Source organism: Leucoraja erinacea, chromosome 7 (assembly GCF_028641065.1).
Source record: "Leucoraja erinacea ecotype New England chromosome 7, Leri_hhj_1, whole genome shotgun sequence".
In the NCBI taxonomy this organism is placed as follows: Eukaryota; Metazoa; Chordata; class Chondrichthyes; order Rajiformes; family Rajidae; genus Leucoraja; species Leucoraja erinaceus.
Genome location: NC_073383.1, coordinates 12,510,647 through 13,087,362, shown reverse-complemented (window position 1 = coordinate 13,087,362; position 576,716 = coordinate 12,510,647).

The following is a 576,716-nucleotide window of genomic DNA, read 5'->3' as shown; positions in this document are numbered from 1 at the left end:
GTTCATTGTCACATGTACTGAGGTACAGTGAAAAACGTTTGTTGCGTGCCATCCAGTCAGTGGAAAGATAATGCATGAATACAATCGAGCCAGTTACAATGTACAGATACATCAAGTCAAGTCAAGTTTATTCGTCACATACACATATGAGATGTGCAGTGAAATGAAAAGTGGTAATGCTCGCGGACTTTGTGCAAAAAGACAAACAAACAATCAAACAAACTACAAACAGAATGGACCAGAATCATATATTCTTTTACATATTAAATATTGTGGGCACACATGATAAAGGGAATAACATTTAATGCAAGGTAAGGCCAGTAAAGTCCGATCAAAGATAGTCTGAGGGTCACCAATAAGGTAGATAGTAATTCAGGACTGCTCTCTAGTTGTGGTAGGATGATTCAGTTGCCTGATAACCGCTGGGAAGAATCTGTCGCTGAACCTGGAGGTGTGCGTTTTCACACTTCTATAGGTTTTGCCTGATGGGAGAGGGGAGAAGAGGGAGTGACCGGGGTGCGACTCGTCCTTGATTATGCCGCTGGCCTTGCAGAGGCAGTGTGAGGTATAAATGGAGTCAATGGAAGGGAGGTTGGTTTGTGTGAAGGCCTGGGCTGCGCCACAATTTGCTGCAAATCTTGCGGTCTCGGATGGAGCTGATCCCAAACCAAGCTGTGATCCATCCTGATACAATGCATTCTATGGCGCATCTGTAGAGGTTGGTGAGAGTTGTAGTGGACATGCCGAACCTCCTAAGCCTTTTCAGTTGTTGGTCCATAGTCTCATAGGATTTGGCATCTTAAATGCATTTAATGTGACGAGAAAGTGGTTGGTGCATCTACGGAAGCCTTGGGTTGTACAGTTCTATCACTTGCTTGGGAATGAGTTATATGGAGATGGCCATGAACTATTCCAATGTTATCTCTGTGTCTACTGACCAGCAGTTCAGTGGGCATGATAAGGTTGTTCTAAAAGGGCCAAGTTAGATTGAGTTTCAACAGCATCATTGTTTATCTGGAAGGATAACACATCCACACCATTGTCTGCTGGATTTTTCAAGCCTGTAAATTGAATATCAGCATACGCAGCTGATGATAGTCATTTGGCAGCCTGCTCAATACTACGTCGCACTTACTTTGCCACTTACTTATAGCTGACAATCAGTGACCTTCCTTTTTGTGTTTATTGCAATTTCACCACCCGTGATTTCAGAACATTGAGTTATTGAATAGCATGAAGGAACAAAAGCCTCTGAGCATTGGAAATGAACATGCTACACACAAGGATGGGGGTGGTGGGGGGGGGGGGGGGGGGGGGGCTGATATCAGCATAGGTCGTGGCTCTCAGAGGCAAGCAGCTCTAGGCAGGAATTGATGATGAGAAATGGGGGCCACGGTAAAGTGGCTGTTGAAAGATTTTTTGTTTAAAGTTAAATGGATACTGCTGATAAAGTGAAAAACTCTCAATACTGTGGGCACCACTGCACACCACTGCCATACCACTGTCTTGTTTCCCCTCAACGTTCTCTTCCGAGACCCATCGCCTCCTCTTCAAGCATTGCTGTTGCTGCTGCTGCTGCTGCATGCCGAGACCATCCTGCCATCTAGACTTTGCATACTGAATGGTGGCAGTCACATGAAGCATATCTGCAGCTCACCGATGGCTTGTTTAATGGTGCGTCGTGGTGCCACATCATTCATGACACTGCTCCTGTGCCTCACGCCTTGGAACAGTGAGAAGCATCATCGACTGTACTTTAAATGGGCCTTGAGTAGCCCGCAGGGAATATTTTGGGAGGAAGGGGATTCACAGAATGAAAGCATCATTCATCACGCTGGAAACATTGCCCTCACCTGGATTATGATTGTTGTGACTGTGCAGTGATGGAGTGAGTTTAGTTTAGAGATACAGCATGGAAACCAGCCCTTTGGCTCACCGAGTCCACCCGACCAGCGATCACATGTATACTAGTTCTATCTTACACGTTAGGGATAATTTACAGAAGTCAATTAACCTACAAACCTGCACGTGTTTGGAATGTGGGAGGAAACTGGAACACCCGGAAAAACCCACGGTGTCACCGGGAGAATTTATATGCTCTATAAGGCGCTGGTCAAACCGCATTTGGAGCATTGTGAGTAATTTGGGTCCCCATATCTGAGGAAGGATTTGCTGGCGTTGGAGGGGGTCTGGAGGAGGTTTACAAGAATGATCCCAGGAATGAGTGGGTTAACATACGATGAGCATTTGATAGCGCTGGGCTTTTACTCGCTGGAGTTTAGGAGGGGGGACCTCATTTAAACTTACCGAACAGTGAAAGGCTTGGATAGACTGGATGTGGAGAGGATGTGCCCACTAGTGGCAGAGTCGTGTATCAGAGATCATAGATGCAACATAAAAGGATGTTCTTTTATGAAGGAGATGAGGAGGAAATTATTTTGTCAGATGATGGTGAATCTGTGGAATTCTTTGCCACAGAAGGCTGTGGAGGCCAATGGATATTTTTAAGGCCGAGATGGATAGATGTTTGATTAGTATGGGTGTCAGGGGTTACAGGGACGGCAAGAGCCTGGTTTTGCTGGGCCAACTTAAAAAGCCAAAGAAAGAGAGAATAGTAAGTAAGTACATTGTATTTATATAGCACGTTTAAATCAACTCACGTTGAAACCAAAGTGATTTACATAAAATAAATAATTAAGTTTCTGTACATCCGTAGAAAGCCAGTCAGATGTTTTCAGGCCCTCTTGCCGGGAAGATGGCACTCCGGCGTCGGGTGAACACTCCGCAGCAGCTTGGAAATGTCTGGAGCGGCAGCTTCCTCCCCGGAGACCGCGGCACCCGAAGTCCTCAGGCCGCGCTGGCTGCAGCTCCGACTCCGGCGATCTCGGATCCCAGGCTCAGCGATGTTTTAAATCCAGCGCCGCCCGTGGCTGGACGCTCCGCGGCCACAGCTCCTCGGATGTTGGAGTCGGCGGTCACAGCACTCCGGAGCTTACCGCACTGCGACCCGGTAAGGCATCGCCCGCTCCATGATGGTGTTCCAGCGCTGTGCCGCCACCGAAGCTGTAGTCCCGGCCGATCCCGACAGGAAACGCCGCTCCAGTCCGATGGTAGGCTGCGAGGAAGGGGCGATGAAGCCGCCCGGAGGGAAGCCGCCTCTCCGACCAGGTAGGGACCAGGAAATAAAGTTTCCCCCTTCCCCTCTCCATAGGATGGGAAAATTAAGCAACAGGCAACTAGAAGCACAAGTTCACCCTTACAGCCATAAAGCGGTGATCCAGGATAAGCTTCATAGCAGCCTAATCTTCTGGACACATCTGACTGATCCACATTTTCATTTCACTGTGCAAACACCACCATTAACCCAAGCAACACTACTTCCCCCCTATGTCCCCCTGGCCAATTCTCGCCTCACAGATATTGTAGAGTCACAGAGCTGTGCAGTGGGGAAATGGGCCCTTCAGCTCAACTTGGCCAAGCTGACCATGTTGACTAATTCAGCTTGTTCCACTTGTCTGCGACTGGCCCACATCTGCCCAAACCTTTCCCATCCATGTAGTTATCTAAGTGTCTTTTAAATGTTGTAATTATTCCTCTCAATTACAGTCTACTTCCTCTGAGATCTTGTTCCATCTATGCACCGTCCACTGTGTGAAAATATTGCCTCTTACAACCCTTTTAATTGTTTCCCCCCCCCCCCCCCCCCCCCCCCCCCCCCCACCCCTCACCTTAAAGCTACATCCTCTTGTTTTAGACTTCATTGGGGCAAAGACTGGCTATTCGTCTTATCTACTCTCGTGATTTTATAAATCTCTATAAGGTCACCATTCTTCCTTCTTTCCTGATGGGAAAGAAAGACCTAGCTTGTCCAGCTTCTCATTGTAACTCAAACCCTCCAGATTTGGTAATATCCTTGTAAATCTTTCCTGCAACCTTTTCCCAGTTTAATGACATCCTTCCTATAACAGGGCAACCAGAAGAGGATACAATACTCCAAATCTGGCCTTACCAACATCCTGCACAACTGTAAAATGATGCCCCCAACCTCTGAATAGAAGATAGACACAAAAAGCTGGAGTAACTCAGTGGGTCAGGCAGAAAAGGAATAGGTGACATTTCGGGTCAAGAGCCATGTGAAGATGCTGCCTGACCTGCTGTTACTCCAGCTTTTTGTGTCTCTCTTCGGTTTAAACCAGCATCTGCAGTTCCTTCTTACACATCCTGTACTCAATATCTGACCGATGAAGGCAAGTGTGCCAAATCTGCTATTTCAACCCTCGGAATTCTTCCCAACCTTGTCTGTAACTTAAAACTCATTCGTTTTTTTCTTTCTTTACCATTTCTGACGAAGGGCATTTATCATGAGACATTAACTCTGTAGATTGGTTTATGCATGACAACCAATCATAATAGGTTAGCATCACTAACCCCACCTTACTGTACCATTTATATTAACACCCACTTCCTACACTGCTCAGTTCTGGAAGCAGTCAGGAAGCTCTAACAACTAACAATCTACTGTACTGCTATAGTTTTCATATCGATTAAAGATGATCTTGGATTAAATGTCGTGTGAATCTCGTGTTTACAAACTCTATTTTAGTTTTGTTTAGAGATACAGCGCGGAAACAGGCCCCTCAGCTCACCGGGTCCGCACTGCCCAGCGATCCCCTCACATTAACACTACCCTACACCCACAAGGGACATTTTTACATTTACCAAGCCAATTAACCTACAAACCTGTACGTCTTTGGAATGTGGGAGGAACCCGAAGATCTCGGAGAAAACCCATGCAGGTCATGAGGAGAACGAACAAACTCCGTACAGACAGCACCCATAGCCGGGATCGAACCCGGGTCTCCGGCGCTGCATTTGCTGTAAGGCAGCATCTCTACCGCTGCACCACCGCGTCTGCCCTCGTTCTGTAAACGCTGCCTGAACGGCTGAATGTTTTCAGCATTTACTGTTGTCATTGTCACACTCGCACCACCTGCAGTTTTACTGATTGTCACTTAATGTTGCCCTGAGTGATGGAAAAACATATGTTAATCGGCAACCTGCATCTCCTGAGGATATTGTCAACAGGCAGGCAAAGTGTTGGAGAACAGTTAGCAGATTGCAGCCAGCTACCCAGTGGACTCCCAAAGCCTTCAACTTTCAAGCCATACCATCTGAGTTTCAGCGCATAACATTGATCATCAATACATTTGCATTTCAGTTTTATTTTGTATAACATAAAACTTAGTGAATTCAAACTGTCTCGTCCATACTGGGGTTTATGATCCACATGCCTTCTATTCTTCTCTACCTAATCCAATAATATTTTCTGTTTTAAATTAAAAAAAAAAAGAAAATGCTGGAAACACTCCTGGTCAGACAGCATTTATGGAAAAAGAAGGAATTAGCATAGAATAATACTGATCGTCATTTCAGCCCACAGTGCCCGTGCCAAACTTTATGCCAAGTTAAACTAATCTTTACCTGCATGTGATCCATATCCACCCATTCCCTGCATAACCATGTGTCTATCTAAACAGCACACATATCTTTCATTCATTTGTTCTACATCTCTCTACATCACTGTCTATGTCTCTTGTTTCCCTTTCCCCTGACTCTCTTTTCTCCAGAGATGCTGCCTGTCCCGTTGAGTTACTCAAACTTTTTGTGTCTGTCTTCAGTTTAAACCAGCATCTGCAGTTCCTTCCTACACTCTTGAATGTCACGATCATTTCTGCCTCCATCACTACACCTGGCAGTGTGTGCAAGGCACTACCACTCACTGTAAAACAAACTTGCCCCGCACATCTCCTTTCAACTTGCCGCTCTTACCTTAAAGTTGTGCCCTTCAGCGCTTGGCATTTTCTCCCTGGGAAGAAATTTCAGACGGTCCACCCTATCTAAGCCTCACTCTTTCAACTTAAAGTCTTTCATTGGATCTGGGGAAAAAACCTACAGGGAGAGAAAGATAATGAAAGTTTCAAGATGTTGACCTTCCGACAGCACAAGGCAGAAAACAAGTATACTTCCAGTTGGAGAGAAGATGGAGCATCTGTGATGTGAAGGGCACTAGCAGAAACTGTTCTGCAAATGGTGTCCAGCTGACTGAAGATGGTTAAAGGTTGTAAACCGTAGCTGGTTGATGAGAAGAAGATGTGAGAAGAAGGAGATGAATTTGGACAGAAGACAGAATAAAAACAAAACCACATGTTGAACTGTTATGTTGTCAAGCTGGAAAGGGTACAGAGAAGATTTACGAGGATGTTGCCATGATGAGAGTTTCTGAGCTATAGGGTGAGGTTGAGTAGGCTGGGACTATACTCTGGAGAGCAGGAGTATGAAGGGTGATCTTATAGAGGTGTATAAAATCATGAGAGGAATAGATCGGGTGGATGCCCAGAGTGGGGGAATCGAGGACCATAGGATGAAGATGAAGGGGAAAAGGTTTAATAGGAATCTGAGGAGTAACATTTTCACACAAAGGGTGGTGGGTTTATGGAACAAGCTGCCAGAGGAGGTAGTTGAGGCTGGGATTATCCCAACATTTAAGAAGCAGTTAAACAGGTACACGGATAGGACAGATTGGACCAAATGCAGGTAGGTGGGATTAGTGTAGCTGGGATATGTTGGCCGGTGTGGGCAAGTTGGGCTGAAGGGCCTGTTTCCACACTGTATCACTCTATGACTGTGTAGAATACTGTGCAAATGATTGATGGATACAGGGTATTCACTCTCGTTACGTGACATTGTTATTGGTTTTATTTTCTTGGAAATGTATTCAAATCATTAGCAATATCATGAAGAAAAGCATTAGTGTGTTTCCTCACAGAGATTGCATTTTCATTGGACTCTTTTATTCAGTTTAGTGTAGAGATACAACATGAAAACAGTGTGGGAAGTTACATCGAAGATAGACACAAAATGCTGGAGCAACTCAGCGGGACAGGCACCATCTCAGGAGAGAAGGAATGGGTGATGTTTCGGGTCAAGGCTTCTTCAGACTGAGAGTCAGTGGAGAGGGAGACTAGAGATATGGAAGGGTAAGGAGTGAAAATGACAGATCGGCAGTTCGGCCCACCGAGTCCATGCTGATCATTCTTACTTTCTTAAGTACACCATGTGTGCTGATCACATAATGTATCTGTCTGTCAGTGTGTATTAATAAACAATGAATTCTGGAGGAACATTTAACGCAGCAACTGGCAAGTCTTATATGCCCCTTGCTGTTTCCACTGGCTTGGCCACAAGTACAGCATGTACAACAAACAAACAAAGGACATTTATTATCACATACACCAAATGGTGTAGTGAAATTTGACTTGCCAATGCAGCATACAAATAAAGATATGACACAACATTAAAGAATTTAACAATCAGCATAAAAACATCCCCCCGCTATGGTTCCCACTGTGGGGGAAGGCAGCAAAGTCCAGTCCCAACCCCTGTTCACCCATAGTCGGGCCTATTGTGGCCTCCGCAGCCAGTCCGATGTTTTCAGGCCCTCTTGTCGGAAAGCTGGAACTCTGGCATCGGGTGAACACTCCTCAGCAGCCTGGAAATGTCTGGAGCGGCCGCTTCTTCCCGAAGTCCTCAGGCCGCGCTGGCTGGAGCTCCGACTCTGGCGATCTCGAATCCCAGGCTCCGCGGTGTTTTAAATCCAGCGGCGCCCGCCCGTGGCTGGACGCCCACAGCCACAGCTCCTCGGATGTTGGAGTCGGCGGCCACAGCACACCGGAGCCCACCACACGGCGACCCGGTAAGGCATCGCCAGCTCCGTGATGGCGTCCCTGCGCTGTGCCGTCACCGAAGCTGCAGTCCCGGCCGGTCCCGTCAGGAAAGGCCGCTGCAGTCCGATAGTAGGCCGCGAGGAGGGGGGCGAAGAAGCAGCTCGGAGGAAAGCTGCCTCTCCGACCAGGTAGGGACCAGGAAATAAAGTTTCCCCCTCCCTCCACCCACCACATAAAAGACTAAAAAACCTCCAAAACAAACACTTTAACACTAAAAATGTTTTAAAATGGTGAAAAGACTAACAGCTGCTGGCAGGGCAGCCATACTTGACGGCGCCCCCTATGGATGTAGCTACTGCATGTACCCCTCTCCCCTCCCCTGCATGTCTCCCACTCCCCTGACTCTCAGTCTGAAGAAGGGTCTCGACCCAAAACGTGACCCATTCCTTCTCTCCAAAGATGCTCCCTGTCCCGCTGAGTTACACCTGCATTTTGTGTCCATCTTCGGTGTAAACCAGCATCTGCAGCTCCTTCCTACACCTGTAGGTACAGCAATTTAAGTTCTAGGAATTCATTGTTGATCTAGCTTGAGGGCATCCATGAGTTTTGGGTTCAATACTTCACTGCCATTTGCAAATGTAATAACTTAAAAAAAAATGCTTTACCTCCAAAATGGAATGTTTTCCACAGAAGGCCAGAACAATGTTATTTCATTTTGTGGTGTCTGTTTCTGTTTCCAGGTTCACAAGTTATAGATGTAGAATTCGTCCCATCGAGTCTACTCTGCCATTCAATCATGGCTGATCTCTGCCTCCTAATCCCATTTTCCTGCCTTCTCCCCATAACCTTTGACATCCATTCTAATCAAGAATTTGTCCATCTCTGTTGGTGTGGAAAGTGTTAAATCTCGGAGCTTGGAAACTGTACAGTCCATTTTACCTGGGTTAGGTTCCTCAAGCAATGGCCACTGAGTGAAATTGTGCACACTTTATCTTGGCACCGCTGATGTTTTCCTCTCTATGCCAAGTAACTTGACAAGTCACGCACTGCATGTTTTCCTCTTAACAATATAAAATGGACCTTTTGAATGCAACCTCCAGCCTTTCAACAGTAACAAAATAAACGTGGACATGTTCTGCTGAGTTTGCCAATGATCTGTCCATTACTGATCTCTATTCTGCCATCAATAACTTGTATCATCATTAACCTACCTCAGGTTTCAATGCCCAGGGTATTTGAGACCTCATTAGTGGTTGTTGCAACACTGATTGCTGTACAGTGTTAAATGCTGCAGTTTCTGTCTAAGTGATTATCCTACAACTCACAGTGTTTGTAGCATGCAACTTGAGGATGCAGATGATGAAGAAGGGTCTCGACCTGAAACGTCACCCATTCCTTCCCTCCAGTGATGCCGTCTGTCCCGCCGAGTTACTCCAGCTTTTTTATCTGAGGCAGATGATTACGTGGGTGTAGCGGACCACATTGGTTACTTGGACGCCTCCTTCCCTGAGTTTTTTCTACCCTCCACAGCAGCCCTTCCTGCAGTTGTTCTGTAGTTGCTAAGGCAAAAGGTTCCACTCTTCCAAACATGGCGCGGACAGAGAGTTTTTCATGCAGTTCCTTTTGGGGATTTCATACTTCACATTTTAGTGCACGATTCTGTCCCGTCACTACAATATTATTTATGTATTTCATGGCCATTTTCATGATTCTTTTTACTGGGACTTAAATAGATATTCATGTCATGCAGCAAAACATATTTGGTGCACCAGAAAAGGGTGAAATCCAATTGCCAATTCTTATTGGATTTTGAATTGATAATTGATAATTTTTAGATGTTTAGATTCTGGAATTATGATCTTTACTCCTTTCTCCCATTGTATTTGCATCCGTTTAATAGCCAGTGTGTAGGAAGGAGCTGCAGATGCTGGTTTAAACCGAAGATAGACTCAAAAAGCTGGAGTAACTCAGCGGGACAGGCAGCATCTCTGGAGAGAAGGAATGGGTGACGTTTCGGGTTGAGACCCTTCTTCAGACAGCCAGCAGAGTTATACTTCCAGGCTTCTGTGAATTTCAAGCTGATTTTCTTTCATAATCAGTTCTCTGAAATGAGCTTCTGTTCTTGCGTGGAAACCTAATGCTGCAATGCCTTTGAAGCTGCATCAGTAAGGTTAATGCAAAAATGATGAGAATAACTTAATTGCCTGGAATCGGCGAAACCAGCAGTGAGAAACATAAATAAGCTGAACTGCTGTGCGCCTTGATTTTGCAGTGGTGATTTCACGTCAGGGGGCTTTGAAAAGTTAATTCAAAAACATCATTGTGATTATAGTGGAGGAACGAAGGTGAAGGTGGCCAATGCCTACAATACACTCAAAGTACCAGAGCCAAGTCACAATTGAACAATAGGTTATTTAACAAGAAGAGAGACACAAAATGCTGGAGTAACTCAGCGGGACAGGCAGCTTCTCTGGAGAGAAGGAATTGGTGACGTTCTTTAGACTGGTTCTTTAGACTGGTTAGAGATAAGGGAAACAATAGATATAGACGATGATGTAGAGACATAAAGAACAATGGATGAAAGATATGCAAAAAAATAGCGATAATAAAGGAAACAGGCCATTGCTGGCTGTTTGTTGGGTGAAAACGAGAAGCTGGTGCGACTTGGGTGGGTGAGAGATGGAGAGAGAGGGAATGCTGGGGTTACTTGGAGTGAGAGAAATCAATATTCACACCACTGGGCTGTTATCTGCCCAAGCGATTGTGTTAGGAGCTGTTAAAAAAAGTCTCAGCTTGTAAGAACGGAATTAAGTTTAGTTTTCATTTGACTGATGGGTTTGTGCTGAAATAATATAAACATATAAATCACTATGCATAAGAGACACAAAGAAACACATATGCATAAGGTAACCTCTAGACCCACATGACATGCCTCATTTGTGATTGTACTAATGCATGACAAACAAGGTTAATAAATTTTAAAACCAGTCAGGGTAAAATGGGGATAGCGATCGTTGGTGAAGTGGATTTTTGTCACTTAGTTTTAGGATTTAAGCAAATCCCTAGCACCGGGATATTACTCATATACGGTCCATTGAACAGCATGATACTTCACTTCGGGTAAGAGGTTTAGAGGATCCAAGAAGGTTTTTGTCCACCCAGTGTGTGGTGAATACCTGGACTGCACTAGGATGACACGGTGGTGCAGCGGTAGAGTTGCTGCCTTACAGACCTTTCAGTGCCGGAGACCCGGGTTCAAACTAAACTAAGCTAAACTAAACTAAACTAATCTAAACTAAACCTGAAAGAGTAGTGGAAAGCGAATATTGCTGGCAGCATTTAATAAATGTCTAGACAAGGCACTTGAATCATTAAGACAGAGAGGGAAAATACTCAGCAGGGCAGGCAACGTATGTGGGGAGGGAGAAACCATGTTAATCTTACGGGCCTGAGAATTTTCAATACTACACTGATTTAGTATCAACAAGCTCATCAGGTAGGCTGGCTCTGTCCTGGGGGCAGAGTTGTATTCATGGAAGGTGGGCTTGGAGGGAAGGATGCTCCATAAACTGCGGAGCATCCTGGATAATACAGCTCAACCCCTCCATGAAATGTTGGTCAATTTGAGTAGTTCCTTCAGCAACAGACTGGTTCTACCAAGATGGAGGACAGAACGCCACAGGAGATCCTTCTTCCCTGTGGCTATCAAATTTTACAACTGCTCCCCCTACTGTTGTGGGGTAGACTGAGAGTGACTTCCCGCACCACCGCCCCTCCCCAATCTTTGCACATCCCCCAAGCCTTTCCACTCGTCACTTTAATTTCATGTTTTATGTATTTTTTGTTTTTTTATTACTGTTGGCAGATCAATTCCCTCCTAGGATAAATAAAGTTCTATTGTATCGTATCATATAATTTAAACAGAAACGTAGAAAATATGCCCTACTCCCAAGGTTCTGACATCCTCAATAGACAATAGGTGCAGGAGAGACCATTTGGCCCTTCGAGTCAGCACCGCCATTCAATATGATCACGGCTGATCATCCAAAATCAGTACCCCGTTCCTGCTTTCTCCCCATATCCCTTGATTTCATTAGCCCTAAGAGCTATATCTAACTAGCTCTTGAAAACGTCCAGTGAACTGGCCTCCACTGCCTTCTGTGGCAGAGAATTCCACAGATTTACAACTCTCTGGGTGAAAATGTTTTTCCGCATCTCAGTCCTAAATGGCGTACCCCTTATTCTCAAACTGTGACCCCTGGCTCTGGACTCCCCCAACATGATTTTTTTCTGCATCTAGCCTGTCCAATCCCTTAAGAATTTTAAATGTTTCGATAAAATCCCCTCTCATCCTTTTAAATTCCAGTGAATACAAGCCCAGTCGATCCAGTCTTTCATCATATGTCAGTCCTGCCATTTAGATGCTGCCTTTGCCATGCCGTCTCAATGGCTGCTACGACCATGGTCACATTCATTCAGCCTATGCAATCTAGGCAATTAATGTGTGGAGGGGCAGGACCGAGGCACAGAGGTAGGATAATTATCTGCTGGATACAACGTCTCAGCAAGCTGTTCTGTGCAAAATGGCCATCTTATTAAGGAGTGGGTACACAAAAAAGCTGGAGAAACTCAGCGGGTGCAGCAGCATCTAATGAGCGAAGGAAATAGGCAACGTTTCGGGCCGAAACCCTTCTTCAGACCCTTATTATGGAGTGTGTTGACTGCAGCATAAGCTACTTTGAGCACACTTTCCTGGGATATCTGTGTGAGAATGAAATGATAAGGCCCAAGATGCATCATTACTGCGAGACAGATTGTCGGCCAATTCTGGGTCAGTTATTCAATCAGAAAATGCTTTCTTTGCTTTTCCATGCATTATTTTACATTACTTTTTGTTTTCATAAGGATGCTGATATGCTTTCAGGAAAGGTTATTTTAATAAAATGTGCATTTCACTTAATTAAAATTTTTACAGTGGTAATCCATTTACAGAGTCGGCTTCTCAAATTAGCCTGCTTTCACAGAGATACTGTATTAAGTTAGTTGGCTTAGGGCTCATTAACCTAACTTTCAATTGTCTCACAGAAAAATGGGATCCAGCTCCTCTAATGAAAATAATTTTCGGCTAGCTTTATCATCTGTGTTATGAGCAATCCTTGTTCCTCTAAGGGGGGTCTTGGGGAATATTTGACTGCAAAATGGTGCTGCATTACTTGTGTGAGAGGATGATGAATTGTCCCAGATTGCCAGGGTCCCCTCGGATCATCATTCATCATTTAATGCACGATGATGATGAGATCATCATGGTGTCACAACTTCTCCTTCACTTTAGTCTGCCTCGTGCTTGTCTCACTGCAGTTGCCCGCACACGGCCAGTGTAATCAACTGCTTCATCTTTTAATGTCCTTCTTCAATATCCGCTACTGCTCCCCACCCACGTGTGCACTCGGATCATCTAGGGCCCCCTGTCAACTCATTTACTCCAAGTATCCGATGTAAAAATAACAAATGCAGTCTGTGAATCTTTTCTACACTGCGTCACGCTAAGAATAGAATCTATTTTTTCATATGTTTACACTAAGTAAAAAAGAAAAACACAAAACGCATGGTGGTGGTGGGCGTCACAGTGGTGCAGATTCGATCCCGACTACGGGGACTGCCTATACCTTTGTACGTTCTCCCCGTGACTGCATGGGTTTTCTCCGAGATCTTCGGCTTCCTCCCACACTCCAAATACGTACAGGAATGTAGGTGAATTGACTTGGTTTAAACGTAAACAAATTGTCCCTAGTGTGTGTAGGATAGTGTTAATGTGCAGGGAGCATTGGTCGGTGTGGACTCGGTGGGATGAAGGGCCTGTTTCCACGCTGTATCTCTAAAATAAACTAATCTAAACAAGTTGGAGTAACTCAACGGATTGTTGGATGTGCTCAGATTAAGTGAGAGTGGGAGATCAAGTCCAGTAAATAGAGTAAAGAATGTGATACCTGGCTCATCAAACCGGTGCAGTGTACTAAAACTACAAAAGCCTTCAGATGTGTAACACTGATGGTGAAAATATAGCAACAATATCATTTGAAAATAGGGTGTTTATGAGGTACATGGAAACAAGGCAAGTACCATTATCAAGAGCATGATAGCTAATGTCGTCAACAGTACCGCCAAGTGGCTCTCACCGACAAATACCACACAAGGTGAAGAAGTATTCAGTAAGTTTAATTTATTTTAGTTTAGTTTTGTTTATTGTCACATGTACCGAGGTACAGTGAAAAGCTTTTTGTTGCGTGCTAACCAGCCAGCGGAAAGACAATACATGATTGCAATCGAGCCATTCACCGTGTACAGAAACATGATAAGGGAATAATGTTTATTGCAAGTTAAAGCCAGTAAAGTCTGATCATAGATAGCTCGAGAGTTCCCGATGAGGCCGATAGTCGTTCAGGACTGCTCTCTGCTAGCGGTAGGATGGTTCAGTTGCATGATAACTGGAGGGATAAATAAGCCATGATGGAATGGCAGTAGACTTGATGGGCCAAATGGCCTAATTCTACTCCCAAACCCGTGGACTCTGACATGAAGATGACCAAGAACCGTAGGCCCATGTGTAAACCACCACTTGTTGATTCGCCTTCAAAGTCTCGCCCTTTCCTGATTTGGAAATACATCGCCAGTTGATGTGTTTAGACCATGGAACTTCTCTCATGAAAACACCGCAGGATTACCTTCATCGCCAAGGTGGCTCAGCGGTAGAGTTGCTGCCATACAGTGCCAGGAATATGCGTTCGATCCTGGTCACGGGTGCTGTCTATATGGAGTTTGTATGTTCTTCCTGTGACCTGCGTAGGTTTTCTCCAAGTGCTCCGGTTTCCTCCCACACTCCAAAGAGGTACAGGTTTGTAGATTAATTGGCTTTGGTAAGCTTGGAATTGTACCTCGTGTGTGTAGGATCGTGTTAGCGTGCGGGGATCGCTGGTTGCCATGGACTTGGTGTGCTGAAGGGCCTGTGTCCTCGCTGGATCTCTAAAACTAAAGAAGGAATATGGCTGTTCAAGAAGGTATCTTCTCCAGATAATTATAAATTGGCAATTGGCACTGCCAGTGTCATCTGCATCCTAACAACTGAATGTAAACAAATTCTATTGGATTGGATTCAATTTATTGTCATTATCTCATAAGAGACAACAAAATGGATTTTCCTTACAGTCAAGTAACATTAACATAAATAATAAATAAAACATTAAAAAAAGCACAAATGCAGAAGTCCACGACACAACATAACCCCACAGTGGCACCAAAGTTGAGGAAGGTGAGATACGTCTGCAACTTCATTACTTAAATTCATCAATGTCCTTGAACTGCTCATGTCTTTAAGTTAATTTCCAAGATTTCACATCCAAGACACACATGGTAATATCTTGCTTGTTGTGAGAGACCTGTTATCAATCTATCATTATTTGTCTGCACATTTTAAGTTTCATTCCATCTTATGGGAATCAGAGTGTGTGTTCACAGGTTTTATGCACAGGAGCCTAAAGTAGCAGAAGAACTGGTTGCAGACTGTGTCTCTTGCAACCTCTGTCACCAAGAGAACAGAATAGGCATAGAATCATAGTGATACGGTGTGGAAACAGGCCCTTCGGCCCAACTTGTCCACACCGGCCAGCATTTCCCAGCTACACTACCCCCACCTGCCCGCGTTTGACCCCTTTCCCTCCAAACATGTCCTATCCATGCACCTGTCTAACTGTTTCTTAAAAATTGGGATAGTCCCTACTTCAACTACCTCCTCTGGCAGCTTGTTCCATACACCCACCACCCTTTGTGTGAAAAATTTACCCTTTTAAATCTTTTCCCCTTCACCTTAAAAATTAGAAATTGGAGGTAACGTAGTACCTGCAGGTTCTACACAGCATCTGCACTTACACCCTTCACAGCCTATTACATCCTGCATTAGGCACAATAAACCATTGAGCTGACAGCATGGATTAATTCTTCTCCGTAGCCTGCCTCTTCAGCTTCCAGAATAATTTAAAGGAAGATGACAATTACTGTTCTTGTCCCAGGCAAGAGGCATCAGAGCACACACACCTGACCAAGAGGCATCAGACCAATAGGCGACGTTTCAGGTCAATACCCTTCTTCAGACTGGGTCCTTTCCAGACATGACCTACTGTATTCCTTTTCTCCAGTGATGCTGTCTGACCCGCTGAGTTACTCCAGCTTTTTGTGTCTATCTATGGAAATAATGGTGTCAGGGGGCCCTATGCAGCTGAGAGTTGCGGATTATATTGATCAATTTTTTGATTAGTTATACTATTAAGCTAATAAATCTCTGGACTTGGATTCCCCATATCCTGCTTCTATTATATAGATATTTTCAGAGCATCAAGTAGGTTATTGGAGGAAGAATGTACTCTATGCAGCTGTGTTACCAGCATGGATGCTTCGGAATGCCCTCAGGAACATTTATGATTCTCAAGAACCAGAATACAGCTGGCAAATATCACAATGTCAGAGTTATACAGCTTTACTAAGTAGTACCACTAGGCCTGTGTTCTGCTCTCAGGCTGTACACAGTTCCAACCCAGCCAATGAATGATAGGAATGAATTCAGATAAAGCTTGTATCTCTGGGATAACTGTAATTATATATGGTATTTCAATCACTCCCTTAGATATCTCAGTGCAGGACAAACAAGGAAGGCAAGGAGCAGTTCGCAACAACATGGCAGATTCAATCTGCAGCAAGCAAGCTATTATTAATTTTTAACGATATTATTTATTGAAAGGTTATGGACTTCACGGGCATTTAAGTGCCCACAGATAGACACAAAATGCTGGAGTAACTCAGTGGGACAGGCAGCATCTCTGGAGAGAAGGAATAGGTGATGTTTTGGGTCAAGACCATCCCTAATTGCCTTTTTGAAGGTATTGTTGAGCTGCCTTATTGAATTGCTACATTCCTTGATGTGTTGGTAGATCTACAATACTCTTAGAGGGAAGGTTCTTGGAATGGTGAAGGATAGATGCTATATTCCCAAGTCATTGTTGTATGTGGCTTGGGGGGGGGGGGGGGGGGTAACTTTCATGTGATAGCTTGCCCATGCATTTGCTACATTGTTATTCTAGCTGGGAGAGATCGTGGATTTTGAAGATGCTGTCTAAGTGAGTTGCTGCAGTGTCTCCTGTAAGCAGTACAAACTATTTTAAAGATATTTTTAAGGCAGAGATAGATAGATTCTTGATTTGATTCGTACGGGTGTCAGGGGTTATGGGGATAATTCAGGCGAATGCGGTTGAGAGGGAGTGATAGATCAGCCATGATTGGAAGGCAGAGTAGGCTTGATGGGCCGAATGGCCTAATTCTACTCCTATCTATGAACTTATGAACAAACTGCGCTGCTGTGTGTGGGTGGCGGAGTGAGAGAATGGCTTTATGTGGCTATTGTGTCCTGTCTGAAGCTTCTTGCTTCAATAAGGGAACAATTGAACCAAAACTGCACTTACCAGAAACTGCTTTATTCCCAATTGTATCTGGAATCACAAACTTAGGGAGAAGTCAGGACCGGGACTTCTGTGTCATATGTCATACTGTGACTCCAGGAAAATAGTCCAGTGGCAGGAAATACAAAGGAAACAGCGTGAGTTTTGATTGCATTCATGGTAATTTTCATACAATGTGTGGATAGCGGCCCTGAAAATCTGTGGTGTGTGGTGTACCAGCAGGCCCTGATGTCCAACCACTACCCACATTTATAAATCATCTTTAATAACCAGGGTCTAGTCTATGAAGTAACTTTGAAGGTACAATTATGGAAAACACATCAGGCAGGTAAAGCACAGCAAGATCCAACGTGTCTATGACACAATCATATCCAGGTCATCAGTTTTAAAGGATTCTTATTTATTATAGTGAGTTTCCCAGGTTTGTGGAGCTATACACTAAGAACAAAGAATTGTGGACGCAGCCCAGACCATCGCACAAACCAACCTCCCTCCGTTGACTTCATTTACACCTCATGCTGCCTTGGCAAGGCCAGCAGCATAATCGAGGATGGCCATTCCCTCTTCCCCCCTCTCCCATCAGACGAAAGGTACAGAAGTGTGAAAACGTACACCACCAGATTCAGGGACAGTTTCATCCCAGTTGTTATCAGGCAATTGAATCATCTTACCACAACTAGAGAGCAGTCCAGAACTATTATCCACCTCATTGGTGACCCTCGGATTATCCTTGATCGGACTTTACTGGCTTTACCTTGCACTGATCATTATTCCCTCATCATGAATCTATACATTGTAAATGGCTTGATTGTAATCATTTGTTGATTTTCTGGTGACTAAAGCTTTTTGCTGTACCTCAGTACACATGACAACAAACTAAACTGAACTGAAATGACTTGGTGAAAAGAGTTCAAGTTCAAGTTCAAGTGAGTTTATTGTCATGTGTCCCTGATAGGACAATGAAATTCTTGCTTTGCTTCAGCACACAGAACACAGTAGGCAATTACTACAAAACAGATCAGTGTGTCCATATACCATAATATAAATATATACACACATGAATAAATAAACTGATAAAGTGCAAATAACAGATAATGGGTTATTCATAATCAGAGTTTTGTCCGAGCCGGGTTTAATAGCCTAATGGCTGTGGGGAAGTAGCTACTCCTGAACCTGGTTGTTGCAGTCTTCAGGCCAAGCGAGGCAATAAGCAAAGATGCTTGCGTATTCAGGCCTCAAGCATCAATCACTTACAGGATCAAACTGGCCCTTAAAAATTAAAATTTCCTTAGCCTTTCTAAATGCCTGCGTTTATTTTTCCCATTTTGGCTCAGGGGAGAATCAAGCTGTACATAACTTTCGCTGCAGTTCATTAGTATGTAAGATGTGGCAATCTAAACTGACCTTCTGCCAGTCTAATCCACCAGCTTCACTTCAGTGAGAAGCTTTTGAACATGGTGATATTAATAAATATATGAAGTGTATTAAAGGTCTCTCTTTGTACCAGAAGAAATCAATTAAAAAAATAGAGGTACCAATAATTTTAGATCTGATTAATATGCGCTACATGGTGCTGTTTTGTTAATTGAGTCATTTTTGATTTTATCCAGAGCATGAAGAGAATTATGTTTTTCATCTGGTATTTCAGCACCTCTTGCCACTTAGTCATGTTTCTGGATGACTACCAGATTTAAAAGTGCCTTTGAAAGGCAGACAGACAATCATCGAGAAAATTGCCTTATTTTTTTATTCTCAAAGTGCACAGTGGAATCATATATTTATGGTTAAATATGAGACATTTGATAAATGTTTATGGGCTTGTAATAATTTATTCCTCCTTGTAATAAAGGGTGTTTTATTCCTTGTCTGATTTAGAATGACCGGAGAATTGCCGAATTGTGTGACATCCAAAAAACATAATTGAAAACTGGAAGTGCCTCAGTGCTGAGGACTCAGTTACACAAGAGCCACCTGAGAATACTCGGCATTCCCAATCATAAGTTGCTTCTTGTAAAATGGCACAAAATTATTTTACTTTGGGGAGATATGTGGCATTTCGGATGCGCGGCATATCGACCATGTTACATCTGTAATGCTGCGTTGCCTGAGCTGGTGGAATTTTTTCCAGTTAATCAAATTCTGCTACATCATAACACAGCATGACCCTGATTTGACCTACAGCCTTTTTTATAACCAGCCTTATATTAATTAAAAACAAACTCAGCTGAAGCACCGACCTGTGTCATGTCCAACGTGACACCAAATTATACAATTCCTTTACACTCGGACAAATTCATTATTCAATTTGATCTGTGTCACCAGATGGGAAACTTGATCATATCATGTATTTTTATGGAATAATGGCTAACACTTTAATTGTTGCTTGGTATTTTAATATATTGTGGAATAGCCAATTAAAATAAGTGGAAAGGACAAGAGTTGAAAGCTCAGTGGTCCAATGCCTTGCTTTTAACCCCTTAAGTACTGCAACATCAGCCTGTCCAGCTGAAAGCTGTGATCAGCCAACTGGTGACTGAATGCTGAAATAGTGTTGGTGGTTTAAGATGATTTCCACTTGGATTAATCCTATGGTATGAATTTTTCTCAGATGAAGTTGAAAGATGTGTCTAGTTAGAGCCTGAATAAAATGTTCCATGTTTTTTTCTTTATAATCTCATTAAATCGCAATAGCGACATTTGTCCAATTAAATTAGGCCACGAAGCCTGTGGAACTTGACAAAATATCGATATGAATCACCGCTGAGTTTTTGTTTGATGTTTTCATTGTTCTGTTGTATGAATGATTCAAACCAGAGCAGGCTTTTAACTTACTGAGTTTCTGTGACTAATAAAATCATTCACTATCTGGACAGTGCAGTTACCAGTGAAAGCTGGCATTAATATTATGTCTAGACATCAGCAAAGTAAAATCTGCTCCTTTCTACACTTGTGTGTAGATATGAGATGGCATGCCTATTTACAGTACGTAAAACAAAACACTGCTTTGAAAATCATGAATATGAATAGAAGTTTACCATCTTTTAGCAGCTGAGAGCTGAAAGGCTTGTTCACAGCACAACTACTTCATAGAGGGGCAGAAATAGATGCAGTACTGAGTGAGGAGCAGCATAGAGACCAAGTATAATGTAAGGCACTGCATATGCCTTACACTGCATATTCAACATAGAAACATAGAAACATAGAAAATAGGTGCAGGAGTAGGTCATTCGGCCCTTCGAGCCTGCACCGCCATTCAATATGATCATGGCAGATCATCCAACTCAGTATCCTGTACCTGCTTTCTCTCCATACCCCCTGATCCCTTTAGCCACAAGGGCCGCATCTAACTCCCTCTTAAATATAGCCAATTAACTGGCCTCAACTGCATACTGTGGCGGAGAATTCCAGAGATTCACCACTCTCTGTGTAAAAAATGTTTTTCTCATCTCAGTCCTAAAAAATTTCCCCTTTAGCCTTGAACTGTGACCCCTTGTTCTGGACTTCCCCAACATCGGGAACAATCTTCCTGCATCTAGCCTGTCCAACCCCTTAAGAATTTTGTACGTTTCTATAAGATCCCCCCTCAATCTTCTAAATTCTAGCGAGTGCAAGCCGATAAAGCTTGATAAAGAGCAAAAAAATGCGTTAAACTGTAAAAGAAAGTAGCAAACAATTTTTGATTAATTTGTTGAGAATAGCAGATTCATAATCTTATTTAATAATTGCTCTCATCTGAACTTCCTTTGGAATGCAGATCCTGAGGCGGTTGAAGACCTCTTCTTAATGAAGGGTCTTGACCTGAAACGTCTCTTATTCCTTTTCTCCGTAGATGCTGCCTGACCCGCTGAGTTACTCCAGCATTGTGTGTCTATCTTCGGTGTAAACCAGCATCTGCAGTTCCTTCTTCCCCAGCTCTTTCTAATTATTATCTTGAAAGAGATAAATAAACAGTTGGTGCCACAGTTGGTGGCAGACGGATGCAAAATTGGTTCTAGTTGCCCAGGCAGAAGCTGCTGCTAGTTTCCTCCAGGAGATACAGTGAACTTTATTCAGGTCTAATGCTGAAGCATGGATCCAGGTTTTGCCTTTGTTCACACTGTGTTCACAGCTTTTGTGTAAACCCAACGGCATCAAACATTGCTCTGCACTTTGAGTTGAACGACATCCCTTGTAATGAAATTTAGAGCAAACTGAAATCTAATGCGGTTTATTCTATTCATTAGTCCCCATTAAAAACAGGGATCTTTAGTTTAGTTGATTAGTTTGGAGATACAGCGTGGAAACAGGCCCTTTGGCCACCGTGTCCATGCTGACCAGCAATCCCCGCACATTACCACTATCCTACACACACCAGGGACAATTTACGATAATACCAAGTCAATTAACTTACAAACCTGTACGTCTTTGGAGTGTGGGAGGAAACCGAAGGTCTTTGAGAAAACCCACGCGGTCACGGGGGGAGGGGATAATGTTCAAACTCCGTACCGACAGCACCCGGTTCTCAGGCACTGCAAGACCTGGCCTGTAGACCTCAAGTTCATAGGTTTGCTGTCCTTGGATAGACGGTGCTGTTGCTTTCTTCATAGTGCCAGGCACAGACTTCCAGCGGGAGGCCAGCTCGGAGCTTCCCCTGCCGTTGGCCAGCACGCTGACAGATTTGACGGTACCTAATGAGGCCCTGCCTTATGGCCCACACACTATCAAATCCACTCCTCGAGAAGCAAAATCTGCAGCGGCTGGAAATCTGAAATAAAAACAGAACAATTTGAAAATACTTTCAATACTTGAAAATTCAAGCAGCATCTGTGAAGGGAAAAACATGTCAAGTTGATTGCAAACAAATGTCTTTAACATCTATACACCAGAGTGCTATTATGAAATGTTACTAAAAATGAATATTGATCATGTAAAATTAAAACAAAATCATGGGTACTCACAAACAATTAACAATTAATTTAATGTTCTACTGATCATCTCGCAGTCATTTCTTTTGATTGATTTTAATGGGCTACTGTACTTATGCTGCGTTAGCCTGAGGCAAATTCAGCAGACAGATTTCTCTCAGCTTGAGAGTGGTGCTAATGTGCTCAGTTAGCTTCATGGGACTCAGTTACTCTGGTACATGGCAGCTGGCAGTACTAGCAGCATGATGCCAGGCTTAAGGACTTCTGCAAAGAAATGGGTGGCGCACTGCAGAGTGGAGCAGCTAGTATAGCCATTGTCTCAGTGAAGATAGACACAAAATGCTGGAGGAACTCAGCGGGACAGGCAGCATCTCTGTAGAGAAGGAATGGGTGACGTTTTGGGTGGAGACCCTTCTTCAGACTGATGTCATTCAGACATTGTCTCAGTGACCCAAGTTCAGTCCTGCCCTTGGCTACTGTCTGTGTGGAGTTTGCATGTTCACCCGTTAACTGTGTGGGTCTCCTGTGAGTGCTCAGGTTTTCTCTCACATCACAAAGATGAGTAGGCCGATGGGTTCGTTGATCACTGCAAATTTCCTCTGGTGTGTAGGCGAATGACGGGATCTGGGGGAGCATGTACAATGTAAGGAAGATTTAAAAATGGGATTCTTGTAGCATTAGTGTAAATGGGAGTTTGATGGTTAACGAGGTTAAATGGGGGGGTTTCAACTATTTCAGAAACGGAAAAATAAAGAAGAATATCGAAGAGCCAAGACTAGTAATAGTCTTAATACGGTGGACTAACAACAACTGTAAGTCTTTTTGCTTCTCCAAATTGTTTGCCTGCCTGCCTGCCCTGAGTCATATCGATTCTTCTGCCTAGACTTGGTGGGCTGAAATGCCTGTTTCCATGCTATACATTTCTCTTACTGTATAACTGCAAATGTAAATTTGTCCAATGGAAGTACAGGTGCTTGGGGTGAGGGTTTTCCCAGTTACTTACACATTAAGTTGCAGGCCAATGCCTGGATGCCTAAATCATGAAGTGGTTTGAGAGGCTAGTTATGGAATGCATTACATCCAGACTACCAAGCAGACTTGACCCACTGCAGTTCATCTACCACCACAACAGGTCCATGTCTATGCCATCTCCCTGGCCTAACACTTATCCCTGGAACACCTGGATAAGAAACACCTACATTAGATTTCTATTCACAGACTACAGCTCTGCATTTAACACCATTATCCCATCCATCCCATCACCAAACTTTGGAACTTGGAGTCAGCACTCATCTCTGCAACTGGATCCTCGACTTCCTGATCAACAGATCCCAATCAGTGAGGATAGGGGACAAATCACCCTCTACGATAATCCTCAACACTGTTGCTCCACAAAGATGTGTTCCCTGTACCCTTTGCTAATCGCTATACACCCACTGCTGTGCAGCCATGTACAAATCTAATTTAACGTATAAATTTGCGGACGACACCACTGATGTAGGCTGGATATCAAATAACGACGAGATGGAGTACAAGAAGGAGATTGAGAACCTTGTGTCCTGGTGTCAAGGCAACAACCTTTCACTCGATGTCAGCAAGACAAAGGAGATCGTGATCGACTTCAGGAAGTGAAGCGGCACATATACGGTATGCACTGATGGTGCCGAAGTAGAGATGGTTGAAAGCTTTAAGTTCCTCGGAGTAAATATCATCAGCAAATTGGGCTGCACCACCCGTATCAATGCAATGGTCAAAAAAATACGTCGCGTCTCTGCTCTCATAGAAGGCTTATAATGTTCCAACAACTCTCACCAACTTCTACAGATGCACCGTTGAAAGTATTTTATCGGGAAGCATCGCAGCATGGGTTGGGAACTGCTCCATCCACGAAATTGCAGAGAATTGTGGATGCAGCCCAGGCCATCACAAGAAACCAACCTCCCTTCCAATTACTCCATTTACCTTTTATGCAGCCTTGGCAAGGCCTACAGCATAATCAAGGATGAGACTCACCCCGGTCACTCCCTCTTCTCCCCTCTCCCATCAGGCAAGAGGTATAGAAGTATGAAAACGCACACCTCCAGATTCAGGGATAATTTCCTCCCAGCTGTTGTCAGGCAACTGAACGATCCGATAAGCAACTATAGAGCAGTCCTGAGCTACTATCCACCTCATTGAAGACCCTTGGACTATCTTTAATCAGACTTTACTGGACATTATCTTGCACTCAACGTAACTCACTATATCATGTATCTGTACACTGTGGATGGCTTAATTGTAATTGTGTATAGTCTTTCTGCTGACTGGTTAGCACGCAACAAAACCTTTTCACTGTACCTTGGTACACGTGACAATAAACTAAACTAAGCTAAACTAAACTAAACTAAACTAAATTAAATGAGGACAGGCAAGAAATTAGACCTTTGCCGTCCAAGTCTGTTTGAGGCCACAGTTAGATGCTCGACCCGATTTTTCTTTTAAAATTCCTCTCAGTTTAGTTTTCAAAATACTTAAACCTATTCTATGGCCTCTCTTGTTGCAGAATTTATAATTTTGCATATTTCTGTGGTATATATTGGTAACTTGGATATTTGGCTCACTAGACTGTTGTAGTATATTTGGTTCCATATTTAGTATTCCAGAAAAGCCATTTATGAATATAAATGGTTCATCAGACATGAATTTCTAAGCTAGGCACATTCACAAATTATTGTAGTAACACATTAAAATATTACTTTCAATAATTGCACATATAGTGTTCAGGAAATCACGTTCTGGTTTAATCCACATTTAATTAACAGACAAATTAATAGACAAAAAGAAATTCCCTCCATCTTAATGTAACATGACCTAGCTTTTGATCCCATTTAAGGTCAAGGTATCATTTACGAGGTTTCATTACCATCATTATGTAATCAGATAATCAATTCAGGCTCTTTTCCTTGTACTAAATATCTTCAATTTTAATTTCCAAAATTAAATTGAAGTATATATAACTTCACGCAGAGCAGAAGCCGCAGGATTTAAATCCAATGATTTTAGATGTGTTTTTTTATGTAGTAATTTTCTTGCTGGAAATGAACTTGTTCACCTTCGTACAACCCTACCAATTTACTGCCGAAACCAGATGAAGATATATTGGTTAACATATCTCCTTTGCACCCTGAGTGTAAAACGTTCCAGTTTTATCGCACTTCAGATACAACGGCAAGATATTACTAAGGACTCATGTTTAAGAAAGAACTGCAGATACTGGAAAAATTGAAGGTAGACAAAAAAAGCAGGAGAAACTCAGCGGGTGAGGCAACATCTATGGAGCGAAGGAATAGGTAACGTTTCGGGTCGAGGCCCTTCTTTAGGCTGATGTGGTGGGGGGGGAGGGGGGCGGGAAGAAGAAAGGAAGAGGCGGAGACAGTAGGCTATGGGAGAGCTGGGAAGGGGAGGGGAAGGAGGGAGAAAGCAAGTATTACCTGAAATTGGAAAAGTCAATGTTCATACCGCTGGGGTTTAAACTACCCAAGCGAAATATGAGGTGCTGCTCCTCTATTTTGCAATGGGACTCACTCTGGCCATGGAGGAGGCCCAGGACAGAAAGGTCGTATTCGGAATGGGAGGGGGAGTTGAAGTGCTGAGCCACAGGGAGATCAGGTTTGTTAATGCGGACTGTCCGGAGGTGGTGGACGAAGCGATCGCCAAGCCTGCACTTGGTTTCACCGATGTAGACCAGTTGGTACCTCACTGATGTAGAGCAGTTGACACCCTCACCGATGTAGAGCAGTTGTATTTCATAGAAACATAGAAAATAGGTGCAGGAATAGGCCATTCGGCTCTTCGAACCTGCACGGCCATTCAATATGATCATGGCTGATCATCCAACTCCGTATCCAGTACCTGCCTTCTCGCCATACACCCTGATCCCTTTAGCCACAAGGGCCACATCTAACTCCCTCTTAAATATAGCCAATGAACTGGCCTCAACTATCCAAGGTGGGACTAGTGAAGCTGGTGTGGGCAAGTTGGGCCCAAGTACCATGAATAAGACCATGACTATGACTTTAATGGTTATGTGGAAAATCAGGACCAACTGATGAAGAAAATCCCTTGACCCCAAAGGATATTATGGTTCTGAAGATGAGTATACAATTTAGAAGCAGGAGCGACCACAGTCCCTCAACCTGGTTCTGTGATTTAATAAGATTGAAATTGATTTAATTGTAACCTAAATCCTGCATTCCTATCTCCCCATTTGTTATCTCTGTGCTTATCACAAATCAATAATGCATTCATCATTTTTGACAGATCCCAGGTTTGGCATTCACATGTGTACGTGGATGTGAAACAGAAGACTGCATCAGGGTCAGGCTAGAAGTAACTGTCTGACACAGGGCAGGCAGGCAATAACTTTGGAGAAGAAAAAATCCCACATTAAGATTTACAGTTATTGTGAGCCTTAGCTCTTACACATTCTTCTGCTACTGAAGTAGTTGAGACACCCATTTAACCCTCAATCTGCTGCCACTTTTGAATCAAACTTCTTTTGCGAATGCACAGTTCAATTTTTTTTGTATACCAACAGTCTCTGCTTAGTAATATCTATGTTTAACACCTATTTTTAGAACAGAGTGATAACCTGATAAGTTTTACAAAAATTACAGTAAGATGAATATATTATGAATATATATTAATACAATATATATTAATGATCTGGATGAGGGAATTGAATGCAACATATCCAAGTTTGCGGATGACACAAAGCTGGGGGGCAGTGTTAGCTGTGAGAGGGGTGCAAGGAGGCTGCAAGGTGACTTGGATAGGTTTGCAAGTCTGGTGTTTGGTCATTGCAATGAATACAGCCGATTTTTGATAGGCAAAAGATATTTTACACACAAAGGGTGGTGGGTGTATGGAACAAGCTGCCAGAGGAGGTAGTTGAGGCTGGGATTATCCCAACGTTTAAGAAATCGTTAGACAGGTACATGGGTAGGACAGGTTTGGAGGTACTGTATATGGACCAACCACAATCAATCAATCAATCAATCAATTAATCAATCAATCAATCAATCAACCTTTATTGTCATCTTGCAAAGCAACAATTGTACAGTGCAAAATGAGAAGACGTTTCCCAGTATAAAACTTAAACATTTCACACATAATAACAGCAAAAACAATCGAGTCCCTGATGAAACAGTATAAATAGTTAAAAGTTAAAAGCAGGTGGGACTAGTGTAGCTGGGGCATGTTGGCCAGAGTGGGCATATTGGGACGAAGGGCCTGTTTCCACACTGTTTCTCTCTATAAAGATGCATAGCATTGCTTGACACCACCTGTGGCATAGCGTGCATTAATCCCGCATTGCAGTCATGAAGCCGTATTCCAATATTCTACAATTCATTCTGTTTACTGCTTCTATTTCATCACTGCACCGTCCTTTTTTAAAATCTGTGCATACAGAATTCTGGCATTCTGCTCTATTCATCCTTAATATCTTGATGGCTGGGCACTTTAATATAAAAATATGAAAAATACTTCATTAAAAATTATCCGATAGCAGTAGAAAAAGGATTAATTTCTGTGCTCTTGTTAAAAGCAGAAAAATGGCATAAAACAGAGACCATTAGAGTCAGTTCTCCACATCCAAGCCATAGACCAGAGGGTCCACAACACACTATAAAATTTCCATCATTTAATTTTCTCCAGAGTAAAAAGTGCTTTCAAGAGAAATTAATTTGATACTAATTATTCCCTAAAGACAAACAACGTTTAAAACTTTAATGTAAGTGGAAGTTGCATAATTTTGTTTGACTGTAACAGCTCAACATTTTTTTGAACATTTATATTAACGCGACTGAATTGAATGGTAATGTACCAGTAGACAAAGGGCCATCATTTTCAGAATAAAAGCGTCAATTACTTGGCAGGGTCAGTTAGCTCGAAGAAAATTGAGAGAAACTACCCGAACAAAACTCGATCTCTGGTCTCTCTAATGAGGAACAATCCAGGGCTCTGAAAACATATGCTAATGACAGCGCTGTACACAATGGCTAAGGGGAAATGAGTCAATGCAATGAATGAAGTGAGTTATTTTTATAAACATTTGCAAAATATAATTTGGGGTGTCAGCAATATAATACTCTCCAGAGTCCAGTGTTCTTCATTGAATGGTATTGATGCAGAAATTGCCTACATTTCTAAACAAATGCTTTATCATTAAGATGAGTGTCAGGTGATTGTTCCATGTCTGGTCCGGAATTGTACCAGCCATGATCACATTGAATGGCGGTGCTGGCTCGAAGGGCCGAATGGCCTACTCCTGTACTATTGTCTATTGTACCTGTTTTGCAGCTGTTGGAGTACCTTCTTCACAAAAGATTCACACACACACACACACAGACAGAAAGAAAAAACATTTGCTCATCAATGAAATCAACCTATTCCAGGCAGCAGATGAGCCATTTCTCAAAGTTGTAACAAGATATTAATATTCTAAAGCATTGCTGTGATATCTTGGACAATTAGCACTTGAGAACAATTACCTGCCATAACAAGGCATGTGCAAAGATCGATTCAGAATATGCAACCATTGTTTTAATGGGTTAAATCATCGTCAAGCTGCATGAAGGTAGTGCAGGGAGAGTTTCTACAGAAGTATTTTAAAAGATATCCTAATTGATCGCATCATGGCCTGGTACCCCAGTTCCAATTCGAATAGTGAAAGACTTGGGTGGAGTGGATGTGGAGAGGATGTTTCCACTAGAGGGAGAGTCTAGAGTCAAGAGTGTTTTATTGTTGAATGTCCTAGATAGAACAATGACATTCTTACTTGCAACACCACAACAGAATATGTAAACTTAGTACACTGTAAGCATTATAATAAATGAGAAAAAAAGTTCAGTGTGTGTATATATACATACTCACATATATACAGATCATATACATATATATGTATTACTAAAAGTTTGATCTTGACCACTTCCTGTTGCTCTGTATATTGATTTTAGAAAAAACGCCACTTACGGCTGTGAATTTTGGCCATCTTAATCAGAGTCATCAGGTGCAGAGGATTCTTCCCATCAATGACAAATAAAAATGTTATTAGTGTTTAAAAAATGTTGAGAATCTCTTGCCTGTCAATCACCCCATGAAGGCCACGCCTCTTCCTGTAGGAGGGGGGAGGGATTCAAAAACCCGGATGTGTGGGTGTGGCTCAGATCGGGGAGGGAGAGGTCATGACTGTCTGAGCTGTGAATCAACTGAACACACTGAATGTCTACTGAACTGTGAGTGTGGTGTTTACGTGGTCTTTTCTGGTGTTCTGTGGTTTTATGGTGGTTTCACCCTGCTTGAAATGGTATGAAACTGCATTTGAATTTGGTGGCCATGCACCCTGCTTGAAATGGTATGAAACTGCACTTGAATTGGTGGCCTTGTACCCTGCTTGAAGTGGATGAAACTGCTTTGCACCCTGCTTGAAGTGGTAGGAAACAGCACTTGAGTTTGGTGGCCCTGAACCTTGCTTGAAGTGGTAGGAAACTGCACTTGAATTAGGTGCCTTGCACCCTGCTTGAAGTGGTATGAAATTGCTCTTGAATTTGGTGGCCTTACACCCTGCTTGAAGTGGGATGAAACTGCACTTGAATCTGGTGGCCTTGCACCCTGCTTGAAGTGGTAGGAAACTGCACTTGAAATCGGTGGCCTTGCACCCTGCTTCAAGTGGCATGAAACTGCACTTGAATTTGGTGGCCTTGCACCCTGCTTGAAGTGGTAAGAAACTGCACTTGAATTTGGTGGCCTTGCAGCCTGCTTGAAATGGTGGGAAACTGCATTTGAATTTGGTGGCCTTGCAGCCTGCTTGAAATGGAATTTCAAGGAATTGCCGTGAGTCAACTGCCATCGCACCAGCCGTGAGTGAGCTGCCTGCACAGCAGCCTTGAGTGACTGAGCTGCCACCCCAAGAATCTATTTGGTCCACAATGTGCATACTGACCCTCTGGAAATGAGTCCCTTTAGCCCACAACACCCATACTAGTGCTTCAGAACACCCCCCCCCCCCATTGGCTATCAATATTGGAATTGGTGGAGAGGTGGAATATTGCGTTGGGGGACCAGCCCTCCCTTGTGAACATGGGACCCACTTACTCTAGTTAATAACTATGTTTTCCACCGATAAATTGTTTTTTGCATTCTTTTTCTTTTCACATAGCATTCATGTGGAATTTATGTATAAATTAGAATTTATGTTTATGTGTATTGTGTGGGTCAAAGCTATGTAATGCATGCTGGGAAGAAAAACGGGTACCAGAAGATTGGAGGAAAGGTGTGATAGTGAAATTGCCAAAGAAAGGAAACCTTAGTGACTGTGAAAACTGGAGAGGGATCACGTTGCTCTCAGTCCCAGGAAAAGTGCTTTGTTCTGTACTGCTACATCGTCTTAGAACAGTTCTGGATATGAAACTCCGTGATGAACAAGCAGGATTCCGCATGGGAAGATCCTGTAGCGAACAAATCTTTGTGTTACGAAATGTGGTGGAACAATGCCTGGAATTTCGGAAAACAACACTAATAATCTTTGTTGATTTCAAAAAGGCATTAGACAGTGAACAGAGAGACACCCTGTGCAAATTCTTAAAGTATATGGCATCCCAGAGGCTTTCAACACCATCTTCTAGAACCTTTACGAGGGATCCAGTTGCTGCATCAAAGTTTATTCAGGAAACATAGAATTCTTTGACATTGTCAAAGGGGTAAGACAAGGTTGCCTTCTATCCCCCTTACTGTTTATTGTCACGATCGACTATGTCATGCGGAAGACTGCGAACTAACCTGACTTTGGAATACCGTGGAGAACAGGAAGGCGCCTCACAGACCTAGATTTTGCCGATGACATTGCACTAGTAGCAGAGTCGAGACACACCCTTCAAGAGATGACAACTGCTCTGGAGGAGAATGCATCAAAGGTTGGATTAAAGATCAGCTGCCAGAAGACTAAGACCATGCAGACTGGAGACCAGCAGCCAATAGACGAACTGATAATCAATGAGGAACCAGTGGAAAACGCCACACGATTTACCTTCCTTGGCAGCATGTTCACAGCAGATGGAGATGTAAAGGTCGACATCAACTCCCAAATTGGTAAAGCCGCATCAATCTTCAGACAAATGCAGCCAATATGGTCTAGTGGCGGGATATCCAGGATGCTAAAAGTCAAGCTCTTCCAGTCCGTAGTCCTCCCTACAGCCCTCTATGCCAGTGACACATGGAAAATCAATGTGAAGATGAAAAATAAATTGGATGCATTCCAACAACGCTGCTTGAGGAAGATCCTGAGGACTAGCTACAGACCACATCACAAACGAGGAGATCTACCGGGAAACTGCAACAAAGCCTCTTAGTCAGGACATAGAGGGACGCAGGATGAAATTTGCAGGACATGTACTCAGAATGTCACCAGAACATGCGCCTAAGATAGCAATGACATGGCAACCTGACAGAAGGAAGAAAAGAGGCCGACCAAAACTCACATGGAGGCGAACATTCCAGAAGGATTTGGAAGCCTGGGTCGCTAACCTATCGAGGGTGGAAGACATCACACATGATCGAACAGAATGGCAATGCACTCATCAGTGTGGGAGAAACTCAGTCTAAGTAAGTCAGGGTCTCCGTGCGGTGTTGCTGCTGCAAGTAAGATTATCATTGCACCTCTCCGCACTTGTATTTTGAATTTTGTTGCTATCCTCATTAAAAATCATGAGGCTTCCAGGTTTTTTATCATCTGCAAATTTGGAAATTATGCCTTGTACAATCAAGCCCAACCCATTTATATTATACAGGCAGCATCTTTGGATAGAAGGAATGGGTGACGTTTCAAGTCAAAACCCTTCTTCAGACATCTATACAGTTCCTTCCCTTCTCTTCTGGAAAACAATCTCTGGAAGAAGAGACATGGAAACTCAGGAAGCTGCGGCTATTGACTAATTGACTAGAGAATTGCTGTGGGCTTAGTCACAAAAAGCTGGAGTAACTCAGCGGAACAGGCAGCATCTCTGGAGAGAAGGACTGGGTGATGTTTTGGGTCTGGACCCTTCTTCAGTATTTGATGATGATTAGCATATGAAAGCAATTACCTGCTATAACAAGGCATGTGTCAAGATCAATTGAGAAGATTCACCCAATGTTTTAATGGTTTAAATCCAAGCTGTTTATTATGGTGTTTACAGAGTACTCTGTTTCCATATCCAATTAGCTGCTGAAACGATTAATTCCATTGGTCTGCACCAGGGCTTATGACAATAAACCACTCCTAACTCTTGACTCTTTACTCTCCTGACCCATGGCCTGGTACGGCAATTCCAGCGCCAGGGGGTGTAATAGATTGCAGAGAGTGGTGGACTCAGCTCAGTCCATCATGGACAAAGTTCCCCCCACCATTGAAGGTATCTACACAAGGCTCTGCCTCAAGCAATGAGTATCTAGTGTCAAGGAGCCCCACCAACGAGGGCTAGTTTAAGGAGGGAAGCTCCCAGCGGTGGTTGAGGACAGGCCGCAGATTGAGGAGTGTCTTGTCGGTCGATGAGGCACTACTGAGATCAAAGAGGGACCCAGCGTGGGGGGGAGGGGGGGGGGGGGGGGGGGGGGAAACATAGGCTGACCTGACAAGGGAGGGGGGGAGGGCGGGTGAATGGGGGGGAGGGTATCCAAGAGCAAAGGAGTCCATTGGGGACTAAATGGATTACTTTGTAACTGTCGACGCCTTATATGTGGTGACTCTTTGCATACTTGAGTGTGCAAAACAAAAAATCTCACGTCACATGTGATAATAAAATATAATTTAGATTTACTAGAATGTTGCCTGGGTTTCAGCAACTAAGTTACAGAGAAAGGTTGAACAAGTTAGGGCTTTATTCTTTGGAGCGCAGAAGGTTAAGGGGGGACTTGATAGAGGTTTTTAAAATGATGAGAGGGATAGACAGAGTTGACGTGGAAAAGCTTTTCCCACTGAGAGTAGGGAAGATTCAAACAAAGGGGCATGACATGAGAATTAAGGGACTGAAGTTTAGGGGTAACATGAGGGGGAACTTCTTTACTCAGAGAGTGGTAGCTGTGTGGAATGAGCTTCCAGTGAAGGTGGTGGAGGCAGGTTCGTTTTTATCATTTAAAAATAAATTGGATAGTTATATGGATGGGAAGGGAATGGAGGGTTATGGTCTGAGCGCAGGTATATGGGACTAGGGGAGATTATGTGTTCGGCACGGACTAGAAGGGTCGAGATGGCCTGTTTCCGTGCTGTAATTGTTATATGGTTATATGGTTATATGGTTATAATTTGTTCATTCATGCCCACTTCTCACTTCTGCCTTCAGCACAAGGTACAGAAGCTTGAAATTCCATCCCACACTACCGCATTCAGGAACAGCTTCGTTCCTACTCTGCTACTTTCCTCCTCAAGCTTGGTGCAGTTCTTGAACCAACCTGCGCGAACCTAATGATAACACAATCCACTGTCACAGACCTCCAACTAGAACAACACCCTGTCACCACCACACTGTCTCCTATAGGTAAACCAGGTCAATGCAAACTACCAAATCACTGTGGACTCCATGCATCTTAATCTATCACAAAGGACTTTGCCAAATGCCTTACAAAAATCCATGCAGACAACACCCACTACCCTTTCCCTACCAATTACCTTTACATCCCCTCAAAAAACTCAATACGATACGATACGATAGAACTTTATTTATCACAGGAGGGAAATTGATCTGCCAACAGTCATAAAACTCAAAATACATGACGTTCTGTGCTGCATCTTGGTGGATCCAGTCTATAGCTGAAGGTACTCCTCAGTGTGTCATGGAGGGGGTGAGTGGTATTGTCCAGGATGCTCTGCAGTTTGGGGAGCATCCTCCCCTTCAAGACCACCTCCCATGAATCTATCTCCGCCCCCTGGATGGAGCCAGCCTTCCTGATAAGTTTGTTAATCATATTGGCGGCCACAGCCTGTGCTCTGCACCCTGCTGCCCCAACAGCTGTGAAGAACATGGCACTGGCTACCAATCAGGATAGTAAATGATGCCACACTCTTCCAAATGTGAGTAAATCCTACCTTGAAGAATCCTCTCCATGCTATGACAGTGGGTCAATGTATTTTATTTTTAAATCTTAAGGAAAGATAAAATGTAAAAACTTTGGATTATTTTTATTTACAACTTTTGAAACATGCTCAGAGCCTAAATTTTGATGTGGACGTTTTTGTACAGATAGTTGACGGAGTAAGTCATAAATGTTTTACAAGCCAGCAGAATCCAATGTTGGCACACAGGGAGTGAAATTATTTTTGTTTTTCTTCAAGTTCCTCTAGACATGTACATCGTTTGCATGTATTTTGCTGAGGGCTAGAATTATGTTTCCCATGGTTATGGAATGCATTTACTGTAATTTTATTTTTTAATTATTCATTTAGATGCATTTTATTTTTATTTTCAGTCGCCTGAAGGTGATCATGAAGGTGAGGAGGTCTGATAAACAAGCTGATATACAAAGAGGATATATTGGATGTACTCACCACATTGGGACGTGTATGTGAAGAGAGAAACAGACTTATTTTTGGGTCAATTACTTTCCATCATATTTATAAAAGTTGGAGGCATGTAAGTTTTAAGATACAGTTGAAGGGAGAGGGCCACGATGGTTGGGGAAATTGAGGTGAACCACATTATCATGGAATCAAAAGTCTCTTTGGGAAGTTAATGTTGGAGAGGGAATGAGGAGGTATTAGGCTGAAAGTGCCAGAATTGACGGAATAAAATCTATTGAAAGTGCTAGCGAATTAGTTGGAAGGATAATACAAGGAGAACTTGTTCTGGCATGTAGAGGAAAGGATGAGAACGAAAGTGAGGGGAATGGACAGACACATTCAAGAGCCCTGCTATGGTCAGTGGAAAATCGGCGATGCATTGGAAACATTGGTCTTTCCAGTGGCAAATGGGATGGAGGAACATAGTAGAATGCAAGTGTTGTCAAAGTAGCACCAAGGAAGCCAATGGGGCTTGTGTTGGCTTTGATCACAGGTCTGTGTCCAGGAATGGACGGAGGGAAGTCAATAGACAATAGACAGTAAGTGCAGGAGAAGGCCATTCGGCCCTTCACTACCATTCAATGTGATCATGGCTGATCATCCCCAATCAGTATCCCGTTCCTGCCTTCTCCCCATATCTCCCTGAATCTGCTATTTTTAAGAGCCCTATCTAGCTCTCTCTTGAAAGCATCCAGAGAACCTGCTGCCACCTCCCTCTGAGGCAGAAAATTCCACAGACTCACCACTCTCTTGTGAGAAAAAGTGTTTCCTCATCTCCGTTCTAAATGGCTTCCTCCTTATTCTTAAACTGTGGCTTCAATGAATGGAATAGTGCAAAATATATTTTTGAGTTCCTGCTAACACCAGAATGTGATGTTTGGATGGACACTTGTTTTTCATTTTACTTCAATACTTTAGAATGTTGGTCTATTTTTTAGAAGTTTATTCTTAGGGTCTGAGTGTTGTTCAAAAGCTTTGCAAGAGTTGCCCTTCTATCGCTGCCTTGCTGGCCTTTTTTGAACTTCTGACCCAGTAACAGTGAAGGACGAGTGAACCAGGCTAGTGTCTTGCAGGACAACCTCTAGGTGATGGAATTCGCTACACTTGCTGCCTCTACTCTTCTTAGTCGAACGGTCTGTTGATTACCATACAGAAACCTGCGGTATACGATCACCATTTGGGTCATTGTCCCCGATCTAAACTGATAGCTTGCTCGACTGGGATCAGAAGCTCATCTATACAAAGAATTATAGGTCGAAGCTCTCGTGACAGAATTATGTTACATGAAACACATTGACACATCTCTGAACAATGTTACCTGATCACCCTATTATAAATCTCATAAAAGAGATTTGTGGAGTCTAAAACTATATTTTATTATCTTTGGTTTTTGGTGTGGCCTTCAAGGAATTAATAGTTTTTCTCTGTGGAGCAATCATTTTTACTATGTTATTTAGTGCATCATATTTACTACTGAATTCTGAGACAGAGTTAATGTTCCTCCAGGGGAATTATGTGATAATTTCTAGAATAATTACTAGCCTGTGTTGCTAAGATACACTCGCTTTTTCTTGCTTCATTACCCCTAACTGTGGTGCAACCTTCTACATTCTAATAAGCTACCAGCATATTTATTGTTCAAATGCAATGGATAAATAATCATCATGAATAAATATGCAACATATTTTGTCTACTGTTGAATAAGTAGAGACTGTGCCTCAAGCACTGTTAATTGAGTTAGACCATATATCTTCTCTCAAAAATGCACAATAAAGTGAAAGATACATGGTCGATGGTAAAGGTGTCATATTTACGGTTGTGAGAGCCTGTGGAGAATTATTGGGTGTAAGAATGAAAATGTGTGGAAGAACAGATGAAAGATAAGCATAAAAACAACTGTACATACCATGATATCCAGGCCTTTTTCAAGTCACCTGCTTTGTCAAAGACTCCAGCAAATCCATTTAATTCCAGCCAGGTTTTGTGTGTCCTCTCAATCTACAAACCTCCCATCAAACATCTTGCCAGAGACCTTTATGGGAGAACATTTCAGCAGCTCAGACGCCCAGTAATCCACAAAGCGTCCAGTCACCTCCACATTCTAGCCCTCGTACATCTACCTCTTGACTTGAATAGAAGAGACCCCTAATCTTAAATGACATACCATCAGATTCAAGAATAGCCTCTTCCCCACTGTTAAGAATAAGGGGTAAGCCATTTAGAATGGAGATGAGGAAAAACTTTTTCACACAGAGAGTTGTGAATCTGTGGAATTCTCTGCCTCTGAAGGCAGTGGAGGTCAATTCTCTGGATGTTTTCAAGAGAGACTTGGATAGAGCTCTTAAAGAAAGCGTAGTCAAGGGATATGCGGAGAAGGCAGGAACAGGGTACTGATTGTGGATGATCCGAATGGCACCTATTGTCTACTGTCTATTATCAGATTTTTAAGTGGACCTCCCATATTTGAAAAATGGATTTCCAATCTTCCAATCTAACTCGTTATAGCCCATTTATTTTTTTTTATCAACACTTTTTCTCATCATAACACTTTATTCTGCATGCTGTTATTTTCTATTGTCCTCTACCTGATATACTCATATGGTATGATTTGGCTGGAGAACACTTAAAACAAAGTGTTTCACTCATTTAGTTCAACAAAGAAACTGACAAGTTACTAAAGAACCTTGTTAAACATGACAATAATAAACTAATATCAATACCAAATTTGAAGATGATCCATTTTTAGTTCAATATTCTACTTTGGTACTCAGAGCCCACTTTATTTACCATCCTCTTTATTTTTCTTAATTTATTTACGATGATATATTCTCCAAAGCATCTTTTCCTTAAGACCAAAGTTTCAGACCGCAGAACTCCAATTTACCAAACTGACATTCAACTCTTCTGAAGCATCAATGATATTTTTGCATCCATTTTTTGCAAAAATTTATTTTGTCCATTTTGTAAAAGGGCCACATTATTTCAAGGTTAACTGTAACAGAAGGACAATGAACCTTAAGATCAAACTAGCAATAGGCTAAAGTTAATGTTTGGGAGTACTTTACTGAAAGTGCGATTACGTATATAATTGGATTGGAGAGAGTGCTGAGAAAATTCCGAAGGATATAGTAACATAGAAACATAGAAATTACGTGCAGGAGTAGGCCATTCGGGCCTTCGAGCCTGCACCGCCATTCAATATGATCATGGCTGATCATCCAACTCAGTATCCCGTACCTGCCTTCTCTCCATACCCTCTGATCCCCTTAGCCACAAGGGCCACATCTAACTCCCTCTTAAATATAGCCAATGAACTGGCCTCGACTACCCTCTGTGGCAGAGAGTTCCAGAGATTCACCTCTGAAGAAAAAAGTTCTTCTCATACTCTGGCTCAGAGGACATTACCTATGAGGAGAGTATGACAATGTTGGGTGTGTTTTCCTTGGAGTGAGGGAGACTGAGGTGTGACCTGACAGAGCTACAGTATATAATGTTCAATTCAGTTTAGCTTATTGTCACGTGTACCAAGGTACAGTGGAAAGCTTTTAAAACAAAGAGAAATAGCAGAGCTATTCTGAAGCAGAGCAGGTCTGAAGAAACGTCATCTATTCTTTCCAGCCAGAGATGCTGCTTGTCCTGCTGAGCTGCTACAGTATTTTGTGACAATCTTTGAAATAGCAGGGCATTAAAGATTTCTGCTTAAAGAAATATAGTCAGGTCTGTGCAATCCATTGGTGCCTGTTCTGTTGCACCTGGAGTTGACCAAAGGATCCTGATCTTGAATACCATCGCTATCAGCACCCATTGCTATCTGAGTATGTACTTGGAGAGCACTTTGATTTCCCCGAAATACTAAATCTTGCTCATCATTCAGTCTTCTTCACCAAGGTTTCAACGGGACTGACATATGATGAAAGAATGGATCAACTGGGCTTGTATTCACTGGAATTTAGAAGGATGTGAGGGGATCTTATAGAAACATATAAACTTTTTAAGGTTTAAGAAGGAACTGCAGATGCTGGATAATCGAAGGTAGACAAAAATGCTGGAGAAACTCAGTGGTTGACAAAATGTTTAAGAAGGAACTGCAGATACAGCAACGTTTTGGGTCGAAACCCTTCTTCAGTCTGAAGAAGGGTTTTGACTCGAAACATTGCCTATTTCCTTCGCTCCATAGATGCTGCCTCAACCACTGAGTTTCTCCAGCATTTTTGTCTACCTCAAATTCTTAAGGGGGATTGGACAGGCTAGATGCAGGAAAAATGATCCCCATGTTGGGGGAGTCCAGAACCAGGGGTCACAGTTTAAGAATAAGGGGTAGGCCATTTCGGACTGAGATGAGGAAAAGCTTTTTCACCAAGAGAGTTGTGAATCTGTGGAATTATCTGCCACAGAACGTAGTGGAGGCCGACTTAGAGAAGAGTGGGAACGGGAATTAATGATAAAAATTACAAAGGTTAAATGGGAAAAATACCTGATATATATTCACAAATGTTCAATTAATGTAAGACATAATCTAATTCAATTTAAAATTGTACATAGATTATATTATTCAAAAACAAGATTGAACAAATTTTATCCAAATATATCTGCCACTTGTGATAAATGTCTAGCCCAAAAGGCAACTATAACACACTCCTTAGTTTCCTGCATAAAACTTTATAGATTTTGGAATGATATTTTTGAAATACTTACAAAATTATTCAAGACAAGAATTAGAAATGACTGGTGTAATGGAAGATGGGAATAAATTGAACACATCTCAAAATCTATTCCTTAACTATGGTTTAATAATAGCAAAAAAATTAATACTTAAATTTTGGAAGGGTACATCAATTTGCAAGTATGTTGGACACCGCTCATCTTGAGGAAATGCGATTCCTCCTAATGGATAAATCAGACCAATTCATAACGAGTTGTCTCCATTCGTCGTGTTTTTGGAATTATCTGCAACACAATTGTAAAAAAATAACTGTTTCAGGACTGGACGAGGTTGGTCCGACTATCAATAAGGATCTCCTTTTCATGAGATTTACTCGTTTTCTTTCTTCACACACTATATATTTCACATCCTTCTATCCTTAGAACTCTTTTTCGCTCTTTTTTCAATGGAAGTTGTACATAAAATGTATTATGAAAATATATATTAGGCATTTTGGTGCCATATGACTGTGCTTACTTCTAGGAGAGTTGTGATGTGGAATTATCTGCCACAGAAAGTGGAGGCAGGATGTTTTCACGAGAGAGTTAGATATAGCTCTTAGGGCTAATGGAATCAAGGGATATGGGGAGAAAGCAGGAACGGGGTACTGATTCTGGATGATCAGACATGATCATATTGAATGGCGATGCTGGCTCAAAGAGCCGAATGGCCTACTCCTGTACAAATGTTCTATATTTCTATGTTTTAATGCAGTTTCTGAAATCTTTGGGGTCATCTTTTCACACATTGCATCAGTTTTTGTTACTGTTCTGCATTTCTATAGGTGTACAGTGGAGAGCATATTGACTGGTTGCATCACGGCCTGGTTCAGCAACACGAGCGCGCAGGAACAAAGAAGACAGCAAAAAGTGCACAGCCCATCCCATCATGGGTACTGACACCACCAATGAAGGGATCTACAGGAGTCGCTGCCTCAAAAAGGCAGTCAGCACAGTCAGAGAACCCACACCATCAAAGCCACGCTCTTATTTCACTCCTACCATTGGGAAGAAGGTATAGGAGCCTGAAAACGGTGATATCCAGGTTCAGGAGCAGCGTCTTCCCCACAGGCTGTCAAATACTACAACCTCCAAATAAGCTCAGAATGGTCACGGTGGCACAACGGTAGGATTGCTGCCATAAAGCGAATGCAGCGCTGGAGACTCGGGTTGGATCCCGACTACGTTCTCCCCGTGACCCGCGTGGGTTTTCTCCGAGATCTTCAGTTTCCTCCCACACTCCCAAGACGTATAGGTTTGTAGGTAAATTGGCTTGGTAAATGTAAAAATTGTTCCTAGTGTGTGTAGGATAGTGTTAGTGTGTGGGGATCGCTGGTGGGCGTGGACCCGGTGGGCCAAAGGACCTGTATCTCAAAACTAAACGAAACTACAAAACTACATAAACTGCATATAACATTTTCTATTGTTAATTACGGTGTGTACAGAGTACTATGTGCCCCCGGTGGGTGCCCGAGTTGATGACACGGCATTTAGAGAACAAGGATTGACCCGGCATGTGGAGGAGGGGAGGTGCCGAGAGAATAAAGAGGGACATGGCGTGGCGGGGTGGAGGTGCCGAGAACAAAGAGGGAATGCTGGGATTACATTGAATACTTTGTAACTTTATCACCACCCTATACGTGACGACTCTTTGCATACTTTATGTATGGTGTGCAAAACAAAGAATATCACTGTGACATGTCACATTGCATAACAAAGTATCATTCATTCATTCATTCATTCATTCATTCATTCATTCATGCATTCATTCATTCATCATGCATTCATTCATTCATCATTCATTCATTCATCATGCATTCATTCATTCATTCATTCAATCATTCATTCATACATCCATTCATTCATTCATATCTGTTGTGCTGCTGCAAGTAAGAATCTGGACATATGACAATAAAACGCTCTTGGCTCTTGAGATTCACTTTTAGTGCAATGGCCAGTGGTTGCTATGGACATAACACACCTCCCTTTGAAGAACTTCAACGTTGTAAGCAACGCAGGGGAACTTGCACGGTGCTAATTAATATTAACCACATGCTGATGTGTTGCAAGTGGACACATCATCTGTAGTTCACTGTCGGATGTAGGCTGACTATATAATGAGAAGCAACACAAATTTACCATGCTGTTTGCATTTTAATTAACAGGTAATGGATTTAACATGCATTACCATCTTTGCACATATTGTTTCCTAAAACATGTTCACACAATTATATTATTTCTTCTTCTAATACATTGATCTAATATGCAAATTGGACAGCACTGTGAGATGATCTTATAGAGGTGTATATATTTATCTCTCTATAGGTGAGTATCTGACTCAATTACCTCTTCTGTCAGCTCATTCCATATTTCCACCACCCTCTATGTAAAAGGTTGCCCCTCAGATTCCTATTGAATCTTTCCCCTCTCTCCTTAAATCTATGATCATGGAGGGAATAGACAGAGTCTTTTACGCAGAGTAGAGGGATCAAGAACCAGAGGTCATAGGTTTAAGGCGAGAGAAGAAAGATTGAATAGGAACCTGAGGGGCAACTTTTACATACAGAGGGTGAAGGGTATATGGAACAAGCTGCCTGAGGTGATGGTTGAGGCAGGTGCTATAAGACCATTTAAAAGACATTTGGACAGGTACAAGGATAGGAAAGGTTTGGAGGGATATTGGCCAAAGATGAGCAGGTGGGGCTAGTGTAGATAGGGCAGCATGGGTGTCAGAGGTAAGTTGGGCCGAAGGGCCTGTTTCCATGCTGTATGACAATGACTCTATGACACTGTTGCAGAGCTAGTGGAGGTGCTAATACACAGTGATGTGGATTCAATCCTGACCTCTGGTGCTATCATTGTGGAGTTAGCACATTCCTCTCGTGACCATATGGGTTTCCTCCAGTATTCTCCCATATTCTAAGAGCTATTTGGCAGCAAGTGATAGAATCTAGGGAAAATTAATGGAAATGTGGAGGGAATAAAATAGGATTAATATAAGGTCATAAGGTCATGTGATAGGAGCAAAATTAGACCATTCGGCCCATCAAGTTTATTCCGTCATTCAATCATGGCTGATCAATTTCGCCCTCCTAACCACATTTCTCCTGCCTTTCTCCTGCCTTCTCTTCATAACCCCTGACACCCGTACTAATTAAGAATTTACCTTGCTCTGCCTTAAAAATATCCATTGACTTCACAGCCTTCTGTGGCAAAGAATTCCACAGATTCACCACCCTCTGACTAAAGAAAGTCCCTCTCATCTCCTTCCTAAAGAAACGTCCTTTAATTCTGAGGCTATGACCTCTAGTCCTAGACTCTCCCCCTAGTGGAAACATCCTCTCCACTCTATCTAAGCCTTTCGCTATTATAAATATTTCACTAATGTAAATGTGTGTTTGATGATGGTTACGGACTTGGTGCGCTGAAGGATTCCTGGTTTCATGGCTTTAAGATATGGTGCAATTATCTACTTTTTGTAGTTTTATCTACAAAACTACTGTTATGACATCGAGCGTCACCAGGTGTAAACCAAAGCTTTGCTTTCATGAAATTATATGTAAAGGAAGAAACAAATCAATTTAATTTCTATATTGGATTTTATAGTTTTCTTACTTAAACATTTTTCTATATTATTGATTTTTTTAAACAGCTCTCTGGTAGGAATATGAATAATTTGAATATAATAAATTTCATGAAGAGATGTGATAAATATGGCTTCAGGTGTTATTTCCATTAGTATTGTTGAATTGCTATTTACAGTAACACAGCAAACATACTAAAAGTAACCATTGTTTAGAGAGTGATTATGCTTAAATGACAATGGAAACAAGATAATGTCAGGCAAATTCCTGGTCCTAAAGGCAAATTTTGCAGGATATTTGTAAAAGTGTTTTATTGCAGTCATAACCTACCCACAATTGAACAAATGTAAACATTGCCACTTTCATTTCACTGCACATCTCGTATGTGTACGTGACGAATAAACTTGACTTGACTTGACTTGAAAACATGCACTGTTATGACCAGCATGCAATTATTTTGCAGAATTAACCTCTTCACTGAAAGCTAAAGTGCATTTGATGAAAGCAAAACATTCCAAATTACATCATTCCCACTCTCATTTCAATTATCTCTAGTGTGTAGGATAGTACTAGCGTATTGGGGATCGCTGGTCAGCGTGGACTCGGTGGGCCAAAGGGCCTGTTTCCACACTATCACTAAACTAAAAACTTAGTGAAACCGTCCAAAATAATTCCTCAAATTCCCCAATTTCAAAGATGAGTAATTTCTCGAATGACTCCTTGTGCTAAATTTTCTGCAGCAATTAAGCAGTATCATGGTGAGAAATAGACATAAAATGCTGGAGTAACTCAGCAGGTCAGACAGCATCTCTGGAGAAAAGGAATAGGTAACGTTTTGGGTCGGAACCATCTTCAGGCTGTCTGAAGAAGGGTCTCGACCCAGAATGTCCCCGATTACTTCTCTCCAGAGATTCTGCCTGACACGTTGAGTAACTCCAGCATTTTGGCTTTATCTCCGATTTAAACCAGCAGTTCCTTACTATCCATTTTGTGGTGAGAAATGTCAGATTTCCTCGAGGTGCAGGAGACTAGTACTCTACTGATGTATGTAGTATATGCAAGATTAGTTGTGAACAGTATTTATTATTTTATGGCAGTTACCCTTGGAAAGATTATGCATTGTGACCAACTTCATTTTTGTTGAAATTGGAAATGTCATGAAATTCCCTTGCAATGGGAACAGACCCTTTGATGCACCAAGTCTGCATTCACCATAAAACATCCTTTTACACTTATCCCACTTTGTTTTAGGTCTTCATGTCTGTGTATGGACCTCATTAGAGAACCCAATGCTCGAGTACTTTAGATTCAGATTCAGATTCAGATTCAACTTTAATTGTCATTGTCAGTGTACAGTACAGAGACAACGAAATGCAGTTAGCATCTCCCTGGAAGGGCGACATAGAATATGATTTCAATAAATAAATCTATTTACATGCATACAGTCATAGTGTTTTTCCTGTGGGGAGGAGTGTCGACAGTCGCAGGGAAGAAGCTGTTCCTGGACCTGCTGGACCGGCAACGGAGAGACCTGTAGCGCCTCCCGGATGGTAGGAGGGTAAACAGTCTATTGTTGGGGTGAGAGCAGTCCTTGGCGATGCTGAGCGCCCTTCGCAGACAACGCTTGCTTTGGACAGACTCAATGGAGGGGAGCGAGGAACCGGTGATGCGTTGGGCAATTTTCACCACCCTCTGCAGTGCTTTCCGGTCGGAGGCAGAACAGTTGCCATACCATACTGTGATGCAGTTGGTAAGGATGCTCTCGATGGTGCAGCGGTAGAAGTTCACCAGAATCTGGGGAGACAGATGGACCTTCTTCAGTCTCCTCAGGAAGAAGAGACGCTGGTGAGCCTTCTTGACCAGAGTTGAGGTATTGTGGGTCCAAGAGAGGACATCGGAGATGTTGACCCCCAGGAACCTGAAGCTAGAAACACGTTCCACCTCCGTTCCGTTAATGTGGATGGGGGTGTGCGTGCCGCCCCTAGACTTCCTGAAGTCTACAATGAGTTCCTTGGTCTTCTTGGAGTTAAGGGCCAGGTGGCCAGATTTCGTTGTCTCCAATGCATTTCGTTGTCTCAATGCATTTCGTTGTCTCTGTACTGTACACTGACAATGACAATTAAAATTGAATCTGAATCTGAATCTGAATCTGAGGTTGTTATCAACGCACCATGCTGCTAGGAGCTGGACCTCCTCCCTATAGGCCGACTCATCGTTGTTGCTGATGAGGCCAATCACCGTTGTATCATCTGCATACTTGATGATGGTGTTAGTACCATGTACAGGTGTGCAGTCATAGGTGAAGAGGAAGTAGAGGAGGGGGCTCAACACACAGCCCTGTGGAACGCCGGTGTTCAGGGTGAGGGTTGAAGAGGTGTGCTTGTCTAACCTAACAGACTGGGGTCTGTTGGTTAGAAAGTCCAGTATGCAGTTGCAGAGGGAGGGGTCGATGCCCAGGTTACCGAGTTTGGTGATCGGTTTAGAAGGTATAATGGTGCTGAATGCTGAGCTGTAATTGATGAACAGCATTCTTACGTAAGTGTTCAAGAAGGAACTGCAGATGCTGGAAGATCGAAGGTACACAAAAATGCTGGGGAAACTCAGCGGGTGCAGCAGCATCTATGGAGCGAAGGAAATGGGTGACGTTTCGGGCCAAAACCCTTCTTCAGACTGCTGCACCCGCTGAGTTTCTCCAACATTTTTGTGTACCTTCTTATGTAAGTGTCTCTGTTGTCGAGGTGGGAGAGGGCGGAGTGAAGTGCCGTTGAGATGGCATCCTCCGTACTCCTGTTCTTGCGGTAGGCAAACTGATAGGGATCCAGTGTGGGGGGTAGGCAGCCTTTGAGGTGTGCCAGGATCAGCCTCTCGAAGCACTTGGTGATGATGGGGATAAGTGCAACTGGGCGGAAGTCGTTGAGGCTTGCCGCAGTGGAGTGTTTTGGCACTGGCACGATGGAGGTGGCTTTAAGGCACGTGGGCACAACTGCTTGGGCAAGTGACAGGTTGAAGATGTCAGTCCAGACGTCTGTCAGCTGCGCAGCACAGGCCCTGAGCACGCGCCCGGGGATGCCGTCAGGGCCAGCAGCCTTACGTGCATTAGTCCTACTCAGTGCCACGTACACGTCGTAGGGGGTGAGTGTGAGGGGTTGGTGATCAGCAGGTAGCACAGCCTTGATGGCTGTCTCTAGATTGTCCCTGTCGAAGCGGCCATAGAAGTGGTTAAGCTCCTCAAGGAAGGAGGCGTCGCTGGATGTGGGGGTGATGTTGGAGGGTCTGTAGTCCGTGATGGCCTGGATGCCTTGCCACATGCGTCGGGGGTCGGAGTTGTTGTTGAAGTGCTCCTCAATCCTGAGCTTATGGCAGTGCTTGGCCTTCCTGATGCCCCTCTTCAGGTTAGCCCTGGATGAACTGTAGGCTCGAGCATCGCCTGACCTGAAAGCGGTGTCCCGTGCTTTCAGCAGTAGCCTGACCTCGCTGTTCATCCATGGCTTCTGATTCGGGAATATGGTCACCTGTTTGAGGGAGGTGACACTATTGATGGTGGAGTTTATAAAGTCCAGAACAGAGGATGTGTAGGAATCAATGTCTGTGTGGGAGTCAAGGGTGGCCTAGGCTGCAAACGCCTTCCAGTCAGTGTTTCCAAAACACTGCTGAAGTATGGAGTCCGCCTCCTCTGACCAGACTTTAACTGTTCTCACAGTGGGTTTAACCCGTCTGATGAGTGGGGAGTACTTAGGGAGCAGGAACAATGAGAGGTGATCAGACTGGCCTAGGTGGGGGAGGGGGGACGGCTTTGTAAGCTTCAGCCATGTTGGTGTAGACTTTGTCCAGTGTCTTGTCTACTCTAGTGGCGAAGGAGACATGTTGGTGGAATTTGGGGAGTACAGTCTTCAGGTTGGAGTGATTGAAGTCACCCGCAACAATGAAGGCTGCCTCGGGGTTGTGAGTCTGTTGTTTGCTAAGGCAGTATGCAGCTCCTTCATTGCAAGCTTGGCATTAGCATCAGGAGGAATATAGGCTGCAGTCACAACAGTGGAGGTAAACTCTCTGGGTAGATAGAACGGTCTGCATCTAACCAAGAGGAACTCTAGGTTAGCTGAGCAGTGACTCTCGATGATGGTGGAGTCCGTGCACCATGCTTTATTTACATAAATGCACAGACCCCCACCTCTGGTCTGTTGTTCTGTCCGCTTGGAGTAAATGACGCCCCATTAGCTGGATGGCGCTATCAGGAACGTCGGTGTTGAGCCAAGTTTCAGTGAAGATCTTTGATCCAGTTGTGGGAGGTGATCCTTAGCCGGAGTTCGTCCATTTTGTTTGAGAGTGAGCGCACGTTGGCAAGGAAAAGGCTAGGAATTGCTAGCCTGTGTGGGACTAGATCTAACCTGGCCTTTAACCCACCTCTGCGTCCCCGGCGGTGCTTTCGTACGCGTCGCCGTCTGTCGGTGATTCCGGTCGGCCGAGCTGGCTTGGTGCGCGCTGGTGTTCTGCCGCTCCGCGGCTCCGTTGGCGTTCTGCCACCCTGCGGCTCCGTTGGCATTCTCCAGCCCCGCGGCTCCGCTGGCATTCTCCAGCCCCGCGGCTCCGCTGGCGGTCTCCAGCCCCGTGGCTCCGCTGGCATTCTCCAGCCCCGTGGCTCCGCTGGCATTCTCCAGCCCCCGCGGCTCCGCTGGCGGTCTCCAGCCCCGTGGCTCCGCTGGCTTTCTCCAGCCCCGCGGCTCCGCTGGCGGTCTCCCAGCCCCGTGGCTCCGCTGGCGTTCTGCCGCCCCGTGGCTCCGCTGGCGTTCTGCAGCCCCGCGGCTCCGCTGCCGTTCTCCAGTCCCGCGGCTCCGCTGGCGGTCTCCAGCCCCGCGGCTCCGGTGGAGTTCTGCCGCCCCGCGGCTCAGGTGCTCTGCTGCTCTGCCTAGCTCAGGAGCGAGATGGAGATCGCCCAGAAAGTTTATGATATTTAATAGTAAGATTAAATGAGAACTTACCAGTTTGAAGTTTGATCATTATTTTATGAGGAGTAACGTTGAGGGATTATGTGAAGTGCCCGCCAGCACGCATGCGTGCCAATCTTCAAAGCAGCGGTGTGAAATCACAGACAACAGTTATTGAACTAAACATAGTAAGATAAGAGAAACTAGAATACCAGTTGACCTTTATGATAGATGGTGGGCATGGAGAGCACGTAATCCCTCAGCGTTACTCCTCATAAAATAAAGATCAAACTTCAAACTGGTAAGTTCTCGTTTAATCTTACTATTTTACATCTGATTCACGTGAGTGACTACGTGAAGATTTTAAAGCTCTGTGATTTCATGCCGTGGAAACGAGTCCAGGCGTCATACACTGCATCAGTAGGCCAATGATGAGTGAACATTAATAATGCATTCAGACATGACATAGATATAGACATGTTGATGCTATTAATGAACAATAGTGGCAATAGTAACCTCCCTCAACCGGCAGGAAGTATGAAACACCTAACATAGAGTTGGTAAATACCCCCGATCTGGCAATGGGTTTATTCTGAATATTTGGACAGATCATTAGTTTGACCTTCCTGCAGCCGCTAGGATGTGGTCCATAACCCTGCTGCTGAGGTATAGCGGTCCTGGTGGAGTGAGACTCAAAATGTCAATGTTCACTCCTGTGTAAGCCAGACCCATTTAACCCCCTGGAGAAGGTCTGTAGTGATACCTTCTAACAGGGTTTTATGTAACTAACAATATTGCAAGTCAGAGTCTATAAGGCTGTTGGGGACCTTGACATACTGGTGTAGATGCATGATCACACACAACCCAAGGTCCATGGGATATGCAACATCTAGTTTGGTCTTATGTCCCTGTCTACTCTGCTTGACTAATCATAAACAAAACATGTTATTATAGCCCGCAGATATGATCATCCTATCCAGTGTAGCAATGACTGGACCCGTAGTGCTGTACTCAATGCTATGGCATAACCACTAGTAAATGAGTTTGACCAAGGACAGGGATGTTGCTGGAGCCCATCGGCGAAGTGACATAGCACAATGTTAACAACCCATATCTCTGCGTCCCTAGGCCTGGGAGGTTTTAAGTTGACGATACCCTTCATAATCTAGATGTTATAGAAGTTATATAGAAGATATAGAAGAAACAAGTTACTTCTTACTTTTACCAATATGTTTAAAACATTATTTTTATGTGATCAGACATCAAGGCACACAAACAAGTTGCTTCTTATTTATTATTTTGCTTTAGCTGAGAACACCATGGTAGGCTTAGAGATTAAAGTTAAAGGGCAAGGACAGTGAGAGATTTAAGTTACAGAAGCATGCATGCCTAGTAGCCAAAGATAAGACTGAAATTGTAATAAAATGCTGTCTGAATTTATGAATCAGAGAACAATTGGAGAGGACCAGGCCTTGGTGCCTCTGAATGTTCCAAGCCAAATTTGTTTGCAAATAAAAAGGCTTTTCATCTTCTTGAAGAATTCTCCGTGTCTGTGTCATCTTATCCAAACTTTGAGTCTTCAAATCATGACAAAATTGGCGCTGCGAGCAGGGTCGGTAAGAGATCATTAATTAAAAGACAAGCAGTCCAGGGCCTTCCCAGCCCCCTATGTGGCTATTAAGGACAACAGGACAAAGGTGGCCACCCAAGAATCTGACACTAAATTGTTCTAAAAAAGAGGTCCAGAGGGTTGTCCGAGAAGGCCGCGCTGTGTGTGGTGAGTAATAATAGTTGTGATAAGAAAGTAATGTGATAGTATTAAGAGTTTATTAAGACCTCGTGGAAACCGACCTGAGAGGTCAGGGGTTTGCATGGGCGAGGCAGGTATTAAGACCTCGTGGGTATCACCCTGAGAGGTCAGGGGTTTGCACGGACGAGGCAAGTATTTTGTGGATACCGCCCTGAGAGGTCAGGGGTTTGCACGGGCAAAATACGAATTTAAGGTAAGTGCATAACAGAAAGTGTACACAGTGATGAAATATTGTAGAATGTAGAAAGTAGAATAGCAATAAGAATAGTGTAAGGTTACCTTATTCAATACGAATATATTAAGGTAATATGGTGGCTTGAAGGACGGAGGAAGTGTAAGGACTGTGTTTCTTAACTGTTTGTGAAGATAAGCTTGTTGCATTTTTTCTGATGCTTGTTCTTTTGACATTTTTTCTGCTGCGAGATCAAAGACAAAATGTGTTCCTTTGTCTGAAATTGATGGGAGTGGTGTGTGGTCAGATGTTGAGTGACTAAGATTTTGATTGGTTGTGATCTTAGTAGGGTGTAGTTAGAATTTGAGTGACGGTAAGCCTGACTAATCACGATCTGAATCAATGTCCAATCACAGCACTCAGGAAATGACTGATAGGGGATTTGACCATCCTACTTTAATTTAAAAGGGAGATAAGAATTATACAGATGTTAATTTTGAAGTTTTAATACGTGTAGAAAATTGCATAATTTATTTGAAGTAAGAATGGAACAAATGTGATTTGTGTGTAAAAACAGGTTTGAATGAATGAGGAAGTTCATATATGTGATAATTCTTTTGTTTATTGTAGACCACATTGTAAGGCGTAGGTGTATGTTCCTTTAATAAGTTGTAAACAATGGGGGAAGGTTACGAACAGCTGTAAGATAACGATTAACTCTTTGTATCCTCGTAACTTAAAAACGGAAAGGAAAGGAATTAGATACACTTAGATAAATTAGAAAGAAAGGAGAGAGAGGCAGTTAGGAGATAACAGAAGTAGGAAATGACGGGTAATAAAGCAGGAGGAGTCAGTGGAAGATTAAAAAAAAAATAAAGGTGAATGAATTTGCAAGGAGGCTAGAATATTTGAGAAGCAAGAAATTAAGTTTAGAATAAGAAAGAAGGCATACCAGAAAGGATTAAAGTGGGAAGCAGGGGGATAAATTGATGAGGCTGCTTTAAAAAGTAAAGTGCAGGCCAGACACAGATTATCCCTTGGGGCACCCATAAACTGAGAGGGCTAAAACATACCTCACCTTATATCCCTGATGGGGCAGGAAATGGATTAGGGCTTTGGAGGAGGAGAACGTGGGATGATTATTGGCTATGGGAGATTTGAAAACACTGTTGGTGAAAGTGATAGGAACCACTAAACTGACAGAACTACTGAAAATGGCTGGTAGATACATGCTGTGAACAATGTAATAAACAATGGCATGATGTTTGACACAGTCAGGCAGAGGGTATGGCAGGCCCTCAGACAATGTTACCCACTTAAGGTGAACCCCAAGGAATAAAGGGGAGATCCACTAGGAGAGGCAAATGATCCAGCAGCCTATCTGGAAAACCAGCTGAAAAAGTGGAGAGTTGAAAATGAACCAGAAATAGAAGGCAACCAGTCAATGAACACTATATTCTGAACCACTGTGGTGGATGTCATTCCTCCTAAAGTCAATCCTAGATTGGAGGAGATGGAGGGATTGTCATTTATTTCCCATCCCCGATTCAGCGATCAGTTGTTCTCTGCGGTCGAGAAATATCGCAAAGATAGGAAAAATACTTGCAAACCAGCAGGAAGAGGTGCAGAGAAAAATGATGTAAATGTAACTTGAAGAGCTTAAAAAGAAAGAGCGTGAAAAAAGAAAGACAATGTTGTCAATAACAATGGACCTGGTTTAAAGACTGAAATAAGTGATGCACTGACACACAGTAAGTGCTATGACAGAACCAAGCAGGGGCCAGAGAATTACATGCCAATAATAAATGTCTTTGGGGGAGCGTTTCCTCAAAATGCCCTATCAGGAGTGAAATAAATCTGGATATAAGCCCAGACAGGACTGGGGTCCCCAAGGGAGTGAGGGATCTAAAGGAGGAGGTCAAGAAAGGCTAGGATGAGGTAGGGTTTTAAATACTAGCCCCATGTTTTAAGCAGATGGTAAAGGCAGAGTTGGAAGGTGTACCCTTAGAAAGTATTTGATACAGTATGTGGATGATTTGTTGGTTTGTTCCACAGGTGAGAAGCAATGTGAGAGAGAGAGACATTATAAGGCTAAAAACCTCAGAAAGTAGGACAGAGGATGATGACCTTGGGAAAGGCAGGATATAGTTCAGACTAGATTGGAAAATATGTTGAAATTGTGACGTGATTAAGAAAGATAATGAAGGAAGAAGGACAAACAAGCCTAAAGAATGTTTTACAGTTAGAGCTTTTGAATGATGGAGACAAAAATGTTTTGTTTGTGAATGTTTATTGTTAAAGGGATCATAATAGCAAGTATGTAGGGTTTGAAATGGTGTATAAGGATGAATTAGAGTTTAAGGTAATTAAATTGGAAGCCTGTAATCTTGCTTAGCTCAGTTGGCAGAAATTAAGGCCTTAAGAGCAGCATGTGACATGAGGGAAAGTGAGAAAGATGAAGTTTATACCGACTAAGCATATGTTCATGGGGTCTGTCACATGTTTGGAGCAGTAGGGAAATAGAAAGGCTTTGAGAAAAGCAACGGAGACCACATGAAAAGTTAGCAGTAAAGTTAGACCTGATAAGAGCAGAATTGAAGTCAGGGGCACTAGCTGTCATTAAATGCCAAGCACATAAGAAGGGAAATTAAAGTGCAGATGAAGCAGCCAGAACAGCATCTGGAGGATGAAAAAAGCAGTCTAAGTTTGAATTGGTGATGATAAGCTGTTATGATACGTCTAGGGTAAGTTGAGAAACTTGATTTAGGAAGGAAATAGTTTCGGGCCGAAACCCTTCTTCAGACGAATGTAGCGTAGTTTTAAGAGGGAACTGATGAGATTGAAGGTACACAGAAAACTGAAGAGGGTTTCGGTAATTAAGAGGTTTGGTAGACTACAGAAATCAGCTTTGACAACGGATTGTTTTCATTCAGGGAGTAGTCAAGTTGGCGATACAGGCCCTTAGAGTAAAACACAGATTTGGGTGTGTAACACCTGCAGTCACAGGCATGGTGGAAAGAATAAATGGAACATTGAAGGTTAATATAAATAATATTTGTGTAATTGCAAAGTTGAATTGGATCAATGCCCTGCCATTGGCACTGAAGAGATGTTGCATGCAAACTAACCGAATAACCCACATAACACCACATGAGATGTTTACTGGCCGACCTATGCAGGTGGCACAATGGAGAGGTCCCTACAAGGGACCGAGTTTGGAACAATTAGAGGTGGAATTTAAGTATATGCAACAGTTAATTGTGATATACAAGTCTATTTATGCACAGGCAAAGTAAAAGCTGTTGGAGGTGGACCAGGAAGAAGGACCCTTTAAACCTGGAGACAAGGTGTATGTATGAGCTTTCCGAACCACCCACTGATGTTCAGGTAGAAGGTTGATCTACCTGGTACCATTTCAATCCTTACATGAGGGCTGTCCCGCAGGTACGAATAGAACAGGAGGAACAGGAGGACAAAGAAGTGAGAAAAGAGCAGATTCTAACAAGAACATTGTTTGACATCAGTGGTGGGCAAATTAATGGAAAGGATACTTAAAGATAATATATATATATAAGAATCTGGCTAAATAGGGTCGGATTAGGAAGAATTAGCATGGATTTGTGACTAGAAGGTCATGTTTGACTAATCTTGAATTTCTTTGAAGAGGTTATTAGGGAAATTGATGAGGGTAAAGTGGTGGATGTTGTCTAGATGGACTTCAGTAAGGCCTTTGACAAGGTTCCACACGTAAGGTTGGTTAAGAAGGTTCAATAAGGAAGTAAGGTTGGTTAAGAAGGTACAGTAAGGAGTAGCAAGATGGATTAAACAGTGGCTGAATGGGAGATGTCAGAGAGTAATGGTGGATGGTTGTTTGTCAGGTTGGACGTCAGTGACTAGTGGGGTGCCACAGGGATCTGTGTTGGGTCCACTGTTGTTTGTCATGTACATCAATAATCGGGATGATGGTGTGGTAAATTGGATTAATAAGTATGTAGATGATACTAAGATAGGTGGTGTTGTGAATAATTGAAGTAGATTTTCAAAGTCTACAGAGAGATTTAGGTCATTTGGAAGAGTGGGCTGAAAGATGGCAGATGGGTTTAATGTTGATAAGTGTGAGGTGCTACATCTTGGAAGGACAAATCAAAATTGGACGTACATGGTAAATGGTTGTGAATTGAGGAATGAAGTTGATCAGAGGGATCTAGGAATAACTGTGCATAGTTCCCTGAAGGTGGAATCTCATGTAGATAGGGTGGTAAAGAAAGCTTTTGGTGTGTTGGCCTTTATAAATCAGAGCATTGTGTATTGTTGGGATGTAATGTCAAAATTGTACAAGGCATTGGTGAGGCCAAATCTGGAGTATGGTGTACAATTTTGGTAGGCAAATTATAGGAAAGATGTCAACAAAATAGAGAGAGTACAGAGGAGGTTAACTAGAATGTTGCCTGGGTTTCAGCAACTAAGATACAGAGAAAGGTTGAACAAGTTAGGTCTTTATTCTTTGGAGCGTAGAAGGTTAAGGGGGGACTTGATAGAGGTCTTTAAAATGATGAGAGGGGTAGATGGAGTTGACGTAGATAAGGTTTTTTTCCGTTGAGAGTAGGGAAGATTTAAACAAGAGGACATGACTTGAGAATTAAGGGACAGAAGTTTAGGGGTAACATGAGGGGGAACTTCTTTACTCAGAGAGTGGCAGCTGTGTGGAATGAGCTTCCAGTGGAAGTTGTGGAGGTTAGATTTTATAATTTAAAAATAAATTGGATAGGTATATGGACGGGAAAGGAATGGAGGGTTATGGTCTGAGTGTAGGTAGATGGGACTAGGTGAGAGTAAGTGTTCGGCAAGGACTAGAAGGGCCGAGGTGGCCTGTTTCATTGCTGTCATTGTTATACGGTTAAGATAATGTGAGTTTTTTTGAGATATTAGTGACTATGAGATTGGTGTAAATAAGGTGAGAATAAAGGGTGTATGTGTCTTGTTTTAAAAAAATATATTTTTATTAGAGTGAGAATATATCGTATGTGCCCTTTTTTTTTTTTTTCTAGCTGTCTCCTCCCACCCTCCTATCCGCCCGCCCCCTTCCTTCCTATTAGAAGGGTAAACACCTATTTCCTTCGCTATAGATGTACAGTAAATACCTTCGATTTTCACGTCTGCATTCCTGCTTGAAAACTATATATCTTAATACATTTGTTGTACCACTTCATTTTTTGAGCTTTAAGAAAGATAGAAATAAAGGAAAGTGAAAAAGAGTCGTGAAGGTGCAGGAAAGTGTTGGGAAAAGAAAGCCCCTTAGAAAAGAAGTTAGAGAAGGAAGTAAAGAAAGGAAATAGACCCTAGAAAAGAAAGAAAAAACAAAAAGAGAAACAATCGCTCTAACACAAAACTCCGCAAAAAGGGATATACCAACCGTATTTTTTTACCCCCCCCTTTGCCAGATCCTGGCACCATTTATTTTTAAAATTACTATTGCACCTTATGCTTGTAGTAGTTCCATAAATGCAGACCACGTCTGTATGTGTCTTGTTTGGGGAACAATACTTCACCTTCATACGAATTAATACTAGCCCGGAGGGGTCTTTCACGAAAGCCATGGATAAGCAAAAAACCTAAGGAGTGAGGTTAAAAGAAACTTAGAGTTAAGACATCAATTGTGTGGATGGCTGGAGAGGATGGTGGGGGGGTTTGGGGAGAATGGCTGATTAAAATTGGTCTGACCATTGGGGTCGTACTACTTGCAGTGGCAATAATGTTATGCTGTATTTTCCCCTGTATTAAGTCCCTCCTGGTGAAAGATACTGTGAAACAACTGCCAATGATAAAGGGTGCAGACAAATCCGGCCCTAAAGGAAAGTGGACCTCGGTGATAGACTACTCGTACGATGTACGATGAAGAAGAACTGTTAGGAAAATGTTAAATGTAGCCTGTAAGGGGAGCTGGATCTTTTTTCCTGCCTCACGTAATGGGGGTGGGTTTTTGGCCCAGTTTCTCAAGGAGCCAGAGAAAGAACACTACACAGCATTACGTAAAATTAATTAAACAAGCCTGCATTTTAGGGCTATATTTCGTTCAGGCTTCGGTCTGAATGACAATAAAGGCTATCTATCTATCTATCTATCTATCTATCTATCTATCTATCTATCTATCTATCTATCTATCTATCTAATCTATCTAATTTGACATGGGGGATGTGTGTGTAGTTTTCTTTGTCTTTTGAAACTTTTTAGTCTCAGAGAAGGAAGTTATATAGAAGTTATATAGAAGTTATATAGAAGAAACAAGTTACTTCTTACTTTTACCAATATGTTTAAAACATTATTTTTTATGTGATCAGACATCAAGGCACACAAACAAGTTGCTTCTTATTTATTATTTTGCTTTAGCTGAGAACACCACAGTAGGCTTAGAGATTAAAGTTAAAGGGCAAGGACAGTGAGAGATTTAAGTTGCAGAAGCATGCATGCCTAGTAGCCAAAGATAAGACTGAAACTGTCATAAAATGCTGTCTGAATTTATGATTCAGAGAACAATTGGTGAGAACCAGGCCGTGGTGCCTCTGAATGTTTCAAGCCAAATTTGTTTGCAAATAAAAAGGCTTTTCGTCTTCTTGAAGAATTCTCCGTGTCTGTGTCATCTTATCCAAACTTTGAGCTTTCAAACCACGACAATGTCAGAGGGTGAGACCCGACAGAGTGGTTTCTGTTCCCCGCAGCCAAATGATGAGGAGGTACTTCAGGCACAGTAAATGGAACTTTAACTTAATGCTATAAAGTCCCATAAAACTGAATTTCAAGGCGTCAGTCATCCGTGCCGAGTTAAATGTAAATAAGCTTAAACAATACCTCCCATCTCTTATGAGGAATGCTGCTATTTGGTGCTATCCCTGCAATCTGCAGTGAGCACTCCAAGGCTTTTGGTTTAACAACCCGAGCCGCAGGAAATGTCTCTCAGTCTGTAAGTCAATTAATTGATTATCTCATGCAGAGGATGGTTTCAACATCACAACTGAACCAGCATCTTTTTGTGTCCAGAAATAACCATGTAAGGTTTTATGATCATTCCCCACATCAGCTGGAACCATGGGTATATAAACCAGGCAGGCACTACGAAAATGCCGGAAGTGGGAATCTTGCTGATTTTTGCAAGACCCATCTGATGAGGCCAAATGGAGGAAGACATAAAAGAACATTTCTCCCTAGTGCACCAATCACCACTGATATGCCTCGTATTTTTTGCAACTGGTGATTGAGCCTGGATGCAAAACATCTCGATCATTACTAATCCATCGAGCCACAATGTCATTAAATACTTTGTGATCGCACATCCATTCTGTGTTGTCATTGATTTTGCATGATAATACACTAGTGCTAAATGCGGTTAGGTAAAACTATTACCGGATACTTTGATTTGATTGTACCTTTGTGATTAACATATACCACCACCAAAGTGTATCACCTTGGACTTGTGCATGCAGATTATGCATATTCACACACCCTTTAATGCCCAGAATGCACCTGGTGTCCATTGGCAGTTGATACCATAACTGAATAATTGATAACTCGTGCTAATCCCATCTGCCTCCGTAACTAGAGATGGTATTAGTAATTTTCCATCTTTGAGTAATAGCATCAGTTTGGAATTGACTGAAGATTTACGGATGAAAGGTTTCGTGGAGCAACGCTGAATACTGTTCGTCCACCATTGTGACTTTGATAGTTTCAGCTGGGAATAGCAGAGGTCTAATCTTTTGTCTCAGAGCGGAATCCCAGACAAATGAATGGATTAATTGTATCCCAATAATCAATAGTTTCAGTTGGTATCAACTTAATTTAAATTTAGCTGGATGAATGAGAAACCCAATTTCTCAAATACAGCTATGTGGCTGATAAGGCTAATTTAGCAAAATACAGTATGTTCAATATCATCCAGATTGGCCATGTCACTTATTTGTTAGCTCTGTGCAGTCGAAGCACTGATTGTAGTGATTTGGTAAATAATCTGGGAACTGAAGTTAGCCCATTTTGCCACACTTCTGAGCGTATCATTGCCTCATCCAGCAAAATTTCAAATATCTCCGAAGCCTGTGAGCGGAAATGATCACATGGAAGTTATTCAGAAATGTCTATAGTGCACATGTGGGTTGAGGCTGTTGACAATGAACAGTCCACATTTCCCATAATTGCGAGGCTGCCTTGAAAGGCAACCCCAACCATTCCTGCTGTGCAGTATAAACTAATCTCATATTTATCCCAAACCAGTATAAATATTCAAACCAGTGTAAGTATTACCGACTTGTATCCGTGACAGGAGGCATCATTGTTGTGGTTCCATACCTTCAACCTTAAAAATAAATTGGATAGGCATATGGATGAGAAGGGAATGGAGGGTTATGGTATGAGTGCAGGCAGGTGGGACTAAGGGAAAAAAGTTGTTCGGCATGGACTTGTAGGGCCAAGGTGGCCTGTTTCTGTGCTGTAATTGTTATATGGTTATTATATGGTTATATTGTTATTCAGGCATTGTTACAGTGTACACTAGGGAAGCACTCCAAGCAAGAAGTTGAAAATACTCCACCGAATCAAAACTTTGCACAACACAGTTCCATGTGGATTTTACATTTTCAAAATAATGTTTCAGTAACCTACTTTTCTGTGTAGCATTTGACCGTTGCTTATCTCTGCAGAGTTGCCTCTATCTGCCTGACGGCTGAGAATTGTCAACATTTGTTTAACAGCCATTTTCCACATTCTTTCTGTAAATGGGTGCTATAAATTATGGCCATGTCTTTCTGCTGTGACTCCTCTTATCTTATGATCATTCCCTCTGCACTCAACTTGCTTTACAAAGCCCATATGTTTATCTTTGCATCAGATAGCTATGCCGTGCAATCTTAACACTTCAGTAACCTGCCTCTTCCAATGTGACCTTTAAGCTAACTTTTTGAAGCAGGCATCATTTCCCATGATTTAGTTTAGTTTAGAGCTACAGCACAGAAACAGGCCCTTCGGCCCACCAAGTCTGCGCCAACCAGCAATCCCTGCACATTAACAATATCCTACACACACTAGGGACAATTTTACACTTACACCAAGCCAATTTACCTTCATACCTGTACCTCTTTGGAGTGTTGGAGGAAACCGAAGATCTCAGAGAAAACCCACACAGGTCACGGGGAGAACGCACAAACTCCGTACGGACAGGACCCGTAGTCGGGATCGAACCCGGGTCTCCGGTGCTGCAAGCGGTGTAAGGCAGCAACTCTACCGCTGTTCCACCGTGCCGCTATAATCTAGTTGTCATTTGTACAGCAATTAGGTTGACCATATTACAAACTTGCCCTGTGTTCTTATAATATCCATGCATTCCTTTTACAAAAGTAATTAAATGACATAATTTTTGAAGCTGGCATAATTTCCCGACTATGTTCTCCCCGTGACCTGCGTGGGTTTTCTCCGAGATCTTCAGTTTCCTCCCACACTCCAAAGACGTACAGGTTTGTAGGTCAATTGGCTTGGTAAATGTAAAAATTGATACTAGTTTGTGTAGGATAGTGTTAGTGTGTGGGGATCACTGGTGGGCGTGGACCCGGTGGGCCAAAGGACCTGTATCTCAAAACTAAACAAAACTACATAAACTGCATATAACATTTTCTATTGTTAATTACGGTGTGTACAGAGTAATAATAATAATAACGATATGAGTTCCATGTGCCCTCGGTGGGTGCCAGAGATCAGTCGATGACGCGCCATTTAGAGAACATAGATGGACCCGGCATGAGGAGGGGGGGACGTGCCGAGAGAATAAAGAGGGAATGCTGGGATTACATTGAATACTTTGTAACTTTATCACCACCCTATACATGACGACTCTTTGCATACTTTATGTATGGCGTGCAAAACAAAGAATATCACTGTGACATGTCACATTGCATAACAAAGTATCATCATTCATTCATTCAATCATTCATACATTCATTCATTCATTCAATCAATCATTCATTCATCCATTCATTCATTCACTCATACTATCATTCATGCATTCATTCATTCATTCATTCATTCATTCAATCATGCATTCATCCATTCATTCATTCATTCATTCATTCATTCAATCATTCAATCATACATGCATTCATTCATTCATTCGTTCATATCTGTTGTGCTGCTGCAAGTAAGAATTTCATGATTCCATTTCTGGACATATGACAATACAACGCTCTTGGCTCTTGAAATTTACTTTTAGTGCAACGGCCAGTGGTTGCTATGGACATAACACACCTCCCTTTGAAGAACTTCAATGTTGTAAGCAATGCAGGGGAACTTGCATGGTGCTAATTAATATTAACCACATGCTGATGTGTTGCAAGTGGACACATCATCTGTAGTTCATTGTTGGATGTAGGCTGACTATATAATGAGAAGCAACACAAATTTGCCATGCTGTTTGCATATTAATTAACAGGTAATGGGATTTAACATGCATTACCATCTTTGCACATATTGTTTTCTAAAACATGTTCACACAATTATATTATTTTTTCTTCGAATACATCAATCTAATATGTAAATTTCACAGCACTGTGAGATGATCTTATAGAGGTGTATATATTTATCTCTCTATAGGTGAGTATCTGACTCAATTACCTCTTCTGTCAGCTCATTCCATATTTCCACCACCCTCTATGCAAAACGTTGCCCCTCAGATTCCTATTGAATCTTTCCCCTCTCTCCTTAAATCTATGATCATGGGGGAATAGATAGAGTCTTTTACGCAGAGTAGAGGGATCAAGAACCAGAGGTCATAGGCTTAAGGTGAGAGAAGAAAGATTGAATAGGAACCTGAGGGGCAACTTTTACATACAGAAGGTGAAGGGTATATGGAACAAGCTGCCTGAGGTGATGGTTGAGGCAGGTGCTATAAGACCATTTAAAAGACATTCGGACAGGTACAAGGATAGGAGACGTTTGGAGGGATATTGGCCAAAGATGAGCAGGTGGGACTAGTGTAGATAGGGCAGCATGGGTGTCAGAGATAAGTTGGGCCGAAGGGCCTGTTTCCATGCTGTATGACTATGACTCTATGACACTGTTGCAGAGCTAGTGGAGGTGCTAATACACAGTGATGTGGATTCAATCCTGACCTCTGGTGCTATCATTGTGGAGTTAGCACATTCCTCTCGTGACCATATGGGTTTCCTCCAGTTTTCTCCCATATTCAAAGAGCAATTTGGTAGCAAGTGATAGAATCTAGGGAAAATTAATGGAAATCTGGAGGGAATAAAATAGGATTAATATGTCATAAGGACATGTGATAGGAGCAAAATTAGACCATTCGGCCCATCAAGTTTACTCCTCCAGTCAATCATGGCTGATCTATCTCGCCCTCCTAACTGCATTTCTCCTGCCTTTCCCCTGCCTTCTCTTCATAACCCCTGACACCCGTGCTAATTAAGAATTTACCTTGCTCTGCCTTAAAAATATCCATTGACTTCACAGCCTTCTGTTGCAAAGAATTCCACAGATTTACCACCCTCTGACTAAAGAAAGTCCCTCTCATCTCCTTCCTAAAGAAACGTCCTTTAATTCTGAGGCTATGATCTCTAGTCCTAGACTCTCCCACTAGTGGAAACATCCTCCCCACATCCACCCTATCTAAGCCTTTCACTATTATAAATGTTTCACTAATGTAAATGTGTGTTTGATGATGGTTACGGACTTGGTGGCTGGATTCCTGGTTCCATGGCTTTAAGATATGGTGCAATTATCTACTTTTTGTAGTTTTATCTACAAAACTACTGTTTTGACATCGAGCCTTGCCAGGTGTAAACCAAAGCTTTGCTTTCATGAAATTATATGTAAAGGAAGAAACAAATCAATTTAATTTCAATATTTGATTTTATAGTTTTCTTACTTAAACATTTTTCTATAATATTGATTTTTTTAAACAGCTCTCTGGTAGGAATATGAATAATTTGAATATAATAAATTTCATGAAGAGATGTGATAAATATGGCTTCAGGTGTTATTTCCATTAGTATTGGTGAATTGCTATTTACAGTAAGACAGCAAACATACTAAAAGTAACCATTGTTTAGAGAGTGATTATGCTTAAATGACAATTGAAACAAGATAATGTCAGGCAAATTCCTGGTCCTAAAGGCAAATTTTGCAGGATATTTGTAAAAGTGTTTTATTGCAGTCATAACCTACCCACAATTGAACAAATGTAAACTTTGAAAACATGCACTGTTATGACTAGCATACAATTATTTTACTTCGGAGTCACGGGAGTGATTACGTGATAAGAAGGGCCGTCCGTCATTACGTCTGAATGCAATGGGCACGACGGACTGGCAGAGGCACTGCGTCCTCCCAGCCATCGGCGGGCGACGGTCTTGTTCCGGACATTACCTCCGGCAGCAGCCGGCAGGAGAAGACTAGGTGCAGGAGGAGGAGCTCCGTGGTGGTCCAGTGAGTGTAATTGGCAAATAGTAGCTGCATTTCCAGCAGTATGTCGCGGGCCTTTGCATTAGCAGAATTTACAGTGAGCAAAGGAACGAACACTCAGATTCCATGCAGGCCAAATTGGCAAAACTATGGATTGCCAGCAGAGGCCATTGTTGAATAACTATGGTGGATAACGAACGTGAGACAGCTCAAGGGAAATTTTGCTCGAAAGCCATCGGTGGTTCTTCAGACCAATGCAAGCGGCTAAGGATGGGGAGCCACAAACACAGTCGAGAGGAGGGGCAGATGGAATGAGCAGGAGTCTGTAATTCTCCAACACATGGAATCAATTACCTGGAATTGTTGGACGCACAATATGGACTCAAGGTTTTCTGTAGCAACATGCTTGTTCTGTAGCAACCAGTGCTTGTTCAAATTTAGATTGATAACACCACAGCGGTGGCATATATCAATCACAAGGGTGGTGTAAAATCTGAATCTTGCGACAGATTGTCGAACCTCATTTGCCACTGGTGTATCGAGAGGAATATTTGGGTTATAGCGGTCTATCTACGAGGTAAATATAACATTGTGGCAGATGCTGGATCACAAATGTTTAATAACAACACAGAATGGATGTTGAATCGGGCAGTATTTAACGAAATAACTACACGATTTGGCATACCATTTGATCTAGACTAAACCATCAGTTACCCAGATATGTGTCCTGCGAGTTGGATCCAGGAGCAAAGGCAGTGGATGCTTTCTCCTTCAATTGGGGAGGAATGTTTATGTATACTTTCCGCCAATTTGTCTCACAAACCGATGCTTGACCAAAATCAAGCAACACTAAGCCACAGGCATATTGGTAGTGCCAGATTGGCCTACTCAAGCCTGGTTCCCCAAAAAAATTGGGAATTATAGTCCAGCCAGTTATGGCTGTACCGAAGAGCAGGGACCTCCTAGTGAACCCAGTTACAGGGAGCAATCATCCACTACATGGACATGAACGTATTAACTTCTTGGTTTGCAGGTTCTGAGGAGGCCATTTCAAGGCATAGGACTGTCCGAACAAATACAACACAGTTCGGATAACGGATGTCTTGGAGTTCCTATCAACTCTGTACTATAACTATAAACAAAGTTATAGTGCAATCTATAGTGCCAGAGGCGCACTCTCCTCCTATCTGATGCTGGAAGCAGGGCACGGGTCGATAGGAATGCACCCCTTTACAACAAAATTCATGAAGGGAATTTACAATTTAATACCTCCAAGGCCAAGGTACACGGACACATGGGATGTGAGCGTGGTACTAACCCTACTTTGACAGTGGGGACCGCCTATAACTAACCCTGAAGGTGGTATGCTGACAAAGAGTCCAGACACTGCAAAAGCTACGGTTGGACTACATGACCACCAATATGAACAACATAACATTCGTAATCAGGAACCTGATAAAACAGAGCAGGCCAGGAATGCCAGGGATGAAGATCCAGTTCTTGGCATATCCAGAGGACCAACGGTTGTGTGTGTGGTAACATACTAACACCACTATCTGAGAGTTACGGAGATTTTCAGAGGCTCAGAACAATCGGTCCTCATCAACCATAAAAAACCACACCAGAAGGTGTCAACTCAAACCATCTCCAGATGATCAAAGGAGGTAATGGCGGTAGCAGGAGTGAACATTGATATCGTTAAATCTCACTCCACCAGGGCTGCATCTACGTCGGCAGCAAGTGCTATGGACGTGCCCCTTGATGACATCCTAGTGGCTGCAGGATGGACGAATGAAATAATGGTCCACTGGTTTTATAACAAACCCATAACCGGACTGGGGGTGTTTGCACGTACCATTTTAAGTTCTGTCCCCTAGTTTCCCCCCAAGGTTGGAAGGGGTAACTATTTTTTTTTAACTTTTCTTTCATTTAAAGCATCAGTGCCTTTACTTAACTACGTAATGTCTGAATGCTTTAATGATTACACTCATCCATGGTCAATCCATTCAGTGTGTGACGCCTGGAATCGTAACCGGCGTAAAATCACAGAGCTTTGAAATCTTCACGTAGTCACTCACGTGACCCCGAAGTAAAATAGTAAGATTAAACGAGAACTTACCAGTTTGAAGTTTGATCTTGATTTTATGAGGAGTTACGATGAGTGATTACGTGCCCACCGCTCCCACCCTCATACTATCAAGGTCACATGGAAGTTCTAGTTTCTTCACAATCTTACTATTCTCAGGTCTTCGTTTTATCTGTGATTTAACACCGCTGCTTTGAAGATTGGCGGATGGCCCTTCTTCTCACGTAATCGCTCATCGTAACTCCTCATAAAATCAAGATCAAACTTCAAACTGGTAAGTTCTCGTTTAATCTTGCTATTTTGCAGAATTAACCTCTTCACTGAAAGCTAAAGTGCATTTGACGAAAGCAAAACATTCCAAATTACATCATTCCCATTCTCATTTCATGATGTTAATTTTCTACAAGGTCGCCTGTATCATTACTGCACTAGAACCGTATGCAAGCAGAATATTTCAGAAAGTGTTTTCCCATATTCCAGAGAAAAATTATTATTATGGAAATGCTTGTAGGATGCGTATTTTTCAACAGGCTCTGATATTGGTTAAACTAAAGTTTGTGAAAGAGAGAAACTAAAAGACATAGCACTCATATTAATAGTCTAATTCTAAAGTTAAAATAATTATTACATAATCATAATTTTTCAACATATTATGCAACTTTTAAGCTTTTACCTTAGACATTTTTGTCAATTGCCAACATAATTTTATTTGTGGTCATATTAATCCCCATTTAGTGTTGTATCGCAAAATGTCTACAGTAGCAACATCAGATGATCATACCATGATCAAGGTTGGAAATGGACAAATTATTCGACACAGGACAGCACAGTGGTGCAGCGCCAGAGACCCGGGTTCGACCCTGCCTACGCGTGCTGTCTGTACAGAGTTTGAACGTTCTCCTTGAGATCACGTGGGTTTTCTCTGGGTGCTCTGGGTTCTTCCCACACTCCAAAGACGTACAGGTTTGTAGGTTAATTGGTATATGTGTAAATTGTCTCTAGTGTGTAGGATAGTGCTAGCGTATTGGGGGTCGCTGGTCAGCGTGGACTCGGTGGGACAAAGGGCCTGTTTCAACGCTGTATCTCTAAACTAAACTAAACTTATTGCAACCATCCAAAACAATTCCTCAAATTCCCCAATTTCAAAGATGAGTAATTTCTCGAATGACTCTTTGCGCTAAGTTTTTTGCAGCAATTAAGCAGTATTGTGGTGAGAAATAGACACAAAATGCTGGAGTAACTCAGCAGGTCAGACAGCATCTCATTCTCAGGAATAGATAACATTTTGGGTCGGAACCATCTTCATACTGGTGAAGGGTCTCGACCCAGAACGTCACCTATTCCTTCTCTCCAGAGAAGCTGAGTTACTCCAGCATTTTGTCTTTATCTCCAGTTTAAACCAGCATCTGCAGTTCCTTACTATCCATTTTGTGGTGAGAAATGTCCAATTTCCTCGAGGTGCAGGAGACTAGTACTCTACTGATGTATGTAGTATATGCAACCTTAGTTGTGAACAGTATTTATTATTTTATGGCAGTTACCCTTGAAAGGATTATGCATTGTGATCAACTAAATTATTGTTGAAATTGGAAATGTCGTGAAATTTCCTTGCAATGGAAACAGACCCTTTGATGCACCAAGTCTGCATTAACCATAAAACATCCTTTTACACTTATCCCACTTTGTTTTTGGTCTTCATGTCTGTGTATGGACCTCATTAGAGAACCCAATGCTCGAGTACTTTATGATATTTAATAAGCCATGTGTAATTGCAAAAATTGCATTGTTCCTATAAACTCTTCAGGAAGCAAATCTCAACTAATTGGGTTATGGGGATATGCATCACACACCTCAGATTACGAATGGAACATCGTGCCATTGGAAGCAGGTAGGTGGACATCTTTGGGAAGCATTCTGATGACCACAGAGCATGTCCAGAAGCCTTGGGTATGCACATCATAAATCGATCTGTTTATTCAGGCATTGCTACAGTGTACACTAGGGAAGCACTCCAAGTTGAAAATACTCCACCAAATCAAAACTTTGCACAACACGGTTCCAAGAGGATTTTACAATTTCACAATAATGTTTCAGTAACCTACTTTTCTGTGTAGCATTTGACCGTTGCTTATCTCTGCAGAGTTGCCTCTATCTGCCTGACGGCTGAGAAATGTCTTCATTTGTTTAACAGCCATTCTCCACATTCTTTCTGTAAATGGGTGCTATAAATTATGGTCATGTCTTTCTGCTGTGACTCCTCTTATCGTATGATCATTCTCTCGGCACTCAACTTGCTTTACAAAACCCGTATGTTTATCTTTGCATCAGATAGCTATGCCGTGCAATCTTAACACTTCAGTAACCTGCCTCTTCCAATGTGACCTTTAAGCTAACTTTTTGAAGCTGGCATAATTTCCCATAATTTATTTTAGTTTAGAGCAAGAGCACGGAAACAGGCCCTTCGGCCCACCGAGTCCGCACCAACCAGCGATCCCCGCACATTAACAATATCCTACACACACTAGGGCCAATTTTACACTTACACCAAGCCAATTTACCTTCATACCTGTACCTCTTTGGAGTGTTGGAGGAAACCGAAGATCTCAGAGAAAACCCATGCAGGTCACGGGGAGAACGCGCAAACTCCGTACAGACAGCACCCGTAGTCGGGATCGAACCCGGGTCTCCGGTGCTGCAAGCGCTGTAAGGCAGCAACTCTACCACTGCGCCACCATGCCGCTATAATCTAGTTGTCATTGGCAGGTGGGACTAGTGTGGTTGGGAAATCTTGGTTGTTATATGCAAGTTGGCCTGATTATCGGCTGTGATTATGACTATGAAAAAGTAATTCAGTTAGATTTACCTTTTTTTCTTTTCCAGCTATACTTCTCCTCTTCAGATTAACCATGGTACAGGATCAGTAAACGATGGATCCTGAGCTGGCTTCTTGTCTTTCTGGTGAAGGTACTTTCATAGTGTTATTGGTTGAAAAGTTCTGGATTTAGACTTCCCTTCATTGTGACTTTAATTTCTGAGTGAGGATATGTTGATTTGGACGTGAATGTGCAAGTGGTGATGTATCCACGTCCTTGTCTCTCTTGAAGGTGAAGACCACGGTTTCGAGAGGCCTCCAGAATAATTCTTGTCACCAGATTGCCAGTTAATAGCTACAGTAATAAAATAAATCTCTTAACTGTGCCCAAAAGAATACAGTCGATCCCCAACTTACGTAAGAGTTACGTCCCGCGGAGCCTTGCGTAAGTCAGATGTTACGTAAATTGGAAATGGAAGTGCTAATGCACAAGCTATTTGATGCAGACCATGTGGGAGCTCCATTGTGGAGACCATGTGGGAGCTCCGTTGTGGAGACCATGTGGGAGCTCCGTTGTGGAGACCATGTGGGAGCTCCGTTGTGGAGACAATGTGGGAGCTCCGTTGTGGAGACCATGTGGGAGCATTCATGAGAACAGCTGACTCTCTTGTGGTAATGGCCACATGTGCAGCAGCGCCTTGCAACCAACATTACGAAGAAGCGCAACTCAGAAATAAAGCAGAATAAAGCTTCTGTAAGTGTGAATTTACGTAAGTTACCTATTATATATGTCGCGGAGTGCCAAATGACAGTTTTTATTTAAACTAGAATAAGTTGAAAAAAAATAATTGTATCCATAAGTGTTTGTTGATTTTCACAAAATATCTGACGATGACTCACATCCTGGTGTTGCACATTAACTGTATAATTATGACTGAATGCCCTTTGACGCATTTGACACCATTTTTAACCAGAACAAATCTGGATTGAAATGTAAGCCATTCCAGAAAAAAGTCATTGTATGTTTGTCCGTGAAGTTTATCGTATCAGACCATAGTGGGAAACGTGCAACTAAAATCTCACGGATACTTAAATAAACTCAAGAATTAAATGTTGTAGTTTTTAGAATTTAATATTCATAGCTAGGGCTAATCGGTAATTGATCTAATCCTAACTTTGATGAGAGCAAATTCTGTTGGGAATCAATGTTTAACAATCCTGCCACACAACCAGACATAGATAAAGTTGAAGAATGCTGTTAAATGGACTGAAACAAATAGAATGTTTAATACAAAGAGAACATGAAGGAACACCATTGGCAATATTTCTATTACATATTAAAGAAGCATAAAAAAATAGATTGTTCTTGGAATAATTCCCCCAAAACAAATTTGTTGCAATGAATGTTAAACAGCTATAATCAAGATTCCTTCCCAGAGGTTTATTTAAATCTAAAATAATGACGCATTTTGGGTCGCAATTGGAATTTCATTCCATTAATGAAGCACACAGACCAATAGTTATGTTATGATGATCCCTGAGTAAGAAAATAATAATGTTAGAAGCTGAGCTTTGAGCACTTTTTAAATGAAAATTTCCTGAAGGAGATGGACTTTTCAAGGTTTTTGGATGTTGCAATGATGACCTTGATGATAAAGAGGAAAATGGTTGTTACATATCTGTGTGGTCATTTAACTCCCCTCTATTTCCACCCCTCTTTAGACAGTTTTTCTACTATATTCCAGTGGGGCAATTTTAAGCACTATGTGTAAAGGAGCTACTGTAAATCTTCTGAAAATAGACATCAGGATTGTAATGCATGATTAACGAATGCTAGTTGGTTGCAAAATAGGAGCATTTTAAATCTGTGCTCTCTGGTTTACACTTCATGTATAAGATTGCAGATTGCTTAAGATTAGCCACTGAAGTGGAAGTGCATTTTGGATGGAAGAAACATAGAAACATAGAAACGTAGAAATTAGGTGCAGGAGTAGGCCATTTGGCCCTTTGAGCCTGCACCGCCATTCAATATGATCATGGCTGATCATCCAACTCAGTATCCCGTACCTGCCTTCTCTCCATACCCTCTGATCCCCTTAGCCACAAGGGCCACATCTAACTCCCTCTTAAATATAGCCAATGAACTGGCCTCGACTACCCTCTGCGGCAGAGAGTTCCAGAGACTCACCACTCTCTGTGTGAAAAAAGTTCTTCTCATCTCGGTTTTAAAGCATTTCCCCCTTATCCTTAAGCTGTGACCCCTTGTCCTGGACTTCCCCAACATCGGGAGCAATCTTCCTGCATCATCTGCAGCCTGTCCAACCCCTTAAGAATTTTGTAAGTTTCTATAAGATCCCCTCTCAATCTCCTAAATTCTAGAGAGTATAAACCAAGTCTATCCAGTCTTTCTTCATAAGACAGTCCTGACATCCCAGGAATCAGTCTGGTGAACCGTCTCTGCACTCCCTCTATGGCAATAATTTCCTTCCTCAGATTTGGAGACCAAAACTGTATGCAATATTCCAGGTGTGGTCTCACCAAGACCCTGTACAACTGCAATAGAACCTCCCTGCTCCTATACTCAAATCCTTTTGCTATGAAAGCTAACATACCATTCGCTTTCTTCACTGCCTGCTGCACCTGCATGCCTACTTTCAATGACTGGTGTACCATGATACCCAGGTCTCGCTGCATCTCCTCTTTTCCTAGTCGGCCACCATTTAGATAATAGTTTGCTTTCCCGTTTTTTTTTGCCACCAAAAATGGATAACCTCACATTTATCCACATTATACTGCATCTGCCAAACATTTGCCCACTCACCCAGCCTATCCAAGTCACCTTGCAGTCTCCTAGCATCCTCCTCACAGCTAAAAACACTGCCCCCCAGCTTAGTGTCATCCGCAAACTTGGATAGATATTGCCTTCAATTCCGTCATCCAGATCATTAATATATATTGTAAATAGCTGGGGTCCCAGCACTGAGCCTTGCGGTACCCCACTAGTCACTGCCTGCCATTGTGAAAAGGACCCGTTTACTCCTACTCTTTGCTTCCTGTCTGCCAGCCAGTTCTCTATCCACATCAATACTGAACCCCCAATGCCATGTGCTTTAAGTTTGTATACTAAACTCTTATGTGGGACCTTGTCAAAAGCCTTCTGGAAGTCCAGATACACCACATCCACTGGTTCTCCCCTATCCACGCTACTAGTTACATCCTCGAAAAATTCTATAAGATTCGTCAGACATGATTTACCTTTCGTAAATCCATGCTGACTTTGTCCAATGATTTCACCACTTTCCAAATGTGCTGCTATCCCATCTTTAATAACTGACTCTAGTAGTTTCCCTACTACCGATGTTAGACTAACTGGTCAGTTATATTCAGCTGCAGGTAGTGAGCGCTGTGAAGAGCAGTCCAGTATATTCACTGCAACTGGACAAGTCAACAGATGTTGCCTCATGTTCCCAACTGCTAGTCTACATTCGTTACCTCGATGGAGAAGCCATGAAGGAGGAGTACCTGTTCTTGGAGTCATTGGCCACTACTACTCGGGGAGAAGATGTTCAGAATGCAGGAAGCCTTCCTCATCAAACATGAGCTTGGCTGGGAACGACTTGTCAGGGTGTGTACAGATGGGGCACCTTTCATGGTCGGATGCAGATCCAGCTTCAAAGCCTTCATGAAAGATGTCACTCCCCATGTCACCCACTGCATGATACATCGCCATGCTTTAGCGATGAAGTCTCTCCCTCCTGGTCTTCGAGAAGTGCTTTCAGATGTGGTGGAGATTGTGAATCACATCCGAGGGAGCGCAACAAACTCAAGAATCTTCAAAGCGATGTGTGAAGAAATGGGCGCCGATTTCCCTGTTCTGATATTCCACACAGAGAGGGTGTACCGAGAAGGAGAATCAGCTTCATGAAACGATACAGGATGAACTGTTCGTGAAGAAGGTTCCATACTTGGCTGATTTCTTCGCCGAGGTGAATTCCTTGAACCTGTCACTTCAAGGAAACCTCCCAATGCTACACACGGCTCATGACAAAGTGGCAGCATTCAGGAGAAAGATTCACCTTTACCAGAGAAGAGTCCAGGACGGTGACACAACTATCTTCCCTGAGATGACTCTCCTGGATGCTACGCCAGATGCTGATTGTCACTTCCACGAGGAGATCTCAACCCACCCTCTAGCAATTAGTGAAGCCATCGAACGTTACTTCCCCGGACTGGACAATCGCTCTCGTGATGAATGGATCGTCCAACTCTTTTCCGTTGAAGACGGTGCCATCAGCGATATTGACGTGGCTGCGAAGGTTGAATTTTACCGAATTCATGAAGATGCGCAGCTCAAGAGTGACTTCATGGAACAAGAGCTCGCCACGTTTTGGCTGAAAGTGAAGGACTGTCCTGTTCTTTCAACGAGGGCCCTGACCCTATTGGACCAGTCCCTCTCAACCTATTGCTGTGAGGCCGGATTCTCAACCATGGTAACTGAAAACGAAGGCACGCAATAGGCTTGTGATCGATGCTGACATGAGGATGAGCATTCGTCCTCGTTTTGATCGCCTGATGGCTGTGAAGCAATTTCAGCCATCCCATTGACTGAGTATTGGCAGACATGTTTTAATAAATCGGGCTGTTTTTTTTCCAATTTTTGTTTTGGGGGTCACGGTACTGACCAACAATTACTGATGGGGGCGTGGGGCCAAAAAAGGTAAGAACCACTGCTGTAGAAGGACTTTGACAGATTGAGAGAGTGGGCAAAGAAGTGGCAGATGGAATACAGCAAAGCAAAGTGTAGAGTCATGCTTTTTGGTCATGGGAATAAAGTTGTAGACTGTTTTTTAAATGGGGAGAGACTTCACAAATTGGAGGTGCAAAGCAACTTGGAAGTGCTGGTACAGGATTCCCAAAAAGTTAATTTTCAAGTCGAATCAGTAGCAAGGAAAGCAAATGCAATGTTAACGTTTATTTCAAGAACACTAGAATATAAGAACAGGAATGTGCTGCTGAGGCTTCATAAGGCGCTGGTTAGACCACATTTGACGTATTGTGAACAGTTTTGAGCCCCATATGTGAGGAAGGAAGTGGGGAAAGTCCAGAGGAGATTTACAAGAATAATCCTAGGATCCTGGGTTATGTTGAGTATTTGACAGTACGCTTGGCCTGCACTCGCTGGGATAAGGAGGGACTTCATTGAAACTTACCAAATAGTGAAAGACTTGGATAGAGTGGATGTGGAGAAGATATTTCCACTCGTGGGAGAGTCTAGGACCAGAGGCCATAGCCTCAGAATAAAAGGACGTACCTTTATGAAGGAGATGAGGAGGATTTTCTTAAGCAGAGGGTGGTGAATCTGTGGAATTAATTGCAAGGGAGGCCAATAAGGCAGAGATAGATAGATTCTTGATTAGTGCGGGTGTCAAGTGGTTATGGGGAGATGGCAGGAGAATGGGATTGAGAGGAGAAGATAGATCACCCATGATTGAATGGCAGAGTAGGCTTGATGGGCCGAATGGCTAATTCTGCTCTGATAACTTATGAACGTGAACATACGATGAAAGTCCGTGAACTTAGATCTCAAGATGGTATCCCTTTTAAACACTCTTCAAACTCGATATTAGGCACACCAGTAGGTAAAAGTAAAGCAAAGTTCGTATATAATCAAAATAATCTTATTAATTATTTGCAAGAAAAAAATTGCAAAATTGGATTGCTGATCCCCATTTAAGGTTGGTGATTTTACATTAAAACCTAGCAAACTATAGTTTGAGCAATAGTTCCATTATTTGTCAATAATATAGTATGGAATGTAATAGGAAATGAAGACTGTACAGTTCCCTCCATAATGGTATGGACAAAAACCCATCATTCATTTATTTGCCTCTGTACTCCACAATGTGAGATTTGTAATAGAAAAAAATCACATGTGGTTAAAGTGCACATTGTCAGATTTCATTAAAATATATTTTTATACATTTTGGTTTCATCATGTAGAATTTACAGCTGAGTTTATACATAGTGCCCCCCCCCCCCCCCCCCCCCCCCCCCATTTCAGGGCAACATAATGTTTGGGACACATGGCTTCACAGGCGTTTGTAATTGTTCAGGTGTGTTTCATTGCCTTCTTAATGCAGGTATAAGAGAGCTCTCAGCACCTAGTCTTTCCTCCAGTCTTTCTATCACCTTTGGAAACTTTTATTGCTGTTTATTAACATGAGGCAAACTTGTGCCAATGTAAGTCAAATAAGCCATTATGAGACTGAGAAACAAGAATAAAACTGTCAGAGACATCAGCCAAACCATAGGCTTACCAAAAGAGAGCACTGGTGAGCTTACTAATCGCAAAGGGACTGGCAGGCCAAGGAAGACCTCCACAGCTGATGACAGCTGATGACAGAAGAATTCTCTGTATAATAAAGAAAAAAACCTAAATACCTGACCTAAAAGACGGATCAGAAACACACTTCAGGAGTCAGGTGTGAATTTGTCAATGACCACTGTCAGCAGAAGACTTCATGAACATAAATACAGAGGCTATATTGCAAGATGCAAACCGCTGGTTAGCCACAAAAATAGGATGGCTGGGTTACGGTTTGCCAAGAAGTACATAAAAGAGCAAACACAGTTCTGGAAAAAGGTCTTGTGGACAGATGAGACAAAGATTAACATATCAGTGTGATGGCACGGTGGTGGGGGTGTTATAATAATAATAATAAATTTTATTTATGGGCGCCTTTCAAGAGTCTCAAGGACACCTTACAAAAATTTAGCAGGTAGAGGAAAAACACATAAGGGGAATGAAATAAATAGTAGAGACATGACTAGTACACAAAGTAAATACAGAATTCAATACAAAACACAGTATGAGGCAATTAATGCACAGATGAAAAGGGATGGCACGTGGGGCTAAGGATGGGCATAGGTGAAGAGATGGGTCTTGAGGCGGGACTGGAAGATGGTGAGGGACACGGAATTGCGGATCAGTTGGGGGAGGGAGTTCCAGAGCCTGGGAGCTGCCCTGGAGAAGGCTCTGTCCCCAAAACTGCGGAGGTTGGACTTGTGGATGGAGAGGAGACCAGCTGATGTGGATCTGAGGGACCGTGAGGGTTGGTAGGGGGAGAGGAGGTCAGTGAGATATGGGGGGGCCAGATGGTGGAGGGCTTTGTAGGTGAGGATCAGGATTTTGTAGGTGATCCGGTGGGAGATGGGAAGCCAGTGAAGTTGTTTGAGGACTGGAGTGATGTGATGCCAGGATTTGGTATGGGTGATGAGTCGGGCGGCTGCATTCTGGACCAGTTGGAGTCGGTTGATGTAGGTGGAGCTGATGCCAAGGAGAAGTGAGTTGCAATAGTCCAGTCGGGAGGAGATGAAGGCATGGATGAGTCTTTCAGCAGCGGGCGGTGTGAGAGAGGGTCTGAGTTTGGCGATATTGCGGAGATGAAAGAAGGAGGTTTTAATGACATGGCGGATGTGAGGCTCAAGGGAGAGGGTGGAATCAAAGATCATGCCAAGGTTGCGGGCCTGGGGAGATGGGGATTATGGGGTTATGGGGTTATGGCCTGGGCATATATGGCTTCTGAAGGTACTGGCTCACTTATCTTCATTGATGATTCAACTGCTGATGGTAGTAGCATAATGAATTCTGAAGTGTATAGACACATCCTATCTGCTCAAGTTCAAACAAATACCTCAAAACTCAATGGCTGGCGGTTCATTCTACAGCAAGACCATGATCCCAAACATACTGCTAAAGCAACAAAGGAGTTTTTCAAAGCTAAAAAATGGTGAATTCTTGAGTGGCCAAGTCAATCACCCGATCTGAATCCAATTGAGCATGACCTTTATATGCTGAAGAGAAAACTGAAGGGGACTAGCCCCCAAAACAAGCATAAGCTAAAGATGGCTGCAATGCAGGCCTGGCAGAGCATCACCAGAGAAGACACTCAGCAACTGGTGATGTCCATGAATCGCAGACTTCAAGCAGTCATTGCATACAAACGATATGCAACAAAATACTCAGCATGACTACTTTCATTTACATGACCTGGCTGTGTTCCAAACATTATGGTGCCCTGAAATGGGGGGATTGTACACACACACTGCTGTAATTTCTACATGGAGAAACCAAAATGTATAAAAATGGCCTTTAATAAAATCTGACAATGTGCATTTTAACTGCATGTGATTTTTTTTCTATTACAAATCTCAAATTGTGGAGGACTGAGGCATATAAATAGATGATGGGTCTTTGTCCCAAACGTTATGCAGGGCACTGTAAGTGAAGAGCTTTTGCAAGGTGACATTGTCCTCCTGAACAAAAATTGTTTACAGGGGGCTTAGTCATAGTCATTTAAAGGCACAACAGGCAGATAATTAAGGAGAAACCACTTGCAGTGTCACATTCTACAAATGATGGCAAAAGGTTCAGGGAGCAAGAGTGGAGGATTGTATTTTATATAGTGGGTTATTATGATCTAGAACACACTGCACATACAAATAATTATTTTCTGATTTTTGAAACTGAATTGGGTAAGGACTGAAGAGAATATTTTACAGGGAAAGGGAACGGGACAGCCTGAGTGTTCTATTTGCGATGTTTCATTCCTTCCAGATGACATTCCCTTTCACTTTTTGAAACATTGAGATGTCTCACACACTGCCGCGATTTCACTGGATGTTTGAGTCTTTGATGAAAGCACGTAAGGATAGAGCCTGCATTTAGAAGGTGAACTGACAAGCCTGAAATGATGAAAGTCAAATCATTCTAACAGAGACCCTCCCAAAACTCTGACAAAAATAAATTGTGGCTGACCTGTGGACAGGGCAAAGAAGATTGCAAAAAAAAGAATACTGATTCTGACTGGTTTGGAGCCTGTTGTTGTCTTTCCTTTGCTGTCAGCTGTCATTGCCTGGTGAAGACTAGAGAGTGAGTAAAGGGCCTGTCCCACTTGCGCGACCTTGGCTTGCAAATTATGCGACCTCGTGGTCGCTTGAGGCGTACGGGCACTGTATGGCCGCGCGGGGCCGGTCCCACTTAGAAGCGTGGAGTTGTGCAGGGCTGGTCCCGACATCGCGCGGGGTTCCGGAATTCTGGCAGTGGCCGAAATCTTCCCGTGCCAATGGCCTGTCGGCACGCAGACGCATTGCGGTCGTATGCAGCATCTTGACGTAGTACGCAGCATCTTGACGCCGTACGCAGCATCTTGACGGTGTACGCCTAGCGCGTGGCATTGCGCAATGACGTCACCGCCCGGCGTGGCGTTGCGTGATGATGTCACCATGTGACGCCCAAATTCAGTCGGACCGCCTCCTGCCCAGCTGATTGGTCAGCATGACGCAAATGACGTCATGCGCGAACTTAATGCGAACTTAGCACGTACTTAGCGCGAACTTCGCGTGAACTCCGCTTCCGTTTGGTCGCGCCAAACACACACAATCGCATGCAAGTGGGACAGGCCCTTAAGGTGACACTCAGCACTGATGGCCCAGAGAGGTGGGAGCTTTGTTCTGCTCTGTATCTCTCTCACCTGAGCTGGTAGAGACATCACCCCATCACAGATCAATCTAACTCTGGGAACATGTCCCATCAACCTGCCAACCATCCTTCATGAGAGATAAAGGATAACTTTTTGAATGTTCTGTAGTAACTTCAACTCACCTGCCATTATTTCCCATATCTGATGGGTGCTGATCTCACACCAGATATCTCCAGTGCTCTGATCCCTCTGTGTTCACCCCTCATGTTTCTACCACCATCACCACTTTCTTTCTCCCTCCTCTCTCTATCTTCAGCTGTATGAATATTGATATCTCTATCGTCAAGTAACCCTTGCATCCCCTCTCTCTAGATCCCTCCCCCGCCTAAGTCGATGATCACAGTGAATGGCGGTGCTGGCTCGAAGGGCCAAATGGCCTACTCCTGCACCTATTGTCTATTGTATCAGCTTCAAGGTCATCTTGTTGAGCCTCATTGTCTGTACTCGTTCTCACCTATGCAACAGCTCAAATTGGCCTGTTTCCTTTATCATTGTTACTTTTTTGTATATCTTTCATTCTTTTGTTCTATATCTCTCTACATCATCGTCTATATCTATCCTTCTCTCCATGTCTATCTGTCTCTATCTCTATCTCTCTCTCACACACACACAAACACACACTTTCTCTCTCTCTCTCTCTATCCCCTTTTCTTTCTCTTTGCCTTTCTTTTCTTCTTTCCTTTCCGGACCAGGTTTCAGTATGTCAGCAAGTAAGAAAGAAAGTCAATGTGCGAAGGAATGATTCGGATAGTGCTTGACATTTCTAGCCCAGTCTCTCATAATTGCAGTGGCAGCCTAATATTGGACTCGAGAATTCCTGCACAATCACATTTAAAGTAGAGACTTAATTCAGCTTCTATTCAATACAATTTGGTTCACTTTGAATGTAAGTTAGCAGTCTATTTGAAAACATTCTCTAGCATTTATGTGGACTGGGTAATAGGATTTGCACATGAGCCAAAGTGTTTCTGCTCTGTATGAGCAGCCAAAGCAAACATCATTCCTTTATTTGGGCAAACCAAAGGGCAGGGTGGCAAGATCAGTGTTTAAAAACAATGTTTTTGTTTTGTTTCTTTTCGTTATTTTTCCGGATATATGTAATTTCAATGAATTAACATTACACTGATATTTTAAATGACTCTAACAAAATTAATGCCGTTTATTCTTTAACATTAAATGTCATCTGTGTTTAAATGTCTCTGGTTCTGATTTTTAACAACCATGCAACATGTTAACATGCAAAGGCTAACTGTGCAGTGCTGCGTAGGAGTTTCTGGATGCGATTTCCGTGGCCTAAAGGGTTAAACTGCTCACGGGACAGCCATAGAACTGAAGCATTGAGCTTGATACCAGCCTTGTGGCCACCAAAGCTGGCACAGTATTGAAGATGCTTGGTAGTTCAAAGCAAGCGCAATCCATATCAATGTTCCTCTCATATTGTATTCTCATCCTTCGACCCAATCTAGTGAATTTGCATGGCACTAACATAAGGCAAATACATTAAAAAAAAAACCCTTGGTTTAAAATTCACATTGTTGGTTTTGACCAAGTACAATTTCGTCAAGACTTGTACAATGAAACTTGTGGCCAAAAAGATCGGTGTACCATTTTCCTTCAGCAATTGTTTTTTGAAACCCCGTGGTGATGTTTTGGGTTACGAGAAATAACACATCCAGATAGTTCTGTACGTAACTGCATATTCCACACCGATTCCGCGCCGATCATTGATCTCCGCACACTAACTCTATCCAACACACACTGGTGACAATTTAAATTTATACCAAGCCAATAAACCTAGACACCTGCACATCTTTGGAGTATGGGAGGAAACCGGAGATCTCGGAGAAAACCCACGCGGTCACGGGGAGAACGAACAAACTCTGTACAGACAACACCGTAGTCAGGATCGAACTCAGGTCCCTGGCGCTGTAGGGCAGCAACTCTACCGCTGCGCCACCATGCCGCTCTATTCTAGGGTGATATTATATTTTTCTATTCTAACTTCCAGATTTAACAGCCTCCCACATTTTTCTACATTTGTCACTCGTTTACTTCATCCACCATCCCACAACCAAGGTACAGCATCTTATTAACATCTAGTATGTAGACTGATTCCAGATTCTCAAAATTACACTGTAATTCCCATTTAGCTCCAGAAGCTTTTATTCCTTTTCAATTATGTTTAGGATGACCTTCAATCGTAGGCTCAATATGTTCTTAAATCTTTCCCAATTTTGTTCAGTAAATCTCTTGCCTATTATTGTGTTCCAATTAACCTTTTTAAAAATCATTTTGTCTGTCCTCCAACATTTTAAAGGTCGGTATTTTTCCTGCCTCGGTCCCATTTGCATTCACTCATGAAATTCCAGTTCTAATGAGATTGTGAGCAAAAAGGTAAATGCCTGGAGGAACTCAGTGGGTTAAAGCAGCATCTGTGGATGGAAATAGACCGATACTTTTGGGTCCCGGCCCGAAATATCATGACCATTTCCCTACACAAATACCACCTGACCTGTTGAGTTTGGTCTGAAGAAGGGTCTCGACCTGAAATATCACCCATTCCTTCTATCCAGAGATGCTGCCTGTCCCGTTGATTTACTCCAGTATTCTGTGTCCATCTTCGGGTGTAAACTAGCATCTGCAGTTCCTTCCCACACAAGTTTGTTTCCTGCTCAAGATTCCAATATCTGCGGTATATTGTGTCTCAAATGAGCTTATACCCAGTTGTATCAAGATACACCTTTAAACTCTGCTTACATCTCTATGCCAAAACAATAAAATCTTCAGAATGGGGCGTGCAATAAACTAAGAAAGAATGTTAGCATCATTTCTGAATCTGTTTCTCCAGCCAATATATGGATAATCAAATTCTCTTTTGTCATCATACCTAGTACATTCTAATTACCCCCAACCATTCATCAGCAGGTTTGTGGCAGCCATCAATAATTACTTTCCATTTGAAATCCTCTTCATCTCCACAGCCATGGACCATAAATTGTTCCTATCACTTTATTTTCATCACTGATATTAATAAATGAAATTCACTACCTTACCTGTGATGCCACATTTGCGCTCTATTGTAGTTGTCTCTTCCACAGTATTTACACCCTTGTATGTTAACATTTCAATTTTGGTCACAATTACTTTTATATATACAATACAATACAATACGTTTTTATTTGTCACATTGCACATAAAGTGCAAGTGAAATGAATTTGCCAGCAGTGGTACAATGATAAAGAACGCACACAAAAACATACAAAAAATTTAACACAAACATCCACCACAGCATTCATCACTGTGGTGGAAGGCACAAAGATTGTGATATATATCCTTCATTGCATTAGCTTCCCATACGGCTAGAGTAATAAGATTATTCCAAATTACAAAACAAGCACACTTCGAATTTGGGGATAAGCCACATAAACTACTTGCGAGGCAACTGAAGCAACGAGAAAAGGAAAAAACTATTACTAAAATTAAATCGGATAAGGGTGAGTTTCTAACATTGCCTAAGGATATTAATAAGAGGTTTGCCCAATTTTATCATAATTTATATACATCTAAAATAAATACAGATGTAAGTAAAATTACAAATTTTTTAGATAATTGCAAGCTCCCAAAATTGGATAGTTTAGAACAAGAGCAATTAGGAGCACGGATTACTAGTGAAGAAATAAAACAAATAATAAACTCACTGAAAAATGAGAAGACCCCAGGACCAGACGGTTTTAGTAATGAATTTTATAAAAGATTTCAAGAGTCAATTGTACCAAGATTATTCAATTTATACATGCAGGCTTATACTGAAAATAAACTACCAGAAACCCTAGCAGAAGCAACAATAACGCTTATATCAAAAAAAGATAAAGATTTAGATGAACCGGGTTCTTATAGAGCTATTTCACTTCTAAATACGGATCAGAAAATTTTAGCTAAGATTCTAGCTAGAAGGCTAAATAATTATATTAACAATTTAATAAATACGGATCAAACGGGATTTATACCCAAAAGACAATCATTTAATAATTTGAGAAGGCTTTTCAATATAATGAACTCTCATAATGAGGACAATGAAAATATTTCAGTTGGCACGCTGGATGCAGAGAAGGCATTTGATCAAGTAGAATGGCAGTATTTATACAAGGTACTCCAAAAATTTAATACGGGAGAGAATTTTATTAGATGGGTTAAACTACTTTACGATAGACCTACGGCAAGAATATTAACTAACAATATGCTATCTCCAAAATTTTACTTATCAAGGGGTAATAGGCAAGGGTGTGCCTTATCACCATTGCTATTTGCCCTTATGATAGAACCGCTGGCCGAAAGGATTAGAAATCACCCGAATATTCACGGATATAACACTAAGGACTCAAAGAATAAAATTTCATTATATGCTGATGATATCCTTTTATATATTACTAATACACAAACGAGTATACCCACCTTATTAACACTAATTGAGGAATTCGGCTCTTTTTCAGGATATAGAATAAATTGGAATAAAAGCGAAATTATGTCTTTAAAACCACAGGATTCGAGACACTTACTAAAATTCCCCTTCAAAATTGCAACAGAAAAATTCAAGTATCTGGGTATTCAAATTACGAGAAGACACAAAACATTATTTAGTGCCAATTTTATACCACTATTAAATAAACTGAATGATACGATTACATTTTGGAAAACGCTTCCGCTCTCATTGATAGGTAGAATTAACGCTATAAAAATGACTTTCTTACCACAATTAATATATTTGTTTCAAGCGATCCCAATATATATTCCAAAATATTTTTTCAAAAAACTAGATTCCACTATCACTAATTTTATATGGGACTACAGAACACATAGAATTCAACGAAAGCATTTGTGCAAATCTAAAGAAGTTGGGGGTTTATCATTACCTACCTTTATGTATTACTACTGGGCAGTGCATATTAAGAACATAATGTACTGGCTGGATAGTTCCACTCAGCAGTTGGAGTGGATAAGAATGGAGAAAGAGGAGTGCTATCCGCACGATATAGGAACGGTCCTGCTCTCACCGATAAAATTGAATAGTATAATATATAAGAAGAACCCAATTATTCACAATATAATAAGAACAATAACACACAAAAAATTTAACACAAACATCCACCACAGCATTCATCACTGTGGTGGAAGGCACAAAGATTGTGATATATATCCTTCATTGCATTAGCTTCCCATTCTGCAAATTTGGTCGGTTGAGAATGTTTTATCCTTGCTTATCAATCCCCCAATTTTAGAAATTAGGGTGAAGGATTTATAAAGAACATAATCTTTATAGAATTAGAATTCTTAAAAAAAAAATCTTATTAACATTCAGCATGAAGACTGATTCCAGATTCTCAAAAATACACTTTAATTCCCATTTAGCTCCAGAAGGTTTTATTCCTTTTCAAATATGTTTAGGTTTGATCAGGATGACCTTCAATTGTAGGCTCAATATCTCCTGGATTCTAAGACTCAGGCTGAAAGTTAGGAAGCCTTGTTACTACCGCAAACAAATGGTTTAAGCAGAATGTTCATTTGTAGAACATAGAACTGTACAGCCCAAGAACAGGAGCTTCAGCCAGCAATGTACATTATGCCAAGATGATCCATGATCCTTCCATTCCCCACATATACACAAACCTATCTAAAAGCCTCTTAAGCACCACTATCATACCCCCCTCTACCTCCACCCCTGGTAACACATTCTAGGCACACATCACCATCTGATTAAAACAGACATACCCCGTACATCTTGTTTAAACTTTGCTCCTTTCACATTATAGTTGCGTCTCTAGTATTTGACATTTCCACCCTGGGAAAATGTTTCTGACTGTTTATCCAATCTATGCATCTCACAATTTTATGTACTTCTCTTAAATCTCCCCTCAGCCTTCAATATGGCAGAGAGAACCATTCAAGTTTGTCTAATGTCTCCCTATAGCTAATACCCTCTACTCCAGTCAGCGTTCTGCATCACAGTGAGATAAGATTTGTTTGTATCCAGATTATTTGTTTTCTAAATTAAACAGATTTTTTTGCTCTCCAATTTTGTTCAGGAAAACACAGCCAAGGAATTCAGAGCTTTACATTTTGATTATTCTTGGAATGTTGGTGGTTTTACACTGCTAATGTTAAGTGGATTTAATAAGATATGATTAGATGTTTTGTTCTACCCTCCTCCTCAAATTAATCATCCCGTAAATCCTGTGATATCCATCTATGTGATTATTAACTAGCTCTTCAAATTCATGCTCCAAATCCTAAAACATAGCAAACTTTGTTTGCTGTAATAAATTACCTTTATTTCCAAAAACAAAACACATTAAGTACCATTAGTTACAAAGACATTTAACATACTGTCCCTTCTAGCAAATAATTTTCAGGGGTTTAGTATTCGAGGAGATTGATGTTCCAATGAGGCCATATGTTCCTCCACTTGAATTTGGCTACATTAAAACAATCTTGCTCTGACAATAGAATAGATAATAAAACACGTTTCCATATTTAGTATGGCTCTGAGTATTCTGAAACCTGTTCGAGAAAATTGGAAAGAAAGAAAGCTTATTTAAAAATTCTGTTTATTTGATCCATATTGCAGCCTGACATCCTCAGGACATCTCATGCATTTCACAGCAGATGGATGCCAAGAAGATCATCTCCGGTAAGTAGTGCTAAACGTGCTGCACAACAGAGTCAGCACATTGTGTTCTGCTTTCATAATCATTCCACTCCTTTCACATGGAATGCATTTTGAATGCAGATGACAAAGTACTTGCATTCCTAATAACCGCATTCAGCAATATTAACCGAAAACACATTTCCTTAGAGGGATGTCCTTGAACCACTGTTTGATTGAGTGGGGGAGTATTTTCAGCAGGAACCCATAAATATGAAGGTAGATGAATATTCATGGTAAAAACAAAAAGACACAAAGTACTGGAATAACTCAACGGATCAGGCAGCATCTCTGGAGAACATGGATACGTGATGGTTCTGAACCCTCCTTCAGACTAATAGTTAATCTGTTTTTGATGACATTGTTCAGGATATCAGCAGAGTTCTTTTAAAAAGTAAGACCATAATATTCTAACAAGGGCCTTGATTTAACTGCTTAAGTGAAAGGCTGATTTTCTAACAGCCCATATATAAGGAAGGATGTGCTGACATTGGAGATGGTCCAGAGGAGATTTACGAGAATGATCCCATGAATGATTGGATTAACATATGATGATTGTGCCTGTCCTCGCTGAGTTTAGTATGATGGGGGGGGGGGGGCTCATTGAAACTTAACGAATTGTAATAAACTTACCGAAACTCTGTAGAGCTTCTTCCCAACCTCTAGGCAGTGTACCCCAACATCATCATGTTCCACACACATGCACATTATTACAATGCTGGCTAGACGATGGGACAATGTGGAAATCTAGAAGGAAACCTGCTCCATTGCGAAGCTGGCCCAGGTTCGGTCTGCTACATAGTTGTGATGGGAGTATTTTGGGAGAATGCTTGGGGCTGGTGGCCGGTGTCCTGTCCATTTGTGAAAGTGAGGAAGAAAATTGCTCAAAGTCATCCTGCAACTCAATGGTTCAAAGGTTCAATGGTTCTTTTATTATCACGTGTGCCAATGTGTAGTGAAAATCTTTTTTTGCATACAGACCAGTAAGATTGTTGACATACATACATACAATCTCCGAATAAGTACAGGATGCATTGAAACAGACCACTGAGTACATTTGCAAGAGTCGCCAGGTTTTTGTGCCAGTCTATCTATGCCTCTCATAATTTCTGCTCATTACTCCTTCTTCTGGTCTCACAATATCATATCTGAAGTACTTTTTAGTTTTCCCTTTGGCCAGATTGCGAGAGGAACCACTTTGAATGCATTGTTGGATTGTGTTTTCAAAGGATTTAAAGTCTGAAGAAGGGTCTGGACCCAAAACGTCACCAATTCCTTCTCTCCACCTGTCCCGCTGAGTTACTCCAGCATTTTGTGTCTATCTTCAGTTTAAACCAGCATCTGCAGTTCCTTCCTACACATCTGAAACCAGGAGGCTGGCTGTCCAGAGATTGACCCTACTAAAGCTGGAATTGGCCAGATTTCTTCAGCATTTTAGGAGTGGCTTCTCTCTGCTTCTGAACAGTAATACCAACAAACATCCCTCTCTATGAGCTGAGATTAACTGATTGAATCATAAAACTAAACGGAACAGAAAATGCCCTTTGCCTTAGGTTGTCCATGACAACTCACCCACACTGGCCAACAATGTCCCAGCTACACTAGTCCCACCTGCCATATCCCTCCAAACCTGTCCTATCCATGTACCTGTCAAACTGTTTCTTAAACAATGGGATAGTCCCAGCCTCAACTACCTCCTCTGGCAGTTTGTTCCATACACCCACCACCCACTGTGTGAAAAAGTTACTCCTCGGATTCCTATTAAATCTTTTCCCCTTTACCTTAAACCTATGTCCTCTGGTCCCCGATTCCCCTACTCTGGGTAAAAGATTCTGTGCATCTACCTGACCTATTCCTCTCATGATTGTGTGCACCTTTATAACATTTCCCCTCATCCTCCTATGCTCCATGGAATAGCGACCCAGCCTAGACCTATCCCTATAACTCACACCCTCTAGTCCTGGCAACATCCTCGTAAATCTTTTCTGAACCCTTTGAAGCTTGACAATATCTTTCCTATAACATGGTACCCAGAACTGAACACAATATTCTAAATGCGGTCTCACCAACGTCTTATACAATTGCAACATGATCTCCCAACTTCTATACTCAATACTCTGACTGATGAAGGCCAAAGTGCCAAAAGCCTTTTTGACCACCTTATCTACCTTCAAGGAACCATGCACCTGTACTCTTAGATCCCTATGCTCTACAGCACTGCGCAGAGGTCTACCATTGACTGTGTAGGTCCTTGCCTTGTTCGACATCCCAAAATGCAACACCTCACACTTCTCTGTATTAAATTCCATCAACCATTCCTCCGCCCACCTGACCAATCGATCCAGATCCTGCTGCAATTGTTCACAACCATATTCACTATCTGCAAAACCACTAACTTTTGTATCATCAGCAAACTTGCTAATCTTGCCCTATATGTTCTCATCAAAAAAATCAATCAGGTTTGTGTGACATGACCTTCCACGTACAAAAGCAAGCTGACTGTCCCTAATCAGCACTTGCCCATCCAAATGCCTGTATATCCTATCCCTCAGAATACTCTCCAGTAACTTACCAACTACAGATGTTAAGCATACTGACCTATAGTTCCCAGCATTTTCCCTGCAACCCTTCTGGAAAAGAGGTACAACATTTGCCACCCTCCAGTCCTCTGGCATCTCTCCTGTATTTAAGGATGACTCATAAGTTTCAACCAGGGCTCCCGCAATTTCCTCTCTAGTTTCCCGCAATGCCCTGGGATATATCTGATTAGGCGCTGGCTCATATCCTTCCAAACCTTTACTGTCCATGTATCTGTCCAAATGTCATAGCTGTACCCACCTCTACCACTTTCATATATGCAGCATATTTGGGTGCCTTTTAAATCTTTCTCACTTCATCTTTAACCTACGTCCTTCAATTTTTAGACTCTGCTACCTTATATTAAAGAAATGTGACTATTCACCTTATCTATGTCCCTTGTGATTTGATGAGGTTTCTATAAGGTCACCCCTTGGTCTCATACACTCCAGGGAAAAAGTCCTACCCTATCCATCCTCTGCTCATAAGTTACAAGAACATTTCAGTCACCTTTGGCTGGTGTGTGAATTTAATATATTTGTGGTCATTTACATTAGGATTTATTGGTTGAAGCAGAAATATTATTGGATGTCTAATTTATTTTCATTTTTAAATAAGCTGGCAAAGGTGCTGATAGTGGCTGTGATGTAGGAACAGGTCATGCGTTACACTACAACCTCCAAATAAGCCCTGAACTACATCGAATACACAAGCCCTCAAGAGCAACAGATGATGGGGTCACCTCCAATTGCAGGTTACCCCTCAAGTTGCACACTAACCCGACTTGGAAATATTTCACTGCCCTTTTATCGCCATTTGGTCTAAATCTTGGAACTTCTGAGCTAACAGCACAGTGGGAATATCTTCAGCAGAAGAATTACAGTAGTTCAAGGTGGTGGATCACCAGCACCTTCCCACAGGCAAAGGAAAGAATCATAAATGCTGCATCTGACCAAAAATGAGCATCAATTTAAAAAACAGGGTTGCTCTCAATGCACAGTGTAATAGTATATCTGTGAGTGAAGGAAGGAACTGCAGACGCTGGTATAAACAGAAGATACACACAAAAAGCTGGAGCAACTCAGCGGGTCAGGCAGCATCTCCGGAGAAAAGGAATAAGTGACATTTTGGGTCAAGAGCCTTCTTCCTAAGTGGAAACGTTGGGATGATTGATGTCACGCTGGCTCGAGGGGTCATGCCGAAGAAGGGTCCTGACCCAACACCTATACCTTTTCTCCGGAGATGCTATCTGACCGGTTGAGTTACTCCAGCTTTAGGAGTATATCTGTGAGCTCTACTCTGCATCTAAAATTCTGTTCCATTGACAGAACAGTCGAAGTGGAGCATTTTGTGGAGCTGCTAATGTATTGTTTTACTGCAAGTTATCATAGCCTTTGTGCCCCAAAGGCCTTATAGTAAACATGTCCTCGTACCTTGTACCTTCCGAAGAGTCCACCAGGGACAATACTGGAAGTTGGACAATTTTATACTGGACATTTAAAAAAAAAAATTACATTTATCAAGCCAATTAACCTACAAACCTGTACGTCTTTGGAATATGGGAGGAAACGCAAATCGGTGATCTCGGAGAAAGCCCACGCAGTTTACGGAGAGAACGTGCAAACTCCGTACAGACAACCCCCGTAGTCGGAATCGAACCCGGGTCTCCGATGTTGCATTTTGCTGTAGAGTAGCAACTCTACTGCTGCGCCACTGTTGCAGTGGAGTTGCTGTAAGGCAGGAATTCTACCACTGTGCCATCCTTTAAATTAACATTCAAAATTTGGCATACATTGAATGTTAACTGGAAGCTAATGGGTGAGGATGTTAAAGGCACAGCAAAACATCATGTGTTTGTACAGGAGCAACAGATTCTGAAAATGCATGATATCAAGAACTGAATACTACACTTCTCCTCCAGTTTAGTAATTGGAAGGTTGGCAGTGCCCAACTCCGATCAGCATGATTACCCATGGGGGGGCAATAGAGACAAAATAAACTCAGTTAATCTGTTGTTTAAAGGCATGAAAGTGTCTCTCTGTCACTGAAGGAAAGACAAGCAGCTGTTATTTCAGCGAGCCATGCCAACTGAATCCCACAGCACAATTATCAGGTACATTCAAGGCAAATGGCACTTTAAAAAAGTTTCGAGGAGGTTTGCCAGGGAGTTGGACAAAAATCGTTAAGGGCTTGAAAGGAAAGGAAGCATTACAGTCCGTACTCCATGGAAAAAAAATTCTAAGAGTGCACAATGGAAATTAGAAAATTATTAGCATTTGAGTAATATTACAAAAGAATAACAGTGACACACACTTTCACTAAAAATGCGAAGGAATGCGTTTTCCGAACACTTAAATCATGATTATAAATGGACCTGAGTACAAAGAACATTTTCTACTATGCAAGAGTAAATCCACCAATGTACTTTTCTAAGAACTTGACAAGCCCTCTTCCTGATGCTTATGAATGGGATTGAAATTCAATTAAATCTTTAGATATCCAAATACAAAGGAAAACTGAAAATTTGACATTCATACTATTGGGATTGATTTTTGGAATTATGGAGTATAATTCGGGCAAAAGGGCAGTCCTCAGATTAAAGCTAAATCAGAAACAAATTGCAGACATTGGAAATGTGAAAAAAAGACAGTAAAAGTTGGAACTAGCAGTCAGGACACAATGTGAGAAGAGAAACAGAGTTGATGCTTCAGGACTGACAAAAGGTCTTTGACCTGAAATGTTGCTTCTCGTCCCACAGATATGGCCTGACCTGCTGAGTATTTCCAGCGTTTTCTGCTTTCATGTTAGCTTCTTGATTGTTTGTCATTTATTGACCCACTCTCCCCAGAAACTCAAGACACACCTAACGTTCTAATTTACACCCATTTCCAGACATTACATTCAAAGATGGATATAAGTTGCCCATCCATCCCTTTCTGCGAAGGGATGTAGATTGGTTAAATGAATGGGCAAAGATCTAGTAAATGGAGCTTCCTGTGGGAAAATGTGGAATTGTCTATTTTGACAGGAAAAACAAAACAAAACTATATTGAACATTTCCTTCTTCTTCTTCTTATTGCGTATGGCGTGCACAGCCTAAAGTTGTAAGACAACTTGTTCTGATCTTCTGTTTGTACACGCCAGGTTGATTGCATTCGTCGAAACAGGGTGGACCACATGAAGGTTGCAATCTCCCACGCATATTGAACATAAAACAGTAGAACACAGGAAAAGGCCCTTTGGTCCACAATGTCTGTGTCGAACATGATGCCAAACTAAACTGATCTCAGTCACAATCTCTCTGAGTGGAGGAATAGGGTCAAAGGATTAGGTGGACTATTCCTACTCCTAATCTATCTGCCCTGTGGTGTTGGGGGTATTGCCGGGTTTGGCAGTGACCACACAGACAGTCGCAGTAGGGTGAACTCATGTGATATATTTTATTTACAGTGGTAAGAAAATCCAAGACCATATGGGGGCGCTGTCCCTCACCATCAGGCCGCATGTGCGGTGGTGCTGGCCATCTCGTGGTTGTACCAGCAGCTTAGCTCTGGTCATCGAAGGAGGAGGCGTGGTGATCTTAGGCTTCCCCCTGCAGTTAACTCTTGCCTTGAGAGGGGGCGTTGGCAATCTCAGGTTTATCCTGGGAGGTCAGCTTTGGGCATGAAGGGGATGCACTGGTGGCGTCTGGACTATCTTGGCAGCTCAATCTTTGCCTCTGGGTGTGGGCGCAGTCCCTCTATGTCCGTGGAGAGGAAGAGGCATTGGCACATCGGGTTTGCCCCACCCACTTAGTCTTCGCCTCCACAGAGGCTCTGACGGTCCAGGGCATCTTGCCAGCAGCTGAGTCTTGACCATGCGATGGTGCTGGTGGTCTTGGATTTGGCCCAGTGCCTCAGTCTTCCACAAACCCGTGACAGAGGATCGCAGCTAACAGGGAGGCACCCCACTCTCACCCGTCTTCTCCTTCTCCTCCAACTCCTTCTCCCTTCTCCCTCCTTTTTTCCGCAAGGGAAACGGACCCTTCGGCCCAACCTGCCCTTGCCGAACAAGGTTCTTTCCTTGAGCTACGTACTTCTATTTGTCTGCATTTGGCCCACATCTCTCTAAACCATCCTATGCATATATCTGCCCCAATGTATTTTCATGGGCCTGACTGCATTATGGCTGCTCCTTACATTGGAAATAATCATGTTGAGTGTTTATAATCGAAGCATACAAATATGTTATGATCGCTACAGGCTTATGATCAGAGCGGTGCAGTCCACCTCTCGTGGGATGGAATCATTGCAAATGAGCATGGGAGGGGAGAGTGGAGGAGGTGATAATTTCACCTTTGAGGATGGTAGAGACTGAGATATTGCTGCCTGATTTGGAAGTAGTGGTAGAAACCTCTATCACAATTAAACTGCACTTGGATGAACACTTGAAGCAAGAATACAGGTTTTTACTGTGAAATGGGATTAGACTGCATTGCTCTTTTTGACAGGCATAGATGAATGAATGAATAATGAATGAATGAATAAAAAATAGAAGTTTTATTAGCCAAGTATGTATGCATACAAAGAATTTGCCTTGGTGCTTTGCTCTCCAGGATAAAAACGCGATTATACAGTAGACAATTAAAAATAAAACATTATAATTTAAACGTGAAAATAAAGTACCAGAGTGAAAAGAGGCTACAGACTACAATGCAATGCAATCCCTTGGTGTAAATTTTCTGTGAGTCTTCATTGAAAACAATGGAGATGCATGGATAAGAATCTGGCAAAAGGACTTTATCCCAAGAGTGGTAGTTAATAGATGTTGTTTGGGCTGCCTTTTCTTTAGCATTACAATTCTCCTCTATTCCTCGATGTGCTTCTGCATGATGAAAGTCGATAAGGTGTTGGGGGACACGAGTTCAGATGACTTCATGGGGAGAACTATTGAAATCTCTCTGAACCTGGGTGAATCAACATCTCAGTGAACCTGAGTGAATCAAAACGTTGTCACGAATAAAAGCAGAAATGTTCAGCAGGTCAGGAAGACTTTCATGCAGAGAGAAGCGGAATTAATAAACTGAATCGCCTTGGACCTGGGCCATCGAGAGGTCACACTGCCCCGTCCATCCACATTTATTTTTCCAGATGACAAAAGCTGGATATGAGAGGTCTGACCACAAGCAATAGCCATCCCATACGGTGGAGGGGACTCTGAGCAGCGACAGAGCCTCAGGTGGTATATCCTGAAGTTCCATCCTAAAACAGTCTGATATCTTTTGATAAACATAAAAAGCTGGAGTAACTCAGCGGGACAGGCAGCATCTCTAGAAAGAAGGAACAGGTGATGTTTCGGGTCCCTTCTTCAGTCCCAAAACATCACCCATCCCTTCTCTCCAGAGATGCTGCCTGTCCCGCTGAGTTACTCCAGCTTTTTGTGTCTATCATCAGTTTAAACCAGCATCTGCAGTTCCTTCTTACACACTGATCGCCTTTGAGGATCCCAACCCAAAACATCACCTATCCTTCATCCCCAGAGATACTGCCTGACCCGCTGAATGACTCCAACGCTTTGTGCCCACCTTTGGTATAAACCCAACATCTGCAGTTCTTTGTTTCTGCATTCTAGCATTTGATGGCTTAGTGGAGGGCAACAGACTTAGTGTTGATTTTAAGTGGATCTTACAATTGGAAACAGTTAATTGTCAGATGTGAAAAATATATATCTTCTAGATGCGCTGGGACGCATCCTCAGTGATTTGACCTGGGGTCATCGGGTGTTTCGGGTCTCACAACATCAGACACCCTCGCCCAGGCTCTGACTTGCATCCCAGCAGCAACCGCCCACGGATCAGCTATCTTAATAACTACTCTGCAGGGGTTGGGAGACTCTAGTGCGTGGAGGGACTGGGCTCTGTGGGGTGAGTCCTGGCCGGGGTCCTCCAGGTTCAAGGCCTGTGGGCTGCACCTCTTTCTCCTTCTCCGAGCAATTAATTCTCGCCTGATGGATTTTTAGGCCATGGTGGTTCATTAGGCCTCTCCGTAGCTTTATTGGGTGACTTTCTCATGAAAGACACAGACTGGGGTGCTAAACCCAGCCCAGCCCAGGTGCTGTCTTTCCATGCTGGCAACTGTCTCTCCAGTAGTCACCAATGTACAATTATATAAGAGAAAAATGAAATTCTCGCTCTCTGCACATTGACACACCTGTAACACAACAATACACAGGTAAATATTTCACATCTACACCACTGCAGTATTTTACATTTGCACGAATTTAGCCCCATTCCTAGCAAGCAGTAAAGGGTACCATTAGCCTCTGCTTAACACTGAAAAGAAAGAACTTGTATGTAATCTCATTGTCCATGGCCTTACAGACCCCCAAATCTCTTTATGGCCAATGCAGTGGCTTTGAAGTGTAGTCATTTTGGAGATCAAAGTAGCCACTGTCTGCATAGGACTTTTTCACAACCAGCAATGAAATACCGAGCAGATCACCTGTCCTTGCCAAAGTTGGTTGATGATTGATATTAGTCCGGAGATCGACAATAGCTCATCCTAACTCCAGGGCAAGAATTGATACCCACAGAGTTATAGCCAAATAAAAATAGTATTCTCCTGTCGGAGCTATGTAATAAAATTGTATGGTGCCGTTACAAAGTACATGTTAAAAAAATAATGATGACAGACTTAAATCCTTGGCCATCCATTAGTCAATACAACGCTGTTAAAATCCATTGTGTGCATGAGTGGTCTCATTTATTGTTTTTCACAGCTGGACTGCATTAGATTACCTTGAAGTTTGGAAAGAAGAAACAAGACGTGAACACACATGGAACACTGTGTTAGTGGGAGGCTGAGACAAAAAGGGACTAATTAAGTGGGAAACTGCCTGGTAAGGCCCAGGTTAAAATTCTGTTGGATAATTATGAGATTTCTTTTGTCAGAATGTCAAAACAGACCCAGCTGGGAGTCAGAAACACAGATAAAGTGTTTCAAAGTGCTAGTCCTAACAAGCAGTAAATAATCCCGGAATCTGACCTTCCTGACAACAAATGTAGCTGCACCTGGTTGATTGCTAAATAGACAAGATACTGAAATTCACCACTCTAACAAAAATGTATTATCAATGGGAATCATCCTAATTATGTGAAGACACCAGCTATAGACTAATTCCCCATGACACCATTTCATAAGGTAAGCTCATAATGACTGAAATTTTGTAAATGAACAGCACAGGTAAGATTATTAATTAGGCAAATAATACTTTCAAAATTTAAGTGGCCGCTAAGCTAAATACAATGAAGCAGTGACTCTGGCAAAAAGCCTGGCTCCAGTGTTCATACAGCCACTTAATGATGCCTGCATTCAGGCTGGTATTTTGTGTAGTCTGTTGCCAGGTTGTGTTGAGTCTAATCAAAACCTTGGCACTAAAGGATTACGGTGCTTGTTTATATATTCTGAGCTTCATAAGTCTTGCAAATTTTCGTACTGAAACTGGAAACCTGTGAAAGAAATAATAGTCAAATGTAGGCAAGCATTTGCAACCTTGAGGTAGTCTGATGGCATTGTGTTGTGTGGGACTTAATTAACTACAAGCATTTCAAGGTTCATTTTCACATGAAGAAGTGTTAGAACTCTAAAGTAACCCACTAACTGCTGGTGCTTGATCCAGGGGTGGAGCACTAAGATTAAAATGTATTTATTAATGTTTCTATTTACAAGCTGGATTGTTGGAGGCTCTGTCTGTGGTTTAATTTTGTTTTTTTAGGGATGCAGCGCGGAAACAGGCCTTTCGACCCACCAACAATTCGTGCCGACCAGCAATTCCCGCACACATTAGGGACAATTTAAATTTTTTACCAAAGCCAATTAACCTACAAACTTTGGAATGTGGGAGAAATCTGGAGCACCCGGAGAAAACCCACGCAGGTCACAGGGAGAAAGTACAAATTCTGTATGGACTGCACCACAAGCCAGGATTGAACCTGTGTCTCTGGCGCTGTAAGACAGCAACTCTACCACTGTGCCACCGTACCGCCTGCGATGTGCATGCTCCTTCTTGAAGGTCAGGTGCAGGTTACAATCTAGACCACACCAAGGGGCAACAAAATTAGTACCAAGGTATCAATCAGCAGTTTAAGTCCAACAAGCAAATTAAGTTGTAGAGTAAATTTAATGCAATCGCTAGAAAAAAACATAGTGACAAAGTGGAGTGATAGGTTGACATGGAGACACAGAGTCCTACGGGCAAAAAACAGTCATTCAGTCCACCATCTCCACACCAATATCTATCCATGCTAATCCAATTTACCAGCATTTATTCCATAGACTTTTGGCATTTCCATAGAGTTTTGGCATTTTAAGTGCCCATGGAGCTGATGGCCTGCATCCTAGGGTCTTAGAGAAAGTTAATGCAGAGATAGTGAATGCATTAGCATCAACCTTCCAAAATTCCACCCATTCTTAAGATGCAGCAGAGTTTCTGAAAACCACATATGTAATGCTACAATTCAATGAAGGTGGGTGACAAAAAGCAGGGAATTATAGACTGGTTAACCTATTATCTGCCATCGGGAAACTTCTACAATCTGTTATTGAGGAGGCAATAGCAAAACATTCAGGAAATCCGTTGACAACTAAGCACCGGCAGTGTAGTTTGATAGAAGGGAAATGCTGTTTTGTAAATTTGGTAAGGGGCTGTCCCACTTACGCGACTTTTTCAGTGACTGCCGACACCCGTCATAGGTCATTACAGGTCTCCGAAAATGTTCAACATGTTGAAAATCCAGCGGCGACCAGAACAAGGTACGACTCTTTGGGCGACTACTCACGACCATACAGGTTTTACCTCGCGACATGTCGCCAGGGTGTCGCCTGTATGGTCGAGAGTAGTCTCCTAGTCACCCAACGATTTTCGGCGACCTATGACGGATGCTGGCAGTCGCCGAAAAAGTTGCGTAAGTGGGACGGGCCCTTTAAGAGTTCTTGGAGGATGTAACAAGTATGGTGGATAAAGGAAAACAATAGATGTGAAGTTAGACCCAAATTTCTGGAGTAACTCAGCAGGTCAGGCAGCATCTTTGGAGAAAAGGAATTGGTGGTTTTGTGTTGAGACCCTTCTTCCCGCCATTTTGGGTCGAAACCCTTCTTCCCACCAAAGATAGACACAAAATGCTGGAGCAGTTCAGCGGGTCAGGCAGTATCCAGCATTTTGTGTCTATCTTCGGTAAGAAGAAGGGTATCAACCCAGAAACATCACCTATTCTTTCTCTCCAGAGATGCTAACTGACCCGTTGAGTTACTCCAGCATTTTGTGTCTATCTTCGGTGTAAACCAGCATCTGCAGTTCCTTCCTCTACTGTAGATAGAAAAATAGAAACATAGAAAATAGGTGCAGGAGGAGGCCATTCAACCCTTCGAACCAGCACTGCCATTCATTACGATCATGGCTGATCGTCCCCAATTAATAACCCGTGCCTGCCTTCTCCCCATATCCCTTGACTCCACTAGCCCCTAGAGCTCTAACTCTCTCTTAAATCCATCCAGTGACTTGGCCTCCACTGCCCTCTGTGGCAGAGAATTCCACAAATTCATAACTCTCTGGGTGAAAACGTTTTTTCTCAGCCTTAAATGGCCCCTCCTTTATTCTACGACTGTGGCCCCTGGTTCTGGACTCGCCCAACATTGGGAGCATTTTCCCTGCATCTAGCTTGTCCAGACCATTTATAATTTTATATGTTTCTATAAGATTCCCCCTCATCCTTCTCATGTGAAGTATTTGATTTTCCAGAAGGCATTCCACAAGGTAGGGTGGTTATTTTGACATGCGCATAGAATTGACCAACTAACAGAAGTATTTTGCTTGGGTAGTTTACACCCCAGCGGTATGAACATTGACTTCTCCAATTTCAGGTAGTCCTTGCTTTCTCCCTCCTTCCCCTCCCCTTCCCAGCTCCCCACAACCTACTGTCTCCGCCTCTTCCTTTCTCCCCCCCCCCCCCCCCACATCATTCTGAAGAAGGGTCTCGACCCGAAACGTCACCTATTCCTTTGGTCCATAGATGCTGCCTCACCTGCTGAGTTTCTTCAACATTTTTGTCTACCTTTGATTTTTCCAGCATCTGCAGTTCTTACTTAAACAGAAGATAGAGAGTCAGGATAGACAGGTGATTTTCAGATTGGCAATCAGTAAGTAGTGGGGTGATGGGGCCTCAACTAGCTATGATTTGGATGAAGGGGCTGAGTGCATTGCAGCTAAGTTTGCAGATGATACAACATAATAGATGGCTTAGTAAGCTGTGAACTTGTAATGGGATATAGTTCAATTCGGTGAGTGGGCGAGAAGTTGGCAGATGGAATATAATGTGGAACATTGTGAGTTTATCCACATTGGAAGAAAAAATTATTTGTTAAACAGAAGAAAACTGCAAATTGTTGTGGTGCAAGGGGTTCTGATGATTCTAGAATATTAAAAAAAATTAGCATGTCTGTGTAGCACGTAATTAGAAAGGTCAAATAAATGTTGGTCTTAAGAATTGTAAGTATAAAAGCGGGGAAGTTTAGATGCAACTTACAGGATGCTGGTGAGACTGTACCTGCAATATTGAATGCAGTTTTGCTCTCTGTATTTGAAGAGGGAGGTGCTTGCAATGGAGGTAGTGTATAGCAGGTTCACTGAGCTGATTCTTGGGATAAAGATGATGCATAAAGAACGGATTGAGCAGCTGAACACATACTCTTTGAGTAGAGAAGGACGAATCATAATCACCATCATAATCATACTTTATGAGCCAAGTATGTTTTGCAACAAACGAGAACGTTGATTGAATGGTGGAGTGGACTTGATGGGCCAAATGGCCTAATTCTGCTTCTATCACTTATGGACATGAATTTATGAGGTGGATTATCAAGTGGATACTGAGAAGATGTTTCGTCCAGTGTATTTTTTTTGAAAATTAGGGGACATCATTTCAGATTAAGGTATCACCCACTTAAAAATAAAATGAGAACTGAATTATCGCTCAGATGGCTGTGAATCATTGGAATTGCCAACCCAAGCTATCTGTAGTGAAGGAATCATTTGAATATATTCAGCACAGGAATTACCAGACAGATAACCCACAAGAGATTTAAGCATGTATGTTATTAGGAAGGATTGGATTATCCATGAATTTATTAAATGGTGGAACAAACCCCAGGGCTGATTGACCTATTCCTAGTCCTGTTTGTTTCAGTTCTCATATATTAATCAGGGCAAACTTTACTTCAAGTTTACTATTTCCTCGGATGTACACACAATGCTAGATTAACTCAGCGGATCAGGCTGTGTCTATGGACAAAAGGAGTGGATGTTGTTTCGGGGCGAGATCCTTCGTAAGACTGAGAATCAGGGGAGAGGGAATCTAGAGCTATGGAAGGGTACAAAGAGGTACTATTGCCTCAACTTGTTTGAGAATGGTAGTCACTCTTCAGAGAAGTTATGGCAAATAGTGAATTGTATGTTAGAATGAACCAACTGGGTAAGTAAACTTATCTCTGAGAAAACTTTCAGCAATATCTTAAATGTGTGGCTGTGTGTTCCTTGTAATCCAATTAATTTGTTGCAAAGTGTAATCATTGTTGTAAAGGAAATTAATGTGGTGCTCAAAATCCTTTAATGCGACAAAGTAATCAATAACTGGAAGGTCTAATTGTTGAATGACTCTTACAGAGTGTTAAATATTGTTCATCTCCTGCTAAGGGATATTTTATGTATGTCCAGAGCATGTGATACATGCGAGCAAAGGGTTGTGTAAGTGGTGCTTTGATAAAGATAAGGCAAATACTGAGAGGCAGTCCTAGCTCAATGCAGCCCATGAAGTTGGCTATTTTTTAATATAGATACAGCGTGGTAACGGACCTTTCGGGCCACCGGGTCTGCACCGACCATCAATCCCGCACACTAACACTACCCTACACACGCAAGGGACAATTTACATTTATACATAGCCAATGAATCTACAAACCTGTACGTCTATGGAGTGTGGGAAGTAACTAAAGATCTTGGAGAAAACCCACATGGTGGCGAGGAGAGGGTACAAACTCTGTGCAAACATGCACCCGTAGCCAGGATCAAACCTGGGTCTCTGTCGCTGTAGCTCTATTGCTGCACAAGCATGCTGCCCTTCTTATGTTAGTACTGCTTGCCGCATCGAACATCCAGACATGGGAGAATTTCATTGACATCAAGAAGGATGCCAGTTTCCGACTATTACTTCCAGTTGGGTGGTGCCCTATAATGCTGAACTATTGAAGGCTTTCTAATGTCACATCAACGTCGAAATATGCTGCTCTGTACAGTCAATCAAATACGTCATCAAGTACACCTTGAAGGGGAGTGAGTTCATGAATCCTTGCACACACATGTTGCTTGGATTCAAGTTTACTATTTCTTCAGATGGACACAAAATGTTGGAGTAATGCCCCTGTCCCACTTAGGAAACTTGAACGGAAACCTCTGGAGACTTTGCTCCCCACCCAAGGTTTCCGTGCGGTTCCCGGAGGTTGCAGGTGGTTGCCGGAGGTTGCAGGTAGTGGAAGCAGGTAGGGAGACTGACAAAAACCTCCGGGATCCTCCGGGAACCACACAGAAACCTTGTGTGGGACGCAAAGTCTACAGAGGTTTCCGTTCAGGTTTCCTAAGTGAGACAGGGGCATAACAAGCGGATCAGGCTGTGTCTATGGACAAAAGGAATGGATGTTGTTTCGGGGCGAGATCCTTCGTAAGACTGAGAGTCAGGGGAGAGGGAATCTAGAGATATGGAAGGGTACAAAGAGGTAAAAGACTAAGTCAAAGAGTTGAGTTAAGAGAGAGAAGAGATTGGAGCTGCAGAGGAGTGACAATCATCGCAGGTAACTTAGAATTAGGGCAAGCAACCATATTCTTTGACCAATCGCTTGGAAAATTATGCTGTCTATTGGTATTATGTCTATCTAAATCACACAAAGCACAGCGAATGAAGTGATGAATAGCTGGTGATATAGGAGTCAATGGTCTGGAACACCAAGCTGGCCAAGCAGGTTTACCTGCCATACAGAGGAACGCCATCCGAAATGAGAAAACTCCTTTGGGGGAGATGGATACCTGGATGCATAAAAGAGTAAATGAAGTTCATGTTGAGAACCAGAAGGAGCTAAGGTTTTGGGTGCCAATTTGGTGGGATGCTGTCCACAGCCAGTCAGGCTGAAACTATATTAGGTACTTATAAGCAGAAAATACTGCTTAACAGAAACAGTCTCTTGTCATGGAAAGGGAAGTTGAGTTAATTTTTCAGATCAGTGACTTTTGGTCAGAATTGGATCGGGTTTAAGGAAGCACAGGCAGCTGAAAGCAAATTACAAGAAATGTTGTCGGGTTTCATGAGAAAATTGCGAAATGATTTTTTTCAAGGGAAAAGTGAAAAAAAAACCAAGAGTAATAAGGCAGAGGGGTTAAACTGAGCCGATGAGCTTTATCACTGTTTGTGCAGTGGGAAGGGGAATATTAATTCTATTCTCTTGCGGGAATCAATTGCAAGTGTTTTTCTTTATTTTGGATCAATTTTCCTGAATGATTTCTCTAGCAAGATGCACTCTTCCCTCATTTCCAGAATGCAAAAATGCTGCTCCTCTCCCCGTGACTCACCCCCACAGTAGCTAACCAAGGAGATATATCATGTTTATGTGGTGGTACAGTTTTTCCCTTAAATGCCAGAGGTATCACAACAAAACACAATTATTTTCGCAGCTCATTTTTTTTTAGTTTTAGAGATACAGCGCAGAAACAGGCTCTTCGGTCCACCGATTCTGCACCGACCAACAATCCCTGCACATTAACACTATCCTACACACACTAGGGATCATTTACACTTCTACCAAGCCAATTAACCTACACATCTGTACGTCTTTGGAGTGTGGGAGGAAACGGAAGATCTCAGAGAAAACCCCACGCGGCCACAGGGAGAACGTATAAACTCCGTACTTTCGTGAGCAATCGTAGTCGGGATCGAACACTGTTCTCTTTTACTGCAAGCGCTGTAAATCAGTAACTCTACTGCTGCACCACCAGGCTGCCCATGCCTAGTTTAATTTATGCTCTTTTTATGAATTTGAAATGCGAATTAATCAGAATTGAGCAAGTAGGAAACATATGAATCTTAAACAACTAGACTTGTATTAATTTCTAACGGCACATGGAAGCATTGAATAGTTAGAGGGTTGCAAGAGTTAAGAAAAGAAGACAGAAGGTAGACAAAAGTGCTGGAGACACTCAGCGGGTGCAGCAGCATCTATGCAGCGAAGGGAATAGGCAATTACCTGTACGGGGATCACTAGAGCTTCGCGCGGCCCCCGCTTCCGGTTTGGTTGCGCTTGCTGCATGCAGGTCGCATGCTCGTGGGACAAGCCCTTAATTCTGCAAGTGGCCCTGTCCCACTGTACGAGTTCATTCAAGAGTTCTCTCGAATTTGCCCTGATTCGCACTCGGAGATTTACGGTAATGGCCGCTCATAGGTACTTGGGGCTCTCGTGGACATTTTTCAACATGTTGAAAAATCTTCAAGAGTCTTTCCGAGCTTGCCATTAGCGTTACGAGCCGCTAAGAGGCATCCCGAGCTCTGACGTACCCGCTACGTACAATCTACGTGCTTCCACGAGCTTGATTTTTTTTTAAACTCGGGAGAGCTCTTGAATGAGCTCGTACAGTGGGACAGGGCCACTTGCAGAATTAAGGGCCTGTTCCACGAGCATGCTACCTGCATGCGGCAAGCGCGACCAAACCGGAAGTTACCTGCCCACGCACAAAACTATGAAGTTAAGTAGGTAATTCTAACCATCAAAACTCAACTTAATTGCTATTGTTAATTGCTTTGTGTTTGAAAACTATGAAACATCATTGTATTCTTGAGCGCTTGTAAAAGAGAAATAGGTTCTCCAGCGGACCTGCTTGTGATCAATAAAGAACTTTTACATCTATTTACCACTGTCTGATTCACTTTTTAACAGACTATATATCTAAGACTATTATCTCCAACCTAATGATATTCGTCAAATAATAGAAGTAGATATATTATAGGAATTTCCAACAATCAGTCGTGGATTAATCACATTGATGCAACAGCCATGAAAATGTGCATCAGCACCTCGACTTCCTTAGGAGACTGAAGCAATTCAGCATGTCACCAATGACTCTCGCAGACTTTCACAGATGCACCAGAGAAAGCCTATTGTCAAGGTGCATCACAGCTTGGTTACGATACAGCTCTGCAGAAGACTGCAAGGCATGATTACTGTGAGAGAGCAGTAGATGTAGCCCAGTCCATCACGCAGTACAGACTTCCCACCATTTTGTTCATCTACGCCACACTGCCTCAGAAAAGCAGCCAACATAATCAAAAACCAGTCCCACCGCAGTCATTCCTTCTTCTCCCTGGTCCCATTTGGTAAAAAGATGCAGAGGCTGAAAGCATGCATGCCAGACTCAGGAACAGCTTCTTCCTCTGTGTCATCAGGCTTCTGAATGGTCCTTCCATAAGCTAGGGCACTATGCGATTCACCTCTACCTGATTGCAGACGTTGAACTTAGTCCATGGAACTAATGTGCTGAAATGCTAAGAACTATATTCTGCACTCTGCATATTTCCCTTTTTCTCCATCTGTTGTACCTGAATTTGCCTTGATTGGATTTATATATCGTATTATCTGATCTGAATTGATGACATGCAAAACAAAGCTTTTCACTGTACCTAGGTACAAGTGGCAATAATAAACCTAAACCTAAACCTAGAATTGGATTGCTCTTCACAAAAATCTTTTTGAAACAAAAATTGTTTTAAAACTTCAAGTTTTGAAAAACTTAAAAGTTTCATTTCCTGAACAGATCTCCAAAGAGAGGCTTGCAAATGAACCTGGCAATTCACATTCACACCTCACTGCAAAGGCCTGACAGCAGCTGAACTGCCGAACTGTGCAAAGCGTGTACTTTTCATGAGAGCTGGCAACTTCGGAGCACAGAGCTACTGTCAAAGGTGTCAAATGCCCTTCCCCCCAGGAGCCCGTTTCCATTTCTCTATCTGCTCCTCGGACAAAGCAGATCTGTGTGTTTGACTTCCAGGAGCTCCTACGGTGACAGAGTATTAACACTAGTCTGACTGATAAAATAATAGGTAGAATAATGGAATGTATAGGGATCAGAGCTGTGATGCATATTAATCATAAATCCATACAATGTAGTAAAGCATTCATCCCATTGTGCCTGTGTTAGATCTTCGAAAGAACTATCCAATTAATCTCATTCCCTTCCACTATTATCATGTGAATCAATGTTACATCAGTGCTCATTTGCTGAATAAGACGATGAAAACTTACCAGTCTGTCCCCTGCCTATATATTTCCTCTGCATGTATTTTTTAAATATCGGAGCTTAAAAGAGTCTCAGTGGCATCCTGTTCATGCAGAAATGAATCGCAGATGTATATATACTCTGAATATATGGCTGTCTTGTTGGCAGCTGATAAAGTTTTCGTAATTTGCAAATTTCCACAGAGAATTATTAAAAAGGTTAAAAATCTTTTACAAAAGGAAACTAAGTAGGTTTATGATACATCAATAGACAGCTCATCTCAGAGCAGCCCTGGGCAAAACTTACTGCAAATGTACTGGGGAGTCCAGTGGCATAAGCGGAGGTTATTCTCAACATTCTGTTCAGAGCACTGGGGATGACACAGCTTTGAGTGAACTTATTCATTCAAAAACATAGTCATTGGTAATTTCCCCTAGAGTAAATGTCCTGGGGTGTCATCAACAACTGGAAACTCTATCACTAGCTTCCAAGGCGGCGCCCAACCCAGGCGACTATTTGCGTGCTCGCCACAGAAGCAGACCTACAATCACATATTACAATCCCACCATTTTCTTAAATCTCTATTCCTACAGCAACATTTCTTACTTTAACTATGACCTTTTTAAACATCTCTCAGATTTGTATCCTTGATCAGACTTTGCTGGCTTTGCCTTGCACTAAACCTTATTCCCTTATCATGTATCTATACTCTGTAAATGGATCGATTGTAATCATGTATTGTCTTTCTGCTGATTGGTTAGCACGCAACAAAAGCTTTTCACTGTACCTCGGTACGCGTGACAATAAACTAAGCTGAACATAAATATAGTTGATACAGGAGTGGATTAGCGATGGGGTACTACGTGACCTCAGAGTCATGGCAGACTACTTTCCCTTGACTTGGGCAAGCACATCTCCTACAAGATACAAGAAAATGAATGAATAGTGAAAGGTCTGGATGGAGTGAAGGTGGTGAGGATGTTCCCACTAGTGGAAGAGTCTAGGACCAGAGGCCAAAGCCTCAGCATAAAAGGAAGTACCTTTTGAAAGAAGATGAGTGAGTCGCAATTTCTTTAGTCAGAGGATGGTGAATCTGTGGAATTCATTGCTGTGTGGATATTTAGTCAATGGATATTATTATGATGGAGATTGACAGATTCTTGACTAGTAAGGGTGTCAGGGATTATGAGGAGAAGGTGGGAGAATTGGGGTTGAGAGGGAAAGGTAGATCACCCATGGTTGAATGGTGGAGTAGATTTGATGGGCCGAATGGCCTAATACTGCTCTGAGAACATGAATTTATGAAAACATAAATTCCTTCTAACAGCATTGTAGGAGTATCTGAATGAAAGGCTGCTCATCACAATCGTTTCAAGAGTATTTATGGTCAGTTGGAAAAATAGCAGCCTTGCCACTGGCACCCAGAGACCAATAAAATGAGTAAAACAAATGGCTTTTACAGAGTAAATAAACTGCACCAGAACAGATAATCATCAAAATAGCGATGGAAAGGATGGCATTAAACTTTGTGGGCAGCACAGTGGTGCAGGTGGGCAGCACGGTGGCGCAGCGGTAGAGCTGCTGCCTTACAGTGCTTGCAGCGCCAGTGACCCAGGCTCGATCCCGACTACGGGTGCTGTCTATACGGAGTTCGTACGTTCTCCCCCCTGACCGCGTGGGTTTTCTCCGAGATCTTCAGTTTCTTCCCACACGCCAAAGACGCACAGGTTTGTAGGTTAATTGGCTTAGGTTTGTATACTTGGTATAAGTGTAAACTGTTCCTAGTGTGTGTAGCAGTGTCAATGTGCGGGGATCGCTGGTCGGTGTGGACTAGGTGGGCCGAAGGGCCTGTTTCTGCGCTGTATCTCTAAACTAAACTAAAGTGACCTAAACAAAACAGCATTTTCAAAGGTATTGTCTCCATGGCTATGTAAGGTATTTAAAGAAGCCTTTTTAAGGAATAGATTACCACAATCTTTTTATGAAGCTTCTATTTCTTTAATTCTTAAACAAGATAAAGACCCTACTGAAGTGACATCATATAGACCTATATCAATGTTAAATGTAGATTTCAAAATTCTTTCCAAAATATTAGCTATGGGATTGGAAAAGATTTTACCACAAATTATCTCTGAAGATCAGACAGGTTTTATTTAAAAATCGTTCCTCATACTTTAACGTTAGGAGATGAATGAATATTGCATATACAGCGTCTAATAAAACCCCAGAATGTGTCATCTCACTCAATGCCGAGAAGGCGTTTGATAGAGTAGTTTGGGAATACTTATTCAATACACTTGAAAAAATTAAGATTGGTCCAAAATTTATTTCTTGGATCAAGCTGAGAAATCATATACCTTAGGCTTCTGTATTTACTAATAATCAGAGATCCCCTTTTTTCAGGCTCTTTCGAGGTACTAGACAGGGCTGTCCCTTACTATTTGATATTGCTATGGAAACTTTAGCCACCGCTATTAGGGAATTCCCTAATATTTTTGGTATTGTCCGCGGGAATAAGACACATAAGCTATCTCTTTATGCAGATGATCTGTTATTATTCATTTCTAACCCTGAGAAATCTATTCCGGCAATCGTAGCATTACTTAATCAATTTAGTAGTTTTTCTGGTTATAAACTAAATCTTAGTAAGAGTGAGCTTTTTCCATTAAATAATCTTGTTTCGAATTATGGACAGTTTCCACTTAGATTGACTACCGAAAGTTTTACTTATTTAGGTATTAAGATTACCAAGAAACACAAGGATTTATTTAAAGCTAATTTTATGCCTTTAATTGACCATATTAAACATCAGTTTACTAAATGGTCACCAATGTCCTTATCCTTAATTGGCTGAATCAATGCTACTAAAATGTTTATCTTACCTAAATTTCTGTATTTATTTCAAATGATACCAATTTTTATTGCCAAATCTTTCTTTGATATTATTGACTCCAAATTTCTTCATATATATGGCAGAATAAAAATCCCAGACTAAGTAAAAAATACTTAAAGATACCCAATTCCAAGGATGGATAAATCTTGAACGTGATTCCTTACAAGGGCTATCATTGGCTTCTATTCTAGGGGTCACGTTACCTTTTACAAATACGAGATTGAATAAATATACAACCAACCCAATAATAAGACATACGTTCCGAATATGGTTTCAATTTCGTAAGTATTTTGGACTAAATTATTTTATCTTATCGAGTCCTATTTTATTTAATTTTCTCTTCCAACCATCTAGTACTGATCAAGTCTTTTTGTTATGGAAGAGGAAGGGATTAGTAGCTTTTCGTGATTTTTTTTGGAGGGTTATTTTATGTCTTTCGAACAACTCTCCAATAAATATAACTTACCTAATTCACACTTTTTTAGATATTTACAAACTAGACATTTTTTGAAGGCTACTCTGCCCCTTTATCCGCTACCACATCAAACTGAAATTTTGGACATTTTATTACAGTTGAACCCTTATCAGAAAGGATTAATAACAACTATTTATGAGTTGATTTTGAAATTACAAATAGATATATTTGTAAAAATTATGAATGACTGGGAAAGAGAACTCCAAATTTCTTTATCTATAGAGAAATGGGAGAGGATTTTTCAATTAGTCAATACCTCTTCAATGTGTGCAAGACACGCTTTGATACAATTCAAGGTGGTTCACAGAGCTCATATGTCAAAAGATAAGTTGGCACATTTTTATGGTCATATAAATCCTACCTGTGACAGATGTAACTCTGAAGTGGCATCATTGACACATATGTTTTGGTCCTGCTCACTTTTGGAAAAATATTGGAAATAAATTTTTGATACGATTTCTGTTGTCTTAGGTATTGATTTACAACCTCATCCTATTACTGCAATTTTTGGGCTACCAATGTTAGATTTCATTCATTTGACCCGCTCCGCCCATCGGTTGATTGCTTTTACCCCATTAATCGCCAGAAGATCTATTATATTTAAATGGAAAGACTCCAACCCTCCAACCACACTCCAGTGGTATTCTGAAACGATATCTTGTTTAAATTTAGAAAAAATCAGGAGTGACATTGTTGAACCCTTGGTTAAACTTGATAAGATCTTGGGGAAAATTTATTGAACACTTTCATACAACATAAATTGCTCCCTCTTTAACCGTTATAAAAACTATTTTACATCTATAGGGTGGAACGGACTTAACGACAAACAGATTTAAATTGTTGAAATTCTCAGTTCAGATTCTGTTTTGCTTTGCTTTGTTTTTTAAAATTATTTTATTGTTATTCTTATTTAATTATTATTAATTTTTTTTTTCCTTTAGTTTAGGGGGGTTTTGTTTTTTCCTTTGTTCCTTTTCTTTGTGTCTTTTTAGCTTTGTGTTTTTTTCTACATTTATAAGTTTTCTTTTAAAGATTTAACTATATTTACATAGAGACCAGGAAGTCTATATTCAATGCGTATTTGGACACTTGTCTCATATTAGGTTATACCTGTTATTAATGTAATCATGATCCCTATGTATCAATATCATTGTTATGTTTATCATTATACTTTTTGCTCTGTTTTTTATGTTTTATTTTTGTTTTTTTTTGAAAAAAACCCCAATAATAAGATTTTAAAAGATAAAAAAAACAGCATGGACAGATACACAACAAACCATAACGAGTTCCAGAACAACACCCAACTGTGATGTAGTAGAGTGTGTGCTTTAGCAATTGCATTGCTTTAAATATTAATAATTAGAATTAGAATTAGAATTAGAATTTCCTTTATTGTCATTCAGACCTTATGGTCTGAAGGAAATTTCGTGCCTGCAGTCATACATACAATGATACAATAATAAACAACAATAAACATAAATTGACCCACCACAGTGAGTCCTCCAAGCACCTCCTCACTGTGGTGGAGGCAAAAATCTTAGGGCTGCAGTCTCTTCCCTCCTCTTCTCCATCTGCGCTGAGGCGATACCCCACCGGACGATGGTACAAACAGTCCTGCGGCTCACCGAACCCTGCAAATGGGCCAGCTCAAACACCGCAGCCCGGGGTGGTCGAAGCTGCCGCCCTCCAGTCCAGCAGACGCAGCCGCTGGCCCGCGGCTGAACCCCGGACTCAGGTCACCGCCGCCAGAACGCCGTCCCAGCCACTGGAGCACCGTCCCAGCCCCCGGACCGGATCGCCCTCACATGAGTGCCGTTCCTCCCTCGAGCTGGGCCGCCCTCACGGGAGCGCCGTACCTCCCTCGAGCTGGGCCGCCCCAACGGGAGCGCCACAGCCCCTCACGGGAGAGTCTCAGCCCTGCGCCAGGCCGCCCTCACGGGAGTGTCACAGCCCCTCACGGGAGCGCCGTTCCAGCCCCGAGCTGGGCCGCCCTCACGGGAGCGAGCCCAGGGCAAATCCTGACTGGCTCAGCCTCCGGAGGCTTGAGGTCGCCAGCTCCGCCATTAGGCCTCAGCGCAGACGGAGGCAGAGAAGGGGGATATGACAAAAAAGTCGCATTCCCCCGAAGGGAGAGACAGCAAGCCCCGTTTCACCCCCCCCCCCCCACATAAACACAACCTAAAAAACAAAAACTTAACTAGACAAAACGAAAAAAACAACACAAAAAAGTAAAAACAAACGGACTGCAGGCGAGCCGCTGCTGCCAGGGCAGCGCCGCCACTTCCAAATGAAACTATTGATCTTTATATATAATACGGTTTAGCTGAGGACGAGATGTTATTTAGAAGTTTAACATCTTTGGAGGAAGGCAATATTAGTGCAACATTGCTTCCATAGTTGTATAGAGAACATCGCCTCAAAATGGAAATAATTATATGATAGGCACTTTCAGAAATGATTGATCCATCCAAATCAAATGTTTTGAAACTGCATTTACTTTTCTTCAGGAAGGAAACGCAGTGTAAATATTCAGGGGCCCTTATTGTGTGCTGTGTATAGGATAATTGTCTCTGGAAGAGACATTTATGGTCACTTAAATACTTATTAAAGGGATAGCAAGCCAACTGATCAGTACGAGAGAACTCGCAACACTAACTGGAATAATACTGTTACATGATCTCTCTTCCAATAATCTCCAAGCCTGCTGAATCTGGAAATAATCCAATTCCATTCAGAAATCGTAGGCATCTGCAGCAGCTTCCATGACCAAAAGCATTGTGAATTTCTTATAAAAAAGACCAACCTTATGACACCTGCTCCAGTGAGATCTAGTTGGGTTTTCCACTTAATGACAAGAACTATCCACCACCCCTGAATGTACTAGCTGCTGACATTTTATGCTCTGAATGTGACCCTTAGGAACTCTTCCTCACACTGCTCATCTTTCCATCAGATCAGATTCCATCACTGCTCATCTTTCCATCAGATAAGATTGTTAAGGGCTTGGACATGCTAGAGGCAGGAAACATGTTCCCGATGTTGGGGGAGTCCAGAACCAGGGTCCACAGTTTAAGAATTAGGAGTAAGCCATTTAAAACGGAGACGAGGAAACACTTTTTCTCACAGAGAGTGGTGAGTGTGGAATTCTCTGCCTCAGAGGGTGGTGGAGGCAGGTTCTCTGGATGCTTTCAAGAGAGAGCTAGATAGAGCTCTTAAAAATAGCGGAGTCAGGGGATATAGGGAGAAGGCAGGAACGGGGTACTGATTGGGGATGATCAGCCATGATCACATTGAATGGCGGTGCTGGCATGAAGGGCCAAATGGCCTATTCCTGCACCTATTGTCTATTGTCTATCAGTGTATTTAAGCTGGTGAGAGACACAACATGCTGGAGTAACTCAACGGGACAGGCAATATCTCTGGAGAGAAGGAATGGGTGAAGTTTCAGGTCGAGACCCTTCTTCAGAGTCAGAGGTTTCCTGAGTTACTCCAGCTTTTTGTGTCTACCTTTGGTATACCAGCATCTGTAGTTCCTTCCTACACATTTCAGCTGGCGTATGGGAGAGATGGAATGAATGATGGTATAGGGCACTGTTTAGAGACAGGTTTCAGCTTTTACTTAATAATGGTAACCCAAGAATTTTCTTGCCTATTTTTTTTACATGCCTTCCCCTTTTTGTCTCTTTCTTTTGTGTTTCGTTAAAACTATCTTGGCATTCAGGATAAGCATTGGAATTTAAGGTAAAAGTTATTAATGCATTAGTTAGTAGAAAATAATGATATGCTCTTTTAGAAACATAGAAACATAGAAATTAGGTGGAGGAGTAGGCCATTCGGCCCTTCGAGCCAGCATCGCCATTCAATATGATCATGGCTGATCATCCAACTCAGTATCCCGTACCTGCCTTCTCTCCATACCCCCTGATCCCCTTAGCCACAGGGGCCACAACTAACTCCCTCTTAAATATAGCCTATGAACTGGCGTCAACTACCCTCTGTGGCAGAGAGTTCCAGAGATTCACCACTCTCTGTGTGAAAAAAGTTCTTCTCATCTCGGTTTTAAAGGATTTCCCCCTTATCCTTAAGCTGTGACCCCTTGTCCTGGACTTCCCCAACATCGGGAACAATCTTCCTGCATCTAGCCTGTCCAACCCCTTAAGAATTTTGTAAGTTTCTATAAGATCCCCTCTCAATCTCCTAAATTCTAGAGAGTATAAACCAAGTCTATCCAGTCTTTCTTCATAAGACAGTCCTGACATCCCAGGAATCAGTCTGGTGAACCTTCTCTGCACTCCCTCCATGGCAATAATGTCCTTCCTCAGATTTGGAGACCAAAACTGTACGCAATACTCCAGGTGTGGTCTCACCAAGACCCTGTACAACTGCAGTAGAACCTCTCTGCTCCTATTCTCAAATCCTTTTGCAATGAAAGCTAAGTCACCATTCGCTTTCTTTACTGCCTGCTGCACCTGCATGTCTACCTTCAATGACTGGTGTACCATGATACCCAGGTCTCGCTGCATCTCCCCCTTTCCCAATCGGCCATCATTTAGATAATATTTATCTTGGTTCATGTACAATGCCTATTAAAGATCTTTAAACAGTGTTAATAGATATGTTGTTTAAGAGGGAACTGCAGATGCTGGAGAATCGAAGGTTACACAGAAAAGCTGGAGAAACTCAGGTTACTCCAGAGTCTGAAGAAGGGTTTCGGCCCAAAACGTTGCCTATTTCCTTCGCTCCATAGATGCTGCTGCACCCGCTGAGTTTCTCCAGCTTTTCTGTGTAACCTTAATAGATATGTTGTTTGTATTAATCCTGGTAGCCTTTTCCTTCCAATTCTGTTTGACTAGTTTAGTTTAATTTAGAGATACACCGCAGAAACAGGCCCTTCGGCTCACTGAATCCATGACAAGCCCGATCCCCGTACACTAACACTAACCTACAAACTAGGGGCAATGTACTATTTTTACCGAAACCAATTAACCTTCAAACCTGTATGGCTTGGGAATGTGGGAGGAAACCGGATTACCTGGCGAAATCCCATGCAGTCACTGGAAGAACATACAAATTCCATACAAACAGCGCCCATGGTCATAATCGAACCCCTGGTCTGTGACGCTGTAAAGGCAGCAACTTTACCTCAGCACCACTGTGCCACCTTTACTGTTGCAGTTAGAATATTCAAGAGATATTTAATGAAACAAGAACCAACTTTCAAAATGGCAAAAGAACCTGTTCACAATTTAACTTGCAAAGAAACCTTAAGGTTATCAAAACCAATTGGAGGTAGACAAAAGTGCTGGAGAAACTCAGTGGGTGCGGCAGCATCAATATAACGAAGGAAATAGGCAACGTATCCGGCCAAAACCCTTATTCAGACTGAAGGAAATAGGCAACGTTTCGGGCCGAAACCCTATTTGGGTTTTGGTCCGAAACGTTGCCTATTTCCTTTGCTCCATAGATGCTGCCGCACCCGCTGAGTTTCTCCAGCACTTTTGTCAAACTTCGATTTTCCAGCATCTGCAGTTCCTTCTTGAATATCAAAACCAATCATTGGCTGCAGGCCTGGGGTGTAAGCTGCCCAAGCCAAATATGAGCTGTTCCTCCAGTTTGCGCTGGGCCTCACTCTGACAATGGAGGAGACCCAGGACAGAAAGGTCAGTGTGGGAATGGGAGAGGGAGTTAAAGGTGTTTAACAACCGGGAGATCAGGTGGGTTTAGGTTTATATAATGTGAAAGGCGTCTTCTTGCCACTCAATGCAGCCTGTCTTGTCACTATGTCCAGTCACTACTATACAGTTTGTGTACCAGAGAGATGTCCTTCAATGCTGCAACTAAAGAGGCATATTTTGGTTGTCTGAGTTCTGTCTTGGGAAGCTTCTAGACCAGTATGAATTACTTTGACCCAGCAGAAATATTCAGAGGTACCTTGATAGTAACAGTGTAAATATGAAATTCTATAAAGTTTTCAGTGTACACTCAAAATTTAGAAACTAAATAGGTGATTATGTAATTAAGCATTTACGTGTGGGAAGGAATGCAAATGCTGAATTAAATCCATCGGGTGGCGCCACTGTTGTGGCCACCTCGCCAACAGTCTGTCCGTCCACTTCTCAGTTTTATTATTTTAAGTATGTCTTGAATGTTTGTTTTAATGTTTCTTGGTATGTCTTATGTGGGGGCTGGGGGGGAATTGGGGTGAACTTTCCAGTCACTTACCTCGACGGAGATGCGATTTTTCTCCATGTCGCATCTCCGTCCCCCCCTGCGGCCTAACAACATGGAGTGGTGCAACCTTTCCTGGAGTCTGGCCCGGGGCTTCAAGCCATGGGCGCTGCTCGGACTTACCATAGTGGAGCCTGGGATCCTTTGCCGAGGATCACCATTGAAGGGGCTCCGAACGCGGAGGCCTGTGGACTTTGACACCGTGAAGCAGCGGTCTCCAGTAAGAAGAGGCCGACTCGGGAGCTCCGTGTATTCCGATCCGTCCCGACACCGGAGCCTCCATCATCCCGATGAGAGGGCTTGAACAGCGGACTGTTGGCAGCGGCAACTGCGGAGGGTTCAGCCCCGACCACGGATGAACAAAGGAGGAAGATGACTGAAATTTATCACCTTCCACCACAGTGAGGAATGTTGATTCCACTGTGGTGGACGATTATGCTAAACTTTATTTTATGTGCTGTGTCTATTTTTGTTTTTCACTTAATATGGTTGTATGGTAACTCAAATAACATTGTTCCTTAATTGGTACCTGACAATAACTGCAAACTTGAACTTGAACTAAATCAAAGATAGACACAAAATGCTGAGGTAACTCAGCGGGACAAGCAGCATCTCTGGAGAGAAGGAATGGGTGATGTTTCGGATCGAGACCCTCTTCAGACTGAACAGGAAATCCCGGTTCCTCATACATTCCTCCTATTAAACATTTATCTCGTTTCACGTTTAAAAACATTAAAACACAATGTACTTTGAATTTAGGAAATTCTACTGAGAGGGTCTCTAAGAGAATATCTGTTTCACTTGATGAAATTTTATATCAACCAGGTTTGGCCTCCAAGTGCCCTAAGCCCCTGTCCCACTTAGGAATCCTGAACGGAAACCTCTGGAGACTTTGCGCCCCACCCAAGGTTTCCGTGTGGTTCCCGGAGGTTTTTGTCAGTCTCCCTACCTGCTTCCGCTACCTGCAACCTCCGGCAACCACCTGCAACCTCCGGGAACCGCACGGAAACCTTGGGTGGGGCGCAAAGTCTCCAGAGGTTTCCGTTCAGTTTCCTAAGTGGGACAGGGGCATTAGCTCTCACGTCACAACACCTAATTCAGGGTGCCTCCAAAACTGAATCCCTGATAATAAGCCTCCACCACCTCCTCTATGTGTTGATCTTTCAAATGTTCTGGGGTAGAAGGTTAAACTTGGTGTTTGCACTGACCTTGCAACAAATCACTGTGCGCTGTGTTACTCTTCTGAAATCTTGTTCGTTGAATAAAACTTTAGCAGTAGAGTACAGTTAAACATCTACAGTACTGCGCATTTATGCCCCTGTCCCACTTAGGAAACCTGAACGGACACCTCTGGAGATTTGCGCCCCACCCAAGGTTTCCGTGCGGTTCCCTAAGGTTGCAGGTGGTTCCCGGAGGTTGCAGGTAGTGGAAGCAGATAGGGAGACTGACAAAAACCTCCGGGAACCGCACGGAAATCTTGGGTGGGGCACAAAGTTTCCAGAGGTTTCCATTCAAGTTTCCTAAGTGGGACAGGGGCATTAGCATACATAACACAGAATCATTTCTGCATACAAAATGTGTAGGAAGGAACTGCCGATGCTGGTTTAAACCAAAGATAGACACAAAAAGCTGGAGCAACTCAGCGAGACAGGCAGCATCTCTGGAGAGAAGGAATGGGTGACGTTTCGGGTCGAGACCCTTCTTCAGATTGGTTAGGGATGAGGGAAACAAGAGACATAGACGATGATGTAGAGAGATAAAGAACAATGAATGAAAGATATGCAAACTGTAACGATGATATATGGACTCCTCAGGGGCATTTGGATTTGGCAACGGCAGTCTCATAATAGGAGATGGCTTCATGAATGTTTTTAACTTGAGCAGGTTGCCACTCATGGAAGACTGTTTTACAGTGTATTAGAGTTTCGGTTAAGCAATCTTTGTAGCTCTGTTGCTCCCCGCAGTTGGATTGATTCCCACATGTCAATGTGCAATGCCTTCTTTAGCATTCATTCATCACTTGTTCGTACCACAGGACCTGATTCATCAGGGGTAAATACTAGAAATCATAGGACAACCTTGTGCCATTAATGAAACTCTCCTCACGGGCTTGCATACATACTAAAAATAATAAACTTTTCATTTATTCTTTCAACTGTGTGTTTGGCAGCCATTAGTTTTTATTAAATGGCATCGCAGGGCTTGCATTTTATGCTTTGTTGCCCTTGGTTGTCATAAAGCTCTGGCGGCAATGTTTATTGTGCTGGCTGCCTGCATTGCCTCTGTTCTTTATAGTCAAGCAAACTCAGCCCAAGGGAGTCATAAAATACAGTGCCCACCAAAAACTGAAATATTCACTCTCTGGTGGTGAACACCAACCTCGTGAAGTTCTTTTATCACCTCAATTATATTGGTTACTCCAGCCCAGTTCAGGAAGCTATTTTACCTATTTTTGAAATGACGCAATAAGCATTTTAGCAGAATCACCCTAGTTGAAACAACAGCTTCCTTTATTGTTCCTGCTCAGTTGCTGTATTTTAAACATCTTTTACATGCACGTTGTTAGCAACTGCTCATTGCAGGAATAGATGGATGAGTAAATTAACTTAACATGGTTAGACGTTCATAATCTATTATTAGCAATGATTCGGTCCAGATTTTTAAAATAAGTTGCCTCCTCATTTCACATGCTGGAACCCCATCTACCTTGTTAAGTTTACTCATGGTACGATCCATCAAGTACAATCAGAGATCTTTCTTAACATATGATAAAAATATGAATATGAGCTCTCCCCGGCCACTTTTGTTGGCATCAGCTTATTTTTATTTCTCAAGTCAAACAAACTATAAGCTGAGGTTACTTCATCGGCTATTTCGACAGTTGAGACGATGGCTTCATTTAGCTTCAGGTATTAAAGACAGGCTACGTGAAATGTCAACATTTGTGGCGTTAAAAATTTATTTTCCGAATTAGTGAACCATAAACGGGAAATGTCCTGGATTTCACAATGCCTGCGAGCAAACATCAAAGAACTTGCGGCAAGATGAAAGAATACATGGAGTAAGCAGAAGCACAGGTTGCTCATTTATTTTATCTGAACGAGTTTGGAATAGGTTAGGAAATTCTATCCTTCTATCAAATTGCATCATCTGCATTGCATGATAAGGACAGATCCTGTCGATTCTTGCTTGTCTAGTCACTGACTAACAAGATTGATTTGATTTATTGTGAAAGGGGAGAAATGGAACAGACCCTGCTGGGGAGGCACAGTGGTGCAGAGTCACTGCCTTACAGCACCAGGGACCCGGGTTCAATCCTGACTGTGGGTGCTGTCTGTACGGAGTTTGTATGTTCTCCCCGTGACCTGCGTGGGTTTTCTCTGGGATCTCCGGCTGCCTCCCACGCTCCAAAGGCGTACAGGTATGTAGGTTAATTGGCTTGGTATACAGTAGTTGTAAATTGTCCCTAGTTTGAGTAGGATAGTGTTAATGTGCGGGAACTGCTGGTTGGCTCAGACTCGGAGGGCCGAAGGACTTGTTTCTGTGCTGCATCTCTAAACTAAATTAAACTAAACTACAAGAGAGTATAGCTTTAAGGTGAGGGGGAAAAGATTTAGAAGAGACCTGAGAGGCAACTCTTTCACAAAGAGGGTTGTGGTTATATGGAATGAGCTGCCATAGGATGTGGTTGAGGCGGGTGCAATTATGACAAATAGAGACACTTGGGCAGGTACTTGGATAGGAAGGGTTTGGGGGGATGTGGACCAGGCATAGGAAAGTGGGACGAGTTTGGGTAATCAACTTGGTCAGCGCGGATGAGTTGGGCCAAAGGGCCTGTTTTCACCTTGGATTGCTCTATGAGTCCATGGCTCTATGACACTGAGCTCAGTAGGTTCGAGGGACAGTGGGACTGCCTGCAGTTTGCTTATTAATTCCGAAGATAGACACAAAATACTGGAGTAACTCAATGGGACAGGCAGCATCTCACGAGAACAGGAATGGGTGACGTTTTGGGTCGAGACCCTTCTCCAGACAGAGTCAGAGTCTCCCTCTCTCCTGAATCTCAGTCTGAAGAAGGGCCTCAACCCAAAACGTCACCCAATCCTTCCCTCCAGAGATGCTGCCTGTCCCTCTGAGTTACTCCAGCATTTTGTGTCTATCTCCGATGTAAACTAGAACCTGCAGTTCCTTCCTACACATCACCTGTCACATTGTCCACATGGATATAATGGGCCGAAAGGTAATTTTTCCACAGGTAAAACACAGAGCAGGAGTAACTCAATGGTCCAGGCAGCATCTGTGGAATGCTTCAACTGTTCCATGCACTATGATAGCCTTCTTGGGGGTGTAATAAGTACGGCCCCACGTGCTTCAGGAATTCATGGGTCTTCAGTATTAATTTGGTTTGATCATTACAGGGGTAGATTAGTGTCACCCATGAATGCTGTAGTTGTTACACCCATTGGCAAATGGTTTAAAAGTGGTCTTATTTTGAATCAACACAGCAAGATCGTTTTACAAGTTAAAAGCTTGTCACAGTCTGAAAGTGTATATTTTTGACAACCTATGAGCTGGCTGAAGAGCACATTCTGGGAAAGGAGAGTAAGCAGAAACATTTTGTTATCGAAAGCTGCAGTTTGAAAGGCAAGCAGAGAATGTGAATGGTTTCATCATCCCAGATATATAGGAGAGATGATTTATGCCCCCCCCCCCCCTTCCCCAGTTCACCACCCTGCTGACCACATCTTTAAGCAAATGGGGATGTACAGTGGCACAGCGAAAGTGTAGAGTTGCTGCCTTCTGGGATAGCGCCAGAGACCCAATCATCCCATATATATAGGAGAGATGATTTATGCCCACCCCCCCCCTTCCCCAGTCCACCACCCCACACATCTTTAAGCAACTGGGGATGCACAGTGGCACAGCGGTAGAGGTGCTGCCTTATAGCGCCAGAGACCCGGGTGAAACCCTGACTACGACGTTTGTACGTTCTCCCCGTGACCTGCGTGGGTTTTCTCCGGGATCTCCGGTTTCCTCCCACACTCCAAATACATACAGGTTTGTAGGCTAGTTGGCATGGTTCAATTGTAAATTGTCCCTAGTGTGTTAGTGTGCGGGGATCGCTGGTTGGTGCGGACTTGCTGCGCCAATGGGCCTGTTTCCGTGCTGTATCTCTCAACTAAACTAAACAAATCTAAACTAAACTGCACCTGACATCTCCAACACATCCAAATTCCTTGCGGGTTTGCAGTTCATAAACCCACTGCTTCACTGTTTCATCTGGCATGTTCATCAAATGAAAAACTCCCCCGACTTAATTAATGCAGAATACAGCACTTTTTCCACAGTATTAATATGAATATTCACAGAGATTTTACAGCAACAGAATAATTGCCTTCTGAATTATTATTGAGCTATGATTAAAAAGAATATTAGATGCCTCTTGAGGATCACCTGCCGGAAAGCTAGTTTGCCAGTTTTACTGAATGAATGAATAAGTTTATTGGCCAAGTATGTACACACACAAGGGATTTGCCTTGGTGCTCCACTCGCAAGTAACATCACAGCATACAGTGAACAATTAAGAATGACACATAAAACATTAAACATTAAGAATAAAACATTACAGTTTAAACATGTGAATGAAATAAAATACCAGAGCAAAATGAGGCTACAGACTTTTGGTTATTGAGTAGAGCTACTACTCGTGGAAAAAAGCTGTTTTTACGTCTGGCTGTGGCGGCTTTGACTCCAGAGTTGCCTTCCAGAGGGTGGTGCTTCAAAGAGTTTGTGGCCAGGGTAAGAGGGGTCAGAGATTACCTTGCCCACTCGCTTCCTGGCCCTTGCAGTGTACAGTTCATCAATGGGGGGAAGGTTGCAGCCAATAACCCTCTCAGCTGATCGAACGATTCGCTGCAGACTCCAGATGCCGTGCTTGGTGGCTGAGCCAAACCAGACCATGGTGGAGAAGGTGAGGACAGACTCTATGATGGCCGTATAGAATTGGACCATCATTGCCTGTGGCAGATATTGATATCATGAGTGAGACCCAGATAAAGAGTCTGGTAATCTACCCGGTCAATCATGTGGAGTGTGATGCTAACCCAGCTCCCTCAGGGTTTATTGCTAACAGTACCATGGTATTTCAATGCGAGTCCCGATTACTGGTGAAAACGGAGTCTTTTAGTTTAGGAAGGAACTGCAGATGCTGGTTTAAACTGAAGATAGACACAAAAAGCTGGAGTAACTCAGCGGGACATGCAGCATCTCTGGAGAAAAGGAATGGGTGACGTTTCAGGTTGAGACCCTTCTTCAGACTGGTTAATGATAAAGGAACCGAGAGATACAGACAATGTTGTGGAGATAAAGAACAATGAATGAAAGATATACAAAAAAGTAATGATGATAAAGGAACCAGGCCATTGCTAGCTGTTTGTTGGGTGAAAACAAGAAGCTAGTGTGACTTGGGTGGGGGAGGGATAGATAGAGAGAGGGAATGCCGGGACTATCTGAAATTAGATAAACCAATATTCATACCACTGGGCTGTATGCTGCCCAAGCGAAATATGAGGTGCTGTTCCTCCAATTTGCATTTAGCCTCACTCTGACAATGGAGGATACCTAGGACAGAAAGGTCTGTGTAGGAATGGGAAGGAGAATTAAAGTGTTTAGCAACTGGGAGATCAGGTAGGTTCAGGCGGCCTGAGCGAAGGTGTTCAGCGAAACGATCGCCCAGTCTGCGTTTGGTCTCGCCGATGTATAAGAGTTATCAGGTAGGTTCAGACGGACAGAGAAAAGGTTATCAGATAGGTTCAGTGAGTGTATTTTCAGTTAGAGATACAGCGCGGAATAAGGGTCTTCGGCCCGCGGAGTCTGCGAGGACCACCGATCCCCGCACATTAACACTATCCTACACACACTAGGGATAATTTTACAATTTACACCAAGCCAATTAACCTACACACCTGAATGTCTTTGGACTGTGGAAGGAAACCGAAGATTCCGTACAGTTTTGGTCTCCAAATCTGAGGAAGGACATTATTGCCATAGAGGGAGTGCAGAGAAGGTTCACCAGACTGATTCCTGGGATACCAGGACTGTCTTATGACGAAAGACTGGATAGACTTGGTTTATACTCTCTAGAATTTAGGAGATTGAGGGGGGATCTTATAGAAACTTACAAAATTCTTAAGGGGTTGGACAGGCCAGATGCAGGAAGATTGCTCCCGTTGTTGGGGAAATCCAGGACAAGGGGTCACAGCTTAAGGATAAGGGGGATATCCTTTAAAACCGAGATGAGAAGAACTTTTTTCACACAGAGAGTGGTGAATCTCTGGAATTCTCTGCCACAGAGGGTAGTCGAGGCCAGTTCATTGGCTATATTTAAGAGGGAGTTAGATGTGGCCCTTGTGGCTAAGGGGATCAGAGGGTATGGAGAGAAGGCAGGTACGGGATACTGAGTTGGATGATCAGCCATGATCATATTGAATGGCGGTGCAGGCTCGAAGAGCCGAATGGCCTACTCCTGCACCTAATTTCTATGTTTCTATGTTTCTATGAAGATCTTGGAAAAAACCCACGTGGTCATGGGGAGAACGTACAAACTCCGTACAGATAGCAGTAGTCGGGGTCGAACCCGGGTCTTCGGCGCTGTAAGTGTTGTAAGGGAACAACTCTACCACTGCGACACAGGGCAACAGCAGCAGTGGGCCGAGTGGCCATAAACCCCATTGTGTGTTATATAATTATACTGACAATGACAACACCTAAATAACAAAAATGCTTATTCAGAAGCAGCAGTCATTTGCTATGTATCATCTGCACATTGTTTTTAATAAATAATGAAGGTACAGCTTTAATTTAGCAGAGCAAGGTTAAAATCACAAGCTCATGATGTGGAATTACTTGTTAGGTGCTGATCACACCAAAACTTCAAGCAGATTGTCAATTATTATTTTGTTAGTGAAATTGTGTACATTCAGGGGAGACAAAGGCTTCCGGCATCTATTGCCAGCTTAGACGTTCCACCAGCTATCTTCACTACACTTACTCATCCCCCTGACTCCATTCCATTTCCCCAGTTCCTCTGCCTCCATTACATTTGTTCCTATAATGTGTTCCCTTTTCCTGAAACATAGCTTCCCATCTGCCATAGTGGTTCGAGCACATGATTCCATCTCATTCAGTTCCTGAACCTCTGCTTTCACCCCCTCTCCATCCAGGCAAAGCAAGAACCGAGTGTGGGAAGGAACTGCAGATGCTGGTTTACACCGTAGATAGACTCAAAGTGCTGGAGTAACTCAGCAGGGACAGGCAGCATCTCTGGAGAAAAGGAATGGGTGGCTTTTGTGGGGCGAGACCCTTCTTCAGACTTACCCTGGTTCTCACCTTCCACTCCAGCAGCTCTGCATTGAACATAATATCCTTGGAAAGTTCTGCCACCTCTTCCACTCTTCCTCCCTTTCAGCTTCAAGGTCTCTCTGGTCTACTTTTCATGCTATAGCACTTTTCCATGCAACTGCAGATAGTACCACAACTATACCTTCACCACTCTCCCCTTCCCACCGTCCTGGGACACAAACGACATGTATATTTGTGTAGCAGTAGATTTTCATATGTTTCAGGTAATTAGCCCCCTAGTCGCTATTTGGATGAGAATGGTTGAAGGGGGTGTCTTCTAAATGCATGCGCGCTCACTCACAGAGACCTTCAGAGCTTCTTCTCAGATAGAACTTCAAAACACAGTCCTTTGATGAATAAATGCTTTATTGTTGCTAGAAAACAGTAAGATACATCCAAACTTCTTACGACTCGTTACTACAAACTTCTTCGAACTCCAGCTTATTACTTTAGACATTAGCAAACTCCTCGTGTCTCCGTAACACTGGCAAGATCCGCAAGATCCGGCGGGCTCTGCATCTACATCAACAATGACTGGTGCACCAACCACACTGCAGTAGAGAGCTACTGTTCCCCAGACCTGGAATACCTACTGCTTAAATGTAGGCCATTTTACCTGCCTCGGGAGTTTACTGTGGTTATCATCATGGCCATATACATCCCACCACAGGCTAATGCTAACCTAGCGCTAGCACAGCTGCACTCGGCCATCAGTAAGCAGCAGGATGCTCACCCCGACGGTGCCTTCATTGTTGCAGGGGACTTTAACCAGGTCAACCTACGAGCCGCACTCCACAAATTCCACCAGTATGTGCAGTGCCCTACCAGGGGCTCAAACACGCTGGATAAAGTGTACACCAACATCAAGGACACTTACAGAGCTCTCCCCTGCCCATCCCTGGGGCAATCCGATCACCTCTCACTGTTTCTACTGCCTGCATACAAACCCCTCATCCGCAAGACCAAACCTGCAATAAGGACGGTCAAAATATGGCCCGAGGACGCCACCCTATAACTCCAGGACTGCTTTGATCGCACCGACTGGGACCTGTTTGCACAACAGACTACCAGTGGTACAGAGGTAGACTTGGAGGAGTATACATCCACTGTGCTCTCCTACATCAACTGCTGTGTGGAGACTGTCACAGTGGACAAGCAAATAAAGATGTTCCCAAACTGGAAACCCTGGATGAACAAGGAGGTTCAGAATCTGCTAAGGGCACGCAACAATGCCTTTAAATCCAGGGACACTTCTGCCTACAGTGCTGCCAGGTCGAACCTGAACAGGTATGAAAAAGGCCAAAGACTTCCACAGGCAAAGGGTGGAAGACCACTTCAATACCGCGGACACCAGAAGCATATGGCAGGGTGTCAGGGACATCACTGACCACAAGAGCAGCCCCATCTGCCCCCACGGTGATATCACACAGGCCAATGAACTAAACACCTTCTTTGCCCGGTTCGAAACTGGCAACACCACCAGGAGTGGAATAACCCCGGCCATGGCGGAGGGACAGGCCTTATCACTGAGCACTCAGGAGGTACAGTGCGCCCTGCGTAGGATCAATCCACGCAAGGCTGCAGGCCCGGATGGAGTCCAGGGAAGGGCACTAAAGGACTGTGCTGTACAGCTGGCGGAGGTATTCACGAGAATCTTTAACCTATCTCCATCTCCGGTCCCCAAGTGCCTGAAAACAGCCACCATAGTGCCGGTGCTGAAAAAGTCTAAAGTCACCAACCTGAATAACTACCGCCCGGTTGCCCTAACTCCAATACCAATTAAGTGCTTCGAAAGGCTGGTCCTCTCCCACATCAAATCCAGCATCCCTGCCTCACTGGGCTCTCATCAATTTGCATACAGGGCAAATAGATCAACAGAGGATGCCCTCTCTGGCTCTTCACACTGTCCTGACTCACCTGGACAGACAGGGCACGTACGTGAGGATGCTCTTCGTTGACTTTAGCTCTGCATTCAATACGGTCATCCCCACCAAGCTCACCACCAAACTCCACCAGCTAGGCCTCAGCTCGCCGATATGCGATTGGATCCTGAACTTTCTGATGGAGCGACCGCAGGCAGTGAGACTGGGCCCGCACCTGTCCTCCACTATCACCCTGAGCACCGGCACACCACAGGGCTGTGTATTAAGCCCCATGCTCTACTCCCTCTTCACTCACGACTGTGTTCCTGCATTCGACACCAACACCATCGTGAAGTTTGCAGACGACACAACAGTGATTGGGCTGATCACCAACGGTGATGAAACAAAATACAGAGCGGAGGTGCAGAACCTGGCGGACTGGAGAGAGTGTCCAGCCTTAAGTTTCTGGGCACTCACATTTCAGAAGACCTCACATGGTCCACCAACACCGCTGCGCTGGTCAAGAAGGCACAGCAACAACTGTTCTTCCTGAGGACATTAAAAAAGACTGGTCTGCCCCAACAGCTGCTGACAACGTTCTACCGCTGCACCACAGAGAGCATATTAACGTATGGCATCTCTGTGTGGTATCTCAGCTGCACGGAGACGGAGAGGAGAGCTCTTCAGCGCGTCGTCCACAGAGCGCAGAGGATCATTGGGACACAGCTACCAGCCCTGGAGGGCATCTACCACACACGGTGCCTCAGGAAGGCCGTCAGCATCCATAAAGACTCATCACATGTTGTGAACTACTTCCCTCCGGCAGACGTTACAAGGCCTTCTACGCCCGTACCTCCAGACTCAGAAACAGCTTTATTCCAAGAGCTATAGCGGCTCTGAACCGGCCCTGCTGAGTGCCCCCCCATCCCCCCTGGACTGTCTCCCTCGGATGGTCACGACACACAGCTTATTTATTTATTTTACTTTTCTTTTTCATCGGTTGGAGCTGCATACTAAATCTTGTTGCACTGACGTGCAATGACAATAAAAGATATTATTATTATTATTATTATTATTATTATTATTATTATTATTATTATTATTATTATTATTATTATTATTATCTCACATGATCTTACATGTTCTTACATGATCCCGCATGGTAGAAGGGTCCCCATCTTCTCTCCAAACTAATCTAAAAACTAAACTTCTGCGCAAGCATCTAAGCTCCAAACACGCCCAAAACACGTCATAAATCCCACCCACAATATAACGGGCAGTTTAAAATTTAAAGGCACATGCCATCCTCAATGACATGCAAAACAGGCCAAATGGCCACTACAACTTGAATCAGCAATTCACTTGCACTTCATCCCATCTAATGTGCTGCATTTGATGTTCACAAGGTGTCCTCCTCCAAATTGGAGAAAGCAAATGCAGACTTTTTGATTTCACCCACTCCCAGTCCACAGGGTGACCCTGAGTTTCCCCTTCCATGCTATTAATTCCCCGCCCCACTCTGAACTTTCTCTTCCTGTTCAGCATCTATAGCCTCAGCAGCCAGCCAAGAACAATGCTGTGTCTGCCAAATCCCTCACATTCAGCAGAAGTGTTAGTATACTAATGTCAGGCCAAAACTGCCAGCAATCAGGATCTAATTATACTCAACCGGCTCAGCTGGCAAGCCATGTTGGCTCCAAGCCTGCAACTAACTCCCAAACTCCCTGGGGAGGTGCAACAAGACCTGGGTGTCCTGGTACATCAGTCACTGAAAGTAAGCATGCAGGTACAGCAGGCAGTGAAGGAAACAAATGGCATGTTGGCCTTCATAGCGAGAGGATTTGAGTATAGGAGCAAAGAGGTCCTACTGCAGTTGTACAAGACCCTGGTGAGACCACACCTGGATTATTGAGTGCAGTTTTAGTCTCCTAATTTGAGAAGGACATTCTTGCTATTGAGGAAGTGCAGTGAAGGTTCACCAGGTTAATTCCCGGGATGGCGGGACTGACATATGATGAAAGAATAGATCGACTGGGCTGATATTCACTGGAATTTAGAAGGATGAGAGGATATCTTATAGATGAGAGGGGATGTTATGGAAACATATAAAATTGTTAAGGGATTGGACAGGTTAGATGCAGGAGAAATGTTCCCGATATTGGGGGATTCCAGAACCAGAGGTCACAGTTTAAGAATAATGGGTAGACCATTTCGGACTGAGTTGAGGAAAAACCTTTTCACCCAGAGAGTTATGAATCTGTGGAATTCTCTGCCACAGAAGGCAGTGGAGGCCAATTCACTGGATGTATTCAAGAAAAGTTAGATATACTGTAGGTGTTAGGATTAATGGAATCAAGGGATATGGGGGGAAAGCAGGGGTACTGATTTTGGATTATCAACCATGATCATATTGAACGGTGATGCTGGCTTGAAGGGCTGAATGGCCTACTCCTGCACCTATTTTCTATGTTTCTATGTTTCTAAAACATTTTATTCTGAACTCCATTACCGGAAGAGATGACCTAATGTATAGAAGAAAAGATTCCAGGATGTACTCAAAGCATGTTTGAAGAAGTCCACCTTTCCCATCACTTCTTGGGATTCCCTGACCCACGACTGCTCACAGTGGGGAAAGCGCATCCCTGATGGGACTTTGCATCAGGTGTACACAGAAACCCTGTGTAAATGGCAGAGGAGTGCACCATCACACAAGGGGTTTCGCAGTTTCTGCTGAAACGTCACCTGTTCTTTCTCTCTAGAGACGCTGCCTGATACGTTGAGTAACTCCAGCTTTTTGCATGCACCATCACATAAGTTACATTGCTGCTCAATGAAACTCCTCCTACTCCATCTTATTGGTGTTGGTATTGGTTTATTATTGTCAAGTGTACCAATATACTATGAAATAATTTGTTTTGCATGTTATCACGGTGCTGCCTTACAGTGAATGCAGCGCCGGAGACCAGGGTTTGATCCTGACTATGGGTGCTGTCTGTACGGAGTTTGTACGTTCTCCCTGTGATCTGCGTGGGTTTCCTCCAATGTTTTTGGTTCCCTCCCACACTCCAAAGACGTACAAGTTTGTAGGTTAATTGGCTTGGTAAATGTAAAAATTGTCCCTAGTGTGTGTAGGATAGTGTTAATGTGCGGGGATCACTGGTCGGCACGGACCCAGTGGGCCGAAGGGCCTGTTTTAGTTTAGTTTAGTTTAGTTTAGAGATACAAAATCATACCATAGGTAAGAACATTGGGTAAAGCAAAAGAGAAAATAAATAAAGTGAAGAAGAGTGTTACACTTACGAGTGTGCAGATTGAAAAAAAAAGTGCAAGAGCCTCAACTCGATAGATTGGAAGATTGGGAAATCCACCTCTAGCATAAGAGGTTTTATAGTAGCAGGCAAGAAGCTGCTCTGGATGTTTTCAAGAGAGCATAAGATGTAGCTTTTAGGGCTAACGGAATCAAGGCATGTGGGGAAAAAGCAGGAACGGGGTACTGATTTTGGATGAATCAGCCATGATCATATTGAATGGCGGTGCTGGCTCGAAGGGCCGAATGGCCTACTCCTGCACCTATTTTCTGTGTTTCTATGTTTCTAAGCATCTCTGGAGAGAAGGAATGGGTGACGTTTCGAGTCGAGACCCTTCTTCAGACTGGTTGGGGGATAAGATATAAATGTATGAATTCTTTGTGTCCCAATTCTGTTAAACTCAATATATGTCTATTTGCATATTAGTCTGTGTGACATATAGTACCTTCACATTTTTGTGTATGTGTACCTGACATTTGGACTAGATTTTTACATCCAGACATTTTCGCCTGCATCTCGACAGATTTCCCTATATTTTCCATAGGGTAACATTAGCTTTTTAAATCCTTCTTCATGGTTAATGTTCCACTTACTCAACCCTTGAGGAATAAGCTTCAAAACTAACCCTCCATGAAGGTTATTCGTAACCAGACTGTTACTTTGACCTTGTTCCTTATATAACAGCTAAACTTTATCCTCCAATACTTTATCTCCCATAATTAATCCCCTCGATATTATTTCATCACCCAATTCACAAAAACTCATAGCCAGCTCACCTTTTCACTGCAAAATAAAATTAGCCTCAATCTTTTCAACAGCTAGCTTGAACTAATCTCAATTGCTAAATCATAATCATAATCAAAATCATAATTTATTAGCCAAGTATGTTTTGCAACATGCGAGGAATTTGGTTTGCCATACACTCGTAACAAAAAAGCAACAAGCCATACAACTACATCAAAATTGAGATAAACATCCACCACAGCACTTCCTCCACATTCCTCACTGTGATGGAAGACAATAAAGTCTTATCTTCTTTCGTACTTTGCTCCATCTGCAGCCGGCGATCGAGCTCCCACATCGGGGCAGTCTAAGTTCCTGCATCGGGGCGGTCGAAATCCTGGCATCTCATTATTTGCAGCCCTTTCTTCCTCTTTAATTTATAATCAACTGTAGGCCTAAACTCAACACCAAATCCATCATTCATTCTATACATTCTCCTTCTTATTTCTGATATTGATTTGAGAGTTAAAATTGGAATCTTATTTCCTCAGATGATTACATAGTTATTGCTGTTGTCAAGCAACTGAACCATCCTGCCAACAACTAGAGAGCAGTCCTAAGCTACTATCTACCTCATTACAGACCCTCCTATCTTTGATCGGACATTACAGGCCTTATCCCGCACTATTCACATTATTCCCTTATCATGTATCTGTATACTGTGGATGTCACGGTTGTAATCATGTATTGTCCTTCTGCTGACTGGTTAGCACGCAACAAAAGCTATGCTCTGTACCTTGGTACACGTGACAATAAACTAAACTGTAAACATTGAACTTATCAGTCTTTGTGGATTGGAGTTACTAGAATAAATAAATTAAGGAAGACAATAGTTTATTCAATTTATGTAATTATGTACCGTCAATTACTTGAAATAAGATTCAGATTAGTTTATTATTATATACACCAGAGTGCAATGAAATTCTTTGTTCACACAAAGCTTCAGTGCACAGTAATGATAAATGACAACAATAAATACAATGACGAGTGTAAAACGGCAGAATGGTGCAGAACGGCGTGACACGGTGGCGCAGCGGTAGAGTTGCTGTCTTACAGCACTTGCAGTGCCAGGGACCTGGGGTCAATCCTGACTATGGGCTTTAACTGCACGGAGTTTGCACGTTCTGCCCGTGACTGCGTGGGTTTTCTCCGAGACCTTCAGTTTCCTCCCACACTCCAAAGACGTACAGGTTTGTAGGTTAATTAGCTTGATATAAGTGTAAATTGTCCAGTGTCAGTGTGCTGCGATCGCTGGTCGGTGTGGACTCGGTGGGCTGAAGGGCATTTTTTCGTGCTGTATCTCTAAACTAAACTAAACTAAATTACAAGTCAAATCCAAGTAGCGCAAAGGAATTTTAAAGTACAATAGAATAACGGAAGAGGTTGAGTTACGAGGAGGTGTACATGATAACATCTCCAAGAATGGGGTGTAAAAGAGGTGAATGGCTCAAGAGTTGAGTAAGAAACCTTTCTTTAGTCTGGACAACTATGTTTTTAAGCTTCGGCATTTTCTCCCCGAAAACCTGGATAGAGTGGATGTGAAAAAGATGTTTCCACCAGTTGGAGAGTCTAGGACCAGAGGTCATAGCCTCAGAATAAAAGGATGTTCCTTTAGGAAGGAGATGAGGAGGAATTTCTTAAAAATGTGGTGAATTGCCACAGAGGGCTGTGGAGGCCAAATTTATGGCAATTTTTAAGGCAGAGATAGATATATAGATTCTTGATTAGTACGGGTGTTAGGGGTTGTGGGGAGAAGGCAGGAGAATGGGGTTTAGAGGGGAGAGATAGATCAGACATGATTGAATGGTGGAGTAGACTTGATGGGGTAAATGGGGTAAAAGTCACTTTTACTTTGGAGTCACGTGAGTGACAACGTGAAGAGCCCGCTCAGCACGCATGCGCGACATTACGTTCAGCAGTGCAACAGCGGCCGCATCGGGAGTCAGGCGCTCCCGCTACGGGGTGAAAGAACGGACCGTCAGGTAAGCTCTGAGGTCGGGTTTTCTTTCACAGGGAGCCTTCTGCTTTATTTCAGGCAGAGAAGAAAGGCTCTAGAACAAACCTGTCCCCCGCTCGACTCCACGGAGGAGCGTTCCATCTGGGGGGGGGGGCAGCAACAAGGCGGTAGGACCGCTTACCGGGCACTCCGCTATTCCCCGACACCGTGCCGAGCCCAGCCCGCTAGCGCCTGAGCAGTGGGCTGGAAGTAAAGCCACTGAAGAGGCGTCCGGCCGGTGGCTTCCGACTTGTCGGACGGGGACGTCTCTCCACCCGCCCGGGGGAGAGACAGCCGCCTGAGCCGCATGGAGCGGCTCCTGGAGCAGCAGCTCCAGCAGCGAGACGCGCTTCGTGAGGGGCGCTCTCACAGGGGGAGTTCAGGCACTCCCTCCACAGTGTCTTGTGCACTGTCCATTGCTTCCTCCTTACCCGAGGGTAGCTTTGGTGACCAGGAGTGGGCTGGTCAAGAACAGGGGATGATGGCTGGAGATGTCGGGAGTATGCAAGGGGTGCAGGAACAGGAACAGGAAGAGCTGCTGGGTGTGGTGGACCGCTACGTGGCAGCCCCACGTGCAGGAGGCCGTTAAAGGCCAAACCAGCGACCAGCATTAACCACCTCTCCAACAGGCCCCTACAGGAGCAGGTGGTCAATGAGGCCTTTAAGAATATTAAGAAGACAAAAACATATTGTCATGGCATATCTTGATGATATCTTAATAGTAGGCAAGACCATGGAATTGACTATGTTAGCTGTTCAGCTACCAAACAGTTGTTCGAAACCCTGGGATAGTCTTACATCCAGATAAATCTAAGTCGAAGCCATCCACAATCATGGACTACTTGGGCTTCACAATTAATTCGGTCTACGTGACTGTAACATTGCCAAGAGCCAAAACAGTTGAATTGGCACAATCATGCAACAATTTAATGGTCATAGAACGACCAACTATTCGACAAGTAGCAGAGTAATTGGGAAAATGGTAGCAACATTTCCGACTACACAATTCGGACCTTTGCACTGTCAAAACTTACAAAGAGCAAAGGTACAGGCACCAAAACGACATACAGGTCATTATGATCGTGTCATGAAGTTACCCACTGAAGCAATATCAGAACTACAGTGGTGGGCAAAAAACATTTGGCATAGTTTCAGCCCTATTATCATCACTAACCCTACGTTAGTTATCCAAACAGATGCCAGTGCTCAAGGCTGGGGAGCAACTAACTCCATATCCAGCACAGGTGGTAGATGGACTAACCCAGTGTCATCATTACCACTTACACTGGGCATTAATTATCTAGAGATGTTGGGTGACTTTTATGGTTTAAAAGCATATGCATCAAATATGCATCACTTGCATGTACGGTTACAAATAGATAATACTACGGTGGTGGCCTACATTAACCATATGGGCGGCATAAAATCGGTATCATGCGACAAGTTGGTCAACACAATTTGGCAATGGTGTGTCGAAAGACATATTTGGTTATCAGTAACTTACCTGCCAGGTAAGTTAAATACAGTGGCAGACACCAGGTCACGTAAATTTAATGACAACATCGAATGGATGTTAAACCCCAAAAAATTTGCAAAAGTTATCAAGCAATATGGCACGCCAGATATCGATTTATTTGCATCAAGGCTAAATCACCAGGTACCTATGTATGTCGCTTGGGAACCAGACCCTGCGGCAGCAGCGGTAGATGCATTCGCGCTAGATTGGGGAAATTCTTCTTCTATGCATTTCCTCCCTTCTGCCTCATCAGTCGGGGACTACGCACAATACAAATGGACTCTGCTTCAGGTATTTTGATAGCACCCGACTGGCCTACGCAGCCATGGTTCCCAATACTCCATGACATGGTTGTTGAAACTCCGATGGTATTCCCCAGTGACCCAGAGTTATTAACACCCAGTGTCGGGCACAAGCCACCCGTGCCATGAAAAAATCAAACTGCTGGGTTGCAGATTCTGCACAAACCACTTCTGGGACTGGGATTATCAGAACAAACCGCCGACACCATGTCAGCATCCCTCCGAACATCCACTAAAAAACAGCACTTGTCCAGCATCAAAAAATGGGAGAAGTACTGCTTGGATACAGGGACCACCTACTCAACCGCTACAGTTACCAACGTACTGGAATTCCTGGCGAAGCTTCACCACGATGAAGGACTCAGCTACAGAGCCATCAACACAGCTAGAAGTGCCCTGTCTGTCTATTTAAAACCAGCTCCAGGCCAACAGGGCATGGGGTCCCACCTGCTGGTGGTCAAACTAATGAAGGGTATTTACAACTATAACCCCCTAGACCAAGGTACACCCATATATGGGATGTCAGTGTGGTCCTGACATACCTCAGGGGATGGCCACCAGCCAGATCCCTCAACCTGGAACAATCTATGCTCAAAACACTCATGTTGATGGCACTTGTATCTGCACAGAGGGTCCAGTCACTACACCTATTGCGACTGGACAGCATGCTCACTGCTCCAGACCAGATCTCTGTCGTTATCCGGGGACTGATCAAACAGAGCAGACCAGGAACACCTAATCCAGTCGTGGAATTCCGAGCTTACCCGCCAGAACCACAGTTATGTGCCATGACCCACCTACTATCCTATATAGACACAACCAAAAATATTCGAGGGAGATGAAAAGCATTGAAGATCAGTCATAAAAAACCTTATGGTCGGGTGACGAGCCAAACCATTTCGAGATGGCTCAAGCAGGTGCTAAAAGCTGCTGGGATAAACACTAACATGTACAAATCTCACTCCACCAGGGCAGCATCCACGGCGACGGCCAAAAGAATGGACGTGCCTATAGACCACATCCTGGCTACAGCAGGATGGTTGGGGGAAAGACCGTTCAGAAATTATAATATGCCGTTGGCAAAACCTGCTTTATTTGCAGAAAATGTTTTACAGACTGCAAATATTTAATTTAAGCCCAGGGGAGCAATTTAATTTCTTTGTTGTTATTGTTAAAAAAATACCATTGTGTTTTTCTACAAACAGATTCATTGGTTGATTACGATAACACACTTCCTCCCTCAAGGACTTCGGCAGTGAGTGAAGTAATAACTGTTACACGGTTTGAAATCACAGAGCTTTGAAGTCTTCACGTAGTCACTCACGTGACTCCGAAGTAAAATAGTAAGATTAAACGAGAACTTACCAGTTTGAAGTTTGATCTGTATTTTATGAGGAGTTACGATGAGGGATTACGTGCCCTCCGCTCCCACCCTCAATAATATGGGTCAAACTGATAACTGATGTCTCCTTTTCTTTACTATGTTTATTTCAATAACTGTGTCTATCTGTGATTCCACACCGCTGCTTTGAAGTATGCCGTGCATGTGTACTGAGCGGGCTCTTCACGTAATCCCTCATCGTAACTCCTCATAAAATACAAATCAAACTTCAAACTGGTAAGTTCTCATTTAATCTTACTATTCTACTCCTTTCACTTATGAAGGTTGAAGAGAGAAAATGGAATGGTCAGGGTACCAGTGAACATGAGGATGGACTGCATGGAAGAGAGAAATGAACCTTTGATGGACCGGGCTATAGAAACATAGAAACATAGAAAAAAGTGCAGAAGTAGGCCATTCAGCCCTTCAAGCCAGCACTGCGATTCAATATGATCATGGCTGATCATCCTAAATCAGTACCCCATTTCTGCTTTTTCCCCATATCCCTTGATTTCACTAGCCCTAAAAACTAAATCAAATCTCTCTTCAATACATCCAGTGAATTGGCCTCAATTGCCTGAGAATTCCACAGATTCACAACTGTCTTGGAGAAAACGTTTTTCCTCATCTCAGTCCAAATTGGCCTACCCCTTATTCTTAAACTGTGCCCCTGGTTCTGGGCTCCCCCCAACATTGGGACCATTTTTCCTTCATCTAGCCTATCCAATCCCTTAAGAATGTTATATGTTTCTATAAAATCCCCTCTCATCATTCTAAATTCCAGTGAATACAAGCCCAGTCGATCTATTCTTTCATCAGATGTTAGTCCCACCATCCTGGGAATTAACCTGGTGAATCTACACTGCACTCCCTCAGGAGCAAGAATGTCCTTCCTCAAATTAGGAGACCAAAACTGCACACAATACTCCAGGTGTGGTCTCACCAGGGCCCTGTACAACTGCAGTATGACCTCTTTGCTCAAATCCTCTCGCTATGAAGGCCAACATGTCATTTGTTTTCTTCACTGTCTGCTGTACCTGCATTGTATGTTCACCACTCTCTGCAGGTTTCCAACAGGCTGTTACTTTAAACAGCTTTAACCTTCCCAAAACCTTTGCCATTCCCAAATCTACACACTCCGGTAATAAAACCTCATGTATTCATTCTGTAGCAAGGATGCAAATCAAACAGAAGTGATAATTTGCAGTGAGGTTGGGTAGGGAATTAACCTGCTGAATCTACGCTGCACTCCCTCAATAGCAAGAATGTCCTTCGTCAAAGCAGTTGCCATGCCTGTCTGAGATCTATTCCATCGGAATACTTACTATAGCGCATCTGTTGAAGTTCTAGGGAATTCTTATGGACATGCCAAACCTCATCAGATGCACTTTCCTGATCACCAGATCCGAGTGATGGGGCCAGGTTAGGTTGCGGGTGACATGAATGTCTAAGGTCTCATTGTTGTTGTATATCCAACCAACAACATTCGGTTTCGACGGGAAACTTAAAGAAGGATTTGATTTACGCCACACAGGCCAAATTATCACAAGGTAATTGGGTTTTCTGCTGGTATTGAAGATGAAATTAGGAAAAGTAAACTCAGTAGCTGCTTACTTCCATTAAGATAAAATCAACTCCGAAGACTTAACTTATTCTGACCATCACTGCAAATGAGATGGGGCTTTATCTCTATCACCTCTGTTTGATTTGCGTCCTTGCTATATAATCAATACATGGGGTTTTATTACCAGAGTGTGTACAATTTGGGAATGGCAAAAGTGATGGGAAAATGAAAGCTGTTTAAAGTGACAGCATTTTGGAAACAAGGTGGAAGTGAATCTGCCAATTGTGTGTATAAGAGCAATGATATCATATGCCTAAAATCCCATGTCTCAACTTGCTGCAAGTTTTACAGATTTCAAATGAAATGCATCATTGGTGGCGAGGATATCTGTTATTCACAAATGCAGAATTCTTTGAAAAAAGGCAAACTCACAGGAGATCTAACCTGTAGCACAATACTCTGGTGGAGAATGGCTTCTGAACCTTAAAGAATATACGTCAAGTTGTGATGTTTGTTTGGCACTTCACAGGGGAGCAGTGTCTTCAATGTGACCTTGTGGGTGAATGTTAGAGAGCTGCATGACAATTGTCTACTTGTTGAGCATACTTTTATTCAGGTATTCAGATTCATTTTGATTTCTACCAGTCGTTTAGTTTAGAGATACAGCGTGGAAACAGGCCCACCGAGTCCGCGCCGACCAACAATCCCCGCACATTGACACTACCCACACACTCTAGTGACAATTTTACATTTGTACCCAGCTAATTAACCTACAAACCTACACATCTTTGGACTGTGGGAGGAAAACAAAGATCTCGGTGAAAACCCATGCAGATCAAGGGAGAACGTTCAAACTCCGTACAGACAGCATCCAGAGTCAGGATCAAATCTGCATCTCTGGTGCCCCAAGGCAGTAACTCTACCGCTATGCCCTTTGTTTCGAAAGAACTAGTTTTGAAACCATAATGTTTTGAAAGAACATAATCTCTTTGAATCACTTCCCTCTGGAAGGCGACTGGCCACAGCCAGACATAAAAACAGCTTTTTTCCACGAGTAGTAGCTTTACTCATAACCAAAAATCTGTATCCTCCTTTTGCTCTGGTATTTTATTTAATTCACATGTTTAATCGATAATGTTTTCTTATTAATGTTTAATGTTTTATGTGTTATTCCTAACTGTCACTGTATGTCATGTTGTCACTTGCGGGTGGAGCACCAAGGCAAATTCCTTGTATGTGAATATTGGCCAATAAACATTCATTCATTCATTCATTCATTCATTCATTCATAACATTTACCACTTTTGGAATACAAGATATCCTAGCCATCAATGATGGGTTTCATTTGAAATCAGTTAAACTTGCAGCAAGTTGAGGCATGGGGTTTTAGGCATGTGATATCATTGCCCTTATACTCACAATCTAGTGGTAAAACATGGGATATTTTGCATCCATTTGAGAGAGATGAGAGGTTTTTTGTTCAACAATCCATCCTAAAATGGTCCGTTCAATATTGCAGCAATGGAGTGCCTGCACCGATTTTAAGGTGGAAATTCAACAGATTGCAGATGCTGAAATCTTGAGTAAACTGCTGGAAGAAATTAGCAGGTGAGGCAGATCTGTCATTAGAAGTGGGCAGATGAGTCGAGTGGAGATAGCTGGTAGATAAAGGCGAGGGGAAGGGATGGGACACGTTCTAGCAAGTGGATCTAAGTAAGGAGTGATTGATGGACATGAGTCTAGTGGGGGAGAAGGTGGTGGAAATAGTAACCAGGGCTGCGGGTGTGAAGTGGAGAAGGCAAAAGGGTGCAGTGGGTGGAATCTGATAAGGAATGAAGATGGGGAGTGAAACACAGAACAAAAAGGCTGGGAAGTGGGTGGAAGGGGATGGAAGAGGGTGGAATAAAGGGGAGTGGGGAAAAGTGAGAGATAAGTGGAAGGAGAACGAGGTGAGGTTGTGAAAGTGGGACAGGCCCTTTAGACTTGTCACCTGCGGGACGAGACACTAAACCGATCGCTGCACTGGACCAAAGGAAGGAGAGGAGGAGTTGTTCCCCGTGTATTTCCCCCTGAGACGGTCAATAATTAATCTCTCAGCCACTGACACTAAAACTGACGTAACATCTGCTCGTTATCACACTAATTACAGAGCTCCCCTTTGACACGGGCAGCCTGGGGAACGGCTCCTAAATCAAACATTGTCACATTCTTGCTGGCAGCCTGCATGGGATCTTTGACCAGATGGTTTGAAACCTCAGGTGCCTCGTCCTCATCTTGCAGATCGCACTTGTCTCGAGGCTGCATCTGCATCCCAGATGTGGAGATGTGCGCTGCCCCCCCACCCTCGATCAGCCAGACCGGACTCAAATTAGGCAGAAACCAGGCAAACACAAAGAAGGACACAAAGTGCTGGAGTTACTCAGCGGGCCAGGCAGCATCCCTGGAGAACACGGGAAAACTGGGGAAAACTGCAGACAAATGTCTTCCTGATTACCAGCAGCTTCCAGATTTCTCATAAGGTCATAAGTGATAGGAGCAGAATTAGGCCATTTGGCCCATCAAGTCTACTTCACCATTCAATCGTGGCTGATCTAAATCTCCCTTCTAACCCCATTCTCCTGACTTCTCCCCATAACCCCTGACACCCGTAATAATCAAGAATCTGTCTATCTCCGCCATAAAAATATCCATTGATGACCTCCACAGCCTTCTGTGACATATAATTCACCACCCTCTGACTAAAGAAATTCCTCTTCATCTCCATTTTAAAGGAACATTCTTTAATTCTGAGGAGATGACCTATAGTCCTAGACTCTCCCACTAAAGGGCCTGTCCCACTTGGACAACCTAATCCGCGAGTTCTGGCGAGTTTGCCCTCGACTCATACTCGCAGCATGGTCGACACGATAGGTCTTTGTAACTCTCCTTCATGCTCGAGAGTAGTCTCCACATACTCGAGGCCTCAGCTAGGTCGCGGCGTCTTTTCAATATGGTAAAAAATGCCCGCGAGTAAAAAAAGGTCACCATGGAAAGAATCGATACATTTTTAGGTTTACACTCGTAGGTTTAGTCGTAGTAGTTCGGGATGTTAGTCGTAGGTAATCAAGGTAGTCGAAGGTAGTCATAGATAGTCTTCATCATAGTCGAAGTGAGGTCAAAGGGAGGTCGACGGAGATCGAAGGAGGTCGTCTTCACTCTCCACTAATCGGTGTCCAATTCTCCCGAAGTTAGTCGTAGATAGTCGGAGATGGTCTTCAACATAGTCGAAGGAGGTCGAAGGAGGTCTTCTACATAGTCGAAGGAGGTCTTCAACATGTCATTTTTTCGAACTCTTCTAAACTCGCCAATTAGGTCGCCCAAGTGGGACAGCCGCTTAATGGAAACATCCCCTTCACATCCACTCTGTCCAAGCCTTTCACTATTCTGTTTGTTTGAATGATGTCCCTCCTCATCCTTCGAAACTCCAGTGAATACAGGCCCAGTGCCGTCAAATGATCATCATATGTTAACCTACACATTCCTGGGATCATGGAATTGACTAACATTTGGAAGAAACAAGGCAATGCAGATGTTGGTTTACAGAAAGAAGGACACAAGGTGCTGGAGTTACTCAGTGGGTCAGGCAGCATCCCTGGCAAACACGGATTTGTGATGTTTCAGGGTCGGCAATCTTCTTCAGACTGAATTAGGCAAATCGTTCTGCAGAAACATGCAGAAAAATTATTTCTTCCAGATTACCAGCAGCTTCCACATTTCTAATTGGCACATAAAAACAGACTGACAGGATGGACCAAACTTAGAAACAACCAAAGGTGTAAGTATGTGTAAGGAATGAACTGCAGATGTTGCTTTACACCGAAGATAGACACAAAAAGCTGGAGTAACTCAATGGGTCAGGCAGCATCTCTGGAGAAAAGTGATAGGTGGAGTTTTGGGTTAAGACCCTTCTTCAGACTGAGAATCTGGGGAGAGGAAACTGAGAGATATTAAAATGTACATGGAACATATTAATGAAAGATATGGATAAGGCAGATCAAAGCTGAAAGGGTGATCAATGAAAGGTGGAGCCCACAATGGTCCATTGTTGGCTGTGGGGAAGGTGATAACAAATGGATACAATGTGCAACTCAAGCAGGATGACAGTGAAACTAGTACGATGACTAGGGTGTGGGAGGGATGGAGATAGAGGAGATGCAAGTATTACCTAAAGTTATAGAATTCCAGTTGAAGTGTCCTATATATTGGTGGGACCAAGCGCAGGCTCAGCGATCGTTTTGCTGAACAGCTTCACTCAGTCCGCATGTGCTTACATGATCTCCTTGTTACAAAATGCTTTAAGTCCCTTTCCGATTCCCATACTGACCTTTCAGTCCTGGGCCTCCTCCACTATCTGAGTGAGGCCAAAGGCAATTTGGAGGAAGAGCACCTGACATGTCGCTTGGGCAGCTTACAACCCAGTGGTATGAATTTGATTTCTCTAACTTCAAGTAACCATTGCATCCCCTCTCTCTCCCACCCTAGTTGGTCCTGCCAACATGTCCCATCTACACTAGTCCCACCTGCCTGCATTTGGTGCAAATCAATCTAAACCTGTCCTATCCATGTAGCTGTCTTAAGCGTTGTGATAGTACCTGGCTCAACCACCTCATTCAGCAGCTCGTTCCATTCATCCACCACCTTTCATGTAAAACATGTCACCCTCAGGTTCCTATTAAATGTTTCACCCTTCACCTTAAACCTATGTTCTCAGGTTCTCGATTCCCCTACTCTGGGAAAAAGACTGTGCGTCTATGCTTATTAAATTATTTAACCTGAGGAGCTTGCAGAATGTTAACAACTGTTCTCAAAGCTGAGAAGGTCTTTATTTGGAAATGTAGCAAAACAGATTTTAACAATCCCACAGAAGTTAAATTTCAGAAATGAAATTCAATGTGCTGTGACCTATGTACAATGTTGTGTTTTTAGCACAAGTGAGGAAGGATAAATTTCCCCCCACATCCTGAGTTAGCGTTACAGATACTTTCTGGATTATGAATGCTTGACTTATGAATACGTCAAGCTTCTGGGAGATGGATACTGGAAGGATGGATGGGGCTGGATTTGTCATCTGTTGCAGTGCTGCAGACATTTCCTGCCGGCATGGAACAGGACATTCTCCCCACATTCTCCCCACTTCTCTTCCCCATTACCAACCTCCATCCCCCTCTCCCCACACTGCAACAGTCATGGGCTGAGTCGAGCCAAACCAAGCTGAGACCGCTAAGCAGACTCACTCGCTCACTCCTTGCGTCTTTCAGGGTTTATGGGGAGGAGGCAGGAGAATGGGATTGTGAGGGAGAGATAGACCAGTCATGATTGAATGGTAGGGTAGACGATGGGCCGAATGGCCTAATTCTGCTCCGAGAACTTGTGAGCTTATGGACTTATAAAAGGTGGTCGTTCCTCCTACACCTACTCACTCTACAGTCATGGGTGTTCCTATGGTCCTCTCCCACACACTCTCATGTTGATATCCAATATAGAAACTGTCTGGGTTACAAACTGTACTAAAAAACTACTGGTGCTGTCTTTATGGAGTTTGCACGTCCTCCTGGGTTTTCTCTGGATGCTCCAGTTTCCTCCCACATTCCAAAGACCTACAGCACTGTAGGTTAATTGGCTTTGGTAAAATTGTAAATTGTCCCTAGTGTGCAGGATCATGTGATCTCTGGACGGCGTGGACTCGGTGGGCCGAAAGGCCTGTTTCCACGCAGTATCTCTAAACTAAACAAAACTATACTTAACCTAAACAGAACCCTGTTGTAACTTAGGGACCGCCTGTATACATTAGTTCTATATCGCTCAGAACAGCAAGCAGTTTCACAATACTGCATATCGTCCCCCCCACTCCTGTTCACACGAAAAACAGCCTCAGAGTGAATGTTCCTGCAAAATACTCCAATCATTAATCAAATAAGCGCAAGGCACACTAATTTCACATTTAGATTCCAAAGTAAATGTTCGGAAAGAAAATAAACTGATGCTAATTTGATTTAGTTTGAGAAGAATTGGAATTGTTTTGTCTCTTAGGAGATTTTAATTTAAAATTATGTCTTCATACTCTGAATAATAGGCTAGGTTCTCAAGTACCATTTCTTTCTGCAATGTTTTTCACCTGCATAATTTAGTGATTACCATTGTTATATTGCTGAGCATGTTGTGCCTGATAATCCATTGCTATTTGTTTTACTGTGAAGCAATTATAAGGCATTCTTGTAACAAGATAACACTTTCATGATGTTTTGTTATTCCCCTGTGGAACAGGAACAAAAAAATGGCCGGATTATTTTAGTTTACTGATATATTAAATTTTGCCAGAAAGGCATTCTAATATTTAATTTATTCCTGTTCAGCAAATTACACTTTTACATCTGCCTTTGTTCTTAATTTTCTTTCCATTGTAGGTTGCAAGTGATGGACTATCACATAAATTAGGAAACAGGTCTCTAATCTTGCAGGCAAGCACACAATGGGGCACAATATATATTTCAGCCATTTCCATCTTTTGCTGATTCTGCAGTGATAAGTGGCTACTGGTGGCATAAGCATGCTTACCTAGCTGTGAAAAAGACCTCCCACAGGAATTAAGTCTGTCATATTAATTTTATTGAGTGGCCTTACACTCACTACTTTTGCGAGATCCCAATTTAATAAGCTACAAATACTTGCATGAAGAGATAAGAGACAATTAGTTGTGTCAGGTTCATGTAAATTATGGGTTTGATGGCACTGAAGAAATTGACTACTGTACTCACCATTCGTGTTCCCAGCAACTTTTATTCCCCTCTTAGATCTGAGCAACCATGGAAATCAGTTAGTCAGTAATGCTCAGGTAATTCCTCGAGTCACTACAACTTTGTTCAGAAGTCCCTCTATTCACATCAGTTCCGAATGCCCTGAGAATATTTGAGATGAAGATGGTAGTCTCTGCATTCTCTTACAATCCAAGATCCAATTTATTGTACCAAAGATAAAGGATTGAAGTCTGGTAAAATCTGATTAAACATGACCCCCCCCCCCCCCATCTACCTCATCTAACAATGAGGTAGATGGGGGGGTCACAACCACACTCTATGGTGAGAGGTCCATTCAGCTGCCTGATAACAGCTGGGAAGAAACTGTCCCTGAATCTGGAGGTGTGTGTTTTCAAATTCCCGTGCCTCCTGTCTGATGGGAGGGGGGAGAAGAGGGAGTGACCAGGCTCAGAATGGTCTGAAATTATTCTGGTGGCCTTGCCAAAGTAGCGTGTAGATGGAGTTAATGAAAGGAAGGCTGGATTGCATGATGTTCTGGCTATGCCCACAACATTTTGTTGTTTCACATTGTTTCCTGTGGAGTTTTAGTAACGAGTGTTTAATTGCCATTTGGACTGGGAATAGAACAATGAAATTCTTAATTGCTGTTGCTTTACCGGCAGATAAAATACAATGAACAATAATACAATAAATGATTAGTTGTACTCAGAATCCAGCCCATCATAATGCAAGCTGCTGTATGTAGTGTAACCTAGGCAAAGTTCATAGTAGTTCGGTGCTGAGGTAGAGTTATGATTCAGGTTGTACTTACAATTTTGATAGTGAACTTCATTACACTATAAAGGTTGTTATGCATTTAGTTGCTTAAGGGCCTGTCCCACTTAGGCGATTTTTTTCGGCGCCTCCCGGCGACTGTCATAGTCGTAGCAGGTCGCTGAAAAAAACGGCAACTGGGCCCCCCCACGAAAATGTCTACGACAATGTCTTCAACAACATACCACCTAGTCGACATCAAGCTACGGCAAGCTACTGACGACCGACGACCCATTAGGACGTCCGCCTACGACCACACCTACGACAACCTACGTCCACCCACCACAAGTTAAGACAATTCAGTCGCCTGTACCTGTCGCCGGTACCTGTCGCCGGTTGACGTAGATAGTCGCCAATGAAATTCACCAAAGTCATCACCGGCGACAACCTATGTCTTCCTGGCAACAACCTATGACAGCACCTACGTTAGGAAAAGTCAAGCTACATTCATTGGCGTCAAGCCAACTGTTGCCGTCTGTCGCCGACAAGTTTTGAACATTACAAAATCCAGCAGCGACCAGAAAAACGCAACGATTATTTGGGCTACTGAGGAGACGACTCGCAACCATACAGGTGACACCCCCGGTGACAATGTGGCGGCAGTCTAGCTGCCTGTAGTCATCTAAAAAATCACCTAAGTGGGACAGGGGCAATATGCACACGTGACATTGTGCAAGACAATACATAAACACAGGTTATTTCCTTCCTTAACTATCTTTCTCCGTAACTCCTTCAAAACTTTCTGTAAAGTTAAAGCCTGAAAGAATAAGACTCCACTTCTAATACATAGTTTTCTGTGCAGTAAGGTAGATTGAAATTCTAACCCTCAATCATGTCATTAAAAGGCTTCAGTGCCAAGGCTTTTAGTGATGAGCTGGATGAGAACTTTAAATTGAAGATAGAGACAAAACGTTGGAGTAATTCAGCAGGACAGGCAGCATCCCTGGAGAGAGGGGAAAAGCGACACTTTGGGTTGAGACCATTCCTCAGATCCGAAACATCACCCGTTCCTTCTCTCCAGTAATGCTGTCTGACCCGCTGAGATACTCCAGCATTTTGTATCTATCTTCAGCTTAAACCAGCAACTGCAGTTCCTTCCTACACATTTGGAGAACTTTAAATTATTCCCCCCACAAAATGTTCCCTGACAAAGGTGAACCAAGGGTAAAATACAGAATTTGCACCATTAGAAATGGGGCTGGATAATTTTGGCAGAAGGTTTTAAAGATTGGCACTCAAGCCATGCAACTCACCTATGCCATTTTCCTGACAACAACTGTGAATTTAAATTTTTAACTTTTTAGTTTCAGCGTGGAAACAGGCCCTTTGGCCCACCGAGTCCACGCGGACCAGCGATCTCCGCACATTAATACTATCCTACACACACTAGGGACAATTTTTACATTATCCAAGCCAATTTACAGTATTGCCCGGCAGACAAGATGCTAATTTAGTACGCGAAAATAAAGCCCAAAAATATGCCTGCGTTTCGGAGGCCGAAAGTCAGATTGTTAGCCAAGAAAGGTAGATTTGGCTATCCCTCAGTACAGCAGTTGTAAACGGACATCACCGCTGGCGGGGGGGGGGGGGGGGGGATTCCTTGAGTGGGGAGTCTGGCCTGGGTCAGCACGGCAAAGTAGCAATCTTGGCTGGGCCGCCAGGGGTAAAGTTGCGGGGAGGGCAGGAGCGTTGAGAAGGAGGGGGTCGGGGATCATGCCAGCAACTCAGCATCAGGTGGCTGCGAGTGGTCGCCGGGACCGGACAGCGAAACCAGTTGCCATCTCGGTGCCTTCTGCCGGCCTGCCCGCCAACCAGCCACGGTGTCCTTTGGCACAGGCGCAACCGGTGGAGGTGGTGTTTGGCGGGTAGCTACTGGGCGGAAGGCTGGCTGCTCCGTCCCGGGCTCTCTCTCTCTCTCTCTCTCTCTCTCTCTCTCTCTCTCTCTCTCTTTCACTCTCTCTCTCTCCCCGTTATGTGATCTCCCTGAGTCAGGAAGTCCCCGTCCCTCAGACCTGGACCGCACAGTGCATTGTAGGACAGGCGAAGATGGAGGCTCCCCGGTCCTCATTGCCTCCTTGAAGGAGTTTCTACTTTCTTTCTACTGAATAAACCAAACCCTTGATCCTGTCCTGCCAGCCTTTTTTCAAAATTTAGCAACTCAAAATGCTGGTGCGGGAGGAAATCTTTGGAGTGTGGGAGGAAATTACGCAGGTCACGGGGAGAACGTACAAACTCCGTAGAGACAGCGTCCGTAGTCAGGATCGAACCAGGGTCTCCGGTGCTGCAAGCACTGTAAGGCAGCAACATTACCACTGCGCCACCGTGCCTCCCCAATTACCACAAATGTTGCAATCTAGTATCCCATGTTGCAGTCATCAGCAGACCCGAAGTGCAATGGGATGGCCTTGCCCTGGGAGAGCCGGATTTTTATCACGGTCTCTCCCATGCCCAGCGAGCTTTGCTGTTACACTGACTCCAAATCCTATTCAGCAGTGTGTCACTTACCACCTCTTGTTTAGGAAGAATTTAACATGATGAGTGCAAGGCGAAATTTGAAAATAAGTAGGATCGCATCTCAGTTCCAGGACACAGTTTTCATTAACCCTGGTACTTATTCATTTACTCTGTTATATCAGGTCTACTGCAGACATAGCTCGCTGTTGAAATAAAAAATATATGGTCTTTACCAACAACAATCTAAAGCTCCTAAAAATGTAAAGAGACACCCTGGGGTATATGACTGGAGCATTATCAAGGAGAAGCTTGACAATGTTGGACACCGAGGCACTTGAAGCGATCGTAGGCTGGAACATCAGAAAATAGGAAATAGAAGCAAGAGTAGAATACAGTGCTGGGATAACCCAGTGTGTCAGGCAGCATTTGTGGTGGACATGGACAGGTGATGTATCGATTGGGATCCTTCTTCAGATTCTAGGACATTCAAACCCTAGTGGATGCGACAGCATTTATAAGTTCACAAGATATAGCAGCAGAAGTAGGCCATTCGGCCCATTGAGTCTATCCTGTCATTCAATCAATGCTGGTCTATCTTTCCCTCTCAACCCCATTCACCTGCTTTCTCCCCATAGATAGATAGATAGCCTTTTATTGTCATTCAGACTGAAGTCTGAACGAAATTGCAGCAGTCATACATATAATACAATACAATAAAACAACAATAAACACATATTAACATCCACCACAGTGAGTCCACCCAGCATCTCCTCACTGTGATGCAGGCAAAAGTCTTAGGTCTGCAGTCTCTTCCCTCCTCTTCTCCCTCTGCGCTGGGGCGATACCCCCCCGGGCGATGTTAAAAACAGTCCCGCGGCTCAAACACCGCGGCCCGGGGTGGTTGAAGCTGCCGCCCACCAGTTCTGCAGACGCAGCCGCTGGCTCGCGGCCGAACCCCAGACTCAGGCCACCGCCGCCAGAACACCATCCCAGCCACCCTCACGTGAGTACTGCGCCGTCTTCAGCCTCGGGCTGGGCCAATAACCTTTGACATCCTTACTAATCAAGAATCTGTCAATTTACGCTTAAAAAATACCCAATGCCTTGGCCCCCACAGCCGTCTGTGGCAATGAATTCCACAGATTCACCACCCTCTGACGAAAGAAATTTGTCCTCATCTCCTTTCTAAACATATGTCCTCTTATTCTGAATCTAAAGGCATTTCTGCAAGATCAGTTGGGTTTTTTTAATCCGTTAATGTTCTGGACCGTTGCATGTTCAAATGAATCAAAAAAATTAATTTCAAAAATTAAATAAATCCGGAATTAGATTTAGTGCTCAACAAGGTAGAGGATGATACAGACCTAATGTGGGAAAGTGGGATTAGCGCTGATGTGCAAAAAGGTCACATTGGACACTATGGGCCAAAGGACCAGCGTCTGTGCTGAAGGACATTGTGTTCATGATTTTAATGGTAAACAGGAAGGGATTAAAGTCATCTGATTTTCCATTCTACATGTAACTTGAGACCAACAATGTGAGTGATTCCTCATTTCAGGGGCAATCAGTCTCTGCAACATTCTCACTGCATGAACAAATTCATTAAAAGATCCATAAAGGGAGGGTTTCAGTGAATAACAATGCAGTTGGCACGTTCTTTACGGGTGCTTTAATATTGCTCCATTGGAACATAACACTTAGAACAGCACAGCGCACGAACGGGCCCTTCGGCCCACAATGTCTGATGCCAACCCGAACTGAACTGCCTGCAAGTGATCATGTACCTCCATAGATAGACACAAAAAGCTGGAGTAACTCAGCAGGACAGGCAGCATCTCTGGAGAGAAGGAAGGGGTGACTTTCCGGGTCGAGACCCTTCTCGAGACTGATCTCATCGCTGCAAATCCATGTGCCTATCTGAAAACCTCTTAAACACCACTAATGCATCTGCCTTCCACCATCACCCCTGGCAGTGCATTTCAAGCCCCCACCACCCTCTGTGTAAAAAAACTTACCCCGCACATCTCCTTTAAACTTCCTTCCCCTCACCTATAGCTATGCCTTCTACCGTTGGACAGTTCCACTCCGGGAAAAAGATTCTGACCATCTACCCTACCTTTGCGGATATGCAGGAGCGGATATTCAGCTTGCTCTGCCTCCACTGATCCCACCACCCCCAAACTTTATCCTGCCTCCTTTGCCACCCAATGATGCTCATTTGGTTTCATCACCATTTGCAAGAATATCATTTTACTGAGGTGGTAGAGTATTGGAATCGATAGATCTGTTACTAATTGGACAAATTTGCACATAATACATCAGATGTAGGGACAACCAAAAATGAAACTTTGGTTTAGAAAAAAAGATTTGCATACTGAGAAATTAAACATTAAAAAAAACAATGTTGATTTCCAGATAATGGATGAAATTCTTAATGCACAAATGATGCTACAGAGAGACCAAGTATTTATTTTAATGGCCGAATAATCAATGCATAATTTAGTCAAATGATCATTATACATTCCTGCCTGTTTCTCTTTAAAATCTATGTATCAATTTATTCAATGTTGGCCAGCAATATTATTGCAAACAAAGAGTTTTGCTGGTTATCTCCGGACAGGTTTTTAGATTAATCACAGATGTACAAATAAGATGAAGCATCAGTAGCATGAAGGTATTGATAAATTGTAATTACACTTCTGATTTGACCAGGATGATTGAAGAATTAAGAATTCTCCAAAACTGCCTGTTTTCACAGCAAAAATAAATGTTATAAATACACATGACAGTCAGGTAAGCTTTTATTGTTAATATTTATTTATTTTTGGTTGTATTTTACAGACTGCAGCAGAATCGCACGAAACACTAGCCGAGCTGTCTTCAAATGAATCTGACCTTTGTTAGGCTGCCTCTAAACTAAAGCTCTGCTTCAGGCCATGAAATCGCAGCACATTCATTATTTCGGTTTAGAGTACTGATTTTCCAAGCAAGTTTTGGCTTTGGACCAGTGTGCATGGAAGAGTATCATCATACTCAAGACGCAGCATGGAACATATATGAATATTAATTGATGCTAAGGTTTCCCATCAATTTCAGATACAATTCAATTACCAATTTCTCTCTGACTTGCTATTAATTAGGCAGCTGATGAAAACTACACCATGACAGGTTGGGAGTTTTGCCAGCAGACGAATTTAACATGCTCGGTAACCTTAATAATTTTTTTTCTTTCCCATTTAATCTTGTTATATAAAGGACAATGCTATAAACTTAAGAATGAACTTCATAGTTTTGTCAGGAATGCCCAGTCAGTTTAGTTTAGTTTAGTGACCCAGCGCAGAAACAGGCCCTTCGGCCCACAGAGTCCGCACTGACCTGCGATCCCCGCACATTAAACCTATCCTACACACACTAGGGACAACTTTTCACACTTATACCAAGCCAATTATCGTATAAACCTGTACGTCTTTGGAGTGTGGGAAGAAACCGAAGATCTCGGAGAAAACCAAAGGGGGGAACGTACAAACTCCGTACAGACAGCACCCACAGACAGGATCGAACCCGGATCTCCGGCACTGCAAGTGCTGTAAGGCAGCATCTCTACCGCTGTCACTGCGCCACCGTTCCATTCTCTATCAATTTCTGATATTCTTCCCTTTCTTTCTGAAAAGGACAACAGGATATCTTTATTGTCTTATGTCAGGAAAGTGACTTACGACGCAGCTTGTTTTGTTTTCCAAGAGCACGATGATCATATTTAATGCCGACAGTCCATTGCCGTACACCAACGTGCTGAGTGTGCCACATTTGTGCAAAGTCATAAACTGAAAGGAATAAAAAGAAAGTAAAGATAAAATATTTGAGAATGGTTGCTTTAATGTCTACTAACTTCTGAGTTGTGTCATCAATAAAAGGTGGCCTGTCAGGGAAACTAACATTCAATACATTAGCACAGAGCTGCCAAAATGAAATGTTATGCTGGCCATCGCTTTAATAGCTGGAGCTGGGGAGAAATAAATATGTTGTGATTCAGGGCACTTCTTCAGTTGCTTTCTTCTATTGTGGTCTTCATTAAATATATACAGAATGCCTATGAAGACTACGAAACCACGAGACTGCAAATGTTGGAATCTGAAGTGAAAAACAGACTGCTGGAGTAATTGATCTGATCAGACAGCATCTGAGAAGGGAAATGAATTGAAAAATAGATACACTCTGCCAATCTTGCGAAGAACTCCTCAAAGGTGAAAATCAAACTGCTGGATGAACTCAACAGGTCAAACAGCATCTTTGGATGGTCAGGTCCCTTCTTCCTGACCTGAAACATTGTCCAACCATTTCCACAGATGCTGTTGAGTTCGTCGAGCAATCTGTTTTTTGCTTTTGTGAAGTTCTTTGCAAGATTGGCAGTGTGCCTCTAATGTTCAATACACCAAGTGGTGCAAGTGCCTGCATTTAAAAAAAATTCCAGCATGATGTAAAAGAGAAAGAAGGAATTGCAAGTAGCTTTAGTAAGGCAAAAGGTACAAAGCTCTAAAGCTATTTGCTTTATATTAGCTGCGTTGGTTGGTAGAAACAAAGAACTGCAGATGCTGCTTAATACACAAGAAGACACAAAATACTGGAGCAGGTCAGGCAGCATCTCTGGAAAACATAGAAACATAGAAAATAGGTGCAGGAGTAGGCCATTCGGCCCTTCGAGCCTGCACCACCATTCACTATGATCACAGGCTGATCATCCAACTCAGTATCCTGTACCTGCCTTCTCTCCATACCTCCTGATCCCTTTAGCCACAAGGACCACATCTAACTCCCTCTTAAATATAGCCAATGAATTGGCCTCAACTACCTTCTGCGGCAGAGAGTTCCAGAGATTCATAACTCTCTGTGTGAAAAATGTTTTTCTCATCTCAGTCCGAAAGGATTTCCCCTTTATCCTTAAACTGGGGAAATCCTGGACTTTCCCAACAATGGGAACAATCTTCCTGCATCTAGCCTGTCCAACCCCTTAAGAATTTTGTAAGTTTCTATAAGGTTCACCAGACTGATTCCTGGGATGTCAGGACTTTCATATGAAGAAAGACTGGATAGACTCGGTTTGTACTCGCTAGAATTTAGAAGATTGAGGGGGGATCTTATAGAAACTTACAAAATTCTTAAGGAGTTGGACAGGCTTGATGCAGGAAGATTGTTCCCGATGTTGGGGAAGTCCAGAACAAGGGGTCACAGTTTAAGGATAAGGGGGAAATCTTTTAGGACCGAGATGAGGAAAACCTTTTTCACACAGAGAGTGGTGAATCTCTGGAATTCTCTGCTGCAGAAGGTAGTTGAGGCCAGTTCATTGGCTATATTTAAGAGGGAGTTAGATGTGGCCCTTGTGGCTAAAGAGATCGGGGGGTATGGAGAGAAGGCAGGAACGGGATACTGAGTTGGATGATCAGCCATGATCATATTGAATGGCGGTGCAGGCTCGAAGGGCCGAATGGCCTACTCCTGCACCTATTTTCTATGTTTCTATGTTTCTAAGATCCCCCCTCAATCTTCTAAATTCTAGCGAGTACAAGCCGAGTCTATCCAGTCTTTCTTCATATGAAAGTCCTGACATCCCAGGAATCAGTCTGGTGAACCTTCTCTGTACTCCCTCTATGGCAAGAATGTATTTCCTCAGATTTGGAGACCAAAACTGTACGCAATACTGCAGGTGTGGTCTCACCAAGACCCTCTACAACTGCAGTAGAACCTCCCTGCTCCTATACTCAAATCCTTTTGCTATGAATGCTAACATACCTTTTGCTTTCTTCACTGCCTGCTGCACTTGCATGCCCACTTTCAATGACTGGTGTACCATGACACCCAGGTCTCGTTGCATCTCCCCTTTTTCCTAATCGGCCACCATAGATAGTAATGTTTCAGCTCAAGACCTTTCTTCAGTTCAACCTTTATTGAATGAATGAATGAAAGAATGAATTAATACTTTATTGTGACATCACAGTGAAATTCTTTGCTTGTATACCCAAGGTATGCAAATAGATACCACATAAAGGGCACCAACAAAGTTACAAAGTATCCCGTGCCATGTCCGCCATGTCCCCCATCCCCCCTCCCCCCCTTCCTCACGGTAGTCAACTCAACGATAGTATTGCTGCTCAATTATGAACGCTGTAAAGTTGGGTAGTTCAGGTTTAGATTATGAGATATTAAAAATTAAAAAAACATTATGAATGCAAACCAGTCTGGTTAACCCAGGCTAAAGTATTCCTGCTTGCCTGGCATTTCTCTCTTTCACAAGATAGTTAAGAATCATTGCAATATATGCCACAAGCCTTCGGGGAACATCTTCACAAGAAATAAAATAGCCAGGAAGTCGGTGATAGTTTTTAACTGGTCCCCGTTTGCCGTCACTATAATATAAATCATGACAATAAAAGAAAATTTAACTTTGCCCTTTTCGTCAGTGGAATTGATGCTTAATTCAGTTAATCTTTCAATCTTGCTCTCAGTTTTTATTAGACACTTACAATTTTAGCCATTTTTTGTTTGCTTGTCATTCTTTTCATTCCGATAAATACCTTTATTATTTTTTCTTTCTTCCATCTGTATTGCTACAATTTCCCATCAATTCTTTTGACCCAGGCTTGAATGACTCAATTGTAGTCTTCATCATATCTCTATTTTAATTCTCACACCCAGTGGCATCTCCTGACTATACTTGACAGGTTTATAAAGGTTGATCTTTAGTAAGATTACTGTAAAATGGAATGAACACTGTAACAACATGTTATAATATGATATTGGGAACATCTGAAGTTAGAAATGCAAGCACAAGACAACAGAAATATAAGTGGTTAGAAAATAAAATGGCATATTGTCCTCATTGCGGGATGGTGGGAGTTTAAAAATAGGGAAAACCCTATTTAAATGCAGAGATGGACTCAGTCCAGTACTCCATGGGTACAACCAACCCCTCCATCAGTAGCCTGCTTTAGGAAAGATGCAATTTAGCTGGAGAGTGCAGAAAAGATTGATGAGGATTTTGCCAGGACTTGAGGGTCTGAGCTTTCGGGAGAGATTGAGCAATTCAGGACTCAATTCCTTGGAGCGAAGGAGGTTAAGAGGTAATCTTATAGCAGTGTTTAACATCACGAGGGGAATTGATAGGGTGAATGCACAGCCTTTGACCCAGAGGAGGGGAATCAAGATCCAGCGGATGTAGGTTTAAGGTGAAGGGTGGGGGATAAAGATTTAATAGGATGCTGAGGGCTAACTTTTTTTTTACAAAAATGGTCGTTGATATATGGAAAGAGTTACCAGAGGAGATAGTTGAGGCAGGCACTGTCATAATGTTTAAGAGATATTTGGTCAGGTACATGGATAGGATAGGTTGAGAGGGTTATGAGCCAAGTGCGGGCAAGTGGGACTCGTGTAGGGGCATGTTGTTTGGTGTGGGCAAGTTGGGCTATTTCCACACTATATTACTCTATGACTGTATGTCTCTAAGATGTGACAAGACACATGAGGGGCAGCTTTTTTTCATTCAGAAGATGCTAGATGTAGAGGCAGGTACAATAGCAACATTCACCATACCTTGTTGGACAGGCACATGGATAGGAATGGTTTAGAGGGATATGGATCAAATACGGGGAATGGAACCAGCTTAGATGAGGAATCTTGGTTGGCATGAATGATTTGGACTGATGGGCCTGTTTCATCCTGTATGACTATGACTATGTCTGTAAAAGCATCAAGAAGATGGCATCAAGCATCAAGCATCCCTACTATCCATGCCAAGCCCACTTTTCACTGGTACAATTGGGCAGGAGATACTTAAGGATGTCAAACACCACCAGGATCATTCCTGGAATGATCAGGTTCTTGAACCAACCTGCATGATCCTAATCCTATCTCAACAATGGAACACTACGGACTACTGCCATGGACACAAAATGCTGGAGAAACTCAGCGGGTGAGGCTGCATCTATGGAGAGAAGGAATTGACGACGTTTCGGGTCAAGACCCTCATTCTCATGCGTGGTCAAAAAAATTATTTCTCCACTCCTCCTCACCTCCAATCTCTGTCATTTGGTTGCAGAGCTAAATTCCAGATTTAAAGTGAGATTGGCTGCCCTTGATTGTCGATATTGGAGATCGATCTAAGCCTAAGGGTTTTTGCTGCAGGAGATCACCCCGCCATCTTCAGCTTCTTCATCAATGACCCCCTTCCCATCATAAAGACAGAAGTCGGTAAGTTTGCTAATTACACAATATTCAATTCCATTCGCAACTCCTCAGAAAACGCAGCAGCTTAAAACTGGAGAACTTTCAGGCATGAGACAGTGCATCACAAGACATCCCGTGTCTTCAGAGTCAGGCAATGACCATCTTCAAGAACCTGGTCCTTAACTTTAAACTTAGACCATTACTTCCATGTTATCCCACTTTTCCATCCACTCCCTAAACATTGGGGACAATTTACAGAGGCAAATTAAACTACAAACCATTTAACCTTCCAATTACCTAGGAAAGCAAGAGGACTCTGAGGATTATGCTGGCACAATTGAGTTTCCTTTATTGGGTACCTTGCAGTCATGACAGAAAATAAAGAACACACAATTAACACAGTTGAACACAAACATCCATCACAGTGAATCTCCAAGCACCTCCTCACTGTGATGGAAGGCAAAAAGTCTTAAAGCCTTATCTCTTCCTTGGTTGTTCTCCCTCTGTGCTGAGGCGATCCAGGCGTTTGATGTTGAGCCCCCCGCCGGTTAATGGTAAATCCCGCGGCCGAATCCAAGCTCCACGAACGGTCCGATTCAAATTCCACCCTCCAGCCCAGCGGACGAAGCTGTTATTGCGGGAACTGCGGAGAATCAGTCACCAACCTGGGACCTGCGAGCTCCCGATGTTGTCGTCCACTGGGCCCACGGCCGAAGCCTCCAAGGCCCCGAACTCTGGCTGCAGCTACAGCGCCACTAGAGCCCTTAAGTCGGCCTGATTCGCCATGGCGAGTCCCCAGGCTCTGCCACCAGAGCCTCGTGGTCGGTCCCAGTTAGAGGCCGCCAGCCCCACGATTAGGCCTCAGCGCAGATGGAGACGGAGACGGAGACGGAGATACGACAAAGAAAAGGTCGCATCCCCCCGAAGGAAGAGGTTAAAACAAGTTTCCCCCACCCCCCACACATACACAACTAAAAATAAACTAAGACATACATCTAACATGACAAAAGAAAACAAAAAATAAGAAAAGTCTGACGGATTGCAGCTACTTGGGCAGCGCTGCCAATTCCCAACCATGTCCATAACTTCTTCTGAAGGTAAAATATTCTCTTAATGTTACACCTCTACTCTGAGAGCAGCACAACAACTGCATTGCAAATGACTATCCGGGTGATCATAGAAATGACAGCAGCATGGTGATGAACTGTATTTGGGTACCTTCAGACACATGTACCTTGGCTCAGGTCCACTGAGATGCCTGGGGGAATGAGAAAAAATGTGAGTAACTCAGCGGGTCAGACAGCATCTTTGGAGAAAAGGAATTTCGAGACCCTTCTTCAGACCTGAAATGTCACCTATTCCTTTTCTTCAGAGAAGCTGTCTGTCCCGCTGAGTTACACCAGCTTTATGTGTCTATCTTCGGTTTAAAGAAGCCTCTGCAGTTCCTTCCGACACATTTCATTGTATCTTGTTGTGAAGGTGACAATTGTTCCCAAGTAATGGGGTACCTGCCATTTCCTTGGATGAAGATGTAGATACTGTAACCACATTGATTTTACCACCCACTGTTGCATCAAACATTGTCATTTAAAGATAACTAGCTAATCACATTTCAATCTTTCACAGCGGAGGCTAGTATATGACTTAGTTTAGTTGGGTGCTGTTCTGGAACTCTTTACAGTTTGAGTTGTGTCTCTATCTATGCTGTTTAGTTTAGTTTAGTTTAGGAATACAGTGTGGAAACAGGCCCTTCAGCCCAGCGGATTGCACCAACCTGCGATCCCCACACACTAACACTATCCTACATACACTCGGGACAATTTACATTTCCCAAGCTAATTTACCTGTACGTCTTTGGAGTGTGGGAAGAAACCGAAGATCTCGGAGAAAACCCACGCAGGTCACGGGGAGATCGTACAAACTCCATACAGACAGCACTTCTAGTCAGGATCAAACCTGGGTCTCTGGCGCTGCACGCCTTGTAAGGCAGCAACTCTACCGCTACGCCACCGCGCCGCCCACAGCACTTGCGTGTTTCCATATTTTACAGGATGCCATTGACTACACCCACATTGTGTTGCGGCCATCTTATGTCATAAGAAACCTTGATAAAACCCTAACAAGCTAAACGTATGGGAACTGAGCAGGAAAGTGGTCCCTCTCAGTAAAATCAGCTCTGAATTGTTTCAAATTCCCCTCCCATGTTGTGTTTGTACCCCTGACCTATTGTTTTGGGACTATGGGAACTTCACTCACCCCCCTGCAGGAACTATACAACAGGAGGTGCAACTCCAGAGCAAATAAAATCATGGGAGACCCCTTCCACCCCTGCAACGGACTGTTCCAGCTGCTATGGTCAGGCAAACGCCTCCGTTGCCATGCGGTGAGAATGGAGAGGTTGAGAAGGAGTTTCTTCCCAGAGGCAATTCGGACTGTAAACGCCTATGTCACCAGGGACTAACTCTACAGAACGTTTTTCCTTCCACTATTTATTATGTAAAAGAATATGTGTGTTATGATTGTGTTTATAATTTGTTTGGTTGTTTTGTTGTTTGTCTTTTGCACAAAAGTCCGCGAGCATTGCCACTTTCATTTCACTGCACATCTCGTATGTGTATGTGACAAATAAACTTGACTTGACTTGACTTGACTTGGATAAACATACAAGGATGAAACTTTACAATTTGCTGCTTTTTGGAATGATTTCACAACCATCGCAATTACGGATATCATCTCTTCAAAACTGGTTTATACACTAAACGTTAATCCCAAACTCAGTTACAGATGATTGAAAACAATTAAAGAGGAAGCATTTTAAATTAGCTGCACTCAGTACATTTATCTTGGAGCATTGTATCAATTACTTGACGTTGTGTTGTATAGGACGCCAACTTTGCAGCACTTTAAAGCATCCCAATTAGAAATAAAATATATACGTAAAAAATTGGTCTTATCCTCACACTCAGTCACCAGAAAATGATTCCATTAAATTACCAGTTATTGGATTGCTGCCTGACTGGATCATTAGACATGGAAATGAAAGGTTTATAAGCCAAAGGTAATATATGATCAAGCATAAACTGTTTTGGCAATAAGACACCTGCTTTAGTATTCATTTAAGGATTTATTGATTTTAACAGAGCAATACTTAGAGAGAGGAGCGAGCAGCTTCTATGACCGTGAAAGATGATTCTACAGCTCATGCTGTTTAGGTGCCTTGAATTACAAATTGGTCCCAGTAAGGCAGCTGATGCCAGCATGCATCTATAACATGCGTCATGCCCAACACCACGTTAACAAGGATATTAGTGTGTGCATCTTGCACGTCAGTGCCTTGCTTTCCAGCAACAACCACAGGCACGGTGGCGCAGCAGTGAAGTTGCTGCCTTACAGCACCAGGGACCCGGGTTCGCTCCTGACCACGGGCGCTGTCTGTACGGAATTTATGCGTTCCCCCTGTGACCACATGGGTTTCTCCAGGTGGTCTGGTTTCCTCCCACACTCCAAAGATGTTTGTAGGTTTGTTTGTAGGTTAATTGGCTTTGGTAAACATTTGGAAATTGTCCCTAGTGTGTGTAGGATAGTACTAGTGTATGGGGGGGATCGCTGGTTGGCGCTGACTTGGAGGGCCGAAGGGCCTGTTTCCATGTTGTGCCTCTAATCCAAACTAAACCAAACCAAGATGTTTTCATTTTATAGCTTCCCGACGGCCACCCATCACTTGATCCACCTCGATGAATGTGTGACAAGGGTTTTAGTCGACCATAGGTTTCTTGCTTTTGGATGGAGGAGGTTACCAGAGTTTGGTTGTGATGAAGGGAGGGGTAAAAACAAAGAGGTCCTTGCTCACTCCATCTGTAGTTAGTGAATCAGAGGGAAGTTGAGTTAAACTGGTTGATTGAAAGATACAGCATGGGAACAGGCCCTTCGGCCCAACAAGTCCATGCTTACCGTTAATCATTCATTCACACTAGTTTGTTTTTATCCCACTATTGCATCCATTCCCTATACACTAGGGGCAATTTATAGAGGCCAATTAACCGACAAACCCGCACGTCTTTGTGATGTGGGAGGAAACGTGAGCACCCATGCAGCCACAGGGTAAATGTGCAAACTCCAGACAGCCAGCAACCCAAGGACAGAATTGAACCCAGGTCTCTGGCACTGTGAGGCTCAGGTGGTGACTAGCATTCACTCCTCAACACGGAGTAGGGGGAAGGAGGAGGAGGTGCCATCACATTGGATCTCACACTAGTTGGTGCTGCCTGCAATAATTCACAACCTTGTCCAACTGATGGAATGGAGATGTCTCCCAAACGTTGGGCAAGTGCTGGTGAGGTCTATCTGTCCATGTTGAAAGGCTGGTGATGTGCACTGAGGATAATGCAGGGTACTGCAGGGTGGGGACAGCGCTGAGGAAAGCTAGGTACAAGCCCTGGCTGGTAGGGATTTTGATTGTTATTAAACGACTGATGGACAAGGGCCATAAAGTGGCTCTTGCAAATGGCAGGGTATGGTATTTGTTGATGCATTGAATGTTTTAGTTTTAGTTTAGTTTAGAGATACCGTATTGAAACAGGCCCTTTGGCCAACCGAGTCCGTACCGACCAGCGATCCCCGGACATTGCCACTACCCTATTTACACTAGGGCCAATTTTGGCATTTACATTTACACCAAGTTAATTAACCTACAACCCTGTACGTCTTTGGAGTGTGGGAGAAAACCGAAGATCTCGGAGAAAACCACGCAGGACATGGGGAGAATGTACAAACCCTGTATAGACAAACACCCATAGTCGGGATCGAACCCGGAACCCCCAATAGAAACATAGAAACATAGAAACATAGAAATTAGGTGCAGGAGTAGGCCATTCGGCCCTTCGAGCCTGCACCGCCATACAATATGATCATCTGTGATCATCCAACTCAGTATCCCGTACCTGCCTTCTCTCCATACCCCCTGATCCCCTTAGCCACAAGGGCCACATCTAACTCCCTCTCTTAAACTATAGCCAATGAACTGGCCTCAACTACCCTCTGTGGCAGAGAGTTCCAGAGATTCACCACTCTCTGTCTGAAAAAAGTTCTTCTCATCTCGGTTTTAAAGGATTTCCCCCTTATCCTTAAGCTGTGACCCCTTGTCCTGGACTTCCCCAACATCGGGAACAATCTTCCTGCATCTAGCCTGTCGAACCCCTTAAGAATTTTGTAAGTTTCTATAAGATCCCCTCTCAATCTCCTAAATTCTAGAGAGTATAAACCAAGTCTATCCAGTCTTTCTTCATAAGACAGTCCTGACATCCCAGGAATCAGTCTGGTGAACCGTCTCTGCACTCCCTCCATGGCAATAATGTCCTTCCTCAGAATGTCCTTCCTCACAATGCCACTGTGTCGCCCCAACAATGATCTTGACCATTGATAGAAATTGTGTGTTGCCTTAAAGTCCTCATCTGTCTCCTCTGCAATAAGAGTCATTCCTCCAGCTGACAGTCATCCTTTGTCCCGTGTGAGGTGATGGGTGGACTTCTGGCCCCGATAAGTGCATCTACTTCCTCCCACAAACTTCCATGTAAGAGAATGAGAGGGAGGCCTATCTCCTTGTACACAGAAGACCATTGGAATTCCCTCCTCTTCTTCCATACCTATCCCCAGGAATGCCCCTCCAGTGCCTCTTCAGTTGTGGATCTTCTGCCAGTATCTCTTTCAATAGACAATAGACAATAGGTGCAGGAGGATGCCATTCAGCCCATTGAGCCAGCACCGCCATTCACTGTGATCATGGCAGATCATCCACAATCAGTACTCCGTTCCTGCCTTCTTCCCATATATCTTTAAGAGCTCTATCTAACTCTCTCTTGAAAGTCTCCAGAGAATTGGCCTCCACTGCCTTCTGAGGAAAATAATTCCACAGACTCACAACTCTCTGTGTGAAAAAGTTTTTCCTCATCTCCGTTCTAAATGGCTTACCCCTTATTCTTAAACTGTGGCCCCTGGTTCTGAACTCCTCCAACATCGGGAACATGTTTCCTGCCTCTAGCCTGCCCAAACCTTTAATAATCTTATATGTTTCAATAAGATATCCTCTCATCCTTCAAAGTTGCAAATTAACTTTGTATGCTTCAGACTTGCTTTAAGGCCACCAATCACCCATAAAATTATCACCTTATCATAGCGATAAGCTGTTGAATGTTAAAGCTAGAGCTAGCAGCACACTAAGTTACAATTTTCTGCAGGCATTGTGAATTTGGTTCGCTGCCTGAATTGCAGTAGATGGATGAGGATTAATTTTAGGATTTGGGGATTTTTGGAAGTTTACAGAACTTAGTACCTTATCTCACTTTAAATTAACCTGACATTTAATGGAGTAAAACCGTAATATAACATCAGTAAATTATAAATTTATTAAAAAAATCCTAAGCATTGGTGGCATTCTGTAAATTTCATGTTGTTTAATTATGGAAATGCTTGCTTGCTTGATGTGATTCTCTTCACACAAGATTATTGTGGTTATTCAGAGAATTCAATGCTCTTCATTAAACTTTACTGCTCAAGAAAACTGCTAGCACACGCAATCGAATAATCTAATGATAGAGATTAATAATTCCTGGAAATTGTTTTGGATGCATCTCCAAGACTTTAAGTGGGGGGCTACCATCGACTCCACAGTCAAAAAGGCACAACAGAGGATGTACTTCCTGTGGCAGCTGAGGAAGCACAATCTGCCACAGGCAATGATGGTCCAATTCTATACGGCCATCATAGTGTCTGTTCTCACCTTCTCCATCATGGTCTGGTTTGGCTCAGCCACAAAGCACGACACCTGGAGGCTGCAGCGAATCATCCGATCAGCTGAGAAGGTTATTGGCTGCAACCTTCCCTCCATTGATGAACTGTACACTGCAAGGGCCAGGATGCGAGCGGGCAAGATCATCTCTGGCCCCTGTCACCCTGGCCACAAACTCTTTGAATCACTTTGACTCTGGACTGTCAAAGCTGCCACAGCCAGATATAAAAACAGTTTTTATCCACGAGTAGTTGCTCTACTTAACTGCCAAAAATCTGTAGCCTCCCTTTGATCTGGTATTTTGTTGGTTCACATGCTTGATCAATGGTGTTTTATCATTAATGTGGGCGGAGCACCAGGGCAAATTTCTTGTATGTGAATACTTGGCCAATAAACTTACTTACTTGTACTTTTTGATGAATTGCTGGGGATGAACGATAGTGCTAGAGGGGTACATAGAGGCAGCAGGGTGCCTGTTGCTGTCTCTTGTGTACCTGTCCACTACTAGAGTTCATACTCATAGAGTCATAGAGTGACACAGTGTGGAAACAGGCCCTGCGGCCCAACTTGCCCACACCGGCCAACATGTCTCAGCTACTCTAGTCCCATTTGCCCGCGTTTTGTTCATATCCCTCCAAACCTATCCTATCCATGTACCTGTCTAACTGTTTCTTAAACATTGGGATAGTCCCAGCCTCGACTACCTCCTCTGGCAGCTTGTTCCATAGACCCACCACCCTTTGTGTGAAAAAGTTACCCCTCAGATTCCTATTAAATCTTTTCCCCTTCACCTTAAACCTATGTCTTCTGGTCCTTGATTCACCTACTCTGGGCAAGAGACTCAAATTCAAGTGAGTTTATTGTCATGTGTCCCTGTAAAGGACAATGGAATTCTTGCTTTGCTTCAGCACACAGAACATAGTAGGCATTTACTCCAAAACAGATAAGTGTGTCCATATACCATAATATAAATATATACACATATGAATAAATAAATTGATAAAGTGCAAATAACAGATAATGGGTTATTAATAATCAGAGTTTTGTCCGAGCCAGGTTTAATAGCCTGATGGCTATTCATGATCATCTCCAGAAATTATTAATCCCTGCTGCTGCTGTCATATCAATCTTGAATTCCATTGCCGACAATGATCTGGACTGTGATGTAGAGATAGGGAGGCTGGTACCAAGAATCTAATACTGACAATAACATCTATATTCCAACCACGAGTTCAGTGTGAACAGAGAGTGTCTTTTCTACATCAGAGGCATGCATAGACTCTGTTCATTCCCAAGGTCCCAAGCCACCATCTTAGTTGCAGCCCCACTCCGCACTCATAGTCATACAGCACGGAAACAGGCCCTTTGGCCCAACTTGCCCATGGCAACCAAGATGCTTTGTCTACAGTAGTCCCACAGTCCCGTGTATGGCCCATATCCCTCTAAACCTTTCCTATCCATGTACCTGTCCAGGTGTCTGTTGATGTCTATTACGTTTAAGAAACAGTTAGACAGGTACATGGATGGATAGGACAGGTGTGGAGGAATATTGGCCAAACACAGGCAGGTGGGACAAGTGAGGCTGGGACATGTTGTCCGGTGTGGGCAAGTTGGGCTGATGGGCCTGTTTCCACACTGTATCACTCTATGACTCTACGACTCTACGACTTTGACGTCCTGCGTTGTTTACATTAAGAGGCAGCTCACCTTTTGCCAAGACTTTATCGTCCTCTTGGCTTATCATCGCCATTGACACCTTCAGCGCAGCTGCTGTTCTTTCTCAGACCACATGTTCGGAAGATGTATGAAAGCTGAGAATGGGCTCCCTTTTGGGTAGATGGCAGATGATGGTCTACGACCTGATGTCACCCATCTGTCAAACCACCTTTTCTCTGCTAGATTCTCCGACATATCTCTTCCCCCCTGCTATTCCCCCTCTATCATTCACATATCTTCTGGGTCTCAGAGAAATCTTTCATTTCTCTCATTACTGTTGCCTTTTCATCTCCACTACATTATCATGCCAGCCATTTCAAAATCTGCTGCCTGTCATCTAATCACAAATCATTTTTCTTTTCTGGTTCTCTTTGTTTATCCTTGGCACGTTTGCTTCTTGTAAACTGTGACTCCTTGACACCCCCCTGTTGTGTTAAAAGGAGTTCAAGCTGAAATATTAACCTTACCCCCTTCAGTCCACAGATGTTGTCTGACTTCAGTATTTCAAGCATTTTATGTTTACACTGTAGTCCCATGTGCCAGCTATGTTGCCTCAATATAGTCACACAGGCTCTATACTCACCTCAGGCCCAATATACAAAATTGCAAACGTTATTATTTCTATTGAAATATTTTGGGAGTTGCTTTACTGGAGGTACTGTGATTCGTTCCAGCTGGGAATGATGAATGATCACTCTGTACTCCACTAGGATCAATGTCCACCTTTGCCAATGCTCGATACCGAATTTCCCTATATTGAAAAATAATTAGAATGTCAATTCAAGTTCTCTATTCAGAATGGCATAGGTGATTAGAAATGTCCCCATCTGAATGTCATTCAAGTGTACATTCACTTGATTAAAGTTCTGTCAACTTCTATTGAAAGTCAAATAACGTAATATTTTGCATATAAAGGTATGCGATTAAGTATGAAATGAGAAGAGAATGATACTTCACGTCAAATCTCATTCCTTTGGGCCATGATCTATCTATCTAATGATCCTGGTCTCTCTCAGGAGACTGATGTCTCAATGATCCCGATTTATCAATGTCAATAATAAGATACTCCAAAACACAAAGGAACCTTGAACGAGCCACATCAAAAGCTCGTCAAGTTGTCAATATGTGACGATTCTCCAATCACCCAAATCACTTGTGATTCATTTTCCTGGAGGTCAAATCCTCTTCTATGAAGCAGTCTCCCCCATGTGCTCTGTAATTCCTTGCTGCTTTAAATGTGCCGCAAACTCAAAACCATTCATATTGTCACTTCTTTCATTTAAAAGCAGGCAAAAGACCCTTGTTTGATGGGGAAGGGGCAGCCTAATGCAGACATTGTCAAAATCGAAGGGCATCATGGTGGCGCAGCAGTAGAGTGATGCCTCAGTGCCGGAGACCCAAGTTTGATCCCGACTATGGGCGCTGTCTGTATGGTGTTGGTATGTTCTCCCCATGAAATAGAGGTGGCTTGGTAAATGCTACAGAATGAAGGCATCATGACCACTACTATGACCACGAGATGCAATATGTTTAGTTTAGAGATTTCACCTTTCACTATTTCACCTGCATGGGTTTTCCCCGGAATCTTCGGTTTCCTCCCACACTCCAAAGACGTCAGGTTTGTAGGTTAATTGGCTTGGTATAAGTGTAAATTGTCCCTACTGTATGTAGAATAATGTTAGTGTGCGGGGATCGCTGGTCGGTGCAGACTAGGTGGGCCGAAGGGCCTGTTTCCGTGCTGAATCTCCAAACTAAACTAAACTAAACTAATGCAGGTTGCTCATTCTAGTTCCCCAGCATCTCCATTTCAATGGTGTCCAAGTCGGGGCGGCCCACTCCGGGGGAGCATCACGCCCACTTCGGGGCGGCCCGGTCTAAATTATCACCACAGTAATTTTTTTCCGGTGCATTAAAAGTCTCATTTGCATGTGGGGGCGGCCGCAGCCCGTACCTGAAGACCTGCCTTCCTGCTGATGTATGAGGGTTTTGCTGCAAAAACGATTTTGCTAATAAAAGTCTGTGAAAGTTTTGGGGAAAATGATTTAATGCTGCGTTAAAAAGCAGCTGCTGGATTCACATGGAGGGCGTTTCTGTTTATCAACCCGATATGGTGTTTGAAATCTGGATTGTTTTAACATCTTACTGTTTGGGTACCCCCCAGGGAGAAACCAGAATGAAGAAGGAAAAGAAAACGTCACTAAGAATGTATGCCCAAACACTGTTAGGGTTGCGGCGAGGCACATCAGGTAGTGCTGCTGTTTTTTCAACAACGGTTGTATCTTCTTCTCCCTTATGGTTCAATCCTGGCCTGCTGAGCAGCGTTCAGACTTCGGTATGGTGACAATAAAAGGCTATCTATCTATCATCTTCCAATCTATCTATCTATCCTCTATCTATCTATCTATCTATCTAATAATCTATCTATCTATCTATCTATCTATCTATCTATCTATCTATCTATCTATCTATCTATCTATCTATCTATAAGTCTATCAGACTAGGTGGGCCGAAGACCCTTGTTTGATGGGGAAGGGGCTGCCTAATGCAGACATTGTCAAAATCAAAGGGCATCATGGTAGCGCAGCAGAAGAGTGATGCCTCAGTGCCGGAGACCCAAGTTTGATCCCGACTATGGGCGCTGTCTCTATGGGCGCTGTCTCTATCTTCTCCCCATCAAATAGAGATGGCTTGGTAAATGCTACAGAATAAAGGCATCATGACCACTACTATGACCACGAGACGCAATATGTATAGTTTAGAGATTTCACCTTTCACTATTTCACCTGCATGGGTTTTCCCCGGAATCTTCGGTTTCCTCCCACACTCCAAAGACGTACAGGTTTGTAGGTTAATTGGCTTGGTATAAGTGCAAATTGTCCCTAGTGTATGTAGAATAATGTTAGTGTGCGGGGATCGCTGGCCGGTGCAGACTAGGTGGGCCGAAGGGCCTGTTTCCGTGCTGAATCTCCAAACTAAACTAAACTAAACTAATGCAGGTTGCTCATTCTAGTTCCCCAGGATCTCCATTTCAATGGTATTACTTTTAGTCGATCACTCTGACCTGCATCATACCACTTATGATTGGGTCTAAATTATCACCACAGTAATTTTTTTTTAAATGCATTAAAAGTCTCATTTGCATTGGCCTTGCCGCATCTTGTACCTTGAACTCCTGCCTTCCTGCTGATGTATGCTATATTTTGCTGCAAAAACGATTTTGCTAATAAAAGTCTGTGAAAGTTTTGTTGAAAATGATTTAATGCTGTGTTAAAAAGCCTTTGCTGGATTCACATGGAGTCGTTTCTGTTTATCAACTGATATGAAAATAAAAATCTGAATTGTCCTTCTTACTGTTTGCAACCCAAGTGGGAGAAACCAGAATGCAAGAAGGAAAACAAAACGTCACTGTTAATGTATCCCAAACACTGTTAGGGTGTCGGCGAGGCACATCAGGTAGTGCTGCTGTTTTTCAACAACGGCAATCTTCTTCTCCCTTGGTTCAATCCTGGCCTCATGAGCAGCGTTCATAGAGTTTGTATGGTCTCCCTGAGGCCACATGGGTTTCTTTCAGGTATTCCAATTTTTTCCCACATACCTTAAGATTTGCTGGTTTGTAGGTTAATGTGCAACTGATAAGCCGGGAGGAGTTAATAGGCTTGTGAGTGAGAATAGGTAGCAGTGGAGTAAGTAAGTAAGTAAGTTTATTGGCCAAGTATTCACATACAAGGAATTTGCCTTGGTGCCCCTGCCCCGCTCGCTTCCTGGCCCTTGCAGTGTACAGTCCATCAATGGAGGGAAGGTTGCAGCCAATAACCTTCTCAGCTGCTCGGATGATTCGCTGCAGCCTCTAGGTGTCGTGCCTGGTAGCTGAGCCAAACCAGACCATGATGGAGAAGGTGAGAACAGACTCTACGATGGCCGTGTAGAATTGGACCATCTTTGACCGCGGCAGATTTTGCTTCCAATAGGATGGCCGTAGGAAGTACATCCTCTGTTGTGCCTTTTTGACTGTGGAGTCGATGTGGAGTCGATGGTAGCCCCCCACTTAAGGGCCTTGGAGATGATGGTTCCCAGGAACTTAAAAGACTCCACAGATGTGACTGTGGTGTTGCTATGGGGTGAGGGGAGGGGGAGCTCTCCTAAAGTCTACAATCAATTCCACTGTCTTCGAGCATTGAGCTCTAGGTCCTGGCACCAGGACACCAGCAGTGTGACACAGTTCATCAATGGAGGGAAGGTTGCAGCCAATAACCTTCTCAGCTGCTCGGACGATTCGCTGCAGCCTCTAGGTGTCGTGCCTGGTAGCTGAGCCAAACCAGACCATGATGGAGAAGGTGAGACCAGACTCTACGATGGCCGTGTAGAATTGGACCATCTTTGACCGCGGCAGATTTTGCTTCCGTAGGATGGCCGTAGGACGTACATCCTCTGTTGTGCCTTTTTGACTGTGGAGTCGATGTGGAGTCGATGGTAGCCCCCCACTTAAGGTCCTTGGAGATGATGGTTCCCAGGAACTTAAAAGACTCCACAGATGTCCTCTTTCTGTATTGATATATGACATACATGCATGAAGCAGGGGAAACTTAATGCAAATATTTAACCCCGTATCATAGCCCAGTGAGTTCATAGGATGTATGTCATAGCCCGTTCTAGGAATCTAAAATGTGACATGTTCTCCTAATTCTGAGCCTACAGATAAACAGCTTATCAAAATGTTTGTGTGAAATATTCCTGAAGAAAAGAAAACTAAACTAACGCAAGTAATCAATTTATGCAATATGAATTCTGTATATGTATTGGGCATAGATTCTACTTTACAAAATATTACTCTCCCTGAGCACCTCCCCCTCCCCCACTTTGCCATGATAGAAGACAACGATGATGAGAGACACAAAATGCTGGAGTAACAGAGGGACAGGCAGCATCTCCGGAGAGAAGGAATTGGTAATGTTTCGGGTTGAGACCCTTCTTCAGACTAGAGCCATAGGAAAGGGAAACGAGAGGTATGTAGAGAGATTGTAGAACAAATGAATGAAAGATATGCAAAAGAGTAACGATGATAAAGGAAACAGGCCATTGGTAGCTGTTTGCTAGGTGAGAACGAGCAGCATTTTGTGTCTATCTTTGTTTTAAACCAGCATCTACAGTTCCTTCCTACACAAAGGTGATGGTACTCAGGGGTGTGTCAGCTGAGGCTTTAGTTGCTTCTCTATAGCTCAACGGATGCGGCCCTGGAGTGGGGAGTCAGCTTGTCTAGCCACCTGCATCAGGCCCAGATTATGTGTGGATAAATGGGAACTCTTGTCGATGAGCCCTGATAATGAATCTAACAGGATTTAGTCAAACAAAGAGTAAATGCATACTAATTTTAAAAATGAAATGTGGGCACTGATGAACATTTAAACATTGTCAAATGAACAGGCTGCATTTTAAAGGTCTTTCAGCTGGTTTAGTTTAGTTTAGAGATACAGTGTGGAAACAGCCCCTGCGGCCCACTGAATCCGCACCGACCAGCGACCCCCGCACATTAACATTATCCTACACACACTAGGGACAATTTACAATTATTCCAAGCCAATTAAGCTACAAACCTGTACGTCTTTGAAGTGTGGGAGGAAACCGAAGATCTCAGAGAAAACCCATGTGGTCATGGGGAGAACGTACAAACTCCGTACAGACAGCACCTGTAGTCAAGATCGACCCCGGCTCTCTAGTGCTGTAAGTGCTTTAAAGTAGCAATTCTATCACTGCGGGACTGCGCCGCTCCGGTCTAATTTAATGTTAGCCCGCTGATTATTGGGGTTTGCAATGATTTCTTTGTGAGGTTCTTGTGATCGTTTGGTAGTTTGCACTTTGCCACAATCTGGGTAATCACAATAGCAGGCACACAATGATCACTGGCAGAACTTGCCCTGTCCACAACCTATTCAAGGTTATTACTAACACAATCTATTAATATTTTTTTTCATTAATATTTACAAGTAAATGCCTACTGATTTGTCAATGTGTTATTTAGTGCAATGTATCATGGTAGTATCACTCATTGTAATATGTAAAATAAATTAGGTTGGAAATACATAATTTCATGGATCATTACAATTGCTCAAAGTATTAATGCATTTAAAGGAATTGGGATGAGCACAGTGGAGACAAGGGTAGGGTCTGCTAATAGGCTGGGTCGGAGGAAGGGGAGTCGTTTTACGTGGAACAGAGAGATGTGATTTAAAAAAAACATTCTCTGTTGTAAATTTAGGGCAACACGGTGGCACAGCGGTAGAGTTGCTGCCTTACAGCGCTTACAGTGCCATAGACCCAGGTTCGATCCCGCCTATGGGTGCCGTTTGTAAGGAGTTTGTACGTTCTCTGCGTGACCCGCGTGGGCTTTCTCCGAGATCTTCGGTTTCCTCCCACACTCCAAAGACGTACAAGTTTGTAGGCTCATTGGCTTGGTATAAGTGTAAATGATCCCTAGTGTGTGTGTGTGCGGGGATCGCTGGTCAGTGCCGACTCAGTGGGCTGAAGGGCCTCTTTCCGCGCTGTGTCTCCATACTAAACAAAATTAAATTCTGTGCAATTATAACGTAACTGCAACAATTAACAAAGGCTCACTTTTACTGGTGGATTTCTTTCTTCTGGCACTGCAAAGGTGTGGTTTCACAAAGAGCAGGAGCCCTTGAGAATGCATTTGGTGATGGCCCACGTGTGCATCTTGATACTGGATGTTAACCGGCCAGGGCGGCACAGTGGTGCAGGTTGTAGAGCTGCTGCCTCACAGTGCAAGAGACCCAGGTTCAATCCTCACCTTAGGTGCTTTGTGTGTGAAGTTTGCATTTTCTCCCTGTGGCCCCGCGGGTTTCCTTTGGTCGCCCTGGTGTCCTCCCCCCTTACATACTCGAAATGTGCAGATTTGTAGGTTAATTGGCTGTTGGAGACTGCCCCTACTGTGTATAGGTGACTGGTGGAATCTGGGGAGGGGAGGAGGGAAGATGATGACAATATAGAGAGAATAAAGTGGGGTTGGATTAGTGCAGGATCAATGTAACGGTGGTTGATGGTCAACATGGATTCTCTAGACCAAGGGCCAGTTTCCATGCTGTATGTCTTTATGACTCACTGAAGATGGCAAGTCCTGAGCTCAATATTACTCTCACTTAACGCTACTACTTTCGCAGTTACTCCTCTCCAATGTCTCCACAAGTATCTCAGCACTGTTCACAATATTTTGTCTTGCCTTTTCTTGGAATCTCATCAAAGACCTCTCATTCCCCAGGACTATGTTTGAAATATCCTGGGGGAAGATATTGCCCTTGCAGGATTTTATTTCTCATTTTTATGGCAAGAGCATTTGATAATTTTATTCCTCCCCACCATCATACAATACTGATGAAAATAAACTTTATTTTTTCTGTTACTTTTCAGAGTGTAATGTGTTTGCTCAGTCACAACCGAGATGCTAGATGCATCTCGAGCAAGAAGCCCACATACGATAGTCCATATTCCTCTAATCCTTTCCTATCCATGTACCTGCCCAATGTCTATTGATCCTGGTTATTGTACCTGCCTCAACCACTTCCCCTGGCAGCTACTTCCATACCCAACTGACGCTGTGTAGTCAAGATAGCTGTGGGAGTCAGTGGGTTTGTAATGGATGTCGGTCAGTAGTCTGTTACCTGCGATGGAGATGGTGAGATCAAGGGACGGTCGGGAGGTGTCGGTAGTGGTCCAGGTGAATTTGAGTGCCGGATGGAAATTGGTGGTGAAATGGATGAAGCCAGTGAGTTCTGCATGGGTGCAGTAGGTAGCACCAATGCAGTTGTCAATGTTGTGGAGGTGGAGTTCGGGGATAGGGCCATGGTACGTCTCAAACAGGGATTGTTTGATGTATCCTACAGAGAGGCAGGCATAGCTAGGGCCCATGCACATGCCCATAGCCACACCTTGTATTTGGAAGAAATGGGAGTAGTCAAAGGAGAAGTTGTTAAGGGTGAGGCCCAGCTCCGCTAGGCGGAGGAGCGCATTAGTAGACGGAAAGTGGTTGGTTCTACTGTCGAGATAGAAACGGAGGGCTCTAAGACCCTCCTGGTGGAGGATGGAGGTGTAGAGTGACTGGACATCCATCTCCTACTCCACATCCCATTCTGTTTCAGTGCCGCATTTCTGACTGTAAGAACGATAGCTATAAAATATTTTTTTTTAATTCAATTATTTGTATTTAACAAAGCTCTTAATTATTTTAAATTGCTATCAATTGTTTTAGGTGATTTCAAAAATGCTTTGATTTTTAAACAAAATATTCAAATATTTCAAAAATTTTGAAATGCTTCTGAATGTCAAGGACTTTTAGAAGCTTTGAGGGAACTTGGCAGCCTTGGTACTTGACAGTTTTGCCATCATCCTTTCCCAGTAATTTTGTGGGCTTATTCAGGCTCTACCTACATGAGCTGATGATGCCATACAGGGCCTTGCTGATCGTAGAAAATACTTTCTCCCACAAGCTCTTCTCTCTGTGCAGGAAGGAATTTCAGATTACACCAAAGACAGACACAAAACGCTGGAGTAACTCAGCGGGACAGGCAGCATCTCTGGAGAGAAGGAATGGGTGATGTTGCTCACCTGGCTCTCAGACTGAAGAAGGGTCTCATCCCAAAACGTCATCCATTCCTTCTCACCAGAGATGGTGCCTGACCCGCTGAGTTACTCCAACATTTGGGCGTAGCTTTTCGTACTGTGCGGGTCGGATGGAAATCTACGCATTGACACTGGATAGCAGTAGCCACACATCTAAATGCATTTTGAGTCATTTTGAGACTTCCGATGTATCACTATAATTACATCTGGCGCTGTTGTTCACGTGAAAGGGATGTGATAATACAGATGTTTAAGAAGGAACTTATTCAAGACAAGAATGGAACCTAATACTGAAATTATTATATTTGGTGTAATGGAAGATAGGAATAAATTGAACACATCTCAAAATCTATTCCTTAACTATGGTTTAATAATAGCAAAAAAATTAATACTTAAATTTTGGAAGGGTACATCAATACCAACGCTTAAAATGTGGATTGCAAGTATGTTGGACACCGCTCATCTTGAGGAAATGCGATTCCTCCTAATGGATAAATCAGACCAATTCATAACGAGTTGGTCTCCATTCGTCGTTTTTTTGGAATCATATGGTGCAACACAATTGTAAAAAATAACTGTTTCAGGACTGGACGAGGGTTGGTCAAGATTATAAATAATGATCTCCTTTTCTTTTTTATTTTATTTTCTTTTCTCTATTTTCTCTCTCAACTTTCTTCATTTACTCGTTTTCTTTCTTCACACACTATATATTTCACATCTTTCTATCCTTTACTATCTAACTTCTTTTTCTTATTCTAATCTTTTTTCAATGTAACAAAAAAAAAAAAAAGTTGTACATAAAATGTATTATGAAAATATATATTAGGCACTTTGGTGCCATATGACTGTACTTACTTCTAATAAAATAAAATATTAAAAAAAAAGAAGGAACTGCAGATGCTGGAAAATCGAAGGTACACAAAAATGCTGGAGAAATTCAGCGGGTGCAGCAGCATCTATGGAGCGAAGGAAGTAGGCAACGTTTCGGGCCGAAATCCTTCTTCAGACTATGATAATACAGTGTTCTACTTCACGTGAAAGGGATATGATAATACAGTGGTTGTTAATAGACTAGAATCCAGAGGCCTGGATTAGTGATCCAGTGGTATGAACTCAACTAGTACCCCGGGAATGTTAATTAATTAAATCTGGAATGGAAAGCTAGTATCGCTATTTAACGTCAATAAAAAAGCTGGTATCAAAAATCGGTGAGTTTGGTGTAAAACCTATCTGTTTCACTGCATTTCTTCAGGAAAGGAAATGCGCATTCCTTTCATATGCGGTATGTATATGATGAGGCAGCAGACCCACATCAATGTGGTTCCTGCCCCTGTAATATGCGGCACTCAGCTCTTGTCATGAGAAATATATGCTGGTTTGCTTGTAGCGTCTGCATCACGCGGATGAAGAAAATCAAATCAAATCCCAGAGAGGACACAGTTGATATTTTAAGCTGGGGATTTAACTCTTCAATTGCACAATTCTGTGGTTATCTCTCTTACAACTGCTTTTATTAGCAGTACATTGTTGCCAGGAGCAGTGCCTCCCCCTCTAATGATAGAGTATTCAAAGAAAATGTCCCCTTCTGTCTCCCAAGGAAGCAACGGTGAATTCAGACATGCGTTAAAAATGCATTATGCTATGCAATATCAGAGGCTGGTATACGTTGTTGTGAGAATTCCCTGGAGCAAACTTACACTGCACTGTGGCACAGCAAGAAAATAAATGATTTCATGAACAGATCTACAGTCATGTCAAAATCACATGCATTACTTTGGGGTAAACATTGGCTCGGACACTTGGGAGAATTTCCCTGGTGATGCATGTTATGTTTGAGACATTCAGGAAGTAATATGCAAGCAATCTTTTTGTTATATTAATCAGAAATGTTTTAATTGAAAACATTTTGTTGGCCTTTCTCTTGAAGCTGGGCTTCATACTTGCAGAGTTACAAACGGATCTTGCAGAAGTGGGGCGAGTAGGCGCGGCACGGGGGCGCAGCGGTAGAGTTGCTGCTTTACAGCGCTTGCAGTGCTGGAGACCCGGGTTCGATCCTGACTATGGAAGCTGTCTGTACGTAGTTTGTATGTTCTCCCCTTGACCGCGTGGGTTTTCTCCGAGATCTTTGGTTTCTTCCCACACTCCAAAGATGTACATGTTTGTAAGTTAATTGGCTTTGTGTATGTGTAAATTGTCCCTAGTGTGTGTAGGGTAGTGTTAATGTGCGGGAATCGCTGGTTGGGGCGGACTCAGTGGGCCGAAGGGCCTGTTTCCATGCCGTATCACTAAACTAAAACTAAAACTAAACTAAAGTCCAGGGTGGTGTTTTCAAAGGTCATGGAAGAGATTGAGAAGTTATCTGATACAATAGATCATGCAAGAGCTGAAACAATACAGCACATCGCACATTGCCAAGTGAATTGACAGAGACTCCCATATTTCCCCAGGTTGGTTGCCTCAGCATTTATTTGCAATGACCGTTCAAATATTTGCTCATCATCTTCCCATTCTAAATAAAATGATATATAATTTAGTCTAATTAAAGCGCTCTGTTTGTTAACATCCATCATTTTTTAGGAGAAGTTGATTGTAAAAAATTAAAATAGGACCTGCAATTCAACATCACGACATCAAGTTGTCATAAAATTTCTTATAACCATTCATGTGGTTTTGAATAGTAATCACTATTGCAATGTGTGGTGCAAATTTAGGAGATCCCACTAAAAATGGTATCGTAATTAACCATGAGGATATATCTTTTTACGGCTGGACTATCGATAATGATATATCTTTCAGTTTGTGGAAATGTTAATTGCAGCTCTTGTTGAACTAAGGTTATTGGAAATAAATTACAAATTCGCTGGCATGTGGCCTTCCGGGTATAATTCTATGGGATTTCACTCAAGAATCTGAGAGATTTTTAACTCGGAATGGCAAAACACAGCATTTAAACAAAATAGTCACAGAGAAATATGGCATAGAAACAGGCCCTTTGGCCCAACTCATCCAAGATGCCCATCCAAGCTAGTCCCATTTCCCCACATTTGACCAATATCCTTCAAAAACATTCCTATGCGTATACCTGTCCAAACGTCTTTTAATTATTATCATAGTACCTGCTTCAACTACTTAGTCTGGCAGCTTATTCCATAGACATACTGGCCTCTGTGTGAAAAAGTTGCTCCTTGGGTTCCAATTAAATCTTTCCCCTCTCACCTTAAACCAATGCCCTCCAGTTTTTGATTCCACAATACTGTGTGCATTCACCTTATCTGTGGTCCCTCAAGATTTTATACATCTGTACAAGTTTATCCTTCAGGCTCCTATGTTCCAAGGAATAACATCCAACCTTACCCAACCTCTCCTTATAACTCAGTCCATCAAGTCCTTCCAACATCTTAATAAATCTTTTCTGCAATCTTTCCAACTTAATGGCACCTTTCCAAGAAACTTAACACAGTGGTCACGGTGGCGCAGCGGTAGAGTTGCTGCCTAACAGCTAATGCAGCGCCGGAGATCCAGGTTCGATTCTGACTACGGGTGCTGCCTGAACGGAGTTTGTATGTTCTCCCCGCGACCTGCGTGGGTTTTCCCTGAGATCTTTGGTTTCCTCCCACACTCCAAAGACATTGGCTTGGTAAATGTAACAATTGGCCCTAGTGTGTTAAATTTCTAGGAAAAGTGCTATTAAGTTGGAAAGATTGCAGAAAAGATTTATTAGGATGTTGCAAGGACTAGATGTACGGAGATCGCTGGTCGGCGCGGACCCGTTGGGCCAAAGGGCTTGTTTCCGCGCAGTATCTCTAAACTAAACTCTAAACTAATGCCACTTTCAAGAAACATTGTACTTTGCACTCCCCAGTTTGTCTCCTCTACAACACTGCCCTGGGCCCTACTGTTCATCATGAAAGTCATACACGGTTTTGACTTCCTAAAACGCATCATGTCTCATGCATCTGCATTAAATTGCATTAGCTATTCTTTCGCCCATTTACACAGATTATCAAGATCCTGCAGTAATTCCTGATAACCTGCCTTATGATACCACCTAATTTAGTATCACCAGCAAATGCAAAAATAGATATAGCTCTTGGGGCTAACAGAATCAAGGGATTTGGAGAAAAAGCAGGAACAGGGTACTGATTTAAGATGATCAGACATAATCATATTGAAGGCGGTGCTGGCTCGAAGGGCCGAATGGCCTACTCCTGCACCTAATTTTCAATGATAATATGTTTCTATGTACCAACAACGCCTTCTACCTTCTCATCCAAACAGTTGACATGGATGATAAACAACAAATGGCCCAGCACTGACCCCGAGGCACATCTTTAGATCAGGATCACTAGTAAAGCAACCTTCCTCCATCATCCTCTGCCTCATAGTCAACCTGATTATGTGTCCAATTAGCTAGCTCTCCTTGGACCCAATATGCTCTAATCTAGAGCAGCCTACCATTCGGATACTATCAAAGACCCTGCTGAAGTCCATATCGAATATATCCACCGCAAAGCCCTCATCAACCTTCATGGTTACTTCTTCAAAAAAACAATTTCCCTAATCAACCCATGTCTTTCCAAATGCTAGTCTATTTATGCCCCCAAATCCCCAGTAGCATACCTACCACAGGTGTTAGTCTGACTCTTCTGTCGTTCCCAGGTTTTTCTTTGCTCCCTTTCTTAAATAGAGGCACAACATTAGTTCATCAGTTCATGTGATAGGAGCAGAATTAGGCCATTTGGCACATCAAGTCTACTCTGCCATGGTTAATCTATCTTTCCCTCTTAAAACCATTCTCCTGCCTTCTCCGCATAACCCCCTGACATCCGTACTAATCAAGAATCTATCTATCTCTGCTTAAAAATATCCATTGACAGCCTCCACAGCGTTATGTGGCAAAGAATTCACCTCCCTCAGACTAAAGAAATTCATTCTCATCTTCTTAAAGGAACGTCCTTTAATTCTGAGGCTATGACCTCTAGTCCCAGACCCTCCCACTAGTGGAAACATCCTCTCCACATTGAAACTTATCGAATACTGAAATCCTCATTGAAACTTATCGAATACTGAAAGGATTGGATAGAGTATCCAAGCCTTTCAGTATTCGATAAGTTTCAATGAGTGTCCCCCCTCGTTCTTCTATACTCCAGCGAATACAGGCCCAGTGCCGACAAACGCTCATCATGTGTTAACCCACTCATTCCTGGGATCATTCTTGTAAATCTCCTCTGGACCCTTTCCAGAGCCAAGTCAAGTCAAGTCAAGTCAAGTCAAGTCAAGTTTATTCGTCACATACACATACGAGATGTGCAGTGAAATGAAAAGTGGCAATGCTAGCGGACTTTGTGCAAAAAGACAAACAAACAAACAACCAAACAAACTACAAACAGAATGTAACAGAATCACATATTCTTTTTCATATTAAATATTGTGGGCGGAAGGCAAAAGGGAAAAAAACAGCAATTTAAAAAAAAAAAAGCAGTAGATTCTTCCTCAGATATGGTGCCCAAAATTGCTCACAATACTCCAAATGCAGCCTGACCAGCTCCTTATAGCACCTCATTGGTTGCCCAGAGTAGTGAGGTGAGTCCAGCCATCACAACATCCTCTGTATCTGTCGCAAAGCTTTCAAAAACGTGCTCCGAATATATGGATTTGTTCCTCAGTCAGAGTGGATGACAGAAAAGCTTGTCATATATATAGTTACCAGTAATGGAACAGTCTGCCACCATGATGTTGATTTGCATCTCTATTGACTTTCTGCCAATCAGGACTGTGACATTATGGTCCCGTTGTCTCGCATATCAGTTGCTTTCAGCACAAATACCACAAGAAGTAAATGTGTCGTCTGCACCAGTTGTAATATTCTGTAGATTCTCTTTTTGTGAATTCTTCTGAGAAAATCAATCTTTTTGTGCTGACGTTGCATTTGAGACTATATTCCTGCCTGTTGTCTTGTGTTTCACTTAACAAGCTGTTGCTATCCGTCTTTTCTTCTGGCATGAACAGCACTCAGACCCTTTCAAAGTACATTTATGCGGGAAATGACTGCCTCTGAATCTATGGTGGTGACTCATGCCATTCACGGTCACGTGGCGATATCTTTGCTGTCCTTGCTTCCAGATCAACTTTGTGAGTTGTCCTGTGACTTTACCTCTGTGGCTCATGATGTGTTGGCTGCCGTCTCCATGGAAGTTGAGCTCCGACACACCATGTAAGGGTGTTTATGATTAATTACATTGACTGCACCCATTTATCTCTTCCAGGCTGCATCCCACTCACAACCCTCCCCCCTCTCACACACACACGTGCACTCACACACACACACACACACACACACACACACACACACACACACACACACACACACACACACACACACACACACACACACACACACACACACACACACACACACACACAAAAAGCTCATGCACTGCATTCAGATCCACAGACAAATGCACTAATTTAGGGTCATACACATGCAGCCACACACATATGCACATACACATAGACACGTATACACACACACATGCACACTCAGTCACACACACACACACAGACACACACACAGACGCACACGTGCATGCACACTCACTTGAACACACACTCACATGCACACAAACACACACACAGACAGGCATACACACATGGACGAACACACACACACCTATGCACGCACACATTAAAACACACATACACAGACTTGGCTGTGAGTGCATGATATAATATAATATAATATCTTATAATACAAAATATTATCTTGTGATAATATCTTGAAAAGATTTGAGAGTTTTGATGGGATTGTTTATGATTTGGTTCAATATGTTTAATGTATAACTGTATTCTCATTAGATTCTAGGTTAAAGTATTCTTTTAATTCTGGACTAATGCAGCAAGCAAGATATCCATAGGTTTATGTGAGTACTAGGCTGCTGAGAATCTGATAAAAATTCAGACAGAAACAGCTGAAGTAACTCAGCAGGTATCTGAAGAAGGATCTCCACCCAAAACGTCACCCAATCCTTCTCTCCAGAGATGCTGTCTGTCCTGCTGAGTTACTCCAGCTTTTTGTGTCCATCTTCAGTTTAAACCAGCATCTGTAGCTCCTTCCTGCACATTATCTCTGTCCTTTCCATATTAGATGTGAATAATGCAAATACACAGTGGTCCACCCCAAGCTGCCGCTGGAGCTGCCGGAGCCCCTATCTTCTTTATTTCCCAACCAATATGGCAAGTCTTTTATTCTCAGCTTACTGTTTAAAGCCCTGACCTACCCTCTCTCCCTTTCTTTAATTTTGCTTTAAAATTAGTTATGCACTTTTAAGATCAATTGCTACTGTTTATATAACAAGCCGATACAACTGTCTGGCTGCCTTGCACACAAAATGCTGAACCCGCTGAGTTTCTCCAACTCAGCGGGACAGGCAGCATCTCTGGAGAGAAGGACAGGGTGACGTTCCGGGTCGAGACCCTTCTTTTTGTCTTTCTCCATCGCTCTCTCTCTCTCTCTCTCTCTCTCGCTATCCCTGTTGCCCTCTCCCAGGACCCTTACTGATAAACATACAGTCTGATGTTGCAGAGCTGCAGACTGTTGGTTCATTTATCTTTCACTGTCTGTTGCTTCTGTGGATTCCTGGAAGGCCCCAGAACATTACAGTCAAGAAACACTACTTTGAAAGTAAGAGAGACTTATCCTTCACCAAACAATTCCCATTGCACTTCCTATTTAGATGAAAGAGTTGAAATAGTGTTGTTGGCAAGATATGGAACTTGGTTACTGCTAAAATGCCATTTAATCACAATACAGAACAACAAGCTTGTCGGACAAGTGTGTTAGACAAGCAACACACCATATTGTTTACATCAACATGCATATGTAGAGGTCATTGCATTTTCTGACTATATGACTTACTTATGCAATTGTGTACAAATATACCACATCTAGCCATGCAATTAATAATGGAAATGACTATTCATACTTTGCAAACCCCTAAACTGGATATGCTCCAATTTGCTCTCAGCGAGGTCACCAGAACTGGATGAAACTGAGTTGTATAACATACCACAGAGTTAATGGTCGCTATGGCCTGTCCTAAAAATCCCGCTGGATTTCAAACCAGCATTGAGGCCACATAGTAGCTGCTATTTTCAGTTTAGTTTTTCATTTGGAGATACAGCACGGAAACAGGCTCTTCAAAGCACTCAGTCCGCACCGACCTGTGATCCCCGCAGATTAACACTATCCTACTCACACTAGGGACAATTTTACACTCATACCAAGCCAACTAACCTACAAACCTGTATGTCTTTGGAGAGTGGGAGGAAACAGAAGATCTCGGAGAAAACCAATGCGGTCACAGGGACAATGTACAAACTCCGTACAGACAGCACTGATAGTCTGGATTGAACCCAGGTCTCCGGCGCTGCAAGTGCTGTAAGGCAGCGACTCTACCGCTGCGCCACTGTACCGCACTCGTTAGACTTATGAGAGACACAAAATGCTGGAGTAACTCAGCGGGACAGGCAGCATCTCTTGCGAGAAGGAATAGGTGATGTTTCGGGTCGAGACCCTTCTTCAGACTGGTTTGGAATGGGATAGAACCCTTCACCTTCCCACTCAGAAGTGGGGCTCCCTCTACCAGAAGAATGCCTCAGCCAGTATCCATACAAATGTTTCTTACAGGAAACTCTCTGCAGTATGGTCTAGTTTGAGCAGTATGAAGAATTGTTAATTTTCCCTTAACATCTTTTTTTCTCGGCAGATTCAGTGCACAATGCTCATTCACACTGCACGTCACCCATTCATTCTCTCCAGAGATGCTGCCTGTCCAGCATTTTGTGTCTATCTTTAGTTTAAACCAGCATCTGCAGTTCCTTCTTACACACAAATAGCAGCTGTGGATATAGGTGAGCAAGGACAAATAGAAACTAGATGTTAGGTTATTATTCATGTAAATAATGCAACAGAGATGTGCGGTAATCACAACTGAATAATTAAAACTAATGCATTCATTTTAATAGACCATTAATGTTACTGGGAAGTCAACAATTCATTATACTGCCAAAACTAGACTATAATACAGAGAGTTTTCTGTAAAAGCAACAAATGGATTCTAACATAGATCTCTACACAAATGTGTTGTTTAATTAGGGCTCTAATAGAAAATCATTCCAGTTTTACCGCATCTAGGAGTGACACAGTCGCTTAGCTAATAGAACCTCTGCCTGGCAGCTACATAGTCACAGGTGGAATCCTGACCTCCGGGACTGGATGGAGACAGTTTGTACATTCTCCCTGTAACCATAGGGCTTTCTCTCGGGTGCTTCATTTGTCTCCCACTCCCCCCCCCCCCCCCCCCCCCCCCCATCAGAAGCATGAGTTTAATTTCCTTCTGTAAAGTGTCCCTGTGTGCAGATGAATGGTAGATGTGTGGTGTGTGTGGGAGGGAGGCAGTTGAAAAGACGAGGGGATAATTCAATAGGATTAGTATCAATGGGTGCTTGAAGGTCAGTCAGCGTGGAGATGATGATCAGAAGGAGCTGTTTCTGCACTTTGCGACTCTGTGACTATCTCGTGGAGTTCTGAAGTGCCAATTAAACAAAAGCATGATATCAAAGGATATGGAAACGTGTAGTTTAGCTCCATTTTAATTCTCACACTATTGGAGCAGGAGCCAGTGTTACAACTTAGTGTTGTCCCACAGAGTCTCTTGCACAGAGTAGGGGAATCAAGAACCAGAGGGCATAGGTTTAAGATGAAGGAGGAAAGATTTTAAAGGAATCTGAAGGTTAACTTTTTCACACAAAGGGTGTTGGGTATGAAACGAGCTTCCAGAGGATGTAGCGGAGGCAAGGACTACCGCAATGTTTAAGAAGCAGTTTGACGGGTATATGGAAAGGACAGGTTTAGACGGATGAGGGCCAAACGCAGGCAAGTGGGGCTAGTGTAGATGAGACATGTTGGCCAGTGTGGGCAAGTGGGGCCAAGAGGCTTGTTTCCTCACTGTATGACTCTATGATCATATGACTTCAATCTATTAATCGCAAATAGTTAGTTGCTTAAAGCTAAGGTAAACTAAAGGTGATTCTATACAGAAGCAGAAAGAAACTTAATGTTCCTTAGATCTAAGAGAATCCACAGGTGGTGGTGGGTGGTTCTGGAGAGAGGAGCTCTAATCAGTCGTGTGACTTTTCCATGGTTTGAATCATATTCTCAGCACAGCCAAAATAGATTACCGGTAATCTCTTTCAGTAATGACCAGGTTCCTAAATGTTGACTCACTCTGCATGATCAGTTCTCCATTTCTTTTTTATTCATTCTATGAAAAGTATTCAAAGGTTTAAAAAAAAAAGACAAATGCTGCGTATGTATTGTTGGGGTAAGGTTGGTTACTGACTATATTGCCTTCTGGCATGTAGGGCAGCAACGAAGGTCCTCCACTCAATGGTGTTGATTCCTTCAGTTGCTGTTTCCGTAACATATTTGTTTTACGAGACAGGGTTGTTAGCCCTGTGCTCAACCTCCAACCTGGAGGACCAGTGGGTCGCTCTTCGCCTCGCCTCTACCCTTCGACCTAGGGGTCGAAGGGGTCTAGGGGTCGCTGAGAAACACAAGCTCCCTGACCATGACAAGGTTGCAATCCAACGGGGAGATCTATCTATTGTTTAGATACGGTATATTTGCAGGCTGACTTGATTTTTTATTATTTTTTTATTTTTTATTTTATTTTTTTAAATTTTATTAGAAGTTAATACAGCACAAAACAGTACAGTGGCACCTAATTTTAGGTGCCAACTATGTAATACCGTAATCCATTCTATGTACAACCTCTAGTTTTATGTTATAAGAAGGAAGTAAGCAGGACAAGAAAAAGAAAACAATAGAAAGGGGAAAAAGTGGAAAAATAGATGGTAGAGAGTAGAAAAACGTGAAGTGTGTATATAAAAAATAAAAAAAGGAAGAGAGAAAGTGGAAAGTAGAAATAGAAGAGAAGGCCTGACTTGATACGAATAAAATGCTACAAATCTTGAAAATGAATGGATATCAATCTTAATGCTCATTCTGTTGGAATGAACTGCCAATGCTGGTTTACACCGTAGACGCAAAATGCTGGAGCAACTCAGCGGGACAGGCAGCATCTCGGGAGTGAAGGAAGGGTGACGTTTTGGGTCGAGATGCTTTTTCAGAGTCTGAAAAAGGGTCTCGACTCGAAACGTCACCCATTTCTTCTCTCCAGAGATGCTGCCTGTCCCGCTGAGTTGCTCCAGCATTTTGTGTCTATCTTTAATGATAATTCTGTTTCTCATTTCACAGATGTTGCCTGATGATCTGAATAATTCCAGCATTTGTTTCTTATCATCTGAAGATCATGATACCTCCCCAATCAGTGCTGCTGTCTGTCATCTTTTTTTTTAAATCTATTTCACTCCTTGCACCATAATTTTTTCGTTACTTTGTATTTTGGAGGATTGAGTTTCCCTTACTCTAAAGGAGCTCAATAATATTTATTGTTCCATGCCCTAGATATTTCACATTCTCTATTAAAGCATATATATATATAGATATGAGGAAGATATATCCCCTCTGCGCCATGAATCAAACACAAAATAAAGCAAATGCTAAATACTGATGCTGGAAATGTGAAATAATAATTGAAAATGGTGTAAATACTCAGCAGGTCAAGAACCATCTGCAGAGTGCGATAAAATTGAGTTAATATATCAGGTCCATGATCTCTTGTTCGATAGTGTTCCTTCGATTTCTCTTCCAGATTCCGGAAGAACATTTAGTGGTAGAAAATAATATGCAGCAACTACTCTATGGGCATTGATAGATAGTGTCTTAAGTGGAGTGTTTAGATGCTTCTTAAAATTAGCATTTTCATGCCATCTCTTCCTTTTTTTTCTCTGCCATCCGGTCTTGTGGTAGATTATACACACTTTTTAGACAAGGTATTGCATTGACCGGTGCTGCCCCGCATATCAGTGAAATAAATCACAGAGAAAAAGGAGACAGAAGGTCGAGAAAGGGAATTTATCAGAGTTTATCACAATGAGAATCGGGAATGGGCAGGAAGCCAACATTACAGAAGGAAGGAGATTTACGAGGATTATAAAACTGAAGAATATTGCACAGACTTCAGAAATAGAGTGGGCCAAGACCAGGAAGAGGTTTCAAGAGATGGATGAGGATTCCACGTCAGAATATTGCTGAACTGCAGCCGAGGCTGGAAGGGATTTGGGCCCATCATGCGGTGCTTGTTTAGATGTGGACAACAGAGTTTTGGAGGAAGTTATTCTTATTGCTGGTGGAGGAAGGGAGTTGTCAAGTAAAGTCAAGTCAAGTCAAGTTTATTTGTCACATACACATACGAGATGTGCAGTGAAATGAAAGTGGCAATGCTCGCGGAACAACAAAACAACCAAACAAATTATAAACACAATCATAACACACATATTATTTTACATAATAAATAATAGAAGGAAAAATGTTCTGTACAGTTAGTCCCTGGTGAGAAAGGCGTTTACAGTCCGAATTGCCTCTGGGAAGAAACTCCTTCTCAACCTCTCCGTTCTCACTGCATGGCAACGGAGGCGTTTGCCTGACCGTAGCGGCTGGAACAGTCTGTTGCAGGGGTGGAAGAGGTCTCTCATGATTTTGTTTGCTCTGGAGTTGCACCTCCTGTTGTATAGTTCCTGCAGGGGGGTGAGTGAAGTTCCCATAGTGCGTTCGGCTGAACGCACTACTCTCTGCAGAGCCTTCTTGTCCTTGGCAGAGCAATTCCCGAACCAGATGGTAATGTTCCCGGACAAGATGCTTTCCACAGCCGATGTGTAGAAGCACTGGAGGATCCTCGGAGACACTCTGAATTTCCTCAATTGCCTGAGGTGGTAAAGGCGCTGCCTTGCCTTACTCACCAGTGCTGAGGCGTGTGATGACCATGTCATATCCTCAGAGATGTGGACTCCCAGATATTTAAAACAGTTCACCCTATCCACAGGATCCCCATTTATACTCAATGGAGTGTACGTCCTCGGATGATGTGCCCTCCTAAAGTCCATGATCAGCTCCTTCATTTTTTTGATGTTCAAGAGGAGGCTGTTCTCCTGGCACCAGAGTGCTAGATCAGCCACCTCCTCCCGGTAGGCCCTCTCATCATTGTCTGAGATCAGGCCCACCACCACAGTGTCATCAGCAAACTTAATTATTGAATTGGAGCTGAACCTAGCCACACAGTCATGTGTGTACAGGGAGTACAATAGGGGGCTGAGGACGCAACCCTGGGGCGATCCTGTGCTCAGGGTGAGGGACTTCGATTTATTCCCTCCCATCTTGACTACCTGGGGCCTGGCGGTGAGAAAGTCCAGGACCCAGGCACACAGGGAGGTGTTGAGCCCCAATTCCAGTAGCTTCCCGGCCAGTCTGGTGGGGACTATCGTGTTGAAGGCTGAACTGTAGTCTATGAACAGCATCCTCACGTAGCCCCCCTTCTGGCTGTCCAGATGGGAGAGGGCGGTGTGCAAGACCTGGGAGACCGCATCGTCCGTGGACCTGTTCGGACGGTATGCAAACTGCAACGGGTCCATGTTCCGAGGGAGGAAGGCGCAGATGTGATTCTTCACCAGCCTCTCAAAGCATTTCATGACTACCGAGGTAAGGGCCACCGGACGGTAGTCATTCAGGCAGGCTGGGGAGGCATTTTTTGGTACCGGTACAATGATGGATTTTTTGAAGCAGGCAGGGACCACGGACTTGTCCAGGGAGAGGTTGAATAATGTAGTGAGCACTGGAGCTAGCTGCGTAGCACAGGACTTGAGTACTCGGAAATCGCTATCAAAACATGGGGGGGGACACACAATTTCTTGGTGGTCGTGCGCGCGCATGCACACACACACACACACACACACACGTGTACGCGCGCGCATGTGCACACACGCGAAGCTTCGGCCGTGAGCCCTGTGGATGGTATCATCGGAAGCTGACCTAGCTGGTGGCTGACTCCGAACTCCTGCCACAGCAGCTTCGTCCGCCTCGAATCGTGGGGCTTAAATTGGCACCTTCGCGGGGACTTTCATCGGCCGGCGGGGGCTTCAACATTGGGAGCCTCGATCGCCTCGATGCAGCAGTTTGATTTTAAGCCCCGCGAACGGGCCGATTCAGCCCTTAGAAAGCGTCTGATAAAGACCGGATTACAAAACATGGGGGGGGGGAGGGGGGATTGACCCCCACCTCTCAAAGCATGGTGTCCATCCCCCCCCAGGTTTCCGCCCATGGGAGTTGGTGCTTGTGGAGCCACACCATGGAATGAAGCAACTTCAAGTGAGGAGTTGCTGTGGGAGTCTGAACACTGACCCCTCTCACTGCTGTACACCATTTGTGATCTCAGCATTCCTTCTCTTCGGGCCTCATGGGCTTCCCCATTCCCTTTCACTTCATTGTTGATGGCTGTATCTTTCAGCTGTCTAGATCATAAACTTTGGAATTCCCTCATTATGGAAATGTTGCTCTCCGGAGGCTCATGCAAGAACCTTGCCCTCATGAATGAGAGCTGAGCAGCAATTTCTATCAGACTAACAGATAGCACAATGTAAAATATATGAGGATGGGAGGGGGTTGGTATTGGAGGGATGGAGGGAAGGTTGGTGGAGGGGTTATTGTATCTGATGGTAATCTTGTTATCACCTGATATTGTTCTATATGTACCTCAGGAAAACTAATTGGGGAGCAATAGGAATGTGAAAATTGGTTTAATTTTCTTCTCAGTTAAAAAAAGATATGATGGATCGTATGACTCAGCACCACTTGAGCACCAAACTCTGGACTAACACTAGTACTGAAAGTAAGCTGCCAGGTTGGAGTTGTCACCTTTCACGTGAAATGTTAAACTGAGACTGCTGAATCTGTCAGGGGGATGTATAACTGAGTTTAGTTTAGAGATAGAGCGTGGAAAAAGGCCCTTCGGCCACTGGGTCTGGGCCAACCAGCGATCCCCGCACATTAACCTATCCTACACACATTAGATAAAAAAAATATTTTAAACACACACCAAGCCAATTAACCTACGTACCTGTATGTCTTTGGAGGAAATGGAAGATCTCGAAGAAAAAACACGCGGTCATGGGGAGAACGTACAAACTCCGTACGGACAGTCCCCATTGTAAGGATCGCACCCGGGTCTCCGGCGCTGCAAGTGCTGTAAAGGGCCTGTCCCACTATGGCAACCTAATTTGCGAGTTTAGAAGGGTTTGCGTTCGCCACAAACTCGCAGCATTGTCTACCACTGTGCCACCGTGCCGTCTGAGTCATGGCCCGAAATATTGTCCGTCCATTCCCTCCATAATAGATACCTGACCCGTTGAGTTCCTCCAGCACTTTATGTTTTGCTCAAGATTCCAGCATCTGCAGTTTCTTGTATCTCCATAAAACTTTTTAATCTCTGATTTGAAATAGAACAAAAGCGTTAGCTCTGTAGAGTATGTTGCCACTGTGCATGATTGTGGAATGAAAGAGGAGAGGAAAAGGCACTAGAGTATTATATCCAGAGGTGCCCTGGCCAATGTTCATCTATTACTCAACACCAATAAAAAGCACTTTATCTGCTCGTTATTGTTAGTTGCGGATGCTTGCTTAGCACAATTTTTCTGTCACCTACCTCACTGTATAGCGATTTTATTAATTTGCTCTAATCTTTTTGATTGCTCGAAAATAGATTGAAAAATTTCAGTACACTTTAACTAAAATGATGCACTTTTGACCATTGTCCCGACTGGAGTCAGTCTTAGTTTTACCTGTAAAACTATTTTATGATCACAAGACAATGGACAGGAAAAGAACTAACTAGTAGTTCCAACCTGCCTGCACCACAGCAGTATCTTGAACTTTATATAACACATATACATGCATGCCACGTCATCTCAATGGGATGATAAGCAAACAAATGAAAGGTCGGGCTGATTGAAGAAGATGAACTAGAAACTCCAACAAATTGAGGCAATCAATCTGGGCATGATTAAAGTTTTGTAGGAAGGAACTGCAGATGCTAGTTTAAACCAAATATAGACAAAAAAAAGCTGGAGTAACTCAGTGGGACAAGCAGCATCTTTGGAGCAAAGGAACAGGTGACGCATCAGGTCGAGACCTATAACGTTGTGCTGTGCTTCCCCAATATATATATATGTTTTTTATTTTATTATTTATTTCGAACAGAATAAAAGAATAAAAAGCAAATGTGAAACAGCATACAAAAAACAAAACAAAAATATTTATAAAGTGTCATAAACAATATCTATAAATAAATGAAATCATATGTGTCCGAAAAGGAGCAAAATATGATTTGTTTACTGTCCCAGCCAGAGACAGGTCTCGCTCTCACTTGAAGGAACGATCCAAAGAGATTGTCTTCAACAAGGTCATCATGAATGGGAGCATTTGAAATAGACCTCTTCCCTTCCCTCCCCTCCAAAGATCACACGACATCCACATGTTCCATCTCCGATACTTTAATTTAACTCATGTGAATCTAATCAACATTATCCAGAATAATGAAGCCTAGCCCTCAACAGTAAATATAGTAGATACATGATGAATAAAACCAAGATTACCTGTTCAGGCTAAAGAAGGGTTTCGACCCAAAACATCGCCCATTCCTCCTCTCCAGAGATGCTGCCTGTCCTGCTGAGTTACTCCAGCATTTTATGTCTATCTTCTTTTTGTATAGAAGCAATGTACCGTGTTATTTCCTTCATGGAAACCTGGAAAGATGGATGCGGGAAGCTTATTTTGTAGTCTAAGGTTCTTCTGTTGTACCACTGTCGTGCTGTTGGAGTATAGATTATCCTCTCAAATGTAACCTTTTTGAGTCACAGTGTTTTGGTTTAAGCAATTAAATTTAGCAAAAACTTGAAATGCTGCTAAATATAAACAGCATACCATCCATTTTAACTAAAACCATCCAGGAGATGCCAGCGATGAAGATTCTCAGTAAAGAGTCACATTTGTGTGTCAAATAAATCTTTGACAACGATAATGCATTATAAACATATGTTATAAAACATTAACTCAAATCAAACTAGTCAGTAATCTAAAATATCAAATCTGACATTGAGCAATTCAGGTTTCTAACTAGTTCTCAGATTATTCCTCCTTATAATTATTACATTGTCTATCGAATGATTAGTTTGAAACAGATATATATAAATTAAAATACTTGATCTGTTGCTGGTGTGCCTGTTACGTACCATAATCACGCGTGTTAATCAGTGCCCGAGAATATAATGAAAGGTCTTTAAAACATGATTGCCATCACTGAAACAGACGCAAGACCACTCACAGCAAAGACAAGGTGAGCCCATTGCCAGAGTGTGGCCACACACACATTAGAGGAACAACACCTCATTTTCCACTTGGGTGGCGTACAACCCAACTATATCTGAAGAAGGGACTCGACCCGAAACATCACCCATTCCTTCTCTCCAGAGATGCTGCCTGTCCCGCTGAGTTACTCCAGCTTTTTGTGTCTATCTTCGGTGTGAGCATTGAATTTTCCAATTTTAGGCAACCTCTAAATAACCCCCAAACCTTTCCCTGGTTTTCTTCCCCGCCCCCCCCCCATGCTCCCCCCTATTTCTTCCCTCAACTCCACCCCTGCCCCATTGCCCCCCCCCTCCCTCTGTGCTCCCCCCCTATTTCTTCCCTCAACTCCACCCCTGCCTCATTGCCCCCCCCCCCCCTCCATCCTCCCCCCTGCTCCCCCCTATTTCTTCCCCCCAACTCCACCGCTGCCCCATTGCCCCCCCTGCCTCCCCCCCCACCTGCTACTTTGCTACTCTCTCTGGCTTCACAATCTGCAACTACTCAATCTGAAGAAGGGTTTCGGCCCAAAACGTTGCCTATTTCCTTCGCTCCATAGATGCTGCTGCACCCGCTGAGTTTCTCCAGCTTTTCTGTATAACCTGTCCCACACCTTCTGCTTTTATCTCTGGCCTTTGTTCCAACCATCTGCCTATCAAACACCCCCGTCACCTTTGTCCACCTAGTATATGTCTTAGCCCTGCTACTCCCACTTCCAGCTTTCCCCCCCCCCCTACAATCATTCCGAAGAAGGGTCTCAACCTGAAACATCACACATCCATGCTCTCCAGAGATGCTGCCTGACCCGCCGAGTTACTCCAGCATTTTATGTCCTTTTCGCATCAAAGACAATGTGGCCCTGGTACTTATTAGGAATAACTCCACAATTATCCTAATTTCCATACTGAATAATTACAATGTGCCCGGCTGGAAATCAGAAGAAATAGTCACTGCTTCAAACTAAACGGCCCAACACTCTGCCCCGGTGGCTCCTGTTCATGGAAAATAAGTGGTTCTCCACAAGCTGAACATCAGTGATGGATACCCATGTGCAGTCTCTAAGGTTGTCATTACAGATACAATTGTGTATTTTATATCCCTGGGCTTTTAAGCGTTGATTTCACCATTCTGAGATTTATTTTGCTCACAATAACAGGACTGTCGTGTGGTTATATCATTATGTTATAAATCCTTCTGGGACAGAGAGTATCATTTATCTCTGACAAGTGCAACAAAAAGATATAAAAACAGCAGCAGTCTTTGACATATGTCTGACTGCAAAGTGCTGAAGCAGTGAATAGGATCCAAATGTTGGCTGTGATCCAAAACCAAGAGAGAGAGAGAGAGCGGGAGAGCAGGAGAGACGGGGAGACAGACGGGAGGGAAGAGGGTGGGTGCAGGGATGGGAAAGGGTTTGGTGTTATGGTTTTAGAAGCTGAAGACAATCTTTAATGTGTTTGTTTCAACTTCCTCGTCTAATAATGGGTTAAAAAGCATTCAGATTCATCTTTGATTACCTTTGCTATGGATTTTGACTGAGATGACGCTCCCTCCCATCATTTATATGTAAGGAAGGAACTACAAATGCTGGTTTACACCGCAGATAGACACAAAATTCTGGAGTAACTCAACGGGACAGGCAGCATCTCTGGATAGAAGGAATGGGTGACGCTTTGGGTCGAGGCCCTTCTTTGGACATCAGTTATATGTAATCACTAAAATTGTTTGGATAATCATCGTTTAAGTTCTGAAATTTATAAATCTTGGCATCTTCAGTTGGAAAACCCCAAAAAACAGATGGGCATGGCAAGCATTACGACCCTTCCATGCATGGTACCTTCTTAAGCATGTAAATTCTACAATATCACATCAATAAAAAAACACTTTTTAAAAATAGATTCCAGCTCTAATTTGAATGAAGGGTTTGGTTTTATCTGTGTAATGCAGCTTCAGTTCCATACATGTAAAATTAGACTGACCTTGAAAGCTGAACATGTTCTTTGACTTATAAAGTGTCGTGGCAATTGAGTAATTGGATGGGCCATTGGACTATGTCCTTTTTCAGGTACAAACTCATCAGGAATTCTTTATGTACAGAGAAGGACCTGATGGCTCCAACTATTTTCCTCTTCACTGTCTGCACCCGACCCGAAATGTCACCTATTCCTTTCCTCCAGAGCTGCTGTCTGACCCACCGAGTTACTCCAGCTTTTTGTATCTATCCGCAGCCTTCTTGCTATCAGGCGTTTCTAGTTATTTAGTGATGAAGGGAAACATATTAAATGCATGTGCAACACTGATGAACTGGAGGACCGAAAGTGAACCATAATTCACGTCAGTTTACGGTGGCGCAGCGGTAGAGTTGCTGCCTTACAGCGAATGCAGCGCCGGAGATTAAGGTTCGATCCCGACTACAGGTGCTGTCTGTACAGAGTTTGTACGTTCTCCCTATGACCGTGCGTGAGTTTGATCCCGAGATCTTCGGTTTCCTCCCACACGCCAAAGATGTACAGGTTTGTAGGTTAATTGGCTTGGTAAATGTAAAGATTGTCCCTAGTGGATGTAGCATAGTGTTTATGCACGGGGATCGCTGGTCGTCACGGACCCGGTGGGCCGAAGGGCCTGTTTCCACGCTGTATCACTAAACTAAACTAAAAAAGAACAAGGGCATCACAGATGATGTTGGTGATATATCCTCTGAATTATCTGCTGCCTCTTCTCCCTCTTTCCTCTTCAGAATAATCCAAGGAGACTCTGGATCTGTTCCTGCTGCAGATCCAGACCTCACTGATGTGTGGTGATCAGGACACCATGATCATTCCAAGTAAGGCTGGAATTGGTAGATCTACAGCTGAAGTCCTCTTGGGCATGCCACGCTGGTAGCCCATTCAGTTGCATGTCAGGAGGTGGGATGTGTTCATCGGATTACACCAGAGCCTTACTCATCAGATTTTTGAGAGTTGTCAATGGCCACCTTGTAGAAACATCGAAACATAGAAAAATAGGCACTGGAGTCGGCCATTTGGCCCTTCGAACCAGCATCGCCATCCAATATGATCATAGCTGAAATCAGTACCCCGTTCCTGCTTTTTCCCCATATCCCTTGATTCCTTTCGCCCAAAGAGCTAAATCTAACTCTCTCTTGAAAACATTTGGGCAGATAGACTGCTCCACAGCATATGCACAGTGGCAGATACATCCAGCTTGTTTGTGCAACTGACTAAACACCTGCTTATGGCCAGACCCCAGCGCAGTATTAACATTAAATTGAAGCCACTGGGGTGTAACGTCAGTCCTCGTTAATCAGGCAATTGGGGAGGGTGGCAGTGGGAGGCGTGGCTCGGTTGGCTCACACACACTTGTGCTACATACTTGGAAGGCAGACTGTCACAAACTCTAGTGCTCACTCCATTTGCTATGGGAGAAGTGCCATAGAGGCAGAGCACATTGTGTTAGTGCCTAACTGCATAGGCAACAGTGGCTCAATGCCAAATTCAGATAAATAAATGAAAATGAGAAAATATTTGATTTTGGATTCAATAAATTTCATGCTAAAACCAAAAACAGTAGAACTACATAATGTAACCAATTTTAATAATGTTTAATCAGTATTCCTTACAGGTGTACCATGGAGAACAGTGCTCCTTGCCAATTGCATTTGAAAGAAAACATAATCAAAAAGGCTATTTTTAAACATTTTGCAGCAGTTCTTTAATGATGTACAACAGCTAGCGTGATTAGGTGATGGGTGATTAGTACCTAAATTAGTCTGGCAGATTGTATCAGGTGACTGTACTTCATTGAATTATAATTAGGTAGAGTGCATGGGTTGACATGCGTCCCGTTTACAGTGTTAATGCTGGAGCTGTTTGCTCCACACTATCACATGCTGCCCAGTGTCTTCTTCCACATATTATCTGAACTCTGAGATCATGTATGTCATGGACACTCTATTGTATGTTACTTTATAGGAGTCAAGTTTTATTCTGCAGCAAAGTTATCATTTTAACAGGGCAGCACAGTGGCACAACAGTAGAGCTACTGCTTTACAGTGCCAGAGATCCAGGTTTCATCCTGACTAAGGGCACTGTCTGTACAGAGTTTGTATGTTCTCCCTGTGACCATGTGGGTTTTCTCTAAGTGCTCCAGTTTCTTCTCACATTCCAAAGACATGCTGGTTTGTAGGTTAATTGGCTTCGGTAACGAGTTGTATGTTGTCCCTAGTGTGTGTGGGACAGTGTTAGTGGACAGGGTGATCGCTGGTCAGCGTGGACCCGGTGGGCTGAAGGGCCTGTTTCTGCACTGCATCTCTAAAGCCTAAACAATTACTTCAGGCGGTCTAATCGTATAATTCCTTCTGCATTGAGAAACAAAGTAAAGATTAGTGGACATAAACCTAGACATAGAAAATAGGTGCAGGAGGAGGCCATTTGGCCCTTCATCCCAGCACCGCCATTCATTGCAATCATGGCTGATTGTCCCCAATCAATAACCCGTGCCTGCCTTCTCCCCACATCCCTTGATTCCACTTGCCCCTAGAGCTTTATTTAACTCTCTCTTAAATCCATCCAGTGATTTGGCCTCCACTGCTCTCTGTGGCAGGGAATTCCACAAATTCACAACTCTGGGTGAAAATGTTTTTTCTCACATCAGTCTTAAATGGCCTCCCCTTTATTCTAAGACTGTGGCTCCTGGTTCTGGACTCGCCCAACTTTGGGAACATTTTTCCTGCATCTAGCTTGTCCAGTCCTTTTATAATGTTATATGTTTCTAGAAGATATCCCCTCATCCTTCTAAACTCCAGTGAATACAAGCCTAGTCTTTTCAATCTTTCCTCATATGACATCCCAGGGATCAATCATGTGAACATACGCTCACTGCCTTAATCACAAGGATGTCCTTCCTCAAATTGGGAGACCAAAACTGTACACAATACTCCAGATGTGGTCTCACCAGAGCCCTATACAACTGTAGAAGAACCTCTTTACTACCATAATGAAATCCTCTTGTTATGAAGGCCAACATTCCATTAGCTGAAGGAGTGAAGAAAGGTCGTGAGCCAAAACCTTTCCATTCCCTCCATGGATTCTGCCAGAATCATTGAGTTCCTCCAGCACTTTGTATTTTGCTCAAGAATAGTGGGATTGTACAGTGAAATGCTTTTTGAGTGGGGGGTTAAACACATTTTAATTTTCGAGCCATTGCAGTCGTGGTTTCAGGAGGCTAAAGTCTTCAGACTCCAGATTAATCTCTGCTGAGGATTTATCATTGTTTGTATTAATCATCTTCAGAAACTTAGACTCACCAATGCAGTTCTTTGAATAATTTGAAGAATTGAAAGAGCATTTGGGACGGCAAACGACCCAATTTCAATGTAAATGAAAGATTTCATCATCTTCGGTTTCTCTGCACATTTCCAATTTCAGTTTGCAGTGCGTGATGTTTAAAAAAAGATCTTTGGATTCTGAAATAGGGTTGAAATATCTGAATAACAATGACTGAAAAAAAACATTACAATTCTTAGTTATTTTTAGACACCAAGATGGATTTGTAAAGCTGAGTGGCAGGGCCAGCAGAGCTGATGCCTCCAATCTCCAGTGTTTCAGGTTAGTCTGTTGGAACTGTCTGGGTGGAGTTTACATGTTCTGCCTGTGACCGTGTAGATTAGCGCTGGGCACTCCAGCTTCCACCCACATCACAAAGATGTGCAGGTTGGTCGGCTAAATGGCTGCTGTAGATTTCACCTGATAATCGATTTGTTTGATCCTGACTACGGGTGCTGTCTGTACGGAGTTTGTACGTTCTCCCCGTGGGTATTTCCCCGAGATCTCCGGGTGTTCTGGTTTCCTCACACACTCCAAAGACGTACAGGTTTGCAGGCTTTGGTAAAATTGTAAATGGGCAAGTGTATGGGGATCATTGGTGGACACGAACCTGGTGGGCCAAAGGGCCTGTTTCCGCACTGTATCTCTAAACTAAACTAAACTAAACTAAACTAACCTAAACTAAACTAAACTAAACTAAACTAAACTAAACTAAACTAAACTAAACTAAACTAAACTAAACTAAATTAAACTAAATAAAATTGGATCAGTGTTGTCATTTTTGACGACAATGATAGGCATTATATCAGTGGGCCAAAGGGTCTATTTCCATCCCATATGTCCCCACGACTCTACCAGTGAAGCTGCCAAGAACATTGAGAACATTATAAAACAATGAAGGCCTGCACTATTATATATAAATAGAATGTGAACTCAGATCTAAGCACTAATTAACCAGCCTAATCATAGCTCATTAATCCTTGCACATAGGACACGAGGGAGATCATATGACTGCTTGCGTATAATGTTGCTTTAGTCTCACTTCGTATTTTCAATTACAAGGCAATATCTAGAAATCTTCCCGCAGAAAGTTTATATTGGAATGGCTTTTTTTTGCAGGTGTTGTATTGGGCAAAAAAATTAAAGCATCTTCCATATCAATATTATAGTAAATCTTCCAGAGAAGCTAAACTGGGAAAATCCAAGGTAAGGAAAGTGAAATTATTGGCTAGTAGCCATCGAATTTTTATATATTTATCGTTTTTTTTCAAAAAAATCACATTATCTCATTGAAAAGTTTGATCATTAACACATTGAATAACATGTGATGTAAATTATTAATAAATATGCAGGAGACCATGGGCATGCCCAATATACAGAAATTGGGAGTTTAAATATCATTGTCTCCATTATACTTAAAATTTATTTCCATATTGAGGGCACCATAGCTATTCTTAATTTTGAAGTTCATCTCTATTCCATTCACAAACTGCATCTTTCCAGGATTTATTTCACCTGACTAAAGTTCATTGCTGTCCTCAAGCAGCTTTGTGGGTTATTGCAGTTTAGTTTAGGGATACAGTGAGGAAACTGGGTCTTCGGCACATTGAGTCCACGCTTACCAGTGTTCCCCGTACACTAACACTATCCTACACATGAGGGACAATTTACAATCTTTTTTTTAAAATTTATTTTTTATTTTTTAATTTTATTTTTATTAGAAGTACGGTAAATTACAATACTACACAACACATATATCTTAATACATTTTTTTGTACCGCTTCATTTTTTTTGAGCTTTAAGAAAAAGGTAGAAGTAAGGAAAGTAAAGAAAGTGCAAGAGAGTCGTGAAGTGCAAGAGTGTTGGGAAAAGAAAGCCCTTAGAAAAGAAGTTAGAGAAGGAAGTAAAGTGAGAAAATAGATCCTAGAAAAGAAAGAAAGAGTAAATAGGAACAATCGCTCTATTATAACATTAAACTCCGCAGAAAGGGGACTACCAACATAATATGCCTTCTGACTTATTGGATGAAGCAATGAAGACAAAGGCGGAATCAGCTAATTTAATATCGTACCTATATAATATCATTTTAAACATAGAAATACCCACAACAGATGGAATAAGAAAAGATTGGGAACAAGAATTAGCTATAAAAATCTCAAAAGAGACCCGGGATAATCATTTACTACAGGTGCATAAATGTTCGATCAATGTACGACATACGCTCATCCAATTTAAAACATTACATAGATTATATTATTCAAAAACTAAATTAAATAAAATCTTCCCTAATGTTTCACCAATCTGTGATAAATGCCTGTGTCAAGAAGCTACCATAGCGCACTCTTTTGTTTTTTGTACAAAAATCCAAAAATTCTGGTATGAAATATTTGATATTTTTCCAAAATTGATCAAAATAAAACTGGTACCAAAACCAGAATGGATTATCTTCGGAATATCGGATGGTAACCCTGAACTAAACGTGTTTCAGAAGAATTTATTTAATTACGGGCTAATAATGGGAAAAAAAGCTTATACTTAAATTCTGGAAAAATGCGCCCACACCAACAATAAAAATGTGGATATCAAATATGTTTGAAACATTACATCTGGAAGAGATGAGGTTCCTCTTAGCAGGTAAAGCAGACCAATTCCAAAAGACGTGGTCTATGTTTCTGGACCTATTACAAGTATGAGGTGCAATAGTAATTTAAATAAACAAATAAATAAATAAGTGGAATCAGGACCTGGTAACGGGAGATAAAACAACAATTTACAATCTTTAATAAAGCCAATTAACCTACAGACCTGTATGTCTTTGGAGTGTGAGAGGAAACCAGAGCACCCGGGGAAAACCCACGAGGTCACGAGGAGAATGTACAAACTCCGCGCAGATAGCGATTAAGCGTGCAGAGAAGATATACAACAATGTTGACAGAACTTCAGGGCCTGAGCTATAGGGAGAGGTTAAGAAGGCAAGGACTATATTTCTTGGAGTACAGGAGGATGAGAGGTACTTCCTATCATTTGTAGGGGAGCAATTAACTTTGACACTGCTAAGTAAAAGTGATTAAGTGAATATTTTTAAAGTTTAGTTTAGAGATACAGCGTGGAAACAGGTCCTTCGGACCACTGAGTCTGCACCAACCAGAGATCGCCGCATATTAACACTTCCCTACAAACACTAGGGATAATTTTATATTCATAACAAGCCAATTAACCTACAAACCTGCACGTTCTTGGAGTGTGGGAGGAAACCAAAGATCTCGGAGAAAACCCACACAGGGCATGGGAAGAATGTACAAACTCAATACAGACAAGCACTGGTACTCGGGATCGAACCCGGGTCTCTGGCGCTGTAAGGCAGTAGCTCTACCGTCACACTACTGTGGCACCTGATTCAAGTATTTCAATTGCTAGGTTTTTAGCACTATTTTTACTGGTGGGGGAACCCAGAACTGGATGAAACTGCGGGAGGCAGTAATTGATATTTGGTGGTGAGGATTGAACAGTTCAGAGACTATCATCTGCTGGGTGCACTTGGTTTTGTACATCCAGTACCGCCAACTTCAAAGAAAGGGAATGCTGTTGAGGCCAGTGAAACGTGTGATGCATTTAGTGCTTGTGACCAACGACGGGTTTCTCCCTTATAATCTTGCAGGAAGAACTAATCCATTGAAGGAAAATATCAGTAGGCACTCTCCCCCACTCTCTTCCCTTGCACACCCCCAGTGCAAGATAGTACCAGTTTCCCGAGAAGTTATTGTGGTGAATCAATGAGGAAGAAAACACTTTAACTGTGTGGTCAACCATGCTTCTCCAGTTGAAGGTTGTGTAACGTATTAGGTTCTTATTCATACACCATTACTTCTATGACCTGCACAACACTGCTCAATATATGCTCCAGACAAGTTGTAGTTATGATCAGATCTTAGGCTCCTGAATCACAACCTCTGTCAAGTCAATTCTGCTAAAAAGTAAATTTAGGGGAAGGAGGTTGTGGTTTTGGGACTTCAAAACCACAACCAAAACAATTTTGGACTTGTTGACTACCTTCTCCCACAACTTGAACTTTGTCCCATTTGAGGTCTTGTTTTCACACCCCACCCTTCCACATATCTGTGTCTCCCTCTCACGTACCTCTCAGTCTGAAGAAGGGTCTTGACCCGAAACGTCACCCATTGCTTCTACCCAGAGATGCTGCCTGTCCCGCTGAGTTACTCCATCATTTTGTGTCTATCTTCGTTTATGAGCATTATTGTTATGTTTATCGCTCCTCACCTTCCCCACAGGTGCTACATCTTTTAGAAATCTATTCCATCCAACTGCTCAAATCTAGTAGACTCAATTAGGGCTCTCCTCAAGTTATGCTATCTCTTGATAACAGACCCTTGCCCCATTCAAAGTTGCATATCATCCAGCTTCATGTATAAACCATGGCAGCCCAGGTAAGGTTGCCAAGGGCCATTGGCAGAGGTACTCATCAATCACCAAGAATCTGCACACAGAATAGGAAGAAACAAATGAAGAATGATATCCCTCAAATAAATCATTAAACTCAGGATGATATAGTGGTGACATTACATTTCTCCTAATCACACTATCATTAGCATTTCTATTAATACAAATGATAAAATAAGGCAGGACAGGTGACTACAGTGTCACTGAGGAGGATTTTGGGATGATTCTAATTGTTTTTATACAGTTATGGAAAAGGACTGGAGTAGCACTGACGAGCAATTCCCACACATTAACACAAGACCACACATGCTCAGGACTATTTAGACTTATACCGAGTATACAAATCCAAGCAAATAAACCTACAAACCTGTGCGTCTTTGGAGTGTGGGAGAAAACCAAGAATCTCATAGAAAACCCACACAGGTCACGGGGAGAATGTACAAACGCCATACAGACAGCACCCGTAGTTGGGATCAAACCCGGGTCACTGGCGCTGCAAGTAGGTATGTTACAAAACTTACCTTCAGCGGCGATGTAATTCTGCCACTGGCCGTGTGCGCGATTTTGGCACGTTTGAGGTGGGGGGGGGGGGGGGGGGGGGGGGGCAGGGTTAAAACAGGGTTTTTTTTCCCGACCTGGTCCTGAATTATATTTGTTGGAGTGCAAGATTTTACTAAAGAATCGTTCCTAAGGCCATTCTCTGTGTTTTAAAAAAAAATTCACCAGACAAGTTAATCGCTGGAATGGTTTTAAAAGCAGCTTCTGAGGCCGTCAATGCCGACAACTGGGACGGGTTTTATGGAGGACCAGGTAAAAGAAAGTAGTTTATTTTTATGTATAAAAGTGTTTCTTAAGATGTATTTAATTCACATTTTAAGTTGCGAAACAGTGATGATCCCCCCCCCCCCCCCCCCCCCCCCCGTAGAACCCACAGTGTATTTGCTGCAGATATGGGGGTATAAATTCACCGCATCCTCAATGTTCTAAATGGTCCCTTTCCAGAAAATCCCACTCGCATGCTGATTTAAATGGCCATTAATGTACAGGTATTAAACATTAAATTCCTTCCATTTGGCCTATAAACCCATGACAATGAGATTTAAAAATTATGTTATATTGTGAATTCTTGTGTGAATGTAATTTGGACACTTAGGCTATTTAAAAAATGTTAATCTATTCTTAAGAAATGGATAGATGTTTAGATCTAGTAATTGAATTTTGTAATTAGCTACAATTAGGTAACTAACTAATTATATGCTTTAATTTCAAGTCATCTAAGTAAGATTGTTTCATATTTGTTTCAGAATGCTTCAATCTACAATAACTGAAAATTTCTTTCAGTTCTCTTAAATTTTAAGAAAGTTATCGGCCTTTAAATGTTCTCGATTACAGCTTTTGTGTTAAGTCAATGAAAAAGCAATAGGGAACAAGATGCCAATTTCCGAGTATGAAAATGGCCATAACATTTTTAATACTGAAGATATGAAAGTGAATTAGGTGTCAAATTAAACTTCATTTTATGCTTTATCTGATGGGATAAATTAAAAACTTGATTTTTAAAATCTCAAAATTTTGTAACATTGCTACTGCAAGCGCTGTAAGGCAGCAACTCTACCACTGCACCACTGTGCCGCCTAAGTCGGGACAAATCCAATATTGATGGTGTTGGACTGGAGTTTTTAGTTGTTTAAAGGAGGCTGTTTGCAGGGAAGGGGACATCTAGTAAGTGGGAGGTTTTTAACTGGGAGATGGTGAGAGTTCAGGGCCAGCATCTTCCAGCTCGAGTGAAGGAAACGCTGCCAGGTCCAGAGAACCCTGGATGGCAAGAGATATTGATGCTCAGGCCGATAAAAGATGGTACAACATGTCAAGTACAGGAAACTGGGATCAAGCAAATTCCTTGTGGAGTAAAGGGGGTGCAGGACACACTTAGGAGAGAAATCAGGAGATCAAAACAAGATACGAGAAAGCTTTTGCAGATAAGGTGAAGGACCATAGACAATAGACAATAGGTGCAGAAGTAGGCCATTCGGCCCTTCGAGCCAGCACCGCCATTCAATGTGATCATGGCCGATCATCCCCAACAGTACCCCGTTCCTGCCTTATCCTCTGACTCCGCTATCTTTAAGAGTCCTATCTAACTCTCTCTTGAAAGTATCCAGAGAACCGGCCTCCACCGCCCTCTGAGGTAGAGAATTCCACAGACTCACAACTCTCTGTGAGAAAAAATGTTTCCTCATCTCCGTTCTAAATGGTTTACCCCTTATTCTTAAACTGTGGCCCCTGGTTCTGCACTGCCCCAACACCAGGAACATGTTTCCTGCCTCTAGCGTGTCCAAACCCTTAATAATCTTATATGTTTCAATAAGATCCCTTCTCATCCTTCTAAATTCCAGAGTATACAAGTCCAGGCGCTTCATTATCTCAGCGTATGACAGTCCCGTAAACCTACGCTGCACTCCCTCAATAGCAAGAATGTCCTTCCTCAAATTATGGGACCAAAACTGCACACAATACGCCAAGTGTGGTCTCACTAGCACCCTATACAACTGGAGATAGACCTCTTTGCTCCCATACTCAACTCCTCTTGTTATGAAGGCCAATATACCATTTGCTTTCTTCACTGCCTGCTGTACCTGCATGATTACTTTTATCGACTGATGAACAAGGACCCCCAGATCCCGTTGTACTTCCCCTCTTCCCAACTTGACACCATTTAGAGAATAATCTGTCTTCCTGTTTTTGCTACCAAAGTGGATAACCTCACATTTATCCACATTAAACTTCATCTGCCATGCATCCAAATAGTTTCTTCCAGTAAATTAAGGGCAAAAGTGAAGCCACAAGAGATGGGTGAAGTATTAAATGAATATTTTTCGTCAGTATTTACTGTGGAGAAAGACTAAAGAACTAAGGAAAGGTCATGATGAGAGTTTACATTACAGAGGAGGAAGGCCATTAAACAGACTGACGTGCCTGTCCCACTTTCACGACCTAATTCACAAACCTTTTTACTCATGGACATTTTTCATCAGGCTAGTAAAATGCCCCGACCTACTTGATGCCACGAGTACCTACGACTAGCATCGCGACCTACCTACGACCTCACCTCATGACGACCATGCTGCGAGTATGAGTCAAGGGCAAACTCGGCAGAGGTCGTGAATTAGGTCGTGAAAGTAGGACAGGCCCTTAAGGTAGATAAATCCCTAGGAACAGATCAAATGTATCCTAGGACATTGTGGGAAGCTCGGGAAGAAATTGCTGAAATCACTGGGTACAATAATGACATTTAGAAGACAATTGGACAGGTACGTGAATAGAAATGGTTTGGTGGGATATGGGCCAGGTATAGGCACGTGGAACTAGCTTGTTTGGGCAACATGGTTAGCACGTACGAATTGGCCAAAGGGCTTGTTTCCATGTTGTGTAGCTGGGTGACTCTATGACTCAATCTTAATGCCTCAGGTCACCTTCTATAAGGACATTGAAAATGGTTAGCAAAGCAGAGACTCGCAATAATTCTCCATTTACAAATGCTGTTAAATTCAAACTTAATTTCTAATCTGCTGCAAAGATTAATCAAACTCTTTTCACTTTACTGAAAAATTATTTGCTAAGCTTTTCCAAGAGGAGCCTAAGCTTTATTTTACATTAAGACTGAGAGGACTCACATGAATTTTGAGTGCATTAATTTTGCTGAACAATGATTTAATTAAAATACATATTAAGTTCAAGTTCAAGTTCACCTTTATTGTCACATGCAGCAATTGAGATACAGTGATATTTGAGTTACCATACAGCCATACAAGTAAAAAAGTAGACAATACACAATACATTTTACATAAATTATTCATTTGTTTACGGAAACTGAGCTAGATAGGGCTCTTAAAGATAGCGGAGTCAGGGGATATGGGGAGAAAGCAGGAACGGGGTACATTGGGGATGATCAGCCATGATCACATTGAATGACAGTGCTGGCTCAAAGGGCAGAATGGCCTTCTCCTGCACCTATTGTCTATTGTCTATTTAATATGGTCAAGTATAATCTACAGTTGGAGAGGGAGAAGGGTAAATCGGAGGTGTCAGTGTTACAGTTGAATTAAGAGAACTATGGAGCCATGAGGGAGGAGCAGCCCAAAGTTGACTGGAAGGATAACCTAGCAGGGATGAGAGTGGAACAACAATTTATTATTATTTTTTTATTTTTTTTAAATTTTATTTATTAGAAGTACAATACAGTGGTGCCTTTATACAGGTTCCCAAAATTATGTTAACATAATCCATTATTTGTACAACTTCCCTTTTTTTTATAAAGAGAGAAATAAGAAAGAAAGAGATAGTAAAGAATAGAGGAAAGTCTAGTGTGTGTGAATATAAAGAGGGAAAAAGAGATAGTGAGGAAAAGAAATAAGCAAGAAAAGAAAGCAGGAGGGGGATTATCAAATCGCCGCAAGGAGATGATTTTTTATATTCTTGATCATCTTTCAACCATACCTGAAACTTTTAATTTTTACGATACTGTTGCACCACATGAATCCAATAAATCAGTAAATGGAGACAAACTTGTTAAGAATTGGTCTTGTTTATCTATTAGGAGGAGTCTCATTTCTTCCAAGAGTGCTGTGTCCAACATTACTGATCCACATTTTAAGCGTTGGTATAGTTGCATTTTTCCAAAATTTAAGTATGAGTTTTTTAGTTGTTATTAACCCATAATTAAAGAATGAATTTTGGGGTGTGTTTAATTTGTCCTCGTCTCCCATTACTCCAAATATAATCATTTCAGTATTAGGTTCCATTTTTATCTTAAATAGATTTGTGAATATATCAAAAATATCACACCAAAATTTATGAAGTTTTGTGCAAGAAACAAAAGAATGTGTAATATTGGCATTTTGAGAAAGACATTTATCACAGATGGGAGAGATATTTGGGTAGAATTTATTCAGCCTAGTTTTTGAATAATAAAATCTGTGTAATATTTTAAATTGAATTAAATTGTGTCTAGGATTAATCAAACATTTATGTATATATATCAAATACTTTTCCCATGACAGTGGAATAACAATGGCAGGTATTTCTGGGAATAATACAGAAGGTGCAGGATCATTTGATTCCAAATAGGAAGAAAGATTCCAAGGGGAGTAAGGGGCGACCATGGCTGACAAGGGACGTCATGGGACAGTATAAAAATTAAAGAGAAGAAGTACAACAAAGTACAGCAAAGATGAGCGGGAAGTAAGAGGATTGGGTAGTGTTTAAATAGCAACAAAAATAAATGTATTGTGAACCAAAACGTAACTTTAAATCATGCATTGAAACACTCAGTAATTTTGTAATCATATTTCACATATCAGAGCTGAATAATCAAAATGGGTACTGCCAATAAATATGAACAGAACTGTAACTTTGAAAGCTGTGTACAGCAAATTAATCTGAATACTGTATTGCATACATTATCTTCTACAGTCCCAATCTTCAATAATGTTGCTCACATGTCGCGATGGGGAAACTTTTATGTCAGATAACATCCATGAACAGAGCAGCACATGATCAGGGTCACTGGTCCAGTGAATTTACCTTGCTGGTCACAAAAATTATACTGAGGAGGCAGTGAGATGGTCAGCATTTTGGGTTAAGTTCATTTGTGTCGTCTGAAAACACTGGGTGAAGGAGCAGATGTTGTGGTTTGTTTGAAATGAAGTCAGACTTTAGAATTGAAACAGGAACCAAATATTTGGGTCTGCATCTGTAGAAGGGTCTCGGCCCGAAATGTCACCCATTCCTTCTCTCCAGAGATTCTGCCAGTCCCGCTGAGTTACTGCAGCATTTTGTGTCTACCTAATATTCGGCTGCCTTGAATGGAAAATGTTGTGTTTGCCCAGGTGTTCTTGGATTTCTTGAAGTTGAGCAGCATGGCAGAGGAAGCAATGAGTGTAGGAAGGAACTCTGATGCTGATTTCAACCAAAGTTAGACACAACGAGGTGAGTAATACTGCAGGTCAGAGAGCATCGCTGGAGAAAAGGAATAGGCAATGTTTCTGGTCAAGACCCTTCTTCAGTCTGAGGATGGGTCTCAACTAAAACATCACCTATTCCTTTTCTCCAGAGATGCTGTCCAACCCGCTGAGTTACACCAGCTTTGTGTGTCGATTGTGACTATGAGGCTTGACTTTGAGGGAAAGGATTTTCTAGCAAAAAACCCAATTGCTTTACATGACCTCTTCATAAGAATCCGAACATCAAAAGAATATTGTTCTCCATAAGGTAAAACTATCCATTTGATCAAGGGGGAAGGGGTAGTATGGCACTTCCCTTGTTGAGCGTGCTGCAGCATCTGATGGCACTTCCCTTGTTGAACGTGCTGCAGCATCTGATGACACTTCCCTCACTGAGCCTGCTGCAGCATCTGATGGCACTTCCCTTGTTGAACGTGCTGCAGTATCTGATGACACTTCCCTCACTGAGCCTGCTGCAGCATCTGATGGCACTTCCAACACACACTAGGGACAATTTACACTTACGCCAAGGCAATTAACCTACAAACCTGTACGTCTTTGGAGTGCTGTCTAAAATTCACACGGTGCAAAGCCAAGATGATACAGACACACACCGTGTACAGAACAAGCGTCCGTATGTTGAAACAAAATAGAGATCCCTTCAGGGGTCCAGACTTATGCCCCTGTCCCACTTAGGAAACCTGAACGGAAACCTCTGGAGAATTTGCGCCCCACCCAAGGGTTCCGTGCGGTTCCCGGAGGTTGCAGGTGGTTGCCAGAGGTTGCAGGTAGTGGAAGCAGGTAGGGAGACTGACAAAAACCTCCGGGAACCTCCGGGAACCGCACGGAAACCTTGGGTGGGGCGCAAAGTCTCCAGAGGTTTCCGTTCAGGTTTCCAAAGTGGGCCAGTGGCATTAATGGTGACAGGTGGGTGACATGAATGAGAGGCAACCCCTCTGCCCAATCTCAGATTCAGTACAGAAACAGAGTAGAAACATCTTCAGGAGCTCAGACTCGGTGGCAACAGGTGGGTCACATGGGCAGAAGCTTCTTGAAACTTCCTCAGAGGTCCAGACTTGGTGGCGGCATGTGGGTCACATGATTACCAAGAACTGGGCCTTCCCCCTAGGATGTCACCGCCAGTAAAGCCCAGTCTTTCACGGACACCTGCCATTTCCCAAAGCACCCCAATCCCTGCACACTCACAGGACCACAGAGCAATACATCACAGGATCAGGCCATTCAGCCCACAATGTCCGTGCTGAACATAATGCCACGTTAAATAATCTCCTCTGCCCACACGTGATCCATATCCCTTCATTCCCTGCATATCCATGTGCCCATCCTAAATGCTACAATCATAACTGCCTCCATCTGCAGGATCAATTGTAATCATGTATTGCCTTTCCAATGACTGGATGGCATGCAACAAAAGCTTTTCACTGTATCTCGGTACACAATAAACTAAACTGAAACTGGTAGTGCATTCCAGGCACCCACCATATCCTGTATAAAAAACCTGCCTCCGCACATCTCCTTTAAACTTTGCCCCTTTCACCTTAAAACTATTGCCTCTAGTCCTTGATATTTCCACCATGGGAAAAAGGTTCTGACTATTTACCATATCTATACCTCTCGTAATTCTATCACGTCTCCTCTCAACCTCCAACTTTCCAGAGAAAACAGTCCGAGTTTGTCCGAACTCCACTTGTAGGTAATACCTTCTGATTCAGGCAGCATTCTGGTAAACCTCTGCTGCACCCCTTCTCCAAAGACGGCATCCTTCCTGGAATGGGCCGATCTGAACTGCACGCCAAAGGGCCTAATCCTGTGCGATACTGTTGCATGTTCTGTTTGTCACAGGATGAAGGAACTGATGGCAGCAAATTAGCATCTTATTTGCACCTCATCTGCTTGACTTCTTCATCATCACATGCTGGGACCCCATTGCTCCAAATACTTTCCCATTCTCCACAAAACACCGTGGCATGGTGGTGCAGCGGTAGAGTTGCTGCTTTACAGTGTCAGACACCCGCGTTCGATCCTGACTATGAGTGCCATCTGTATGTAGATTGTACATTCTCCCTGTGGCCACGTTGCTTTCTCCAGGGACTCCAGTTTCTCACCACATTCCAAAGACATGAAGGTTTATTGATTAATTGGCCTCTTCCGTATGCAGTTCCGTATACATTTCAAGACCCTCCTCTATGTCTACAAAGCCCTCAATGGGCTTGCCCCCTCCTACATTAAAAGTCTTCTCACCCACCACTCCACCTCCAGGTCCCTCAGATCGGCCGACTTGGGGCAGCTGAACATCCCGCGGTCTAGGCATAAGCTTAGGGGCGACCGCGCCTTTGCGGTTGCAGCTCCTAGACTGTGGAACAGCATCTCCCTTCCCATCAGAACTGCCCCCTCCATCGACTCCTTTAAGTCAAGACTAAAAACGTATCTATACTCCCAAGTCTTTCCTGACGTCCACTGGGCAAGGGCTATATGTATATATGTATGTAGTTTGTTTGTTTATACTATTCTTATAACAAATGTAAAGCACTTTGGCCAATGAGAGTTGTTTTTTAAACGTGCTATATAAATAAATGTGACTTGACATGACTTCACTGTGTAAAATTGCCCCTCGTGTTTAGGATAGAGTATTGGACAGCGCAGACTCGGTGGGCTGATGGGCCTGTTTCCACACTACAGATGCAGCCCGATTTACGATGCTTCGACTTACGATATTTCAACTTTACAATGGTGCAAACACTGGGCAACTGCAGCGAGCTTCCAGTCACGTGATCACATTGTATTAGATACGTTTTCGACTGACGTTATTTTCGATTTACGATGGCTTTATCGGAACATAGGTCGAGAAGCAGCTGAATAACAGCTAGAAATTCAAAAGCTTGAATCTCAGTCAGCAACAGCACAAAATTATAAATTTCCTTTGAAGAATGAATGATAACTCCACTCAAAGTAATAGATGATATCAAATTAATTTATAAGACTTCCACAGCACGAATTTCCACAGCATGGGTCGACATTAATAACTTTCAAATAAGTTTGAGGATTAGTCAGAAGCAGCAGGTATTAAGGCGCCACCGTGTGATTTTAAAGATGAATAATTCACCCCTTATTGCTATAATGAGGCAACTCGGCGTTTAATTACAAAAATTATCCAAAATAGTGCAAACAGTATTTCAGAGCAGACACATTAACTATCCACATTCTATTCTTCAAAACAAGTGATTAGAGCTTTACTTTTGGAATATGAAACTTGAACTTTGTTGCGGCAAATAGAAATAAAGACAAATCTAAAATTAACTGACTGATGCAACAAAATTAAATCTTCTCTGGTGCGGCAACATCATTGAGCATCAAAAAATGGCATGAATGTTATGTAAAGAGTTGAGATTCAAATCAAAACATTTTTCATATCCAACTAACCTTCTGTGATATTTCATGCAGATACAGAGAGCCACAACATAAGTCACTTTAGATATAAATAAACTGGAGATTAGTATGTGACTGTAGAATAATGGAATACAGATAAAATGAGTAAAGATTGAATGGAATAAAATAATGTAAATTGTAATCAGTAAATAGAAGAAAGAGATGCATTGCTGAGAATATTAATATTTAAATTTCATTTAGGAATGCCATCACAGTTAGAGCTCGTACAGTTATGAGGATACAATGGGCTTCATATCATCTCCTTTAATAAACTGGAACAAGACGTGATTAGATAAATCTGCAGTATTCAGCAGACCGTGTGTAGCCTCCACGTCTCACCAGTCCAGACTAGAAGCTCAGCTAATTCAATTGCATTCAACAAAACACAAAATGCTGGAGGAAGTCAAAACATCAGAATGGAATGGACAGGTGACATCTTGGGTCGCGACCTTTCTTCAGACGGATTCCAAGGTTGAGGGGGGTCCTCATTGAAACTTACAGAATTATGAAAGACATAGATAGAGTGGATGTGGAGAGGACGTTTCCACTGGTGGGAGAGTCCAGGACCAGAGGTCATAGCCTCAGAATTAAAGGGCGTTCTTTTAGAAAGGAAGCGAGAAGGAACTTCTTTAGCCAGAGGGCGGTGAATCTGTGGAATTATTTGCTGGGTGGGGGGTGAGAGTGGGGAGATAAACAGTGTAGCCTGCACTAACTGGTAAGTTAACTGGCATATTACCCCAGAGGCTGGCCCAAGTTTGTGAGTGGCTGGCAATGGTTAAAGCTGTTCTGAACTACTTCAGAGCCATTCTGTTCTACTTCTGTGGTCAAAGTAGGAGCCGGCAATTTGTTCAGGTACTACAAGGGGGAATAGACATCTTCAGAGTTTTCTAAGGCTGCACCAACTGCCTGAGCACAGCGGATAAACTGGACAAGTGATGTCCCATTTCCACAAGCTTCCAGGAGCAGCTTCACCCCCACTTCCTCAAACATGTGTTCCCAAGCACACGTTTAGAAGGCCGTGGGCTGAGACGGCTGTGGTGGTCAGATAGTGTTGTGGGAAGTTCAATAATTAAGATCACAAAGGCAATCACCAAGCAAGTACTTCACTATCTTCAGCCACTTTCCAAAGCACCAGTCCTACATCATACTCTTTCAAGATCCAAGATTCAAGTTTATTGTCATGTGTCCCAGATAAGATAATGACATTCTAGTTTTGCATCAGCCCAACAGAATATAGTAGGCATAAATAAATACAGATCAGTGTGACCATATACCGATGAATATATATATATACACACACATAAATAAACAGATAACGTGCAATGGGCTATTAATGATTAGAGTTTTGTTTGAGTTGAGTTTAATAGCCTGATGGCTGTGGGGAAGCAGCTATTCCTGAACCTGGATGTTGCAGATTTCAGGCTCCTGTACATCTACCACTGAGGAATCTTCACATCTGACATCCACTGGTAAAATAGTCCCTGGCTCTGCTCTGGGGTTGGTTGGTGAATTGACCTACTTTAGTGAAAATGTCTTTCCTGAATCATATTAAATGTACACATTTACAATAGGTTCCTGAACGAGTAGCACTCCTTGATAATTCCACTCTTTCATCTTCTAGCAGTTTATCCTCTTCTGCGTGTCCTTTGATGACTCTCCCAGCCTCGCTACCAACCAAACGGACCTTCTACTAACACTCCGACGTCTGAGAAAAAATACTTTGTGGGGAAGCTTTGATGTAAGAAAAATTGCCTTCAGATTCTGGAGCAATGAGGCCTGTAAATTGTGGTGACCATTTTAATGGAAAATGCAGTGTAAACGATATTGAAAAGTTTGTAGACTGGCAGTTAAACGAGAAGTAAACCACAATTGATGCACTTTGGTAGGAAAAATAGAAACACTAAATGCAACTTTGAAAATATGAAATGCAATGCAATCAAATAACAAAAGGAAAACAACAAGGAATAGAACTGAATAAATTAGTAACAGCAGCAATATGTCAGTAAAAAACATAGAACATAGGACAATGCAGCACAGGATACAATACGGCACAGTGGCGCAACTGTGGAGTTGCTGCCTTACAGCGGCAGAGACCCAGGTGTGATCCTGACTACGGGTGCTGTCTGTACGGAGTTTATACGTTCTCCCCATGGGTTTTCCCCGAGATCTCTGGGTGCTCCGGATTCCTCACACACTCTGAAGATGTACAGGTTTGTAGGCTAATTGGCTTGGTATAATTCTAAATTATCCCTAGTCTGTGAACGATAGTGTAAGTGTGCGGGGATCGCTGGTCGGTGCAAACTCGGTGGGCCGAAGCGTCTGTTTCTGCGCAGTACCCCTAAACTAAACTAAAGGAACATTATCTCCAGCCACTAATATCTGTGCTAAAATGATGCCAGAATAATCTAATCTATCTGCCTGCACATGATCCATGTCCCTGTGTTCCTTGGATATCCACGTTTACATCAAAAAGCCTCCTAAGCATCACTATTGTATCGGCCTCTCCTGCCACCCCTGGCAGCATGTTCCAGGCACTCTTTTTAAGTACTTTTTATAAAGGTTTTTATAAATGCAATCAAAACGGTATTTATCTCTAGGCATTTTGAATTCAGAGGCAAAAAAGTTACTTTCAAATTATATCAAATACTGGCCCCATAGCAGGTGTCCATGTCGCGGGGCTGGAAACTGGAGTATCCTGAGCTAATTCTGCTACCACCATCATCTATTGCAACAAGTGATGGCTCCCACTGATTGTCGCCGAAGCTTGCGTCCTTTTCAGGATGGACAATGACAGCGATGTCAACATTTGAAACATTGAAGATGGACACGAAAGAAGAATATCAAATATTGACAACATAATGTACACAATGTAAAGTAAGTCTCCATACTCTAGTAAAATGCAAAGGACTACCAGAGAAAGGGAAGATCTACAAGGATGGCAACAGGTCTGAGGTCTCATCGAGTTATGCAGCATAGAACCAAGCTCAACTTGGATCAACAAGTCCGCACTGACCATCAACCACCCATTCACACTAATCCTACATTAATTGTTTTTTTTCTTCCCAATCACCTCTTATAATTCCAACCATCTGAAAAGAAGACTTCAGGGATCTGATGGAGAAATTTGAAATAAAGATAGGTTTGTAAAGACTAGCTGATGGGAGAGCATTTTCTCTTGAGGTGACTTTTGGAGATAATGCATCTCCTCCATACCAAAATATAACCTCACAATAAAATGTCAGGATCTCAAAAATGAATTAAAAAAAATAAGAACCGTGAGAATATAATAAAGGACCCTTGGTGAATTAGAGCTAAATCTCAGTTTAATTGTCAACACAGTGTCATTTTTATCTCTGTTCATTGAGTCTTAAGGATTCTTTTCTGTTATGCTTTTACTGTCAATAGACAATAGACAATGGGTGCAGGAGTAGGCCATTCGGCCCTTCGAGCCAGCACCGCCATTCAATGTGATCATGACTGATCATCCCCAATCAGTACCCCGTTCCTGCCTTCTCCCCATATCCCCTGACTCTGCTATCTTTAAGATCCCTATCTAGCTCTCTCTTGAAAGTATCCAGAGAACTGGCCTCCACGACCAACTGAGGCAGAGAATTCCACAGACTCACAACTCTCTGTGTGAAAAAGTGTTTCCTCATTGCCATTCTAAATGGCTTACTCCTTATTCTTAAACTGTGGCTCCAGGCTCTGGACTCCCCCAACATCGGGAACATGTTTCCTGCCTCTAGCATGTCCAAACCCTTAATAATCTTATATGTTTCAATAAGAATCCCTCTCATCCTTCTAAATTCCAGAGTATACAAGCCCAGCCGCCCCATTCTCTCAGCATATGACAGTTCTGCCATCCCGGGAATTAACCTTGTTAACCTATGCTGCACTCCCTCAATAGCAAGAATGTCCTTCCTCAAATTACTCCAGGTGGCCTGGCTAAGGAATTTGCAATGTATGTCATGACTATTATCTAGCCGACAGAACCTATGATCTATAGAATGAATGTAATGAGGGTAAAGTGTCAGAAAGAGACATAAAAATGGCACTTCTGCAGCATCTATGCATCAATACTTAAGACTCAAAAAATAAAGTACATACAATTCTGGGTACCATATCTGAGGAAGGATGTGCTGGCTCTGTAGAGGGTCCAGAGGAGGTTTACAAGAATGATCCCAGGAATGAGTAAGTAAAGTAAGTTTTATTTATATTGCACGTTTTAAGTCAACTCGCATTGACACCAAAGTGCTTTACATAAAATAGATAATAAGGTTCCATACAAACCATAGAGTAGGTTTAGAAGAAGAGGGGGGACCTCATTGAAACATACAGAATAGTGAATGGCTTGGATAGAGTGGATGTGTAGAGGATGTTTCCACTAGTGGGAGAGTCGAGAACAAGAGGTCATAGCCTCAGAATTAAAGGATGTTCTTCAAGAAGGAGACGAAGAGTCATTTCTTTAGTCAGAGGATGGTGAATCTGTGGAATTATTTGCCACAGAAGGCTGAGAGATAGATTCTTGATTAGTATGCTATGGGGAGAAGGCAGGTGAATGGGGTTAGGAGGGAGAGATAGATCAGCCATGATTGAATGGCGGAGTAGACTTGATGGGCCGAATCGTTCTTCTACTCCTAATCCTTGTATATTGGGTTGATTTTGCTAAGAAAAGCTGCTGACATGGTCTCCCACCACACTGCCTGGATGTCTGGGACTTTCACATTAGAATACACAAACACTGAAGTACCACGTTTCTCACGTGGTCCTAGTTCTCTCTTACTGTTTCTCTCCCTGTTGAGTCAGCCACAGAATCCATTCAATTCAATAGAATTTTGTACTGTTTGTACTGGGAAATCTGCCACCTCAACTCATGCCAGATTACACTGGCTGCAGGTTCAGCAACTCTGGTCATACGATACAACTGCAAGGCTGCACCCCGGTCACTCCCTCTTCTCCCCTCTCCCTTCAGGCGAGAGGTATGGCAGTGTGGCAACGCACACCTCCAGATTCAGGGACAGCTTCTTCCCAGCTGTTATCAGCAACTGAGCCATCCTCCCGCAAACAGAGAGCAGTCCTGAACTACTGTGTACCACATTGGAGACCCTTGGATTATCTTTGATTGGATTTTTCTGGCCTTTCTCTTATACAAAACACTAATCTCGTTATTCCCTTCATCATGTATCTGTACACTGTGGCTGACTCATTTGTAATCATGTATTGTCTTTAAGCTGACTGGTTGGCTCACAACAAAAGCTTTTCACTGCACTTCAGTACACATGGCAATAAACAAAACAAAACTATACTAAACTAATCTAACCTAAACTAAACTAAATTAAACTAATCTAATCTAAACTAAACTAAACTAAACTAAACTAAACTAAACTAAACTAAACTAATCTAAACTAAACTAAACTAAACTAAACTAAACTAATCTAAACTAAACTAAAGTAATCTAAACTAAACTAAACTAAGTACCAAGCCATTCTTTCACCTGATCCCAATTGCAAATGTGCAACCCGTGAAAATGCATTTGAGTGCATCTTTGGCCTTGGGCTCTGTAGTGTTTAAGCAGTAGGCACTTTAGTGGTTCCTATAGTTGTGACCTCTACACAATTCCTTCATCAGCCCTTCACAAATCTATAAATATATACAATTTCCCGAGCAGTGAGTAACATCAAGGATTTTGCATTTAATATAAGGCGTTCCAAAATTCTATTGAATGGACACTCTTCACCACACATTCATCAAACCTCAACAATATTGAACACATAATTTACATTCAACATTAACTTTATTCATTTCAGATCATTAGGCCATTAAGAAATTCCAAATGTCATTTTTTATATGGAATTGCCATGTCCATAATTAGAAACCTCCATAAATTTTACAATAAGCAGCAATTCATCATTTTGAAAGCCTATTTCTTATAATTTGAAGTTAGTTAACCTAAAAAACTGGTTAAGTTCAGGCCACTACCTTCAATGTAACACAATGTATGGAAGAGGGAATTTTAGAAATAGTACCTTTTTATAAAAATATACATTGATGGTCATCATCCTTTTTGCTTTTCTTCAGATGACTTTCATAATAAATCTGAAGAAAGTCAGTCCCCACAACTAAACAAGACTCCAAATTAGAGACACATGGAATTGCTGAAATCTTGCTTGTACGCAAAGTGCTGGCATAATGGTGGCGCAGCGGTAGAGTTGCTGCCTGACAGCGCCAGGGACCTGGGTTTGATCCTGGCTATGGGTGCTGGTTGTATGGAGTTTGTACCCTCTTCCCGTGACCATGTAGGTTTTCTCAGGGTCATGCTTCTGCAGCTTCCTCCCACACTGCAAAGATGTGCAGGTTTGTAGGTTAGTTGGCTTGGTAACATTGTAAATTGTCCCTAGTGTGTGTAGGATACTGTTAGCGTGTGGGGATCGCTGGTTGGCACGGACTCAGTGGGCCGAAGGGGCTGTTTCTGCTCTGTATCTCTAAACTAAACTAAAAAACTTAGCAGGATAGAATCTGGAGGACATGGATGGGCCACATCTTGTGTCGAGACCCTTTTTCATACTCCAAATTAATCTGTGCAAGACAAAACATCAGGGCTGATAATAGCACATTACAAGAAGCCTGAAGAAGGGTCTCTACCTGAAACGTTGTCAATTCCTTCTCTCCGTAGATGCTGCCTCAACCGCTGAGTTTCTCCAGCATTTTGTGTCTATCAGCACATTACAAGATCAAATTAAGAACGCAGCATTTTGTAAATGTCTAAATTCATTTAAAACTAGGCCCAAGAAATTATTTAAAAACAAATTTGGGATATTCTAATAAAAATAGCACATGCTGGAAATCTCAAAATGCTGGAAACACTTAGTAGGTCAGGGTCAACCTGTGAAAGAGAACTAGTTAATATATTCCAGCTTAGTTCTGAAGATATTTTCTGTTTGAATTTCTATTCAAACAAACTTATTTAAAGAAGCACACATGGATTTAAACCATACAACATACTGCTATACTGTATCTTATAGCTGTAATTACAGACAGTATATAAATAACACTGAAGATAGACTTAAATGGTAGCTTCTTGTTTCCTTGCAGATCAAATTCTCCATACTTCCCAGAGTAAGCTTAATCAAAAATACTTCCCCAATCTAGATACGTAATCTTACAAAAACATATTCACATTTCCTTATACTCTATATAAAATATAATCAACTCAGAACTAGAAAATGCAAAATAGAGTCACAATGATATACATGGTGGAAACAGGCCGTTCGGCCCAACGTATTCATGCCGACCATCATGGCCCATTTACATTAGTCCCACCTGCCTGTGTCAGGCCTATATCCCTCTAAACCTGTCTTATCCATGTACCTGTTGAAATGTTTCTAAAATGTTGCGATAGCACCTGCCTTAACTACCTCCTCCAGCAGCTCGTTCCATTCACCCACCACCTTTTGTGTAAAATAGCTACCTCTCAGGTTCCTATTAAATCTTTCCCCCCTCACCTTAAAACGATGAACACTTGTTCCTGATTCCCCTACTCTGGGAAAATACTCAATCTATTCATCTCATGATTTTGTGCGCCTTTATTAAATTCAGGGATTTAAGGAATATTCACATAGATGCTTACCTTCACTTACCTTAGGAGTGCTACATGTTTGCATCATTCATAAAGACCCGGAGCAAACATGGAGACAGATTCTAGATAGCGGTAGGAACAATAGTGTTGTAATAGGTGATTGTAACTTCTCCAACATTGACTAGGACTGGCAAAGTAGAAGGCTCTTAAAAGTGAGATAAAGAGAGTGTTCAGAGTCAGCATGTTGCTGTCTCCTTGTTGCTGTGAATAAAGGATACTGCTAGCAGGCTTAGAGATCCCAGGTGGATACCAATATTGTGTCTTTCGTCAGGAAAAAGAAGGATGTGTATGTCAGGTATAGGCAGCTGGAACCCTTGAGGAGTATATGGAATGAAGGAGTACATTTAAGAAGGCCATCAGGAAAGCAAAGAGCAATAGTCTAAACATAGACCCCATAATCTTGGTGGATTATGCACAGTGCTTTTTTGGGAAGTTTCATTGAGCTGAAATGGATGCAGTAAAGATTCACAAGTATGTTACCGGGACTGCAAGGCTTGTGTTATAAAAGAGACTGAATAGCCTGGGACTTTTTTTTCATGGACAAAGGAAGCTGGGGGTCGACCTTATAGAGGTACAGTATATACAATCCTGAAAGGCATAGACAAAGTGGACGTTCACAGTATTATTCCTAGGGTGGGGAAGTCTAAAACTAGAGAGATAGATTTAAAGTGAGGGGAAAAGATTTAAAGAGACCTGAATGCCAGCCTTTTCACACAAAATGTGATGGGGATGTGGAATAACCTGCCTTAGAGAGCGGCAAATGCAAGTGCAATTACAACATTTGAAAGGCATTTAGACTAATACATGGTTGGGAAAAGTTTAGAGGGATGTGGACCAAATGCAGGCAAATGGTACAAGCTCAGGTAGGCATGTTGGTCGGCTTGGATGACTTGGGCCATGGGGCTTGTTTCCATGCCCCATCTAAGTAATTCTTTGTCTTAAAATAGCAAAACTGTAAATGGTTGTGAAAGGAATTGAGTGTAAAGTTAATGCAGTGAGATTCACAAAGGAAATACATGAGAAGGAACTTTGATCTTGAACTTTAAATGTATGTCTTTTCCCCTCAGCATCCTCAAGAGTCCATGATGAATGGACTGGAATGCTTTATTGTCACATGTGGCAAGTCACAGTGAAAGTCTTTGCTTGTATACCCAAGGTATGTAAATAGTCGCCAAGTAAATGCTACTGACAAAGTTACAAAGTTACAAAGTTACAAAGTTACAAAGCCGCGCTAGCTCCTCCTTTGTTCTCCCCCTGACGGCGGACCCCCCAAGCTGAGTTGTTCCCTGTGTTCTCTTGGTCTAACTCCTTCATTGACTTCCACTGCTCTTCCTTCGGTGAATTATCATTCACTATTTTGTTGCCAGTATTTCGTCTTCAACATCACACAAATTCTGCATTAAGATTAAGAATGAACATGCCCAACATTTTTCCCAATTCAACATTGTAAGTCTGTGCAGGGATTTCTTACATTCCACTAATTGACTTCAGGGCAGCACAATGGGGCAGCGGTAGAGTTGGTGCATCACAGCACCAGAGATACACGTGCTGTCTGTACGCAGTTTGCACATTCTCCCTGTCACCATGTGCTTTGTAGGTTAATTGGCTTCGGTAAATTGTAAAATTGTCACTCGGGTGTAGGATAGTGTTAGTGTACGGGATGATCGCTGGTCAGCATGGTCTTGGTGGGCTGAAGGGCCTGTTTGCCCACTGCATCTACAAGGTCTAAAGTCTAAAGATATACCCCCCCTGAGGCTAAAAATGAGCCCATGATGTTGCTGCCCATGGACTATTTTGCAAAACTCCTACATTTCATAAATGATTTATTATTACAACCTAATATATAATCATTTATGCATTTTATGGAAGACTGTGCCTTAAGTTCCTATGTACACGCATCAATGTGTATAATCTATTTGAAGATCGATGCACTGTACAGGCTAAAGGGAATGGTGATTATAGTTTATGCTACAATATAAAGATGCGGAAATATAAAACAAAGGTATGCCCAGCAGAAGGAAACAGGAACAATGTCAGGATTTTAATGATTGACTTTGAATAAACTTTGTGACAATAAATAATGTGGAAGGGATGTGACAGCATTTACTTCATTTTTTATAAATGTTTATGAATGTATAGGCCAAGTCAGTGGATATCTTTAAGGCAGAGATAGATATATTCTTGATTAGTATGGGTGTCAGGGGTTATGGGAAGAAGGCAGGAGAATGGGGTTAGAAGGGAGAGATAGATCAGCCATGATGGAATGACAGAATAGACTTAATGGGCCAAATGGCCCAATTCCGCTCCTATCACATGACCTTACGGCCTTATGAATATCAGAGACATTTAAAACTGGTTAAATTATCTAGCAATGGGAGGCCTGGCAAAGCTCTGATCATCCCTTTCCCTTCATTTATATCTTACAGGGCATTTTGAAGACCTCTGCATTTTGCCTCCTGAGATCCAAGTACTGTCTAGGATCCACCTGCTCAAGCCTAGCCACAGAAGCCTGGCCTTCGCAACTGGCCGAGGATATGAGCCAGATATGCATACAGACAATCATTGTGGGCGGGAAAATAGGTCTAACCAGGTCTGAAGATAGACACAAATTCTGGAGTAACTCAGCGGGACAGACAGTATCTCTGGAGAGAAGGAATGGGTGACGTTTTGGGTTGAGGCCCTTCATCAGACTGAAAGTCAGGGGAGAGAGGGAGACACAGAGATAAGGAAGTGGTAGGTGTGAAAATGAGACATCAAAAGAGATGCAGTTCAAGGAAAACATAGAATAGATCATTGCTAGCTGGTAAAAGTTGACAATGAAGCAAACAGAGATTTAAAAAAAATTAAATCAGGGAGAGAACTAGGAAGGAGGAGGTATGATCTGTCAGTGCTCTCTATGGCCAGATGCATTATATTTGTACGCCTTCAGAAATTTAATGCATTTTCTAACTGAAAATATGTATCCCTTTGTCTCAGGTGCAAAGTAACCGTGGCCATTAGAGAACAGTTGTTTCTGCAAGTGGATAAAGCACAATAATCCTATGAAGCAATCAAAATACTACAGTATTACAGGCTAGCCAACCCACTTAGAATATCCACCATCCAGGCATTCGTACATACTTGTTAAACACACTAACGTCTGGAATTAAATGATCAGCTTTATGCATAATAAACAGTCGGCAATTTGCTTTTGGTATTATCCGTAGGGTCCAGATGGAACGAGCAGCTGTTTTCTCACAATGTCTGAGGAGAACTGTAAAATCATCCAAACATTTAACTAATGATTCCTTGGCGAACATGCTCCTCACTCCTATCCAGTGGAGCCTCCCCAGCTGATAGTATAATCATCACTTACTGTTCGTTCTGTGGCAAAATAAATCATCTACAAAAGAAGGGCCTAACTTTGATCAAGTAAATGGAAATAGAAGATACGGCATGGGGAATAGGGCAGCATGGTGGCGCTGTGGTAGAGTTGCTGCCTTACAGCGCCAGAGTCCTGGGTTCGATCCTGACTACGGGTGCGAGCAAATGTAGGTATTGTCTGTGGGACGTAAGGTTGGTAAAAGGCAAGTTGGAGGGTGGGAAAAATTTCAGCAAACAATTAATTGGCTCTCAAATTCATTGCTTCCTTCAGTCACGTTAGTACAGCCTGAAATTTATCTTTAGACGATTGACAAACATGAGCACAAATAACAAAATAATAGTATCCCAATAAAATTTATGAACCTTCACAAAGGTCACCTTATTTTATTAATTTATTAACAAGATAAATTTGTCACAAATCAAGACATTTCAAATCAGGAATTTGAGAATTGATTATAGAATTATTTTTAACAAAGATATTTTGAAAATTATATTGCAGAAACATTTCAAAATTTTGCCATATTTTTCATATTTTACATTCAACATTAGATATTGTTGTAAACTGGTCAGCGATAATTTTCAGTTGAAACCTCCAAGGTCTTTTTAATCCTAAAATATTGACAAAATGCTGGAGTAACTCAGCAGGTCAGGCAGCATCTCTGGAGAAAAGGAATAGGTGACGTTTTGGATCAAGACCCTTCTGCAATCTGTAAAAGGGTTTCGGCCCGAAACGTTGCCTATCTCCTTCGCTCCATAGATGCTGCTGCACCCGCTGAGTTTCTCCAGCATTTTTGTATACCTTCTGCAGACCTATTCCTTTTCGCTGGAGATGCTATCTGACCCATTGATTTATTCCAGTATTTTGTGTCTATCTGCGTGTAAACCAGCATCTGCTGTTCCTTTCTGCGCTCGTTTTAATCTTGCCTGTTTAAAAGTTGCATTTAATGTTCCCACAAATACTGTTATCACAATGCCTGTGAAGCAGGCAAGATTAATTATTTGAGGGCACGCCACTTATAAATAGCATTTGTGATCTGGTCATTATTTAATACCAACTGTGAGACCTTCCAACCTACCGGTGATGTGTTACATTAATATCTTTCTTCCCTGGCTGTATTTCCATAAATAAGCGCAAGGAAAACAAATATAGTTTGTTGCACGGGACACCTTCAGTGATATACTGAGATCCATTGATGAAGAGATAAATTATATCATCACTTGCTTCATGAGAATTCTGGCATTCACATGCAGGATTTTATATGCACGCTGCCAATTACGGCTGCAGTAATCAGTAATCAGGATTTAATGGGTCTACAAACCTGGACTGGGCTGAGAAATCTGCTTGTAATCACATAAATGGAGTTGGCACTCTGATAGGAATCCGAACATAGTAATTAATATTATAAACATGGCTTGAAGCTGACTCTATTAAGGTTACAGTATAGTTCTGGCATCTGTTCCCAGGTGACCTTTGGACAAAAAATGCAAGCAACCTAGGTTAGATATAACCTGGGTTATCAATGGCTCAGCAGGTCCACTTAACTTCCTGAAACATTATTGGAAAATTGATTTTAACATTTGGAGACAGTATTCTTCATAGTATTCAGAGCATTAAGATTTTAGCCACAAAGTGTGAGCATGGTTAATGCTTTCACTTGGGTGCTATAATTCCAATCTGAACAAGGCACTTAAAAATGAACTTACATTTGGAATCACATTTCAGAAGCAGATTCTTTGCTTGCATTTTACTACATTGCACGAGACAAGAGAACAGATTTAAATCCCGTGCATTCCACAGTATACACTCGACAATGTACAGGAGTGGCAATGTTTTCCAATTTCCCGTCCCCTTTGCTGTTCACTCATCCATTGGAAATGGTGGACAATTAAATCACTCCCTTGAATGAGGATCAAATAAACAAAAAAAATCACCTGAAAAGTTTTTGAAAATCTGACAGCACTTTAGTATTACTGTATATGAAATTAATTGGCTAATTTAATGGAAGAAGTCGATGCATGAAACATTAAAGTGTTATGTTTCCAGAAAAAAAGAGAGGGGCCCGGCTTATTTATCAGCCATTTTGGAGAGTGGTATACAGCTTTCAAAGGGTTTATCCAGAAATTGTTTTCCGTTACAAGGTTAAAGTAGATAAATTCTGGGTCATGTAAAGAATATCTAAAAGTACCCGTGGCGATTTTTTCCCCTCTGCGGAGACAATAAATTGTCAAATAAGGTTTAACAGATCTGTTACCATGGCAACAGAATGGTTATAATCTAGAATGGTGATAGCTGGATCTGGAAATTGTCCTTGAAAACATAATGGTGGTGCATGACTTAGAATATTTAGAAAAAAAACAAATGAGCCTGTCCGACTGATACCAAGTTGTGCCCTTTCATTTTAGGGCAAACATAATTTAAAGTGCTGCAGTTTTTTCACAATGCCAATACTATCTGGTTTAAACTGGACACACAGTCTATCAGGTTTTGGTTCATAACTAGACTAAGTGGGACCCGTTGTGTCTAATGTTCATACAGGAGGGCTGGTTTCAATATTGGTGGCTAGTGGGAGGGGTGGGGTTTGGAGCGTTAGTATGGGTGTTGTGGACCGAAGGGACTGGTTTCCTGAGGGCTAGTATGGACATTGTGGGCAAAATGGATTCTTGGGCTGGCAGCTCAGTCACTCAAGCCTAGTCGGCTGACAGCTCAGTTACTCAGGCCTGGTGGGCTGGCAGCTCAGTCACTCAGGCCTGGTGGGCTGGCAGCTCAGTCACTCAGGGCTGGTGGGCCGGCAGCTCAGAAACTGCCAGAAATTCTGCCCAAACCAGGTCAGACTGTGAGAGAGAAGGGGGAGAGGATGGAGAATCAATTTTAGACAGTTTTCATCTTTTTCTGCAGATCACATGCAGAAAGAGGAAAGTCTATCCTGGCCTGGATCTCACAGGGAGCCAATGAAGGGAGGGAACAAAAATACTGGGGTGAAGTTTAATACTTGCAGGGGGAATACCTACTGATGGGCTGAAGGGACTCCGCCTGGGCTAGTACCGGCCTGATTGTCCGAAGGGACTCTTAAAAAAAATTTGAGTGAAATCTCTATGAAAGGCACTTTTTCTGGACTTTTCCTGGCCTGGCACGGGCTTTTTGTGCCAAAATGCTCCTCCTGGGCTAATACGGGCATTTTGGGCAAAAGGGACAGGTTTCTCGGCTAATAGGGGCCTTGTGGGCCGAAATAAGTGGTTTCTGGCAGGCCAAACAACTCATTTCATTTCATTTCCATCTCCATTTCAATTTCAAGCACAGGTCAGGCCAAACAACTCATTCCATTTCATTTCCATTTCCATTTCAAGCACAGGGCAGGCCAAACAACCAATTTCATTTTCATTTCATTTCATTTCCATCTCCATTTCAATTTCAAGCACAGGGCAGGCCAAACAACTAATTTCATTTTCATTTCATTTCCATTTCCATTTCCATTTCCATTTCAGTTTCAAGCACAGGGCAGGCCAAACATTTCATTTTCATTTCCATTTCCATTTCCATTTCCATTTCAGTTTCAAGCACAGGGCAGGCCAAACAACTCATTTCATTTTCATTTCATTTCCATTTCCATTTCAGTTTCAAGCACAGGGCAGGCCAATCAACTCAATTCAATTTCATTTAATTTCCATTTTCATTTTAATTTCAAGCCAGGGCAGGCCAAACAACTCTTTTCATTTTCATTAAGGGCTAACAAATCATTTATTGCAAGTACATTGCAGACTCACATTTCAGTAGACTCACAGTTCAGTTGACTCACAGCTTAGAATCACTGTTGTGAACGCTCCCTCGCGATCTTCCAGAGTGACTGACTCACATCCGGCATCTGGGGCGTTATACTCCTGGCCCTCCTGGAAGGGGTGTTACCTTCATCATGGTGATCGACATGCAAGAGGACCAACCAGCTGATCTCATGATTTTTTAAACATTCATAATTTTTTTTATCTTTCAATGATCTGAAAAATCCTTGGGGCTGCCTCAGCGGAGGACTGTGAGTCAGATGGTCAAAAAATCATAGCGATATAGGGTAGCGTTTTAAAAAAAATAAAATCAATTAACAACGTAGACAGGAAGTGGTGAAGATGAGACTTTTAGTATAATAAATGGATAATTGACTTTTGCTAGATCAATTTTCTTCAATGGTTGAAACATTCATGAGCTGAGGTTTAGCCTGGAATTCAGCACTTTAGCATCTTGTGAAAAATATTGAAGGAGGGAAACAGTCAAAACACCTGCCTGGGGATTGTTAAGGGTACGATTGACAATAACGTTCCCTCTTATTATTCATTAAGAGGCTGGATGACAGAGTGGTGACTCGTGCTTAAGATGAACCCTTCACACCAGAGTTCTCCAAAGACGTAATATATTGTTCCATTGTACCTTATTGCTTATCGGGGGAAGGAAGAATGTGGCAATTTGTGGTGTAAGGGTTAAACAGACTTCAGCTAAAATGTGAAATGGAGTTATCAGCTAAATTAGCAGCACTGCTTTCCAAAGCCCCTCGAAAATAAGATTCAAACGCAATATCTCCTAGAATTGACCTTGCAGTTGTGCACACTGTCCGGGAGTGTAGGCTTTCTCAGGCCATTCTATGGGAAAGTGTAGAGTTGGTGAACAAAACACACCAGCAATAGTTGGGTAGACCACACGCGCCCCCTACCACTAGTAGCGCAGAAACATTGCAGACAAGGGGGGGCTTAAGACTGGCTCGTGAAGGGGGCTGCTCTGATAAAAAATGCATAAACACATCTAAAAACTGCAGCTTAATTTTTCAACATTATCTATGACAGAAACTCCACTGTTCCTTTACTTCATAAAATACTTAGCTGATGTTAAAGTTGTGATAAGATTCTTTGATGTAGTCATAGTCTGACATCTTCAGAATATCGTCTGCAACAGTGAGGACAGATAAGATATCCTGATTAATAAATTAACTGAACTACTGCTCTGCCAAATGATTGACTCCATTTAGCGGCTTAATAAAATGTGCATCTTATAATTACATTGAATGGATCTTAATATCCAAATTAAAACTATTTAAGACGTATCATATTAAAAGTAATTGAACCTATTGTGGAGAGCAATTTAAATGCAATTGGTCTTTTATAACTCTCTATACAAACTAATTGGTCCTCCAAAAGACTATATTAAAAATAATTTTACATTCACTCTTTGTCATGCTTTGAGCTCCAAAGCAAACAGTTATGTGAGCTTGAGAGATAGCAATATGTCTCAACACTGACTCCCATGGCTATCTGGACTACACTTCTTCACACCCTGCTTCCTGTAAGGACTCCATCCCCTACTCCCAATTCCTCCGTCTATGCCGCAAAATGAGGTGTTCCACACCAGGGCATTGGAGATGTCCTCATTCTTCAGGGAACGGGGGTTCCCCTCCCCCACCATAGATGAGGCTCGCACCAGGGTCTCTTCTATACCCCGTGACTCTGCTCTCACTCCCCATCCCCCCACTCGTAACAAGGGCAGAGTCCCGCTTGTCCTCACCTTCCACCCTACCAGCCGTTACATATAACAAACTTTTTCGCCACCTCCAACATGATCCCACCACTCGCCACATCTTCCCATCTCCTCCCCTGTCTGCTTTCCGCAGAGATCGCTCCCTCCGTAACTCCCTGGTCAAATTGTTCCTTCCCACCCGTACCACCCCCTCTCCGGGCACTTTCCCTTGCAACTGCAGGAAATGCTACACTTGTCACTTTACCTCCCCCCTTGACTCCATTCCAATGACCCAAGCAGCCGTTCCAGGTGCGGCAGAGGTTCAGCTGCACCTCCTCCAACCTCATCTATTGCATCCGCTGCTCTAGATGTCAGCTGCTCCACATTGGTGAGACCAAGCGTAGGCTTGCCGATCGCTTCGCCGAACACCTCCACTCGGTTTGCAATAACCAACCTGATCTCCCGGTGGCTCAGCACTTCAACTCCCCCTCCCATTCTGAATCCGACCTTTCTGTCCTGGGCCTCCTCCATGGCCAGAGTGAGGACCACCGTAAACTGGAGGAGCAGCACCTCATATTTCGCTTGGGCAGTTTACACCCCAGCGGTATGAACATTGACCTCTCTAACTTCAGGTAGTCCCTACTTTCTCCTCCCTTTCTCAGCTCTCCCTCAGCCCACTGTCTCCACCTCTTCCTTTCTCCCCCGCCCCCCCCCCTCCACCCTCACATCAGTCGGAAGAAGGGTTTTGACCCGAAATGTTGCCTGTTTCCTTCGCTCCATAGATGCTGCCTCACCCGCTGAGTTTCTCTAGCACCTTTATCTACCTTCGATTTTCCAGCATCTGCAGTTCCTTCTTAAACATAGAAGGTGTTGTTGTTGGTTTGATTGGATAATTGAACAATAAAGTCCCACTTTACGAGGTAATTCACGAGTTCTTCTGAGTTTATCCCTGATTTGAACTCGGATAATGTCCATAGCGGGTCCGTAGGAGTTCGTGAATGTCTCGTAGGGGCTTGTACGAGTAAAAAGTAACAATTTTTTTCATCACGAGTATTTTTTTACTCGTGGGCATTTTTCACAGTGTTGAAAAAACGTCACGAGTTTACCGGATTTCCTGAGTACCTACCGGTAGCATTACGAGCCGCTACGAATTTGAATCAGGGGAAAACTCTTGAATTACCTCGTACAGTGGGACAGGCCCTTTAGTATCCTGGATTGGGGTGAATTATGTTATGGAGGTATTTTGTAACATGGACCAGATCAATTCATTTTAAAGGCAGTCATTACATTTAAATCTATTTCTACTTCACAATTTTATTTTCAAAACAGTGCAACATGTCAGGTAGGAGAGCATCCGTGTGCATCTACCTACACTTGTGATAACCAATGCCCTAACTGATGATGCAATTGTAAACCATCTTTTTGTGCTTTCAATGACAAAAATATTAACCTTCTGACCATTATGCAGGGCCAACATGTCAAAGTCGATGCTTGACTTTAATTCCTTATCAAAAAATGTCTGATATAACACCACTCGCAGTGCTTGCATTCATCGTGATGTCATTGCGATAATTTTATGAACGATGGATGAACTTATGCAAGTTCCGCAGGTTAACGGGGGTCTTTGTACAATAGTTGTGGTCAATGCTGTGCTAAGGGATCCAGGTCACTGACTAGCATTGCGCTACATTTGTACCAAAGTCGTTTGCAATGAACTAGAATAAATTTAGGAAATGCTTGTTTTGCTGTAAATCAAATTTGAATTATCTGCAAATTTCATTCCAGAATAATCAAGAGTTACAAACTGGAAGTTGGACCATTCATTACCCAGGTCTGTAGCCTGTACAAAGTATTTGTGAATCACAACAAGAGATTTTCCATTTTCCCAGAATTCACACATGGATCCATCACACTGAGGGAGTCTGTGCAGCCAGACATTTTAATTAGCCAGTACAGTCCATAGACACCGATCTGAGGGAATAAAGGCTACTCTCTACTTTCCTGGGACTTCACACCAGTGTATTTATCAGCAACTGCATCTGAACACAGATACAGCTGGAGCTATGCCGGCACCAGGACAGTCATGGAGATCTCTGTTGGCACACTGGGGTTTCATTGCCTCCGGCAGTCTAGAATAGCTCTTCATCACATGATAAGTGGGTGTGAGACTTCATGATAGCATGAGATAACTTAGCAAGCTTGAGACTGCCGCTGGTTCTGAGAAAACATAGAAACATAGCAAAATAGGTGCAGGAGTAGGCCATTCGGCCATTCGAGCCAGCACATAACTTTATAAACTTCCATTAGGTCTCCCCTCAGCCTCTGAATGTCCAGAGAAAAGGTTGTCTAAACTCCCCTTATAACACCAAGTATTACATGAAGTTAGGGAAATCAATATTCATACCGAATATACACACAAAATGCTGGAGTAACTCAGTGGGACAGGCAGCATTACTGGAGAGAAGGAATAGGTGACGTTTTGGGTCGAGACCCTTCTTCAGACTGAAATATTCATACTGCTGGGTTGTGAGCTGCCCAAGCAAAATATGAGGTGCTGTTCCTCCAATTTGCATTGTGCCTCACTCTGACTGAGGAGGCCCAGGGCAGAAGGGGAGCCTGGGAATAGGAAGGGGAGTTAAAGCGTTTGGCAACCGGGGAGATAGCATTGGCGGAGGCGGCCTCAGCAGAGGTGTTCAGCGAAACTCACCTGACAATGCCAGCTGTAGTAAGGTCAATACAGATGACATTAAATGAATAGCATTCCATGGGCAGATATTGCGTTGCATTGCAATTGAACATTCAAACCTCACTGCTGTAGACTTTATAAAATTGTAAACAAAGTTGATGTGCTTTTATGAGAAATTGGAATTGTCATAAAATTATTATCCACAGATAATCATCTTTAGTTTGTTTTCCTTTCAATGGACATATCTTTGCATCTTTTCTCATTTGACAGTTGCTATAAATATTGCTTGTTTTTCAAAGAGAGTTATTTATTTGAAACTCAGTTTCTTTGCTTCGGGATCTTAGTTAACTAAATCAAATGAATTCATGTTGAATTTACGTCAGTTATTTCATTGTTACATAACCCTTTGAAGGTGACATCTGCTGTCAATTGCCGGATGTCAAGAAGGTACTTTCAAACAATTTACTATTAAAATAAATGATCTTTGATATTTTAAATTCAAATTTTGAAGCAGTGTGAAGCACATGGAAATACTCCAGCATTCATTCTAATTGCAATAACTGGGCGAATGTTCTAATATGATCATCATCAAGAGCCGGTAATAAGGACCACCTTGTCTATTAAACTGTCTGCTTTATATGCCAGAGCATGAGCAACATGAAATTAATAGTCGCTCCATGTGAAAGTGATGATAATCTGCACATTTTTAATGTCAATAGGTGCTGGTCCTTGTGGCTTCTACATTGATGCCCACTAACTCCATGCTCTTCATCTGGGAACAATGATTGCTCTGCTCAACATGCTTTGTGATTAATTGGCAGGATCTCATCTTAGGCCCAGCTAATAGTTCTTCCCCAGAATGAACACTGTGTAAATGTTCTGTGTTCACGTGCTAGAGAACCTTCCAAGCATTGACAAAAAATATTCTCTTTTTCTTCGATTGATTTTTGATAGATCATCGGCGGTCACTGGAAACGAGTATGACTGTCCTCTCCTCTCCTCTCCATAGGGTCATCTAACTGTGGGTCTGCAGATGTTTGTAGAGGCTGATCCGCGATCCACACACCTTGGTGCAATGTGGGCAGTGGGGACCGGTGGTGGTTGGTTGTCGTCGAGCCCCCTTCTCTCTCTCCTTACGGTGCTGTTGCTTTGTCTCTGCGACACGGCGATGTTCCATTTCATGACGTGCAGCTCCTTCCTGCACGGATTTCCTCCAGGAGCGCCTGTCCGGTGCAATGTGTTCCCAGTTGCTCGATGTGATGTGGAATTTCTTCAGACTGTTCTTGATGTTGTCCTTGATACCACATGGGAACAGGCCATTCAGCCCATCGAGTCAATGCTGACAATTAATGATGCTATTCATACTAGTTCTATGCTCTCCCACTTTTGTGTCCACTCCCACCACACTGAGGACAATTTACAGAGACTAGTCCTAACCATACTCATCTAACTGTTTGTCTATGTGAATGTGGGATCCGCGATCCACCCACCTTGGTGCAGTCAAGGGGGACTGGTGGTGTAGGTTATCCCCACAGGCCTCTCTCCTTACGGTGCAGGATCGCTTTGTCTCTGCGACATCGTGTTCCATTTCATGACGTGCATTCCTTCCTGCACGGATTTCCTGCCACTGTCCGTCACAATGTGTTTTCAGTTGCTCGATGTGATGTGAATCTCTTCAACTGTCTTGCCACAGAGGGTAGTTGAGGCCCAGTTCATTGCTGACATTTAAGAGACGCTATTCACACTAGTTCTATGCTCTCCCACTTTTGTGTCCACTCCCACCACACTGAGGACAATTTACAGAGACTAGTTAACCTACTAACCTGTTTGTCTATGGAATGTGGGAGGAAACCCACGCAGTCAAAAGGAGAAGGTGTAGATTCCCCACAGGCAGCATCTGAGGTCAGGATCGAGTCTGGGTATCTGGCACTGTGAGGCAATGTCACCCTCATTTACTTTAACTTTCATCAGTAAGCTAAAAGAAAAGAGATGTGCATGCAGGAGGAGGTGAATAACAATCTAACCAGCCAGATACTCTTTTGTGTCAATAGCCTTGACCTCTGTTAAGATCAGGTTTGCAACATTTCTTGGGCGGGTATATTTCACAAGTTCACAAGTTATAGGAGTAGAATTAGGCCATTCGGCCCATCGAGTCTACTCCGCCACTCAATCATGACTGATCTCTGCCTCCTAATCCCATTTTCCTACCTTCTCCCCATAACCCTTGACACCCATTCTAATTAACTATTTGTCTGTGTCTGCCTTAAAAATATGCACTGACTTGGCTTCCACAACCCTTCGTGGCAATGAGTTCTACAGATTAACTACCCTCTGACTAGAGTAGTTCCTACTCGCCTTCTTTCTAAAAGAGCGCCCTTTAAATCTGAGGCTATGACCTCTGGTCCTAGACTGTTCCACCAGTGGAAACATCCTTTCCATATCCACTCTATCTCTGCGTTTCATTATTCTGTAAGTTTCAATGAGGTCCCCCCTCAAACGTACGTTCCACTTTCCATGGATCAAAGCTAAATTCCATGAACAAACTTTTTTTCCAGAGATTACTGGAAGGTAACTGAGTCTGAGTAACTCTACTCCATCAAACAAACATCATAGATTTGTCAGGAATCATCAGTCGGAAAAATGATCTTGACCTATTTGGAAAAGGCAGCTGTTATTGATCTACAGCACAGTCTATGTTATCTTTTGTAAAATACACAAAAGTTAACATAGATAATTTAGTTCCAACTGGTTCTCTACAGCACTGGAAAATATGGTACATCCGAGGCATTAACATGTACAGTTCCATTTTGATTTTAATTGCTGAATAATGGGCCTGTACTCGCTGGAGTTTAGAAGGTTGAGGGGGGACCTCATTGAAATTTACAGAATAATGAAAGGCATAGATAGAGTGGATGTGGAAAGGATGTTTCCACTGGTGGGAGAGTCTCGGTCCAGAGGTCATAGAATTAAAGGGCGCTCCTTAGGAAAGGAGGTGAGCAGGAACTTCTTTAGTCAGAGGGTAGTTAATCTGTGAAACCCACAGCCACTGAGGGTTGTGGAGGCCAAGCCAGTGGATCTTATTAAGGTGGAAATAGACAGATTCTTGATTAGAACATGTGTCAAGGTTAACATAGAAACATAGAAACATAGAAAATAGGTGCAGGAGGAGGCCATTTGGCCCTTCGGTCCTTCGAGCCAGCACCGCCATTCATTGTGATCATGGCTGGTCGTCCCCAATCAATAACCCGTGCCTACTTTCTCCCCATATCCCTTGACTCCACTAGCCCCTAGAGTTCTATCTAACTCTCTCTTAAATCCATCCAGTGATTTGGCCTCCACTGCCCTCTGTGGCAGGGAATTCCACAAATTCTGGGTGAAAACGTTTTTTCTCACCTCAGTCTTAAATGACCTCCCCTTTATTCTAAGACTATGGCCCCTGGTTCTCGACTCACCCAACATTGGGAACATTTTTCCTGCATCCAGCTTGTCCAGTCCTTCTATAATTTTATATGTTTCTATAAGATCCCCCTCATCCTTCTAAACTCCAGTGAATACAAGCCTAGTCTTTTCAATCTTTCCTCATATGACAGTCCCGCCATCCCAGGGATCAATCTCATGAACCTACGCTGCACTGCCTCAATCACAAGGATGTCCTTGGTTATGGGGAGAAGGCAGGGAAATGAGATTAGGAGGAAGAGATCAGCCATGATTGAATGGCAGAGTAGACTCGGTGGGTGAATGGCCTAATTCTACTCCTATAACTTGTGAACGTGAATAATATCCATTAATTCGTTACATTTATTAATAGTAGAAGGAAATTTAAATATAAATATTGGAATGCATAATAGGATATGATAATGGGGCAAACTGGAGAAACAGTGACATATTCCACGTGGGTTGCTCACAGCCCAACGATATGAACATTGTATTCTCCAATGTTAGGTAAATCCAATGGCCCCCTCTCCCTTCTTCCCCTCTTCCCTTTTCTTCCCCCCCCCCATCTCACCTGGATTTGCACCAATTTCGACCTACTCATTCACCCCCCCTCCCCTCCCCGCCCATTCCACCTACATTTCTTCCTTTAGCTTCACAATTCACAACTCTAATCCTTTTATCTCACAGCTTCTGTCCTTTCACCTCTGGTCTTTGTCCACCATCTGCTTATCCAAAGCCTCCTCACCTGTATCAACCTCTTGCCTGCCCCACCACTCTTCCAGCTTTTTCCCCCTCCCTACAATCAGCCTGAAGAAGGGTCCGACCCGAAATATCACCTATCCATTATCTCCAGTAATTATGCTCGACCCATTGAAATACTCCAGCACTTTGAGCCTTTTTTTTGTTGTAAACCTGCACCTGCAATTCCTTGCATCCACGTGACATTTTACTTCTTGTTATTAGAGAATGTCGGAAGTAAGAACTGTTATTTTTACAGAGGCACAAGGAACCACTAATGCTGAAATCCTGAGCAAATACAACACGGGACGAGCTCGGAGATCAGGCAGCCAGCATCCGTGTTGGGAATGGATAGGTAGTGCTTTGAGTCGGGATCATTCTTCAGACTGGTTGTAGCAGGGGAAAGAAAGCTGGAAAAAGGTGGTGGGGGCGGGACAAAGCCTGGCATGTGATAGGTGACATGTTCCGTGGGGGGGGGGGGGGGGGGGGGGGGGGGGGGGGGAGGGGAGAGGGGTTGAGTGGTTGAATGGCAAATGTGTGGAGTAGGTGACAAAGGCTAGAGATTAAAAAGAAGACAAAGAGTGTCAAATAAGGAGGGAAGAGGAGCGCAATGTAAAGGAGGAGGAGGATTGTGGGAGAAATGGATGCAGTGTGTAGATGGGAAACAGGAAAGAGAGAGGGAACAGTCCATGTTGCATAAAACTGTAGTCATTTTTACATTCTGCGCAATAATGTCCTTCTTTTGAAAAAGTGTGTGCTAGTAATTGTCTATCAGCTCCAAAATTCTACTGGAGGGCAGATTTATTAAATGTTCATATTAATTTTAATTGATATGTAATTTGTTAAACACTTGATGTTTCATTGTCTGCTGAGCTTCCATCAGTTGCTTGGCAATCAACGATATATTGTGCTTCTCACAGGAGCATTACATTACTGTAGATCATTACACATTGTCTTCTCTGATTCAACATCTATCATGGCTCTTAGTTTAGTTTAGTTTAGTTTAAAGATAGAGCACGGACACAGACCCTTTGGCCCCCTAAGTGCTCGCCGACCAGCGATGCCCACATACTAACACTATCCTACACACACGAGGGACAATTTACCGTTGTACCAAGCCAATTAACATACAAACCTGTACGTCTTTGGCGTGTGAGGAAAGCGGAGAACCTGGAGAAAACTCACAGGGAGGACGTACAAATTCCATGCAGGCAGCATCCATAGTCAGGATCGAACCCGTGTCTCTGGCGCTGTGAGGCTGCAACTCTACCGCTGCGCCACCATGCACCGTGCACCGTGCAACCCATCAGTCAGGAGCCATTTACAATCTTTGAAAATGGGATTTGCGACAGGGTCAGGTACAAACTATCCTTACATTTGTTGCAATCTAGTTTAGTTTAGTTTAGAGATACAGCGCGGAAATAGGCCCTTCGATCCGCTGGGTACGTGCCGACCAGCGATCCCTGCACATTAACAGTATCTTACACACACCAGAGATTATTTTTTTTAATATTTACTAAGCCAATTTACCTACATACCTGTACGTCTTTGGAGTGTGGGAGGGAACCGAAGATCTCGGCAAAACCACACGCAGGTCATGGGGAGAACGTACAAACTCCGTACAGACAGCACCCGCAGTCAGCATCGAACCCGGGTCACTGGCGCTGCGCCACTGTGGAAAGAAGAGGAGTTTTGGTGACCGTTGAACCATTGTACAGAGTCACAATGAATGTCAAGTAATACTTGAAGGCTGTACAGACCTATTACTCTGTCTCCTCATGACACACACTAACACTGATATAACAAGACTGCTGGTTAGTGCCTACAACATTCCTTTAGCTTCATGTATCGATTACTCACTTAACAAGGAATATCAGTGCACCCTAGTCTCTCTTACTAAAACGGATAGGTTGTGTAAAAACACATTTCACTGTCTTACTTTTTGCATGCTTTCTATCAGATATAAGACATGTATAATAAGCCAAGCCAAACAGCTCATTGCATTTTCATTTTTCAGTCAAGTCAAGTCAAGTCAAGTCAAGTTTATTTGTCACATACACATATGAGATGTGCTGTGAAATGAAAGTGGAAACTTGACTTGACTCATTGCATTTTCATTTCACCTCCATTGCCATTGCAGTTTTAAGCACAGGGCAGACCAAGCCAAATAGCTCATTGCATTTTTATTTCATTTCCATTGCCACAGCAGTTTCAAGCACAGGGCAGGCCAAACAACTCATTTCATTTTCATTTAGGGCTAACAAATCATTTATTGCAAGTACATTGCAGACTCACAGTTCAGTTGATTCACAACTTAGAATGATAATCGTGGCCTCTCCTTCGCGATCTTGCAGAGTGACTGAGTCATGTCCAGGGATCCGGAGTTTTATAGTCCTGCCCCCCCCCCCCCCCCCCCCCCCCACCTCCCCGAAGGGACGTTACCTTCATCATGGTGACTGACAGGCAAGAGGATCTCAAAGTTATTTAAACACTCATAACTTTTTTATTTTTCATCGGAGCCTGCTCAGCAGAGGAGGACTGTGAGTAAGATCGCCAAAAATCATAGTTATATATAGAGCGCAAAGAGGAAGTGGTCAAGATAAGACTTAATTATATAGATGACATGAAATGCATTTAGTAGAATTTCTATATTATCACCACAATCATCTTTTTTAACCTGAACTCTCCGCAAGCCTTTCATCCTCACCACTTTGCATTCCTATTTTTCATCATTCCACAATTCATGACTATGCCTACATCTTAGAACATAGAACAGTACAGCACATGAACGGCCCTTCGGCCCACACTGCTGATCATGTTGCCAAGTTAAACTGTACTCATTTGCCTGTACATGTTCCATATCCCACTATTCCATGCACTTGCATGTGCCTATCTAAAAGCCTCTTAGACACCACTATTGTATCTGCCTCCACCACCTCCCCTGGCAAAGTGTTCCAGGCACCCACCACTCTGCGTTAAAAACCTGCCCCGCACATCTCCATTAAACTTTCCCCATCTCACCTCATAGCTATGCCTTATACCAAGTGTTGGATATTTCTACACTGGGATAAAGGTTCTGTCTGTCTATCCTATCTATGCCTCTAATAATTTTACTTCTATCAAGTCCCTAAAGTTCTGACATTTCAGACAAAACAAACCAAGTCTATCCAACCTCTCCCTGTAGATGAAACCCTCTAATCCAGGCATTATCTAGTAAACATCCAATGCATCTTCTTCAATGCTTCCACATCTTTCCCGAAATGGGGAGACCAGAACTGCATTCAATACTCCAAATGCAGCCTAACCAAAGTCCTATAGAGAGTACTATCAAAACTTTCTCTTTAAAACTTTGGCTCTCTCCTTCTCTTATGAAGCCCCTTCGTACCTAACTTTATGACTCAGTTGTGTAGGAAGGAACTGCAGATGCTGCTTTACACTGAAGATAGACACAAAAAGCTGGAGTAACTCAGCGGGACAGGCGGCATCTCCGAAGAGGAGGAATGGGGGAAGTTTCGGGTCGAGACCCTTCTTCAGACTGAGCGTCAGGGGAGAGGGAGACATAGAGATGAGGAAGGGTAAGAGTTCAAAAAGATGAAGTTAAAAAGGAAAATAAACAATAGATCATTGTTAGCTCAGAGAAAGTGACTACAAAGCAAACTGAAATAAAATGTTATTGGGGACAGTCAGACTGGTCGGAGAATTGGTAAGGGGATAGGATGGAGAGAGAGGGAAAGCAAGGGTTACTTGAAGTTAGAGAAGTCGATATTCATACCGCTGGGTTGCAAGCTGCCCAAGCGAAATATAAGCTGTTAAACATATAAACATTTAAAACTGCCTAACAAAGTCATTGATCTGAAATTCAGGTATGAAATATGATTTTGCATCTTGGTACAGGTTTAAAAAAAATACAAACAAACATTGGTGTCTAAACACTTTAACCCCTTCCATTCCCACACTGACCTTTCTGTCCTGGGCCTCCTCCACTGTTAGTGAGGCCCAGCGTAAATTGGAGGAACAGCACCTCATATTTCGCTTGGGCTGCTTACATCCCTGTGGTATGAATATTTACTTCTCTAACTTCAAGTAACCCTTGCTTTCCCTCTATCTCTATACCTCCCCCTTCCCGGTTCTCTGACCAGCCTGACTGCCTCTGACTACATTTTATCTCTGTTTGCTTTGTTGTTACTTTCTCCCAGCTAACAATGATCTATTCTACATTTTACATTGATCTCCATCCCCTTTGTTCTGCTTTCACACCTTACACTTCCATATCTATATATCTTCCTCTCCCCTGACATCAGTCTGAAGAAGGGTTTTGACCTGAAATGTCACCCATTCCTTTTCTCCAGAGATGTTGTCTGTCCGGCTGAGTTACTCCAGCATTTTGTGTCTATCTTTGGTTTAAACCAGCATCTGTAGTTCCATCCTACAGGTTTTTGTTTTTTTGGCAGCAAGTACATTTCTGCAAATATCAAATATATAAATAAATAAATAAAATGGTACAGTAAAAGCCCAATAATCTGTTGCTCAGAAATCCTGATGGTTCAGTATCTGGCTAACCAGACACCTGGTTCTTGCACACTCTTTTACACAAGGTTTGCTTGCTGTCGTGCTCCCTGTAAATTCACTGGGACCCTAGTTCCTGCACTCATTGTAAACTCACCAGTGCACTGTTCCCCACATTCCTTTTATTCTTAGCAACTTCATTGGAAAGTCTGTTATACAACCCTGCAACATGTAATAATAAGTGAGTTAAGAACATTAAATGGTATAACAGGGTTAAAAATGGTACAACGTCCACTTGGCTAGAATATCTCCCAGTTGGGGATCTGCAAAGTCCTAACCATGCCAGATTAACAGAAGGTTAATGTATAAATGTTGACATCTGGGCAGTTTGCACTGGGCAGGTGATATAGACCTGCATGGGAAGGTAGACGCTCCCGTCCCCACGAGTCTCGGGCAGATGGGGCTCGTCAGCCTGGGAAGGCAGTCCATCTAGGAGAGGGAAAATTCTGATTTAAAACCTCCACTGCCTTCTGGTCATATCTAGTCATGGAAAAGGCTCCAGGAGTAATCCTCAAGAAAATCTGGAGTCAGTGCCCCTAAGGCACTTCGTGCAACCTCACTCTGGCAGCTCCTGCGACAGCGCTGGTGCCAAACTTTAACTGCCCTGCTGTTTCTTTGGATCAATCAGCGATGTGGAGAGGGGGGAAGTGCTGCATGCGCAACAGCCTGTCCTCCATATGACATCGCCCAGGCTTGCATCCGACCAGGATGCATCACCCCTGGTCAGTCATGACCTAGGGGGGCCTACTAAGTTTTGACCAGGTTATTAAATCTTATTAGTAAAAATTGTCATTACCTAACTATCAATGTTTGATAATTATTGGACAACGAAGTATGTTTTATAAAATTATTTTATACAATTGAAAATAAGAAAGAAATGGTGCTAATTGTTGCTACATACATTCATTGAAAATATATGTCTCGCACTAAACACAAGCATTATTCAGCAATTATAAACTAATCTAACCTTTTTCCCTTTGGAAGTATTTCCGATTTGCATAAAGACACTTGGATTGCAATGAATTAGAATATAATTGAAATGAATGACTGACATTTGAGACATGCAGCAATCTGCATCTATTCACATTTGCATATACTCACATTATGTATAAATGGGTTTATTTGCATTATAAAAAAGTTGCATTTAATTGGAAGTTTATCCATAAATGAATGAATAAAAGTTTATTGAAGTAATCTGCAAATATATGGCATGAAATATGTTTTCCATGTTAATAGGATTCTAATTTGTTTGTTAATGAGCAAACAAATACAGGTTGCCATGGATAAAGTTACATTGAAGCAATCAAGAATGTATTTTAATGACATTTTTAATGTGGGTTTTAATAATCTATGAATATAAATGTATTATTATTGTCATGCTTATTGCAGTTTCAAGAAGGTCTTGGGATAAACAGTTAAGCCTCGAAAATATGTATTGTTAATATTATCATACAAACAGTTCATGTGGTTGTAAGAAATTCCTTTATTTGGGTTACTTTATGGAAGACATTACGTGCTTTTATTCCAAAGCCACAAATGCACAAATTCATGAAAGGACATAGAAACATAGAAACATAGAAAATAGGTGCGGGAGTAGGCCATTCGGCCCTTCGAGCCTGCACCGCCATTCAATATGATCATGGCTGATCATCCAACTCAGTATCCTGTACCTGCTTTCTCTCCATACCCCCTGATCTCTTTAGCCACAAGGGCCACATCTAACTCCCTCTTAAATATAGCCAATGAACTGGCCTCAACTACATTCCGTGGCAGAGAATTCCAGAGATTCACCACTCTCTGTGTGAAAAATGTTTTTCTGGACTTCTCCAACATCGGGAACAATCTTCCTGCATCTAGCCTGTCCAACCCCTTAAGAGTTTTGTAAGTTTCTATAAGATCCCCCCTCAATCTTCTAAATTCTAGCGAGTACAAGCCGAGTCTATCCAGTCTTTCTTCATATGAAAGTCCTGCCATCCCAGGAATCAGTCTGGTGAACCTTCTCTGTACTCCCTCTATGGCAAGAATGTCCTTCCTCAGATTAGGAGACCAAAACTGTAAGCAATACTCCAGGTGTGGTCTCACCAAGACCCTGTACAACTGCAGTAGAACCTCCCTGCTCCTATACCCAAATTCTTTTATATAAAGGATTTGAGTATATATTATAATAATAATAATAATAATAATAATAATAATAATTATTATTATAGTTATATAAAAGTAAATTATGTTGTCCATTTTCATCAGATTTCCCGTAACACAAAGCCATATGGTTCCGATGTCCTGACATATCTCTCTCTTGTTGTCTGTTGCTCCCCATGCTTTTATTTTCCAGCTTCAAATGGCCTGCATGCCATGGTTTGCTCCTCTGCTCTCTGCTGTTCTCTGTGGTGATATGAAGCTTCCCATACTGTGCAGTTTTTGCCTGCCGTATCTCCATCCACGTCGCTCAGTCTAGTCTCCGTCACCAGTCCCCAACGTTGGAAAAGCTTTGGATCATTGTCATAGAATTGTGCAGCACAAAAACAAGCCTTGGATTTATTCAAACGGACACAGAGTGCTGGGGTAAGTAACTCAGCGATCCAGATAGCATCTCTGGAGAACATGGATATGTGATTTTACGGGTTTGGACCCTTCTTCAGACTGTTCAGAATATATCTAATTATTTCACTTCAATATTTCTCTGGAACAAAAAATGTGAAAGATTCATGACAACCTCAGAGATTGAGTTCCTCGCTGCAGTATGTCTATTTTACATGGGTGACACTTGATCTCTGAAACTCTGTCCCGCAGTTGCAGATCACCCCTCTCGAGAAACATCCACACTGTCAATATGCAAGAATCTGTCTGAGATAGATTCTCTTATTCATCGCACATCCCAGGGGTAAAAGCCTATAAACTTTATATACAGCCTCTACTTTATCCACCCACTTTCCTTGATGAAATCGAGCATATGTATCAAACGTTATTTCCCTCCCATAGAACCGTGAGGCTGCTTCATTGTCTAAATGTCTGCTATTTTCTCCTTAATAATGGATTCCAACATTTTCACAGTGGGAGGCGTTCGGAAAACTGGCCGGTAAATTCTTGCTTTCCATCTTACTCCCTCCTTGAATAGTGGCATTACATTTGTATTTTTCCAATCCTCTGGGTCTGCTTCAGAATCCCGAGCATTTTAGTTTATCAGACCCAATACATCCACTATCTACACATTCATTTCTAAGATGCAGGCAAGAAGCTCTGTGGACTTGTTGGCCTTTAACCCTATTAATTTGCTTGATAATTCTTTCTAATGGTGGTGATTATTCTAATTTCCTCCCTCCCTGTAGCCTCTTGATTATTTACTATTGGGATGATATTAGTGTCTTCTGCAGTAAAAAAAGTCCAAAATAATTGCTTATAATCTACTTCTAATTATGTTTCTCATGTGCACATTGCTCCTATGCAGCTTTCTCCTCTGCACAGGCCTCTGGTGTACATCCATCATCTAGCCCTTTTCCTCCTGTCCCCATGTACCTCCATCTCCCCCATCTACATCTCTGGGCTTTGTATCTGCTGGTCTCTTCTTTCATGCTCACCAAAGACATAAAATGCTGAAGTTACTCAGTGGGACAGGCAGCATCTCTGGATAGAGGGAATGGGTGATGCTTTGGGTCGAGACCCTTCTTCAGACTGAGAGTTGGGGAGGGGGCACACATGAGATATGGAAGGGTAAGGTGTGAAAATAAGACATCAAAGGGGACAGAGGTCAAGGAAAATGTAGAATAGAACATTGCCAGCTAGGGGAAGGTGACAACGAGGCATACAAAGTTATCTTAAATCTTATAGATGTGCTGGTGTCCAAGTTTAGAAACAGACAGTTCAGCACAAAAACTCGGTGCCAAACATCTGCTGGAGGGTACAAGCGGTGGCGTTGCAATCTTTTATTCAGGTGGGACAAATACATATTTAGATCTCCATCTGTGCCTGGTGCGAAATGCAAACCCTGTGGTAGACACATGCTCGGGGCATTAAATTTGAAGCCATTTCAACATTAGCGGACTGGATTTTACTGGATCTGGCTCTTCACCAAGTGCCACTGAGGTACCTGCCTGCAACGGCCTGGCAGCTTTCGACAGCCCGTCTCTGATGAAGGCTGCAGAACTGCTTTTATTATCTTGGTGAGTCAAAGACCTTTTAAAACTCTACGGATGCCAGCTCTTAAAATGAATCATTCAAAACACATTTTTAGAATTGAAAACGAAATTTAAACATCCCTTACAATATTTTGACCATTACTATTTCCATCCAGCAATCTAAACAGTCTTTCCAGGTGAGGCATGCCATCCGTGTTCGCAATGCAGACTAACAGCGCCAAATACACTTACACCAATTTACACTTACACCAAGCCAATGAATAGACAATACAATAGACAATAGACAATAGGTGTAGGAGTAGGCCATTTGGCCCTTTGAGCCATCACCGCCATTCAATGTGATCATGGCTAATCATCCCCAATCAGTATCCCGTTCCTGCCTTCTCCCCATATCCCCTGACTCCGCTATTTTTAAAAGCCCTATCTAGCTCTCTCTTGAAAGCATTCTCTGTGAGAAAAAGTGTTTCCTCGTATCCGTTCAAAATGGCTTACTCCTTATTCTTAAACTGTGGCACTGGTTCTGGACTCCCCGAACATCGGGAACATGTTTCCTGCCTCTAGCATATCCAAGCTCTTAACAATTTTATATGTTCCAATGAGATACACTCTCATCCTTCTAAAGGAGAAGAAGAAGCTCTCACCGCCGGCCCGCGGCCTACTTTTACCGCGGGGGCGGTGGGGACTTACCATCAGGAGCGGGGTCCCTCGTCGGGCACCCCTGGAGAGGAGCTCTGACCACCAGCCCTGTGGTCTGCGGTGCTTCTGGTTGCGGCGCGGCGGGGACTTTAAATCTTCGACCGCCGGCCTGCGGCCTACACCAACCTGAAGCCGCAGTCTCTGGTGGGGGAGCACCGATTCCGGACTTACCTGGACTTTTACTCATCTGGACGCCTGCAGCGCGGATACGGAGGGTTGAGGTCCCGACCACGCAGGATAATGCAGGAGGACTGGCCAAATTTTGGGCCTTCCACATGCTGTGGTGGAATTTTTGTGTTAAATTTTTATTGTGTTTTTGTGTGTTCTTTTTCATTGTACCGCTGCTGGCAAATTCACTTGCATGAATAAAATTGATTGATTGAATGGCCTACTCCTGCACCTATTGTCTATTGTCTATTGAGTGTGGGAGGAAACCGAAGATCTTGTTCGAGAGTGGATAAGAAAGTGGGATAACAGAACTAGTGTGATCGGTGGTCGGGGTGACTCAGTGGGCTGAAGGGCTTGTTTCCGTGCTGTTCCTCTAGAACTAAAAATCCAAAAAAATACCCCTCACTAGAGAAACCAAACACAGATCGGGCAATCACTGGCGACATTGAGTTTCCTGCTGCCTTCTCCATTCTACTCCCCCTGGTCCCACTGTGATACCCTGCTCCATTATAAGTTTGTTCAATGTAGACTTGAGGAAAATCACCTCATTTTTCACCTGGGCACATTGCAGCCTTTTTTGACCCAGAATCAAAACACACTTTTTGCTAATTTAAACCAATTTAATTTCTTACCTTTTCAGTTCTCCTGAAGGGTTGAGTTTAGTTTAGAGATACAGTGCGTAAACAGGCCCTTCGGTCCACTGAGTCCACGCGGACCAGTGATCCCCGCACACTAACACTATCCTACACACACTAGGGACAATTTACACCTATACCAAGTCAATTAGCCTACAAACCAGTACATCGTCGGAGTGTGGGAGGAAACCGGAGCCTTCCAGAGAGATCCCATGCAGCTCACAGGGATAATGTACAAACTCCGTACAGACAGATCCATAGTCAGGATCGCGCTACCGTGCCGCCCACAGTGTCTTGGATCTGAAGCATTAGCCTTGGTTCTCTCTACAGACACTGTCTGACCATCCAAGTGTTTCCAGCATTTTCCAGTTTCATTTCACAGTATCAGGATTCAGCATTTGGAATAGCGTACAGAACAGCTGGCTGTCAGTCAGCATAATCCAGCTGTGTCTAGAAACATCTCATCGGCAACCTAAGATGTCAATCCCTGTGATAACCCCCCATCCACTCGCACCGATTAAAGCCCCAACAGTGATATGCGGTATACCTGCATCAGAGGTTATGGGGAGAAGGCAGGAGAATGGGGTTAAGAGGGAGAGATAGATCAGCCATGATAGAATGGTGTAGACCTGATGGGCTGAATGGCCTAATTCTACTCCTATCACTTACAACCTTATGACCTAATTCCTTGCCTGTTACGCCTGGAGCAAAATTAGCATAGCATGTAGTGTGTAGGAAGGAACTGCAGATGCTGGTTTACACCAAAGATAGACGCAAAATGCTGGAGTAGAAGAAGGGTCTCGACCCAGAACATCACCCATTTCTTCCCTCCATGGATGCTGCCTGTCCCGCTGAGTTACTCCAGCATTTTGTGAGTAAAATAATTTGCTCTGCCTTTGTGTGAACATATCCCTCCCTTCCCTGCGGCGCCAAGCCTGGGAAGATGCATGGTTGGCCATGACTACATCATCTCTCACAGTAGGGTGGAATCACATGATAGGGTTTATTTATAGTGAATGACGAAGGCGACGAGATGGTCCGGGCCTCTCACTTTATAAAACCAATGTTTTACAGACCTGCAACATAATTTCCTGACTCTTACACTCAAAGCCTCAACCAATGAACTATTTGCTTTCTTCGCCACTCGATCTACTTGTCATGCCACTTTCAGGTATTTATGGACTTGGACCTGAAGATCCCTCAAACGTTATGCTTGCGGTTCAATCAATTACGTTACTGAAACCATCCGCCTTCAAAACCATTGTGGCCTGGGGGATAAAATTACCCAGATTAAATTTATACCACCTCCAACATTCATGATGCTGTGTACCATCACCCTAATATGATGTTAGTGGGTCTGCATTCTCATATCGATCAGACCAGGTAACAAGAGGGTTTTATAAGTCTGGTTTCCTGGTCATAATAAATAAAACTCTTTATCATGTTATTTCAATTCCACACTGGCCTTTGTGGGATTTTACTGTGGGACTGGCCAGGGTGGGAGATTGCCACCTTCACGTGGTCCGCCCTGTTTTAACCAATGCAATCAACCTGGCATGCACAATCAAATAAGATCAAGTAGAGCAAGTTGTCCTACAACTTTAGTCTGTGCACGCCATATGTAGGAAGAAGAAGTGAGTTGATCTGACAACATTAAAACTGAAAATGCTGGGACTACTCAGCTGATCTGGAAAAAAGGGATAATGTTATAGGTTGAAGACCCTTCATTAGCAGGTCATTAGCCATTAACTTAACCACCATTCCGAGTTATTGATTGCGTCATCCATAAAAATGGAATGAAAAATGATAGCGATTTTAATGATATCTTTGCTGTTCAATTGTGCTTGTATAGAATAGATGCATCATGATAGCTGTATCCAAATATCTATTTCAATCCAATCATATGCTTCCCAGCCAATTTAATGTAAGAAAATCTGTCAATGTTTGAATGTAAATTTGTTTCCAAAATAGCGGCATAAATGATTTTCTTCTCCTTCATTTTGCAAATGAGTGTGTTCGCTTCAATAACAGATTTTCATGACTTTATAATTATTTTCTGGTCCATTTATCTTCCAATTGATTGTTTTGTCGTCCCATCCATTTAAAATGACTGGGAAGATATTGCTTTCAGATATTGTTCTTCCTTGATCTGGATTATTTTGGTCACGCTTGGAGACTTTGGATGAATGGCAGAACTCTGTAATGCCTCAGAACATTAGAACGATCCATTATAAATGAACGAAGGTGTACATCTCATTATCCTACATCTCAAACAGTAATCACCCCTGATGCTTCTCACTAATCTATACCTCAAACAATAATTACCGTTGTCGCTCATGGTAGCTATCTTTCACAAGGAGCACAGATAGTTGTGCGCAGTATAGATCACGGGAACCTTTGCAACTAGAATTTTACACAGGGCAACAGCCATACAAGTGACGTGAAGATGAAGCAGGTGTTACAGCCACAAAACTACCTGAAACACACAGTGGTGTCGCCTTCATCTCCAGCTGGTGGAACCAGAATTAGATTTTAAAGAGAAAATGCCTTCTAAGAAAGTTAAAGGCAGGAAAGAAAGAAGAAAGAAAGAATTGCATCACCTTTTGTGACCTCAAGATTTTCATTTTGGGAGGTCACAAGATGAAAATATCTTGTAAAAGGCAGCACCCTTTGAAGCATTGATGTACTGAGAGATCTTAGGGTGAAAGGTTACAGCTCTCTGACAGTGACAATACAAGAAGCCATATGACAATCTTGTCTTCATTGTTCAGGGAATTGAATATCAATGTTGGGAAGTTTTCTTGCAGCTGTATAAAGCTTTGGTCAGGCCATGCTTGGAACCTTGCATGCAGTTCTAGTGTACTAGGAAAGATGTGGGGATTGGAGGGGATGCAGAAGAAGTTAACCTTGAGGTTGCCCTGGATTTGAGTCCATTAGTTATGCAGAGAGGTTGGACAAACGTGGATTGCGTCTTCTGAGAGCTTTGAAGGCTGAAGGGTGACCTGATTGAAGCATATAACAAATTGAGGGCCATAGATTGGGTAGATAAAAAGATAGGAGTAGAATTAGGCCATTCGGCCCATCATCTGCTCCGCCATTCAATCGTGGCTGATCTATCTCTCCCTCCTAACCCCATTCTCCTGCCTTCTCCCCATAACCTCGGACACCCGTACTAATCAAGAATCTATCTATCTCGGCCACAAAAATATCCACTGACTTGGCACCTACAGCCTTCTGTGGCACCACCCTCTGACTAAAGACATTTCTTCTTATCTCCTACCTAAAATAAGTATGTGTTCCCAGGCTGGGAATGTAAAACGCGAGAGTGTATAGGCATAAAGTGAGGGGACTGTATTATTGGACTGTAAAGAGACCACCCCCATGCGGTTCGACCCCTCAAGGTTCGGGGGCCTGTAAAAGGCCGCTCCCACGAGGTCCGATGTCGATCTTCTGGAAGAACGCTTGGGACTGCGTGATCTTTTGGAGTGTCTCTGCTTGCACGAGGCTAGAAGGACTTGTCCAAGCAGATACAAGGATTGAACCTGGTATTGTATAGAGAGATTTGTGTTGTTATGGTGCTGTTAATTCTGGCCAAATTTGAGCTGCCAGTATATTAAAATTGAGTAAAGATTTTGTGCTGCTAGGCCATTTTGGTCAAGTTAAATGTACCTTTTGCAGAACTGAGACAAGCTGCTGAATCGTGCCAGTTTGTCTGGAACCTAGATAAGAGCTGCAGGGAAAGAATGGGACATCTGCAGATCCTTACAATTGCATGGTAAATTGCATGGAACTGATTGAGTCACTGCAAACCAGACATACATATTGTAAATAATGTTGCAAAACTTTACTTTGCTAGATGTTGATTGGGATAAGTGTTGAGCCCTGTCTGGGTTTCTTGAATATCTAGGCACATGTTGCATAATGTGGCACATGCATAATTAATCTCTGTTAACTTCCATCCAGAAACTTTGTCAGATGTATTGTATTAGTTATTGTGTTATTGGGTTAGGGAACTGTCTATCATGTACTGTGTTAATCGATATTTGTTATTGGACTGTAAAGAGACCACCCCCATGTGGTTCGACCCCTCAAGGTTCGGGGCCCTATAAAAGGTAGCTCCCACGAGGTCCGATGTCGATCTTCTGGAAGAAAGCTTGGGACCACGTCACCTTTTGGAGTGTCTCTGCTTGCACGAGGCTAGAAGGGCTTGGCCAAGCAGATACAAGGATCGAATCCAGTATTGTATAGGGGGATTTGTGTTGTGTTATCCAAAATAAGGTTTAGTTGCGCAAGTGCTTGATTCAATATTTTATTGACTGAAACCTGACGGGGGGGGGGGGAGCTTAGAACGAGCTATTTACAGTGCCAGATCCAATCTTTATTTACCACTTTGTAAAAGTTTCAAAACATTTATTCAACCTTGTGCTTCTTTCTACCTGGTTTGTTGAAGTAAATATCCGTTGATGTCATTTGGGTCTCGGTCAGTTTGATGGCAACTCTGCCTTCGGGCAGTGAACATTTATATGAATTATCCCCAGTCCAAAAGGTATCAGGAAAGGGGTGGCTTTGCTTCTGATATCTATGTTCTGCATTCGCTTTGTCTTGTTCTGCAGTTTGTTCGGTTTGGTATTTATGGACCTTTTTTTGTCTGTGTCTGAAGAAGGGTCTCATCCCAAAATGTCACCTGTTCTTTTTCTCCAGAGATGCTGTCTGACCCGGAATTTGAGGAAGGACATTCTTGCTACTGAGGGAGTGCAGCGTAGGTTTACCAGGTTAATTCCCGGGATGGCGGGACTGTCATATGTTGATAGAATGGAGCGACTGGGCTTGTATACTCTGGAATTTAGAAGGATCAGAGGGTATCTTATTGAAACATAAAAGATTATTAAGGGATTGGACATGCTAGAGGCAGGAAACATGTTCCCGATGTTGGGGGAGTCCAGAACCAGAGGCCACCATTTAAGAATAAGGCATAGGCCATTTTGAACAGAGATGAGGAGAAACTTTTTCACACAGAGAGTTGTGAATCTGTGGAATTCTCTGCTTCAGAAGGCAGTGGAGGCCAATTTTCTGGATGCTTTCAAGAGAGAGTTAGATAGAGCTCTTAAAGATAGCAGTCAAGGGATATGGGGAGAAGGCAGGAACGGGGTACTGATTGTGGATGATCAGCCATGATCACAGTGAATGGCGATACTGACTCGAAGGGCCGAATGGCCTACACCTATTGTCTATTGCCCATTGTCTATTGAGATGCTGTTCCTTTAATTTGCGAGTGGCCTCACTCTGACAGTGTCCACAATTAAGTTGATTGGAGAATTGAATTGTAGCCTAGCTTATGTAAGGGCCATTCAGAAGTCTGATAAAAGAGGGAAGGTGTTCCTGAGGCTGGTAATACCTGGTTTCCATCTATATCTGCCCGATGGAAGCAGGAAGTAAAAGGGAAGCAGAGGGAAACTGACTCCGAAGTCTGAAGATGGGTCCCGATCCAAAACTATTATTTTTCTCCACAGATGCTGCCTGACCTGCCTGAGCATTGTGCCTATCTTTGCTATAAACCAGAATCTGCCATTCTTCGTTTAGATTTGTAGGCTAATTGGCTTTGATCGGAGCTGTAATCTGTCCCTAGCGTGTGTAGGATAGTGCCAGTGTACAGGGTGATTGCTGGTCGGCACGGACTTGGTGGGCCGAAGGGCCTGCTTCCGCACTGTATCTCTAAAGTTACTAAAGTGAAGTAATTTAAATTAAGAAGATGATTAAAGTCATAGACAAAGAGGCAGGTTTTCATGTTGTTAAAGGAAGAGAAGGAGCGGGACTTGGAGATTTAAGGAGAGAATTGCAGAGATTAGGGGCAGCACAGTTGAAATCATGGCAACCAGTGGGAGAACGAAGGAAACATATTGTACCATTTGTGTCTCATTGCTAAGTAATTAAAAAAAAAGTTTAAGAAAATAGCATGAAAGTGTAGCTTGATGATGGCAGGAATTGAAAAATAGAAAATCTGTTATTACTGCATACCAGTGACTTATCTTGCCTACATTGCACAAATCTGAAAAACTAAAAACAAAACCAATAAAACCAACACTATGAAATTATTTTTCTGTTAATAATATGATTTAAAATATCTAAATTGAGGTACGTTTGAAATGAATTCTGCAAGGGATTAAGAGAATAATTGATTATAAAGTAACACTGGGAACGAACATCCCTTTGTATGCCAAATATGGTGTGAATCTTATTTTGACTTTGTTGCAATTCTTAAATCCTACCCAAGATATCCCCTCTTGAATCAGGATTATATGAGGACATAGGTATACGATGAAGAAAGAATTCCCGAACGTATCGTTCATTTTCTGCCACTTCCCACAGTGGCTGTCCTTCCACTTTTCCAGAACAAGTTTGCCTATTGAATGTCACTTTGTCAGTAGCTTCCAGCAATGGACTGATACTCATCGGGCTGAGATGAAGCAGTGATTTCATTTGGAAGTGCTCGGGCTAGCAGGTTGAGGAACATTAGTTTGTGCTCACAGTTTGCAGGGCATGAACCCAAAGACAGATAAGGCAGAGATAACCAAGTATGCTCCTGGTTTTCAGAATTTGAATTAAAAATGTACATCAGGAATTTGAAAGTTTAATTGAAACAACTTTGCCAAAGTTCTAAATGTCCAATAATATGAATTGCTCTTTAGGATTGTAATGAACTTTTCCTGGGCATTTCTCTGCGGAAATGCAAATGCTATATATAGATTGAGGCTTGTAAAAGTTATGAAGGACAGGTCTGTCTGAATCAGCATTTTGTGAAAAATTCCCATTTTCAATCTATATATTTTTTTGGTTTGTCTTGATCCTTTTGACTTTAAAATGATTCCCCCTTTAAGATATGAAGAACTTAGAACTCATAAACCGGTGGTCAAAATTTAATATCGCTTTTCATTCAAAGTACCTCAAACTCATATCCTATTTCCTCCTTGTCTACATTATCCCCAGCTTCAGGTCTCTCAGTAGCTTTATTTCCCAGATGACTCTATAGAATTGTCTTCCCTTTGTGTTTCGTCTGGATATAGGTATTAAATTTTGTTCCTCAACACCTCTTTTTACATCTAAATCATCACCACAAAATACAAATGCTCAAAATTACTATAGTCTCAGGTAGTGAGTTCAGAATGTTTGGTCACTAGATTATACGTGTCACTCACGTATAATGTATATATATATATATATATATGTGTATGATTTGAGTGGACTTATAAAGTACTATGCACATCACCAAAATGATGTCGACGTTGCATAATACACACACATATGTGTGTATATATATATACACATATACACATACTCCATCTTGCAGAGACTGAGCCACACCCACATTTCCGGGTTTTATAACCCCTCCCCCCCACCGGAAAAGGTGTGGCTTTCATGGAGTGACTGACAGGAGAGAGATTCTCAACATTTAAAAAAAAACTAATAACACTTTTATTTTTCATTGATGGGTAGAATTCTCTGCATCTGCTCAGCGGAGGGGGGCTGAGTAAGATGGCCAAATATCACAGCCGTAAGTGGTAGCGTTTTATCTAAAATCAATATACAGTGCAAACAGGAAGTAAGTGCATTTACAGTAGTGCCTTTAAACTTCAAGCCAAAGCACCCAAGCCGCCATTTGCAGTTAGTGCATTTCAACTACATGCCACAATTTGCAGTAAGTGGTGCCTTTCAACTTCAAGCCATTGCACCCAAGCCACCATCTGCAGTAAGTAGTGGCTTTCAACTTCATGCCACACCCAAGCCATCATTTGCAGTAAGTAGTGCCTTTCAACTTCATGCCACCATTTGCAGTAAGTAGTGCCTTTTAACTTAAAGCCAATGCACCCACGCCCCCATTTGCAGGAAGTAATGCATTTTAACTTCAAGCCATTGCACCCAAGCCACCATCTGCAGTGAGTAGTGCCTTTCAACTTCAAGCCACACCCAAGCCTCCATTTGCAGTAAGTAGTGCCTTTCAACTTCAAGCCAAAGCAACCAAGCCACCATTTGCTGTAATAGCGCCTTTCAACTTCAAGCCAAAGCTCCCAAGCCACCATTTGCAGTAAGTAGTGCTTTCTGGAGCGCTAGTATGAACCATTTTAGAACCAATAGATATTTTATTTTGCAAGCTGTAGAACCAATAGACATTTTTTCCAAGCTTTTAGAACCAATAGAGACATTTTTTGCAAGCTTTAGAACCAATAGACATTTTTTCAAGCTTTAGAACCAATAGACATTTTTTTGCAAGCTTTAGAACCAATAGACATTTTTTTTGCAAGCTTTAGAACCAATAGACATTTTTTTGCAAGCTTTAGAACCAATAGACATATTTTTGCAAGCTTTAGAACCAATAGACATATTTTTGCCAGCTTTAGAACCAATAGACATTTTTTGCAAGCTTTAGAACCAATAGACATTTTTTTGCAAGCTTTAGAACCAATAGACATATTTCTGCAAGCTTTAGAACCAATAGACATTTTTTGCAAGCTTTAGAACCAATAGACATTTTTGCAAGCTTTAGAACCAATAGACATGTTTTGCAAGCTTTAGAACCAATAGAGACACTTTTTGCAAGCTTTAGAACCAATAGACATTTTTTGCAAGCTTTAGAACCAATAGACATTTTTTGCAAGCTTTAGAACCAATAGACATTTTTTGCAAGCTTTAGATCCAATAGACATTTTTTGCAAGCATTAGAACCAATAGACACGTTTTTGCAAGCTTTAGAACCAATAGACACACTTTTTTGCAAGCTTTAGAGCCAATAGACATTTTTTTTGCAAGCTTTAGAACCAATAGACACTTTTTTTGCAAGGTTTAGAACCAATAGACACATTCTGCAATCCTTTTAGAACCACTAAGAGCACTTACATTTGAGTAGACATGTGTTCAGTGTTATTCACAGCTCAGAGAAACGTGACCCTCTGCCTTCCTCCAGCTTGCAGACACTGATTGGGGTACACCACTTCCTGGTTTTATAGTCCCTCCCCCCTGCCGCCAGTGGGGGCAGCAGAGAGAATGGGGAATTTTGTAAAAACATTTGTGCGTGTGTGCGTGTGTGCGTGTGTGCATGTGTGTGTGTTATGCAACATCAACTTCATTTTGGTGATGTGCATAAGTACTCTATAATTCCACTCAAATCATTTTCAAGGACCCAATAAGTACCAAGGTAGAATTTAAGAATTGAACAATGCAATCCCAGGGCTTTCAGCAGGTCTGAGGCCAGAATGAAACACTCTTATCAAAACCCTCTGAAAGCAAGTGAAAGGAAGGATGATGGATGTCACAAGAGCAATATTCAATTTGCCGTGGGGATGCTTTTGGGGAGTGACATTTTGTCTTTCTACTCAGACCGTAGAAAATTCCTTTGTGTTTCAATCGTACTTTTTTCTCACTTTTCCAGGGGCTCCCTCTCCCCCCCCCTCTCTTATCTCTCCCCCTCTCTGAACCCTCTCCATCTCTCTCCTCTCTCCTCTCTCTCTCTCCTCTCTCTCTCTCTCGCTCTCTCTCTCTCTCTCCCTCTCTCTCTCCCCCCTCTCTCTCTCTCTCTCTCTCTCTCTCTCTCTCTCTCTCTCTCTCTCTCTCTCTCTCTCTCTCTCTCTCTCTCTCTCTCTCTCTCTCCCTCTCTCTCTCTCTCTCTCTCTCTCTCTCTCTCTCTCTCTCTCTCTCTCTCTCTCTCTCTCTCTCTCTCTCTCTCTCCCTCCCCCCTTCTCTCTCTCTCTCTCTCTCTCTCTCTCTCTCTCTCTCTCTCTCTCTCTCTCTCTCTCTCTCTCTCTCTCTCTCTCTCTCTCTCTCTCTCTCTCCCTCTCTCCCTCTCTCTCTCCCTCTCCCTCTCCCTCCCTCTCTCTCTCTCTCTCTCTCTCTCCTCCTCCCCCCCCTCTCTCCGTTCCTGTCTCAAGTAGTGTGCGAGTTGAATAAATGTTGCAAGAAACCATTTCCATATCACTGAATCGGTCACACTTTCAGAGATAAATGAAATCAACCCTTCCCTGCAGTTATTAAAGTAACAGATGGGATTTTAGCATGCAAATTAAACACCTTAAACTTAAAATAATAGGAAGTTGTTTTTCTGTTAAACAATCTGCAGCATTGTCGTCAACTCTTTATTGCCAAGATATAAATCCAGGACTTCTCGGCAGCTACTTGAATGCTGGCATGGTATTTCTTTAGTATTGCTTTCTTCAACATTATCTTCTCTTTCAGATGCACATAGTAATGCAGAAGAAACATAACCACCAGGACATGAAGAGCACCTTCTGAAGCGTATAAATAATGCATATCAAAGGCAAAGGTTTGTTTGTCACATGCAGTGGGAACGACAAATATCTAACTGTGATTAGTGCTGCATCAACAAAATAGAAATCAAACCCTCTCCTATTTCAGGCAGGATCTTTCCATGCTGAGCAAAAGCAGGACAGGAAATCCATGTACTGCACAAACTGTGCAATTACTGACTTCCAACTCTTGTTCCAACAGTTACACATGATCAATTGGAATATCAAGATTGCAATGCTTTGTCTCCAAAGCAATCATTCATCTGCCCTTGTTCTGGCTATCCCCCTTCCATCTCTCTCTCTCTCTGAGAAACTGGATTTGAATCGGATATCTCCTCCTTCCCCCTTTGCTTATGTTGTAGTCAGTTTGCTGATGTACCAAACAATTGCAATTATCCCAAATACATTTTTCTTTTTTAAATTCAGTTTCATACTGGGAGTCAGGCTGCTGAAATCATAATATGATACAGAGAATTCATTCATTTTGGTTACCTTGCACAACCTGTTTTTGACAAAGCGTTTTGATGAGTCCAATTCATATTATTCTTTTTATCCATCCGAACAAACCTAAAGATTTCTCCTCCACACTTTTATCAAATTCTCTTTTGAAGATTGTTTCTGTATATGTCAGCCTTATGGGCAGGACACTATATCACAATGCGGTCTGCATATAAAAAGGTCTTCATCTTTCCTCTTCTTCGGCAATCTGCCTTAAAACTGTTTTTCTCTAGTTACTGACCTATCCGCAGCTAAAAATGTTTCTCCAAAATGATTCAATCAAAGTTCTTTATGATTGTAAACAGAACCATCAAATCTCATTTTACCCTTCACAGCTCTGAAGGGAACTAATATGCCTCTGACAGTCTCTCTGTATAACTGAAATCATTCATCCACGGTGCAGTCACAGTCCTCAAGGTCTTTCCAAGATGTCGTTGCCCCAATTGGCAAAAATTCTCCAACCAAGACCTCACCTGTGTGTTTAGTTTAGTTTAGTTTTGAGATACATCGCCAAAACGGGCCCATCGGCCAACCGAGCCCACACCGACCAGCGATCCCCGCATGCTAACACTATCCTACACACATTAGGGACAATTTTACATTGATACCAAGCCAATTAACCTACAAACTTGTACGGCTTTGGAGCGGGCAAGGAAACCAAAGTTCTCAGGGAAAACCCACACAGGTCACAGGGAGAACATACAAACTCCGTACAGACAGCACCCTTAGTCAGAATCAAACCCGGGTCTCTGGCGCTATGAGGCAGCAACTCTTCCGCTGCGCCACAATGCTGCCCGTGCCACCGTGTCTTCAGAGTGAATTCCTTTTCTGCTCTATGCTTCCAAATATTCAATTAATAATTGGTGTGCTTTATTGACAACCTCAGTTCAGTTCAGTTTAGTTTATTGTCACGTGTACCGAGATACAGTGAAAAGCTTTTGTTGCATGCTATCCAGTCAGCAGAAAGACAATACATGATTGCAATCAAGGCATTCACAGTGTATAGATACATGATAAGGGAATAACGTTGAGTGCAAGGTAAAGCCAGCAGAGTCAGATCAAAGATAGTCCGAGGGTCACCACTGAGGTAGATAGTAGTTCAGCATTGCTCTCTGGTTGTGATAGGATGGTTCAGTTGCCTGATAACAGCTCAGAAAAACTGAATCTGGAGGTGTGCGTTTTCACACTTTACCTTTTGCCTGGTGGGAGAGGGGAGAAGAGGGAGTGGCCAGGGTTTAAGATCCTTCCCTAACCTCTCTGTGTTTGAATTCCCTCTTGAAATTGTGTCATTTTGGTTATATTGGCACCAAAAAGTGACCATACAAATGTACAATCTGAAGTAAAATCGAAAATGCTGCAATTACTTAGGAGGTCTGGTAGCATATGTGGGGAGACAAAACACATAGTTACCATTTCAAGTCTATGACATTTCTTCAGAAAAAAACAAGTTGCCTCTAATCTTTTCCTCCTACAAAAATTAATCCTCACATATCTTTATATTGAGTGTTATCCTTCACCATCCCACATAGAAACATAGGTACAGAAGTAGGCCATTCAGCCCTTCGAGCCAGCACCGCCATTCAATATGATCATGGCCGATCATACAGAATCATTACCCCGTTCCTGCTTTCTCCCATATCCCTTGATTACGTTAGCCCCAAGAGCTATATCCAACACTCTCGTGAATACATCTAGTGAATTGGCCTCCACTGCCTTATGTGGCAGAGAATTCCACAGATTCACAACTTTCTGGGTGAAAAAGTTTTTCCTCATCTCGGTCCTAAATGGCCTACCCCTTATTCTTAAACCAAATGAAATAATCCAATCATTTGGTTCAATTTGATTTGCCTACACATATCTGTGCTGGCTCTCATTCACTACCGCATAGTTTTCAAGCACCAAGTAATATTATTGTCTGGTATTAAGAATTTAACATATTAATAGTTAGCATTATCACTGGGCTACATATCCTGCAGTTGCTGGGGTCCAGTCCATTTTGTTTCCTGTATGGAGGCTTAGGTTTGTAGTCTTCCACTGCTCCAGCACTGTTGTCATATTGAATGTGATGCAGAAGATTAGTTTAGTTTAGAGATACAGCACGGAAACAGGCCAATGCTGGAACGTGATGTACAAAAACTGAAAAATCTGTATATATTCTGCAGATCAGGCAACTTAGTGGGGAGGAAATAATTAATGTTTCAGGTTGAGGAAGATTATGACTAGTAATGTCCCCTGGTTGTGATAGGATGGTTCAGTTGCCTGATAACAGCTCGGAAAAACTGAATCTGGAGGTGTGCGTTTTCACACTTTACCTTTTGCCTGATGGGAGAGGGGAGAAGAGGGAGTGGCCAGGGTTTGAGATCCTTCCACAACCTCTCTGTGTTTGAATTCCCTCTTGAAATTGTGTCATTTCGGTTATATTGGCACCAAAAAGTGACCATACAAATGTACAAATCTGAAGTAAAATCGAAAATGCTGCAATTACTTAGGAGGTCTGGTAGCATATGTGGGGAGACAAAACACATAGTTACCATTTCAAGTCTATGACATTTCTTCAGAAAAAAACAAGTTGCCTCTAATTATTTCCTCCTACAAAAATTAATCCTCACATATCTTTATATTGAGTGTTATCCTTCACCATCCCACATAGAAACATAGGTACAGAAGTAGGCCATTCAGCCCTTCGAGCCAGCACCGCCATTCAATCTGATCATGGCCGATCATACAGAATCAGTACCCCGTTCCTGCTTTCTCCCATATCCCTTGATTACGTTAGCCCCAAGAGCTATATCCAACACTCTCTTGAATACATCTAGTGAATTGGCCTCCACTGCCTTATGTGGAAGATAATTCCCCAGATTCACAACTTTCTGGGTGAAAAAGATTTTCCTCATCTCGGTCCTAAATGGCCTACCCCTTATTCCTAAACTGTGACCCCTGGTTCTGGACTCCCCCAACATGGGGAACATTTTTCCTGCATCAAGCGGATGTTTCTATAAGATTCCTTCTCATCCTTCTAAATTCCAGTGAATACTGGCATTATCTGTTTATGGTTTGAAGTACTTTGCAAATTCTTGTCATTTCTTAAATGCTTTAAAGTAATTTATCACTTGAAAGCATACGCCCAAGCCCGCAAATCAACTATCATAGAATCTCATATTTCCTTCCAATCTTCAAATAATCATAACATTATGTTTATAGACAAAAATGTTGGAGAAACTCAGCGGGTGAGGCAGCATTTATGGAGCGAAGGAAATAGGCAACGTTTCAGGTCGAGATCCCCATAGATGCTGCCTCGCCGGCTGAGTTTCTCCACCATTTTTGTCTACCTTCGATTTTCCAGCATCTGCAGTTCCTTCTTAAACATATCATTATGTTTAGCATTCTGGATCTTGGGTGACACATGGCCATTCAGTTTCTGATTGTTCAATTTGATGGCTTTGATTTTTGCAATAAGTCATGTCCATAATACTTTGACAAAACTAGTTTACATATCAAATTGCAGCCATCATCGGCACTATTACCAAATTAAATAATCCAATCATTTGGTTCAATTTGATTTGCCTACACATATCTGTGCTGGCTCTCATTCACTACCCCATAGTTTTCAAGCACCAAGTAATATTATTGTCTGGTATTAAGAATTTAACATATTAATAGTTAGCATTATCACTGGACTACATTTCCTGCAGTTGCTGGGGTCCAGTCCATTTTGTTTCCTGTATGGAGGCTTAGGCTTGTAGTCTTCCACTGCTCCAGCACTGTTGTCCTATTGAATGTGATGCAGAAGATTAGTTTAGTGTAGAGATACAGCACGGAAACAGGCCAATGCTGGAACGTGATGTACAAAAACTGAAAAATCTGTATATATTCTGCAGATCAGGCAACTTAGTGGGGAGGAAATAATTAATGTTTCAGGTTGAGGAAGATTATTGACTAGTAATGTCAATGCTGTTTTATAACTATGCTTTAAGTGCACTTCTGCTGCTTATATGAGTTTAAAGGACTTCTTTGTTCCTTTTATAGATCCATAGATTTATCGGGTTTAACAGCACACAAGTAGGCCCTTCAGCTCAACTCATTCATGTTCATCAAGATAGCAATCTCAGATATTCCCATGTGCCTGTGTTTGGCCTCATATCTTTATAAACCTGTTCCATCCATGTACCTGTCCATTTTTTAAATCTGAATGTAACTGTACCTGCCTCTACCACCTCCTCTGGCAATTTGTTCCATATATCCACCACCCTCTGTAATCTGTTCTCATGAACTCTCTGTGTTTCCCTTGGCAATTACCGTGTTAATTATCTTGGCCAAGTTTCTGCATTCTATCAGGAAGCAGGAATCAAGGATCCCACGACTGCATTTACAGCAGAACTTTCACATTGTGTTATGGCTAACGAAGCTTCTAATTGTGCCAATATTAACTGTGCTGGAAGGCAGCATATCAAGATGCACAGGTTCTACAATCAGCATGATCTTCCAATTCCAGGCGTCAGCCCAAATCCTGTCATCATCAATTAATTTAAACACTAATGATAACTCTTCACTAAAGCAATGTAACCATGGTTTGAAGTCACTTATTTGGATTGTATAAGTGAATCAAGATAGCTTTAATTTCTTGCTCGGACAGATTCTGTTTTAAACAGAAAATCCCATTAGATCTGCTCCAGAAAGGAAAGCCTAATCAACATTGTTACAAAATTATTTTAAGGCTGTCACAGTCCTGTCTAATAATTGCAATGTTGCCAACTCCATCACAATGGTTGGTTGGGCAGATTAATCAAGGCTGCTGTTTGGGCCATCAATGCTTCTTGGGTAGTTCACGGCCTATAGCCTAAACCAAAAAACAGGCTGAATAAATGAATCTGCACAACCAAAGAATGCACAAGGCAGTAGTGGAGGCCAGTACCTCATCTACATGTAAGAAATGATTTGGACGAGGGAATTGAATGCAACATCTCCAAGTTTACGGATGACATGAAGCTGGGGGGCAGTGTTAGCTGTGAGGAGGATGCTAGGAGGCTGCAAGGTGACTTGGATAGGCTGGGTGAGTGGGCAAATGCATGGCAGATGCAGTATAATGTGGATAAATGTGAGGTTATTCACTTTGGTGACAAAAACAGGAAAGTAGACTATTATCTAAATGGTGGCAGATTAAGAAAAGGGTAGATGCAACGAGACCTGGGTGTCATGGTACACCAGTCATTGAAAGTAGGCATGCAGGTGCAGCAGGCAGCGAAGAAAGCGAATGGTATGTTAGCATTCATAACAAAAGAATTAGAGTATAGGAGCAGGGAGGTTCTACTGCAGTTGTACAGGGTATTGGTGAGACCACACCTGGAGTATTGTGTACAGTTTTGGTCTCCAAATCTGAGGAAAGACATTCTTGCCATAGAGGGAGTACAGAGAAGGTTCACCAGACTGATTCCTGGGATGTCAGGACTTTCATGTGAAGAAAGACTGGATAGACTCGGCTTGTACTGGCTAGAATTTAGAAGATTGAGGGGGGATCTTATAGAAACTTACAAAATTTTTAAGGGGTTGGACAGGCTAGATGCAGGAAGAATGTTCCCGATGTTGGGGAAGTCCAGGACAAGGGGTCACAGTTTAAGGATAAAGGGGAAATCCTTTAGGACCGAGATGAGAAAAACATTTTTCACACAGAGAGTGGTGAATCTCTGGAACTCTCTGCCACAGAAGGTAGTTGAGGCCAGTTCATTGGCTATATTTAAGAGGGAATTAGATGTGGCCCTTGTGGCTAAATGGATCAGGGGGTATGGAGAGAAGGCAGGTACAGGATACTGAGTGGATGATTAGCCATGATCATATTGAATGGCGATGCAGGCTCTAAGGGCCGAATGGCTTACTCGTGCACCTATTTTCTATGTTTCTATGTTTCTAAGTATCTAGAAAGGCACTTGAATCATTTAACTAGAAGAATAAAAGTGTGGTGAATCTGTGGAATTTTTTTACCACAGAAGGCTGTGGAGGCAAAGTCAGGGGATATATTTAAGGCAGAGATGGATTGATTCATGATTAGCACGGGTGTCAGAGGTTATGGGGTGAAGGCAGGAGAATGGGATTGGAGGGATAGATAAAACAGCTGTGATTGAATGTTTACTTGATGGGCTGAATGGCCTAATTCTACTCCTATCACTAATGATCTGATCTTATGATACAGACCAAATACAGGTGATTGATGGTTGGCGTGGACTCAGTGTGTCAAATGGCCTGTTTCTGCATAGTATCTCTAAACTAAATAGGGGTAAATCTGTCCCTAGTCTTCTGTGAGGTATGAATCGTGGCTGGCAATGACCAGGTGGACCTGTCTCTATGTCGTACAACTTTATGTCTCCATGTCGCTAAGTCTTAGGTCTCAGCCTTGGTGCCAACAGATCTGAATTGAATTGTTGTCCCTCATAATTCGGCAATATTTAAATAACCTCAGCAAGAATGGTCATGAAGAAAGTTGACGTGGTAAATGGATAAATGGGTGAATATGTTGGTAAAACCTTTTTGGAACATTCTTACCCATGTTGGCTAATACATAATTTCAACTGGTTATATAACAAAATTAAAAAATCTGATGTAGACAGAAATGCTGGAGAAAACTTAGCAGGTGCAGCAGCATCTATGGAGCGACGGAAATAGGCAACATTTCGGCCCAAAACCCTTCTTCAGACTGATGCAGCATGGGGGGAGTGGAAGAAGAAAGGAAGAGGAGGAGCCAGAGGGCTGAGGGAGAGCTGAGAAGTCAATGTTCATGCCACTGGGGTGCAGGCTGCCCAAGCGGAATATGAGGTGCTGCTCCAATTTCCAGTGGTGCTCACTCTGGCAGTGGAGGAGGCCCAATGGAGGAGGCCCAGGACAGAAAGGTCAGATTCGGAATGGGAGAGGGAGTTGAAGTGCTGAGCCACAGGGAGATCAGGTTGGAAACGATCGCCAAGCCTACGCTTGGTCTCACCGATGTAGATCAGCTGACATCTAGAGCAGCGGATGCAATAGATGAAGTTGGAGGAGGTGCAGGTGAACCTTTGTCGCACCTGGAACGACTGCTTGGGCCCTTGAATTGAGTCGAGGGGGGAGGTAAAGCGACACGTGTAGCAACTCTTGCGGTTGCAACGGAAAGTGCCAGGAGAGGGGGTGGGAAGGGCGGGAAGGGAAGAATTGACCAGGGAGTTATGGAGGGAGCGGTCTTTGCGGAAAGCAGACAGAGGGGGAGATGGGAAGATCACCCCACTAGCCGTCACATACAACAAATAGTCCTCCGTCATTTTCGCCACCTCCAACGTGAACCCACCACTCACCACATCTTCCCATCTCCCTCACAGTGGCCTGAACATTGACTTCTCCAATTTCCGGTAGCCCTTGCTGTTTCCTCCCCTTCTCAGCTCTCCCTCAGTCCTCTGGCTCCTCCTCTTCTTTTCTTCTTCCCGCCCCCCACCCCCCACCCTGCATCAGTCTGAAGAAGGGTTTCAGCCCGAAATGTTGCCTATTTCCTTCGCTCCATAGACGCTGAGTTTCTCCAGCATTTTTGTCTACCTTCGATTTTCCAGCATCTGCAGTTCCTTCTTGAGCATTAAAAAATCTGATCACACACAACATCCATATGTGACTCAATTTGATAAAGTATCTGTTCTCCCATACTGTGTATATAAAGAAAGAAGCTGTCTGCTTCCAACCTTGAATGATTCTCTCTTTTGTGTGCGAAACGGCCATGTCCTATCTGAACATATCTTGTCCACTAGACTCAAAGTCCAATTACCGCTGAACTGCTGACCCACCCACTTCCTTCCAGGATGCAAAAGGAAACAAAGTGCTGGAAAACCCCAGCAGCTCAGCTGTTCTTCAGTCTGAAGAAGGCTCGACCCGAAACGTCACCTGTCCATGTTCTCCAGAGATGCTGCCTGACCAGCTGCGTTACTCCTGCACTTTGTGTCCTCTTGTGTATTAACTAGCATCGGCTGTTCCTGTTTCTACCCTTCCTGAACACATTGGACAATGGTCCAGATTTCCTTGAGAAATGTTATGGTTTACATGTGGAGCTTCTCCCATTATCCTCATGTAACTGACAGGAAATTTAGTATTACCACCTACGTGTGCACCAAAGGGGCAAGCATTCCCAAGGGTCTCGACCCAAAACGTCACCCATTCCTTCTCTCCGGAGATGCTGCCTGTCCCGCTGAGTTACTCCAGCTTTTTGTGGCTATCTTCAGTTTAGACCAGCATCTGCAGTTCCTTCCTACACAAATAAATACGTGGTCTGCCTGTTGTTGTACTCATTCACTCTCACACACACAGGTACTGTAAATTCCTACAGAGGGCTTTTACGCTCTCAGTCATTGTTTCCAGGAAATAACATTTTACACTCTCCCAGGAATTCATCCTGCGAAGCATTAAGCAATTTCAATATGCTGCAATATTTACATGCCGCAATGATTTACATTAGATTACACTTCTTTCAAAAGACACAATGAAAATTATCATTTTGAATCTAAGTCATGCAACAAATGTCCAAGAAATAATGGGTATAAAACCAGACATTTTCATTGCAGATACAGTTACATCGTTCCTTTTGATGAATGCTGGAAAATAAGAAGCATAATTCTCATATGCCAAGTATTGTAAGTCTGCCAAATAGTCAGTGCTGTTTCTGAATTCTTTGTCATGCAAATTGAACTTCCTGCAGATGATAAACAAACATTATAATATGCTTCTTATTAATTTTTAATTGATTTTTGTCAGGAACAAGCCGGCTTGCAAATGAGAGATTAGGTCAGAAAAGACTTTAACAAATAGAACGAAGCATTTCCAGCAAAAGGGATAAAGATTTTGGGGCTAAATGTGATTTAAATAGTAACGGGTCCCCTGGGAAGAGCTATTGCAATAATGTGTCATTTCTTGGTCTTTGCTGAAATAAAATATAGAACCTTTTGTTTCAGCATTATCAGAAGATTATTGCTCTAATACGTTAATAAAAAGAAATAATGATGGAAATATTCTGCAGGTCAGGCAGCACCTTTGGAAAAGAGAAGGCTTAATATTTCAGATTGAAATATTAACTCTTTCTATTTCTTCTTCTTGCATTTGGCGTGCACAGTCTAAAGTTCTCTTTCTATTTGATCTTGTTTGTGCACGTCGGGTAGATTGCATTAGTCGAAGGTGGACCACGTCAAGAGTGGAACTCGCTATCAAAACATGGAGGGGACGGGGGACACAATTTTTTGGCGGCCACGTGCGCATGTGCACACTCACACACACAGGCACGCGAGGCTTCGGAGGCTCAATCCAGCGCTAAATGCAGCACAACTCTGCCTGTCTCACCGGGTTAACTACAGCCCTGTCTGGACTGACGGGAAACCAGCGCTGCTTCTCCGCGCTGGCCATATTTCCCGCAAGTCCAGGAAGGGTTGTAAGCTCACCTGGTGGGACAAGCAGAGTTAGCTGGGTTTAGCGCTGTTTCTCTGCGCTGGCCCGTCTGATTCCCGACCAATGATCCTATAACGGAGGATCTTTGCTGCCGATCTCTCTGGCCACCCGTGGGGAGGGGGGTACACGGGAGGGGACGGGACAGCGCCGGAGTCGCGGCCGGGATCATCCTGGCTGCGGATGAGGTGCAGGTCTGTGCCACTCCTCCCTCCTCCAATCATCGCGCTGAATCATGTCCCGCCCCCATTGCCTTCTGACCTACGTCTCTCTTATCCAATCGGCGCCCTTGATCACTGTCTCGCAGAAAGCGGAGATTTCACCGGGTTTTAAAATCCGGATTACAAAAACTTGGGGGGGATGTCCCCCACCTCTCAAAACATGGAGGGGACGTCCCCTCCCCTCCCCCCCCCCCCCCCCCCCCCCCCGGTTTTCCACCCCTGGACCACGTGAAGGTTGCAATCTCCCACCCCTCTCTTTCTACTGATGCCACTTGAGTTAGTCATAGAGTCACGGAGTTGTAGATTCATACAGCATGGAAACAGGCCCTTCGGCCCAACTAGCCCATGCCGCCAACATGGCCCATCTATACTAGTCCCACCTGCGTGCACTTGACCCATAACACTCTAAACCTATCCTATTCATGTAGGTCTAAATGTTTCTTAAATGTAAGATACTACCTGCAAGAATCATCAGCACTTTATGCTTTTATTTCACATTTCCAGCACCTGTAATTTTTTTGTTTTTCGTTATAGATGTCTGGGAAACTCTAGATTGCCAATGAAGCTACCACAGGTTACAAACTCAAAAGTATAATATCACCTGGTTAAGTGCAGGTGGGCTACACGTTGAGAATATGTGGGCTTATTACCGTTTAGGAATTTCTTTTTCAAATTGTTTTTGATCTTCACAACTCTATGTGGTCATTTGTTTTAGACTATAGTTTAGATCAGGTCGGGGGGAGTTCCTTCCTCCAAGGGTACCATGTAAAGGGGCTGTCCCACTTGGCGACCTCATCCGCGAGTTCTGGTGAGTTTGCCCTCGACTCATACTCGCAGCATGGTTAACACGAGGTTGTAGGAAGTCTTTGTAACTCTCCTTCATGCTCGAGAGTAGGCCCCATGTACTGGAGGCCTCAGCTAGATCGCGGCGTATCTTTCAACATGTTGAAAAATGCCCGCGAGTAAAAAAAGGTCACCATGGAAAAAATCAATACTTTTTTTACGCGTAGGTTTAATTGTAGTAGGTCGGCATGTTAGTCATAGGTAATCGAGGGTAGTCAAAGGTAGTCAAAGGTAGTCGAAGATAGTCTTCATCATAGTTGAAGGGAGGTCTAAGGAGATCGAAGGAGGTCGTCTTCACTCTCCACTATTCGGTGTCCAATTTTCCCAAAGTTAGTCGTAGCTGGTCTTCAACATAGTCGAAGGAGGTCGAAACAGGTCTTCTACATGGTTGAAGGAGGTCTTCAACATGACATATTTTCAAACTCTCCTAAATTCTTCTAAACTCGCCAATTAGGTTGGTCAAGTGGGACAGCCCCTTAATCCCATGCTCCATGGGTCGGATAGTTGGCGACTAAACCGTCTCCCCCACCAGGTTTGCCAGGTGAGGAGGGGGCTGTGGACCCCCAGCAGAACCAAAACCAAGACCTGTCAAAGGGCGGATGAGCTCCTAGCGAGCCAACGTTCATCCACACTTCAGTAGAAGTTGCGATCACTGTTGTACATAGCATTGTAAGGAATGTCCGTCGGAAACCAGCACCACTGCGTCGCTAATGTTTTCAACGATTTAATGATAATAAATTTACTTTAGAGATACAGCATGGAAACAGACCCTTTGACAATAGACAATAGGTGCAGGAGTAGGCCATTCGGCCCTTCACGTCATTCAATATGATCATGGCTGATCATCCACAATCATTACCCTGTTCTTGCTTTCTCTCCATATCCGCTATCATCAAGAGCCCTATCTAGCTCTCTCTTGAGAGTATCCAGCAAACTGGCCTCCACTGCCCTCTGAGGCAGCGAATTCCACAGACTCACAACTCTCTGTGAATAAGTGTTTCCTCATCTCCGTTTTAAATGGCTTACCCCTTATTCTTAAACAGTGGCCCCTGGTTCTGGACTCCCCCAACATCAGGAACATGTTTCCTGCCGCTAATATGTCCAAACCCTAAATAATCTTATATGTTTCAATAAGATTGCCTCTCATTCTTCTAAATCTTTCTAAGTATACAAGCCCAGCCGCTCCATTCTCTCAGCATATGACAGTCCCGCCATCCTGGGAATTAACCATGTGAACTTACACTGGACTCCCTCAATAGCAAGAATGTCCTTCCTCAAATTTGGAGACCAAAACTGCACACAATACTCCAGGTGTGGTCTCACTAGGGCTCTGTACAACTGCAGAAGGACCTCTTTGCTCCTAAACTCCTCTTGTTATGAAGGCCAACATGCCAATCACTGTTCCATACCCCTCTAACATGGTCCATACCCCTCCAAACATGACCTAGTCATGTACCTGTCTAATTGCTCCTTACACATCATGATAGTCCCTGCCTCAACTACCTCCTCTGGCAGTTTGTTCCATATACCCACCACACTGCATGAAAAAGTTACCCCTCAGATTCCTATAAAATCTTTCCCCATTTCACCTTAGACCTATGCCTCCTGGTTCTCGATTCCCCTACTCTGGGCAAGAAACTCTGTCCATCCAACTGATTTATCCCTCTCATGATTTTATACACCGCCATAAGATAACCCCTCATCCTTCTGCACTTGCAATGGATGGGGCATCCTGCTGGGTTTTTTTTTTACTCAACGTTTTCTTCCATTAAGTAGAAACATAGAGACTGTAGATGCAGGGATGTTGAGCAAAGCTAGAGGAACTCATCTGGTCAGACTGAAGAAGGGTCATGACCCAAAATGTTGCATGTCCATTCCCTCCCCAGATGTTGCCTGACCCATTGAGTCTGTCCAGCACTCTGTGTTTTGTTCCCTCTTCGCTTAACTTGTCCAGCTCTGCTTGGCTTCTCATTCTCCTGTCATGCTCAATGTCAGGAGGAAGCCCAGTGAGGCAGCCTGCATCTGGAAACAAACGACTTGTGTACAAGCCTCAAGCTAACAATACAATCCTTTGTCACTATTAAGTCATTTATTTAAACTAACAATGTATAGACAGCTTTCAAAATGCAGAGAACCATAGCGATAGCCAGGGGGAATAATCCAGGATCCAACCTGTAAATAATTTCCAATCCCTGAAGGTGATGGGAGAGGAGTGAGGGGGGAATGGGCAGAGGTTATGGAGGGGGAGGATGGTTCTCTTCTTGCAATACACCATGCATTCAAATGAGTAGGTTGGAGAGGTTGTTCCTCTGAAGAGGAGAGGTTGAGGAGGCTGGGACGCTATTCCTTGGAGCACAGGTGGATGAGTGGTGATCTTATAGAGATGTACAAAATCGTGAGAGGAATAGATCGGGTAAACACACAGAGTCTCTTGCCCAGAGTTGGGGAGTCAAGAATTGGAGGACATAGTTTTAAGGTGGGGGGGGAAGGTTTAATAGGAAGTAACTGAGGGGTAACTTTTTTACACAAAGGGTGGTAGGCGAATGGAACGAGCTGCTGGAGGAGGTAGTTCTACTTAATGGAAGAAAACGTTGAGTAAAAAAAGAACCCAGCAGGATGCCCCATCCATTGCGAGTGCAGAAGGATGAGGGGTGATCTTATGGAGGTAGCTATTGCAACGTTTAAGAAACATTAAGACATGTACGTGGATAGGATAGGTTTAGAGGGGTATGGACCAAATGCAGGCAGATGGGACGTGTGTAGACTAAACATGTTGGCTGGTGTGGGCAAGTTGGCTGAAGGGACTGTATCCACGCTGTGTCACTCTATGACTCTAATTGTGTAAAATTGAGGGAGAGCAGAGTGTGGAGCTTGGCATCTCCAAAAATAAATATGTATATATTGGATGCTGACAACGGCTGGGTGAGTGGATTAACACACAGAGATAAACTCAAATCCACCATTGCAGCTGGGGGATTTAAATGAATGCATTGAAACCAATGGACTGTCTAAAAATAGCACTCATTAGTATTCTGCCTTCAGAATCTGAGTTTCCCTGAGTGTGGGCTTCAAAGCCACCAGTATGAGTGACACTTAGCTGCCCTTTGAAAAGACCAAGCAAACAGTTCCGGGGCAATTAAGGACAGATAACAAATAATGTGGTTTTGTCAAAGACGGCTGCATCCTGTGGATGATTAATCTTTAAAAGCCGCGGATTACCTGTCTGTACACTTTAATTGCTTGTTAGCACGTATCTTACGCTTGTCAATTTGATAGTTCAAAAAACCCTGTTGTTATCCACACACAACTAGCACACAGCTATTCTCTTATTGTCCAGTCACATTTACATTTTTGTCTGATTTAAGCCATAACCTGACAAGACTTCAGTGAAGGCAGAGCCAGCAGGTGAAAGAGAATGTGCACAGGCTTGTTCATTTTTAAATGTAATTCAAAAAAGCTTCCACATCTCCCACATGTTTACATTGTTAATATGTCTCATTAAATTCACTGCAGTTGGTTTCCCCAGTGACGCAGGTGGGACTAGTATTGGCTCCTGTGCAACCCGACTCCTTGAATGAGAATGCTCGCACGTTTATTTCTGAGTCTGTGTTGAGATCCATTTTTCCTTAAGAGATGGAAGGTAGCTACAGTACTTTGATGTATATAGTTTAAGTTGGCTGAGAGACGTCCCATTCGCCCACTTTATTCCCCTGTAACCCACTCTTGTTATTCCCTGTAAAATGCTAATGGGTGCATTGGTTTTGCCTTTTTGCACTATTATGGTTTGTTTCTTTGTTTTATGTATGGGTATATATATATATCTATATAATTAAAAGTCTAAACTTGACCACTTCCTGTTTGCGCTGTATATTGATTTTAGAAAAAAACGCTACCACTTACGGCTGTGATTTTTGGCCATCTTACTCAGTCCCCCTCCGTCATCAGGTGCAGAGGATTTTTCCCATCGATGAAAAATAAAATGTTTAAAAAATATTGAGATTCTCTCTCCTGTCAATCACGCCATGAAGGCCACGCCCATTCCAGTGGGAGGGGGGAGGAACTATATAATCCGGAAGTGTGGATGTGGATCAGTCGCAGCAAGATGGGGGAGGGAGAGGCCATGACTCTCAGTCTGAGCAGTGAATCAACTGAACACTGAACACATGTCTACGAAACTGTGAAGGTGGTTTTATGTGGTTTAATGTGGTTTATTTGGAGCTGTGTTTGGAAAGAATAAATGTTTTTATGTGGCTTTTAACTGTGCCTTGTAACTGTGCCTCGTAACTGCGCCTCGTAACTGCGCCTCGTAACTGCGCCTCGTAACTGCGCCTCGTAACTGCGCCTCGTAACTGCGCCTCGTAACTGCGCCTCGTAACTGCGCCTCGTAACTGTGGATTGTAACTGTGGATTGTAAATGTGCTTTTAAACGGTGTGGCTAATTGAAAATGTGTGGCTTTTGCAACTGTGTGTCTTTTGCAGGAAAATCGTTTTATTAGGTCCGACTGTGTTTGCTGCAAACGTCCTATCATTTTGTGATTTCCACTTAGTGGACAGGTCATGCTGATTGTGTCATTTTCGGTGAGCGCTGAGGTCATGCTGAATGTGGAAGTGTTGCTGACTGTGGAAGGCCCCAAGTGGAGACATCGCTCTCAGCGGTTTAAGTATGCAAAACAGTTTACTGCCATATATATATACTGCCATATATAGTGCCAGTTTGATGACCTCGAAAAGATCATCCACACATTTATCTCCTCCCGCCTAGATTACTGCAACTCTCTTTACACTGGCATCAGCCAATCTTCCCTGTCCCACCTGCAACTGGTGCAAAACATCGCAGCGAGACTCCTGACGGGCACCCGAAAAAGGGACCACATCACCCCAATCCTGGCCTCTCTCCACTGGCTCCCTGTGTGGTTCCGTATACATTTCAAGATCCTCCTCTATGTCTACAAAGCCCTCAATGGGCTTGCCCCCTCCTACATTAAAAGTTTTCTCACCCACCACTCCACCTCCAGGTCCCTCAGATCGGCCGACTTGGGGCAGCTGAATATCCCGCGGTCTAGGCATAAGCTTAGGGGCGACCACGCCTTTGCGGTTGCAGCTCCTAGACTGTGGAACAGCATCCCCCTTCCCATCAGAACTGCCCCCCCCCCCCCCCCTCCAACTGCCCCCCCCCCCTTTAAGTCAAGACTAAAATCTTATCTATAGTCCCAAGCCTTTCCTGATGTCCACTGAGCGAGGGTTATATGTATATATGTATGTAGTTTGTTTGTTTACTATTCTTATAACAAATGTAAAGCACTTTGGCCAACGAGAGTTGTTTTTAAAAAAATGTGCTATATAAATAAATGTGACGACTTGACGATATATATGGTGTTTGTGTGTCTGTGTCTGTGTCTGTGTCTGTGTCTGACTGTGTGTGTGTCTGGCTGTGCGTGTGTCTGGCTGTGCGTGTGTCTGTCTGTGCGTTTGTCTGCCTGTGCGTGTGCCTGTCTGTGTGTTGTGTATGTGTGAGTGTCTGTGTGAGTATCTGTCTGTGTGTATATGTGGGTGATGTCTGTCTTTGTGTCTGAGTGTGTGTTTGTGAGTGCCTGTGTGAGTGTCTGTGTTTGTGTGTGAGTATCTGTCTGTGTGTAAATGTGGGTGATGTCTGTCTTTGTGTCTGTCTGTGTCTGTGAGTGTGTGTTTGTGTGAGTGTGTGAGTGTCTGTGATTATCTGTGTGTGTTTGGGTGTATGTGTGTGCACTCTGCTTGAAATGCTGTGAAATTGGATTTCCTGGCCTGCACTCCGCTTGGAGTGCTGTGAGGTTGGACTTTCTGCCTGCTCTCTATGAGTGCTGTGAGATTGGACTTGCTGCCTGCACTCTGCTTGGAGTGCTGTGAGGTTGCTTGTTGCCTGCGCTCTGCTTGGAGTGCTGTGAGGTTGGATTTGAGGCCTGCACTCTGCTTGGAGTGCTGTGAGGTTGGGTTTGAGGCCTGCACTCTGCTTCAAGTGCTGTGAGATTGGACTGGCAGGCCTGCACTGAATTAAGACTTAGGTAAATTCTCAGATTTTCTTTGTTAAAATTTAACCGCTCTATATTAATTTAATATAAAAAATTTAATCTCTCTATATTAAAATTGTGTTTTTTTTTAATCAACAGCAAAGGCATCTAGAGGCAGTGAGCAGCACAACCCAAGAGACACAACAAGAAATAACTTAATAAATCTCATCTTTAACATTAACATTTTTGTTATATTTTGGGATGTGTATGTAAATATTTAACTTATTTTAGTGTACTATGTTTACATATCTCATTGTGCTGCCGCAAGTAAGAATTTCATTGTTCTGTTTGGGACATATGACAATACAATACAGTTGACTCTCTTGTCTCCCTACATTCCTATCACCTGAATGAATAAGTTTATTGGCCAAGTATTCATATCCAAGGAATTTGCCTTGGTGCTCCACCCGCAAGTGACAACATGACATACAGTGACAGTTAGGAATGACACATAAAACATTAAACATTATAATAATAAAACATTATTGATTAAACATGTGAATTAAATAAAATACCAGAGCAAAAGGAGGCTACAGTTTTTTGGTTATTGAGTAGAGGTACTACTTGTGGAAAAAAGCTGTTTTTATGTCTGGCTGTGGCAGCTTTGACAGTCTGTAGTTGACTTCCCTGCCCTTCAAAGAGTTTTTGGCCAGGGTGAGATGGGTCAGAGATGAACTTACCCGCTCGCTTCCTGGCCCTTGCAGTGTACAGTTCATCAATGGAGGGAAGGTTGCAGCCAATAACCTTCTCAGCTGATCGGACGATTCGCTGCAGCCTCCGGATATCATGCTTGGTGGCTGAACCTACCAACCTGCACGGCCATTGAGATGTGCAAGAACGTGTAAACTCCACACAGAAAATGGTGGATGTCAGGACTGAACCTGAGTCACTGGAGCTCTGAGGTGGTGGAACTGCCAGCTGTGCCTCTGTGCTAGCCTTATCTGTTGGGTTGCACAATTGACTTCAATTGACAAGTACATGGATAGGACAGGTTTAGAGAGGTATGGGCCAAATGCAGGCAGGTGGGATTAGTGTAAATGGGGCATGTGGGGCTGAAGGGCCTGTTACCATGCTGTGAGACTCTATGACCCTATGACAAAGCAATATACATATTTGTGTAAAAAGGAACTGCAGATGCTGGTTTAAACTGAAGATAGACACAAAAAGCTGTAGTAACTCAGTGGGACTGGCAGCATCTCTGGAGAGAAGGAATGTGTGCTGTTTTGGGTCAAGACCAAGTTACTCAGCTTTTTGTGCCTATCTTCAGTGTGCATATTTAATGGCTTCCAAGCTCTTGTCAGAGAAGCGTGTTCGATTGCTGGGGAATATCAAGAATAATTGGCATGGTGCAAGTTACAAACTTTGATTTCAGTGCAGGACCTAGCTATTGATCAGTGGAGGCATGGTAGATTTTACAATTGATGCCTGCCCTTGCCGAGAGCTGGTCTCTGATTTGTGGGAAGTGATTGTACATTTTGTCTCTTCTTATCAAGTGCTAATACTCATCCAACCGCTCTGTTGGGGTCCTGATCTGAAATAATACCTCTCCATTCCCTCCACAGATGCTGCCTGAGCTGCTGAGTTATTCCAGGACTCTGTGTTTTACTCATGATTCCAGCATCTGCAGTTCCTTTTATCTCCATCTGATGACCTGGGCCCTGTACTGATTGTAAAGAAGGAATTCTTAAGGGGTTGGACAGGCTAGATGCAGGAAGATTGTTCCCGATGTTGGGGAAGTCCAGGACAAGGGGTCACAGTTTAAGGATAAAGGGGAAGTCCTTTAGGACCGAGATGAGAAAAACATTTTTCACACAGAAAGTGGTGAATCTCTGGAACTCTCTGCCACAGAAGGTAGTTGAGGCCAGTTCATTGGCTATATTTAAGAGGGAGTTAGATGTGGCCCTTGTGGCTAAAGGGATCAGGGGGTATGGAGAGAAGGCAAGTGTAGGATACTGAGTTGGATGATCAGCCATGATCATATTGAATGGCGGTGCAGGCTCGAAGGGCCGAATTGCCTACTCCTGCACCTAATTTCTATGTTTCTATGTAATTATCCTGAGCATGTAATATAACACAATCATATCGCCAAATATAGAAACTGTCAGCTCACATTGATGGAGAGGTATATACACAGAGCGATTCACAATATGCAACAAAATCAGGGGAAGGCATAAGTAAATAGACAGCCCAAAACAAAATATGTGCAGGACAAAAGGAATAAGTGACGTTTCAGATCAGATCCTTTCATCAGACTCTGAAGAAGGGTTCTGACCCGAAACGTCACCTATTCCTTTTCTCCAGAGAAGCTGTCTGACCCACTGTGTTACTTCAGCATTGTGTTTCTGTCTTTGGTATAAAACAGAAGGTTGTGGGCTGATTCCATAGAAGATTACAAGGTATAGCAGCGACATGCTGGGGTGGATAAGAATTACACTACCTGGACTACAGGCAAATTTGCCAAACATGAGAGCCTAGCCTTTCATAGAAACATAGAAACATAGAAAATAGGTGCCATGGTCTTTCATAGAAACATAGAAACATGGAAGATTTGGCCCTTCGAGCCAGCACCACCATTCAATAAGATCATAGCTGATCATCCACAATCAGTACCCCATTCCTGCTTTCTCCCCATATCGCTTGATTCCGTTAGCCCTAAGAGATAAATCTAACTCTCTCTTGAAAACATCCAGTGAATTGGCCTCCACTGCCTTCTGTGGCAGAATTCCACAGATTCACAACTCTCTGGGTGAAAAGTGTTTCCTCATCTCAGTCCTTAATGGCCTACCCCTTATACATAAACTGTGGCCCCTGGTTCTGGACTCCCCCAACATGGGGAACATTTCTTCCTGCGTCTAGCCTGTCCAATTCCTTAAGAATGTTATATGTTTCTATAAGATCTCCCCTCTTCCTTCTAATTTCCAATGAATATAAGCCCAGTCGATCCATTCTTTCGTCATATATCTTTCAGGAATGAAGTATGCAAACACTTCTACATACAGAGAACAATGGTAAATTGGAGCTCTCTTCTTTAAACACCAATTAACACTAGGCTAGGCTAATTGGGCTAGGCTAATTGTTCATTTTAAGTCTCAGATTCCTAGCATTTAAAAAAAACCCAAAGCTGTGAAGGGAGAGAGGGAAAAAGCCAGGAACCTGGGATCACATCACAGAACGAACATGCTTGTAGTGCCCAGCAGAACAGGTGAAGGGATTGAATGGCCTATTTCTGTCATGCAATCATGCAACAAGGCGACTAGTCTTTTGTCTCAGTGTTTACTTTTGCCCACCAGCCATAAATCATAATTTACATATTAATACGTGGATTGCAACCTATCTAATTGGTCATCTTTTGGATGAGGAAGGGAACCATGGTACCGAGAGGAAACAAACAGTCACAGGGGGAAGGGCAAACTGTACGCAAACAGCACAGGAGGTCAGGGCTGAACCTGGGTCACTTGAGCTGTGAGGCAGCAACTCTACAAGCTGTGCCATTGTCCAATCCTATGTAACAAGATGGCAAGCTTGGGTTTCATCTCTGCTGAAGAGAACCAAATCATACATTTAAAAGACTGCTCCACTGAGGACAAATACGTTGTGTGCCAGCAAGCATTGAGCATCTTATACAATTTATTTTTAGTTTAGTTTAGACTAACAGCACAGAAACAGGTCCTTCGGCCCACCGAGTCCGTGCCGACCAGCGATCCACACACACTAACACCATCCTACACCCACTAGGGACAATATTTTTACATTTACCAAGCCAATTAACTACAAACCTAAGGTACACAAAAAAACTGGAGAAACTCAGCGGGTGCAGCAGCATCTATGAAGCGAAGGAAATAGGCGACGTTTCGGGCCAAAACCCTTCTTCAGACTTTGTCTACTTAACTACAAACCTGTACGTCTTTGGAGTGTGGGAGGAAACCGAAGATTTCGGAGAAAATCCACGCGGTCATGGGGAGAACGTACAAACTCCGTACAGACAGCACCCGTAGTCGAGATCGAACCTGGGTCTCCGGTGCTGCAAGCACTGTAAGGCAGCAGCTCTACCACTGTACCACCGTGACCCCCCTCTTTGTGTCAATCTGCATGAAGATAATAGCAACTAATCAGCGAGTGTGTAGTGTGTTTTGTCAGCTTGCAATGGTAAGTGGGCCAATACAACTGTGCAATGAACAAATAAGCTGCAGTCCCTCAAGGAAGAGTGTACATTTAGATTCAGATTGGTCTATTGTGATGTACAGCAGGATGCTATGAAATTGCTTGTGCACATGATGCACATGAAAAATAAACTTTACCCCTTTCATTTATTTAATAGATCTAACCTTGGCTTCACATAAATAAACAATGTGTTTCTTTCCACAAGAAATCAAGTCTGCCACATCAAATTCAGACAAATATTTAGTGGAAGACTCAACGATCAAGATTTGAAATTGTGCCTTCAAAGTAACTATTGAGCCATGCTGGATCCCACACAGGTAGGAAATGGAAGATGTCATGACGGAACAAATGATGCTCCACTAATTTGTGGAGTTGTGTAAGCAAGGCATTTATTTTACCTGGAGTGGTGGATGCTGAGGGGAGTCTTGATAGAGGAAACTAAAAATAGGGTCGGAATTAAGAATCTTTTTTTTTGCCATTGTGGAGGTCCCTGAAACAAGAAGCCACAGCTATAAGTTGTAAGATAGGAGATTTAGAAGGGATCTGAGGGAGAAATGTTTCATACAGAAGGTGGATGTATTCCACAATGAGTGTCTGAAGAGATGAGTGTAATCCGGAATAAGTGTCTGATGTACCTGATTCATATAACCATATAATCATATAATAACCATATAACAATTACAGCACGGAAACAGGCCATCTCGACCCTTCTAGTCCGTGCCGAACACATAATCTCCCCTAGTCCCATATACCTGCACTCAGACCATAACCCTCCATTCCCTTCCCATCCATATAACTATCCAATTCACTGGTACAAAGTGTCTGGGCACTCACTTGCATTGCCAAAGCAAAGAAGGTCATGGGTCATATGTGGGTAAAGGGAATTTGTATAGATAGGTGCAAAGATGGACATGGTGGGTCAATTGGCCTGCTTCTGTTCACCATGGCTACATGACTCATTGAGTGAGAGAGTTTTGCAAGTTAGAGAGATAGTTGGAGAGGGAGAGACAGAGAGACAGAAAGTGAGAAAGAGAGCGAGAGAGCGAGAGAGCGAGATAGCAAGGGGAAGAGCGAGAGAGAGCGCAAGAGAGAACGCGAGAGAGAGAGAGAGAGAGAATGAAAGTGGGAGAGAGAGAGAGAGGTGAGACTATGAATAGTTCAAATAGAAAAGACGACAAATTTAAAAGCATGGACATTTCTGGATTATGTTCTGTAGTTCAGCAGACAGAGGACAGGTGGGTGAACAAGCCTTGAAGGCACGATTTGGAGCCTTTTTACACAATTAATTCTTTGACAAATAATGCATGACTGTTTGAAATGGTTGTTGTTTGTAGTGCTCAGCAGTGTAGGGCATCATTTCTGGAGATGGCAGCTCTGGGAGAGGGATTTAAATTATAGGAACTGCTTTACGACGTTTATTTCCACTCCCTGCACTTTGATAAAGTAACACGGGATTTTACTCAGTTTCGTAGCAACATCAAAGTTTGGGTTGAGGTTGGGGTTCTGAGCTTAGGGTTCTTCTCATGCTGTGTCTCTCTCTTGGCCCTCATTTATGATCAAAGGATGCTTAGCAGAATGGAAACATTTTGCATTCCCTGCCACTGTCATCTTTCACCTTGATCATCAAAAGTATTCAAATGAAACAAAGGATAAAAGAATGGGAAGGAAAAGAGGAAGTGCAACAATGTATCTATAAATTACCTTTTACGCAGCCTTAAGAAATGCTGACATGATTCCCGATAAATGTTGTGTGTGGAATCACTATTATAATTCAAACAAAAATATTAAAGGTTGCATAAGGGTGCTATTCTTGTGAACTGACCATAAACTGAATTTTCTGTCTTTCAGAAATATCAGATTTCTATGCCTACTATATACCTTCTATAGCTTAGGGACAGTAGGTGGGTCATAGAAACATAGAAACATAGAAATTAGGTGCAGGAGTAGGCCATTCGGCCCTTCGAGCCTGCACCGCCATTCAATATGATCATGGCTGATCATCCAACTCAGTATCCCGTACCTGCCTTCTCTCCATACCCTCTGATCCCCTTAGCCACAAGGGCCACATCTAACTCCCTCTTAAATACAGCCAATGAACTGGCCTTGACTACCCTCTGCGGCAGAGAGTTCCAGAGACTCACCACTCTCTGTGTGAAAAAAGTTCTTCTCATCTCGGTTTTAAAGGATTTCCCCCTTATCCTTAAGCTGTGACCCCTTGTCCTGGACTTCCCCAACATCGGGAGCAATCTTCCTGCATCTAGCCTGTCCAATCCCTTAAGAATTTTGTAAGTTTCTGTAAGATCCCCTCTCAATTTCCTAAATTCTAGAGAGTATAAACCAAGTCTATCCAGTCTTTCTTCATAAGACAGTCCTGACATCCCAGGAATCAGTCTGGTGAACCGTCTCTGCACTCCCTCTATGGCAATAATGTCCTTCAGTAGAGTTGCTGTAGAGTTGCAGCCTTACAGCGCCAGAGAACCAGGTTCGATCCTGGCTACGGGTGCAGTCTGTATGGAGTTTGTACATTCTCCCCGTGACCTGTGTGGGTTTTCTCCAGGAGCTCCAGTTTCCTCCCACTCTCCAAAGACGTACAGGTTTGTAGATTAATTGGCTTGGTATAATTGTAAATTGTCCCTATTGTGTGTAGGATAGTGTTAGTGTGCGGGGATTGCTGGTTGGTATGGACTCGGTGGGCCGAAGGGCCTGTATCCATGGTGTATATCTAAATTACCCTAAAATCTATACAATTGTTATCTTTCTCATTTCAAATTTGTATTCACTTCCTATAATTTAATCTTCGCTCTAACATTACCCAATGATTAAACTAATAGAGCATATACCAGTTGTTCTGGTTTGACATGACAATTCTGATCGTAAGAAACCTTTATTTTTGTTACTGTAAGCTAAAAATATTAAAGGACATATGTTGCATTGTTTAAAAGAGGATTGTTACACAAGTGTCAATAGAAGAGATGACCAATTCCAATGGCCACCTGTAGTTAAAATAACAGTTGTGTTTTTAAGAAACAATGGTGTCTGATTACTAGAGAGGTAAGATGGAAACAGTTTTCCCCCTATGCTGTTTAAAGACAAGACAGCTTTTTTTCCTGCATGTCAAATTCCAAAGTAACTTCTGAGTGATCCTCTAGTTTCCAAATTAAATCACATTATAACCAATCTGTGCCGTGTAATGCAGATTGTGTTCCTAATACATCACTCATATTATATCCAATTTGTGATATGGAAACATGCGTTATAGCAAAACTGCCAGTACGATACGATACGACACGATAAAACTTTATTCATCATCGGAGGGAAATTGGTCTTCCAACAGTCACAACACACAACAGGTAAATGAAAAATTGAAATTAAAAATGAAAATAAGAAGAAAAAGACAAGCGACTGTTGACTGGCTGTCGTGGGCTCCTGTTGCCGTCGAGGCTCACCCTGCTGCTGAGGCTCCTGCTGCCACCGCCGAGGCTCCCATTGTCGACACTGCTGAGGCTCCTTCAGCCCAGACAGGCCTCACCGCCTGGCCTCACCGCAGTCCCCTGGGAGACCTGTGGGGCGAGTATGGCATGTTCCAGTCAGCGGCGTGGTTTTTTGCCAGGTGAATCATGCCCGTGTGGCTCCCCGGGACATTGTACTGTTCTGAAGAAGAGTCAAGACCCAAAACATCACCCATTCCTTCTCTCCAGAGATGCTGCCTGTCTTGCTGAGTTACTCCAGCATTTTGGGTCTATCGGCCTGTATTGAATCCTGTTTTAGTGAATACCATAAGACATGTGGTTATTATTATCACTATCATAAATGTATTCATAAAATTATGAGATAATTAGCTTAAAGTCAGATTTCCGTAAATCAGGTTTTCTGTAACTGGGGGATACCTGCGTGATTGGACCCAGCAAGTTCCAATGAGCAGATCATTTGTTTTATTGATTTCAGTTGAAGGGTAAACATAGACCAGAACTCCCTTGTTATCCTTCAGATCAATTCTTTGGGATGTTTTCCATCTACCTGTGAGGCAGGAACGGGGCTTGGTTCACCATCATGTTTTGAAGTCAGGATATCTGACTGTGCGGAACTCCCACAGTACTAGCAAGCTGATAGATGAATTAAAACCGTTATGAAATGTAGCTCAGGAATTTGAAGCTGCTAATAGCCCAGGAAAATGTACCCGGGAATTTGATGCTGCCAATTCTCCCCACTACGCACTTGCCAATGGAAACTATCACATGGGCTCATGATTTTATTCAGTGAAAATATTCACTAGGACCTGAGTCAGGGCAAAGCAGCAACGTTATTGTTGTCAGAGCTCTGCGTAAAGTCTGTTTACATTATCTGGGTGAGGAGCCAGTCAACCCATTAGCAACTCCCGAGACAATCAATCCCTTGGTGACTTCTTAGCCAATAACCCTTAGCAACTCCTTAGTAACTTGGTTACCTAGTTTTTCAGTCATTGTGGCTCAACCATATCTATACTTTGGCTATTGCAGGTGCTCAGCATCTGGCCTTGGGACTTAGCTATGGACAATTCTCCACTGAGGCATTTAGCCAGCAAAGCTAATGTTCGGTAAGCACGTTGCAGTGTCCACATAGTCAAGTATCACAACATCCTCTCTGGTTCCGAAATTTACTCCAACAGTCTTTCTGAAGTCAATGAGTAGTTCCTTGGTTTTGTTTGTGTGGAACGAGAGGTTGCTGTTGTGGCCCCAGTTGTTCTATCTCTCCAGAATGCTGACTCAACCAACCAACCTGGTGTTGCCAATGAATTGATAGATGGCATTGAATTTTGTTTCGCCACACAATGATGGGTGCAAGGAGAATAGAGCAGGTTGCCAGGCACACAGCCTTGAGGTGTATCTGTGTTGATGGTTAGTCAGGAGGAGATTGTGTTTAAGTTTAGAGATACAGCGTGGAAACAGGCACTTCAGCCCATCGAATCCATGCCTACCAGCGATTAACAGTATACTAGTTCTATCTGTGTAGGAAGGAACTGCAGATGCTGGTTTTAATCAAAGATAGACACAAAAAGCTGGAGTAACTCATCGGGTCTGGCAGCATCTCTGGGGAGAAGGAATGGATGACGTTTCAAGGTCGAGACCCTTCTTCAAATTGTCTGACCAACGGTCTTGACCTGAAATGTCCCCCATTCTTTCTCTCCAGAGATACTGCCTGTTCCACTGAGTTCCACTCCAGCTTTTTGCATCCATCACTAGCTCTATCTTATGCACTAGGAACAATTTACAGACGTCAATTAACCTACAAACCTGCACGCATTTGGGAAATGGGAGGACACCAGAGCACTTAGAGAAAACCTACATGGTCACAGGAAGAACATACAAACTTCATACAGACAGCACCCGTAGTTGGGATTGTATCTGGGTCTTTGTAAGGCAACAATTCTATCACTGTGATGTTTGAAGGGGATGATTGTGTTGAATTACAAGCATGGATTGATCAACAACAACCTGTGGCAAGTGCTCCTGTTATTCATATGGTCCATGGCAGAGGGGTAAGCCAGTGAGGTAGTATCTGTTGGTGACCTGTTGTGGCAATGGGCAAATTGAAATGAATCCAGGTAATTTCTATGGCAGGAGTTGATTTGCACCATAACCAATCTCTCAAAGTATCTAATTGCATAGAATCATCGAGCGATACAGTGTGGACACAGGCCCTTCAGCCCAACTTGCTCACACTGGCCAACTTGTCCCACTGGTCCTCGATTCCTCTATTCTGGGCAAGAGTTTCAGTGCATCTACCTGATCTGTTCCTCTCATGATTTTATGCACGTCTAAAAGATCTCCCCTCATCCTCCTGCGCTCCAAGGAATAGAGACCCAGCCTACTCAACCTCCCTCTATAGTTCAGACCCTCTAGTCCTGGCAACATCCTCATGAATCTTCTCTGAACCCTTTCAACCTTGACAATATCTTTCCTATAACATGGTGCCCAGAACTGTACACAATATTCTAAATGCAGTCTCATCAACGTCTTATACAAAGTCTGATGCAGATGTAACTGTTACTGGATGTTAATCATGGAGGCAGATCATGGGCTCTGTTTGTTCAATAGACACCCAAGAAGAATATGGCGACATTCTGTTCTTGGGCATCTATAATTCAACTAATGTTTGTGCACCAACCGGATCAGAACAAATCAGTCGCTAAAACGCACGAGAAGGAACAAAAAAAGCCTAGCAGGTCAATGATTGAAAGCCGAGGAAAAGCATACTGGCAGTGAGCTGAGTTCCTGTGGATTAGCTAACTTTGCTTTGATTCATACTCTTTCAGCAGGCTGTAACGAGGAGTCAGAGAAGCCCCTAGAGGGATTATTATGGCAGTGTTCTCTATTATTCATGCTAAGCTAGATGATCTAACATGTTTCTTACAAAAACCATTTCAGAGAAACAGCAAAAGCACAGTTCACAATACTTTGGTGGCAGCAATATTTTTTTTTCTGCTGTAAGCATAATTTAGAAGTTAAAACTGATGTGATGTGTGGATGGACTAACACAGACAGGTGTTATCGGACAACTACGCGACACTCCAGCTTGGTGTAAAAATTAGCCGAGAATGTTTTTGACTGAACTATTTTAATCAGACATGTGTAAGTTAAGTTTACAGGACCTTGGAGAATAAGATAAGCTTTTGTAACAAACAAAATTCTTTAATTTTAAATGATGAAATTATGCAGCAATTGAGAACCACTAGCTGATATATTGTAGCCAGAGGGTCCAAAATTAAATATATATATATATATATATATATACAGACTGACAAGCCTGTAATGAATCAGCGGGTGGATTTCTTTTTTCTCAGTGGACTGCATACACTAGGTTATTGCCATCAGTAAATCCACCTACATGCCATTTTGTGCGTTTTATACTGCAGGCAGTAAATGTCAGATTAAGGTTTGTAAATGTTCCATGGTACTGCGGTGGTGCATACTTGGTAATCACTGTCACTGTCAACTGAAAAGCAGGAAGCATGGTTGATTTTTGCTTTTAAATTAGCTTTGGCGTGCGTGCCTTCTCCATTCAATAAAGCCCCAATTCTAGAGAGAGGATCAGGGCTTCTTAATGGGGTTGTTCATCAATGCTGCCTTGCCAAAGTGAAAAATCCACTGACTGTTTCTAAATCTGATATCTTCCCTCTAATTACTCTGCTCGTCCCAAATATTGATAACACCTACAATCAGCAGTGAAAGAATATTGCTATAGAAATTACATCTGCTAATATAGACACAGAATGCTGGAGTAACTCAGATGGGCAGCATCTCTGGAGAGAAGGAATAGGTGACGTTTCTGAGTGAATGGATGACCTTCTTCAGACTCTGAAGAAGGGTCTCGACCCAGAACATCACCCATTCCTTCTCTTCAGAGATGCTGCCCGTCCCGCTGAGTTACTCCAGCATTTAGTGTCTATCTTCGGTTTAAACCAGCATCTGCAGTTCCTTCCTACACATGACATCTGCTAACATTTGTATGAATGCCATGGACAAAGTGTGAGTCAGATCGCATGGAGGGACTTCTCCGTGTGTGGTATTGTGATGGTGATTTCTAAAGGTAGTTGTCAGCTAAAGTTCAACCATTTAGGCAGTAATAACTTACTGGTGATGTGCAGGGAACAGTGGAACAAGATGTGTCTTATTCCCAGTGAGGCATTTAAACAAAACATGAAAGATCTTCGTAATAAGCTCGAAACTGCTGCTGCACACTGTTGAGAGCTTCATTTTACTTTTAAATGTTTCACGAGTATTAGAAACTACTCATTAGTCTATTGGATGTTGTGGGGTTAGTTGACTAAGAAATGAAAAAAAAAAAGTATTCACAATCCTCAACTTGGCGAAACTGCAAAAATAAAAAGTGTAGTTGCGATCTGTTATGTCACCTGGTAGGCTGCAGAAAGAATATTATATAGGAAAGAACTGCTGATGCTGGTTTAAACCAAAGGTAGACACAAAATGCTGGAGTGACTCAGCAAGACAGGCAACAGGAATGGGTGACGTTTCGGGTCGACATCATTCTTCAAACTCTAGTTGTAGAAACCTCATTTAAGATTGGGGTGAGAGGTGTAACCAGAGAGATTTAATGCAATGGCATCCAGCATTGAAGGAACTAAAATGCATGTTTAGTGGTATCAATTGGGAATGATTGTATAGGTGGTTAAGATTTGAAATGCACTGCCTGAGAGAGTGCTGGCACCTTATTCAATAGTGGCTTTCAGAAGGGAATTGAAAGGAAGAAAAAAATGCCCATTGCTGGAAGGACAGGCCACGTGTCTCAAATGCATGCTGATCCTTGCTTAATTTAAAGGACATATATTGTGACCTCTTCCTAAGTTGCTGCCTTTTTGTAACACAGTAACATGTATCATGCTCCACAATTGCTGATGTTAGATCATGTGATAGGAATAGAATTAGGCCATTTGGCCCATTAGGTCTACTCTGCCATTCAATCATGGCTGATTTATCTCTCCCTATTAACCCATTCTACTGCCTCTCCCCATAACCTCTGACACCCGTACTAATCAAGAATCTATCCATCTCTGCCTTAAATATATCCACTGACTTGGTCTCCACAGCCTTCTGTGGCAAAGAAATCCACAGATTCACCACCCTCTGACTAAAGAAATCCCCTCTAATCTCCTTCCTAAAAGAATGTCCTTTAATTCTGAGGCTATGACCTCAGAGAGTCCTGGACTCTCCCACTGGTGGAAACATCCTCTCCACATCCACTCTATCCAAGCCACAATTTCTTAATGTTACTTGCATTAAGAAAAAAAACACACTAGTGTTAGCAAAAAGAATATTAAGGCAGGTGTTTATTTAACCCAACTGTTGCAAAATGCAGTCGTTTAAGATATAATGAAGCTGTGGATTTCAGCCCTACCCCATATACTAATGTGAAATGCTGCCAGCATTGCTGCTCTCTGTCCACTGCACTGTGACAAAATGTGTGACCACTCCATCTCACATTGCCTTAGCAGTGTTTATCATAAACCTCACTGAGGCACGGTGAGAACATATTTTGTGCCCAGAAGCTCACCATAAATACAAGAGTGTTGTTGGTTGACACTCTCTGTTGACCTTCAACCTGCACGATCGTGATGACTTTATTGATTAGCAGGCAAAATGGTGTGTAATAAAATTAGGAACAGGTTGTAAGGCCGTAACGCCCCTGAGGCATGCTGCACCATTCAATTTCATGCTGGCTGACTGTTTTATTTCAGCTCTTTTCCCTCCCTTGCTTCTTGCCTCTTGTTGCCTTCATGCACCCAAAATCTATCTCAGTCTTTTTGCTTCAACATCCTGCCGGAATAGAGCAAATGTTATCACGATTCGAGGGCAGAAGACATGGGGAGTTCTTCGATGGGCTGGACTTGATTTTCACTGGGGCCTAAACGGCTGATGGGGGGGTGACCTGATAAATGTATTAAAAAGTATGGGAGGCAAAGGTAGTATAGATAGTCAAAATCTTCTTTCAGTGGCAGGGGTTTCAAAAACAAAAATATGATACGATACGGTACAAAAGAACTTGACATCCCAGGAGGTATATTGATCTGCCAACAGTCATAAAAACACAAAACACAAAACACAAAATACATGAACCATGAATTTAAAGTGACGAGTGGGAAGGATTGGTGATGTGCAAAGATTGGGGAGGGGGGATGGGAGTCAGCCTACCCCACGACAGAAGGGGGAGGGGTTGTAAAGTTTGATAGCCACAGGGAATAAGGATCTCCTGTGGCATTCTGTCCTGCATCTTGGTGAAATAGAGGTTCAAGGTGTGAGAGAGAGAGGAGTTAAAGTGGACCTGAAGGATAGACTTATTGCATAGAGAGTGGTTGATGTGTAGATAACATTGCCATGGAGGTGGCGGAACCAAAAACAATAACGATGTACGATATGCCATTTATTGTCACTATACATGTACAGTGAAACTGAAAGCTGCTCGTACTCAGTGCTTACATACAATTTAGCACACAAAACAAGAAACAGAAAAAGCAAAAAAAAGAGGGAATGGGGGGAGGGGGGGGGGGGGGGGGGGGGGGGGGGGGGGGGGGGGGGGGGGGGGGGGGGGATGGGGGATCTGTGTTGGATTTTTGTTGCGCTACATACATATATATCATGATCTGGATGAAAGTCTGTGGTGTTGGGCAGTGAAGTCAGTGCATGTGTGAATTAGAATTAATATTAGTTATAATTCTCGGAAAGTAACTATTTCTAAGTCTATTTGTCCTGGATTTGATGCACCTATAGCGCCTTCCCGAGGGCAGTACGTTGAACAGTCCAAACGCAGGATGGGAGCTGTCTTTGATGATCTTCTTTGCCCTGCTAAGGCAGCGGGAGGTGTAGATGTACATCAGGGAGGGGAGAGGGCAGCCAATGATCCTCTGCGCTGTCCTAGTTACCCTCTGAAGCCTCTCCCTGTCTGCCATGGTGCAGCTGCCATACCATGCTGTAATGCAGTATATAACTACATTTGGGTGGCATTTCACTAGAGACTTAGGACACAGAAGACACAGAAGGTTACAGTCCTATTGTGGGCATATAGGAGAGGTGTATAAAGCATGTACATGGTTTGGCCTGTTTCTGCACTGCATGACCCTATTGTAGATCGGCTATTGCATGCTAGCCAATCATAGTGCTTGTTAGTAGAAGCCCCGCCTTATACATGCTTTATAATATCAGAACTTGCCTACATCAGGCAGTAGAAGTAGCAGCTGGAAATGTAACGTACTGCAGTCCTGAGCTGTGAGTGCTTAATAAAATATGTTGTACCCTTACATGTGTTTGAGTCGTCATAGTTACATGGTGTCAGAAGTAGGATGTGGTTTGCATTGGGTTCAGTTAGCTCTGTAACGCAACACGAGTGTTCAGCTTGGGCCAAAGTAAGTTCAGTGTTACGGAGAAGCTCAGCTTTCAGTTTTCTATCCCTCTTCCCACCAACGATCTTATCTCTACCGAGCTGATCAGTTAACTCACCAAAGCGACAGCAAGCGGCCATGTGTTTCAAGCCGTTGATAAATTGTTCCACTGGTTCATCAGGCTGCTGCATGCGAGCATAAAACTTCGTCCTTTCAATGATATGATTAGACGGAGTCATCTACAGGTGCAACCATCAACATATCCTTCCAGTGAAAGAACCACGTCCTGCAACTCCAGATCCTGATGTATCACCTATTGCGTTCCCTCTTGCAGCTGTTCCAGTGACCTCACCACCAGCCGTTCCTCCTGCTGCGGGTTCCCCGTGTCAGTCGGCACTTGCCTCACCCGCAGCGCCTCCTACCAGCCCTGCCGGATCGTCAGTCGCTTCCTCTTTCCCTTCCCCAGTCAGTTTCCTCGCAAAAGGAGGTGAGGCGGTCTCCTACCGAACGAGGGCGGGACGGATTTCTAGGCCACCTGACAGACATGGCAACTTTGTGTAATCTTGCCAGCATAATCTTAATATTTCCAGATCATATGCATATTCCGTAGTTTCTTCATTTTCTATTAGAAGAGATGTAGATCGGCTATTGCATGCTAGCTAATCATAGTGTTTGTTAGTAGAAGCCCCGCCTTATACATGCTTTACAATATCGGCTCGCCTACATCAGGCAGTAGAAGTAGCAGCTGGAATTGTAACGTACTGCAGATCCTGAGCTGTGAGTGCTTAATAAAATATGTTGTATCCTTACATGCATTTGACTTGTTATAGTTACACCTATGACTGAGAAGTATGATGGGATGATTGGGGCACCGCCCCTCCTCATCTCAACTTTTTTTTAATGAAGATTGAGATTTTATGGTGGTCACGGTGGCGCAGGGGCAGAGTTGCTGCCTTACATCGAATGCAGCACCGGAGAACCGGGTTCGATCCTGACTACGGTTGCTGTCTGCACGGAGTTTGTACGTTCTCCCCGTGATCTGCGTGGGTTTCCTCCCAGATCTTTGGTTTCCTCCCACACTCCAAAGACGTACCGGTTTGTAGGTTAATTGGCTTGGTAAATGTAAAAAGTGTCCCTAGTGGGTGTAGGATAATGTTAATGCGCGGGGATCGCTGTTGCCGCAAACCCGGTGGGCCGAAGGGCGTGTTTTCGTTCCGTATCTCTAAAACTAAAACTAAAAATTAAGAAGTCTTGGGCATCAGAAAACTTGGAAAAATCAAGGGAATAATAAGTCAAGTCAAGTCAAGTCAGTCAAGAGAGTTTATTGTCATGTGTCCCAGATAAGACAATGACATTCTTGCTTGCTGCAGCACAACAGAATATTGTAGGCATAAATACAGATCAGATCAGTGTGTCCATATACCATAGAATATATATATACACACACATAAATAAACAGTGCGATAGGCTGTTATAGTTCAGAGTTTGTTTGAAGTTGTGTTTAAATAGTCGGATGGCTGTGGGGAACATCCTGAACCTGGATGTTGCAGATTTCAGGCTCCTGTACCTTCTACCTGATGGCAGCGGAGAGATGAGTGTGTGGCCAGGATGGTGTGGGTCCTTGATGATGCTGGCAGCCTTTTTGAAGTTGCGCCTGCGATAGATCCCCTCGATGGTAGGGAGGTCAGAGCTGATGATGGACTGGGCTTTGTTTACTACTTTTTGCAGCCTTTTCCGCTCCTGGAGGCTCAGGTTGCCGAACCAAGCCGCGATGCAACCGGTCAGCATGCTCTCTACTGTGCACCCGCATAAACTCAAGGGTAAAATAATTGGATATAATTGAAAGCAAATGGATCATGGACAGTAACTCTGTGCACTTCAGCTCCTTACCCTGCCCAGTTCCTTTCCCCACCTCCACCTTTTATATCCGGTTGTCTCCCACTCCTTCATTTTCCCCCTCCAACCCTTCCCTTCCTCTTCTATCCACCATTCCCGACTCTGGTTCAACATTTCGCTTCCAACCTTCCGCATCAGATTCCAACCGTTGCACCCTTTTACCTTTTGCTTTCCCATCCCAGGCATTGGTCACAATCTCCACCCATGTCGCCACCATCTGACCCATCTATCAATCAACCCCTCCACAAAAGGATCCATCTATAACAAGATAAACACTGGAGTAACTCAGCAGGTCAAACAGCATCTCTGGAGAAAAGGAATAGGTGGCGTTTCTGGTCGAGATCCTTCTTCCAACCTGTAACGTCACCCATTCCTTTTCTCCAGAGGTGGTGTCTGACCCACTGAATTATTCTAGATTTTTGCGTCTATCTTTAGTTTAAACCAGCATCTGCAGTTCCTTCCTATCCATCTATAACTTGCCAGCTTTTAATTATAGTCATACAGCATGTAAACAGGCCCTTTGGCGTAACTCGTCGATGCCACCAAGGTGCCCCATCTAAGATAGTTGCATTTGACTGTTTAGCCCATATTCAAAACCATTCCTATCTATGCATATTCCAAGCGTCTTCCAAAAAGCTGTTATAGTACCCACCTCAACTCCCTCCTGGAAGCTCCTTCCATATACAACCACTCTATGAGTGAGAAAGTTGTCCTTCAGGTTCCTATTAAATCTTTCTGCTCTCACCTCAAACCTATGTCCTCTGGTTCTCGATTCGCCTACTCTGGGTAAAAGACACACTGTGTTCACCTTATGTATTTCACTGTGCATTCACTCTATCTATTACTTGCTAGCCTTTGCTTCACACCTTTCCCCCATATCTTTCAACCAGTGTCCTCCCCTCTATTCCATCCGTCTGAAAAAGGCTCCTGAACTAAAATGTTGTTTCATAATTTCATCCACAGGTGCAATCTGATCCGTTGAGTTCCTCCAACAGTTTGTTTATTGCTCAGGATTGCTCATCATTCTGGCATCTGCAATCTCTTGTGTCTCCAATGCATGTAAATCTTTATTTAATTTAAAGAGCATTAATGTAGTGACAAGCTGTGCGACACTAAATCTGCAGAGTTCTTAGCTGTTATAATTCATTTAGTTTAGTTTAGTTCAGAGATACAGCATGGAAACAAGCTCTTTGGCCCACCAAGTCCACACCGACCAGCGATCCCCGCACATTAACACTATCCTACACACACTAGGGACAATTTTACTTTTATACCAAGCATATTAACCTACAAACTTGTACGTCTTTGGAGAGTGGGAGGAAACCGAAGATCTTGGAGAAAATCCATGCAGTCATGGGGAGACTCCATGGTTATGGTTCATGGCCCCGACCACGGTTGAACAAGGAGGAGGACTGACTGAACCACAGCGAAGAATGCTGTGGTGGATGTTTGTGTTAAATCTTATTGTGTATTGTGTGTTCTTTTTTAATTGTACCGCTGCTGGCAAATTCATTTCACTGCACCTTCGGGTGTATGTGATGAATAAAATTGACTATTGACTATTGAGAATGTTCAAACCCAACATAGTCGGGATCGAACCCGTGTCTCCGGCGCTGTAAGCATTCTACCACTGCGCCACCGTGCCACCACAATAACCTATTGTGCATGTTCTTCCTGTTGGGCATTCCCTTGGGATTAAGGCCGCTGAGGCTAGCATAGGATCTGCAGAACCAGCCACTCACTTGTGGCCAGCATGGAGGAGTCAACCTGACAAGCGATGGGCTGAAGCTCAACAAATCCCAACAATCCAAACCACGATGCACGACTGTGGACTGCAACCTCGGATGGTGTTAACTGAGGGAGCAGCAGACTGAACTTGGCATCCGAGGAGGCTTGGGAGGGGTCGCTGTGAAATCGTAGCATGGAACAGCCTTGCTCTGGGACCAGGGAACAAGTAACTCGACCAGCTAATTATATATTGTTGGAGGCAGGGAAATTTCCCCATAATAATAATAATAATAATGTTTATTTATATAGCACTTTTCAACAAAACCAGTATTTGAACCAAAGTGCTTTACAGAGATTGATTAAATTAATTGAACAGATCAAATGTCAATAAATCCATACAAAACAAAAAAGAGAAAAAGAAAAAAAGACACAAAACAGTACACTATAGAAATCAACATGAAACGTCCCCCCACAGCAGAATTCACTGTGAGGGAAGGCACTAAAAATATCCAGTTCTCCCCCTCATAGTCCACCCGAGGTCGGGGTCTATATAATGGTCAAGATTGATCTGAAGTGTTCTCTGTGCTGACTATAACCTCCTAGTAAACATCTGCTTAAGAAGAAAGGAATTGCAGATGCTGGTTTAAACTAAAGATGGACACAAAAAGCTGGAGTAACTCAACGGGACAGGCAGCATCTCAGGAGAGAAGGACTGGCTGACGTTTCGGGTCGAGAGCCTTCTTCAGACTGAGAGCCAGGGGAAAGGGAAATGAGAGATATAGACGATGATATAGAGATAGTTTTTTTACAGTGCGGAAACAGGCCTTTCGACCCATTGGGTCCACGCCGACCAGCGATCCCTGTCCTACACTATCCTACACATACTAGGGCCAATTTTTACACTCACCAAGCCAATTAGCCTGTATGTTTTTGGAGTGTGGGAGGAAACCGATGATCTCAGAGAAAACCCACGTAGGTCACGGGAAGACCGTACAAACTCCGTACAGACAGCATCCATCGTCGGGATCGAACCCAGGTCTCCGGCGCTGCATTCGCTGTAAGGCAGCAACTCTACCTCTGCGCCACCGTGCCACAGAACAGGATACAGAACAAACGAATGAAAGATATGCTAAAAAGTAACGATGATAAAGGATACAGGCCATTGTAAGCTGTGGGCTAGGTGATAACGAGTTACAGACAATGGAACTCACCAGGTCGACAGTGAAACTGGGACCACGACTAGGGTGGGGGTGGGACGGAGAGAGAGGGAAAGCAAAGGGTTAACAGAACAGTTTGATTCTGTAACAGCACAGGAGGGCAATCGGTCCTTCAAGTCCACGCCAGCTCTCACTTGTTCCATTCCCCCTCTGCTTATTCCCTGTATCTCTGTAGCTTCATCACTCTCAAATGTGCCCTTCACATCCACTTTGATTCCTTTAGCCGCCAACCCAATGACAAGATAGTTTGCAGTAGCCATTTATCCTGGCTTGCTCATGTTTGTGATGGGGGAAAATCTGGAGCATCTGGTAGAACCCCCCCCCCCTCCCACAATGGCAGGGAGACCACAAGGTCTGAAGTTGTGAGGCACATGCATTGCCTGCCCAGAAGATGCAGCGAGGATTCATCAGAATTAAAGCAGGTTTAGTTTTAATTTAGTTTAGTTTACATATACAGTGCGGAAACAGGCCCTTCGGCCCACCGACTCCGTGCCGACCGGTGATCCCTTGCACACTAACATTATCCTACACACTAGGGACAATTTACAATTATACCAACCCAATAACTTACAAACCTATACGTCTTTCGAGTGTGGGAGGAAACCAGAGCACCCGGAGAAAACCCACGCGTGTCCCGGGGAGAACGTACAAACTCCATAAAGACAACACCCGTGGTTAGAATCTAACCTGGGTGTCTGGTGCTGTAAGGCAACAACCCTGCCACTGCACCACCTTAAGGGGCTGTCAAACTTGGACGACCTAATTGACGAGTTTAGAAGAGTTTAAGAAAGTTTGAAAAAATGTCATGTTGAAGACCTCCTTCGACTATATTGAAGACCAGCTACAACTAGCTTCGGGAAAATTGGACACTGAATAGTGGACAGTGAAGACGACCTCCTTCGATCTCCTTCGACCTCCCTTCGACTATGTTGAAGACTATCTACGACTGCCTTTGATTACCTTTGATTACCGTCGACTACCCTCGATTACTAACGACTAATATGCCGACCTACTACGACCTACTTTGACTAAACCTACGAGTAAAAAAAGTATCGATTTTTTCCATGGCGACCTTTTTTTACTCGCAGGCATTTTTTAACATATTGAAAAATACGCCGCGACCTAGCTGAGGCCTCGAGTACGCGGGGACTACTCTCGAGCGTGAAGGAGAGTTCCAAAGACCTCCTACGACCTGGTGTCGAACGTGCTGCGAGTATGAGACGTGGGCAAACTCGCCAGAACTCGCGGATTAGTTCGCCACAGTGGGACAGCCACTTTATCTTAAGATCATAAAGATGGGCACATTTGATGCAAACAAGAGCAGAAATCTGGAACTCACTCCCCCAAAATAAACCGGAGCTGTTATCTTTTCAATCGTGATACTTATGAGGAGTTCATGCTGAGGCAATTGAAATTGAAAGGATCTGATGATAGCTGGATATACTTGGCGACAGTGAAGGGCCTGTCCCACTTGGCTGTCTTTCGCGCGCCATTTACGTGACTTGCTAGCGTGTGGGTAGCATGTGGGTAGCATGTGGGTAGCGCATGGGTAGTGCGGAGATGGGCGCATGAAGTGGTGCGGAGGAGTGTGGACTTCGTCCTGCACTGAATCTTTGTGCGCCACCGGCCTGTCGCGTAACTGACGGCCAAAGTGGGACAGGCCCAAGACCCTGGCGGGACGCAACGTCTCACCTCCAACAGCAACAGAGGCGGGCAAACGATCGTCGAACTGAGCCTGGGGCTCACGGCCGTTGCGGATCTGGATCCGCCCCCACTCCTCCTCCCAGAGCAGGGCCTAGACGCTTGTAGATAGACACAAAATGCTGGAGTAACTCAGCGGGACCAGCAGCATCTCTGGAGAGAAGGAATGGGTGACGTTTCGGGTCCAGACCTTTATTTCAGACTGAAGAAGGGTCTCGACCCGAAACATCATCTATTCCTTCTCTCCAGAGATGCTGGCGGTCGCGCTGAGTTACTCCAGCATTTTGTGTCTATCTTCAAATGACGGCACGCGCTCCAGACGGCTGAGCGGGCTCATGATGACGTGTGTGACTCTTGTGGAACCGTCACTACCGGCCTGTCGCGTAAATGACGGCCCAAGTGGGACAGGTCCTTGAGTAGTCTATCTGGTCTTTTGTGTTTCGTTGTAGTTACTGTGGGGTATGGAAAATACAGTGCTGTTGCAGGAGGGGGCACTGTTACAGTGTTGCAAGATTGTCGGAACCGAGGTGAGGGAGCTTTGTTTTGCATTTAAACTGCACTGTTCCGACGCTCGGAGTATTGTGCCAATTTGTAAAGTAATCCATTTGTTTGCATTAGAATTTCTCATTTTGATTCGTCATTTAATATAAAAAATAATGCGAATAAATTGGATTGTGATACAAAATTAATTACAAAGCTATATTGGACTATATCTGAGTAAATGAATCACTTTTATAGTAATTTTGATCACAATCCTTTCAGATAACCATTATGAGGGGGAGGGCACAGATTATATATTTTACTGGGTTTTTATTGACGATCTGAAATGACTGCACACTAGAAGTTGTATTAAGAGCAAACAGAAAATAAAACCACAAGAATCCACATCTGATCTATTAAGGGACAGTTCGTTTCCCCTCGTAGTTTTGTGGTCTCTTTGCACTCATGCATTTACTTTAAACTATCATCTATCATTCCCAATACAACTGATGAGAATCACACAATTTCTAACAGTACATTGCTATGACTCTGACCTAAACATTCAACTGTTCCTGTCAAATGTTGACAATGAAACTATTGTGCTTGGAACAATTATTGTTTCACCTGATATAGCCTTGTGAAGAATCTCCAATGCACACACAGGCCATTTGGCCCAGTTGCTGTATGCTAGCATTTACACTGCACACAAGTCACCTTCTACACTCTTCATCAAATCTCATGTTTATCCTTGTAATCGTCGACTTCAAATGAAAATTAATATTTTCTTCAGCCATTTATTGATTGGATTTTGCTGAACAGCCCATAGCTGAGATAGACTGGGTACAGCATTACATCTTTAGAGTCACCGTGTAGTATTTATTTAATTGCTGTCTGCCATGGAGCAAAAGGCATTTTGCGGTCATTTGTTAGGAAGCTCAAAGTACAGTAGAGTCAAAGAGTCTGACAAGTCCTTTGGCCATCTGGGTCTCTACTGACCAAGTCAAGTCAAGTCAAGTCAAGTCAAGTTTATTTGTCACATACACATACGAGATGTGCAGTGAAATGAAAGTGGCAATGCTCGCGGAACAACAAAACAACCAAACAAATTATAAACACAATCATAACACACATATTATTTTACATAATAAATAATAGAAGGAAAAACATTCTGTACAGTTAGTCCCTGGTGAGAAAGGCGTTTACAGTCCGAATTGCTTCTGGGAAGAAACTCCTTCTCAACCTCTCCGTTCTCACTGCATGGCAACGGAGGCGTTTGCCTGACCGTAGCGGCTGGAACAGTCCGTTGCAGGGGTGGAAGAGGTCTCTCATGGCACACACAGCAGAGAGTGACTTCCCTTATGGGATCTTGGGCACCCATTCATACAGTTCTGTAACTGGCGGTTCACTGCTAAGTTTGGAAAGAGGACCCATGGTGAGATCAATACACATCGAAGACACCAATGAACTAGTCTCTCTATAGTTTGCTGCCCTTGTATGGAGGACAACACCTGGAGCAGAACTAGTGTTGGCAACTTTCTCTGTTCTAAATAAGGGACAAAAGGTCAAAATAGGGGAAAATTTTCCGTCAATTTGTTGACCGACTCGGCCGTGGCTGGGTGAATGATGAGTTTTTGGGGGGCAAGCTGAGGAGGTATGACTCATGTGACGTCACGCGCAAAGTGCGGCACCCCATCCAACTCATGAACCGATGATCGGCCATGAGAAGGAGGGGTGGTGGTGTCGGCGGTGAGCGAAGGTCCGAAGATCGGACAGCTGGCTGGGCTGCCGACCAACGGGGCCACGGGCGAGGCACTGCTGCTGCACTCCATGGGCTGCACTACGTCGGGACGGGTGAGGCGGAACTGGATGCAGCCCTCCGATCCGACAATCCTCTCGACCTGAGTAGTAGTAGTCTAATACAGGACAAGGGTGGTCCCGTATGGGAAAAAACCAATTTAGCCCAATATTCGGGATGTCCCGGCTAATACGGGACAGTTGGAAACCCTAAACAGAACAGAAGTCAATGTTAACGGACCCGCACCCATTCGGGCTCCTTCACCTCGCAGGTGACACTCCCACTACTTAGGTACTATCGCAGCGCGGTGAGGCTCGTCGGTCGGTGGGACCCGCCCGAAGGCTCGTCGGTCGGCAGGATCGTAAAGGAGCTGGGGACATCGGACACAAGGAGCAAGGACAGTAAACCAGGACAATGCCTCCAGCACCTTCAAGGTTGGTTGCAGGAGGCGCCCTGGGACACAAAGATGGCCGGGCGAGGACAGGAGAGGGATGTTGGTTCGTGGGAACTGCTCCTGTACTATGAGCACACGGGCCGACTGGACATTGGAGTTTGAATAATGGCGCCAAAACATGGCAGCGCCTGCATGTGTAATATATGTAGGCAAAATGAATTTTACTGTCTGTTGCACCTGATAAATAAAGCACTAATGAATCACTGAACCATTGAGGACTTTGCCAGTCAGCTGTTGTCACGTACGATGCATCCTTGTTTATAGCAAGGAGAACGCATCCTAAGGTTCGAGGTCTACAGAGCAGCCTAACACATAGGAAACCTGAACGGAAACGTCTGGAGAATTTGTGCCCCACCCAAGGTTTCCGTGCGGTTCCCGGAGGTTCCCGGAGGTTCCCAGAGGTTTTTGTCAGTCTCCCTACCTGCTTCCACTACCTGCAACCTCCGGCAACCAGCTGCAACCTCCGGGAACCGCACGGAAACCTTGGGTGGGGCGCAAAGTCTCCAGAGGTTTCTGTTCAGGCATCCTAAGTGGGACAGGGGCATAACTCTGTGTGACATAGAAACATAGAAAATAGGTGCAGGCAGGAGGCCATTCAGCCCTTCAAGCCAGCACCGCCATTCATTGTGATCATGGCTGATCATGGCTGGCATTATTGTGGAATATAGAAATTACTGGTCACACCCAGCTACCTTTTGAATAGCATTTAATACTTTGAAGAGAGTGACTTGTCTCTGGAATCTAGTACTAAATGTATAAGAGAAGGTTTTGGCAGGTGAATTATGTTCACCCCTCATTCAGTGGTACGGATTGTAGTAAAGAAAGCAAACTCAATGTTGGCATTTATTTCAAGGTGGTTTGTGTACAAAAACAGGGATGTTTAAAAAAAATAAATAAATAAAATAAAATAAATTGGATAGTTATATGGATGGGAAGGGAATGGAGGGTTATGGTCTGAGCGCAGGTATATGGGACTAGGGGAGATTATGTGTTCGGCACGGACTAGAAGGGTCGAGATGGCCTGTTTCCATGCTGTAATTGTTATATGGTTATATGGTTATATGGTAATGTTAAGGCTCTATAACATCCCTGGACTGCTGGTAAGTAGATCTTAATTCCCATTCGATTCACCTCTTTAGGTCAACAGACTTAATATCTCTTGTGGCTTGTGTAAAATGTTGTTTGTTCACATTGCTATGAAATCCTGCGATGCTCGGCCACAGTAAAATTGTTGCATTGATGCTGGTGTGTGCCTAAACTTCCTCTGGATAATGAGGGCTCCAGGTGCAGAAGGTACCATGGTTGGGATGGTTGGGAGAATCTTTAAGCCGTGCTGTGGGAGCACATAGAACCATAGATAATAGGTGCAGGAGTAGGACATTCGTCCCTTCAAGCCAGCACCGCCATTCAATATGATCATGGCTGATCAGTACCCCATTCCCCTTGATTCCGTTAGCCCTAAGGATTATATCTAACTCTCTCTTGAAAACATCCAGTGAATTGGCCTCCGCTGCCTTCTGTGGCAGAGAATTCCACAGATTCACAACTCACAAAAAAGGTTTTTCCTCATCTCAATCCTAAATGGCCGACCCCTTATTCTTAAACTGTGACCCCTGGTTCTGGACTCCCCCAACATGGGGAACATGTTTCCTGCATCTAGCCTGTCCAATCCCTTAAGAATGTTATACGTTTCTATAAGATCCATAGAAACATATAAAAGCACATTGAAGACTTGAGTATACAGTGGAAGGAGTGCACCACCTCACCTGCTTTCATCCTCATCCCCATCGATGCTTTCCCATTCTAGCCTCATCATTCCCCTTACAGCCCATGAAACCAGAGTGGAAGCAAGTCATCCTCAAGAAATGCCAAAGGAAAAGAAGAAAATCAGACATTTTACACTGTATGTTCAGTTCAATAATTCCTTCATTGGGGTCTGGATATCAGCTTGGCTCTCTGATCCGTATGGTAAACATGCTGTGAAAAGCCTTCACTGTGTAAATTGAAATGGCTGATGCTGATGTGTAGTTAAATAAATATAGTCTACAGGATTCTCAGGGGATGGGGCATGTTTACATTTAGGAAAGCCTCATTTATGTAATCTGAAGTCAACAAATATTGTCTTTTCATTTATTACTGAAGATTGTGTTTGTTGGATGAATTCAAGGGAGGAGCTAGGAAGAAGGTGAGATATAGCAAGTGATGAGCAATGGGGGGGAGGATGTTAGCTAATGTTAGAAACAAACTTAATATTCACATTCAGAATAAGGTTGTCCATTGGGGTTTTAAGTGAGTTGTTTGAAACGCTTGCTCCCTTTCCAACATCACTGAGTACTTTATGTGCAGGAAGGAACTGCAGATGCTGGCTTAAACTGAAGATAGGCACAAAATGCTGTAATAACTCAGCCGGACAGGCAGCATCTCTGGAGAAAAGGAATGGGTGAACCTCTCCAGAGATGCTGCCTGTCCCGCTGAGTTACTCCAGCATTTTGTGTATGGCTTCTGAGTAATTTATATCACTCTGAATTACCTCACTCACTTCCCATTCTAATGTGTGCTCTTCCTTACAGGCAAGGGTAGTGAATCTGTGGAATTCTTTGCCATGGAAGGCTTGCGGAGGTCAAGTCAGTGGATATTTTTAAGGCAGGGATAGATAGATTCTTGATTAGTACAGGTGTCAGAGGTTATGGGGAGATGGCAGGAGAATGGGGTTAGGAGGGAGAGATGGATCAGCCATAATTGAATGGTGGAGTAGACTTGATGGGCCGAATGGCCTAATTCTCCTCCTATCACATATGAACATGATCTCAAGACAACACCTGGTGGGGATTCAGGATGAACAATGGAACCGTTATGGGATTTCGCCAAGATCTGTTTTGTATTTACATGCTTACTCTTTAGTTAACAGTAATATAGTTGTTGGCATGAAGTTTACTATATTGCCATTCTCCATCTGGCCAAGGCATTCATGAACAGCAGCACACGATACCAACCAACCTCAATGAAGACATTGGACTTTTCTCTGGGACTCTAATAGCCCTGTCCCATGGTACGAGTTCATTCCAAGAGCTCTCCCGAGTTTAAAAAAATCAAACTCGTGGTAAGCACGGAGAATGAACGTAGCGGGTACGTCGGAGCTCGGGGACATCTCTTAGCGGCTCGTAACGCTAACGGCAGGTACTCGGGAAGACTCGCTAATGGCAGGTAAGCACGGGAAGACTCGTGAAGATTTTTCAACATGATGAAAAATGTGCAGGAGAGCCCCGAGTACCGACGAGTGGCCATTACCGTAAATCTCCGAGTTTGAATCAGGGCAAACTCGGGAGAACTCGTGGAATGAACTCGTACCGTGGGACAGGGGTTTTACTCTACAATGCTGAGAAACTGTATCTGTACACAGATACTTATCTCATCACACTACCTTTTGTACATGTTTGGCCTGATTGTATTCATGCCTGGTATTGTATGATTTGATTTGATAGCAAGCAGCCAAAAGCATTCACTGCACCTCACATGGCAATATTAATAAGCCTAAATCTAAACCTAACTATTGTGGGTATTTTCAACCTCTCACTTCTGAGGTCTGAGGTTCCCACCTGCTTTAAAAGGGCATCAATTATACCAGTGGCCAAGAAGAACAAGGTAACGTGCCTCAATGACTATCGAACAGGGGCACTAACATCGGTGGTGATGAAGTGCTTTGAGAGGTTGATCATGGCGCAAATCAACTCCTACCTCGACAAAAACCTGGACCCACTGCAGTTCGCTGATGACACCACTGTTGTGGGACATATCACTGATGGGGATGAGTCAGAGTATAGAAGAGAGATCGACCACCTGACCAAATGGTGCCAGCGCAATAACCTGGCCCTCAACACCAGCAAAACCAAGGAACTGATTGTGGACTTTGGAAGGGGTAGGATGGGGACCCACAGTCCCATTTATATCAACGGGTCGATGGTGGAAAGGGTCAAGAGCTTCAAATTCCTGGGCGTGCACATCTCTGAAGATCTCTCCTGGTCCGAGAACACTGGTGCAATTATAAAGAAAGCACAACATCGCCTCTACTTCCTGAGAAGATTACGGAGAGTCGGTTTGTCAAGGAGGACTCTCTCTAACTTTTACAGGTGCACAGTAGAGAGCATGCTGACCGGTTGCATCATGGCTTGGTTCAGCAATTCGAGCGCCCTAGAGTGGAAAAGACTACAAAAAGTAGTAAACACTGCCCAGCCCATCATTGGCTCTGACTTCCCTACCATCAAGGGGATCTATCGCAGTCGCTGCCTCAAAAAGGCTGGCAGCATCATCGAGGACCCACACCATCCTGTCCATACACTCATCTTCCCGCTACCTTCAGGTAGAAGGTACAGAATCCTGAAGACTGCAACGTCCAGGTTCAGAAATAGTTACTTCCCCACAGCCATCAGGCTATTAAACTCAACTCAAACAAAACTCTGAACATTAATAGACCATTATCTGTTTATTTGCACTTTATCTGTTTATTTATTCATGTGTGTATATATTTATATAATGGTATATGGACACACTGATCTGTTCTGTATTCATGCCTACTATATTCTGTTGTGCTAAAGCAAAGCAATAATTTCATTGTACTGTCTGGGACACATGACAATGAACTCTCTTGAATCTGAATCTGAAACCAAATAAGCATGTACATTGGAATGGAGCACAGAGACATTCTGCAGCCAATTGTCTGAAGTGGTGAAGATGGGCTCTAAGACGTTGGTAAGACCATATTTGGAGACTGTGCGCAGTTCTGCTCATTGGGTGAAAGTAAAAGGCACTGCAAATGGTTGTTTAGGGGTTTTGGGGGTTTGGGGTTGAAGTAAAAGGCACTGCAAATGGTTGTTTGGGGATTTTGGGTTGAAGTAAAAGGCATTGCAAATGGTTGTTTGGTCAAACTTTCCAACTTCCTGTTTGCACTGTATATTGATTTTAGATAAAAGTCTACCACTGACAGATGGATTTGAATTTGGTGCCCTTGCACCCTGCTTGAAATGGAATTTCAAGGAATAGACATGAGTCAACTGCCAGCCCTCCAGCCGTGAGTGAGCTGCCAGCACATCAGGCTTGAGCGACTGAGTGGCCACCCCAAAAATCCCTACACCCCTATAGACATTCTTCTGCTTCCCCTGATCAGCTCTGTGCAGCCGTCTCCGCTAAGGCGGCGCTCTTCGGTCATTGTCTACATGCAGGAAGAAAGAGCATGGCTAGGTGATCTGATTTCCCAATGTGAGTGCGAAGGATGGAGTGATGGCATCTTTAATGGTGGAGTAGAAGTGGTCAAAGGTTGGTACTGGCTTCCTCCCACATCGTTTGGTACTGCAAGTTGTGCTTGTGTCTGTTTGGAAGTAATTTCTTCAAGATAGACTTGTTGAAGTCCCCAGCTATGATAGGAAAAAGTTGGGGCAAGCTGTCTGGTGTTTGTTGACCAAGGTATGCAGCTCCCCCAGTGCTAGGTGATAATCTGCCTGGGGTGGTATGTGGACGGTAGTCAGGTTGATGGGGGTGAATTCCCACGGGAGGTAGATGGGGCGGCACTGCACCGGCAGGTGTTCCAGGTGTGGAGAGCAGGAGTTGGACTGGAATTGCTACATCTGAGCACCTCAAAGAGTTTACCATGAGGGAGATGCCACTGCCTCTCCCTTTCCCCGATGCCTTTGTTCCATCCACGTGATATGTGGAGAAACCTTTGATCTGAAGGGCTGAGTCTGAGGGAGTTTAGGGTGAGCCATGTCTCTGTGAAACAGAGCACACAGCATTCCCTCACCTCTGTTTAATAAAGCAGCCTTGCCCTTAAGTCTTAAATGTTATTTTATTTTATCTTATTTTATTTTATTTTATTTTATTTTATTTTATTTTATTTTATTTTATTTTATTTTATTTTATTTTATTTTATTTTAGTTTAGAGATACAGTGCGGAAACATGCTTTCGGCCCACAGTGCGAACCAGCATATTATCCCCACATATTAATGTTATCCTACATCCACTAGGGACAATTTTTACATTTACCAAGCCAATTTACCTACAAACCTGTACATCCTTGGATTGTGGGAGGAAACCGAAAATTTCGGAGAAAACCCGTTTGGTCAAGGGGAGAACGTAAAACTCCATACAGACGCAGTCGGGGGATCGAACCGGGGTTTGCGGTGCTGCATGTATTGTGGTGAGGTGAGGCAGTAGCTCTACCAACTGCATCACTGTGTCGACAAGGAGGAATAGGCAGTCAGCTTCAAGATAAACAGCTCTGCTGTTGGTTTTAAGCTAATCACAGCAGATCAAGTCCTGCCGTGTAACTGTCAAGTTCGAAGAGGCAGTGCAAAATCCCATTAAAAGATGCTAATATACTCCGACCACTACAAAAAGTAAAAAGCAGCTTTAAAATGATGGAGACTAAAGAGACTATTCAATGAAAGTGGATGCATAGATTATGAGCTGCAAATAGCTTGTGCCCAGTTAATTGCAGCATGCTAATGTCACACTACTTGTCCCTTGTAATCATTCAGTTTAGTTTGGTCTAGAGATACAGCACAGAAACAGCCTTTCGGCCCACCGAGTCCATACCGACCAGCGATCCCCGCACATTAACACGCTCCTACACTGACCTAGGGTCAGGTCGGGGAGAGTTCCCCCCGCCACGGGTAATCCCGTGCTATCTGCTCCATGGTCAGATAGTCGGCGACTAAATCATCTCCCCCACTTGGTTTGCCAGGTGAGGAGGGGGCTGTGGACCCCCAGCAGGATCAAAAACAAGACCTGTCAAAGGGCGGATGAGCTCTTAGCGAGCCAGCGGCCATCCACACTTCAGTAGAAGTTGCGATCACTGTCGTACATAGCAGGCACAGGCAGGCGGGATATGTTGGGGAAGCATGGTAGCTCAGAGGTAGAGTTAGTGCCTTATGGCGCCAGAGACTCGAGTTCAATCATAACCACGGGTGCTGTCTGTTCGGAGTAAGTACGATCTCCCCGTGAGTGCAATAGTTTTATCTGGGGGCTCCGGTTTCCTCCTACATTGCAAAGACGATTATGTGATAGGCGGCGCGACTCTCGTCAGCAGCGGCCTCTGCAGCCCGTCTGCGTTTTTATTATTTTTTGTCTATGTTTCTATGTAGTTTTTGTTATTTTTTGTTGGGGGTGTGTGTGTGGGGGGGGTGGGAGGGAGGGGATAACTTTTAAATCTCTCCCTGCACGGGAGACCCGACCTTTTCTTTGTCGGGTCTCCGTTGTCGTTGGGGCTGCAACGAGGAGCGGCCTCCAACAGGAGAAGACCGGGGACTCTGGTGCCGACGACTCACCTCACCGTCGCGGAGCTGGCCGAGTCCGGAGCGGGTGGAGCGGTGGTGGAGCGCTGCTGCTGCTGCGGCCCGACCTCCGGAGATTCAGAGGCTGCAACTGCGGGTCTGGCGGACGGCGGCTCCGGGAGCCCGCGGGTCCCTGGAGGGAGACCGCTTTTCAGGGCTCTCGCAACGGCGACTTCTCCCGCCCGAGTTGCGGGGTTGAAGAGCTCCTGGAGCGGGGCCTGACATCACCGCCCCGCGCGGCTTGGAATGGCCGCGGGACTCTGCGAGCGCACGCCGGGGGCTCTAACACCAAGACCCGGTGTGCGACCTTGCACCACCCAGCGTGGCTTTAATGGCCGCGGGACAATCGCCATCGCCAGCCGGGGGCTTTGACTTTGACTCTGACATGGGGGGGGAAGAATGCAGTGGAGAGATAAGTTTTTTTGGCCTTCCATCACAGCGATGTGATGGATGTTTATGTAAATTATGTTGTGTCTTGGGTCTATTTGTTTGTAATGTATGGCTGCAGAAACGTCATTTCGTTTGGACCTCAAGGGGTCCAAATGATAAATAAATTGAATCTTGAATCTTGAATCTTGAAGGTTGCCAGGTTAATTGACTTAAGTGATAAAAATTGTAAATTGGCACTACTGTATAGGATAGTACCAGTGCATGGGGATCACTGGTTGGCACGCACGGTGGGCTGAAGGGCCTGATTCCGTGCTGTATTTCTAAACTAAACCAAACTAAATGGGTCCATGGAGCATTGTAGTTGGCATGGGCAAGGTGGGCTAAAGGGCCTGTTTCTGTGCAGGATGATTATGAATCTATGACTCTGCAGTGAAGGACAATTAGGTTATCTTCAGATATTTAACTTACTAGCTGCATCTCTGGCCTCAGATACTGGGCGTTTCACACACCTTGTCCCTTGCTACCATTATGGTCCCTGCTACCATCACCAGCAGTCGGGACTCATTCTCCACGTGTAGCAACCCTGTGAGGCACACTCATATCCCTCAGCCCGTGCACACCTTGTCAGCTGATCAACTAGAACTGCCACATCTGCGAAACATAACAAACAGCATAGAACCATAGAAACATAGAAAGTAGGTGCAGGAGGAGGCCATTCGGCCCTTCGAGCCAGCACCGCCATTCATTGTGATCACGGCTGATCGTCCCCAATCAATAACCCGTGCTTGCCTTCTCCCCATATCCCTTGACTCCACTAGCCCCTAGAGCTCTATCTAACTCTCTCTTAAATCCATCCAGTGACTTGGCCTCCACTGCCCTCTGTGGCAGGGAATTCCATAAATTCACAACTCTCTGGGTGAAAAAAGTGTTTTCTCACAGTCTTAAGTGACCTCCCCTTTATTCTAAGACTGTGGCCCCTGGTTGTGGACTCGCCCAACATTGGGAACATTTTTCCTGCATCTAGCTTGTCCAGTCCTTTTATAATTTTATATGTTTCTAAAGATCTGCCTTCATCCTTCTAAACTCCAGTGAATACAAGCCTAGTCTTATCAATATTTCCTCATATGACAGTCAACTAAACACTTCTCTCTCCCTTGTAAGGAGAGACGGTGAGCAACTGAAGGCAGAAGAGGATAGATGTGCCTGAATAATCTAAATTGCAAGAAGGAGGCACTGCAGCTCATAACTGGAACATCCTACCCTGAGGTTGTGGTGGGGATGATCCTATTGAAGGTGGGAACGCCATGGTGCAACAGCGGTAACCTTGCTGTCTTTCAGCGCCATTGATCGATCCTGACCACGGGTACTGTCTGTACGGAGTTTGTACGTTTTTTCCATCACTGCATGGGGTTTTCCTGGGAATTCCGTTTTCCTCCCACTCTCCAAAGATGTACAGGTTTGTAGGTTAATTGGCTTTGGTAAAGATTGTAAATTGTTCCTAGCGTGTAGGATAGTGTTAGTGTACAGTGATCTGTGGTCGGCACGGACACAGTGCCCTGTTTCTAAACTAAAAGTAAAACTAAAGGTGATGGCATTCTCATCCGAAAACCTTCATGCAAATCTCACATCTGATTGCTTCCCCATCATAAAAATCTGACTCAAAAAACTGGAGACGCTAACAGTTCTTTCTTCTAACTTTCTTCTAACTTTCTTCTTGTTTATGCACCACAACACCATTGTTCTACATCCCCTTCAGATGCCAAAGAACTTCCACCTGATCAGGCAGTAATGACAGTGGTGTGGAAGTTATCCAGCCACTCACTAACAATCTTATAACACCTATTGTGAGATTGGTTGTAAATGCTGCATGAATTCTTTCTTCACATTGAGCCTTCAATTTTGTCACTTTGCCATGTTTTTTCTCTACACTGACTATATCTGTAGACACACTTTTCTGCTTGCATGCTCTGAACTCACCTGTCACTATGCTTAATTACCTATTTTGTTCCCTCACCCTGTCTCCTTGTCCTTTCTTTTTACTTTTTCACATTTCCCCTCATCTGAACCGTATCCAACTATTTAGTAGAGTATCTTTTCTGCCGTCTTAGTTATTTGATTCATCCTACCATTTTTAATTAAGTCTACCCAATTTGCTTTGTTGTGACCTTCTCCCAACTAACAATGATCTATTCTACATTTTCCTTGATCTCCATTCCCTTTGTCCAGTTTTCACACCTTGTACTTCCTTATCTATGCACTTCCTTATCTATGTACCGCCCACACCCCTGACATCAGCCTGAAGAAGGGGCTTGACCCGAAATGTCACCCATTCCTTCTCTCCAGAGATGCTGCCTGTCCCACTGAGTTACCTCAGCATTTTGTGTCTATCTCCTCTCCCAAAGGAGCTCCTTGTTTTTTCCCCAGGAGTGGTGCCGGTACCCCATGAGTGGAAGCCCTCACTTTTAACACACCATTCCCTGAGCCATACATTCGGTTCTCAGATCTCATTAGACCTCTCCCAATTTGCATGTTGCTCTGATAAGCTCTTACTTTCCATACAACAGGTTCATGTTATTTTGTGGTATTACAAGCAGGATGTCTGGGGGGAATTGGTTTGTTCAGAAGCATTGAAGTCAGGAAAATATCCTTTAGCAGGTGTTACATCCCTCTCTGAGGTGTTTTACATGTTGAAAACATCTATGGAAAGCACCAGCTGCAGTTCAGAACAATATTGCAGCGGAACAGGCCCTTCTGGCCACGATGTCCGTGTGGAACAGTATACCAGGTTAAACTAATCTCCTCTGCCTGCATGTGAAAATATCACTCCATTCGCTGCATATTCATATGCCCACCTAAAAGCCACTTTAATGTTACTATCGTATTTGCCTCCAGCATTGCCAGTGGCAGCAGGTTCCTGGCATCTATCATCCTCTGTGTAAGAAACATCTCCTTTAAACTTTGCCCCTCTCACCTTGTAACTATGCCCTCCACATTGTCACAAGTCCACCTGGGGAAAAAACATCTGACTGTCTACACTATCCATGCCTGTCATAATTTTACATACTTCTGTCAGGATATACAGGATATACTGTGTAGGCTCCTTCCTTTTGTGTAATGCATGTTTAATCATAAGAAATTAACAGAGGTTGTACTGGAGCTCCGAGCTTCAGAGCAGTAGTGCTGACACCAAATTAGCATTGCAGAATCTTGGGCGTCTAGGTCTGCCTTCAAACAGCAACAAGTTCATCTTAGGTAGTAATTTTTGTCAGCTCTTGTTTACCTTGATCAGATTTCAATATGTTAACCAAATATATACAGTGCTTGGCAAAATAGACCTTAATTCATGCTTACAGCCATTCAGAAATTGGCATAGTACAGCTCACACTCTGCAGGAAGGAACTGCAAATGCTAGTTTAAACCGAGGATAGCTCACAAATGAGCTCACACTGGGCTAATTTGCTCATATTGATCCACTTTATTTTACTTGTAAGCATCCAGAATTAATGGATACAAGCACAATTAAATAACTGGTAAAAGAAAGATAAAAATAATCACCATTATTATTTTAGGATTGGAACTATATCAACACCAGTTTTGATCATGACCTTGTAAAGGGCCTGTCCCACTTAAGGGGCTGTCTCGCTGCGGCGACCTAATTGGCGAGTTTAGAAGAGTTTAGGAGAGTTTGAAAAAGTGTCATGTTGAAGACCTCCTTCGACTATGTTGAAGACCTCCTTCGACTATGTTGAAGACTAGCTTTGACTAGCTTTGGGAAAATTGGACTCCGAATAGTGGAGAGTGAAGACGACCTCCTTCGACCTCCTTCAACTATGTTGAAGACTATCTACGAATACCTTCGACTACCTTCGATTACCTTTGACTACCCTCAATATCTTACGACAAACATGCCGATATTGATTTTTTCTTTGGCGACCTTTTTTTACTCGTGGGCATTTTTCAGCATGTTGAAAAATACGCCGCGACCTAGCTGAGGCCTCGAGTACGCGGGGACTACTCTCGAGCATGAAGGAGAGCTACAAAGACCTCCTAGGACCTCGTGTCGACCATGCTGCGAGTATGAGTCAAGGGCAAACTCTTCTAAACTCGCCAATTAGGTTCCGCAGTGGGACAGCCAGTGACTATTTAGGCGAGTGCAGGAGACTCTGCGCTGGCCACATGGTCGCCATATGTTCGCTGGTGGTCTCTGGTGAGTCTCCTTCATGGTCGCGAGGAATTCCCGCATTCTGGGAACTAGTCGCGGCCTCAGTATGGTCGCCGCAAATTTGTCAACATATTGAAACATTTTCTGCGACCAAAAATTGGTCGCCATGGAGAAAATCGATACTTTTGTAGTCGTAGGTGCAGTGGTATTGGGGTCACCATGTCGTTGTAGGTAGTCGAGGTAGCGTAGGTAGTTTCAGTTAATCTCCTTTGCTGACCGGGCATTTTCATTGGCTCATTGGGGAAAAAAAAAGTCAGCACGAGTTTTCAGAACCGACCGGTACTGTTAAATGCCTGCCGAACTTCACAGCTGTATATCATTGGCTTATTAAAAGTTCCCTGGCTTCTTAAAAGTGTCTCCACTCCTACTCCCCCCACCCCCCCTTCTCCCCCCTTCTCCCTCCTCCTCCCCCCCCCCTCCCTGCTCTTTTAAAGGAACCGTACACTGTGTGCTAGCCGTCTTTAACCTTCCTGTTCATTGTGGTGTGTGTCTGTATCATCTTGGCTTTGCACCATGTGAATTTCAGACAGCGCTCCCCTGCTTTCCCTGGCCCCCGCCGTGTGTGTGTGTGTGTGTGTGTGTGTGTGTGTGTGTGTGTGTGTGTGTGTGTGTGTGTGTGTGTGTGTGTGTGTGTGTGTGTGTGTGTGTGTGTGTGTGTGTGTGTGTGTGTGTGTGTGTGTGTGTGTTCCGCTCTGACTGACGCCATTCCAGTTCGCGGTTTTTCAGGCGAGTGCCACGAGCTTGAACGTTGCAGGCAGTCTGCTGAAAAGTCGCCTAAGTGGGACAGGCCCTTAAGAGTGTTTTTTTAGGGAGAGTTTATTTTTCCCCTTCAGGACAACCACAGCACCATACAACATTGATCAAATTGAGTAGGCCTGTTTCCTTTATCATCGTTACTTTTTTGCATATCTTTCATTCATTTGTTCAATATCTCTCCACATCACTGTCTATATCGTTTGTTTCCCTTTCCCCTGACTAGTCTGAAGAAGAATCTCGACCCGCAACGTCACCCATTCCTTCTTCGCAGAGATGCTGCCTGTCCCGCTGAGTTACTCCAGCATTTTGTGTCCATAGATCAAATTGATGCGGCTGGTTGCCATCTCAACACTAAAACAAGAAGTGTATTGAATTCCAACAGTAGGCAATCACTCAATAATTCAGGCATATCAAAATATACACTTCACTATTTAGCTCTGGAATATTCCCGGAAATGTGCTTTGATTCTCACTCTTCAAACTTGATGAAGCGTGAATGTGAATTCTGTGAATGCTAATTTTTTTTTATTCCTATAGACATTAAATTTTATTCTTTGAATTCGCATTTCAATGTTTGTAAATGTTTTCTTGGAAAACCAGTGGTTTCCTATTAAGAGTGCATATTTAATCTATTGCGAATTAATGCATCACTGCACTCTGTTCTCATCTGTCAAATACACTCAGTTTTTCGTGCTCATCGTGGAAAATAAAAATAATGCTGCCTGGGATTAATGTAGATAGTTACTCAATGGTCGGCATAGACATGATGGGCTAAGTTTGTTGTAGTGCTGTCTGACAATGACTTCTTTCATCAATAGCTTCTTTTCTCTACAATAGATCTTAGACCTCTTCCTCCCAACATAGAAACATAGAAGCATATAAAATAGGAGCAGGAGTAGGCCATTCGGCCCTTCGAGCCAGCACCGCCATTCAATATGATCATGGCTGATCATCTAAAATCAGTACCTCATTCCTGCTTTTTCCCCATATCCCTTGATTCCGTTAACCCTAAGAGCTTTTGGGACCTTATGCTCCCCTGTCTCTGAGGCCATCTTGTGGCTCTGCCACTTCCTTCCCTTCTCCTATCCTACCTAGTCAAGGAACCTGTGCCTTGGTTCCAAGTTTCCACCTTCACTGCTATGTCTTGTCATACTCCCTGAGCTCACCTTGTCCATGAGGTTCACCTCCAACTCCCTCAATGTTGCTTCCCATCATGGCCCATGCTAGCTGCCCTTGCTAATGGTTTCCCTTTCTCTGGGATTTTGTAAATATCACACCATTGTTCGATTAACAATCACAATAATATTTTAATAGCCGTATGTTTTGCAACATACGAGGAATTTCATTTGCCAATGCATTCATACAAATAAAAAGCAACGGAACACACGAAATACATTTTAACATAAACATCCTCCACCACAGTGGATGTTAATGCATTTCGTTGTCAATGCATTTCGTTGTCTCTGTACTGTACACTGACAATGACAATTAAAATTGAATCTGAATCTGAATCTGAATCAGTGACTCCTCCACATTCCTCACTGTGATGGAAGGTGAAAAAAAAAGTTCAATCTCTTCCCTTCTTTTTTCTCCCGCTGTCGGGGGCCTCGAGTCCTCCATTGACGGGACGATCTTGACTCCCGTAGCCAACGGTGGGACCTCCACGTCGGGGCGATCAGCTCCTGCATTGGGGAGGAAGTCAGCTCCCCTGCACCAAGGATTGGACCCCGCGTCGGGACTTGTCGAACCTTCTGCGTCGTTGGAGCTCCCGACCCGGCCTCTCCCGAGACTGCAAGCCCTTGATGTTAAAGTCCGCAGGCCGCTGTTGGAGTGATCCCAGGCAAGGGATCGATTCCAATGTTAAGTCCACACCCCACGGTGGGGCTCAAGGTGTCCGAGGAGGCCTCCAGCTCCACGATATTAGGCCGCAGAGCGACCGGAGATACGATCCGGAAAACAATCGCATCTCCGGCAAGGTAAGAGACTGAAAAAAATGTTTCCCCCGACTCCCTCCCCCTCCCCCCACATAAAGCAAACCGGAGAACATTTACACAAACTTTAAAACCACACTAAAAATGAAATAAAAAGATGGAAAAACAGACATCCTGTTGGCGGGGCTGCCAATAGTGCGGCGCCCCTGGTGGTACTCAAACCCTTGAGCTGAAGGCATTCGCAAACTAGTATCCTGTTTCCAACCTGAACAAGCAGCCTGTGTTTCAAACATAAGCTTAATTTCAAGCTTAATTCTTACCAAAATTATACTCCTCTCAAAAATGATTTCCTATGGTCTTAATCATGTTAACTCTCTTTAAATTCCTGCTTTTTGTGCACCTCCCTCAAGTCTGCTTCTAGGACACACAAACATACAAAAGTATGAGATACAAGCAGAAGTAGATCATTTGACCTCTCAAGCCTGCTCTGCCATTTCATAAGACCTTGACTCATCTGATTATAACTTAACTCTAGATTCCCATTCACCCATAGTAATATTTCACCCCCTTGTTTATTAAGATGTTATCTCCATCTGCCTTGAAAATGTTGAAAGGATCAACTACTCCTCTCTTATGAGGAAGAAAGTTGCAAAGAATCTCAGAACTCTGAGCGAAAAAAACTCTTTCATCTCTCCTTTGGATGAGCAAACTCATTTTTTTCATATAGTGACCTAGTTATATTTCTCTTCTCACATGAGGCTGACGTGCTGAGTATTTCCAGCATTTTTTGTTCTTATTTCAGGTCCAAAACTACATAATTTAAAAAAAATCTTTATTCTTGGTTCCAAGTCCACCCACAGGGGAAATATCCTTTGTTCATCCACCTTGTCATTATCTCTATATATCTTTCATTACTCCTTCTACATATGTCATTGGTACAGACAGAGACCAGAACTTCTAGTTCTTTATTCTCCTCTTTGGGATGCTTTCTAGTCATTCAACAATGACCTTTCCTGGCCCCATGTAGCCAACATGACAGTTTTGATCCATGTCTACAATATCTTAGAAAGGCACAAAGAGCCGGAGTAACTCAGCGGGACAGGCAGCATCTCTAGCGAGAAGGAATGGGTGACGTTTCGGGTCAAGACCCTTCTTCAGAACCAGCATCTGCAGTTCCTTCCTCTACAATACCTTTACAGATACAACTCTCTGTACCCCTAATGATAGAACCTCTATCACCATTGTTAACTCTCTCTTCTTCCTGCTTTCCCATGCAGCTGAGCCAGTCCTAGTTACACGTTCCCAGTAATGGCCACACATCCTGATGAAACCGCACCTTCACTGGGGTCTAAATGGGAAAATCTGTTTGTGGACGAGATAGGCTCAGGGAACTGTTGGGCTTTGGTTTGCTAATTTTCCCACTCCCAAATAAGGTGCAAAATGTCAAAATAAGGGACAAATCCCCGATGGCAATTCGTTGACCGACTCGGCCGTGGCTGGGTGAATGATGAGTTGGCCTGGATGCTAGACTGCACACAAAGACTCATCCGGCGGGCCAGCTGAGGGATTTTGGCCCGGGTGACGTCGCGCGCACAGTCCGGCGCCCCGTCCAACTCGTGAACCGATGATCAGCCATGAGAAGGAGGGGTGGTGGTGGCGGCGGTGAGCGAAGGTCCGAAGATCGGACAGTTGGCCGGGCTGCCGACCGATGGGGCCACGGGCGAGGCGCTGCTGCTGCACACCATGGGCTGCACTATGTCGGGACGGGTGAGGTGGGGCAGGAACTCCAACCCGACAGTCCCCTCGACCCGAATAGTAGCAGTCAAATATGGGACAAGGGCGGTCCCGTATGGGATAAACCAATTTAGCCCAATATACGGGATGTCCCGGCTAATACGGGACAGTTGTCAACCCTAGTTGGACTTCTTGTCTGTTTCTCCTGCTCTGCCTCATGGACATCGATTCCCTCTCTGTCTGCTCATTCTTATACTGTGATGCAACCACCTCCCTAACCATGCCATCCTCAAAGTTCTCAGCCTCGTGGATCTGCCACAGTGACTCCGCCTATGGTTTTAATAAGAAGATGGGACTTCAAGCTGCTGAAACTGGAGCCACTTCCTACAGGTGCAGTTGTCTAAGCCACTGGAAATGCCCATGGCTTTCCAGTGGTGCACCATCCTTGCATCATTTTTGCAGCTAAGATTCAAAATAAAAAATATTCACCAGCTACTCACAAGCTACGCACCTACTTTCTACTGAAGCCATACTTCAACTGTAGTGTTATATTTTCAAACTGTTGCCTGGGTTCAGTTGTTCAAACCTACCTCATCTTATCTGTTCCTAATGCCCTGAGTGCTAACTGATTGTCCCTCCACTTGGCTGCTCAAATTTAACTCTGCCTGACTGTCCTTGCTCTACCCTACCAAACTCGTGTGACCCATGTCCTAAAATGCAATAAGTCTTTGCCATACCTTGATTCCCAGTACAGTAATATCCTGATTTTGCATTTCTAATCCCTATTTCCACATTCCTCCATTGTCCTCCCTTCTACCTATCTGTAAAGGAGATACGAGGAACTGCAGATATTGGAATGTTGCGTAAAGCACAAGGGCCTGGAGTATCTCAGCGGCTCAGGCAGCATCTCCAGATAACATAGATTGATGATATTTCAGGGTCGGGCTTCGAACACAATGTTCTCCAACCTCATTCCAATCGACATAAAAGCAAGCTGTAATAATGGCATTTGAATGGCCCCACCATTGACAGCTATGCCACCAGAAACATTAGTTCTTGAATTTGTATCCTAAACCTGTCCGACTGTTTACTTCTCATTTCTCCTCTGTCACTTCTTAAAACCTACCTGTTTTACCTGAATAAGTGGCTCCATGTCAAATGTTATTTGATAATGCTAATATGAAGAACCTTGGGTCAGTTTACCATGTTGAAAGTGCTACCCAAACACAAGAAGTTATTATTGTTACTTGATTGATCAAAGAGGTTCAGAAAGCATTTTGCATTCAACAATCAGTCACAATAACCCTTAGTGACATGTCCCCCACAGCATAAACATGTTTCCAGAATTGTCGTACATCTATACCTTGCATTTTGCCTGGTGCAATTTAAAAGGGAAGATGATAGTTAATTTTACTGAAGCGGTAAAATGATTCGCTTGATGTCAAGCCAAATTAACATCTCTTGAGTCCCTTAATACCATCAGATTTAGCTTTCAATAAGCAGTGTTTCATTTTAAATCTGAGGTTTTGAATCTCAGCCAAATACTCCAAAATTTGTATTTTAACCTTTGTGTTTTAAGTTCCTGGTTTGCCTTGGATGTTCCCACAGCTAGGGCCGCGATGGCCATTTTGTGTCTGGATGTAAACACAGGGCAGCACGGTGGTGTAGCGGTGGAGTGACTGCCTTCAAAGGTTCAAAGGTTATTTTATTGGTCACATACACCTAGGTGTAGTGAAATGCTTCTTGCCATGCAGCACATAAAGAAAGAATACAGACATAACATTAATAAGAGATTTAAACATAAAGAACATTCCAACACAATGGTTCCCATTATGAGGGAAGGCACAAAGTCCAGTCTCCATCCCATGTTCACCCATAGTCAGGACTATTGTGGCCTCCACAGTTGCCTCCATGGAGGCCTGATGTTCCAGGCCCTTCTCGCCGGGTGACGGTGCTCCGGCGTCGGGATAATCATCTCAGCGGCTTGGGACACCTGGAACGGCCGCTTCCATACTGGAGGCCGTGGCTTCCGAAGCCAAATAGGCTGCGCCGGATGGAGCTCCACAACTGGTGATCTCGCCGAGAGATTCCAGGCTCCCGATGAAAAGTCAGCGCCGCCGCCTGCAGCTGGCCGCTCCACAGACCCGCAGCTCCGCGATGTTTTTATTGACAGTCTCAGCTCACTGGAGTTCCAGCGCGGCGACCCGGGTAGGGCATCGCCCGCTCCGCGATAGCGCTCCAGCGCTGTGCCGCTGCCGAAGCCGAGGTTCTGGGCGGTCCCCGACAGGAAACCCTGCTCCAGCCCGCTGGTAGGATGGGTCAACGGTGCAGCCTGGATAAAAGCTGCCTCTCCGACCAGGTAGGGACCCTAGAAAAGCAGTTTCCCCCTTCCCCCACACATAAAAAAGGATAGAACTCCAAAACAAAAAACTCAACTAACTAAAATTTTAAAAAAGTGAGAAAAAAACGGACAGCTGCAGGCTGGGCAGCCATGCCCTTACAGCGCCAGAGACCCGGGTTCGATCCTGTCTATGGGCGACTGGCTGTACGGAGCTTGTTTGTTCTCCCTGTGACCTGCGTGGGTTCTCTCTGAGATCTTCGCTTTCCTCCCACACTCAAAAGACGTACAGGTTTGTAGGATAATTGGCTTCGTATAAGTGTAAATTATCCCTCGAGTCGTGTGTGTAGGATAGTGTTAAAGTGCAGGGGTGGCTGGTCGGTGGGCCGAAGGTCCTGTTTCTGCGCTATATCTCTAAATTAAAACTCTAACGAAACTATACCCTAAAGGATGCTGCATGCTCTGTCCAGTATTGAATTATTCAGTAAAGTGAGCAAGTGTCACAGCAAAACCCAAGTCATGCCTTTTGCCTGGTGTTTCATTGTCTGTATAGACATAGAAACATAGAAATTAGGTGCAGGAGTAGGCCATTCAACCCTTCGAGCCTGCACCGCCATTCAATATGATCATGGCTGATCATCCAACTCAGTATCCTGCACCTGCCTTCTCTCCATACCCCCTGATCCCTTTAGCCACAAAGGCCACATCTATAATTCATTAACACCTAACCCACAGCCAACAATGGACTGTTTCTTTGATCATTGTTACTTTTTTGCATATCTTGCATTCATTTGATCTGTATCTCTCTATATCATCATCTATATCTCTTGTTTCCTTTCCTCCTGACTCTCAGTCTGAAGAAGAGTCTTGACCCGAAACGTCACCTTTTCCTTTTCTCCAGAGATGCTGCCTGACCCGTTGAATTACTCCAGCTTTTTGTGTCTATCATTTGTCCACCTTGGAGGTCACTGAGTATGAATGAAACAATTGTTGAGGGTGCATAGCGGTTTGGACTGGAGTAATTTTTAGAATGTTATTCCTAAGGTAGAAAGGAAGAAAGAAAGAAGGAAAATAATCGGAATAAGGGATTACATTGGGTTTTCACATGGGAAATAAGTTTATCTACTATAAAGGGTGGCACAATGCAACATCTGGTAGAGCTGCTGCCTTAGAGTGCCTGGTTCGATTCGGACCTCGGGTACTGTCTGTGTGGAATTTGCACATGGTCCCTGTGACGACTTGAGTTTCTTCCAAGTGCTCTGGTTTCCTTGTACATCCCAAAGACATGCATGATTGCAGGTCAATTGGCCTCTGTAAATTGCCCTTGGTGTGTAGGGAGTGGATGAGAATGTGAATGACAGTAAACTAGTGTGAACTGGTGATGGATGTCTGATATGCACAAATTCCCAACAGCACCTCTCTAAAGAAAGCAATTAGAAATCTGCAATGTTTCATTTCCATTTCCACAATACTGTACACACTTCATGCTACCTCATTGAAATATTTGGCTTAGGTCCCGTGAACAAAGCCATGGATTATTACGTGAAGGTTAACGTACTGCAGGTTTGTCCAGCTTCGATGTAATTTGTTTGTCCTACCTGTTGAAACCCTGGTTCATAGGGTTATGTGGAGATGAGTATCAAATATCGCTGTCCATTATCATATGGTCATAACATTGTGATATGTGATAGAAGCAGAATCAGGTTATTTGGCCCATCGATTCTACTCCGCCGTTCAATCACGGCTGATCTATCGCTCCCTCCTGACCCCATTCTCCTTCCTTTCCCCCATAACCTCCCCATTAATGCCCTGAGAAAACATTAGTGATTCTGATTGGTGTCATTCAGACATGTCCTGGAGCATGGACTGACTGATGTGCTTGGGTCTATGGTGAGTTTGAAACTGATTTTGAAGTGCCATCTCATAGTTGTGATCCCAGAGGCACGTTCAATACTAAACCATTCTGCTTCTCCAGTCTCAATCTGTACTCTTTTACTTCTATTTGCTTCACAGTATGAATCAGCACAATTTCTGACTCTTAGCATATTGGCTGCAGTGGTGGAGATTGGTATTTCTGCTCATACAATGCCCTGCATAATGTTTGGGACAAAGACCCATCATTTATTTGCCTCTGTACTCCATAATTTGAGATTTGTAAAATAAAAAAAATCACACGTGGTTAAAGTGCACTGTCGAATTTTATTAAAGGCCACTTTTACACATTTTGGTTTCACCATGTTTAAATTACAGCTGTGTTTATACATAGTCCCCCCATTTCAGGGCACCATAATGTTTGGGACACATGGCTTCACAGGTGTTTGTAATTGCTCAGGTGTGTTTAATTGTCCCCTTAATTGCCCCCTTAATGCAGGTATAAGAGAACTTTCAGCACCTAGTCTTTCCTCCAGTCACCTATGGAAACTTTTATTGCTGTTTATCAACATGAGGAGCAAACTTGTGCCAATGAAAGTTAAATAGGCCATTATGAGACTGAGAAACAAGAATAACACTGTTAGAGACATCAGCCAAACCTTATGCTTACCAAAATCCACTGTTTGGAACATCATTAAGAAGAAAGAGAGAACTGGTGAGCTTGCTAATCGCAAAGGGACTGGCAGGCCAAGGAGGCCCTCCACAACTGATGACTGAAAAATGTCCACGAGTAAAAAAAGTTTGTGAATTAGGTCGTGAAAGTGGGACAGGCCCTTTAACTAACAGTCTTCCGCGCTTTGTTTTAGAACGGTGGTACCATTATTATAGGTGACCTGTAATTTCTACATGGTGAAACCAAAATGTATAAAAATGGCCTTTACTAAAATCTGACAATGTGCACTTTAACCACGTGCAATTTTTTTCTATTACAAACCTCAAATTGTGGAGTACAGAGGCAAATAAATAAATGATGGGTCTTTGTCCCAAACATTATGGAGGGAACTGTAAATGACTTTGTGGTGACCAAAAATAAGAGTTAGAGCATGAATCGGGTATCATTTTGTATCATTTTGCTGTATATTTTTGTTTATTATGTTGGAAGTAGAAGTAGTCATAGTTCACTGTCAAGTTGGATTAGAATTGGGGAAATGGATTCCCGCAGGTTTCATGGAAGCTTTATTTTGATAGATTCGCCATCCACATTGGAATTTGATTTTAAGTTGGCCTGGAAGGAATCGCTTGAAGATGCAGAAAAATGCCACCTAGTACCTTTTATTATCAGTGTAATTACTGCTGCTCTTACCTTTAATGCTCTTGGTACTTTCTGGGGATCAAACAGTGAGCAATACACCGGGATGGTGAGTACAGTTTATTTTATTTTATTGTCATGTGTATTGAGATATAGTGAAAAGCTTATGGCTGTGTGCTATCCTGTCAGTGAAAAGACTATACATGATTGCAATCGAGCTGTCCACGGTATACAGATACAGGGTAAATGGAATAATGTTTAGAGCAAGATAATGTCCTGTAAAGTCAGAATAAAGATATTCTGAGGGTCTCCAATGAGGTAGACGGAAGGGTAGGACCGCTGTGTGGTTGGTAATAGGATGGTTCAGTAGCCCAATAACAGCTTGGAAGAAACTGTCCCTGAATCTGGAGGTATGTATTTTCACACTTCTGTTCCTCTTGCCGGATGGGCGAGGGGAGAAAAGAAAGTGTCCTGGGTGAGACTCATCCTTGATTATGCTGGTGGCCTTTGCATGAAGTGTAGATGGAGTCAATGGAAGGGAGGTTGGTTTGCATGATGGTCTGGGCTACATCCACAATTCTCTGTGATATTTTGAGTTCTTGGATGGAACTGTTCCAAAACAATGCTGTGATGCATCCTGTTAAAATATCTTCGATGGCACATCTGTTGAAGTTGGTAAGAATTGTTGGGGACGTACCAAACTTCCTAAGACTGCAAAGGAAGTAGAGGTGTGGTGTGCTTTCTCGGCCATTGCTTTGATATGGCTAGTCTGGGACAAGTTGCTGTTGATATTTATTCATGCTTTCTATATTTCTGTTGTGCTGAAGCAAAATAAGAATTTCATTGTCCATCTGGGACACATGACAATAAACTCTCTTGAATCTTACTCCAAGGAACTTCTTCCTGAAGCTTTGCTTCATGAAGTCAATCACTATCTCCTTTGATTTTCTGACAATGAGATAAAGGTTGTTGTCTTGGCACCAGTTTGCGAGGTTCTCAATCTCCTGTCAATACTCTGCCTCATCATTATTTGTCTCATCACTACAGTGGTATCATCCGCCAATTTGTAAATTGAGTTGGATTTGTACATGGGTGCACAGTCGTGGATGTATAAGGGGTAAAGAAGGGGGCATCGGTGTTGAGGATTATCGTAGAGGATAATTTGTCCTCTATCCTCACTGATTTTGGTCATCTGTTGGTCAGGAAGTGGAGGATCCAGTTGCAGACATGAGTGCTGACTCCAAGTTCCACAAGTTTGGAGGTGAGCTTGGATAGGATAATGGTATTTAAGAGGCTTTTCGATAAGCACAGAGATCTGCAGGGAATGGAGGGATATGGACCGGGCAAGCAGAGGAGATTAGTTTAACTTAGCATCATTTTCAGCATGGGCACTGGGCCGAAGGGCCTGCTCCTGTGCTGTACTGTTCTATGTTCTAGGTCATAGTCTTGAGATATTAATAATGCACTTATACCAACCCAATTAACGTACAAACCTGTACGTCTTTGGAGTGTGGGAGGAAACTGAAGATCTTGGAAAAAACCCCCGCGCAGGTCATGGGGAGAACGTGCAAACTCCGTACAGACAGCACCGTAGTCGGGATCGAACCTGGGTCTCTGGCGCTGCATTCGCTGTGAGGCAGCAACTCTACCGCTGTGCCAGCGTGACTGCCCCTATAATCAATGTATGGACAATTAATGCATACGAGCAAAACATTATCTTTCAGCTTTCTGGGTGAATAATTGGGTGTAGTCAATACTACTAACACAACTTTGAAGGGTGTACAGTTTGACCACAGGCTTAAAAATTTAATTTGGTATTGTAAGAGAGAAGGTATCTCTATAAGTATTCCAGTTTTAAAATCTGTTCCACATCTCATAACATTTTTATTAATTTTCTGCGAAGATTCACATTGATATAGGAAGGATGAATGATGATTATGCCGATTCCTCAGCACAGTACTGTCAAAGTCAGCTCATAAAGTTTAGTCTGAATCATTCAAGTTTCTATATGAATATCAGGAATAACATTCAGCTATATATAGTTAGCAAGGTAATTGCTTTTAATATATTTGAAAACTGACTTCAGTATTATAGCCCAAACTTTTATTGTTAGATTAATAGCATATTACAGTTTAACATAAAATAATTAATCAGATAAATATTTGTTTTAGAATACCTCAGTGGAAGTAATATTGTATTGAATGGCTGTAATCGGATTATGCCATTAAGAAAAATGTATCATGCCAATGGGACGGCACCATAATATTCTACATTATAGCCACATGTTTTCAGTGCAGTATAGCAGTGTATTGTTAGGTAATAATTCCAGGTTGGATTTGAGTAGGGTCTGAGTGTGTTGATAATGGATGCAGATCATGGTAAAAAGATATGTGGTGTTGGAATACTATATTTCATATGACCATTTATCCATGGTACATTGAGGTGGACTGTTTTGAGCCATCAGGTTTATGCTGGATCACAGAGCAATCCTTTTTTCTACTGTGGCCTTAGATTTGAGTGGGATTTGCAAAGTATAACATCCACGTCAGATTTTTCCACCAAGACCATCTCCCCAAAATAGCTCCTGCACAGAACTGAATTTGACCCTGCAGATGGAAGGTCACCTCTAAATGATAGGAAAGTTGGATGAAGGAAGTTACATTTAGGCAAGTGGCCCCAATGTTGGTTACTAAGTGTAGTCTTCTCAGGAATAGTGTGTGGCTACTGCACGACTGGCTAAGCAATGCACAGCAGGATGGTAAAATCTCAACTATGCAGGAGGCAATTCGCAAATAATGAAGCTGGAAAATTGTGCATTGGTTTCAAAGTTGACGTAAAGGAACTGCAAAGGCAGTGCTCCAGTTTAATTGGCATCGTTCGACATGTTGTTGGATGTGAAGGCCTCCCAAAGGAAGATCATCTGCCTTGGCAAAGGAGAAAAACAATCAACTGTGGTCGTGAAGAAGCTCTAGTTACAGTTGGAAAAGGAAGTTATGTACAGGAACATTGGGATTTATTCTTGGAGCTGAAATGAAAATAAGAACAAATCTGTAAATGATGGAAAACTGAAATATAAGAAGAGAATGCAAAAAATATTCAGCAGGTCAGGCAGCATCTGGGGTGAAACAGAGTTATCGTTTCCAGTTGAAGACTGATGATGGATCTTCAATCTGAAACTTAATTTGATTTATTTTTCTACAGATTCTGCTTGATCTGTTCAGTGTCTCCAAGCTTTTGTTTCCCTGATTTTATTTGAGGAATTTATCGAACTAAATAACTCGGAAATGGATGAGATTTCTGATTTATTCTCACCACCTCCTGCCATCATATCCTCTGGCAATGTGTTTCATCAGTATTATATTATCCATTATATAATCCCTTAGCCCTGAGTGTGGGAGGAAACTGGAGCGCCTGGGGACACCCATGTGGTCACGGGGAGAACGCAGAAATTCCATACAGACAGCACCGGCAGTCAGGATCAAACCCACATCTCTGGCGCTATCAGGTAGCAACTCTACCGCTGCACCACTGTGCTGGCCAACTATTACAGAATACAAGTGCAGCTCTGAGGGCCCTGGATAGTTCAGGTTACAGGAAGCAGCTCTCTCCAATCTTTGTTGAGCTGGATAAGGTGTTGAACCCAGGGAGGGAGGGGAGGGAGGGGAGGAGGGGGGGGGTGATTGAATGACTGAAGGAGTGACATATAGACCACAGAATTACAAGGGGTATTACATGCCCGACATGGCCATTAATGGTGGGAACTATAAGACCATCTTCCACCACTGTGTAGCCGCTTGGGTGATTTTGAGTTAGCATAATTGAGTCCTACAATAAGGAAACAAACCCAATTTCCCCATGCCAACCAAGATGCCACCATCTGCATTAGCCACACCTGCCTGCATTTGGCCAGTACCCTACTAAGTCTTTCCTATCCATGTACTATCCAAATACCTTTCAAAGTTATCATTGTACCTGATTTAATTACCTCCTCTAGCAGCTCATCCCATATACTCACCATCCTTTGTGTGAAAAAGTTGTCCCTCGGGTTCCTATTAAATCTTTCCACCCTCATTTAAAACTACATCCTCTAGTTCTTGATTTCCCTTCTCTGGTTAAATGATTCTGTTCATTCACCTTATTTATTCCCCCCTCGTGTTCGTATACACCTTCATAAGATCATGCCTCAGAATATAATCACAGCCTGACCAACCTCTCTCTATAGCTGAGCCCCTCAAGAACAGGCAAGATCGTAAATCTTCTCTGCACTCTTTCCAGCTTAGCAACATCCTTCCTATAGCAGATGACCAGAATTAAATGTAATATTTCGAATGCAGCCCCAGTGTCTATATACAACTGCATCATGACTTCCCCCACTTCTATAATCGACACCCTGACTGATGAAGGCCAATGTACCAAATGACCACCCTATCTGCCCGTGCTGCCACTTTCAAAGCATTATATACCTGCACTCTTAGATCCCTCTGCTCTACATCACTCTTCAGGGCAGTGCCATTCACTGTGAAGGTCCAGCACCTTATTTAACTTTCCAAAATGCAACACCTCACGTTTATTTGCTTTAAACTCCGTTAACCATTCCTCAGACCATTTACCCAACTGATCAAGAGTAATTGATCATATTTAATAACCTTTTTAAAAATAATTCAATAATTCTTAATTTTTTATAACAATCTTAATGGTAGTTATCAAACGTTGCAGTGACAACCCAAGCCATGTTGACCTTGAGCATAGGTAACCACATGTCTGTTGCCTTTCTTATGAAGACACTGTTCAGCAACAAGTTGGTGCACTATAGGCAGACACAAAAAGTTGGGGAGATGCAAGAGGCTGCAGATGCTGGAATCTGGAGCAAAAGAACAAACTGCTGGAAGAACTCAGCAGGTCAAGCAGCAATCTTGGAGGGAAGTGGACAGTCGACACTTTAGGTCGACACGTGAGACTATCCTCTGGTCAAAGAATGGAGAAGATATGGCGAACATACAGAGGTGATGGAGGGCTGGTGTATGGCACATGAATGGTGGATCCAGGTGAGGGGTGGATTGGTGTATGGAATCATAATTTCATAAACAGGAAACAATACATCTTGTTTCAGGAGCCTCAACTGTCTGTGATCATCTAATGTGTCTTAAAGGCTTTAGAAGTACTGCACATCCAAGAGGAAACAGAGTCTCTGTCTGTAAGCTATGTTGCCTTTGTGATGCCTCTAATCATGTCCTCTCTGTTGCATCACTCTGTTGTCTGCCTTGCCACGGTCCACTCAAATCTCCTACCCCAGCGTGTTCTCTGTGTTGAGAAATGCTGGTGTCCTCTTGTCAGATACAATCTGTGGCAGCAGTGGGATTGTCCATTCTGTACTGCTGTGCAAACACCTCCAGAATTTATTGATACATCAGTTATCACAGGGATGCTTGGCAAGCGGTTCCCCAGAGGGAACAGAGAATGTAGCTGTGAGCAATGAGTCGTTACTCTGTTGGGGAGACTTGCTGTATAACTTCCGGCACTAAGTCACTGCTGTTTGACTGTCAAGATTCGTAAAAGCTGCACTGGGGCTATTAACTCCAAATCATAGAAAGATTAAAGGGAACTAGTGTAATGTTTACATTCTAAAGATGGACCCAGATCTCAAGGTTGAATTTAACCAGCTGCATTCAAACTTCAAGGTGCAAGCTGGCACATTAGACATGGCCTAGCCGCAAAACTTCCCACGTTTGATACTGCAACTAAACTGCCTTCCACCAACTTTGCCATTCAAGGGGATCAAACGTTCCACTGTATTTCTACATTAACATTCATTATTAAAACTATAATTATTTAAGGCCTGGATGTAAAATAGAAACAGATTCAATTAAGTGACAACTTGGATGTAAATGTAGATCGCAAAATCACGTCATAAGTTATAGGAGTAGAGTTAGGCCATTTGGCCCATCATTCAATCATGGCTGATCTATCTCTCCCTCCTAACTCAATTCTCCTGCTTTCTCCCCATAACCCCTGACACCTGTACTAATCAAGAATCTATCTCTGCCTTAAAAATATTCACTGACTTGACCTCCACAGCCTTCTGTGGGAAAGAATTCCACAGATTCACCACCCTCTGACTATAGACATTTCTCCTCATCTCCTTCCTAAAAGAACGTCCTTTAATTCCGAGTCTATGACCTCTAGTCCTAGATTCTCCCACTAGTGGAAACATCCTCTCCACATCCAATCTATCCCAGCCTTTTAATATTTTGTATGCCAAATGGTTCCAAGTTTGATCGGCTTTAATAACTTCTTTAAACTGGGTTGATTAGTAAGTTTGCAGATGACACCAAGACTGGTGGAGTTGCGGATAGTGAGGGAAGGGCCTGTCCCACTAGGTGATTTTTTTTCGGCGACTGCCGGCATCATTGGCTGACGTATTAGATCACCGGAAAATTTGTGGGGTGACATGGCGTGATGCAGCGGTGATGCGGCATGATGCTGCGCGATGACGTATGGTGTTTTTTCAAGTTGCAACATTTTTTTTGTCGCCGCTGGATTTTGAAATGTTCAAAAATCTTTAGACGACAATGAAATGGCGCAGGCAGTTGCCGAATAAACCACAACGTTGGACAGCCCTGTCGGCTGTCAAAGCAGACAGCAGGATATAGGGTACACAAAAATGCTGGAGAAACTCAGCGGGTGTAGCAGCATCTATGGAGCGAAGGAAATAGGCGACGTTTCGGGCCAAAACCTTTCTTCAGACTGATGGTGGGGGGGAGAAGGAAGGAAAAGGGGAGGAGGAGGATCCCGAGGGCAGGGGGATGGGAGGAGACAGCTCGAGGGTTAAGGAAGGGGAAGAGACAGCAAGGGCTAGCAAAATTGGGAGAATTCAATGTTCATGCCACCCGGATGCAAGCAACCCAGGCGGAATATGAGGTGCTGTTCCTCCAATTTCTGGTGTTGCTCACTCTGGCAATGGAGGAGACCCAGGACAGAGGGGTTGGATTGGGAATGGGAAGGGGGGTTGAAGTGCTGAGCCACTGGGAGTTCAGGTAGGTTATTGCGGACTGAGATATAGATCAGCCACAGAAATGAGCAGAGAAATGGCAGATGGAGTTTGGTGCTGCACTTGGGGAGGTTGAATGTAAGGAGAAAATGTACAGCTAATGGCAAGAGCCTTAACTACATTGAAGTGCAGAGGGAACTTGGGGTACAAGTCCGTTGTTTCCTGAAAGTGATAACATAATTTGAAAGTGTGGTAAAGAAGGTTTATGGCCTTCATCGGTTGGGACATTGAGTATAATAGTCAGGATGTCTTGTTGCAGTTTTACAAGACTTTGGTTAGGTCACATTTGAAGTATTGTATGCAGTTCTGGTCGTCCCATTGCAGGAAGGATGTGAAGGCTTTGGCAGAAGAGGTGGATTGAAGAGTATTAGCTATAAAGAAAGGTTCGACAAACTTAGATGGGGGGGGGGAGGGGGATATGGCTCGTGTGCAGGCGGAGGAGACTAGTTTAACATCATTGTGGCACAAACGTTGTGGGCCAAAGGACCTATTGCTGTGCTAGGTTCAATATTAACTGCAAACTGAATTCAAGGGAAACAGCGATGGAGCCATTGAGATTGTTTGAGATTGCTGCAATATTTGAATTATAAGAAGGAGTCCACATTTTCTGGGTTCACTCCAGTGTCCTTTAATAATGGAAGACAGTGAAGTGGACTTATTTTTTAAAAATTCTTGTGGAGTGTAAGATCCATCAAACACTTCAGTGAACGTTGATGATGGCTTGGAAGTAGGTCTGCAATTGCAGGCAAATGTAAGTATCCTTTGCATACTGCAGCTCGACAGAGCCGTCTGAACTTGGTCTGGGTATGGTGCTGAAAGATGAACAATTTCCCATTAGTCTGATGATTAACTCCATTCACATGGGCGGTTTGCTGGAGTGTTGAAGCAAGAAACATCGTTTTTTGTTTTAGTTTTAGAGATACAACATCACTCCTACCGAGTCCACACCGACCAGCGATTCCCGCATACTAACACTAACCTACACACACTAGGGACAATTTTACATTTATACCAAGCCAATTAACATACAAACCTGCTTGTCTTTGGAGTGTGGGAGGAAACCGAAGATCTTGGAAAAAACAGACGTAGGTCATGGGGTGAACTTACGAACTCTGTACAGATAAGCAGCCCAAGTCAGGATTAAACCCTGTTCTCTGGCGCTGTATGGCAGCAGCTCTACCGCTGCATCACCATTTCATCTCAAGCATTGAGGAAACTATTGGGGCGACATACCATACATCAAGGCTACAATTAGTCAGTTTTGATTTCCCATTGAATATTAGTGATGCCACAAGTCGGAAGAGACATACTGTATGGTCCACATTCAGACCTGATTAGTATGCCAATGTTGCAACTCGCATAGGGAAAGCCACAAACACACATTGGACGAGAAAGTTGAGACTCCAACTTGAAAAAAAAAACACTTACTAGATGAATCAAATACTGAACAAATCAAAAATGACAAAAATAAAAAAAATCCCTTTAAATGAGCAACGATTGCAGAGAGCCATAATGATGTTATTTCGAATGTTGCATTCATTTTCAGTGGCGCATGGGCATCACTGGGTTCATTTTTCATTCCTAATAATGTTTAAATTGCTAAAAACCGGATCAGGTTACCACAATGACATTACAGTATTTGTGGTTCAGTTTAATATTGAAGTCAATTTCAGTGGTTTTAAATTAGATTACTCAAAGGTGGAGGATTGAAGTCTTATTAAAAATGCTTATTTTTGCTGATAAGCCCATTTTCAGCCGATTTAATGAAACTGTACCAGGTTAGAGCTCTCAAATACATCAAGGAATGCTTTATACTGGAGAAAGAGCGAAAGAAGAAACAATTGCAATTTTATAATGATGCCAGTTTCTGCTGGCTCATGGAATATTTAACATTTGTTCTCATGCAAAGACATTGTGGCAAAAGACTGAATTATAACACGGCCACCACAATTTCAAGCACATTCTGTATGCAATTTTCCAAGTTGTTTTGAATGTGTGACTTTAAAATAAGCATGATATTAAATCTGCTTCTCTCTTTGAGTGAATTTTTGCTTTGTGGCCGTGTTGCACCTGAAGATTACAATGCCTTTTAACCTGCCAAATTATAATGATATGTATCATTGCAAAATCATTTTATAGTTTCATTTAATAACGATCTTTGCTCTGATAAGTTAAAACAAAATTGAGGCGAAGTTACTTGAAGTTATGCTGCATAAAGGTTCAGGTTAATTCATGACACTGACAGTTCCTTCATAGAACCATGTGTTTCTGTATTCTTTATCAGTCACTTCGATATTTCTGGTTCAGTAAAATTCCTGTTTAGTCCATCATTCTTTTGGCAAGTGTATATAGAGTTTATTTTTAATTTAGGATATTCCTGGATTCTCCTTATGGTTTGTTAAATCTGAGTTGTTTAAGAATATCAATCCTTGATGAAATTCAGAAGATCTGAAAAGGTCACCTATAATAATGGTAGCACCACTCTAAAACAAAGTGCGGAAGACTGTAGGTTAAAGGGCCTGTCCCATTTTCACGACCCAATTCACAAACTTCTTTACTCGTGGGCATTTTTCATCGCTAGAAAAGACGCCCCGACCTACTTGAGTACAAGTACCTACAACCTACCTACAACCTCCTACGACCTACTTGCGACCTTGTGAAGACCAGGCTGCGAGTATGAGTCGAGGGCAAACTCGGCAGAGGTTGTGAAAGTGGGACAGACTTACAACCCAACAATATGAATATCAACTTCTCTAACTTCAGGTAACCCTTGCTTTCCCTCTATCTCCATCCAACTTCTCCGACTAGTCTGACTGACTTCCTGATTACATTTTATCTTTCTATGCTTCGTTGTCACTTTCCCCTAGCTACCAATGATCTACTCTACATTTTCCTTGAGCTTCTTCCCCTTTGATGTTTCGTTTTCACACTTTACTCTTCCATGGCTCTGTGTCTTCCTCTCCCCTGACTCTCAACCTGAAGAAGGGTCTTGAACGAAAACATTGCGTATTCCTTCTATCCAGAGATGCTGCCTGTCCCACTGAGTCACTCCAGCATTTTGTGTCTATCTTCAGAACAACATTGGTTATGTTGTTACTCAAATAATTCCACAGATTCACCACCCTCTGATTAAAGATAAATTATGTTGTTACTCAATGGTATGGGTGAGCGGTGTTTCTATGTTGCACCGTAATTCAACTGAATCAATTGAAAATGTGTCAAATAAACTATTGCTCAAAATAAATCATCAATTAATATTGCATTATGCAATTCTCCATTCCATAATAAAGCATCGTGATCCTATTTGCATTGGTCTCCTGTGGACATGGAGATATTAGAACAAACACATAATTTTTGACAGATTACAGTACTTGCAATACAATCTTTCTGAGAACCCACAGAGATGGTGAAAATGCATCACGGTTTCCATTATAATTGCAATATAATTTATTAATTATTGTGCAGACTTAAAGTATGTTCTGCCTCTCGATTCTCCATTTGTTTGCTTCAGGCACTGTAATTTCAATGAAGCACTCGCTCAATTAAAGGACAGTTTGTATTGTGAAAAATTAAAATAATTGTTCTTAAGAAATAGGGATGTTTATCTGCGTCTGATAATCATTCACGACTAAGACAAAGTAATTTTAACACGTGTCATTGGTATGCTGTGTACTTTGTAACTTTCTAAAAAAAAAATCTACTTGTATTTACAACACTTTAAGCATAAAATGAAGACAAGGGATTGCAGATGCTGGAATCTTGAGCAAACTACAAATTGCTGGAGAAACTCAGCAGGTCAGACAGCATCTGGTCAAGACCCTTCTTCAGACTGATATAAAACATTCTTTCACCAACGTATCTACAAATAAATTTTCACAAGAGCAAAAATGAAACGTTTGCCGATTTTAGAGAGGCAGAAAGGTCAGGGAAGAGGAGTCCAGAACCTAGGACCCTGGCTGTTGCAGACCTCAGCTACGAGTGATGGATCAATTAGAATCTGCAGTGATTAAGTGACCAAACTGAGAAGAGCATAGATAATCTGTTTTGTTATAGAACTAGAGGAAATTATGGACAAAAAGGAAGATCGAGTCCATGGATGGCTTTGAAAGCAAGGATGGAAATTTTAAAATCAATGCACCACTTATTCAGAAGCCAATGTCGACGAGAAACTGCTTAGTGATCAGTAAGTGGAGCTTCGTGTGAGTTGAGACACGGGAAGCAAGGAGTTGATGACCACAGGTCTATAGAAGTGGAAGGAGTATTGTAGGCCCAGGATATATTGGTATTGGAAGGCAAACGGCAACAAAGTCTCACCCTGGATATTCAATAGCAGACGAGATGAGGCAGAGTCAAAATTAAATCATGTTTTGAAAATGGATAATGATGATCCAGGGATTGGTAATGTCAAGATTATAAGCAGCGACATATGAACTGGAGATGCTGGTTCACCTAAAAACACAGTGCTGAAGTAACTCAGCAGGTCAGGAAGCATCTATGGAGAACATGAAGAGGTGACATTTTGGGTTGGGATCCTTCTTCAGACTCCGAAGTAAGGTTCAGAGCTAAACCATAACTTATCCATGCCCTCCAGATATGTTGTCTGACCTGCTGAGTTTCTCCAGCACTTTGAGGTTTTCAATGAAGATTATAAATTTGGTTAAATTTCTGAAGTTACCAGCGAGAAGACAATGTCAATTGGTGAATGGTTGGAGTACGTGGCAGGAGCAATTGCTTCCAACTTTCCAATATTTAGTTGAACAATATACTTGCTAGTCCAATGTTGGATGTTGGTCCAGAAAATAGCCAAATGATGGGTGAAGGTTGCTGTTAGCTGGAGCTGGGTGTTACCTTTGTATTTGCAATAATTGAAACTTTGTTTTGGAATAATGCTACTGAGAAGCAGCTGTCAAATGGAAATGGGAGTGGCACAGTGGTGCAGCAGTAGAGTTGTTGCCTTGCTGCAGCAGAGACCATAACCACCCTCTGATTAAAGAAATTCCTCCTTATCTCCTTCCTAAAGGAACGTCCATTAACTCTGAGGCTATGACCTTACTCCTAGACCTTCCCTCTAGTTGAAACGTCCTCTTCACATTCACTCTATCCAAGCCTTTCACTATTATTGTAAGGGTAGTCCTTCAAGAATCAGATATTCAATGTAATTGACCTTCTGCCATTCTATGCTCTTCCTTGGGGTGTTAGTGTTGAGCTGTTCCACACAACCTTTGCTGTAGGGAACAGGTTTTGCTCCTATTATTCAGTCAGCTAATGCATTACTTACTGTACGGCATTGATACAATAACGAGGCTAGCAATTATTAGAGGCAAGTTGTACCCTCAGGCAGAAATGTAGATACTTGGAATGCTTGCATGGCAAATGAGAATCACACTGAGTATTTATCATTGTAAATAATTGTTGAAAATGGAATGCCAATTTAAATTATCTGTAACAAGGTTTTGGTTTTAATTCAATTATTTCAGTGACACCATGATTTGTTAATTTCCAAGAAGATTGCAATATTCTGTTTTGTAAAATAAGCTATATATTACTGTAGTATGTAAATTGGTACAATAGCGATAATCATGGTGTCAGCAGTGGCTTGGTAATGGGACTCTCGGTCTCTGAATCAGTAAGATGTGCCTTCAGTTCTCATTCTAAAGATTTGAGTGCAATATTTAGGCTGACACTGCAATACAATGCTAAAGGACTAATGCACTGAGAATTTGGATGCTTTTGATAAGAATCATAGTCCTAGTCACAGCACTGAAACAGACCCTTTGGTCCATCTTGTCCATGCGCACCAAGATGTCCCATCTAAGTTTGTCCCAATTGCTTGCATTTTGCCCATGCCCCTCTAAATCTTCCCTATCCATGAACCTGCCCAAATGTTTATTAAATTGTATTACCATCCCTGCCTTAACTAATTTTTCTGGCAGAACCTTCCATATATCCACCACTCTGCGTGAAAAAGTTGCCCCTTTGATTCAGCAATTCAGCCTCACCGATGTCTTATGCAACTTTAACATAGTGTCCCAACATCTGTGCTCATTTCCCTGACTGATGAAGGCCAGCATGCAGAAACCTTTTCACAAACTTATCTACCTTTGATGCCATCTCGGGGAACTATATTTAGAGAGAGTGATATAGTGTGGAAACAGGCCCTGCGGCCCAACTTGCCCCCACCGGCCAACATGTCCCAGCTACACTCACCTGACCTGTCTGTGCTTGGTCCATATCCCTCCAAACCTGTCCTATCCATGTACCTGCCTGTTTCTTAAATGTTGGGATAGTCGTCTCTACCTCAACTACCTCATCTGGCAGCTTGTTCCATACACCCAACACCTTTTGTGTGAAAAGGTTATCCCTCAGCTTCCTATTAAACCTTTTCCTCTTCACCTTAAACCTATAGAAACATAGAAATTAGGTGCAGGAGTAGGCCATTCGGCCCTTCGGCCCTTCGAGCCTGCACCGCCATTCAATATGATCATGGCTGATCATCCAACTCAGTATCCCGTACCTGCCTTCTCTCCATACCCTCTGATCCCCTTAGCCATAAGGGCCACATCTAACTCCCTCTTAAATATAGCCAATGAACTGGCCTCGACTACCCTCCGCGGCAGAGAGTTCCAGAGATTCACCACTCTCTGTGTGAAAAAAGTTCTTCTCATCTCGGTTTTAAAAGATTTCCACCTTATCCTTAAGCTGTGACCCCTTGTCCTGGACTTCCCCCAACATCGGGAGCAATCTTCCTGCATCTAGCCTGTCCAACCCCTTAAGAATTTTGTAAGTTTCTATAAGATCCCCTCTCAATCTCCTAAATTCTAGAGAGTATAAACCAAGTCTATCCAGTCTTTCTTCATAAGGCAGTCCTGACATCCCAGGAATCAGTCTGGTTCTCTATGTCAGTCAGTCTATGTCTTCTGGTCCTCGATTCACCTACTCTGGTGTATTTACTATATACCGAGATCCTCAGTGCCTACCGTCCACTGTGAAGGTCCTATCCTCGGAGGATAAACTAAAGTTATTTCTGAAGAACCAACAGGACAATTTCACCTAAGATATTTCCACCTAACATCTTTGCAAATATTCATCTTTATTAGCATTATTAACCAGAATCGTGTGGTTTCCCCCTCACTGCTTATGGGACTGCAATGTGTAAGTCCCACAGGCACCCTGATGTAGTAAAAAAACATTGTGTAAGTGGCAAGTTCTTTCTTGTATTCGCCTTCAGTGGCAAGGCTACTGAAGATTTATATTTTCCTTGTCACTATCTAGCTGCTCCTGATATCAATTGTATTACTTCAAGGTAATAAATGTATTTCATGCCATTTATCACTGATCTTCCAGAGAGTAAACCTGCCTGGTAATATCACTGTCCCATTTAGTGCTCAGCAACTGCACTGTAATGTGGTTCGAAGACAGTTATAATGGTCTTTCAAACTGAACTACATAAGCTCAAATCTCACACGTTGCAAAGAAATGTGTAACATGTTTGTTGAAAATGCTGTTGCTTGTATTCCTAGGCTAGATCACACCTTCCATTTCATGCTAACCTGCATAAGCTCAGTCCTTATGCCTTAAATTGTAAAATTCTTATCCTTGTACATGAAATCTTTGCATAATCTCTTTGATGCCAGCAATCGCTTTTTGTTGGGAGGACAGAGATTACAATCTTTTATGAAATTTTTATGCACCGTTAAGCCCATGTCCCACTTAGGAGACCTAAATGGTGACCTTGCCCACCACCCAAGGTTTCCATGAGGTCACCGGAGGTTTTGGTCACTCTCCCAAATGGTCGAAAGTGGTTTCCGCGTGGTCGAGGCTTCATCTAGGCTGCTGCTATTTTTTCATCATGATTAAAACCGGCCTCGACTAAAAATAGGTTGCCGTTTTAAACATCGATTATTTTTTTGTCGCAGGTCTAGTCGAAGCCGGTTTTCTTCATAGTCGAGGAAGGTTTTCAACATATGCGTGGGAGGTGGTAGGAGGTTGCAGGTCACCTTGACCTTGATTTTTTTTTTTTGGGTGGCGGGCAAGGTCACCAGAGGTTGTTGTTTAGGTCTCCTAAGTGGGACAGGGGCTTTATTTGAATGCATTTTGTGTTTACATTAAACCCTCTGTGTAAATTTTGTTGCTGCAAAATATATTCACCACAAAATTAAGAACCAAATGTGTATCAATAAAGGTTGCACTTTAACATGTCGGTGTGTTTTCTATAAGAATATGTGATGTTTTCTTCACAATTGTTGTCCAGCACCGTAACAGCCACAGTGCTTTGAAAGTGGCATCACAGGTAGGTAGGGAGGGCAAGAAGGTGTCGGTACATTTACCTCCATCTGTTAGTGTATTGTGTATGGAAGTTGGAAACCATATTGAAAATATTACATGAAAAGATACGTAACGTCAACTGTATTGACATGTATAAGTATGGACTAATTTAATTTCAATGAGCAATGGATGTATATTTGAATAGGAAGAATTTATCAGGCTTTGTGGAAAGAACAGATAGGAGTCATAGTCATACAGCATGGAGACAGGCCATTCGGCCAAATTTGTCCGTGCCGACTAAAGTTGCCCTATCTACACTAGTCCTATCTGCCTGCGTTTGGACCATATCCTTTGTAAACCTTTCCTATCCATGTACTTGTCAAAATGTCTTTTAAATGTTGTTACAGAACCTGCCTCACTAACTCCCCTCCCAGTTCATTCCATATACCCACCATCCTCTGTGTGAAAATGTTGCCCTTCAGTTTCCTATTAAATCTATGCTCTCTCACCTTAAACCCATGCCCTCTGGTTCTTGTGTCCTCTACACTGGGTAAAAGATTCTGTGTATTCACCCTTTCTATTACACTCATGATTATCTCAACCCATATAAGATCATCCCTCAGCCTCCTGTGCTCCAAGGGATAAAGTCCTAACTTGCCCAACCTCTCCCTGTAGCGCAGGCCCTCAAGTCCTGGCAGCATACTCGTCAACCTTCTCTACACTCTTTCCAGTTTAACAACATTTTTCTTATAGCAGGGTGCCCAAAACTGAACTCAATACTTCAAATCTGATCTCACCATAGTCTTGTACATCTGTAAAATAGCATCCTAACTTCTATACTTAATAAGTAGACCAAAATGCTGGAGAAATTCAGCGGGTGAGGCAGCATTTATGGAGCGAAGGAAATAGGCAACGTTTCGAGTCAAAATCCTACTTCGGACTGAAGAAGGGTTTCGACTCGAAAAAAACGTTGCCCATTTCCTTCGCTCTATAGATGCTGCTTCACCCGCAGAGTTTCTCCAGCATTTTTGTCTACCTACGATTTTCCAGCATCTGCAGTACCTTCTTAAACATTCTATACTTAATACCTTGACTGATGAAGGCCAATGTACCAGTTTCTTGATCACCTGATTTACCTGTGGGGCCTTTCAAGGAACTATGTACCTGCACATCTAGATCCCTCTGCTCTACAATGCATCAAAATGCCCTGTTGTTCACGGTAAAGGTCCTGCCCTGGTTTGTCTTTCTAAAATGCAACACCTTGCACTAATCTGCATTAAACACCATTAATCATTCTTCAGATCATTTGTCCTCCCGCTGTAAATTTTATTTTTATTTTTTTTATTTTAAAATTTTATTTTTATTAGCAGTACAGTAAATCACATTAATACATCGCATATATCTTATTACATTATGTTGTACCACTTCATTTTTTGAGCTTTAAAAAAGATAGAAATAAAAGAAGTAAGGAAAGTAAGCAAGAATCGTGAAAGTGCAGGAAAGTGTTGGGAGAAGAGAACCCCTTAGGGAAGGAATTAGAGAAGGAAGCAAAGAAAAGAAATAAGACCCTAGAAAGAAAAGAAAATCAATCGCTCTATTGTAACACAAAACTCCGCAAAAAAGGATATACCAACCGTGTTTTTATTAAAAATTTATTTTATACCCCCCATTACAAGGTCCTGGTTGCCTTTATATTTTAAATTATTATTGTAACTTATGCTTGTAATAGTTCCATAAATGCAGACCACGTCTTTTGGAAGTGATCTGCTTTGCCTGCTAGAGGAGTCTCATCTCTTCCAAGTGTAGTGTTTCTTTACATGTTTGAAATCTACATTTTTGTTGTTGGGATTGGAGCATTTTTCCAAAATTTAAGTATAAGCTTTTTTCCCAAGACATTAGTCCGTACCACATTAAGTTAGTTCTTTTGACCAGTATTTAATTCTGGGTTACCTTCCGATATGCCAAAGATGATCCATTCCAGAGGGTAGTAGTTTTGAGAATGATCCCAGGAAAGATGGGTTCAAATATTTAGTTCCAGAATTTTTGGATTTTTTATACAGAAAACAAAAGAGTGCGCTATGGTAGCTTCTTGTGACTGACATTTATCACAAATGGGTGAGAACATTGGGGAAAAGTTTATTTATTTTTAGGTTTTGAATAATATAGCCTGTGTAATGTTTTATATTGGATTAGAGTATGTCGTACGTTGATCGAGCATTTATGCACATATAATAAGTGTTTATCCCAGTGCTCTCTTTTGAAATTTTTATAGCTAGTTCTTGTTCCCAGTCACTTCTAATATAACTGTCAAAAGAAATATTAGGATATTCAATATAATATTATAAAGTATGATATTAGATTTGCACATTTAGCCTTTATCTTCATGGCTTGGTCTAATAAGTCTGGGGTACAATATTATAATAACACTGGATGTATAGATTTTTCAGATAATCACGGATTTGAAGATATTTAAAATATTGATTATTTTTCAAGTTGCTGGAGTTGTAATTGTTGAAATGGTAATAATTTCCCTAATTCATACAGGTCTCCGAGCGTTTTGATTCCCGTTCAGCTGACCATTGTGTACATGATTTATCTATAGGAGGGTTTAAAGCAGCTCAAGGGTATTGGCATTGGCAGCTTGGCATTAGCAGAGATAGAGATTTAATTTTAAGTTCTGTTTTTATTTGTTTCCCAAGTTCTAATTGTACTATGTAGGCATTGGATTTTTATTATAATGTTTGTTATTCAAATTCGTTGGTGAGAGGAAATATTAATAACCGTCTTTGCTATCGACGATATCACCCACTTTTGCGTCATCTGCAAATTTACTAATGATGCCTTCTACATTCTCATGCAAATAAATGGCAAACAGCAATGGGCCCAACACCGATCCCTGAGGCACACCATTAGTCACAGACCCCCAGTCCGAACAAAAACCCTCTGCTTCCTTCCATGAAGACAATCTCAATCCTGTCACTGTCCATCCTAAATCCCATGTGACCCAAACTCTTAATCCCTTCACGTACCTATGTGACAATACCTAAAGTCGAGCTAATGGAGCATGGCTGAGCTGCACATTCTCTGATTCTTTAAAATCACCTCTATCTTCTTTTCATTGTCCATCAAAGAAATTTATTTTGCCATTTCCTTACTTTAGAGGCTCATTTTGAGAAGGAAATTTCATTTAAGGCAGGCAAATGCAAAATTAGCATTTATTTGGGATGACTGTGGAAAAACAGGGATGTAACCATGCTTCATAAGAAATGGAACCCAGAGGAAGCATTTGTAGTATTGTGAAAAGCAGGGGCCCCCGTATCCTGAGGAACCCCATGTGACAGGGGAGCGGAAGAGGAATCAAACCCAGCAAGGCTAACACACATGGTTCTGCCCGCCAGATAGGACCTGAACCATCCCAGGGCACTGCCACAGATGCCCACTAACTGCTGTAGCCGAGATAACAAGATATTATGGTCCACCATATCAAAGACGGCAGACAAGTCCAGCAGGACAAGAACCACACAATCCCCTGATTGGATAGAGTGGATGTGGAGAGGATGTTTCCACTAGTGAAGTGGCTCGGACCAGAGGCCATTGCCTCAGAATAAAAAGACATACCTTTAGGAAGGAGATGAGGAGGAATTTCTTTAGTCAGAGGGTAGTGAATCTGTGGAATTCATTGTCACAGAAGGCTGTGGAGGCCAAGTCAGTGGATATTTTAAAAACAGAGATGGATAGATTCTTGATTAGTGTGGGTGTCAGGAGTTATGGGGAGAAGACGGGAGAATGGGGTTGAGAGGGAAAGATGGACCAGCCATGATTGAATGGCGGAATAGACCCGATGGGCCAAATGGCCTAATTCTGCTCTCATAACTTATGAACTTGTGAAGCTATTTAAGCTACCAGCATGTCTTTGGCATGTGGAAAAACTCGGCCACCTCTACACAGACAAGGTCAGGATTCAGCCAAAGTTCCTAGACTGGTGAGGCAGTGACATCAAATATTACACTACAGTGCCACCCACATCAAACTTATCTTCCTAATCCACCTCTACAGCAGAACCATCTACGCCAGCAGGATTAATGCACTGGAAGTTTCAAGAACAAAAATCCACGCTGCAGTTTAAATGATCCCACACAGCTACTCCATAAATATGCAAAGGAACATTCTTTAATGCTCATCCAAATTCACTCTTTGTGAATTAATTTGGGTTAAAAGAAAACAGAAGTCTATGCATTAAGCGGCCAGAAAATACAAAAGCAACCAAATTCACAATGTTTCAATGTGTTTACTTGTACAATGATATTTGTCAAAGGTTTTGTATTGCTCCAGGGCAGCTGCTGTTCTTTCTGTTGGCACTTAGCGTTTGGCCCCTTCGAACCAAGATGAATTGTGCATATTAGTTTCCATAGGCACTTTGGCATTTGCTTGGGTTAATGTGTGTTTGAATTGACTAACTTACCCACAAATAATATTTCACCTTGGTTTTAGCACAACTTGGGACTTGACAGATGATTCTTGTTCACTTGAGATACGGGTAAGTGGAACACGTTTTTCTTTCGATTACATTTATGTGGCTGCATGAATCAGCTTCTTCATTTCATTGCTGCTGAAGATTTGACTGATTCACGTTGTATCATTTTGTATTAGACTTGATCGTGGTTCATTTTTTAAGGTCAGATGTCACTCTGAGATATTAAGTCAGAATTGGACTTTTAACAAAACGCATTCCTCATATCCGCAAGCTACAAAGGCCTCACATTTACATTTTGAGCAACGAATGCGAAACATTACTGACTTCATCTTAGGTTTGAGGAACTGACATCTTTTATATTCATTTCGTTGTGATATGGTGAGGTCTGCCTGAACGTAAGTGGTATCAATTCCATTGCATTGCATCCTGCTTAATTCTGGTCATTTCTGCACCTCCTTACAAGGGGCAGAACTTCTACCTTTCCCTTACAGTGGAAAAACTGGTGGCGATGAGTCCAAAAATGTTAACTACCCTGAAGTTTCCCGTTTTCTGTTTTGATTAGGTTAGGTATGGATGTTTCACAGATCACTTTATTTTGCAGACAACACATAAATTGGTGGAGTATGTGGATAGCAAGGATGGTTGTAATAGGTCATAAATATAATGTCACACAGCAGCATATAGATCATTTGGAAATATGGGTTGAGAAATGGGAGAAGGAATTAAATCTGGACAAGTGTGAGGTGTGGCATTTTGGGAGGTCGAATGTACGAGGAAAGTATGTGTAGATGGTGCCATCCTCAGCAGTATCCTCTAGTACATAGGAGTACTATGTGGGAGGACTATGTGGTATATAATAGAAATGTATAAAATTATGAAAGGCATTGACAGGGTATTCGGGGCAGCCAAAAATGCTGGAGAAACTCAACGGGTGAGGCAGCATCTATGTAGCGAAGGAATAGGTGATGTTTCGGGTCAAGACCCTTCTTCAGATTTTTCGATTTTTCCAGCATCTGCAGTTCCTTCTTAAACGATAGGGTATTCAGAGTCTTTTAAAAAGGGTAGAACTCTCAAACTATCAAAGCACTATCCTACACAACAGGGAATTTTACAATCTTTACCAAAGCTAGCTAATTTGTGTTCTTGGCGTGTGGGAGGAAACCGGACGCCTGGGGAAAACCCATGCAGTCAGGGGGAGACCTGGGGTCTCTGGCGCTGTAAGGAAGCAACTCTACCGCTGCACCACCGTGCGCCCCCCTGAGTTGGATGGCATGGGGGGCTATCACCAATAGTTGGTAAATGGAATTAGTATAGATGTTCACTATACTCTGCCGGGGGATACAGGACACACTAAGGGATTGTCATAAATGACAATAAGGGAGTATATACTGTGTATATAAATGGCATGAGTACAACTGCATCAGCTGCTTTGTCTTCTCTGCAGAACAGTACCCCACAACAGTGTTCAGATTTGTAGGATGGAACTGCAGATGTTGGTTTACTGAAGTTAAACAGAAAATGCTGGAATAACTCAGCGGGATAAGCAGCATCTCTGGAGAGAAGGAATGGATGGTGTTTTGGATCGAGACACTTCTCCCTCTCTCCTGATTCTCCGTCTGCAGAAGGGTCCCGCTGAGTTACTCCAGCATTTTGTGTCTGTCACCAGTGCGCAGATGATTGGGGAGGACTTTGCAAGGTAGGATGGGCTGGCATAAATTCAGTGTCTTTGTCAATCCCAGGTGATCTGTTTTATTGTGTCTGTTTCAACATAGTAGTAATGGTTCAAACGAGAGACATGTTAAACTACCTCAGATGGCATTTAAAATGTCAACCACATTGGCCATGCCCAGACAATTCTGATCAGAGGTCATCAAACTGAACCTTTCTCCAGTCCTCTCTCCACCGATGCTGCTTGACCAGCTGAGTGTCTCTGCCCTTATGTTAGATTTCAGCCTTTTCAATTTTCTCCGGCTGATATGAGCACAGGGGAGTTGGTGATGGTTGAAGAATTGACAGGCAAGTGTATCAGTAATACTGAGACTTGCGGCTGCTTTCCGGCTTGCTGCTGTGTTTGCAGAGCTAATAATAATAATAATAATAATAAATTTTATTTATGGGTGCTTTTCAAGAATCAGGGCTAAGCGGCAATATGGCGAGGTGTGCTGCCCAAAACCAGGCCACTCGCAATGACAGGGTGAAGTAGGGTATCATCAACAACATGTGACTGGGTCTGTACTCACTGGAGTTTAGTAGGTTGAGAGAGGACCTCATTGAAACTTACAGAATAATGAAAGGCATAGATAGAGTGGATGCGGAAAGGATGTTTCCACTGGTGGGACAGTCTAGCATCAGAGGTCATAGCCTCAGAATTAAAGGGCGCCCTTTTAGAAAGGAGGCGAGGAGGAACTTCTTTAGTCAGGGGGTAGTTAATCTGTGGAGCTCACGGAGGGATCTGGAGACCAAGTCAGTGGATATTTTTAAGGCAGAGATAGACAAATTCTTGATTAGAATGGGTGTCGAGGGTTATGGGGAGAAGGCAGGAAAATAGGAGGCAGAGATAAGCCATGATTGAATGGCGGAGTAGACTCGATGGGCCGAATGGCCTAATTTTACTTCTATAACCTGTGAACCTGGGACAATCATGGAGGGCTCCTGCCAATCATCCAGAAGATAGACACAAAATGCTGGAGTAACTCAGCTGGACAGGCAGCATCTCTGGAGAGAAGGAATGGGTGATGTTTCATGTAAAGACCCTTCTTCAGACTGAGAGTTAAGGGAGTGGGAGGCACAGAGATATGGAACAGTAAGGCGTGAAAACAGGACATCAAAGGGGATGAAGCTCAAGGAAAATGTAGAATGGACCATTCTTAGCTAGGGGAAGGTGACAATGAAGCATACAAAGATAAAATTTAATCAGGAGGACAGTCAGACTGTTCGGAGAATCATCCAGGCAAATTCATCCGCTGCAGCGATTTCCACCCCTATCACTGTGTAACGGTGATCTTATAGAGGTGTATAAAATCATGAGAGGACTAGAGCAGGTAGATGCACAGAGTCTCTTGCCCAAAGTAGGTGAATCGAGGAACAGACACCATAGGTTAAGGTGAAGGGGGAAAGATTTAATAGGAATCTGAGGGCTGACCTTTTTACAAATGGGTGGTGGGTGTATGGAACAAGCTGCCAGAGGAGGTAGTTGAGGCAGGGACTATCCCAAGGTTTAAGAAACAGTTAGTACATGGACAGGACAGGTGTGGAGGGATATGGACCAAATGTGGGCAGATGGGACTAGTGTAGCTGGGACATGTTGGCCAGTGTGGACAAGTTGGGGTGAAGGGCCTGTTTCCACACTACATCACCCTATGACTCTATACACTGTGAGAATAGGTGCGCACACTGCCCTCCCCTATGTAACATTAAAGGACACAAGTCTTATAAACAATCACATCTCATTCCTTCTCTCCCGAGATGCTGACTGTCCCGCTGAGCTCCTCTAGCATTTTGTATCTATCTTCAGTGTAAACAAGCATCTGCAGTTTCTTCTTACACATCACAGCTTCTGTTCAAGCATCAAACATGCTACAGCAGTGCTGGTTTACAAAGCCATTGGCAAACATGGATGTCCACATTTCTGAAGATAGACACAAAAAGCTGGAGTAACTCAGTGGGACAGGATGTATTCAAGAGAAAGTTAGATAGAGGTATTGAAGAGAGAGTTAAATATAGCTCGTAGGGCTAATGGAATCAGGGGATATGGGGAGAAAGCAGGAACGGGGATCAGCCGTGATCATATTGAATGGCGGTGCAGGCTCGAAGGGCCGAATGGCCTACTCCTGTACCTATTTTCTATGTTTATATGTGTCTACCAGCAGACGTTTTAGGGTTGAGGTACAGCTCGCAACAAGAGCAACCCAGCGCTTACCTGAAATTATTTAATTTGGAGTTGACTCCTGGGGGTAAAAAGTGCCTGGTCAGAAGATCAGAAGATCTTGGTTTCACAGGGCCAACTTAAAAGGACAGAGAGAGAGAGAGAATATGATGGGAAACATGAAGTGACAGGCAGCTGGAAGCTCAGGTACACCTTTACAGCCTCTGTAACCTGAAAGAAATGGTGACGTTTCGGGTCGAGATCCTTCTTCAGACTCCTACCGGCTGCCAGAACCCTCTCATCATAGCCCACTCCCTGCCAACATATCCTCCCACCCATCTCCACCCTATCCCACCAACTCCCAATTTGTCCATAAGATCCGACCCTTTCATTCCTTCTGGAATCAAAGGCATGTAGTAACTGTCTTTTACCCATTTTTAAATCTTCATCTTCATCCACATGTAATTTTGAATCTCACTATCTCCGTGGCTTTTTCAACAACAGACATCCCTTTCTTTTGCTGTTCACATCTATGAAAAGCTTTAATCTAGCACAACACACTTGATGGCAGTTCATGGTTCATTTGAATTCAGCGCCAGTGATCAATCTGTTTTGTGCAAAAAGTCTGTTTCTGTTCCTTATTTTACAAAACCTCTTCATCCCTGCAAAATGCCACTCCTTTACATGCTTCAATTTGCCTGCTTCAAAATGTATTTTCGCAGGAAGAACTTTTGCATCTTTTCAAGAACTACTTATAGACAGAAATGTTTACTGTAATCATGTCTTCTACATCAAAAACATCCTAATCTATCTGCTCTTTGGTCCTAAGGAAACCAATGTTTCTAACAGTATCATCCCAAGCATCCCTTGTTTCTTAGTGGGTTAATCCTTTTATCTAAGGATTATTACATTAGCCAAGATAGGTTGGCATTAAGTGTAGGAAGGAAGTGCAGATGCTGGTTTAAACCAAAGATGGACAAAAAGCTGGAGTAAAAAGTCTTCTTGGTGAGAAAAAGCCATCTTGTTGAGCCTCATTGTCTATAACTCATTCTCACCTAGGCCACAACTAACAATGGCCTGCTTCCTTTCTCATCATTACTTTTTTACATATCTTTAATTCATTTGTTCTATGTCTCTCTACATCTATATCTTTCATTTCCCTTTCCCCTGACTATTGTTCGAAGAAGGGTCTCAACACGAAATATCACCAAGTCCTTTTCTCTAGTGATGCTGTCTGACCCGCTGAGTTACTCCAGCTTTTTATATCTATCTTCGGGAGGCATTAATCACCTCCTGCTCAAATTGCCCAAATTACTTTTTCCTTGCACCACCATTCCTTCCAGATAATGCCCAGATACCTGAAGTAGAACACAATGTACTCATTCTGTCAAGGAAGGCATCACAACCGACGTTGCAGCGGCCTCTGCTGTCCGTCTTTTTTTTTATTTTTTGTCCCGTTGAATGTATAGTTTGTTGTGGTTTTTGTAATGTTTTTAGCTGTGTATATGTGGGGGGCGGGGGAAAACTTTTAAACCTCTTCCCTGTACGGGTGACCCAACCTTTTCCCTGTCGGGTCTCTGTTGTCATTGGGGCCTAGCACCGTGGAGTGGCCTCCAACCGGAATGACCTGGGTGCTCCAGTCGCGGAGCCTGGCTGGCCGGCTTTGGAGCGTGAGGAGTGGTGGTGGCTCGCTGCTGCGGCCCGACTTCTGAGCTCGGAGGCCCCAGCCGCAGGTCCGGTGGACAGTGACATCGGGAACTCGCAGGTCCCCAGTGGGAGACTGCTTTTCGGAGCTCCCGCAACTGCAACTTCTCCCGCCCGAGTTGCAGGGTTGAGGGTGACCCAGAGCGGGGCGTTGCATCGCCCGGCACGGCTTTAAAGGCCAAGGGGCTTGACATTGTCGGCCGGGGGCTCCAAAATTAAGACCCGGAGCGGGGCCTTAACGGCCGTGGGACTTGCCATCGCCCGCCGGGGGCTTTAACATCGGGAGAAGAATGGAACACTGGGGAGAGACAAGACTTTGCATTCCATCACAGTGAGAAGGAGATTGACTCTAATGGATGTTTGTGCAAATTGTGTTGTATGTGTGTCTTGGTTCTTTTCTTGTTGTAGAACTGCAGAAACCAAATTTCGTTTGTACGTCTTTTGAGGTTCAAATGACAATAAATTCGTATTTCATTGTATAGCATCTTCCTTTCATCCTGTTTACTTTATAAATCTTAGTGTAGAAACAAGGAAGCTGGTTCACAAAAAAAGACACCAAGTGCGGAAGTAACTCAGCAGATCAGGCAACGTCTCTGGAGAACATGGATAGGTGATGTTTCGGGTCGGGACCCGTTTTCGGACAGATTGTACTTATTTGTGTTGGTTGGAGGGGGGAGGAGGAGGGGGAGCCAGAAGAGAGGAGGGACAATACAAACCAATGCAAAGCCTAGCAGGTAATAGGTTGATATGGATGTGGGAGCTTTGTATAGGCAGATGGTGGACAATAGCCAGAAATGAAAAGACAGAAGGTGTGAGACAAAAGGATTGAAGAGCTGTGTGTTGTGAAGCTAGAGGAAGGAATGTAGTTGAATGGAAAGGGGAGGGGAGAATAGTTGTGAGTCCAGGTTGGGCACAAGGGAGGGAGGAGGGGAAATGTTGAGGAGGAACTTGTCCTTACCCTCAACAACTTGTCGTTTGACTCGCCTCATTTGTCAAAGTTACAGACAAAGCCATGGGCATTCACATGGGACCAGGTGTGCCAGCCATTTTGTCAGATACTTTGGACACCTCCAACACCTCTCTCCCCCCCCCTCTTGATCCCTCTGTTTCATTCATAGGGTACATCATAGTCTACTGCAAACTTACTGACACCGACAGTTTTTTGGACGTCACTTCTTCACACCCTGGCTCTCATATAGATGCTACGCCTGACTCTTAATTTCTCAGTTTCCACTGCATTTGCTCCCAAGATGATGCCTTCCATTCTAGGACATCTGAAATGTCCTCTTTCTTTCTCTCGTTAATAAATGCGATTTCCATCCTTCTGTCATGGATGGATCCCAAACCTGTATCTCCACTGTGTCTCATAGTTCTGCACCACTCCCCCTACACCCAGATGGAACAATGATGGACGTCCTGTGGTTCTCACCTCTCACCCCACCAGCCTCCACATCCAGCACATCATCCTCCAACATTTCCATCACCTCCAACATGATCCCAACCTCAGTCACATCTTCCCATCCGCACCACCCTCTGCCTTCCTCTGAGACTTCTCCCTCAAACACCTTGGTTCATTCACCCCTTGCCACGCAAACCACTCCCTCTCCAGGTACTTTCCACTGCAACTGCAGACAATGTAATACCTATCACTATACCTCCTCTCTCACCTCCATCCAGGGACCACATCAGTCCTTCCAGGTGAGACAGATGTTCACGTGCACCTCCTCTAACCTCATCGACTGTATTCAGTGTTTCCTGTTTGACCTCCTGTACATCAGCGAGACCAAGAGTTGACTCACCGACCATTCGGCAAACACTTACATTAGGTCCACTGAGGCCTACTGGATCTCCCGGTTGCTAACCATTTTAACTCCTCTTCCCATTCCTAGACTGACCTTCCACTTAGGAAGCTTACAGCCCAACCATATGAACATTGAATTCTCCAATTTTAGCTAACTGCATTACTCTTCGTTCTTCCCCCACATCACCCCCCCCCCCCCCCCCTCTCTTCCCTGTGCCCCACCTTGACTCGCACCTACTTCCACCCTCCCTCCACTCTTCCCCTATATTCCATCCTCTAGCTTCACACTACTCATCTCTTCAATCCTTTTGTCACACACCTGGCTATTAAAACCCTCCTCCCCCAGTATGTTCCCCACCTCTCCTCGCTCAGCTTTGGTCACAGGGGTTTTGCTCACCTGATCTACCAGATGCGGCTGATTACGATTCTATATTTGGAGAATGTTTTGCCTTTTCAACACCTTTTATAAACCACATGATGATCTCCAACAAATCCTTGGCTCACTATTCTCATCTCTGAACAACTTACCTTTACTCACCTGTCAAGCATTTTATAATGGTTTATCTACTCTGTTGGTATCTCTGACCTAAATTCATGAGTTTAAAAGCCTTCACTAATCAGTAAGCTTCATGCCTGCCTCTGGGATTCAGCCCAGTTATATATAATTGATTGGTTTGATATTCCAAGATTACATATTTTTTGTTAATTTATTTTGAAAAATCATCTTCGTTGATTTTGTTTCTGCGATAAATAATAGTGTATATCTGTATATCTTAATATATAACTGATGCCAGAACCAAATGATCAAACACCCTCTACCACTGGTATTCCACCAATAAAAGATGCCTATTGCTCCATCCCTCGCATGTTTGTTAGGAATTCGGACCATTTGGCTGTGCTTGAAGGTGGCACAAAATGCTGGAGAATGTAGTCGGATTCTACCTCTGTCCCACCCACTTCCCTGACATCAGTCTGAAGAAGGGTCCCGACTCGAAACGTCACCCATTACTTCTCTCCAGAGATGCTGCCTGTCCTGCTGAGTTACTCCAGCATTTTGTGCTACCTTCGATTTAAACCAGCATCTGCATTTCTTTCCTACAGTTCCTTGTGCAAACAGTGACAGAAGATTGCTGCTCCATTGGTGAGGACTGCACAGAACTGATCAGGGGAGACAGAGGAATGACTACGGGAGTACTTGGAGTTGGTCAATTGTGTGATGCTTGAGGACTTGGCAACAGACCTGAGAGACTATACCATGGTTGTTACTGACTTCCTAAGGAAATGTGTGAAGGAATGTGTTCCCACCAAACCCATCCAAGTTTTTAAAACTCGCGCAGACCAATTGGCTGGATTTTTTGCAGACAACTTCAACCTGACATTACTTACGTTCAAGAATTCCACTTGCTTTGAAATGGCATCAATAATATCTGTGCCCAAGAAGAGCAAGGTGACATGCTTCGATGACTATCGACCGGTGGCACTGATGTACATGGTAAGGAAGTGCTTTTCGAGTTTGGTTATGGCACATACAGTATCAACTCCTAACTCAGTGAGAACCTGAATCCACTAAGAATCCACCACAGTCTATCAACAGGAGATGTTGTTTCACTGGCTCTCCACTCTGCACTGGACCACTTCGACAATAAGAACACATACGTCAGGCTGTTGTTCATTGACTAGAGCTCGGGTTTAACACCACCACCCCCTCAAAACTTGTTACCAAGTTCAGCAAACTGGGTCTCAATGCATCCTGTACAACTAGATCCTCAACTTCAGCTATCAACAATGGATTGTCTTGGTTGCACTACGGACTGCAGGCTTTTTTGCACCTGTATCAGGGTTAGGTCAGGTCGGGGGCAGTTCCCACCACCACAGATACCATGTAATCCCGCGCTACCTGCTCCATGGTCGGATAGTCGGCGACTAAACCGTCTCCCCCACCTGGTTTGCCAGGTGAGGAGGGGGCTATGGACCCCCAGCAGGACCAAAAACAAGACGTCAAAGGGCGGGTGAGCTCCCAGTGAGCCAACGGCCATCCACACTTCAGTAGAAGTTGCGATCAGTGTTGTACATGGCATTGTAAGGCACCGTGCCCGTTGATGTTTTCAACTATGATGATGATCAGGGTTACTGGTTATTGATATATTTTTTAAATGTATTATCTATGCATATAGTGGTTACAGGCCTGTTATGTTGCTGCAAGTTAGAATGTCATTGTTCCATTGTCGGCACATATGACAATTAAACACTCTTGATGTTTATTAATAAGATGGTTGGTTAAGTTTGTGAACATGCTATTTGGATTAGTTTTAACAATGTAAAATTAACATTCGAGGATGCAATCAAACCAGTCGTTCCTGAAAGATGATTTATTAGATATAAATACATCTAAAGTATTGAAGCTGCTATCTGACCAGTGGATATTTTATAGTTGCTGCAGCAGAAGCAGACCACATTGGCATAGGCTTTAGACTAATCAGGTATGATTCGTGTATTAGCTGTAAGAGGTTGGACAAGCTTGAATTATTTTCTCTGGAGTACGTGGGCTGAGGGGAGACCTAATAAAACGATATAAGGTTATGAGAGGCATAGAGAGGACAGAAACTCGTAAACTTTTTTTTTCCAATGTGGAATTTTTAAAGACTAGAGGGCAGAATTAGGTGAGAAAGGCAGTTGAAAGGATATGTGTGGGGCAAGTTTTTTTATACAAGAAATGGTGAGTGCCTGCGACATGCTTCCAGGGATGACGATGGAGGCAGATATGATAGCAGTATTTCAGAGGCTCTTAGATAGGCACACGGGTATGCAGGGGGTGGAGGGATCTGGATCACGTCCAGGCAGATTAGTTTGACATGGCATTTTATTCAGCAGGGATATTGTGGGCTGAAGGGCCTATTCCTGTGCTCTATTGTTCTATGTGATATTTTCTAGAGGTGGTTTACACATTGAACAAGCACTGGATTTGTTTTGTGTAAAAGCCTCAAATCCTGCATGTTGTGCAACTCATCACAAATCAACCTCCCTTCCATTGACTCCATTTATACCTCACGCTGCCACGGCAAAGCCAACAGCATAATCAAGGACGAGTCGCACCCTGGCCACTCCCTCTTCTCCCCTCTCCCATCAGGTGGGAAAACACACACCTCCAGATTCAGGGACAGTCTCTTCCCAGCTGTTATCAGGCAACTGAATACAATACAATAATACTTTACAATGCAGTATAATACATTATTAGTCAAGTATGTTTTGCAACATACGAGGAATTTTATTTGCTTAGTCAATCATACAAATAAAAAGCAACGGAACACACAAAACACATTTTAACACAAACATCCACCCACAGTGACTCCTCCACATTCCTCATTGTGATGGAAGGCGAAAGAAAAAGTTAAATCTCTTCCCTTCTTTGTCCTCCTGCAGTTGAGCCTTCCATTAACGGGACGATCTTACTCCCATAGCCAGCAGCGTCAGGGCCCTCCACGTCGGGGCGATCACTCCTGCATCAGGGTGGGGGGAATTTCAGCTCCCCCTCTCAGAGCGATCGCACCCCGGGTCAGGGCTAGTCGAACCTTCTGCGTTGTTGGAGCTCCCAACATCCACGGTCGCTCCCGAAACTGCGAGCTCTCGATGTTAAAGTCCGCAGGCCGCAGTTGGAGCATTGGACCCAGGCAAGGGATTGGCTCCGATGATAAGTCCACGCCCCGCAGTGGGGCTCAAATTGAGTCCCGAGCAAGGCCTTCAGCTCCATGATGTTAAGCCGCAGAGCGAGCGGAGATACGACCCGGAAAGTAATCGTATCTCCGGCAGGGTAAGCGATTGGGTGAAAACAAAAAATTCCCTGACCCCCTCCCCCACATAAATCAATTTAGAGAACATTAAAACAAACTTTCGAAACACACTAAAAATAACAAAAAAAGACGAAAAAACAGACAGACTGTTGGCGAGGCTGCCAATTGTACAATGCTCCTCGTGGTATTAATTGTACGGTGCCCCAGGTGGCATTACCCTATCACAACCAGAGAGCATAGAAAAATAGGTGCAGGAGCAGGCCATTTGGCCCTTCAAGCCAGCACCATCATTCAATATGATCATGGCTGATCACCCCCAATCAGTACCCCATTCCTGCTTTTTCCCCCTTGATTCAATTAGCCTGAAGAGCTAAATCTAACTCTCTCTTGAAAACATCCAGTGAATTGCCTTCTATGGCAGTAAATTCCCCAGCTTCACTACTCGGGGAGCGTTATTCCCTTGTACTGTAAATGTACCGTATACACGGTAAATACACTATATGCTGTAAATGTATTGCGTAATCATGTATTGTCTTTCCGCTGACGGGTTAGCACGCAATAAACACTTTTCACTGTACCTCAGTACACACGACAATAAACAAAACTGAACTAAGCTGAACTGAATTAAAATGGAAAACCGCAGTGCCATTCCCTACGCTTTCAACACTTGTTTGTAGCTTCCTTTACTGAAGCCACAGTTCAGCAAGCTGCTAAATTAGAAATGTCAATGTTGGTCACAATCTAAGGCATATTTAGTTTTGTGTGAAAGATTCTGATTTTGAAGAGCTTTTGGAAGTGGCCTTCAACCAAAATCATTTGATTTCTTCAGCGATTTATTCCTTCATCAAAGCTGATGTAATGATGTTAGATCAAGCCTGTAGAAAATGAGATGCTGGATTTGTTTCATAAAGGTGCTTGGAAAAATAACATCTCATTAAATTGCTGCTGTGTTAGCTACAGTATCTCATTAGTGCAGGAGTTGGAGAGGAGACTGGGTGGTGGAGGAATAGCGTGCGGTTAGATTGTGATGCTGGTTTAGACTTTTGGAAAGGACGTCTAGTCTCTGCAGCTTGTGATGTTGCAAGAGCAGGAAAGGGCTTGCCGTTCCAAGAGTGCAAGAATGGGTTCGCCGGTCAATAGACAATAGACGATAGGTGCAGGAGTAGGCCATTCGGCCCTTCGAGCCAGCACTGCCATTCAATGTGATCATGGCTGATCATCCTCAATCAATACCCCGTTCCTGCCTTCTCCCCATATCCCCTGACTCCGCCATCTTTAAGAGCCCTACCTAGCTCTCTTGAAAGTATCCAGAGAACTGGCCTCCACCGCCCTCTGAGGCAGATAATTCTACACTCACAAATCTCTGAGAAAAAGTGCTTTCTTGTCTCTGTTCTAAATGACTTACCCCATATTCTTAAACTGTGGCCGCTGGTTCTGTACTCCCCCAACATCGGGAACATGTTTCTTGCCTCTAGCGTGTCCAAACCCTTAACAATCTTGTATGTTCCAATAAGATTCCCTCTCATCCTTGTAAACTCCAGAGTGTACAAGTCCAGCCGCTCCATTTTCTCAGCATATGACCATCCTGCCATCCCGGGAATTAACCTTGTAAACCTACGTTGCACTCCTTCAATAGCAAGAATGTCCTTTCTCAAATTAAGGGACCATTACTGCACACAATACTCCAGATGTGGTCTCATTAGGGCCCTGTACAACTGCTGAAGGACCTCTTTGCTCCTATACTCAACTCTTTTTATATAGGCCAACATGCCATTCGCTTTCTTCATTGCCTGCTGTACCTGCATGCTTACTTTCATAGACTGATGAACAAGGACCCCCCAGATCCCATTGTAATTCCCCTTTTCCCAACTTGACACCATTTAGATAGTAATCTGCCTTCCTGCTTTTGATACCAAAGTGGATAACCTCACATTTATCCGCATTAAACTTCATCTGCCATGCATCCGCCCACTCACCCAACCTGTCCAAGTCACCCTTCATTCTCATAGCATCCCCCTCACAGTTCACACTGCCACCCATCTTTGTGTCATCTGCAAATTTGCTAATGTTACTTTGAATCCCTTCATCCAAATCATTGTATATTGTAAATAGCTGCAGTCCCTGCATTGAGCCTTACGGTACCCCATTCTGAAAGGGACCGGTTAATCCCTACTCTTTGTTTCCTGTCTGCCCCAATACAATTTGCCCTAATTTTGCCCACTAATCTCCTATGTGGGACCTTATCAAATGCTTTCTGAAAGTACAGGTATGCCACATCCACTGGCTCTCCCTTGTCCATTTTCCTAGTTACATCCTCAAAATATTCCAGAAGATTAGTCAAGCATGATTTCCCCTTCGTAAATCCATGCTGACTCGGACCGATTCTGTTACTGCTATCCAAATGTGCCGCTATTTCATCTTTTATAATTGACTCCAGCATCTTCCCCATCACCGATGTCAGGCTAACTGGCCTATAATTCCCTGTTTTCTCTCTCCCGCCTTCCTTAAAAAGTGGGATAATATTAGCTACCCTTCAATCCACTGGAACTGATCCCGAATCGTACATTGGAAATTCATCACCAATGCATCCACGATTTCTAGAGCCACTTCCTTAAGTACCATGGGATGCAGACCATCAGGCCCTGGGGATTTATCAGGCCTTCAGACCCATCAGTCTACCCAACACCATTTCCTGCCTAATGTGGATTTCCTTCAGGTCATCACATAGTAACTGCTGGAATATGTTAAGAGCTGACATTGAGACCAAGACATTTTACTACTTTTCAAGGCAGTAAAATAAAATTTTGTGTCAACCTAATACTAATTTAAAAAAATGTCATTAATGTTGTGATTTTCTATTGCAGGTTCCTAGAAAAGTACGGATGAGTTTCCTTTTTACCATCCTGCTGTATGAATTTAGGTATGTCTTATTGTACTGTGTTATTGCAATGCCTTGCAGCTAACAACACAGCCTCCCCGCTGCAGTTTTGGAAGCTACCTATTAAACAGAAATATACACATTGCAGGTTGCACTCTTCCAGCCACTGAGGGGTGTAGCCACTTAAAGATGCTACAATGAGTAGAGGGGGGTGAGAGAATGGTGCCAGGAAGGTTAGTATCTGCAGATGGTATGTTCTATGTTCAAGAATCAGTCAATCTCCACCTTAACAATATCTATTAACAGCCTCCACAGCCGCCTGTGGCAATGCATTCCACAGATTCACCACCCTCTGATTAAAGAAATTCATTCTCATCTCATTTCTAAAGGTACGTCCTTTTACTCTGAGGCTATGGTCTCTGGTGCTATAGACTCTCCCACGAGTGGAAATATCCTCTGCACATTCGCTCTATCCAGACCTTTCACCATTCAGTAAATTTCAATGAGGTGCCCTCTCATCCTTCTATACTCCAGCCCAGTGCCTTCAAACGAAGAGGCAATAATTAGTTAAGGGTATTATTTATATTGGAGGCCATGCTTAGCTGGTGTAAAGGCAAGGTCATAAAATAAGCAATCCTAACAGAAAGACATGAAGATAAATTATAGCGCCCAAAAATAGAGAACCATAGTTTATAAGCATTAAAACAGGCCCTTCAGCCCACATCGTCCATGCCAACCAAGATGCCTATCTAAGCTAGTCCCATTTGCCTATGTTTGGCCTATATACCTCAAAACCTGTTACAGAGTAAATGGTGAAAATAGCTGTCAGGTCAGGCAACGGAAAACATGTCCCAGCTGTCAGACAAATAATAGCATCTCACACTGAGATAAACAAGGGTCAAACATTGCACACAAAAGTAGGTTAATGATGAATTACTGTGAATGTGTAAAAACCTGCATGTAATCTTTGCAATGCGAATGATATAAACTACTGGAGGTTTTTCCGAGTCAGTGAAGTATCTTCGAGCCCTTACTCATAGTGCATCCCATGTGTGCTGTGAAAAGGCTTGAATAAACGGACTTGTTAAAGAGACTCATCATTGCTATATGAAATTTTCGCTCAGTGCCTTCCTGATGTGAGGTGAAAGCCTGCTTCAGTGTACAGTATACAGTGTAGAAGGGTCTCAATCCAAAACGTCACCCATTCCTTCTCTCCAGAGATGCTGCATGAGTTACTCCAGCTTTTGTGTCTATCTTCAGGTTGTTGTTGGGTGAGGGCTAAAAATGAGTAAATAGGGATGAGGATTGTGCTAATACGGTGACAGGAAACCACAGACATTTCATTGGTTAAGTATGTACCCATCATTGCAACCCACATTTGGTTTTACTGTTGATAAATTTACACTTGTGGATAATCACCTCATTCTGTTTGTGACCTAATTAGGTCTTTCTGAGTTCCATCCTGTAATTAAGACCTTGAGCTACTGTTAATTAGGGTTCTGAGTAATCTTGTCATCTGAGATTATAAAAAGTGTACCAAATTCACACTTTACTAACATTACTCAACATACAGGCTAAACCGGTTTTATAAAGTTTTTTGGAGTTCCATATTAGGGCATTTATTGGCTTCGGCACCAATTCCTGCCATGCACTCAAACATCAAGCATCAAAGAATTGAATTTCTCTCACAAACATGAGCTGGCCTCCTGGTGCAGACCTGTTTAATACATCGCCCATTACTTCAAACAGCAACTGTGCATGGCCTTTCCATTTTGCTCCTACACAGGTCACACACTTAAATCTCTCCAACATTCCCATTCACCTATTTCCCCCCCCCTATTCCAACCCACTATTCCAACGTCCTCTATTGCAGGTTCCTCCTCTCACCTAGACACCAGGAACAATTTACCGTGGCCAATTAACCTACCAACTGGCAATTTTTGGAAGGAACTCCAGGGAAAACCCACGCATCACAGGGAGAACATGAAAAGCACAGCATGGAAACAGGCCATTTGTCCCACAAAGTCTGTGCCAAACATGATGCCCTGAAACTCATTTTCTCTGCCTGCACGTGATCCATATTCCTACGTTCCCTGCATATCCATGTTCCTATCGAAAAGCCTCTTAAATGCCACTATTGTGTTGGCCTCCACCACTACCGCTGACCCATCCAGGCACCCACCAACCTCTGTGTAAAGAAACATGCGTCGCTTATCCCTTTAATGTTTGCTCTTTTACTTCAAAGCTATGCCCTCTTGCTTTTGACACTTCCACCCGAGGATGAAGGTTCTCGCTGTCTACCCTATCTATGCCTCTCATAGTTTTATATAATCCCACCAACCTCTGACACTACTGAGAAAGCAATTCATGTTTGTCCAAAATCTCCTTATTCCTGAACCCTCCAATCCAGGCAGCATTCGGATAAACTCTTCTGCACTCTCTTCGATGCTTCCACATCCTTCCTGTAATAGGGTGACCAGAACTTCACACAATATCTATGGACTCTTCCTCTCTGTTTTTTTCATGAACTATCAATATCACTACTTTATTTAATATTCTCTTTCTCTCTTTTTCTTGCTTTTGTTACTTTTTTTTTTACTACTAAATTTAAAACAAGAAGTTGTACATGAAATGTATTATGCTATTCATCCTTTATATTATTGTACATTGTTTCTAATAAAAATATATTAAAAAAAAATCAGACACAAAATGCTGGAGTAATTCAGTGGTGCAGACAGTGTCTCTGGAGAGAAGGAATGGGTTATTTAATGTATGTATACAAACATCCTTGTTTGTTTAGTTTAGCTTAGAGATACAGTGCGGAACCAGTCCCTTCGGCCCACCGAGCCCATGCCGACCAGCCATCCCCACACACTAACACCATCCTACACACACTTCGGCGAGAGGGCCTGAACATCTCAGCAGAAGGCTCAAAGGTCCCTGACCACGGGGGAACTATGAGGAAGATGACTGAACTTTATTGCCTTCCCTCAGAGTGGGAAAGGCTGATTCCGCTGTGTGGTGGATTCTATCGTGTGGGAGGGATGAGAGGCAAGTATATCACCATTTTTTTCTCTCTTTTTCTTTTTATCCTTTTATTTTTTTCTATTCCTCTTTTTTTTCTTCCTTTTATTCACTCTTTGGCTACACTACTTTGGTAGTCTAGGGGTTCTATCTTTGCACTTCACTTTTTCTCTTTCATGCTTTTTCTCCTTTCTTTTCCTCTAATTCAAAGCTAAAAAGTTAAAATTGAAGCTGTACAATAACTGTATAAATTTATATGCCGTTGGTTTTATTTTTGTACATTTGCCTCAAATAATTTTTTTTTAAAAGAACTTCACACAATACTCGAAATGCAGACTAACCAGTTTTATAGGGTTTTATGGAGTTCCATACCTCAGACACTCTCTAGTTGAGGGTGTTGGGGCACCTTGCAATGCACCCCCATTCATCTATTTTTTTTAGAGATCCAGCATGGAAACAGGCCCTTCGGCCCACCAGGTGCATGCCGACCAGTGATCCCCGCACATTAACACTACCCTACACACACTGGGGCCAATTTTTACATTTACCAAGCAAATTTACCTATCTGTATGTCTTTGGAGTGTGGGAGGGGACCGAAGATCTTGGAGGAAACGTACAAACTCCGTACAGACCGCCCATAGTCGGGATCGATCCTGGGTCTCCGGCGCTGCAAGCGCTGTAAGGCAGCAACTCTACCACTGCGCCACCATGCTGTCCTGTTCTTCATCTTCATGCATATGGCGTGCACAGCCTAAAGTTGTAGGACAACTTGTTCCATTTGATTGTGCACGCCGGGTCGATTGCATTTGTCGAAACTGGGCAGACCATGTGAAGGTTGCAATCTTCCACCCTGCTGTCCTGTTAAGCACCATGCACTGAAACATCAAACAACAAAGAATTTAATTTCTCTCACAAACATGAGCTATGTAAGTATTTTAAGTCAATGAAGATCATCAATTGATCAACAAAACATCAAGGAATCAGAGAATTATGGAAGTTTGCAATATATAGGTAGTTCTTTCAGCATTTAAATTAATCCCACTGCCATCAGCCTACAACACAAAGGTTCAGCCAAGTACTGTTGAAATGTAATGAGTGTTTCTGCCTCCCCCACACCCTCACCACTCTGGGAGAAAATCTGATTCCTTCACTAAACCTCCTCCTCCGTTCACAGCCAGCACCTGCCTTGAAACTCCAATTTAAACTGGTTTTAGATTGGCATCCCTGCATTTTTCATCAATAAAGGCTTAGGAAGAAACCAGCAGTTATTTGTTTTTATCCACGATTAGTCGCAGAGAAAATATTCCTGCCGACATATCCCCGTTGGAAAAGTGACGATCAGCTGACGATGTCTTCTCATCATATTTTTCTAGAATTCCTCATTCAATATTCAAAGCAAACTTCGCCTTTGGCAACATACACCAGTAACAACAGATTTACTAGTACATCGATTTATTGAAGGCCACATAAAATTCATCTGCGTCTTTCAGAAAGGAGATTACAGCTATCCACTAATCACACTGGTGATGAAGCATCGCTTTACCTGCAGCTGAATTGATTATAATTAGACTGCCTTTAATCATGAGTACTTTTATGTTGTGAGCTTTATTATACAGTTACCTCATGTCTGCATGCACCAAACTTCTCCAGAAGAATATGATGCTGGCTGAATATCAGGCTAATTAACTGAGGTGGATGCAATAGATCTTTATCAGTTCAAAGATCATCAGATCATCACAAGGAAGTTATCAAAATGTGTGGGAAGGAACTGCAGATGCTGGTTTACATCAAAGAGAGACACCGCTCAGTCCACCTCGGCCTAGGTGATCTCCCAGTTGACAAACAGTTTAACTCCCTCTCCCATTCCCACACTGATCTTTCTGTCCTGAGCCTCCTCCATTGTCACAGTGAGGCCCACTGCAAATTGGAGGAACAGCATCTCGTATTTCGCTTGGGCAGCTTACACCCCAGTGGTATAAATATCGACATCTCTAACTTCAAATAGCCCTGGCTTTCCCTCTCTCTCTCCATTCCTTCCCCACCCTTGTTCTCTGACCAGTTTCCCTATCCTTCATATTATTTTTACTGTCTGTACACCTCCTTGTCACCTTCCCCAGCCAACAATGAACCATTCTACATTTCCTTACCATTGTCTGCTTTGATCTGTCATTATCACACCTTACCTTTCCATATCTCTAGCTTCCCTCTCACCTGATTCTCAGTCTGAAGAAGGGTCTCGACCCGAATCATCACCCATTCCTTTTCTCCAGGGATGCTGCCTGACCCGCTGAGTTACTCCAGCATTTTGTGTCTATCTTTGCAGTTGTCAAAATCCTTGTGTGTTTTTAAAGTGTGTTAGGTTTGGAAGGAGGCTATTCATTTTTGTAGTGGAAACACAGGGAAGGAGGGTGATGTTAAAAAGCAGGCACATTACAGCAGGAAAGAGGATAGAAATCCTAAAGCAAACAGGACTTCATTTGCTGTCTGTACGGAGCTTGTACGTTCTACCCGTGACCACGTGGGTTTTCTCTTAGATCTTCGGTTTCCTCCCACCCTCCAAAGACGTACAGGTTTGTTGGTTAATTGGCTTGGTGAATGCGTAAATTGTCCCTGGTGTGTGTAGGATAGTGTTAATGTTGCGGGGATCGCTGGTCAGTGTGGCCGAAAGGCTGTATCTCTAAAACTAAAACCATTGGGTTTAATGGAGGCATGTTTGCTTCCATGTGACTAACCTGTTTAATGGAGGTGAGTGGATCGGTATCCAGAGGATCAATTATTAGCACAAGGGATCGATCATGTATTGCTAGAAGTTGATTTACACAGATTGTCTAGCTTCCCTCTCACCTGATTCTCAGTCTGAAGAAGGGTCTCGACCCGAATCATCACCCATTCCTTTTCTCCAGGATGCTGCCTGACCCGCTGAGTTACTCCAGCATTTTGTGTCTATCTTCGCAGTTATCAAAATCCTTGTGTGTTTTTAAAGTGTGTTAGGTTTGGAAGGAGGCTATTCATTTTTGTAGTGGAAACACAGGAATGGAGGGTGATGTTAAAAAGCAGGCACATTACAGCAGGAAAGAGGATAGAAATCCTAAAGCAAACAGGACTTCATTTGCTGTCTGTACGGAGTTTGTACGTTCTACCCGTGACCACGTGGGTTTTCTCTTAGATCTTCGGTTTCCTCCCACCCTCCAAAGACGTACAGGTTTGTTGGTTAATTGGCTTGGTGAATGCGTAAATTGTCCCTGGTGTGTGTAGGATAGTGTTAATGTTGCGGGGATCGCTGGTCAGTGCGGCCGAAAGGCTGTATCTCTAAAACTAAAAACTAAAACCATTGGGTTTAATGGAGGCATGTTTGCTTCCATGTGACTAACCTGTTTAATGGAGGTGAGTGGATCGGTATCCAGAGGATCAATTATTAGCACAAGGGATCGATCATGTATTGCTAGAAGTTGATTTACACAGATTGATCATTGTCATAGGTGGGCAATCCTTATCACAAAAAGGATATTTTATTATCACTAAGACTTAATCTCATTGCAGGAGGTTAATGATTAGAGCATTGATCAATCAGTATGACAGGCGATCGCCATTATCACAGAGAGACCCGTCATTAATACATGGCAATAACGGGCATTCTAACTCATTTTCAACAGGGATTTAAATGTAAAGCCTCCAGCAATGGGCTCCCGTGGCTCAAAAATGCTTCAATAAAATGGAAACAAGAATAAATAGCACTTCTTGGTGATGTTTTAACATTTTAATTACCCCACATGAATGCAGGCTGAGAGCTAACATCTGCTTTGGTACATGTTTTACTTGGGATCCATGACATAGTTCAGAAGGATGAAGGCTCTCAGTGTCACTGCAGCATGGGGCAAAATGGATGTTTTCCGCAGGGCATAGTATGAGTGATTTAGTACCATATAACCATATAACCATATAACAATTACAGCACGGAAACAGGCCATCTCGGCCCTACAAGTCCATGCCGAACAACTTTTTTTTCCCCTTAGTCCCACCTGCCTGCACTCATACCATAACCCTCCATTCCCTTCTCATCCATATGCCTATCCAATTTATTTTTAAATGATACCAACGAACCTGCCTCCACCACTTCCACTGGAAGCTCATTCCACACCGCTACCACTCTCTGAGTAAAGACGTTCCCCCTCATATTACCCCTAAACTTCTGTCCCTTAATTCTGAAGTCATGTCCTCTTGTTTGAATCTTCCCTATTCTCAAAAGGAAAAGCTTGTCCACATCAACTCTGTCTATCCCTCTCATCATTTTAAAGACCTCTATCAGGTCCCCCCTTAACTTTCTGCGCTCCAGAGAATAAAGACCTAACTTATTCAACCTATCTCTGTAACTTAGTTGTTGAAACCCAGGCAACATTCTAGTAAATCTCCTCTGTACTCTCTCTATTTTGTTGACATCCTTCCTATAATTGGGCGACCAAAATTGTACACCATACTCCAGATTTGGTCTCACCAATGCCTTGTACAATTTTAACATTACATCCCAGCTTAACATTACATCAACAGGGATTTTAGTACGTTCAAGACTCAGTTAACAATGCCTAGAAAGTGAAGTTCACCCTTACTTTTGGTGCAATAGCGAGTCTGGCTTACATCCAGGTGACCTGCCAAATATGGCAAGATTGATTAAGCACCTTGTTTGAAATATTGTTAGGGGGACTTTTAACCCCCATTCATGTGAAAAAGTTTGCACAGTTGTGATGAAGGGTCTCGACCCCAAACGTCACCTATTCCTTCTCGCCAGATATGCTGCCTGTCCCACTAAGTTACTCCATTTTGTGTCTATCCCAAGGATGGCTGTGTGGAGAGTTGGGCCAAGTATTTCACTCCTCTCCATGTCAGGCAGAACACAGAAGCACACAAGGGTCTCATGGAGGTGGGAGCAAACAGTGGAGATAGAGGGTGGTGGGGAGGGAGGCCATGTGTGTCTGAACATCAGCCATGTAATGGACTGACGTGATGTTGTTGATCTGGCAACTCTTTCCTGAATCCTGAGCAATGCACTCTTTTCAATGTACCAGCAATGAAGATTGTAGACATTGTGCTGTAATTTTTACAGCCACTGGCAGAAGGTTTTTTGTGCCTGACTTTCCGATATCACCAGGTGCGTGACTGACAGTGTGCAAAAGTCAGCTACTTTAAGGTCAATTGTACCTGGAAGTTTTGTTTTTGTTTGGAGCTACTGTGCGGAAACAGGCCCTTTGGCCAACCGAGTCCACTCCGACCAACAATCATCCCGTGCACTAGCACTATCCTACACACTAGGAACAGTTTCCAATTCTACCAAAGCCAATTAACCCACAAATCCGTGCATCTTTGGAGTGTGTGAGGAATAGGCGAACCCGGGGAAAACCCACATGGCGAGAACGTACAAACTCCGCACAGACAGCACTGGTGGACTGGATCAAACCCGGGTCTCTGGCGCTGTAAGGCAGCAACTCGACAGACTGACATTATTGCCATTTGTCAGAATACAGAATGGACAATTCAGAGGACCCTAGTAACCCTGACAACATGAAGACAAATGGAATCAGATTGAAAGGAACAAAAAATGGTTGACTAATATTATTTAGAAAAAACAGCATCAAGCCAGCATTTATCTGCTACCATTTACACTCTTAGAACATCCTAAACTATTTCACAGCCACAGATTATTTTTGAGGTAGATTTGATGTTCAGAAAATATTCTTTTGATATCTTTAAAATAAATTCTTCTAATCTGAGGCTGTGAGTAAAACAGTTTGGCCACTGTGTTCAGATAAATGAAAAAATTGAACAATAATTCTATTTGATCAAGTTTTTAAGAAATGATGTTTAACCTTGGCACAGGAAAGCTGTCTGCCATTTGAATGATGCCAAGGAAATTTAATTTTCAAATGAAACAGAAGAGGTGCCTTCATTCAACCGTTCAGCATTAAGATAACACTTCAGGCATCACTACACTCTTACAATATGCATGCTGTGACCCAGCTATTCTGGTTCTGATTCACAGTTTCATAGAGATACAGCACTGGAACAGAAGCTTCAGCCCAACCCTTCCGTGACGGCCAAGGTGGCCTTGGTTCTGGAGTAGTCTCAGTTGGTATAGCAAGTACCTCAATACCATGGAAAGATACCAGCAAAACAGTCTCTGCAATTCCTTCCAAATTCACTGGTAGGATAAGATAAATAACTTGAATGCCCTCAGTGTGAATATGCAGGGATTGGGGTACTTTGGGAATTGGCAGGAGTCTGTGAGAGACTGGGCTTCACTGATAGCGACAATACTTCGCAAGGTGCTGGAGACCCGTGTGACCAAGTTGCCGCAACTAAGTCTGGATCTTTGAGGAAGCTCCAAGTAGCTTCTGCCCATGTGACCCACCGGTTGCCACTAAGTCTGGGTTCCGTAAGAGGTTTTCATTATGTTTCAATACACTGGGCTTGTTCCAGGTCTGTGATTGGTTAAAGGAGTTTTATGTTTCGACTTTGTTTCTGTATCTTCCCATCTGTGATTGGTCCAGAGGGGTTACCTCACTGAATATGTTTTTACTTTTTTTCTGTGTACTGAATAGGTGCCGTGATTGGTTTGTAAGGGTTGCCTCCCCTTGTACGTTCGTGCCGTTAGTTTTCCTGCCATTGTATAGGGGTATATAAGGGGGATCTTTGTGTTGGCGCATGTCGGCTGTCTGTCATTCTGTTCTGTTTATGCAAGGCTGCTGAGGACTCAGGTGAGTGGATCGTAGGAAGAAATTATCGAGTGGACAGAGAAAAAAAATATCAACGATGTGCTCAGAGTTTATCAACATCCCTGGCTTATGAATGCACAAAGTAGAGAAAGGGTATGTAGGGAACCTGGAGCCCATTTATTGTAATACAATACGATAGAACTTTATTTATCCCAGGAGGGAAATTGATCTGCCAACAGTCGTAAAACACAAGATACTTAAAACATGAAATTAAAGTTATGAGTGGAAAGGATTGGGGATGTGCAAAGATTGGGGGGGAGGGGGGAAGGGGGAGGGGAAGGGGAGTCAGTTTACCCAATGACAGAAGGGGGATGAGTTGTACAGTTTGATAGCCACAGGGAAAAAGGATCTCCTGTGGTGTTCTGTACGACATCTAGGTGGAACCAGTCTGTTGCTGAAGGTGCTAGTCAGGTTTACCAGTGTGTCCTGGAGGGGTTGAGCTGTATTGTCCAAGATGCTCCGCAGTTTGAGGAGCATCGTCCCTTCCAAAACCACCTCCCGTGAATCCAACTCCGCCCCCAGGTTGGAGCCAGCATTCCTGATGAGATTGCTAATCCTGTTGGCGTCCACGGCCTTTGCCCTGCTGTCCCAGCACATGACAGTGAAGTAGATGGAACATCTGCAGGATCTTACTGCAATGAAGCCATGTTTCTTTTGAACAAGGAGTGCCCCCACATCACTGATCTTCAATCCACCCATCTTGGCCATTGCTTCCTCCCTCATCTTTGGAATAGTCTAGGGTCCTATATCTGTGTAAGAAAGAACTGCAGATGCTGGTTTAAATCGAAAGTAGACACAAAATGCTGGAGCAACTCAACGGGTCAGGCAGCATCTCTGGATGGAAGGAACAGGTGATGTTTCGGGTCGAGGCCCTTGTTCAGACTGATGTGGGGCTCGACCTGAAACGTCACCCATTCCTTCTCTGCAGACATGCTGCTTGACCCGCTGAGTTACTCCAGGGTCCTATATCTTCCTTATTAGTTGCCTCAGGAACCACCAAAACCATGGTAGAACCAAGATCCCAGATTCAAACTGAGAAGAACAAAATGATGGAGAAACTCAGCAGTTTAGGCAGCATCTCTGGAGAAAAAGGAATAGGTAATGCTTCTGGTCGAGACCCTTCTTCAGGCTGAGAGTCAGGGGAGAGGGAAACTTTTCACACCTCTAGTTTCCCTCTTCCCTGACTCTCAGTCTGAAGAAGGATCTTAACCCGAAACATCTCTTCTCTCCAGAGATGCTGCCTGGCCCGCTGAGTTACTCCAGCACTTTGTGTATATCTTCGATATAAACCAGCATCTGCAGTTCCTTCCCACGCAAGAAGAAGTCTTACAGGTCTTGAAGGCACTGACAGCCTCGATTATGAGCGTGTGGCTGGAATACAGGCTGAAATGATATGATGATGCAAGAGCAAGTGTGCAATCATCTAAGTCAGGCACTTGTTTCACAGATTTGCCTACTAACGTACATGACTTTCCTCTTTTGCAGGGGAAAAAGCACATCAACATGCAAAATGGTTCAACCAAGAATCTCTTGGGAGGAGATGAGCTGATGGCAGGTAAAGGTGGAAGGGCGAGGTGGAATGGGAAGCAGTGGCGATGGTAACCTGACTGTCATGCCCAGCGTTAAATAATAGTCATGACTTGTGGACATTTTTGTTACTTCCTCCCTGTAGACTAAAATGATGTGGGCAGAAAGCAGACATTTGTGGATATACAATATATACGAATAACTGAAAGGAATCACAAATGATTTGCACAGTTGTGATCTCCCTAATTTAATCCATTAAAAGCTACGGAAAATGCTTGTTAAATATATAAATTGGAGAGATTATATGTCCGCCTTAAGATATTTGAGTAATTACCCTGGAACATCAATATTGCTTTATAATTGCTGTATTGTTACAATAATATACTTTAATGATATTCTTAAGCACAAATTGCAAAAAAATGCAGTCTGCAAAAAATAAACATCCTTTTAGTAAAAATGATGTCTCTTACTGATTTGGGCTCCATGGAGAAAGTAGGATCTGCAAAGAAACTGAAAATGTGAGATTGTTTCTCTGAAATTTGGATGGATCTGAACCCTGCTTAATAGAAGCTTGCATCTCCATGAAGGTTTGTTATTCTGCATCCTGCAGCAGAGAAGGAATGGTCAGCAAACAAGGTTAAAGTGGCTGTCCCACTTTGGCGAGTTTGCCCTCGACTCATACTCGCAGCATGGTAGACACTAGGTCGTAGGAGGTCTTCGTGACTCTCCTTCATGCTCGAGAGAGGTCGCCATGTACTCAAGGCTGCAGCTAGGTCGCGGCGGATTTTTCAATATGTTAAAAATTCCCGCGAGTAGGAAATGGTCGCCATGGAAAAAATCGATACTTTTTTTACTCTTAGGTTTAGTCATAGTAGGTCGTAGTAGGTCGGCATGTTATTCGTAGAAAATCGATGGTAGTCGAAGGTAGTCGTAGATAGTCTTCATCATAGTTGAAGGGAGGTCGAAGGAGATTGAAGGAGGTCACCTAAACTCTCCACTTTTCGGTGTCCAATTTTCCCGGTTAGACGTAGCTAGTCGTAGCTAGTCGAAGCTAGTCTTCTACATAGTCGAAGGAGGTCTTCAACATGTCATTTTTTCAAACTCTTCTACACTTGCCAATTAGGTCGCCCAAGTGGGACAGCCCCTTAAGAAGGGAGGTGAATGACATTGGAAGGCAAATGATTAAGAAGATGTGTAGGAAGGAACTGCAGAAACTGGTTTAAACCGAAGGGATACAAAAAACTGGAGTAAAGGGCCTGTCCCACTCAGTCACAGTTATAGCAGGTCACCGAAAACTGGCGACTGGACCCTCCCAACGACAATGTCTACGACAACCTGCCACCTAGTCGACGTCAAGCTACAACATCCGGCAACCCAAGTCTTCATGACTTAGGACGTCCACCTACGACCACACCTATGACCACACAGGCGACAACCTACGCGACAACCTACGACCAACCCACGGCAACTGAAGTCAACCTACATCCACCCGCGACAAGCTACGATCCTGTCGCCGTCAACTGAAGACAATTCAGTCGCCGTTACCTGTCGCCAGTTGACGTAGGTAGTTGCCAATAGAATTCACCAGTCAGCACCAGGGACAACCTACGTCACTTGGACACTTCTTTTGATCTCCCTTTTAAACATTTTTTTAATCTCTGTTATTTTCTTCATCATTTATTTCTTTTATTTTCTTTCTTCTTTCTGGGCTAATTATTTGTTTAAGAATTAAAATTGTCACCTGGGTTGGGGCACTCCAAATTCCAAATTCCCAATACCCTCCTTTCCAACAATGGATTTTTTTCTGGATATTGAGTCATAGAGTCATAGAGTGATACCGTGTGGAAACAGGCCCTTCAGCCCAACTTGTCCACACTGGCGAACATGGCCCAGCTACACTAGTCCCACTTGCCTGCATTTGGGCCATATCCCTCCAAACCTGTCCTTTCCATGAACCTGTCTAACTGCTTCTTAAATGTTGGAATAATCCCCGCCTCAACTACCTCCTCTGGCAGCTTGTTCCATACACCTACCACCCTTGGGGGGCGCCATCATTTATGGGTATGGCTGCCCAGCCTGCAGCTGTCCGTTTTTTCACTTCTTTTTTTTATTTTTAGTGAGTTAAGGTGTTTTGTTTTCGTAGGTTTAGTCTTTTTTATGTGGGGTGGGGGTAAGGGGGAAGCTGCTTTTCCTAGTCTCTACCTGGACGGAGAGGTGGCTTTCCTCCGAGCAGCAGCTTCGACCCGTCCTTGCGGCCTACCAGTGGGTCTGGAGCGGCGTTTCCTGAGGACCTGGCCAGAACCTCGGCTTCGGCAACGGCACAGCACTGGAGCGTTATCGCTGAGCGGGCGATGCCTTGCCCGGGTCACCGCGCTGGAAATCTGGTATGCTGGGATCTGCCGATCGAACATCGTGGAGCTGCGGGTCTGTGGAGCGGCCAGCGTTGGGCCGCGGCGCTGAACTTTACATCGGGAGCCTGGGATCTCTCGTCGAGATCGCCAGTGGTGGAGCTCTATCCAGCGCGGCCTGTTGGCTTCGGAAGCCGTGGTCTCGGATAAGGAAGTGGCAGTTCCAGGTTTCCCAAGCCGCTGACAAACTCCCGACGACGGAGCACCATCATCCGGCGAGAAGGGCCTGGAACATCGGGCCCGGTAAAGGCGACTGTGGAGGCCTCAATAGGCCCGACTATGGGTGGACATGGGGATGGGGACTGGACATTGTGCCTTCCTTCATAATGGCGAATCATTGTGGGGGGGATGTTTTTATGTTTAAATGTATCTATTATTGTTATGTTGTATTCTTTTTAATGTGCTACAATGGCAATCCGCATTTCACTACACCAATTGGTATATGTGACTAATAAAGAACTTTTGAACCTTTGAACTTTTGTGTGAAAATTTTACTCCTCATATTCCTATTAAATCTTTTCCTCTTCACCTTAAACCAATGTCCTCTGGTCCTCGATTCACCTACTCTGCCCAAGAGACTCTGTGCATCTACCCGATCTATTCCTCTCATGATTTTAAACACCTCTATAAGATAAACCATCTTCCTCCTGTGCACCAAGGATAGAGTTCCAGCCGACTCAACCTCAGCCGATAGCTCAGACTCTCTAGGCCTGGCAACATCCTTGTAAATCTTCCCTGTAGCCTTTCCAGCTTGACAACATATGCTCATCCATTACTGATTACATGAATGTTCTCCATTCTCTGACATCTCTGAATCTCAGCTTCAAGACGATCCCACCACCAGTCACATCTTTCTCCTCACTACTTTCAGCCTTCGGCAGAGAGTACCCTTTCCATGGTTCACTCATGCTTCCCTTCCCTACCCACCCCTCCCCCTCCCCAAACACTTTCCCCTGCGACCTCAGTTGCAGGCCAATGTTTCGGGTCAAGATGCTGCATCGAGACTGAGAAGGAAGAGGACCGACTGCCAGCTTGCAGCAGTGTGAGGGTGTGGGCGATGGGGTAATGGCTGATGGATGATAATTGGAACCAAATGCGGAGGGGATGATGGGTAACTGGAACCATGCTTGGGGATGGGGAGGGGCGTTTGTAGGGAGCATGGGAGAGGTGACAACTAGCTGTACAGGTGAGTGTGTGTGCATGTGTGAGGAGGTCACTGGGGTGTGTGTTACTTGAATTTGGAAAATTCAATGTTCATACCTTGGAGTTATAAGCTACCCCAGTAGAATATGAAATGTTGTTTTTCTAGTTTGCGATTAATGTCTCTGAGGTAATGGAGACACACGCATGCATGCACACACCCACATGCACACACACGCACCCACACGCGAACACACATATGCGCACACACGCACCCAAATGCAAACACACACACGCACACACAGGCACATGCACATCCACACACGCACACATACACACACACACACACACAAGTGCGCATAAATGCAGACACACGCATAAGCACACACTTGCGCCCATACATGCACACACATATGCACACATGCACAAACACACACACACATGCAAACACACATGCACACACACACACATACACATGCACACGCACAGGCACATGTGCCCGTGCACACAAGCGCGCGCACAAACACACGCACACACTCCCACACACACGCACACGCACACGCGCCCATGCACATACACATACACACACATGCACACACATGCCCTCTCAGTCCTGAAGTGGAATTGAACAGAAATGCCGACTTACACCAAATGCTGCTTGACCTGCTGATTTCATCCAGCACTGTTTTATATTTCTCTACATTCACTGTGCCTGAGAATCAATGATTCAATGATACTTTATTGTCATTGAATCACACATGTACAGATTCTGTAAGCTCACCACAACCTTCCTTACGCTTCTCTGTGCTTTGTTTTCAATTGCACATTTCAGGAAAGCTTTTACCTGTAGTTCATGTCCCCATGTAGATGATTGGAGCAGTCACAAGAAGCATGTGAAGAGTCACACAATGGAAACAGAGCGCCCAAGAGGCAAATCAGATTTACCTGGAAGAACACACAAAAATACACACCTAAAAAAAATATCAGCTACATTGTTGCCACACCTATTTACTGGCACTATACTGTTTTTCTCATAAAGAAAAGCAAACAAATGTTTAATACCTTTCAAAATTTAAGTGGTTCATTGGCCTTTGACTCCTAGTAGCAATGTTACAAAATTTTGAGATTTAGAAAATCAAGTCTGTAATTTATCCCATCAGATAAAGCATAAAAAGAAGTTTAATTTGACACCTAATTCACTTTCATATCTCAAGTATTTAAAACGTTATGGACATTTTCATACTCGGAAATTAGCATCTTGTTCCCTATTGATTTTCTATGGACATTACAAAAAAGCTGTGATCGTGGGCAGTCAAAAACCCATAACCTTCTTAAAAATTAAGAGAACTGAATGAAATTTTCAGTTATCGTAGATTGAAGCATTCTGAAACAAATATAAAATAATCTTACTTGGATGACCTGAAATTAAAACATATAATTAGTTAGTTACCCAAGCGTAGCAAATTTCAAACTTCAATTACTAGATCTAAACATCTATCCATTTCTTAATAAATGATTAACATTTTTAAATAGCCCAAGTGTCCAAATAATATACATAAATAATGCACAATAAAACATGATTTTGAAATCTCATTTACATTAATTTATAGGCCAAATGGAAGAAATTTTGTGTTCAATTGCTGCAAATTAAAGTCCATTTTAAATCAGCTTTCTAGTGGGTTCCTGTGAACGCGCTGGTTTAGAACGTTCACATTGCAGTAGATTTGTGCCCTCAAATGCCCAGAAAAATACTGTGGGATATAAAGAGCCCAAAATGAGCTACTCGCTATAGTAAACTTTGTATATAGGGTTCTTAAGAAGCCCTTTTTAATGTAAAAATAAGCTACATACCTTTAATTGTTTGCTTTATAAAACCCTGGGACTGCGAGAGGTCGAGGGTTTAGAGAGTGATTTTTAAACTACTATAACTATTATACAAGGCCATAAAAACTAATATTACCTTTTGCGACGGGGTCTTTCAGCGATTTTTCGTTAATGATTTACTAGGCTGAACATTTTCGATTGCAACAGCCTAGTAAAAATCGCGTTTTAAACCCGCCCCCTCAAAACAGCGTTAAAATCACACACACGGGCTGGGGCAGATTTTCAACGACGCTTCAGGTAGGCTTAGCAACATACCTACTCCTAGCCTCTTCATTACTTTACTGCTATTTGTTTGTGTTAAAGCTGGAGGATAAATGCATTATGTGTAGGAAGGAACTGCAGACACTCGGTTACACTGAAGGTAGACACAAAATGCTGGAGTAGGACAGGCAGCATCTCTGGAGAGAAGGAATGGGTGACGTTTCAGGTTGAGATCTTTCTTCAGACCTCTCAGAATAAATGCATCATCTGTTTCTTCTTTCTTCAACAAATGTAGGACAGACTCACGAGTGTAATCCTCCTGATGATCTCCCGCACGATCCTCTGGGTAGCTCATGCTGAGGAAAAGTGTTCAGCGTCAACCTTTCATAATCACCCATCTGCCTTTCTGAAATAATTCTTGAAGTTGTATATTTCCATAGTCTTGCCGGTCCCATTTTGTCATCTCCTGAATACCCTGTGTCTTCAGCAGATGTTTATTCTCGAATGCTATGAACCTCTGTAGCATGTGGCATCATCCGAGATGTCCTCATTCTGAAGGGAACGGGGGTTCCCCTCTCCCGTCATAGATGAGGCCCTCACTCATGTCTCCTTGGAACCCTGCAGTTCCACCCTTGCTCCCCCTCCCCCTAGTCGCAACAGCGACGGCGTTCCCCTAGTTCTTGCCTTTCACCCCATCAGCCATCGCATACAACACATACGCATGTCCCGCTGAGTACCTCCAGCCTTTTGTGTCTCCCTGTGGTGCCATGCAACCTCACAGCGCCAGAGACCCATGTTCGATTCTGACCTTGGGTGCTGCCTTTGTGGAGTTTGCATGTTCCCCCTGTGGCCACGTGGGTTTCCTCCGGGTGCTCCGATTTCTTCTCACGTCTCAAAGACATGTGGGTTTGTAGGCTAATTGGCATTTGTAGCGAGTGGATCAGAAAGTGAGATAACAGAACTAATATGATCGATGGTCGTCATGGGCACGGTGGGCCGAAGGGCCTGCTTCCACACTGTATCTCCAAACTAAACTTAATCCTGTTTTGGTCACAAAATGCTGGAGGAACTCAGCGGGACAGGCAGCATCTGTGGAGAGAAGGAATGGGTGATGTTTTGGGTCGGTCAGACTGAGCCCTAATCACACTTTCTTTCACACAATGTTTGAATTGAAATTATAACAATAGCAGACCATTGTCTGATATAATCTCCATCAGAGGGCATGGGTTGTTAGAATGCTTCTTCCAGACTGCATTTAGTAGTGGTAGATGAGTTTGCATGTTTTCTTTCAATTGACTTTAATTCCATTCCACCAGCAGTCCAGGTGGATGCAAAGGGACAGCCTTGTGGGCAACTTTCAGATTTGGCTTGGTCTCACTGCAGCTGTGATCTGCAGTCTTGGCAGGCTCTGTACCTGCTGGCTAGCACATCCAGGTCCTTTACTATACCAAGGCTCAGTAAAGCTATGAGATACTGCCCTCGTGTTAACAGTGCCCTAGTCCAGTGCCTTAAGAATTCTGCTTCATAATTCTTTGGGGTATAACTGCTCTGTGATCCCATTTGATACATGCCCAGCCTGTTAACAACCTGTAATGCCTGCAATGGAAATATTTAATATTCTCATCCAATTGTGTTCAAATCAGTCACAAATCTGGACAGCTTTGTCTGCTCTTGGCACCATGGATGTTATCCAATCAGCCTGTGCAGCTTTGACCACTCACTGTCGTTAGAGTTGGTGAAACCTGCCTCTATTTCTGCCTTCAGCACATATGATATCCATCTGGCTGAATTGGCTTGGCATTCAACTGAAAGTGGATGTGGACTTTGTCCTCATAGTGCTCATTTACAAGTCCTTGGACAGATCCAAATATTGAGCAAACAGCTTGCAGAGATATGGTTGCAAAATACTCTTTCTTCCCCTCCGTCTTTACTTTTTATGAGTCAATCTTCCCTGAATAAAGTTGGTCTGTTTGCACATTCAGCTGCTGTAATTGATAGCTTCACTACTTGAACATAATATTATGCAAAATATAGCTTCTAACCTGGGTTGTTCAGCATCTCATCAGAACGTGCTTGAAGATTCAACATGCTTTTTGTTAATGGCACTTTGCCAGGTATCTTGGAAAATGTTTCTAATCAAAATCAAGCAAACTGCGGCAGTATCGAGTCTGATGAAGGGTCTCGACCCGAAACGTCACCTATTCCTTCTCTCCAGAGATACTGCCTGACACATTGCATTACTCCAGCAATTTGTGTCTATCAACGACGGTATTGATGTATATTATGCAAATATAAATCATACACATTTATTTAATTTTAAGGCCATTACTGTTGCTGGTGGAATGTTCAATGCTTAAATGTTGCTTTCCACTTTACTGATTATTTCAGTGTAAAAAAGCCGTTTCTTTGAGCCCATCTGATAGTACTGAGAATTTGCTTGGCTGTCAATATTGTGTCTGCTCTCCAGGGTGTAACCTTATGCACTGAACCTATGTGTCTTTCTTGCAGCTGAAGCACCATGCTGTTCTAAATGGGAAAACTTGCATCAGCTTCAGTTTCAGCTTCAAGACCTGTCTTGCATTTTGTGCCAAACTCACTTGCAAAATTCAAGTGTCAACTTTTGCTCTTCCACAGGACTTGGTGCAGTGTCTCAACCCAATTTACACCTTGACCAACACAGATGGACAGATAACATAGAGCAGAACAGCACAGGAACAGGCCCTTTGGCCCACAGTGTCTATACTGAACATGACACCAAGTTAAACTAATCTTGCCTACTTGCATGTGATCCATATCCCTCCGTTCTCTGCATATCCATGTGCCTATATAAAGGCCTCTTAAATGCCACTTTCATATCTTCTTCCATCATCAACCCTGGCAGCTGTTCCAGGCACCCACCATGAACTGTGTAAAAAACCTGCCTTGTTCCTCTCCTTTAAGAATTCCCCCTTTAACTTTAAATCTCCAGTCCTTGACATTGACAAATAGGTTCTGACTATCTACCATATCTATCTTTCTCATCATTTTATATACTTTTATCTGGTCTCACCTTGACATTCGATGCTCCTGAAAAAACAATCCAGGTTTGTTCAAAATATCCGTAGTACCCTCTAATCCAGACAGCATCCTGAATACTCACCAAAGTCTCCACGTTGTTTCTGCACAGGGTGAACAGAATCCAATCCAATCCAACTTTATTTGTTAAGCACTTTAAAAAACAACCAAAGCTGACCAAAGTGCTGTACAGAAAAAAAAATAAGCAAGACATCATAAAACAGGCAGAATAACAGAACATACAGCTAACATGAGGCGCATAAATTACATACGAAATTCAACAATAAATTAAAAGACATAAAACATGAGTATGAACCACGCAGTAAAATTAAGCAAATAAAGTAAATAAATAAGTCGACACCTTACTGGTCTACAAAGGCCACGGAGAATAGATGTGTCTTCAGGAGTGATTTAAAAACAGCCAGAGAAGGGGCCTGTTTAACGTGTAGAGGCAATTCATTCCATAATCTCGGTGCTGACACAGCAAAGGCACGGTCCCCTCTGAGCTTCCGCTTAGTTTTAGGCCCACTCAGGAGCAGCTGATCATCTGACCTGAGAGAGCGGGTGGGTGTATAAGGGTAAAGAAGCTCAGATAGGTAGGACGGGGCAAGACCATTTAGGGATTTAAAAGCAAATAAAATAATTTTAAAATGAATCCTATACTGAACAGGCAGCCAGTGGAGTGAGGCTAAAACGTGTGAAACATGATCATGTTTTCGTGTGCCAGTTAAGAGACGAACAGCTGCATTCTGTACCATCTGGAGACGGGTGATGGAGGACCGACTAACCCCCATATACAGTGCATTGCAGTAATCCAGCCGAGTGGTAACAAAGGCGTGGATTACCGTCTCAAGGTGCTGCCTTGACAGAATTGGCTTTATTTTGGCCAGCTGCCTCAGAATGGCATGCAAGACTGCAAATGTAGCCCAACCAAACTTGTATAACTTTTATAAAGCTCCAACAGGCATCCTGACGCCTATACTCAATGCCCTAACCAATGATGGCATGCATTACCCTACACCTATTTTACCACAATGTCTACTTGGGTTGCCACTTTCGGATGCCTCTCGACCCTTTGAGTTTTTCCAGCAATTATTTTGTGTTCCAGTCTCCAGCATCTGCAGTCTCTTTCATCTTCCTGACCTTTCAATCTGCCCAACCTCATCATCGGCCTCTTGCCCCGTCTGTGGAAGTTTGCAGTTCCTACTTTGGCATCATTAGCTTTTTCTCAACCCACAAAACTGGAGTGGAAGCCATTCATCATCAATCCCCAACGTCTGCCAGAGGAGAAGATATACGCACATAACAATCCGCACAATGCTTCTCTATTCTGAGAGCAATATGTGAAAATCCATGCCCGCACAAGTAATGTTACAAATTATCCCAGTTCCAGCCGTTGAATAATGATTTGTGTGGCTCAGCTCATTATTTCTCCATGTAAGGACTAAAGTAAGACACCATCAATTCATAATAAGGACAGATTAAACATTTTGCCCAATTTTGAACAATTCCAAATGAATAATATCGTTTGCTACACCTTCAGAGCAGTTCACACAATTGGAGATTGTGGGAGAGAGGATGGTAATTTTTCAAAACCGCCAACTTGCAAAGATACTTGTGTCTCACAAATAAATCACGAGTGGCCCCTAACGAGTTGTTAGTGGTTTGCCTGTTGTTTTGTTTGAAGATAGAACCGTATACACTTCTTTTCTCTAAAACGCCATAAGATCTCCCAAATAAAAGCCAGAATTCCAATAATAATGCTTTTTTCTTCAGAGAGAAAAATTCCAATAATATTGCTTTTTTCTTCAGAAAAAACAACCACGCAGAAAATGTTGACAGATGAATATGTTAAAACCTCACAAGGTAACCCTCAGTCAGTGTTCTCATTAAATAACTCACAGATACTAGACGTCGGGAGGAAAAGTCTGGTAACTGATAGGAGATGTTGAACGGTAAATGTTAGTCATGTTGTCTTGACTTTTCCTTGTTTGCAGAAGGATGAAATCCTACTTTTATTTCAGGCTTTTTCCCAAATGCATTCCTTAAGATGGAGTTGAAAATTTAAAATTGAAAGCAGTAGTGAATCTGTCCATTGGCTGATGGAGACTTCCTGTTTTTCTCTCTTGCATTTCCTTTCCTCATTGTCAGGCCTGAGTTGTCACCAAAATGGTGGCTTCCCATCAAGGGCGTTGTTTAACTTGCTGCTCCCAACCCCTTGACAGGATTCAGCCCTTTAGAAGAATTCCACGGGATGTCCGCCATGTGGGAAAAGCAAGCCTCTGCTCCTCTAAAGTGTCAAAGTCTCCCCAAGACTTCAGTGAGAACTTTTGAGGGAATTCGAGCTGCCAACTCAATCCGACACAAAGAACATTTTATACACTTTTCCAAAATGGCTGCACTGTGATGGTGCAATGGTTAAAAGTTATCAATGTTAATTTAATGAATCTCACAATGCTTAAAATTAGCAATGGGAGATTTCATTGCTAGAGAGTGAGAAATAGTCTTAGCTTTATGTGCTGACTATTCAACAAAATTGATTACTCATTGCCAGGCCTGCTATCAGGTGTCAACAAAATGGTGGCTTCCCATCAAGGGCATCGTTGGACTTGTTGTTCTCGACTTCTTGATAAGGGATGTAATGCTGAGGCTCTATCAGGCGCTGGTCAAGCTGCATTTGGAATATTGTGAGTGATTTCGGGCAGCATATCTGAGGAATGGTGCGCTGGCTCTGGAGAGGGTCCAGAGGAGGTTTACAAGAATGATCCCAGGAATGAGTGGGTTAACCTATGATGAGCGTTTGTCGGCACTGGGCCTGTTCTCGATGGTTTAAAAGAATGAGCGGCGACCTCATTGTATCGTACAGAATAGTGAAAGGCTTGTATAGAGTAGATGTGGAGAGGATGTTTCCACCAGTGGGAAAGTCTATGACTGGAGGTCATAGCCTCAGAATTAAAGGACTTCGTTTATGAAGGAGATGAGGAGACATTTCTTTAGTCAGAGGGTGGTGATTCTGTGGAATTGTTTGCCACAGAAGGCTGTGGAGGTTGTCAGTGGATATTTTTTAAGGCAGTGATAAACGGATTTTTGATTAGTACAGGTGTCAGAGGTTGTGGGGAGAAGGCAGGAGCATGGGGTTAGGATGGAGAGATAGATCAGCCGTGAGTGAATGGCAGAGAAGACTTGATGGGCCAAATGGCCTAAGTCGGTGGTTCTAATTCTACTATGGGTGCCGGACTACAGTCCGTAGTTTTGAGGGGGCACAGGCCCTGTGTCTAATATGTGGAGCACCAGGTTGTCAACTTCAGGACTCCTCTCTGTACGTATCCCTTTAAATATCAGAACACCAGTTGTGAGACAAATTTGCGGTGGCGTTGGTTGTGGGCCGGGACTACAGTCGTAGGTGTAGAGATAGTATAAGAGGGGGCTTAGCACACAGCCCTGTGGGGACTCTGGGGCGGTTTGTGAGGAAATCCTATTCCTTATGTCTTTATGACCTAAGGTTCAGGCCTGTGGAAGAACTACAAGGGTTGCCTGGCATGTGGCACCATCAGGCCGAATGGCCTATTCCTGCACCTATTTTCTATGTTTCTAAGTTTCTGCTCTTCTAAAGTGAGCCCTGTCGAAGTCTCCACAAGACTTCAGAGGGGACTCTTGAGGGAAATCAAGGCCTATCTAGTGAGTCAAAAGCTAATTACATTTTTTTGCAGTTTGTCAGACCATTAGAGTTCCCTTCCATCTGATTGCAATCAGAAAGATATTTTTGTATACATGGAGTATGTTGTGAAAATGTGGCCATTCAGTTGGACTGGATTGCGCTTGATCTACATCCTGAGACCCTGATAATTAATCAAACCTTTAAAGTAATTTAAATTATTAAAATAATAATAAAAAAAGTAACATTTTATGAACATTTAAAATTGCATTAAATAGTTAATTAATCAGAGAAAAAAAGAAAAATATTACTAAAAGTAACACCATTGATATAATTGGGGGTGGTGCAGAGAAGAACTGTTAGAGCTGCTGCCTCGCATCGTCAGTGACCTGCATTCAATTTCACCTGGACTGTTATCTATGTGGAGTTTACACGTTCTCCCTGTGACCATGTGGGTATCCTCCGGGTGCTGCGGTTTCCTCCCATATCTCAAAGACATGTGGTTTGGTTGGATAGTTCACCGCTCGAAATTGACCCTTGCGTGTCGATGAGTGGTAGAATTTGGGGAGAATTGGTAACAATATGCAGAGAATAAAGTTGGATTTAATTAGTGTAGGATTAGCATAAATGGGTGGTTAATGATCAATGAGGCCTTGGAGGGACAAAGGCACTTGTTATGTGCTGTAGTAGATAGACACAAAAAGCTGGAGTAACTCAGCGAGACAGGCAGCATCTCTGGAGAGAAGGAATGGGTGACGTTTCTGGTCGAGACCCTTCTTCTCTCTTAAAATAATGTACCTCTAGATTGGAAAGGTTTAAAGGGATATGGGCCAAGTGGGTTAACATGGGATTATTGGATGGGACACCTTAATTGGCGTGGATGAGTTGGATCAAGGGGTTGGTTCCATGTTGTATGATTCTATCACTCTACATCTAAGCTTAACCTTGCAATGAAACGCATTGACTTGGAGCCACGCTTGATAGGTGTTGTAAAGCCAGATGTGGATCGTATCTGGATACTCAGCTCGGGATGTTTTATAATGAGCCAGGAAACAATCTCACCCCAGTGCGTTTCATATTTCAACGCAGTAATTAGCCTTCAGTTGTCTAACAGCCCCTCCAGCCGTCAACTTGATCCGCCAATAAGAAAATAATAGACCAAAATTGCTGCATTGTGAAGGTGTTTGCAACCATTTCAATCCAAAATGTAAATCAAGGTAAAAAAAGTTATCAATGTCTATTTAATGAATCTTGTAGTGCTTAAAAAAGAGGAATAGGAGATGGCATTGCTCGGGAATGAGAGATTTTCTGGCTTTATGTACTGACTATCCATCAAAATGAAGGCGGTAGTATATTGCAAATGTTAAGAAAGTGTGGAAGGTAATGTTGAATAGGCTTTGAGAACCAAATAACAATAACACTATTTGTTTATAAAGTGCCTTTAATTTAGTCGTCCATCTCATGGGGAGTTCATAAGTGCATTACTGAACAGCGCTTGACACCTAGCCAGATAAAAAGATGTTAGGGCCGGCAGCCAAATATTTGATTAACGGAAGAATGAAGAAATATGGAGGCAGGAGTTTGGGGTGGGAATTGTGTAGCTTCGAGCATGGCCAGCTTAAGGCACTGCCTCCAGCGTTGGAATGATTAAAATCTGCAATTGTCAAGGGGCCAACGCTGGCAGAGTGCCAGTTTCTTGGTGGATTGCAAGACTGCAGGAGATCTTGCGAGAGATTGTGCACTCCAAGTGCCAATGGAAAATGTCAGACTTATCTCTGGAATGAAATGCTGGTGTGCTTATCTCACTCAGGAGGAAAGCCAGGGAGCATGGTGATAACCATTGATAAATTGCTCAGCAGAACGCAATGACCTGACATGTCAGCTAAAGGTTGACTGCAGTATTGTCAGAGATATCTTCATGAATGTGCAACATTTCTCTGATGCCTATCCTTCATGGTGTTATTTGGAGAAAACATTAGAAGATGGTTCTGATGTGCTTACAAACATTTACTCCTCAAACTTCACCCCCATGTGAATCAGTAATCTCATTGGTCTTATTTCCATATAATTTGGATGTCACCTTTTTCCTTCATTACATTCGATCACACTGTGAAAGTGATTATCAATTTTTTTGAAACATTATGAGATTATGAAAGTTGTGCTAAAAATGTAATGGGCTATTGCATAATTAGTGATTTACGATAAGTGCTCACGAGGGTCAAAGCTGAAACTGATAAACTTGCTAAACTGATAAACTTGCTAAACTGATAAAAATGCTGGAGAAACTCAGCGGATGATGCAGCATCTATGGAGTGAAGGAATAGGTGACGTTTCGGGTCGAGACCCTTCTTCAGACTGAAGACTGAAGTCTGAAGAAGGGTCTCGACCCGAAAGTGTGTGTTAAAAGTAAGTTCCTGGCCTTCTGAAGAAACGTCTTGACACGAAACGTCACCTATTCCTTCGCTCCATAGATGCTGCCTCACCCGCTGAGTTTCTCCAGTATTTTCGTCCACCTTCGATTTTTCCAGCATCTGCAGTTCTTTCTTAAACAACTTATCTTATAGGTGTCGGGAAAGATGAAGGTGTTCCCTGTAACATACCATTTGAACATCCTTGCCATTCCCACTTCGACTAATCAGTTCCTGGGCTTCTGCACTGTCAACTAAAAGAGTAACATATTTCACCTGAACAGTCCATGTCTAATAGTATGTCTACTAAACTACGCCAGGGGGCGCCGCACGATTGGCAGCCCCGCCAACAGTCTGTTTTTTCATCTTTTTGTTTAGTGTGTGTAAAAAGTTTATGTAAATGTTCTCCAGTTTGTTTACGTGGGGGGAAGGGTGGGAGTCGGGGGAAACTAATTTTTTTCTATTTCTTACCTTGCCAGGGATGCGATTATTTTCCAGATCGCATCTCCGGTCGTTCTGCAGCCTACCATTGATGGAGCTGGAGGTCTCCTCGGATTGATCTTGAGGCCCACCACGGGTTGTGGACTTAACTGCGGTCTGCGGACTTTACCAGTGTAAGCTCGCAGTCCTGGAAGAGGCCTAGTCGGGAGCTCCAACGTTGCAGAAGGTTTGACCAGCCCCAACACGGGGTTCAATCGCTCATCGTGGGGGAGCTGACATCCCCCCGATGCAGGAGCTGATCGCCTCGACACGGAGGGCCCAAACGCTGCTGGCTACGGGAGTCGAGATCGTCCCGTCAACAGAGGGCTTGAGGCCCCCGACCGCGGGAGAACTAAGGGAAGAGATTTGAATTTTATTTCGCCTTCCATCACAGTGAGGAATGTGGAGGAGACTCTGTGGTGGATGTTTGTGTGAAAATGTGTTTTGTGTGTTCCGTTGCTTTTTATTTGTATGACTGACTTGGCAAATGAAATTCGTCGTATGTTGCAAAACATACTTGGCTAATAATGCATTGTGATTGTGAGGTGATGAACATCAAATGTTCCAATTTCAAGTTTTCCAGTTCAGAAAAACAGAGCAGAGCAGGTCTGACAGAGCACAATGCAGATGCCCACAGGCAACAGGAGCAAAGGCATTACCCACCATAGCCCTCATCTTGATGACCACCTTCATGTGTGTGGGGAGTATGGAGCTAAATCATGTGGACACCGTATAACTACCTGCTGAGTTTCTACCTGTCATTGGTGTTTGAAGGATGGGACTGGCACCGCCGCTGTGCAATGCACTAGTCTGCCGGACATTGCCGCACCACCTATCCCTCATGCAAATGCTCTTACGGACCAATACCTTTATCCACAAGCCTATTAGGCAGCGGTCAGCACGGAACATACTTCAGGCACTGGAGACTCAACGTATGCTGTGGCATGGACCCTGAACCGACTGCCCTGATTGTCGGGCAGAATGCCTCATCGCCAGAGCTCACAAACAAGCACCAAGACCTGGCTTGGTTGGTGGTACGAGGGGACCTCACTATCAGATTCTTACTCCCAAAGTACTCCGCCCTAGATACGGCTGCTGTGGAGAGGAGACGGTTGCCCACCTCATTGCAGAACGTGGATCTGTGAAGAGGATCTGGAGAAAGATGCAAGGATCCCTGTTACAGTTCCCTCAGAACACAACGTAACAGAGGACTCTTCGCTCCATTGATGCTGCCTCTCCCGCTCAGTTTCTCCAGCATTTTTGTCTACCTTCGATTTTCCAGCATCTGCAGTTCTTTCTTAAACATTTTGTCTACTCCACTGCAAAATTGCCTCAAGGTATGCCCACTTTGAAGAAGTTCTCCTCTCTCCGAAGACAGTTTAGCAACCTCCCCTCTCACTTCCCCCCCCTCTGTGAGCACTTCAACTCCCCCTCCCATTCCGAATCCGACCTTTCTGTCCTGGGCCTCCTCCATGGCCAGAGTGAGGCCCACCGTAAATTGGAGGAGCAACACCTCTTATTTCGCTTGGGTAGTTTACACACAAGCGTTATGAACATTGACCTCCAATTTCAGGTAGTCCCTCCTTCCCCTCCCCTTACCAGCTCTCCCACAGCCTACTGTCTCTGCCTCTCCAGTTCCTTCTTTCCCCCCCTGTCCCCCCCCCCCCCCCCCAGATGCCAAAAGTAGACCCTCAGTCTGAAGAAGGGTCGCGACCCGAAACGTCGCCTATTCCTCCGCTCCATAGATGCTGCCTCACCCGCTGAGTTTCTCCAGCATTTTGGTCTACCTTACATTCCATTACTCATAGCTTTATATTGCATCCTCATCCTTTACACCATCAAAGACTTGTACTTAGTTTAGTTTGGAGATACAGCAGGGAAACAGGCCCTTCGGCCCACCAAGTTCGCAGTGACCAGCGATCCCCGCACATTAACACTATCCTAAACACATTGGTGACAATTTACATATATACCAAGCAAATGCACGTACAAACCTGTACGTCTTTAGAGTGTGGGAGGAAACCGAAGATCTCGGAAAAAGCCCACGTGGTCACAAGGAGAGCGTACAAACTCCGTATAGAAAAAGCACCCGTGGTCAGGATCCAACCATGGTCTTTGGCGTTGCAAGTGCTGTAAAGCAGCAACTCTACCGTCACTGTGCCGCCCTTTTTTTGTTCCTCCCTTTCACTTGTCCCTGGCTCTGCACTTATTTTGCAAAGATTTAAAGATTTAAAGCATTCTGGAGAGATCACTGATTGTCTCCTTCACCATATTCTGTTTGAATAATAACATGATGCTTTTCAAAGAGCAAGTAGTTCTCCGGTTTCTGATTTTCTGTCTCCTGGTCAATATTGCTCAACCTAATCACTATTAATCTCATTCAACATTCAAAAAACTTATGTATAAATACAGTTTCTGTCTATGACAATAGCAATTTTGTTGTCTCTGTACTGTACACTGACAATGACAATTAAAATTGAATCTGAATTATTCGTCAAAAACAACCAATTAACTGTGACTCAATTGTGAAGCACCCGGCTTGAGTTATTTCCTGTGGAAGTTCTTGCCAAGTTCTTTCTAATTGACGTTCCTACAATCAAAAGCAAAGTTGAAGAAGTGAAAGGATATTGGTATTTGGCAATACTCTCTCATGAATTCTTTATTTTGTTCCATACGCAATTGATTTATGAGTTATTGAATGTTCCCGGCACAGAATCATCAAATATCCAAATATCCTGAAAGATTCCCTTTTAAGCAGAAAAGCTAAGAAGAAAGTTGTCAGCAAAAGCTTTGAGCAATAAACTTGCACCTGAAACCTTTCCCTGGCGATTTGCTCAGACTGATGGATAACTCCTGCTTGACTCCTTATTCTTGGTGCTGTCAAGAGTATCTGCTACCTGTCCAATGTCACCCGCCTCAGTCCTTATCTCAAGCAACAGCTGCTGAGGCTCTTATCACATTCCTCCTGACATTGAAATCCATATCCATGCCATGGCCATCCACAGACATGATTATTGAAAGTTTTTTCCACACAATTCTGTCCTTCGATTAATAAAATTCATCCATACCTCTGCTGATTACAACCCATGAACTCCTCCCCGCCACATTTGCCCTGGCCAAATTTCTGTTTCGTTTAGAGATACAGCGCGGAAACAGGCCCTTCGGCCCATCAAATCCGCACCGACCAGCATTAACACTATCCTACACACACAAGGGATATTTTTTTACACATCCACCGAGCCAATTAACCTACAAACCTTTCTTTTTCCCGCCCCCCCTCCCCCGACATCAGTCTGAAGAAGGGTCTCGACTCGAAACGTCACCTATTCCATCTCTCCACAGATGCTGCCCTACCCGCTGAGTTTCTCCAGCATTTTTGTCAACTTACAAACCTGTACGTCTTTGGAATGTGGGACGAAACCGAAGATTTCGGAAAAAGCCCACGTGATCACGGGGAGAACGTACAATCTCCGTACAGACAGCGCCCGTAGTCGGGATCGAACCCTGGTCTCCTACGCTGCAAGTGCTGTAAGGTGGAAACTCTACCTCTGCGCCACCGTGGCTGGCCAATGTTAGCAACTCCTCATTCACTAATGCTTAATGCGTTATTGTTCAAATTAGTATCCTCAGTTTAGATCAATTACTGATACGAGTGGAGAAAAGGCAGATGGAATTTAAGAGCAGATGCAAGTGCGAGATGCTACACTTTGGGAGGTAGGGGGAAAGTATACAGATAATGGCAAGATTTTTAACAGCATTTATGTAGTGAGGGATTTTGCAATGCAGGTCCACAGCTCCGATGGTGGGAACACAACTAAAAAGTGTGGTAAAGAATGGTATGCTTGCTGTCATTGGTCAGGCATTGAGTATGTCAAGAAGTCATGTTGCAGCTTTATAAAAGTTTGGTAAATCTACATTTGGAGTAATGTGTGCAGTTATGATTGCCCCATGATGGGAATCATTAGGAGGGTGAAGAGGTTTACAAGAATGTTGGCTGTTCTGTCCTCCGTGGTCAGAGTGAGGCTAAACATATATTGGAGGAACAGCATCTCATATTTCGCTTGGGCAGCTTACAGCCGACTGGTATGAATATTGATTTCTCTCACTTCAGGTAGCCCCGGCATTCCCTCTCACTATATCCCTCCCCCACCCAAGTCACACTAACTTCTCATATTCACCCAACAAAATTAACAATGGCCTGTTTCCTTTATCATCGTCACTTTTTTGCACATCTTTCATTTATCGTTCTTTATCTCTCCACATCTTCGTCTATATCTCGTTTCCCTTATCCCTAACCAGTCTGAAGAATAGTCTCGACCCAAAACGTCATCCATTACCTTCCCTCCAGAGATGCTGCCTGTCCTTCTGAATTACGCCAGCTTTTTGTGTTTATCTGTAGTAGAGGGTATTGGATTGTTTCCTATAGAGCATAGGAAGTTGAAGGGTGACCTGATAGAAATATATAAAACTGTGAAAGAAATACATTTTATTCTCAAGGTGGAAATTTTAGACGAGGGAGCATAGGTTTAAGGTAGAAGATAAAAGTTTAAAGGAAATTTGTGGGGTAAATATTTTACACAGAGAGTGGTGGGCAACAGGAACGCACTGCCAGAGGTGGTGGTGGTGGCAGGTATGATAATGGCATTTAAGAGGCTTTTGATAGGCACATGGTCAGATAGTAAAGATGGTTGTGAAAGATTGCAGCAGGATCTGGATCGATTGGCCAGATGGGCTGAGGCCATGTTGACGGAATTTAATAGAGAAAATTGTGAAGTGTTACATTTTTGGGACGTCTAACAAGGGCAGGACCTACACTGTGAATGGTAGGCTTCTGGGGAGTGTTGTAGAGCAGAGGGATCTAGGAGTGCAGGTGCATGGTTTCTTGAAGGTCGTGTCGCAGGTACTATAGATAAGGTGGTCAAAAGGCTTTTGGCACATTGACCTTCATCAGTCAGAGTATTGAGATAGAATTTGGGAAGTCATGTTGCAGTTGTATAAGACCGCATTTAGAATATTGTATTCAGTTCTGGGCACCATGTTATAGGAAAGATATTGTCAAGCTTGAAAGGGTTCAAAGAAGACATAAGGATGTTGCCAGGTCTAGAGGGTGTGAGCTATAGCAGAGGTTGAGTCGGCTGGGTCTCTATTCCTTGGAGCGCAGAAGGATGAGGGGTGATCTTATAGTGCTGTATAAAATCATGAGAGGAATAGATCGTGTCGTGCAGAGTCTCTTGCCCAGAGTAGGGGAATTGAGGACCAGAGAACCTCAAGGTGAAGGGGGAAAGATTTAATAGGAATCTGAGGGGTAACCTTTTCACACAAAAGGTGGTGGGTGTATGGAACAAGCAGCCAGATGAGGTAGTTGAGGCTGGGACTATCCCAACATTTAAGAAACAGTTAGACAGGTACATGGATAGACAGGTTTGGAGGGATATTGTCCAGGCACAGGCAGGTGGGAATAACGTAGTTGGGACATGTTGGCAAGTTGGGCCGAAAGGCCTGTTTCCACACCGTATCACTCTATGGCACCATGACCTGCCATGCATAAAGCCATGCTGACTGTCATGCACAAAGCTATGCTGACTTAATTAGCCCAATCTCTTCCAAATGGGAGCGAATCTAACGCTGAAGAATCCTCCTCAATAGCTTCCCTACCACTGATGTGAAGCTCACCAGCCTATAATTCCCCGGATTGTCTGCAAAATTCCTTTTTAAGCAAAGGAACACCATCGTCTACTCTTCAGACCTCTGGGAACACGACTCTGGCTAGTGAAGATGCAAAGAGCTTCAAAATGTTGAAATATTTTTTCTGACATCTTCTGATATTCATCACATGAAATTGTTGACTGCGCTCGGAGTCCAGTGGGCAATTGTTTATTTTTCAGGGACGTGTAGCATTGGCAATACGTGAAGTTCGTTTAATTTCAAAAATGATGTATTCACATCAACTGGCACTGCGTAGCCAAATGTATTGAAACTTATGTATTACTTCATCCATAGGGAATGATTTTTATTCCTGTGTTTTGGAACTCCCATCCATCCTCTTTTAAATGCATTATTAGAACATCATTCGTAATATTTTTTATTGGATTTGCTACATTATTCCACTTAACCTTAAACAGCAGTCTTTCAAGAGCTATTTGTTTCCTATTTTATGCTAAGCCCGTTTGTGACAGGTATTTCAATGCACCCTGGAGTATGTTTGTGTAAAATGCAGGGCAGGGATTTTTATGACATCAAAGAATTTGAGGTAATTGCTTAAATCTGATGGATGAGGCAAGCTCAGGAGAACCAGTTAATTTATGAGGGCAATAAGGTGGCTGTGCGACCAAATATAAAATAATAAAATGTGCCCAAATGTGAAATGCAGCCCCGTTCATTTAAAGAAACATTCAGTCATTCCCTTTTCTGGTTTTGTTGATCTTTATATTATAGATCATTTACAGAACTGGAGCCCATTTATGAGCCGAGGGTGATTTATTGATGAGGAAGGATCTGGAGATTTTTCTGTGAAGCGAAGTTCATTTTTTATTTCACGAGTTGAAAACGATCCAATGCGATAAAGAGAAGCAGGGTAGAAGGTCAACAGCTATTTCATCAGAGACTTCCCACGTGAAAATGGTGTTCAAACAAGCTGCTGATTATGCCAATCACAACTGACCATCATAAAAGGTACTTGACTGGAGTTCATCGACAATATAATAATCTAACAGCGTAGCTTGTCTACGAATACTGATTACATATTTCAACCATTTTAATCATTTGAACCAATCTTAGCCAGCAGGAAGGGGATGAGTTCAGCTACTGGAGTCACCCTCTGTAGGAAGGAACTGCAGATGTTGGTTTAAACCGAATTTAGACACAAAAAGCTGGAGCAACTCAGCAGGACAGGCAGCATCTCTGAAGAGAAGGAATGGGTGACGTTTCGGGTCGAGACCCTTCTTCAGACTGGTTAGTAGAAGAAGGGTCTCGCCCCGAACCGTAACCCACTCCTTCTCTCCAGAGATGTTGCCTGTCCCGCTGAGTTACTCCAGATTTTTGTGTCTATTTTCGGATTCACCCTCTGCCCGGTTTTATTCACTAGCAAAGCTGTCATCATTTGTCAACATTTAAATAAAGCTACTTTTCAAATGCAAGCTTACAGATTTTCCTGAAGCCAGTGTGGTTACTGATTAGTTATTAAATAATTTAATGTTGTTTAATCCAGCGCACCCATAAATAATTAATATTTATAAACTGGCATAATTGCCTTCTGAACATAAATAGAAACTGTTACGTGTTCTATAACATGATCGTATTCAATAAAAACAAGTCCTGCAAGCCTTCTCTAGTTTAGAGTGATTGGCCTGTTGAGCATTTTTGAGACTGCTGTGAGATAAAAATAATTAAAACTGTAATGATGCGACCTGAACACACATCAAGATACAACACATATTTATTAAATCACTTACAGCATAGGATCTGCAGTACATTACAGCTCCGAGCTGCTACATCTACTGACTGGCGTATGCGAGCTCTTGAGATTATAAAGCATGTACTAGGCGGAGCTACTACTGACAAACACTATGTTTGGCTAGCATGCAATAGCCAATCTACATCTCTTCTTGTAGAAATAAACACCGACGGCTAATCTATATAAACGGAATATTAAGAACATACTAGCAAAGTTATACAAAATCACCATATCTAATAGGTGGCCTACAAACCCCTCCGGCTCTCGTGCGGTAGGAGATCGCCTCACCTTCTTTCGCAGGTGAAAAGACTGGGGAGGGGAGAACAATCAGCGACCCGACAGGCACAGCGGGAGACGAAACAGGCGAGCCAGGCGCCAAACGACACGGGGAGACCGCGGTAGGAACGACGGTTGGTGCTGGGGAAATTGGACCTACTGTGGGAGTGAGCAAAGGGTGCGGGGCATTAGGATAGGGAGGCGCGGGGCATCAGGATAGGCATCGCAGGATGTGGTTCCTTCGCAGGAAGGATGTGTTGACGGTTGATGTGTAGATGACACCGTCCACTTCGACCAGCTATGAACGTGGTTCTTTGGCAGGGCCATGGATGTGTCCCAGGCGTGCATGGCCCTTGTCGGTTTGCAGACAAACCACTTGTCCATGCGCAACAGGTTTAAGTGGCTTGCTGGACTTGTCGAAAAAACGCTTCTGCTTGTCATGTTTGATTTGCAGTTGTTTCTGAACCACAGGCGGGGAACGAACTTGTGGCTGCAACAGCTGCTGGGAGACGGGCAGGGGCGAACGGGTTTGGCGAGACATCAGTCGTTGGGATGGAGAACCTAGTGAGGGATCCTGTGCAATGTTCCGTAGGTTGAGCAAGTCCAGGTATATGTTGGATTTGGCAAGGTATGATCGTTCCATGAGTGGTTTTGCACTCCGAACTGCTGGTAACGTGTTGAAAGTCCCATCGTTTAGCAAAGTTTTTAAAAGGCTTAGCTGGTGAACTGTCTGCCATTGTCAGAATACGAGCAGGAGAGCCATGCACAGAGAGGTGCCGTTGCAGCTTCTCAATCACTGCCTCTGAAGAAATGGTTTGCCGTAGGTCTATTTCGAACCAGCCAAAGTAGGAGTCAACAAGAACCAGATAATGTTTTCCCGTGCCGCTTGAAGATGTTGGTGGCCAACGATGACCACGGGGGAGGAGGGACTGGTTGCAGCAGTAAGGGCTGCTTCTGCTGATGTGGCATCAGGCTTTTGCAGACAGCGCTCGTTTTGGTTCTTTCGTGTATGTACCGGGCCAGTAAAACATGCTTTGCACCCATTGGAGGGTTGCCTCCATGCCAGGTTGGCCCTTGTGGATGTCGTTATAGTATTCATCCCAGAGGGTGGCTGGAAACACTACCTTGTGGCCCTTGACTATGATTCCGTCCTGTAGCACTAGTTTATCACAAACCAGGAAGTAGGGGCAAATTTCGAGCGGGGCGTTGGACTGTTTGTCGGGCCAACCGCGCCGACTGTAGACAGCAATTGTAAAGTCTCATCAGCAACCGTGTGTTCAGCTTGGCTGCTTAAACGGTCCGTTGGCACAAACGAGACGTTAATGACCGAGAATTTCTTACTGTTCGGAGAGTTGTTGTTCGTTGGTTCTGCGCGGGGCTCTGGATAGTGTGTCTGCCATGTACATGTCTTTGCCTTTCTTGTAGACGATGTTGAAATCAAATCGCTGCAGTTGCATCATCATTCTCTGTAGTCGTGCTGGGGCAGCATGGATCGGTTTGTTCAAAATGGTGACCAGCGGCTGGGTGGTCAGTCTTGATGGTCACGGTTTTCTCAAAAATAGTCATTGAATTTAGTGCAGGCGAAAACCACTGCTAGTTGTTCCTTTTCAATCTGGCCTTAGCACTGTTCAGTATCAGTTGCCGTACGGGATGCATATGACACGGGCTTGAAATCGCCGTCAGTAGTGGCCTGCAGGCATGCTGCGTCTAACCCGTACTGGGATGCATCGCAGGGGAGCGTTACGGCAGAAACTATTGATGACCTTGCAGTTTTGCTAAGAAAGTTCAGAGAACAGTGTGATATGCCTTCAAACCATATTATTGAAATAAGCAAGTTCTATGCTCGTTTTTAGCAGGTTGATGAGCCTATTGAACAATTTATCAGTGGCCTGAAGCACATGACTGCACGCTGTTGATTTTGTGATTTAAGGGATGAGTTAGTACGAGATAAGGTAGTAGGTGGAATGCTTGCTAGCAAGCTGAGAGCTGAGCTTCTCCGAAACACTGAATTGACCCTTGACCAAGCAGAACATATTTCCGAGATAACGTCTCCCCACTCTGACTCAGTGCCTTTCAGTCCTTGCCAGCAACATAGCATTAATCTTATAGACTTCTCCTCTTCAAACCCCCTACCAGGTCTACTGCTCGTTGTCAGAATTGTAACTATTTTCATGCGAAGGGTCGTCAGTTTTGCATTGCCTATGGAAGCCTGCAATTTCTGTAAGAAATGGAACCACTTTGCACGATGCTGTCATTCCCGTGTAACTCCTAATGCTTCAAGGACAAGCCTGCACCTGCATCAGCAGGAGTTAACTGATACCGACTCCCAAGTGCCTGAGTTGTCGTCCCCCGCTTCACTCTCAGAGATTGTTGATAACAGTTCTGCCATCCACTCCCTCCTCCCTTCATCTAACAAGCTACTTGACCCTGAAGTAACTATGTTTGTGAATGACAGGCCTCTTCTTGCCAAGGTGGACACTGGCGCAAAAGTGTCATATCATTAAGGAAGTTCAAAAAAACTTGCCATGTTGAACGTGTTGCTAAGGCCTCCGCAACACTTCGGGCTTATGGGGGAGAGGTTCTGCACCCACTCGGAATAGCTGATTTAAAGTGCACTGTAGAAGAACAGACCCGTACCGTACAGTTTTACATTGATAAAGCAATTTCAGAGACTTTGCTCGATATCAATGCTTGACACATTCTAGGCCTGGTCTACTTTGGATGTCAACAAACTCTGCTTCACTGATGAACCCACTCAGCAGCTACTCCCCCAATACAATGACCTGTTTAATGATGAACTTGGCAAGTTGCTCGTCAAATATTGTATTACTGTTGATCCTCAAGTCACACCCTTGGTCCGAGCGCCACATCGTATCCCACATGTCATGCGTGGCAGAACACACGCTGAATTCAAACGCATATTGTCAATGGGTGTTATTGCCGAGGTAACTGACCCTTCCAACTGGGTTTCCACCATGGTCGTTGCAACCAAGAAAAACAAGGAGAAGATCAGTATCTGCATCAACCCCAGAGATCTTAACACTGCCATCAAGCGCCCACATTACCCGATGCAAACCACAGAGGATGTTGCTGCACAGATTGGCAAGACAGCAGTATTCTTGGTCCTGGATGCCAAAAGCTGCTTTTGGCAGATTCCACTAGATCCAGACTCATCCAACCTCACTACGTTCAGTACACCCTTTGGCCGCAATGCAAAACTGACGACCCTTCGCATGAAAATAATCCCACTTCTGACACCATGTAATGATGTGACACATTAAGATACAACACTTATTTATTAAATCACTTGCAGCATAGGATCTGCAGTATGTTACAGCTCCGAGCTGCTACATCTAGTGACTGGTGTATGCAAACTCTTGATATTATAAAGCACGTACTAGGTAGAGCTACTACTAACAAACACTATGATTGGCTAGCATGCAATAGCCAATCTACAAAAACCAAATGTAAAATGGATTTTGCTGATTGGCTAGTATATGACTTCACTTTGATTAAACTTGTGAAATACAAACTTGCAATAACACAGCCCCATCACTATCTAGAATAAACTTTAAATTTATGAATTAAAAATTAAATTTAAATTCAGAGAATACATTTCTGGTAGAGTGGCTGCCTCGCAGCACCAGATACCCTGGTTCGTTCCTGTCCTCGAGTGCTACCTGTGTGGAGTTTGCATGTTCTCCCTTTGATTGCATAGGTTTCCTCCGGGTGCTCCGGTTTCCTCCCACATCCCAAAGACGTGCGAGATTGTAGGCTAATTGGCTTCTGCAAAATTGTCCCTAATCTGTGGGAAGTGGATACAAAAATAACATAAAATAGAATGTGCGAACTGGTTGGCATGGGCTCGGTGGATGAAAGGGGATGATTCCATCCTGTGTCTCTAATCTAAACTACAACAAATCTCAAATCTTCTTTGATATGTTGCAATTGAGCACATTTCAAATGTGCATAGGAAGATCCCACTCACTGTCAGCAATGAAATCACCTCTTGGATTGAAATGGATTAATGTGGCTGAACAAGTGCTGAAACTACTAATGAAACATGGAGCCAGTAATATCCACACTGTCTGGGTAGACTAGTAATCCCTGTTGGCCGACAGTCCCACAGATGCTGCACCCTGGATAAGAGGGGCGAATATTGGGAGGCACAATTTAGGCAGTCAGCACTTCCGGAGGAATGGGCAATGTGGTTGCAGCAACTATTTGAACTGAACTCAATGAAGATGGCAGAGGGTAGGAATCGGATGTGTCATTCAAGGTCTGTGCAAAATGCAGCGAGTTAAAGATGTTCTCTCCATCCCAATAAGGGGGGGGCTTTGGAGGTGGAGCAGCATGGTGATGGGTGTTGGGGTGTGGACTGTAGGTCAGACGAGGGATTGAGGGGGCAGGATCACCCAGGGTCAGAAATGCAGGTAGGTTTGCAGCAGTCCCAGAGACTGGAATGCTCGTATTATTTCCTGCTCCTTGTAAACTCACTGGGTTCACGGCAAATCTATTATACTGCTGTGTGACATGCTGAAAGTGGGAAATGCAAAAATGCATTTGGGTACTAATAGGATGGACTGCCAATAGTTTAGAAAATCTGCACGCCCAGTGCAACCTACATCCTTGGACAATGTGACATTATGGTAATGAACTGAGATTGTTCAATTATGAGAAGTTCATATCAAATCAAGGAAAATTAAGTAATGAACTGAGACTGTTCTATTATGAGAAGTTCAAATCAAATAAGCAGAATGGTATTTTCATCGGTCACTAAAGTTAAATAGAAAGGAGAGTTGAGCATTTTGTTATAAACAGATTGGTTGAATGCTGTGTTACCCAGCCTATATTCCGATTCCGATTCAATTTTAATTGTCATTGTCAGTGTACAGTACAGAGACAACGAAATGCATTTAGCATCTCCCTTGAAGAGCGACATAGCAAACGATTTGAATAAATAATAATAAGATAATAAGTCCGGGGGGGGGGGGGGGGGTGATTGGGCAGTCACCGAGGTACGTTGTTGAGTAGAGTGACAGCCGCCGGAAAGAAGCTGTTCCTCGACCTGCTGGTTCGGCAACGGAGAGACCTGTAGCGCCTCCCGGATGGTAGGAGGGTAAACAGTCCATGGTTGGGGTGAGAGCAGTCCTTGGCGATGCTGAGCGCCCTCCGCAGACAGCGGAGGGCAGACTTTTCCTAATGGAAAAGTAGTAACAATTGTAGAAGTGTGCTGATGCTGGCAATGGGATGTGAATAGTTGTTTCAGGAAATCAGCGCAGGTTCAATAGATCACGAGGCCTCTAGTTAGCCTGAAGAGTCTGAAGAAGGGTCCCGACCCGAAATGTCACCTATCCATGTTCTCCAGAGATGCTGCCAGACCTGGTGAGTTACAATAGCACTTTGTATCCTTTTCTGGCCTCCAGTAAGTGCCAGCTTGACTCGGGGGCAGCACCTTCAATACCGAAATGATTGATGAAGTCAGAAGACAACTAAGAATTCAGCAGTTAATGAGATCAAATAGGGCATGTAATAATTATTGGAATGGTCTGTACTAAGAAACAATCTGGGTCAATAAGCACAAAGAAAATTAAACTAATCCTGGGCGATTCCAACTCACAAGAGTTCTTTATGGTAAATTATTTTAGCCTGTAGTAAAATATTGACATAAAAGGCTCAGTAATCTCTTCTAATTGAACTATGATCACTGACACGTCAAGTAAAATATAAATCTAGATCAGACCTTTAGCGGAGGTTCAAATGGTTTTTATTCAGTTACATTGGCTGGAGGTAAAATGACTCTGGGCACATGAAATAAATCTTAGTATCTACAGTTAGAATACTCCAACAGAATTATAAGTGTGTGCCTATCACAAACTCCATTATAGAAACAGCATAAACTTTGACCAGAATCAATGATATTGTTTAAAACTAACAAAAATTGCAAGGCAAGCAGTAAAGAAAAGCAAAGAAATGCTGACACAGAAATCGCAAGAAAGGATGACTGAAAGACCTTGGGAGTTTGTGCAAAGCAAAACAATTACAGAACGTGGAATGGTTTGGAACAATAGACCGTGCATTCCTATTGACACGTTAACCTTTCTGACTTTTGTGAAAATTGCAGGCAATGCATTGAGATTGTAATTTGCTGATGGGGGACCCTCAGGCAGGAGGCTCAGGAGCTTTTCAATCCGTTCACAGGATTCACGTGGTTTGGATAAAATAAGCAGAACTTTTTTTCCCCACTGGCAGGAGGATTTGGAACAAAGGGACAGGGTTTTTACAGCACCAGACAAAAGAACCGGAGGGCAGATGGGTATTCTCGTATGCTGTGTGCGGGATACTTGGTTTGAAAGAATGATGGAAGCAGAATTGTCCTGGCAACTTTCAAAGTAGAAATTGGACAAGCATTTTAACGTGGAAAATAGGCTGAATTTGCTCCAAGCACCTTCGGCGCTAAAACAAAAATTGCCCTGCACATTTTCTTTAAATTTGCTCCTCTCATCTTAAAGTTATGCCCTTTATGCCCCTGTCCCACTTAGGAAACCTCTGAAGACTTTGCGCCCCACCCAATGTTTCCGTGCAGTTCCTGGAGGTTGCAGGTAGTGGAAGCAGGTAGGGAGACCGACAAAAACCTCCGGGAACCACACGGAAACCTTGGGTGGGGCGCAAAGTCTCCAGATGTTTCCGTTCAGGTTTCCCAAGTGGGACAGGGGCATTAGACATTGATATTTCCAGACTGAGAATACAGCCTGATTGTCAATGCCTCTCTATGTTATATGCTCCTATCGTCTCCCCTCTCCCTCATATTTCTGAGAAAACAGTCCAGATTGTCTAATCTTAGAGTGCTTTCCCTCTAATTCAGGCACCATTCTGGTGAAAGGAATATCATCAACAGATGATGGGGTGAACTTTTCAATAACAAAATGATACTAAAGAATAAACCTTGATTGGGTAAGCAGAAAGGTTTATGTAATTATTGGGTAAATTGTGAATGATGATTTATGAACTATTTTAAACATTAATGGGCCTGTCCCACTTACACAACTTTCTCGGCGACTGCCGGCACCCGTCATAGGTCGTTGCAGGTCGCCGAACAACATGTTGAAAATGCAGCGGCGACCGAACAAGGTACGACCCGGAGAAAACCCATGCAGGTCTAACGGGAACGTACAAAGCCTGTACAGATAGCAACCATAGTAAGGGTTGAACCTGGGTCTCTGGTGCTGTAAGGCAGCAATGCTACCATTGCGCCACTGTGCCGTTTAAATGCCCAGTTTAAGTTTCACCGGGACCACTCAGACCCGGACGCCATTACATCCGTGACCCAAACATGGATGGAAGAGCTGCATTTTGTAGATGAGGTGGTAGTTACTGCCCTTGGTAAGAAGACAGCACTTGTGTGCAGCTTCATGGAGACCTGGCAAGAATGAAGTCAATGCCATTAAGGGGTAAACACTTCAATGCTTGGAGTCAGAACTTGCACATCGATGATTGCTGTTGTCAGAGGTCAATTATCCCGCCCCAGGTCACCAGACCAAGAGTGGTGTAGTGTCAGGGTAGTGTCCTGGCCCCACCATGTTCAGCTGCTCTGACAATGTCCTCCCTCCCATCAGAAGGTCAGAAGTAATGTTGTTTGCTGACAATTGTACAATGGTTCAATTCCATTCACACTTCCTCAGTGAATAAAAAGCCCATGCTCGCATGTAACAAGACCGAGACAACATTCACATATGTGCAGGTAGCAGTCACGCCAACAATTGCTTACTCCCAGTACTCAATTGCATTAATTTATTCTCCTCTCAACTACATCTGAGGTCACCTTTGACAGGAATTCAGCCAGAATACACACAAAGGTGCCGTGGTTATAAGAACAGGTGAAAGGCTACTTTAGGTATTCTACGGAGAGCAAATCATCTCCTCACATCCCCAATCCTTTCCACCATCTGCAAGTCAGGAGTGTGATGGAATTTTCCCCATTTGCCTGAATTAGTATAGATGCAACAAAATGTATGAATCTCAATACCAGCCATAGAAACGCAGCCCACTTGATTGGCAAGCCATTCATAAACCTAAATACCACCATCGGCTCCTTGTGGCTGTAGGTTGTGTGTTCAATCATGTGCTCTGCAGATGGACACTTGTTTCTCCGGGTGCTCCAGTTTCCTTGCACATGCCAAAGACGTTTGCATATGAAATGACTTGTGTACATTGTTCCTAGTGTGTAGGATAGTGTATGGGATGTCCATTGGGGGGGGGGGGGGGGGGGGGGGGCTGAAGGGCCTGGTTTCACGCTGTATCTCTAAAATTAAACTGAACACAAAGTTGGGCTACCATATAACATCACTACTCAAATTCATAGCTTCTTCAAAAACATTTTTGACTATTCTGCGTGCAATGTAGTCTCTCATTGTCAGTTTTGCAATTCTTTCAAAACAATTTAATTGTATTCGGATGAAGCACTATTTTATCGGAGGAAATCCCCATTTCATGATTGCTGGATGTTTAGGTTTTAGTTTTGTTTTAGAGATACAGCGCAGAAGCGGGGGCCCTTTGGCCCAACGGGTCCGCGCTGACCAGCGATCCCCGCACACTAACACCATCCTACACCCACTGGTACCAATTTTTACATTTACCAAGCCAATTATCATACAAACTTTGGAGTGTGGGAGGAAACCGAAGATCTCGGAGAAAACTCAGAGGTCACGGGGAGAATGTACAAACTCTGTACAGACAGCACCCGTGGTCGGGATCGAACCCTGGGCCTCTGGCGCTGCATTCGCTGTAAGGCAGCAACTCTACTGCTGCGCCACCGTGGCTGCCCGAAAAGGAGTTACAAGGATGCAAGTCCCTGTATTCCCTCCACAACAGTACTGTGAGAGCATCTGCATCAGATAGACTGGAGTGATTCAAGGGGATGGCTCACTGTCACTTTCTCAATAGTGATTACACATGGGCAATAAAGGCTGGCATGTACATTACATGCTAGTACCTAGAACACAGAATCATACAGTATGTGTGATGGAACTGCAGATGCTGGTTAAAGCCACAGATATTCACAAAATGCTGGAGGAACTCAGGATAGGCAGCATCTCGGGAGAGAAGGAATGGGTGACATTTCGGGTCGAGACCCTTCTTCTAATAACCAGTCTGAAGAAGGGTCTTGACCCGAAACGTCACCCATTCCTTCTCTCCGCAGATGCTGCCTATCCCACTGAGTTACTCTAGCATTTTGTGTCTATCTTACAGAATAGTACTGCACAGGAACAAGCCCTTCATCCACAATGATCTCTCATCATTTTATATACCTCTGCTAAATCTCCCCTCAATCTCCAAAGAAAGCAATCCAGTAATGCCAATGTTACAAAAATGAATGGTGATTGTAATCTCTTGGCCCTCTTATGCCCGTCCCACTTAGGAAACCTGAATGGAAACCTCTGGAGACTTTGCGCCCCACCCAAGGTTTCTGTGCGGTTCCCGGAGGTTGCAGGTAGTGGAAGCAGATAGTGAGACTGACAAAAACCTCCGGAAAGTCTCCAGAGGTTTCCGTTCAGGTTTCCCAAGTGGGACAGGGGCATTAACTGCCACGGGTTAAAAACTTTTCACCAGCAGCAAAAACAGACGACTGTTCAGCCCCTTGTGCTGCCACCACCAATAAATCAGATTATAGGCGATCTACAATTCCACTCTATTTTACATAATTTAGCATCATATCCCTTGACAATCGTACACTGCAAAAGTGTGCAATGAAGGGAATTACTAAAAGATTTTCACAGCAAGCAATACTGGTGAATTGTTGCCAATGTTAGGAAAGCAAACATTATATTCACGAGTCCCAGGCTTTTCCTTCAAGACAATTTTCTTGATATTTGCAGAGGCGAATGATCCCTGCAAAATGATTGTTCCCATTACTCTTCTCCTTGAAATAAGTGAAGAAATTCAGTTTGCAGGAATTCAAACTGATTCTAAAGTTGAACCAAAGTGCAGAAAGGAATTGTTTTATTCTATACACGTGGAGATGCAAGTAGTTGAATACACTTGTTATTCAGCAGTGTCATTTATTTGAATTTATTCAGCTCTATGCACAGAGATTACATTTCCACAATGCAGTTTCAGAATTATGCCAATCAAAGCTCTAAATTCAGTACGGTTTAATCATTTGTCAGAAGGTTAATTTAAGTTTTTGGCTTTGCGATACAGTGGCAGTGTAGCCATGATAATATATAATAAGCAACAAAATTGGCAGGTTGGGGAGTAACCCGAGTAGGCTTATTACCATTAGAAAACAAATACTATAATTCAACTCAATTGCTATTAGCTTCGCATTCTATTTGTTGCAGAATAGTCCATCTTTTGTCTGTTCAATCTAAACACAAATATCATCGCAAATAAAAGGGAAACCAATATCTCTGCTCAAGTTTGTGGGCTCAGTATCAAAGGCTCCATATCTATATTCATGTTTCTTATACAATCAAATCAAAAACACCGTGACCCATCTCACTTTCATCTTGTCTTCATGACAGACTAAGCAAATCTTTGTGACACAGCTATCAAAAAGGACTGAATTAGTATATTTATTCAAAAAGGGTTTCACTCAAATACAATCTGCCTTCATCTGTATACATCTATATTTTGATGGAAGAATTGTCAACCTAACATCGGGAGACCATATTCCATTGCCCACAAGTCAATTTGCTTTAAGTGGAATCTGAACTTTCCACCTTCTGAAAAGTAGAAGCACAAACTGAAAGGTTCAGTTAGACAATAGACGCAGGAGTAGGCCATTCGGCCCTTTGAGCCAGCACCACCATTCAATGTGATCATGGGTGATCATCCACAACCAGTACCCCGTTCCTGCCTTCTCCCCATATCCCCCGACTATGCTATTTTTAAGAGCCCGATCTAGCTCGCTCTTGAAAGCATCCAGAGAACCTGCCTCTACCGCCCTCTGAGGCAGAGAATTCCACAGACTCACCAATCTCTGTGAGAAAAAGTGTTTCCTCGTCTCCGTTCTAAATGGCTTCCTCCTTATTCTTAAACTGTGGCCCCTGGTTCTGGACTCCCCCAACATCGGCAACGCGTTTCCTGTCTCTAGCATGTCCAAACCCTTAATAATCTTATACGTTTCAATAAGATCCCCAAGCCACTCCATTCTACCAACATATGACAGGCCCACCATCCCGGGATTAACCTTGTAAACCTACGCTGCACTCACTCAATAGCAAGAACGTCCTTTGTGCTGGACTGCATTTTGTTTACATGCATTAATGCCACCTGCTTTGCGTCATTTGCAAATTTGCTAATGTTACTTTAAATCCCTTCATCTAAATCATTGATGTATATTGTAAATAGCTGCGGTCGCAGCACCGAGCCTTGCGGTACCCCACTAGTCACTGCCTGCCATTCTGTAGGGACCCGTTAATCCCTAATCTTTGTTTCCTGTATGCCAACCAACTCTTTATCCATGTCAGCATTCTACCCCCAATACCATGGGCTCTAATTTTGCCCACTAATCTCCTTTGTGGGACCTTATCAATTGCTTTCTGAAACTCCAGGTACACTACATCCACTGGCTCTCCCTTGTACATTTTCCTAGTTACAGCCTCAAAAAATTCCAGAAGATTAGTCAAGCATGATTTCCCCTTCCTAAATCCATGCTGACTCGGACCGATCCTGCTACTGCTATCCAAATATGCCGCTATTTCATCTTTTATAATTGACTCCAGCATCTTCCCCACCACCGATGTCAGGCTAACTGGTCTATAATTCCCTGTTTTCTCTCTCCCGCCTTTCTTAAAAAATGGTATAACATTAGCTACCCTCCAATCCACAGGAAATGATCCTGAATCTATAGAACATTGGAAAATTATCACCAATGCGTCCACCATTTATAGAGTCACTTCCTTAAGTACCCTGGGATGCAGACCATCAGGCCCTGGGGATTTATCAGCCTTCAGTCCTATCAGTCTACCCAACACCATTTCCTGCTTAATGTGAATTTCCTTCAGTTCCTGTCACCCTAGATCCTCTGGCCACTAGTACATCAGGGAGATTGTTTGTGTCCTCTTTGGTGAAGACGGATCCAAAGTATCTGTTCAACATCTGCCATTTCCTTGTTCCCTGTAATAAATTCACCTTTTTCAGTCTTCAAGTGTCCAACTTTGGTCTTAATTATTATTTTCCACTTCACATACCTAAAGAAGCTTTTACTATCCTGCTTTATATTCTTGGCTAGCTTACCTTCGTACCTCATCTTTTCTCCACGTATTGTCTTTTTAGTTATCTTCTGTTCTCTTTAAAAGTTGCCCAATCCTCTAGATTCCCGCTCAGCTTTGCCATGTTATACTTGTTCTCCTTTATTTTTATACTGTCCCTGACTTCCCTTGTCAGCCACAGTCGCCCCTTACTCCCCTTGGAATCTTTCTTCCTCTTTGGAATGAACTGATCCTGCACCTTCTGTATTATTCAGAGAAATACCTGCCATTGTTGTTCCACGGTCTAGGGGTATCTTTCCAGTTTTGGCCAGCTTTGGCCAGCTCTTTTCTCATGGCACCATAGTCCCCTTTGTTCAACTCTAATACAGCCACCTCTGATTTACCCTTCTCCCTCTCAAATTATAGATTAAAACTTATATTATGGTCACTACCTCCTAATAGCTCTTTTACCTCAAGTTCCCTTATCAAATCCAGTTCATTACACAACACTAAATCCAGTATTGCCTTCTCCCTGGTAGGCTCCAGTAGAATCCAATGTGGAGGCAATGTGCTCTAAGAATCCATCACGGAGGCACTCCACAAACCCCCTTTCTTGGGGTCCAGTACCAACCTGATTTTCCAAGTCTACCTGCATGTTGAAATCTCCCATAACAACCTTAGCATTACTTTTACTACATGCCAATTTTAACTCTCGATTCAACTTGTACCCTATATCCAGGTGACTGTTTGGGGGCCTGTAGATAAGTCCCATTAGGGTCTTTTTACCCTTACACTTCCTTAGTTCTATCCATACCGAGTCCACATCTCCTGTTTCAATGTCACCCCTTGCAAGGGATTGAATTTCATTCCTCACCAACAGAACTACCTCACCCCCTCTGCCCACCTGTCTGTTTTTTCGATAGGAGGTATACCCTTGAATATTAAGTTCCCAGTCCTGGCCCTCTTGCAGCCATGCCCCTGTAATTCCCACAACATCATACTTGCCAATATCTAACTGAGCCTCAAGCTCGTCCACTTTATTTCTTATACTTTGCTCATCCATATACAACACTTTGACCTCTGTATTCATGTCCTGCCTCACACCAGTCACTATTGGCCCTGACCTTATTCTCTTATCCCTTCTCGAACTGTCCTTCCCATTAAATCTGGAGTCTTTTGTAACGTTTCCTGCACTCACTTCCCCTTTAAATCCATCATTATACTCCCAATTTGTCAATCCCACCCACTATTTAGTTTAAACCCACACGTGTAGCATTAGCAAACCTGCCAGCCAGAATGTCGGTCCCCCTCCAGTTAAGGTGTAACCTATCCCTTTTGTACAGGTCATCCCTACCAGTGGTCTATCAATCTAAATTCTTGCTTGCTGCACCAGTCCCCCCAGCCACACATTCAGATCCCCTATCTCCCTGTTCCCGCTCTCACTAGCTCAAGGTACTGGAAGCAATCCAGAAATAACCATCCTAGAAGTCCTGCTTTCCAGTCTTCTTCCTAAAGGGGCTGTCCCACTTGGGCGACCTAATTTGCGAGTTTAAAAGAGTTTGAAAAAATGACATGTTGAAGACCTCCTTCAGCTATGTGGAAGACCTCCTGCAACCATGTTGAAGACTAGCTTCGGGAAAATTGGACACTGAATAGTGGAGAGTGAAGACGACCTTCTTCGATCTCCTTCGACTATGAAGAAGACTATCTACGACTTCCTTAGACTACCCTCGATTACCTACGACTAACATGCCAACCTTCTACGACCTAGTATGACTAAATCTACTCATAAAAAAAGTATTGATGTTTTCCATGGCAACCTTTTTTTACTCGTGGGTTTTTAAAAAAAACATATTGAAGAAAACGCCGCAACCTAGCTGAAGCCTCGAGTACGCGGAGACACTCTCGAGCATGAAGGAGAGTTACGAAGACTTCCTCAACCTCGTGTCGACCAGGTTGCTAGAACGAGTCGAGGGCAAACTTGCCAAAAGTCGCGGATTAGGTTGCCCAAGTGGGACAGGCTCTTATAGGGCCTGTCCCACTTAGGAGACCTAAACAGCAACCTCTGGTGACCTTGCCCCTCACCCAAAAAGAAATCAAGGTCGAGGTGACCTGGAACCTCCTACCACACACATGTTGAAAACCTTCCTCGACTATGAAGAAACCATCTGCGACAAAAAAAATTGATGTTTAAAACAGCAACCTATTTTTAGTCGAGGCCGGATTTTATCATGATGAAAAATTAGCAGCAACCTACATGAAGCCTCGACCATGCGGAAAGCACTTTCCACATTAGGGAGAGTGACCAAAATCTCCTGTGACCTCATGGAAACCTTGGGTGGCAGGCAAGGTCACCAGAGGTTGCTGTTTAGGTCTCCTAAGTGGGACAGGTCCTTCACTCTCTAAACTTGCGATGCAGAACCTCCCTCCTCTTCTTCCCAACGTCGTTTGTGCCCACGTGCACAACTACTTCCAGCTGTTCACCTTCCCTCTCGAGGATATTCTGGTCGGTTTGTGATATCTTGAACCCTAGCACCAGGGAGGCAATAGACTATCCTTGATTCTCACCTGCCACCACAGAATCTCCAGTCTACACCTCAGACAATGGAGTCACCCACCACTATAGCTCTGAACGACATCAGTCTCACCAATCTAGTCTCATCTCTTGGATTGGAGCCACCGACCTGTCCGCCGCTTGTACTGGAAGCGCTCTCTACCCTGACAGCTCCCAAAAAGGTGTATCTGTTTTGGCACAGCCACTGGGGTCTCCCAGTCACCCACCTTTACTCTTCCTGTATCCTTGGCATGACAACCTCACTGTAGGTCTTGTCCACAATACTCGTTTTTTTCCAGATGATCCCGAGGTCATCAAGTTGCTTCTCCAGTGCCCCAACACGGTCCTTCATGAACTGAACCCAGACACACTTACCACAGTTGTAACAGCCAGAGACACCAGCAGTGTCCCTGACCTCCCACATCCTGCAAATCTCACACTGAATCATCTTACCCATCATGTCTTCATCACTTCCCGTCCTATCCAACATTTGGTATACTCTCCTCACCACCAAGTCTCTCCAGCCAAAGACTCACACTTTTCTCACAACAAGGCTGCTCCCTGACTGATTGCTCCCCAACAGCAAACCTTATCAACAAACATTGGCTGATAAATTGCCCAATTCACCACTTAACCAATTAATCAATTTGCAAATCAAATTCCTTAACCAATCACCGAACTCACTTCTGCCGCTCCCGAACTTCAAGGTATGTGCTCCTCTTAGCTGGCCACGCCCATTTTAAACTAACTACTACTGAAAGGAAACACAGAGAAACTCCCAAGAGCTTATCTTTCAGCCAATTACCGAACTAATCATGTTCCTAAGTATCATGAATCTGTCGGATTTCGTTCATAGTATTTGCTAGGATTTTGAAGGCCAGTAATGTTTAAAGTAATTGTTTTTAAGCCTGGTGGCTGTGTGCGAATGAGAGAAGAAATAATTCAAATTCAATCTAAAACCCATTAGAGTCTTCGTAAATTAAATCTATTTGAATTTTTTTTCTATATCTAAAGCCATGCAATGTTTACCTTTGCTATCTTCATTAAACATGATCAACCAAAAGTATCCTTGCTATTCTTTAACCTTTGATAACACCCTTTGTTCCTAAATTAAATGACAGAAGTACAGCTCAAATATGTCTGTCAGTCTGTTGGCTTACACTGTAGGACATATTTCTTCTCAAGGTTCATGAGAATCAAAAACTGCTGAGGTAATTTTCCAGTGCCTTTCCTCCAATTTCATCTTGAGAGAATCTCTATTGGCTTGACAGGGGATGAGAGAACATATAACATTAAAGCACACAGCAAGACATCAACCCTGGACTGAGAGCTGACCTTCCAGTCTTGGTTCTCTAAAGGGCCTGTCCCACTTACGCGTCCTTGGCTTACAAATTACGTGACCTCGTGGTCGCTTGAGGCGTACGGGTACCGTATGGCCGCGCGGGGCCGGTCCCACTTAGAAGCGCGAAGGGGTATGGAGTTGTGTGGGGCTGGTCCTGACATCGCGCAGGGCTTCGAAATTCCTGCAGTGACCGAAATCTTCGCGCGGCAGCAGCCTGTCGGCCCGTGTACACATGCAGGCGCATTGCGGTCGAACGCAGCGTCTTGACATCGTACGCCGCGTCTTGACGGCATACGCAGCGTCACATGATGATGTCACCGCCCGACACCATGCGACGCCCAAATTCAGTCGGCCCGCCTCCTGCCCAGCTGATTTTTAAGCATGACATAAATGACGTCACCCACGAACTTAGCGCGAACTTCACGCAACCTCCGCCAAACGCACGCAATCGCATGCAAGTGGGACAGGCCCTTTAGTCTCTGTTGAAAGGGGCCAAGCCCATCCTATTGAGAGCCAGAAATACCTCGTCGTAACAAATGACTGGTTCAAGGTGCCCTCCTCGGGTATCAAGTTGACATTTAAACTCCAACCATTCCATTTCACATTCAGAAAATTGAACCCCGCCAACAAATTAAAGGTTCATTCTCAATTAATACAGAGACCAGCTCAGCAGAACAGAGTGAGCAAAAGGACACAAAGTGCCGGAGTAATTCAGTAGGTCAGGCAGCAAGTCCAGAGAACGTGAATGGGTGACGTTTCGGGGCGAGTCCTTTGTTCAGAGATGCTGCCTGACCTGCTGAGTTACTCCAGCATTTTGTGCCTTTTTGCATATTAACCAGCTTCTGCAGTTCCTTGTTTCTACAGGGTGAATAAAAAAGTTCAACTTCAACCATATTTTATTTTTAGCAATAGTGGTAAACAGTTTGTGGCCAAAATATAAACCAGTCATTCTGCAGTGGTTCCGTTCCCTTTGCATTAACTGAATTGGCCTGGTGTGCAATAAAGTTCCGATGAGATATGATAATAAATTAATTAAACTGAACATTGGCTAAATTTAAATGAAGCCTTCAGCTGGGATCAAATTATAAAATTATATTGCATAGCAAGTAAAATTAAGTCCTAGGTTATCAAATAAATCCAGTGAGCAATGGATAACACATGTTTTCTTTCTGCTTTTCCTATCAGAAACCCCATAAATATAACCTCAAAATTCACTGGCAATGTGAAGTATTAACTGAACGGTTCTGACCAGCAATTCTGCAAATTGTGCTAATCGAATCACTGAATGCTTATTTGATAACTGAGCTGGATAAGAACATAAGATTATAAGAAATAGAAGAAGGAGTCGGCTATGTTTATTCTGCCTTTCAGTGTGATCTTTTGTTTTTTACCTCAGTGCAACTACCTACACTACCCCTATTTCCTTCATTTCCCTAATCTTGAATATTGCCATCAATAACAACACCACAGCCCTCTAGCAAAGAGAGTTCCATCATTGACGTCTTTCTGAGTGAAGACATATTATGCACCCAGGTGGTATGAATATTGAAGGTTACACAAAAAAGCTGGAGAAACTCAGCGGTTGCAGCAGCATCTATGGAGCGAAGGAAATAGGCAATGTTTCGGGCCGAAACCCTTCTTCAGACTGCGGCAACGTTTCGGGCCGAAACCCTTCTTCAGACTGCTATGAATATTGACTTCTCTAACCTCAAGTAACCCTTCCATCTCTCTCCATCCCAGTTCTTTGAGTAGTCTGACAGTCCTTGTTTACATTTTATCTGTTTGCTTTGTTGTTACCTTCTCCAACCTTCTCCAATGATCTATTCTATGTTTTCTTTGAACTTCATCCCCTTTGTCTCATTTTCACACCTTACACTTCCTTAACTCTGTATCTCCTTCTCCCATGAATCAGTTTGAAGAAGGGACTCAACTCCGAAACATCACCCATTCCTTCACGCTCCATTCCAGAGACGCTGAGTCACTCCAGCATTTTGTGTGTATCTTTGGTTTAACCCAGCATCTGCAATTCCTTCCTACAACCCTCACGTCTACATCCTTCTTTGGGTAGGGAGAATGACATGTAATTATTATTGTAAATAAGCTTGCACCAGATACCTTCAGTAAGATGCCCCATCCTCCTGGACTCGTCTTTTTTCAATGAAAGGCCGATTGCCTTCGAAATTGCTTCCTGAACCTACACTTTGAAGTAAGATGATTTCGATAATGTCATACCTATAAGGTGAGGATGGGATAGTTTAACGGAGATGCGTGGGCAAGTTTTTTTTTTGCACAGAGTGATAGGAGCCTGGAACGCATTGCCTGGGGTGGTGGTGGAGGCAGATATAATAGTGGCGTCTAAAAGGCTTTTGAGATAGACACATGGAAGTGCATGGAATAGAAGGATCATTGATCATTGTTCATGCAGATGAGATCAGTTTAACTTGGCATCATGTTCGGCACAAAAATTGTGGGCTGAAGGGAATTTAGGGAATCTCAGGCATTTAAGGGCTTGTCCCACTTGGCAACTTTTTTCAGCGACTGCCGGCATCATTGACTGATGTATCAGGTCACCGAAAACGTCGCGGCGTGATGCGGCGGTGACGCAGCGTGATGACGTATTGACGCGCGGTGTTTCATCAGGTGTTGCAACATTTTTTTTGTCGCCGCTGGATTTTGAAATGTTCAAAATCCAGCGGCGAGTGCCGGCAGTCGCCAAAAAAATTGCCAAGTGGGACAAACCATTTTGGAAGACAACAGCCTTCTTCAAACTGATTCATGGAAGAGGGAGATACAGAGCCTCAGTTTTATTCATCTTTCAAACTTTTTTAATGAAATTTAATTTCTTGCAATCCATTCCCTGTAGATATATCCCCCCACTGAACGTATTTTATGTCTTCTGTGAACAAAATATTTGTTTGATTTCTTTGCCATTTCCTTATTCCCCGATGTAGTTTTTCCATCTCTGCAAGAGACCTGCATTAACTTCTACTAATCTTGCTTTTATTGTTTTTTCTATCTGTAAAAGCTCTCATGGTCTTGTTATGTTTCTCACTAGATTACACCATGCAGTATGTCCCTTCCTTATCCATGTCACAGTCGGTTTGGTCTGCTCACAAATTGTATTGTTATTAACGCTAAGGCCACAAAGCTTGCACAACCCTGCAACAGCAACTTCTCCCGCCCGAGTTGCGGGGTTGAAAATGACCTGGAGTGGGACCTTACATCGCCCCGCGCGGCTTTAATGGCCGCGGGACTTGCTAGCCCCCGCCGGGGACTTTAACATCAAGACCCGGAGCGCGGCCTTGCATCGCCCAGTGCGGCCTTAATGGCTGCGGGACTTATTTACCATCGCCCGCCGGGGGCTTTGACTTTAACATCGGGAGGAGAACGAGGAGAGCAGGGGAGAGATAAGACTTTGCCATCCATCACAGTGAGGAGGAGATTCGCTGTGATGGATGTTTGTGTAAATTATGTTGTGTCTTGGTTCTTTTTTTGTTTGTATGACTGCAGAAACCAAATTTCGTTTGAACCTCAATGAGGTTCCAATGACAACAAATAAATTGTATCATTATACTATCACACAATAGACACATAAATCGGGACACGCGGAGGAATAGGTGTCGTTTCAGGTCGAGATCCTTCTTCAGACTGAGAGTCAGGGGAAAGGAAACGAGATATATAGACGGTGATGTAGAGAAATATAGATCAAATGAATGAATGATATGCAAAATAATGATGATAAAGGGAACAGGCCATTGTTAGCTGTGGGCTAGGTGAAAATAAGTACAGACAGTGAGACTCAACAAGACGGCTTTGAAGCCACTATGACGGGTGGGGGAGGGACGTGTAGTGAAATAAGGCTCAGACAGCCACATCAAATGTCAGGAATCAGCAAGAAACGTCATCGGGGCTAAAGTAGATTTTGCAGTCAGAATGTTGGTACTCTGCAGAATATTAGACCATAGATTTAGTTCAAGAAAGAACTGCAGATGCTGGAAAAATCGAAGCAGGGTCTCGACCCGGAACGTCACCTATTCCTTCGCTGCATAGATGCTGCCTCACCCGCTGAGTTTCTCCAGCATTTTTGTCTATCATTGATTTAGTTTAGTTTGGTGATACAGCACAGAAACAGGCCCTTCGGCCCACCGTGTTCACACCGACCAGCGATCTCCGCACATTAATACAATCCTCCACACATTAGAGACAAATTACACTTATACCAAGCCAATTCAGACCACCTCTGAATCAGAAAGATTCAGCACATTTCATGAGAGGAATTGATCGAGTAGATGCACTTGCCCAGAGTAGGGGAATCGAGGACCAGAGGACATACTAGGTTTAATGGGTAGGGGAAAACATTTAATAGGAAAATGAGGGATACCTTTTCCACACAAAGGATGGTGGGTGTATGGAGCAAGCTGCCAATGGAGGTAGTTGAGGCTGAGACTAACCCAATGTTAAATTAACAGTTAGACAGATATATGGATAGGACAGGTTTGGAGGGATATGGTCTAAACGCACGCAGGTGGGACTAGTGTAGCTAGGACATGTTGGCCGGTGTGGGCAAGTTGGCCAAAGGGCCTGTTTCCACACTGTATCACTCTATCCCACAATGTCTGTGACAAACACAATGGCTAGATAAACTAATCTCCTCTCCCTGCTCATGATCCATATCCCTCCATTCCCTACATACCCATGTACCTAACCAAAAGCCTCTAAAATGCCAATATTGTGACACTTTATTGAATAAAACGAACACTATTAAAGTTTACCTCATTTATTGGAAAAATAACGCAAGGCAGACCCTGGTGAATTTGAAGTGATGGCTACCTTTATAAAAATGAAGACAGTGTCTGTCATTGATGCAGCCATCTGGCTTACAAAGTACAATACACGGTACATATACACGGTAAATCGTAGGACCCTATGGAGTTTTCTTTTAGTGATACGGCTATGGAAACAGGTCCTTACGCCTACCGAGTCCAAGACAATTATTGATCACCCATTCACACTAGTTCTATGTTATCCCACTTTCTCATCCACTCCCTACATACTAGTTTAGTTTAGTTTAGAGATACAGCGTGGAAACTGGTCCTTCGGCCCACTGAGTCCATGCCGACCAGCGATCACCCATACGCTAATTCTATCCTGTACATTAGGGAGAATTTACAGAAGCCAATTAACCTACATGCCTTTGGAGTGTGGGAGGAAATCGGAGCACCCGGAGAAACCCGGATGCGGTCACAGGGAGAAGAAACAAACTCCTTACCCATAGTCAGGATCAAAACCAGGTCTCTATACTGTAAGGCAGCAGCTCTACCGCTGTGCCACTGTGTTTACTTCTGTGCCACTATGCCACCCTAATACTGTAGGTAGGGAGAGATCTAGACGTGCACGTATACAGTCTATGAAATGGCAACAGAGGGGGACAGGGTGGTGAAGAGGATGTTTTGGCATCCTTGCCTTTATGGGTCAGGACATTGAGCACATGAATTGTTGGAGCTGACAAGAGTCAAGAGTGTTTTATTGTTATAAGTCCTGAAACAGGGCAATGTTGGTACACCACATTTGGAGTATTGGGTCAGTTTTGTCTGCCCTACTATAGAAAGGATGTTATTAAACAGCAAAGGGTGCAATAAAGATTTATGTGAATGTCAAAACAACAAACAGCAGATGCTGGATCTGGAGATTTTATGTTATAAGGGGACACTGCATAGGTTGGGTCTTTATTCCCTACAATCTAGGAGGCTGCAAAGTGACCTTATAGAGACATATAAAATCATGAGGCACATAGATAAGGTGAGTGCCACAGTCTTTCCCCAGTTTAAGGTCGTATAAAACTAGAGGGGTTATGTTTAAGGTGGAAGGCATAAGATTTATAAGGATCCTGAAATGCAATGTTTTCACACAGAGGAATTACTTCTTCTGAGATTGCTGAATGCATGGGATGAAGCCCAGGGTCAAGTGACTGACAATAGTGCATTTTGTAGGTTCACGTTGTAAATTCAGAAATACTGTGCCATTTAACAAATGTTGTGTGCTAAGATTGACATTCAAATAAAATAAAAAATCTTCCATTTCTCCATTGCGTTGCAGGTATATTCTGGATATTTTTCTGGGATTCAACAAATAGGATTTCTCTAATAGAATGTCACTCACTCCTCATGCCTAAGAGCACCTATCCTTTGCTATCCAAGTGAAGTACTCTGGTAATATCCCAAAGCTTTTCCCACCACTGAATTACTGCCCGAGAACTGGCTTTGCTGCTATCTTCTTCCGTGCTGATGTTCTGTTATCCTCTGGATCCTACATTGCTCTAAACCCAATGGTGCTCCTTTCCCGTGAAGCAACATCATCAGTAGAACGTGTACTTATCGCCCATGTATCTGGAGATCTCCAGTCTACCCATGTCCACAACAGGAGAGGTTCATTAGAGAAACCTTAAGGTCTTCAGTGAAACTATTTATTAGATTTTTATATTGCTGGCATCATGAGGATCAGTCGTTGTTTGTAAGAATGTATAAGGCGGCACAGTGGTAGAGTTGCTGCCTTACAGTGCTTACAGCACTAGAGACCCGGGTTCGATCTTGGCTACTGGTGCTTGTCTGTACAGAGTTTGTACGTTCTCCCCGTGACCAGCATGGGTTTTCTCTGAGAACTTCAGTTTCCTCCCACACTCCAAAGACGTACAGGTTTGTAGGTTAATTGCCTTGGCATGAATGTAATTGCCTTGTGTTATGAATGTAAAAATCGTAATTGTCTTGGTATGAAAAATTGTTCCCAGTATGTGAGGGATAGTGTTAATGTGCAGGGATCGCTGGTCGGTGGGGGCTCGGTGGACCGAAGGGCCTGTTTCCGCGTTCTATCTCGAAACTAAAACAAAACTAAACAAAACTTCTAGCAAAGGCTTTGCAACGTTAAATATTACATTGAAGTTAATGGCTAAATTGATGGCAGGATCAGCTCACTTCTCAACAGACCATTGTGTATCGCTTCACTGCCCTCTCAGACAATTACAAGCAATATTTGTTAGACTCCCATGCAATGAAATTTCCCCCACTATTGGGGTTTTTTTTGAACATATCCTGCAAGCTTTCTTCAATAGTTAGAAGAGCTGACCAATCATTTCTCTGTAAAAGTGCTGCAAGATAACCCATTAAAATGAAGATAGTAGTAATTATTTTCATTTATAAAATGTTGCAATTTAGTTTAGTTTAAACCTGCAAGCTCAGAGATATTCTTTAATATCTTACTGTGCACGTCATATATTTTATGAACATAAAGTCAAAGATTGTATTAGTGAAATTATTTTTTAATATGCATTAGACTCATGGAATCCAATAACAATGGTGTCTAGGAAAGAGTATGTTCTAATTGGACCCATACTTTGAATTGATTCAATGACTAATATTTTATAAGGTACATAGGTGCTTAAGAGAAATGTTTATTTCTGCTTTGGAAGAACTGCAGGGAATTTCTTCTTGTTAGTCAACTTGTCAGAGTTAATTTTGGTTAGAAACGTTAAATTGTCTCTCCATTATTGAGTCCAGGGGAGTCTTGTAATTTACTAAGTGTAAAGAGCTTGTCCCACTTGGGCGTTATTAGCGCTTCACACAGATGGCGCGTGAAGATTTTGTACATCCCAAAATCCTGGGGCGCCGCGCGCGACCGCACGTCACTGCCTACATCACCACGCACCATGCGCGCGTAATGCGTTATGCGTCGTGACGCATAAATGATGTCGCGTAAATTACGCGCAATTGACGCCCAAGTGGGACAGGCCCTTAAGCACCAAGCTGCCTTCTCAGCTTAAGGCTACTAGCAAATCTGGCCGCTCAGAACCAATTCATTTCAGTGTGGTTGCTAACCTTAATATAATGTTGGTGATGACTGGGATTTCTGTTGATTTCTCCATGATTCTTGTCTAGACTATTGGATGGCACAGAGGATGGTGATGGAGTGGAGGGGTTGGGAGGCAGGGTGGGGGGGGGGGGGGGGGGGGGGGGGAGTGCTATAGCTTGCAGGTAGCCATAGAATTGAAGCTTTGTGGCAATTGGGATTGCCTGGTAATAAGAAGTCAGTACAGCGGTAAGGTTAGTGCCGTGGAGAGTGCAAACAAAGCATTATTTGGGTTGTCTGTTGCTACTAAGGTGGTTATATCTGACCTTCATCTGGCATAAACAGTCAAATGAAGTTTTTGGCAATTGGATACTTAATCGGATTGCAAACAAATGTTTATGCTTTCTTCCCCCATCCTCTGTTAAAGTCTGTAATGACAGCTAATTCGCAATTACATTATTTCTAAATGTTCGACTATAACCATTTTCTTATTACGAAAATTGTTTACATCTACTTTACACTATTCTTTGCATTCCCTGCTGAGGGATTAGTTCATATGGAGTCCGTTGGATGGTTAAATGGCCCTGAAATTGGCCAGTTGATTGTTGAAAAAGAAAGAGAGCTTTCAGGCATTGAATATAACGATTACCTGACCAATCAAGTTACATTCACATTATGCTTAAAGCACAAGGATGTTAACAAAGGCAATCAAATCTTCAGATTTTAGTGTGTATTTGGATAATGATTTTGGGTGGTTGCCATATTTGAAATAGCATTGAGCATTTATACCCAAGTTATATTTATACCTTATTAGTTTAGTTTAGTTTAGAGATGCAGCACAGAAACAGGCCCTTCGGCCCACCAAGTCCGCAACTACCAGCAATCACCGCACATTAACACCATCCTACACACACCAGGGACAATTTTACATTTATACCAAGCCAATTAACCTACAAACCTGTATGTCTTTGGAATGTGGGGGGAAACCAAAGAGCTCAGAGAAAACTCATGCAGGTCTCAGAGAGAACGTACAAACTCCGTACAGAAAAGCACCCGGCAGCAGGATTGAACCCGGATCTCTAGCGCTGTAAGGCAGCAAATCTACTGCTACTCCACTCTTATTGGGCATACAATATTGTTATCACATTTAATAGAGGAGAATAGAGTGAAATAAATGTTCAAATGCAGTCAGTCAAAATAGCAATCCTCTACAACATCTACAATTGTGGTTATTAATTTATTGAGATTTTGTTGGTTATATATTATCCATGTCTATTGTGCTTACAGGCCTGTTAAGCTGCTGCACGTAAGAATGTAATTGCTCTGTCGTTGGTACATGTAATAATTAAACACCCTGAGCTCTCTTGACTTGTTTACAGGTTATACAACTGTATCAAGTAATAGATAAGTACTTGCAATGGCATGGCAATGATCAACCTCGGTTTTGGGAAACAAGCTTTTTTTATTGGGAATCTGTACATGAAACTGTGGTTAAGAAAGGTGATGGAGCACTATTTTTCTCAACTTGTGAGGTGTAATCAGGATTTCCAATCCCCAGCCAGATGGGCTCTTGAACAAAACTGTACATCTGCACGTAATTTGGCCACATAATCTGCTTATACAGTTTTATTTCTCTATCATTAGAACTTAGAGAGTGGTCGATAGCTAAATGTTGTTCGAATCCCTGTGCTGTAAACTTTTGACATTTCCTCAGGATTTTGACATCAATATACTTAAGGGCCTGTCCCACTTGCCTGAAAAAACCGGCGACTGGACCTACCCACGATAATGTCTATGACAACCTACCACCTAATCAACGTCAAGCTACAACAACCGGCGACAACCGGTAATCCAATTCTTCACGACTTAGGACATCCACCTACGATACATCTATGACACACCTACGCCAACCTATGACCACACAGGCGACAACCTAGAACAACCAAAGTCAACCTACGCCCTCCCGCGACAAGCTATGATAAGCTACGACGTCGGCGGCAACTGAAGGCAACTGAAGACAACTCAAGTCGCTGGTTGATGTAGGCTGACGTAGGTGGTCGCCAATCGAATTCACTGAAGTCAGCACCCAACGACAACCTACGTCACCTGGCGACAACCTACATCATCATGGCAACAACCCACGACAGCCCCTACGACAGGAGAAGATAAGCTACGTCAAGCCCACAGTTGCCGAAAAGTTTTGAACATTTCAAAATCCAGCGGCGACCAGATAAACGTTACGACTCTTTAGGCGACTTGAGGAGACAACTCACGTCCATACAGGCGTCTCCCCGCGACCACGTGGCGACAGCCTAGTCGACTGTATTCGCCGAAAAAATTGCCTGTGGAAAAGGTCGTTAATAATCAACCAGGGAGGAAGGAAACTGCTCACCTATTGTTCTTCTGGAACAGTGAAATGCCTTTAGTATAAGTGGACAACACAATACGCTCAGTCTTGCTTTTATTTTAAACTAAAATATTCACAGACTTTTGTTTTTCTGCCGCTGATACATTTTGTCCTTAACAAGGCAAAGGATTTTGTCATCGGTGATTACTTTCCTGGCAGTGACATCGGTAAGCTGTCCCAGACCATGTAAGTAAGGCTGACAGAGAGGGGAAAAAATCACTGCACGCAGACATTCAATAACATTGTTCTAAGACATCCGATTTTGAAACTCAGGATCAATTTCCAACTTGAGAAACTATAGTGTGAGCATTCATATAATTTAACACTGCCATTGGAACTTTTTTAATTTCATATTTTAAGCACTTTAAAGGCATAAGGAATAGGAGCAGGTGTAAGCTAAATAGGCTCTTGATCTTCATAGCTGACCCTGCAATAACATGCTTCGTAATTCCGTAATTCCCTTAGAGCCAAAATTTATGAATCTCAGCCTCAAGTATATTCTGCATTCTCAAATTTCTGCCTGGAAGAAGCAACTTCTCAGTCCCTGCTCCACTAATATCCTCTGAACTTGTCACATCATATTCTTCTAATCTTCAGTGAATATAAGTCAATCTTAATCAATGGTATTTTGTTTTGCTGTCACCTGCACCAAGATGCAGTGAAATTCCATTTTGCATACAGTTCGGTACATCTTACCATACATTGGCATTATCGTACTTAAGTACAAGAGGGTAAGAATAGTAGCTTACACTGGGGTAGTTCACGGGAGCCGCAACTTCTCTGGCACCTCTTGTAACCTTCAAGTTGGTTGTTAGAAGTGTTAGAGTTTTAACGTGGCCATGAAGACCTGTTATCCTGGTGGATGCACTGGCTGTGAGTTGCAAGTGTTGGCCTGGCCAGGCAATGTTGTCTATGCTGCTTGGCCGCTCCATGCCACTGGAGGTTGCGTCCAAATGCAGGCTCGGTCACTAGAAGTGGTGTCCGATCTAATCGAGCCCCAGGTTGCTGCAGGGCCCCAAGCTGCCCAATCCACCAACGCAACAATTGGGACATGCTGACCAACGAACACGCCATCCCTTGCCTCATGCGGCCACTGCTCATCCTCTGTAGCCTGGATCGCCTCCCACAGCTGACCGTGGAATAACCAGAACAACCCCTAACAGTGCAGGAGATGTGCCCTCACCCCGCGCCTCTTTTCCTCTATCTGCCGGCACCATCATTTTGCTTTAGGGCAATATCTCCACATAGGACTATCCGCTCAGCCCAATAATCAACATATTGAACCTATGCTGCCCTGATGCCAAAGCAATTATCTTTTCTTTCAATGTGGAGGGTTCTTGGGGTCCAAGTGACAACACAAGTAGATCGACTGGTAAAGAAGTATAGCATGCTTGTTACACTCAATGGTCGGGCCATTGAGTGTAAGTGCAAATAAGTCATGTTGCAGCTTTATAGGACTTTGGGTCGGCCACATTTGGAGCAGTTAGGTTAATATTGTGATGTGTACTGAGGTACAGTGAAAAGCTGTTGTTTGCGTGCTATGTAGTCAGATAAAAGACTGTACACTAATACAATCAAGCCACACACAGTGCACAAATGAAGCATAACCATATAACCATATCACAATTACAGCACGGACACACAGTGCACAAATGAAGCATAAAGGGAACAACATTCAGTGCATGATATAACTTTGTGCAGTTATGGTCGCCCTGTTACAGTAAGGTAGTGGAGGCTTGGGAGAGGGTGTGGAGGAGATTTACCAGAATGGCTAGTAGCTATAAGGAGAAGTTGGGCAAACTCGGATTGTTTTCTCTGGGGGGTTGGAGATTAAGGGGAGACCTGATAGAAGAGGGATTTAGATGTGGCCCATGTGGCTAAAGGGATCAGGGGGTATGGAGAGAAGGCAGGTACAGGATACTGAGTTGGATGATCAGCCATGATCATATTAGATGGTGGTGCAGGCTCGAAGGGCCAAATGGCCTACTCCTGCACCTATTTTCTATGTATCTATGTTAAGTATATAAAATTATGAGGCATAGATAGGATATCAGTCAGAAACTTCCTGTCAGGGCGAACAAATATCAAATACTAGAGGGTGCAGCTAAAGGGCCTGTCCCACTTACAAGACCTTTACAGGTGACTGCTGGCACCCGTGATAAGTCGCCAAAATTTTCTTCAACATGTTGAAAATTCAGCGGCGACCAGAAAATGCTACAACTCTTTGGAGACCTCTCACAACCATAGGAGAACCTCTCACAACCACAGGAGACCTCTCACAACCATAGGAGACCTCTCACGACCATACGACCATAGGAGACCTCTCACAACCACAGGAGACCTCTCACAACCATAGGAGACCTCTCACAACCATAGGAGACCTCTTACAACCATAGGAGACCTCTCACAACCATAGGAGACCTCTCACAACCATATAGGCTGTATGGTCATGAGAGGTCTCCTATGGTCATGAGAGTTCACCCACGACATATCGCCAGGGGTCGCCTGTATGGTCAATTGTTGATTGCAGGTTTCAAACCAGTGGACCTTTATTATAAAACAGTCTCCAGGGCCCAACTCCTGTTCCTCTGTCTCATAGTTTATGTGAGGAAAAACTGCAAACTTCTGAAGAAAACCACAAAAAATGTATTCCTCTAAACAAGGGTTTTCTGAATATTCTAGTATTCATTATTGCTTATAGACACAAAAAGCAAAAGTAACTCAATGGGTCAGACAGCATCCCTGGAGAAAAGGAATAAGTGACAATTCGGGTCAAGACCCTCCTTGAGACTTGGGAACTCGACCCAAAACGTCACCCATTCCTTTCCACCAGACTGACCCGCTGAGTTTTGTGTCTATCTTCGGTTTAAACCAGCACCTGCAATACCTTCCTACACATTCATTATTGCATGTTGTTTTGCATGTTGCCCTTCTTTTAATGTTGAAATACTGAGTGTACTTTAGCTAATTGTGCACTATAATGCATTTCAAGGAGGCTCCCACACATATGAAGCATTTGAATATTGCGAGGGGTGCAACAACTAACTCTCTTAATTCACTGCTGTTATTTGGATTTATTTTTCATTATTTCAAAAATAAAATGTATTCAGAATAAAAAGAAAATGTATACAAAAGGAAACATTGCAAATGGCTTTATACATTCTTTATGTCAGAATGTGCATTCCTTATTGCTGGTTTCATACATTATTTTATCAGCTGCTTTATACATCGCACCATTGCCACTCGTGTGAAACAGTGAAACATAGAAAATAGGTGCAGGAATAGGCCATTCGGCCCTTCGAGCCTGCATTGCCATTCAATACGATCATGGCTGATCAAGCCCTGGACAGATAATCCCTTCCATTGTTTGAGATGTCCTCACCAGACTCACCCACTCAAAATGTCCAGCAGTGGAAAGACCTTCAATTGTGGTATTTCCCCACAGAGCCTTATCAAAGGCAGCACGGTGGCACAATGGTAGAGTTGCTGCCTTACAACGGCAGAGACCCAGGTTCGATCCTAACTACAGGTGCTTGTCTGTATGGACTTTGTACGTTCTACCCGTGACCTGCATGGGTTTCGTTTCCTCCCACACTCCAAAGATGTACAGGTTGGTAGGTTATTTGGCTTGGTAAATGTGAATTATGTGTAGGATAGTGTTATGGGCGACTGTCCAACTTAGGCGATTCTTCACGCAACTGCCGGCGACTGTCAAGCTGTCGGCAGTCGCCTGAAAAAATGGCAACTGGAACGGCAACTGTCAGAGTGCAACACACACACACACACATCACTTCCTTCACCAGCCTGTTACGCAGGTTTTCCACGAGTCAAATTTGCTCTTGTGGTTATGAATTGAAACATTTTAACTCGTTGTAAGAACGTAGTGGCCCGTGCGTTTACCTTAGTGTATCGTGAGTCTACCGTGGGAACTCTTTAACTCAGCGGGTAGGCAGCAGCAGATTGTCGCTTCCTTCAGTTTCCCAGCAACAATCTCCTGCCATAACGCGAGAGAGATCATGCACTGTTGTAGGTCTCCTTTGCATGTCGGTGTTTCTGTCTTTCTCCACTCATTGTTGGCCCTATCTGTCACCACCCCCACCTACACCCCTCTGCTTCCAGGCCATGTGTGTGACCCCTTCCCTCCCCTCTCCAGCTCCCCGCCCATTGCACCGGCGCAGGGGAGAGCCCAAGTAGAAGTTGAACTCAAGATTTATATCCCCTGAAAGTTAGGTTTCTTAACACAGGATAGATGTTCTGCCAGAACGGAGTTGTTGAATAAAATCGTCTCCCATTGTCCTCCGTTTCTTGTATGACCTCGGCTTGCCAGCTTTATTTCACACTCCGTGATCTGTGTAATGTATATAGGGAGGTTTCACGGCAGTCGGGTCACGACCCATGACCCGTACTGTTGCTACGCTACTCCAAATGGATTACACGCGATGAACTGCAGGTAGGCACTTACCATTGTTTCCAGCGTAGCGGGCCCGTTAAAACCCGCTGAAATTGTCAATTTTTGCGCTGTAAATAATTATGGAAATCGGGATAAGCGTGTGAGACATTTAGCCTACTTCAGAATTCCAAAAGTGAGGAGAAATGACGGTAGATAAAAACGAGAGCTGAAGGGACAACAACAGACAGAGTGCTTGGCGAACATTGGCCGGTTGCTCACTGCATTTCATCAACAGTAAGGCATTATTTGTGTTTTTTCTTGATTCCTTTGGCATCTAAAAAGTTTCAGAAGTGATAAATCTGGCTGTAATTTTTTTAAATCGCCCATGGTTCTCGTGGGTTTTAACATACAAAATGAAAACGCATCTGAAGAAAATTTTACAGCCAGAATATCACTTCTGAGAATTTTTAGATACCAAAGGAATCAAGAAAAAACACAAATAATGCCTTACTTGATGAAATGCAGTGAGCAAACACGATAATTCCCAATATTTTCAATGTTTACCAAACACTTTAGCTGCTGTAGTCCCTTCAGCTCTGCTTCTCTTTACCTTCATTTCGCTTCACGTTTGGAATTCTAAAGTTGGGTACATGTCTCTCACACTTACCCTGATTCCCACAATTTTTTTCAGCGCATAAATTCAACATTTTGGCGGTTTTTAACAGGTAGGAATGTACGCGTTTCTAGCATTAATAACACATACCGGAAATGACGGATGTCTTCCAGTCGGATTTAGCGGCTCCGTGCGTCGAGCCCTATGACCCAGTGACCTTTCGTGCAACCCCCCCATAAGTGTAAAATAATAAACTGACCAAGAAGGTCCAGTGTTCTCCCCTGTTAGTTTAGTTTAGAGATACAGAATGGAAGATACAGAGTCCGCGCCGACCAGCGATCCCCGCACATTAACACCATTCTACACCCACTATGGACATTTTTACATTCACCAAGCAAATTAACCTAGAAACCTGTATGTCTTTGGAGTGTGGGGGGATCTCAGCGGTCACCCACGCAGGTCATGGGCGAACTTACAAACTCAGTACAGATAGCACCCGTAGTCGGGAACTAACCCGGGTCTCCGACACTACATTCGCTGTCAGGCAGCAACTCTACCGCTGCACCACCGTGAATGAAGGCTTGTTTTAAGTATCAAATAGAGGAGCAAGAGGGCGATCAAGGCGGAGAAAGTGTAGTGGCCAATGCCCAGGTAGTCCAACTCGCAGGAGTGCAGGTCCACCATGACAATGCCGTGGCCGCGGTGGGCTATGGGGGAGGTGCAAGTGACATCGGTGACCAGGGGAGGGATGTAGGTGCAGAGAAAGTGGTTCCCGCTTAGCCACAGCTCCCGAAGGTGTTTGATGGCTCTGTCCGGGAAACTGGAGGCCTGGACGGTCGTCAGGTTGTTGTAACTGAGATCCAGGTACTGCAGGGAGGTCAGGTCCCGCAGGAAGTCTTTGGTCAGCTTGGAGATCTGGTTGCGGGCGAGGTTGAAGCCACAGAGCCTGGGTGCAGTTGGACAACATGCGAGGCACCGTGGTCAACAGGTTGCTACCGAGACCCAGCAGCTCCAACCCCAGTTGAAGCTCCACAGCTGGTTACCACTCAGTACAAGCTCCTTGAGTAGCGGGGGCAGGTGGTCAAACACATCTTGCGGCATGAACGCCAGTTTCTTCCCCTAATAATCCGCTGCTATCTGTGTGTTCGAGAGCGAAAACTTGCAAAGGGCAGGCACAGTCCCTCGCCAGTGAAGATGGACACAGAATGCAGGAGTAACTCAGCGGGACAGGCAGCATCTCTCGAGAGAAGGAATGTGGGACGTTTCGGGTCAAGACCCATTACTTCTCTCCAGAGATACGGCAACAGCACAGCACAAAACCAGTCTGAAGAAGGGTCTCGACCCGAAACGTCACCAATTCCTTTTCTCCAGAGATGCTGTCTGCCCTACTGAGTTACTCCAGCATTTTGTGTCTATCACCCATGGCTTATATTGTCACCTCACATTGTAAAGTCATTATCTGAAGAAATGTCTCCTCGCTGGCTTAAACATAATCTATGTAGAACTCACGTTTCTCTCTGCTTCAAATACGTGGGAAATCCCCCACTCCCTCCCCCCCCCCTCACCTCTCTCCACCTCAACCCACGCCTGGGCACCAAAGCAGCTCAGGAGGCGAACCCTGAGCTCCGTCTCACAACAATCTGATGTGCACATCCGTCCACATTCAAAGATTTAATCTCCCGTCTCCCCGCAGTGTGTAGACATGGCAGTAAATTCAATTAAAACATATCAAACCTGTGTGTTTCAAACAAATCATGTATAACTGCTCTGGCACTGGATGGTGCGCATTTTCCCCTTTGTAGGTCATATCAATAGATGCGGCCGCGCTGAATTCTATCTTTAAAACAAAGCCACAGAATGGAGAGGTCTTCTTTAACACTGTTGCTTATTAAAACAAACCTTCAATCAGGATTGGCTTAAGAGTAACTCAGGAGACGAACTTGGAACATCGCAGAAATGACAAGTAAACGGCAAACTTGTCGTACTCGTGGGAACTCGGTTAAACTCTCGATCATACACTTGCAATCTCGTACACAACCACGAGTCTTTCACTCGGGGTGCCTCTTGTGTCAACTCCCAACGTGAGACTCAGCTATAAGTCCTTTAAAAGAGAGGGGTGACGGGAGAAGGGGGGGAGAGGGGGGGGGAAGAAGGAGTGGAGACAGCTTTTAAGAAGCCAGAGATACACGGCTGTGAAGCTCGGCGGACATTTAACATTACCGGTCGGTTATCCTTGGTTCTGAAAACTACTGCTTACGTTTTTTTTCCCAATGAGCCAATGAAATTCACCGGTCAGCACCGGCTACAACCTACGAGAACCGATGAGAACCAACGAGAACCTTCAACCTGGCAACCCACCAGGACCTCCTGGTGACGCACCTACAGCACGAGAATTCTCGCTACTCTCCATGGCGGCTTCATTCTAGTCGCCGCTAATTTTGCAACATGATGTAAAATTTGCGGACCATAATGAGGCTGCTATTATTTGCCAGAATGCGGGAACTCCTCAAAACCGTGAAGGAGACTCTCTGGCAACCACCCGCGAACAAGTGGTGACCATGTGGCTACTGCAAACTCTCCTGCAGTTGCCTAAAAAAATCGCCTAAGTGGGACAGGCCCATTCGTGTGTCGGGATTGCTGATCAGCATAGACTCAGTGGGCCGAATGGCCTGTTCCCTGCTGTATCACAAACTGAACAAAAAACACAAATCCAAATGGCACTACATTCCACAATATGTTTGGCAGCAGCATTCCCTTATATGGACATCTCACTGTGCTGGAAGACTAAACCAAAGAATGTTCTTTACAGAGATGGTAATCTTCCAACAGCAGTTAATATCCATCTCTGGGAACAGCCTATAAATTACAGAATCCTTTGCCAGGCAGTTACTTGGGTTGAACTGGGACAAAGTTCCTTGCATCCGTCACCAGCCCCTCTTACCAAATCCAGTGTGCAAAGAGGTGGGCCACTGCCTCCTCCCCATCTCAGCTGTCCTCACAGCACCATGCATTGAGTGTGAGGTTCCCATGGTAGAGGATCTGACTGGGAGGGCACCTCCCACTGACAGCCATACCAGGTGCTTGTTGGTAGGTTCTGGCAGTAGGGTCGGGTACTTTTCGGCACTGCCGTTCCAGCGCCGCCAATTTGGCGCCTCTGTTTATAATATCTGTACTCATCACAACCCTAACCCTAACCCTAACCCTAACTCTAACCCTAACCTCTGTAAATACATCCAGATAAATAAAAGTGTTCCATGCATCACAATACTCCGGGATGAGAAAATCATTTTTCACACAGAGAGTGGTGAATCTGTGGAATTCTCTGCCACAGAAGGTAGTTGAGGCCAGTTCATTGGCTATATTTAAGAGGGAGTTAGATGTGGCCCTTGTGGCTAAAGGGATCAGGGGGTATGGAGTGATGGCAGGGATGGGATACTGAGTTGGATGATCAGCCATGATCATATCGAATGGCGGTGCAGGCTCGAAGGGCCGAATGGCCTACTCCTGCACCTATTGTCTATGTTTCTATGTTTCTACGGGATAGTGAATTTCAGAGATTCATCTGCAAGAAGTTCCTATGCCAAGGATATTGCAAGTGAGATCAGCTTTATGTTAACACGTTTGGAAATTGGTTTCCACTGGCCCACCGCTGTGGCACCCTAACCCTAACCCAAATGGCAGCGCCGAAATGGCGGTGCCGAATGGTACCATTCAGCTGGCAGTAAGACTTTATGCCAGATGATCTGGACAGTCTGCTCAGGGAACCAGCCCACAGGATGCATCAAACCTTTTTATCACAGGACCATCTGAGGCTATTTGACATGGTCATAGGTTCTGATCTAGAAGAACATAGAAACATATAGAATTGGTGCAGGAGTAGGCCATTTGGCCCTTCGTGCCAGCATCGCATTTCAATATGGTCATGGCTTATCATCCAAAATCAGTAACCCGTTCCGGCTTTTTCCCCATATCCGCTGATTCCATTAGCCCTAATTGGTAAATCTAACTCTCTCCACCAAGGTTGTTAGTGTGAAAATTCCCTGCTGACTGGCACATTGCACAGCAAAAGGGTCAAGCCCATTGTTCATAATGACGGAGAGAGGTAGCACCTTAGCACATTGTGATACCTGATGCCCATGTACTTTGCTTCCAAGCACATTCTGATGCAACCACACATGAAGGTAGCCATCAGGATGAGGATGATGTTGGATACACTTTTACCCCTATCGTCTGATAACTTGCACATCATGATCCATTCAACCTGCTCCACCGTCGATCCCCAGAGGAACCAAAAGAAGGCCAGGTTATCGCCAAGGCAGAAGAGCGGAAAACGGGCTACATCTGTGCCAAGTGTAGCAGTATTGAGTGCACCTTGCACATGACCAGGTTCCTACCAGTTATTAAGAGGAAGCGCTGCTTTAATAGTCTCAGTATTCACTGTATATTGTGGATAAATGTGAGGTTATCGATTTTGGTGGCAAAAACAGGAAAGCAGACTATTATCTAAATGGTGGCCGACTAGGAAAAGGGGAGATGCAGCGAGACCTGGGTGTCATGGTACACCTGTCATTGAAAGTAGGCATGCAGGTGCAGCAGGCAATGAAGAAAGCGAATGGTATGTTAGCTTTCATAGCAAAAGGATTTGAGTATAGGAGCAGGGAGGTTCTACTGCAGTTGTACAGGGTCTTGGTGAGACCACACCTGGAGTATTGCGTACAGTTTTGGTCTCCAAATCTGAGGAAGGACATTATTGCCATAGAGGGAGTGCAGAGAAGGTTCACCAGACTGATTCCTGGGATGTCAGGACTGTCTTATGAAGAAAGACTGGATAGACTTGGTTTATACTCTCTAGAATTTAGGAGATTGAGAGGGTCTCTTATAGAAACTTACAAAATTCTTAAGGGGTTGGACAGGCTAGATGCAGAAAGATTGCTCCCGATGTTGGGGAAGTCCAGGACAAGGGGTCACAGCTTAAGGATAAGGGGGAAATCCTTTAAAACCGAGATGAGAAGAACCTTTTTTCACACAGAGAGTGGTGAATCTCTGGAACTCTCTGCCACAGAGGGTAGTCGAGGCCAGTTCATTGGCTATATTTAAGAGGGAGTTAGATGTGACCCTTGTGGCTAAAGGGATCAGAGGGTATGGAGAGAAGGCAGGTACGGGATACTGAGTTGGATGATCAGCCATGATCATATTGAATGGCGGTGCAGGCTCGAAGGGCCGAATGGCCTACTCCTGCACTTAATTTCTATGTTTCTATGTTTCTATATTTTTGTGGGACCTTGGCTATCTGCTCAAGTCAATTTTGGTTACAGGCCTCGGCCCCTCCAAATCAGATCCCCATCACCTTTAGGTAGTCAGGTCTGATGGGAGATGGGGATGGATGATCTGTTGGGCCAGTTGCTGAAGAGCCTTGTACTTTCTTTGATTTACCCTGGCTCCTGATGTCAATTCAAACTGGTTGCAGATGTTGAATAATCTGCAGACCGATCATGGATCCGAGCAGAAGATGGTGACATGGTCCACGTACAGAGATTCTTTGATCTGAGTGCTCCCACTGCCTGGCATTATTATCCCTCATGCTCTCATCCTCCATGATAGATTCAACAAATGGTCCTACGTAGTACACAAACAAGGCAGGGGAGACTGAGCAGCCAGGCCTGACTCTAGACTTGATGGGGAAGCTATCTCATTTCATCTATTGATTTGGGCAGCACTACAGATGGCTGTGTAGAGCGGTTGGATCCAATTCTTAATTCCCTCCTTAAAGCTCATTTTGCAGCTCACGTCCTTCATGTATGTGTGCGATATCTTGCCAAACGCCTTCTCAAGGTGCAAGCTGCCTCGGCAGTTGTCCACCCCAATACATACAGGCAATGGTAACTCTGGGCAGTGGAAAGGGCCTGTCCCACTATTCACGACCTAATCGCATCTCTGGCAAGGTAGGAACTTGAAAAAAAAGTTTCACCCAATCCTCTCCCCCCTCCTCCGCTTAAAACAAACTGAAGAACATTCAAACAAACTTTTAACACACTAAAATAAAACCAAAAAATAATAGAAAAACAAACGGACTCCCGGCAGGGCGGCCATCTCCCTGGTGCCCCAGTTTGCCGATGGTCTTGTACAGGATCTTTTAGTCCACACAGTACACATTCAGTTGGATCTCTAATTCCTGATGTTATCCCTCTTCCCCTTCTGCTTAAAGATGAGGGAAATGATGCCCTTCTTTGTGGTGTCTGACTTGCTGCCGGCCAGAAGCAGAGCATTGTTCACTTCCAACAGGTCCTGCCCCAGCCAGTCCCACAGAGCTGGGAGTTTTATTCGAGTTAAAGGACGGATAGATTGCTCTGGGCAAATTCAGAATGTATTCATAAAGCAATGACAAGCACAAGCAGGTTGCCACTGACTACCCAAGCCGGCCCATCACAGCTTAAACAAGTCACCAGAATTATATATTTTTATCCCTTTATAAAATGTTTGTTTCTGATATTGCTGCAAATTTTGACAATTCTAATCTTAGTTCAGGCATTTTATTTTTAAAATAATCTTATGTTTAGAAATTTGTGGCAACAGTGAGAGTCAAATGCAGCAAATCATGGAGTTTATTTATGTTTGCTGCTACAAGAAATATGATTTCAGACAATATTTTCCCACCTATCTTCAAGACTGAGCCAAATATAATTCCTGCTGTTTGAAGAAAAAAATCGACACAGGTCTTTACAGACAGAATCAGATGCAGACACGATGGAGAAGGTACATACATCTAAAAATAGAACAAGGTTTTTGAGAGAGTAACTAAGGAAGAATTGTTTCTATGACAGAAGGATGCAGATTTCAAGTCATCGGCAAGAAGCGAGATGAGGGAATGCTTTTTTACATACCGAGAGTTGTCATGGCCTGTTTTACTGAAAAGGATGATGTGCACAATTCAATAGTAATTTTAGCACATCTACTGAGAACATAGAACAGTACAGCCCACCACTGACCCTTCGCCCACCTTGTCTATGCTGACCATAATACCACTCATGCGGCACGGTGGCGCAGCGGTAGAGTTGCTGCCTTACAGCGCTAGAGTTGCTGCCTTACAGCGCCAGAGACCCGGGTTCGATCCCGACTACAGGTGCTGTCTGTACGGAGTTTGTACGTTCTCCCCGTGACCACGTGGATTTTCTCCAAGTTCTTCGGTTTCCTCCCTCACTCCAAAGATGTACAGGATTGTATGTTAATTGGCTTGGTGTAAGTGCAAATTGTTCCAAGTGTGTGCCGGATAGCATTAATATTCGGCGATTGCTGGCCGGGGCGGACTTGGTGGGTCGAAGGGCCTATTTTCACGCTGTAACTCCAATCTAAACTGATATCTGCCTGCACGTGGTCTATAATCCTCCAATGCGTGCCTGATTGTGTGTCTGTATAAAGGGCACTAGCACATCTGTTTCTACCACTCCCCCTGGCAAAACGTCCCAGGCATCTTCTAACATGGCACTGCTCTCCATGTAAAACACTAGACTCATGAATTTCCTTCAAACTCTCCACATATCATCTTTAAATCTATGCCCGCAGGTATTTGACATTTCCATCCTGCAGAGGGGACTCGAACAGTCTATGCCACCTGTGCCTCTGATGGTTCACATACCTCAGTCTCCTTAAAATAGAGAATAAATGCACACTGACAGGGAAATAGATAATTAATTTAATCTCAGTTTATTGCCTCATAGGAGTTTCCTATCTGCTGATATTTCTATTGATCACTTTGGGCTGATGAATGTCAAGGAAGTTAATAGTATCCCCATTTTCTTCCTCACTATTGGCTTGTTGCAGCCCTTTACACCCAGGCACATGACATATGTATTGTCCAGCAGGCAACACATTATAGTAATTGATCCAGACTGCCAAATATAGTGAGATGCTGCTGGATATAATATAAGCACACTGACTTATTTAATATAAGCAGTGAGAACAGTGTTTTGGGAGGTTAAGCTGTGCTTTATTATTTTCCTTCCTCAGTTATATATATTTATTACAAGTCTTAGTTTATTATAAATCATTTTTGTTCCGTCACTTGTAGGCCAGATCAGGTCATCTGGTGGATTTAATTCCCTAAAGGACATTAACAAACCTGGTGGGTTTTCATGACAATTCAGTGGTTTGATGGTCACCATAATAGAGATTCGATTTTTTTTTTTAACCGATTCCACGTTATTTATTTCAGCAGATTATCTGTGCCGCTCTGTATCACTCCACGACACACGGTGGCTCTCTGTGTTAGTACTCAACATATAACGACCCTGTTTCGCTGCTCAACACACACTGTCTGTCATAGACTCATAGAGTGTGGAAACAGGTCCTTCGGCCCAACTTGCCCACACCAGCCAACATGCCCCAGCTACACCACCTATGTAGTCCAACCTGCCCACGTTTGGTCGATATCCCTCCAAACCTGTCCTATCCATGTACTTGTCTAATATTTCTTAAACGTTGGGATAGCATCTGCCTCGAATACCTCCTCTGGCAGCTTTTTTCATACACCCACCACCCTTTGTGTGAGAAAGTTACCCCTCATATTCCTATTAAATCTTTCCCCCTTCACCTTAAACCTATGCCCTCTGGCTTCCGAGTGAATGACAGGACCTAGTCTTAGTCACAAGGCACCCAGTGAAAGACACCCAACACCCTTTGTGTGAAAAGGTTACCTCTCCAATTCCTATTAAATCTTTCCCCCTTAACCCCTATGCCCTCTGGTCCTCGATTCGCCTACTCTGGGCAGGAGATTGCATGCATCTCTGTTGCACACCACAGATCTCTGTGTCACTCTGCACCAGTCTCTGGCGTTCTATCTCCCTCGGGAATAAATTGAAACATCGCGATTCCTTGGCTCCCTCTGTGCTACACTGAAACACTGACACTCGGTTATTCTGTGCCTCTTGTCACTGTGTTCACAAACACTCTGATGCTTTCTGGCTCTTTGTGAGACGGTGACCTTGTGGAACACCCAGTGACATACAGTGATACTACATGGACCCTTTGTTGCTTTCTGTGGCTCACTTTCTCACATTGATGCCCCGCGACTGTGCCACTGCGCGATGCTCTATGAATTGCTGTGACTCTGTGTGATTCTCTGTGACGTTATGGCTTTTCGTAATTTTATGGAAGTACGCATGAGATGCCCTGCGACACTCTTTAACATTCTGCAACATTACCTGGCAGTCTGAGGCCCTCTCTGATGCTCTATGTTTAAGAAGGAACTGAAGAAGGGTTTTGGCCCAAAACGTTGCCTATTTCCTTCGCTCCATAGATGCTGCTGCACCCGCTGAGTTTCTCCAGCACTTTTGTCTATCTCTGATGCTCTGTTTGGCTGTGAGATACTGCAACTCTTTGGACCAGTCTGAGTAACTAGGCAGGAGAATGGGGTTGAGAGGAAAAAATAGATCAGCCAAGATCGTGTGGTGGAGTAGGCTCGATGGGCCGAATGTCCCAATTCTGCACCTATGTCTTATGGTCTCACGGAGTTCCTCCATGACACTCTGTGGCAATCTGGGCCACTGTTATTGTCCGTGACTGTGTGATAAATTTTAATACTCAGGAATCTGAGTCACCCCGATTGAGTGTGACTATGTGTCGGGTGCTGTGACATTGTAACATCTTGTGAAACGATTTCCACGATGCTGTACAGAACGCCACAGGAGATCCTTCTTCCCTGTGGTTATCAAACTGTACAACTCCTCCCCTTGTTGTCGTGGGGTAGACTGACTTCCCTCCCTCCCTCCCACCTCCCCAATCTTTGCACATCCCCAATCCTTTCCACTCGTCACTTTAATTTTACGTTTCATGCATTTTGTGTTTTATGACCATTGGCAGATCAATTTCCCTCCTGGGATAAATAAAGTTCTATCGTATCATCGTATCATATCACTTTAACACTCTGTGGCACTCTATGACACACTTTGACTGGGACACATCAGCTCGCTATGAGACTGATACGTCCTGTGTTCTCCTAGGAGTCTCTATGTCATTCAGACGTGTATGGACAACCCATGGCTATCAGCAAACGCCCTATTCTGCATCCACCATCTTCAATTCCTCCAAATCATGCAAATTAAGAATCTTTCCTTGAGCAATGAACATAGAACATAGAAGAGTGCAGCATAGGAACTGATGCTTCAGCCCACAATATCTGTGCACAACATGATACCAAACTAAGCTAATCTCAAGTACCTGCACTTGATGTATTCCCTGTAAATCCATGTGCCTATCCAACTGCCTCTCAAATTCCACTATCGAATCTGCCTCCACCACCACCCTAGCAGCATGTTCCAGCTTCCCATCACCCACTGTGTTAAAAACCTGCCCCGAACATCATCTTTAAACTTTGCTCCTTGAAAACAAGAATTAATTTACCCACCTTTGTTCTATTGGCGGTTATATACCAGGCAAACCAAACCACCCTTACTGCAGCAAATGATTATTAGTAATTCTTCCTACATTCAGCATCACGAGTGGTTTTAACCAACAATGACTTAAACTTAAAGAATAATAACATGAACGTTTTTTAAAGTCTTAGAATATGGCTGCTCTTTGCCTATTAAGATAATTAATTCCAAATGTTTATTCTGTATTCATATGATGCCAAATATTGAAAATGTTCATTTTGTAATCAATAAAATCAGGGGTCTCAAGGAAGTGCAAAATGCAGCTGGGTTATTTGATGGACAAATTAAAATAACAGGCAATGCACTTGCTAAATCCTTGCATTTCAACAGATGGTCTAATCATTCTAACACTGCTTATTTTGGATCTGTTCTTCTATAAGGAATTGCAAACCACTGTTAAACTTGACACAGGTAAAAACCGGCAACGTTGGTACTTTATCCGTTAGTTCAGCAGTGCAGTAGGAATCCTTATGTTTGTTCAATTGAATCAAGTCCCCTGTTTAGTTTAGTGATACAGCATGGACTTCAGCCCACTGAGCACATACTGAACATCAATCACCCGTTCACACTGGTTCTATATTATCCAACTTTCTCATCCAATCACTACACATTAAGGGGATTTTTTTTTTACAGAGATTAATTAACCTACAAGCCCACATGTCTTTGGGATGTGCAAAGAAACCGGAGAACCCGGAGGAAACCCACATAGTCACAGGGAGAATGTGCAAACTCCACACAGACAGTGTCCAAAGTCAGGATTGAACCTGTGTCGCTGGCACTGTGAGGCAGCAGCTCTACCAGCTGTGGTCACTGTGCCGGAAATGTATTATATTAGTTGATGTTCGTTGAGACGCATTTGGGTATCGCTCAATAGCTATCATTCTCACTGCAGCTGAGAGACAACTTCTTCATGCACTGTTCTTTTAGTATAGTTTAGAGCTACAGTGCGGAAACAGGCCATTTGGCCCACCGAGTCCACGCTGACCAGTGATCCCCACCCACTAAAACTATCCTACACACACTAGGGACAATTTACAATTTAGCCAAGCCCATTACCCTAAAAAGCTGTACGTCTTTGGAGTGTGGGTGGAAGTTGGAGATTCCGGAGAAAACCTGTGCAGGTCACGGGGAGAACGTATGAACTCCATTTAGACAGCACCCATAGTCAGAATCAAACCCGGGTCTCTGGTGCTGAAAGGCAGCAACTCTATCGATGTGCAACAATGTGTCCACTGTTCTTCACTGGGTGGAATACATTAAAAAAAATAGTTCTCAATAACTCATATGTCCTGAGTAATATCTACACTACATAGTCCAGAAAGAACTCAAGCACTCTATCTACTCCTCCATTGCCAAGTAATCTGCTTTAAAATGGTACAGATCCACACAGTTTAGCAATGGATTAACTCCATGTTGAAGTTCCGTGTTACTATCTACTTAAAAACAAAGCAAACAAAACAGCATTGCATGGGGATGTGTGCTTGATATACTTATTCCAAAGAAATAATTTTAAAGTTTGGATAAAACCTGCTTAATGGATGGCAATATGCAAAATTACCACCCATCAATCGATGTGAGCATTAGCTCTGGGGCAGAGATAACATTGTACAATCAACAAACTTGCTTCAGAGGAGAATGTGTGACTTCCTCCCCATATGTAAGGTTTGAACACAGCAAGGAGCCGCATCGCAATGGTGCAGGAGCCCACTTGTAATTACCATTAATGGTTTGTGTGAATGCCATCCAACATTAAATTCCTCCCACTAGTGGTGGGATCATCCTGTGAATGATATAAAGGAGAGCTGATGAAGGCTGGCAAAACCAGGTAATGCTGCGCTCTGAAAATAGTTTCTATTTATTACAATTGCCAGGGTACAAATGAAACCTTGGCTTGATGTAGATTCAAGTGGACCTTAAAGATTACTTTGCAGATTGTCTGCACTGTGAAAATGTCCATCTGGTGCACCATTCGGGAGATGGAGCCTGTTTACAACAGTTGAGTCATAGTTAACCAAGATTCCCTGTTAATTCTGCACCGGCAACTGCAATGTGCAGCAATCTCTATTTTATCCATCAGTTCTTTTCTCTCATCTCCATTTCTCCAGGCTGTGTTTCTTTTACAGTGTGAAATGTAGATTAAGGCATGTTGTGGACCATCTCAATTAAGCTTCCATTTGGAATGCAGTAAAGTGATAATTGGGTTCAGGCTCCAAGCCTGTTGCTGGGAGTAATACACTGTTTTAAGTATTACAATGCGGTAGTACCATCTGATTCGGAAATTATCCCCTTGAGAAACATTTGCATTGAATAGTCATTAAATAAATAGTGAAGAACCATTACAAGTGGAGTAGCAAACAAATCCAGGAAACTTTCAATCTGGCACAGCGACGCAGCAGATGTTCCTTCTCTGGAAAGAACTAGAGGTAAGCTAGGGAGAATTGTTTAGTAAATTACGGGGCCCATTTGTTCCAAGGCATGGCAAGCATTATGATGTACAGATGTAGTGCAGATCCTGAGAGCTTTCGATCCTTGCTCATAATTGCCAATGGGTAACCACACAGAAGGTGTAATCAACTCTATGTTACAATGCTGTAACTTTGTGTTCCACTTAAGCCGTAGTCACTTGCGTGGCATTTATTTGCAACTCTGTGGAGTTCCTGCTGTCCACAGTTTTACTGGCATTTTGATCTGCATGGAGCATCCCTATTTGGACTATGGTTCTGAGATGCCATTATATGCAAACTCACTCATAGCTATTCAACTTCTAAATGCCAAGTCAAAAGTCAAGGGTGCTTACTTGTCTAATGTCCTGACGATGGAATAATGAAATTCTTACTTGTAGCAACATAACAGGCCTGTAAACACAATAGGGATATTATTTAACATACAAATCAATTCAATAGATTAATAATTGCAAAACGAATGCAAAAAAACCAAAATGAAGTCCTTACTGCAACCAAAGACAGTCCTTCGAAGTTCCTGATTGAGGTTAGTGTTGTGCAGTGTTAAAGAGCTTGATGGTTGTGGAGAAGAAGCTAATCTTGAACCTGGAGGTCAAGGTTGACCTACTCTGTGTTGTTCAGTCATTGACAAACGTAAATGGATAGATTGCTGGATATTAGGGGGAATTGTGAGATTTCTGCATATTAGGGGGGATTGTCAGGTTAGGACAGGACAAACCTTGAGGGGCCAAGTATCCTACTCCTGTTCCTAGTGCTTGTGCTCTTCCATGAAGGATTGCTGGCTTCAATGCCTTCTGAAGAAGAGAAACAAATCAAAGAAAAATCAATTTTCATTAAAATGATTTGACTGGAATACACCATTTTGTGATCCCTTCATGATTACAGCCAGTAAAATTGCCACAGAAGTTCCTTTGGAAAGGCTGGTGAACTCAGTCTGAGAACCAGGAGTGGGGCCTGAGGCTTTGTGTATGGGAGCCCTGGTCTAATTGATACCTGGAGCGGCAGACATCCAGGAAATGGACCGCTGCCTATTATTTGAGCATTAAACCTCAAGAGATCATCATTTTGAGACATCATTTTAAGACATTATCACAAGGAAAAGACTTCACAGCTTCGTGCAAAGGCTCTGGTTAAAGGGGCTGTCCCACTTGGGTGACCTGATTGGCGAGTTTAGAAGAGTTTAGGGGAGTTTGAAAAAAATGTCATGTTGAGGACCTCCTTCGACTATGTTGAAGACTAGCTACAACTAGCTTCGGGAAAATTGGACACCGAATAGTGGAGAGTGAAGATGGCCTCCTTCGACCTCCCTTCAACCTCCCTTCGACTATAATAATAATAATAATACATTTTATTTGTATAGCGCTTTTCAAGGACTCAAAGTCTATGATGAAAACTATCTATGACTACCTTTGACTACCCTCGATTTCCTACAACTAACATGCCGACCTACTACGACCTACTTCGACTGAATATACGAGTAAAAAAAGTATTTATTTTTTCCATGGCAACCTTTTTTTACTCGCTGGCATTTTTCAACATGTTGAAAAATACGTTGCGACATAGCTGAGGCTTCGAGTACACGGGGCCTACTCTTGAGTATGAAGGAGAGTTAGAAAGATCTCCTACAACCTCGTGTTGACCATGCTGCGAGTATGAGTCGAGGGCAAACTCACCAGAACTCGCGGATTAGGTTGCCCAAGTGGGACAGCCCCTTAACACTTCCTCTGAAGAGCCAAATGGAAACATTAGTCCCGGCACTGATTAGACGAGAAACTACGTCTTCGCAACATGAACTTTATTATTTCGAACATTCTCAGCTAGGTTTTTCCGCCATTTCTCAGGAGAATCCACCATTCTTACTGCAGAAACATTAATCCTGGACACCGTATATTGTTAATGAGAAAGATGAATCCATTGTCACAACTCACATTGACGTCCTTATTTATAGCTTCCCGTTGAGCTGCACTGGTGATCGGCTCCTGGCTAATGTTTGCATCGTCTGTTGACGGGCAACTTCTGCCTGAGAATTCACCTCTATCTGTATAGTTCAAACTAATTCCATCGTTTCACTTTGGAAGACCGTGACCTGCTTCGAAAGATGTAGATGCACCTGTAACATGGATTTGTCTTTAATTTACAAATGACAGAATTGCACAATTTAGAGAAGTGTACAAGTTAATCATTAGATTGAATGAGAATCATTGAGAGTCGTAGACTCACACAGCACGGAAACAGTCCCTTAGGTCCAATTTGTCCATTCTGCCCAAGGTGTCCCCATCTAAGCTCGTCCCATTCACCCAGGTTTGGCTCAAATCACTCAATTTCCCATTCATGTATCTGTCCAAATGTCTTTTAAATGTCATTATTGTATCTGCCTCAACTTACTCTTCTGGCAGCTCGTTCCACATACCCATCACCCTGAGTGAAAAAGTTACCCTTCAGTTTCCTGCTAAATCTTTCCCCATCTGTCTCACCTTAAACCTATGTCCTAATTGTTACAAACTTTTTTAAAGGTTTGGGTTGGATGCAATAAAGTTGCCAAACCACCGTGCAGCGAGTTGTGGATCGATTCCAGAGCCAAGGAAAACAAACCCTGTATCAAAAAGGATGAACATATACGGAAGGAATTGTTGTCTGTGTAAAGATTTACTTTAAACAAGAGTGTGCATTAGAAATGTGCCAAATACCCCCTGTGGGAATGTTATTTCCTGATTACAATGCTTGAAAATACAAGCTTTCATTTTAGAAAACCTGGCTTGCTTTACACTTCATTCATTATTGTCAAGCTTCAGCCTTCTGCAAATACATTAATAATATAGCAGGCACGATCTTTTCGGGAAGAGGCAATGCCTTTTGAACTTGGTTTATTTTCATTACTTCTCTTATCTAGGGACTGGTATGTATTTAAATTAAGACGTAGTCTTTTTTGATGCCTATTGGTAGAATCCAGTTTCTGATGCACTGCAAAAATGTTCTTTTTTTATTATTAGTTAATGCAGTGTGATAAATTCTTTGTTTACTTTCACACAGTTAGTTAAAATAAAGCTATGGTGCCCTATAGCTGTTGCAAATGATTTGTTTCTTCTCTTCCACAAGTATTGTCAGCACCATCTGCTGTGATACAGATTCAAGTTTTGTTGGAGGAGGTTTAACTCAGAGTCTAAAGGGCCTGTCCCACTTAGGCTATTTTTTAGGCGACTGCCGGCGACTAAGTTGTCGCCACATGGTCGCCAGGGTGTCGCCTGTATGGTCATGTTAGTTACCCAAAGAGATGTAGCGTTTTTCTGGTCGCCACTGGATTTTCAACATGTTGAAAAATTTTCTGAGACAGTTGGCAACAGTGGGTTTGACATCAATGAGCGTAGCTTGACTTCTCCTGACATAGGTGCTGTCGTAGTTGTCGCCAGATTAGCGTAGGTTGTTGCCAGGTGATGTAGGTTGTCGCCGGTGCTGACTTTGTTTTTTTTTTGTTGTTAATGAAATTATTCCATTTCAAATTTTATGTCGAAGGGGGGGTCCAATCGCCATTTTTTCTGCGACTTGCTACGACTATGACAGTCGCTGGCAAAATAGCCCAAGTGGGACAGGCCCATAAGTCAAAACCATCCTTGTCCCCCTTAACTAGTGATCGTTGTTCCTTTAACTCTGTATCCTATTTCCCTTTTGGGTGGGAGATTGCAACCTTCACGTGGTCCACCCTGTTTCGACTAATGCAATCAACCCGAGGTACACAAACAAGATCAAATTGAACAAGTTGACCTTCAACTTAAGGCTGTTCACGCCATACGCAAGAAGAACATCCCCCTCTAGCTTTGGCCTCTTACTCTCTTCCAATGAAAGACAATATAAACTCAAGAGACATCATCTCATTTTCCCACCAGGCATGATACAGCCATAGAAAAACTGAGACATAGTAACATAGAATGTAGGTGCAGGAGTAGGCCATTTGCAACAGCTATAGGGCACCATAGCTTTATTTTAACCAATTGTGTGAAAGTGAATAAAAAAAATGAAAACAGGTGTTTAGAAATGTTTGCAAAGTAATAATAAATAACTGAAATATCACATTTACACAAGTATTCAGACCCTTTACTGAGTACTTTGTTGAGGAACCTTTGGCAGTGATTACAGTCTCAAGTCTTCTTGGGTATGACGCTACAAGCCTGGCCTACCTGTATTTGGGTAATTTCTCTCATTCTTCTCTGCAGATCCTCTCAAGCTGTCAGATTGGATGGGGAGCGTTGATGCACAGCTATTTTCAGGTCCCTCCAGAAATATTCGATCAGGTTCAAGTCCAGGCTCCGGTTGGGCCACTCAAGGACATTCACAGACTTGTCATGAAGCCACTCATGCATTGTCTTGGCTGTGTTCTTAGGGTTGTTGTCCTGTTGGAAGTTGAACCTCCACCCCAGTCTGAGGTCGTGAACGCTCTGGAGCAGATCATCAAGGAACTCTCTGTACTTTGCTCCGTTCATCTTTCCCTCGATCCTGACTAGTCTCCCAGTTCCTTCTGCTGAAAAACATCCCCACAGCATGATGCTGCTACCACCATGCTTCACCGTGGGTATAGTATTGGCCAGGTGATGAGCGGTGCCTGGTTTCCTCCAGACGTGACGCTTGGCATTTAGACCACAGAGTTCAATCTTGGTTTCATCAGACCAGAGAATCTTGTTTAGGTGCCTTTTGGCAAACTCCAAACGGGCTGTCATGTGCCTTTTACTGAGGAGTGGCTTCCGTCTGGCCACTCTACCATAAAGGCCTGATTGGTGGAGTGCTGCAGATATAGTTGTCCTTCTGGAAATTTCTCCCATCTCCACAGAGGAACTCTCGAGCTCTGTCAGAGTGACCATCGGGATCTTGGTCACCTCCCTGACCAAGGCCCTTCTCCCCCGATTGCTCAGTTTGGCCGGGCGGCCAGCTCTATGAAGAGTCCTGGTGGTTTCAAATTTCTTCCATTTAAGGGTGATGGAAACCACTGTGCTCTTTGGGACCTGCAATGCTGCAGAAATAGTTTTATACCCTTCCCCAGATCTGTGCCTCGACACAATCCTGTCTCGGAGGTCTACGGACAATTCCTTTGTCTTCATGGCTTGGTTTTTGCTCTGATATGCACTGTCAACTGTGGGACCTTATATAGGCAGGTGTGCGCCTTTCCAAATCATGTCCAATCAAGTTAATTTACCATGTGGACACCAATCAAGTTGTAGAAACATTTCAAGGATAATCAATTGAAACAGGATGCACTGAAGCTCAATTTTGAGTGTCATAGCAAAGGGTCTGAATACTTATGTAAATGTGATATTTCAGTTATTTCTTTTTAATTACTTTGCAAACATTTCTAAACACCTGTTTCCCTTTTTTATTATGAGGTATTGATGATTAAAAAAAAAAGTATTTTTAATCCATTTTAGAATTAAGGTTGTAACAGAAGAAAATGTGGAAAACGTGAAGGGGTCTGAATATTTTCTGAATGCACTGTAGATGGGAGGTCAGGACCACTCCCTAGCTGATGAGAGGATGGTTCAATTGCCTGATTACAGCTGGGGGAGAAACTGTCCCTGAATCTGGAGATAAGTGTTTTCAAATGTCTGTATATTTTACTTGAAGGGGGAAGGGAGAAGAAAGAGTGACTGGGGTTAGACTGGATCTTAATTATGCTGGTGGCCTTGCCAAGGCAGCATGAAGTGTAGCACGAGGCTTTTAATCTCAACCATGAATTTGTTGTGATGGTGTGTACTGGGAGCACGATATAATGAGGTAAGATAAAGTTATTTTTATCCTAAAAACTTGGAATAATCGTATTGAGAATTTCAGGCTTTGGCTCTGCTGCCTATTGCCATGGATGTTGGTCAATCCAAAATAATGAGAGTAGTCATTTAAACGATCAGAGTGGATGGTTAACAACCGCAAAGACACCTGGAAAATCAACAGGAACATAAACCTATTCATGATAGATTGAAATCCTTTGGCAAGAACCATCTCTTTTTTATTTTATTTTTATTAGAAGTACGGTAAATTACAATACTACACAACACATATATCTTAATACATTTTTTGTACCGCTTCATTTTTTTTTTGAGCTTTAAGAAAAAGATAGAAGTAAAGAAAGTGCGCAAGAGTCGTGAAGTGCAAGAGTGTTGGGAAAAGAAAGCCCCTTAGAAAAGAAGTTAGAGAAGGAAGTAAAGTGAGAAAGTAGACCCTAGAAAAGAAAGAAAAAGAAAATAGGAACAATCGCTCTATTATAACATTAAACTCCGCAGAAAGGGGACTACCAACCAAGTCTGTTTTTGTTGTTTTGCCTCCAGTTACCAGCTCCTGATACCATTTCTTTATTTATTTAAATTACTATTGCACCTCATACTTGTAATAGGTCAGAACCATCTCTTTTCCATGACTGAAGAAGGGTCCCGACCTGAAACGTCACCCGTTCATTCTCTGCAGAGATGCTGGCTGTCCCACTGAGTTGCTCCAGGTTTTTGTGTCTATCTTTTCCAAGGCATGAACTCGGTGGGCCGAAGGGCCTGTTTCCACGCTGTATCTCTAAACTAAACTAAACTAAACACAGTGCCAGCCAGGATGCAATGAGAGACAGCTGCCTATCTTTATGGCCTGTCTTTGTGCTGATCTAATTGTTCAAAGTTCAAAGTAAACTTTATTGTCAATTCAATTATGCACTAGTAGTTACACAGATGATTGAAATTACGTTTCCCCATACTCCAAATGTGCAAGTAATATTAAAAACACAGACAGACAACATATCAATAAAAATAGACAATAGACATTACATTATTTAAAATATTAAAATATTCACAGTGTGCCAAAATGTAGCAAAAACTTTGAGGTATTTTAAAAAAAAGGGTGCAACAATGAAAGGTGCAATATAGAAAAAGTGCAAATTTCGTACTGGAGACATTGAACCAAAGTTATTTTCACAGTTTGTTTGTCTTTGTTTGGGTACTGTTTGTGGAATTGTCTTAAGTGTGTTGAGTAGTCTGATGGCCTGAGGAAAAAAGCTGTTTTTGAATCTGGTGGTTTTGCTCCGCATGCTGCGGTAGCGCTTACCGGAAGGTAGGAGGGTGAACAGTTTGTGTGCTGGGTGGGTGGTGTCTTTGATGATATTGCTTGCTCTCTTGCGACAGCGAGATGGGTATAGGTCCTGGATTGCTGGTTGGGGTGATCTGCTGATCTTCTCCACTGTCCTCACCACTCTCTGTAGGGCCTTCTGGTCAGCAGCAGAGCAACTGCCATACCAGACTGAGAGACTGCTGGTAATGCTGGTAATTGCTGTTCTAAACTGAAGATTCCCCACATCTTTGCCCCACCACAACTCTGAATTACAAGGGCCACATATGTAGCATTCATTATTCAGGGTGGCACAGCGGCGCAGCTGGTAGAGCTGCTGCCTTACTGCACCGGAGACCTGGGTTCGATCCTGACCTCGGGTGCTGTCTGTGTGGAGTTTGCTTGTATTCTCTGTGACTGCATGGTGCTCAGGTTTCCTCCCACGACCCAAAGACATGCGGATGTGTAGGTTAACTGGCCTCTGTAAATTGCCTCGCCCATCCCTAGCCCAGTGTAGAGGATGGATGTGAAAGTGGGATAACATAGAATTAGTGTGAATGTGTGATGGATGGCCTGCTTGGGCTGAGTGGGTACAAGGACCTGTTTCCATGCTGTATCTTTCAATCAATCAATTATTTACAACAGAAAAATTATATGTATTCAAGAGAGAGTTAGATATAGCTCTTAGGGCTAACGGAATCAAGGGATATGGGGAGAAAGCAGGATCGGGGTACTGATTTGGTTTATCATATTGAATGGTGGTGCTGGCTCCAAGGGCTGAATGGCCTACACCTGCACCTATTTTCTATGTTTCTATGTTTCTATGTGTGTATATAAGGAGGAGGTAATGTATAGTATGATTTTGGCCCGAAACGTTGCCTATTTCCTTCGCTCCATAGATGCTGCTGCACCCGCTGAGTTTCTCCAGCATTTTTGTGTACCTTCCATTTTCCAGCATCTGCAATTCCTTCTTAAACATATAGTATATGTATCTCTGATATACATGAAATAACTAAAATATATTTAAAGAACTGGTTTCTTCCATGGGGTTTGACTGTGTTAAGCTGCGGTAACCCAAAGCTGCAGTTCAGACAAAGGTTACCGCCAATACTAAAACAAAATATTCTGTTCTAGCTTTGTCTCAGGTTGATTGTCTTTATTTGTAGCTGCATAAAAGAAGCCCGCTGTCGTTCAGTCTATTATATAGTTCCGGATGCTGCCACATCATCAGCATCTTTAAACGTAAAGGAAACTGCACAATCCAGGGAAGGGTAAACTGGGTTAGACAGTGAAAGGTTAAGTTTTTTTTCTGGTGGCTGAGAGGAACAGTGCAGTCTGCTTATCTGCTGCATGTCGGAATCCTGCAGAAATCACCAGGGATATAGGAAGAAGGAATCAATTTAAATGACCTTTCATCGAGCTCCAGTGAAGCAGAGGCAGGAATCTTAAACCAACTGAGAATGAAAAGAAAGCAGAAGGCTAAAAATAGAAATTGAAGGCAAGGTGTTCAATTAAACCCATCTAAAGTCCTCCTTTGTTTGTGTCAATGGGTTGTGAGCTGCCACAGCCTATAAATAATAATCCAGCTATCATTCCACTGCCGAATAAACCGCCAACCACTATTTCCAACAGTGCAGTATTTTTCTCTTCATTGCATTTCAGTTTATGGAGGACAGAAATGATCAGATCAGGCGGATGAAAAGTCCCTACCTGAAATTATATCTGTCCTTTCCAGCCACAGATGCTGCCTGCAGATTCAGATTCAGATTCACATTCACATTTATTGTCACATGCACCAATTAAGGTACAGTAATATTTGAGTTGCCATGCAGCCATACACTCAAAAGAACACAACACAATTAAAAGAATGAAAGAACTTAACATAAACATCCACCACAGTGATCACTGTGATGGAAGGCAATAAAGTTCAGTCAGTCTTCCTCCTTGTGTTCAGCCGTGTTCACTGTTGTGCTTTTCCAGAACTTTGTCTTTTGTTCTGCAAGGAATGCTGAAAGACTTTGGGTTCAAGAAGGAACTGCAGATGCTGGAAAATCGAAGGTACACAAAAATGCTGGAGAAACTCAGCTGGTGCAGCAGCATCTATGGAGTGAAGGAGATAGATAACGTTTCGGGCCGAAACCCTTCTTCAGACTAAACTTCAAGACTTTGTCCTGATTTCAACCCAACAGCCTTCGATTGCAGTTACATTCCGAGGTTAATTGCGGGACTGATTCACCTTCCCCCTCCCTCCACTCCACAATCTTTGCACATCCCCAATCCTGGACATTCCACTCGTCACTCTCCATTTCATGTTTCATGCATCTCTCATGTATCCAGTCCATTGGAGTCCAGATCCAGGGGTCACAGTTTAAGAATAAGGGGTAGCCCATTTAGGACTGAGATGAGGAAAAACGTTTTCACATAGAGAGTTATGAATCTGTGGAATTATCTGCCACAGAAGGCAGTGGAGGCCAATTCACTGGATGTTTTCAAGAGAGTTAGATATTGCTCTTAGGGCTAATGGAATCAAGCGATATGGGGAGAAAGCAGGAATGGGGTACTGATTTTGGATGATCAGCCATGATCATATTGAACGGCTCGATGGGCCAAATGGCCTACTCCTGCACTTATATTCTATGCTTCTATATTTCTATGTATCACATGACAGTTTTATGACTATTGGCAGACCAATTTCCCTCCTGGGATAAATAAAGTTGTATCATATCACATTGCATTGTGTTGTAGACCTTGCCTATAGAGTAGAGTGGGGGGTTGCAGAGTGTATACAACAGGGGGCCATTTCCATCCAAGGTCTCGAAGAAGCAACTCTGAAAATAAAAAAGACATGTAACATTTTTGATTCACTGTGAATGCTCGGTGAAATCTGCCAAGTTCTGCAGTGGTTGCCATAACGTCAGAGGAGGTCAAGGTCAAAGTTGGCAGCAGGTGTGAAAGTAATGTGACGGGAACTGCAGATGCCTGTTTATACCGAAGATAGATACAAACGCCTTCTCAGTTTATCCGCTATAAAATACACTGCAGTTACTCGCCTAGTAAACCCTGCGAGCACCTCCTAAATTCATTGTTTTGACATGCCAAGAAGGCCAAGGGGGGCAGGAACAAGGGAAACAATCACCAGAAGTTTCCACGACACACACCATCCAGGCTTGGGAAGCAATTGCTGTTTTCTTCATCGGTGCTGGGCCTAAATCCTGAATTTGCCTTCCCTACAGCAGAGCACCTTCACCAGAAGGACCAGCAGGTCGACACCCATCTTATCGAGCGCAATTAGGAATGACCAAGAATTGCAGGTCTTGACAGTAACTTCCAAAGTATTATTTCAAAGCAATGAGCAAAAAACTTTGTGTGTGCTGATTGAGTTTACTGCTGCCTTGTATCAGGACCGTAGAGTTTGTCCCTTGCTCTAGATTGCTGTCTCTTCATGCTGCCTTTACAACATGTAACTGAATTGAATTGAATTCCTTGCTCGCATAGCCCAGGTATGCAAAGAGTCGCCCATAAAGGGCCTTTACAAAGTTACAAAACCCCTCGTGCCAGTTCCCCCTTTGCCCCTTTGATCTTTCTCTCCCCCCTCCTCCCCATTCCCTCACATTGCCCCACCCCCCCATTGTCTATTTGGGGGACAAGGCCATCCATAACTGTGGGGGCATTTGGGACACCTCCTGTATGACTTCCGCACAAAGGCTTTTTGAGTCAACCATGTTACTATGTCCAACTCTAAATATTTCCAACTCTAAATGTTTCTCATGGTAGACTCACAAGATGCATGATTCCCAGCATCTGACGCAGCCACAATGACCTTCCCCTTTAAGAGATGCAGGCTAGCTTCAAGCAGTGCTGGCAAGTTATAACCTTGGATGCTTTCTCAATGAATGTTTCTAATTAAAAACACAGTTACATAGATACATAGAAAATAGGTGCAGGAGTAGGCCATTCGGCCCTTCGAGCCTGCTCCGCCATTCAATATGATCATGGCTGATCATCCAACTCAGTATCCCGTACCTGCCTTCTCTCCATACCACCTGATCCCTTTAGCCACAAGGGCCACATCTAACTCCCTCTTAAATGTAGCCAATGAACTGGCCTCAACTACCTTCTGTGGCACAGAGTTCCAGAGATTCACCACTCTCTGTGTGAAAAATGTTTTTCTCATCTCGGTCTTAAAGGATTTCCCCTCTATCCTTAAGCTGTGACCCCTTGTCCTGGACTTCCCCAACATCGGGAACAATCTTCCTGCATCTAGCCTGTCCAACCCCTTAAGAAGTTTGTAAGTTTCTATAAGATCTCCCCTCAATCTCCTAAATTCTAGAGAGTATAAACCAAGTCTATCCAGTCTTTCTTCATAAGACAGTCCTGACATCCCAGGAATCAGTCTGGTGAACCTTCTCTGCACTCCCTCTATGGCAATAATGTCCTTCCTCAGATTTGGAGACCAAAACTGGACGCAATACTCCAGGTGTGGTCTCACCAAGACCCTGTACAACTGCAGTAGAACCTCCCAGCTCCTATACTCAAATCCTTTTCTTCCATTTGAACTGCTCCGTTTATCCAGCCGTGCCTCTTAAATACAGTACATGGTGGGTTTTTTTATATGGAGCCACTGTGGTCAACATTGTATCTAAAATATAATGGGCAGTTTCTTATTGTTTTGTTGCTCCTACTGTTTCTCCTCTTTCCTTTCTCCCCCTTGACCATGCCATTTCCTCGTTCTCCCATCATTCTGTCCACTTGGCCTCTCTCTTGCCCCCCCCCCCCCCCCCCCCCCCCCCCCCCCCCCCCCCCCCCCACTCCTCCAATGGCTCCTCTACCTCCTTCTCTCCGGATTCGCCGGCATACTCCACCTTAGAAGCTGCAGCAGGTGAGTGGGGAGGGAGCCTCATGGTCACCGACCACATCTTGCTATCGGCAGCGGCCTGAAGAAAGCGGCGTCCCCAGGGGCTACAACGTGAGCCGCAGCAACAGCCGTGTCAACCGGTGAAGAAGGGCTCTCTGGTGCAGACCAGTGGCATCGGCGCATAGTTTTAAAATGAAATGGCACAAAGTGCTGAAGTAACTCAGCAGACTGAATCAGTCTGAGGAAGGGTCCCAACATCACTTATTCATGTTCTCCAGCGATGTTGGCTGACCCGCTGAGTAACTCCAGCATTTTGTGTCTTGTTTTGTATTAACCACCATCTCACAAGTCCTTACTCTGTTATAATGGGCAATCGTCAATAATGGACACCATGCCCCCCTCCCCATGATCCGTTATAACGAGGGTTTACTATAAAATATGATATTCTAACACACTCTGGGTGCTCTGGATGAGTTTATGAAATCCTATGTCCATTTCATACATAGATATGGCATGGTTTAAGGGTGTCCCTCTGTTTCACAGCGTCTATCAATCCACAAATAAGACTACATCAAAAATATTACGCGTGCAAGAATAACTATAAGTTATACCACACGGAATCAGTTGCTTGATCAGTTTTAAAAGCCGAATTGCCTAAAACCACCCCTGCACATGGAGAGGTGTGCTAAGGTGTCACTATGGAGCAGCTGAAGGTAAACATGTATGAGGTGTATATAACAACAGGAAGCCATGGTGGAGATGGGGTGTGGTATGCTTTGGGCAGCATAGTGGCACAGTTAGTAATGCTGCTGCCTCACAGCGCCAGCGACCCAGATTCTATCCTGATTCTATTCCATCTTGGGTGCTGCCTGTGTGGAGTTTGCTTGTTCTCTCTGTGATCATGTGGGTTTCCTCTGGCTGCTTCGGTTCTCCTCCCACAATTCTCAAGGCTGTGCGAGATTGTAAGTTAATTGGCCTCTAATGTGTAGGGAGTGGATGCGAAAGTGAGATAACATAGAACTAGTGTGAATGGGCGATCGATGGTTGACATGGACTTGGTGGGCCGAATGGCCTGTTGCCATGCCATATCTATAAATTATTTTTGGGTGGTGGACAGTCAGGACCGTGAGGAGGGGGACAAATGGTAGATTTGTGATTGGGAGTAGGACAGGCAAGGGTTGGGCTAAATGTCAAGGTGGGGATCGCTGGTGAGGTTCTGGCTTACAATAAAGGAGGGAGAAAGGCCTCTGCATAGGTGACTGAGGGATAAGCATGTCATTTGAACAAGACTAATAGTAAGATTAAACGAGAACTTACCAGTTTGAAGTTTGATCTGTATTTTATGAGGAGTTACGATGAGGGGTTACGTGAAGAACCCGCTCAGCTCACATGCGCGGCATACTTCAAAGCAGCGGTGTGGAATCACAGATAGTCACAGTTATTGAAGTAAACATAGTAAAGACAAGGAGACATCAGTTTATCAGTTTGACCCATATTATTGAGGGTGGAAGCGGAGGGCACGTAATCCCTCATCGTAACTCCTCATAAAATACAGATGAAACTTCAAACTGGTAAATTCTCGTTTAATCTTACTATTTTATTTCGGAGTCACGTGAGTGATTCTGTGAAGACTTCAAAGCTCTGTGATTTCAAACCGTGTAACAGGTATTATTTCACGCACTGCCGAAGTTCTTGAGGGAGGAAGTGTGTTATCGTAATCAACCAATGAATCTGTTTGTAGAAAAACACAATGGTATTTTTTAACAATAACAATAAAGAAATTAAATTGCTCCCCTGGGCTTAAATTAAATATTTGCAGTCTGTAAAATCTTTTTTGCAAATAAAACAGGTTTTGCCAACGGCTTATTATAAAATTTCTGAACGGACTTTTCCCCCATCATCCTGCTGTAGCCAGGATGTGGTCTATAAGCACGTCCATTCTTTTAGCGTTGACGTGGATGCTGCCCTGGTGGAATAAAATTTGTACATGTTAGTGTTTATCCCAGCAGTTTTTAGCACCTGCTTGAGCCATCTCGCAATGGTTTGGCTCGTCACCCGACCATAAGGTTTTTTATGACTGACCCACAAGGCTTTTCATCTCCCTCGAATATTTTGGTTGTGTCTATGTAGGATAGTAGGTGGGTCATGGCACATAACCGTGGTTCTGGCGGGTAAGCCCGGAATTCCATGACTGGATTAGGTGTTCCTGGTCTGCTCTGTTTGATCAGTCTCTGGATAACGACAGAGATCTGGTCTGGAGCTGTGAGCATGCCGTCCAGTCGCAATAGGTGTAGTGACTGGACCCTCTGTGCAGATACAAGTGCCATCAACATGAGTGTTTTTGAGCATAGATTGTTCCAGGTTGAGGGATCTGGCTGGTGGCCATCCCCTGAGGTATGTCAGGACCACACTGACATCCCATGTATGGGTGTACCTTGGTCTAGGGGGTTAGAGTTGTAAATACCCTTCATTAGTTTGACCACCAGCGGGTGGGACCCCATGGCCTGTTGTCCTGGAGCTGGTTTTAAATAGACAGACAGGGCACTTCTAGCTGTGTTGATGGCTCTGTAGCTGAGTCCTTCATCGTGGTGAAGGTTCGCCAGGAATTCCAGTACGTTGGTAACTGTAGCGGTTGAGTAGGTGGTCCCTGTATCCAAGCAGTACTTCTCCCATTTTTTGATGCTGGACAAGTGCTGTTTTTTAGTGGATGTTCGGAGGGATGCTGACATGGTGTCGACGGTTTGTTATGATAATCCCAGTCCCAGAAGTGGTTTGTGCAGAATCTGCAACCCAGGAGTTTGATTTTTTCATGGCACGGGTGGCTTGTGCCCGACACTGGGTGTTAATAACTCTGGGTCACTGGGGAATACCATCGGAGTTTCAACAACCATGTCATGGAGTATTGGGAACCATGGCTGTGTAGGCCAGTCGGGTACTATCAAAATACCTGAACCAGAGTCCATTTGTATTGTGCGTAGTCCCCGACTGATGAGGCAGAAGGGAGGAAATGCATAGAAGAAGAATTTCCCCAATCCAGTGCAAACGCATCTACTGCTGCTGCCTCAGGGTCTGGTTCCCAAGCGACATACATAGGTACCTGGTGATTTAGCCTTGATGCAAATAAATCGATATCTGGCATGCCATATTGCTTGATAACTTTTGCGAATTTTTTTTTTGGGTTTTAACATCCATTCGATGTTGTCATTAAATTTACGTGACCTGGTGTCTGCCACTGTATTTAGCTTACCTGGCAGGTAGGTTGCTGCTAGCCAAATATGTCTTTGGACACACCATTTCAAATTGTGTTGACCAACTTGTCGCATGATACCGATTTTATGCCGCCCATATGGTTAATATAAGCCACCACCATAGTATTATCTATTTGTAACCGTACATGCAAGTGATGTATATTTATGCATATGCTTTTAAACCATAAAAGTCACCCAACATCTCTAGATAATTAATGCCCAGTGTAAGTGGTAACGATGACTCTGGGTTAGTCCATCTACTACTTGTGCTGGATATAGTTGCTCCCCAGCGTTAAGCACTGGCATCTGTTTGGATAACTGACGTAGGGTTAGTGATGATAATAGGCTGAAACTATGCCAAACGTTTTTTTTTGCCCACCACTGCAGTTCTGATATTGCTTCAGTGGGTAACTTTATGACACGATCATAATGAACTGTATGTCGTTTTTGGTGCAACGGTCCGAATTATGTAGCCGGAAATGCTGCTAGCATTTTCACAATTACTCTGTTACTTGTCGAGTAGTTGGTAGTTTGTTGACCATTAAATTGTTGCATGATTGTGCCAATTCAACTATTTTGTCTCTTGGCAATGTTACAGTCACGTAGACTGAATTAATTGTGAAGCCCAAGTAGTCCATGATAGAGGATGGCTTCAACTTAGATTTATCTGGATGTAAGACAATCCCAGGGTTTTGAATAACTGTTTGGTAGCTGATACAGCTAACATAGTCAATTCCATGGTCTTGACTACCATTTAAGATATCATCAAGATATGCCATGACAATATGTTTTTGTTTTCTGAATATTGTCAGAGCTGGTTTTAGTGTCTTGGTGAATAATCTTGGGCTGATGTGAACCCATTGGGTAACGCTTTAAACTGCTATGGCTGCCCCATCCAGGTAAATTTCAGGTATCTGCGATGATCCTTGTGAATGGTACTAAATAGTAAACATCTTTAAGATGAATGCTTGCCATGAAGTATCCTTTGGAATTTAGATGTTTGGCAGTAACAACCGGTTCCATTTTGAAATGTATATACTTAACAAACATATTTAGTGAATTTAAGTCAATGATGATGCGACATCCACCATCTTTTTTGGGTTTAGTGAATATATTTGATATGAATTGCAAGGGTTCAGGTTTCCCCATGACACCCTTTGTAATTAGTCTCACCAGTTCAGCTTGTCCCTCTCGTTTCTTTAACGGAGAGGGGAAAAATACCCTCTGGGGTGAATGTTGACCTGGTGGCAATTTTTCTAGTATGAATGTATTTGTATTCACTAATGCCATTGAGTATATACTGATCACTCGTGATAGACTCCCATGTGTTAGTATTACTCTATATACTGGTAGGAACCAGACCCACCTACCTCCATGGTTATGGGTATTCTTCTGTTTCCTGCCGGTCCAACGAGTGTTGCACGTCGTCTGAGATGGCGGTGACGTTGGGTGGTGGGGTTCCATGGGGTTCGCTCTGGGCCCTGGTCTAAAGAAGACTTTGGGTGATAGAATGTGGACACACACAAGCACATATACACATGTGCACACAATGCACACACACACACATACATGCAAACACATGCACATGTACACACACATGCATACGCACACACACGCACACACACGCATACACATGCACATGCATGCATACACACATTCACACACACACACACACACACACACACTGATGTACACACATGTACACACATGCACACACACACGTGTACACACACACATACCTAACGCACGCATGCCAACCAAGATGCTACGATGTTTCGGGTCGAGGCTCTTCTTCAGACTGATGTCAGGGGGGGGGAGGATTTTCTTTATCCCGCCCCCCCCCAACATCAGTCTGAAGAAGGGTCTTGACCCGAAACGCTGCCTATTCCATCTCTCCATAGATGCTACCTCACCCTCTGAGTTCCTCCAGCATTTCTGTCTACCTTTGATTTTTCCAGCATCTGCAGCTCTTTCTTAAACATGTGCCTGTCCAAGTGTTTTTTAAATGCTGTTATTAGCACCTGCCTCAATTACCTCCTGTGGCATCTTGTTTCATATACCCATCAACCTCTGAATGAAACAGTTGTCTCTTAGGTTCCCATTAAAACTTGCTCCTCTCACCATAAACCTATGCCCCCTGGTTCTGGATTCTTCTACCCCAGGTAAAAGACTCGGTGCATTCACCCTATCGGTGCCCCTCATGATTTTATACACCTCTATAATAGGTGTATAAAAGCAAATTAAAAAATATTGTAAAAGCATGCCAACACCACGGTTTCCAATGGTGACCGATAGAAAGAAACCAACAATTTATCTGGAATGGATGAAATGAAAATATAAATTAATGATCTGTCCATGCACGGTCCTCAAAGTAAAATGTTGCAAGCTTCTCATCTGTACTTATGTGTTTTGATGGCAAAGTATCTACAGAATGCTGCACTTTAACTTGCCGAAAGCATAAAGCTGCTGATTTTCAGATTGATTCTGTTTGTTCTGCATAAACACCATTGTAACCTGGTTACTGTGCTTATTCTGGGTCAGCCGTGCTTCTGGCCTTCGACAGTGGCTGTGGAAATATTCCCATCTGTTTTATTTTAAAGGTAGTTTTTTGGTTTCTGAACGCTCTAGACGAAAACAGGCAATTTAGCCGCCGGTTTGTAAACTGAGATAATGTACTAATCTGGTATTTGACAGAAAACCAATACGCAGGAGTCACGTGTTCTCAGAACGGAATGGAACAGGCATGAGCTCGGGAAAGATCAAATAAACAAACATCAGTTTGTTGTGAGAATGTTGATGTGTAAATGTGATCATTGCTTGCAGAGTGAATTGGCTGTTCCCCTCGATTTCACACACACACAGTGAGCTCCAAATCTCAGCTGGGGTCTAAATGCGATCTTTGAATATAAGCAAGCAACTGCTTGAATATAAGCAAGCAAATCTATGAAGAGGGATAATACCACATGAAAAGACAGCTCATTGCTCATCTGCAGAGCAACACTTGCCCAGGCAATGGAGATCACGTTGCTCTACTGCGGCCATCTCCTTGGTTGAAGCGATGATATATGTAACATAGATAACCAACAAGGAAATAGCCAACAAACTTTGGAAAAATAGTTCTATTTCCCTCCATGGTACAGGTGCACAACCTTTTATCCGAATGCCTTGGGACCAGACACTTGTCGGATTTCGGACATTTTCGGATTTCCGAATGGAAGATTTTTAGCGTAGATTAGGTAGGTAGCGCGGGCGGCTTGAAAAGTCTGGAGCGACTGCCTCCTCCCCGGAGACCGGGGAATCATTGTAAATCATTGCATAAATGTTAGTCAGTTAGTTTGGAGGGATTTTATGTGGTGGTGGTGGGGTGGGTGGGTGAAGGGGTAAACTTTAATTCTTAGTCCCCTACCTGGTCGGCGACTCCCAACATCGCGGAGCTGGGGGCTCCGCCCGGCTGCGGGCAGCGCTGGTTGTAGCTCCGACCCCGGCAACTCGACCCTTGGCTGCAAGGCGCTCCAAATCCAGCGCAGCCAGCGGCCGGACGCCCGCAGCCCCAGCTCCGCGAACGTTGGGAGAAGGCGGCCTCAGCGCCCTGGAGCTTACCGCACAGCGACCCGGTAAGGCATTGCCCGCTTCCCGCTGGTATCCCAGCGCTGCGACGCCGCCGACTCCCAACATTTGCAGAGCTGGGGCTGCGGGCGTCCGGTCGCGGGCGGCGCTGGATTTGGAGCGCCTCGCAGCCAGGGGTAGAGTTGCCGGGGTCGGAGCTACAACCGGCGCCGCCCGCAGCCCCAGCTGGGAGTTGGCGGCCACAGCGCTGCGGAGCTTACTGCACGGCGACCCGGTAAGGCATTGACCGCTCCCCGCCTCTCCGACCAGGTAGGGGACTAAGAATTAAAGTTTACCCCTTCACCCCCCCCCCCCCCCCCCCTTCACATAAAAGTCCTCCAAACTAACTGACTAACATTTAAGCAATGATTTACAGATGTTTAAGTGTCTCCCCTGTCTCCGGGGAGGAGGCAGCCGCTACAGTGGTACAGACCTGGGTTGACCGTGGGTCGTTTCGGGTCAAGTTTGGCGCCAAATGCGAGCTTTGGTGTGCAGACGACATCCTGGAAAAAATGGCCGGTTTTCGGAGTTTTTCGGTTTCCGGAACACCGGATAAAAGGTTGTGCACCTGTAATAATAATATAATTCATGTATTGAATGAAGAAGGTAAAAATACATTACAAATAAATGGCTCGGATAATTTTAATTCAAGTGTTGCAATAGAAAAAAAAAATTATATCCAACGCAAAACAAGCTGGTGGAGGACCTCAAGTGGGTTGAGCAATGTCTGTTGTGGGAGAGAGGAATTGTTGACATTTCAGTTGCACACCCTGTATGAGGACTGAGAGTGAAGAGGGGAGTTAGCCGGTGTAAAAAGGAGAGGGTGGGAGGTGAGACAGATGGTAGGCGATCGGTAGACTGAGGAAGGTGAAAGATGATGGGAATCAGGCCGTTGTGGGGGAGTCATGGAGTTGGGAGTTCTCTGAAAGTGGACAAGGAAAAATAAACGCTGGAGGGAAGCGTGGAGAGGAAGGGAGCGTGAAGATGGAGACATCTTGGAGGATGATAAGCAGTTCAGTTTAGTTTATTGTCACGTGTACCGAGGTGGCGTGCCAACGAGACAACGGAAGGACAATATATGATTACAATCAATCCAATTACAGTGTACAGATACATGATATGGGAATAACGTTTAGTGCATGGTAAAGCCAGCATAGTCCAATCAAGGATGGTCCGAGGGTCACCAAAGAGGACCCAAGGAATGCCAGTTGAAATCTGATGTGGGAAAGATGGTAATGGGAACCATTAAGAGACAGATGAATGGTAAATGGAGTCAGATGGAGGAGGAGATCTGGTGGGTAATGGCTGTGCCTCCATTATACTATAGCTAAAAACTGTTTACAATACTGTTAATCCAAGAGTTTCATGTATCTTAAAATGATAATGAGATAACATAGGTTGTTAATTATTAAAATAAAGTCTAATCCATAATTTGTTGAATTCTGAAGAAGGGAGCTGACACGAAACATCGCCCCATTCATTCCCTCCACTGATGTCACTTGACCCAATGATTTACTCCAGCACTTTGTGTACTGCTTATGATCAATGATTCATTGTTACTTTCTATGATTTTGAACGATTGTGATTGTAATGTCTCAAACTCAGTACTGAAACATTATTTTTGCTTGCATTTCCAGCATATGCAATCCTCAGGTAAATGGAATCTCAACTAATTGTATTTCAAATATGAAGGTCATTGGAGTTTGATTTTTTTTTCTTTCTGGTCTGCAAAACACTGGCTGAAGGAATTCCATCAGACTTCTAGTTGCATTAGATCAGCAACGCCAACTCTTCCATCTCCTGGTGGTAATAAAATATGAATGAGTTCATTCTTTTTTCCAATGGTATTTCACTTCCACCACGACACAGTAGGAAACATATTTGGGATGTTGTTGTTACATTCTTTCATGTTCTTAATACAGACTTTGTCTGGCCCAGGATGTAGAAAGGGAGCATTCAACTGCCTATCGTTTTACTTTAAACCAAACAGAAAGACTTTTCTGGCATTCCCTCAGAGCAGATGTAGTTTCACTTCAGAAGCACCAACTTACATTTACTGTATGTACTTTAGAGCTTTTTATGTTTGGTTACAAATGCCCTATAATTCTTTGCAGCCAAAGAAACATCCTTGAAATATAGGAAGGAATTGCAGATGCTGGTTTAAACCGAAGATAGACACAAAAAGTTGGAGTAACTCAGCAGGGACAAGTAGCATCTATGGAGAGAAGGAATGGGTGACGTTTCAGGTCGTCACATAGAGAGTGGTGAATCTCTGGAACTCTCTGCCACAGAGGGTAGTTGAGGCCAGTTCATTGGCTATATTTAAGAGGGAGTTAGATGTGTCCCTTCTGGCTAAGGGGATCAGGGGGTATGGAGAGAAGGCAGGTATGGGATACTGAGTTGGATGATCAGCCATGATCATATTGAATGGCGGTGCAGGCTCGAAGGGCCGAATGACCTACTCCTGCACCTAATTTCTATGTTTCCATGTTTCTATGTTTCACCAGTCTGAAGAAGGGTCTCGATCCGAAACGTCACCCATTCCTTCTCTCCTGAGATGCTGCCTGTCCCGCTGAGTTACTCCTGCTTTTTGTGTCTATCCTTGAAGTGTGATTATAGTTGCCTCTCCTTTAGGCACTTCCTTTGGGATTGTGGATGACTTGCTTGTATTCCAGCACCTTGGGTTCTGAGTGGTTGAGGAGAAAAATGTGAGACGAGTGGACCACTGGGGATCTGTATGCTCCTGACAAGACAAGTCAAGATTGTCATAGAGACATAGAATCATACAGCTTGTAGAAAAGGCACTTTGGATACATCTGTGCCAACCAAGATAGCCGATGTAAGCTAAGATAGATAGCAAATGTCGAAGAGGTCACTGCATGGACCAGTAGATAAAAATATTTATTTGTTTTGTTTTAACTAATTTCATGAGAGGAAAAAAAGCAAAAAGTAATAAGATGCAAATGGTGTGTAGGAAGGAACTGCAGATGCTGGTTTAAACCGAAAATGCTGGAGTAACTCAGTGGGTCAGACAGCAAGTCTGGAGAAAAGGAATAAGTGACGTTTCGGGTAGAGATACTTCATCAGCCATGTAAGCTAGTCCCATTCGCAAACAATTGGCCCTTATCCTTCGAAGCCTTTCCTATCTGGGCACTTGTCTAATCCACTTTCTCTAGCAGCTCATTCCAGAAGTGTATCATGTGCTGAGTGCATAGTTGCCCTTCCATTTCCTATTAAATCTTTCCCCTCTCACCTTAAACCTATGTTCTCCAGTTTTTTGACACACCAACATTGAGCAAAATATTTCATACATTCACCCTAACTATGCCCCTCATGATTATGTACCCCTCTAAAGATTAACATGATTTTCCTATGCTCCATGGAATAACTGCCTAGACTGCCCAATCGCTCCCCATAGCTTACCTTTAAATCCTGGTAACATCATTGTGTACCTTATCTGGCCACGTTCCAATTTAATGTCATCTGAACATTATACCGCAGAATATACCGCAGGTATATGGGACTAGGGGAGATTATGAGTCGCAGGTATATGGGACTAGGGGAGATTATGTGTTCGGCACGGACTAGAAGGGTCGAGATGGCCTGTTTCCGTGCTGTAATTGTTATATGGTTATATGGTTATATGGTTATCTATTCTAGAGCAGGGTAACCAAAACTGAACACAGTACTCCATGTGCGGCCTCACCAATATGTTGTATAATTACAATATAACATCCCAAATGTAATGCTCAATGGCCTTACTAATGAAGGCCAGCATGCCGAAAGACTTCAAATAGACACAAAAATCAGAGCGGTCAGTATGTCTAGAAGAAGGGTTTCGGCCCGAAACGATGCCTATTTCCTTCGCTCCATAGATGCTGCTGCACCCGCTGAGTTCTCCAGCACTTTTGTCTCCCATGTCTAGATCAAAGTTGAGGTGCTGCTCCTTGTGGTTTTTGCTCTATGGTTGAGCAGTAGAAGGCCTAATTAAGACAATTCATAGTGGGGTGGGATGGAGAATTAATGTGGGCAAGGGGCTGGAAGCACAGATCGAGTCAACATGTTCCACTCAGCCAATCAGCTTTTAATTTCTCCAGTGTGTAGGAGACCACATTGTGATTACTGGATGCATATATTAACTTGGGATTACTTATCCCCTTAAAATACCTTGTGAAAAAACTGAAGATAGAGACAAAATGCTGGAGTAATTCAGCGACTCAGACACAATCTATGGAGAAAAGGAATAGGTGACATTTGGGGTCGAGACCCTTCTTCAGACTCAAAAGTCTTCTACATTTCCCTGTCCACTTGTGATGCCACCTTAACAGGAATATGTACTTACCCAACTAATCAAGATCTGTCTGTGATTTTTCATAACCTTCTTCATTGTTAATGACATCACCCATTTTAGTGTCACCTGCAAACTTACTAACCATGTCCGTTGCCTTCTACGGGATGCTGTTCTGAATGCCCCGTTCTGAATGCTACTTAGTCATGGGCCAGGGATATCCACAAGTCACAGTCATATAACTATACAGCAGGGAAACAAGTACTTTGGCCCAACTCGCCCATGCAAGCCATGTTGCCTAACCGGGCTTGTCTCACTTGCCTGGGCCTGGTCCAAATTGCTCCAAGCCTTTCCTATCCATGTACTTGTTCAGGTCAGTGGGGCTCTTACAATTTTCGGGATGGCTTTGAGAACATCACTCAGTGTAGTAAGAAATGACTGCAGATGCCGGTTTGAATCAACGATAGACACAAAATGCTGGAGTAACTCAGTGGGTGAGGCAGCATCACTGGAGCGAAGGAGTGGGCGGCGTTTCGGGTCGAAATCCTTGTTCTGACTGATGTCAGGGGAGGGGGTGGGACAAAGATAGAATGTTGTCGGAGCCTAAGACCAGTGGGATGACAGAGAAGGGGAAGGGGATGGAGAGAGAAAGCAAAGGCTATCTGAAGTATAGTAATTCAGTGTAGTGATATCTGGCCACAATATCTCTTGAATGATATAAAAATCTGGCGTTACAGGTGTGAAGCTCCAGCACTGCTGCTGTCTCTGTTTGTTGTTATTCGCTTGACTGATGTCAGTTGACAGGGATCACCACGGGGAGCCCCAACATTGATGACATAGAACATAGACCATAGGTGCAGGAGTAGGCCATTCGGCCCTTCGAGCCAGTACCGCCATTCAATATGATCATGGCTGATCATCCAACTCAGTATCCCGTACCTGCCTTCTCTCCATACCCCCTGATCCCTTTAGCCACAAGGGCCACATATAACTCCCTCTTAATTATAGCCAATGAACTGGCCTCAACTACCTTCTGTGGCAGAGAATTCCAGAGATTCACCACTCTCTGTGTGAAAAATATTTTCCTCATCTCGATCCTAAAAGATTTCCCCCTTATCCTTAAACTGTGACCCCTTGTTCTGCACTTCCCCAACATCGGGAACAATCTTCCTGCATCTTAGTGTGTGTAGTGACAAAAGGGAAGAGGTCCACATTTTCTGCGGTCTTGTGGAGGTTCTCTCCCCTATCTTAGTCTCCTCTGACTTCCCACGTAGCTATTTACCACACATCCTGGAATTTCTCCCGGACTTTCCTTGGAGGAAAACAGCATGTCTTGTGATAGTATCGTGGAATCTTTTAAATCCAACTTAGAAAACAATTTCTGCTTAATCTCTCATCTGAAAATCAGCACCTCTGACATTGCAACACTCCCTCAGTATTACAATGGAATCCCAGCCTTACTGTTACTTTGGAGTAGCACTTGAATCCAGAACCTCTCTGAAGAATTATGTCCTCATGTACCTAAACTAACGTCCAATATTTGTTTCTTATTTCCTTTACTTTCCCTGATTGCTCCATAGGTAATCACAACACGAAACTGTGGTAAAAAAAAAACTACTGGAGGAACTCAGAGGGTCAGGGAGCATCTATGGCAGGAAATGTACAGATGGACGGTTTGGGTTTGGAGTTTAGATTAGTTTAGAGATACAGCTCCCTTTAGAGAACAGGTCCCTTGGCTCACCTATGCCACATCGACCAGTGACTCCTGCTCACCAACCCTATCCTACACACACTAGGGACAATTTACAATTTTATCGGAGCTGCAAACCTGTATATCTTTGGTTCGCAGGAGGAAACTGGAGCACCGGGGAAAAACCCACGGTAGAACAGGTGGAACATACAACCCCTGTACCGACAGCACCTGTGTCCAGGATCGAACCCGGGTCTCTCGCGCTGTAAGGCAGCAAATCTACCACTGCACCACCGTGCCTCCCTTTGGAATTTTACAAAGCCAGAGTCTAAAGAAGGATCCTGACCCAAATGGCCATCTTCCCATTTCCTTCCACAGAGGCTGCCTGGCCTGCTGAATTTGTTTAGTATTTTTCTTCCCCTTCAAGATTCAAGCACCTCATGCCCCTGTCCCACTTAGGAAACCTGAACGGAAACCTCTGGAGACTTTGCACCCCACCCAAGGTTTCCGTGCGGCTCCTGGAGGTTGCAGGTGGTGGTTGCAGGTAGTGGAAGCAGGTAGGGAGACTGACAAAAACCTCCCCGAACCTTGGGTGGGGCGCAAAGTCTCCAGAGGTTTCCGTTCAGGTTTCCTAAGTGGGACAGGGGCATCAGTCTCTTGAATCTCATTCTTGGATCTGTGGTACCTTGTCTCGAAGATCAGGAAGTTACAAGTTACTAGGGATCTTTGCGCTGAATTAACCAATTGCCCATGGGCTTTGCTCCCACCCAGAGCTCGACATCTCACACTGATCTCAGCTCTGTTTGAGGGGTGAGGCTGGTGAGAATCAGAACAAATTAGCTGTTGCATTCCTCTGCACTGATATAAAACCCTTAGGTATAGCTGTGAGAACAGGCTATTAAAAGCACTTCACTTGTAATCAAAGGAGGAAATGATTTGGGTTGTTAAAAATAATGGCCCAGAGCCCAATCCATGCTTACTAGTTCACTGCAGTGTGAATCAGCTTACTAACACCCAGCCGATTTCTCCTCTTTGCGATAGAGTGATGAGATATTATTGAGTGTCCTGGTTGAAATTGGAGATGATTATTTAAGAATCCAAGCTACATATATTTTTCTACATAGATTAACTTCCGGGCCCTTTTACGGTCCAACACTAAAGAGCTAAATAAGTGTTACTCTGCATAAAGATAATAGGCAAATGGATTAGTGGCAGCATTTTGGTATATTGCGTTCGTCGAGGAGCTTTGTCATTAATCTAATGCAGTTTCAGGTCAGCAATTCACGATGACACTGCATGAGCTATCCCCAAGGGCCTGCTCGACACGGGGGTACTCAAGTCTCGGAATGAGCTGGCTGATTACAGGCAGAGAGTCAATCAGGCTCCTGTAATTGCACTCAGTATGCATGGGCTGGCGGTTGGGAACGACATCGGCTGCTCCCACTCCCCATTCAACCACCCGGCGATGTGCTGGGAAACTGCGTCTGTCCGCAGGAGTAGGCCATTCGGCCCTTCGAGCCAGCACCGCCATTCAATATGATCATGGCTGATCAGCCAGAATGATCACCCTGTTGCTACTTTCTTCCCGTATACCTTGATTCCGTTAACTAACTCTCTCTTGAATACATCCAGTGAATTGGTCTCCACTGCCTTGAAGATTCACAACTCTCTGGGTGAAAAGGTTTTTTCCTCAGCTCTGTCCTAAATGTCCAACCCCTTATTCTTAAACTGTGACCCCTGGTTCTGGACTCCCTCATCATCGGGAACATTATTCCTGCATCTGGCCTGTCCAATCCCTTAAGAATGTTATATGTTTCTATAAGATCCCCTCTTGTCCTTCTAAATTCCAGTGATCCATTCTTTCATCATATGTCAGGCCCGCCATCCAGGAATGAACCTGGTAAACCTACGCTGCACTCCCTCAATAGCAAGAATGTTGTTCTTCAAATTATAAGACCAAAACTGCATACAATACTCCAGGTGTGGTCTCGCCAGGGCCCTGTATAATTGCAGTAGGAACTCCCCGCTTCTATGCTCAAATCCTCTTGTTATGAAGGTCAACATGCCATTTGCTTTCTTCTTGGGTGACGTTTCGGGTCGAGACCCTTCTTCCGTCTGGTTCAAATATAGTAAAGATGAGGGAATGGAAAACGGAAGTCATTGAAGAGACGAAGGCCATGCAAGTGTCTTGGACAATTGGCTCCTCCATGAATATCACCAAAGAACGCAGATTATTTGACCCTACTCCTGAGAGCTCGCTTTGCACAAATTGACAGCCATGTTTGCCATATTGCCATAGAGGGAGTGCAGAGAAGGTTCACCAGATTCCTGGGATGTCAGGACTGTCTTATGAAGAAAGACTGGATAGACTTGGTTTATACTCTCTAGAATTTAGGAGATTGAGAGGGGATCTTATAGAAACTTACAGAATTCTTAAGGGGTTGGACAGGCTAGATGCAGGAAGATTGTTCCCGATGTTGGGGAAGTCCAGGACAAGGGGTCACAGCTTAAGGATAAGGGGGAAATCCTTTAAAACCAAGATGAGGAGAACTTTTTTCACACAGAGAGTGGTGAATCTCTGGAACTCTCTGCCACAGAGGGTAGTTGAGGCCAGTTCATTGGCTATATTTAAGAGGGAGTTAGATGTGGCACTTGTGGCCAAGGGGATCAGAGGGTATGGAGAGAAGGCAGGTACGGGATACTGAGTTGGATGATCAGCCATGATCATATTGAATGGCGGTGCAGGCTCGAAGGGCCGAATGGCCTACTCCTGCACCTAATTTCTATGTTTCTATGTTCTATGTTTCGCTGTGTGAGCAGTGACCACATTTCAAGGGATCTCCCTCTGCTCTCATGCCCCTAGATTGCCCAATGGTCATAGAAGATAGACACAAAATGCCACTCTATGAGGTAATTCACAAATTCTCCAGAGTTATTCATTAATTCTCCCAAGTTTTCCCCTTGATTCAAACTCGCAGAATGTTCGTAACGGGTCCATACGAGGCCATGGGAGTCTGTAGATATATCGTAGCGGTTCGTTATGACAGCCGTAGGTACTCGGGGCATCAGGTAAGTCGGGATGTTTTTTCCAGCCTGATATAAAATGTCCACGAGTAAAAGAATAGTCGGGAGGATGCCCCGCGTACCTACGGCTGGTTTACGATATATCTACAGATCCGTTATGAATATTCTGGGACAGGCCCTTCAATCTTTGTACATCCCCAATCCTTTCCACTCGTCACTTTGATTTCATGTTTCATGTATTTTGTGTTTTGACTATTTTGTTTTTATGACTGTTGGTAGATCAATTTCCCTCCTGGGATTAAATGAAGTTCTATCGTATCGTATCCTATTGTATTATATTGCAACAGTGAAAGAACAAAACTGAATTCTAAAATCTAGAAGGAAGGAAGCTCTTTGTGAATTTAAGGCTGCTACCCTCGAGGTAAACTGCTGAATGTTAACTATTCATGTTGGCAAGTCTCAGCTGCACTTCTGAATTAGATTACTGCCCGATAACTAATTAATTGGTGACTGCAATCCTTCATTTGCTTGGCAGCGATCAAAAACAATTTGTTTGATGGCAGAAGATAATTTGATTAAGAGCACAGTATAAGAGGAGTCTGTGCTGTCGGACAACGTTTAATGGACAGCAGTCATGTTCTTTACAATTTGTAAAATTGCCTTCTTTCCTCAAATGAGTATTTAAAATTCATCGTGATCTTTCAGGAACATTCCCACTGAGACGAGGAGAAATAAGTGGTGCCATTCTTTTTAAATAATGCCAAAGGGATTCTTGCATTAAAACGTTGGCCATGATTTTTTTTAAATGTTGCTTTACAAGACAAATAGGGCACGTGAAGAAGATTGTTCCTGTTTTAGTTTATATGAAGGTTCAAATTGCGTGTCATAAATTATTTGACTTACTGAAGCCTAACATAGGCGCACATATATTATGCACATCGTACTGGAGGGTGTCATTAACATGCAGCAAGAGGCTTCTCTTTTTTAATTGGGATACTCAGACTTGTGTCCTTGTATAAATCAGGGTGGTGTTATATTGACAAGGATGAAACGGTGCCAGGAATGTATCTGAAAGCTTATTCATGAAAACAACATCCAAGCTTTCTGGTGGTGGCTGCTGGTGTGGAACATTTTCTGCATTCTCTGTGTGTCCTTGTTCTCTGGAAGTAGACGTCTTTTCCTAACTTGTCACCTTCAAGATCACCAACATTACACTCACCTGCTGAGTTACTCCAACATTTTGTGTCTACGATGGATTTTTCCCGCCTTATTGACGTTGAACCTGCACATTGTGGCCACCAGGGCATCACTACAAACCTGGAATGAAAGAGGAAGACCAAGGAAAACTCTCTCTTGAGCACCAGCTGCTAAGCTTCTGACCCTTACCCCAAGTCCTGGCCATTCTTCCCATTCCCTACCCATGGTTACAAATTTCTTGCATCTTTCACAACCTCATGAAGTCCCAAAGCAACTTACAGCAAATTAATTTTATTTGAAGGTACATAAAAATGCTGGAGAAACTCAGCGGGTGCAGCAGCATCTATGGAGCGAAGGAAATAGGTAACGTTTTGGGCTGAAACCCTTCTTCAGACTGATAGGGGGTGGCGGGGAGAAGGAAGGAAAAAGGAGGAGGAGGAGCCCAAGGGCTGGGGGATGGGAGGAGACAGCTCAAGGGCTAAGGAAGGGGAGGATAATTTTATTTGAATTGCCTTCTGCACGGCGTAACAGCCAGTTTGACATCCTCTCCTCATCCACAATAGATTCATGTTAACTGCACAATGTGCGGGGATGTGGGCTTAGAGAAACATAGGAACATAGAAAATAAGTGTAGCCGTAGGCCATTTTGTGCTTCGAGCCAGCACCACCATTCAATATGATCATGGCCGATCATCCTAAATCAGTAACCCTGTTCCTGCTTCCTCCCCATACCCCTTTACTCCATTAGCCCTAAGACGTATATATCTAACTCTCTTGAATACATCATTGTTTATTGATAAATGGTGGAAAGTCATATAGTTTCCTGCAATCTCTCGGTCAACCAGGTCATAGCTGCAAACTTGGTGAGTGCAAGTGGTGAAACACTGGTTAACTGTAATACACAACTACATGTGGGGACTAGAAATAACCTACTTGGCATCTCTGATTTTGTCAATGCATTTGTTCAGAGAACATTCATTGGTATTTTGGATGGAACAATGGCAGATGGTCAGTGTGAGATCAAAGGTTTCACAGATCTTTTATTGGCACGTGTGCCAATTATGGTACAGTGATATTCAAATTACCATACAGCATACTAAAAAAAAGCACCAAGACACACATCTACATCAAAGTTAAAATAAACATCCACCACAGCGGATTCACCACATTCCTCACTGTGATGGAAGGCAATACAGTCTAATCTTCTTTCCTCTTTATTCTCCTGCAGTCGGGGCAATCGAAGCCCCCGCGTCAGGGCAATCGAAACTCCCACGTTGGGGCGGTCAAAGCTCCTGCAGCTTGGAGCTCCCAAAATCAGTCTCTATCCCATCCATGTACCTATCTAAATGTTTCTTAGCTCAGCTACCTCCACCGACAGCTCGTTCCATCCTTTGTGCAAAAACGTTACCCCTTATGTTCCTTTTCCCCACTTCCCATAAACATGTGTCCTCTGGTTCTCGATTCCCCTACTCTGGGCAAAAGGCCCGATCTATTCCTCTCATGATTTTGTACACCACTATAAGATCACCCTTCACCCCGCTGCACTCCAAGGAAAAAAATTCTAGCCTGCACAACCTCTCCCAACAGCTCAGGCTCTCAAGTCCTGGCAACATCCTCACAAATCTTCTCTGCACACTTTCCAGTTTACCAATATCTTTTCTGAAACAGGGTGAACACAATACACTAAATGTGGCCTCACCAATGTCTTGTCTAACTGCATCTTTAAAGAAATGTCAGTGAGCCCCAGCTGTTAATAGCTACCCAGTTAACACTGGCCAATCTTTGCTTTCTTCATGGCTTCCTATTGTGCCCCTTCAGACACTGATCCAGTTCCTTCAAGATCGACCTCTCCATATCTAAACATTTCAGAAACACTCCAGGTAAGATAAATGGGTAATTAATAAGACTAATTGCCCATTACTTCCGGAGTTATCAGACTGCATTAAATGACATTCATTCAGCACAAAATTAGATATACAGTACAAACGGAGTAATTATACACACAGGACGTGCTGAGAAGTCTAGCTGGTTTAGTTAACTGGCCAGCCCAGTTAAATGGCATTTAGATGAATGGTTTACAACTGCAATTAAAACTTCCTGAAAAAAAAAGTATAACCTTGGAAAGGACATCCGCATTATTGGCTTTTTATGTGAACCCCGCATTCATTCATAATTATTATTTAGTGACATTTACCATTCAGTCGAGCACTTATGTTTTCTGACATTCACTGATGGATGTACAAGCAAGCTAATCTTTCACTGTATTCACTTGTTTGCAGAGAGGACAGTGCAGTCTAGGGTGACCTGTGTTGTCTGCTATTTTTCAGTTACATAATGGAAAGATTTTTAAATGAACATCTGCAATTAGTCAACATTGATTTTCAGTCAAATGGAATGGAAGTTACAGTTGGAGATAATTCTGATAGTGTTCTCAAAGCATTTTATTAGAAAGGACGACAGGACATTTAATTAGAATAAGAATTTAAAATTATGACACCAGATACTGGAATCCCCTGCACCTGTTTTTCTGGACAAATTGTGCATAAAAGCTGTTTAGCCTGTTTCCAGTTAAAATTCTCTTCAATGCAACATTGATCAGTATACCTCTGGGCACAATTCACCTTGCGATGTGTTTGCATAGAGACCCATCATCATTCATATATGTAACAACTTCATCCATGCATGAGATGCTGGTCTCTGCCTCAACAAAATAAATTGAAGCTGACCTCCCGGTTGCCAAACACTTTAACTCCCCTTCCCATTCCCGCACTAACCTTTCTGTCCTGGGCCTCCTCCATCGTCAGAGTGAGGCCAAACACAAATTGAAGGAACAGCATCTCATATTTCGCTTGGGTAGCTTTCAACCCAGCAGTATGAATATTGATTTCTCTAATTTCAAGTAGTCCTTGCATCCCCTCTCTCCTATCCCTCTCGCCTTCTAGTCATTGTATGTTCCACTGTCATCCTGGTGAGTTTCATTGTCCGTAAAACTTGTTTTCATTCATCCCACTGTTAACAATGGATTGTTTCCTTGATCATTGTTATATTTTTGCATATCTGTCATTCATTTGTTCTATTTCTCTCTATATCACCATCTATATTTCTCATTACCCTTTCCCCTGACTCTCAGTCTGAAGAAGGTCTCAATGCAAAACGGCAATTGTTCCTAATCTCATCGCTCCAGAGATGCCGTCTAACCTGTTGAGTTACACCAACATTTTGCGTCTATCTTCGGTTTTTAACCACGTGCAGACTACCACTTTTGTCCTTAATTCCTGATGAAACAAGGAACTAACCCGGCAATTAACTTGCGAGGGAATGCAAATTATAGTGGCCCCACTGGGACAGCAGTTAAAGCTGGTGGCACTTGACATCTTGACATTTCAATGCTCAAGTGTTTTGTGCTACAGAGATACATGCAGCAATATATTGTAGAGTGATGAGCCCATGCCTCAGGGCTTGTGGGCACAAGTGGCACATGGCCCAACTTTCACCTGTGATTCGGTGTGTACGGGTGTACACACGTGTAGTGGAAGGGTGGCTACACATATTAAAGACATAGGGCGGCACAGTGGTGCAGCGGTAGAGTTGCTGCCTTACAGCACCAGAGACCCGGGTTCTATCCTGACTACGGATGCTGTCTGTACGGACTTTGTACGTTCTCCCCATGACCACGTGGGTTTTGCCCAGATGCACCAGTTTCCTCCCACACTCCAAAGATATACAGGTTTATAAGTTAATTGGCTTTGGTAAAGGTTGTAAATTGTCCCTACTGTATGGCGATGGCTGCTCAGCATGGACTCGGTGGGCTGAAAGGCCTATATCTGCGCTGTAACTCTAAACTAAACATGTGGTTCTTATCTATTACATTGTCCCTCGGCTCCATTGCAGCTTTCTATCTTGCTGTGCTCTGGTTTCCTTGCAGTAAATTCTCTTGGTTTGGCTGCCCGCGATATCATGCAGTAAAGATTTAATCATTGCTGGCAGCTAGTGTTAGGAACAAGGCAGGTTGCTTTTTAATGCAGCAGTCAGGTCAAAGCTCAAAGGTAAATATTCCCAGTCTTGCAATATTCTGGATGTCCTTCAGTGAACATTAAAGACTAAACAGCAAATGATTAGGACACTAAGTAAGGGTAAACTCCAGCCATGTACAACATGTGGATTAGCATTTTAATGCAATGAAAGATAATGATCAGGAAGAAAGTACAATGGGCAGAAAGATAAGCAATTATTTGAGTGAAGACTGTATTAGACTTCATTTGAGTCATAGTTTCATAGAGTTTTACAGCGTGGAAACAAACCCTTCGACCAAACTTGCCCTCACCGGCCATCAATGTCCCAGCTACCCTAGTCCCACCTGCCCACATTTGGTCCATATCCCTCCAAGCCTGTCCTATCCATGTACCTGTCTAACTGTTTCTTAAACGTCAGGATAGTCCCTGCCACAACTACCTGTTGATCCATGCACCCATGCAAAAAATTAACCCTCAGATTCTTATTAAATCTTTTCCCCTTCACTTTGAAGCTATGTCATCTGGTCCTTGATTCACCTACTCTAGGTAAGAGACTGTGCATCTCTGGCGATATATTACATGGGGATAATCAGATTAAAAACAGCAGTCCCTATCTCACTGTTCATGATCAGAACTGATCTATACCTCGGCTCACTGCAAATCCCTTAATTCTGCATCGCTTAATATCCAAAGAAAAATGCAGAAAAATATGAATCCAGGATGCCCAAAGCCATTACAAGCTGATCGAGAGGTCCTTGAAAGGAAAATTTTAAATGAGCAATGAGGAGCCATCGACAGCAGTTTATTCACCAAATTGCACGAGGAAACTGTAGTGTTCTGTACACAGAGCTAAAGTCATTGCCCGTGGGAGCAGTGGAAGGCTCATTCTGCCCTTATGAGCTGGCTTTCATCCCATTTGGATGTAAGGCTTGACTGTGAGTGTGGATGTGGAGAGGATGTTTCCACTACTGGGAGAGTCTAGGACTAGAGGTCATAGCCTCAGAATGAAAGGACTTTATTTTAGGAAAGAGATTAGGTGAAATGCCTTTAGTAAGAGTGTGTGTCCCAGTAGGGCCACTTTCATTGCCACAGGTAGCTGTCGTGGGCAGGTCAGTGGATATTTTTAAGGCAGAGATAGATAGATTCTTTCTTTCTTTTAAAATCTTTTTATTCGTTTTTTCAAAAGCAAAAACAAAAGAACCAAAATGTAATGATAAACATAACAGTGATATTGATACATAGGGATCAGGGTTACATTAATGGCAGGTATAACCTAAATATGTCCAGTGTCAACATACACATTGAATATAGACCTCCCAGTCTCTATGTAAATATAGTTAAGTAAGTGTTTAAAAGAGAACTTATATGTATAAAAACAAAAAGATAAAAAGAAAAAAAAGAGAAAAAAAGAGAAAAAAAAACAAAAAAACAAAACCCTGCTAAACAAAAAAAAAAGAAAGAAAAAAAGAAAAACAGAATTCAGGCTGCATTTTTTTTTTTTTTTTTTTTTTTTTTTTTTTTTTTTTTTTTTTTTTTTTATTAGAAGTACGGTAAATTACAATTCTACACAACACATATATCTTGATACATTTTTTATACCGCTTCATTTTTTTTTTTTTTTTAGAGCTTTAAGAAAAAAAGTAGAAGTTAGGAAAGTAAAGAAAGTGCAAGAGAATCGTGCAGTGCGAGAGTGTAAGGAAAAGAAAGCCCCTTAGGAAAGAAGTTAGAGAAGGAAGTAAAGTGAGAAAATAGACCCTAGAAAGAAAAGAAGGAGAAAGTAGAAACAATCGCTCTATTATAACATTAAACTCCGCAGAGAGGGGACTACCAACCAAGTCTGTTTTTGTTATTTTACCTCCCGTTACCAGGTCCTGATTCCGCTTATTTATATATTTGGTTTTTTTTTAGATTACTATTGCACCTCATACTTGTAATAGGTCCAGAAACATAGACCACGTCTTTTGAAATTGGTCTGCTTTACCTGCTAGGAGGAATCTCATCTCTTCCAGGTGTAATGTTTCAAACATATTTGATATCCACATTTTTATTGTTGGTGTCGGCGCATTTTTCCAGAATTTAAGTATAAGCTTTTTTCCCATTATTAGCCCATAATTAAATAAATTCTTCTGAAACACGTTTAATTCAGGGTTATCTTCCGATATTCCGAAGATAATCCATTCTGGTTTTGGTACCAGTTTTATTTTGATCAATTTTGAAAAAATATCAAATATTTCATACCAGAATTTTTGGATTTTTGTACAAAAAAAAAAAGAGTGCGCTATGGTAGCTTCTTGACATAGGCATTTATCACAGATTGGTGAAACATTAGGGAAGATTTTATTTAATTTAGTTTTTGAATAATATAATCTATGTAATGTTTTAAATTGGATGAGCGTATGCCGTACGTTGATCGAACATTTATGCACCTGTAGTAAATGATTATCCCAGGTCCCTTTTGAGATTTTTATAGCTAATTCTTGTTCCCAATCTTTTCTAATTCCATCTGTTGTGGGTATTTCTATGTTTAAAATGATGTTATATAAGTACGATATTAAATTAGCTGATTCCGCCTTGGTCTTCATTGCTTCATCCAATAAGTCGGAAGCCATATTATGATAGTCTTTTCTGTATTTTTTCAAATAATCACAGATTTGAAGATATTTAAAATATTGGTTATTTTTCAAATTATATTTCAGTTGTAGTTGTTGAAATGACAGTAAATTCCCTAATTCATACAGATCTTCGAGCGTTTTAATTCCCATTCTTTCCCATTGTATAAATGATTTGTCTATGATTGATGGTTTAAACGATGGATTATTGACTATTGGTATTAAAAGAGATAGGTTTCTTAATTTTAGAGTCTGTTTTATTTGTTTCCATGTTCTTATTGTGTTATGTATAATTGGATTTTTATTATAATTTTTATTATTCAAATTTGTTGGTGAGAGGATGATCGCTCCTATATTACTCGGGGAGCAGTCCCCTTTTTCCATTACCATCCAGTCCGCCTGCTGTGCAGAATTGTCCAGCAGGTGAATCATATTTTTAATATTTACTGCCCAGTTATAATACATAAAATTAGGGAGCGCTAGACCCCCCAGCTCTTTTCGTTTATTAAGGTGTGCTATTTGTATTCTATGGGATTTATAATCCCATATAAAATTTGTAATGTCTGAGTCCAATTTTTTGAAAAACTTTTTTGGGAGGTATATAGGTATTGATTGAAATAGGTATAGAATTTGTGGTAAGAAAACCATTTTAATAGCATTTATTCTGCCTATTAAGGACATCGGAAGTGTTTTCCAGAATTTAATCAGATTATTCAATTTCTTGAGTAAAGGATTATAATTGGCTTTAAACATATCCTGGTAATTTCTAGTAATTTCAATTCCCAAATATTTGAATTTTTCTGTGGCTATTTTAAAGGGAAATTTCCGAAGCTGTGTTGAGTCTTTTGGTTTTATCGACATAATTTCACTTTTGTTCCAATTTATTCTATATCCTGAAAAGGATCCAAAGTCCTCTATTAAGTTTAATATGTTTGGTATACTAATTTGTGGTTTTGTGATGTACAGTAGTACATCATCGGCATATAGGGATATTTTATTTTTTGAGTATTTTGTATTATAACCATAAATATCCGGATGAGTTCTTATTTTTTCAGCAAGGGGTTCAATTATCAAAGCAAATAGCAGCGGTGATAATGAGCATCCTTGTCTATTGCCCCTTGATAGTTCAAATTTCGAGGATAAGATATTATTAGTTAATATTCTAGCCGTAGGTTTGTTATATAATAGTTTTATCCATGCGATAAAGTTTTCTCCCAATTGGAATTTTTGCAATACTTTAATCATATAATCCCATTCTACTTGATCAAACGCTTTTTCTGCATCCAGTGAGATAATAGATAACTCTTGGTCGTGAGGTTTATGTGAGTGCATTATGTTAAGCAAACGTCTCAAATTATTAAATGAATGTCTCTTAGGTATAAATCCTGTTTGATCTCCATTTATTAATCTACTAACGTACCTGCTTAATCTACTGGCTAGTGTTTTCGCTATTATTTTTTGATCCGTATTTAACAAAGCAATAGCTCTATATGAACCTGGTTCTTCTATGTTTTTATCTTTTTTAAGTATTAATGTGATCGTTGATTCTGCTAATGTTTCGGGTAAGCTTTGCTCTTTAAAAGCGTGTGTATACATTTTCTGTAATCGTGGGGTAACTATATCATAAAAGGCTTTATAGAATTCACTACTGAATCCATCTGGTCCTGGTGTTTTACCATTCTTTAGTGTTTTTATTGTGTCTTCTATCTCCTTAGAAGTAATTATTGCTCCCAGTTCCTCTTGTTCCCTCAATTCTAATTTTGGAAGGTTACAATCTTCCAGAAATTCTGAGATTTTATTATTATCTATTGACGTTTTAGATGTATATAAATTTTCGTAGAATTGAGCAAATCTTTTATTGATATCCTTGGGTAGTGTTAATAATTCCCCACTATCTGATTTAATCTTTAGTATTGCATTCTCTTTTTCCCGTTTTTTCAACTGGCGTGCTAAGAGTTTGTGGGGTTTGTCCCCGAATTCAAAGTGTTCTTGTTTTGTAACTTGGAATAATGTTATAACTTTCTCTGACAATAATTTATTCAGCTTGAATTTCAATAATAGGATTTTATTATGTTTATCCATAGTTGGATCTTTAGCATTATCTATATCTAATTGTTTTATTTGTTCTTCTAAATGTCTTTGTTCTTTCTTATTCTTTTTTATTTTGGTAATCATCAAATGAAATAATGACTCCTCTAATAAATGCTTTAAAGGATTCCCATAATAGCGTGGGGGATATATCTGGTGTATCATTTATCTCAAAGAATAAGTCCATCTGTTTTTTTAGATATATACTCCCTTGTGGGTCTTTTAAAAGTTGCGAATTAAACCTCCAGAACGATTTATTCATGGACATTCCTTCTAATTTTAAAACAAAGGTTAAAGGAGAGTGATCTGAAATCGCATTAATGTGGTATTTAGGATTCATAGTGTGTGTAATTAATTTTGTATCCACAAGAAAATAATCTATCCGTGAATATGTTTTATGCACCGTTGAATAGAATGAGTAGTCCCTTCCCGTCGGATTTGCAATCCTCCATACATCTGATATATTTGTGTTTTCCATATATGTATGTAAGAGTTCACTGGTTTTAGATTTCATATTACCTTTTTGTTTCTGCATCGATTTATCTAAATAAGGGTCTAAAACACAGTTGAAGTCCCCTCCGATTATAACATTTTGATAATTAAATTCGGCAATTTTATTCAGAATTTTAGTAAAAAATTGAGGGTTATCAAAATTGGGCGCATATATATTTACCAGCGTAATTGGCATATTATTGATCTCTCCTGCTACTATAAGATATCTCCCTTCCTTATCTGAAATAGTATTCTTTGATTTAAATGGGATTCCTTTACGGATAATAATTGCAGTGCCTCTAGATTTAGAAGTGAATGAAGAGTGAAATGTTTGGCCTATCCAGTTAGCCCTCAATCTCGTCTGATCTTGATGTTTAAGATGAGTTTCCTGTAGGAACGAAATGTCCGTGTTGTATGCTTTCAACTGAGCTAGTATCTTACCCCTTTTAATAGGTTCATTAATACCCCTTATATTCCAACTACATAGTGTGACTCCTCCCATTTTCCTTTGATTGTCGTCATACATTTTTACCAATTTTAATGACCTTACTTATTATGGTGCATCCATACCTCAGGACTCTGGTTATTTTGTAAGCATTTATATTATAGACTTTCTTGGTAGTACCCCTCTGCGATTGTCCTTGAAAAAAAAACACACAAATGTGACATATTGTGGTAGTAAAAAAAAAAGGTATATAAAATAGATGTACGGTGTCTGGGTTTCCTACACCGTAGTGAGTGGCCCACTCGTCTGTGGGATATGACATCAATATTGCTTCCGGCGTAGCTGTTATGAGGTTAGCCCCGCTGAATTTATTGCTCATAACCTAGGGGGTAGGTACCGTTTCCAAAAAAAAAAAAAAAAAAAAAAAAAAAAAAAAAAAAAGAATTCAGGCTGCAAAGAGTTTCAACAATTTCAGTCCCCGATTGTCGTCAAGTCCGTTCCACCGTGTACGTAAAAAAAATTATTATAAGTTGGAGAGGGGACAGTTTGTCGTATGAAAATGTTGAATAAATCTTCCCCAAGTTCTATCAAATTTAACCAAGGGTTCAACAATGTCACTCCTAATTTTTTCTAAATTTAAACATCATATTGTTTCAGAGTACCAATGGAGTGTGGTCGGAGGATTGGAATCTTTCCATTTAAATAAAATAGATCTTCTGGCAATTAATGTGGTAAAAGCAATCAGCCGTTGGGCGATAGATAGATTCTTGATTAGTGCGGGTGTCAGAGGTTATGGGGAGAAGGCGGGAGACTGAGGTTAGGAGGAAGAGATAGATCAACCGTGATTGAATGGTGGAGTAGACTTGATGGGCCGAGTGGCCTAATTCTACTCCTATCATTTATGACCTTATGAGTAGTCTCCTCACATCATCTCCAACAATAGGAGATGGCCAAGTGATTCCTTCTGCTGCTGTCTGACAGATACCTATTGGAATGTAGCACGCGTAACCCTGTGTTGATATTCCTTCGAATTGAGTGGCATGCGCCTCACAGAGTGTACAGAAGCTACTCATCAGAACACACTATGGATATTAGCTGAAGAAACTAGGAAAGGCAGAAGCTACCTGATGCGGAATGAAGATTGAATGCTGCAGAGGGCGATATGTAGGCCAGATTAAATGGATGCAAAGGGTTAGTACAGATTGAGCAAGAAAGTGATGACATTTCTTTTACAGTGCTGTTTTATTTTAATCTCCATCAGTAACCACACCAGCTAAAAGGATTGTTCATTAATAAGAAACTATTTGACTTATTGTACATGACACTAGAGTCAGAATATATTGATTTCCCCAAACGTAAGCTGTTTTAAAACACAGTTTCAACCTGATTACAATGATGGATAAAACACAATGCTGTAATACTTGGCTCCTATTCTGCTCACTGAGCAGAGCTGCTCTTGCTAGCATCAAAAAGCTTGGCTGAGATGTTTTAGAGAGCAATTTTCACATAGGCGTGAATCAAGAGAGAGTCAAGAGTTCTTGCTTGTCATATGCATCGACAACGGAACAATGAAACTCTTACTTGAATATTTGACACCTCAGCGCCCATTTATTCAATTGCTCGCATATAAATGCTCAAATATATAATTTTAAATGAATACTAAATAATCTCGGCAGAAGCTCTAATTTTCTAGGGATCACTGAGACCAAAGAAAAGGCCGGTCAAAGTACTTCCTCAGGCTGTGATTTCTTGTCATTATCCCTTTCTGGACTTAAATGAGGTCAGTATGGTAACTGGAGATTTGTAGCAGAATGCTTGTGTTAAGGGACTAATAATCTGAAGACTTGGATTAATGATCGGGAAAACGGAGTTTAAAAGCCACCATTGCAATTAGTAGTGTAGGAAGGAACTGCAAATGCTGGTTTAAACCGAAGATAGACACAAAATGCTGGAGTAACTCAGCGGGACAGGAAGCATCTCTGACGAGAAGGAATGGGTGACATTTCAGGTTGAGACCCTTGTTCAGACTGATGTCAGGAGAGAGGGAGATACATAGATAAGGATCACGGGAGATGGAGATACATAGATAAGAGTCCTCTCCCCTGACATCAGTCTGAGGAAGGGTCTCGACCCGAAACGTCACCCTTTCCTTCACTCCAGAGATGCTGCCTGTCCCGCTGAGTTACTCCAGCATTTTGTGTCTATTGCAATTAGTAGCTTTAGATACAGTTAAATAAAATGTCTGAAACATAAATACCACTGATAAGAGAACTACTGAGATTTTGGAAAACCCCAATGATACTTGAAGCTCTCTCCTGATCTAATCTGTGCAGTCTCCCCATCCTCAACAAAGTGGCTGACTCTTCAATTACCTCTGAAATGACGGAGCTACATATTGTGTTTGTATCGGACAGATAAAGAAAAATAAGGAAAGAATAAAATCAGACTGACCAATGTGCTTACCTGGATATCCGATTGAGACAAAGAATTGCAAACCCAACCATGCACAAGGTTTTATGACCAATATTTGGGGATTTCTATCAACAATCAGGACAACTTGGAACGACAGAGGTTATCCTATGTAACAACTTGACAAGATCCTGAACACAAAACATTTGCCTTTAGTCAGCATCACCAGCTACTATACTGCTTGGGTACACTCTCTGCCATCACCAGTCTAGCCCCATCAGAGGTGGTGGTATAATGGTGTAGGGTTGGGAGGCTGTGTCCTCAACATTAACCCATGAATGCTCCAGATTACCAACTGCCAGCTAGACCTTTGGTCGACAAACTGGTGCTTCTCCAGTAGGGTGAGAGTCTAGGACTTGGGTTACAGCAGTCCAACCCATTTGAAACAGGAACTAAGGATAACAAGGACACCAAATATACTCTAGATGGCAAACAAATGTTTGAAAGTGGCTTGGGCGCACACCACTGACTGTAGGATCAATCTGGAGAGATTTGTAAGAGCCACATATAGACTGTGGCCATAAGAGCAGGTTGGAGTTTGGTGAATTATCCTCTAATGCCCCTCCACCTTTCAGTATCTATAAAGCATATGTAAGGGGTGTGATGGAATACCATCCACTTGCCTGGATGAAAAAATGCACTAGCAATGCTCTAGAATATTGACACTATCCTAGAAAATACAACCCAGCTGGTTGGCACTGTGCCAACATCTTCATTCCACCCATTATTGACCCTTTGCATCTGTAGTTCGCAACATCGACACGAGCAGCGGCACGGTTGAGCAGCGGTAGAGTGGCTGCCTTACAGCGCTTGCAGCACCGGAGACCCGGGTTCAATCCTGACTACGGGTGCTGTCTCTATGGAGTTTGTACGTTCTCCCCGAGACCTGCGTGGGTTCGCTCCGAAATATTTGGTTTCCTCCCACACTCCAAAGATGTACATGTTTGTAGGTAAATTGGCTTGGTAAATGCCAGTGTGTGTAGGATAGTGTTAATATGTGGGGATTGCTGGTCGGCACAGACCTGGTGGGCCGAATGGCCTGTTTTCGAGCTGTGTCTTTAAACTAAAACTAAACTCAACTCAACCCCTTGAGACTATAGATCTGTGTCACCAGGAAATGAAATAGCATTCAACATATTGAAAGCCACCACCTCTTACAGACCACACTGATTTGGAAAATATGTTTTTTTCTTCTTTACTATTTCTGCATCAAAATGCTGGTACTCTCTCCCTACACAGCAATACCACAGGATTACTTTTACTCCTAGGGCTGCAGAGGGTAATAGAGTGATACAATGTGGAAATGGGCCCTTCACCTAACTTGCCCACACCAGCCAACATGTCCCATCAACACTAGCCCCATCTGCCCGTGTTTGGCTCATGTCCCTCTCAACCTGTCCTATCCACGTACCTGTCTAACTGTTTCTTAAATGTTGCGATAGTCTCAGCCTCAACTACCACCCCCAGTGGCCCGTTCCATACACCCACCACCCTTTGTGTACAAAAGTTACCCCTCAGGTTCCTATGAAATCTTTCCTCCCCCTCACAATGCTATGTCCTTTGGTTCGCGATTCCCCTATCCCAAGCAAGAGACTCTGTGCTTTTACCCAATCTATTCCTCTCATGATTTTGTACGCTTCTATAAGATCATCCCTTATCCTCCTGTATCCCAAGGAATAGAGTCCTAACCTACTCATCCTCTCCCTATACCTCTGGCGCACAAGTCCAGGTAACATCCTCGTAAAGGATGAACCTTTATGTTCCTTTACCTCCACAGAGGTTCATTAAAGCAGCACAACATCAACTCCTCAAGAGTATTTGGGGATGGACAACAAATGCTCTTCACACCTGCCAAACCCAAATCGTATGAATGAACAAAAATGATTCCACAGGACATACTACAAAATGAAACATTCTGCAGTGCTTGTTTGTGGACATGGTTGGCTTGTCCTAGTTTGAATAGCTGAAGAAATTCATTCACTGATCTTTGACCTCCATTATTTTTTTGTTGCGTTTCATTTCTTTCTATTAATCTACATTTCACTGTTTGACAAAGGTTCTTTTGTAATCCTATGCAGCTCCAAATATTCCAACATTCTTCCCTCTCCTTTTACTTCTTCCAATGTCCTCGCTGTCGTGATAAAGATTCACTGCTCCCACCTGACACAAACTTTCGCAGAATGTCAAAGCTGTAAACTGCCTTGCCTCCTCTGCCTTCATTTCTGCTCGCAATCAATAGCTTTTTCAAAGCCAATCTTAATGTCGTCTAATTTGATCGACTTCTTCTCCCATGGTGAGCACGGCACCCTTCTGTGTTTTGTGCATTCAAGAAGATTCGAGAAGTTTGCTCAAGCATGAAGCTGTGGTGTACATTTAGTCATGTAACTAGCCAAAATATAACATAAGCCATGCGACCATTAACACCATGTGGTGGATTTCTAACTCCCCGCCCATCTGTATAACTAATGTTGGCCACCTCTTAAGATGCTTTAATTTTCAATTCCATTGCATTTTGATGAGACTGAAATTTAGGCCTTTTCAGTAATAGAGAGTCAATGAGTAATATTAATTCTACACACATTTGGTAAGGTGAAAAAAATGCCTTTATATCACCCACATCAATCCGGAATAACTCAATTAACAATAAAAATAATTAATTTCAAATGAAGACAGAGCAAACTGTTTAATTTTTCAATCATGAAGGGACTGGTTGTGGTGGGGGGTTTGGGTTGAAAATATGTGCCTGCTGTGAGATAATTGGAGAGTGACATTTCTCTTCATGATGTATTTAGGATTTTCTGCTGCAGTGCATTCAAGTGATTTGAAGGCTTATAATTGAAATTGCATTTTAACGGAATAAATTTGAACAAGGAATTAGAATTACTGAAATCTTTTGGAATGAAATGAAAATGTCTAAATGGTTTACTGATGCATGAGAATGAATCGGGCAGCAAAATGACAAATAGTATATGACAGAAGCAGAAAATGGGGAAAATGTCAAAAGACAAATCTAACTCGCCTGATTTACTCTAACCGCAACATAAAAGGAAGACCCAGCAAGACTATTGGACCAATTAATAACTAATAAAATTTAAAGCCACTCATAAATGTGGTTTCCAAAGGTAACAAATCATTATCAAAATTTATTTGCAAGTACTTGTCACCTTTCAGCTTAATAAATTATGAGTCACAATGGGTTGGATCATGTTTGATCCTGCCAGTTCTTCATAATCGTCTGCTGCTCAATCCTCACTAAGTTACGTTTGATGGTCCCATGGTTCCAGACAATTTCCAGGTCACACTGCCGCCCGCGGCCATCCTACGATGAGGAGTGGCCTACAGGCAACAATTGGGCTGCAGGAGGTAGATCCTAATGCCCCACCGTTGGGCCAGCCTGGTTCAAGGTTCAAGAATAGCTCCTTGCCATCAACCATCAGGCTCGTGCCCATTTGCCCATTTCCTTCGCTCCATAGATGCTGCTGCACCTGCTGAGTTTCTCCAGCACTTTTGTCTACCTTCGATTTCCAGCATCTGCAGTTCCTTCTTAAACAGGCTCTTGAACACTACGCAACACTAACTATGAACTCCGTGGACCAGCTTTGATTGCACTAAGGACTTCTAATCTTGTTGCACTGGTATTGGGTAAATTGCATGGGTAAATTGAATGGATTAAAGGCCGATAAACCCCCAGGGCCAGATAGGCTGCATCCCAGAGCACTTAAGAAAGTAGCTCCAGAAATAGTGGATGCATTAGTAATAATCTTTCAAAACTTTTTAGATTCTGGAGTAGTTCCTGAAGATTGGCGGGTAGCAAACGTAACCCCACTTTTTAAGAAGGGAGGGAGAGAGAAAATGGGGAATTACAGACCAGTTAGTCTAACATCGGTAGTGGGGAAATTGCTAGAGTCAGTTATTAAAGATGGGATAGCAGCACATTTGGAAAGTGGTGAAATCATTGGACAAAGTCAGCATGGATTTACGAAAGGTAAATCATGTCTGACGAATCTTATAGAATTTTTCGAGGATGTAACTAGTAGCGTGGATAGGGGAGAACCAGTGGATGTGGTGTATCTGGACTTCCAGAAGGCTTTCGACAAGGTCCCACATAAGAGATTAGTATACAAACTTAAAGCACAAGGCATTGGGGGTTCAGTATTGATGTGGATAGAGAACTGGCTGGCAAACAGGAAGCAAAGAGTAGGAGTAAACGGGTCCTTTTCACAATGGCAGGCAGTGACTAGTGGGGTACCGCAAGGCTCAGTGCTGGGACCCCAGCTATTTACAATATATATTAATGATCTGGATGAGGGAATTGAAGGCAATATCTCCAAGTTTGCGGATGACACTAAGCTGGGGGGCAGTGTTAGCTGTGAGGAGGATGCTAGGAGACTGCAGGGTGACTTGGATAGGCTGGGTGAGTGGGCAAATGTTTGGCAGATGCAGTATAATGTGGATACATGTGAGGTTATCCATTTTGGTGGCAAAAACAGGAAAGCAGACTATTATCTAAATGGTGGCCGATTGGGAAAGGGGGAGATGCAGCGAGACCTGGGTGTCATGGTACACCAGTCATTGAAGGTAGGCATGCAGGTGCAGCAGGCAGTAAAGAAAGCGAATGGTATGTTAGCTTTCATTGCAAAAGGATTTGAGTATAGGAGCAGAGAGGTTCTACTGCAGTTTTACAGGGTCTTGGTGAGACCACACCTGGAGTATTGCGTACAGTTTTGGTCTCCAAATCTGAGGAAGGACATTATTGCCATAGAGGGAGTGCAGAGACGGTTCACCAGACTGATTCCTGGGATGTCAGGACTGTCTTATGAAGAAAGACTGGGTAGACTTGGTTTATACTCTCTAGAATTTAGAAGATTGAGAGGGGATCTTATAGAAACGTACAAAATTCTTAAGGGGTTGGACAGGCTAGATGCAGGAAGATTGTTCCCGATGTTAGGGAAGTCCAGGACAAGGGGTCACAGCTTAAGGATAAAGGGGAAATCCTTTAAAACCGAGATGAGAAGAACTTTTTTCACGCAGAGAGTGGTGAATCTCTGGAACTCTCTGCCACAGAGGGTAGTTGAGGCCAGTTCATTGGCTATATTTAAGAGGGAGTTAGATGTGGCCCTGGTGGCTAAGGGGATCAGGGGGTATGGAGAGAAGGCAGGTACGGGATACTGAGTTGGATGATCAGCCATGATCATATTTAATGGCGGTGTAGGCTCGAAGGGCCGAATGGCCTACTCCTGCACCTAATTTCTATGTTTCTATGTTTCTATGTATTGTGGTTATTAATTTGTTGACTTTTTGTTATTATATTTTAACTATGTGTATTTTATTTACAGGGCTATCATGCTGCTGCAAGTAGAATTTCATTGTTCCACTGTTGCTACATATAACAATTGAACACTCATAACTCTTGATACGTTGCTACTGTTCATCGTTTGACAACTCACTTATCTATTTTAAAGCCCATTGAACTACTTCTCAATCTGTCTGATGACTGCTGGGGAATTTAAAACCAGTTATAAATATATTAACATTTAATTTAAAATCATGAAAATAAGTTTACTTATTTTGAATTATATTCATTAATTGAAATGATTAAGTAAAATAAACAAAGTCACTTATTCCTGCTTGTACTTTCTGTCCAGGACTGTGATCAAATGTTTGGGTTGCATTTCATAGAGCAGTTCCTCGCAACTGAGCTCTGCCCCTCTGTAAGATGCAAGTCCAGCAATAGAGTGAGAATTCAAGATGATGAATGATGAATAACCTTTAATAATCCTTTACAGGAAATTACAGTGCCACAACAGCTTCAAGACAGACATAACACCACACATTTCAACAGATATCTTCAATACATAATAAGTTAAAATTTTTGTGCATTATAAGACCTTATAGCAGCTGGTATACAAGACTTCCTATGTCTCTCCGTTTTGCACATTGGTGCAATCAGTCTCTGACTGAAGATGCTGCACTTGATCACCTTCAGGGCGTGGAGTGGGTGAGTGGGGTTGGTCATTATTGAGCCTAGTTTTTTCAGAGTTCTGGCCTCTGCCACCTGCTGGACCGTTAGTTGCTCTGCCCCAACCACTGAGCCGGCCTTCCTGATCAGCTTATCCAGTCTGTTTTTGTCCGCTATTCGGGCGCCTTCTCCCCAACAGGCCACAGCAAAAAACAGAGCACTGGCCACCACTGAATGGTAGACACTGCACAGTAGGGGTTGACAGATATTAAATGACTTTAGCCTCCTTAAAAAATACAGTCTACTTTGTCCCTTCCTGTACACCGCCTCCATATGACTCTTCCAGTCCAGCTCACTGTCAAGCTGCACACCAAGGTACCTGTGGTTGGCGACCACCTCCACCTCAGTGCCCCTGATGGTGATTGGTGTTGGTTGAGTCCTCCTCCTCCCCCTCCTGAAGAGCTCCACCATCTAACCTCCAGCTCATCTCTGACCTTGATGGCAAAGTGTCACACTGGTGATCATCTTAACAGCTGTGTGCCAACCCATCGAAAACACAGGTCTGTGCATTCCACCTGAAGAACCAAGAGGCCAACCATCAACTACACGTCACATGGTCTGGACTCCCACTAACACTTTGCCCAAATCCAGTCTGCCTTGGAGTCACACTCGACCGCTGCTTAACGTTCAAGGCACATGTGGAAAAAACGAAAGCAAAGGTGGGCGCCCGCAACAGCATATTGAACAAACTCACCACCACCAAATGGGGTGGAAACCCAACAACAGTATGTACTAAAGCCTTAGCACTCTGCTTCTCTGCTGCTGAATACGCCTGCCCTGCTTGGGAGAGACCTACACATGCAAAGATGATCAACTCATCCTTGAATACCAGCTGCCGTAGCATCTCTGGTTGCCTCAGATCTACGGACATAAACAACGTCTACCTACTGGCTGGCATCGCTCCCCCAGACATCAGGAGAGCTGTTGCAAGTAGGACAGAGTGTCTGAAATAACTGACATATGATAGACTCCCATTACACAACCATGTGCCCCCCTCCTAGGCGGTTAAAATCACATAAGAGCTTCCTGACCAGCGACACCCCATTGGAAACAACACCAACTGAAGCTCGCCTCCAGATGTAGAAGAACAGATTAGCCACTGTCCCTATTTCCACCAAGATGGGCACATACCAGCAACAGACGCTGACCACCAGGTGCTGATGAACACTGGCTGAACTGGAGATGTCTCAACCGACTGTGAACCGGGGTCGGGTGGTCAAGGGTGACATTGCACAAATGGGGCGACATCGAGGGTACAACAACCTGTGACTGTGGCACACACAGACCCAGACAATGCAACACCTACTGCAATGCCCATTGCTGGATGATCCATGTACTACTGCAGACCTTGCACTCCAATAGGGTAAAGATGTGTACAGCAGTGGCGAGCCACTATATAGCATAAGGACACGAAAGGAGAAGAAGCCCAGTAGTGAGATTTGAAACTGGAACCTCCAGATTAACTATGAGGCAAGAATATTACCAAATGAGCTATAATTAAGGCATAATAGGCTAGAGCAATGTTACAACCAATTTTTATCAAAGTGGGTGCAAAATGAAAAGAAGTGCAGTATAACAGGAACAGGTGCTAATATATGTAACATGGGTGACAGACTGTAGGATCCAGAAGCTGCATCGTTGCAGTAAGAAGCAAGGATTTATCTCGGACCACAAAGAGGTCAATGAGAGGGGGCAGATCATTTACAGACTGGGACAACCAAGTAATAATGGTCTATTTCTCTCTCCATTAGCCTGTCCAAAGGTAATTTCTACCGTTCCTGCTTCTTACTCCTCATGAATTATTTCAAGCATTCTCTAGAGCAAGCATTATCATTCATACCCTGAAAGAAAAGTGCACATCATGCTTCCAAATAATGGTCTTATGCAACAAGACTTTTAGAAAGGAGGTGAGGAGGAGCTTATTTAGTCAGAGGGTAGTTAATCTGTGGAACTCATTGCCACAGAGGGCCGTGGAGGCCAAGTCAGTGGATATTTTTAAGGCAGAGATAGACAAATTCTTGATTAAAATGGGTGTCAAGGGTTATGGGGAGAAGGCAGGAAAATGGGATTCGGTGGCAGAGATCAGCCATGATTGAATGGCGGAGTAGACTCGATGGACCGAATGGCCTAATTCTACTCCTAGAACTTGTGAACGTGAACTTCTGAAACCGTCTTCTGTGTGTACAGATTCTTTGCTCATCTTTGCACATCTCTTGTACTGAAATGCCACATTGTAGAGCTGTGGTCCGACAAGGAGCACTGATAATCCACAGAAGCAGCAGGTAGCCTTTTATTGCTGGCCACTATGCTGACCTTGGGACGTGGTGCTGAAACAGAGCCATAAACCGAGCTCAGCAGGGTACCAACAAAAATATTGACAGCTTTTCATGAATTTACATGCAAGAAAGAAAGTAAGCTGCCGATTCGAGAAATGAAAGTCTTTGCTTGGTCAATGCAGGTAATGCCAGCAATAATTAATGCTCTGTCAGTCTGGAGAGACCTCTAATGCAGCACAAAGATCCTAACAATCCTCTGTTTTGTAGTGAGTTCTAGTTTAGTTTAATTTAGTTTAGTTTAGGGATGCAGCATTGAAGCAGGCCCTTTGGCACTGAGTCTGTCACGTGCCAACAAATGATCACCCCATTCACGAGTTCTTCATCCTAATTTCACATCCTACACACTAGGGGTGATTTACAGAGGCCAATTAACTGAAAATTTGCATGTGTTTGGAATGTGGGAGGAGAGGGGAGTACCTGGATGGAACACACGCTGTCACAGGGAGAACGTACAGACAGCAGCCAAAGTCAGGATCGAACCTGGGTCTCTGGCGCTATAAGGCAACCACTCTCCTGTTGTATCACCCTGTCACCCAAACAAACAGGCCTGGCAAAGAGGATTCTCCTGACTTATTGTGTGAACGAAAGTGTGCATGCAGCAGGTTGGCTGATCTTGCCTGATCTTGGCACCGTGGCCCAGCGGTAGAGTTGCTGCCTTAGAGCACCAGAGACACGTGTTCGATCCTGACTATGGGTGCTGTCTGTATGGAGTTTGTACGTTCTCCCTGCGACCACGTGGGTTTTCTCTGGGTGCAACGGGTTTCCTCCCACATTCCAAAGACGTGCAGGTTTACAGGTTAGTGTATGGGTGATGGTTGGTCGGCGCGGACCTGCTGGGCGGAAGGGCCTGTTTCCCACGCTGTATCTATAAACCAAAATCTAAAAGCTACAGAACTTAAGGATCCCTAGTGCAAGCTTGTGGAGTAAAGGCTGTGAGCTGTCACCACATTCACTGCCGCAGTGAAAATGAACTTGCTGCAGGCCTTGAAGGTCTGACTGCGAAGACAAATTGAGATCTTACCAGTTTTTAAAGACTCAAGAGTGGCTCTCTGAAATACAGTTTGTGGAAACAGTGACAGGAGCTGAGGGAAATTATCCTGCTGCTCAAAATAAAGAATGTGCTGAAAATCTGCAAACCAAAATGTATTGGAGAAACTGAGAATAGTTCTTCATAAGTTCATAAGTAAAAGAGATGTGCAAAATTAGGCAATTCAACCCATCAAGTCTACTCCGCCATTCAATTGTAGCTGATCCATCTATCCCTCACAACTCCATTCTCCTGCCTTCTCCCCATAATCCCTGACATGGATTATATGGACGTAAACTAGACATTGAGACTTGTTTTGAACATTTCTCAATTCCAATGCAACAACTAGGGAAGCTGCATTGATGGCAGCCTCTGCCCATAGTCTGTTTTTCTGTCTTTTTTTAAATTTTAGTCAGTTTTAAAAGTTTGTGTTGGAGATTGGTAACGTGCGGCGCAGCGCTGGATACATCGTGGAGCAGGCGATGCCTCACCTGGATCGCCGTTGATGCCTGCTGCTTCAACATCGGAGCTGTGGTTTGAAGAGTTTCCAGCGCGGGCGGCGCTAACTTCAACATCGCGGAGTCCTGGGGCCCTTTGCCGAGGGCCGCCAACGTTGAATCTCTGACCAGCGCGGCCAGTGTACTTTTGGAGCCGCGGTCTCCGGTAGGAGGTGGCCAATTCGGATGTCCAAGCCGCTGAGGATGTCCTCAAGTCCAGATGTCGGACTTCCATCACCCCGGCGAGTGGGCCTGAACATCGGGTTGCCCGTAGCGGTGACAGCGGGGGGTTCGGGAGCCCCCTGACCAGAGGAGGATGACTGAATTTTGGACCCTTCCCTCACAGTGGGAAACTGTGTTAAAGACTATCGTGTTCTGTGCTCTTTATTATTCGTATGGCTGTATGGTGACCACACATTTCACTGTACCACTTGGTACATGTGACAATAAATGTATCTTGTATCCTGTAACTTTAAGAAGCTAATTCCTAATAGTAAAGTTGTATAGTATCTCTAAACTAAACTAAACTAAACTAAACTAAAATCTAACCAATGCTGCCTTCCCTGAACTGATGTTCTGTGACATTCATTTGCAGACCTTTGAGTTCATCTTCAATAGCTCGCATCCCAGGATGAAGAAAAACCTTGAGTGCTGAAAAGCACTGAAACACTTTGCGTTGGAATTCATAACCTTTCATCCGTTCTTGACAGTGGAGGCAAGCACATTACAACTCGCTCTCCTCCTCCACAGACTGAGACGGAGAGCTTGAAGGAGGTGTTACTGTTAAATGATGTAGAAAGAGTCTGTCAAATATTCATTGTCATCGGCTAGGTAATTGCACGCCGCTGCTTGTGATTCCTGTGCTAAGATGGAATAAAATAACACCTTCAACTGCCTTCAACATTATGCCTTTAATGTAGTGAAATGTCCCAATGCTGGGATTAGAACAGGGGGAACTAGAGTAGGTGGCCAAACTCATAGCAGAAAGCAGAAGTAGAGTGGCAGAGAAGTTTAAGAAATAATTTTGCTCCGTGTTGTCATTTCTTCAATCACAAGATATGGACATTGATAGCTAAAGGGCCTGTCCCACTTGGGCGTCATTTGCGCGTCATTTATACGACATAAGTTACGCGTCATGACGCACAATGCACGAGTTGTGACGCGTACGTGATGCGCACATGATGCGCGCATGGTGCGTGATGACGTAGGCAGTGACGCGCGGTCGTGCGCGGCTCCCCAAGATTTTGGGATGTACAAAATCTTTGTGCGCCACCTGCGTGATGCGCAAATGACGCCCAAGTGGGACAGGCCCTTAAGTCAGAAGTAAAACACAAAGTGCTGGAACAACTCTGAAGGTCAGGCAGCATTCCGGAAGTGGTGGCGTTGCCCTGTTTGTCCGTTTGTCTTTTCTTTTTTTGTTTTCTTTTTTCCTGTAATTTTAGTTTATTCAGTTTAGTTTAATAGTGTATGTGTGGGGGTGGGAGAGACTTGTTTTTAGTCTCTTCCGCCTCCGTCTCCGTCTGCGCTGAGGCCTAATGGCGGAGCTGGTGGCCTCCAACTGGGACCGACCTCGAGGCTCCGGAGGCAGAGCCAGCTAGGACATAACAACGGAGGCTCGGCCGCGGGCCCAGTGGACGACATCGTTGGGAGCTCGCAGGTCCCAGGTTGGTGACCGGTTTTCTGGAGCTCCCGCAACGACAGCTTCGTCCGCTGGACTGGAGGGCGGCAGCTTCGTCCGCCCCGGGCCGCGGAGTTTGAACCAGCCCGTTCGCGGTGCTCAGATTCAGCCGTGGGACTTGCCAACACCCGGTGGGGTCACAACATCGGAAGCTTGGATCGCCTCAACGCAGAGGGAGACCAAGGAGGGAAGAGACAAGGACTTTAAGACTTTTGCCTTCCATCACAGTGAGGAGGTGCCTGGTAGACTCACTGTGGTGGATGTTAAATCTGTCTTTATTGTGTGTTTTGTTATTTTATTCTATGTTATGACTGCAAGGCACAATGAAATTTTGTTCAGACTGAAAAGTCTGAATGACAATAAAGGAATCCAATACAATACAATGCAATCTGTGAAATGAATGAATAGGTGATGGTTCGGGGGCAAGACCTGGTGTCCTGATTTAACTAGTTTGTCAAGTTCTCTAAGAGGACAATTAAAAGTCAATTATGCTGAAGTAACTTAAGAGGCCAGAGCAAGGGAAGATAGAACATTCTTTCTATGGCCAAAGGACATTCATGAACCAGATGGGTTTTTACAACAGTCCAGCAATTTCACTTTCTGATAATAGTTTTTTATTCCAATTTCATTAAATTATTCCATTTCGCTACTTGATATTTAAATTCTTTAACTGCTGTGGTGGGATTCAAGTTTCAGGCTCAAGATCAGTCACCGGACGTTAGCCCAGTTCCAAGTACCATGCGACTAGAATCAGAAGAGAACGGTGGTCTCACAGGGTTTGTGGGGCACGAGAAGGTCAGAAACGTAAGAAGAAGCAAAATCACACAATTCAGAAAACAAAAGCCCGACATGGATAACAACAACCTTTGGACTCATTCAAAAGGGCACCCATTTGCAGGCTAAATACACTGACTACACCAACTAAATATTGAAATTCCACTTGAGAAGAGCAGTCAAATCTATACACTTCCACTCTCTTGTGCAACTGCTCTTTGGGCACCACAACAGCTAAGTTGCTGCCTTGCAGCGCATGAGACCTGGGCTCAAACCTGACTACGGGTACTGTCTTTACGGAGTTTATTCGTTATCCCCGTGACAGCGTGGGTTTTCACCTCATCTTCCGGTTTCCTCCGACACTCTGAAGACGAGCAGGTTTTGTAGGATAATTGCCTTCTGTAAATTGTACTTAGTGAAATGCCCCTGTCCCACTTAGGAAACCTGAACAAAACCTCTGGAGACTTTGCGCCCCACCCAAACTTTCCGTGTGGTTCCCGGAGGTTCCCGGAGATTCCCGGAGGTTTTTGTCAGTCTCCCTACCTGCTTCCACTACCTGCAACCTCTGGCAACAACCTGCAACCTCTGGGAACTGCACAGAAACCTTGTGTCGGGCGCAAAGTCTCCAGAGGTTTCCGTTCAGGTTTCCTAAGTGGGACAGGGACATTAAGACAAAACTAGTATATGGGTGATGGCTTGTCAGCACAGTGGGCCAAAGGCCTGTTGCCTTACTGTATCTCTAAAATAAAAACTAAAAAACTAAACTAAAACTCGCTCCTTTACTTTTTCTATCTCAGATTGGAGAACCAGTAGACGCTATTAATAAGGCCAATTTGTTTTGCCCATTCCGAATTGGTCCTGTATGGTTGGCTGCTGAGCCATGTCAAAGGCCAGGCAATAACCAACCTCAAGGTGTGTCCAGAGTCAGAGAAAACCCAGGTAAGGATGGTGGAATTAATTCCCTGAAGGATATTGATAAAGCCAGGTATCGGTATTGGTATTTGTTCATTATTGTTAGTTTTACCGAGATGCAATAAAAAACGCTGTTTGCTTGCTATCCAGTTGAATTACATTGTACAAGCCATTACCAAAATATAATATCTAGTTGAAAGAAAAATGACCAGAGTACAGGATATAGTGCTACAGCCTTGTAGTGCTACATTTACAGCAACGGTACAGAGGGAAAAAGTGCAAGGGCTGCACAAGATAGATTGGGAAATCAGCACTCGCTCTTTAGCTTATGGGAGTTCAATTCAATGATCTGATCACAGCAGGAAAGAAGCTGTTTCTGATTCTGGCAGTATGTGCTTTCAAGCTTGTGTATCTTCTGCCCGATGGGAAAGGGGACACTAGGGAATGACTGAGGTATATAACCTGAGCCCTTAATTATGTTGGCTGCTTTCCCAAGGCAGCTTGATGTGTAGTTGGTTGATGGGGTGGAGACGGGCTGGTTCAAATGATGTACTGAGCTGCATTTACAGCTCTTTGCAATTTCTTGTGGCTTTGGGCAGAGAAGTTGCCAAACCAAGTTGTGATGAATTCAGATAACATGTGATGCACCTATAGAAATTGGTAAGTCATTGGAGACAACCTGAATTTGTTTTTTTTTTTTATGTCATCTCGTAGTCTCATGTCACCATTATTGATTCTGGCCTTTCATTACATATTATTTAATTAATTTACATTTAATGGATTGATAGGATTCAAAGGTACCTCCTAATTAACATCCATGAGCCTAGAAATGTATTCATTACATGTAAGCACTTTACTGACTGATGGCCTGCTGATTGCCTTTATTTCTGAGGGCAGTGTAAAGGGGCTGTCCCATTACAGCGACCTAATTGGCGAGTTTAGAGTTTGCATTCGCAGCATGGTCGACACGAGGTCCTAGGAGGTCTTTGTAACTCTCCTGCATGCTCGAGAGTAGTCCCCACGTACTCGAGGCCTCAGCTAGGTCGCGGACGATTTTTCAACATGCTGAAAAAAGCCTGTGAGTAAAAAAAGTTGCCATGGAAAAAAATCGATACTTTTTTTACTGGTAGATTTAGTCGAAGTAGGTCACAGTAGATCGGCGTGTTAGTCGTAGGTAATCGAGGGTAGTCGAAGGCAATCAAAGGTAGTCTAAGGTAATCGTAGATAGTCTTCAACATAGTCAGAGGGAGGTCGAAGGAGATCAAAAGAGATCGATGGAGGTCGTCTTCACTCTCCACTATTCGATGTCCAATTGTCCCGAAGCTAGTCGAAGCTAGTCGAAGCTTGTCTTTAACATAGTCGAAGGAGGTTGAAGGAGGTTGAAGGAGGTCTTCAACATAGTAGAAGGAGGTCTTCAACATGACACTTTTTCAAACTCTCCTAAACTCTTCTAAACCTGCCAATTAGGTCGCCGTAGTGGGGCAGCCCCGTAAGGCTTCAGTTTGACTACACCTGGAGTTTAGAGAGAACTTCTGGATTCTACATCTTTGGAGAGATGTAAGGTCCTTGGAAGCAGGATAAAACTGATTCATTCGAAGACACCTGGATTTTATGCTGACATTGTAAGGTGAATTTGATTACATAGAATGGGATTATGATCTTTGGACCTTTTGAAGGTTAAAGAGTAATTGAATCAATGTTTTAAGGTGTCAAAGGGAATTAATTGGTTGGATAGAAACTATTTTGGTTGATTGCATGTGAGAACTGGGGGGTGGGGGGTGGGGGGGGACAAACCATCAATAAGAGTCAGAAATTGCAGAATAGGTAAGAGGTTATTTTTGAAACATGAGATTTAATTTATTGTTTTATAAATTGATAGAATTAAGAGCTTTGTGGAGAAAGTGGGGAGATAGGTTAGGGAGGAACTGTAGATGCAGGGTCTCAACACAAAACATCACCCATTCCTTCTCTCCAGAGATGCTGCCTGTCCCGCTGAGATACTCCAGCATTTTGTGTCTATCTTTTAGGAAATAGTCTAGTTTAGCCTAGTTTAGTTTAGAGATGTGGCATGGGAACAAGCTCCTCGGCCCACCGAGTTTGCGCCAATCAGCAATCACCCATACACTAGTTCTACCCAACACACTAGGGACAATTTACAGAAGCCAATTAACATACAAAACTGCACATCTTTGAAATGTCAGAGGAAACCAGAGCAACTGGAGAAAACCCACGCGGTCACGGGGAGAACGTACAAACATCATGCAGGCAGCACCCGTAGTCAGGTTTGAATCCAGGACTCGGGCGCAGTAGGCAGCAACTTTACCGCTGCACCACCGTGCAGACTTAGTAGATCAAACTTCAGCCATATTCTCATTGGTCACAGAACAAGCTCCTGATGGTAAATGACCAATCATGTTTGTTTGTTCCTATTGGTCCTTGACCCTTTTCATTGGCCGTCCACCAAGTAGGCAACTCACACAATTATATTAGCAAAATTATGAGCGAATCAGAGAGCATGAGGCCACCCAAAAAAGTTCAGTGGCCCTGAGTTAATGTCTAGGCCAGTGTGGTGTAAAAACATGGAACCTGGAACACCACCTATTCCGACCTGAATCATCACCTATCCGTGTTTGCCAGAGATGCTGCTTGACCTGCTGAGTTACTCCAGCTCTTTGTTTCTTCAAGAACCAGGGGACATAGGTTTCAGGTGAAGGGGGAAAGGTACATAAAATAAAAATCTGAGGGGTAACATTCACATAAATGGTGGTGGGTGCATAGAACAAGCTACCAGTGAAGCTTGTTGAGGCAGGGACTATTACAACATTTAAGAAACAATTAAACAGGTACATGGATACGACAGATTTAGAGGGATATGGGCCAAACGCAGGCAGGAGGAACCAGTGTAGATGGGACACGTTGGTCGGTGTGGGCAAGTTGGGTCGAAGGATCTGTTTCCACACAGTATGGCTCTATGATTATGACTCGATGTCTCTATAACTACGAGTGTGGCCTTGGGTCAATACTTCCCTGTTTGCTATTGAGGATTACATTTGTATCGTACACAGTTTCACTTTACTGAAAGCATTAGTCAAAGCTGATGAACAGAGTTTCATTGGATATAGCGCAGTATCTCCTCAAATTCAAAACGGCATTCTTGTGAATATCTTTCAATGCTGTCCCGATTGTAAATCTTTTGCAGTTAATTTTCGATTTGATTTATTTTGGGCAGCAGCTCCCTCTCTCTCAGTGACTATGATTTGGGATCTGTCATAAGAGCGGCCCCTGGCCGTTTTCTCTCGACTTTGTGAGGCAACCATAGGTGCAATTTTCTTCCTATCAGAATCCAATGCCACCATCCCATTATTATGGTTCAATTTCTGACCTGAATAACTCTGCCGGAGGTAATGCTTTCCTTTGGCTGTGTTAAGCTGGAATTTCACACTGTAGTTAACTGCTTTCAATTCAAGCTCGGGTGTAATTTGACCTTTGGATCTGGTTCTTGGCTGCAGTTGAATGGAAACGCTTACGCGTCTTCAGAAAAACCCTTTTTGCTTCCAGAAGGCCTTTCACTATCTGTCGGCTTCCAGAGTCACCGTCACACGTTAATCTATTACCATAAATTTTCACTCTCGTTTTTCATCCTGAAATGTTTCTCAGGCACTATGGTTAAGTGGGGTAGGGGGCTGGTGTCTAATCTTGGGGGGGTTGGCTTCACAGAAATTAGCCTCCTATAGAAATGGCTACCTTGTTTAATTACCCATTGCTGCATTGTGATAACATGCCTCGCGTGGTGTATTATAATGGCATTACATTTCCCAAGGCTATGATTAATTTACAATACATATACAAGGGCTAATCTTTCCCGGATTCAAGATTATCTGTCATTATTCTTTGATGCAATGGATCTTAGATAGGGCTTGTGAAGCTTTTGCAGTAACTTTTTAATACTAGGGTTCAGTCTTATTTCTGCCATTGAAATTAAATTGTTCCTACGTATTTTCCACGGAATTTCATTGTAGTCCGTCAATAATTATAAGAAAGCGTCACCATTGCCCAGTCATTGTTTGGATAATCTAATAAAAGCTTAATCTTAGTAGCCATAGTGTATTAGAATGATGGAATAACAGATAGAGAATAGACTGTGTAATCGAGGTCCCACCTTTGTTGCATCATGTATTAATACTTTGGGATTCCTAATGAAGCTTTTGTTAGCTGGTAATGGTTCATTAGGTTCATAATGAATATGTTTGAAGAACTGTTAATTTGTCATGGGTTTGTATTGGTATGTGGTGAGGTTAAGTGGTACCACAGCCTGCGGCAATGTAGCCACAACAGAGATGCACCTTTTTGTTCAACGCTGCAATCAGATTTATGTGGTTTTAATTGATTTAAGGGTGTTTCTAATATTTTTAGTCATCCCAGTCTTTTCAGCTGCAGGATTGATGCAAATCAATCGGCACGGTGGCGGAGCAGTCGAGTTGCTGCCTTACAGCGCTTTCAGCGCCAGAGACCCGGGTTCGATCCTGAATACAAGTGCCGTCTGTACGGAGTTTGTATGTTCTTCCCGTGACCGCATGGGTTTTTTCCGAGATCTTCGGTTTCCTCCCACCCTCTAAGGACGTACAGGTTTGTAGGTTAATTGGCTTTCTATAAATGTAAAATTGTCCCCAGTGTGTGCAGGATAATGTTAATAGACAATAGACAATAGACAATGGGTGCAGGAGTAGGCCATTCGGCCCTTCGAGCCAGCACCGCCATTCAATTTGATCATGGCTGACCATCCCCAATCAGTACCCCTTTCCTGCCTTCTCCTCATATCCCCTGACTCCGCTATTTCTAAGAACCCTATCTAGCTCTCTCTTGAAAGCATCCAGAGAACCTGCCTCCACCGCCCTCTGAGGCAGAGAATTCCAGACTCACCACTCTCTGTGAAAAAAAGCATTTACTCGTCTCGGTTCTAAATGGCTTACTCCTTATTCTTAAACTGTGGCCCCTGGTTCTGACTCCCCCAACATCGGGAACATGTTTCCTGCCTCTAGCGTGTCCAACCCCTTAACAATCTTATATGTTTCAATGAGATATCCTCTCATCCTTCTAAACTCCAGAGTGTACAAGCCCAGCTGCTCCATTCTCTCAGCATATGACAGTCCCACCATCCCGGGAATTAACCTTGTAAACTTATGCTGCACTCCCTCAGCAAGAATTAGGGGACCAAAACTGCACACAATACTCCAGGTGTGGTCTCACTAGGGCTCTGTTCAACTGTAGAAGGACTTTGCTCCTATATTTGATTTTTCTTGTTATATAGGCCAACATGCCATTTGCTTTCTTCACTGCCTGCTGTACCTGCATGCTTACTTTCATAGACTGATGTACATGGACCCCCAGATCCCGTTGTACTTCAACTTTTGCCAACTTGATGCCATTTAGGCAGTAATCTGCCTTCCTGTTTTTGTTACTAAAGTGAATAACCTCACATTTACCCATATTAAACTTCATCTGCCATGCATCTGCCCACTCCCCCAACCTGTCCAAGTCGCCCTGCATTCTCATAGCATCCTCCTCACAGTTCACACTGCCACCCAGCTTTGTGTCATCTGCAAATTTGCTAATGTTACTTTAATGTGCGGGGATCACTGGTCAGTGCGGACTCGGTGGGCCGAAGGCCCTGTTTCCGTGCTGTATCTCTAAACTAAACTAAATTAAATAATGAGAGGCTTTGCAACTACATGAAATGTATAACCTATATACCTGCTGTATTATAATACCAATCCCTTACGTTTTCTTGGAATTGTGTGCATTGATATCAATATTGTCGCCCCTTTAATCATCAATATCCCACATTGCGATGATTGAATATTTGTATCGTAATATCATATTTCTCTCTTGCTGATTTTTTTATCAATATACATTCAATGTTATTCACCCCTTTTAATAATGATTTAGACTTTGTTTTACTGTTTCAGAACCTAATGTAAGGTTAAAATATTTACTGGTTACAAATAAGTGAGTGTATTCTAAATCTTGTGACTCAGGCGACAGTCATAAACCACTTATGTTTTACTCTCAAGCCACCTAGCTCCATGATTACATTACAGCTTTATTACTTACTTCCTAGCGTTCACAATTTATGAGGTTTAATGTTTTTCAGTTGCAATCGATTTTTAAGAGACACGAACAAGGTATTTAACATCAATATAATATCAATCTAGAAACATAATTCTATGTAATTGCTTTTTGCTTTGTTGAAACATATTTAAACACACTCTTCTAGGAGGAGTGAGGTGATTGCATAAACAGCAGTGTGACTATCAAAGCCCCAATCTAAAGAATTCCCCTTTTGTGTTCCATTTACCAGCGTTTAACTTGCTGAAAATATACATTATTGTCACCTTAATTGGTTAAAATCTCGTGGAGACATTGAGCCATAAAGCATGGAAACAGGCCCTTCAGCCCAACTCATCCATACTGACCAGCATCCTGCATCTAAACTAGTTCCACTTGCCCATGTTTAACCCATATTCCTATAAACCTTTCATCACCAAGTACCTGGCAACATTTATTTTAAATCGATTTTACGGGCGGCAGGGTGGCGCAGCGGTAGAGTTGTTGCTTTACAGATAATGCAGCCCCGGAGACCCGGGTTCGATCCTGACTATGGGTGCTGTCTGTATGGAGTTTGTACGTTCACCCCGTGACCTGCATGGGTTTTAGAAACATAGAAACATAGAAATTAGGTGCAGGAGTAGGCCATTCGGCCCTTCGAGCCTGCACCGCCATTCAATATGATCATGGCTGATCATCCAACTCAGTATCCCGTACCTGCCTTCTCTCCATACCCTCTGATCCCCTTAGCCACAAGGGCCACATCTAACTCCCTCTTAAATATAGCCAATGAACTGGCCTCGACTACCCTCTGTGGCAGAGAGTTCCAGAGATTCACCACTCTGTGCGAAAAAAGTTCTTCTCATCTCGGTTTAAAAGGATTTCCCCCTTATCCTTAAGCTGTGACCCCTTGTCCTGGACTTCCCAAACATCGGGAACAATGTTCCTTCATCTAGCCTGTCCAACCCCTTACGAATTTTGTAAGTTTCTATAAGATCCCCTCTCAATCTCCTAAATTCTAGAGAGTATAAACCAAGTCTATCCGGTCTTTCTTCATAAGACAGTCCTGACATCCCAGGAATCAGTCTGGTGAACCTTCTCTGCACTCCCTGTATGGCAATAATGTCCTTCCTCAAATTTGGAGACCAAAACTGTACGCAATACTCCAGGTGTGGTCTCACCAAGACCCTGTACAACTGCAGTAGAACCTCCCTGCTCCTATACTCAAATCCTTTTTCTCCGAGATCTTCGGTTTCCTGCCACACTCCAAAGACGTACAGCTATGTAGGTTAATCGTCTTGGTAAATGAGGGAGAGAAAAAAAAAATTGTTTTTTTTAGTGGGTATAGGATAGTGTTAATGTGTGGGGATCGCTGGTCGGTGTGGACCCGGTACGCTGAAAGGGTCTGTTTCCGTGATATATCTCTAAACTAAAGTAAACTAAAAGCTGTTCTAGTACTGACCTCAACTACTTCCTCTGCCATATAGTCCATATAGTCAATTCCCACTGAGTGAAAATGTTGTCCCTCAGGTTCCTATTTAATCTTGCCTTTCTCACCTTAAACCTGTGTCCTCTGGTTCTCGAGTCTGCTACTCAGGTAACTAACTTTGTTCATTCATTCTATCTATTATCCTCATGCTTTTACTGTATACACCTCTATAAGATCACTCCTCAACTTCCTGCGCTCCAAGGAATAAAGTCCTAGCCTGCCCAATCTCTCCCTGTAGCCCAGGCCCTGGCAACATCCTTGTAAATCTTGTGTGCACTCTTATGCCCCTGTCCCACTTAGGAAACCTGAACGGAAACCTCTGGAAACTTTGCGCCCCACCCAAGGTTTCCGTGCGGTTCCCGGAGGTTCCCGGAGGTTCCTGGAAGTTTTTGTCAGTCTCCCTAATGGTTGAAAGTGGTTTCCGCTTCTTCTATGTTCCGGCGATTATTTCAAAAAATTCTAAACCGGCCGCGACTAAAAATAGGTTGCCGTTTTAAAAATTGGTAATTTTTTAGTCGAAGCCCGTTGCGATGCTAGTTGAAGGTGATTGCCGGAGGTTGCAGATAGTGGAAGGTAAGACCTCCCAGGTGGAATAAAACTAAGTGAAAAAAAGGTCTTACCTTCCATTACCTGCAACATCCGGCAACCACCTTCAACTAGCATCGTAACCGGCTTCGACTAAAAAATTACCGATTAAAAAAATGGCAACCTATTTTTAGTTGCGGCCGGTTTTGAATTTTTTGAAATAATCGCCGGTACATAGAAGAAGCGGAAACCACTTTCAATCATCAGGGAACCTCCGGGAACTGCATGGAAACCTTGGGTGGGGCGCAAAGTCTCCAGAGGTTTCCATTCAGGTTTCCTAAGTGGGACAGGGGCTTTACCACACAATGTCATTCAAAAGATATATGTTAAAGAAAGCAGCCAAGCATATAATAGTAAGATTAAACGAGAACTAACCAGTTTGAAGTTTGATCTTTATTTTATGTGGAGTTACGATGAGGGATTACGTGAAGATATTTTTCAAAGCAACGGTGTGGAATCACAGGAATAGTAATTGAAATAAACATAGTAAGATAGGAAGAACTAGGATACCAGTTGACCTTTATAATAAAGGGTGGGAGCGGAGGGCACGTAATCCCTCATCATAACTCCTCATAAAATAAAGATCAAACTTCAAAATGGTAAATTCTCATTTAATCTTACTATTTTACTTCAGAGTCACGTGAGTGACTATGTGAAGATTTTAAAGATCTGTGATTTCAAGCCGTGGAACAATCCATGCTTCACTCACTGCCAAAGTCATCCAAGGGAGGAAGTATTTATCATAATTAAACATGAATCAATTTTTTAAAAACAATAATGATATTTATTTTTAAACAAAGAAAATAATGCTCCCTCGGGCTAAATTATATATTTGCAGAACTTAAAATTCTTTCTGCAAACACTGCAGGTTTGGCAATTGTCTTGTTATAATATATTTGGAAAGTCCTTTCCGTAGACCATCGTGCCGTTGCCAGAATATGGTCCCTTGGTACCTCCATATTTCTGGCCGCCGATGTTGATGCTGCCATGGTGGAGTGAGATTTTAAAATGTCAGTGTCCACTCCAGCAGCCCACAGAACCTGTCTGAGCCATCTTGAGATGGTCTGTACTGACACCCAACCATGAGGATTTTTGAAGCTAACCCATAATGCCATTTCACTTCCTCTTAATGCTTTTGTTGACCCAAGATAAAGCAGTAGATGTGACATGACACACAAACGGGGGTCAGGTGGGTATGCTCAGAATTCCAAAGTCAGTCCAGAAGTTCTCGGTCTAATATGTTTGACCAGCCCCAATATTCTGAATGTTATCTTGTGAGTTGATGTTACCATGTTGTCCAGTCTTAATTTGTATAGGGACTGGACCCTTTGGGCTGAGACCAAGGCCATCAGCATGACGGTTTTTAGAGTGAACTGTTTCAGGGACAGGGACTTGGCTGGTGATCAACCCCTTAGTAATGTCAGGATGACACTGACGTCCCAGACCTGGGTGTACCTTGGCCTAGGGAGATTGGTGTTATAGATACCCCTCATTAGTTTGGCAACCAGAGGGTGAGATCCTATGGACTGCTGTCCTGGTGCCTGCCATAGATACGCTGACAGAGCACTCCTAGCACTGTTAATTGTGCTGTAACTCAGTCCTTCATTGAAGTGAAGGCTGGATAGGAACTCCAGGACGTTGGTAATTGTAGCCGATCTGTATGCTACCCCAGCCCTCGAGCAGTACGCTTCTCACTTCCGAATGCTGGAGAGATACTGCTTCTTAGTCGATTCTCGGTAGGCTGCCGTGATCATGTTCATGGTCCTATCCGATAATCCCAGATCCAACCGAGGCAGTTTCAGATTCTGCAAGCCAACAGATTTATCCTGTCATGGCATGGATGACTTTCGCCCTTAACAGGATGGACCAATAAATCTGGCCTTTTGGAAATGGTCATGAGTGGTTCAGAAACCATGTCGAGGACCACAGGGAACCATGGCTGGGTAGGCCAGTCGGGTACTACCAAAATACCTGAAGATGAGTCCATTTGTATTTTGCCTAGGACCCGACTGATGAGGCAGAAGGGCAAAAGGCATAGAAAAACAATTTTCCCCAATTCAGCGAAAAGGCGTTCATCGTTGCTGCCTCAGGGTTTGGTTCCCAAGCGACATATGTTGGTAACTGGTGATTCAGTCTGGATGCAAAGAGATCGATATCAGGTGTACCATACCGCTTTGCAATATCAGCAAACACTTTATGGTTCAACATCCATTCGGTGTTGTCATTAAATTTTCGTGACCTGGTTCTGACACTGTATTGAACTTACCTGGTAGGTAAGTTGCTGATAGCCAAATATGTCTGTCGACACCCCATTGCCAGATTATGTTGACCAGATCGTCACACGATATCGATTTTATTCCACCCATATGGTTAATATAAGCCATCACTGTGGTGTTGTCTATTTGTAGGCGGACATGCAAATGGTGCATAGCTGAACAGTAAGCTTTTAGCCCATAAAACGCTCCCAACATTTCTAAATAATTTATACCCAGTGTCTGTAGTATTGATGATTCTTGTGTGTTCCTTCTGCCACCAGTACTAGATATAATGTTAGTTGCTCCCCAGCCCTGATTACTGGCATCCGTTTGTAATGTGAATGCTGGGTTTCTGATAACGATGGGGCTGGAACTATGCCAAATGTTTTCTTTCCACCATTGTAATTCTGAAATTGCTTTAGCTGGTAATTGCATGGGTCGATCAAAATGACCTGCATGTTGTTTTAGTGCTTGCACCTTTGCCCTTTGTAAGTTTTGGTAATGCAAAGGTCCAAGTTGAGTAGCTGGAAATGCTGCTACTAATTTCCCAATCACATTTGCCACCTGTCGAATAGATGGTTGATTAGTAACAATCAATTTGTTGCAGGCTTTCACCAATTCTGCTGCTTTGTCTTTTGGCAATGTTCCAGATATGTGGATAGAGTTAATTGTGAACCCCAGAAAGTCCATAGTTGTGGATGGTGTCAACTTAGATTTATCTGGATGTATGACAAACCCCAGTGTTTCAAACAGATGTTTGGTAGCTAATACCGCTGATTTAGCTAATTCCAGGGTTTTCCCCACTATCAAAATATCATCAAGATATGCCATGACAATATGTTTTTGTTTTCTCAGTATTGCCAAGGCTGGTTTTAATATCTTGATAAACAGTCTTGGGGCTGATGTTAAACCATTAGGCAACACTTTATACTGCCATAGTTTCCCCATCCAGTTAAACTTTAGGTATCTACGATGATCCTTATGAATGTGCACTGAATAGTACGCATCTTTTAAATCGATGCATGCCATGAAGTATCCTTTGGAAATTAATTGTTTGGCAGTAACAAATGTTTCCATTTTGAAATGTATATACCTAACGAAAGTATTCAGTGTAGTTAAATCAATGATGATGCAACATCCACCATCTTTCTCGGTTTTTGTAAAAATATTTGATACAAATTACAGTCATGTTCCGTTTTCTCTATGACTTCTTTTGCATGTAACCTCACCAGTTCTCCATGTCCCTTGCATTTTTCCCCTTGAGAGAGTACAAACTCCCTGTGAGGTACATGTTGAACTGGTGGCATACTTTTTTGGATGAAATCAATTTTGTATCCCTGAATACTTTGTAGTATATATTTATCAAGTGTAATAGTCCTCCATGCTTCCAAAAACAAGTGTAACCTTCCCCCTGTTAGTACAGGCCCTACACCTTTTATGTTCTGGCAGGAACCAGACCCACCTACTTCCATGGTTACCGGTAGTGTGTTCATTTCTTCGGCCTCTGTTTCTTCACTGGTCGAGGTGCCGGAGTGTGGGGTTGGCGCATCTTCCATGAGGGCCGCTCTGGGCCCTGGCCTAAAAAAGACCTCCGGGGATGATGTGCGGCCCCCATGCTTTCACCAGCACCCTGGTGTTGACGCCTGCTGGTGGCTGCATAGGGGTGCTGCCGTCTGGGTTTTGTGACTCCATTTAAAACAAGGTGTTGGATTAAACAATCGATTAATGTTATGAGTGCAAAACTAAATCCAAGAAAAAAGTATCCCAGAAGGTATGCTTGGCTTTTGTGAAGACTGATAGCTTAATGTGGTCCATTCTAAGGGGAAAAAAATCAGCAAGGAATTCTGTGGAATGACATGCCGATATAGGTTGGATATAGGTCTGAACTAGTCTTTGTAGCCGTGTAAGAACACTGGAACAGAAGTAAGCTACTTACTTGGTGATGTAATTCCAGCGGCATGCTGGTGCAGGTGGGTGGCACGGTGGCGCAGCGGTAGAGTTGCTGCCTTACAGTCCTTGCGGTGCAGGAGACGCAGGTTCGATCCCAACTACGGGTGCTGTCTGCACAGAGTTAGTATGTTCTCCCCGTGACCCCTTGGGTTTTCCCCGAGATCTTCGGTTTCCTCCCACACTGCAAAGACGTACAGATCTGTAGGTTAATTGGCTTGGATTTGTATACTTGGTTGCAGTGTAAATTATTCTTGGCATGTGTAGGCATGTGTTAATGTCCAGGGATCGCTGGTCGGTACGGATTTGGTGGGCCGAAGGGCCTGTTTCCACGCTGTATCTCTAAACTAAACTCAACTAATGCATAACCTTCTGTCATTTTCTCCTGACTTTAGTTATGAACATTCTATGAATCTCACCTGTAAAATTGACCCAGCACCAATTGGTGGCTGAGAGGAGAATTCCTAAGTTCCATCATCCTTTGTCCCAATTTTGAATCTGAAACATGTGTCCCCTAATTTTAGACCACACTTCTTGCATTAGAATTGTCAACCTGCAGAGATGGTTTCTCTCCATCTAGACTATCAGTAGCCTTCCATAACTTCAGAGAAACCGTCCCTTAACACTAAACATTCTGGGGAACACAACTCAAGCCTGAACAAACATTCCTCTTAATTTATGAACATTGATATTTAGCCTCCTTCAGAAGATTTGTTGAATTCAAACCAGTAATCGGAGAGGTGGAGCCACATCCCGATATAGGTTTAACTGTGTCTAGAAAAATAAGAAAACTGAACTGGGGCACAGAAAGATTTCCACATTTTTGAAACTTGGAATTAATTTATTTCAAGGACAACACATTCAGTTCTATTTGCATGTAAAATAATGGACAGATGGATGGTCGTACAGATGGGTGAATGGATGGACAGATGGGTGGATGGATGAAAATGAAAGATAACATTGACTATTTCTACCTGTGAAGCATGTGGTCCTACCATCTGGTTGTGACTTGGTCAAAGTGCTTATATTGAGATTAGTGGCCAATGTGGTATAATATCACACTTCCTACGTAAATATTCGCTGAAGCAGGTGGCCTGCTTTACTTTACATCTAATAATATCTGTGAAAGATGAAACAAAAATACGACCAGATGTCCAGTTAATGAGATATGTTATTTAATGATAATTCTGGATTATCTCAATTCAAAGCACATGGACAATATTTAAAACTTTTTTTCTTACATAAAGTGTAACGTTTGTGTTTCTCTCCACCACTGTCCCATTGATGAAGAAAGGTTTATGGATCCTAGACCTTCTTCTTTCAAAGTCACCGATCATTTCCTTGGTTTTCCTGATGCTGAGAACAAGGTTGGTGTTCTGGCACCTTCCGGACAGTTTAGTTTAGCTTAGTTTAGTTTAGAGACACAACGCGGAAACAGACCCTTCGGCCCACCGGGTCCGTGCTGACCAGCGATCCCTGCACATGAACACTATACTACACACTAAGGACAATTTTTGCATTTACCAAGCCAATTAACCTACATACCAGTACATCTTTGGAGTGTGGGAGGAAACCGAAGATATCGGAGAAAACCCATGCAAGCCACGGGGAGAACTATGAACTCCGTACAGACAGCAACCGTAGTCAGGATCAAACGTGGGTATCCGGCGCTGCAAGCACTGTAAGGCAGCAACTCTACCGCAGCACCACCGTGCCAATTGATATCCCTCCTATACTCTGACTCATCACCATCTGCACTTCATCCAACAATGGTGGTGTTGTCAGCGAATCTAAACGTGGAGTTGGAGCTACACAGTCATGAGCATATAGTGGGAGAGCAGGGGTTTGAGCACACAGCCCTGAGGTACTCCTGTGCTGATGGCTATCCAGGAGGAAATGCTGCTACCAATTCGTACAGATTGTGGTCTGTTGATGAGGAAGTCGAGGATCCAGTTGTAGAGGAATGCACAGAATGATGGCCCAGTTATGTGAGCTAGGTAACCAGTGTAGAGGGGATGGTGGTGTTGAATGCTGAGCTGAAGTCTATGATGAACAGCCGGACATATGTGTTTTTATTGTGCAAGTGGTCCAGTGCAGAGTGGAGAGCCAGTGGAATTGCATCTTGTGTTGACCTGTTACGGTAGCAGTAAATTGTAGTGGGTCCAGGTTCTTGTTGAGGTAGGAGGATAGGTGTCAATATTTGCCATAACCAACCACCCAAAGCACTCCTTCACCATGGATATTAGTGCCACCGGTTGGTAACTATTGAGGCGTGTCACCTTGATCATGTTGGCCGCTGGTATTATTGATGCTCTTTTAAAGCAGGTGGGAGCCTCAGACTTCAGTAATGGGAGGTTGACGATGTCTATGAAAACTCCAGCCAGTTGGTCTGCACAGGATTTAAGAACACAACCAGGTATACCATCAAGTCTAGATGCTTTGTGGGAGTTCACCCTTCTGAAAGATCTTCTGACATTGGCATCAGTGTCCTTCCTATCAAAGCGTGCGTAGAACGCATTGACTTAAACTGGGAGTGATGCTTCACTATCGCTTGAGCTGCCCCTTAGTTTCCGCTTGTAGGAAGTGAAGGTGTGCAAGCTCTTCCACAGTTGCAAAACCCAAATTTCAAATGTATTCACCGTGACTGACATGATTGACATCATACCCCTCTGTTTTATGAAGGCAGTTGTTTCAAAACATTCAGTGACAACCTCACCCACAGAATCAACCTCCATACAGAGGGTGGCTTCTTGGTCCCAATTAGACAATAGACAATAGGTACAGGAGTAGGCAATTTGGGCCTTCAAGCCAGCACCGCCATTCAATGTGATCATGGCTGATCATCCACAATCAGTACCCCGTTCCTGCCTTCTCCTCATATCCCCTGACTCCACTATCTTCCCAATCTAGCTCTCTATTGAAAGTATCCAGAGAACCGGCCTCCACTGCCCTTTGAGGCGGAGAATTCCACAGATTCACAACTCTCTGTGTGAAAAAGTGTTTCCTCATCTCCGTTCTAATGGCTTACCCTTTATTCTTAAACTGTGGCCCCTGGTTCTGGACTCCCCCAACATCGGGAACATGTTTCCTGCCTCTAGCATGTCCAACCCTTAATAATCTTACAGGTTACAATAAGATACCCTCTCATCCTTCTAAATTCCAGAGTATACAAGCCCAGCCACTCCATTCTCTGAGCATATGGCAGTCCTGCCATCCCGGGAATAAAGATTGTGAACCTATGCTGCACCGCCTCAATGGCAAGAATGTCCTTTCTCAAAATTGGAGACTTAAACTGCACACAATACTCCAGGTGTGATCTCACTAGGGCCCTGTACAACTGCAGAATGACCTCTTTGCTCCTATACTCAACTCCTCTTGATATAAGGCCCGACTTCCCTGACCTATCCTCTCTCTCTTTGTGAACAAATAAAACAGTGGAACGAAACATTGTTCAGACCGCATTTGGACTATTGCGTATTGTCCTGGTTGGCAAACAACAGAAACCATGTGGCAGATTTAGTAGTGCAGATGAGATTCACAGTCATGTTGCTTAAAATAGAGGACTTCTGATATAAAATTACACTAAATAGACTGAGGCTACTCTTATTCGAACGGAGGAGGCGGAAGGGTGAATTTATATAGGTTTATAAAATTACTAGACTAAGTGGGACCCATTGGGTCCCAGCTTCACACGGAGGGCTGGTCCCCCAATGCAATATTCCACCTCTCCACCAATTCCAACACACACACACACACGCACACACGCACACACACGCGCTCACACCATATATAGGACAGTAAACTTTCTTGAATCTACTCACATGGCTGAGCGCGGCCTCTCCACTGTCGGTCTTCTGCAGTCAGCGGCACTTCCGCAATCAGCTCAACCTCTGCACTCACTGGAAAGTATGAAATTAGCACAAACTGTCCACTAAGCAGAAGTCACAAAATAGACTAAAACAGTCGGACCTAATAAAGCATTGCAGTTTCAAGCACAGACAGGGCAGCAGGCCAAACAACTCATGGCATTGTCATTAAGGGCTAACAAATCATTTATTGCAAGTACATTGCAGACTCACAGTTAAGTTGATTCACAGCTTAGAATGACAGTCGCGGCCTCTCCCACTCGAGTGACTGACTCATGTCCAGGCATCCGGGGTTTTATAGTCCTGCATCCCCCCCCTCCCCCCCAGAAGGGGTGTTACCTTCATCGTGGTGATTGACAAGCAAGAGGACCATTCATCTGATCTCAAGGTTTTTTAAACACACAGATTTTTTTGTTTTCATCGATGGGAAAAATCTTCGGGGCTGGCTCAGCAGAGGAAGACTGTGAGTAAGATGGCCAAAAATCACAGCGATACAGGGTAGTGTTTTTTTTTCTATAATCAATATACAGCGCAGACAGGAAGTGGTCAAGATGAGACTTTTAATTATGTTGGTGAGGGCCATAGATGTCACAATCATTCTCCTGGAGACAAGAAACTGCAGATGCTGGAATCTTGGTCAAAATACAAAGCGCTGAAGGAACTCAACAGGTCAGGCAGCATCTATGGAGGGTATGGGCAGGTGAAGTTTTGGGCCGGGGCCTTCCTTTGGTGGGGGTGAGTATAAATTGGACATGGGTTTAAGGTGAAAAGAGAAACAGGTAAAGGAGATCTTTATATGAACGAGCTGCCAGGGGAAGTGATAGAAAGGATGACATTATCTATTAATATATAAAACTCAAATCCGTCCGCCGTCCGTCCGCCTGCAGTACGGATCCCTTCCTGCCTTTTGATTTGTTGACGGCTGCTCCTTCCTATCAGCTTCCAACACACTTCGAAACAAAGTTGCTAGACAGGAACACTGAACTTTTCACTGCTGCAGCAGGCAGGGGACGTGCAATTGAGGGAGGCAGGGGAGTGCTGGAAACTTACATTTGGCAACGGCTTCAGTTCCATTGGAGGAGACGGGTGCATGGTGGAATATTGGGTTGGGGGAATCACACCATTGGGGGAGCAGACCCAACGGGTCTGCACTTGGTCTAGTAATATCTAAAAGGTACTTGCATAGGAAAGGAGTGGAAGGATGCAGACTAAATGCAGACAATTGGGATTAGCGTGGTAGCCATCACAATCAGCTTGCATGAGTTGGCCTAAAAGGCCAATCGTGTGATGCACAACGCTATGACTGTTTGCAACTCATCAACATTGTTGGATTGGCTTTGGTTTTACTTGCCAATATACTTTCGCACCTCTCTTTGTATTCCTCATTTCCTTTTGGATTTCACTCCTACACTTTTACACCCCTCCAGGCTTTTTGGAATGCTGCGGTATTGCTGTATACCATGAGTTTCCCCATTCCGGATCAATCATTTTTTCATGCGTCATGCCATCTGCAAGCTCTCCACACTTTTTCTTTCTGGAACCATGTTTACCCTACACTCCGTGAATCTCTGCTTTCTGCTTTCTTAAGAACTGAGCCATCCCATTAAATGTTTCCCTCTCCTCTGCCTCTCACCCTTCCCTTCTCTCCAGAGATGCTGCCTGCCCCACTGAGTTACTCCAGCATTTTGTGTCTCTCTCCGGTTTAAAACCAGCATCTGCAGTTTCTTCCTACCCATTAAAATACCATGGTTTTTATAGCAGTTGATAGAGTAGGTAAAAAGATAATATTTCCCTAAGGCTTCTAGAACAGCTTGAACATTAATAGTGATCCATTCTGGCCTGACACCTGGAAAATACTCAGTGGATGGTGAATCTATGAAATCCACTAACCCAGAGGACCATATCGGACCGTAGAGGCTCAGATATCAATAGTTCATGGATATTAAGGGATATGGTCTTAATGGAGTAAAGTGCCGCAGAGGTATGCACTTAGCAATGATCATATTTTTATGGCAGATCAGGCTTAGATAATGCAACAGCTTACTCCTGCTTTTGCTTCTATCATTCTTACTTATTTGACGCACCTAGAAGATGTATTTTTCACACTGCTCAACCAGTGGCACCTAGGAATAGACTGGGTGCCAACCAAGAATAGTTTGGTGACTACTGGAGAGACAGTTGACGGCACGGAAAGACAGCACCCGGGAAAGGCTGGGTTAGCACACCAGTCTGTGTCTTTCGTGAGAAAGACACCCAATAAAGCTACGGAAAGGCCTAATGAACCACTGTGGCCTAAACATCCATCAGCCGAGAATGAAGGAGAAAAAGGTGCAGCGCACAGGCCTTGAACCTGGTGAGACGCAGGAGGAGCCCGGCCAGGACTCACCCCACAGAGCCCAGTCCCTCCACGCACTATAGTCTCCCAACCCCTGCAGAGTAGTTACTTTTCACCATTTTATTTTTATTTTTAGTTAGTTAAAGTGTTTTGTTTGGAGGTCTAGACTTTTTTATGTGGGGGGTGGGGGGGGGGGGGGAAAGGGGGAAACTACCTTTCAGGGTCCCTACCTAGTCGGAGAGACAGCTTTTCTCCGGGCTGTAGCTTCGACCCGTCCTCGCGCCTACCAGCGGGCCTGGAGCGGCGTTTCCTGTCGGGGACCGCCCAGAACCTCGGCTTCGGCAGCAGCACAGCACTGGAGCGCTATCGTGGAGCGGGCGATGCCTTGCCTGGGTCGCCGCGCTGGAGCTCCGGTGAGCTGAGACCGCCAGGAATAACATCGCGGAGCTGCAGGTCTGAGAACATTACACCGGGAGCCTGGGATCTCGCGACGAGATCGACAGTTGTGGAGCTCCAACCAGCGCGGCCTTATTGGCTTCGGAAGCCGCGGCCTCCAGTACGGAAGCAGCCGTTCCAGGGTCCCCATGCTGCTGTGAGGACTCTCCCAATGCTGGAGCAACATCACCCGGTGAGAACGGCCTGGAACATCGGGCCTCCATAGAGGCAACTGTGGAGGCCTCAATAGGCCCGACTATGGGTGAACTGGGGTTGGGGACTGGACTTTGTGCCTTCCCTCATGGTGGGAGCCATTGTGGGGGGATGTTCTTTGTGTTTAAGACTCTCATTGGTGTTATGTCTGTATTCCTTTTTTGTGTGCTGCAAAATGGCAAAAAGCATTTCACTTCACTACACCTGGGTGCATGTGAATGTGACTAATAAAATACCTTTGATACCTTTGAAGATGGCTGACTCATGGGCGGTTGGTGCTGGGACGCAAGTTGGGGCCTGATCAACACCGGCTGGGTCGTCTGGGCGAGGGTGTCTGATGTTGTGAGACCTGAAACACCCGATGACCCCAGGTCACATCACTGAGGATTCATCCCAGCGCATCTAGAAGATGTATCTTTCACTCATTTTAAGAGTGAAACCAAATGTGTCACAACTAAGATCAGCTGAGCAACAATCACTTTTGTCATAGTCGCACAGGATGGAAACAGGCCCTTTTAGCCCAATTCATCTATGCCAACCCAGATGCACCATCTCAGATAGTCCTATGTAGACCATATCCCTCAAACCCTTTCCTATTGATGTACCTGTCCAGGTGTCTTTTAAATGCTGTTATAGTGCCTCTAGTGCCTCCTCTGACAGCTCGCTTCATATTCACACCACACTTTGAATAACAATTTTGCCATTTAGGTTCTTATTAAATTGTTCTTTCTGTTTTCATCTTAAACCCATGTCCTCTGGTTCTTGATTCCCCGAGTCTGGGTAAAAGACTCTGTGCATTCACTCTATTACACTTGTGATTTTATATACTTCGACAATGACACCTCATGGCCTCCTGTGTTGCAAGGTGTAAAGTCCCAGACTGCCTAACCTACCTGCGTCAACTACCTCCTTTGGCAGCTCGTTCCATATACCCACCAACCTTTGGTTAAGTGGGGACCTCGTTGAAACTAACAGAATAATGCAAGGCATGGATAGAGTGGGTGAGGAAAGGGTGGTTCCACTGGTGGGAGAGTCTAGGACCAGAGGTCATATCCTCAGAATTAAAGGGCGCTCTTTTTGAAAGGATGTGAGGAGGAACTTCTTTCGTCAGAGGGTAGTTAATCTGTGGGACCCATTGCCACAGAGGGCTGTGGAGTCCAAATCAGTGGATATTTTAAGGCAAAGATAGATAAATTCTTGATTTGAACTGGTGTCAAGGGTTATGGGGAGAAGGCAAGAAAATGGGATTAGGAGTCTGAGACCAGCCATGATTGACTGGCAGAGTAGACTTGATGGGCCGAATGGCCTTATTCCCAGAACCTGTGAACTTTGTGTGAAAAGGTTACCCCTCAGGTTCCTATTAAATCTATCCCACCCCCCACAACTTAAACCAAGGATCCTCTAGTTCTCGATTCCCCTCCTCTGGGCAAGAGATTCTGTGCGCCTACCCAATCTATTCCTCTCATGATTTTACACATCTCTATAATATCACCCCTCATCCCCCTGCACTCCGAGGAATAGAGTCTATGCCTGCTCAACCTCTCCCTATAACTCAGGCCCTCGAGTCCAGGCGACATCCTCGTAAATCTTCTCTGCATCCTTTTCAGCTTAATGACATCATTCCTCTAATAGCGTGACCAAAACAGAACGATATACTCCAAATGTGGCCCGATCAACATATTGTCCAATTGGAACATGGCGTCCCAACTTCCATACTCCAGCTCTTTGTGGCTTTTTTTTGGAAACTGGCACCTGCAGTATCTTGTTTCTGCATTCCACGCTCAATTCCCTGACCGATGAAGGCCAAAGTACTAAAAGCCTTCAAAAAAGTATAGAAGAAGCAAGCAATCAGTCACCCACATGGGCTTCAACAGAGACAACGAAATGCATTGGGCTTCACCCACATGGGCTTCAACAAACTCTGACAGTTTTACTGAACATCAAACATTACAAATCTCCCAGTAGGACAAAAAGAGAGTTTGCCCTTCATGCTTTCAATATGTATTTCTAATTAGCACAAGGCACTGTCAGCTGCTGCCCAATACTGCCTCTGCCGTCACAGTCATTTGCAAAGGTTTAATTGTATTCCCACCGTAACTGGCCACAGCAGCTTCCAGTGCCGAGAGGTCTGATGCTAATTTGCTTGCTGATGTGTTCAGCTTATTTTGGAATGGCCACATAATGCAGAAAGATAGGTCAATCAATAACATTTGTAAAGTCCATAACTTCACAATAAAGTACATTTCTTTTTCATTTCATTTCTTTTTTTAAGGTAAATTCCGATGTCAAAAATATACTTGAGGTCTATATTTGGGATGGCACAGTGGCACAGAGGCAGAGTTGCTGCCTTACAGCACTAGGGAACAGATTCGATTCTGACTACGGGGCAACTCTGTACGGAGTTTGCACATTCTCCCTGTGAACACGTGGGTTTACTCTGAGGTTGCTCCGGTTTCCTCCCATACTGCAAACATGTGCGGGTTCGTAGTTAATCGGCCTCTGTAAATTGTCCCCAGTGTGTCTGATAGAACAATTGTGAATGAGTTTGTTGGCATGGAATCGGTGGGCTTAAGGGCCTGTTTCCACGCTATATCTCTAAACTAAACTTAAAATGCTTTAAAAAATATCCCGTCACATTGTCACATGTAGAGCTAAGTTCTCCCTTCTTTCAATCTACTGGTTAGTTTTGGGATTATCCATGTTGGGGCAATGTAGAGCGTCTTGTGGGCAAACAGTGAAAACCCCTGGTCAGTGGAATCTGCCTCCAGTCCACCTGTTTGACTCTTGGGCCTCATACAGGGGCTTCCAAGCAGCAAGGTACCTGATAAAGGTGCAAAAGTGCACCTTGCAAGTAGGTTGGCAGGAGGTTCATCGAGCCCGTTCCTTTATCTTTGTTTATCATCGAGAACTGCAGGTGGGAAGTGAAGAGATATTTGGCACAAGCTCTTGTGAAGCTTCTGCAGAGAACAATCTTCTTGTAACTTCCTGGTATTTAAACCCCTTTCCACCCTGCTGTCTTCCTCCCCAGGCACTTTCCCTCCTGTAATGCTTTTAACAGCAGCTATCTCTTCTCTACTTAGTTGTGAAGAAGGGTTCTGGCCCCAAACTATTTTTCTGTCCATTTCCCTTTACAAGTGCTGTCTGACCAGCTGAGTTCCTCCAGTAGTTTGTTTATTTGGGTACCTTGATATAATGTTTCATCTGAGCATCCCCAACAGTACAGCAATCCCCCAAAGCTGCAGTGAAGCATTGAAATGGATTAGCTACTCACACACGCAGAGGTAGAGTTGCTGCCTTACAGTGCTTGCAGCACCGGAGACCTGGGTTCGATCCTGACTACAGGTGCTGCCTGTACGGAATTTGTACATTCTCCCCGTGACCTGCATGTGTGTTTCTCAAAGATCTTAGGTTTCCTCCCACACTCCAAAGGCGTACAGGTATGTAGGCTAATTGGCTTGGTGTAAATATAAGTTGTCCCTAGTATGTGTAGGATAGTGTTAGCTTGCAGGTATTGCTGGGCAGTGGAATCGGTGGGTTGAAGGGCCTGTTTCCGCGCTGTATCTCTAAATTAAACTTAAACCTCTGAAGCATAGGCTGAACACAAGAGCTATTGAGTAAAGGGCACTCCTACCACTGAGCAAGATGACACTTAATGCATGCCAATTAACAGTGAAAACTTTCATTGCTGGCTATGTTAAGGCAGAAAGGCGTCGTAAACAGTGTTAATGGAACCATTCACTTAAAGGAGATAGCGAGGAATTAAGTGAAGGTAAAAACGAGGAAATAGATTTTAACATTCACAAATGTGAGGTCCTCACAGAGTCCTTTCTAAATGTTAAAAAGCTGTAAATTGCTGAAATAGATCGTCAAAATGCCAAGTACTGGCACATAACATTGTCACTAAATCCTGCAGCAGTAATCAAAAGGAGGCCAATGTTCTTTTCACCATAAAAATCACGTTTCCCTCAATCGCATTTTTTCCCCACTAATAAGGAGATATTGCCACTACAAATGTACTTGTTAGAAACATTGCTTTGTTTGGACCATTGCTTAAATTACTTTAGGCTGGAGAAAGATGAAAATTAACCAAGTCCACTAAAAGACAATAACAAGAACTATTTTACTCCACGAGAAGTAAGAGTTGAATTAGACTGAGAAGCAAATCTGACCTTGATCAACATAAAGCACTTTCTCACTTCACAGATGCTGGGTTATTTATAGAGACGGAAGAAACTGCAGATGTGGGCATCTGGTTTCATTCTGGACCCTATTGTATCTAAGTCCCCAGACCCCCACCCAAGGTTTAATTGTATTCCTCGCACGAGCTTCTCATTTTCACCCTACAAACAGTTAACAATGGCCTGTTTCCTTTATCATCGTTACTTTTTTGCATATTTCATTCATTGCTCTTTATCTCTTCACATCACCACCTATATCTCTTGTTTCCCTTATCCCTAATCAGTCTGAAGAAGGGTCTTGACCTGAAACGTCACCCGTTCCTTCTATCCGGAGATGCTGCCTGTCCTGCTGAGTTACTCCAACATTTTGTGTCTATCTGCAGAATATTGACTTATCTAACTTCAAGCCCTTGCTTTCCATCTCTCTCCATCCCTCCCCCTTCCCACTTCTCTGACCAGCCTGATTGTCAATTACTACATTTTATCTCTGTTTGTCTTGTTGTTACATTCTCACAGTTAACAATGATCTATTCTACATTTTCATTGATCCTCATCCCCTTTATCCTGTTTTAACTCCTTACACTTCCTTATCTCTGTATCTCCCTCTCCCCAGACTTCAGTCTGAACATAGGTCGTGACCCGAAACATCACCCATTCCTTCTATCCAGAGATGCTGCCTGTCCCGTTGAGTTACTCCAGCATTTTGTGTCTATCTTTGGTTTAAAGCAGCATCTGCAGTTCCTTCCTACACACTTCAGAATTAAGAGTGGTGACCCTGAAAGTCACTTGTCCATTCCCTCCCCTGATGCTGCCTGACCTTTTGAGTTCCTCCAGTTCCTCTGTTGGGTAGTTTAAGCATTTTTTGCATTTGATCGCGCCTGCTATCGCCACTCTCACAAAATCCTGTCACTGATCTGACTGTGTTACTCGGTTTCCAAAAAAAGCACATTACTGTACTTGTGAACAAAAGAAACAGCTAAGTGATTTAATACCAAAAATATCAAATTAGGTCAAAGTCAGACTATAAATAGGAATTGGATTATGGCAGGATGATCTATCAAGTTAAATCTGGATTTGCACCACGTAATCTTGTTTGGGTTATGAGGATCTTTAGAGCTGTCTAGCGTTCCTCTCCAAGATTGCCATCTGACACATCTTTCAATACCGAGTTCATATGGGGCCACTCAACAGCTATTGAACTTGCTTTCCTCTCCTTTCCTATCACCAGAGGTGTCTCATTTAGTTTAATTTAGTTTAGAGATACAGTGCGGAAACAGGCCCTTCGTCCCACCGAGTCTGCACCAACCAGCGATCCCTGCACAGTAACACTATCCTACACACACCAGTGACAATCTACACGTGCACCAAGCCAATTCACCCGACAAACCTGTACACCTTTGGAATGTGGGAGGAAACCGAAAATCTTGGAGAAAAATTCACGCGGTCACGGGGAGAATGTACAAACTCCGTACAGACGGCACCCGTAGCCGGGATTGAACCTGGGTTTCCGGTGCTGCATGCGCCGTAAGGCAGCAACTCTACTGCTGCACCACCGTGCCGCCCTGGGGAAGAACTGTTGGATCCAGGCAGCACGACCTGCTATGGATCTGCTCAGATCCCTGGTGGTTCCACCAAAAAAACGCAGATGCTGCAATCTTGATCAACATGTAAAGTGTTGGGGGGGCTCAACGGGTCAGGCAGCATCTGTGGAGGAAATGGACAGGGGTCGGGGCCCTATGTCATACTGAATCAGTCTGAAGAAGGGCCCCAACCCGAAACGTCACCTCTCCATTCCCTCCCCAGAAACATATACAATTCATAAGGGATTCGACAGGCTAGATGCAGGAAAAATGTTCCTGATGTTGGGGGAGTCCAGACACAGGGGTCACAGTTTAAGAATAAGGGGTCGGCCATTTAGGACTGAGATGAGGAAAAACTTTTTCACCCAAAGTTGTGAATCTGTGGAATTCTCTGCCACAGAAGGCAGTGGAGGCCAGTTCACTAGATGTTTTCAAGAACTCTTAGAAATAGCTATTAAGGCTAAAGGAATCAAGGGATATGGGGCAAAAGCAGGAACGAGGTACTGAATTAGGATGATCAGCCATGATCATATTGAATGGCGGTGCTGGCTCGAAGGGCCAAATGGCCTACTTCTGCACATATTTCCTATGTTTCTATGTTCCTAGGCTGCCTCCAGCACTATGTGTGAGCCTGATGATTTCAGTCTGAACCTTATCATATCCTGGTCTCCAAGCTGACACCCTGTACTTATAGATATTGGATGGGCCACGGCACACCAGAAAGAACATTCACCAACAAAGTGCCTCATCAATTGTTTGAGATACGAGATCAAGAGATAAGGAAGCAGGAGACCGCAGATTGTGAAATCTGTTACACAACAATAGGAAAAATGTGGGAGGAACAGACCAGAGGGCATCTGTGGAGGAGAATAGACAGTCAACCTTTTGGGGCAGGACCCTTCATCTGGCCTGAAAGAGAGGAAGGGAGGTAAGTAGCCAGTGTAAAGAGGTAGGGGAGAGGTGGAACAAGAGCCAACAAGTGATAGGTGGATACAGGCGAGGAGGCATAAGGGACTGCAGATGCTGGAACCTTGAGCTAAAAGCTAAGTGCTGGATGACTTCTGTAGGCCAGGCAGCATTTGTTGAGTGAAATGGACAGATGCCATTTTGGGTCGGGACCCTCTTTAGACTGATTGGATATGAGTGTATGAAGCAGGAAAATGAAGCACGGTGATTGGAGTGGTGGGAGGAATGTTGGCGCATTAGGATGGGGTGGGGAGTGGGAAGGTGGGGACGACTGGAATTTGGAGTTGAGGAGGGGTTGATTAACCAGTTGATTACCAGATTCATATGTTCATAATTGGCAGGTGCAGAATGAAGCCATTCAGCCCATCAAGTCTACTCCGCCATTTCAATCCATCTTTCCCTCTCAACCCCAATCTCCTGCCTTCTCCCCATAACCTCTGACATCTGAACTACTCAGGAATCTATCAATCTCCCCCTAAAAAATATCCATTGGCTTGGCCTCCACAGCCTTCTGTAACAATGAATTCCACAGATTCACTACCCTCTGACTAATGACTGGAATTCTGGAATCTGGCAGGACAGGAAGGTGAAGAGTGGAATTGAATAAGGAAATATCTAGTTGGGGCAGGAAATGAAATTTGAGGTGGACAATCTGTCATGATCTTTTTAAATGAGAAATAAGCTGATTTATTTTGTCAAGTCTTATAATGGTGGGGGGGGGGGGATACTGTAAATGTTGGGGCATACTGATGAACAGGAAGGCCTGGGTACAAATCCATGGTTCCCAGAAAATGGTAGAGAGGTTGATGAAGATGGGATATGGCATACTCATATTCAAAGGTGGGAGCGGGAATGTGGGCTTAGAAAATAACAATTGAACATTATATTGCAACTTTACACTGCAATACACTTATATTGCAATACTGATTTGGCCTCGAAGATAGACACAAAATGTTGGAGTAACTCGGTGGGACAGGCAGCATCTCTGGTAAGAAAGAGTGGGTGACGTTTCGGGTCGAGATCCTTCTTCCGACTGAGAGTCTGGGGAGAGGGACAAACAGAGATAAGGAAGCATAAGGTCATAAGGATATAAGGAATAGTAGAATTAGGCCATTCAGCCCATCAATTCTACTCTACCATTCAATCATGGCTGATTTATTTCTCCCTCAGAAACCCATTATCCTGCTTTCTCCCCATAACTTCTGACACCTGTACTAGTCAGGAATCTATCTATAATGTATATCTGCCTTAAATGTATCCACTGATGGCCTCCATAGCCTTCTGTGGCAAAGAATTCCACAGATTCACCACCCTCTGAGTAAATAAATTTCTCCCCGTCTCCAGGATGCATCACCCATGGTCAGTCATGACTGAGAGGGGCCTACTACTATGACATCTAGTCCTAGACTCTCCCACAAGGTGTGAAAACTGTGTTTTTGGTGTACATCTTCAGTGTAAACTAGCATCTGCAGTTGGTTCCTACTGATTTGGCCACACCTGGTGCATTGTCCCAGTTGTCACATTAGAGGAGAGATGAGATAATGCTGGAGAAGATTCACCAGATTGGAAGACTTTAGTTATGGGGAGAGATTGCATAGGCCGCACTTGTTTACTCTGGAGCAATGGGGGCTGCGGGTTGGTTTAATAGAAGTACGTACCATTGCGAGGCATGGTTAAGGTAGAGAATCAAAATATTTTTTTCGCCGGTAGGAATATCAGAAACAAAATTGCTTGAGGGCTGAGACTGGATTTTGAAGGGTGAGTTTCCTACACAGAATGCATTTAATATCTAGAACTTGCTGCCAGAGGAGGTGATGGAATCAAGCACAATTACCACGTCTAAGCAGCAGCAAACAGTGATTCAATCAAAGTGTACAATAGAACACATCAAATGTCTCCCTTATCCTATATGTTGGGGGATCTCTGACCATTGAAAGTTTTATTGGTGGTAATCGTGGTCTTTTGTGTGGTGCACTGACAAAGAAGGTAATGATCTGGGATTCTCAGGATGTCAGCCATGGAAGTTCAGGTCAAGGGCTTGTGCATTCTGTCTCTTTTCCAGAGACCTTCACACAAAAACTGGATTGACGTTCTAGTGCAGTCATTTTAAGGGGCGTCCTGATGTGATATTGGAATGAAACTCTACCTGACCTCTCCGAGTCATAGTCAAACTCATGTGAATCAGTTTTGTGACAATAACAGGGGGAGTTAACTCTACGCTCTGGGCCAACATTTATCCTTCAGCCAGCAGCATGGCAACACATTAATTAACTGATCGTTATCTTATTACTGTTTGTTGGAGCTTGTTGTGCATGAATTGACAGCTGCAATACTAAATTACCACATGAAATACACTCCAAAAAAAACGTCACTGGCGGTAAAACTCTACAGATGCTCTGGAGTCACAAAATCTGCATTATAAATGTGTTTTTCTTTTCATTCTTTGGAAGCTATTATGCATGAATTAAAACATTTATTTGATTCACACTTCCTGATTTAACATATGAGGCAGTAAGCTTGTGGAGACAGCAATCATCGTGTACACCATGTAAAGGGAGAGTGATGGGAAATGCAGCTAAGCTGCCTGCAATACAACTACAATCAGTGATGACCTGACCCCCCCTCTTCTTGCACTCCCCTGCTGGCCCTCTATCCTCTTTAGACCTTTTTATTTCTAAAGGGGCAACATAATTGGCGAGTTTAGGAGAGTTTGAAAAAATGTCATGTTTAAGACCTCCTTCGACTATATAGAAGACCTCCTTCGACCTCCTTGGACTATGTTGACGACCAGCTATGACTAGCTATGACAATAGACAATAGACAATAGACAATAGACAATAGACAATAGGTGCAGGAGTAGGCCATTGGGCCTTCGAGCCAGCACTGCCATTTAATGTGATCATGGCTGATCATCCCCAATCAGTACCCTGCTCCTGCCTTCTCCCCATATCCCCTGACTCTGCTATTTTTAAGAGCCCTATCTAGCTCTCTTGAAAGCATCCATAGAACCTGCCTCCACCGCCCTCTGAGGCAGAGAATTCCACCGACTAACTTCGGGAAATTTGGACACCGAATAATATAGAGTGAAGACGACCTCCTTCGATCTCCTTCGACCTCCGACTATGATGAAGACTATCCATGACTACCTTCGACTACCCTCGATTACCTATGACTAACATGCCGACCTACTACGACTAAACCTACGAGTAAAAAAAGTATTGATTTTTTCCATGGCGACCTTTTTAACTCGCGGGCATTTTTCAACATATTGAAAAATACGCCGCGACCTAGCTGAGGCCTTGAGTACACGGGGACTACTCTTGAGCATGAAGGAAAGTTTCAAAGACATCCTCGTGTCGACCATGCTGCGAGTGTGAGTTGAGGGCATACTCGCCAGAACTCGCGGATTAGGTCCCCGCAGTGGGACAACCCCTTAACTTTCATGGCTGCAGTCACGGTGGCACAGCGGTAGAGTTGCTGCTTTAAAACAAATGCAGCGCAGGAGACCTTGTCTACAGGTGTTGTCTGTATGGAGTCGCTGGTCGCCGCGGACCCGATGGGCCGAAGACCCTGTTTCCACATTGTATCTTTAAGCTAAACTGCCGGCTTGACATCAATCGTCTCAACTTTTCCACATCCCTCACCTACTCTAACCTCTCCCCAGCTGAACATTCAGCCCTCTGCTCACTCTGCAGCAACCCCGACTATCAATAAACCTGCCAAGGGAGGTACCGTGGTAATCTGGCGTGCTAACCTCTACCGGGCTGAGGCCAGGCACCAGCTCTCAGCCACCTCCTCCCACTTATCCTCGGACCATGACCCTACAGATGAGCATCAGCCCATAATCTCACAGACCATTTCTGATTTAATCCTTTCCAGCTCTCTGCCCTCCAAAGCCTCCAACCTTATCGTTCCCCAGCCCCGCACGGCCCGGTTTTATCTTCTCCCCAAAATAGAGCAGAATTTCCGGCCTCGATAAGGGTCTCGACCCAGGGACTAACTTACTGTACCAAACTACTGTTGTTTGTGTCTTTTTTTTATTTCTGTTATTTTTTCTCACCAATATGTAATTACTGATTCTGTTCTATTCTGTTTTGTAGTTTTTTGCACATTCCGCAGGCATTGCCAATTTATATTTCACTGCACATCTTGTATGCGTATGCAGGGCTCGAAATTAGAGGTTGCCCGGGTGCCATTGACCACTCAAAGTGCAGCCGGGCAACCTAAATGCCGACTCATTTTGCCCTGCTTGGCAATCAAATACTGGTTTATACCGAAGACACAAAAACTGGAGTAACTCCGCAGGTCAGGCAGCATCTCTCGAGAATAGGAACGTGACGTTTCGTGTCTGCGGCGGCGGCTGTATTCGTCTAGTATCTTTGATTGTGGGGCAAAGACACTAGGTGCGTGGTGGCGAAGGGTCGAAGCGAATGATGGGCTCCGAACAGCGGCAAGATCAGCTGCGATAGAGGCTCCATCGCCTCCTCCTCCCGCACCCCGCCCGGCAGAAGGAACCTCCCTCTCTCCCTCCTCCCAGCCTCGGCGTGCGGGAGGGGTTGTGAAAGCGCCATTGGCGGGTTTGCGGCTATAAGATCTTTGGCCGCTATTGCCCTGATAATGGCCACTGCTTGCAAATCCGCCAACCCATTTCACAACCCATCCCGCACGCCGAGGCCGGGAGGAGGGAGGAGAGGGAGGTGGACGCGGAGGCCTCCATCCACCGTCTGAAGCAGCTGCATGACAGATCCTATAGCTAGAGGATGTTTGAGCTGCACCGCTCGGCCCCGCACCTTCCTGTCGGCTGGCAGAGGAGGGGAGGCGGTGTCGTGGAGGAGGTGGCACTTTGACGTCGGACAGGGACGGCCAAGGCAGTGGGGCGATGTTGTCCCAGGAGCGCTGACCTTCCTTCCTCCCCACCTCCTCTGCACCTTCCACCCCCCACTCTCTCCTCTCTCTTGCACGCCCCCTTCCACCCCTCTTATCCTGGGACCCTTCCCTTCCATCCTGCACTGATCCCCATTCCCTCCTCCTCTATTCAGTCCTCACTGACATCCCATGTCCTCCCCTCCCCATCTACACCCCCCCCCCCCAATCTATTCATCACCCTACCCACCTCACATTGATTCTCCTGCCACCCCCCCCCCCCCCCCCCCCCCCCCCGCCCAATCCATCCTACACTGGTCCCCCAATTCATCCTGTACTGACCCCCCTTCCCATCCATCCTGCACTTCTCCCCCTATTCATACTGCACTGATCCTCCCATTCATCCCGTACTGACCCACCCTCCATTTACCCTGCACCAATCCCCACACCAATCCTGTAGTGATCTCCCCATTCACCTTTCTCTGAACTCATTCATCCTGTACTGATCCTCATGCATCCTGTACTGATCCCCTCATTCATCCCGTACTGATCCCCCATTCATCCTATACTGATCCCCTCATTCATCCTGTAGTGATTACCCATTCATCCTGCACAGACCCTCCGATCCACAGTCCTGACACCGCTCCCAATTCATCCTGTACTGATCCCCCCCCCATTCATCCTGTGCTGATCCCCTCCCCCATTCATCCTGTGCTGACACCCCCCCCATCCATCCTGTACTGATCCCCCCCATTCAAGAAGAATGGGAGGAACAGTTTGAAGATGGGTCTCGATCCGAAACGTTGCATATTTCCTTAGCTCCATAGATGCTGCCTCACCCGCTGAATTTCTCCTGCATTTTTGGCTACCCCCATTCATCCTGTACTTATCCCCCCCATCTTCCCCGTACTGATCCCCCATTCAACACCACTGACATCTCCCCTCACAATTTTACATACTCCAACCAACACGTACTAATTCACCTGCCTCAATCCATCCATTCCGCACCGATTGCCTTCTCAACCGCCTACCCCCGCCGCCATCTATCCACCACACCCCCACCGCCATCTATCCACCCTGCACTGATTCACACACACCCTGACCCTATTGTGCTTCATGGTCTTCAGAGCGAACATTGACTATGTTTGATAACGTAATGCATTTTTTTAATTCCCAATGTTATTATTTGTTTTGACACCTTTAAACATATTACCAAAAGAACATTTGCTGCAGTTATGTCCTTTGGCCATCTCTTGTCAGTTAGTGTAATGTTTAACCTGTCAGATGGGTATAGTCAGTTTATACAGCTATTATCATAAAATGCCTTTAGAAATTTCCTTGCAACCTGTATATTTTGTTGTGGATACATTATGTGGGAAGCGAGAGTGTTTCTGTGCCAATAGCAATAACGACCCATGCTATGGCCATGTCATGGTAATTTTTGGTCCTTCACAGAAAACATGTTTGCATCAATTGCAATACGTAAAAAGAGTTGAGATATTGTATTATAATTTTGCTGCATGTATATTTTGCGGTCTATATAATGTCTTGATTGGGGAATATGTTTAGTTTGTGACTTTATTTGAAGCAGAAATAATATGTGAATGTAGACAAAAGTGCTGGAGAAACTCAGCAGATGCGGCAGCATCTATGGAGCAAAGGAAATGGGCAACGTTTCGGGCCAAAACCCTTTTTCAGACTGATGGGTTTTGGCCTGAAACTGTGCCTATTTCCTTTGCTCCATAGATGCTGCTGCACCTGCTGAGTTTCTCCAGCACTTTTGTCTACCTTCGATTTTCCAGCATCTGCAGTTCCTTCTTGAACATAAAATATGTGAATGCTTCATTGAGCATAATTCCAACTCGTAACTATGCACTTCATCCAAGCACATTATCACACGCTTCATGCAAACCGTCTTAAATGACCACCTAAACCTAAACCTAAGCTGGCAACAGGGGAAAAAAGTTAAGCGAGAGCCCTGCGTAGTATGTGACAAATAAACTTGACTTGACTTGATTTGACCCAAGACGTCACCCGTTCCTTCTCTCCAGAGATGCTGCCTATGAGTTACTCCAGCATTTTGTGTCTATCTTCCCTCCAGTAAACATTGTTATCCACACATATCTGTGTCCAACTTCCAGTCGGCTTCAGAATAAGAAATAAGACGGTTTGAAAATGTAAATGGATCGCCTTTTGAATTCAAAGGGGCCATAAGTATATTTTGCGTACACATTTACAAATGCATATATGTGTACATTATATACAATATAGCTTTTTCATTCATCAAATTTTATAGATTGTATGTTCACGGCAATCTATATAATTAAAAGTCTCCTCTTGACCACTTCCTGTTCGCACTGCATGTTGATTTTATTAAAAATGCTACCACTTACGGCTGCGATTTTGGGCCATCTTACTCAGAGTCCCCATCCGCTGCCCAGGACAAGAGGATTTTTCCCATCGATGAAAAATAAGAGTTATTAGTATTTTAAAAATGTTGAGATTCTCTCTCCTGTCAAACACTGCCATGAGGGCCACGCCCCTTCCTGTGAGGGGGGGAGGGACTATAAAACCAGGAAGTGTGGGCGTGGCTCAGTCTCAGCATGATGGGGGAGGGAGAGGTCACCTTGGTGGCCTTGCATTTGAATTTGGTGGGTTTGCTCCCTGCTTGAAATGGTAGGGAACTGCTTTTGAATTTAGTGGCCTGCACTCTGCCTGAAACGGAATTTCAAGGAATAGCCATGAGTCAACTGCCAGCCCACCAGGCTTGAGTGACTGAGCTGCCAGCCCAAGAATCCATTCGGCCCACAATGTCCATACTGGCCCTCGGGAAACCAGTGCCTTCACCTACAACACCCATACTAGCGCTCAAAAAAGCCCCCTTCCCCCACCCCCCACTGGCCACCAATATTGGAATTGGTGGAGAGGTGGAATATTGCGTTGGGGGACCAGCCCTCCCATGTGAACATGGGACCCAACGGGTCCCACTTAGTCTAGTCTACATATATATATATATATATATATATATTGCAATGAACATATAATCTATAAAATATGATAAATATTTTACATATATATATATATAGCAGAACATTTAGCACAAGTAAAATATTTAGTGTATTGTATAACCAGGGTACATATTACATATAATATTTCATATATATTCCAATGTAAGTCTAATCTTAAAAAATATAATGGGCTGAGAAAATTGCGAAATCAATTACATTTACAGTAAAGGAGATGATTGATAAAAATACATCCATTGATGCTCCTGAACACATCATCAGTGATGTAACCTGGGATCATTGAGTGTTTCGGGTCTTTCAACATCAGACATCCTCGCCCAGGCCAACCAGCCGTGGTTGATCAGACCACGACTTGTGTTCAGGTGGCATTCGCTCCTCCCCATGGACCTTCTCTCCTGATCCAGAGCCATCTCGAGGCCTTCTCCGCTGCCTCTGTGGTGTTCTTGATGGCTCTTCTCCTCGCCACTCCAGTAAAGGAGATGAAGATATAGTGTTAGATTTTTTTTTTTGCTGCAGAGTGAGTGGATGGCTGTATGTTCAGGGGGAGAAAGGTCTGAAGAAAGGTCTCGACCCGAAGCGTCACCCATTCCTTCTCTCCAAAGATGCTGCCTGGCCCGTTGAGTTATGCCAGCATTTTGTGTCTACCTTAGATGAAGATATACATTGTTTATGGTGATTGATGAATCTTGAATGAAGATATTGAAATTGACATAAAGCTTTTGATGTATAGAATAAATATTTTAAGTAGATTATTTGCAAAAATATTGAATACATGAGATGATGATCAAAAGTGCGGCATGTGGAGTGCAAGTTCAAGTTTAGTATAACTTAGTTTATTAATATCACGTGTACCTAGATGCAGTGAAAAAACGTTTTGTTGCGTGCTATCCAGTCAAAGAAAAAACTATGCATGATTATAACTAAGTCATCCACAGTGTACAGATAAAGGATACAGGGTACAACATTTAGTGTAAGATTAAATTCGATAATGTCCAATTAAAGATAGTTCAAACATCTCCAATGAAGTAGATGAGAGATCAGGAGCGCACTCCTGCTGGTGAGAGGGCCTGACAACAGCTGGGAAGAAACTGTCTCTGAATCTGGAGGGACTGTAAGTGTTTAAAGTCGAAGTTTATTGTAATATGTACAAGTACGGTAAGGTGCAGCTACAATGAAATGTCTTGCTTGCAAATGCATTACAGGCAAATAGACAAATGCAGTAAAAAAACTGATACATAATTTATATATAAAATTCTAACAGAAAGAAAACAATATATACCACTGTGCCCCCGTGCTGCCTGCCAACTTGTGGAATGTTTTGCCTTTAATGCCCATTGACTCATTTTGTGAGGTGTCCTTGATACTTCAATTGGTCAAATACCACCGAGATGTCGAGGCAGTCACTCTCTCTACACCTCTAGAATTCAATATGTTAAACCAAAGCTGTAATGAAGTGTGAAGCTGAGTCATTGTGAAAAAAAAATTGATAATGGCTTCAGTGTTTAGGCTTTTGGACTCAAAGTGCTGGAGTAACTCAACTGGTCTGGCAGCATCTCAGGAGAACATGGACAGGCAACTTTGTTCATCGGGACCCTACTTCAAACTGGGACATTGCCTATGCATGAGCCCCAGAGATGCTGTCTGAGCCACTGAGTTACTACAGCGTTTTGTGTCCTTTTTGGCATACCAGCATCAGCAGTTCCATGTGTCTGTCTGTGGGCTATTGGTGTGGGACTGCAGCATGGCGGCATTATTGACGGCAGTTTCCATGACTTTACTGATGCATGAGAGTAAAGTGATTAAACTCGCTAAGATGGATTTGTCCTGCTTTTTTTGTGAACAGAGCACAGCTAGGCTAATCCCCCACACACTCAACCTTAGACTTGTAACGGTACCAAAATAGTTAGTTCTGGAGAACAGATCTTCGTGTGGATGATGTCAGACCCCATAACCTTCGACATATCCAGTGCTCTCGGTTGTATCTGAATATCAAAGGGAGCAAATTGAGTTAACTGAAGACTGGTTACTCTGCTGGTGGGGATCTCAGGAGAATGCTGAGACTGATCACCTATCCAACACATTCAGCTGAATGGAGTCACAAAGCATCTTGCTGCTTTTTGGACTTTACATTTTTAGGACATGACATTTGTTGTAGAAACCTTTTGTTCTTTGCAAATATCGCCTTGAGATGCTCTTCTGTTGTCTTGCCAGCTACCATCTACAGTAAATAGCTCTCTGGGACTCTAAAAGCTGCAGATAATTCCCTCCACTGATGTAAAATTTTAATGAACTGACTGATTCTGGGGGGGAAAAAAATGCGAATTCCCTGCATTCTCAGGACCAGCCACTTAAAAATAAGTAAAGACATTCCCTGCAGTAATTAAAAATCAACATACAAAAATTATCTTGTCAATTGTTTTGAACTTTTGGATTCAGCTGCAGGTTGCTAAGCAACATAACACACATTCCATTTGTAATGGATCGAGCTTCAACATTTGAGACTCTCATTTAGTTTTAATGGTCGTCTGACGGTAACAGTTCTTAAAACCTTTTATCGGATGTCGGCTTCACTGTCAAGACCAATATGTTAGCAATGTTATAAAATGTTGAGATTTTAAAAATCAAGTCTGCAATTTATCCCATCAGATAAAGCATAAAAATAAGTTTAATTTGACACCTAATTCACTTTCATATCTTCAGTATTAAAAAGGTTATGGCCATTTTCATACTTGGAAATTAGTATCTTGTTCGCTATTGATTTTCATTGACTAAACAAAAAATCTGTGATCAAGAACAGTCTAAAGCCCATAACTTTATAAAAATTAAGAGAACTGAAGTAGGCTGAACAACATTGGTCCATTGGTTCTTGGTCCATTGGTCCAATGGAGAGACAGAGTGGACAGCTATCTGCAGAGCCAAAAGAGATGGGGGAGATATTGAACAATTTATTTTCTTCGGTATTCACCAAGGAGAAGGATATTGAATTATGTGAGGTAAGAGAAACTAGTAGAGTAGCTATGGATATTATGAGTTTCAGGGTAAAAGAAGTTTCAACATAGAAACATAGAAATTTGGTGCAGGAGTAGGCCATTCGGCCCTTCGAGCCTGCACCGCCATTCAATATGATCATGGCTGATCATCCAACTCAGTATCCCGTACCTGCCATCTCTCCATACCCCCTGATCCCCTTAGCCACAAGGGCCACATCTAACCCTCTTAAATATAGCCATTGAACTGGCCTCAACTACCCTCTGTGGCAGAGAGTTCCAGAGATTCACCACTCTCTGTGTGAAAAACTCTCTGTACTGACACTTTTGAAAAATATAAAAGTGAATAAGTCTCCAGGTCTTGACAGGATATTCCCTAGGACATTGAGGGAAGTTAGTGTAGAAATAGCCGGGGCCATGACAGAAATATTTCAAATTTCATTAGAAATGGGAATAGTCCCCGAGGATGGTATGAGTGCAGGCAGGTGGGACTAAGGGAAAAAAGTTGTTCGGCACGGACTTGTAGGGCCGAGATGGCCTGTTTCCGTGCTGTAATTGTTATATGGTTATATGGTTATATTTAACATTGATTTCAACAGCCTAGAGAAAATCGCATTTTAAACCTGCCCCCCTCTCAAAGACGCCAAAGTCGCGCACACGGACAGCGGCAGAATTGCAGCACCGCTGAAGGTAAGTTTTGCAACATACGTAAATATGTCCTGTCTTTCACTGGGTGCCTGTGACTAAGATTAGGTCCTGTCATTCACTCAGGAACCAGAGGGCATAGGTTTAAGGTGAAGGGGGAAAGGTTTAATAGGAATATGAGGGGTAACTTTCTCACACAAAGGGTTGCGGGTGTATGGAACAAACTGCCAGAGGAGGTAGTTGAGGCAGGTACAATTGCAATGTTTAAGAAACAATTAGACAGATACATGGAAAGTACAGGTTTACAGGGATATGGGTCAAATGCAGGCAGGTGAGACTAGTGTAGTAGGGACATGTGGCCGGTGTGGGCCAAGTTGGACTGAAAGGCCTGTTTCTATGGTGTATCACTCTATGACTCAGTGATTCTATGTGTCTTTAGAATGCTGTAGAGGGCTGGCATTTTTATTCTGCTGCACTACTTTTGTTGGAAATATTCCAACAGTGTCTCTGCATTGGGAGTTCCAGGATTTAAACCTGATGAAGGATCAGCAGTATATTTCCAAGTCCAGATCGTGCACAACCTGAAAGCAAGCGTGTAGGTTGATGATATTCCCATACCCTTTCTGCCTTTCACCTTCTGGTGGGTAAAGTTCAAGTGTTTGGGAAGTACACTTAGAGTAAACTAGATGAATAACGGTAGTTGGGCTACATAACTCTATAGATACTGTAGATTTTTGATTAGTGCAGGTGACAGAGGTTAGCGGGAGAAGGCAGGAGAATGGGGTTAGGAGGGAGAGATAGATCAGCCATGATTGAATGGCAGCATAGACTTGATGGGCTGAATGGCCTAATTCTACTCCTATCACTTATGACCTTATGACCACCAAAAGATTAAAAGGAGATTTTCAACATTTTAGAATTTTTAAGTAGTGTTTAAAAATTCTTAAGCATTAAATTAGGCAGTCATGCTCTTAAACATCTTAGGCAGTTGATACGATGGCGAGCTGCCATAGACACTAAAAACAAGGAGCAACATGTGTACTGGTATTCCCATACATAACAGAAGAAGCACTGTGCACCAGGAATGACAATCAGAATAGACTGCCATCCCTTGTTATCCATCGCAATGCATTTGGTAACCTTTTATAACAGATCGTATGGAAAAACCTTGTGTGGACCTTTCACAGCATGAAAAAACATTAATGTGTCCAAGGCCCGGCAGCAGGTGAGGGCTTACCTGGATTGGGAACTGCTTGAGTAGAGCAAGCGCATGAAGGGACCAGACTTTGGGGGTGGAAGTAATGCTAAAGCATGGCGGCGCCTGTATGTGTAAATATGCATAGAGAATTTCACAGTGCAGTTGCACATGTGACGAATAAAGCTCCATTGAAACATTGTACACAATGCAGTCACTGCATGCCAGTAGTGGAGGGAAGGATGTACAAGAGATAAATGGGCACTAAACAAGATGGCTGCTTTGTTCTGGATGGTTTCAAGATTTTTGAGAGCTGGTCGCTCCCTGCCCTCAGGGAGGGAGAGCATTCCAACACACACATAATGTTACAAGAGGCAAGGATACGGTAGATAATCAGAGTCATGTTCCCAGTGAAATGTTAAATACTAGAGGGCGTAGGTTTAAGGTGTGAGGGGGAATGTTTAGAGGAGATTTGCGAGATACGTTTTTTACACAGTGGGTCTGTAGTTGTCTGGAATGTGGCGCCAGGGAAGGTGGTAAAAGCAGATAAGAGAGTGTTGATTTAGTGGCATTTAGTCAGACACATGAACAAGCTGGATAGGGATCACTTGCGGGCAGGTGGAGATTGGCCGTTTTATTAACGTGACTCGCCCTGTTGAATGTCAACGGTGACACTCAGGATGTTGAAGGTGGGAGACTTGGTGAAGATAATCCCATTGAATGACAAGGATAGGGAATTAGACTCATTTGTTGGTGAGTGCCATTCCCTGGAATTTTTGTGGTTTGACTGTTACTCGCCACTTGTCTGCCCATTTCTGAAGGTCTAGGTCCTGTTGCAGTAAGTGGACCGGCACGGTGGCGCTGCCGTAGAGTGTCTGCCTTAAAGCGGCAGAGGCCCGGGCTCGATTCTGACTACAGGTGCTTGTCTGTACGGAGTTTGTACGTTCTCCTTGAGTGTATGGGTTTTCTCCGGGTGCTCTGGTTTCCTCCCACACTCCAAAGATGTACAGGTCTGTAGGTTAATTGTCTTCAGTAAAGATTGTAAAATTGTTCCTAGTGTGTGTAGAATATTGGATAGGATAGGATAGTGTGGGGATAGTTGATCGGCGTGGACTCAGTGAGCTGAAGGGCCTGTTTCTGCACTGTATCTCTAAACTAAACTAAATTTAACTAAGTGTGCTGAGGTGCTGCAAATGGTATTGAATATTATTCAGTAGTTTTGTCTGGGGAACTCAGCTCTCTTCTGATCTTACGATGAAGGAAGGTCATCGATGAAATAGTTGGCGATGGTGGGGTCTCGGACACTGCCCCGAGGAAGTCCATAAAATGAAGTCCTGGAATAGGAAGATTGACCTCTATCAACCACAACCATCTGCTATGATCAAGTCAGCAATCCATTTAAGTCAGTAATTACCCTGATGTCAAATGCAATCAGTCGCACCAAGGCAGTAATGAAGACTAGAGCTGAGCTGTCAAGGCAAAACCCATCTGGACATCAATAAGCATTTAGGGAGGCATGGTGGTGCAGTGGTAGAGTTGCTGCTGGAGACCTGAGTTCGATCCTGACCTCGGGTGATGTCTCTATGGAGTTTGTACGTTCTCCCCATGACCTGCGTGGGCTCTCTCTGGATGATCCCATTTCCTTTCACACACCAAAGACATACAGGTTTGTAGGTTAATTGGCATGGTATAATTGTAAATTGCCCCATGTGTGTGTAGATAACGTTAATGTGCAGGGATCTCTGGTCGGCGCAGAAACGGAGGGCCGAAGGGCCTGTTCCACGCTGTATCACTAAATAAACTAAACTTAACTAAACTAAACTAAGCAGGTTATTCTGAAGTGCTGCTTGATAGCACACACTTGGAATCCTTCCTGCATGTGGAGTCTTTGGAGAGGGTCAAGAAGAGGGTTACCAGAATTCTGACTGGATTAGAGGGTATAAGCTACTGGGTAGTCTGGGTAGAAATATATACAATTATGAGAGGCATATATTGAATAGTCAGTCAGAATCCTTTGCCCAGAATAGAAAAATATTTTCCTCATCTCAGTTCTAAATGGCTTACCCCTTATTCTTAAATGGTGGCCCCTGGTTCTGAACTCCCCCAACATGGGGAACATGTTTCCTGCATCTAGGCTGTCCAATCCCTTAATAATTGTATATGTTTCTATAAGAATCCCTCTCATCTTTCTAAATTCCAGAGAATACAAGCCCAGTCATTCCATTCTTTCATCATATGAAAGTCCTGCCATCCCGGGAATTAGCCTTGTGAACCTACATGGGTTTTCTCTGGGTACTCCAGTTTACTCCCACACTCCAAAGACACAGATTTGTAGGTTAATTGACTTAGGTAAAATTGCGCCTGGTGTGTAGGATAATGTTAATGTATGGGGTGATTGCTGGTATGAGCAGACTCGGTGGGCCAAAGGGTCGGTTTCCGTGCTGTATATCTGAACTAAATCTGTGGAAGGAATGGATAGGCAATGTTTCAGGTCGGGACAAGTCTGAAGAAGTGTCCCGATCTGAAATGTTGTCGACCCATATCCTCCACTGATTCCGCCTGACCCACTGAATTACTCCAGCACTTTGTGTAAGACTGGTGATGTATATGTCTGCTGCCTTTGATGGTCCGCTGTGCATCATGGATACCCAGGAGTAAGCTGCCAGGTTCATTCCATGTCTATCCCATTTAATACAATTGTAACACAAAAGAAAAAGCACAACACAGTCACCTATGAATAGTTTGATGATTAAACTCAAAGATTTCTTACATGATGTTTAATGGCATGTGTCACTGAATTTTCAGAAAGTTATTTCTCTGATGTTTCATCATTGTGTTCTTTCGGGTTTAAAAAAAAATCATTAACACCTTTAAACACTTCAAGTGTGGAATAATCCATACACTCACTTCCTTTATTTTACATTGTGTAAAAGGTGCCAATGATTTAGGTTGTAATCTATCATCACCTGCAGCTTGATCAATTAATGCAACCAAGGTATTATAAAAGTAATAACACTTCAAAATGGGAGGTAAAGCATGCTGAGATCAAGAACAGCATCATGTCATTGATCACATTGCTTTATAAAAACCCAGCAGATCAGATCTTCATAGAGGAACTATCGAGCTCTCTGGCAGATACGCATGTTCTTTGCCTTTGCAAATCCATCAATGAAAGGCTACAGGAACAGACACTGGCTTTAAACTTATGCTGGCAAATAAAGAGGATGCTGTGTGAACTTGCCCTTCTGACACAAAGAATATTTGATCACGGATCCTACACACAGGCAAGCATGTTCCGTAAACAAGACAACTGGGATGATAGGCGTCAGATGAATTTTAGCCTTGAAAAATGTTACATTTCGGTAAGTAGAATGAGAAGATGCAATGCAAACAAGAGGGCATGTTTCTAACAAGGCCGAAAGGAACAGATATCTAGATATTTTGCACCACATTTCTTTGAAAGAGTCAGGACATCTTGGCCATGTTGTTCAGAACCAACATGGTATCCAAGGATTATAGAAATAAAGCATGGAGTGCAGGAGCAGGGAAGTCAGGATTTGTTTAGTTTAGTTTAGAGAAACAGCGCGGAAACAAGCCCTTCGGTCCACCGGGTCCACGTCGATCAGCGATCCTCGCATATTAACATTATCCTACACCCTCTATGGACATTTCTTTTACATATACCAAGCAAAAAAACCTGCACGTCTTTGGAGTATGTGAGGAAACCGAAGATCTCAGAGAAAACCCACGCAGATTACGGGGAGAACGTACAAACTCTGTACAGACTGCATCCGTAGTCGGGATCGAACCCGGGTCTCCGACGCTGCATTCACTGTAAGGCAGCAACTCTACTGCTGCGCTACCGTGACCACCCTTAGTAGGTTTTATAAAACATTGGCTCACAATTGGAATATTATGTCCAGTCATAGACTCATAGAATCATACAGTATGGAAACTGGTCCTTTGGGTCAACTTTTGAATGCGGAACAAACTGTCTCCCTAAACTAGTCCCATTTGCCTACATTCGGCCCACATCCCTCTATCCCAAGTGTCTTTTAAATATTGCATATGTAACCACCTCCACCACTTGCTCTGATAACTCATTTCGCACGCCCGCCACCCTTTGTGTGAAAAAGTTGCTCCTATTTTAAACCCATCCCATCTCATCTTAAATCAATGTTCTCTATTTCCAGACATTTATACATTGATAAAAAGTTATATATGACCATCCATTGTATCCAGTTCTTGGCACCATACTCTAGGAATGATACGAAGGCTTTACAGAAAGCATGAGAGAGATTTGGCAGAAAGGCAAAAAAATTAAGTTATGTGGCTCAGCTGGAAAAGCTGGGTTTGATCTCCTTGGTGGTGAGGCAACTTGATGCAGCATTATTTAAAATCACGAAGAGTCTGGACAGAGTAGAGAGAAAATTTGCATTGACAGAGCAACACAGGACTAGAGAAATCAAATGGAGATGAATGGCAATGGAAATAAAAGTGAAATTAGTTTTTTTTTTACATTGAGTGGTTAGAAACTGGAGAGAACTTCCAGGATTAGGAATGAGGAAAGTTTCAATTGATTGGTTTTATTGACTCATGCCCACGGATAAGGTGAACCAATTTTGTTTTCATGCTATCCAAATAAATCATATCATTGTATACATGGGTACAACGAGCCATATACAAGTAGAACAGTTGGTGCATTGAGAAAAATTCTAGCGTGCAGAATACGGTGTTACAGTTCCAGAGAAAACATCCAATGTCTGAAAAGAGGTAGGTTGGAAGATCAGGATGACATCTCAGCTTATGGGAGGATCATTCAGAAGTCTAACAGAGGGGGAAGAAGCTGTTACTGACTATAGCATTTGAAATTTAGCTTAGTTTAGTTTAGAGATAGCATGGAAACAGGCCCTTCAGCCATCGCGTCTACGCTGCCCAGCAATCCCCGCACATTAACACCATCCTACACACACTCGGGACAATTTACATTTATAGCAAGCTAATTGACCTACAGACCTGTACGTCTTTGGAGTGTGGGAGGAAACCGAATATCTTGGAGAAAACCCACGCAGGTCACGGGGAGAACGCACCAACCCCATACAGATAGCACCCGCGGTCAGGATTGAACCCGGGTCTCTGGAGCTGTGAGGCAGTAGCTCTACAGCTATGCCACCATGCTACCCGGAGTTGGATGAGAATCTAAATCGAATGGAGTTTCAACGGCTGTGGGGGGAAAGCAGGGGGCTGGGACTAGCTGGATAGTTCTTACATAGATGGGCTGAATCATCTTCCATGCAGTAAGCATTTGATGATTTTTAAAAAAAATTTAGTGTGCAATGAATATTGCAATGTGCAATAATCTTATTGTAAAGCCATTATAAATGATTATATACACTGGTTCATGGTTACATGAACCAGAATAGGAGTTAAGTTAAATCTTCCACATGAAAGATGGATAGAATTGTGTAAATCAATAAACTTAACAGCCACTTAATGGTGTGCATGACTTCAAGACACAAACCCAGCTAATTGAGCACTGTCAAAGGTCTTGAGAAATAGCTGCTCAAACTGGAATTTACTGGAAAGCAATGTTTCAGGAAGAAGGAATACATGGCCTGATCAAACAGTTTATAGGTTTGCAAATGGCCATTTGATTCTTCTCAATGAACTACTTACATCCTCTGGGAATTGTAATGCACAGGCTGAGAGTGCTAAAATAAAACAGAAACACCACTGATAAAGTTTGTGCAATGTTTAAAGAGTTACTAATGGTATTAGTGGAAGGCTTGGTTTTCATCCTTGCATTATTATGGGGGAGTAGGATGATGTTGGGGAGGATTGGGGTGAGGTTACATTTAGCTCATCATGCAGCCCTTCTCGTAACCCTGAGGCAAGGCTAATTAAGTATGTGGGGGAAGAGCCCAGCAGAGGAGATAAGCACAGAGACCAGGCTCAAAAAAGCTAAAGGGCCTGTCCCACTGTACAAGGTCATTCAAGAGCTCTCCCAAGTTTAAAAAAATCAAACTCTTGGTAAGCACGTAGAATGTACGTAGCAGGTACGTTGGAGCTCAGGACGTCTCTTAGCGGTTCGTAACGCTAACGGCAGGTATTCAGGAAACGCGGTCAGCTCGTGAAGATTTTTCAACATGTTGAAAAAAGTTCACGAGAGCCCCGAGTACCTATGAGCGGCTATTACCATAATTCTCCGAGTTCGAATCAGGGGAAACTCGGGAGAACTCTTGAATTATCTTGTACAGTGGGACAGGCCCTTAACAGAAAAAATGTCCTTGTTATTGGAGATTTAGAGAACAAGGAGACAGAGGTTCTGCTACGACAACACAAAGAGATTTTAAACCACATCTGGATTGCAGTGAGCTGTCCTGTTTCAGGAAGAATATATTGGCTTTAAGGAGAGTGAAGCAGAGATCTACCTCAATGGCAGATAGACACAAAAAGCTGGAGTAACTCAGCGGGACAGGCAGCATCTCTGGAGAGAAGGAATGGGTGAGGTTTCGGCGTGTGTCTATCTCCTATTGAAACCAGCATCTCCAGTTCCTCTACACTCTACCTCAATGCGCTCCAAGTAATGAGGAAACATTTCACAAGGTCAGTTTATATTTTGTTGGGTTTAAAAGGTTAAAGAATGATTTGGTAAAGTATTCACGAGAACTGATAGAGTTAATGCGGAAAAGCTAGTTCCCCTGTTTGGGGAGTCTATGGTCTGGGGTAAACCCAGAAGTTTGGATTTGGCTTTTTGGGAGTGAGATTTGAGTATACGTTTATGCAATAGGAACTGCTTACACAAATGGTTGTTATTTCTGGGTCAACAATTTATTTAACATCTGAGAGCGATGTTCTTTTTACACACAAAGGTGATACAGATACAGGGTAAAGGAAGGTATCTAGGTGTGGGTCACAGAGCACTTATCAAATGGTAGAACGAGCTCAATGGGCCAAATGGTCCATTTTCATCTTAAAGTGCTGTCTACCAGTCCACTGTTGGTAAGGTGGGTGCCAAAGGTTAACAGCTGGAAGGTTTCTAAAGGGGCACACATACTTGGCACTAATGACACAACGTTGACTTAAGGGCTTGTCCCACTTTCACGACCTAATTCACAACCTTTTTTACTTGTGGATATTTTTCATCAGGCTAGAAAAATGCCCCGACCTACTTGATGCCATGAGTACCTACGACTCGCATCACGACCTACCTACGACCTCGTGACGACCATGCTGCGAGTATGAGTCAAGGGCAAACTCGGCAGAGGTCGTGAAAGTGGGACAGGCCCTTTAGCTGGTAGAGTTGTTGCTTCACAATTCTGGTTCAATCCTGACCTTCACCACTGTCTGCATGGAGTCTGCACATTCTTCCAGTGACCACATGGGTAGCTCCAAGTCCCTCATCCCAATGACATGCTGCTTGGTAGACTGTTAGACCACTAACTTATCCATGTCGTGAGGTTAGTGGCAGGAATCTGAGAAGAGTTGAAGGGGATAGTCATGAGTCACGTCAAGAGTGTTTTATTATCACATGTTTTGAAACTGAATAATGAAATTCTTACTTGCAGCAGCACAACAGATATGAAATAGTAAGATTAAATGCAAACTTACCAGTTTGAAGTTTGATCTTTATTTTATGAGTTACGTCGAGGGATTACGTGAAGACCCTGCCAGCACGCATGCGTTACATTCTTCAAAGCAGCGGTGTGAAATCACAGGCAATAGTAAGTGAAATAAACATAGTAACATAAGAAGAATTAGGATACCAGTTGACCTTTGTAAAGAAGGGTGGGCGTGAAGGGCACATAATCCCTCGACGTAACTCCTCATAAAATAAAGATCAAACTTCAAACTGGTAAGTTCTCGTTTAATCTTACTCTTTTACTTCGGAGTCACGTGAGTGACTACGTGAAGATATTAAAGATCTGTGATTTCAAGCCGTGGAACGAGTCCATGCTTCACTCACTGCCGTAGTCATCCAAGGGAGGAAGTATGTTATCGTATTCAGACATGAATCAAAATTCAAACAATTACAATTTATTTTAACAAAGAAAATAATGCTCCCTCGGGCTAAATTATATTACAGAATTTAAAATTGTTCCTGCAGACACCGCAGGTTTGGCGATCGGTTTATTATAACAGAGTTGGAAGGTCTTCTCTCTAGACCATCCTGCTGTTGCCAGGATATGGTCCATAGGCACCTCCATGTCTCTAGCTGCCAATGTTGCTGCTGCCCTGGTGGAATGAGATTTAAAAATGTCAGTATCCACCCCAGCAGCTCCCAAAACCTGTCTGAGCCATCTAGAGATGGTCTGAGCTAATACCTGGCCATGAGGCTGTTTGTAGCTGACACATTGCACCAATTCGCTCCCTCTTAAGGTTTTTGTAGTCTTAAGATACAGCAGAAGGTATGTCATTACACACAGTCGGGTGTCAGCTGGGTATGCCCGGAATTCCAAATTCAGTCCTGATGTTCCTGGTCTATTTTATTTAACCAACTCCAAGATCTGAAAGTTGATCTTGTCTGTTGATACCTTCATATTGTCCAGTCTCAGTTTATGTAGGGACTGGACCCTTTGAGCTGAGACCAGTGCCATCAGTATAACTGTTTTTAATGTGAGCTTTTCCAGGGACAGGGACATTGCTGGTGACCAACCCCTTAGCAATGTTAGTACGACACTGACATCCCAAATTTGGGAGTACCACGCTCTGGGAGGGTTAGTGTTGTAAATACCTCTCATGAGTTTGGCAACTAGAGGGTGAGATCCCATGGAATGCTGTCTTGGTGCCTGCCACAAGTACCACATGCTGACAGAGCACTCCTAGCACAATTGATAGCGCTGTAGCTCAGTCCTTCATCAAAATGAAGGCTGGACAGGAATTCCAGGACATTGGCGACTGTGGCTGTATTATACGCTACACCAGTCCTTGAGCAATACAATTCCCATTATCTAATACTGGAGAGGTACTGCTTCTTTGTTGACTCTCGATAGGCCGCCGTGAGCATGTTCATGGTCCTGTCCATCAGTCCCAGATCCAGCAATGGCCTTTTTAGATTCTGCAAACCAACAGATTGATCCTGTCATGGCACGGTTGACTCTCACCCATTACAGGATGGACCAAGAGATCTGGTTGTTTAGTGATGGACATATATGGTTCAGAGACCATGTCGAGGACCACAGGTCAATTGGGTACTAACAAAATACCTGATGCCGAGTCCATTTGTATTTTGCATAGGACCCGACTGATGAGGCAGAAGGGGGGAAAAGCATAGAAAAACAATTTCCCCCAATTCAGCGAGAAAGCATCCATCACTGCTGCCCCAGGGTCTGGTTTCCAAGTGATATGTTGGTAACTGGTGATTGAGTCTAGATGCAAAGAGATCGATATCTGGTGTACCATATCGCATAGCAATATCAGCAAATACTTTGTGGTCCAACATCCATTCGGTGTTGTCATTAAATTTTCTTGATCTGGTGTCTGCCACTGTATTGAGCTTACCTGGTAGGTAAGTTGCTGATAGCCAAATATGTCTATTGACACACCATTGCCACCCTATGATTAATATATGCCACCACAGTGGTATTATCAATTTGTAGGCAGACATGCAGATGGTGCATTGTTGAACAGTAAGCTTTTAGCCCATGAAACACACCCAACATTTCTAAATAGTTTATACCCAGTGTTTGTAGTAACGATGATTCATGTATGTTCCATCTACCACCAGTACTGGATATAATGTTAGTAGCTCACCAGCCATGAGCGCTGGCATCCATTTGTAATGTGAATGATGGGTTACTAATAATGATGGGGCTGGAACTATGCCAAATATTTTCATTCCACCATTGTAACTCCGAAATTGCTTTGGCTGGTAACTGCAAAGGTCGATCAAAATGACCTGCATGTTGTTTTAGCGCTTGCTCCTTTGCCCTTTGTAGATTTTGATAATGCAAAGGTCCAAACTGAGTAGCTGGAAATGCTGCTACTAGCTTCCCAATTACTCTTGCCACCTGTCGAATGGATGGTTGATTAGTAACAACTAATTTGTTGCAGGCTTTAGTCTGCTGCTTTATTCTTTGGCAATGTTACAGACATGTGGATAGAGTTAATTGTGAATCCCAGATAGTCCATAGTTGTGGATGGTGTCCTTAGATTTATCTGGAAGGATGATAAATCCTAGTGTATCAAACAATTGTTTGGTAGCTAAAACGGCTGATTTAGCTAGTTCCAGGGTTTTCCCCACAATTAATATATCATCAAGATATGCCATGACAATATGTTTTTGTTTCCTAAGTATTGCCAAGGCCGGTTTTGATGCGACATCCACCATCTTTTTTAGTTTTCGTAAATATATTTTAGTTATCGACGATGATCCCTATGTATGGGTACTCAATAGTATGCATCTTTTAGATCAATGCATGCCTTGAAGTATCCCTCAGAAACTAATTGTTTGGCAGTAAGAAATGTTTCCATTTTAAAATGAATATACTTTACAAAAGTATTCAATTTAGTTAAGTCAACAATGATGCGACATCCACCATCTTTTTTGGTTTTCATAAATATATTGGATGCAAATTCTAGAGAGTCATGTCCCGACCTCGCTATTACATCTTTAGCATATAACCTCACCAGTTCTGCATGTCCTTTCAATTTCTTCCGGTTGTGAGAATACAAACTCTCGGTTAGGCACATACATGTTGAACTGGTGGCATACCTTTTTGGATGAACTCAATTTCGTATCCCTGAATACTTTATAGTATATATTTATCAGTGGTAATAGACCTCCATGCTTTCCAAAACAAGTGTAACCTGCCCCATGTTAATACAGGACCTACACCTTTTATGTTCTGGAAGGAACCAGACCCACCTACCTCCATGGTTACCGGTGGTACGTTCACTTCTTTGGCTCCTGCCTCTTCTGCGGATGAGGCGCTGGAGTACAGGCATGGCACATTTTCCATGAGGGTCGCTCTGTGCCTTGTCCTAAAAAAGACCTTTGTGGTTGCTGCGCGGCCCTCATGCTTTCACCAGCATCCTGGTGTCGATGCCTGCTGGTGGGTGCATAGGGGTGCTACCATCTGGGGTGTGTGGTCTTGCTCGTTCCTGATGACGCCCTCATCAGCTGCCGGCTTTAGACTCTTCATCAAGTTCTTTTACTTGTTTAGACAAGTTTCCCCCAAACAGCAGTATCTGTGGTTGTGTTGTAGCTGTTTTACACAACCCTGCAAATTTGGGGATTAGTGCAGGTTTTATTGCGCTCTTCCTTAAGCAATTGATTTCGTACTGGGTATTGCAAAACAATGCCAGTGTGTCCTGCTGAATGTCCGTCATCTCAGTACCATCGACAGAACGAGTGAATTATGTTATGCCCGATGTCCGAAGCTTTAGAATCTTCTGTAGTTTGACCTCCTGGGCTCTTATGCCAGTCCCAATGTACCCCCTGATTGCATTGTTGACTGCAGGTACATTTAATGAAATGCAGTTCTCAGGAGGCATATACTTCTCCGTAGTTGCGTTACTACCTGTTCCTGCAGAGGGTGGAAGGACAGGTAGTCTATGCTGGCCAGCAGTTTAGTCTGCAATGGTAGCCCCGATTGCGGTGGTACTGCAAATTTGGTGACCACTCCCAGCAGCTCTATAGGATCCTGCACCCCCAGCACACTGCCGGTTTCTTCAGCCATGTCCCCTTCTTCAGGACCAGCCCAGCCCTGGCCCGCAATGCTCCCCTCTGTCGAGGGAGATGCATTGGACAGCCCTGGATAAGGTGCTGTTATGGAAGTGCGAAGACTCCCATAGTGAGCTTGCTCCATCTCCCGGAGCAAGTCACGTTGGAGCATTTGCTCCATGAACCGCTCCATGTGGGAAAGGTGGTCACCTCCACTGCTCTCGGGCAGTGCGTCCTCCTGGCCCGACTCATCCGAGTCAACCGGCCGGACCGACTTCTGCTTAGCTTTGCCTCCAGGCCGCTGCGCTGGTTCAGGCTGTGCAGCTCGCGGCGTTGGACTTTGCTGAGCAGGATTGACGTCGTTGACTGTGGACCGCAGAGACTGCGGTCCAGGTGCTGCTGGTCGCCCCCCACTGCCGGAACTTTCACGGTCCACTGCAGTCGCACAGGACGTGACCATCTTTGTCTTCTTCCCCTTGTGCATTGTTGCTAGAACAGAAAACACAACAAGGGGACGAAATACGACCTCAGGATAAGAGAAACTTACCTGTAGGTCCCGTTTTTAAACGTTGCCGTGGGAGTGAACTTCCCCCGCCCATCACTGTGCAATGCGTGAGATGATATACCGCACATGCGTGCTGGCGGGGTCTTCACGTAGTCACTCACGTGACTCCGAAGTAAAAAATGTATATATATATGTATATATATATATATACAAAATATTAACAGTTTTTCAACATTATTATTTACTTTTGTTTGTATGATACATATGTTTTTGGGTGTGTGTGTGTGTATATATAAAACAAATTAGCAAATATTAATAATGCAAAACTGTTCATGCAAAAGAATAAGAAGGGATTAGTGCAGGATTAGGTTTAGGTGACTAATTGCTGGTGAAGTCTACAAAGACCAAAGGGCATTTGTGAATGCTACATAAATGTATGGCCACAAAATGAGTGGAAGAGGGACCATCATGAACCTTATTCCTTTGGCAATAGAGGTTAAATGGTTCTAGGACAAGGGGTATTGCTATCCCATTCCTCTTCAATTCCTGTGGCTGAGGAGGTTAATGGGAAAGGAGAACTTTCCAATGACCAAGTCTCACCTGGTACAGACAATGGCCCACCTACTGAATTGCGGCAGAGAGGCATGCACAGCCGACGATCTCCGCAGATGTGGCACTGGCTGTGGCAAAGCAACGGCAGAGTGTCGTCAGACACACGAGCGAACCTGGTATCGTCATTTACACACAGCAGGCAGGCAGGACATTAACCGGCACATTTCAGATGTGGGTACAATACAAGCTCCTGGAGGAAGCCAGCGGGTCAGGCAGCTTTGTGGAGGGAAACGGACAGTTGATGCTTCAGGCCGAGACCCTTCTCCATGGTGACCCGCTGAGTAACTCCTTATTTCTTACACTAGGCCTTGCAAATGGGCAGGACGAGGAGAAACATTGCAGGCTTCACCTGCTGACTGAGTTTTCCGGTGTTATCCTGGTGCAAACTGAAACACACAGACTGAACGTCAGTGGGGTAGGTTGCCCTCCAAGGTGAAAACTTTCAACCGCAGAAATTAAATGCCCGAAAGATCTTACTGAGGGGGGTAAAGATATTCCTGTGTGCTGAGGTTGTATGCAACTATTTTAACAATCTTGCAAAGAAGATTTGTTCCACAACAAAGCAAACAACTGAAGCTATTTGTATCGAATTTTTCAGCCCGGCAAGTGAAATGGAAACCTCCCACCTCCCTGTACCTTGTTATCAGTATAAATGTTGTAAATTGCAGTGTTGAATTACCCCTGGGCTCCTTGAGCAAAGAATAGGCCTCTCAGAGACCTTTGGTAGGGAGGTTTTCATCACGTTAAATTAATGAAGGAAAAAAACAAGAATCTGGGCATGCGATTTCCCCACTTGCATCCCTTGCTGAGCACTGCTCCCCGCCAGCAGCCAGGATAATATGGTATTGATTCAATCTTATTTTATACAGCGCACTTCAAACCTAATTTTAAATCAAATTTTTCAGTAACACGTTGGGAAAGCACAAAGCACCAATACACAGAATATTTCAAACAACGCTCAAAGCGTGAAGCAATTACTAGATTATTGTGCTGGACAGAGTATTTAAATAACGCAAGGAAGTGAAGATGTCTTCAATCTGAGCAATCCAGCACCTGGGTGGGGTATCAAAGCGTGGAGAATGTTGAATAGTTTGATTTTAAACCTTCCTGTCTTGATCACAAATCTGTTGCACCGGGCGATTAAACTAACACTGATATCCATTGACCTGACATTTTCAGCCAATCTTACAGAATCAGAGAGAGAGAGAGTGCATGGAGACAGGCCTTTCAGCCCATCATTTGGGCAACACAGGTAAAGTTACTATCTTACAGCGCCAGACACCCTGGTTCGATCCTGACTACTGGTGCTCCCCATGACAACATGGGTTTTCTCTGGTTACTCTGCTTTCCTCCATTGTCGGGAGCTCGCAGGTTGTTGGTGTTGCAACGTTGGTGTTGCAACAAGATGTTGGTGACCTGTTTTTCCAGGAGCTCCCGCAACTACAGCTGCGTCCGCTGGACTGGAGGGCGGCATCTTCGGAAGCCTGGATCGCCTCAGCGCAGAGGGAGAAGAAGGAGGGAAGAGACAGAGACTTTAAGACTTTTGCCTCCATCACAGTGAGGAGGTGCCTGGTAAACTCACTGTGGTGGATGTTAATGTGTGTTTATTGTGTGTTTTGTTATTTATTATTATGTGTATGACTGCCGGTACGTAAATTCGTTCAGACCGAAAGGTCTGAATGACAATAAAGGAATCTAATCTAATCTAATCTAATCTAATCCAAAGATGTACAGGTTTGTATGTAAATTGTCTTTGGTAAAAATTGAAAATTGACCCTAATGTGTAGGGTAGTTCTGGTGTACGGGATGATCGCTGGTTGGTGCGGATCTGGTGGGTCGAAGAGCCTGTTTCCATGCTCCATCCATAAAGTCTAAAGTCTAAATTGAGTCATGTTGACCATCAAGCACTGTCCACTGAATGGACTGGCAACATTTCAAGTTGGGACCCTGCTTTAGACATCCGAGATCCTTGGTTAGGTTAATGTTCAATGGGAAAAATGTATGAATTACTAAAATGGTATTGGTGCAACAAAAATCCAATTTGATCTTGTCCTCTCCATGATGTTAGACCTCAAATAACGACCGTTAATCTCTTTCATGAAGATTGGCTTGAGTCACGGTGGTGAGATGAGGAGAGAGACACACAAAGTGCTGGAGTAACTCAACGGGTCAGGCAGCATCTCTGGAGAAAAAGGATGGGTGATGTTTCGGGTCAGGACCCATCCTCAGACTCAAATGACGAGACTGTCGACAACAATGCAAGTCTGTACTGTCACAGTCAGATGCCGTTTCAATGGGTAAATTGACCATCTTGATAATCTACTCACTTCATTTAATGTAGAAAGGACACTGCCACAGATGGCCATTTTTGCCTCGCCTTTTCGATGAACAGGTTGATTTAATACATTGTTAAACACATTTTGGAGACACTACTGATGCATGGAACAGACAGTAAAACGCGTATGTTTTTCATTCTTGATTACTCATATGGTCAACTTCGGATTTCATTAGATTCTGGTTTCTGCATAAACTCAATGGAAATTAAAAGGAGAGATTCAAGGATGCTGCTTTGAAGCAGGCCCTTCATAAAGCATTACCGACAGTTTCTATTCTCATTCATGAATTTGAAAGCAGTTCTTACTTTCCGTGAAGGGTATACTTGTGCCGAGCTCTTCATTCTGTGTGAATTGAGATGGAAATAGGTTTGGATGATTGGAAAATGCATAAGCTGATTTTAACATTCTCAAACTCAGTTACAGGATCATCACCAGAGAGAGAGAGAGAGAGACACACACACACACACACACACACGCATACACACACACACACACACGTACACACACACACACACACACACACACACATACACACACACACACACACACAGACACACACACACACACACACACACACACATACACACACATACACACACACACACACACACACACACACACACACAGCAAACAGCCAAAACTACAGCTTGGTTAAATCTGAAATAAAATCAAAAATCACTGGAAATACTATGCAGGTCAGGCAGCATTTGTGGAGAGAGGAAAACAAAGTTTGACCCTGGAGTATTTCCGGCATTTTCTACTTTTGTTAGCCAGAGAGCGAGTCCTGGATGATAGCTAGCTAATAATCCCCACAGTTGTAGTGGCCAATCTGAAGAAAACCAAGATAACAAGTCATGGACTCAAGTAACTATAGATGCTGGTTTGCACAAACGGATAGAAAGTGTTGGAGTAACTCAGCAGGTCAAGCAGCTTCCTTCCTCTGGCTTCACTATTTGTAACTCCATCTGTCTCACACCTTCTGGTTTAATTTATGGCTTTTGTTGTAACTATCTGCCGATTAAAACTACCCCTTGCTTATGTCCACCTATTACCTGCCATGCTATGCCCTGCCACTCATCTCTGCCAGCTTTGTTTCAACCCCCCAATAATTAGTCTGAAGAAAGGTCCCAATCCTAAACGTTACAAATCCATGTTCTCCAGAAATGCCGCCTGATCCGCTGAGTTACTCCAGCACTTTATGTCTTTTCAGGAAAACAAGTTGAGAGGAAGGTTGCCTGACCTGAAACATTGACCGATTTCTCTTTCCACAGTTGCTGCTGACTGACTCTGTTCTTCCAACAGTTGATAGGGGGGGGGGGGGGGGGGGGGGGGGGGGGGGGGGGGGGGGGGGGGGGTGGCACAATGGTAGAGTCGCTGCCTTACAGTACCGGAGAGCCAGGTTTGCTCCTGACTTTGTGTGCTGCCTGTGCAGAGTTTGTGCCTTCTCCCTGTGACTGCATGGTTTCAGTGGGCCGAGGGGTGGCACGGTGGCGCAGCGGTAGAGTTTCTGACTTGCAGCGCTTTCAGCTCCAGAGACCTGGGTCTGATCCCGACTACGGGTGCTGTCTGTACGTTCTCCCCATTTGTACCTTCTCCCCATTTGTACCTTCTCCGAGATCTTTGGTTTCCTCCCTCACTCCAAAGACGTACAGGCTTGTAAATTAATTGGCTTTCTATAAATATATATTGTCCCTACTGAGTGTAGGATAGTGTTAATGTATGGGGATCGCTGGTCGGCACAAACTCAGTGGGCCGAAGGGCCTGTTTCCTCGGTATATCTCTAAACTAAACTAAACTGAACTAAGGGCAAGTTTTCCATGCTGTATCTCTAAACTAAACCAAACTAAGAAAATCAAGATCCCCTTACATTAACACTATCCTACACACAGTAGGGACAATATATATATTTATAGAAAGCCAGTGCTGTGAAATGTGTATATCCTAAAAGCATCATCATCATTACAAGCCAGGTGATCGCATGACCAGGAAAAAAAATCTGTTGTTGCAAAAACAAATATTTAAACTATCTTGTTATCTAATGTCAAAGATTTTATTTGGTTTTGTAGCAATGCATCAGGATAAATTGGTTCTAAAATTTGCCTCCTTTTAAAATAGCAAGGGATGCAGAAATCATCTTAATGACCTTAAAACAGCGCAACATTTAAAGGATGTTTATATTGCAAGGTTGTGAGGAATGAGCCAGAGTGGAACTGTGACACAGGGAAAATCTGCTGCTGTCAGGGAAGTGCATTTTGATCTTGTAGCAAGTCCCAAAACTCTGGCATTGGAAATTATTCCATGTCATTCACTATAGAAAATATTAACCAAGTGCAATGAAGGAGATATCAATGTCATGATAATATTTTATATGATTAAAAAAAAGTGAGATTTGTTAAGCAATATTCATTTCCCACTATTCTTTAAAACGTAGACGTGAGGAATTGCAGATGCTGATTTACAAAGTATTGACATAAAGTGCTGAAAACATTCAATGGGTCAGGCTGTAACTTTGGGGGGTCGTGGATAAGCAATGTCTTGGGTCAGGACACTTCTTCAGACTTTTCAGTTCAAATAAGTAGGATATCTTCCATAGAGCTGATATCCAGCGCATTGCTGGTCAATGCCAACCTATGGACACATGTGACAGCAAATGTGCACACAGCAAGATCACTACAAGACAATCAATTCCATGATTAGATGGTAAATTAATGGGGTTCGTTTAGTTTAGAGATACCGCATGGAAATAGGCCCTTCGGCCCAGCGAGTCCGCACCGACCAGCGTTCCCCGCACATTAACACTATCCGACACACACTAGGGCCAATTTATACTTATACTAAGCCAATTAACTTACATACGTGTTCGGCTTTGGAGTGTGGGAAGAAACTGAAGATCTCAGAGAAAACCCCAGCAGGTCACGTGGAGAATGTACAAACTCTGTACAGACAGCACCCGCAGTCGGGATCAAACCTGGGTCTCTGGCACTGAAAGTGTCTAAACATTTCCTATGTATGTACCGGTCCAAATGTCTTTTAAATGTTGTGATTGTACCTGCCTCAACTATTGCTTCTGGCAGTTGAGGGATGCAATTCTACACACACCTCCCTGGATTATTGCACTGCGCTTGTTCCTTGCTCCTCTAGTTTACAGATTTATTCTCTATCCAACATGTTTTAGGAATGGTCCATTAACCTCGCCAGTATTTTTTGACTTTGGCTATTTCCATACGGACCTGACCGTAACGTTTTGGCCTAAGCTCCACTGATGATGTTATCTCATTCTCATTTTTGTTAAGGCTGTACCATCTGCTTTTTCTATTTTGTCTCTTTTTCTCAAAGCCAAGCATCTCACAATGGTTGGTTTTCAACCTTGATTATCCTGCCACAATGTTTCAGTAATGGTTAACGGTTGATGAATCAAAACTATTTGCAGCTTTTTATGCAGCTAATTCACCTCCGGTAGTTCTAAGGTCCAGGAATTCTGGTGCATCTTGAGGGTGTGCTAACTAAGCATTTCAGGGTGCATATAAGCAGTTCAGTCATTGGCTTTTCCCTGTAGTGATCAGCTGCTTATTTTTGTCATCAAAAATGTGATGCCTGTTCTAAGGCCAGATTTGGTTTGGTTGGCCCATGATTACAAGTCAAGCTGGGCATTGCCTTCGGTAAAGATTGTTGGGGAATTGGATGCGTGATCAGTGGGAGGTAATGGGTGCTTTTGAGCCTTGTGGTGAAGGCGTGGATCATCAGAATGCCGTGCTGGATGGTTAGAAAGGGGGGCTGGGGTGGATGTGGGGAGTGATATCAGGATTCAGCTATGGATGATTGGGTGGAGTGATGGAGACATCTGAATCTCAAAGGACTATTTAGGTGAAGTGGAGATAGCTAGTGTCTGAGAAGATGGTAGTTGGGGAGGCAAGAGAGCAAACTCTTAGGTTTTGGACATTGTGGGGTCAGAAATAAAAAATCGTTTAAAGCCAACATTATTGCCCTGTGTTTGCTCCCTGCTCTTTAAAAGCTTTTCACCCTACCTGGGTACACGTGACAATAATAATCTAAACTTGCTAAGCTCTCTAAACTTAAGGGCCTGTCCCACTTGGACGACCTAATCCACAATTTTAGAAGACCCTCGACGAGTTAAAAAAATGTCAAGGTCGTGTTGACTCTCCGAAGTAAAAGACCTCCTCCTACGACTATGTCTATGACCTACGACTCCCCTCAACCTCAGTCTTCCACACTACGACTAGCTACGAGTGGAAAATGATCACATGATAAAATAATGTAACGTTTGCATTTTTTTTCTCGGGCTAATTACTGACCTGCGACTACCCACAACTATCTACGACTATCTACGACTACCATCACGACCTACTATGACCTACCTATGTTAAAAGGTATCGATTTTTTCAATGCCGGCCTTTTTTTTACACTTGGACATTTTTTATCTGGCTGGGAAAAACTCCGCGACATACTTGGGGCCACGAGTACGCGGAGACCACTCACGAGCATGAGGAAGAGTTACGAAGACCTCCTACGACCTCGTGGCAACCATGCTGTGAGTATGAGTCAAGGGCAAACTCGGCAGAAGTTGCCAATTAGGTCGTGAAAGTGGGACAGGGCCTTTACTCCCCACTACTCTTGGTTCAATAATTATCACAAAAGGGCTTATTGAAAAATCATCTCAAAGGTAATGAAGTAACTGCAACACAGCTAGAGGACATCAGCCCATAGCTAACAAATAACTTTCAGAACTGATGCGTGTTAAAACAATTGTTGTTACTAATTAGATTTTTTTATATACAAAAATATCATATTCATTTCCAAGTGAAAAAAGGAAAGAGGTGTTTTTTGTTTTAGCTTGGAAATAAATTCAAAAGGGAAATTCCTGCCAGTTATGTTGCAAGCTGCATCCAGTATGTTTTCTTTATCTAAATTTCAATAGTTAACTGTGGTTGCCAGAGAATATTAGAGGTCCTTTGCTCCCGTGCAAGATGCACCTGTTTTACATCGATCCCTGCTGCTGTTACACAGCTGGGCCAAGATTTTAACTGGGAATCCAGCCAGGACTTGGTTTATGTCTCAACCTCTGTTGACATTCATCAGTGAGTCCCAGTTGTTGAAACCATCTTGCTCGTGAGTCAAATTTTTCAAGCCGCACTGCCTTCTATCTTTGTATTTAAGTGCCCCTGAAACTAATCATTACAATTGTCTTCATTATCATCCATCCCCATTATAAACTTGGTCGGTATGTCTATAATGTCGGCTCACTGTGTCTGCACTGACCATAATGACAAGCTAAACTAATTCCATCTGCCTGTACATGGTCTGTATCCCTTTGATCCGTGCCAGTTCATGTGTTGGTCTAAATGCTTTTTAAACGTTGCTATCGTATCAGCTCTTCATGCTTCCATTAGCAATGCTTTTGAGGCACCTACAATTCTTTCTGTATAAAAGCCTTGTCTCACAAATCTCCTTCAAACTTTACCCTCTCACCTTAAACCTGCACGCTCAAGTATTTGACATTTTCACCCTTGGATAAAGGCTCTGATTCTACTCCCATCTAAGCCTCTCATCATTTCTTATATTTCTCTCAGGTTGTCCCTCAGACTCCGACACTGCAGAGAAAGCAATCCAAAATGTATCCAACTTCTCCCTATATCTGTCTGAGGAAGGGTCTCGACCCGAAACGACACCCATTCCTGCGCTTCAGAGATGCTGCCTGTCCCGCTGAGTTACGCCAGCTTTTTGTGTCTATCTTCTCCCTATAGCTAATGCTCTACAGTCCCAGCAAAATCTTGGAGAAATTCTTCTCCACCCTCTTCAAAACCTTCCGTGTTCTTCCAATAGTGTGGTGACCATAAATGCACAAAATACTCCAGATGTGACCTAGCTTAAGTCTTACACAGCTACAGCATGCCAAGCCAGCTTTCCAACTCAAAGCCCTGACCAATAAAAGCAAGCATACCACATGCCTTCTTTGCAACCTATTAACTTACGTAGCCCCAAGACCTCTCTGTACATTAATGTTCATAAGGGTCTGGCCATGTACTGTATAGGTTCCTCTTGTATATGCCATCCCAAAATGCAGCTCCGCATACTTGTCTGGATTAAACTCCACCTGTTACTTCTCGGCCCACATTTGACCTGTATCTTGCTGTCACTTTTCTCCACCTTCCTTGTTACCCACAACTCTGTTGATTTTCATGTCACCTATAAACCTCCTAATCATACCTCATACATTTTCATCCAAATCATTAACATACGTTACAAACTATAGAGATCCCAACACTTCCACCTGTTCCTGGTGTCAACTTCTCTATTTCGGCGTGACAAAGTGCAGGCTCGACGGTCATTTTGCTGAACACCTCTGCCCAGTCTATCTTGACCTACTTGATCTCCCGGTTGCTCAGCACTTCAACCCCCCCTCCTGTTCCCTTTCTGTTCTTTCTGTCCTGGGCCTCCTCCATTGTCAGAGTGAGGCCCAGTGTAAATTGGAGGAACAGCACCTCATATTTTGCTTGGGTAGTTTACACCCCAGCGATATGAACATAGTCTGAAGAAGGGTTTCGGCCCGAAACGTTGCCTATTTCCTTCGCTCCATAGATGCTGCTGCACCCGCTGAGTTTCTCCAGCTTTTCTGTGTAACCTTCGATACTACAGCATCTGCAGTTCCCTCTTAAACGATATGAACATTGACTTCTCTAACATCAGATAGCCCTTGCTTTCTCTCTCCATCACTTTCCCCTTCCCTGTTCTCCCACCAATCTTACTGTCTCTGACTACATTCTATCTTTGTCCCGCCCCCTCCCCTGACATGAAAATGATTCAATTAATTGTCATTGTCAGTGTACAGTACAGAGACAACGAAATGCATTTTTAGCATCTCCCTTGAAAGGGAGACACAGGGCGTCGCGGTGTGCCCGCGCCTGCCGCCGTAATTACATTCCATTACACACAGGCAAAGGTGGGTGAAGTGTCTTGCCCAAGGACACAACGACAGTATGCACTCCAAGCGGGATTTGAACCGGCTACCTTCCGGTCGCCAGCCGAACTCTTAGCCCATTGTGCTATCTGGCGCCCTGACATCAGCCTGAAGAAGGGTCTCGACCCAAAACATCACCCATTCCTTCTCTCCAGAGATGCTGCCCCACCCGCTGAGATACTCCAGCATTTTGTGTCTACCCGAGATTCCAGCACAGATCTTTTTTCGAACACCAGTGGTCACAAACCCCAGAGAGAAAAAAAAATCCCTCTACCACAGCACTTCCATGATGAAGCAAATTTAGAATTCAAATAACTAATTCACCATGGATCTCATGTGACTTATTCTGCTGAACCAATCCACAATAAGTAAACTTGTCAAATGCTTTATTGAAGTCCATGTTTACATCATCTGCCCTGCCCTCATCAATCATCTGTGTTCCTTCCTAAGAAATTCAACCAATGTATGAGCAAGGACATCCCACGGTACAAGGTCACACTGACTTTCTGGAATAAGTCTAAGTTTTTTGAAATGCAAGTAAATCCTGTCCCTTAGAATTTTCTCCAATAATTTTCTTACCACCATCCTATAATTTCCTGGTCCTTGTTGCCCTTCTTAAGCAAAGGAGCACCATTGGCTATTATCTATCCTACTGGCACCTTGCCCATGACTAAAGAGGATAAAAAAGATTTCTGACGAGGCCTCAGCAACCTCATGTCTTGTTTCCCTCATATTAGTTTAGTTTAGTTTAGAGATACAGGGCGGAAACAGGCCCTTTGGCCCACCAGGTCTGCGCCGACCAGCGATCCCTGCAAATTAACACTATCCTACACACACAAAGGACAATTAATTTTACATTTACCAAGCTAATTTACCTGCATACCTGTACGTCTTTAGACTGTGGGAGGAAACCGAAGATATCGGTGAAAATCAGCATGGTCACGGGGAGAATGTACAAACTCTGTACAGACAGCACCCGTAGTGGGGATCAAACCCGGGTCTCTGGCACTGTAAGCACTGCAAGGCAGCAACTTTACTGCTGCACCACAGTGCTGCCCGAAATTCTGTTCTGCGATAGATCCCATCCATCATATTATTTTTTTCCAGACATTCAACACCTCCATCTTCTGAGTATTGACGTGCCCTTACTGTGTAGGTTGCATTAAACAACATTCATAACATTTGGATTTACAGCTTTGAGCATGAGAATAAGTCAATTGTACTTGTCTTCATTCAACTGGTTACTGTGAATCCCATCCCATTCATGACATTCTTCATTCCCCTCACATGGCTTTATTACAGGCCATTATTTTCAGGTGCTCCATCTCAATCAATGTTTCAATGATTCATTGACACTATATTGTTACTTTTAGTGAAGTTCAGTGAAACTCTTTATTTTTGCATACAATGCACAAGTATGCCAAGTGCCACCACGTATTGGATGCCAACAAAGTTATGTAATGTATGTACTCATTACAGTCCCGATAGGCCCTCTTTGTTCTCTCAGAGATTCAGCCCCCGTCCCACTTAGGCGATTTTTTTGGCGACTAGAGGCGATTAGGCTGTCGCCACATGGTTACCGGGGTGTCGCCTGCATGGTCGTGAGTAGTCTCCTCGAGTTGCCTAAAGAGTCATAACGTTTTTCTGGTCACCGCTGGATTTTGAAATGTTCAAAACGTTTTGGCTTTGTGGGCTTGACGTAGCTTGTCTTTTCCTGTGTAGATGCTTGTTGCCAGGATGATGCAGGTTGTCGCCAGTTGCTGTTGGTTGTTGCTGGTGAAATTCCATTGGCAACTACCTACGTCAACCTACGTCAACCGGCGAAAAGTACCGGCAACTGAATTGTTTTCAGTTGTCTTCAGTTGTCGCCGACAGGGTCGTTGGTTGTCGTAGCTTGTCACGGGTGGGCGTAGGTTGGCTTTGGTTGTCGCCTGTGTGGTTGTAGTAGGTTTGGTCGTAGGTGGAGGTCCTAATGGGTCGCCGGTTGTCGGTTGCTTGACGTTAACTAGGTGGTAGCTTGTCGTAGCTTGTCGTAGACATTGTCGTAGGGTGGTCCAGTCACCGCTTTTTTGGCGACCTGCTACAACTGTGACAGTCGCCGGCACTCGCCGAAAAAATCGCCTAAGTGGGACAGGCCCTTAACCAAAAATACCCTCCAGTTTGCAGGATTTGCAACAATGAAGCACAAATCTTTGGATTTATTCAGTTTTACCCTGTGGAGTTAATGCCTACAGCTCCATTTTTAACATTTAAAGTGGATGTCAGACCTCTGGCATTAACATTCCTCTACTTGACTAGATCTTTAAAATGCCACATGACCTTATCAGGACATATCTGTTTTTAAAACCTTATTACCAATGAATTCTTCATCTGGTCCAATGACTTGACATTCTTGCATGGATGAACAGTGAAATTTTAGTATTTTTAACCTACGTCGCCCAAAGCATAAATCATTTATAACTCATTCTGTTCTTTCAGCCCATTCAGGGTTATTACACTTATTTTTTTTATATTCTCTTCTCATTTTTACTATAATGTACTTTAACTACTTTTCTGCTTCTTGATTTCTATACAGCTTAGAAACATACCCACCTCATATTAATATGCATTAAAACAGCTTTTAGTAGTTAAAATTTTCAATGTCACCTTTGGATATTCTGGTAATCCTAACTTTTAACGTTATTGACTACATTGAGTTTGTTTACAGTTTGCACTATCTTTGTCTAGTTTGGCTTCATTGGTCTGTATCAATTCAACTACAACATAATGTTAAAAAAAAAAGGGACTGAAAGCCTAATTAATTAATCATATTGATGTATCTGATTTATTGGGACATTTTTGTAATTAGGTTAGGACATTGTGTAAGAAGGAACTGCAGATGATGGTTTAAAACAGAAGATAGACACAAAAGTCTGGTGTAACTCAATGGGTCAGAAGCATTTCTGGAGAAAAGGAATAGGTGACATTTCAGGTCGAGGCCTTTCAGTCTGAAGAAGGGTCTCGACCCGAAACATCACCTATTCCTTTTCTCCAGAGATGCTGTCTGATCCACTAGGTTAGAATATTTCTGGCCATAATAGCAAAAGTCCTTGCACACTTTCGTAACTGACCGATTCATTGTAATTTGGTAGGAATGGATGGAGCTAAGCTGATGATTTTGAGGAAAGACACAAAAATTGCTGGATTAACTCAACGAGTCAGGCAGTAATCTGGAGAACATGGTAAGTGATGTTTTGTGTTGGAACATTCTGAGCAATGAGAGAGGGTCACAAAGAACTCTCATACCAAAGAAATCAAAGAAATCATTCAAAACATCAATTATCCACGTTCTGTCTGACCTGCTGAGTTACTCAAGCATTTTTTTGTATTTGATATGCCAGCATTTGCAGTTCCTTATTATAACATAAATATTTCATGGCTTTTGTTCTCCAGATGCTGATGAATATGTTTGTAAGGTATAGGAGCAGAATTAGCCCACTCCGCCATACAATCATGTTGCTGCAAGTAAGAATTTCATTGTTCCATCTGGTACATATTCCAATAAAACACTCTTGACTCTTGGTCTATCTTTCCCGTTCAACCCCATTCTCCAAATGTCAAAAAGATTCCAACAGCTATCAAAACAAGTGGCTTACGGATTCTGATTTTAGAAATGATTCATTGTCTTTCATTTTCCTGAAGTGAGCATGAGAATTTAAGTGATGGCTTACTTGATGTTTGGAATCTTGTAAGTTCTCCATTATGGACAGAGGCAATCCAGAACGATCAAGAGACAAGAGAGACAATACAAGAGACATTTATTGTCACATGTACCGATTGGTACAGTGAAATGTGTGGTCACCTTACAGCCATACGAATAAAAAAAAGCACAGAACACGGCTGTCTTTAACACAGACACCCCCACACAGCGGAATCAAAGTTTCCCACTGTTCAGTCATCCTCCTCTGTTGTCTGTTGTTCACCCATGGCCGGGGGGGCTCCCGAACCCCCCACTGTCACCGCTACTGGCGGCCCAATGATCAGGCCCGCTCGCCAGGTGATGGGACTCCAACATTGGAACGGGAGGACATTCTCAGCGGCTTGGACTTCTGAATCAGCCACTTCCTACCGGAGATGGCGGCTCCCGGAGTCCACAGGCCATGCTGGGTGGAGATTCATGCTGGGTGGCCCTCGGCAAAGGGATCCCAGGACTCCTTGATGTTGAAGTCAGCACCGCCCGCGCTGGAAGCTCTGCAAACCACAGCTCCACGATGTTGAAGCAGCAGGCCCAACACTCTGGAGCTTCAAACGGCGATCCAGGTAACGCATCGCCTGCTCCGCAGTGAATCCAGTGCTGCGCTGCCGCTGCTGAACGTTAGGCCGGTCCCCGGCACAGGAAAGACCGCACCAATCCAGTTGATAGGTCGCGAGGAGGGGGGTGAGGACGCGACTCGGAGAATAGTCACATCCTCGCCAGGAAGTGACTGGGAAACGGTTCCCCCTTACCCTACCCCCCTCCCCCACATAGAAATACTAAAAAAATCCTCCAAAATGTACTTTTAAACAAACTAAAATTTTTTTAAACAGATAGTAAAACAGACTGGAGGCAGAGGCTGCCATCATGCAGTGCCCCTGGTGGCCGAATACCAGAATCAGAGATGCTTTATCTTTGAAAATGAACATGATGCAACCACGGTAAAATAAAGAGATCTCTAGAACTGGGGCAAGAATTCTTCTCCCCACCAATACCAGTAATAGGTGATTTGTTACTTTACCAGTGGGGGGATATAATTGCACCCATATTAAGTGTATTGTTCATTCAACAAACAACAATGCCTTCACTGCAACCAATAATTTATTTGTTGAAGTATCTTGGGTTCCCCAAGGCCTTGAGTAGGTCTTTGATGAATGTAAATTATTTATTTCTTGTTTTACATAACTCAGCTAATAAATACTTTAAACTTTTCAGCCCTCTGGAAAAATAGATTTGTCTTCTGCTTTATCTGACACCTTTTGCATTCAGAATCGAGGGACTGTCTTCTCACTTCCAACACAATGTTATAAAGCCACACAATTACTACGTTGTCTGATGTACAACAGAATGTTTGCTGTTACAACATGGAGCCAGGGAGGTAAATTCAAAATAAGCCAATGGCATGTTATTATTGTCCAATAACTTATTCTGGGTGACAATTTAATTTAGTTTAGAGACACAGCGCGGAAACATGCCCTTCGGCCCACCGAGTCTGCACCAACCAACGATCCGCGCACATGAACGCTGTCCTACACACACACGGGATAAGTTACAGTTATATCAAGCCAATTAATATTCAAGCCTGTATGTCTTTGGAGTGTGGGAGGAAACAGAAGATCTTGGAGAAAACAAACTCATAGGGAGAATATACAAACTCCATACAGCCAACAGTCGTATTCTGGATCGAACCTGGGTCTCTGGCGCTGTAATGCTGTAAAATAGCAACTCTACTGCTGAGCTAGGTGTAGTTGATGCAGCTAGTCGGGCCATTGCCTCACAGTTCCATGACCTGGGTTCAATCCTGACTAGTTTCCTTGATGTTGGAGTCAGCGCCACCCGTGCTGGAAGCTCTGTATCATTCCTGCCTATCCCGAAGATGTATTTGATTGGGTAGGATAATTGATCATGTCCATGAATGATAAAATCTAAGGGGGATTTGATGAGGAGATTAAAAGGGTTAAGGTGGGATTTGTGTAAGAATTGGTTGTTTGATGGACTCAGTGAGCAAAGGGACCACATTTCTGCACTGTATTTCTCAACAGCTCTATGACTGTTGTGGTCTTATAGAGATATGTAAAATTAAGATGTGCATCAACAGCGTTGGGGATTCAAAATACTAAGTTTAAGCTGAGAGAGGAAAGATTTAATAGGTGTCTGAGTGCCAAGGTAACCAAAGAGGGTGGTAAGTATATGAAACAAGCTGCCAGAGGAGGTGAATGAGGCAGGTACAGTAACATTTAAACCATAGTTACATGGACAGGAAAGGTTTAGAATGATAGATATAGGTCAGATGCATGCAAATGGTACTAGATTTGATGGGCATTTTGGTCGGCATGGACAAGTTGTGCCAAGGAGCCTTTATCTGTGCTGAATGACTATGACTCTATTCCAACTTGACTTGAAAAATTAACACCATTCCTTTCCCCACCGATGTTGTCCGAGGAACTGAACACTTCCAGGGTTTTCAGTATTTGTTTCACGATTCTTGCATCTTCAGTTTTTTTTTGTTTCAAATTGTTCACAATCCACATCATTTTAATCTACCAGCTCTTTATTCAACAATGCTTGGACTTTGTTGCAGATGATTCTTTAGTTCTGGTTGGGCCGTGTGAAGATGAATGTAAAACACTATCTAATAAAGTCGTCAACCAAAATCAAAAGTTTATCAGAGTGCATCCAAGACCACAACAATTATGCCAGCTAATTACAAAAATAGGGACATTCACTAAACCAGCAAATGCACAAATTTAAATAAATGTTATATATTTCTCCCAAAATCAGCCTATATTGGAAAGATCAGTGCTAGTTCCTTTGATGTTTGCAATTTTGTGATATATAGAAATCTCTATACTTATAAAACTCTGATCTTGTTTCTTTATTTGTGTGTTTATGTGTAATCACTTCGTGAACAAACGCGCTAACTCTAATTTTTTTTACATATTCCGGTAGAGATTTTTCCCTGGACTCCGAAGTCGCCTTATCTGAAAAATTCATGCTTTATTTCTCGAGTTATTAATGAAAATGTTCAAAAAACGGAAAAACATTGAAAACCCCCCAGCTGTCTTTCACTGATGACGTCACAATGGATCTGCGCGCTGTGTTCCACGTGTTGTGTTCCATGGGCTGCGTGAAGATCGAGTTCTCGGGTCCGTCTCAGGTCGGGACCGTCTCAGGTCAGAACTGTCTCGGGTTGGGTCCCTCTCACCCCCCCCTCCTCCTCCCCCCCTCTCTCCCTCTCCCCCCTCTTCCTCTACTCCCCCCCTTCTCTTCCTCCTCCCCCCCTCCTCCTCCCCCCCCCCCCTTCTCTCTCCCCCTCCCCTCCCCTCCCACGGCCTCTCTGCTCTCTCCCCCCCCCCACTCTTCCTACCCTCTCTCCCCCCTCTCTCTCTCTCTCTCTCTCTCCCCCTCTCTCCCCCCTCTCTCCTCCTCTCTCCAACCCGGTATGAGAGGCAAAGACATGGGAAATAATATGGGTTTTTTCCCTCACAGTGAGATGTCTGAAATACGAGGGTGCAGGTTTAATGTGAGATGAGGATATTTCAAGGGCACTGAAGAGGAAGGTTTTACACAGAGAGTGGTTGACATGTGGAACGTGCTGCCAGAGGAGATGGCTGTGGTGAATGTAAACACAGCATTTAAGAAGCATCAGGCAGACACTTGAATAGCCAACTCATAGAGGGCTGCGGACCCAAAGCAGAACGGTTGAATTGGAATGTATAGGTACAATGGCCAGCTTGGAAGTGGGTTGAGGGCCAATTTCTATGCTGTGTGACTCTTTGACTCTGTGAATCTAATGACTAAAGTTTAAAACTTCTTCAGAGTAAATAATCCTCTTGGGATATTGGATAGGAGTTCAAATGTATCTTGGAGTGCTCACTCGCTTTGGGGTGAGGGCGAGTATTGGGCAAATGGGCCTTGCTTCAGCCCTCTGAGCACCCTCTGAATCCCATCCAAAAATAAAGGACACATACACTCAGATGTTTTCACTGAATATCTATGGCACCTTACTTCAAATAAATGTCTGGCTGAATTCAGGAGTCAAGTCAAGAGTCAAGAGTGTTTTATTGTCTTATGTCCCAGATAGAACAATAAAATTCTTACTTGCGGCAGCACAACAGAATATGTAAACACAGTACACTGTAAACAATATAATAAATGAGCGAGATAAATATGTTCACTGTGTCTGTATATACACATACTCACAAATACACATATATAGATCATATATTATTGTTTGTTTTTGTATGTACGTATGTATGCGCGTGCGTGTGTGTACATATATATGCGTATATATATATATATATATATATACAAAAACAAACAATAATAATTCCTAGCTTTCACTAACTTAAATATAATGTCAATGTTTATCATCATGTGGTGTATTTTCTTTCCTCCTGCTTTATAATCTTACTTTAATCTGTTTGGTTTCTATTGACAAAATAATAGTCTACATCCTTCTAAATGTCCCAAAGGTAATTACACTTTATATATCGCCTAAGGATAACAATTAATAACCTATTGATCCAAAATACACTGAGTAACCTTCAAATATATTTTATAAATCATGGCTCTCTACTACTTTAATAATCTCAACATTCAGTTTTCTACCCATTGTGTATTTAAGATTGTTTTCTCATGTTGGAAATGTGAGCTGAATTAATATGTAAAAAGATCATATATTTTTTAATTCAAACATACAAAACTAAAATAAACTAATCATTTCCTAATGGCAATATTAATCAGTTCCAACAAGGTCAAACCAGGAGTGTTAAAGGGACAGTACTGGTTGAGACATAGGAGAGCACAACATCTATTTTCATTGTGTAGGAAGGAACTGCAGATGCTGGTTTATGTCGGAGATAGATACTAAATGCTGGAATAACACATCGACTCAGGCAGCGTCTCTGGAGAAAAAGAATCGGTGACGTTTCGGATTGGAATGACTGAAGCAGGGTTCCGACCCAAAACGTCCCCTATTCTTTATCCCCAGAGATGCTGCCTGACCCGCTGAGTTACTCCTGCATTTTGTGTCCACCTCTTTTCCTTGGGGGGGATCATTATGTAAAGAACAATATTTTCATGCATCCATGAGAGTTGTACAGGAGAGCCAAAGACATGATCTGCCTCGGATAATGTTTGGCACGGGATTCAAATCCGCTTCCAGGATTCAAAAAGTAAAAATAAATAGCCGACAAACACTGGAAGTTTGAAATAAAAGCAGAAAATGCTGGAGAAATCTATGAGATAGGCACATCACAATGGCTCTGCTCGCGCTGTATTCCACGAGCTACGAGTGACGTCACCCTCCGACCCCTCTACACTACCTCCCACCCGAAGCCTGCAGCCGAGAGCCGCCAACGGGAGCATTCGGGAATCAGCCCTCCTCTGTGACAACTTCTCCCCCCCTCGAGCTCTGGATTGAAGCCGCTGAAGTATTTTGATTGATCGCTCTTGTGTTGTCACCCTTGACCCCTCTACACTCCCCCCCCCCATACTCGGGCCCTGAAGCCTGAAGCTATAGACATAGCTTCATGGAAACTATTATTTGATAATTTAAAATAACTAACTAAATGGCCAATAATGCAGCACCTATTATATAGGGATCATGGTGACATGAGTCACACAACAGGGAAACAGGCCCCTCGGCCCAACATCCATAGCAACCAAAATGCCTCATCTAAACTAATCCCATTTACCTGTGTTTGGCGCATATCCCACTAAACCTTTTATTTCTATGTACCTGTGTCCAAGTGTCTTTTAAATGTTGTTATTGTATTTGCCTCAACTACTTCCTCTGGTAGATTATTCCATATACCCATCAGCTTCTGAGTAAAAAAGTTGCCCCTGAAATTCCTGATCTCTGCTCTTTGATTCCCCTACCCTGGGTAAAAGGCTGTGCATTCACCTTTTCTATTCCCCTCATGATTGTATACACTTCTTCTGGATCTGGATCTGGCTGTAATCTGGATAGGGCACCACTCAGCACGCACAACTTCTATAAGATCACTGCTTAGCCTCATGCGCTCCAAGGAATAAAGGCTGTCCAATTCCCTATAGCTGGGACCCCTGGAGTCCTGGGAACATCCTCGTAAATCTTCCCAGCACTTTTTCGGCTTAATGACATCCTTCCCGTTTATGACATCTGAAGCAGCTAAAGAAAAGTACCCACTAGCATTGAGAATCACTTCTGAAATGTGTAAAATATGGAAACATTCAGCAGATTGACATCAGGGTTCAAGGCTCCGACAGGCACAGAGGAGATGTGTTCTATCACCGTGGTCCTCATTCTCTTCCAAGTGCTGAAGCTTTCCTTAGGGGTCTAAAGCTGCAGGTGAAAAATAAGGCACAAAGTGCAGACCAGGCAGCATCCCTGGAGAACATGGATCAGTAACGTTTTGGGTCCTTACCTGAAACGTCACTTACCCATGTTCGACAGGGATGCTGCCTGACGTGCTGAGTTACTACGGCACTTTGTGTCTTTTCTTTGTTAACCAGCTTCTGCAGTTCTTTGATTCTACATATGATTCTACAACAGAGAAACACTTGCAAACCACAGCATTAAGGAAGAAAGATTATTAGAAATTGAGAATCATATCCATTCTCGATGATGATGATTCCACCGTTGTGCTTTTGGCAGCATAGACTTTAAGATCTTTTCTCTGACCAATCTCTCCTAGTTTTGTTTCCCCACCTCTATCTTTCAGTCTGAAGAAGGGTTCTGATCCGAAATGTCACCCTTTTCTTCAGAGGTGATGCCTGTCCCGCTGTTACTCCAGCATTTTGTGTCTCGGCTCTCCTGGTATTTCCTTATATAGATTGGCGCTGTATTTGGCTTGATAATACACAGTTTCCCTATTATATACACTTCTGCGAAGGGAGGTCAGGTACTCTATTTTTTCCAAGAAAAAACTTGCTTGAATAGTATGCACACATCACGCAAAGAGACACGGTGATGTAAATATTTACAACAAATGCTATTGGAGATGACGTCAAGACTGTAAGCAAACCAGTCGGATTTAATTTATCTATGTTAATCCAAATAAAATCAAACTAAAGAAAATATTAACTGAAGAACGGCTGGCGGTACAAGAATCGTAATAATTAAACTCTGAGCGGTGCGGCAAATAAGAAAATTAAACTGGGAGCCAGAATCCCTCTGTGAATAACTCGTGCAAATCCAAATAAACTGCACAGCCCCGGGAATAAAACTGCAAGAAGTCCCAAGTGCTGTAAGCAATGAGAAAGGGCAAAAGAACCATGTCCTTATTCTCAATTGGGTAGAAAAAGTGCTCCTTACAACTTGAATGGCTGGTGTTAATATTGACTGGGCTTTGAAGTTTAAAGTCCAGCACCCCGCATACACAGAACTGTAATAGTCTTGAAGATAACTTGGAATTATCTTTCCATTATCGCTACCTCTTTCTCATGTTTTAGCAGCTGTGATGCTGCATTGAAATCTACTCTGAGGTTACGTTTGCTGATATTAAATCTGAAGGTGGTTTTCCCCCAATTTCTGCAGCACTGTCTGTTGGAAGAATGGTTAAATCGGCCTTCCTTATCAACTGTATGTGTGGCTATTATGTGGGTCTCTCTTACACCTGTCTTATCCCCCGAGTTCCACCTGATACCGCTCGGGGTAAGCATAGTCAAAGCTCAGAAAGCAGCACCACACAGAATTAATGCAAACTGGGTGAACACAAATAATATAATCAGAAACATTACAAATAATTTGACGTAATACAAAACTACTGAAGATTGCATAATGTGAAATATAGCAATCTTTCAATGGTACATTAATATGACTGTATCTTACTCAGCTTTAATCTTTAACTGTGATAAAATGACCTCCATTTATCTCTGACTGTACAGGTGATTAATCCAGTTCCCTTACAAACTCTTTAATTCAACATAATTTGTGACATTGCTCACCCCAGCAAGCACTGAAAGTTACCAGCATCAACCTTGAATCCTTCTTGTTTTATTATCGGAAACAAACTTCCTCATTAATAATGTGGGTGGTCACGGTGGCTTAGCGGTAGAGTTGCTGCCTTACAGCGAATGCAGCGCTGGAGACCCGCGTTCGATCCCGACCAGAGGTGCTGTCTGTACGGAGTTTGTCCGTTCTCCCCGTGACCTGCCTGGGTTTTCTCCGAGATCTTCATTTTCGTCCCACATTCCAAAGACGTACAGGTTTGTAGGTTAATTGGCTTGGTAAATGTAAAAAATGTCCCTAATGGGTGTAGGATAATGTTAATGTTCAGGGATCGCTGGTCGGCGCAGTCCCGGTGGGCCGAAGGGCCTGTTTTCACGCTGTATCTCTAAAACTTAAACAGCACCAGAGTCCCGGGTTCAATCCCAACTACGGGTGCTGTCTGTACGGAGTTTGTACATTCTCCACATGACCGCATAGGTTTTCTTTGAGCTTTTTGATTTCCTCCCACACTCCAAAGACATCCAGGTTTGTAGATTAATTGGCTTGGGTTTGTATACTTGGTATAAGTATAAATTGTCGCTAGTGTGTGTAGGCTTGTGTTAATGTGCAGGGATTGCTGGTCTGTGTGGAGTCAGTGGACCGAAGGGCCTGTTTCTGTGTTGTATCTCTAAGCTAAACTAAACTAAACTAAAATTATGCCATCTTCAACTGGTTAGCCTGCTATGAGCTTGTGACTTGCCCAATATAGGAATTAGATAGATTGAAACCATCTTGTTATTTATGTGTGGACTTCTAAATTTCAGGTGGCCCATAAGGTTTCAAAACAAAGATATTGTGTATACATTAATTAGTTCTTCATGATTTCTTGAAAGTTTATAGATGGTTCAGCACAGTCCACCTAAGTTTTCAACACATACCAGGATAGAAGTTTTGGTCAACGTTAGTTCATCAGCAGTTCAAATGGACTCCCTGTTGAAGGTTTCTGACCACAAGCAGTACTTGTGGATGGATGTACAATGAAGAAAGCTTGTGACTAACAAATCCAGCAATTGGCCAGGAGATAGACACAAAATGCTGGAGTAACTCAGTGGGACATGCAGCATCTCTGGATAGAAGGAATGGGTGACGTTTTGGGTTGAGATCTTTCTTCAGACTGGGAGTCAGGGGAGAGGGAGATACAGAGATATAGAATGGTAAGGTATGAAAAGGCATCAAAGGGGATGATGTTCAAGGAAAATGTGGAATAGATCATTGTTAGCATGGGGAAGGTGACAACGATCGCAGCATGTCCCGAGACAATAAATGTTCTAAGAAATCACAAGATGTAATTTGCAGGTTTTGCCATCTATTATCTTTTTGTCTCCCTGTAGCTTTTGAATGTCCATTGAGCTCTAATATTCACAATGCTGTCGTATTGAGAGTGAAGTAACAATCACTGAATTTGTGTTTGTCCACGGACTGTCATTCAGAATAATAAGCTTGTTACATTAAAAAACTGTTTCAAGCAATTGAGGCAAATTCAGGACAGGAGGTGAAATGAGAGCTAAGCCCTTCATGTTAACACCAGGAGACTGCAGGGGGTGCCAAAAACAATTTAGATCAAAGTCGGAAATACAATTGTTTATGATGCATGGATTTTACTAAATGTAAGATAGAACCATAGAAAATAGGTGCAGGAGTAGGCCATTTGGCCCTTCAAGCCAGCACTGCCATTCAATATGATCATGGCTGATCATCCAGAATCAGTACCCCGTTCCTGTTTTCTCCCCATATCCCTTGATTCCATTAGCCCAAAGAGCTAAATCTAACTCTCTCTTGAAAACATCCAGTGAATTTACCTCCACTGCCTTCTGTGGCAGAGAATTCCACAGATTCTCTGGGTGAAAAAGCTTTTGCTCATCTCAATCCATAATGGCCTACCCTTTATTCTTAAACTGTGACCTCCCGTTCCGGACTCCCCCAACATGGGGAACATTTTTCCTGCATCTAGCCTGTCGAATCTCTTAAGAATTTTATGTTTCTATAAGCATGAGGATAATGCAGTCAGGAAGGGTGGCTGGTCAGCATTAGATGACCATCAATGGACGCAGCTAGCTCCAGTGCTCACTACATTATTCAACCTCTCCCTGGACAAGTCCGTGGTCCCTGCCTGCTTCAAAAAATCCATCATTGTACCGGTACCAAAAAATGCCTCCCCAGCCTGCCTGAATGACTACCGTCCGGTGGCCCTTACCTCGGTAGTCATGAAATGCTTTGAGAGGCTGGTGAAGAACCACATCTGCGCCTTCCTCCCTCGGAACATGGACCCGTTGCAGTTTGCATACCGTCCGAACAGGTCCACGGACAATGCGGTCTCCCAGGTCTTGCACACCGCTCTCTCCCATCTGGACAGCCAGAAGGGGGGCTACGTGAGGATGCTGTTCATAGACTACAGTTCAGCCTTCAACACGATAGTCCCCACCAGACTGGCCGGGAAGCTACTGGAATTGGGGCTCAACACCTCCCTGTGTGCCTGGGTCCTGGACTTTCTCACCGCCAGGCCCCAGGTAGTCAAGATGGGAGGGAATACATCGAAGTCCCTCACCCTGAGCACAGGATCGCCCCAGGGTTGCGTCCTCAGCCCCCTATTGTACTCCCTGTACACACATGACTGTGTGGCTAGGTTCAGCTCCAATTCAATAATTAAGTTTGCTGATGACACTGTGGTGGTGGGCCTGATCTCAGACAACGACGAGAAGGCCTACCGGGAGGAGGTGGCTGATCTAGCACTCTGGTGCCAGGAGAACAGCCTCCTCTTGAACATCAAAAAAACGAAGGAGCTGATCATGGACTTTAGGAGGGCACATCATCCGAGGACGTACACTCCATTGAGTATAAATGGGGATCCTGTGGATAGGGTGAACTGTTTTAAATATCTGGGAGTCCACATCTCTGAGGATATGACATGGTCATCACACGCCTCAGCACTGGTTAGTAAGGCAAGGCAGCGCCTTTACCACCTCAGGCAATTGAGGAAATTCAGAGTGTCTCCGAGGATCCTCCAGTGCTTCTACGCAGCGGCGGTGGAAAGCATCTTGTCCGGGAACATTACCATCTGGTTCGGGAATTGCTCTGCCAAGGACAAGAAGGCTCTGCAGAGAGTAGTGCGTTCGGCCGAACGCACTATGGGAACTTCACTCACCCCCCTGCAGGAACTATACAACAGGAGGTGCAAATCCAGAGCAAACAAAATCATGAGAGACCTCTTCCACCCCTGCAACGGACTATTCCAGCCGCTACGGTCAGGCAAACGCTTCCGTTGCCATGCAGTGAGAACGGAGAGGTTGAGAAGGAGTTTCTTCCCAGAGGCAATTCGGACTGTAAACGCCTTTCTCACCAGGGACTAACTGTACAGAACGTTTTTCCTTCTATTATTTATTATGTAAAATAATATGTGTGTTATGATTGTGTTTATAATTTGTTTGGTTGTTTTGTTGTTCCGCGAGCATTGCCACTTTCATTTCACTGCACATCTCGTATGTGTATGTGACAAATAAACTTGACTTGACTTGACTTGACTTGACTTGATCAGTGGATTCCTCCCTGAAGGTTATATACAGGCTCTAGATGTACTGTAGCATAGAGAAGCAGAAAAAGAGAAGGGCATCCCCATGCCAGCTATTCCGTTATATTTACTACACTCCTTGATGATGATGCATTATTGTCACATGTACCTATATATCTGAGCACAGTGAACATCTTTCTTTTGCATGCAGTAAAATTATACTGTAGGTAAACACAATCATTGATAAATACTAAAGTGGAACGACTGTAGTGTAATAGTAGACTTCACCGAGACAGTACACAAAGAGTCGCCACTTTTCTGGCGCCAACAAAGTTTAAAGTTCTTAAGAGTGCAGTCTTGCCCCGGTGACAACGATCCTTTCCTCCGTCTGCTGCCATACTCCCTGGTTCCCGGTCTTTGGGGTCGAGCAGGAGACGAGCCTCGGATGAAACCAGGCAGGCTCCCGGTTCCGTGGCGGGTGAGCCAGGCCTTGGGAAAGCCTAGGAATTAAAAAGGTTGGAGATTTGTACGAAATGGGAAACCTTTTATCATTTCAGAAATTACAATCCAAATACAATCTGAAAGGTAATCAATATTTTAGATATCTTCAAATTCGAGATTATTTGAGAAAATATACCCACGAATATCAAACACGGCTGCCAGATATATTAGATGAAGATATGAATAGAAACGCAGTCAAATAATTTAATATCATACTAATACAATATCATTCTAAATATAGAAATTCCATCGTCAGATGTAATTAGAAGAGAGTGGGAACAGGAATTGAGTTTTAAAATTCCCAAAGACAGATGGGAAAAATATCTCTATATGTACATAACTGTTCGATTAATGTAAGACATATTCTAATCCAATTTAAAATACTACATAGACTATATTACTCAAAAACTAAACTGAACAAAATGTTCCTGCTGTTGAGGTGTGGCCACAGCTCAGCGGGAGCTTCTTGTGACCTGTGCAGCTCACCGACAGATGTCGGTAAAGACTGTGGTCAACCAACCTCTGAGGTTGGAATAACAATCTTTTATCATCTACTGAAACTCCCTGGTCAGGACTTTCACACAGATAGTGATATTTGATTTGTTGGAAGGAACTGCAGATGCTGGTTTACACCAAAGATAGACACAAAATGCTGGAGTTACTCAGCGGGACAGGCATCATCTCTGGAGAGAAGGAATGGGTGACGTTTCGGGTCGAGACGCTACTGAAGAAGGGTCTTTCCACGAAACATCTCCCATTCCTTTTCTCCAGAGATGCTGCCTGTCCCGTTGAGTTACTCCAGCATTTTTTGTCTATCTTTAGTGATTTTTGATTACTGGCCTATTGTAAACATAGCTAGGCAGGGAAATATATCATTCTTACACACCTCCTCTTCCCAACCTAACATGTTGCCTATCCATTCCCTCCACAGATGCTACCTGACCCGTTGAGTTACTCCAGCAATTTGTGATCCATGCATATTTCTTGACGACCATTTAAAGACTTTCTTTTTTTTTTTTTACTTTTAGCTAATATACCCTCAAAGGTATTTTAATATGGGAGCAAACTCGCTCAAAATCTTAGCCAGGAAGCTTATTAAAAATCAAAATTGTAAAATCCAACATTACTCAAACTTGTTTCAGGGAACGGATTGGTCTATTCTATGTGACAATTTAGTTTCTTGAAATTTTGAACAGAATAATTAATATCATTTGTATCGTATAGTTTGATATAAAATCCTTTCCCAACTGCCCCACTCCACTTCCCCTGCACTTAAGAAGATAGAATATAAAATACAAAAGGACAAAGGACATTTATTGTCACATACACCAATTGGTGCAGTGAAATTTGAGTTACCATGCAGCACACAAACACAACACAATACGCCGCTACGGGCCAGATATTTCAGGCCCTCGAACGGAAGAACACTCTCAGCGGCCCAGGATCTCCAAATCGGCCGCTTCATACCGGAGATCGCAGCATCCGAAGTCCACAGGCCGAGCTGGGCGGAGATTCAACGCTGCCGACCTCTGCGAGAGATCCCAGGCTCCGCGATGACAAAGTCAGCGCCGCCCGTGGCTAGAAAGTCAGACCCGCCAGCGGCTGGAAGCTCCACAGACCACAGCTCCACGATGTTCATAGTCGGCAGTCCCAGCACTCCGGAGCTTCCGACACGGCGACCCCAGTAAGGCATCGGCCGCTCCGCGATGGAATCCAGTGCTGCGCCGCTGCTGAAGCTGAGGATCTGGCCGTCTTCAGCAGGAAAGGCCGCGCCAATCCAGGTGGTAAGCTGCGAGGAGAATTTCGGAAATTATACCTTGTCCTAGATTTCACAGTAAGGTGATACATATCCCCGATCAAGCCCTAAGGATCACACACATTATGGTTGATTAAATCATCCCTTTTGATGAATCTCTGTTGTATTTTATTCTTGTCATTTTCATTGTGTAAAGAAATGAATAAGGAGTGTGTGCAGAGTCTTTAAAATGTTGTCCTACGTACTTGATGTGAACAGGAACAATGTAAGTCCTACTTTAGACTTTAGAGATACAGTGTGGAATCATGTCCTTCGAACCACCGAGTCCACACCGACCAGTGATCACCCCGTACATTAACACTATCATTTTTACCGAAGCCTATGAATCTACAACCCTGTATGTCTTTGGAGATTGGACGGAAACCGGAGCACCTGGAGAAAACTCACATGGTCACAGGAAGAAGATACAAACTTAATATAGATAACACCGGTAGTCAGGAGCGAACTCGGGTCTCTGGTGCAGTAAGGCAGCAACTCTACTGCTGTGCCACTGTGCCGACCTACTTGCTGCAGCTTCACACACACATTGGACACATTAGCAACTATTTTCACAGCCTTAATGCAGAGCTGCTCAAGATGGCCCTTGAGCTCACTCGTATTAATGAGCTGCAGGACACTGATGGTGAGCTGGCAGGTCCAGAGGGAACCAATGGGTTGTTGCAGTGTGCATGGCAATCTGTACCACAATGCAGAACCGCAGAAAGACGAGGGATCCCGTCCGTGTGTGTGTATTTAATCTCTTGTTATCCCTTTGGAGTTCAGGTTTGCTCTGCATGTCAGACCATCATAAGATCATAAGTGATAGGAGTAGAATTAGGCCATTCAACCCATCAAGTCTACTTCACAATTCAATCATGGCTGATCTATCTCTCCCTCTTAACCCCAGTCTCCTGCCTTCTCCCCATAACCTTTGACACCCATACTAATCAAGAATCTATCTATCTCTGCCTAAGATATATCCACTGACTTGGCCTCCACAGCCTTCTGTGGCAAAGAATTCCATAGGTTCACCACACTGTGACTAAATAAATTCCTCCTCATCTTCTTCCTTTAATTCTGAAGCTCTGACCTCTAGTCCTAGACTCTCACTAGTGGAAATAACCTCTCCACATCCACTCTATCCAAGCCTTTCATTATTCTGTATGTTTCAATGAAGTCCCCCATCATTCTTCTAAACACCAGTGAGTACAGGCCCAGTGACTGTAGCCATGGTTACTAAGGTGGGAAGATGGATACAATTCATATCTGACCTCTCAACTTTGTTTGCATTGTCATTAACAAACCTAATCTCAAATAATATGGAAACAAGGAACTGCAGATGTTGGCTTACAAAAAAAAGACACAAAGTGCTGGAATATCTCAATGGGTCAGGCAACATTTCTGGAGAACATAGATAGGCGACATTTTTGATCAACAGTCTGAAGAAGGGTCCCGACCCAAAACGTCACCCATCCATGTTTTCCAGGAATGCTGCCTGACCCACTGATATCGCCAGCGCTTTGTGTCTTTCTTTGAAATCACAGATATGTTCTGTTTGTTTTATTTCAATGCGATATTAGTTACAGAGATAGGTTGAATAAGTTAGGTCTTTATTCTCTGGAGTGCAGAAGGTTAAGGGGGGACCTGATAGAGGTCTTTAAAATTATGAGAGGGATAGACAGAGTTGATGTGGACAAGCTTTTCCCTTTGAGAATAGGGAAGATTCAAACAAGAGGACATGACTTCAGAATTAAGGGACAGAAGTTTAGGGGTAATATGAGGGGGAACTTCTTTACGCAGAGAGTGGTAGCGGTGTGGAATGAGCTCCCAGTGGAAGTGGTGGAGGCAGGTTCATTGGTATCATTTAAAAATAAATTGGATAGGCATATGGATGAGAAGGGAATGGAGGGTTATGGTATGAGTGCAGGCAGGTGGGACTAAGGGGAAAAAAATTGTTCGGCATGGACTTGTAGGGCCGAGATGGCCTGTTTCCGTGCTGTAATTGTTATATGGTTATATGGTTATATTATCTTCTTCTTTGAATGCCAGCAGTTCCATGTTTTAAAAAATACATGTTTCCAATTTTAATGCTTGAATCTTTTCAAATGTTGTCATGCTGGAGGCAGTGGAAAGGCCCTTGACAGCAGAAGCCTTCAGAAGGCTGGCAGTGGTGCCTTAAGGGCCTGTCCCACTTATGAGATTTTCTTGGCGACTGCCGACACCCGTCATAGCCGCAGCAGGCTGCAGAAAAAATGTAAAAATGTTGAAAACCCAGCGTTTGAACATTTTGAAAATTTCAGCGGCCTGCTGCGACTACGACAGGTGTCGGCAGTCGCTGAAAAGAATATGGTAAGTGGGACAGGCCCTTTAGCTTTGCCACTCGTGGCTGGGTTGATCCATGATACACTGTGGAGGAGTCAGGAGGCAATGCCAGGGGTTCGCTGAAGGCTGCAAGTTAAACACAGGCTATACCTGAATGATGAGGCCTAGGATCATTGTGATCCAGCATGTTATTTTATCCGGAGACACATGACAGATCTATAAATGGAGCATAAACTGAATCCCTGCAAAATCATTTTAGTTTCCCTACTGCAGCGTCTTTGCCTGTGTATTATCTGGTCATCCTTGCTCTGGGAGATATTTAATCTGCCTGTCTTTTTAGCTGCAGCTTAACTTCCATTAAATGTTCCATTGGATTTAGTAGAATTACAAAAGCTTATACGCTGCGCAATTTATCTTAGTTTTTTCAAGAGAGAGTGCTCCTAAAACCTTACACATCCCTCATAGCCCTTATTTTGACCGCAGTATACATTCACTTACAGATATTCCTCAACATAATCTTTCCTTATCTCACATTGTTTGGAAGCATGCAATATTCAGTAGCCTGGGCTAGCATGCTGATTGTCTAGGATGCAGATGCTGGTTTATGCCGAAGAGAGACACAAAATGCTGGAGTAACTCAGCGGGACAGTCAGCATCTCTGGAGAGAAGGAACGGGTGATATATCTCTCTGAAGAAGGGTCTCGACCCGAAACGTCACCCATTCCTTCCCTCCAGAGATGCTGCCTGTCCCACTGAGTTACTCCAGCATTTTGTGTCTACCTGGCATACTGGTTGATTCTCACGTACTGCAGAGTTTCTTATAGAAACTTACAAAATTCTTAAGGGGCTGGACAGGCTAGATGCAGGAAGATTGTTCCCGATGTTAGGGAAGTCCAGAACAAGGGGTCACAGTTTAAGGATAAGGGGGAAATTTTTTAGGACCGAGCTGAGAAAAACATTTTTTACACAGAGAGTGGTGAATCTCTGGAATTCTCTGCCACAGAAGGTAGTTGAGGCCAGTTCATTGGCTATATTTAAGAGGGAGTTAGATGTTGCCCTTGTGGCTAAAGAGATCAGGGGGTATGGAGAGAAGGCAGGTACAGGATACTGAGTTGGATGATCAGCCATGATCATATGGAATGGCGGTGCAGGCTCGAAGGGCCGAATGGCCTACTCCTGTACCTATTTCCTATGTTTCTATGTTTCCAGTTAGTTCAGCAATCTTTGAGAGAAGCAGTGATATAAATGGATCATGCCTCACCATTCATAAACACAAAGTGCTGGAGTAACTGAGCAGGACAGGCAGCATCTCTGGAGAGAAAGGAATGGGTGATGTTTTGGGTCAGGACCCTTCTTCAGACTTTCCCCTTCACCTTTCCCCTTCTCTAGTAAAGATGCACGGTGACACTTGCGGATTCAATAGTAATTGTGAAAAGCATTTACCAATTCTCATTAAGTAATTTCATATTTCACACTTCCATGGGCTGGTATCTGTAGAAACACATCCCATGATTTCACAGATGTTGCCCTGGGTGACAATCACATTACCCAAGATTTTGTACAGGCTGAATTTGGTTTTCCACCTACCTTGTATTTTACAAAAAAAAACCTGCCAGCTTCTCTTCAAAGACTTTTGCACCATTATCATCCACGGCATTTAAAATAAATCCAAGGAAAGTAGATTTGGTGTCAGTCTCAGCCAGCTATTTTTACCTCTGGGAAAATAACTAAGAAAAGAAGGCAGCACGGTGGTGCAGTGGTCGACTTGCTTCTTCACAGCGCCAGAGACCCAGGTTTGATTCTGACTACGGGTGCTGTCTGTACGGAGTTTGCACATTCCCCCTGTGACCGCGTGGGTTTTTCCAGGTGCTCCGGTTTCCTCTCACATCCCAAAGACGTGTAGGTTTGTAGGTTAATTGGCTTCTGTAAATGGTGCATAGTCTGTAGGATAGAACTGGTGTACGGGGTGATCACAGGTCGGCCTGGACTCAGTGGACCGAAGGGCCTGATTTGCACTCTGTACCTCAAAACTCAACTAAACTAAACTGTTACAAGAATGTTTGTTGCCCTGAAGTTTCTTGGTCAATGCTGACAGTTCCGGGATGAATTTCTACCATTTCTCAGAATATGTTGGCAAATTCCAGGAATTCCACATAAATGCAGGCATCGAAAAAATAGCAGGCTGCCAGTGGAATAGTTGGCATGCTTCGCTGCTGGACTTCTCATGGTATCCAACAGCAGAACTGGAGCATTCAGAGCGTCCCACATACTCACATGGACACGATCCCAGAGTGGGGGAAGCAAGAACAAGAGCACATAGGTTTAAGGTGAAGGGGGAAAGATTTTATAGGAATCTGACGTGTAATATTTTTCATGCAAAGGGTGGCGGGTGCATGAAATAGACCATAGACAATAGGTGCAGGAGTAGGCCATTTGGTCCTTCGCGCCAGCACCGCCATTCACTGTGATCATTGCTGATCATCCACACTCAGTACCCCGCTCCTGCCTTTTCCCTTGAAAGCATACAGAGAGTTGGCCTCCAATGCATTCTGATGCAGAGAATTCCACAGATTCGCAACTCTCTGTGTGAAAAAGTTTTTCCTCATCTCAGTTCTAAATGGTTTTCCTCTTATTCTTAAACTGTGGCCCCTGGTTCTGGACTCCTCCAACATTGGGAACATAATGAATGAACTGCCAGGGGAAGTATGTGTAGGAAGGAATGGCAGATAGACACAAAAAGCTGGAGTAACTCTGCGGGGCAGGCAACATCTCTGGAGAGAAGGAATGGGTGACATTTAGGGTTGAGACCCTTCTTCAGACTGCAGATGCTGGTTTAAACCGAAGTTAGACACAAAATGCTGGAGTAACTCAATGGGACAGGCGGCATCTCTGGGGAGAAGGAATGGGTGACGTTTCGGGATGAAACTTTTCGGGATGAAAAGGAGGGGTCATCCATTTAAGGCCGGGATGGCAAGAAAATATTTTCTCTCAAGCAATTGTGAAACATTGCGACACTCTTTCCCAATGGATGGTGGAAGTAGTACCATTCAATGTTGTTATGACAGGTGTAGATAGAGTTTGAATAAACACAGAGGGAATGGTTAATGCAGATGGTTGAGAATATGAAGTGATATTCCGATCAGCCAAAATTATTTTCAATAGCTGAACAAACTCAAGGTACAAAGTTGCTTATTCCAGCACCTAATTCCTGTGTTTCTATGTTCGTGTGGGAAATCTCTTATTTTCCATCATACAAATCTCAGCCCACAACATGTGAACTATTAACTGTTGCATCTAGCTACACTGACCTCTTTTAACCATATTAGGTCTGTAGTCTTCTCTGCCTTAGGGATAAATGTTTTAATTATTTGTTCTGTGTAGCGTTCTTAAATATTTATGTGTTTTTCATTATTTTTAGTGTTTTCACACTCATTGCTTTTTAAAATGTCTTTGAAATTTTTACTGTTTATTTAATTTTTAATAGCACACAATGTTTCAGGGAATGACTCAGAAACAATGGGAAGCTTTAGCAGCTCTGTTATCCGTCAAAGGTTTCCATTTGTTGAGTACATGAGCAGTTTGTTCTCCGCTGGTTACATTGCCTGAGGCCCCACTGCTGGTATGGACCCACCGCTTGGCTGAACATGTGGACAACTCAGACAGTAAAGTTGCTCCTCAGGATCTGGAGAAGTGGTTAAGATGGGAAGTGAGGGCAAATGGTAAGCGTACCAGTGAAGATATGGGTTGCTGTACCTTATACACCAGGAAGAAAACTGGTGAATGAATAGTATCTTAGGTTTCAATAGTGTCCCCTGTCACATTTAAACTACAATGATACGCCTAGCCTGCCATACCTTCTCACGTTAGACAATGCCCATTTTAGGTATTAGACATAGAGTTATAGAGTCATATAGTGTAGAATACAAATATCAACCGTTGTAGAATGCACTCCATCAACACTCTGCTGAATTAGAAGACTCTGCGTTCATGTTCTACTCCAGAGATCAGAGCACAAATTGTGGGTCAGGCAGCATCTCTGGAGAGAAAGGATAGGTGGCTTGTGGGCTGGTATCTCAATCTCTGCACCACACGGAGGGAACGCTGCACTGTCACGGGGCCCACATTTCACAAGAAGCAATCAGTTGATATATGTGCCCTCTCATCTGAAAGTGAAGGATTCTAAGTGCTATTTTAACAAGAACATAGTGGTGGGTTGCTTGGAGTCTTCCACAGCCAGCGCCAATACATACCTCTCACTAAAAAAATCTTTCTTTGGAAGTTTTGCGAAGATATTGCATGCATATTGGACGCGATGTTTCCCAGGAGAGGCACTGATTGTAGGTATGTTACAATACTTACCTTCAGCGGCGCTGCAATTCTGCCACTGGCCGTTAAAAAACACGGTTTTCTGGTCCTGGTCCTGGGTTATATTTTGTTGGAGTGCAGGATTTTGCTAAAGAATCGTTCCGACGGCCGTTCTGTGTGTTTTTAAATAAAATTCGCCTGACAAGTTAATCGCTGGAGTGATTTTAAAATCAGCTTCTGAAGCCGTCAACGCCGACAACGGGGCCGGATTTTACGTAGGGGACAGGTAAAAGAAAGTAGTTTATTTTTATGTATAAAAGTGTTTCTTAAGATGCATTTAATTCACATTTTAAGTTGCAAAACGGTGATTTTTCCCCCCCGAACGAACCAGCAGATTCACTGCAGATATGGGGGACTAAATCACCGCAACCGCAACATTCCAATTGATCGCGTTCCAGAAAATCCCACTCGCAAGTTGATTTAAATGGCCATTAACTTACAGGTATTAAATATTAAATTCCTTCCATTTGGCCTATAAACCCATGACAATGAGATTTAAAAATTATGTTATATTGTGAATTCTTGTGTGACTGTTATTTGGACACAGGCTATTTAAAAATGTTAATCTATTCTTAAGAAATGGTTAGATGTTTAGATCTAGTAATTGAATTTTGTAATTAGCTACAATTAGGTAACTAACTAATTATATGCTTTAATTTCAAGTAATCTAAGTAAGATTGTTTCATATTTGTTTCAGAATGCTTCAATCTATAATAACTGAAAATGTCTTCCAGTTCTATTAATTTTTAAGAAAGTTATGGGCTTTTGACTTCTCGATCACAGCTTTTGTGTTAATTCAATGAAAAAGCAATAGGGAACAAGATGCTAATTTCGGAGTATGAAAATGGGCATAACTTTTTTAATACTGAAGATATGAAAGTGAATTAGGTGTCAAATTAAACTTGTTTTTATGCTTTATCTGATGGGGTAAATTACAAACTTGATTTTTAAAATCTCGAAATGTTGTAACTTTGCTACTGATTGCGAAGCCGCATGTTATTTAGGTTTAGCTTTATTGTCATGTGCACTGAGGTACAGCAAAAAGCTTTGTTTAGCACACCGTCTAATCAAATCAAATAATACCATACATAAATACAATCAACCCAAACTCAAGTAAAGTCGGCAGAGCAAAGGGGAAGATACAGAGTGTAGAATATAGTTCTCAGCGTTGTAATGCACCAGTTGCGTAGACGGAGTCCAATGTCAACGCCCAGCTGATGAGGAAGTGAGAGTGTTACATAGAAATGGAGTCCCCCACTTGGAGGCCTCCCAGTTACTTGGCAACAGAATGAAATATAACACTTTAGAAATAACAAAATCCAAACTACAGAGTAAGACCAGGCACAAGTGAATTACATTAGTGACAATGACGCATGGCATCCAGACAGCACACAGTTCCTCCACACATGGTCTCAGGGAGCTATTGCATAGAAACATTAGCCTTCCATGCCAGCCATAAAGGTTGCACCTTGAAGAAGAATAGGGAAAGGGATATGAACAATTTCAACTGCGGAATGGGATACAATGATGAATATCATTTGTTGTAATGAGACTATTTAACCTGACGTTGGTGTTGTGTGAGAGGGAGGCTTGGCACTCATGAGTACTGGTGTGTGTGTGGAGGGTTGGAGGTGGGAGCGGAGTTTAGGGGGCTGCCCCTTGTGCAGACCTGGTATAACAGTGGGAGCTGTGATATTTAATGGGTGGCCACGATGGCACAGCAGTGGAGTTGCTGCCTTACAGCGTTTGCAGCACCGGAGACCCAGTTTCGATCTCGACTACAGGTGCTGTATGTATGGTGTTTGTACGTTCTCCCCGTGAGCTTCTCCGAGATCTTTGGTTTCCTTCCACACTCTACAGACGTACAGGTTTGTAGGTTAGTTAGCTTGGTATAAGTGTAAATTGCCCCTCGTGTGTGTAGGATAGTGTTAATGTGCGGGGATCGCTGGTCGGTGCAGACTTGGTGGGCCGAATGCCTGTTTCCATATATATCTCAACTAAACTAAGCTAAGTCAGCCTTAGAACAATGAAAACAGCGATAGGGCGTTGCTATCTCAATTAGCACTGCCACTTTCATCTCCTCCCCACCCTCATCTTCGCCAGGACCTCTTCCTCCATCCCTGGCCCCCATCCTTCTTCAGAATCATCCAAACCTTCTTTGTGCTCCGCAGTCTGTTGTTCCTTGTGCCTGTCAAAAGCTTGTGGTCAGCTGATGTGGGGAATGCAACAAGGCGTGAATGTTTCCAGGATCCTCTTTGGATCGCAGCGCAGTATGCCATCAGCGTGATCCCGCCACATGAAACATTCTTCCAGCGCGGCGATGGCTTGTTCGATGAAGCATCCAGTGCTCATATGCGGTTCTCGCTGTACAGCTCCTGGGCCTCATGCCTGGGGTTTATGACACAAGCCATCAGTCATGTTTTAAATGTGAGTCCCCAGCCTCCTGCTGGTCAGTCTGGTCCAGGTGCTGAGAGACCAGAGAGGGTGAATTGTGGGAGATGAAAGCTTCACAGCAGCTGCCCAGGAATCCTAGGCACTCCTAGGCATCTGGATCTGCTGCGTTTTAGCATGGATGGCTGTTAGTCTGTGGATTTGACAAATGTGCCTGGATAATCTGGGAGAGACATCTCCCAACCCGACCAGAAGCAGGCACCTACCCAGGGAGCAGAGGAGACACACTGGTCCGGATGAGACAGTCTCATAGTCTCATAGTCCTCTATCCCCAGTATACTCCTGGCAAATGGCCAAGCTTCAGGGATGTAATGTTGAGGCTCTATAAGGTGCTGGTCAGGCCACATTTGGAATATTGTGAACAATTTTGGGCACCATATCTAAGGAAGGATGTGCTGGCCCTGGAGAAGGTCCAGAGGAGGTTTGCAAGAACTATCCTAGGAATGAGTAGGATAACCTATGTTGAGTGTTTTTCGCTGAAGTTAAGAAGAATGAGGGAGGACCTCATTGAAACGTACAGAATAGTGAAAGGCTTCAATAGAATGGATGTGGAGAGAATGTTCCCACTAGTGGGAGAGTCTAGGACTAAAGGTCAAAGCCTCAGAATTAAAGGATGTTTTTTTAGGAAGGAGATGAGAAGACATAAATAAAACCAGATTGACCAGCGGGAGGCTGGGGACTCACATTTAAAACATGCAATTAGACATTTATTTAGTCCAAGTGTGGTGAATCTGTGGAATTCTTTTCCACAGAAGGCTGTGGAGGCCAAGTCAGAGGATATTTTTAAGGCTGAGATAGATAGATTCCTGATTAGTGCAGGTGACTGGGCTGGTCAAGAAGAGGGGACGATGGCTGAAGATCTCGGGAGTGCCATGCAAGGGGTGCATGGACAGGAAGAGCTGCTTGGTGTGGTGGACCGCTACATGGCAACCCCATGTGCAGGAAGACCGCTAGAAGCCAAACTAGCGGCCAGCATCAACCACCTCTCCAACAGGGCTCTACAGGAGCAGGTGGTCAATGATGCTTTAGAAACATATACAGTTCCAGAGAACTGTGAGTCCCTCAAAGTGCCAACTGTAAACAGCCAAATCTGGGGGCACGTTGAGGCAAACATCCGACACCAGGAGCTAAAACTGCAGCGGATCCTCAGGCTCCTGACGTCAGCCATCACTTCGTTTGCTTGTTCCGTGGACAACACCGAGATGACCACCAATCAACAGGATACTCTCGCGCTGTTGTGCAAAACGCAATTTGAGATCAACAACCTGCGTAAAGAAATAATAAAACCATCCATTGCGGGGTGTGCAAAACCCCCACCTGCCATCAATCCTAAATTTGCGGGGTTGTGCAAAACCCCAGCCACTGAGCCAGACATACTGCTCTTTGGCAATGACCTCTCTAAGCGAATGAAGGATATGGAAGAGGCCTCAAAAACCTTCGGTCTCATGAAGGCAGGTCTCATGAAGGCAGGGCCCAGGACGAGCAAACCTAAAGCAATAAACACCAAGTGGCAGCACCCCGTCGCGTCCACCAGTCGACGTCCACCATATGGGACTGGTGAAAGCTCGGGGTCCGCATTCTATCACCGTCAGTCTTTTTTAGACCAGGGCCCACAGCGGACCCCATGGAAAATGCGCCACCCCCCCTTCCCCCAGCGTCAGACAACACGCAAGCCTCGATGGACCAGCGGGAACCAGAGGAAATACCCATAACCATGGAGGTAGGTGGGTCTGGTTCCTACCAGCATATAGAAATAAGGGGCTTAATACTAACAGGGGGGAGATTACACCAGTTTAAAGAAGCACGGGAGTCTATCACGAGTGATCAGTATATACTCAATGGCATTAGTGGATACAAAATACAATTCATAACAGGTAAATTGCCACCAGTTCAACATTTACCCCAAAGGGTATTTTCCCTCTCAGTGAAAGAAAAACGAGAGGGACAAGTTGAACTGATGAGACTAATTACAAAGGGTATCATTGAAAAAACAAAACATGAACCCTTGGAATTTGTATCAAATATATTCACTAAAACTAAAAAAGATGGTGGATGTCGCATCATCATTGACTTAACTTCACTAAATATGTTTGTTAAGTGTATACATTTCAAAATGGAAATGTTTGTTACTGCCAAACAACTAATTTCCAACGGATACTACATGGCAAGCATTGATCTTAAAGATGCTTAATATTCAGTACCTATTCACAAGGATCATCGCAGATACCTGAAGTTTACCTGGATTGGGCAACAATGGCAGTTTAAAGCATTACCCAATGGTTTAACATCAGCCCCAAGATTATTCACCAAGATACTAAAATCAGCCTTGGCAATATTAAGAAAACAAAAACACATTGTCATGGCATATCTTGATGATATCTTAATAGTAGGCAAAACCATGGAATTTACAATGTCAGCTGTGTCAGCTACCAAACAGTTGTTCGAAACCCTGGGATTTGTCTTACATCCAGATAAATCTAAGTTGAAGCCATCCACAACTATGGACTACTTGGGCGTCACAATCAATTCAGTCCACATGACTGTAACTTTGCCAAGAGACAAAACAGTTGTATTGGCACAATCATGCAACAATCTAATGGTCAACGAACGACCAACTATTAGACAAGTAGCAAGAATAATTGGGAAAATGGTAGCAGCATTTCCGGCTACGCAATTCAGACCTTTGCACTATCAAAACTTACAAAGAGCAAAGGTACAGGCACTAAAACGATATACAGGTCATTATGATCGTGTCATGAAGTTACCCACTGAAGCAATATCAGAACTACAGTGGTGGGCAAAAAACGTTTGGCATAGTTTCAGCCCTATTATCATCACTAACCCTACGTTAGTTATCCAAACAGATGCCAGTGCTCAAGGCTGGGGAGCAACTAACTCCATATCCTGCACAGGTGGTAGATGCACTAACCCCGAGTCATCATTACTACTTACACTGGGCATAAATTATCTAGAGATGTTGGGTGCCTTTTGTGGTTTAAAAGCATATGCATCAAATATGCATCACTTGCATGTTCGGTTACAAATAGATAATACTACGGTGGTGGCCTATATTAACCATATGTGCGGCATAAAATCATTATCATGCGACAAATTGGTTAACACAATTTGGCAATGGTGTGTCGAAAGACATATTTCGCTATCAGCAACTTACCTACCAGGTAAGCTAAATGCAGTGGCAGACACCAGGTCACGTAAATCTAATGACAACATCGAATGGATGTTAAATCCCAAAATATTTGCAAAAATTGTCAAGCAATATGGCACACCAGATATCGATTTATTTGCATCAAGGCTAAATCACCAGGTACCTATGTATGTCGCTTGGGAACCAGACCCTGAGGCAGCAGCGGTAGATGTGTTCACGCTGGATTGGGGAAATTTCTTCTTCTATGCATTTCCTCCCTTCTGCCTCATTAGTCGGGTACTACTCAAAATACAAATGGACTCTGCTTCAGGTATTTTGATAGTACCCGACTGGCCTACGCAGCCATGGTTCCCGATACTCCATGACATGGTTGTTGGAACTCCGATGATATTTCCCAGTGACCCAGAGTTATTAAAACACCCAGTGTCAGGCATAAGCCACCCATGCCATGAAAAGATCAAACTCCTGGGTTGCAGATTCTGAACAGACCATTGCTGGGACTGGGATTATCAGAACAAACCATTGACACCATGTCAGCATCCCTTCGAACATCCACTATAAAACAGTACTTGACCAGTATCAAAAAATGGGATACAGGGACCACCTACACAACTGCATCAGTCACCAACGTACGTACTGGAATTCCTGGCCAAACTTCACTACGAAGAAGGACTCGGCTACAGTGCCATCAACACAGCAAGAAGTGCCCTGTCTGCCTACTTAACACTAGCACCAGGACAACAGGCCATGGGATCTCACCCGCTGGTGGTAAAATTAATGAAAGGCATTTACAATACCAACTCCCCAAGACCAAGGTACACCCATATATGGGATGTCAGTGTAGTCCTGACTTACCTCAGGGGATGGCCACCAGCCAGATCCCTCAATCTGGAACAATTGACACTCAAAACGCTCACGTTAATGGCACTTGTGTCCGCACAGAGGGTCCAGTCTCTACATCGATTACAACTGGACAACATGATTACAGCTCCAGACCAGATCTCGTTTATGATCCAGGGACTGATCAAACAGAGCAGGCCAGGAACACCAAGTCCAGTCGTGGTATCCCGGGCTTACCCACCAGAACCACGGTTATGTGTCATGACCCACCTACTATCCTATATAGACACAACTAAAAATATTCGAGGGAGTGAAAACGCCTTATGGGTCAGTCATAAGAAACCTCATGGTCGGGTGACTAGCCAAACCATTTCGAGATAGCTCAAGCAGGTACTAAAAGCTGCCGGGATTGACACCAACTTGTATAAATCTCACTCCACCAGGGCAGCATCCACGTCAACGGTGGAAAGAATGAACGTGCCGATGGACTACATCCTGGCTACAGCAGGATGGTCGAGGGAAACCACGTTCAGGACTTTTTATCACAAGCCATTGGCAAAACCTGTGTTATTTGCAGAAACAATTTTACAGTCTGCAAACATTTAATTTAAGCCCGGGGGAGCAATTATTTTTTGTTGTTATTGTTAATAAATACCGTTTTGTTTTTCATAAACAGATTCATTGGTTGCTTACGATAACACACTTCCTCCCTCAAGGACTTCGGCAGTGATGAAGTAATAACTGTTACATGGTTTGAAATCACAGAGCTTTGAAATCTTCACGTAGTTACTCACGTGACTCCGAAGTAAAACAGTAAGATTAAATGAGAACTTACCAGTTTGAAGTTTGATCTGTATTTTATGAGGAGTTACGATGATGGATTACGTGCCCTCCGCTCCCACCCTCAATAATATGGGTCAAATTGATAAACTGATGTCTCTTTGTCTTTACTATGTTTACTTCAATAACTGTGTCTATCTGTGATTCCACACCGCTGCTTTGAAGTATGCCACGCATGCGTGCTGAGCGGGTTCTTCACGTAATCCCTCATCGTAACTCCTCATGAAATACAGATCAAACTTCAAACTGGTAAGTTCTCGTTTAATCTTACTATTTTTGCGCCTATTCTCATTTTGACTATCCTGAATGCAGTTTACATCCTGCATCTTGCAGACGTGAAGCTTGATCTGGTTGTACTATACACCACTACCAAGTTCCCTGAGGTCTTGTTTATCATAGTCGGGGATAATGCATATGCCACTGCCATCATAGACTTCAGCATTCAGTGTGTAGAGAAGACATTCCAAATGATCTCCGCCCCTAACCTGAATGAATAGTGATATCCACTTTCTAAATTTAGATTAGTTTAGTTTAGTTTAGAGATACAGCGCAGAATCAGGCCCTTCAGCCCAATGGGTCTGCGCCGACCAGCGATCCCTGCATATTAACACTATCCTACATCCACTAGGGACAATTTTGTACATTTACCAAGCCAATTAACCTGCGAACCTGTACGTCTTTGGAGTATGGGATGAAATCGAGGATCTCAGAGAAAACCCATGCAGGTCGCGGGGAGAACGTACTAACTCCGTACAGACAGCATCCGTAGTTGTGATTGAACCCAGGTCTCCAGTGCTGCATTTCGCTGTAAGGCAGCCACTCTACCGCTGCGCCACCATGTGTCCCTAAGTGAAGAACAAGTCTGAGGCATTCAAGTCAGGTGATCCCGATTTTTACAGGAAATCTAAATACGAATGAGAATATAGGAATCTATCAGAAATAGATCTGAGATCTATCATGGATAGCGTTCAGGGACATCAAGAGACAATACCAGACAAAGCTAGAATCCAAAACTAACTATGTAGGAAGGGCCTGCAGATGTTGATTTAAACCAAAGATGAACACAAAAAGCTGGAGTAAGTCAGTAGGACAGGCAGATTCTCTTCATGTTTCTATAAGATGCCAGCTCATCCTTCCAAATCCCAGTGAATACAAGCCCAGTTGACCCATTCTTTCATCATATGTCGGTCCCGCCATCCTGGGAATTAACGTGGTGAAACTACGCTGCACTCCCTCAATAGCAAGAATGTCCTTCCTCAAATTAGGAGACCAAAACTTGCGCACAATACTCCAGATGTGGTCTCATCAGGGCCTTGTACAACTGCAGGAGGACCTCCTTGCTCTTAAACTCAAATCCTCTCGCTATGAAGCACTGGAAGTTGTCAAAGGATTCTTTAATCAAAATTGCCTGCGTTAGATTTTATTCCCCTTTGTGTAGGTACATTACAATGCACACATTTATAAATTATTTTCCTAACACTTTTTCTTCCAACAAACTAGATAAACAATTTGGAATTGTGAATTGCATTCCACAAAGTAGCGTATATGGAGGGATAGGCAGCAATCTTAAAAAAGCACTAACTCATAATGTATTTTCTATATGTTTTCATCAAACAAAGTGGATATGAAGTCTTGAATACATTGCAGAAAACCCGATTAAAATTATTTGCCAATGTAAGAGCTCGGTTAATAACCAAGTCAGGAATAACTATCAGAATACTGTTAACAAACAGACTGTGGTAGAGATATAATACTCCCTTTAGTTTTCTCCATCCACGTTGTATGACTTGCATGACTGCATCTCACCAGGAACATCCTTCCATCTGGAATAGTTTTCATCGGCTGGATGAAAGACAACTGTGCAATCTTCATTGCCTCCAATCCACAACCCAGGTCATCCTGGTTCTAGCTATCAATTCACAGAATGCCAATGAAGCTTCCTTCCATGTTCACTGAGCCCCAGGGAGACACAGTGGTGCAGCTGGTAGAGCTGCTGCCTTGCTGTGCCAGAGACCCAGTTTCGATCATGACCCCAGCTATATTTAAGAGGGCCCTTGTGGCTAGAGGGATCAGGGGGTATGGAGAGAAGGCAGGTACGGGATACTGAGTTGGATGATCAGCCATGATCATATTGAATGGCGGTGCAGGCTCGAAGGGCCGAATAGCCTACTCCTGCACCTATTTTCTGTTTCTACTGTCCGTGCGGAGTTTGCACATTTTCCCCGTGACCTTGTGTGTTTCCTCCAGGGGCTCTGGTTTCCTCCCACATTCCAAAGGCGTGTGGGTTTGTTGGTTAATTGGCTTCTGTGAATTCCCCCTAGTGTGCAGGGAGTGGATGCGAAAGTGGGATAATATAGAACAAGGGTGTAGGGGTGATTGATGGTTGGTGTGGACTTGGTAAACCAAAAGGCCTATTTCCATACTGTATCTTTTAATCAATCAATCTTTCAAAAAGTCCATCACTACATCTTGTGGATGTGTATGAAAAGGTGGGCCTTACATCAAACATCTAGAAAACAGCATTGGTTTTCAGACTACACAGGCCCCACATTATCCCATGTCAATTGAGATATGTGATGAAGTTTGGGCAAATGTAGAGCACTTCTTCATGGAGACATTCAATGATATTGGAATTTACCAATACCACTAGTGTGCTTTCACATGGAGTCATAGAGCATGGCAACAGGCCCTTCGACCCAACTTGCCCATGCCGACCATCTACACTAGTCCGACATGCCTGCAGTTGGCTCGTATCCCTCTACACTTATCCACTCCATGTACCTGTCTAAATGTTTCTTAAACATTGAAATATTATCTGCCTCTAGTACTTCATCCAGCAGCTCGTTCCATGAGCACACCACCCTTTGTGTAAAAATGTTACCCCTCAGGTTCCGATTCAATCTTTCCCCTCTCACCTTAAACCTATGTCCTCTGGTTCTCGATTCCCCTACTCTGGGGAAAAGACTGTGCATTTACCCGATCTATTCCTCTCATGATTTTGTACACCTCTATAAGATCACCCCTCATCCTCCTGGGCTCCAAGGAATAAAGTCCTAGCCTGCTCAACCTCTCCCTATAACTCAGGGCCTCAAGTCCTGGCAACATCCTTGTAAATCTCTGCACTTTTTTCAGTTTGACATCTTTCCTATAAAATGGTGTCCAAAACTGAACTCAATAAATGTGGCCTCAACATGACTTCCCAACTTCTGTACGTAGTACTCTGAATGATGAAAGCCAATATGCTGAAAGCCTTTGTGACCACCCTATCTACCTGTATCTACCCTAACTACCCTATATCGCTGCATCATCGGGACTGCCGATACTTGCCGCCTCCCCGGCCATCCGCTGACCGGGACTTCTTTTTTAAATTTATTTTTATTAGAAGTACAATAAATTACAATAATACACATCAGATATATCTTATTACATTTGTTGTACCACTTCGTTTTTCGAGCTTTAAAAAAGATAGAAATAAAAGAAGGAAAGTGAGCAAGAATCGTGAAAGTGCAGGAAAGTGTTGGGAAAAGAAAGCCCCTTAGGGAAGAAGTTAGAGAAGGAAGTAAAGAAAGGAAATAAGACCCTAGAAAAAAAAGAAAAAAAAGGAAAAACAATCGCTCTATTGTAACACAAAACTTTGCAAAAAAGGATATACCAACCGTATTTTTTTTTTTTTTAGTTTATTTTATACCCCCCGTTACCAGATCCAGGTACCATTTATATTTTAAATTACTATTGCACCTTATGCTTGTAATAGTTCCATAAATGCAGACCACGTCTTTTGGAAGTGGTCTGCTTTGCCTGCTGGGAGGATCCTCATCTCTTCCAAGTGTAGTGTTTCGAACATGTTTGAAATCCACATTTTTATTGTTGGTATTGGAGCATTTTTCCAAAATTTGAGTATAAACTTTTTTCCCCATTATTAGCCCGAAATTAAGTAAGTTCTTTTGAAACACGTTTAATTCGGGGTTACCTTCCGATATTCCAAAAATGATCCATTCTGCTTTTGGTAAAAGTTTTATTTTAAATAATTTTGTGAAGATTTCAAATATTTCGTTCCAGAATTTTTGGATTTTTATACAAAAAACAAAAGAATGCGCTATGGTAGCTTCTTGTGACTGACATTTATCACAAATGGGTGGGACATTGGGGAACAGTTTATTTATTTTAGTTTTTGAATAATATAGTCTATGTAATGTTTTATATTGAATTAGAGTATGTCGTACGTTGATCGAGCATTTATGCACATATAGTAAGTGTTTATCCCAGCTCTCTTTTGAAATTTTTATAGCTAGTTCTTGTTCCCAGTCTCTTCTAATACCATCGGTTGTAGGTATTTCTATATTTAAAATAATGTTGTATAAGTATGATATTAGATTTGCTGATTCAGCCTTTGTCTTCATGGCTTCATCCAATAAGTCTGGGGACATGTTATGATAGTCTTTTGTGTATTTTTTCAGATAGTCACGGATTTGAAGATATTTAAAATATTGATTATTTTTCAAATTATATTTCAGTTGTAATTGTTGAAATGATAATAATTTTCCTAATTCATACAAGTCTCCGAGCGTTTTGATTCCCATTCTTTCCCATTGTGTAAATGATTTATCTATAATTGAAGGTTTAAACGACGGGTTATTGACTATTGGCATTAAAAGAGATAGATTTCTTAATTTTAGATTCTGTTTTATTTGTTTCCAAGTTCTAATTGTGCTATGTATCATTGGATTTTTATTATAATTTTTGTTATTCAGATTCATTGGTGAGAGGAGAGTCGCTCCTGTATTACACGGAGAGCAGTCCTCTCTCTCCATTACAATCCAGTCCACCTGCTGGGCAGAGTTGTCCAGCAGGTGAATCATATTTTTAATATTTACTGCCCAATTATAGTACATAAAGTTAGGGAGTGCTAGACCACCCATCTACAAGATACAAGATACAAGATACATTTAATTGTCATTTGGACCCCTTGAGGTCCAAACGAAATGCCGTTTCTGCAGCCATACATTACAAACACATAGACCCAAGACACAACATAATTTACATAAACATCCATCACATCGCTGTGATGGAAGGCCAAATAAACTTATCTCTCCACTGCACTCTCCCCCCCCCCATGTCAGAGTCAAAGTCAAAGCCCCCGGCTGGCGATGGCGATTGTCCCGCGGCCATTAAAGCCACGCCGGGTGGTGCAAGGTCGCACACCGGGTCTTGGTGTTAGAGCCCCCGGCGTGCGCTCGCAGAGTCCCGCGGCCATTCCAAGCCGCGCGGGGCAGTGATGTAGGCCCCGCTCCAGGAGCTCTTCAACCCCGCAACTCGGGCGGGGGAAGTCGCCGTTGCGAGAGCCCTGAAAAGCGGTCTCCCTCCAGGGAGCCGCTGGCTCCCGGTGCCGCCGTCCACAGACCTGCCGTTGGAGCCTCCGACTCTCTGGTCGGGCCGCAGCAGCAGCAGCAGCAGCAGCAGCAGCGCTCCTCCACCGCTCCACCCGCTCCGGACTCGGCCAGCCCCGCGACGGCGACGGTGAGTTGTAGCACCAGAGTCCCCGGCTTCTTCCTGTTGGAGGCCGCTCCTCGTTGCGGCCCCAACGACAACGGAAACCCGACGAGAAAAGGTCGGGTCTCCAGTGCAGGGAGAGATTTAAAAAGTTTCCCGGATATTTAA